At 40.4% G+C, this 409,746-nt stretch overlaps 10 protein-coding genes across 24 annotated transcripts; 6 read left to right on the forward strand and 4 right to left on the reverse strand.

Moving 5' to 3' along the window:
- The first annotated feature begins 18,851 nt into the window (after positions 1–18,851).
- Positions 18,852–60,587, forward strand: SLC26A8 (solute carrier family 26 member 8). Its single transcript, XM_032217845.1, has 20 exons — positions 18,852–18,857; positions 18,957–19,144; positions 20,949–21,088; positions 23,307–23,423; positions 27,848–28,023; positions 30,521–30,685; positions 31,724–31,873; positions 32,691–32,773; positions 34,178–34,325; positions 36,995–37,108; positions 39,653–39,730; positions 40,386–40,481; positions 42,224–42,330; positions 45,786–45,855; positions 47,172–47,264; positions 47,348–47,482; positions 49,153–49,479; positions 51,656–51,710; positions 52,089–52,282; positions 60,327–60,587. The coding sequence occupies exons 1-20, from the start codon at positions 18,852–18,854 to the stop codon at positions 60,585–60,587; spliced, it is 2,703 nt and encodes a 900-aa protein (XP_032073736.1).
- Positions 60,588–64,474: 3,887 nt separating this feature from the next.
- Positions 64,475–72,985, reverse strand: GPX7 (glutathione peroxidase 7). The gene is made up of 3 exons (XM_032217301.1): positions 72,521–72,985; positions 66,086–66,347; positions 64,475–65,016 (listed from the first exon to the last, which is right to left on the reverse strand). The coding sequence occupies exons 1-3, from the start codon at positions 72,845–72,847 to the stop codon at positions 64,853–64,855; spliced, it is 753 nt and encodes a 250-aa protein (XP_032073192.1). The 5' UTR covers positions 72,848–72,985; the 3' UTR covers positions 64,475–64,852.
- Positions 72,986–77,984: 4,999 nt separating this feature from the next.
- On the forward strand, positions 77,985–128,025 carry TUT4 (terminal uridylyl transferase 4). 8 transcript variants are annotated; one of them, XM_032218197.1, is made up of 31 exons: positions 77,993–78,139; positions 79,063–79,138; positions 83,120–83,769; positions 85,583–85,746; positions 88,221–88,337; positions 90,873–91,050; positions 93,691–93,779; positions 94,551–94,602; positions 94,843–94,912; positions 95,343–95,469; positions 96,415–96,534; positions 96,735–96,950; positions 97,088–97,262; positions 98,084–98,802; positions 98,988–99,138; positions 99,564–99,650; positions 101,357–101,460; positions 101,554–101,611; positions 101,713–101,816; positions 103,796–103,885; positions 105,168–105,281; positions 105,988–106,065; positions 106,892–107,069; positions 107,253–107,300; positions 107,391–107,473; positions 108,423–108,538; positions 109,204–109,358; positions 119,317–119,417; positions 121,095–121,605; positions 125,251–125,427; positions 126,110–128,025. In XM_032218197.1, exons 3-31 carry the CDS (start codon positions 83,229–83,231, stop codon positions 126,196–126,198), a joined length of 4,812 nt encoding a protein of 1,603 aa, XP_032074088.1. In that variant the 5' UTR covers positions 77,993–78,139; positions 79,063–79,138; positions 83,120–83,228; the 3' UTR covers positions 126,199–128,025. The 8 variants fall into 8 exon arrangements, with proteins under 8 accessions (XP_032074087.1, XP_032074080.1, XP_032074084.1 ...); XM_032218189.1 differs by lacking the exons at positions 119,317–119,417; positions 121,095–121,605; positions 125,251–125,427; positions 126,110–128,025 and having other exon boundaries at positions 77,986–78,139; positions 109,197–109,302; XM_032218193.1 differs by lacking the exons at positions 119,317–119,417; positions 121,095–121,605; positions 125,251–125,427; positions 126,110–128,025 and having other exon boundaries at positions 77,986–78,139; positions 83,191–83,769; positions 109,197–109,302.
- Positions 127,579–138,237, reverse strand: PRPF38A (pre-mRNA processing factor 38A). Its single transcript, XM_032218200.1, has 10 exons — positions 137,963–138,237; positions 135,997–136,156; positions 134,953–135,074; positions 134,509–134,594; positions 134,252–134,362; positions 133,419–133,531; positions 133,297–133,323; positions 133,124–133,221; positions 128,526–128,574; positions 127,579–128,280 (listed from the first exon to the last, which is right to left on the reverse strand). Exons 1-10 carry the CDS (start codon positions 138,090–138,092, stop codon positions 128,238–128,240), a joined length of 939 nt encoding a protein of 312 aa, XP_032074091.1. The 5' UTR covers positions 138,093–138,237; the 3' UTR covers positions 127,579–128,237.
- On the forward strand, positions 138,103–161,929 carry ORC1 (origin recognition complex subunit 1). Of its 2 annotated transcripts, none has more exons than XM_032218198.1 (17): positions 138,103–138,557; positions 138,823–138,916; positions 139,530–139,654; positions 139,994–140,160; positions 142,150–142,504; positions 143,527–143,824; positions 144,158–144,262; positions 149,367–149,559; positions 150,239–150,345; positions 152,780–152,881; positions 153,473–153,644; positions 154,544–154,651; positions 155,206–155,355; positions 156,271–156,390; positions 156,707–156,873; positions 157,938–158,025; positions 159,573–161,929. In XM_032218198.1, exons 1-17 carry the CDS (start codon positions 138,125–138,127, stop codon positions 159,765–159,767), a joined length of 2,979 nt encoding a protein of 992 aa, XP_032074089.1. In that variant the 5' UTR covers positions 138,103–138,124; the 3' UTR covers positions 159,768–161,929. The 2 variants fall into 2 exon arrangements, with proteins under 2 accessions (XP_032074089.1, XP_032074090.1); XM_032218199.1 differs by having other exon boundaries at positions 138,103–138,551.
- A 1,372-nt stretch (positions 161,930–163,301) lies between these two features.
- On the forward strand, positions 163,302–194,429 carry CC2D1B (coiled-coil and C2 domain containing 1B). 5 transcript variants are annotated; one of them, XM_032218698.1, is made up of 25 exons: positions 163,302–163,760; positions 164,812–164,935; positions 168,034–168,166; positions 168,326–168,426; positions 170,716–170,832; positions 171,831–171,962; positions 172,704–173,010; positions 173,180–173,304; positions 174,703–174,778; positions 175,924–176,034; positions 176,286–176,416; positions 178,008–178,080; positions 178,937–179,037; positions 179,668–179,863; positions 180,803–180,975; positions 182,303–182,428; positions 184,376–184,434; positions 185,806–185,922; positions 186,340–186,413; positions 187,167–187,225; positions 189,089–189,140; positions 189,998–190,097; positions 190,638–190,728; positions 192,601–192,731; positions 193,134–194,429. In XM_032218698.1, the coding sequence occupies exons 2-24, from the start codon at positions 164,870–164,872 to the stop codon at positions 192,718–192,720; spliced, it is 2,640 nt and encodes an 879-aa protein (XP_032074589.1). In that variant the 5' UTR covers positions 163,302–163,760; positions 164,812–164,869; the 3' UTR covers positions 192,721–192,731; positions 193,134–194,429. The 5 variants fall into 5 exon arrangements, with proteins under 5 accessions (XP_032074589.1, XP_032074592.1, XP_032074587.1 ...); XM_032218696.1 differs by having other exon boundaries at positions 163,303–163,760; positions 178,904–179,037; XM_032218697.1 differs by having other exon boundaries at positions 163,303–163,459; positions 178,904–179,037.
- A 269-nt stretch (positions 194,430–194,698) lies between these two features.
- ZFYVE9 (zinc finger FYVE-type containing 9) lies at positions 194,699–289,683 on the reverse strand. 3 transcript variants are annotated; one of them, XM_032218694.1, is made up of 19 exons: positions 289,485–289,683; positions 265,409–265,512; positions 253,483–253,586; positions 250,658–252,705; positions 249,384–249,483; positions 239,390–239,566; positions 238,808–238,977; positions 236,741–236,864; positions 229,081–229,203; positions 228,224–228,379; positions 224,494–224,718; positions 223,400–223,482; positions 222,483–222,587; positions 213,765–213,915; positions 207,190–207,270; positions 206,328–206,490; positions 205,418–205,523; positions 204,102–204,278; positions 194,699–196,285 (listed from the first exon to the last, which is right to left on the reverse strand). In XM_032218694.1, exons 3-19 carry the CDS (start codon positions 253,550–253,552, stop codon positions 196,124–196,126), a joined length of 4,221 nt encoding a protein of 1,406 aa, XP_032074585.1. In that variant the 5' UTR covers positions 253,553–253,586; positions 265,409–265,512; positions 289,485–289,683; the 3' UTR covers positions 194,699–196,123. The 3 variants fall into 3 exon arrangements, with proteins under 3 accessions (XP_032074585.1, XP_032074584.1, XP_032074586.1); XM_032218693.1 differs by having other exon boundaries at positions 265,399–265,512; XM_032218695.1 differs by lacking the exon at positions 289,485–289,683 and adding an exon at positions 289,235–289,444 and having other exon boundaries at positions 265,399–265,512.
- Positions 289,684–294,145: 4,462 nt separating this feature from the next.
- BTF3L4 (basic transcription factor 3 like 4) lies at positions 294,146–303,436 on the reverse strand. The gene is given in 7 exon segments (XM_032217478.1): positions 294,146–296,161; positions 297,595–297,654; positions 298,125–298,193; positions 298,196–298,325; positions 299,223–299,336; positions 300,031–300,094; positions 303,197–303,436. Coding segments are annotated over 6 exon segments (474 nt in total). The 5' UTR covers positions 300,085–300,094; positions 303,197–303,436; the 3' UTR covers positions 294,146–296,114.
- A 13-nt stretch (positions 303,437–303,449) lies between these two features.
- TXNDC12 (thioredoxin domain containing 12) lies at positions 303,450–312,376 on the forward strand. Its single transcript, XM_032217479.1, is given in 9 exon segments — positions 303,450–304,158; positions 304,161–304,219; position 304,309; positions 306,080–306,140; positions 307,173–307,228; positions 309,079–309,146; positions 310,007–310,076; positions 310,173–310,256; positions 311,306–312,376. Coding segments are annotated over 9 exon segments (510 nt in total). The 5' UTR covers positions 303,450–304,127; the 3' UTR covers positions 311,386–312,376.
- A 16,061-nt stretch (positions 312,377–328,437) lies between these two features.
- Positions 328,438–407,200, forward strand: RAB3B (RAB3B, member RAS oncogene family). The gene is given in 6 exon segments (XM_032218369.1): positions 328,438–328,584; positions 340,040–340,267; positions 395,059–395,177; positions 402,593–402,618; positions 402,621–402,716; positions 406,256–407,200. Coding segments are annotated over 4 exon segments (441 nt in total). The 5' UTR covers positions 328,438–328,584; the 3' UTR covers positions 402,689–402,716; positions 406,256–407,200.
- The last annotated feature ends 2,546 nt before the right edge of the window (positions 407,201–409,746 follow it).

The following is a 409,746-nucleotide window of genomic DNA, read 5'->3' on the forward strand; positions in this document are numbered from 1 at the left end:
GACCTGGGACACTGCAACTGTCATAAACATAAGTTAGTTGCTAAGCATCTGAATTCTGATCGTGTGATCTTGACAATGTGAAAAATGGTCATAAGTCACATTTTTCTAGTGCCATTGTAACTGAACAGTCACTAAACAATCTGTTGTATGTCGAGGACTATTTGTATTCAGGGTTGGGCTAGGAGAGAGTGACTGGCCCAAAGTCATCCAGCTGTCTATCATGGCTAAAGTGGGACTTGAATTCACAGTCTCTCACTTTCTAGCCTGGTGCCTTAACCACTAGACCAAACTGACACTGGTTGATGGGCTTCAGCATTCATGAGAGCTTCAATGACAATACAAGCAGGCTAAAGGCTCTGAAGGATAGTCCCAGCCTTCATAATTACATTATAAAATGGGCAGGAATCAGTGTAGCTATTTAGGCACTGAAAAATATATCCTTAATATAGATAATCCTCAAGATACAACCCATCACTTAACAACTGTTCAAAGTTATGACAGACCTCCCGAAAGCTACATACAAGCCTGTTTTAAACATACAGTGACTGCAGTCCCCTTTGGTCATTCTCCCTTGTAACCCATCACAGAGACACTGCACTTCTCTCTCCCTCCATTCCACCCAAAAGGACCTCACAGCACTTGGGCCTGCTCCTCCTGCCTCCTGATAACAGCTACCATTTTCAATTCCTTGCAGAAATGGTGGCTCCTTTTGGAGTTTTTTGGCCCATGGGAGACTACAAACCTCTCCTGACTCTTGCTAGCTAATTTAATAATTGTTTTGCTTTTTTGCTGCCTGTCTGCCTTTAGGGCCCAGTTTCTGCTGTGTCTGTACCGTGTACTGGTGCACATTTGTGCTTTAGCCTCTTTAGAGCTGAACTTTTACTTTAGCTCCTCAAAGCTGCAGAAACATTTTCTTTGCTTCCTTCCTTCCTTCTCTCTGTCTTCAGCCTGGCAGTGACTCATCAAGGTGAGTAACGTACATATTTTGTCATCATCTTTCTAGGCATGCAATAAATTTAGCAAATTAAGTGATTAAAAGTGATGGAGGGCAGAGGTGGAGAGTTTGGTTTTGGCACCTAATTCAATGGGGAAGGTCAATAAGTCTGTCTCTCACCTCTTTTTGTTTTGTTTATTGGAGAAATATGGGTTTCTGGGGCAGGGAGGGGATTAAATAAAGGAAAGGTTTTGGGAAGGTTTTGCATGCAGGCAACAGACATCCCCAGAGCTAGCAAGAGCCAGAAGAAGTTTACAGACTCCCAAAGGCCAACTGATTGGGGTAGAGGCCAGTCCACAAGCATGGCTTCATCAGTCCAAGCATGGTGGTTTGTTTGGAAGCCTCTGGCATTGGAATATGGTACTAGGCCCTAATCTACCTGGATTCTTTCCAGTGGGTTCCAGATCCCGTTGCAACCGGTACAGTGCAACGGGGCCTGGTGTCCACCACATGAGCGCGCTTAGCACGTTTACTCATTACCGTCTGCAACGCTCCGCAACGCCTCCATGACACTCCAGCTGCTCAGCGGAGAGTTGTGCAGGCTCTGTACACTCCGTGCGCAAATGCAGAAGCCCCGAAGAGCTCAAATACAGGTAAGGACGGCAGGCGGGCCCTCCGGAGCACTGTATCGGAACAGTACCCAGTGCTCCCGGCAGGCACCGGTACACCCATACCTGGGCATACCGTAACCCACCACTGGTCTGCCAACCCTCCCCCACCTAGAAGTATTCCATGCTTGCCAAATATTTATCTAATGGTGGCATGAGAGAGATGGGGGGAGAGAGAGGGAGAGAGAGAGTGTTTGAGTGTGTGTGTTTGTGTGTTTGTGTTTGTATGTGTGTGATTAAGCAAGCCACTTAGTACTTGTCATTAATTACAACCATAATGGGCAGTCTCCATTATGGTCACAGGTTGAGAACTATCTGTGTCCAGTTCCATTTACTCATCCAAATGACTCTTCCAAGTTGGTCATTCATATATAATAACTTTAGTGTAGTCTACCCTGTAGGTTTCAAGATATGATCAACTACTATGGCAAGGCTAAGTCTATTTAGACAAAGAAGCAATCCCTCATGGTGCTATGAGAAGCCACATGGATCTCTAATAATAAAACTGGATAAATTTATACCCTAAACTGCAGATCATGGTCTTTGAAAAGGAATAAGGTCCAAACTGTTTCATGATCATGATTAAAAGAGCAAAATCACACCTAGTATTAAAATCTGATCTTGAAAAATTGCTGTATGCAAATATTGAGTGTTTTGCTGTGTCCTTTAAACTAAAGTGACAGGAGAGGGGTAAGAGTAGGGTTCACAGAACTTACACCCAATTTATTATGTAAGTTCAAAAGTTAAACTTTGAACTTCAAAAAACATTTTACCATTCTCCCCTTTACTCCAGAAAATAGAAGAAAAATCCCCTTCCTACTGGGATTTGCACTTATATCAGTGGTGGGTTTCTGCCGGTTCGGACCGGATCGGGAGAACTGGATGGTGAAATTTACCGATCCGGTGAGAGGAGGTTTCACTGGTGGACCCGGAAGTAAGTTCCAGAATGCCTGCCATGTCTGTCTCCCTGTGCTGATAAAAGCGCTGTGCGTGGAGGTCTGTTACTGGCGGGCAGGTGTCCTAGAACCTGCCGGCCAGCAAAGGACTTAAAAGGAATCGCTTTTCTGAGCACGGGGAGACACACAGTAGTTTGCGCCGTCCGTCTCCCCGTGCTGATAAAAGCGCTGTGCGTGGAGGTCTGTTACTGGTGGGCAGGTGTCCTAGAACCTGCCGGCCAGCAAAGGACTTAAAAGGAATCGCTTTTCTGAGCACGGGGAGACACACAGTAGTTTGCGCCGTCCGTCTCCCCGTGCTGAGAAAAGCGCTGTGCGTGGAGGTCTGTTACTGGTGGGCAGGTGTCCTAGAACCTGCCGGCCAGCAAAGGACTTAAAAGGAATCGCTTTTCTGAGCATGGGGAGACACACAGTAGTTTGCGCCGTCCATCTCCCCATGCTGAGAAAAGCGCTGTGCGTGGAGGTCCCTTACTGGCAGGCAGGCGTCCTAGAACCTGCCTGCCAGTGCCATGCAAACTTCTCCAGTCAGCTGCACCCGAACTGGTGGAGCGCCCGCAACTGCCCACCCGTCGCCAGGGAGACAGCCAGTGGAGGTGAGCCACGTGGTTGCTCTGATCACACGGGCGCTCCACCAGCTCGGGTGCAGCCGGACCGGAGAAGTTTCTCTTCTCAGAAATGTCTTCTCAGTGAAGCTGTGACAGCCTGCCTGTCCCTTTCAGGTGGGTTCCCCGGGAGGGAGGAGGCCAGGGGGAGCATAAAGGGAGCAGCAGCTCCTCTGTGAATGGAGGGAGAGGAAAAAAGTTGGGATTCTCCCTGCTGCAGCCTTTAAATGGCAGAGAAGCCGAACTCCCCCCCACTTCACAGAGGAGTTGCTGCTCCCTTTATGTGAATGTGTGATATTTTGCAAGGACTGGGAAATCTCTCATGTAGTCTCTGAACAAGAAAAATGTATTTGCATGTTAATGGGGGAAACAGGTGGGCTAATTATAATCTTAAACTATTTTTGACTTACTATACAGATAATGTAGTGCAAAGCTGTGCACAACAGTATTAGATTTCTGTGGTTTTATCTTTCTTGGTTGGTTTTGGAGAGAGCTATGGAAAGCTAAAACAAATGCTGTGGAACAAGGAAGCGTGAAACATTCCTTTTGATTCATTGGAGAATTAAAACCAAACATTATTTCAAAGGACAGAAGTTTTATATCATGCAACTTTCATCAAAACTGTTTCACGTGCCCTTAAATCTTGGGGGGGGGAGGGGAGAGAATAGTGAACATTTAGGAAGTAGGATAGTAGTAGCAAATATCTTAGAATAATAATTTGATGGAACTATTATAAATTGTTCAGCAATAATTTAACTAAAAGAATTGTGCATACTATATATAAATTGTTACTTCTTAGCAGGAAGTCCAATATTTTTTTCTTTGGATTTTCCCCTTTGGGTGAGTTTTTCAGTACTCCAATACTATTCTTTTTTATTGGGTATATTTATGAATTTATTTTTTTAAGCAACAGGCCAGAACCTGTTCATATTAATAAGCAGGAAATCTGTTGGACATCAAACTTATTTTAAAAGTATCATTATGTAGAACTCTTTTTAGTAGTCTGGATTATGGAAGAATTGCAGGAAAATATTAGATAAAACAGAAATAAGCTAAAATAGGGGTGGTGGTGGTGGTGGTAAATCAACTTCTTGTTTCTTGCCCATGTTTTGTTACCAACTACTCTAACTGCTGCCTGTTTTTTTAGCAATAATGATTACATCGAATATGATATTAATATATAAAGCATGTGATATGGTTCCAGGATCAGAGCTAGTCTATATTTGAATGGCCTGAAGGTGTGTTAACATTCAAGGAAGCTAAAGCTGCAATCTAGGAAAGGCAGTTCTTGGCCCTCTAAGTACTTCAAAAATAGACCACCTGTGAACCATATGCAAAACCACCCTGATCGCCATATAGAAGAAAGTATGAAATAGGCTTGTATAAATCATTTGGTGGGATTTCAAAGCATTGGAAAGTTGTGGGAGTACTTTGGAACATCTGCTTCATTGACCAGATCTGGAGATCTGGTCACCACAAGGCAGCGGCTGCTTTAAGCGCTGCCTTGTCTCGCAGCCGGGGCCACTCCGGGCCGCCGGCCGCTGGCATGCGCTCCTGCGAGAGCCTCTACACAGTGTCGGGAGGCCGCGGAGAAGCTTCGCTCCGCTTCTCACCCAGCCTTCCCCCAGAGGCGATCCGGGACTTCCAGCGGCGGAGCCTGGAGAAGCAGGCCGGGGCAGCGGGGGGGCAGCAGGGCACTTTGCATCGCGGGAGCCACCCAGGTCTGCAGCAAAGAGCGAGCCTCCTCCTTCTCCCCCACTCCTCTCTCCTCTGACGCACGCCCTCCGAAATAACCCTTTAGTTATAATTGATACTTAATTAAAAATGGACCAACACCATTACCTAGGTGAGGAACTTTGTTTCATTCATTTTTCCATTTATTTATACAACTTTCAGTTTATGTGGGGAACATTTTACTTTGCCTCAAAGGCAAATTACAGATTCTGATTCCCCAGAATTCTCAGGCAGAATGTTTAGTACTCTCTACTCTCTGGTGCATAATGTTTAAAAATCAGAAGTAAAGATTAAAAAAAATCAGTTAACTCAATAAGAAAAAAATTCACAGAAAACCTGAAAAAATGTCAACTCACTTTGCATAACGTTAACATTTGATTTTAAAAAACGATTTTGCTCCATAGTTCAGTGCTACCTTTTGAACTGTTGTTTTTAATGTATCCATTCCAGACTGTAAAAATGCTACTACTGATGTTCTTTTGTAGCATCCCAAATTATCCATGTGATAAAGATAATCAAATACTACAGGTCAAATTCACTTTGGAGTTGTACCGTCATTGGCAACCATGTTATTATGGCCTTCTTGGCACCTCAAAAAGAGGAGATGGCTTGAAAAAATTCAGAACACCTCCAGGTTTTTCTGTTATCTGGAAAATAGATATCTAGATTACCAGTTCATCAAAGGATCATTACCAGGAAAATGAAGAAAGCTTTGCCCTCGCAAATTTAAAGATAAGAAGGAGCCTAGAAATAAAGAAAATCCCTTTTCTCTTTTAATAAATGAGGTTAGAAAAGCCCGGGGCATCTTCAGGAGTGAGGATGTAGTCAAAATCTGCAAAATAGCAAGTACAATGTTCTAATAAATTTCCCACTCTGTATATGAATGCACATACAGTACAAAATGAATGGGCATTCAGTTATGATTCTATGCTGCTGAAACTTTGTTTTGAAGTGTATTTGACTCTAAAGAGTTTGACACATAGGTAACTTGTTCTATAGTTCTCAAGTAGCACAAAAGAAAGCGTATTCTGGTTCACCCCTTAACTAACATAGTGCTTCAGAACTACGTTTAAAAATAAAGCAATTCTACCAGGGAGTCATTGACTGAGATTGGTGGCCATAGAAATTGAACAAATAAACAATACATTTTCCCATTCAATCTATACCATTTAGACCAGTGGTCCCCAACCTTTTTATCGCCGCGGACCAGTCAGCCTTTGATAATTTTACCGTGGCCCGCTGAGCGCGCGCAGGGGTGGGGGGGCGTTGTTCGCGACGACACATTGATTGTTTATATATCAGATTGTATGAGGTCAGGGAAATGTTTGATACTGATCTGGCTGGGTAACTTTAGCCCATTCACTCTATCTAAGCCCCCCCCACCTCACAAGGTTGTCGTGGGGAAAATAGGGGGTGGGAGTATTAGGTATCTTCACTACCATATATAAAAGGAGATACTATCTTAAATAACAAAGTGGGCCCCCACCTCCAAAATATACTAAAAGAAAAAAGATTCCATGTGCTCAACTAATTTTTTTTTAAATCATCACTATATTATGGACTACAGACATATATATATATATATATATATATATATATATATATATATATATATATATATATATATATACACACACACACACACACATACATACATGCATATATACATACCGTATGTATGTACGTACGTATATATATATAATGTCCAAATAACAGGAAAAGCACTTCAAGGACGAAAGTATATTCCTTTTTTGCAGCCTTAAGAGAACTCTCGTTTTTTGAGGCTCAGAACCAGGCATTCTCGTGGGCTGCAAAAAGGAAACGCGACCCGGGAGCGCAGCCTCCAAGAGTCCATATCGCCAATAACTACGCGTGGGGGGAAAGGAAATGTGTTTTGTGAGGAAGAGAAAGAGCGCGCTTCACCGATGCCCATTGGCGAAATTTTGGAAGAGAGGCAAGAGACTTCAGGCACCGAGCCCCCACCCCTGGCTGCGGCAACTGGAGCGGGCGGGAGGCAGGGAAGGGGTGGGCAAGACCGCCGCTTTTCCACCATGCGCTGCAATAGCGGCAGCGGCGGCTTGAATCTGGCGACTGCCCCTCACCACCTCAGGCGGCGCTCATACCCTCCCCTTTCCTGCACTACCGTTAGACTCCTCTCAGTCCACCACCCACGCCCGCGGAGGGCGCACGCGCGCCAAAATCGCGCACCCCCCATCTCCCCTCAAAAGACCCCCCCGCCCTCGGCTGCCCGACGTTCTCTCTCTCTCTCTCTCTCTACCTCTCCCGCCGTTCCTTCTCACAAGCCAAGGCCGGGCGGGGAAGCGCCGTCTCCGTCCCGGGCGCGCCGCCCCTCCCTGGGCAACTCGGAGATGACTGATCATGGCCCCCGGCCGCTGCGCGGCCCGGTGCCAGGTACTCCACGGCCCGGCACCGGTCCGCGGACCGGGGGTTGGGGACCACTGATTTAGACTTTCAATATAGTGAAAACTGATTGCACTTCATGCTCTTGGTCCTAGAGAATATGCATAAAGACAAATAAGTTGGTCATTTCTCATGAGACAATAGAATGTTTAATCTGTGCACAGCTAAGAATGACAGGCATTGATAATACTTTGAAAAAAACCAAAGGTTCTAAGGAGTTCTAACTGTTACCAAGTTACCAGCAACATCAACCTGGTAAAGAAAAGAAAGAGAACAAAGAGTTGGACCAAAAATGGCAAGTTAACAATTGGGGGGACGGGTGATAAGGGAGGAGTAGAGAGCAGTGGGATGTATAAACAGGTTAATAATCAAATCTTAAAAAATGTAAATTATTTTAGAAAATAATTTGCAATTACTCTGTCTAATTGCTACTATTAAAAAGTGAGAAGGAGCAAATTCTCACAGAAACAAAATAGAAGTTTCCAGCTCAGTAAAGCACAGGGATTTACATTATACAATAAGATTTAGCTGCTTCAGTTTAGCAAAGGTCTCTCTTACTTGCAATTCCACAAGCAAATAGTTCTATAAATTAGACCCATCTTTAACAAAAAGGACAATGCTTTTCCCACCACTGTTTCTCATTAATAGGATTGGAGTTGCTGTAATATTGATCACAGCGGTAACACAAAACACATCTACCGTATTTTGCTAAGGAGCTCACCTATTCACATTAATGGGGAATAAGATGACTTCATGACAAAAAGGCAAACTCCAGAGTGTGTGAGAATTTTTGCTTAGAAAATGAATTTTCATTTGCAGGAAAAATTATTTATCATTTAAAAAAATATCTTTAAAGTTCATTTCAGAAAAAAAACCTACCTTATGGCTAACTTTTCCTTCAGAAGCTTTTATTTTGTAGGACCAATCTGAGTTGATCACTGATAAAAAGAAAGGAGGGTATAATTGCAAATGTTATGAAATCCTGATAATAGATATATATCTCATATGCTTTAAGTAATTCTTAAAAATTATGTTATTCTTTTAAATTTTTGTGGATTATTTTATTTCATGTTCTTATTCTAATTATTGGCTCCATAAATTAAACGCAATATTGTATTTATCATTTAAACAGAACCTGAACCAAGAAAATCTGAGCAATAAGCTCCACTCCCAGAAACTTTCTGAAGCTTCATACCTTGGCATGACCTACTACCCCAGGATAGTGATTTGATACTCCCACGAATATTACAAAGGGTTTCCCTGAAAATAAGACTGGGTCTTATTTTTTCTGGGTCCCAAAATAAACACTAGGGCTTATTTTCAGGGAGTGTCTTATTTTCCCCCCCCCATGTTTGGGAGGCCCACTTCTACTTGCACGTGGCAGGGCAAGAGGCTGTCAGTGCCGCTGCCCCATGTGCCCCACAGCAGCTTACTTCAGGCCCTCGCAGCCAGGCTATCCATGCTCCAAAACCTGCCTCACCTTGCTGCGGCAGCTCCAACATCCCCATCAGCAGGACCCCATAAGGTCACCAGCCCATTTCTTCTGCTTGCTCGTGGCTGCAACAGAGCCAGTGCTGTGGCCATGAGGGAAGGCAGGGGTTGGAGCTGCCCCACATGCCCCATATTGGCTTATCTCAGGGCGCCCATAGTCAGGCCATCCACATATTGATATCTGCCTCACAGCTGTGGCACCAGCACACTGCTCAGCCTTCTGCTCCATTGCAGCTGCGAGCGAGCAGAAGAAGTGGGCTAGTGGCCATATGAGTTCATGTTGCACATGGCTGCTAATGCTGCCCCTATGAAGCAAGTGTCAGAGCTTGGATGGCCTGACTGCAGGGGCACTGAGATAAGCTGGTGGGGGGGGGGCATGAGGGGCAACTCCACCATCACCCCGCCTTGCCTCATAGCTGCAGCACTGCGAGCAACCAGACAGAATGGGGCACCAGCTGGCTGTGCAGGCTCTTAAGTAGGGCTTATTTTGAAGGTAGGGCTTATATTAGGCACACTAGTTAAAACATGCTAGGGTTTACTTTTATGATAGGTCTTATTTTTGGGGAAACTGGTATTTATCTTCCAGGGGGGCTTATATAGTGCCTCACCCTAGTAAGTATAAGAGAGAAGTCCTGCAACATTCTTGCAAATAAAAAGATAATAGTGAAATATCTGTTATGGTGCCATTTTCTGGCATTATACTGTCAAAGCGTGTGACTAAAGGGATTAGCCCTTCCCCCTACACTATTTGGAATTATACCAATCTCACAAACAATAAAGAAAAATGAAACTTTATTTAAAGTAAAAACAAAAAAGAGAAATATATAAACTTGTAACTATGTACTGTTGTAGCAACAAGACTATACAACTGCTTAATTAACAATATAGACCAACAAATTGGTTAGCCTAAAAAATACAAAAATCAAAAGATGGCATCAATTTGTTATAATTATCCTAGGCTCTGAGTTTTATAGAGCTCAAAGAATTTCTCAGAGACAAATTATCATCTTAAGAGATTTGGAAGAAAGGAAGCATCTGCATGCAGAATCTGATATATGCATAAAAGACCGAAGTAGATACAATAGCTCAATTCATACCCTGTCAGCCTACCCATGTAGACCAAATCAAGAAATCTAATTCATACAAAGACTAACATTGCTTTTATTAATATTGGCTAATTTGACTGTGCTCCCCTCCCCCATCCTATAATATGTGAATTAGGGGGCGTGTGTGCCTGAATATTTTGTGCATACTTTCTCTTATTTTGGACTTAAGTGATGTTTTTCCTGTGTGTCTTTGGTAATGAATTTGGCCTATCTCTCTCAAGATCATATTTGTTACTTTCTATATAGAAAGGTATTCAAAGGTGGTATTCAGCTGGTTCGGACTGGTTCAGGTGAACTGGTAGCAGAAATTTTGAATAGTTTGAAGAACCGACAAATACCACCTGTGGTGGCCCTGCCCTCTTGCCGCCATCATTCCCTGTCCTATATTCCCTTGTTTTTTAGCTCAGCTGATTCGCAGATTGCCACACCCCAGCTCAGCAGAGCGGATTGCCATGCCCCACCTGAGCTAAAAAAAAAAACAGCTCAGCTCACCAGTGCAGGCACCAAGGGTTGCCTTTGAGTGCTGTATGCGCGCTCAAAGCGCTGTCTCATAGAACTGGTAGGGAAAGATTTGGAATCCCACCACTGGAGGTACTGTATAAAGAATACATGATTTAAGAATACACACATACAATAAACTAAGCTATAAATCAGCTTCTGCCTAACTATTATCTGATTTCTTAGATGTAATCTAAATCCAGAAGCAAAGTTCTCTACTTCTTTTTTCCTGGACCACTGGGCTTAATTCCAGCCATTTATTAGAATGCCAGCTCAGAGCCAGCAATATTTTCCCTCCATTTCTCTGGAGTTCTGCCTCTCATTTTAAAAGAACAGAACTTTTCTCTATAAGAGGGAGGGCTGAGCATCTCCCTTTGGTTTTATATGATAAAAGTTATGTCTTCCCCAGTGCTGAATGCAGTGGTGGGTTGCAAGCAGTACGCCCCGGTACAGGTGTACCAGAGCCTGCCCTGAGCACCTGCCCGCCTGTGCTCCTTACCTGTCTCCGCTGAGCAGCTGGAGCGTCGTGGAGGCTGGCGGAGGTGTCACTGAACGGTAAGATGCATGCATGTGCTGCGCGCGCATTACACACATTCATGTGAAGGACACTGGGCCCCATTGCAATGGAATCTGGAACCCACCACTGGCTGAATGTCATATGGTGTCCTACTTGAGCAGGGTTTGGACTAGACCTCCAATGTCCTTTCCAACAGTTTTTTTGTATCCTGATTATGAGACGGGAATGTGTACTCCCAGTTGGAGGAACAGGCTGGCATCCTTGTGAATTCAGGATGGCATCACAATAGAACCTTAAATAAAGTATTTATTTAATGAGAAGCCTAGCCACCACATTTTATTTTGCAGTAGCAAATTATCCAAGGAATTAAAGCTTTAGCATTTTCCAGAAAAGCAAATAACTTGTCTTGACAGTGGGAAAAAGACAGAAGGCCTATCATCAGCCACTGTTGAAATAAGATTCAGTTGATATTCAATAAGTAGAATTTTTAGTGAAAGGCATCTTGTGCTTTACTGCAAATACCAGTAACAAAATATCTTAGATTGGCTCTATTATATTACCGTATTTTATTTTTTATTGTTTCCTATGTTTAGTGGGTTTCTTTTTTCAATTACATAGATGTTAGTGCCATAAACATTTTTTTACATTGGATAGAAATTGTGAGTGGTTAGTGGAAGGCATTTAATCCATTTTCTGGGAACAAGAGCATCTGAAAATTAATGGATGACATTTTGGTTATTTTTAAATGGTTCTTATAAAAGTACAGTCATCGTGAATTACCAATAGATCAGCAGAGCCAAATGTTAACAGTTCATCAATCTAAGGTCATCCTGAAATTGCAATTGTGAATTTTAAAAATTATTTCCTTGCATTTCTATTTCATTGATCAACCATGCTTTCAAATATAATTTATATGCTCTCTACATCACATTTTCTTTTCTTTTTTTGCAACCCAATTCTGGGAGAAGAAAACTGCAGAAATAGTTTTTAAGGATAAGTACTTGGAAGTGGAAGTATATTACCGATAATTGCATTGGATCATATAAATGAATTAATTGCAATAATTCTTTATCATAGCCAATGGCTAATAATTTTTAAAAAAATCTGTAAGAACTAAAAAAATGCAGAAAGGACAAGAAAATTGAAATCCCTAGTAAATAATACAATGCATACATATTAAAATAGGAAATTAAGAGGAATTCAGTATGAGATTATAAACTAAAACTGGAGCTGAATTACCATTTTGATGGTCTCACCTTGTTATCTGTTGCTATATTCCACATGTCATATTATAAAATTAGTTATATTATAAGTAGCAGCAACTACTTGTCAGAAAAAAAGTGTCAAGAACCAAGCAGTCATTCACAACCAAGAATCTTAGATTCTTACAGTGTTTCACTAGTCAGATTTATTGAAAGGAAAAGTAGTTAAGTTTACATAATCTTGGAAAGCGAATATGTGTATTTTAGCAGCCTATACATCAGTATATACCAGGGATGGTGAATCTTTCTGGCACGGAGTGTCCAAACCGGAAGGTGTGTGCATGCACGTGCATGCGTGTGCACGTGCATGTGCTGGAGTGCCGGAAATCCGAAGACCAGCTGGCTGGCATGCACCTGCCTGGTTTGGGGGCATTTTGGGGCTGTTTTCAGGTTGTTTTTGGCCCAAAAATGGCCTGGAAAACAGCCCGAAAAATGGCCTGAAAACAGCCCAAGAAACAGCCCAAAGACAGAAAAACAGCCTGAAAACAGGCTCAAAAATGGCCTTTTTTGCCATTTTCTGGGCCATTTTCAGGCACTCTGTTGCCCATGAAGACCAGCTGGCTGGTGCACATGTGTGCACTGGAAACCAGAAGAGCAGCTGGTGATGGTGCAGATGCCCATAGAGAGGGCTCTGTGTGCCAGCACTGGCACACGTGCCATAGGTTCACCATCATGGGTATATATCTTTTTACACACGGGACACCTATTGCCAGATAAGGTAGAGGTATCCCATCTCTGCAATATTTTATTCTTTAAATCCTTATAGAATTCCCATTATAGCAAAACAAGAATAGGTAATCCTCTCCGGGAGTCCTAGTAAATATACTTTTCAGCAGTGCTGATTATGATGAGCAATCATTAGGCAGTTCAGACCAATAAAATATTTAGCTATAAGATATTAAATATAGCTAAATATAAAATATTTATAAAATATAAAATATTTAGCTATAAGAGCCAAGGTGGCGCAGTGGTTAAATGCAGCACTGCAGGCTACTGCTAGATCAGCAGGTCAGCAGTTCAAATCTCACCGGCTCAGGGTTGACTCAGCCTTCCATCCTTCCGAGGTGGGTAAAATGAGGACCCAGATTGTTGGGGGCAATATGCTGACTCTCTGTAAACCGCTTAGAGAGGCCTGAAAGGCCTATGAAGCGGTATATAAGTCTACTGCTATATTGCTATACTGCTATACTGCTATATTAGCTGGCTGCAGATTCATATTCTACTTCTAGGAGGTAACATTAGAAACTAGGGTTGGTTCATGTTGTTATTCCATACCTTGTATTTGCTGCTTGAGAAGGGTCTTAGTTTGATTGAAGCCTATGAACAGTCAAAGCCCTGAGAAGCCCTAAGTCAATACAGTTAGTATATCCATTAACATTGTCTTCTAGGCCAAATTGAATTTATAATAATTTTTGAAGGAACAGACCCACAGGACTATATCATATACCAGCGATGATGAACCCTTTTTGGCTCACCTGCCATAAGCGGGGGGAGCGCAGGGGTGTGTGCATGGGCGTGCCACACCCATAATGCAATATGTGAAAAAAACCCAGCACGCATGTGTGCACGACAGGCATACCCTCCCATTTTTTGCATTCTTTTTTTCGCCCTCTCCAGGCTCCAGAGGCTTTATAGGAGCCTGGGGAGGGCGAAAACAGCCTCCTCCACTCACCCCGGAGGCCCTCCAGAGGCTTCAGGAGCTTCCTGAAGGGGGGGGAGGGCCGGGGGGGCGGGGAGGCTGTTTTCGCCCTCTCCATGCTCCTATAAAGCCTGGGGAGCCTGGTGAGGGCAAAAAATGGCTTTAAAAAGGCTGAACTCAGCTGGCCAGTGTGCGCATGCGCGCTAGCCAGCTGACAGGGGAACGCCTTGCGTGCCCTGACAAATGGCTCCGCATACCACCTGTGGCACGCGTGCCGTAGGTTCGCTATATATACCCGACCATATACCCTTCTGGGAGAATTAAGATGAAGGAGGAATAGAAAATATGAAAAAGCAAAACAATATAAGACAGTTGTTGTGGCCAGTTTGTTTGTTTGTTTGTTTATTGGATTTATATGCCGCCCTTCTCCCAAAGGACTCAGGGCAGCATACAACATTAAAAAAAACATATTACAAAAGTTAAAAAAAAAAATAGATAGAGTATCCAAAAAACAAACCCAATTAAGATTAACAATAACATTTAAAAAATTAGATTAAAATTAACAATAATCAATCGTTTATTTTATTTTGTTCACGCCAGGCTGGCTTGCTGGAAAAGCCAACTTTTTAGGGTGCGTCGGAAGGACCGGAGGTCAGGGATTATACGAAGCTCCAGGGGCAGCTCATTCCAGAGGGAAGGTGCTCCCACACAGAAGGCTCTCCCCCTGGGGGTTGGTAGCCAACACTGTCTGGCCGACGGCACCCTGAGGAGGCTAACTCTGTGGGATTGCACTGGACGGTGGGAGGCTACCGGTGGCAGTTGGTGGTCTCGCAGGTATCCTGGGCCTAAGCCATGGAGCACTTTAAAGGTCATAATTAGTACCTTGAATCGCACCCGGAAGACAACCGGCAACCAGTATAGGCCGCCTAAAAGGGGCGTAACATGGGAGCACCTAGATACCTCCATGATAACCCGCGCAGCTGCATTCTGGACCAATTGAAGCCTCCGGGTGCTCTTCAAGGGCAGCCCCATGTAGAGAGCATTACAGTAGTCCAGGCGAGAAAGGACGAGGGCATGAGTGACTGTGTACAGAGCATCCCGATCCAGGAAGGGACGCAACTGACGTACCAGGCGAACCTGGTAAAAGGCCCCCCTGGTCACAGCCATTAGTTGTTCTTCTAAACTAAGCCGCGTATCCAGGAGGACTCTCAGATTGCGGGCCCTCTCTGAGGGGGCTAAAATTTCTCCCCCTATCATCAAAGATGGAACAAGATGCACAAATCGGGATGACGGAAACCACAGCCACTCAGTCTTGGAGGGATTGAGCTTGAGCCTGTTCCTCCCCATCCAGATCCGCACAGCCTCCAGGCATCAGGACTTCATGTCAAGGGCATCGTTTGGGTGGTTTGGGGTAGAGATGAAAAGTTGGGTATCATCAGCATATTGATGATACCATACCCCCAAACCACGGATGATTTCACCCAGCGGTTTCATATATATGTTGAACAGGAGGGGTGAGAGAACCAACCCCTGGGGCACCCCACAAGTGATGCGCCTCGAGGTCGATCCCTGCCCTCCAGTCAACACAAACTGCGACCGATCTGACAGGTAGGAGGAGAACCACCATAAAACGGTGCCCCCCACTCCCAACCCCCTGAGTCGTCGCAGTAGGATACCATGGTCGATGGTATCGAAAGCCGTTGAGAGGTCTAATAGGACCAGGACAGAGGAGCAGCCCCTGTCCCGGGCCCACCAGAGATCATCAACCAACACGACCAATGCCATCTCCGTGCTGTATCCGGGCCTGAAACCTGACTGAAACGGATCCAGGTACTGGGGAAGCTGACGTGCTACCATACTTTCGACAACCTTTGCTACAAAGCGAAAGTTGGAGACCGGACGATAGTTGGCTAAAGAAGCTGGGTCCAGGGAAGGCTTCTTAAGGAGGGGCCTCACCACCGCCTCCTTCAAGGCGGTGGGAAAGAGCCCCTCTCTCAACGAAGCATTGGTAATCGCCTGGAGCCAGCCTCGTCTCACCTCCCGGGAAGCCGAGACTAACCAGGAGGGACATGGGTCCAGCACACAAGTGGCAGCACTGAGTCTCCCCATAATCCTGTCCATGCCCTTGGGGGTCACAGGATGAAACTGATCCCAGATGGTCTCCACAAGATTCATCCCCGTCGACTCGCCCGAATCTACCCAGTCAAGAGTCCAAGCCTATCTGGATCTGAGCGATTTTATCCTGCAGATACTGAACAAATTCTTCAGCCCTATCCTGCAAGGGGTCTTTCCCAGTTCCTTGGTTAAGTAAGGAGCGGGTCACCCTAAACAGGGTGGCTGGGCAGTTATCTGTGGATGCGATAAGAGCGGAAAAATTTTGCCATTTTGCCACTTTTATCACCACTAAGTAGGATTTAATATGAATTCTTACTAGTATTCGATCAGATTCGGACTGGCTGGCCCTCCAACCACTCTCTAGACGTCTTTTCTGGCATTTCATCTCACGGAGCTCCTTGGTAAACCAGGGAGCTCCCTAGGATCGACACTGGGTCAGAGGCCGCAAAGGCACAACACGATCCAAGGCCCCAGTGGCAGCCCTAGCCCAGGCTTCCACTAGGGCTTCAGTCGAGTTGTGAGCAAGGGATTCAGAAACAGTCCCAAGCTCCATCAGGAACCTTTCAGGGTCCATCAGGCACCTGGGGCAGAACCATCTAGTCGGTTCCGCCTCCCTGCAGCGAGGGGTAACAGTATGGAAGTCAAGCCTGATGAGGAAATGATCCGACCATGACAAGGGTTGGATAGGAATATCCCCTAAATCTAGATCATTCATCCACTGCCCAGAGACAAAAATCAGGTCGAGCGTGTGTCCCCCATTGTGGGTGGGGTCTTGAATTAACTGAGTTAGGTCCATAGCCATCATGGAAGCCATGAACTCCCGAGCTGACTTGGATGTCTCGCCAATTGAAGGCAGATTGAAATCCCCCAGGATCATAAGCCTGGGGAAATCAACCCCTCCAGCAGCCAAATCAAATGAGGAGGAGGCGTGCGAGTCAGGGTCAGCATCACTGTTCCTCTAAGGTGTGCGGCTGCACGGCCGCGCACGTGGCAAGAAACCCCCGCGCAGCAGTTTCTAACTGCCGCGCAGAGATTTCTATCAAAGCAAACGTGGGGAAGTCCTTTGCAGGCGGCTAGAACTGGCCGCCCGCAAAGGACTTCCCCAGACTGGGAGAGATATTAAAAAAAAAACGGCGGTCCTTCTAGCTCGCTTTGTTGCTTGGTTTGCTGCAGCCCTGGGGAGCCATGGAGAGGGCAAGTCAGAGGCAGCCCAGCACCTGGCGTCCCCCCCCTCGGTGGCACCGAGATGGCTCTCCTGGACGCCCGACCTGCCGGTATCTCCCCCCCCCCACTTTCCGCCTTCTGGAAGCCCATCGCTTCAGGCGCTTCAGGCTCTTTTCTTTCCTCCCATCCCTTGCCCTGCTTTCTGCTCGAACGGAATATCTGCTGCTGCTCCTCCTCCCCCAACAGCACTGCCGGATTTGGCACCCAACGCTGCGGCTGAGGTGAAGCCGCCAAAGCTCCCGCCAGCACCCCTGCTTAGGTGAGGTGTTCCGAGTGGAGGGGGAGGCAGGCACCGCCGCCGCTGCCATGGGCGGGGGCGCCAGCGGGAGCTTTGGCAGCTTCACCTCAGCTGCAGCGCCAGGCAGCAAATGTGGTGGTACTGTTGGAGGAGGAGGAGGCGGTGGCAGCAGTTATTCTGGGGGGGCGGGGCTCGTCACAGCAGTGATAAGGCCATAGATCAGTCATTTTTAGATGCAGGACATTTTGATACAGTAATGTAGAAAAAGCAATGCTGTCTGCCAAAATGCTGTCACTTAATGAATATGTATAAACATTATCAGTGAAAAGTGAGTGAATGAAAGGCAGTAAAAATAGGAAATGTTTGCTGAAAGCAATGCAAACAGAAATGCCTTCTTGTTAAATTCTTCGAATACAAATTTTAAACATTGTCTTAAATTTCTTGCTGGTTTACAGGCATTATTTTTTTTCTTCCAAAAATTAAGTTAGCCTCAAGGAATTTCATTCCCAAGAAAATGAACACAGAAATGAATGTAAAAAGAAACTATTAAAAAAAAACCTGTTCATTAATTATATAAAGCACTATTTTACTTACACTATTTTCTCCAACTACCATTTCAAAATATTCACCCTTCGAAGTTCCTATGTTTCCCTGTGTGTGTGTGTGTGTGTGTGTGTGTGTGTTTAAAATGCAGGAATAAAAATGCTCCTAACACACCACAACTTTAAAGGCTATTTTTTGTTTCAAATGCCAGACTTTCTGAGCCAACATTTTGGTTGCTAAGCAGGAGCGTTGTTAAGTGATACTGATATTATATAACACTTTTAATTAAGCGGGTACCTTGAATAAACATAACTTTGAGTTTCAAATAATACTGATTTCATTGTTGTCTTAGGTGACATCTGTGAAAAAAATTCAGGTGCTCAGGCATGAAAATGTGCCGCTCAAACACTATACTTTTCTGCTCACACTGAAAAAAAATTAGAGGGAACATTGGTCAGCATCAGAGGTGGGTTGCTCCCAGTTTGGCCTGGTTCGGCGGAACTGATAGTGATGATTTGGCCTGTGTCACAGAACCGGCAATGACCCAGGCTGGCCATCCCCCCATACCAGTTGTCCAGTCTCTTCTGCCATTTCCGACATGTTTCTGTGCATGTGCAGAACAATTTATGGTCAACTGTGCATGCGCGAGCAATGTGCAGAGCATTCGCGAGTGAAGCAAGCAGCACGCATGCAAAGCGAATCGGTACCAACCAGTACAGGAGTCCACCCCTGGTCAGCATCAAGGCAACTTGAGAGCTTTGAGGGGGAAGAGGGAATGGAGCTATCAGAGAGAGAGACTTCACAAGTGATTTTTTTTTTTTACTGAATGTTTTCCTATTCTGAGAACAGATATTACATAGTGAACATGAGGCTAATCGACAGAAACCAGCCTCATTCTGTTTGAACATGAGCGTGAGTTTCCGAAGTATTGTGAGCCATGAAACAATAGCACAAAAGAGACACAAAATAAAATGTTCTTTTAATTTAATAGATTTATTTTTTAAATGTCAGGATCAATATAATGAAATGGAGCCAGATATAAATACTATCAATGACAGAGTGCCACTAAGGGTGATATATAACATCAACAGAAAGGTGTACAACGAAGAAGAATTTGAACACGAGCATGACCAAAACATGTATTCCCAGTTCAACAAGGAAACTGAAAGCCCTAAACTTGGACGAAAGATCCAATGCAGGTAAGATTAGTCAGGAAGTTTGTTCCTCTCGATACCTGACTGCTTTGTTATGTTTCTAGATCGAACAATAAACCCCAATTTTCTTATGATATTATAAATGTTTATCATTGTTTACAGACTTTACTGTGCACAGTTTCTTCTCTTTCATGTAGAGCTAAATTAGCCCCAGTGGTCCAATCAATCAGGTGTAATAAAAATGCAATTATGAAGAAAAGAATGGCAACAGTGATAAATATGTAGAAGAACCGAGTTCCAATTTAAGATGGGTTAGATAGTGATACAGCTTCACATCAGGGTACCATTGGTGACATATTACAATGTCACAGTTCTTCCCTTCCATTGGCAACATTGAGTAAGGCAGAATTTGCAGTTGCTTACTGCAAAATCTGTTGTTAATCCCTAAAGTGATTCTATATAGGACAATTGCTGGCATGCTTCCAAAATGTACCTGGGTATGATGCTTGGGAACATGTGGTTTTCCAGCTCCAATTGTTCTGATTAATGTGGATTATTAGACCCCACCAAACTCAGGCCCAGTTTGGGAACATCAAGTGCCTTGAAGGAGCATCTACACCAGGGATCTAGAACTCGATCCTTATAAATGCCACATTAGTCCAGGTTCATTCACCTGGAGGCCACAGCATTGGTAGTCTTTCCATACACTGAAATAAAAATCTCTAGTCCCTACAATACAGGGGTGGGTTTCAACCGGTTCGCGGCAGTCCCTGCGAACTGGTTGGTCGGCGAACCCGGAAGTAAGTAACTTCCGGGAATGGCGAAGGGCCCATCCGCTTGCCCGTGCTCCTTACCCGGTTTTGACGAGTTCTGGCCTTCCACGCATGCGCAGGACGCATACAGCACCTGCGCGATCCTCCAGGAGCAGCTGGAGCATCGCACAGATGCTAGTACGCATGCGTGCACCGCGCGCATGCACGAGGACGCCGCTGGCCCCGTTCCAACCGAACCGTTTGGAACGGGGCGAGAAACCCACCCCTGCTACAATATTACTGGGGAGCTACCACTAGTAGCAAAGAGGGGGTGCAGCAGTGGCAGGGAGTATATGGGGAAGTGCAAGCTCCAATCTTGCCCCAGCTGCAGTGGCACCTGTAGGACAGGTATAGCTGTTCCTTGGGCTGTCCTGCCCAATTGCAAAGTTGCATTTTAATCTCTGAGTAATTTGATTAGTCTGAGTAATTGGCCTGTGTCTGCAATGACCTTGATCAATGTAAATACCCAATGTGTACAGGTAGTCCTTGAATCACAATTGAGCCCAAAATTACTGTTGTCAAGTGAAACATTTGTTAAATAAGTTTTGCCCCATTTTATGACTCTTCTTGCTACAGTTGATAAGTGAATCACTTCAGTGGTTAAGTTAGTAACACAGTGGTTAAGTGAACTTGGCTCCCACATTGAGTTTGCTTGTCAGAAGGTTGCAACTGTCATAAATAGGAACCAGGTACTAAGCATCTGAATTTTGATCACATAGCCATGGGGATGCTACAATAGTTGTAAGTGTGAAAAATGGTCATAAATCACTTTTTTAGTGCTGTTGTAACTTTGAATGGTCACTAAATGAACTTGAAGACTACCTGTACTCAGCTCTGCCCGTGGAGAGGATTCAAAGTGCCAGGCTAAGATTTTAAACCAAATTTTACATTTGGTCTATTATTTAACAAAAACATACAGGGCTGATGATTGGCAGAGTATTTTGTTGGTTTCAAGATTACCTTAGTATGTATCATAGAAACAACTGAGCCTCTTTTATCAAGATAAAAGATTGGCTTTCTATACAATCTTATTTCAGATTCTCATGTGCGCGGTTCAGGAAATTCATACTCAAGATGTTTCCTATTTTAAACTGGCTTTATACTTATCGCATTACTGAATGGATTCTAGGAGACTTACATGCTGGCATAAATGTAGGGATGGTGCAGGTTTTCCAAGGTAAGTTAGTCCATTTCTCATTTTCTATTTAAAAGCTTTCAAGGCGGATAATTTTCCAGTCTTTTCCACATATGGCAGTATATCCTAGGCCAGCGTTGGCGAACCTTTTCAGCACTGAGTGCTGAAACCAAAATGTATGCGGGAGCACTAAAAACCGGAAGAGCAGCTGCCCGATATGTATGCGTGCACCCCCAGCTGGTCTTCTGGTTTCAGGAGCGTATGCACGTGCAAAGACCAGCTGGTCGGCACAATGGGCAGCTCTGTCCAGTTTCTGGCACTCCTATGCGCCCAAAGACCATCTGGCATGGCCGCACCGGACCCCAGAAGAGCAGCTGCTGATGGCGTGCATGCCCAGAGAGAGGGCTCTGTGTGCCACCTCTGGCACAGGTGCCATAAGTTTGCCATCATGATCCTAGGCTGAAGCTCTCTTTGCTACTCTATGGTGAATAGAAACATATGGGGTTTGGACTCAGATAACAAACACAGCCTCTGGTACAGATAATCCTCGACTTATGACCACCACCAAGCCCAACATTTCTGTTGCTAAGCGAGACAGTTGTTAAGTGAATCTTGTCCCATTTTACGAACTTTCTAAAAACAGTTATTAAATGATTCGCTGCAGTTGTTAATTAGTAACATGGTTGTTAAAATGAAACTGGCTTCCCCATTGACTTTGCTTGTCAAAGGGTCGCAAAAGGAAAGCACATGACCCCCCTATTGAAGTAGCAACATAAACAAAATCATTTCTGATTTGAAAATTAATGTTCTTTATAAATTGCCCATAAAAGTGGACTCTCTCTACATGCTTCAATATTTGTTCATGCATTATTAAAGAACATCTGTATGTAACCTATGATGCACTAGAATCTGTACCACAGAGAAAATAATTCTTCTTTGTCTGCTTTATTCCAGATATAGCAGCCTGAAAGAATATAGTTTGGACCCAATAACTGTACTTTGCATCTTACAATCATCAATGTTTCTGGCAAAGTCACCAGAAATATGATTGGTTCTTAATTCTAGTTCTAATGGAAATAAAAATTGCTGCCTTCCAATTAACTTGAGTCAGAAGTAGGCATGGAACCACCATTGCCTTGTCCCTTTTATCTCCAACAACTGTTTACATATAAAATGTGATTTCAGGACCATACTTCATACATTTGTCTAGTAGTAGTAATAGTAGCAGTAGTAGTGATAGCACTAACATACTACATGTTACATTTAACATGTTTATATTCTACCTTTTTTCCAGTCAAGTGTTTGCCTATTTTATTCTCCTAGAGTCCTAGACATTGATATATCCAAGACCACTAATGGATTTTCATGATTAAGTGAATATCTGAATCTAAATCTTATCTGTGTCCAAAGTGCTCCTTCAACTAGCCAATCATTCTGAGCTATTCCAGGCTTGTAAATAATCAAGAAAAGGTTGATTAAAAACTGGCTCCAATCCAGCCCCACCTCTGCTATTCATCAATCATCTGCCACAGTTTTGCCCCTTGCCCACCGCTGGAAGAATTTAACTTTAAACTGTCAACCATGTACCTCACCCCATTCCTAAGAGGTCTGTAAGGGGGCGTGCATAAGCGCACCAGTGTGCCTACCGTCCCTGTTCTACTGTCCCCATTTATTCATACCCATTTCCTGTGTTCATGTCCATGTTTATAATTATACCTGTTATCTCGTACATGTTTGACAAACTAAATAAATAAATTAAATAAAATACAATAATTGGGTTGCTTAGATTCCCCTTTATGTGTCATTCACAAGATAGTTAGAAGGAAAGATATAGGCAACACCCAGAGATATTGAGAAGAGGAAAAAAGTAGGCTTTTTACTTAGATACATCATAGCAGCGATAGATGCTTTTTGTTTTTCCCAGAAAATGGTGCCATATGAAGATTGATTGACTCATCATGAGCCATCAAGTTGGAGTGGATTCTTAATGACCATAATTTGTCCTCAGCCTGGTCTTTCAGGTGTTCCAGTAATGCAGTCATTGTCACAGGTTGTCCTCTTCTGTTTCCTCCCGTCCTTCTGTCTTTCTCAGAGTTATAGATTTTTACAGCAAGGTCAGATCAATAACAGATTATTTATTAGAATAAGAAGTTATAATAAGATAGGGCAGGTTGGCTCTTCCTTCACTACAAATGGGCAATGAACTGTTTGCTTTGTATCAGTTTTGAGAGTATATTTTAAAAATATGCATTCCTTATAGGATTATCAGGAATAGTATTAACCGGATTACCAATTCCAGTTATAAATAATTTTTATTCTGCATTTTGCTGCTCTTTAGTATATGTTATATTTGGAACCTCGCGACATGTCTCTATTGGTAAGTACTATGCTATCTGTTCATTCCATTTGTATGGGGTTATTTGTCATTAGAAGTGATATACTGACTCATTAAAAAACTTGTTTTTGTTCATTTATACTTTCAAACATATTGACTTTTATTTAGTATTTATCTCTAAATCTTCTGTTAATACCATAGTTTTATTATCTGTCATCAAATAATTCACAAAGCTAAAGACAACTCTGTAAATATTTTAAAAAGTTACTATATCAAGTTTGATTTATCTGTTCAATCAATTAGTTTTATGACAAAATCATGACCCTTGTAAGTTCTCCATAGTTCTTCTCTTAGCAGTATTTTATACTTGTTTCAATTTAGATAGATGAGTTTATTTGTAAAAATTTGGAAGTTAAATAAATTATTTTTCTCTTTGTAATTTCTCTTTGTAATCACTCTGTGTGAGGAGAATAAATTGCAAAGGTTCTTCTCTGAAATCCAGACATAATTGCTGGTAAAAGTGGGTCTCTTACCATTTTCATGCTCTAAAAACACCTCTATTTCAGGCTTGACAGCAGAGTGCAACAGCAAATCACAGCTCTCCAAATACTTAACTCTTTACTCATCTCTTGATTTGGCAAAAGATTCTCAGACATGACTTGGCTAGATGAACAAACATGAATTAATTAATTAATTAATTAATGAAACAAAAATGAAGTTTTAAACACAACAGTTGATTGATTATTGCAGTACAATGAAGTCAGAACCTTTGTCTATAATTTTGCTGCAAATTCTAGGCTTTTCCCTATGTTCTTTCTAAGGTAATGAATACTTGATTTATTGGCCCTGGGTAACTGAGAAATGTTTATATAATGATTCTCTAGCCTAGAAAATGACTGACTCTTGTTTTGCCAACGTCAGCCCTTATACTTTGGAAGAGAAAATAAAGCTATATACACACTTCTACTCTCGTTTCCACTCTGCTGCGCCTTAGTTAATAGGCCTGTCAGTCTTTTTGGCAGCTGTCTGAGAATCAAAAGTGATTGTTCATCAAGTACATTTCCAATAGAGTTTTTTAAGCAAGATTTATTGAGACTAATAGGATGAGCTTACAATATTTCTAGAAAATGAACTATTTTCAGTTTAGAACCAATTCAGCTCCATGTTTATGCCCTCTACATTCCACAAGATGGGATGTAAAATAATAAATGTAAGTTATAGAAGGCTTCTTTATGCCCTTTCCTATTCTGGTATTTTATAATTCAAAATTTCTTGAGCCCTTGAAAGCTAAATACTGCTAATTTATTAGACATTGGTGACTGTTAATAATGAATCAAATGGTAAATGATTAGTTCTTTCTGATAGATGAATGGCAGTTCATGGGCCAGTAAATAAATATTGAAAAAGATAGGGAATATCCTATTAAAGTACTCTCTATACCTGTGATGGCCAACCTATGACACATGTGTCTAAAGTGGCATGTGGAGCCATATCACCTGGCACGTATAGCGTTGCCCATTCCTCTTCCGGGTTTCTGGTGCGCATGCACATGCGATGATCAGTTGGCCTTTGTGCGTGTCGCAGTGCCAGAAACTGGAAGAGCTCATCTTCCATTTTCCGGTGTGAGCAGGTGCGCTTGCCAGGTGATCGTCAGGCATGCATGTATACCAGTAACTGGAAGACTAGCTGGATGGTGTGCATGCACACACCGGAAACTAGAAGTTCATTTTCTGGCATGCGCATGCCCCCTGGGCAGCTCCTCTTCCAGGTTTGTGGGCCCGAAGAGCATGCATGCTCCCTTTTTGGCACTCAATGCCGAAAAGATTTGCCACCACTGCTCTATACATTTTCCCCGTCAAGATAATGGAAATTCAGGTTTTTCAGCAAATACAATGATTATTATAATTTCTTTGTGTGTATCTTCTCAATCTCTTCATGTTAAAAAAAATTATATTGAATTTTTTAGTCTAAAATGCAATTCCAAATTAAATATGATCATTTGAATTATTTTATGTACCTTATGTCATATAATAACAGTTTTCAGTTTTAGGACATCATTTGACAAGTTACATCCCCTAAGGGGAAGTGCATATCCAGCCAATGAAATCCTATTTTTAAATATTCATCTGTTTATTTTCTATTTATGGTTTCCATATTGCTTATGTGATATCACAGTTTCACTTAGCATATCTTATCTAGATACACAGTCAGTGACATTTTTAAAGTTCTGTTCTCTATTACCAGTTTTCAAAATTTCAATGCTTATATTGCTAATTGTATTATCATTTCGGTGTTTCCATGAACCAGTTTTATGTCATTTTGGCAAAAAAAAAGCAATACCCCAGAATGGTAACACCCACCCAAAGTACTCTCAAAAACATTATAAAAATTGTGAAAACAAATGTGGTTTAAACTACAACTATTTTAACAATTTATAGAAACCAGACAGGCTGGGATTGAGAATATATCACAGTCTCATCTCATCTCATTTGGAAACCAGGACCCAGAGTATGGAGGAAGAATGGAGAGGCCAATCAAGTACAGTAATCCCACGGTCATTGAACCAGTTTTTGGTGCTTTTGGCAAAAGTTGCTCTCATCAGAAAAGAGGACTTTGGACCACTGAGCAACAGGACTTTGGACCACTGTGCTTCATTAAGACCAGGGTCAACGCAGCCGTCTATCAGGAAATTTTGGAGCACTCCTTGCTTCCTTCTGCAGATGAGCTTTATGGGGACTTCATTTTCCAGCTGCCCACACTGCCAAAAGCACCAAAAACTGGTTCAAGGACCATGGGATTACTGTGCTTGATTGGCAAGCAAACTCGCCTGACCTGAACCCCATAGAGAAAGATGAGAGACATGAGACTGAACAATGCAGAAGAGCTGAAGGCCACTATTGAAGCATCCTGGTCTTCCATAACACCTCAGCAGTGCCACAGGCTGATAGCTTCCATGCCACGCCACATTGAGGCAGTAATTGCTGCAAAAGGGGCCCAAACCAAGAACTGAGTATATATGCATGCTTATACTTTTCAGAGGTCCGATATTGTTCTATGTACATTCCTTATTTTATTGATTGCATGTAATATTCTAATTTTCTGAGATGGTGGATTTGGGGTTTTCATGAGCTGTACGCCATAATCATCACAATTATGACAAATCATGGCTTGAACTATCTTGCTTTGCATGTAATGAGTCTTATCTCATATATTAGTTTCACCTTTTAAGTTGCATTACTGAAATAAATGAATTTTTGCACAATATTCTAATTTTTTGAGTTTCACCTGTAAGCCACCGGAACTATGGTTGCCCAGGATTGTCTCTTGAGTCTAGATAGTAAAAAATCAAATTACCTAATTGAGTGCCACTCATCTGTAAACCCCATAAATCTCTTGATTTAAATTTCCTGTTTGAAATAAAAGTTATATGATGCCAGTTTAGAGGAACTATATAGCATCAATGGTTGACTAATGGTGAACATGAGTTGGACTTGGGTATGTTTAGGTTAGGATCAGGCTCTATCCAGCTGACAAAGAGTTAATACAGAGTCCTGTAAATCTGGTGAATCTCTCCGGTGATGATTTATGGACAATGGATTGAGCATCACTGTTGTTGAGTGGCCAGTGATGTAACTTCTGACATCAGAATACTAGAAGAAATAATATGCAGAGAAATAATTTATCTGTAGGTTTGTTGATTTGTTTATATCCTGTCTTTATTATTTTTTACTAAGTGATAACCCGGCGTTGTCCAGGGATTAATTTATAGGGGGGAAATGTCTGGACCAAATGTAATTTCTAATGTTGGATTTTCCCCCCTTACCAAAGGGAGCCCCCTTGTGGAATACTGTGAAGCTGTTACCATGGCAACTCTGCTGCACTGTACAGTAGAAGCCATTTTACAGCAGTACAGTAAAGGCCATTTCAAGGTGCAACAGGCTGTATCATAATAGAACACACACCCCAAGAGGTGTTAGGGGTATCTTACCCCCACAGTATTTGTTTCCAGAGAGTAAGTTGTCTGTGTACCAAGTTTGGCTGAAATTGCTCGAGGTGTTCCAGAGTTATGCTGGAACACACACACACACACACACACACACACACACACACACACACACAGAGCCATTTATATATACATAGATAAATTATTTAAGGCAATGAACATAATCAATAGTACTTTCTTCTTCTATTTTGCCCCAACAACCCTGTGAGATGAGTTGAGCTGAGAGAAAGTGACTGCATCAAAGTTACTCAGCCAGCTTTCATGCATAAGGTGGCTCTAGAAATCACAGTCTTCTGGTTTCTACCCTGGTGCCTTAACCACCAGACCAAACTGGTATTCTGAAAGCATTTTATACTTTAAGCTCTTTAGAGAAATGGTAAGAATTGCCTTGTTACAATTAATATGGTACTGGAATTTATATTGGCTTTGGCTTTTATCTTGAATTTCTGCTTTTTGGCAACAGGTTCTTTCAGCATTCTGAATGCAATGGCAGCAAATTTTCAGAGTAGTCTTAATTTTAGTATACAGTTACCAATTAATGGCACTTTGGCCAATGTTTCTGATGAAAATTTTATGCGGAATTATATGGAAGCAGTAACTCACACTGCATCTACTACATTTTTTGTTGGGATTATTCAGGTAGGAAACACATTTGAATTATCATTTCTTTTTCTTACCCATGTTTTTATTTATTTATTGTAAGTGCTTTAATGTCACTTCAGTTAAGTTAACACTACTGTGTGTGTATCAATAATAGCAATAAATAGCATTGCATCTTATTTCTGAGAGTAACTGATTCTATATGGGTAGGAGCTCTGGTAGAAAATGCCGACTTTTTAAGTTCCCTCCGTCTCACCTCATAGAGTGTGGAAACTCTTGGTATTTTCAAAGACAGAATAAAAATTCAGTAACATGTAATATGACACATATTTAAACACAAAAGTTAAATGAAAGTTAAATCTTAGCTGAGTAGACTTTCCTTCTGAGTGTATGGCGTCCACAACTGACTTGCTAAAATCTCAATATTTTTAGACTCCATTATTCTTTTTCTGATGCATAAAAATTCTATATACTAATTCTACACCAATATTTTTAAGTTAATGTCAGGCATGCCTCATACAGTATCCAAGAAAGAAAAGCCCCAACTCTATTTGAGTAGAGATAAAGGTACTTTTACTAGACATGAAATGAAAGCAGCTAAAGAAAAACAAAATCTGAGACAAAAAGGCGTGAACATGTACATATCAAAGGTTTACCCAGGACCCTCTGCCCAGTTACCCCAACCCAATGTTCAATCTGCAACTCCCAAAGGTGTCATGTGGGGTGCATCTTCAAGTGGCCTCATTCAGCTGGATATTCAGAGACGGTTAACCTTGACCAAGCCTAAACACGAGCCATCAGCATGCGCAGAAGATGGTGAGAACAAAACTCCCTTCATGATAACTCCTCCAGCACCAGCAATTCCCCCCCAAATACCACCAGCCCCCACCCTCCCTGTTTCTATGGCAGCCGATAGGAAGCAAGCAAAGTAGAGGCTGATAGTTGTATTTTTGGCTCTGATGTACTGAAAAAAATAAACAAATTATTTGCCTTTATACAATCTTTCTATTGCCTTTAAAATATAATTTATTTTTTATTCTTTGTCCACTGTATTTTATAGTAGGGTTAAGAATAACATGGAAAGAAAATTAGATCTTAAGGAATGTAAAGAGGAGAGAACAAACTTAGGAATTACTGTCTGATAACCAGAAACATTTCACCTTGCATAATAGCTGAAATTCAGAAGATTCCTAAAATCTGCTGATATTTGCCTGAGGACATTGAAAACATTCAAGAGTTCACCAGAATTATGCAAGGTTTCAATTATTTCAAATGAAAACTCATAAGATTTCACCCAAGATAATTGTTGTCTGATGAAATTTCACCAATTTTGTTTCTATGTTTTTGGTATTGAGGGCCAAGAAGAGCTACTGGCCCCTGACATCGGTTTATCTCAGAACATTGACTAATTTGGAGTCATAAAGTAGATGATGTAACAGATTAGCAGAGTTGGAAGGGACCTTGTAGGTCATCTAGTCCAGTGTTTTTCAACCTTTTTGTGCAAAGGCACACTTTTTTCATGAAAAAAAATCACGAGGCACACCACCATTAGAAAATGTTAAAAAAATTTAACTCTGTGCCTATATTGACTATATATAAAGTGTTTTTCCCACGGCACACCTTACACTATGTCATGGCACACTAGTGTGCCGCGGCACAGTGGTTGAAAAACACTGATCTAGTCCACCTCTGCCCCATCCATTGGTTGCTTGTCTAAAAGGCCCCTTCCAATCTGGAAACTCCAGGGGAAGGAAAGAAGGCTGAATTATTATTAGCCAAGGATATTTTTCTACATTTGTTTTAGAAAAAAAGATGATTTTCTAACTAAGGAAAAGAGATTCAGAGTCAAGTAAGGTGAAGTAAAATGACTTAAACTTTGACTTAGACTAACTTTATTGTCACTTTGAATGTAAATGTAAATGTCCTAATCGGCATACATTAAACTGAGGTTTTGTTGCATACAGCTCTCAAAGGGTCACTACCTCCAGTATACACTACATAAACATGACAGAATGAATGAATGAATGAATGAATAAATAAAATTATGCATATATACCCACATATATTATATGACACAGAGAAAGAACATAGTCTAGTTTAGAAGTTCGTTCCCAAACTTCCGGTTGGCCCGTTGCGGCCGTTGTTTGCACTCCCCGGACTTCAGGAAAGCCTCCAGAGGCTGGGAAGGGTGAAAAATGGCTCCAAAGGGCCAACCAGAACTTTCCAATTTTGGCATGCTGTAAGATTCGCCATCACTGTCATAGGGAATGTCACAGATATCATCGGGAACAAAGCTGTTACAAAATCTGGTAGTCCTGCTAGAGATACCTTCAAGGACAGAGATATTTGACAATACTTCTGTCCTTGCAAAATATTCACTTGGGTTTTTAAAAAAATAGTATAGTTTTTTAAAAAATTTCAGGTGTATAATAGCAAACTGTGGAGAAATAAGCCAGCTATTGCAGTAAATTGAGGTTTATGTTTTCCTTAAAATCCCATTTTCTTCTATTTTAACCATCTCTTTTGTTCTTTCCAGATACTTTTGGCCATAATTGGCTTGGGATTTGTTACAACATATGTCTCAGAGAGTCTCATGAATGCTTACCTTACAGCAGCAGCATTACATGTGATTATATCACAGTTCTCTTTCATCTTCGGAATTGTAATTGATTTTCATTCAGGCCCATTGTCATTTTTTTATGTGAGTAACTTTCCTATTTCTCGACAAGAATGGGGAAAGGAGAAGTCAATATTAATGTAGTTCCCACGAAGAGTAAAAGATACTAGTTAAAAGTTTTATCAAATTCCTTCATTTGTAAAGATATAACGAGTGGTTACAAGTTACAATGCACATACGAGGAATCGTAATTCTCACCAGGGGCTTAAGTCTTAAGTTCCCTGTTTTTAGGCATTATTATTTTCTTTATGATATGCCGTTGTCTTTCTTAAAACAGTGAGGACAAACCAACCCACTTTAAACAGGGTGGGACTTAACTTCTGAATAATATCAAAGAAGTATAGCACAAAGGTCTTCGTTACCAGATCAGGTTATCTGAGGGACCACCCCTTCCGAGTGGCATTTACTTGCCCCATCAGGCTCAGCAGAAGAAAACAGTTGTGGATAGTGTGTATCCATAGGGTAGTGTCATCTGGTAGGACCCAGGATGAGGGCCTTCTCTGCTGCACTATGGAAAATACTATAATTATCCCCAAGATAGGCTAGTGTGCCATGACATAGTGTAAGGTGTGCCGTGGGAAAATTACTTTATATATAGTCAATATAGGCACAGAGTTAAAAATTTTTAACATTTTCTAATGGTGGTGTGCCTCATGATTTTTTTCATGAAAAAAGTGTGCCTTTGCACAAAAAAGGTTGAAAAACACTGCTCTAGAGGAACCTTATAGAAGGGTTTGAATCCCTAGTTTTGCTATCTGACCCAGAGTTTAAAGAGTGGCGTGGAAACCCATGAAAGGGTTTTTGGTTCTTAATTGTTTTTAATACATTTATCTTATTTGTATTATCATCATTATTGTTGTTGTTATTTATTTATTTGTACTGTGTATGCTTTAGTTATAAGCCTCCTAGAGTCATGTGTGTGAGATAGGCAGCTATATTTATTTTTGAAGAAAAAAACGATGTCCTTTAAAAGACTGTTGATTTTTACAATGATATTATTAGCAGCAAATTAACGTGCAAGAATTAGTTCTGAACATTTTGCTGACATTTTCTTTTTTTCAGAATTTGGTATACTACTGCATGGGCCTCCCTAAAGCAAATTCCACTAGTATCCTGCTGTTTTTGCTTTCTTTACTATTGCTGAGGGTCAGCAAGTGCATTAAAATAACTTATAAACACTATCCTATTGAGTTTCCAATGGAGCTTGTTTTGGTAAATATCTGACATTTTTTCAACAAAATTACATTTATGTTCCCAAAATCACAGTTATGCAAAGGACTTGAATTGGGTCATAGATTGATGCATGAAACAGTTTCCTTCAAACATTGTCTTTCTTTAGTACAGAACTGAATTTTAAGGATTTTGCTACTCTTTTATTTTGCTTATATTATATTGGCCTTAAGTTCTCCACCAAGAAAAATAAGGAAATATTGCATCTGAAAGAAGCATTGTCCCTTATTATAATTTATTTCAGGTCCTCTGCTAAAACAGTTTTACTGCATACTTCAGATTCAGGGGATAGTACACCATCCCTTCTTTGCCTTCACTGCAGAGACAGTAAAAACATTTTGTCCATTATTCTGATAAAACCCAATTTTATCTAATAGTGTTATGGTCTATTATTGTCCTTGGGAATGCATTCTTGGGAAATGGAGATTTAAACATTAAACATTCTGCCTTAAGTTTCAGTATCAGTGAAACTTGCTGTTGGGGAAAATACTTTTCTGACTATGAAACTTCCCCCTCCCCTAATACTAATCTTTGCACTGGTGATTGTATCCTACTGTTTGTGGTAACTAATCAAAAGTCTGCCTTGTTTGGCATTATACCACTGAATATTATTACAGTCTATTTCAATGTCTGGCTAATATGGGACAGTTATTAGTCCATAATGCTAAGATAGATATTGACATTGTAATTGCCATTAATCAAGGCTGAATTTGAAGGTGTACAAATTTAATATTGAAATAAATTTAAATAAGTAATATTCATCTCAAATAATATAGAGTGCATTGTTTTTCTTTTACAGATTATTGTTTTTACAATGCTTTCTACCCAAACCCATCTACATTCCGAATCTAGTCAGGGAGTTTTTACAATGACTCCCCACAAGTATGTAATCTAAATCTAATACTATGTATTTTTCATACATGTATAAATATGTACTTTTCATGCTATTCTCTTTCAGGGTAAGATATGCATGGGGGAGAAAAGGAAGAACAAATAATAAATTTAAAAAAATAAAAATAATGAAATAAGAAAAAGGAAATGAAATAATAATGAAATTGAAGAATTGGGTAAAGAACTTAGTAAATAATACCCCAGCTTGAAATTCCCGTGAAACATTTGCCAACGTATGAACTGAAAGCTTATTCTCATAAATATTTCAACATTGCTAACTTTGTCAGTCAAATATATGCTACCATCTCTATTTGTGTCCATGTGCATACCAACACCATTTAGTCAAGCCAACAGTGTTGAAATATTCTATATACTGTAATTTTGCTTTGTACTGTACCTGATAGGGCCAGGATTTAACATTTACTGAACAGTGTAAAGTGTCATCAGAACAGTGTTCTAGTCATCAGTATCATATGAGGACCATCAGTATTCTTAAAGAGCTATCATTACTGTAAACCTTAAAATGAGCTAAAAATAATAATGTGTTATTTTATTTTACTTATCAGATTTATTTGCCATTCATATCACAGTTCCAGCAACTCTAAATTGACTCTTTAGTACTGTGCAGAATGTCAAATTTTCTTTTTAATTATTATTTTATTTCATATGTAAAATACAAAGAAAAGTAGAAATAAGAAATCAGGGGAAGGAATGTCCAAAGTGATCTTTGAATGTTGCTTTGGAGGACATGGAGCAGAGGTTGGTTGCTACTAGTTCGCACTGGTTCGGGTGAACCGGTAGTGGAAATTGGCACTTGCTTGCCGAACTGGCAGGGACGGCAGGCTTGACACACCCCCAAACCTGTTCCCCGGTTGCCACGGCTGTTGATGGCCTTGTTTTTAATCATTTTTTAATGTTCTGCGCATGCGCAGAATAATTTACCCTCAACCACGCACATGTGTGCTACGAACCGGCAGCAATGCTGACAGCAACCCACCCCTGACATGGGGATGTCTGCGTAACTCCTTAAAATGCCTCTCTCCTTCACATGGTAGCTGTGAATGGCAGTTGTGTGACTGCTTTATTGAGAACAGAGTGTTGTCTTCAATATCCAAAGCACACTTTGGGGATCAAATTTAGTGTTGCCCAAGCCTTCTATAGTCTGCTGGGAAAACATTATTTGTCCTAATTTTAAGTTTTTAACAATAAGTACATGAAATTCAATGTTTGAAATCCAAGCAACAAGCACATATTTATTTAGCACCACTTGCTTGGTGTACAAAATTGTGGGTTGAAAGAGATGGTGGTAAATAAATAGAGCTATAGCTTATATATTCTAATCAAAGTATTCAAGGATGTTCTTTACACAGGACTGAAGCATCTCTTTTGTTTCAGGTTTCTGCATCCTACACTACCTGTCTTCTCAAAACTGGACAAAATTATATTACATGCTTTATCTCTGGCAATAGTAAGCTACTTCCTTCTCATTTTTGTGGGAAAGAAGTATGCAAGTATTCACAACTATCACATCCGACACACTCAGGTAATAGTTATATATCACAAAGCAGAAATTGATGGAGCTCTGGGAGAATAAAAAATATATAATTAAATATACTTTCCCATAGATTTCCAGGGTCTGTGGAAGGCATGCAACTCTGTAGTCACTATTTGTCTCCAAGGACATTAGAGATACATTGGGACATTTGAGATAAATATGAAACACAAGCAATTCTTCACCAATTTAACTAATCAGTCAAAAGCCTTTGCATAGCTTCCTCCGGTGCACCAGTTGCATACTTTTCTGGATCAGGAGACACTCCAGACCATCAGTCATACTCTAGTCACTTCATAACTTGTTTGTCGCAATGCACTTTATGTAGAGCTATCCTCCGAAGTACAGAACATGGGCAGTGACCAGGCTACATCATTAGCTATGTTTCTGGTTGCAATTCAAGATGCTGGCTTCGATCTATAAAGCACTGTGTGGCACAGGACCTGTAATTTGAAGGGATGTCTATCATCTCCTGTGGTGTCTATCCAGCAGGGATGTGCAGTCAGGGGAGGCAGGGGAGGCAGAGCCTCACCACTGTCGTCATGAAAAGAAAAAAAATGTAAAAGGAAAAAGGCAAGAGCTGAGGTCAGGCTGAGCTAGTTGCTGCCAGAGTCACCATGGATGATTCTGCTTAACTGTTTAAAAAAGCCTCTTAAAAAGTGCCCTCTACAGGAGGAGGCAGGAGAACGACGTGCCTCATCTAGTCTGACTTTCGGGGTTTTATGATCATTCGAGCAAAGTTAAGTAAGGGTTAAAAGCCTAAAAATTCCTGATGTAGGTGAGGCACATGTAGTTTGATTGCAGGCAGAGCCACGTTGCCTTTTCAAACATACACACACACACACACACACACACACATACACACACAAAAACACATACACACAGCTGGATAAAACTATATAAGCCCAGCTTCACTGATTACAAGTTTGAAAAGGCAACGTGGCTCCGCCTGCAATCAAAGGTTCGATCGGCTCCTCTCTGGTTTCTCTGCCTCTTCTCTCACCCCAGCCTACAAGCAGGAGGTGAGTCGGTGGGTGGGCTTTATTGCGTTTCAGGCATTTCCCACCCAGACCGCAGGCTGCATTTGCAATGGTGGAGGTGTTTGGGGAAGGCAGTAGGGGAATGGGGGGGGCGGGGTATGGCAGAGAAGCTGCTTTCAAGCCATTGGAAAATATATCCAATCCAACTTCTGTGTTTGTGTTTGTTTGAGAGAGAGTGAGTGAGAGAGGGAAGGGGGTAAGAGAGATAGTCCAATCTAACTTCTCTGTGTGCGTGTGTCTGTTTGAGAGAGGCGGGAGGGAGGGAGAGGGAGGAAGGAGGGGGAGAGAGAATAAAAAGAATGAAGGAAACTTTTTCACAAAAACAAATGCTGTAGCTTTAAATCGGAACTGAGCATGCCTGGCTGTGGAATTCTGGGAGTTGAAGTCCACAAGTCTAAAAAATTTTGAAACCCACCACTGTGTCAGTGCCTCACCAGCCATAAACCTCACCGCACTTCACTGCTATCCAGCCAATACAAACTCACAGGGTTGTCACACTTTGGATCCCTTCAATTAAAATGGGTCATCTTTTGGGACCCAGGAGGTGTGCCTCCTCTATTGTGGGGCCTGTCCCCAGAATGAAGCTCCCCCTGATATCCAGGTGGCTCTCATACTATTAGTTTCTCAGAGCATTTTGAAGACCTGGCTCTTTCCATATCAGGGCCAGATTTGCCATCTTGTGCTTTATCTGCTTTCCTATCTATTTTTTGTTGATTTGTTTTTGAATTGTATTGCATGTTAATCTATTTACTACATTACAAGCCACCTCGAGTTGTTTGGAGTCAGGCAGACCTAAATTAAATAAACTAAATTAAGTCCCTGTGGGTGCTCCTGATTAAAAGTGTGACAGCATCAGTAATGCAATTAAACTGTTCTGAAAGACTTTAAGCCTATCACAACACATAAAATCAAAGTTACAAGTCCAAAAAGAAACAACAACAGAGGTAATTGCCCATTGAAATTATGGCTTTATCTATTAGGCATTTATAGAATGGTTTTCTATAAATACCTAATAGATAAAGCCATAATTTTAATGGGCAATTACTTTTGTTGTTGTTGGTCATGCTGGCTGGGGAAATCTGGGAGTTGAAATCCACACATCTTAAACTTGCCAAGGTTGAAAAACACTGGACTATACTTTACACCTTTTGAACATGATTAGGCAGAAGTCCCTCCAGCGGCACCCGCAGTGGTGTGTCAACAGCATCACAATTGCAGATAAAACTTGGCAATCAAAGCCCACCTCCTTCTGAACATGCATTACACGTATTACACGCATGTAAAAAGAAGTGGGACTTTGGGTGCTGAAATCATGGTCACCATTGTGATGCTGCTGATCCTTCCTGTGGATTCCTCTGAGTTCTGCAGGCATTGTGCAAACCTAAACATATTCAAGAAAGCAGTAGGGTCCATTTTTCCAAAAAAGCACTGTTTATTTAAGAGATACATTAACTGTAATGACTGAATGTCTCCCTAAAACAGAAACATCTTTTGATATGGATATATTGATATTCTGAAGTTCCTCATCCTTATTTTTTCTAATGGAAAATATTTGTAGTCCTTATTTCTCAGCACAGTAATCTGAATACCAAGAGGTTTATCTTTATTTATCATGTACAGGATTTAATAGCAATTGGCCTATGCAATGTCTTCAGTTCATTTTTTAAGAGTTTTTCTGTCAGCTGTGCAATTTCTACAACTGTTATTCAGGAGAAGACTGGTGGAAAAACACAGGTGAGTTAGCTCCAGTGATGTTTCAAGTCTAGATTTGGTTGTATTTGTTAGAACATGGTTTTCTCTGCTCTTTGGACCATGCAAAATGGATGCTTTACAGAGTTTGTTAGCACGAGCAAAATGTTAAATAACTACAGCATTTGAAAAATTGTATTATCACTTCAATGGCTGCCCTTGGAGCATTATTATCAATCTCAATAGAGATGCTGTCTGCAAGAAGTCATGGGCAGAAATCTTGTTTACCCTATTAGGGTTTTTTGGTTAGACACATACATGTTTGCATAAATTTTGATTAGCATTATTATAAAATATAATTATATTTAAGTCAGAAGAACAGGGGAACTCTCCTTCAGATCAAGCTCAGTTCTTGGTGACTTGGGATTTTTTTTGGCAACTGTCAGAAATGTTTTATAGTTGTCATCCTTCAGGATATCTTTTTGACTCCTCAGTCTAACTCATTAGTGTAACGTACCTTAATCTCTCATCCAAGAAATAAACAAGTCTGGTAACATTTGTGTCCTTGAATTAGGAAATGTTGACCAAGTACACTATTGCCATCTAGATAAATGTTAAAAATGTAACAAGCATTACATGTTACAGTTTAAAAAGCAAATTAATAGATTAAGATAGTCAGTACAGAGCCATGATGGCGAACCTATGGCACGTATGCCACAGGTGGCACACGGAGCCATTTCTGAGGGCATGTGAGGCGTTATCCTGTCAGGTCCAGTGTTCATACCTCCTGAAGCTTCCAGAGGGAGAAAAATGGCCCAACGGGCAACCCGGAAGTCTGTTCCCAAACTTCTGGTTTGTGCATTGGGCCGTTCCCCCCCTCCAGACTCCAAGAAAGCCGTGCGCACATGCACGGGGCAGTGAGGGGGTCACATGAGCATGCACAGGAGCCACTTAATGGGGACCATTAAATTATGGGGTTTTGCACACGAGCATGTGCAATAGCACATGCATACTTTTGGCACCCGAGGTGAAAAAGGTTCGCCATCACTGGCATAGAGCAATGGTTCTCAACCTGTGGTCCGCAGATCCCTGGGGGCCCATGATGTCATCACAGAGAGTCTCTGAAGACTTGAAGAAATGTTATGATTTAAACTTGACTTAAGTCTTGGGTGTTCAAGGCCATGGTCATGCATTATCAAGAATTTGCTATTAAGTAGGGTAGTATGTAAGAGGCGGGGCAACTGGTCCAATGTTGAACCAAGAAATACAATATCTAGGCTGTAAACTCTGGAAAATCACTAGATTGTAGTAAAAAGCTATAGAAAATACCAACCAAAGGTAACACCATCAAATTGGCTGAACTGATGTGGCAAGAATGGTGTACTCCATGTTCCTTTAGTTTCACAATCGCATCTATTGGAACACATGCCTTCTTTGTAGCAGCACCTGCCCTCTAAAATGATGTTCCCTTCCACCCCAGATTCAAATGGCCTCTATTCAATTGACTGGTAATGATTTTGTCAATGCCAATGGTGTATAAGCGGTGCTCCAAATGTTTTGGAATTGCACCCAAGACACCCCATCTTTGCTTTCTTTTGCCAAATTATTTGAATGCTTTCACCAGGTCCTTGTATATTGTTGTTGTTGTGATGATGATGATGATGATGATGATGATGATGATGATGATGATTGGTTGCCCAATAACCCAGATGTTTAGACTGGATTTTGCAGTTTTATCCCCCTATTGAGTCCTTCCTAAAGAGCTGGGATAGGCAGAGCTCATTGTTTCATGGTGTTAAAGATATCATTGCCATATTATCTGCCATCTAGTTGTCTCCTGGATTTTGCAGTCTGGATATTGTTTCCTGGTTCCATCAAATTCTCAAAGTAGTGGTACTGTTGCTTCTAAAATGGTAAATGAATTTGTGTGACACCCTTCTCCAATGAATAAGCTTAAAAAATAAACCACCATGTATGTAATAACAAATTTTGATCTAACCACAATTGCCTTCTGTAGGCTTGGGCAGGAAAAATGAGAAGTTAAGGGAAGGTTGAGTTTTTGACAGTGCTTCTGCTTTGCCTGTACAGACAAATCATGAGTACTGCAAAAACTTTCTTTGGGAAAAACAGGGAGCAAAGCTTGGAATGGGTTTTGCCTGAATATGCCTCATCAGATTTTTAAAAATCTGCCAATCATCCCACTCCCCTCCAAGTTGGTTGTATGATATCCTACCTCCAAGTTTGAGAATCCCTGGCATAGTGAAAAAGCTTGAGTCCAAGTCAAGATCATCTAACTTAAAAACAGTAAACTTTATTGGAGGCAAGTCATGAATAGTTTTAGGAATCCAATGTCAAATTAAGAAATTGGCAGGCACTTTAGCAATAGTTAACCTTTTAATCAAATTAATAGAATTTTTTTTATGTGATGGTAGTTGAAATTTCATCATATTAATTAACATGGTACATATCATTCTGATTATGTTCTGAAAATAGACTGAGTTAGGTGGACACTTTTGACTTACAAAATATGGGAAAGAATTATCAGCATCAGGCTAACATTCTAATGCCATTTTTTTTTTTACAAATTAGCTTGCAGCTCTGATTGGAATTGCCTTAATGCTGGTGACAGGATTAAAATTGGGGTATTACTTCCAGTCCCTTCCAAATGTAAGTTAAAGTGAAAATCTGAATAATTTGGATATATAAATGTTGTGCTGAAATAGAAGATTGCTCTCTTTAAAAACCCAGGTCATCAGAATATTTATACTTGATCGTGTTATAAGTATCATTGCAGGATGTAAGCTGTTCCAAGTAAAACTGTATTTTGCAATTATTACCAATGATGACAGGCAACCTTGGAAGGATAGCTAAAGGACTTCCTCAATATCTGAAAATATTGAATGTATCAAACCTGCACACCTAATTTTACACACACACAACATCCTGCTTGGAACTGCTTATATTCTTAGACACTACCTGAATAAGTCTTAAGTTTTATTTAAGATTTGAATTATTAAGTTTCCACAAGTTTTAGACTGTGAATCTAACTGTACATATCATCATCATCATCATCATCATCATCAATGAAGGACGTTTTTAATAATTTGGTACCTGGAGCTCACCTAATTCTGGAAAATTAGAATATGTAAATATAATAATAAGATCTAAATCTTTGCAAAAGTATATAGCCCCATGATTTTGCTAATCAAACTGTTAAAGTCTATGGAAATATTTTTAGTTGCTACTACACAGTTTAGAATTTTGTGTATATTTTGTATAATATTTAGAATTGGCAGCAGTATCATTTTTTTAATTTACCTAGGCTGTTTTGGCTGCCATCGTACTCGTCAACATGTTCCCATTTCTTGAAAAATTTATGGATGTCCCTTACCTGTGGAAACAAGATAAATATGATTTTGTAAGTTTTGCATGATCTGTGCAATAATGCTAGAGAGTCAGATTAAACCAGGTAGCAGATTAATTAGCATACCATTGAACAGAGCCAGTATGCCAAATATCCTGTAACTTGGAGTCAGAAGAATGAATTTGTGGCAAAATTAGGTAAGATGATAGAGGCTAAATGTACATAAAGTAGCAAGAAGAAAAGAAAAATCTTTCAGGGTACCCCAGGTTAGATTGTGGCACCAAAGGAGAATAGGTTAGTTGGTTTTTTCACTGTGTACTTTTTCCAATGATAAATATTTTAACTATATTTCTAGAGGATACTACAATATGTGTATTAATACTTTAAAATGTCTGAAATCTATGTGAAGATTCCAGTTTAATGGGACAGGTCTAAGCTCAATAGCTATTGGAAGACAGATCCTTGATTTTTAGGTTAGTTGTTGACATTTCAGATTAGACCCATTGCATATTGCGACTTGAACACACAGTAGTTTAGTTACACTACTGCAATATTATTACAACAGTATTTTAACCAGATTTTTCAACTTTTTGGGTCTCCAGCCTTAATTGTGTTAGCCTTGCTTAACAAGATATCATCTTCAATGAGGAAATTGATGGATCTCATAACTTGCTTCATGAAATCTACTTCCTAGTCCTATTCATCATAGCCTTGACCAAAATATTTCAGTGATACCAAGGAGCACTTTCTGACTGTCTCCATATCAGTTCTTCCTGGTCTCCTAGAAAGTGGTATCTCCAAATAAATGAATTAGAACATTAGCTATGAGCCAAATGCTTGGTGCTTTTTACCACTAAGCTTTAACCTCAATGCAGAGGTGGTATTCAAAGTCCTCTCCAGTTCGGGCGAACCAGTAGTGGCAGCTGTGGGAGGCTCTGTCCACCCACCCCGATGTAATGCGTGATCTTCTATGCATGCACAGAAGGTGCGTGTGAGTGCTCACATTTGTAAAACAGTAGGGAAGGTAAGTATATCCTACCACTGCTCAAAAGTGACCATTGCTTATACTGAAGCTGCTAGAAATAAAATCTCAGAACCCCTTTTAACCAACACAGAAATTTTGGCAGTATTTATTGTACAGATAACACTATTCATCTAGCAGGATGGGTTCTGACTAATTAGAAGGACCCTGTGCCTCTAGTTTCTGACATATACTTTAGTGGAGAAGAATTGCGGTGGAAAGAGCTCCTTAAGAAGATGTTCCCAATGGTGTCCATGAGACATATTTCTTGAAAGTCACAAGGCTCCCTGCCGTATCTTAATTTTTTATATTGCTTTAACTATTAAGAATCAATTAATGAACATTTAGTGTGCTATATTTTCATTAATATTTCTACATCTCACACCGACCCCATAAAACATTTGGACAGTAGCACAATTCTCTGTTTAGAAATATGTTCACCTTCTGAGAAAAAAAATACAAACTTAAGTTCCAAAGCTATAATGCTTCCATGGAGTGGTAGAGAGGTCAGGGTGAATAACGAGAGTATTTTCCTTGGGCTATGTTTTGTAATATGTATATCAGTTGACTTTTCTTAATGTGATACATACTGTGTATTGTTTGGATATGTCTATGTGTATTGTGGTATCAGTTATTATCGTTCTTAGAACAACTGTTACAGTTAAACTGCAAGGGCTTTATCATACCAACAAAGTATTTTGCTTTAGGGTTATGGGTATTTAATTTATGATTATTAAATTATTAATCATAATGTTCCTGTTTTCATCTTTTAAAGGGAATTTGGATTGTGACCTTTCTAGTTGTCCTCTGCCTTGGGCTGGATATTGGCTTAGGAATTTCTTTGGGATTTGCCTTTTTTATATTAAGTGTCAGATCGCACAGGTATTGCTCCTACCATATTGTTGTCTTACTCCACATGACAATTTCTAATGTTAATGTTTTCTGATCCTTCTACTGTAAGATGGCTTTAACTTTAAGAAAAATATTTGATAATAACAATAACTTTGTAATAAAACTAAATGCTCAATGAAATTTTTCTTCCATCATCAAGCAGATAATAATCTGCTATCTGTTGGAAATATTCTGATTCTTGATCTCTTTCATCATATGGGAAAATATTAGTTGTCCAGTGTCATTCCTGTTCCATTTTTTTATCCAAATGATTTTAAGAGAAACCTCTTATATTGGTTTATATTTTAACATACACATCCTTGAAAATATTTTGTGTTCAAAAACATATTTGAAAAATTGATACTGATAATTCAATAATATGGCTTGAGAATAATTTATATTAATACATGATTTAGCTCTCTGACATTAGGAAGTTGAAGATAGTACCCTTGTTTTTCCCCCTGAATCCTTTCTTACATTCCATGCCCTACTTCTAAAACCTGCTTTTCTTTTCTCTCTCTGCTTTGAGGCTATATAAAAAATAGATGGAATTTATACTATATTTGCTCTAAGCTACTTTATTTTATGTTAAAAGATCCCCATACCTTCCAAAAAGTGTCTCATATATAATCCCATTTATATAAAACTAGAGCTGTAGATTTTATATAAAGGTACGCGGTGGCTCAGTGGCTAAGACACTGAACTTGTTGATCAGAATGGTCGGCAGTTTGGCGGTTTGAATCCCCAGTGCCGTGAATCGGGGTGCGCTCCCGTTACTTGCCCCAGTTTCTGTCAACCTAGCAGTTCAAAAGCATGTAAAAATACAAGTAGAAAAATAGGGACCACCTTTGGTGGGAAGGTAACAGTGTTCCCTGTTCCTTTGGTGTTTAGTCATGCCGGCCACATTACCATGGAGACATCTTCGGACAGCGCTGGCTCTTCATCTTTGAAATAAAGATGAGCACTGCTCCCCAGAGTCGGGAACGACTAGCACATATGTGTGAGGGGTACCTTACAAGTACCTTTTAGAGCTATAAAAGCTGAACTGTGCTTGTATCTTTCCACCAAAGTTGTTAGGAGGGTTGCTTTAACTGCTACCCTTTCTGATTTGCTCACTATCGTCAGGACATTACAAATGGAGCATTTTGTTTGATTAGATACTGCAAAAGACATCTGCCCCAAAATGCTGGCTTTCCCTTATCCTTTGTATTCTATCAAATGGACAAATCAGAGAACAAAGAAAAAGGACAAAGAAAACAAGGAACAAAGAAGACTTAGATGAAATGGGATGCTCAGAAGCTCTTTCTTCAGCTGCCCTCTCTATAATGAACTCTGAACATATAATTGTTGGAAGAAATGTCCATCTGGGTTCAGTTCCAAGAGGGGAAAAAGACACTGGATGCAATGATGTTTGGAAAGATGGTTTTAATGGTGGACAGGATCACAGGGCTTGAGGTCCTGGTGGAAAAAGGGGATCACATGCATTGAAGATCTTGAAGAATAAAAAAGACAGAGATGCTAAGAGCCCCTGGGTTTTACACCCTCTCTTGGGCCCCACCTTAGAGTTTTCTATTCCTGTCTAAGAAATGTATCCCATTGGCTGTCAGACTCCCAAGGGGCAGGGGTCTTAGCTAACTTTGTAGGCTGACTGTGTCCCAGGCCTGGCTGAATCTTGCTGGGTAATGTAATCTCCCCAGGTGCCATGTGGTGAGTTCTGTTACTAGATGGGTAGAGGGCTAATCCTATCATGTCCTGAGGGTCATATCTTAATCCCATCATCCTGGAGCTGAAGTGGGGGGCAGGGAGTTGCTTTGTCTTTAAAACATGTTTCTGCATTTCTCATCCAGGGAAATATAATATTCTGCCTTTTTAATATTTCCTAGGATATTTCATTTTTCTAGTAGAGAGAGGTGGGTGCTAACTTCCTTCATAATGAAACCTATAACCTTATTTGAGATGGTAATAAGTGACTCCTTTAACTGATGATTGCTGCCTTCCTGTACTTTCCCTATATTTTCTTTTTCCAGTATGTTGCTTTTTACACCTAGAAATCTGGCTCCGTTGGGTAAATAAGTAGATTTCTCATTAAAATATAGTCCTAATGCACATCTGTGTGTTCCAAAACAGATGCAGGTAGTCCTTGACTTACAATCATATCCAGAAAGCTGGTCGTAAGTCGTAAATTAGGCACATGACCAAAAGTAATTTCCCAGCCTTTTTTGTGGTGGTTGTTAAGCAAACAGAGTGGTTGTTAAACACACCTGTTCATATGAATGGGCTTTTTTTTTTTTTGGCTGGAAACCATCAGAAAGAATTGTGAATAGCAGTTACATCACTATGGAACACCGCAATCACATGATTGGGGGGGGCAGCGCAACCATTTATGAGGGCTGGAGATTGTTTACAGGCTATAATGCAGCCATTCCATCACTGTCACAACTTCAGAGTTATAAATGACCAGTTGTAAATTGAGGACTACTTACACAATGTTTTGTTATGTTTTGTTTTTCTGGTCTTTGGACAAGGAGTCCCAATGATCTTTTAGTTCTGTTTTTCTAGAAGAAACTCTTGGTTGGAAGAACAAAAAGTTCCTGTTTGGAAAACTAGATGGTGTTGGGGCTGATTGATGGCAGCCTATAACAAGAACCATTTACTTTGGTTTTGGCTTTGGAAGGTGTTTTAGTAGACCATCACTTAAGTATGAGCCAGCATATCCTGCAGATGCCCAAAAAAACACTAATGCAATCTTAGCTTCCATCAACAGAGGGATAGTTTCAAGATCATGTGAAGTGATATTGCACCGGTGAGTCCACAGAACTTGCCAGGACAGTCCTACATGTACACAGTAACTAACCCAGTTCCCGATCTCTACTCCACTCTCATTTGTTAGAATAATTAGCTACCGGATTATTCTACTTTGTGGCAAATTACTATATTTGGAACAAGTATCAATACAGCATGCAGCACCAGAGGTACTAAGCAGTCCCATACATCATTGTTTATCTAGTTTTCTTGTATGATATGCAGATATTTAAAAGAAATAGTCAACACCAGCAAATGCGACTAACCTAATGCGGAAGAAATGATTAGCTTTCAGTTCAGACCAACAACATAATATATTTCTTTTCCGCAATAGCAAGGCTTCTCTATATTTCATCAAATCAGCTCTTTCTATTGGGTACAAAAAATAATAGCATATTTCCTGCACCTTCTCCATGTAGATATAAAAGTGGGAAATATGATACAAAGGAGTCTGCACTTCATCTAGACGAGTGTAACATTATGTATAAACACAATTTGTATTCACCATTATTTGTCCCTTTTCTCTAAGAAAAACAAATATTTCAGACATATTTCTAGGGTGAGATAGGTTGGAAAATTTTGATCCATTGGTTTTATTATGTTTCATAAAGAGAAAGTAGATCCAATGTATACCCTTGTTTCAGAATGAAGATGATGATATTGGGTCAGATTCCAAACACCAATATTTATCGCCGTTTCTCTGACTACAGTGAGGTAAGAGGGAGATAGAATATATACTTTATTTGCTATAATCATTTTCCATTACCAGCAAATCAACAGCTGACAGGTCCAGATAAATTAATTTCATAAATGATTGTGTCAGGCTCTTCCCGAGACAGTGATGAACATGATTAGAAACTATTTTAACTGCATTTCATGAAATGATACACATAACAGTTGACAGCCTCTGACTGAGCAGGAAAAATAGCTTAGAATTTACCCCCATACCCAGGTGCATTGTAAACCTTTTGCACGGTTTGAAGTCAAGACTTGGAATTTCTCTTAACTCCAAAGCTCTTAATGTTCACTTATGGCAAATGTTTGTAATATTCTCCAGCTCTACCATTCTAATAGATCCATCAAGTTCAGTTGGGGTTTTTAAGCCACTAACTGACTCCTGATTCCTATTCTGTTAGGAAATTATATATAATTATCAGGATTATGATTGGTAATGTCACCTTTCATCAAGCAAAATTCTTGCCATCCTGACTACCATGCTGAAAAACATATCCTAACACACTATAATTAATAGTTGTCATGTGCACAATTTCCCCTCAATTTCTTAACCTATTATCAGCCATGAAAATATATTTTATTAATGGCAATTGTATTAATTACATTTGATTGATGCATTATTTTAATGCTATTTTATGTGCCTAAATGTACCGGGTATTAGTTTATGTTAAAAGTGAAAATTGATTTTCTATTCAAACTGCCATTTCAAGGCTGAAGATTGACACAGCCTTCCACCCTTTTGAGGTCGGTAAAATGAGGACCCAGATTGTTGGCTGCAGTAGGTTGACTCTGTAAGCCACTTAGAGAGTACTGTAAAGCACTGTGAAGTGACATATAAATCTAAGTACTATTGCTATTTCATTAGCAAATAATTTCAATGAAACTGCTAAAAACTTGCTTAAAACTTAAAATACCTGTTTTGACATTTGTTAAAACATTATCTTTCTATAATAAAATCCTACTAGAGGATTTCTAGAGTCAGTAGTTCATAGTTTGGTTGTTGTTTTTTCCCTAGGGACAAGAGAGTTCATGTTTCTGTGCATTTCTGTGTGTTTGTGTATGGGTCTGTGTGTGTGTTGAGTTTCTAAGCACCGATCTTTAGTCACGTTGCCCTCTTGTACCTACAAGAAGGAGATAATAGCATGATACCTAGGGGGCATCCATTATGTTCAATGATCAAATATAACAGCTTGAGAACACACACTATTGATTGGAATTGCAAAAAATTCCTTGCCATGTGGTAACATTTTGAAAAGGCTCTGCATCTAAAGAGGTTTGTTTTGTTTGCTTTTTAGGCCATAGAAATTCAGGGTGTGAAAATATTCCAGTGCTGTGCTTCTATCTCATTTGCAAACATGAAACATTTCAAAAAGTACATTTTGAAAAAGGTAAATTATCCTCTCCCAATAAAGTAGTTCAAAAGCTATGCACATCTAAAAACAGAAGTCTAACTTCCCTCTTTCTATTTCAGATGGATATGAAGGCAGTGCCTCTGGATGAAAATGAGATGCGAGCCTTGATCTCAGTCAGCATGTCCAGTGTTAAAGGACAGAGCAAAGACTTAAACTGTGCCTGTGTTTGTGACCCACCTGAGCTGATACCCAGGGTCAGATGTATTTCTTATCTGTGCACACATGTTTACACAGTTGCACATGTTGACTCAAAACCTTTCTTAATTCTGAGACAAACAGCACTGAGGAAAATGCTTTCCACTTTCTTACACTTACAGCCTACAGCAATAAGCCCTAAAATATTTGTTTCCTTTATTTATTAATCAAAGCGAATGTAACTCAGATAGCCATGAAGGGCTTTAAAGTTTAAAACCAGTAACTTTATTTGAATCGGGAAGCAAACTGGCAGCCAATGCAGCTCATGAGACAGAGGTATAAGATGTGCTATTTTAGGAGTGCAATAATTGTCCCTGGAGTTACATTCTCTACCAGTTGAAGCTTTTGAATACTCTTCAAAGGCAGCCCCATATAGAGTACAATGCAATAGGCCAGTGATGGCGAACCTTTTCGGCCCTGAGTGCCAAAAAGGGAGTGCACATGCACACTTGGGGCACTGAGTGCAGAAAAGGGAGCACTTCACAGGCATCTGAGCCACAACCAGGAAGAGGAGCTGCCCAGGGGGCGTGTGCACGCTGGAAAATGAACTTCTGGTCAGCAAGTCTTCTGGTTACTGCCACGCATGCGCACGCACCAATCAGCTGGCCAGCTGGCCAGCGTACATGCTCACAATGGAAAATGGAAGACCAGCTCTTCCAGTTTCTGACACTGTGGGATGCAAAAAGGCCAGCTGATTGGTGTGCATGCAAGCCAGAAACCTGGAAGAGGAACAGGAGATGCCACGCGTGCCAGGCAGCATGGTTCTGTGTGCCACTTTGGGCATGCGTGCCATAGGTTCGCCATCACGGCAATAGGCCAATCTGGAGGTGTCTAGGTCATGAATAACTAAGCACTTGAAGGAGCAGATTAAATCTGGAATGTGTAAGCAGGGCCTGCCAATCCAGGAACAAGCACAACTGTGCACAAGATGATATAATACAAGCCAGGTTGGCTCTTTTATCAACAATCAAATTCTGGATGAGGGACGCCTTATTACAGTCTAACCTGGTACCAGTAGTCGAAGACCAGGACCACTGACAGTCCACTAATAGGGTATTAGGATTAAAATCAAAGACCTGAACTGCAGAATTTAGCCTACCATTTCCTCCATAGAATAATTCATAAATTGCCTAAAGTGTGATTTTGCTAATGATCTCCAAAGCAAACGTACCCATTTTTTCATGGTATGTGGAATGTGAAAGAAGATAATGGTCTGATGAATCCAGATACCTGGCAGGGAAGTACTAGCAGGCAGAATGCTTTCCCTGCCCCTTCTAAGAATTATTTCTCAGTAGAATGGAATTAGTATGGATCACTCAATGGCTCCTGTAAACTTTTTCCCCAATCAGGAACATGGCAGAGGACTGGAAAGACTTGATATAAATCCTTACCATTTTACCCCTTACCATTCCACATTTTTCTTGGTGATAAGGAAGCAGGAGGGAATTCTGATGTTAGACATCCTCTCAAAAATTAAGACCCTTCCTCCAATATCTAAGGGAGAACTTGGAGAAAACAAGTGAAATGATAAATATGACATTAAATTGAGAGTGGCCCAAAGTTTAAGCATATGAAAATGAAGAGTCTATAAAGAGCAATCGGAAATACAGTATAATTTTCAGTGTCACCCCATTCTGTTCTAGAATCTTTTATCTCTCTTGAATTCTAGGTACCCTATAGAGAGAAACTTCAAAAGCGAGTTCCTATTGCTAATGAATCATTCTCTGCTTCTTCTTTGGCCTTGGTACGTTGGACAAGAAGCCCTTCTGATATACAATACGTCCAATCTCCAGCAAGAGAAAGTCCGTATAGCTATGCAAAGAGGAAAGAGGATCTGAATAACATGTGGTTTTCATCAGACCCTCGTTTAACAAGGTCTACAACACAGTTGTATACACTTGACTCAGAGTATGCAAGGCATAGGATTCACACTATTGTTTTAGACTTTAGCATGGTGCACTTTGTTGATTTACAAGCTTCTTGTTTATTACGGGAGGTAAGTCTCTTGTATTGTTTTAGAATTTTATTAATCTAAAAATTTGATTTAGTATATGTGTGTGTGATAGACTGTTTGGAATTTATAAATGGATATTTAATAAGCAAGATCAACTACAAGCAAGGACCTCAAGGCTTCATAAGGGACTCAAGACCTATCTCTGCCAGCTGGCTTGGGGCCTCAATGGGAGAACAGCACAGTGTAGGTGGTGATTGATCGAATAATAACAGATCCCACCTCCCTCCACTCCGTTTCCACCCATCCCATGTGTCATCTGATTTTAATATTTGGCTTTAATTTAATTTATATACTGTACAAATACTTTTTTATGACTGTAAGCCACCCAGAGTTACTCTGTGATAAGATAAGCGGCCAATAAATTTTATAATAAAATAAATAAATGCAAGCAAAACAATCAAATATAATCACTATATTTATTTTTACAGTTCCTTCATCTATATATTATTTTTCTTGCAGCAGTAAAAAAATGTTCCACACACTTATGCTTAGCCTTCTAGTTTTGAAGGTTTCCTTTTAAAAGTATGTGGTCTAGTTAACTAAATATGTAATAGGTGTTTTGAAATAATGTATTATGAATCTCATTTAACACTGAAATTACAAAGGGATGAAGAAACTGGATGAATAATGTGGCTTGCCAAATATATACAAAATTGACACTTCCCCGAAACCTTATAACATCTAATTTATAGCATAACATTTTAAAGAACACAAATTTTGAAACACTACAGGTAGTCTGGTGATACAGATCATGTAATTTGATCAGAAAATAAATAACGAGAAACACGAAAGGATTGGTTTATTTTTCTCTACAAAACCGAAGTCCCACAGTGGAGTGAATTTTCATGTTTAGATATCACAGAATATAAAATTCTGGCTGTGATACCCATGTCAGCATAAAGCAAAAAATGTGATACATTTTATGCATGAAGCACACAGTACAGTTTGTCCAAATATGAGTAGAGATGTGTACCTAATGCATAATTTGAGTAGCTAATCCAGGATGGCCCTACATTGATTCCTTTTTTATTAGAAAAATATATGACCTTGATTCAGTCTTATCTACCTCAATGAACAAGACACTAGAATCGGGGCACTGGGCTTTGATTAATCCACCAGCAGTATCAGTAACCCAATGCACAGCAGAAACCAAACACGGGAACATCCAATTCCTCATGTTATCTAGACTGATCATGAAGCCAATCACCTAGAACAGCAGTCACCAACTGATGGTCCATGGACCACTGGTGGTTCCCGAGAAAATTTTTGTGGTTCACAGAAAAATTATTTGCATTTTTTTATATTGCACTAAATGCTATTTATCTTTTTTAAAAAATTCATATTAATAGCCCGCAGGATTTAAACTTATGAATTTAGTAGTCCCTCAGATCCGAAAGGTTGGCGATTCCTGCCCTAGACTACATAGATCTGCCCCAAGTTTTCATGAAAAATAGATTTTCTTTTTAAAAATATACTGTTAAACAAACATATGCAGCACTTCACCCACACATGACTTCAATTTGAACTGTCAGTAGATTTGCATCAGTGTTGGGTTGCTAACCAGTTTGCTCATGCTTGCGCGCATGCGCAGAAGTGTCTAGGCGGGGGGCGTAGCCTCCCACTGCCGCCACTACCAGTTTGGCCGAGCCAGGCCAAACCAGCAGCAACCCACCTCTGATTTGCATGATATTTAGTAATCAACTGTTTTATCTTACTATCAATAAATATTAATGATTTGATATGAGAAGTTGGGCTTCATTATGAGATAAGCTGTTCTGAGATGTATTTGCCAAGTAAACCAAATTATAGCAAAAACATATTTGCCTTAGACATGTAAGATAGATGCATTATTTCTGGACATCCCGTACATGACATTGTTTACCAAAGAGGTATAAGAATTTATATGACTCCCCCAAGTATAAAGGGCATTACTTAAACTCCACCAAATTTATGGGCTGATAATCTGCAAAAGAAAAATAGATTCACCACAATGGAAATATACTTAGCTATCCAAATCCCAGCCATAGGGCTATGCTGGTTGGGAATTGTAACAGACTTAGTCCCTATGTATCAGCTTAAAGAAGCTCTTTTATCAAATTGTCTCAATCTCTGAAAATGATATCATAACTAATTATCATATAATGGCTTCCTTTTATAGCTCTGTCATGTCTTTCAGAACATTGGAATCACAATCCTGATTGCTGCCTGTCATCGTGAGTATAGGCACAGTGGTGGGATTCAATTTTTTTTAGTATCGGTTCTGAGGGCGTGGCAGGGGAAGGATACTGTAAAATCTCCATTCCCTCCCGATCAGCTGGGACTCGTGAGGAAGAGAATAGATGGGGGCGGGTGCCAGTCAGAGGTGGTATTTACTGGTTCTCCAAACTACTCAAAATTTCCAGAACTGGTCAGATCCTGCTGAATACCACCTCTGGTAAAGGTATAGTAATTATCTATATGCAAGATAGACAATAGATAATGTAACCCAATTGTAGGCTATAGCATGAACTGATAAACAAACAAACAAATGTCTCTTTTTTAAAAAATAATTCTACAACCGCATGTAATATTTCTGCCTTTTTATCTCACAGCCACTGTGATAAAAACTTTTGAAAATAATGATTTCTTTGACCAATGTGTTACTAAAGCCCGGTTCTTTCCTACTCTGCATGATGCAATACTCTTCGCTGTGGAGCCAAACCTCTTGGAAGAGATGGTTCCAATGGAAACCCAAAATGAAGCTCCTGAGGATGTGATGGCAGGAATGAATTTAGATGATGAAAAGGTATGATACTTAAGTGAAGGTTCATGATAAATGTACCAACGTGATTAACACTGGAAAGCCTTCATTTCAGTCTATGAATTATTGCTGCATTATAGTTACAAGGGACATCTCAGAATACTCCCTGTGAAGATGATTTGCAATTATTTTTTTAATTCATTCCTAGGATTTTGCTGAACACTTATATTGTTCTGCTACATGGTTCATGATTCAGATTTCTTCCTGTCATTGACATAATCTTTTTCAAGATTCTCTCTATCCCTAGATTAAATACGTCAACAATGATTATTACAGTGCTTATCCTCTTATAGTGCTTATCCTGCTGCCAGTCCAGTATGACACTCAGTTGTGTTTCTAGGGAAAACACACTGCACCTAGGAAAAGCCAATAAAAATCATCCAACCAGAATCTTCCATGGATTTCAACACAGCTGAGATGCTTCCTATTAAGCTAAATGTACAGAGCAGGATTATGTCTCATTTTGCCAATCTGCTGATTTTGCCAGCCTCTCTCTGAGGGTTGCACATTCAGGGAAACACCTAAACAATAAAGGGACACCCATGTATAGTATAAGGTAAAGGTTGCCCTTGCACATATATGCTAGATGTTCCTGACTCTAGGGGGTGGAGCTCATCTCTATTTCAAAGACGAAGAGCCAGTGCTGCCCAAAGATGTCTCCATGGTCATGTGGCTGGCATGACTAAACACCGAAGGGGCATGGAACGCTGTTACCTTCCCACTAAAGGTGGTTCCTATTTTCCTACTTGAATTTTTATGTGCTTTCGAACTGCTAGGTTGGCAGAAGCTGGGACCAGTAATGGGAGCTCATTCCGTTACATGGCACTAGGGATTTGAACTGCTGACCATTCTGATTGACAAGCTCAATGTCTTAGCCACTGAGCCACCGTGTCCTGATTATTTAATACCTCTAGATCAGAGGTCTACAAGCTCTGGGCCATGTTGGTGGCCTGTTAGAATCTGGGCCACACAACTGGAGATGAGTGGTGGGCAAGCGAGAGAAACCGAAACCATTCCCCTCTCCCAGTCCATGGAAAAATTGTCTTCCATGAAACGGATTCCTGGTGCCATAAAGGTTGGAGACTATTGTTCTAGAGCATCTACATCAGGAATGTCAAATTCAATTTCATTGAGGACCACATCAGGGTTGTGTTTTATCTGTGGGGGCAGCCAGTGTATGTGTGTGTGTGGCCGGGGGTGTGGTCAGGGTGGGCATGCCTAGCTCTACATCACTCATCAAAGCTCCATTTTTGGCCATGATGGTCTCCTGCAGCCCTTTGCCAGCAAAAATAGAGCTCAGGGAGATCTCATGCAGCCCACCTGGGCTCCATTTTCACTGCAGAGGGCTGCAAGAGACTGTCGTGGCTGAGGGCCTGGACCGGCCATTTATGGCCTTTCCAAGCTTCGTTTTCACTGGCAGATCTGTCTCCTGGGCCTTGAGTTTGACACCCCTAATCTACATGAATGCAGCTACAAACGTATCTTTTTATAGCTGCCATACTGATGTGAAGACATCAAGGGTGAGGGCAGGAAGGAACATTACTGTGTTGTGATACATACATTGCAAAATATTACCTTTCCCACTTTTCAGATTTAATCTATGTGCAGAACAAACATATGCAGGTGTCAGCCCTTCTTCATTCAAAAATCAGGAAAGAAAACCACAGGACTCCATTGGTAGAAATCAAGTGTACTTTTGCTAATTATAAATGAATAGAAGTGAAGCTAAGCGAAGACTGGTTATTTAGGCGCAAAAGCGAATAATATATTGTATAATTCATTCCCCTCCCCTTGGCATCCTGTGCACAGTCCAATCATAATTCTCCCAATTGTCAGGTGTGAGATAACTTCGAAAGGCATCACCAGGAGGGGATGCTAGTCCGTTGGCCTTGGCGGGAAACACTCCTCCTCCACATGCGCAGTAAGGTGGATAGTTCAAAATCTAGAATCTTCCTCCAGCACAACAAAGAGTCCCCTCCCAAATACCATGCCCCCACTCCCCGTTTTAATGGCAGCCAAAGCAGCAGCAAAGTGGAGGCTGACATCCGGCCCTCCTCCAGAAAAAGGCGGTCAGACCTGGAAAACAACAAAGCACAAACAAACAGACGAACAACAAGAAACGGAAAGTGAAAAAAAGGGGAGGGAGAGAGAGAAAAAGTCAGGAAATATGAGAAACTAGGGCTTGTCAGGATAAGCAGAATAGAATCGGTGGAGCAATTTAGGGGCCCGGACATGGGATTTGTCCACCCATTCGGCATGAGAAGGGGGAAAATGTTTCCAAGCCACCAGATACTGAACACGATTCCGCCATCTGCAGGAGTCCAAAATTTTGCAGACCTCGAAATGTTGTTCACTATCAATCAACAGCGGGGCGGGCAGTGGATCAACAGGCGGACGCAAAGACGAAAAGCGAACAGGCTTTATGAGGTTAACATGAAAAACAGGATAGACTCGGTTGAGGTGTTTAGGCAGCTGCAGCCGAACGGAAACAGGATTGATGACCTTGATAATAGGAAATGGGCCAACATACTTAGGCCCCAACTTCTTGGATTTCTGGGGAGTTTGAAGAAACTTGGTAGACAGATAAACCTGATCACCCACTTTGTAATCAGACGGCTGAGTCCATTTTTTATCCGCCTGTTTCTTATGTGCGCGATGCGCAGCGTCCAAAGTTTGGAGTGCTAAAGGCCAAACATGCCGAAGGCGATCACTCCACTCAGAGGGAGACGAGACTTGCGGCTGCTCATGAGGAACTTCAGGAATAGGCACAAAAACCTGTCCAGACACCACCCGGAAAGGGGTGAACCCAGTGCTGCTATGCACAGAATTATTATAAGCCACCTCCGTATGCGGCAACAAGTCCACCCAATCATCTTGCTGGTAGTTGATGAAACAACGTAAATACTGCTCCAGAACAGAATTAGTCCTCTCACAAGCCCCATTAGTCTGAGGGTGGTGGGCGGAGCTTAAGCCCTGGGCGGAGCCAATCTGTTTAAGAAATTCCCTCCAGAACACGGAGGTGAACTGCACACCCCTATCTGAAATGATGTAGTCAGGTACCCCATGTAAGTGGTAAACATGAGAGATGAACATTTTTGCGAGAGTCTTAGCAGATGGAATCTTGGGGCAAGGGATGAAGTGGACTTGTTTGGAGAACAAGTTGGTGACCACCCAGATGACGGTGTGCCCCTGGCTCTCAGGGAGCTCGACAATGAAGTCCATAGAAATCTCCTTCCACGGGGCGACAGGGCGAGCCACAATCTGGAGCAAACCCTGCGGTTTCCCTGGCGGGCGTTTAGCAGCAGCACAAACGGGACAACTGGCGACATAAAGTTCAAAGAAGGCCACCAAAACTGCCGTTTCACGAGATGCAGCGTCTTCACGAAACCAAAATGCCCCGCCATCCAGGAATCATGAGCCCATTGGAGAACCACCAGACGAAGAGATGCAGGGACATAAAGTTTCACCCCAATCCATGGCAAGTCATCCCTCATGGTGCATTCATTTACATGCTGCTGGAACCATTCATCATGAGCGAGGGCGTTCTTGAGATTGGAGAGAAAATCCTGGGACATCTCTACTTTAGAACATGCCTGATGTCTAGTAACCACAGGAGCAGCGAGACTTGTCACGGGAATGACCGGCTGGACCACGCTGAGCTTTGAACAGTTGTACTGAGGAAGTCTGGACAAAGCATCAGCCATGAAGTTCTTACCACCCGGAATATATTTCAGGATGAAATTAAAACAATTGAAATGCTGAGCCCAGCGCATCTGCTTAGGAGAAAGTTTCTGGGGAGTTCTCAAAGCTTCTAAATTCTTATGGTCAGTCCACACCTCGAACGGGTGCTTAGCACTTTCCAGAAAATGGCGCCATGTGGCCAAAGCCCAACGAACAGCAAACACCTCCTTCTCCCAGATGGCCCAACTTCTTTCTATGTCAGTGAGTTTGCGAGAGGTGTATGCGCAGGGTTGCAAGTTACCTTGATCATTGGCCTGAAGCAACACGGCCCCCACCGCCACGTCGCCTGAACCACAAATGGTGCATCCATGTCCGGGTGCTTCAGGACCGGTTCCTCAGCAAAAAGTCATTTTAATTTCTCAAAGGCAGCTTGACATTCCATGGTCCAATCCAATGGCTTGCTAGGTCTGGGTTTCGGCCCACCTTTAGACTTCAATAGGTTAGTAATGGGAAGAGCTATCTTAGCAAAAGAAGGGATGAACTGGCGATAGAAATTGGCAAATCCCCAAAATTTCTGCAACTGCCTGCATGTACGAGGGGCCTCCCACTCAGTGACTGCTTTGACCTTAGCGGGGTCCATCTCCACACCCGCGTGGGAGATATGATAGTCTAGGTAGTCCACCTTCTCTTGATGGAATTCACATTTGGACAATTTGGCATAAAGCTCCGCGGCTCGAAGCTTCTTCAGCACCGCACGAACCAGCTTTACGTGTTCCTCACGTGTTTGCGTGTAAATAAGGATATCGTCTAAATATATGATAACGCCTTTGTAAAGATGGTCATGCAACACCTCATTAATCAATTGCATGAAAACCACAGGCACCCCCTGCAGCCCAAATGGCATCACACGGAACTGGAAACAGCCAAGGGGACAGTTGAAAGCTGTTTTCCACTCGTCACCCTCCTTAATACGGACTCTATAGTATGCTTCCCGCAAGTCCAGTTTAGTAAAAATGCAGCCCTTGCCCAGTTGGGCCAGCATGTCCTTCATCAGTGGTAATGGATAGAGGTTCTGGGCAGAGATAGCGTTTAAATTTTTGAAATTAACACATAATCTGAGAGAGCCATCTTTCTTTTCTCTGAATAGCACAAGAGCTGCCACCTTGGGTCTAGCCAGTTCAGTGAAACCCCTCTCCAAGTTTTTGTCAATGAATCTCCTCATTTCCTCCATCTCCCTAGGAGACATAGAATATATCTGGGGCTTGGGAAGCATCATTCCAGGCAAAATATCGATGGTGCAATCAGTGGGTCTGTGGGGGTGGAGCTTATCAGAAGATTTCTCACTAAATACTCCTCTCAGATCCCAATATTCCTTCGGAATTTTCTCTTCCCCTTCAATCCTCTCCTGTCCCCTGGCTGCCAAAGTGGGGTTGGAATCAGCAGGGTCTGGGGTCTCAACCTCCCTTTCAGGGATCGCGCTAGTGTGAATGCGTAACCACCCCTTCCTCCAGTTAATGCGAGGGTTCCATTTACGAAGCCAGGGGAGTCCTAAAATAAGGGGCCGGTCCATGCCAGGTGCCACAATAAAAGTGATTAATTCCTGATGGGTTCCCATCTTCATCTCTAAAGGCTCAATAGAAAAATGAGCAGGGCCCCCTCCCTCAATAGAACCATCAATTTGGCAAAAAACAATAGGGGTTTTTAAAGTCCTCAACTTCAAACCCAGTTTTTCCACCATTGCCGGACTAATCATACAGCAAGAACAGCCGGAATCCAGCAGAGCTAAAAGCTTTTCAGTCTCGCCAGCAGGTGGCACCCTTAGTTCAATAGGGATCAGCATGGGGCCTTTGTTTGAACTCACCCAACGATGCGAGCGGTCGTCATCTGATTCGTCAGACGAGCTGGAGCTAACGTCACCCTCCTCCACCTCCGGCAGGAAATGCTGGGGGACACTTTCAGCAATGCACGCAGCCTCTCTCTTCTTGCCCGGGGCCTTACTTGCCCTCCCCTCTCTTCTGGGAGGGGGTGGAGCGGTCTGAGCCATTTTAACGCAGCAATTCACTGCGCAATGGCCTTCCTTTCCGCAGCGGAAGCACGTGAAAGGCTTGGCCTTGCCAGCGAAGCTTCCCTTCACTTCTGGCGCGGGGGGGGGGGGCTTTTTGGGCTGATGGGGGGGGCGACTTCTCCACTTCTCCCTCTTTCATGCATTGAAGCCTGGCCAAATCTAATTCAACATCTGCTGCGTGTTCATACCAAGTAGTCACTCGGCAGGGAAGGTGTCTGTTAACGCACTGTTGGTAAATTTTTTCATTCAATCCCCCAGCGAATTGATCTAACAAAGCGTCTTCTGATCATCCCCTCATATAGGCTGACAGCTGTTGAAACTCTTGAATGTACTCAGCCACCGGTCTATTTCCCTGCTTCAGGGCTATAAATTTCACCTTCCCGCGTTTCTCAATCACCGGGTCATCAAACCTCTTCATTGCAGCCATAAAGTCATTAAAATTCCTCAGGAGAGGGGAATTGCATTGGTGTAAGCCCACCATCCATTCGGCCGCTTTTTCCTCCAATGAGAGTAAAACCATCCTTGCTCTCATATCATCAGTTTTTAAATCCGGGCCATAAATCTCCATATAGTTCCAGACCTGTATGATAAACAACCCTAAATTTTTTGGATTGCCATTATATTTCACTGTTAAGGGAGGGACTTTTGCCATTCGGCGTCGCCTGCCCCCCCCTACTCTTTGAGCGGCCCTAGCTGGGGGGGGGAGGCTGGTTCTGGGTTTCCTTGCTCCCAACCCCCCTCGGCCTCTTCACCCTCCCTTAACCTGTGCATGGAGTACCTTTGCTCAAACTCTTCAGCTTGCTCCCTTTCCACTGCTCTTCCACGGGTCTTGCGTTCGGACATAGCTTCCTCGAGGAGTCGCATGGCGTGGGACAATTTGTAATCCTCTTCCCCAGCGTCACCCCATTCTGCTGATTTTTTTCCCGGTTTCCTTCTCGTGACTCCCGCATCCAACTCCTCCGACTCCTCTTTTTGTCTCACACCCAAAGTCCATCGGGGATGAACAGTAGGCTCTTCCACCCTTAGACTAGCCAGCCTTTCAGTTAAAGATGGTTCTGCTGCCACCCCTTCAGTTTCCTCTTGATCACTCACGTGCAAAGACATTATTTTTCTTTTTGTGAGAACACCCCCCTCGGTAGGTTGTAGCTCCTGGTGGGGTAGAGGTGAGTCTTCGATAAATTGTCAGCCCTTCTTCATTCAAAAATCAGGAAAGAAAACCACAGGACTCCATTGGTAGAAATCAAGTGTACTTTTACTAATTATAAATGAATAGAAGCGAAGCTAAGCTAAGTCTAAATATTTAGGCGCGAAAGCGAATAATATATTGTATAATTCATTCCCCTCCCCTTGGCATCCCGTGCACAGTCCAATCATAATTCTCCCAATTGTCAGATGTGAGATAACTTCGAAAGGCATCACCAGGATGGAATGCTAGTCCGTTGGCCTTGGCAGGAAACACTCCTCCTCCACATGCGCAGTAAGGTGGACAGTTCAAAATCTAGAATCTTCTTCCAGCACAACAAAGAGTCCCCTCCCAAATACCATGCCCCCCCTCCCCGTTTCAATGGCAGCCGAAGCAGCAGCAAAGCGGAGGCTGACAGCAGGATTCATATTATATGGGAGTAGCATAGGAGAATCTTTTCATGTAAATGTCTATGGAGATTCTCAGTCATCCAAGTCATGGTTGTCCCAAAGGTGTTTTTTCAAGAGGCAACTGGACTTTCTGTTTTTTCTTTGAAGATGTTTTGCTTCTCATCCAAGAAGCTTCTTCAGCTCTGACTGGATTCTTCACTACCCATTCAGAGCTGAATAAGCTTTTTGGATGAGAAGCAAAACGTCTTCAAAGAAAAAACAGAAAGTCCAGTTGCCTCTTGAAAAAGCATCTTTGGAACTTTTCATGTAAACTTTCTCAAGCATAATCTAACCACTGACTTTATACTTTTTCTCATAGTAATGGGCTTCTAGCTCAGCTGAAGACTTTAATGTTATTTATTTTTAAGTAACTGAGAACAGGATTGCCACTTTGGGATAAAGCTAAACGAATAATATTATTCCCTTTAAAGGTTGATTTCTCCCTAAACTAGATCCAGTGAACTAATTAGTTTAACTTTGCTAAATGATTCCTTTATTTTTCTGGAATCATGGCAAAGACTCTTCTGTATTTTGCATATGTAAGATCCTTGTAATATTCAGTTTGGTGGATAAGAAAGATGGATGTACAGTATGGATGCATAAATGTGAATTTCTGTATATGTAGGCATTATATATTTGTGTACATTTCAGGATATAAGAAGTTACCACTCTGTGAGAAGTAAGCAATCAGAGAGGACTCAACAGTCCAATGGGATCAGAGATGCCTCCACACCCAAAACTGTTCAAAGTGAAACCTACATAGAGGAGCCCATATCTGATCTTTTCCGCACATTTTCTCTCCAGAGTGACTTAGAAGGTACTTCTCATCACCCTATTGAAACAACTCCCCTTGAGGACAATGAAGATGATCAAGAATGGGAAGGAAAGTGGAATTATTCCAGAGAAATGTAAATTATGAGATCGATTCAAATTAACTAAATAAACAAAGCAAAAATATAATGCAATTAATCTGGACTTCTTCCTCCCAGTCCCCTGGGAGTAATATCCTAGGTTAAATGGTTACCCCTTTTTTATTGACATTATTGAAAAATGTTGCAACATTTATATAACCAATAATTCATTGAGAGAAAAAATATATATTTTCTTTAAAAAGTACATTTTGAGTAGGCAATGAAATGTACTATAAAGCTATTAATATGCAAAGCATTTATTAATTAATTTATTCTTTTTACTGTGTAGGTTTTCTAGCTTCCCAAAAGAAATTTCTTACTTAACTGCAAATGGTTTGCTGTTTTAATACTTCAAATAATAAATTTTGGATGTATAAATGTTGCCATATTTTAGACTCCAAGTTTAGATACCTGATGTCTGATAAGCAAATGTTTATTCTCCAAAGCAGTACATTTAGGTTAGTTTAAAGGAATATTAAGTTTTACTTCAGATTCAGATAAGAAACATCATTCAAGTTGTCGTATATTTGTAGGTCACCGTGTTAAAACGTTAACATTCTTGACCATTTTAACAGTTTTATTGTTTATGTACATTCATGCTTTTACATATTGCATTTTTATACTGAACTACTGAAGCTTGCTTCAAATCCAGTAGGCAAAAGTTACCTGTAAATGTTTTTTAAAGTACCATTTCGCTTTTTCTCCCAACACAATTTTCACTATGGATATAATCTAGTGTACTTCATTAATGATGTGGTTGCTGCTGCAGTCAAGGACGGGAAGTGTCCAGCTCTGACTGACTGTTTTGGCTGCTGCAGACAGATCCCCTTCCCTTCTTCAGTGCTAGAAGCTGCACACTGTGTCATTTTGACTTGAGATGCAAAAGAGATTAGATATATATCTCCCAGTGCAATACCTATTTCACTTTCCAAAACTGTTGTCAAATTTTATGTGACCACCTTATGAGCACAAGTTTAGCATTCTTTGGAAGCTGACTAGTATTGTGTTATATAGAAGGTTGATTTAACCATGAAAGAGAACTGTGTTCTTCCATGTGTGTATTGCTCTTAAGAATATAAACACTACCCTGCTGGATTGGACCATTGATCCACTTACTGTTTTTACATTGGCCAATCAACTGTACAAGGAAGCCAACGGAGTCACTGAGTACATTATAGATTTTCTGCTGCTTCAGCAAACAAGGGGCTTCACACAGCTATAATTTTACTGTTTTTTATTACTTTGGTGAAAGAGGGCGGTGTAACTTGGCTACTCCAGTCCAACTCTACAGTTATACACAAAACATCCTTCCAGGTGCTGTCAGCTACAAAAACAAAAATGGGTTTACTGTTGGCACTTCCATTACCTTGCAGCTCTGGACAAGGCTGAAGTTCACATGTTATCAATCATTCCCTCCTGCTTCACTCCAGGTTTCTGTTGGACATGGTTTAGTGCTGTTCCAAAATAATGCTATATTCAGAAATAATGGAATCAACACAAGCACAAGCGCGAATAACAAATCAGATGGTAAGACAACTGGACTGATCATTGAATACATTCCATGCACCAACATACAATCACCCAATACCTACATATTTTAAGGCAATCAATTATTGTTTTCTACTAGTAGGTGACACTTGAAGGGAGAGAAAGCAAAGCCAGGACAAGCCGCCAATCAATTTCCTTTGGTTTCACATTAAAATGGTCAACATCAATCACTGGCATTGTGACAGTGTTAGGACAAGGTGTGGCAACTGATACCAAATTTAATCCCAACATACTCTTCTGTTGGCTTATGGTTTGGGAAATAGCACTGCAATAAGAATCTTGAGATTTGTGAAAACCAATTATATAAAATATGACTTTTTATTTATGTGTGATTCTAGATAATTGCTTATTTGATCATCCAAGTAAGCTATGGTTTAGGGTAGTATATGAACTAGGTTCTGCTGGATATAAAGGTGACGATTCTTTTATTGCACATATCACATCCCATTTTCTGCACATCAATTAAAATGAAAAATATATGAAACAATATGAAAACTACCAGTATTTAAGAACAATTCCTGTAGGTCATTGTTTACCATTTAGTATTATACTTTTGGAGAACCATACAAGGATTATTGGGCTTCTAGTAATTCCTTGTTGAGAGTTTATTGAACATCACAGCTGTATTTCAAAGCTTTTTGAAAGTACATTGAACAAAATAAAGTAAATGATTTATCTGTCTCATGCACAAAATCCCTTTGTTTTATTATGTTGTGACTGTTGTATGCATTACTTGACAATTTTGTCTGTAGGGCTATTCCAGGAGTATATTCCTTCTTTCAGTTTAATATGAGAAACACTACCAAGATTTTTAAACACATTTCTTAAAAAGATTATTTAATGGACCATTGTCCCTTATTTACTTTTTAATGGTAGATTTTTTTCTGTCCATGAAACATAAAGGAAGCTCACAAACACAGCTCTCAATTTTATAAGAACCCCTTTTTATTAGTGTTCAATCATTGAAAATTTCTAAGACTTTTCACAGTTAGAAACAGAGTTGGTCCCTTTCCAAATAAAGTTACTTAATTTTAGTAACATTGCTATGGAAGAAAAGTGTGGATTATTTTATACAATTAAAGTTATATAAATCAATGCTTCTCTAAGGCATTTTTTCAGTGTTATTTGGGAGTAAAAACAACTATTAAATGGTATGGATTCAACATTCATTTCTTCATTCATAAAAAATAACATTTGATTCAGATAATGGGCATAGATTATTTTTATCAATTCATCCTTGTTAGAAACTTCCCTCCACATACACATAATGTATGATATTATGGATACCTCACAATGTGCCACAGCAAATAACAATTTCAAAAGGGACAGGAATTCGAAAACTACAATATTAATATATTTCTGGAGCAACCTAAAGTTGAATGAAGCTCGATACATAGATACTTGAGAAGTTCTTATTTTCCAGGATAGATGGGGTGACTGAAACTTTCCATAAGCTTATGTGGATGTGTACAGGTAGTTCCTGACTTATTTGAGCCTAAAATTTCTATTGCTAAGTGAGACAGTTAAGTGAGTTTTGCCCTATTTTATGACCTTTATTGCCACAGTTGTTAAGTGAATCACTGCAGTTAAGTTAGTAACTCAGTTGTTAAGTAACTCTGGCTTACCTATTGATTGAGCTTGTCAGAAAGTCATAAAAGGTGATTTCTTGACCCCAGGATACTGCAACCATCATAAATAAGAGTCAGTTGCCAAACATCTGAATATTAATTACGTGACAATGGGGATGCTACAATGGTCATAAGGGTGCAAACTGGTCATAAATTGCTTTTTTCACTACCATTGTAACTTTGAACAGTCAGTAAGTGGACTCTTGTAAATCAAGGCCTAGCTATATTTTCATAGCATAATCATTGCTTCTTATGCCTATGTCAGGTAAGATAAAGTTTTTCTGTTCCAGTTTCTGTTTTATAAATAATTCTCAAGGTAATGTTGATTATCATTATGAACATTACCATTGTTCATGATCATGATATGTTCATGATAAATCTTACTATCAGTAAGGTTTACAGATAGTCCTTGACTCACAACCATTCATTTAGTGACTGTTCAAAATTACAATAGTACTAAAAAAATGACTTATGATCGGTTTTCACACGACTGTTTCAACATCCCCATGGTCAATGAGCACGACTACTGACATCTATTTATGACAGTTGCAATGTCCAAGTGTCATGTGATCACCATCTGTAATCTTTCCAGCTGGCTTCCCACAAGTACGTCAATGGAGGAAACCAGATTCACCTAATAAACCATGATTCATTTAATAACTGCAATGATTCATTTAACAATTATGGCAAAAAGGTCATAAAATGGAGTACAACTCACTTAACAACTGTCTTGCTTAGCAACAGATATTTTGGGTTTCATTACAGTCATAAGTCGAGAACTAACTATATTTAGGGAATTCTGTCTGAACTGAATTTTGCTGCCTAGAAATCCTACATAGCACTTCATCTCTCTAAGATCAATAAGTGACATGTAAGAAAAATAAATAAAACTTGGCCATTCACTTTTCTTCTTAGGTATTAGTTTCTGTATGATTTACTTAGAAAAGGTACTATGCGAGAAACAAATACTCATATTTATGGAATGGAAGCTAGCTCAGGTAATCCAAATGTATATATCTGTTGGCAATATGAAGACCTACAACAATGATCCGAAAACAAAAATATAAAAATGTGTGTTTTTAAAAAATAATCAGAGTTCCATTTTTTTCTTCAGAATGAGTTGCCTCACAAGTTCGATCACGTAAGATTTTATTTCCTCCACCGTGACTGTAGAGTCCCAAGCATTTACCACTTTCCCATCTGGATCTATCAGATATTTCCAGAAGTTCCAAGTTGGCTCTTTTCCAGTGGATTCTACATAAAAAAAGTATAAATATCAGAGATATGAATCATCTATAATGCTCTAATTTGCATATTTGCAATCTTAAAAGACATATAAGATTAAATAAGAAATGTGATTATCCAAAGGAAAACCAATATATTAAATAATATAGAAATAAATATTAACCCAGTTCTTAGAAGAGTTCGTTTTGGTTTGGAAGAAAAAAGTACTTAATGCTCAAATGCTTCAAAAAATGGAACATTTCAGCAAAAAGAACCTTACAACTGCATTAATCTCTCATTTATGTATTTTTTAAAATTAAAATCATCCCCCCCCCCAAATTGGTAACCTTGAAATGTATTGGATTACAATTTCCATCACTAGCAAACGTGACCAATAGGCATGTTTTTTGCTGCCTTATCCCTTTCATCCCTTATCCCTTTTCCTTTTCTCTATTTCTCTGCCCTGCACCTCATTTTTTAATTTTCTTTTTCCCCTTCTCACACTCTCTCTCTCATATTAAAGCAATAACAAATGCTTTTAAAAATATTTGTGCCTGCTATATTTTTTTCAAGACACATTATGTTGAGTTACATGCGATTCAGGAATATGGTGCTCTAAGGTAAAGTATAAGGCGGTGGATCTCAACCTTCCTAATGCCGCGAGTCTTTAATACAGTTCCTCATGTTGTGGTGACCCCCAACCATAAAATTATTTTATGTTTTCCATATTTTTTGGAAAATATGTGTTTTCCAATGGTCTTAGGCGACCTCTGTAAAAGGGTTGTTCAACCCCCAAAGGGGTCCCGACCCACAGGTTGAGAACCACTGGTATAAGGCAACTAAATTTTGCTGAAACCCTATTGATTCTATTGATTTCTTGGGAAGTAGGAGAAAAAATAAAAATAGTAACCAAAACATCAATTTATTTTACTATATAAACTTAAAAGAAGCAAAGAAATTATTGTTGAATACATGATAATCTTCCCCGAATCTCTCAAAAGTAAGCTATCCCTGGTAGCGATCATAAGCCATCTACAGTTTATAGGGTATAACAATAAAGTTAGTATTTGCAGCTCATTCAATCTATTTTAATACTCACCAATTAAAAATTTAAATGCTGGATTTGCCCCGATGCCCTTCACTGCTATCTTGCTGAACATAGGAAATGTAACGCTGTATGTTTGCCGGACAAACCTCTCAATTTCATTATTACTGTTGGGTTCTTGCTGTCCAAACTGATTGCAGGGAAATGCTAGCACATTAAAATGGTAGGAACCAATCTCTCTCTGCAACTGTTGTAAGGCTTTGTAATGACTGTCTGTATACCCACACTCACTTGCAACATTGACAACTAATGATACCTGGAAGAAATAACAAAAATACAAGTTATAACACATCCTGCATTCTACTTCCAGAAGGTATAGCATGCTTTACTTCCTATATAGCGCATTTTCAGAAATGGAGCATTTTGACAAGAAGAATATTTTGCTTTTAGATTTCAGTTATTGCTTTCATAATTACTATAATACATACATGGATGGTCAGTTGTGCAGTGGTCAAGGCATCAGCTGGAAACCAGAGACCATGACTTTTAGCGGCACCTTAGACACAAAGCCATCTGGGGCTTAACCTTGGGCCAGTTACTTTCTCTCAGCCCTAAGGAGGAGGCAACTGCAAACCACTTCTGAAAAATCTTGCCAAGAAAACTGCAGGAATTTGTCCAGGCAGTCTCAGATACAACTGAACAGGAGAAAAAATAATAATACATAATACACTGATGAAGTAAATAACTAAATCCTTTTAAGATCCATCTCAGTTTGAAATTAGGTGTGTTTGCAGCTATTGTTTCTCCTTTCTTCAGTAATAGAACATATTAGCCATTGCTCTGTGGACAAATGTCATATAATAAATGCAGTTGTCTAATAAATCTATTACTGTACAATCCAGTTTTATTCTTGAAGTTAAGCTGTGGATACCAGTATGGAAATCAGAGGAATTGGTGGAGGAGAGATAAAAAAATTACTGCCTTGCCTCCTTGAAGGTACATGTGATAGAAATAGATACACATGTGCATAAGAGGGGCAGGATTTTACATGTTTGTGATTGCCATCTTAATATTTTTGTCCTTTCATAGATGACCATGATTTGTATGTATTGTGATCATATTTTGATGAGTTGGTCATAAATCTTTAAATAATTAGATATTTTGAATAGGGCAACAATTAAAAATGGTTGCTAATTGTTCAAAATTCCGTAATAAGTAGGTAATGAAGAATCATATCTTAGTAGATAATAACAGAATAACAGTTAGAAGGAACTTTGGAAGACTTCTAGTCCAACCTTCCTTGCTCAAGCAGGAAACCCTATGATTTCAAACAAGTGGTTGCCAAACTGTTCTTAAAAAATCTCCAGTGTTACAGCACCCACAATCTAGTGTGGAAGCAACTCATACCATTAATTAATTGTTCTAACTGCCAGGAAATTTCTCCTTATCCTAGGTTGGTTCTCTCCTTGATTAGTTTCCATCTATTGCTTCTTGTCCTGCCTATTCTTTTGAGAATAGATTGGTCCCCGTCTTCCTTGTGTAAGCCCCTCAAATATTGGAACATTGAAAATGATAGAAAGACTGACTCCAGAAAATTTCTTTTGCACCAAAGGAGGTACTACAAGTACTATCAACTATAACTGCCATATGTACTATTTTTTCTCTGCTTTTAAATGTCAATTGTATTAACAACTGCACTTAAATTCAAATTATGTAATCAAATTTGCAGGTAGGTAAATATTTAACTTTATGTAATGTAAAGGTGGTGTCAATTTCTATTCACTTTAAGGTTCATTGAAACATATAATTTAATCAGAGGATGACTACATTTTACGTACAACTGCATCATGCAATTAATTACCTGTGATGAATTACATATGCCCGTGATGGCAAACCTATGGCAAGTGTGCAGGAAGTGGCATGCAGAGCCATCTCTCCGGGCACGCCAGCAATCGCCCGTTGCTCTTCTGGGTTCCAGTGCACACATGCACGTCGGCCAGCTGGTCTCTGAGCGTGTGGGAATGCTGGAAACTGGAAGAGCAGCCCCCTGCCGCATATGCGCGTGCCGGGAAGCTGAGCTTCCGGTTTCCAGTGTGCCAGTCCTAGGGCAGATAGACTGTGCTAACCCATGCTTGGACTCTCCCACAGCGCCCAGAGAACAACCGTTCAGGTAAGCCAGAAATCAGACATTTCGCTAAAAAAAAAAAACTGAATGTGAATCACGTTTGCCATCTAGTGGACCTGCATTTTACTTCCAGCTTCATAGAAGTGTGCATTAAATGTGTGCATCAAAACAAGTTGAAAATGAAACAAAATACTATAAGACTAGCTTTTGGAGAGATGGGGAACATGTAAGATAAATAGATAGAGAACATTTAATTAATATATAGACATAGCAACGAATTCGCTATATTTAGTGTGTGGTCAGAATTTATTTATTTTCCACCTTTATTAATTTATTTTCCACCTTTATTAATTTATTTTCCACCTTTATTAATTTTACAAATAACTCAAAGTGACAAAGATATCCAACACACATCTTCCTCCTCCTATTTTCCCCACAATCACCCTGTGAGTCGGGCTGAGAGAGACTGACTAGTCCAAGGTCACTAACCTGGCTTTCATGGCCAAGGCACGATTTGAATTCTCAGTTTCTTGCTTTCTAGCTTGATGTCTAAGGTGACCAGATTTTCAGATTGGTAAAGAGGGACACCATTGACCGGGGGGAGGGGGGCTTGATTAAAATTTTTATATTTTGTCAAAAGGTCACAAAAGGCCATTACATGACCCAAGGACACTGAAACCATCATAAATACGAATCGGTTGCCAAACATCAAAATTTTGATCACGTGACCATGAGGATGCTGCAATGGTCGCTAAGTGTGAAAATGGTCGCTAAGTGTGAAAAATGGTCATCAGTCACTTTTTTCAATGCCATTGTAACTTTGGTCACTAAATGAACTGTTTGAAAGTTAAGGCTAGCTTGCATTATAATGCCTTATTCTAACTTACATTTTCAAGAGAGAGAAGCTAAACTCCTTGTTAGAATTGAAATAGAAATGAGTAGAGTAAAGTAGAATAGAATAGTTTATTAGCCAAGTGTGATTGGACACACAAGGAATTTGTCTTTGGTGAATATGCTCTCAGTGTACATAAAGAAAAATAATATAGTAGGATAGTGGGATCCTTGCTGCACCAAGCTCAGAAAGCAGCGATCCCACCATCTCCCCCACCCCACACTTCCTCTTTCTGAAAGAGGAGGTGTGAGGTGGGGGATCCTAGCTGCACCAAGCTCTTTCTGAAAGAGGAGGTGTGAGGTGGGGGATCCTAGCTGCACCAAGCTCTTTCTGAAAGAGGAGGTGTGAGGTGGGGGATCCAAACTGCAGCAGGCTCAGAAAGCAGCGATCCCACCATCTCCCACACACCTCCTCTTTCTCCCTCTCGTTCTCTTTTTGGGGGGAAAGGAGGAGAAAGGACAAAAAGGAGAAAGAGGGAGAAACGGCGCCCGAGAGAAGCGGGCAAAAAAAAGAAAAAAACCTTCCAACGGCTGAGCTGCTTGGCCCGGGACCGAGCCTCCTCCTTGCCGCGCCAGAAAGCCGTCGCTCTCCCTGCAGAAAAACGGCGTGCGTTGGTGCACGCACGCACAGGAGGGGAGGGAGCTTCGCTCGTCGGGCGCTGCGAGCGAGCCCAGCGGAGAGAGGGAAACCACTGCCCTCTAAAGGCCACATCGGGAATGACACTTCAGAGAAATAAAAACTTTTTTTTAATGGCGTCCTTTTTAAAATTGTTTTCTTTCTTTTGGAAAATCGGGACTTTTTGAACACGTTGTGGGACATGGGACAAATTATTAAAAATTGTGACTGTCCCGCCGAAAGCGGGATGTCTGGTCACCTTATTGATGTCTTAACCACTAGCCCAAACTGGCTATATTAACAAGCATTCGGATCACTGGAACTATCTATGTAGATCAGTGGTGGGTTTCAAAAATTTTTAGAACTCTTCTGTAGGTGTGGCCTGCTTTGTGGGGGTGAGCGGATGGGAATGGCCTGCCGGCCATGTGACTGGGTGGGAGTGGCTTGCCGGCCATGTGACTGGGTGAGGGTGGCCAACTTGTAAAATGTGGTGAAACTCACTTAACAATGCTCTTGCTTAGTAACCAAAATATTGGCTCAGAAACTGGCATTTGAAGCACACAAGTCTTAAAGCTGTCAAGTTACAAGACCCTTCCCACCCCTAACCCTTTAGAGAAAAAAACCCTAAGGGTGTTCAAACTTGATAGCTTTAAGACTTGTGGACTTCAACTCCCAGAATTCCTCCTCTCGCTCTTCATCTTGATGATATGTGGATGGGCGGAGGGGAGGGAGCTGGAACCAGTTCTAAATGGTACTGTAGATTTGTGGAACCTCTTCTATAGAATTGGTTAGAACTGGCAGGAACCCACCCCTGGTGTAAATCTATGATAAAACTGGAAGGAATTATCAGAGCATATAATATTGGAAAAAATATTAGCCGATATCATAAAAAGGACAAGATATGGAATTCTAGATGGGAAGTAGCTGTGAAATACAAACACTTTTAAGCATACTTTCAAATATTTATTTTTATTTTTCACATTTTTTAACCACTGATTTTTAGAGATGGATGCTGGGTGTTGCTACTTTCATTATGCAATTGCTGATTTTACAAGTGACTTTATGAGAAGTTACAAGTGACTTTATGACAATTTTGGCAGAAGTTTTGTTTTCTTTCTTTCTTTCCTTCTTTCTTTCTACAAAATCTATTATGGAAGAAAAGCTGGAATAACTATATTAATGCTGGGAAGCCTCTTTCTGGGAGGGTTAGTCAAACACTTCGTAGTTCAGTGGGTAACTTGTGGTTCTTGTGAGGATAAAAGGATTGACTGTGTTAATGCTACATTGCACTCTTTAAAGGAAATATGTGATAAAACCAATTCATTAAAGGTGTTTATAAATGTTATCTTCCTGGATGGTGATAAATGTAAAGAATATACTGGTATAAACTAAGTATTCTAAAGAAATCTATTAAAGTACATGAAACCTTTGTTCACAATGAAAATACTGAAGTGGTAGGGAGCTTCTGCCTTTTAGGATCAACCATCAAGAGTAAACAAAGCAGCAGTCAAGAAATACATTACAGACTGATGCTAAGTAGAGGAGCTTCATACGAACTTCTTAATGTGTGCACACATGCAAGACATACACACACACATGTGTGTGTGTGAGTGACAGAGAGGGGGGGGGAAGGAAGGAAGGGAATATCCTCATTTGATTTACTCTTACAGTAAATTTACTTTTAATGAGTTACAGTAAGATTTGCATTTGAAGGGTGTCCTAATTAATTAAGTTCTCAATTTAAAATTAAAATTAAGGCATTGGAATACCTATTTACCTAATTAGTTTCAGATTTTAAATAAAGATCTTATCATCACCAATTTATATCAGTAATTAAGAGCCTCAGCAAGTAATAATGAATATATTTCAGTATAGATCAGTATACATTATGGTAAACTAACCTATACAGGATTATTTTACTTATCTGCCTGCATTTGGAACTATGCTTCTCTGTGCAATTCATTACAAGTGATGATGAGGCCACTTCAAATGAAATATATTTGTGTTTTCCATGTTACTCCTAAATCTCTCACTAGAAGTTCGGTATGTTTCTTTGGAATATAGAAAGAAAAATAGTTTTCAGGCAGAAGGTTTTATCCCATGTACTTTTTAATAATAACATATATTTCTTACCGGCTATAAAACCTCTGAACCTTTAGTTAAATTCACATCTGTAGAAAGAGAGCATTAAGTTCAATTTCTGAGTTCTAAAACATTAATTCTAAATGATTTACTTTTACCTGGATTTTCTTAAGACTAACTTTCTACACGACAAAATCATCCGGTGTTAAAACTCAAGTGAATTTCAATATTTAAAATTATCTCTCTCTTTTTTTTTTAAGCAATCCTACTCCGATGTTGGAGCTGTCTTTGTAGGATGATACCTATTCCGTCTTCCTCCAACCCGGTTAATAAACCATTTGTTTTGTATTAAAGAAAGCAGGGTCGTTCGGTAAACCATTAAAAAAAAAACCATTACGAGTAGATCCCAACCCCACGCCTTTATCTCGCCTATTTCGAAACATGCTCAGATTTAAGCAGGGAGTTCAGCCCGCCTGCCACGTAGACGCGGGATCGGCTGTTCACAAAAAGCAGAGGGAGACAACTCCGCGCGCACAGGCAGAAGGAAAGGGGAAAGATGAGACTGTAAACTTATTTGTTTTTAATAGAGCGTTACAGAACCGTAGGCGCAAAGTCGCGGATAACCGGGAGCCCCGTCAGGACATCTATCCCGCAACCCCCCCAGCCAGATCAGTGCGCCTTCTTCCTTTTCCCCGTCCGTCATGCAGGCATGCCGAGATGACTTGCTGGTTAGTTGGTGGCAGCAGATAGGTGGCTCTCTCCTCCGCAGACTTACCGAGCCTCTGTATTTGTCCAGGGAGACTAGTTTGCCCCTAATGTTGACCACTTTAAACGAGTAAAAATTGTCCTCTTTCTGTTCCGAGGCGGAAAAGGCCAAGAACAGCAGGGCTCCTACGACGATCAGCATTGTTAAAGGGAGAAGAAAAAATTTAGGGAAGGAAGAACCAATTTTGTGCTCCACGCTATCCTCGGGATCTAACATACTGCACAGCTTTCTACTGACGTCGTCCCGACCGCAAAGCATTGCGGGAAGGAAGCTACGTCTGGAATGATGGAATAAATAAAGCTGGATATTATAAAGGAGAAAAAATTCAAAATTCATAGCAAAGCATTTTTTTCACAATATCAACCGAAAATGTAAGAAGGGCTGTACAAGCAATTGAGTTTTTCTGCGCTCTTGATTGAGCAAGAGTATTGAACAAAGATGGGAGAGTTCCTTAGAAACTTCGCTTTATGATCTTCAGCTAAATTGATACAGGCCATGATCAGCAAAACCATGGTTTATCATCCTGTGACAGGAGTGGTCCTATACTTTCAAATACTAGGTGCCTGTCTTGAGGTGAACTGTTTAAACATTATATCCAGTTCACTTTAACCATTAAGAATTAATATTAATTAATAAGAAATAAAAGAAACCGTATCTCTGCTACTTGATTGGTCATAAATTTGCATCATAAATTCACTATTCTGCAGGTTCAGAATAGGGTTAACAAAAGCAAAAACATTTAGCTATATTTAGAAAAGATCCATTGCAATGTATTGGACATTAATTAATACATGCCTATTGAGTGTATGTCTAACTTTAAATCCAGCCAAGCAAAACTATAGTATTGCAAAATGCAATATTACTATTTTTGTCATTTTTTGTTTCTTCCTGCGTTTCTATGGAAATTTATGTCTCTGGTTTTTGTTCTGCTTTTGCTATGTGCTTTTGTCAAAAGGATTAGAGAAATGCTACCAGACTTTCTGTCACTAATTTAAATGCAATATAAAGTTCCTAAAGTCATACCATATTATGCAATATATTCCTTTCATCAATATAAAGAATTAATTCAAATTTCAGTGAGGTTGTCGGCTCAGAGATTATCTAAACCAATTCTCGGCCAACATGATGAGTTGCATATTTACATGATGTTCAGAGTCAACTCGTTTCTTAATGGTTACCAGCAGTTCTCTAGATTCTGCCTGAGATTTACATAGCAGATGCTTTTATATATATATTTTCAGCAGAAGATATCCATAAAATATACTAAGCCTATATAAATATAATATTTTAGATACAAAATCATTTTCCAAATGTATTGCAAGTTTAGTTCTTTGGTCAATTAATAAAAATAATGAACTCAATACTTTCACACTTGACCATGGAATAAAAGCTAAAATGTATGTATGCCTTATAATGTTTACATGCAAATTTCTGTTTTCTAAAGGAAATGTTGCTCTTTATCTCTTGCAATAAACAGAATCCATCAGTTCTTCACAGTGGGAATGAGAAGAAGTCCTTAAAGTATACTCTTCAAATGTAGGCCCATAAATTGCCTGTGACACTAATCAATCTAGATAGAACTAAGACTGTGTAATGATAAGGAGGCAGAAATCTGCATTAAATGTCTTTTGGATATACCATTGATTGCATTATCATCATATCTATTCAATATGAGATTATCATACTAATTTTTAAAAAAATTATTTGAAAAACAAGCTATCATTTATCTTTAGGATGAATATCTAATAGGAGCCAGTGGGATGCATGTGTGCCGTGGAACTGCTCTTCCAGTTTCTAGTGCTTCCCCACCCACGTCTGTGCATTCTCCCATGACAGTAATTAATACATGCCTATTGAGTGTATGTCTACCTTTAAATCCAGTCAAGCAAAATTGTACAGTATTGCAAAATGCAATATTACTATTTTTTGTCATTCTTTGTTTCTTCCTGCATTTCTATGGAAAGTTACATTTCTGTTTTTTGTTCTGCTTTTGCTATGTGATTTTGTCAAAGGGATTAGATAAATCATCATATCATCTATTCAATATGATATTATCACGCTAACTTAAAAAAAAATCCTTCCAAAGACAAGCTAACATTTATCTTTAGGGTGAATATCTAATAATAGCCAGTGAGATGCAGCAGTTGTAAAGTTTTTCAGACTCAGTTACTGTGACAACCTTCCTTAAAGTAAATAGTGAATGGGCAGATACTTATCTGTTTCCCTTCCCGTTTTCTGCTGCATATTTTCTTCCTGTTTTTCTGTTTCTTCCACATCATATTTGTATTTTAAACAACAAAAAAGAAAGACAAGTTCTTAAAATCCAGCAACCTACTCTAAAGATCAGTAGTATTATGTTAAATGATCTCCAATTTATTTAATATGGTTTTAACTATATTTCTTTCAAGAAATGGATGGAAGTATAAATACTCCTCTTTCCATCCTTTTCTATATGACAATACTGCAGAGTAGATGAGGCTGGAAGTGTAATTGATTACAATACCCAGTGATGATTTCAATATGGATTTTTAATTATTTAATTTATATAGCTGCCCAATTAATGTGCAGCTCAGAACCCTGTATAGAATTAATGTGCAGCTCAGGACCCTGTATAGGATTAAAAATAGCAAACAGTCATAAAAAGACATTAAAATATAATAAAACAGATTGCACCAAGAGGCAAACCATCAAATAATTAAAACATAATCAAAATAAATGAAAAGACTGGCAAATCAAAGTTCAGACAAATCAGCCATCAACAGGCATATGGAGATAAACAAGATCTACATATTCAAAAGAGATAATAAAAAACCCAAAAAGGAAACAAAAAGTCCACAACACCTCCTCATCAGCAATCAATGCCTAGATGAGCAGAGACTAACACCATGATTAATACTGAACCAATAATCAAGAAGTAAATACATCCCACCCCCAAATCAAGGAAGTATCAACTTAGCCAAGCAAGCTAGCTAACAATAAACAGCCAACAAAGAACCACCACGAACATTTCATCAATATTGGCAGGGCAAGACAGTAGTGTATAAAAATAGAGCAAACCCCAATCCCTTATAACACTGGTGACATCATCTAATTTGCAGATGTTTCTTCTGCAAGAAAACAACCAAACTCAAGAGGCCCCAAGAACTCTGCAATCAAAATTGCCATAAAACCTCCTGATGGGCAGGGGGGCTGGGGGATCAGATCTTCAGAGCCGTCCAAAAGGTAGGCAGAATTGGAGCCATCCAAATCTTGGAAAAATACTTTTCCATGAGGACACCGGTTGCAAAACAAAACTGGCTGCAGGGTTCCAACAGATTACACTGCTTAAGTGATAGGACACAACATACTCTCCCTGTCAGTTCATATCAGTTTGTTAGAAATAATCGGATAGAAAATCTCAAATGTAATCAGACCCTATACCACGAAAGGCTTTCAAGGTGACAACCAATATCTTGAATTACACTTGGAAGCTTATTGGTAAGGAGTACAGTTTACGAAGCTGCAGGCTACATGGGCATCCATAACTATTCACATTGCTGCCCTTTGGACCAGTGGAACTTTCTAGTGGTCTTTAAGGGCAGCCCCATACAAAATACATTGCAGTACAGTAATCCAGATAAGAGGTAAGTCTTCTTTAGGATATTCTTCCTGTTCCTTTTCATATTTGGTATTTCCCTAGTTAAAATGTGGCATTTAAAGTGGGTGATCATGACTGTGCAATTAGCTAAAATTAAAATTACCTGCTGGTAAACTATCTCCCTTACTTCAGAGGAAAGTGGGATTATAATTGAAAATGGTAAATCCAAGGAATCTGGCAAATACAAACACTATTCCTCTTCTTTCATAAAGAGCCATGGTGGTTAGAATGCAATATTGCAAGCTAACTCTGCCCACAGACACGACTTCAATCCTTAGCAGCTCAACGTTCACTCACCCTTCATTCTTCCAAGCTTGGTAAAATGAGGACCCAGATAATTGGTGGCAATAAACTGACATTTATAAATAAGTCCAAGTGTTATTACTAGGGCTGTAAATGAAAAGAGAAAGACAGCTGTCATCTATCTTGTGGAAACCCAAAAAGATGGTAAAGAGAATACAATGAAAAGAACAGTGGAAGTAAAGTGCTAATGATGGTGGCAGATGCTAATGAATAGATTGAACAGATTTATTTTTTCCTCCTGGCGATCCTAAAGCACATTTCTGATCACAATGACCGCTTTAAGTCATTAGGAGACAGTAAAATTCTGCATGCAGCAGTGTTGGTGGATAATGAGTACAAATACAATATTAAGGCAATAATGTCACTCTAGACAGCCTCTAAAGTCAAGTAGTGCTGAATTTTAAGTAATAAATCGTATGTTGAAGGTTATCATACTGAAGCTCTACCTTAGCTTTAATGATCACATTGATTGCTGATGCATATAATCAAGTCAACATCAACACTTCTGTGTTGTTGCTTATCAGTTGAATTATCTGGAATGTAGTATAATCAAAATACATAGGGTCAATCCATTTCAAATACTTGAAACATACTGACATTTGGATATACTATAGCTACACTATCATCCACATTGATGGTTAAAGTATCTAATGGTTCTCACATTATGACCTGACAGAATCATCACATGTGGCCTCTTTCCATGGGTGGCATTCTAACATCACACTAAGACCAGCCTTCCACTGATCTTTCTTCTCCATTTCTAGTGCAGCTGGCAATGTCATTATTCCGACATGCACTCTACACAAATGATTGCGTATTTCACACCTGCCTATTTTAAAAAAAGTTTCTCTTCATCCAGCCTTACATGTATGAACGTTGGAAAAATAACTCTTCCCTTTAATGAATCTGTTTTTATGACTGTTTTGTACTGTTGTTTTGAATTATTTCAGGAATTTTATTATGTACTTTATGGGTGTATTTTTATTTTAAACTCCTTTAAGTAAGAGTGAGAGAGAGAGTGAGAGAGAGAGAGTGAGAGGGAGAGATTATGGGAAATGTACTCCTGAAGTTTCTTGGTTACATGTTTCTAAAACAGTAGATAACGGTGCTTTCCTTTTACAAAGAAAAAAATATAAGGCATTGAATCCAGCTTTTATTATATTGCCTATTTTCCTTCGCACCTTTCCGTGTGGCTGGAAGTGGCCACGAAGGCAAATGAACCAGGAGAGGAAATTAAACTCTGGGCCGACGAGAGAGCCGCGGACACCCTTGCGCAGAGGGGCGAAATAGAAGCGTTCGCTCCGCTCCGGCAAGAGTAGGCGCTCCTGGCTCGGCGCGGGGTTAAGGGGTGGTTCTCGTTTTGGAGGTCTCCCGGGTTGGAAAGACAATTTCACTCCACGAGGGAGGAAGAGACTCCCCTTTTGTAGTCAGGGGAGCCGCCTGACAGTCTCGGCCCCGAGGTAGCACGGCAAAAGGCAGCCGCCGCCGCTTCCTCTTCTCTCCTCTCTCCCCCTCTCTCTCTCTCCCTCAGTCCGGTGTTCCCGTCCTTTCCCCTCCCCCACAATGCAGTGCGCGCCGCGGCTGACATGGCGGCCGGCCCAGATTGAGGCGCTCGCATCTGGGCCTCCAACTGCCGGAGCAAGACATGGAGTGGGAGGCGGCCGGGACATCCCTGGGGTGACAGCCAGGTATTTGCGTCCAAGGGGGGGGGGAAGAAAGGGAGTCCAGACGATCAGCCCGCTTTGGCCAAAAGCTCCTGCATGGGTTGGCCCCGGCTGGGCTCCTTCCCTTCTTTCGGAGCTGAAGTAATTTTCGGAGGGGGGGGTGGAGAGAGGAAAGTACGCCAACAATTTTTCGCTCCCCCCCATCTCCTTCAAAGTTACCTCGGAGGGTCTCTGTTTAGGGGGCCATATCCAGAGCCCCGCTCCCCTATTTCCTCACAGGTCCTCCCAACTAAGGTCTTCGGGACCTGACTTTCGTTTCCTTGCTTTTGTTTCTAGGGGCGGGGAAAGGAAGGTTTCGAAGCAAAGGCCTGAGCGAAGCTGTCCGTGCGTGCCTAGCGGAGAGTTGTTTTGGGAAGCTTGGGGGAGGGGACGTTTGTTAATCGGAAGACTTGAAAATAGCGGCTGTTGTGTTTTGAGGGTTCACAGGGGGAACATTTATACCATGGAAGGCACCCTACAGATTGGAGGGGGGGGGTTATCTGGTGTGGCGTCCTACGAAGAGTTGCGACGTTGCGACTGAAGACTAATTTGAGAATGGTACTTGTGGGTTTTGCTCGGAGAAGAGCTCTTGGGACACATTCAACGGCTTTTTCTTGTCAACTCTTAAGGTTTTTTACGTGTTGATTTCAAAATTTCAGACCTTTAGCAGAGCAGAATAGAAACTAATGGGGTCTATAAAGGCTTCCATGAACAAAAATCAGCCTCCCTCCCCCAAGGAGCCTATTGTGTAGAATATGAGGTGTACATTATATTTAGAGTTGTCGATATGTTAAGGTTTTGGCTTTCTGCCATAGCCTTATTTTGTTTTCTCTTTGAATAATCTGGCAATAAAAAGTTTTCCTGTCTTCAACCAGTTAAAAGGCTAATTATCTGCATTTTGCAAACAGGAAAACTGAGGCATCCCACTTCACCAAATGTTTCAAATTTACCTCCTGCCTGCTTTGTACACCACAAAAACACTAGGTAAGGAGTCATGACTCTGTATATAGTAGAGTTTGTGCATGTACTTGTTTTCACTGCATTAGGTGAAATGGCAGTGGCCAATTTCACAGTCAAGCTGTTGTTTTTTTAAAAAAACAAAATGTTATATGGACATGCTTTTACTTAGTGCTCCTGCTTAATGCTAATTCACTGTAATATTCTCTTAACCATATGAAGATGCGCAAAATATTTTTAAAATTGCAGTGTTTGTATCAACACTTTCTCAATGTTTTCATGAGTTAGGTTTTTTTTTTTTCTTAAGTGATAGCCCAACATAGAACTAGGGGAAAAAATACCTAGGCTGAACGGATCTGATATTTTTCTGGCAGTATCGCTCTAATGTATACAGTTTATAGGAGCATACATAAGCACTTCAGTGATAGAAAAAGAAACAGTCATAATTTAAGGGTTGGTCATTTGCTAAAATAAGGATATTACTGTAATGGAAGAAAGCTTTTTGAAATTTATAACTGCATTTTGACAGCAAATAAATTGGTATCTTGCAACAAGTGTATGGTAGATCTGATTTTAAAAACAAAATTAACCTAGTGCATCAACATCATTCATAACTTATCTTTCTGTGATAGGTCTGAACTGAGGATTGATTTATGGAATTCTTTTCCTATGTCTTTCTAAATAGTCTTCCCCAGTTCTTTCTTTATGAAGGAAAAATCTAGTATGATTATTTTCATTTCTAGTTTGGCCTCTCCTCTTTGTTATCTTTCACTCTTTGAATTTCTTTATGAAATCTGAATCATTTTGCATCTTGTTTTGAACAATTATCAATTGAACAATCATTTACAACTTATCCCAGTAGCAATGATAAATAACTCAATTCATTTAGCCTTAACCCAATTATATTTATGTATAGTATTCATGAACTATTTGTTATTCATGTATTGAGGTATTGTTAGGATTTTACACATTATTATTTATAGCAATAGCTTTGGGGGATGGTTCTTTGCATTGCTTGGTGTGGTTAGCCATTGGCGAACTGCTTTGTTAAGCAGAAATGACCCCAATTTGGGCAGACCATCTGTCTCCTGCTCAGGAATGCCTGACCATAAAGGTGATGAGCAAGACCTGATACCAAGTTACTTACTATGGAGGAATGTTATTGATAAGATAAAGGTCTTAGTCTATCTTGTAACCTTTTACTTGTAACATTTAGCTGATCTGTATTACTAAGACCTCTTGAAGATCTATCTATGCAGGATGTTTCTCTTAATGATTGGTTTACAATGTGTGCATCCATGATTGGTTCATGGCAATATATGCTTTTCATATATTTCATATATTTCATATATTTCATATATTTCATATATAAAAGGGGTCCAATCTAAGCAGAGGTGTGCCCATTTGGAACTTGCTTTTGGATAATCTCTTTACTTGCAAATAAACCTTTTCCTTTCTACCTGTCTGGTGTGGTTCATTGGGCCTGTGTGCAGGTAAAATGATCCAAGCTTTCTGGGACCACAACAAGATCTTGGATTTTTTTGCTTGTTCGTTGTAATTTTGAGGATTTAAGAGTGATATGAAACCCCGGGGGTAGTAGATGGCTTGAGGGCATCTCCCACCTTTCTTAAGTTTTTAACTTCTTTATTTTAACTTTGCTTCAATTTAAGTACGTTTTATACTACTGTATTTTTTAATTGTAAACTGCCCAAACTCCTTTAGGTGAGATGGTTGGTGTAGAAATTTGTTAAATAAATAAACTGTATTTAGGAATTTAGTATTTAGGTAATCAGATAATTGCTACTGATTTGTACAAAGATATATTCTTAATTTTAAAACCAAAGGAATATAGATTAGTATTTATGTTAAATCTAAAACTATATCGTTACTGTTTATTTATTTGTACTGGCTTATTTGTTTATCCAATTATATGGTTTCTTGCAAAATGTTGAATTAGAAAAATTTAAATTAAGGAGCTTCTGAGTTAAGAGTTTTCATTACCCAATTTAACAAATAAATTATAAAAGTTATGTTAATTTTACGTACTTTAATTTTGGTATGTAAATACCAGATGTTTTTCTAACCAAATGATCCAAAGTAAAACAATTGATAGAAATAAATTAATAACTCATACTTACTATATTTGAACATGTGGTGTAACACTTGAAAATTATTTATATTGAATGTCTTTATTTCAGATATTACAAATCAGTAGCGTGCCCTTATTTAATTCATGTCTTAACAAAAACTGTATTTATTAATTTAACATGCTTGAAAAGTTGTGAACATAAGCCCATGCATATTGACGATAGTCACCTAAAAATTAATATTTAGTGTTTTCTCTAGATTGACAACATTATGCTTGTGCAATTTGATTATAATAGTATTTATTTATTATAATTATTTTGGGGGAAAATAGTGGTTTTGTAAACGGATCTGAATACAGTAATAGAAAGATTTATATTTCACTGTCCTCCTTTAGTCTTTTAGTGCCCAAGGAACATTATCCTGTGTTTGAAGTTAGTAGCATATCTAATTGTGAACGAAATAATTTTCTCTTTACATTAGAATTCATTTAAGAAGTTTAAAAGGGAATCACTAGTTTTTTGAAAAATATTATAATCCTTCTCCAGGCAAAGTGGGAGTTGTCACTTTTGTTACAATTACACTTTTCCTACACCAATACTTATTTGCTTTATCACAGATCTACCATAGATGGTAAAAAAAATCCTCCTTTATATTTCCATTTCCATATACATTTGAAGTACCTTTATACACTTTTGACAATTTATCCAGTGTTAGATATCAACAGTACATAATTTCATAAAATGCTTCTTTTAAATTATAACTTAATGTAAAATTTAAACTATTCATCCATTTCCCCCCACACATGTTGTTCAAGCATTATAACCAATTTTTTCTGTCCATTGAATCATACAATATACTCATTCTCCAAATTCAATTTTAATATCAATTTATAAAACTTAGCAATAATGTGTTCATCATTACCACACAATAGTTTCTAGTTCATTTTTTCCAAAGTCAAATCCATAAGTTTTTGTATCTAATTTAAACCTTTTTTTCAATTGTAAATATGTAAACCAGTGACAGACATATTCCTTCAAATTACAATTCATCTTTGGATTTGCGTCTAGGTTCACCATAATTAAAAAATATTATTTGACCATAAGTTCACCAGTTTGGCCTCACCACCATTTCTTTCTTAAATAAAGCTTCCAGTGGTGGCACCTAAAGCAAGAATCCTCAAGCTCCAGTTCGTGGACCGGAACTGGTCCGCGACATGCCAGCAACTGGGCCCCGCAAACAAGTGAAGCCCCATCTGCAGGATACAAACAGCATGCAAAACTACGCCCCCTCCAGTGTCACAGAAAAACCTCTTTCCAAGGAACCAGTCCCTGGTGCTCAAAAGGTTGGGGGGAGGGCACTGATCTAAGGAGTCATCTTTGTGGAGAACTTTAGATTTATTTCAAACCGTTAGGATGACACATCTAATAAAGTAATTGTTGAAATCAACATTTATGTTAACCTTATCATAAGTAGTGTGTGCTGTTCAAATCTAATTCATGGTCCTCCAGATCACGTAGCTTCCTGTTTTGGAGAGTCACCTACCCTTTAAGCCAGATAAAACAACAATCATCAAGATGCCATTTTAAATGTGGCAAACCCAAACCTCTTTCTTTAGCATCTTGCACTAATTTAGATCTAATCTTGGTTATACATCTGATGTTTTATAGTAATAAAAACTAATTTTGACTGAATGAAATATAACCTACACAAATCTTTCAATTACACATGCTTTGATGCCATAGGAGGGCTTATGAAGCATTTCATAAAATTGATAAAGCAACCTCATTTTTTCTAGGCTTGCATGGTTGCTTTAAAAGCTACTCCCATCTGTTTCATATGTCTGTACTAGTTCAGGACACCAGATTGAGGACTATTGCTTTACGTTTTGTAGTAATATTTTTACATGTTTGTTTTTTCCAGACAATCATCCAGATACTTTGCTTGAACAGAGGATTTTTCTCCATCCAAATTGTTGCAAAATTTCATTTCAGATCTTCTCAAGTGATAGAAAAAGCAAGTCGTCTTAATAATGGAAGAAGGCAAGATTCCAAAAAGTGGAAATCATGACATAAGAAAATCCACCCGTATTGTGTGTGAAGAAAGCAAGACTGCCAGAGCTGTAACCATTCAAAATTGTAAAACTAACAGAAATGACAAGTCTATAAAAGAAGTTGGGAAAAGTTCTACAAATGGTAACAGCTTCAAAAAGATTAAGCAAAATGATGTTTGTCCTGAAAAATCAGGAGAAAATAAATCACGTAAGACAAATAGTTGCATTCCTGGATATAAAGACATGGGATCAGGTCTTCAGGATCAGAATCATAGCAAAGGAAAAAGATTACTGAATGTATCAACAGCAGTAGAAAATCAGAAAGTGTTAAAAGTTCAGCATGCACATGAAAACTTTCCAACTTCTCATATTTTAGAAAATGGTGCCAGTACAGAAGGGACTCCTGAATTGGAAAATCCACTAAAAGAGGATACTTCCAAAATTAATGTTAATTGGTGTAATGACTCTGAGAAAAGTGATTTGGATTTAAGATCAGTAGAACAAACATCTGAAGATTACTGTAAGTGTGCATTCAAGTATTTTTTTAAAAAATCCTATCAGAAATTAAAGCTTTCCCTTGTGTTACTTATGTATATGTTATTAAGTGGAACAGGTTGATTTCTTTTTATGTAATTTAAAAAATATTATTTTCTGTGGAACTTAATATAAATCTTTGTAATTCTAATTGAAATATTCTGGCATTTTGCTACATAAAACGTGCTATAATAATTTCTTAATTTAAGCATGACTAAGTTTTTGAGTTTTTTCTCCATGCTATGTTGCTTTTTTGCTTGAAAGGGATTTTCAAAAAGCTATAGAGTCATAACTTAAATGCAGTTATCTTCTATAAGCTAAATGAAGAATGATCCTTTTAGAATGGGATCAAATATTATATGACTGAAAGTTCATTCATATAATAAAATCTTCATGAAAGATCTGCATAGTGCTACATAAGTTTTCTGCATGCTATCATGTAGAAATAGGTAGGACTTCCTCATTTTGCTGTCTTAATAAAATCTGTATAGCACTGCAGAAGCTTCTGAATGCTGCAAGATTGTGCAGATATCCTTAAGGCAGCAAAACGAAGCATTTGATTTCTGAGGCACATGGCAGTAGTTAGGACAAAATGGTGGTCGCTTCTGGAACTCTGCCATTTGGCCGCACAAAAAAGCAATCGATTCCAGTGCTCTGGAAAGTCTTACAACACTTTAAAGGGAGGGAGGAGGTTGTTTGGTGTGGTGGGATGGAAATCAGACCTATGATCTGGGGAGACCTGGTAGGAGTAGGTAAAGGCCTGTGGACATGAGACATGAAATGGAGCACAGGGCATCTCGGGAGTGGAGGAAGGCCTTGGAAGGGCCCAAACAGGTGAGCCTCGCTCTGTGCTATGCCTCCAAGGGCCTCTCCCACCCCTGGGATACCCCGTTCTCCATTTAGTAACCTGGGCATTGCTTTAACAATTCACAGGGGAGAACAAGGATTGAGTCATTAAGTGAGACACTTCACCTAACCACCATTGTGACATGTGATTGTAGTTGGCAGGCTCCATTCCAGTTGTATCTCAAGGACTATCTGTCATATTCTAAATGAGATAAAGATAACTGCCTCTGTGCACCATAGCAGCCATAGATTTGGTATATACCAAAGGAGCTCTAGTGATGCAGTGGTTAGAATGCATTATCACAGGTTAACTCTGCCCACAGCCAAGAGTTCAATTCTGATCGGCCTTCCATCCTTCTGGGATTTGTAAAATGAAGACCAGATTGTTGAGGACATTGTGCTGACATTTGTAAACCGCTCGGAGTGCTGTAAATCACTATGCAGTGGAATAAATTAGTATTGCTATTACTACCAATATATACAAATCCACTTGTTTAGTGATCCCAATTGGGACCAGCAACTTTGTCATTTTGAGAAGTGGTTGCTAAATAAAATTGCTACTGTGGTTATGATCTTATTTCAGTTTTCCTTTATAGAACATGCAAGGATTAGTTGTAGGGTTATTTTTCATAAGCATTGTAATAGCGAACCGTTGTTAAACAAAACAGTTTCTAAGAGGTGTGTGTGTGTGTGTGCTTTGCCTAATTTCTCAAGACATTCATAAAGAGATTCTCAATAATCTTTACAACTGTCATATTTGATCCATGTGAATAATACTGAGAATTATCCAATAAAGCTTGTTATCTAAATCTAATTTTTTATTATGAGCATTTCCAAACTTAGTTTCCACAATTTTCAAAAAAGGATATATGTACATTCAATGGTTTCTTAATTTAGATTTATGGCAGTTATAAAAAATGTATTAAACATTCTCTTCATCCTATTCCTACAAGGTAAAATAAAAAATTCTGACTCGGCTAAAGAAAGTAAGTCAGAAACTGATGATTTAGAAAACGTTACTGTCATGGATGAATCAACACTGATGGAAGAAGAACAGTTGGGCTTGAAACAAGCTGAAGAGCGACTGGAAAGAGATTACATTATCCGCTTGGAAAAAGTAAGTACAAAATTTAATTTGTGTATATGTGTGCATGCTAGACTGTATATCTAACTTAAAAGAAGAGTTTAATTTAAGGATTTGTCTTTAAATTTTATAATGTGAAGAAGTTTACCTAAATTAAAATAATCTTGTAATTTTGGATTAGAAGGGTTCTGGATTCCTTTTTAGCATGGCAGGAAACTTCTTAATTGGCTTTCATATTACTATAATAGATGAGAACAGATAATTTTTCAGTTAATTAGAAGGAATTATATACATTTCTTGGTTTGTAGTAAACACTGAAGAAGCCTATTCATAGTTGATGATAAGCCATTAATGTATCTGCTTAATTACACTTTGTGTATAGTTTTGTTTTAGTATTATAGTATTTATTATAGTATTTATAGTATTTAGGATGATTTTTGCAACTAAGGCTTGAAATGTGTTGAAAATCAACATGCACTTATTTTTTTTAGTGTTTTCCCATGACTATCATGTTCTCTAGGAACAAATCCCGATTAGCGATGCTTATTGTAGAAAAAAGGTTTTTTCATAGTCTCCTTGTTTTATATGATCTTTTGATCTTGGTGTTCCATGTCCATAAGCATAAATATTTTGTTGTTTATAAACTGAAACAACTACTCTATTTTAGGCGGAATGTATAACAGATAGTTCTCTACCTACAATCATTTATTCAACAATGGTTCAGAATTATTGTGGCACTGAACCAATGAATATTTCAATCCATCCTCGGAGTTTCAGCTTTTCCAGCACTTCTGCAGTCAAATGATTGCAATCTGGGTGCTTGGCAACCAATTCACATTTATGTTCAGGTGCACTGCTCAGCTATTATGTGATAGCCATTTGCAGCCTTCTCTACCAGCTTTCCCAGAAAGTCAAGGGAGAAGCTAGCAGGAAGGTCCCAAATTGCTGAGGTAAGTGTCCCCTACCAACATAGCCTTCCCCAGTTCCTTGTGCTGCACTGGTCACATGCACTTGATACATGCTGTACCTCTTGCACAACCCTTTGTACCCACATGCATTCTCCTTAACTCATATCACATATCTCACATACCTACTCATGGCCTTGTACACCCAATCCACGCTGTGCTGCTTGCACATGCCCTTAATATACCCTCTCACTCTCTCCCTCACCAGTACCAGCCACCTGTCTGCCTACAGCCTGCATTTTGCTTCCCCAACCAAAGTAAATGGGAAAACCAGGTTTCCTCCTTTTTTCCCCACTGACTTTGGTTGAGGAACCCGCAAGAAGTTGACTTTCATAACAACCATGAGATTCAGTTAACAGCAGCAAGGAATGCAGGAATTGCCATCACTAGGCAGTGCAGTTGTATTTTACAATTGCATCACTTAGCCATGGAAATTTCCATCTCTATTGCCATAGTAAACTGAGGACTATTTGTATTGTACAGTAGAATTAAACAATTCCTTATTGGAGTGCTCTTTATGAAAGCAATTAAAAGTAAAACTTAAGGTTTTTGAAATGCTTTTAGTCAGGTTAATTGTATGACCATATTTGGAATATTGCATACAATTCTAATCACAAAACCTTTCAAAAGTATTATAAATGTAGAAAAGGAACATTAAAGGGCAGTACTTATGACATAGGGGTAAGGCAGTTTTCAAGAGGAAAATTTTCAGCTTTGGTGGTTTACTGCTATGAAGAAAAAATGTGTAGAAAGAAGCCGCTTTGGTAATTGTAGAAGCCAGGATAACCAATATATCTGATATTTGGGATTGTATAAAGAGAGAAAAAATACTTTTCATATATTAACTTAATTAAAAGTTGGAATCTTTTCTAGATACTGTTATATGCATTTTAAAATTATTTTAATATTGTATGCTAGAGTTGAGTAGACTTATATATTTAATAAATGAATAAAATAATACCAAAAAGGAAGTGAGAGTTAAAACTTGGATGACTTTAAAAAACAGAAAAACATGGATAGGTTTATCAATTGTGAGTATATAGTTTAGTATATATTTCCATCCGCATTAGGGGCAGTATATTTCTCAAATGTAGTGGATGGAAATCATAAGTACTCATACTCTGGTGAAGGTTGGGGGGCAAATAAATCTTTGATTTAATTCAGCACAGTTCTTAATTTTGCAGTAACTATTTGGTTTATGTTTTAATGATGCTAAACTTTTCAATTTATTTTTCATAAACAGTTCTGGTATATTTATGAACAGGATAGATAGAGTCAATAGAAGTTTTTAATGTTTTATACTTTCTCAGTATTTTTGAAGCTAATCCTTTGAATAGTTTTACTGAAAATTGAAAGATGTATGTCTAAAATATTTTAAAGTTTACTTACATAAATGGACATCCCTGTATGGTGAGTTGGGACAGTCTTTGTGTACTGTACTCTTCTATGGTAAATGTACTTAGAAGCATTTTATTGTTATGATGGGGAAAAAATAGCATAATTAAGTGGCTGCTGAATCTTAAATATGTGGTTTTTCCACAGCGCTCTCCAGAGTACTCTAATTGCCAGTACCTATGTAAGCTGTGTTTAGTTCATATTGAAAATATCCAGGGAGCTCATAAACATATTAAAGAAAAACGGCATAAAAAGAATATCATGGTAAGTGCTAGACTAAGTTTTGAAATTTCGCTCTGAAGTTCAGTCTTGGTTTCAAATGCATGATACAGTTTTTAAACATTGGTTAATAGCAACCAAGATGAATAGACACGGGGTTATACTCAGGGGAGGGATTCTACCGGTTTGGGAGAACCTCTAGCTCTGAAGATGAGCTGGGAGCGAACTGTGCACTCAGCAAACAGTTGTTAAACCAGTAGGAACCCAGCCTTGGTTATACTCGTAAGAATTTTGTTGATGGTGAAAAAAAGATCCAACCATTACTGAGCTACTTTGCGTGGAACAAAAATGCCAGAGAAAGTCATGTGGGCTAGTATGGGCCCTGTTTTTCAGTCTAGGCATTTTGTGCTTATAAGCCAAAGAATAGAGGTGCAGGTATGGTCCCTAAGGTTAACTTGGTACTTGTGAAAGAACTGGTTCATAGATATGTGAACAGGAATAAGTTAGGGATTTTGTTATTATACGTAATCTGCTGCCTAATGGAATCTCTGCTTAAGCTGTGCCAGTCTTAGAATTGATGTTGTAGATACCTAGAGTTATGGTATGGGAAGATTTCAATGTCTCCTTGGGTTGTTTTGTCTAGAGTGGTTTCATAGCAGCCCTGACAACCATGAGCCTATTCTTGTTGGTCACAGGGCACAAACTCAGTTTGGTATTTTATGGTGATTAGAAGTTTGTTCTGTGGGTGAGAATAAGTCAGATTTATTCAACCTTAATCATGCCGTTAAAGTTGAATATGTAGCTTTATCCCATTTATACAAGTAGTGTACCTATTATCATGGTGTATCCCAAAAAATATTTTTTATTCAAATAAATAAATTTAGTTGAATTCCAAAAGGCTTTGGAGCTTCATTTACCTGGGCTTCTATTAATGCCCCTGTTGGTTCTTGGGATAGGAACCTATTGGAGTAGTTGACACAGTTTTCCTAGTTTGTTACCTCCTTTGACTTTGTAGTAAACTCAGATGAACTGTGGGGTTTGAAACAACAAGGTAGATGAGCACAGGCTGAGGAGAGGACCTTACTTAAATCTCATAAGATATAGCATAAAGTCCATTTGAAAGTTTATTTTTAGGTGATTCATGCACAAAGAAATAATTTTTCTGTAGATACTGCATTGAGAAGCTTACTACCTCTGAGTTGTTTTAGATTTTGAAGTGACTGACAGCCTTGCCTCCTCTCCTAGTTCTAATCAGAACTCTCTAAGCTTGTGGCAACACTTTTAATTGTTATTATTATTATTATTATACAATTGTATCACAGCGGCCAGTTGTTTCGCTGGATTTGGCATTGGTTACTAGTCGGGCCCCACCCAGGGGCCTAGGACATTGTAACGTATTTTCGTAATATGCGTGCAGATCCAAGCAGTGCGGTTTTTTGCATTTGACTGATGGTGATTTTGTCAATTTTTAACTGTTTTAAATGTAATTCCAGTGCTTTTGGAATAGCACCCAGTGTGCCAATTACCACTGGAATTACCACTGCTGGTTTGTGCCATAGTTGTTGAATTTCAATTTTTAAGGCCTGGTATTTTGCGATTTTTTCATGTTCCTTCTCAGCAACCCTGCTATCACCTGGTATTGCGATGTCTATGATTGTGACCTTATTTTTCTCAACCAGTGTGATGTCTGGTGTATTATGCGCCAGTATTTTGTCTGTTTGTATGCGAAAATCCCACAAGATCTTGACCATCTGATTTTCGGTGACTTTTTCAGGCTGATGTTCCCACCAGTTTGTTGCTGCTTTAATATTATAATTTTTGCACAAATTCCAATGGATCATTTGTGCTACTGAATTGTGCCGCAATTTATAATCAGTTGTTGTTGTTGTTGTTGTTATTATTATTATTATCATTATTATTATTATTATTTTGCAGATAAAATCTCTTGTACAGCATGATCAGGGTGCAATGCTGAGATTACCTTTTACAGTTGTATCATAAGAGTGGATCATTCTGATAATACCTGAAGAAATGGACAGGCTGCTTTGAACAATATATGTCATCACATATTCTCTTGGATCCTTGCCCAATTTTGTTTACAATTTCTGGTCCAGAGCTCAGAGACACCTGAGTTATCTTCATAAATGTCCCTCAGAGGGAAGGGAAGCAAAAATGTTTCCTTGATTAAAGATAACAGCGGTTAGGTATTGTCTTAAGAACTGGGATCTTAAGAAGGGCAGCATAATGCAATCTTTTAACTTTCCATGATTATGAGGTAGCGATTGAGTAAGTGGTGTTTTCTCAACTGCAGGCTGCGTAGACCATTTCAAACTGGCTTCAGGACTGGCTACAGGCTTGAGACTTCTGTGGTTGGCTTATGTTTTTTCCCTGTCTCGCTCATGTTTCATTCAGTGGCCATAAGGACATGAATACCAACCTGTCCCCTTTGCTTTTCTTACTCTGTTTAATAAATTACTCTAACTCTTGCTCTAATAGGTTTTTGAATAATTAAACTGGTAGTTGGAGGATTTTCCTGTCAAAGTTCAAAACATTACTTTTTATCTTTATGTTTTTCATTAGGAAAAGCAAGAAGAAAATGAGCTCCGTGCGCTCCCTTCCCCGTCCCCTGTACAAGTTGCTGCTTTGAATTTTATGCTGATGGAGGCAGCAAAAGAAAAAGGAATATCTGATGATGATTTCAGAGTCCGCCAAGAAATTGTATATGATATGGAAAAGATTATTCAGCAATCCTTACCAGGTAACTCCTGGTATCTCTCATCTAAATGCAAACTAGGTCCAGTTGAGGTTGTATTTTTTGAGATTAACATGATCATCTGTGCTGCCACCTAGCAAAGTATTTTAAAATTAGAATAGCAAAATTAAGATAATTGCTTATACAGGTAGTCCTTGACTTATTACCACAATTGACCCAAAATTTCTGTTGCTAAGTGAGACTTCTTAATTGTAGTAAGAAAGGTCGTAAAAGGGGGCAAAGCTAGTTTTGCCCCCTTTTATGACCTTCCTTGCCACAATTGTTCAGTGAATCACTTCAGTTATTAAGTTAGTAACATGGTTGTCAGTGAATCTGGCTTTCCCATTGACTTTGCGTCTCAGAAGGTTCAAAAGATGATCACAGAACACTTGGACATTGCAACTGTCATAAATATGAGTCAGTTGCCAAGCATCTGAATATTGATCACATGACCATGGAGATGCTGCAATGATCATAAAGGTGAAAACTGGTCATAAATAACTTCTTAAGTACCATTGCCAGCCACGGTGGCACAGTAGTTAAAGTGCAGTACTGCAGGCTACTTCTGCTGACTGCCAGCTGCCTGCAATGTGGTAGTTCAAATCTCACCAGGCTCAAGGTTGACTCAGCCTTCCATCCTTTTGAGGTAGGTAAAATGAGGACCCAAATTGTTGGGGGCAATATGCTAACTCTGTAAACCCACTTAGAGAGGGCTGTGAAGTGATATATAAGTCTATTGCAATTATAACTTTGAACAGTCACTAAATGAACTGTTGTAAGTTGAGGACTACTTGTAACAGAAAACAATATCAACAAGGCATTGATTATTACATGGCCGCTAAAAAAATAAAAAAGTTGGAAATTCTGCTGTTTGTGCTTAATAACAGTCATCTTATAAAATAACAGTTTCTTTATTATGTGCAGTGAGTTTCTGCTTCTTAATATTGAAGCACAGTCTCCTAAAGAAGCAAAAGACAAATCTTTTTCATTCTAATTTTACTCTATTTATATGAAAAGAAAACAGTACATGGGAGATATCTTTGTTCATTTGCTAAAAATATAGTAATAGAATATGTTGAAGTGGTGCAAATATGAAGGTAAGTGGGTGAAACACAAGGAGAAACTATTGTTGCTTCCAGGTCAGAATCTCTGGTTACGAATGACAACTTTTGCATAATTTTGTGTTATGTGCCAAGTGTGCCCATTCTTGTATTGAGAAGTTCTGTTCATAGTCACTCATGCCTTAGTCACTTCCACTCAAGTGGAGTACAGCAGTGCTCTTGAATATAAACTGCATTGATTGCCAGTGTGTTTCTGGGTTCAATTCAAGATGTTGGCAGTTAGCTATAAAAGCCATTTATAGCATGGGACTAATATATCTTAGGAAATGCATTTCCCCAATTGTGTCTACCCATCACATCAGATTTGGGGGAAGAGACATGCTATGAGTCCTTTATAAAGAATGTTATGTGGCAGCACTGAGGAGGAGAGCCTTTTCAGTTGTGTTTGGAACATCATCCCTCAAAGATTAGATTAGCCCTGATCCCTTTAAATTTTCATAAAGCATTCAAGATTAATTCTGTCTTTGGGCCTAGGGGCTGAAGGTATGGTGGAACCCATGGAATGGTTGTACTAATGGTTGTGATTTAAAATAAAAATCTTGGCTACCAGTTACATGTTATATCTATAGTGAGATTATTGTTATACTGTAGCTGCACAAAATCAAAATGTTGACATGGCTGGCCATATAAATTTAAATAAATAATTTTACAAATGGGGTGTCTTATTTTTCATGCCATTAATTTTAGTCTATATTCATTTTTTTTTAATGTTCTGACCCCATTCTTTTTATGTCTTGATGCTAGTACAGATTTATACATACATACATACATGGATACATATATACTGTATTTTTTGGAGTATCAGACAGATCTTTTTCCCTCAAAAAAGAGGCTGAAAATCTGGGTGCAACTTATACCCTGAATACAGCATTTTTTTGCCTCCCGAAACCCCGCCCCCTTCACAATGGTTGTGCAGAGCCTTTAGGAGGCTTATAGAGTGCTCCTGGGGGCCGGGAAGGGCAAAAATGAGCGAAAAACAGGCCGTTTTTTGCTCAATTTTACCCCCCAGCCCTCAAGAGCACTCTATAAGCCTCCTAAAGGCTATGCATGATCTTTATTTGAAAAAAAAAAACATTTTTACAAAAAACGGGCCATTTTTGGGAGGTCTGCAGAGTGCAAATTAAGATTAATTTGCTTCTTCAAAATCTTGGTGCAGCTTATACTCCGAAAAATACGGTAATACATATATAAGAGTAATACATATATAGAGTGTAAGAATTACATTTTCTAGTGGAAAAATCTCCAGATTTTATGCCAAACCACAATTATCAGTTTGCATAGAAGAATAAAAAACTGGAATCTGATAAACCAAAATTGAATTATAATTCATTCATCAATCCTGTCTATTTAAAACAAACAATGGGAGTATCTGAGTCTTTGTCTTCCATAAGTACTGTGTTATTTGTGCATTTAACAGGGAATAGAAAATTAACATAATTAGGGGACAGCTGTAATAACATAAAAGTTTGGGGGAACAGTGATCACAACTACATGATCACTTACAAAACTGATTCTTTATTTCTAGAGTGTTCGTTGAGGATGTATGGATCCTGTCTAACTAGATTTGCTTTTAAAACCAGTGATGTTAATATTGATATAAAATTTCCTTCAACGGTAAGTTAAATATTTGTCACATTATTTAAAAAACTGAAGTTTAATATATTGAAATTGCAGTTCAAATGTTTTTCTATAACAAGATTAGACCTTTCAAAGAAACTGTTTTGTTTCAGCAAGGAGTTTTATGCCTCAGAGGCAGTTTTGATTCTTGAGCTAGTTTCATTCTTGTTGGACAAATTAAGTACTTTATGTCAATTTGAAGCTTATGACCAATGTTTCTAGTAGGTAGTGGGCGGGAAGAGATTCTATGTATGTGAGAAGCCTTGTTCATCTCCTCTACGTTTTGAATGAAGCCTGGAAGTAAGGCAAAACAAACCAATATGCTTATTTTGCTTAAATTGGAAAAAGTGGAAACAAGTTACAGTACTTCATGAAGTAACTTCAGAAGAATGTTTTATACATTCCAGTCTTGGATCTCTTTAAAACTTTACTGAGCCCAATAGGAAAACTATTTTGGATTTGGATTTGGATTTCAGTTCAAATTATTTACTTCCCAATAACATCTACTGCAAAAATTTGGACCAGCATTAGATACAGAAAACTCTAGGTGTTCACTGTTGTTTGTTTATCAGGAGTTTTGCAGCTTAGATGTAGTTTCATGTTTTTGTATATACAAAAATATACTATATTCTTTCTGTGCCAGGAAACAGAGGATTGGGGAACAAATGTCTGTATTATTATGATTACAATATTAATATTGTATTCAATAGAATCAATTCAAGAATAAATAGAATCACTGTGAATAAATAACTTCATTCATTATTTTAGATGACTCATCCAGATGTTCTGATACAAGTGCTTGATACTTTAAAAAATACTGGTAAGTTTGTGCCATCATTATTTCTTTCTTAATTTCTTCATAATCTGTTGTGGAGAAAATATGGATTTTACAGATATATATATATATATATATATATATGTATGTATGTATGTATGTATGTATGTATGTATGTATGTATGTATGTATGTATGTATGTATGTATTAACCAGATGACTTTCAATCAGCATGGAGGTACTATGAAAATGATTTTTATTTGATACGCTCTATTTTCTCCTTCAGGATCTTACTCTGATGTGGAATCAGATTTCCATGCCAAAGTTCCTGTTGTTTTTTGTAAAGATGTTAAAAGGTTTGTGTGTTTTTTGTATATGTTCATCTTCAGAAGATAATGGATAAGATATCACCTTAAGTTTGAATGTTGTAGGACATTTTGTACTGCAAAGAGCTTAATTTAAAATTATTTTCTCAATTTGTTAAGGACAATATTTATAACTGCCTCAGAATCAATAATGATAGTTCAGACAAAATATTAAGCATATGACAAACTGACTTTAAAATATGAGATCTGAATACATTCATAACCTTTCCATTAAAGTTACCTTAAAATAATTAAATAAATTTCAATATCTTTTGAGGGAAACTATATTGTGAAAAGAACTTAATGCAAATTGCATATGTAAAACCAAAATATTGTATGTTTGGGGTGGTTTTTTTTCCAAATTTCATTCACAGGAAGTGGTAGCACTTACACTTTCTCTCAAAATTTGTTTCAATCTCAGTGGTTTAACTTGTAAAGTAAGTGCTGGAAATGATGTGGCCTGCCTTACAACTGACCTGCTTGCTGCACTCGGCAAACTAGAGCCAGTCCTTGTTCCTTTGGTGTTGGCTTTTCGCTACTGGGCTAGAGTAAGTTTTAAATATATATATATTTGTTCCTTGTGTATACTTAATATATAATTACTGGTAGTAGTGATAATATTCTAATGTAAGTAATATAACAAAAAGTCATTTTATTTCTGTTAAAAGAAAATTATCTTTCTGAGTCCAAGTGTTGATAAAATAGGTTCTATGGTTCACACCCCACAATTCTGAAAATTTTACTTAGGCATTACTTTTATTAGGGCTAATCCAATGTGTACAAAACTGGTCGTGAAGGGTTTTACTGAGGCATGCCCATTCTTGTGTCTTTGCATTTTGGACCAATTGTAGCTTTCAAATGATTTCCAAGGACAGTTTCATGTAGAGTGTATTGCAGTAATCCAGCTGAAGGTGATGAGGACATGAAAATCCCCATCTGAAAGGCCTTGTAATCCATAATCGGTGCCAATGTTCTAAGTCCCTCATGGCCACAATTGCCGCCTGCTCTTTGAACAGGAGATGTTGAGTCTAAGACAGCCCTCAGATTGCACACAAGCTGTGAATTTGGTAGTGTACCCTCAGCCACAACTATAGATAGACGGTCAATAGAGTTAACATTCCTGTAAAGCAGACAGGAAATATATAGGTAATCCTCAAGTTATGAATGTAATGGAGCCTGCCAATTACATTTGTAACCCAAAGATTCTTAGGAGTGAATCACATAACTTGAACGTGATCTTTCCCTGCCTCTTTGCTAGCCTCTCTTGCTGAGGCTTGCAGGGACGAGAGATTGCGTCCCTATAGGCTCCGGTCGTCTTTGCAAAAAGGGTTTGCAAAGCTGAAAAGGTTGGGGAATTCTGCTCTGTATTGCTATATTGGTCCTTAGTCTACTTTTGCTATATATAGTGTAAAAATGAAAAGTGCTTGAAAAATTCAAAGTGTGCAAATTAAAGAAAAAACTAACATAAGTACATAATTTTCTCTTTTTTATAGCTGTGTCATATTGACTGCCAGGCAGAAGGTGGAATCCCTTCATATTCCTTTGCCTTAATGGTAATATTTTTCCTTCAACAAAGAGAACCACGTATCCTACCATCATATTTAGGCAACTGGGTAAGCTTTTAACTCAACCATATGATTTATTCAACGGTACAGAGGAATTACTCAAGAATTGTTGGGAAAGTTCCTAAAGAAGCTTTTGAATTTATAATACTAGATATAGCCATCTCTTTATAGTATAATATAACTGTTTATAATATGTGTTCATCTTATAACATTTATAAGATTACATATAAAAACACTTTGTTTTTCAGATTGAAGGCTTTGATTCTAAGAAGGCTGATGATTACCAACTGAAGGGAATAAAAGATAAGTTTGTAGTGTGGGAATACAAACTATCAAATAATGGAGGGAAAAATGTGAATACTGTAGAAGGCAAATCTAAAGGAGAACAGCACAGAAATGGTAACAAGAATACAGCAACTTCAGAGCCAGACGCTCAGAATAATCCAAAGGAGAAAAAAGGCCATGTAAGTGATTACTTTTAATTGCAAAGTACTTTTTAAATTAGTACTCTTTTTATTTAATGACCTGAGAATAAAACATTTTAAGATATGAGAATAAAACAGGTTAAGCTTTTTATTTTTATTTTTCCTACTTCTTTCAGTCTCCATTATCATTGGAAATACCACACCAGATATCTCTGGGACAACTCTGGTTAGAATTGTTGAAGTTTTATACACTGGAATTTGCTTTGGAAGAATATGTTATCAGCATACGGGTACAAGAACTTTTAACCAGAGAAAATAAAAACTGGCCCAAAAGGCGAATAGCCATTGAAGGTATGGCATTTTGTAAACGTTCTTATAAATGATTTACCAATTGCTTTACATGCTGATTTTGCATATATACTGATGTATGCTATAAAAACTACAATTTTTAAATGTATCTACAGTATTTTCATTCTTGACACAACTGGCCTAAAAGGTTTAATTTAAAGGCTTGCAGTGAATTGTATTTAATTGTATTTCTAACTAAACAGATAGTATTTGTAGATAATTAATGATGTTAGGATGCTATAAGTAATTAATTGTTGGCAAGACCTATTCCATTCCCTTTTCCTCACACTTTGATGATGCCGTAGATAGAAATAACACAGAAAAAGAAAATTGCTGAGTATCCATGCTAAGGAGAATGGTAGCCTTTCTTTATTGTTTTGCTCTTTGTTTTTCATATATTAACATTGTAACAAAGGAGATTCAAGCAGAAAACTTTTTTGCATATTATCTATAGATACAATATGTTTTGTATTATGTTATCACTTAATTTTTAAAAATTGTGGGTATTTACAGAGTTTATTAGTTAAACTGATAAATAGATATGAAAACAATTCTGAAAATGATGAGAATATTTGCTTTATTTATAAATAATTTTTTAAAAAGCATTTCTTTACTTTTTCCTATTTTTAGATCACAGTCGACATCTGATGATTTTATAAATGTTTATTTGAAAATAATTTTCTTTTTGTAAAAATAAATCGGATTACTTGAAGGCAATTTTATAATAAGTTAAATGTTTTCAGGATTCAAACAGTTAAAATGCACTATATTGACCTCATCTTTTGAAAAACAGTATCTAATTTATTTTGTTTCCTTTTTTTTAGATCCCTTTGCACTAAAAAGAAATGTTGCACGGAGTCTGAACAGCCAGATGGTGTTTGAATACATCCTGGAGAGGTTCAGGACAGCATATAAATACTTTGCATGTCCCCAGAGTAAAGATGAGACTAAGCCCAAAACAGATACCAAGAAAAAGGAAAAGGGAAAAATAGGTAGCAAAAGAACTGGAGAACCTGTAATCAACTGTTGCCTTCCACAGCAGGCCAGTGTTATAGGAAAACATAAACCACGTCATGGATGTAATTTACAGGAGTGTAAATTTAATGAATGTAATGAAATGGAATCTATGAGGAGGTGTACTGAGAAACTTAAAAGCTTTTTAGTAAACTCAGAAATTATAAACACAGACTCTGGAGATAGAGAAGAAACTATGTCGTTTATTACTAATGACTGCTGTGAATTAGAACACAAATCACTTAAAAGAAAAGATGATCAAGAGCTTTCAGCTGAAGAAGAACTAAGCCACTGTTGTGTTTTTAATGAACATAAATCCCTTGATACAGATTCTATTAGTGGATTATCTGACACTGAAAGACTGGATTCAGTAATGGAATATCCAACAGATAGCATGTGCTCAGGCACTAGCATATCAGCTACCTCACACAATTGCAAAGCAGTAGAGGAAACTCAAGATATTAGAGATGAAGTCACCACAGAAGACATGCATTATGTGTTCGATAAATTTATTTTGACTTCTGGAAAGGTAAAATCAAATCAAAAGTCCTTTTATATTTTTTTGAATTATTTCATTTTTTTAATTTTAATTTTCTTACTGAACTATGCAACAATGTATTTCTACTATCAAATATACATAAGTTGACACATACCATTTAGAGAAATAACCAAGTTTAAATAGTAAAATACTATTATTTTGTGTTTTTTTCATAGCCTCCAACTATAGTATGCAGTATCTGCAAAAGGGATGGCCATTCCAAAAATGATTGCCCAGAAGATTTTAAGAAAATTGATTTAAACCCACTACCACCAATGACAAATAGATTTAGAGAAATACTTGATCTTGTATGTAAAAGATGCTTTGGTAAGTAACTTTTTTTTAATAGGTTCAAATTTTTGTAGAGGCTCACATTACTATGAGATTTTAACTTAACTCAGTGGAAATATATTGATATACTGCCATCAATAATAGGCGCCTGTGTTTCAATTCACATTCAGGTAAACATGACAGTTTGGACTTTGACAATACGGTTTATAAAAACATCAAGGATATGTTTGAAATAACCAGATTTTGTAATTCCAAAATGGATTTTTTTTTTCAAGAGAGAAAAAAGATTTAAGAAAACAATGAGAAAAATGAGATGTTGCAAATGGTTGTTGTATGAAACCCTTGTAAAATACTGTAAATAATGCAGAATTGTTGTACAAGTTTATAAAACAATTAATTAAAAAATAACATGCTTGGCATTAGATATTGCCAAATGCCTCAATTGTTTTTTATTTGTTTAGATGAATTGTCACCTCCTTTCTCAGAACAACAAAACCGAGAACAGATTCTGGCAAGTTTGGAAAGATTCATTCGGAAAGAATATAATGGTATATAATAAGAAATCTTTATGTCAACCCAAGCATATATTATAGCCATCTAAGCAGCGCTTTGAAAATTGAAATATTTCATACAATATTTCCACCTTAGCAGAGATCGTACCACAAATATTAAATAAATAAAATTGTATTTAGATTGAGTCATATTAATAATGTACTACAATTTTTACTGATTTCAGTGGACTTTTGAAAAATTTAGTGAAGCCTGGGTCTAATAAATTAATATTAAACTAATTATATCCAATTTGTTCATCTTCTAGTGAAATGGACTTTCTTTTAAGGACTGGAAGATGTTTCAGTGTAGATTTAAAGTGGATTATGGAGGGCTTAAGTGGAAGAAAGGAAAGGATATTTCTTTGGCATGTGAAGAAAATATATTTGCACCACGTTGGATGCAGTCCAACATTACCTTAGAATTATATGTTGCCTTGACAACACAGTATCAAAATTACATAATTCTAAAGCATTAAGCTATCAATATCTACCTGTATAATAGCACCTTAATGTCCTATATTTTAACATTTCTCTTTAACATTAGTGAAGTAATATTTTAGATAAGCGGTATCAAGAACATGGTAAGGTCATTCCACATCCTTTAAAAATTTTCTAAAGGTTCTGTGCTTTCAAACTAAAGAAGTTGATAACAAGCAGCAGCAATTAATTAGATTTAAAAAATTGATATAACATTCTGATTAGCACTACAGCGGTTGATGCTGAACTTATCAGCTGGATAGCTGACAGCATCAGTTCGAGACCCGAATCCCTCACAACAGGGTGAGCTCCCATTATTTGCCCCACCAGGTGCCCACCTAACAGTTAGAAAGCATGCAAATATGAATAGATAAATGGCTACCACTTTGATGGGAAGGTAATAGCGTTCTGTGCACCTCAATATATAGTCACATGACTACAGAAATGTCTTTGGACAATGCTGTCTGCTTCAGCTAAGAAGCAGAGATGAGCACTACCCCCTAAACCTGCCATAACTGGATAGGGGAAACCTTTGCCTTTAGATTGCTGCATGTGTGCATTAGTATAACTTGAAAAATAACTAGGTAAAAAGGTTAGGACCCAAATGTGTGTGTATGTTTCTCAATTGTGTATGTATTTTGCATTTTAAATACATTTATTTGATCCCTAAATATTACTGACCAGGAGTGTCAAACCCGCAGCCCGTGGGCCAGATGCATTACCCCCGGTTTAGCAAAGGGGAAAAAGTCTCAATACATCACGTGACGACAACATGATGTCGCAAGTTTGACATCTGTGTTGTAGACTATAATTATTCTGAGATAGTTCCCAGTACTATTTTATAAGCATGATTAATTAAGGAAACATATTTCAGTTCATAATCAAATATTCATAGATGTTAGATCAGGGATCCCAAATCGCCTGGTGCCGGTCCAAGCCTTTGGGAAATGGGCCATACAAGCAGTGGGCAAGCACATGTGCATGTGCAAAGCTGCATTGTGCAAGCACCGTATGCTGCACAAAACCATCCCCTCTCTATTACTGCTGCCGTCAGTCCACAAAACCAGAAAGTTGGGGGTTGCTGTGTTAGAGGATGCATTGGATCATAGGACTGCTTATAAACAACCATTGAAGGTTACATTGGAATTCATAAGAGTATGAATTCTTTTGACTATGGAAATGTTTTCTCCATTATGGGGATCTCTCTCTCTCTTTATTTTGCTCAGACAAAGCCAGGCTGTGCCTATTTGGCTCTTCAAAGAATGGATTTGGATTCCGTGATAGTGACCTGGATATCTGCATGACTCTGGAAGGCTATGAGAATGCAGAGGTAGTTTTTTTGAAATAGGTTTGCATATTTTTGTTCTTGGAAGTATTTGTAGCATTTTGTAAATAATACAGTGTTTTTATTCATTTTCTCCAGAAATTAAATTGTAAGGAAATTATTGAAAGCTTGGCAAAAGTTCTTAAGAAACATCCAGGTAAGATTAGGATATTGTATATTGAATATTTTTTACATTTTGTTTAGTTCTACCTAGTATTTAACATTCTTAATTTTAAGAAGTATTACTTACCTTTGCAGGTTTAAGAAACATTCTGCCTATAACAACAGCCAAAGTGCCTATAGTAAAATTTGAACACAGACAAAGTGGCTTAGAAGGTGATATCAGCTTATATAACACATTGGCAAGTATCTTTCAGTTAAGTTTTGCCTGACTATTCTAATTCTATTCTAATTCTAAGATAAAAATTACAAGTAGTATTTAATATCTTGATTGAAAATTGAAGTGAAAAAGAGAATATTATGGATTATTTGCAATAGTGGAGAATATCTGTAGCTCGGGTGGAGGATGAGAAACTCATTTGGGAATATTACTATTGATAATTTTACTTAACATTTCAGAATGTTCTTGGAAGTTACTTTAAAAAAATTGTGTGTGTGTGTATGGATTATAGATAGGCTATTTTTCTGGATTTTCATATAGATGCAATTCAAATTTTGCATATAATATTCATTTGAATATACAATATAAGTATCATTGATTTCCCAAATGCTAAGTATAATAATACCTCTTCAAAACGTATGTACCACTGATGTTTAGCATATCAGTACTGTTCTTTATGCAAAAATGTGCAGCCTAGGAACAGGACAACTTATCAAATTCTTTTTTAGGATTCCAGAGCTCCACCACCTAACAAGTTTGATCAAAATTTTTGATCAAATGTTTTTGGCAGCCTTTTCACTCCTTAATCTAATATTCATGAATATTCATGAAGTCATAAATCAAACAATGCAGGTCAATGAGTCAACTCAGTACAAAAATCTAAAGCATCCCTGCTAGATATGTATCTGTTTTCTGCTTAAACATATCTAACAAAGGAGAGTTGAGATCCATTCTATAATTTATTGTGCTGTTGAATTTTTCTTAGGATTTTTTTTCTGCAATTGAATTGGTATATGCCTTCTTCTAATTTAAATCCTTTATTCCATAACCTTCACTCTGGAATGAGAAAAAACTAGTTTCATTGTGACATCTTAGGATACATTCCTAAGACTCCCTCCTTTTTTAAAAAAGGGGTTTGTTATGCCATTCAAAATGGCATGATCCCTAAGCTAGCAAAGTTGCCCCCTCTTCCATGCATCATGATGTATATTCCCAGGGCAAGTCTAAAAATTGCAATCAGTATCTACAAAAAATAAGCAATACTTGAATTTTATTGAATTATAAAGTTAATTAAAACAGCAGTTTACTCAGTTGCAGAGTCCCAATTGCAGTTCTGTGCTCCTTTAGTTACATTTTACTCATAAGGTGCTATTTCTGTGTAAGCATATAAATGATTTCATTTATTACATAAAATTCATTGATTGCACTTTTAATTTGTTTAGGATTCCTGTGATAAATTTAAACTCTTGTAACAATCAGAGGCTCGGCATCTCATTCTTTGATGATTTGTTAAGTTTTACAGCAGATCTTAGCAATAAATCACAGCTTTCCAGACATTTGACCCCCATTCAGCATTTAGCTTCACTTAACATATAAGACTCCTCAGTCTTGAGTCAGCTAAGCTAGACTCATGGTATCTTCAGGAGAGAATTGGGAGCAAGCAAGGTAGTGTGTTACAATGTCATGCAAATTCTTCTGCTTATGAGACTAGGATTCAAGTTTGAAAGGGCAGAGCTTGTATATATTATGATTGCTGCTCAGAGTCACTGAAACAATAAGATGGGCATTTCATAAATTTGAAAAATAATGAAATTGTTTCATAATGCATATTCCATCATTTTGGTATCTGTATAGTCAAACATAGATGTCAATGATTAAAATCTTTCTTACAGACAAGAATGAAACCTTAAACATAAAACTGATTGTCTGCTATAGTGCAAAAAGTCAGAGTCACATCTTGCCCCTCTATTTCTCTATCTCTATCTTTGATCCTAAGTTCTGAAATTTTTCCTCCTCCCACTTCGAGTTCATAGATATTTGCCTAGCCTCTTGATGGCTCTGAGAGTCAGTAAAGATACATTTACATTACAGTACAGTTCTCTATCCTATATCCTAGAAACTACTAGTTCCTACCTCTCTGGTCTCGGCTATTACATGATCCATATGGATTACTCCTTAATCTTACTCTATTGAATATAGTCTGATATACTTGTTTTCTAGGCACAGCATAACACAAGAATGCTTGCAACATATGCAGCCATTGATCCAAGAGTGCAGTATTTGGGATACACAATGAAAGTTTTTGCAAAGGTACATGCAATATTGATGTGATTTTAAAACCCAAGCTGTGTTCAGTATTCCTCCACTAAATAACTTAGGCTAATTTAAACACTGGTTATTTTTTAATTGCACTCAAATATATGGTGACTTGCTGTGCTGAATTGTTGAAAGTTAGTACAGTTGTGTCTCAACTGGATTTAAATTAGCAATAGCAATAGCAGTGGACTTATATACCGCTTCATAGGGCTTTCAGCCCTCTCTAAGCGGTTTACAGAGAGTCAGCATATTGCCCCCAACAATCTGGGTCCTCATTTTACCCACCTCGGAAGGATGGAAGGCTGAGTCAACCCTGAGCTGGTGAGATTTGAACCGCTGAACTGCTGATCTAGCAGTAGCCTGCAGTGCTGCATTTAACCACTGCGCCACTAATGAGTGCTATATTACTAACTCCATTATCCCTAAGTAAAGAAAAAAAATCACATCATACACAAAGGTCACTATATAGTTTTGTCCAAAGAGTTCAGAAGACTCAGCAGAATTCTGTGATAAAAAAAAAGAAATATTTATGGTCCGACATCTGCACATTCATGGAAATGAACCTGGTAGCATGGTTGACATTATCTTGAAGAACAGAATAAAAGCATTTTTCTTTTGTTTTCAAAAAAACAAAACAAGTTTCCAACTTGTTTGTAAACTGTAAACATGTTTTTTGACATTATCTGGGAAGATTATAAAATTATTATGCTTGGAAACAATATGGTATATACCAGGATCCAACATGGATTTATTAGGAACAAGCCCTGTAAAAGTTACTTTATTGTTTTTAGTAAATTGTGGGGAAGTGGTATGTATGTATCTCTCTATCTCTGTGTGTGTATGTATGTTTGACAAAATTTCAATTTGGAGGGTGTTTTTTAGGTACCTTGAATACATTATTTAGAATATACTTGTCAGCAGTTTCTGATCAAATTGAAGTGAGTGATCAAATGGAGTTCTGCTCATTTAAAGTGAATGACTTAACTTCTTATCAATGGATAAAATACATAAACAAAATAGCTGGTGCTCTGCTACACTCTTTTGAGACATTCATGCTCCTATAGTTTCTCAAATTGCCAGTTTAGCTGTTTCTAGAACAAAATTCCTAAATTGAAGTATCAAATTTCAGTAACAGTGCATTTGACGCTGGTTATGTTTTACTGAAGACATATTTTGAGTTGGCATAAAATGTTTTTTCTTAGTTTCTATTGTGATGGAATATTTGTTACCCAAAATAACTTGCTATATGTTTATTGCATTGAAAATATTTGAACAGCGTTGTGACATTGGAGATGCATCCAGAGGAAGTCTCTCTTCATATGCTTATATTCTCATGGTATTATACTTCTTACAACAGAGAGAACCACCAGTAATCCCAGTACTGCAAGAGGTAAATTTTCAAGGAAAAAAGAACCATGATGGAAAACAGTTTTGAGATTTCTGTCTCTTGTTATAATTTTCTTATGAGGTTAGTGTTGGTTAGGGTTCTTTTCGAAGAATTACTGAATCAAATTTGGATCATTTCCTATTTCACATGGGTTGTATATACAGTAGTTTTCCTCATAAAATGTAGAGTTTGCTTCCCAACAAAAATCTGAACAATGTCTATAATAGAAGATATTTTGAACTAGTTTGCATAATCCCTAGTCAACATAGCTAACAATTAGATATTGTGGAATTATAATTTAAAATGCCTGTATGTGACTTGGTTATCTACAAGTAAAGGCAAATGAGTTATGTTTCTATTAATAAAGTGGTTAGCATTTGATTTTAACTTGATTTCTGAAATCAAATCAAGTCTGCTCGATAACCCTTTTTTACTCCAAGTCTCACTATTAGCAAAAGTTTGCTCTGTTACCCTTACCTCTGAATAACACAATCAAATCACCTTGCACCCACCATTCTGGTGCATATGTCTAATATTCTGGGTCTGAGGCTTATGATTTCCTTGAATGTTTGAGAAGCGGTTCTTTTATTATTCATGGTTTTAGAAAGAATTAGATAAGTAACACATAGTTTTTTAAAAAAAACATTTTTGTATTTGGAATGCTTTTAGTTTTTGTAATTTTCTGGTCTTACTTTTTATGGTGATATAGATATTTGATGGGCAGCAGGTCCCTCAAAGGATGGTTGATGGTTGGAATGCTTTCTTCTTTGAAGATACCGATGAACTGGTAAAGTCCTCATTTTGGAATAATCAAATAATTATTAGGTCTGCTTTAATTATACTATGTATAGCCAGCAATACGTTTGCCATTCAGGAAATGAAAAAAGGAACTTTCCCCCCAGGCTTTTATTGTTGGACAAAGTAGCTGAGATAATATGTTGAAGTATTAGAATTGGACCAATAAATAGTGCAGATGAGTATGATGTACACTGTACATGTTTTTGTGTTTCTGGGTTCCTTTTTTTTTTTGAAGGGAAAAAAAAGCTGTGTTTTGTTTTTTGAATCTAGATACAGCAACCTCGGGCTACCACCGAAGAGATATTCTAATCAGCATCTTTATCATATTTTAGGCAGATATTTCCTTTTCAAAACAAATGCATATTTCATCTAATAAATATTTTGCCTCTACCATAATAAGATCATTAGGAAAGGAATTGGTTACTTTGAACTTGCATAAGTAGAGAATTTTGTAGAGAAAATACTTTTATTTATTTGTATCCCCTCTTTTTTATTTTACAAATAACTCAAAGTGTTCAACATATCCAAAACACTACCTCCTCTTATTTTCCCTACAACAACCCTGTGAAGTAGGTTGGGCTGAGAGAGACTGACAGGCCCAAGGTAACAGCTGGCTTTCACGGCTAAGGTGGGATTAGAACTCACAGGTTTCAGCTTTCTGTCCTGATGCCTTAACCACTTTTCTTCAGTTAATAATCATAAAAGACAGCAATAGATATTTTGCACTGTGCTACTTTAGAGGTTTTCTGGTTAAAATTGTTGTATTTTTGAAAAGGTTGTTCTCTTAACATGTTTATGTTATAACTTTTGTACAGAAAAAACGTTTTCCTTCTCTTGGGAAAAACACAGAGTCATTGGGAGAACTCTGGTTAGGGTTACTGAGATTTTACACTGAAGAATTTGACTTCAAAGAATATGTCATCAGCATTCGGCAGAAGAAGCTGTTAACCACATTTGAGAAACAGTGGACATCCAAATGCATTGCTATTGAAGGTAGTTATTGAATGTTTCTTGTTTAATAAATCAATGTGTTCTTTTGAAGAGTCTTCCTCATTTATGTTACATTATACTTATTTCAAAACAATTTATCCTGCATTTGTAGTTTTTGTAAAGAAATATGTGCATTACTGATTTTTTTTAAAAAATCCTCTTTTAATGTTTGTTGTTATTGCTCAGATCCCTTTGACCTGAATCATAACCTTGGTGCAGGAGTTTCTAGGAAAAGTAAGTACATAAAATGTACTATTCAACTGAATAAACTTCAAAATTAATATAGCTTTTTTAAAAAAAAATATGTCTTTTTTTAATCCAAAGTGACCAATTTCATAATGAAAGCATTAATCAACGGGAGAAAGTTATTTGGTACCCCTTACTATCCAATCTCAGGAAGAGAAGCTGTAAGTTCTCCTTTCTTTTGCCTTATTAACAAATGAGCAAATATTTTTTATTGTAGTGCTGTAGGATATTTCAAATACATAAAATGTTATTTTGCATTATATTCCATGATTTGAAGATATATGTGTTATGCTGGTAGAGCAGGTTGAATTTACAGTAATAGAATCAAGCTTTTCTCAGCACTGTTTTCCTGTATTTTCTTTCCTCATTCATGAAATTGTTAAAATAATTGTTCTGCAAATCCTATGTTCTTTCTATCTATCTATCTATCTATCTATCTATCTATCTATCTATCTATCTATCTATCTATCATCTATCCATCCATCCATCCATCCATCCATCCATCCATCTAATTAACTAACTAACTAACTAACTAACTAACTAACTAACTAACTAACTAACTAACTAACTACTATGTAGAAGTGTATGCTGTCTTAGAAATATAAGCCTATAAAAGTTTGATGTAGTTATATCAAACTATATAGAAGAACCGAGATGGCGCAGTGATTAGGGTGCAGTACTGCAGGCCACTTTAGCTGACTGTGATCTGCAGTTCAGCGGTTCAAATCTCACGGCTCAAGGTCGACTCAGCCTTCCATCCTTCCGAGGTGGGTGAAATGAGGACCCGGACTGTGGCGGCAAGTTGCTGACTCAATTTGCTAAAAAATTTGTAAACCGCTTAGAGAGGGCTGAAAGCCCTATGAAGCGGTATATAAGTCAAATAAATAAATAAATAAATAAATAAATAAATAAATATAGATACACACAGACAGACACACACATGTGGGGGGGGACCAATAATATGTACACATTCACTACTGAAGTTTTGCATATCTGGTTGAAACACCTTTCGCCTTAATAAATGACTTCATTAGTAAGACATAAATGTGTTATTACCTATGCTCTCTTTCTGGAAATTGAATATACAATATATGTTTCCAACTTTTTCAGGAATATTTTTTCAACTCCAAAGTATTAACTGATGGAGAACTGGCCCCAAATGACAGGTGTTGTCGTGTCTGTGGCAAAATTGGTCACTATATGAAGGATTGCCCTAAAAGAAGAAGGTTAGTAAAAACATATGCCTCTCTCTCTCATAAACTGAGGCGGAAATAACAGAATAACAGAGTTGGAAGGGACTTGGATCTCTTCTAGTCCAACCCCCTGCTCAGGCAGCAAACTGTATACCATTTCAGACAAATGGTTGTCCAATTTCTTCTTAAAAATTTCCAGAGTTGGAACATCTACAACTTCTAGAGACAAGTCATTCCACTGATTAACTGTTCTTACTGTCAGAATATTTCTCCTTATCTCTAGGTTGCTTCTCTCCTTGATTAGTTTCCACCCATTGCTATTTGTCCTGCCTTCAAGTGCTTTGGAGAATAGGTTTACTCCCTCTTCTTTGTGGCAATCCTGAGATATTGGAACACCGCTATCATATCACCCTTAGTCCTTCTTTTCATTAAATTCCAGCAGCCGTTCTTTAAGTATTTTAGCCTCCAGTTCCCGAATCATCTTTGTTGCTCTTCTCTGTTTTCTTTTTAGAGTTGTGATTTTTTTTTTTTACATCGTGGCGACCAAAACTGGATGAAGTATTCCAAGTGTGGTCTTCAAAATCTTCCTTCCCTCTTTCGCTTTGCACCTACATCCTCTTGTCTTTTTTTACATTTTTTTAACATTTTTTAGGGATACTATAATGCATCTTTTATGTTTTTTCTTCTTAAGGGTAAAGAAAAAAAGAGAATGAAAGAGATGATGAAAAGGAAGTAAAGGAGGAAGAAAGAGATACCAGAGAAAAGAGATGTTTTATGTGTGGTGACATGGGACATGTTAGAAGAGATTGTCCTGAATTCAAACAAACAAGACAAAGAAGCAATGGTGTAGCAGGTAAAATAGATTCTCCAATTTTCTGTCTGGTATCCTGTCTTTCCAGTTCTATTTTTACGGCTTTTGTCCTGATTGATTCCAATATGTGATTTTTGCTAAGTTAGTTGTTCATCAAGGATTGTGCATAATTTTACTTGGCTTTAAGGAATTTCAAGGGAGTTTGCTATCCAAGAAATGATTGGTAAGATGGGTGCAATATTACCAAGTATGATGCCAGATTGTCCTGTAATGGTGGCAAAAGCAGTTGTGCATCTATAGCAACTAACTTCTTTGGAATAGATAATTATTTTTTAATTAATCTGTAGTTATTTAAATCTAAGATTGAGTTTCAGGAAGCATAATACCAAAGCAATGTATTTTATTCATTTTCAGTAAATAATTTTAATGCAATTAGTTAATACAATGTTAATTATGCAATTGTATTTGGAATAAATAGAAAAACTATTATCTCCCTTGTTTTAAATTATTTTTTCCACCATATTTGATGGTGACGTCACTGTGCCTAGAGCGGGGTAAGGGAGCTCCTCTAACCCCTAACTCTAATTTCTTCGTGTGGGCTCACTTTTGGAGTACTGCTGATCCCAAAGAGACCAGCAGATCAAAGGGGATATTCTGCAGATGCTGGGGTGGTAAGACAAATCCCCCGGCAGATAGGAGAAACCCCCCTAAACGGACGAAGAAATATCCTACCATCTGGTTAGGACTGAGCAATGGCGGCTGCATAGAAGGAAGAAACAGAAATAGAAGCAGACAAATTCGGGTGCTTGTTATTATTGTCGACAATCCAGAGAGGAAAGCAACGCGAAACTGGCAAAGTGGGTGAGCTGAGAGAAGAAGGAGCCGGGAGAGAGGCTATTTTTTACAGTTTAATTTTGCTGAAAAGAAGCAGTGCAAAGAGGCTGAGTTAGAACGGACAGGAAGGGACAGCCACAAGAACCTTAAGATCAGCCACAATAAGAACAAAATCCCGACATGGACTTCAGGGAATAAAATTTGCCGGAAGGATTTGGAAGGTTTAAAGAAGTGACTGCATAATAGTCGGGTTGGCAAACGGAGTTCCCTTTTTTTCTGCTTACCAGTTCTGCCCCTGGGTTGAATTTTTTAAGTATTTGATATTGAGCTGACTAGGAGCTTGGAGCAGTGCCAGAGACAAGAAATAGAGGTCTGTCTTTTGCTTCGTGGACATTAACACTGACACCAAGGAGAGAGTGACTTAGAGAGACTAATTATTAGAACTGAATATTGAACAACCGACAAAACTGAGAGACATTTATTGATATAAGAATAGGGTGTGATATATAAATTTATGATATTTACTAATCAAATTAATCAAATAGAATATTACTAGTATTATTACATAGGACTGTTTAAGTATTGAAAGGTGATACCAAGGAAGGATAATTGTGGAATTGTTGTTGAATATTGGTTTATACAATTATAATAATTATAATATATTATTGATATTACTGACAATGTATAAATAAGATAAAAGTTATAACCAATAGTGGGCAAGACCAAAAAAGGGGGTTAAAAATGGCAACCTCATCAAAATTAGGGGAAAAGACCATACCCAATGTGAGTTCAGCAATGCCCCCCTCCTCAAATAAAAAAACAATGGAGAGTGCGTGGGGGTTGGAGAAAGGGGAAAAGATGGCAGAATCAGCGGGACCAGCACCTACGATGCAAAACATTCAATCGATGCTCCAGATGATACAGGAGACCTTGGCTATAAGCCAAGCAGAGACAAGGAAAAATCACGAAGAATTAAAAAATGAAATGAGATTGAAAGGAATTGAAAGGAACAATCAAAAATGTAGACGATAAAGTTGAAAAGATACATAATGCCTTAACAATCAACGAACAGAAAATCCAATGTATGGAAGAAAAAATTCAACACTCAGATCAGAAGATGGGAAAAATGGAAATAGAATATAGGCAACTTAATAAAGAATTGGAATTGTCAATAATCCGACTCGAAAACAAAAAAGGCATTCTACCTAAGATTTCAAAACATACCGGAAGAGAAGGAGGAAGATCTGAAAGAAAAAATGATTAATATCCTTACTGAATTTCTGCAAAAAACAGAACAGGAAGTGAGAGGAATTATTGATGAGGCTTACAGGGTGAATACTAATTATGCAAGGAGACATAGGCTCCCGAGAGAAGTACATGTAAGATTCACTAAGAAAACTGCCAGAGATGAAGTGTACAAAAAAACCAGAGAAGAGATGATTATACTACAGGGAAACACACGAGTTGAATAAAAACAGAATAATGTACAGATGGCTGGTACCAGAAGGGGTTCTGGTATCTTGGCGAGGAAAAAGATAAAAGAGAATTTAGAAGAAGCACACAAATTCTATGAAGAAAACAAGGAAGCAAAGAGGAACTAGAATACAGAAGTCAAGTGGAAGAAACATCAGAAGACAGCGAAAGAAGCAGGAGAGAAGAACAGAGGCAAGAAAGAGAGCAGAAAAGGAAGGCGCGTGAGTGAAAAGTCAGATACAAACTAGAAGTAAAAGAAACAATTTCAGCTAAAGATGGATCAAGAAATAACAATTGTGTCGATAAACCTGAATGGACTGAATGCACCAAAAAAGGAGCCCAGATGTTTAATAAACTTAAGAAATTGAAAGTAGATATAGTCTGTATACAGGAAGTGCATATTAAAAGAGAACATAGGAATCTACTGGAAAACAAAAAACTTGGGAAATTATATACAGCATTGGCAGATTAAAAAAAAGTGGGATAGCAACATATATAAAGGAAGAAATAAACTCCAAAGAAGTTTACTCAGATGAAGAAGGCAGAATGCTAATGATTGAACTAGAGACAACAGAAAAACCAATATTATTAATAGTCATATATGCACCGAACCAGAAACAAGAGGAATTTTATAGGAAATTACATAACAAAATAAATGAATTAGAACATGAAAACATTTGCTTAATTGGCGACTATAACGCAATAGTAGATAAAAAACTAGACTATGAAAGCAAAAAGAAAAAAAAATACATTACCCAAATCCTTTTTTGAGATGGTAAAGGAATATAAATTACAGGATATTTGGAAAGAAAGACACAAAGCAAGAAAGCAATATACTTTTTATTCAAGCCCCCATCAATCTCTATCAAGAATCGACATGGTTTGGATCTCATCCGGGCTGTGTAATCAAGTAGATGAAATCGAAATAGAACCAAATGAGTGGGCAGATCATAACCCAATAAAAATAAGATGGAAAGGTCAAAAAAGAAGAAAAAGATGGATGATGAATTCAAGTACTGTAAAAGAGACAGAATACACTGAAATGCTAGAGAAAGAATTAAAAATGTTCTTTAAAATAAACAAAAAAGAAGACACCTCAATTCAAAATCTATGGGACACCATGAAAGCATACACAAGAGGCCTTACGATTGCCTATATGGCGAGAAAAAGGAGAAAGCAAAAAGAGCAACAAGAAGGCATGCAAAAAGAACTTAGAGAAGCGGAAGAAGAACTACAGAAAGATCCAAAGAATAAAACTAAAAAAGAAAAAATAGAGGTGATAAAACATAAGATCAACTTAATAACTCAAAAGGAATTAGCACAGAAAATCAAAACAGTCAGACAGAACTACTTTGAACATGCCAACAAACCAGGACGATGGCTGGCATATAGACTGAAGAACGAAAGAGAAAAAAGGATGATATATCAATTAAAGGATGACGAGGGAAGAACTCGCTTCAAAGCGGAAGAAAAGAAGAATATTATTCACAAATATTTCACAAAACTATTCGCACAAGAATATATGGAGGAAGCTAAAGTAAAACAATATTTAAATCTAGAAAAGATAACCCCAATTTCAAAAGAACAAAGGGAGGCAATAAATAGACCCATAACGTTAACCGAAGTGGAATCAGTCCTGAAGAATCAAAAAAATAATAAAACACCAGGACCAGATGGAATACCGGTGGAACTGTACAAATATAACAAAATAATATTGGAGGAGCTAAGAGTGGAAATGTTTAATGAGGTTTTAGGAAAAGCCAAGATACCCGATTCATGGACTGAAGGAATAATATCCCTAATCCTAAAAGAGGAAACCGATCTACAAGAAATTCAAAATTACAGACCAATCTCATTATTAAACTCCGATTACAAAATATTTGCAGCAATTATGGCAGAAAGAATTAAACAGGTCTTAAATGAACGAATACATCCAGACCAAAATGGTTTTTTACCCCATAGACACATGAAAAATAACACGAGAGTTATTCTAGACATAATACAGTACTATGAGGCCCAACCAGAAAAGCAAATGGTACTGGTTTTCCTTGATGCACAAAAAGCATTCGATAACGTAATTTGGAAATTTATAACAATACTATTGGATGAGATGAAATTCGGAGAAAAATTTACAAAAATGATAGAAAGATTTTATAGTACCCAGACAGCCAAAGTTCTGATGAACGGAGATCTAACAAAAAAGATTGAAATAAAAAAAGGAGTCAGACAGGGATGCCCCCTCTCTCCTCTGCTATTTATACTGACCTTGGAAACTTTATTAAATGAAATTCGGAATGACCAGGGAATAAAAGGCTTAAGACTTAAAAATGAAGAATATAAAGTCCAAGCCTCTGCCGATGACTTAGTATTTGCCTTAGAGGACCCATTAGAATCTAGTTTGGGGGCTTGGAAGAAGGCGGGGCTTAGCAGTGAGAAGATGGAGTATCAGGCTACTCCTGAAATTCCTCTATACCGAAGGATTTTTGGACGGGTTCTTTGAACTCTAGCTGTTCCGGAGACGACAGTGAAGGTGGGGAGAGACCCAGGACCTCAGAGATACCCGCAAATCTCTGGGGGGGGGTATTAACTCCTCGTGCCAATTCCTTTCTGGATTAGCTGCGTGCTAACTGAAACTGCAGGTTGCCCCTAAGAATGCTAGAAGTGATGTCATCTGGTAAGCTGATTTTATTATCCAAGAGAGACTGTTCGCGTTAAAAACTTAAGATAACTGAAACCAAAGAACAGGGAAATTTAGCGGCGAATTGGCTTTTTCTAATGGATTTATGGCTGGTGGTTACTTTACTTCTTAAATGCTTCAAGAAACTCCTCGACACCCTCCCCCCGCTGAATCTCCTTAAGTGGATCGTAAAATTTATTTTCTACTAATTAGCCCGTCACGATTCGACGCTTTTATTACTTTACTACTTGGCTTTGTTTACAATCACAGCCTGTGAGAGACTAAGAAGTCTGTGGAAAAAAAAAAAAAGAGTTTGCAATTTCTAACTGCGACACACATCATGGCGTCCCAAAATACCTCTAAGATTTCATTTCAGAGACTTTTTTCCGCATGTAGAGGACTTTTTGATTCTTATCAAAGACTGGAAAGAAAATTGGATCATCTGATTTTAAAATATGAAGCAAAAACTGAGATTGTTGAATGTTTAAATGCTCCTGAAATACAAACGGAAAATGTGAGAAATGGTGTCTGGTTTATCTCAGAGGAAGAAAGGAGGGGGGAAGCTATAAAGAAGACTCATTTAAAAAGACAGAGTGCAGGAGGAATGGAAAATCCACCCTTGAGAATTAAAGTTAATTTGGAAAATTTTACAAGCCCAGGACAACATTATTATTATTTCATCAATGACATTCAGAGTCCAAAGGTGCCAAAATATCTTTGTCTGGATTTGATTATGAAAACATTTGGTAAATTTATCCAACGCATGGCAATTGGCTGGAGAGGATCTTGCTATTGGAGAGACACTGGCTGATAGATGGAACAACGTAATTTAAAATTTAGCTAAATCTGATTACCTTAATGTGTAATAGATATAGCTGAAAAATGACTGATATGGACAGTAATATATATAATTTGGAACTGGCTGATAGATTGAAGAACACAATTGAAAACTAGTTAAACCTAATTGCTTTTTCTTGTAACAGATATAGTTGAATAATAATTGATATTGATAGTAATGTATATAATGTGGAGTTGATATGATAACTAACAATTGGAAGATTATACATAAAGAGTATTAAATACAATAATTATCACTATTAAAAACTAAATAAAATACATACAATCAAATGTTAATCAATACTGGGAAAATGTTATGATATATGATATAATTAAATATTATGGATGTCCAGCTAAAATAGGATATGAGGATTTGATGATAATAGAGGATTTTATAAATAAGTAAATGAATTGTCAGCATGTGTTATGGATTAATTATGTAATGCATAGCTAAGGATGAAGGATGTTTAAATAACCATAGGTAATTAAAACTGGAGGTATAATGATGTTGATATGGTAAATATTCGAGTTAAGATATTTGAATTAATATGAGTTAATGGAAGAGAAGCACCAAAGCATGTTGTAACCAGTTGATATACTTCTTTTTTTTCTCATGATAGACACCTGTGTTTTGTTTCGTTTTCCTGCCTTGTCTCTTGTCGTTTTTGTCTTTTTTTGTATTATTTTTATTTTTTATTTTTTATTTTAATTTTTATTTTTTATCTGTCCTTTTTTTTCTTCTTTTTTTTGATTTTTTCCTCTCCCACCGGAGTGGGCAGGGATTGGTCAAGATTATTACTTTCATCAATATTGTTAAATAATAATTACAGTTAAATGAAAATGGATATATAATAATGCCTTAGTTAATATGAGTTATGTTGGTTGACTGTGGAGGAGATGTACCAAAACTTATCTGTAATTGATTGATATATTTTTTACAGATGTAAAGAAAGATGTGTACCTGTTTTAAACTAAAATTAAAAAACATTTATTTAAAAAAAAAAAGAATCTAGTTTGGAACTAATTCAAAAATTAGTAGAATATGGTGAAGTGGCAGGACTAAAGATTAATAAGGACAAAACAAAAATTATAACTAAAAATATGACAAAAAAGCAAGAAGAGGAACTGGGAGCAGCAACCGGATTGCAGTTAACTAAGAAAGTAAAATATTTGGGGATCTGGTTGTCAGCAAAATGTTCCACAAAGAGGATAATTACAATAAATTAGTGATACAAATAAAGAAAGATTTAGAAAATTGGAAGAATATTCAATTATCACTTATGGGACATATATCAACAATTAAAATGAATATCTTACCAAGAATATTTTTCCTGTTGCAAACCGCTCCTATTAGTCCAGGTAAAAAATTCCTTCAAGATTTAAAGAAATTAACTACCAGATTTATTTGGCAGGGACGCAAACCAAGGATCAAATTAAAGTCAATGCAAGACAGCAAGGAGAGGGGAGGCTTAGCACTACCAAATTGGGATCTATACGCAACTGCAGTAACAATGACAATGATGAAGGATTGGATTGAGTTAAAGAAATAAAAGAATTCTGATCTTAGAAGGCCATGACCTCCAGGCAGGCTGGCATAATTTCTTATGGGATGACAAACATAAAATGCACAAATACTTTCAAAATCATTTAATTAGAAGAACTTTACTGCAACAATGGCTCAAAATCAAAAAATCCACTATGTGAAAACCCCAAATTGGCTATCACCAACAGAAAGAACGACACACCCAAATTCTACAGATTGGAACAAAATCCTAAAATACAGAGATCTAATTGACAGACAGGGAAATTTAAAAACAATTGAAGAATTGGCAGATCAGAATATGAAAGTTGATTGGCTAACTTACCTCCAAATTAAAACTAAATACAATAAAGAGACTAAAATATATGGTATTGAAACAGAACCACACGAATTGGATAAAATTATTCAAAGTCCGGACAGAAAGATGATAGGGAAATATACAAATTCCTCTTGAAGTATCAAATAGAAGAGGAAATTGTAAAAGAACCAATGATAAAATGGGCACAGAACTTTGGCTATAACATTGAACTAGACAAATGGGAAAAATTTGGGGGAATAAATTTAAGAATGACACTATCAATTCCATACAAGGAAAACCAGTACAAAATGCTTTATAGATGGCATCTGGCACCATCAAGGTTGGCCAAAATTTCAACAAATACCTCTCCAAATTGCTGGAAATGTGATTCGGTACATGGCACATATTATCATTTATGGTGGACTTATGAAAAGGCAAAAAAATTCTGGAAAAGGATCAAAAATTGGTTGGAAGAAATAATAAAGGTTAAGTTAGATTGGAAACCTGAACTCTTTCTATTAGGAATTATACCGACGAAATACAAAAAAGAAATACAATATCTAATATTACATATACTTACAGCAGCAAGGATCGCTTTCGCCCAGACGTGGAAAAATAAACTAACCCCAAATGAAGATGAAATAATAAGAAAAATTATGGACTGTGTGGAAATGGATAAATTAACGAAAGAAATACAGGGAAAAGAAGAATCAGAATTTTATTGGATATGGGATAATTGGTATAGTTGGATGGAGCAAAGGAATAAAATGAAAAAATAGAATAACACTCAAAAATAATAATTATGAGTAAAACAAGGGGGCCAAGATTTGTGAATTCAAATGAGGATGATAGCTGGAAAATAGACTGTAGAATCCTAAAGAAAAAAGGAAAGGATATGAAACAAAGTTGGGTGTGTAGAAATACCATCCCCAAGAAAACATGAACTGGGATCTGAAAGAGACAACCTATAACAATAGAAAAAGAAAGGAAGGAAAGGAGGGGAAGAAGGAAGTAGAGAATGGAGGGACGAAGGAAAGGAAAGGCGTGGAGGGTAGAAGAGAGAGGAAGAGAAGGAGAGAATGTAGGAGAGGAAGAAGTGTGGAGGAGAGGTAAGGGAAGAAGAAAGAGGTAAGGGAAGGTGGGCAGAAGGGAGAGAAAAAGAAGAAGAGGAGGGAGGAAGAGAAAGAAAGAGAAGGAGAGAAGGTAGGAAGGAGAAGAAAAAGGGTAGGAATAGGGAAGAGGTAAGGGAAGGAAGAAGGGGACAGAGACGAGGAAGGAAGGAAGTAGAGAAGGAAGGGAGGGAGAAAAGAAAAGAAAGAGAAAACGAGGTGGTGTCTTAGCAGGTGCAAAGGATGGTAAACAAAGCATTTTAAACTATACCTTATAACCTTCCAGATGGAATAATAATAATACAAGAATGGCAAAGAAAAAGAATAATTATGTGAATGTATACCTATAATCTGTATGTAAGAGAATAAATGACAGTAAAAATATAAAGCATAATATAGGTAAATAATATTTGGTCATAAGTAGCTAAGTTTAAATAAATAAAGAAATGTACATAAAAATGGATAACGAATAAGGAGATTATGAATGAAAGATAGAAATGTATAGTAGGAAAAACACTAACGGCAAAGAAACCGATTCGGAACTGCGGTATGATATACGATGGAACTTATTGTTCCTATGTTGTTTTTAAGTTATGTGTTTGTTTTTGTTGATGTGCTTATGTGTTTAAAATAAAAAATAAAAAATCATCACTGATAAGAATTATTGTAGACAGGTTTTTCCCTCTAAATATCTTTTACAAACTAAATGCATGATTATTAGTCATTGCTGTATATTTAGCCTGTTTCTCATGCTGCATTTTTTCATGACCTGCAATAATAATTTCTAGCCCTACTCTGGTTTTAATCTTCACAATGTCTTGAAGTGTTTGTCATTCTTCAAAGCCCCTCATAATGCTGATTTAGCAGCTCTTCTTCCCTATATTTTTTCAAAAATAATTTCAAAAAGAAAATTTTGTTAACTTAAGCAAACATGAATTTAAAATCTTGCTGTAAACAAATTAATAAATGAATGTTTATAACTGGTAATTTAAGAATGAAGGGTCCAAACAAGTAGTAATTATGAATATTGTGAGTTTTGCAATAGTAATTTCCCCTAAAGGTAGGAAAAAAATATTCATTGTGATTTATCCCTAGCATAAAGCATTGCTGCTAAAGAGCCATGAATATAATTCTGGTTGTAAATGTGCCTTTCTTTGCACTTATATTATTTATTTGAAGTTTGGTCACTTAATTTAAATTACACTATACATTCTTTGTATTTTATCATTTAGCTTCTCAATTAGTCAGAACTTTGGTAAATTCACCGCAAGTCACTGGATCAATTCAACCGCAGGTGGAAAGACCCTTGCGCACCAGACAACCATCAGAATGTGTAAGTTGTATTTTCAGTGTTTTTATGAATGTGTTTTCTATAAGTAGTAAGCCTTGACAGTAAAAAAGAAACCTATAGCAACTGTAGTTATCAGTACTTATGATTCTTACAATGAAACACCTGATGGACAGGTCAGTAGTTTGTTTTCCAATTTATAGCTCTCTTACTTAAGCTATTATACACACACATACAAACATATTCAAAAATCACAGATTAAGACTTTTTGGTAATTGAAAGAATTGAATTAATGAATATGCTACTGCAGTATGAAAATTTAAGGTAATATTTGTAGTTACATGTTTTACTTTAGTGGTAGCTGGCTGTTTATTTAAAAGAGAACTTAATCAGAAGAGTATGTAAGATAAATCTTCTATTAGTAGAAACCTTAAGTACAAAACCTGAACCACTGAAACAATTTAGAGATAGTCCTTGACTTACAACCAGTTGATTAGCGACTATTTAGAAGTTATGATGGCCTAAGAAGAAGCATAACACTCTTCTGATCATCAGAAATTGTCCCATGCGCACTCCCTGCTACCTTCATGTTATTGCAATATGGGTAGTTGGCAATCTGTTCACATTTAGGACTGATTACCAGCCACCTGACACTCCTGTGATCTCCATCTGTAATCTTCCCTGTGTTTTTCTCAAAAACAATGCTTTCCACTTCGATTTTAACAAGAAAGATTTTCAGTGCCCGAGCACAGAGATACTTGAGTATGACCTGTGGTAGGCCTCCCAGAGCTTCCCTTAATCTGCTTGAGGCAGCCCATGCTCTTTATATTACTGCTGCATCTCCTTTCTGATACCTGCCAAAATCTAAGCACACTAAAGCTCCATGCACAGAACTGCTTAGGAGCTGTGGAAATTTGTTGAAATAAATTTGTTATCCTTCCGGAATAACGTATGTGCCTGTAGCCTGGATGGCAGGAAAGGCATGGCAGAACAGGAGGGAGATGGAGAGGAAAAGTTTGATAAAACACACTTCTTCTCCCTTTTCTTTCCTCTTCGCCTTGCAGGCAATCTCCTTCTTCCCCTTCTGCACACCATCAAGCAGATTCCTACAGAAGAAGTTAGATCCTTGTAACGTTGTTTTGCTTGGAGATGCTCCTTTACAAACTTACTTCACTGAAGGCCTGTCTCTCCTAAGGAATTGCATACTTGGATTTCATTCAGCAGGTGCCAAAGTGAAGAGGCAGTAGTAATATAAGGAGTGCAGGCTACCTCAAGTAGTAAGGAGAGACCTTGTGAAGGCAATCTACAAATGTATCTCTGCTCTTGCACTGAAAATCCTGCTAATCCTAGTCAAATTATGGATTTTCAGAGCCATACAGAATCTCTTGGGGTTTTCCCCACCCTTGAGGCACCGTGAACTCCTTAGCTGGGACTTTGTCCATTAAAACACCATGAGATTGCTTAATGATCCCAATCTGGAGCACCAGGATTGTGGTTATTGAATGAAACAGTCACATGGCATCTTGCTTAATGATATGTTTGGTCAATCTAAATTCTGATCCCAATTGTAAGTAAAGGACTATCTTTTGTTCATTTTCTTGAGCTGAAACAGTAAAAATGGGGTTATAAAAGTTCCTTTTGGTAACTATCTGTTGGGAGCACAGTGAATCACTTCACTGGTAAACTAATCCAAATCCAATTCTTTTTTCCCCACTTCTCCAGTCTGATTCGCATCAGCCATCTTACTCTCCACAGCCTCAGCAATTTACCCAGAATTCTTCTCCACCAGCCTCCATTAACCAGCCTCAGCCTCAATCAATATCCCAGTCTAAGCATACACTGCCGCCCCAACAAGGGGCACAGTCGCCTCACCAGGTCCAGCTGCCTTTATTTAATTTTGCCCAATCTCCCCCAGGTCAGTATTCCACCTTGCCTAATTTGGGGATATTTCAAATGCCCCACCATCACCAAATTCCATTTCCTAACACATCCTGGCCTGTTATTCACTCTGCACCGGGTAATCCTCACGCAACAAACGTTCCATTTTCGGTGAGAGCTGGCAGCAGCAACCCACCCAATAATCCGAGCACCATAAGCTTGAATGATCCTAGTATCATCTTTGCACAACCTGCTGCCAGGCCTGTGGGAATCCCCAGCACTTCTCATGAGGGACCCTGGCACAACCCCGTGACTCTAAGCTCACTGGTGAACAATGGCACAGTGGGGAATTCAGGTAATTTTCCTCTATTGGCACTTGCTTTGTACAAATACTTATGTTTTGTTTGCTAACCATTTCTGAGTTCATTCATTTGATTGTGCTCATCAGCTGCTTATAAGAAAATGCTTTAAAGAAAATTAATTTCTTTAATATTTAGGCCAAGACATTAACATAGCTGAAAAGTATATATAGACATGATGTTGAAAGAGAAGCCTGATGATCTAGTGAAAAACTGCTAGCAAAAGTGAACTGGATTAGAGAATCAACACCTCAGATCTAGGCATAAGCTGAAAGCAACTTGTCCCATTTTGTTTTTCATTTGTATTTTCTCATGTTGCATTTAATGCTACTCTTAAAAATAGTATCAAAAGTAGCTTAAGATGGGACCGGAGTGATATATATGATAGATGAAGGGTGGCTTGGTATCAGCACATCTTTATGTCTAGCTCTTTTGACTCCACCCAATTTATTTAAAGATCCTACAGATTGATGTACTTAGATCGAAACTTTGATAAATTAGTTTATGAACCAGCATGAATTTTATACCTTTTTATACAATGTGGCTGGTCAGAAATGTGTTCTGATACATTTTGGCTCACCATTGGCTCACCAGTGTTTACTGCTGGTGTGTTTTATAGTTCTGTTTTCATCTGACAATGACTCTGATCCATACTTCCTAGAACATACTTCCTTAAGAGACCGCCTGCTGCCAATTACCTCCCAAAGACCCATTAGATCGCACAGGGTCGGCCTCCTCCGGGTTCCGTCTACCAGCCAATGCCATCTGGCTATGACCCGGGGGAGGGCCTTCTCTGTTGCAGCTCCAGCCCTTTGGAACGAACTCCCCGCGGAGATTCGGACCCTCACCTCTCTCCTGGCCTTCCGAAAAGCCGTTAAAACCTGGCTGTGTCGGCAGGCCTGGGGTTGATGAGCTCCCTTCCCCTCTCGACAGGTGTGGTTGTTGGCTATCTTAAATGCTTGTCTTGTATTTGTGTGTTCCCTTTCCCGCTTGAGTTGTTCGCCGCCCTGAGTCCCTTTTGGGAATAGGGCAGCATATAAATAAAACAAACCTCAACCTCAACAAGTTTAGAAGGATTCATGTTTTGACCTCATAGCAGCCTTCGATACCATCGACTATGGTATCCTTCTGTGACAGTTACGGGAGGTGGGAGTGGGAGGCACCATCCTACAGTGGTTCTCCTCCTACCTCTCGGACAGGTCGCAGTCGGTGTTGGAGGGCAGAGATTGACCCCTAGGTCCCTCAAATATGGGGTGCCGCAGGGCTCGGTCCTGTCCCCCCTCCTATTTAATATCTACATGAAGCCGCTGGGTGAGATCATATGCCGGCACGGGATTAAATATCACCAATATACGGACGATACGCAACTGTATCTGTCCGCCCTGTGCCAACTCGGCGAAGCAGTGGAAGTGATGTGCCAGTGCCTGGAGGCTGTCAGGGTCTGGATGGGAGCGAACAAGCTTGCACTCAATCCCGACAAGACCGAGTGGCTATTGATGCACCCTCCCAAGGATGGTCCAGACATTCCACCTCTTAACTGGGGTGTGTGTGAAATTATACACCCCTCAGAGCGGGTCCGCAATTTGGGTGTCCTCCTGGATCCGCAGCTGATGTTAGAACATCACCTGTCGGCTGTGACCAGGGGGGCCTTTGCCCAGGTTCACCTGGTGCACCAGTTGCGGGCCTATCTGGACCGGGAGGCCCTTCGGATGGTCACTCACGCCCTCGTCACCTCAAGACTGGATTACTGTAACACGCTCTACATGGGGCTGCCCCTGAAGAGTGTTCGAAGACTGCAGCTGGTCCAGAATGCAGCCACGCGAGTGATATTGGGTGTACCTAGATACACCCATGTTACACCTATCCTCTGCGAGCTGCACTGGCTCCCCATTGGTCTCCGGACGCGCTTCAAGGTGCTAGTCGTTATTTTTAAAACCCTACATGGTTTAGGACCTGGCTACCTGAGAGATCGCCTCCTGCCATTTACCTCCCAGCGACCAATAAGATCACACAGATTGGGCCTTCTCCGGGTGCCGTCGGCCGGTCAATGTCGGTTGGCGGCTCCCCGGGGGAGGGCCTTCTCTGTAGCTGCTCCGGCCCTATGGAACGATCTTCCCGTAGAGATCTGGACCCTTACTACTCTTTCGGCCTTCTGTAAAGCTGCTAAGACCTGGCTGTTCCGGCAGGCCTGGGGCTGTTGATTAGTATCCAGCCCCATCCTAACAGTATACATGGTGTGAAATTTTAACCATTGTATTCTCATTTTTAATTTTTATATATGTTTTTGTCTTACCTGTAAGCCGCCCAGAGTCCCAAGGGAGTGGGCAGCATACAAATGTCAATAAATTGAAATTGGTTTACTTTAGGTTTGTTTTTCTTCTTAGAAGTAGAAGTTATCAAACCAAATCAATAAAATATTACAAAAAACTCTTGATAGTTCAAAGATTCCCAAAATGATGTGTTCATACTCTCTTTACCGGTAGTCTTTGACTTAAGACTGTTTGCTTACAACATTCAAAATTTTGATGGATCCAGAATGGATGCTATACGGCACATATAAATCCAATAAACCTCCACTTCAGAAACATAAAGCACTTTTGGCCATTGTAAAATGTGCCAACCACACCACAGTCATGTGACTGTATGCTCGGCATTTGTCAACTGGATCACCTTTATAACTGGTTGCAGCATCCTATCATCATGATTTGCTGTATTTTCTGCTAGAATCTGGTTTAGACTTAAAATTGCAGCTTTTAATAAACACAGGTTCTAAATGATTTGCTTAGTGACCACTGCAAAAACTGTGGATGTCACAACCTACCATAAATCCCTTCCTGATTGTGGTCATAAATCAAGTACTATCTATCAAGTATTCTGTATTTTCAGAATATGTCTTTATTTCTATTTTTGAAAAAAAAATGAGATTGCATCAAATTGTTTAATAATTGCTTCTGGTTTGATTTTTTTTTCATTCATTTTTGAATAAAACGGTTAGTTTGACTCCAGCATAATGCTGTTCGACATACAAAGGAATTTAAATTTGCAGGATTGCTCTGTAGTTTGCCTAGGGTGTTGTTAAAGAAAAGAAATGTGTAAAAATTGTTGTAGAACCTACTTGTTGTCTGCATATATGAAATATATGAGATACTTGTAAATCAGAAACAATTGTTTAATTTTTTTATTCAGAAATTTTGCATCAAGCCCATCATTCCTCAAAACAGATCCACAGTTAAATGTTATATGCAATGTTCTTGATGTAAAATTTCTGATTTTTAAAACAGTAAAATAGTTTTTTATGTAAACAAATAGCTATTTTCAATATTCTTTTACTATAGCAATTATGCATAACTATATTAACCATAAGCTTTAACATTTGAAAACTGAAAATTCTCATTCCTTTTATCAGTCTTCCTCAATTTGGGATTTTGCAAATGTCTTAGCTGGGGTGATGGTTTTAATTTAAAACAATTAATTTAAAACCATTATTGATAGGTACAGAATATATCCAATCTTATTTACATCAATGCTTACATTAAATATTAGTTTTCAAAGAGTAAATGCTATTGTTTACTGGTGTATTGCAAAGCTATCAATTTCATCTACAGTGTTTCCTCTCTTTTCCTTTTGTAAATGAAAATTAGATCAGGGCTTCCAAGGGCAGTTTGGTAAAGGAAATGCACCTCCACCTATTCCTTGGGACCATGGAGCTACTACCCATTTTCCTCTCCTTCGAGGGACGTGGCCTTACAGTATATCTCCAAACTACATGCAGCAGGGAAATGCCAGTTACCCATTGAACAAACCTTTCTATCCTCAAGGTAGGATAAGGAGAGTTTAATTATACAGCTTTGATAACTTCAATTTCTTTGTGGCTGCAGTCCTTCTTAATATATTCTGAAATAGACTGAAATAAAAGCATGGTTTTTTGAGTCCGTATTCACATATAAGAAATGTGTTATATACAGAACTTTTCATACAGTAAATTTCTGAATATTTATATGAATTAATATGGCACACCTCTTTATTAACTTGCTACATTAATTTTTACTGATATTTAAATAAAATCTGTGTTTTTATATGGAGTTAACATATTTTAGGTTAACAAGCAGCAAGTATTCCATACACCAGAAACACCTACACGGCTTCTGGTGTATGTATTTGCTTGGAGACATTTCATTACTGAACTAGGTGTTGACATTTGAAACAAACAATCAAGCTCAGAGGCACCAAGGACTTCACAGTTCAACCCAAAACTACATTTTTTTAAATTAATTTATGTATATATTAAGGCATTTATCGTTCAAAGTAAACATTTAACAAATGAGATTGAAGCTAATTTTTATAAATCTAATCTACAAATATATTGGTGTTTTAGTCTTTTTCCCTTTGAACTATTGCCTTTCTGCAGCAGCACTTCTAAACATTTTTAGACTCAATTTTCAATGTACATGAAATATAAAATGAATTTATTTCATATATACTGCAATAATTTTCTTTTAGCTGGCTTATTGATGCAGAACCAGCGGTTTTCACTTCTGTCTCAAGGACATCCACACTTGAACATGAATTTTATTCAGCAGAAGAAATGAAGTTTAATTAAGGGGATGGGAAGAAATCAGGTTGGAATAAAATGTTATTGCAACATGTTTAGATAAAAAGATTATTTAAAACTTTTTAAGTGTATAATTTGTACATAGATATAAAATATAGTTTTTACTAGTATCACAAGAATTAGTGATACAAATGTCATCTATTTTATTACCCTATTTTTAAGGGAACTGTGTTTTATTTTATCTTGATAAACTGTAAAGAGAGTTTTTAAAATTAAGTTGTTTATTTTCTATTAGCTTTATTCATACTTTGGTTCAGACTTTATATCTATTCTAAAAAGTAATTAGAAGGAATTAATGTGTTAAAGCCTGTCATTTCTTTACTGAACAATGTAGTGCCAAAAAAAACTTTTTAAAAAAGAAAAATAAAATTGGAAAATCCTAAATCATAGCCATATTTTCTTTCATGTTAGGGATTGAATGCTAAATGGCAGTACTTTTTAAGAAGCAATATGAAAAAGGTTGGGCACTATCAACTTTAGCATTTTGGATATGGAAATGTTTGGGATTTGGTGGTCTACCTAAGGCTATTTGCTGCAGAAGCAGTAAAAAGAAGCTTCACATATTCCTTTAAAGTGTTGCCATTTAGCTCACTGAACTTTCTTTGTGACAGTATACACATTCAGACTTATCCTTCCTTCGTGTAACTTCTGGTACATAGTTCTACATGCCTGATGTGTCCGTTAAGGGAAGCAAGTGAAGAACAAAACAGGGCCGTTTTCATTAAGTGAAAGTGTTTCTGGAATGGTAATACCACCTTGAGTCTAGGATTGATACATAAAAAGTGCTTTCTGACTTGTGGAAGTATATCTAAATTTACCAATCTGAAAATCTTGGTGCTCCAGTTAATTAAGTATACATGGTGTCTAAAGCAAACTCGAGGCATTGAATTTATGTTTAAATCCTCCTAATAACTTAGTGAAAAATATAACACTAAATTTGCCCGTATTTTTAAGTCTGCAATCTTACTCCCATTCATTGCAAAATAATCCCAACTGAATGGTATTCCCATCTTAATAAATATGTGTAGCTGTGCCGTAAATATTACTATTCTAGGACTAGACATATTAAACACAATTCAAATTGGATTGAATCAGATTTGCAATTCAGATTAGAAATAAATCCAAAATCAACTTGGAAAAAATTGTACATACACAAAAGTTGAAACTTTCACACATTTGTAATTTGGTTTCAGTAACTCAATTCGATTGCTTTTGAACTGAATCAGATATTTGCACTCTCCTGTTTATTATGTATTAATAATAAATTTGTTCAGAACAATTAGCTTTTACAAGTATTTGTAATTTAAATCAGTTCTGAATAAGTCCAAGAAAAAAGATTTTTTAAAAAGAGACATACTTCTGTACCAACTTTTTTTTAATAAAGAAATTACAAGACAAACTTTTTCCTGCTTCACATTTACAATAGTTGTTGTTAAAAACAGAGATGATCAGAAAATATATTGAAAGGATGTCCATTTTTAGGGCAACAAATAAAAATGCAGCCTGGTTCAGTCATCTAAATGTACAAGGATTCAAAATGGGGAAAGATGGAGACCAGGGGTGTTCAAACTTGGCAACTTGGACATATTGGATGGGGAATTCTGGTGATTGAAGTCCATGAGTCTTAAAATTTGTCAAAGTTATACCTCTGGGGTAGATTACCCTCAGTGACTACATAACACAATCTTAATGTTGACTATAAAATTTGAGGGGAAGAGCTATAAATCTTGAGTGCGAGAAGAATTGTCTTTATTATGAGCCATAAATATAGATGAGTGTTTTTTTAAAATCTGTAATTAAACCAAATCAGTTCAGAAATATAAGGAAACTAAGGCTGGTGCACACAGAGCTATAGGGATAAATCCACTATGCATATCTTGTCCCCTCTTTGAACTTTAGCAGAGCTTACATTACCCAAGAAACAATGCAAAAAACATTGAGCTACCACAGGAGCATCTATATCAAATGAACTCCTCTACAAAAAAAAAAGTTTCCAATTCATGAAACAGGTTAAAGTTATTCATTTCCTCGACGGCTTTTCTTATGGCTCTTTTTAGATCTGAAAGAAGAATAAAAACTTTTCAGTATTTAGTTAATTTCAGTTCAGTGAAAATCACACAAGAAGTTAAAATTCAAGTTTGCACAATAAGATCGTATCTAATCATTGGTCCAAATACATCTGTTTACCTGCATGAACATATAGCTCAATTATAAAGACTGTTATTCTTCTGGGACAAATCTAATACAAAACTTCTAGGAACTCCTGTGTTACCATTTTGAAATAGCAAAATATGAAATACATACCTTTCTGGAGACTTGGAATGACTACGATGTCTGTGGCTACGATGGTGACCTGTTGACATAAGATACAAAATTTTGACTTCGATTCTATTCATACAGGTAGTCTTTGACTTATAACAGTTCATTTAGTGACCATTTAAAATTACAGCAGCACAGAAAAAGTGACATGACTGTTTTTCACACTTAGGACTGTTGCAGCATTTCTATGTTCATGTGATTAAAACTCAAATACTTGGCTACTGACTCATGACGGTGTCTCAGGGTCTTGTGATCACCCTTTGCACAAGCAAAGTCAATGGAGAAGCCAAATTCACTTAACAACCGCGTTATTAATTTAACTGCAGTGACTTGCTTAACAACTGTGGCAAGAAAGGTAGTAAATTGGAACAAAACTCATTTAACCAATGTTTTCACTTAGCAAGTGAAAGTTGAGCTCAATTGTGGTCCTGTACTTAACATAGTCCTTTTGATGCTCCATACCATAATAATACAGCATGGTGAAGAGGAGATTAAGCTTTTAATTATTGATAGTCACATAAAAACATTTATGTGTTGCTATCCTATTTCTCTGAGAATGCCTTTCTTTGGAAAAGATTAGTAAGTGGCCCAAATATTTAAGAGTTACATTTACTTGGTCATCCATTTAATTTAGTGGCATTTATTTCTAAGAATCACCATAGTCTGATAAGAGTAAGCACTGTAATTTGTCCTAATGCTTTGCATGCCTTCTTCTATAGGAAATGGTTTACACAGGACGGATATAGCCGACCACAAATTGTTCTTGACACTTGTAGAATTTGCTTGTTTTGTACTTGCTTGAAAACAGCTAAACTAGGGCGTACACGTGAAACTTAGGAAACACGCAGTTATTAATTCTCTTATTGGTCCAGATGCATAATTTGTAACCAATGACATTTGCAATGTTTGAAAACCTCATTTGCGTATGAAAGTTTATATATTCAGCCTTGCTACATAATAAAGGGGTCATGTCATTCACCCAGAGAGATCTCGTGTCCTCAAGTTCTTTCTAGGATTAGCTTCATGGGTGACCCCCCTTGATTGTTGTGCCCAGGTGCCGCCCTGGAGAAGCCGTTTCCTCCAGGGACGGACTGAGGCACTAACAAGTGGTGACCCCGACGTGATTTTTTCCGCCGGACCGACGCAGCCTCGCCGCTGCGTGCCTGAGACCCCATCGCTTACCCACGCACTCGTCGTCGTTCGTGGAAACGACTGATCTTTCGTAAGTATGGGGGCGGATCTGTCCAAGGAGCAGGGAACTCAGAACTTGGCCAGATTCTCAGAGCTTCTAAAAGTCAATTAACAAAGAAATTTGTCTTTCCTACCAAATCTGAATTACGCCAACTGTTAATACACATTTGGCAAAACTGCCCCTCCTATCCTCACCATGGCTCCCTTAAACCTGGACCATGGGTGAAAATAGGCACCTATCTCCATCAGGAACCTCGTGCTCCTACTCCGATGCTCCTGACTTGGAAAGTCACACTTGCTGCTCTTAGACTCCATTATTCTGACCCTTCTCCTGATTTTCCCATAGAACCCCCTGATCTTACTCCCCCACCTCCTTATTTAGATCGCCCTTCAAATTTTGTCCCGTCTGTCTCCTCTCCCTCTGTTTCCCCCCTCCCTCTCCTTCTGTTTCTGACATTTCGCTCACATCACCTCCCCCTCCTTCTTCTGGTCCTGCCGGCGTTTATTTTGCTTCCTCTCTCTCTCTCCCTACTATGGCTGGCAGTGCTGTGGCCCGTGGTTTGGCTTCTGCCCGAGCCGATCCTTCTCTTACCCCAGATGATCTGGAACTTCTTTCTGCTTTTCCCGTTGACATAACGGGCGCTGCTCCGTCTATGAAGCCCTCCCTTTTAGAGTGCTGAAAAATCTCAGACACTTGTCCACTATTTCTCAGATACCTACCCTTTTTGCAGCCCTAATTACAAAAGCCCTTCCACTCCAGTGGAAGCCTCCTTCAACAGCTTTTTTCTATCAAAGACGCTATAACTGTCTTTGCCGATGGGAGCATGTGCCTGGCAGGAGGATGGTACATGGCACACCCAGCTCACAGAGCCACAAAAATCTGCTCAAAGAGATGAATTGGCCACTTCCATCTTGGCCTTTCAGTTATTTGACAAACAACCGTTTAACTTAATTCTTGCTAGTCTTTATGTGACTCAGATTATAACTTCTTTGTGTGAGTCTTATCTCTCTTCTTCTGTTGATTCACAACTTTTGTCTCTGTTTCTCACTTTACAAGGTCTTGTCTCCTCTCGCTGTTATTTTTTCCATGTCTCCCATATCTGAAGTCAGCCCTTCTCTGGGCCTCTCCAGGAGGGCAATGATGTTGCTGACGCTGCGGCATCAGCCCCCCCCCACCCCATGTCAATGTTTGTTCTGCTATCACACCTTGGGATAGCCACTCTTATTTTCACCAGAATAAAAAAGCGCTCATAAAACCATTTGGCATTACTGCAAATGAGGCATCAGCAATTATTCAACTATGCCCCACCTGTAGCCAGCAGGCAAACCCTCTCCCTATGGGAGTTAATCCCTGAGGGACAGAGTGTTGCCAAATTTGGCAAATGCATGTTATACATGTTCAGGCTACATTATGGCATCCCCCCAAAGGGGTGAAGCCACCAAACATGTTATTAATCATTCGATTCGGACCTTTGCATCGCTGGGACGCCCAAAAGAGAAATTTGGCATTCCTTATAACAGCCAGGGTCAGGCGTTGGCTGAGCGCGCCAACCAGACATTAAAACATGCCCTGGACAGATATATTGGCAATAGGGAAAATGCCCCCTGGCCTCCCAGCAGTGCAACACACCGGCAGCCCACCATCCTCGGCAGCGACTCGTCATTTTGCAGCTCCACCTACTGCAGACACCTCCCGTCCACCTGTCTACTATCGCTGCTTGCCTGACTTGACGTGGTGAGGACCTGCTGACCTGCTGACCTGGGAAAGGAACTACACTGCAATCCAATTAAAAGACAAAGTTCTTTGGATCCCAGGACCGCACGTAAGACCATATTTGCCAAAACCACCTATACAACCACCTACACAAACACAGAAGCAGCCTGACCATGACCAACCAACAGGAACCACAGCTTGAGGCTGTCTCTGTCTCTGACCTGGAACACAGAGCAGAGCACCCTCCACTCCCCCGACCGGCTGCCCCGTCTTTCACCGCAGATCCCCCTACTATGTGTTTGGTTGAATGCTACCTGTTGTCATTATTTGAACCAGTCCGGACAAATTGAAACCAGTGTGGATATCGTTCAAACAGTTGGACAAACATACAAAGCCTTGGACTCCTGGTGGGATTGGATGACCTCTTGGTTACCTAATTTTAGCTGGTTGGGAAATACTGCCAAGACCGTTATAACCCTTGTTGCTTTGCTGATACTGTTGTGTTGCTGTATTCAATGTGTACCCTCTTTATTCACTATGTGTAAGAATATACTCTAGCTTGGTTCCACAGAAGAATATTCACATTGTCAACCACATGGAGTTACATGAACAGTCAACCCCTTCATGGGGAAAGATCCCTTCCGCATGCCCAGCAATGAAGAGGGAGACGCTGCCTTTTAACAAAAACAGTGTTGGAATTCATTCCGTGTGTGTGTGTGCAGGGCAGTTTCTGCTGTCTGAAACACACATACACAGGGATGCAAAAACATCGCACCAGAAGCATCCTTCCGGCCTAAACGGCCAGGACTCATTATGCAGCCTCATGTAACATGAATTATATGAGCCAGCAACTCCCACACATGCCCTCTCTCTCCCCTATGCTGTGCTGTAACTGTCCATTCCCCCTTTGCCATGATGTGATTTTTTATTGGTTTATGTGTAGAATGCTGTGATTAGCCCTGGTAGGTGAAGAGAAAGAGTCTTTTTGACAAAAAGATAATAAAAAGAAAAGGAGGAGATGTTGCTATCCTATTTCTCTGAGAATGCCTTTCTTTGGAAAAGATTAGTAAGTGGCCCAAATATTTAAGAGTTACATTTACTTGGTCATCCATTTAATTTAGTGGCATTTATTTCTAAGAATCACCATAGTCTGATAAGAGTAAGCACTGTAATTTGTCCTAATGCTTTGCATGCCGCCTTCTATAGGAAATGGTTTACACAGGACGGATATAGCTGACCACAAATTGTTCTTGACACCTGTAGAATTTGCTTGTTTTGTACTTGCTTGAAAACAGCTAAACTAGGGCGTACACGTGAAACTTAGGAAACACGCAGTTATTAATTCTGTTATTGGTCCAGATGCATAATTTGTAACCAATGACATTTGCAATGTTTGAAAACCTCATTTGCGTATGAAAGTTTATATATTCAGCCTTGCTACATAATAAAGGGGTCATGTCATTCACCCAGAGAGATCTCGTGTCCTCAAGTTCTTTCTAGGATTAGCTTCATGGGTGACCCCCCTTGATTGTTGTGCCCAGGTGCCGCCCTGGAGAAGCCGTTTCCTCCAGGGACGGACTGAGGCACTAACATTTATGTATTATCAAAAATACAAAAAAAAAAAGTTTTTAAAAGCCAAAGGAACCATCCACAATTGCCATTCTTAAAATGTAAGTACCTGGAGATTTAGATCTTGATCTGTGGCGTCTTTCTCTAGATCTACTTCGGTGCCTCCTTGGGCTCTTACTGCGATGTCTCTCCCGCCGTGGTGAGGGACTGTTAAGAAGTAATCTGTTAATGATAAACTTACAATGTTTTTTAAAAGATCAATTCAAATATCTTGCATGTTACCTTCTCCTCTTTGGAGATCGGCTTCGCCTAAACAGGAAGAAGTGGGGATAAACAGTTATTTACTACAATACTTTTAGCACATTATGCTGGTTAGCAATAGTTGAAAGATCCCAAAATGCTACCTTCTAGGAGATCTACTTCGACTTCTTCTGTAGCGCAGTGTTGGAGATCTACGAGGTTTGTCTAAATCCCTATATCCTCTTCTTCTGTGATCAGGGGAAGGGGCTCTGTCCAGCTGAAAACATGTAAACAAAACCTATAGTAATGTGACATTTCAAAAGCTATCAAACATTTGTTCAAATTGTATGCGCACACAGGCTCAGTGGATCTAATGTTATTTATTTTATTAAACATGTTGCTAAAGGTGATTCTAGGTGATTTACAATCAAAAATGGCAATATAAAACATTAAAAGAATAAATAGTAACATTAAATTTGAATTAAAATTGACAAAGATCGAGAGGAAGGGGGAGCAAGATGCACACAAAGAGGAGGTGGGGTCTTAATCCCATTTCCAGAATGACACCTGGCCCCAGGCCGGTTGGTAGAATCATGTTTTTAGGCCCTTTCAAAAGGCCCAATGGATAGGTATGAATCTCATCTTGGAGGGGGGCGCGTTAAATACATTTCCAATAACCCATGTATGAAAAGAGAAGGAAGACAGGCAGAAATACTGGGAATAATCCAATGACATATTTCCATAAGAAGAACTGGCTTTAGTGCTTTGAATAGGAAATGAGCCATTTCTTCAACCTAAATATCTGATGAGGATGCAACAGGAAGAAAAATGACATCCTCCTGTAACCTCATACTCTAGTTCTTAAGCTAGGTAGCTAATAAGCACCTATCACAATATTCCCTCAAAAAATAAGGATGTGACATTTTTGTATTATAAAATCAGCATATGCCATATAAGAGGACTTTCATGCCAAAATAAAAACTTGACAGATTCAAACCTTTTCATCATCCTCTTCCTCATCTTCACTAGACTCCACATCATCCATATCCTCTTCCAAAGCACTGATCCGTGTTTCCAGTTGTTCTGCTTCTTCTAGAACATATCTTTTCTACAAAGAATGAACAAGTTTCTAAATTCAGACAATATTTCAAAAGTGAAAGATTCAATCATGCACTTTATATATTAACTGTACATAATCTTTTCACTACTGGAAGTTTGATTTATAATTTCTTTATAATATAATTGATTATATACCTGTAGTCTGGGTAAAATGATATCACAGACACGCTCATCATGAAGCAATTGATCAATAAACTCATCGACATGCATGAGCTCAAACTCTGGTGGGGGGAAAAGATTGTATTTAAAAAGAGTAACATTCTTCATAAACTAAGATAAAATTGCAGAAAAGAAAAGGTATGTTTTATAATTTTTTCTACATAGAAAGCAAGATGTACAGCATGTTTGCTTGTGTTTGGCAGTTTTGAGTTATTGGATGATACACATTTCTTGCCTCTTCCTGTCTAGTAAGATTAATACTATCCAAAGTGGTCCAGAGGAAAACATTTAATATGAAACAATAACAGCACCATTTAAGACAACCAGATGAATATATAATTTAGTCTGTATGTGCTACTTACACATTCATCTGTTAGGTAATGAGCTTTATAAATGATTAAATAAAGTTATACCACTTACCCCCATTTCTATTTTGGCTTTTTATTTTTCGATAATCATTGTATAAAGGTTCAAGGTATTTGTAGCAGTCTATGGCAGTCCCAGTCAGTCTCATATATAATGCACCTAGTAATCTCACATATCTAAAAGTTGGCAAAAGCAGAACATTAATTTAGAGTTTCTTTTTCCTATACAATTAGCTGAGGACACAAATATCCTACAATAGAATTTAAATTCACTACTGAGTTATTTCATTAAAGATGTTAATTCAAAAATGTCTATGTTGTACCAAATCGCTTGATTTATGCTTGTAGGTAGTCCATGGCCTCTTCCTGCATTATTTCTTCCTTTCCACTTCTCTCTCTATTTCTCTCTCTGTGTAAAAATACTGTACAAGTATTTTAAGCTTACAGAAATACAATACTTTGCTTTTGTGGAAAATGACTGATTTTCAATTTCAGTGATAATTTTGAGAACTATTACAAAATGTACAACAGAGCTGAAGATTGAGAGTTGTGATTGCAAAAATGTACACCCTATTAATAATGTAACCAAGCATAAAAATATATATGTAGAAATAACAAGAGTCCTTAATGTGAATCAGTAGCCCTTGTTATTTATGGGGGTTCTGTTCTAGCCTTTAGCTGTGTGTAATGAAACCTTGAATTTATGAAATTTGTGGGTGGGGAAGGGTTAGATTTTGGAGCTTGAAAAATTAATCTGTGAAGTTTGGGGCCAAGTGAGCTGATGGAAAAGGAGAACTGCAAAACTGGAAAGCTACAGGAGGGGAAGATTTAAGGACATGCTATCTGATGGGATTAGCAATAGTCGCTAAACAAATGGTTGGGCAATGGCCTAATATGTACATTCACACTTGCAAAAAGTGATGGGTGGATAAGAAGTCGGAAATAAATATGACTGATACTCAAAACTTTATACCATGGAGAATAAATCTGATTTATATTTACCAAACAAAGCTAAGAGAAACCATGAACAAGACTAACCACGTGTACTAATAAGTCTAATTGTTTCAAATCACACTTCCATATTATTATTTTTTCTTACTTGAAGTCTTCATTCTTTATAAATTCAACAATGATGTCTTTTTCAGGCTGAATCTGCAGCATCTTCAGAGTCAAGCACAAGAATGGTGTAGGCTTTATGTTCCCACCATAAACTCCACCAGTGTATCTCAGTTCCATAGCTTTATCTACAACCAATTCAGCTGCAAAAAAAAAAATCATGACAATTCCATCAGATTTTAATATTAAAATTGTGTGTCTGGTTGTTTCATTTTAATGAGATAGTGACAGTAACCATCTAGGTAATAATTATCAGAAGACAAGAATTATTGAACATATTACAGGTAGAATTAGTAAAAGCTTGAATAATGTGATATTCAATTTAGGATGAATTGTATATTAATACCAGGCTGCTTTAAATGCAGCCCAAAATTCAGTTAATGCAAGGCTAGTATGTGTGCAATTGAGGCTAGTGCATGGCCAGTTGTGGCTGGGGTTTAAAAATTTTAATGGCTTATTTCCATTGAGTTGGAACGAATTACCATATTTTCCAGAGCAAAATCACTTTAAATAATGCAAATTCAAATACTGCAACCAGTTCATGGGATTTATTAACTGCACTATTCAAGACCTGTATATAATCATACTGCAGCTTCCATGTAATTTTTTAAAAATCAGATGTTATTTTTCATTTGTAACCTTCCTGGGCCTTACAAAAAAAGATGTAAGGAGGAGGAAAAATAGGTGTACAGCTTCTTATAAGCCGAAAAGGACATTCCCCTATAAAACAGACCTTCCAGTTACAATTAATCGTAACTGTTTGTTACATCCCACTGTTTGTTGGGATGCTCCATTAATATAGTAACTTTTTTTCCTTCAAAAGATGAAGAAAGATAAAACAGGATCAGCTATCCTTGACTTAGTATTAGAGAACAGGAAACATCTCAGAGAAATAAAAGTCATAGGACCACGGGAGTAAAATGACTACGTAATATGATGTTCTTATTGTCAAAGGATCAGAAACGGAATATATTGCATATGTATCTTAGACTTCACCCAAAAGTAATTTTACTAAACTTTGTAAAAATTACAAATGGTATTAATGGTAAGAAAAACTAATAAGAAAATAAGCTGAATATGGGTAGTACTTCCTAAAAAATGATATTAAAAATACAATTGCAAACAATTAAAAATATAGGAAACACAATGACTCAAAATCAAAATGAGTTGAAGTTGTTAAGAATGAAGGAAAAACCTATTTTTCAGATTTTTTTCAAAATCAGAAAATACACTAGCTAGTCAATAATTATTCAAATTCAGTTTCAGATAGCTCAGAAGTTATGTGTTCCATTAGGGAAATTTAAGATTAACACATGGATAAGGCCTTTGAGTTAAATTCTTCAGGACCCCAAGATGAATTACATCTTGGGGTCCTGAAGAAAGATACTAAGACAGGCTTATCAGAGTCTCCTTATATGAGAGATGGGTGGCATAAAAATAAACAAACACCATTTTGAGCATTCAAGATTTTCTCCCTGAAATGGTCATGCAGTCTTGTGCATCACTAGAGATGGATTTCCTTGCAACCAATGTGCTCAGAGTGAAATCAGATACCCTGTTAAAATAAGTTTTAATTTGGATTCCTGCACTAAGCAGGGAAGTTGGACTCAAGAAATCTATATAGCTCCTTCCAGCTCTATCTGTTCATTTCCCAAGCATCACTTAGTGACCTTAGATCTGAATGTAGTTTAAATTCCTAGTCATTTGATGTTAGCACGTTAAAATAAGATTACACAATCCTTAAAAGAGGAGACCTCTGCCCTCGATTAAAACAGGGGCAGAGTATTACCGAGGTGCCCTTTCGTTTCACCAACCGTTCCGTTTGGTTTCCAACTCCCAAAATCTCCTCTCGCCACTCATCTCCCGAAAGCCCAACGGTTCCCGCGTCCGCTGATTCCCGACCCGCTCCCGTTGCTTCGGATCCAACTGCCCACATCGCTAAACCGCACCTGTGAGACCGAAGCATTCTTCCTTCCAGTACTTGGACTCGTAGATGCGAGTACGAATGATCTTCTCCACCAGATACTGTGGGTTAGTGCCGTGGATGCTGTGCGCGTCTTTCACCGTCCGGTTTGCCATGCCCCTGTGCGTTAGTTACAAAGCCCTACAAAATGAGACCGTTTCCAGAAGGGAGAGAAAAGGAAAGGGGGAGTGAGGCCTACAGAAGTCTACCGCTTGCCCTATCCCTCCATTTTTCACTTCCGCTCCGGGTTCACTTCCAGACAGAGGAAAGGGCAGGAGGTCGACACTTCCGCCAGCCTCTCTCTCCCCCACTCCCCCTGCGGAAATTAGAATTGAGGTGTTTTTTTTTTCCCTTCCCGACTGACAGAAACAAACATGGCGTCTCTAGGGTCGCGCGAATTTCACTTCCGGGGCGGAGCGACAGGACTTTGGCGCGAAGTTTCATCTCGCAGGAGGAAGAGGGAAGCCCCGCCGCGCCGAGTCTCAGATTGACGGATTCTTGTTTTTTTTTCCTGCCGAGTTTCGTCGGGCTTGAAAGAATGAATTGCAGCCCCTCGTGGAGGAAATCTTATCCGCGTAAAGGTTTTTTTTGTTGTTGTTGTTGAAAGACAGGATTACTAGATTTCTAAGGACAGCGGGGTCGTGTTGAAGCTTGAATGGCAGATTCATCTTCACCCCAGGGGTCTCTTAAATACTTCTCTATTATGTTTAGGAAAGTGGGGGCTGTAAGAGAATAATACAGAAGCTGAGGATTGCTCTAACAACGGGATGTTCCAGTACTTTTCCTCTTTTGCTCAGATGGTGTGTTTATTATACGATCTGATCTTTCGTGTGTTTTTTTTAACAGATACCCTAAACACAAGAAGTCGGGGAAAACGCATCTATTCGTGGATTGGCAAGGCTATATCTACAGACAAAACATTGCAGATCTCTCATTATAGGTGTGTTTTAGTGACTTGTTAGAGAGCAAAATGTTAACCGTGGTTCTGGGGAAATGCATAATAATACAATAGTGCTGATAATTGAGCAATACATGTAGTACTCGTCTTACGTTCATTTAGTGACCGTTCAAAGTTACGACAACACTGAAAAAAGTGACATGATCATTTTTCACACAACCGTTGCAGCATCCCTATGGTCACATGATCAAAATTAGGGTGTTTGGCAAGTGGTTCATATTTATGACAGTTGCAGTTTCCTGAGGACATGTGATCAGCTTTTGTGACCATCTGACAAGTCAATGGGAAGCCAGATTCATTGTGTTATTAACGGTTCAATGATTCACTTAACAATTCTGGCAAGAAATGTAGTAAAATGAGGGGGGGAAATTGCTTAACAATTGTCTCGGTAACAAAAATTTGTGGCTCAATCATGGTCACAACTCGAGGACCACCTATAGTAGATATAAAAACTACATGGTGCATTATGGAAGAAGAATGAAAACAAAAACAAGCCCAGTCAGTGTCTAAAATTTTGACAAAGGTGTGGTAATGAATAGAAAGAAAATGCGGAATGGTATCCAATGCCTCTAAAGAAATTATTTATCATTTTTAGGGGAATATCTATTAATAAAAAAGATATCAGTGACATCTGTATTTTCCCTGGAGAGTTTATTTTTATAGAAGAAGAAAAATATGATGATTTTTTTGTGGCAAGACTCTTACAACTATATGAAGATGGTAAGTTTTTCTGTCTCTTCCCTATATAGCAGTTTTACAATACTAAGATAATTTTTTGTTGAATATTTGTAAAAGAGATAGTTAAACGTAATATATGATACTAAGAAGCTAAAGCATTTTTGAAAAATGGCAGAAATTCTTGTCCCAATTGTGGCTGTAAATTGAGGACTACCTGTATCAGTCTACAACTATTGGCTTGAATTAAATATACCGTTTTGGCAGTAGTTGATAGCAAAAGGTTGACACTCTTACTTAAGCTGACATTTAATGAAGCCAAAGAAATGTATGTTTCAAAAATATTGAAGGGATCTTGGTAAGTAATATTTTTTTCTACCCTAGGTGCTCAGAAAAAGCATGCAATTATTGAGTGGTTTTCTCGTTTTGAAGAAATACCATTTGGACTCCGAAATAGTTTGGGACAAAAAAATTCACAGGAGATATTCTTGAATGAGAAGACTAACTGGGATACTGATATATTTGTTTCATCTATTATTGGTAAAATTATGGTGAGTAGTAGTGTATTCAAATGTGTCAAGGCAAGAAAAGGAAAATGTCTTCAGAACTTCTTTGATGTAGTTTGCAGTAATTGTAATCCTGAGATAGCTCATTCCTGGCAGCACCAGGGCTGACATTTTCTCTTGGATATGTAAGACTAAATATGAAAGCACTTTAAAAACAATATAAAGTAGTTTTTTATTATATTTTATTACACATTATATTCTGTGATAAATAGCCTATCATAAGGTTAGTCATGGTAGTACTACTTCATCCGTTTTGACACTTCACTTATTTATACATTAATTAATTAATGCAGTATTATTGCAGGCTAATTCTGCTTACAACCAGGAGTTTGATTTTGACTGGCTCGAGGTTCACTCAATCTTTCATCCTTCCGAGATTGGTAAAATGAGGACTCAGATTGTTGGGGGAATTATGCTAACTCTGTAAACCACTTAGAGAGGGCTGTAAAGTACTATGAAGCAGTATATAAGTCTAAGTGCTATTGCTGTTTCCGTTGATGGACAATTTGAGCACTGTATTGACAACATTGCTACATAAATATGCTTCAATAGCATCAGCCAATCTGATTTATTTTATTTAAAAGATGTGCATGGCCACGCATCTTGGAGCACACCTGGGCAGCTCATGACAATAATAAAATTAAGAACCATAAAAAAGAAAATCTTAAAAAAATATATGGTGCCCCAGTTATCTCCTAAGATGCCCCAACAAACTATCCTTACGTTCCATTCAATCTGTTCCAGTTCATGAGTAAGGTCTTAATAGCCTTCTGGAAAGCTAAAAAGGTGGAGTCTGCTAGATCGCCTCACAAGATAGAGACACCTATGAAAAGGATACATTTCCTAAATCCCATTAAATGGCAATATTTCAGGGAAGGAACCTGGAGCATGCCTATCCTGTTAGGCAGAAACTCTCGGGAAGAGACAAATAACCTGATCCTATGCTGGGTAGGAATTTAAAGTTTAACAGCACTTTGAATGGCACCCAGAAGAAAACTGAGAACCAGTGCAGCTTTTGCAGCACGAATGTACGTTGGGTGAATCTAGGGGTGCCTATTGCAGCTTCTGCATTCTAGATCAGTTGTGGCTTCTGGGTGGTCTTCAAGGGCATGTATAGGTCATTGCATTTCCTAAACAATGTTTTATATTGTTGATTATTAGTGTAGAATTGATTACTTAGCTTAGCTTACCCTGTCTAATAAAATTATGGTCCTGGTAATCCACAATCACCATGTTACCATTGTAGTAACAAAACCTCTGAGAAACACTATTAGATTAATTGGGTAGGGGCTTTTGGTAATTTGAATTATTAATGTTTACATAGGTTGTATGTTACAAATACTATCTTAAGCATCATATATTTTTGATTCTAATACCAATCAGTATACTTCTATCCACATACAATTTAGAGATAATGAAAAGTATTATTCATAAGCTAATATTATATATGGTTCACTAGTACCGTAACTTATGAATAGTAACAGCCCTAGATATATATGATGACTTCAATAGATAGAAGTAGTTGGCATTAAGGTGGCTTGCATCTGGTTACTATTTAGATTAGGCACCATCAGTTATTCCAGTATTTTTAGCTAAGCCAGGCATTTATTTAAAACAATCACAAAGCAGCAAACCATTCCCATTCTGCGAAGGAAACTACACACATGCAGCCATTAGTAATTGAACTCAACTGTATCTTTGCAAGTCAGAAACTTAATTCTAAAAATATGAGTTATAGTTCGTTGTTTTGTTAACTATTCTTCTCAAAGGACAAGCCAATTTTCATTACATTTTGACGAAATACATTCCTTAATAGACATTTTGTTATGCTTAGAACTAATTGACATTTAAACTCTTTGAATTATACTAATTATACGTATTTGAATTTGATACATTGATCACATTATTTCACTGTTCTTTGGACTTAAATCTGCTGTGTAAATGAACACCTTTGTGCGGTTTTGCGGTTTTTAGGTTATTCCCTTGTCACCATGTGAACCATTGCCTATTGAAGTAAAAGATAAGCAAGTTATGTTTGTAAGGAAATCGTGGGATGGAAAAAAGTTAAAGCCATTGAGACCCAATTTACTGGCAGAATTGAAAAATTCTGTTAAACTAAAGAATGATATACATTTTGCAACTGAGTGCACTCGGACTCCCTCTCGCTCACTGGAAGAAGCAACTGAAAATGTCACTTGGAGTAATAAAAGCAGTGCAGAAGTAAAATTGAGACATTCAGCTGCTAAGTCTTCCTTGTTTAAGCAGAGATATTCCCCCAAACTGGTCAATGGAGACATCGCTGGAGCAAAGAAAAGATTACAGCTAAACAGTACGTTTACAAATAATTGGGTATTGCTCTCTTTACTCTTAGAAGATATAGCTCTGTAAACTGCCACATGGTTTATGTACTGAATAGCACATTAATTTTAGGGTATATAGCTAGTCCTTGATTTATGACCACAATTAAGCCCAAAATTTCCATTGCTAAGCAAAACAATTGTTAAATGAGTTGCCCCATTTTGCAACCTTTCTTGCCACAGTTGTTAAGTGAATCACTGCAGTTGTTAAATTAGTAGCATAGTTGTTATGTGAATCTTTCTTCCCCATTGACTTTGCATGTCAGAAGGTCTCAAAAAGTGACCTTGGGACACTAACCGTCATAAATACGAGCCCAGTTGCCAAGCATTGGGAGTTTGATCACATGACTATGGGAATGCTGCAATGGTCATAAGTGAAAAATGATCATAAGTCATTTTTTTTCAGTGCCATTGTAACGTTGAACAATCACTAAAATGGTTGTAAGTCAAGGACTTCAGATTATTTTCAGATGAAAGGCACAATTAACAATGGATAGCTTCTAATCTGGCACTCGTACAACTGAGGGGTTTCTTGAGCTGGGTTTGTTCATTTCTGCTGCTGTATTTGATTCATAAATACCTGTAACAAAGAAAATTCTGCCCCTATTAGTATAGCCCACATGATTACTCACATACAGTAATTGTGCAGGTTTATAGATACATCATGATCAGAACTTTTTATCATTTCCTTGAAAATTGGGGAAACCTGTGTAAAAAATGGGGGAACAAAAGATATTGTCCTTCCACGTTATTACTTGGATGTAAACCTAAAGGACTCAATCACTCTAGCTCAAGATCTTGGAGACCAACTATATTTTTGACAATTCATGGAAAATCAGTAAGGTCTAAATTGGTTTCTTGGAAGAAACTTTAGAAATTAGGTTGCAGGCCAGAAGAAATTTGACCTCAGAGATACAGAGGGGCTTATGTATTCAGAAATTATCATTCTTTAATGACTTCTGTTAAATATATGTTCTGATTTTTCTCTTTTTAGCACCTACAAAATCTACAAATATGCTTGCAGTGCAACAAGATGTGCTTGAACTTCTAGACTGTGGTTTGACTGAAACTCCTCAACGATCACCCCTTAAAAGAAAAGTAACATTTACCGGCATTAAAGGTTCTCCTAAAAAAATATCTTGTGTTTCTGATGAGGAAGATTTGCTTTCAGATATAAAACCACTGGATGAGCATCCTGAAAGAACTACAACAAATTTACTAACTTTGTGCCAGAGGATTCAAGATTCCAGCCTGAAAATTAGCAGTTGTGCTGTGACACAAAGTGGCAAAGGGTAGGGACCAGCATTATGTCCTAAATTTGGAAGTATGGTCTTCGGAACAGCCTAATGTTCTTGTTTCTATATTAACATACTATTTTTCTTCAAGCAAGACACAGGTATCCTTTTCTGTGTGTTTAATATTAATTTTCATCTTCTCTGTAATAATTTGCTGACAGGCAGAAATTTTAGCTTTTTAATAGTGGGGTTTAACAGATTAATAACTACACTTGAATACAATTCCATGGGTTAAATTTTGTCTGCCTAGATTGTATCTGTTTCTCAGAATAGTGAAGTTGATGAAGGTGTGTATTTTTCATAAAATATATTACTCACATTTCTCTATAGTTTAGATGAAGAGTGTGAGTTGGAAACAAGGAATCCAGTGATGACTCCACGTTCACGCAGAAAATGTGCACAAGTGACTGCTGCTCGAATTGCAAAGCAACTTCGGTGAGACTGTTATCCATTCAACATTTTAATTTTTAGGCTGTTTAGGGTTAGTAACACTTGACAAATTATTGGTGGAAATAATTGCTTTATATATATGCATGTATACAAATATATTGTTGGATATATAAATTCTGCTGTCAGGCCTGCTTTTATATTCCTTTTAGAATTTTGGCCTGCCACACTTTCTCTTATTTCATTATGCTGTTTCTTTAAGAATAGTCAATGGGAGGGGGGATTAGAAGGAGTAGGATTTTGGAATGTATTGTTTTTCATTCTTTGCTAGAAGTCAAGGTCATCCTTTGTCTCCGCACTGTCACACCTGACCAGAAGAAGCTGGGCATGGACGCCAGCATGGAAGGAGAAGATTGGACCATGTGATGGACTGTGGGTGTGGGGACAAGATCATGAACTTTTAACTGTGTGGGATTCTGATGTAACTTCCAGAGTTGGGATCCCACAACTATGTGCCAACATGCCTGCTTTATTAAATTGGAACTTTAAGCATAGTTTTGCCTTCGATTCTGATTTGATTCTACATGGTATTTGGAATGCTGACATCATCCCAACTCTCTCTTCAAAATAAATCACCAGCACCCCTTCCTCGCAGGGGGGCTGGTGAGGTTTGCTGTTTTTCCAATGCTGAACCACACCGGTCAGCGTAAAACATCAGCCAACAATTAGGAGAAAGCCTTTTGAGATAAGAAGCTGAGATGAGACGTTCCTCTGCAAATCTGCAAAGGCAAAAGCAGTTTTGCTTTTTAAAATCATTGCCGCTGGCAAGCCCAGCCTGTGGGGGATGGAAAAAAGAGAAATGAATGCAGTTAGCTCCGATGGAGATCCCGGATCATTCCGGACAATTAAATGTGAGTGCATTCTACCCCTCCTTCCCCCCAGCCAAGGCTTGGGAAAAACCCTGAGTGGAGATTTTGACTCCTTCCAAATGAGCCAATGCCCTGCAACTGGGTTGAAGACAGAATCCCTAGCAAGATGGGATTTTCAACCCAGCCAGCAAGAAGGGATTTGGCAAACATCTTCCACTTACCAGCCACCACTAAATTGGATTTTCTTCCCAGAGTGTGGAAGGTTAAGATGCCAGTGGGCACTTCCAGGACCATCATCATGGGAAAGTGCCCCAAGCCAGCAGAGGGGCCCTTGGGCCAGAGATCCTCCAAGCCAGCAGAGAGGCCCTTGGCAAATAAAACCCCCTAACCAGCCATCATTGGGTGAACTGCAACCTGTGAATCAGGCACCCTCGGGATAGGTCTTAATCCCAGGTCATGGATGGAAGGGATTCCAATTGGTACCTGCCCTTCCTCAGCAGATGGCACCATGGCAGACAATTGGGCAGTGGCCAACCAAGGGATTGACCTCCCCACCGGTTCCAGTCTCCCCTGCAACGCCCCAAAAGGTTCTTGCCCAACCTTCCTACAGAGAAAGGTTCTCAACAACGGAAGAAGGGATTACCAAGGGGTTAGCTACAGAATGGATGGTGGAAAAATGTGATGAGGCGGTTCCTAAGTTTAGAGATGTAACTAGGTCCCTTGTGGGGCCCAACAAAATGCCACCTTTGCTGTCAACTTGGCCACAAAGCGTAAGAGTGCTTGGCTCCAGCCCCATTGCCACAAATTGCGCACCAACCGCCACGGCGGAAAAGGGAAGGCCCCAGATGCCACCACAAAAGAGTCATCTGGCCCAACAACCTTTAGAAGAGGATCCCCAACTTAAGGTGATGAAGAGTCCTACCAAGGGGCAGGCCTCAGAGGAGGAAAAAGGGAACCAACCTCTGGAAGAGGATCCCCAACTTAAGGTGACGAAGAGTCCTACCAAGGGGGAGGCCTCGGAGGAGGAAAAGGGTCAACAACCTCTAGAAGAGGATCCCCAACTTAAGGTGATGAAGAGTCCTACCAAGAGGGAGGCCTCGGAGGAGGAAAAGGGTCAACAACCTCTGGAAGAGGATCCCCAACTTAAGGTGATGAGAAGTCCTACCAAAGGGAAGGCCTCAGAGGAGGGAAAAAGCAAACATGCTCTGGAAGAGGATCCCCAACTTAAGGTGACAAAGAGTCCTTCCAAGGGGGAGGCCTCAGAGGAGGAAATTGCTGAAGATGACCCAATGGTGAATGCACCCATCCGCCCCTTTGCCTTCCAAGTCAACCTCCACGTGCCTAAGACGGAGTTGGAGGGGGAAGTTGAAGCAGTTGTGAGCACCAGTTGCTCTTGATGCTTAATCAGCACGTCGATTGTCAAGCAACTAGGCATAAGCACAAGACCTCTAGCCTGTCCCATTCGGGGTGAACAGGCAGATGGAACGCTAATGGGAGGGGCCCAACCCATGCTAGTAACTGAACTGGTGAAGTTACAAGTGGGCCGCCACTGCGAGCTTCTCAGACTCATTGTTGCTCCAGAGATGCCGGGGAAAATAATCTTGGAGCTTGCATGGCTTGACAAGTGGAAACCTATGATAAAGTGGGAAGACGGTGGTAGGAAATTGATGATTCTGGATGAGCTAATACCACCGATGGAGGAAAAGGGCCAGCCAGGGATGATTGAATCCAAGAGCCCAGAACCTGCAGCAGAGACAAAAACCCCAGCTGTCCAACAAGTACCCAAAAACTTATTGGGGGATGTTTTGTCGAGAAAACCGCAGCATGACAGTAATGGAAGCCAGGATAAGCTGATGACAGCTATGAAATTGGCGCTCCCAACAGACCAGTCTGGACTGCTATAACAAGTGGCCAGCCCTAACAGACCATGGGAAGAGGTCGCAATGGACTTCATCGTGCAACTCCCAGACAGCAGTGGAAACAGAGTAATCTGGACAGTTATGGACTTGGTTTCTAAGCAGGCACACTTCATTGCTTGCTCAGAGTTGCCGTCCGCAAAGAAATTAGTGAAAATGTTGGTGAAACACATTTATCGCCTGCATGGATGGCCCAAGAGGATCATTTCAGACCGCGGAGTCCAGTTCACAGCAAAGTTCTGGAGCCAGGTCCTGAGATCCATGGGGTCCACACAAGAACTGAGTTCAGAGGTTCATCCCAGCATGAACTGTGCAGCAGAGAGAGCCAATGCTTTGGTGGAACAATACATCCGGTGTTTTGTGGACTATCAGCAAGACAACTGGTCAGACTTGCTACCCTTCGCCGAAGTGGCGTAGAACAATGCAAGTCACAGCAGCACTGGATTTACTCCTTTCCAGATTACCAGTGGCATGGAATTTGCTCCCATGCCTGAGCTGCCTAAAGAACCTCCCTCCTCCATGTCCTTGAATGAATGGATGGACATACTAAAGAAAGGTTGGGAGAATATGAAGAAGGCTCTAGCAGATGCAGCAGAAGCCTACCAGAAGGAAGCTGAGAACCATCGCTCGCTCCAGTACCCCTTTCATGTGGGGGACAAAGTTTTTGTGTCTACCAAATACTTAAGATTAGGAATGCCTAGCAAGGAATTTGGTCCAAAATTTCTAGGTCCGTTCCTGATAGTGAAGATAGTTAGCCCATTTACAGTTCAGCTCAGTCTACCCAGAAGTCTAGGGAAATTTGGCCCGGAATTTCATTGTAGCTTGTTGAAACCAGTAAATGGGTCTAGCATAAGAGCGGATGCTCCCAAACTTTCTCTCCTCCTTTAGAGATAGAAGGGAAAACACCATCTATAGTGATAGGAGGGGAACCACAATCTGAGGTGGAAAAGATTGTAGACTCTAGGTTGAATAGGGGTCACTTGCAGTATTTAGTGCAATGGAAGGGCTACCCTTTGTCTGAAGCCACTTGGGTGAAAAGCTGGAACTTAAAAGTGGAAAAGTTATTAGAACAATTCCACGAGGTTTCCCAATAAGCCAAAGGGTCCCCTAGGGGTGGAAGTAGGTGGTTAAATTTTTATATGTTAACTTTTATGTTATTCTCTTTTCAGGAAACGTTTTTCTTCTGAGGAGAGGCCGCCTGTCAGGCCTGCATTTATATTTCTTTTAGAATTTTGGCCTGCCACACTTTCTCTTATTTCATTATGCTGTTTCTTTAAGTATAGTCAATGGGAGGGGGGATTAGAAGGAGTAGGATTTTGGAATGTATTGTTTTTCATTCTTTGCTAGAAGTCAAGGTCATCCTTTATCTCCGCACTGTCACACCTGACCGGAAGAAGCTGGGCATGGACGCCAGCGTGGAAGGAGAAGATTGGACCATGTGATGGACTGTGGGTGTGGGGACAAGATCATGAACTTTTAACTGGATGGGATTCTGATGTAACTTCCAGAGTTGGGATCCCACAGCTATGTGCCAACATGCCTGCTTTATTAAATTGGAACTTTAAGCATAGTTTTGCCTTCGATTCTGATTTGATTCTACATGGTATTTGGAACGCTGACATCTGCCATTGCAGAATTTATTGGAGATACGGCCAAATATCTGGTGGAGACATCAAGACTCTTAAGTTTTAGTTTGTTGTCCAACCTCCCTTACAAACCAAATGTTAGGTGCTTGACAGGTTTTCAAGATTGCCTTCCAGTATCTTATTAGCAAAAAAAAAAAAAAAGATAGTTACAGAATTCCATGTTGTTTTGTTTCCCAAATTTTTCAAGGTATCTAGCTTGAAAATACCTAATGTGAATAAGGCAAAATAATTGAAGGTGTTTCTCACGCTTTCTCTTTCCTTGATTGAAATGTCTTTTGCAACAGCCCTGTTTTCTTCTCTGCTTTCCCAGAATCTGTTAGACGTTCCTTCATAGAATGGTAGCTTGGAATGATAGTTCTCTGGATAGCCAGGCCTTGCATGCCTTTTTGAAGAGTAAGCACACCTTTCAAAATCTGTGGCATTATTTAATCCACTAAAATCCCAAAGGCCAGGGATCTAATTTAAAGGTGGCTGAACTCAATGTAATTTAATCTAATTTAAAGGTGACTGAGCTCAATTCAGAGGTCCCCTGTGATTCCTTACACATCACAGGCTCAAAAGATAAAGCAGAATTTTATGTCACTATGTCTTGCCTGAACCTGGGGCTCATCATATATAGCTGATCATAATATTGTCTTCAGCCAGTTTTGTTCCAGTGTTGTCTCTTTTTCTGCTTATTGTCCAAAATTCAAAAGTTGATGTGTCTAATTTCTTTCTTTAGTATTTTGAATCCAGCTAGAGATGAAGGCAAGGGTAAGAAGTGTCTTAGTCCCTTGGAAACTTCTGATTCAGATAGCAGTGATGAAGAAGACAACAAGAAGCTTCATACACCTAAAAGGCAAACAAAATTCATTCCTCCCAAGTTCTCAAAGAACCAATCCATGGGGACACCTGCCAAGGATCCAAGGAATAGTGTAAGAGCTATAGGCATTTCTAAAAACAAAAAAAGTATTTTCAACAATCATATAAACATAAAATAATCTCTTGATTTTACAATTTAAGGAATTTATGAAATTCAGTTTGGAATTTATAAATGGAGAGGAACAGTGGTTATATTTGTAGACTAATAATATCATCTTCATTTTACCTGATCAAGCTAGCTGTGTCTTTGTGTGTTAGGGTAATTTAAATCAATTTCAACTTCTGGCAACGTGAGCAGATCAATACAGTTTTCTTGGCAATATTTTTGGAACTGGTTTACCAATCTTTTAGAATTTGTTTTTTTAATTTCCCGGGCTTGTTGTGGTGTTGATTGGCTCTAAGTCACTCAGCTGGCTTTTATTCCCAAGGGAGAATGAAAATACAGGTCTCCTTGCTCCTAGTCCAGTACCTTTAACTACAACACAAAACTGACTACAAGGTGAACTACAAAATTCCAAAAAGGAAATAATGTAAAACTGTTTTTGCCTTTCCTTCTTTCAGTCCAATTTTGTGTTGAATATTCATTTAAATTCTATGCCAAATAAATAATGTATTAAGCATTACAAATGTTTGTCTTAATTTTTTCAATTATTATTTTCAGCAGTTTCAAACAAAATGAAATGCAAACAATTACGTTTGTAAATGAGAAACTAACAATGATTTTTCTTGCAGTCTAAACCAAGTACTCCAAAAACTCCACGCAATGCTACCCCAAGAATACGCAGCCGAAATCAGACTGCACAGAAGCCAGTCAATGTGCTAGAAGAAGCAAGAATGAGGTAAACTAAAATATTCCTGGTATTTCCTAAGGAAGGAAATTAATAATAATGTAGTTAAAGGAAGGGAACCTAGAAGTTAGCCTCTGAGGGTGAGGTAAATGATATTCTTTACTACAATAGGATATAATATAATTATCTTATTTGTTTAAATAAACATCCATTCTGTTATGAATGTCTTATTCTTCCTGTTCTATGTTTGCATATAAAATATTTTTTATTATAAAAAAGTTTTTAGTTTTAGACAAACATAAAACATACAGACATAAACACACATAAAATAAAAATCCTACTCCAATTACTTACAGTGTTTTGATTGGCTACAAAACTTTTGCGCTTTCTCACAATAGTCTTCACTTGCAATTTACATAAAGACTCATATCATCATTCTAATATATATGTATACAATTGTTATGGTTATTAAACATTCTTTTGACTATAGCTATTATTACATCCTTTTTATGTAAAGTATTCTGAATTTAAGATAAATTTATATTATGACATTTATATCATCCTGAAATCATCCAATACTATTACATCTTTATATTCTATTCTATGTAGAATTATTTATCTTTTATAACAAAGCTTTTAAACATCCTCTCCATAGTCCTCACTTACAATTTATATAAAATTTCATATTATCAATTTAGTGTATATATATGTATTATTATCATTATTAATTATTTATTTAGCTATAACTATTATTACTTTATTTTATACATAATACTCTAAATTTAACTAAGTTTAACTTAATTTTTATTCTAACATTTCATTTCTTTATCCTGTATCCTTCCAGTAATACTACAATCCTATATCTCTTGCCATTTGTGGTATTTGTATTCTAATTATTTTCTTGATAAGTCTTATGTGGACTTCTCTTGGCACCTTGTTGTTCCTTGCATATCTTGTAAAAACTCGAAACCCTCCATCTGTTCCTTCCATCCGCTTGCCTTTAGTTATCACTGGTGCTTCTGCCAAAATTTCTCCCTTTTCTTCTTCCATGTTTTGAGGTTTGAGATAGGGTTCCAGTACGTTAATCTCTCCTTTCAACATTCCACTCCTGTCGTTTCCAACCACACTCGATTTGCTGTCAATATCAACAATTTTCTTATCACTTTGTTCATATTTTTCTTCAATTTTTTGAACTATTCTCAAATTTCATCATCGTTTTATAAATATTCTCAACTCTTCTATTTTTTATGTTTTTTGTTCTATGTTCTCCATCCTCTTTTCAATGTTTTTTTGTACTTATTTGTACTTTTTGAATTTCAAACATAATCATTTGCAATGTTAATTCTTTTTCTTCTTCACGTTGCACCATTCTTCCAGGTTATAAACACTGCCACTAAAACATCCAAAGCTTTTTGTTAAGTTTCAAACAAGTTCACTATAATCTTTCAAGTCAAGGTTTTCTCTTCACTCCAGTCCAGCTATTGATAGTACTCCAGAAGAGCACCTACACAAACAATCCGTACTCTTCCCACTATCCCTTTCAATAAACAAAATCAGGAGCTTTGAAGTATTTGATATGTCAGGTGTTCAAAGAAATAAAAAAAGACAATGTTTCCAAGCCTCCAGCCTTTAGATAGCAGTGTTGCTTCTTTTTCCTCTGCCTGTACCCCTTTCTTTAAATTCCAGACTTAAGGGAAAAAAAGTGCTTAAAAGCAAACAATCCAGGCGAACATTGTAAAAAGAAAAGAAAGAAAATCATAATCCACAAATATGAAAAAGGGGAAAAATAGAAGAAGAGGGAAAAAAGAAACCAGTCTAATTTAAAAAGTAAGAGGCATTTGTAAAAGTTCCATCCATTTAAAAAAAGCAAAATTAAAAAAAGATAATACACTAAGTTTAATTCAAGTTTAATTCGCTGCTTGCTCTCTTCTGTCTTCAATTTTAATCTTACTCTAAGTCTTTTTGGGTATTCTCTTCTCTAATAGTAAAATTTATCTCACCATTTCGACACACTCTCACTCCTGCTTTTCTTCCATTCAGGGGCTGTCCCAACCTTCTGCAGCTTCTCTTTTGCTGGAAAAAAGAGCTTCTACCTGGATCAATCAGGGTCTTTGCGATGTCCCTGAGATCAGCCCTTCTCTATCACCGTCTCTATGGGACAGTTTAGGTCCAAAAGGACCTTCCAGCAGCAGAGATATCGACAGCAATCCTGGAGCTCCAAGATTGCATGTCGTGTCGTAGTGACAGTCCCGCCCTCTCCTGCATATAAAATATTTTTTACTTTGGATTAACGTTGAAGTTATAAAGTCACCTTTAAAAAACCCACTCCTTTTTCAACCCAGCATTATTTGAAATGAATTCTTAGAACATTTGCATAACAACTCTTAATGAATTCTATTCTGCGCCTAGCACCTTGCTTAGAAATCATATAACCGGGATCTTTAGAGTTAACATCTCTTTGCTCCTCTTTTGCTTTAATTGACAGACTGCATGTGTCTGCTGTCCCAGACGCTTTGCCCTGCCGTGAAAAGGAATTCCAGGATATCTGTAACTTTATAAAAAGCAAGCTCCTTGATGGTACAGGAGGGTGAGTGTTTCTTGGCATGCTATTCATCCATTTTTTGTTTCATTAAAGAGGAAGGAAAAAGAGAAATCAAGGTCATGTTGATGTGCCAAAACAATAATAACAAGTTTTTGCTTTAAAGTTCTTTTTCTAAAAGATTACAACGCCTTTTACAATTTCTTGGAAGTCATGCATTCTTATTACACAGATTAAAAGAAGTACCTTGTTTATTAATAAATACTTATTAACATGTTTTGGCAGCAATTTGCTAAGTACATTCCATTCCTGAAATCTTCACTTTTATTACCCAGTCCATTGGGTGTGGAATTGTCCATGTAGAAGCTTCTCAGATCTATCTACTTGCCTGTGTTTATTTTTATTTTAAGAAGGATTAAGTAACTTTTGGGGGGCTTCAAGTACGAGTTAAAGAAATGACACATTTTCAGAATTTCCTTATAAAAGTTCCAGGAACAATCAACATAGCTTAAGCTGCAGCTGAATCATTAATCATATTTAACCTAACTAAAGGGACAATTGTTCTAAGGTAGTATAAGGCACCTTTTTATTAGAAAAATAGAAATCTTCATGATTAGTATTGGCTCTCTTGTGTTTCAGATGTATGTATATTTCTGGAGTTCCTGGAACAGGCAAAACCGCAACAGTCCATGAAGCTATTCATTATCTTCAGCAGGCAGCAGAAAATGACGAGATACCAGTTTTCCAGTTTATAGAGATTAATGGAATGAAACTGACTGATCCCCACCAAGCCTATGTGCTCATTTTAAAGGTGAATATGCTTGAGAAAAATGGAATTGGGCAAGAAGCTTTTTTAGTAGCTTCTTAAATTCAGAGGGTGAGCTTGCCTGTCACTAGCCATAAGTTGTGTGTGTGTGTGTGTGTGTGATTATTTTTCTTGATATGTGACTGTTTTCAGCTCCTATCTTCCAGATGAATAATTTGGTTATGGAATATAATCTAGCACATTGTTTCCATGGAAGTTGGTAGATAAATGTTCTTAGTCTTGGCTGAGAAAAATGAATGGCCCAGATGCATCCAGATGTCTTACATTCCTATGGAGGATTAAAACCTGTCTTCCTGCTCCTAGTTCAACATCTTAAACAATACACTACATTGGCTCTCCACTTCAGGTGTACACATCCAACATTTGTTTCTTTGTGTGTTCTTTGTGTACACTACTGACACAACTTATGGCTTGTGGATAATGGCTGTCTTTTAAAATTTGGAAGATTGCAAACACTTTAGTAGTTTGATCTCAACTGCCTTTGCTTTTAAAAAACTTGTGTCCTTCCACCTCTCCTTTCACTCTTCCTGTTTTATATTCATAATAAGACAGACAAATTGTGTCTGTTTTGCTATGAATATTTCCAGCTCCAAGTGGGTTTATGACTTCACAGTTTGATGGTGTTCAACATAAATAATGAATGTAAGTCTGGCAGAAAGTTTATATTAGGTTCCATTATGACAAATTGGAGGTAATGTAATTCTGCAAAATTATAGTTTTTAGGTGAGTTCTTTCATCTGTCCTTCCAAAGCTGACAACATGCCACACTGAATGTAGTAGGATTTACCTCTAGATAAACATACATAGAATTATACTACCACTATAGCAGAATTCATTACTGCTGGACAAGATCATAACACCAGTCTCCATTTAATTTGATCTAGCTGCTGACAGGCCAGAAGACAACTGCCAATCATGCAGCTGAACTTCTGAAAAAGATGTTTTGCACACCTGGATCTAAAAGGAAAACTTTAGTACTTATTGTGGATGAGGTAATGTGGGAGTGGTTATATTAGCATATTTTTTTTTAGTTTGTTTGTATGTATGTATTTTGGAATCATGGGGCTGTTGTAAGATTGAAATGGTCTGAAGTGGTCATCCTTGTCAATAAAAACAATGTAAACTATTTCAAAACACTTTAATTCCCTTTACCTGAATAAGAGGAGCCTACAAATATTAATTAAAAATAAAAACCATCTCTGCTTAGTTTAAAGTCTTTAAAAAAGAATGCAAAGGGAAAAAGCTATTTTCTATGTTCATTCCTAAACTGATTTCTGTGGATTTCAGTTCCAGGTTTCAGTTCCAGCTACGTAACAAGTACTTGTTCTTCAAATAGAAATGTACTGATACAGAGAAAGAAATATAGAGTATTTTTCTTTAGATACTCATATATGCAGTGTTATCCATAGGTGAAGAAAACTGTATTTGAATAACCCAAAATCATATTTTTCTGCAGAACTAAAAAAAAAAGAACCAGAACTTTTACATCTTTGTAGCATATATTTTCTTCATCTGTAACTTTGTATCAATTTCTTCCTTAATCTAGCTTGATCTTCTATGGACTCGAAAACAAAATGTAATGTACAATCTCTTTGACTGGCCCACCCAGAAAGATGCCAAGCTAATTGTCTTGGCCATTGCTAACACTATGGATTTGCCAGAAAGAATGATGATGAAAAGAGTAGCCAGCAGGCTGGTATGTCTATTCAACTCTTATTACTGTGGTTATGTTGCATTCATGATGTTTTCAGAAAATAATGAAAAAGAAGAGAATGAGATATTACTGTACTGTGCTTTGGAATCAGATCAGTGGTGGGTTGCAGGCGGAACGCCCAGTAGGGGCATACCAGAGTGTGCCCAGAGCACCGCTATGGTGCTCCGGAGGGCCCATCCGTGCTCCTTACCTATCTTTAAAGCCTTCAGCGCTTCCGCACATGAGCATGGCCCGTACAGCGCTTGTGCGATGCTCCGCCGAGCAGCTGGAGGTTGCGGGGGCTTGCAGAGGCGTAGCTGGAAGATAAGACACATGCGTGCGTTCATGTGGAGGACGCCGGGCCCTGTTGCAACCATACCAGTTGCAACAGGATCCGGAACCCACCACTGAATCAGATGTTACCGGTATGAGAAAAAATCTAGATAAATTCTCAACCTAATTGTTTGAGATGCCATTTTAGTATGGTCTGGATAAAGAAAAGTTTGGTAGATACCATTTACTAGGAGTTTAAATAATGGTGTTATGCATTTGATTACTGAACTAGATATCAAACATAGGAGTCTTTGTAGTGCTAGAAGAAAGAAGGATTCTGATGTGGGAGTGTTCAGCCCATGATAATAGGCTGGAATGCATAGCATTCTGGAAAAATTACTTGCAATAATAATATCACAAGTTCTGAATAAAACAATTCAGTAGTTTACACCTAAAATCGCATGACTATTTGGTGCAAAAATTTTCAGTTTCCATATAAGATAATTAAAAAGCATTTGAATAGAAAAGCCATCATAATTGCATATCGTATAATTTATTTTATATCTACGTTTCATAGAGTTTGTCAGATTTATTGAATATCCATTTCAAGAACTTTCAAGAAGTTTGATGTTTTCCATTTTGCAGGGCCTCACCCGAATGTCTTTCCAGCCATACACCTACAAGCAGTTACAACAAATCGTTTCATCCAGGATCAATCAGTTAAAAGCATTTGAAGAGGATGCAATTCAGTTCATTTCTAGAAAGGTAAATTGTCCATAGCAGCAGCTGGGTGCATTTTTTAAAAAAAATTAACACTGTTCTTAGTAGTTAATGATTGAGCGCTAACTGTAAAGTACAAACTATGTACCAACTGATGGATCTGGGTGTGTATCATAAATTAGAAAAAAATTAAAGAAGTGCTTCAGAGATTCTTCATTATTGTGTCTCAGTTTTTCAGGATTCTGAAGAAAAAGAAGATGACAGTAATCAAATCCACAAAACGTATCCCCTTTATTTATTTATTTGGGTATTGCAATGTTGAGAAAATGATCAACTTTCATTTTTAATTAATACATTTTAGGTTGCAGCTTTGTCTGGTGATGCAAGACGGTGCCTTGATATCTGCAGAAGGTCCACTGAAATCTGTGAACTTAATTGCAAAAGAGGCGTTTCTGGATTAGTCAACATGGCACATGTTATGCAAGCCGTGGATGAAATGTTCTCATCTCCATATATAAATGCAATTAGGTAATAAAATAGTTTACCTGTGAGAATTCTCTTTTTCCGTGCCATCAAGGAAAATGGTCTGAGCAGTGTGGTGGCCTAGAGTTGGAGCTCTTGCCTCATAATCACATGACTGTGCATTTGATTCTAAGTAGCAGCAGATATTTCTTTCTGGGAGCAATGAGTAATTGTTTGCTGAGAACTCCACATAGGCGTCAGGAAGGGCATCTGGCCAGTAAACACTCAAGTTCCGCTCAATGGACTCCTCCCCGATACAAGGGTTTATAGGGTTATTAAAAGAAAAAAATAAGAAAAATCTGGTCTATGCAGTCCAAAAGTTACAACCATTTGTTCAACAACCATTAAAAGGTAATGGTGCTGAACAAATGGTGGTAAGGACCGGTCCTTGGAATTCCAGGCATTCCCACAGTCACATGGTTGTGATCTGAGCATTCGGTGCCTAGCTCACAATTACGACAGCAAACTGCAGTCACATGATCTCAATTTCCAACATTCTTTGCCACAAGCAAAGGCAATGAGAAAGCTGCCAGGAACTTGGAAATCATGGTCACATGGAGTCCTTACTCAATAACAGTAACCAGGATGGAATTGCTGTTGCAAAGCAATACAGCTAATGTGACATCACACTTTAAGGCATCATTTAGAGACAAAAATTATGTTCCCAGTTGCCATCATAACAAAATCTTAATTGTATTTGAAATAGACCTTTTCTTATCAATAGTCACTATTCTCACTCATTCTGGGTTCCTTTTTTTGGACTTGTTTAGCTCGGTCCCACTCATTTATTCATGTTAAATATTGCACAGGGTTACACATTTATCCCCCAAACTCATCCTTGTTGCTTCCAATTATCACCATTTTATGGACCAACTTATGAAGTTTTACTTTTAGGAGCACCCACAATTGAGATAACATCAATTGTACACTGAATGGAATACATGTCTGCCTTGTAAGTCAACATATTGTTTCTTGCAACCCACCAAGTAGAAGCTATATGTAGTGTACCAACCCACTGGGAGGTACTTTTTTATGTTGATTAATCTTGTTGGGGTTCCATTCTCTTTTAGGAATGCTTCACTGCAGGAACAAATATTCTTGAAAGCCACAATTGCAGAATTTCATAGGTTAGGACTGGAAGAAGCTACAATTCAGCAGGTAAAAATAAATGCTAATTTTTCAAGACTTCGATTATATTCTGTGGATGTATCTTTTCATTGGAAATGACTAATACATTTTATACAGTGTAGCTCTTTATTCCAATTTACAAATATGCACTAATTCCGTATGTTTATATTTTGAATATAGTTACAGTAGCTGTGTCAGACCATACTATACATTCTTCCAAATTGCATATATTCAATCTAGACAATCTATTTGACAATCATTTAATAATTTTCAGAATACAGTGGTACCCTATTAACTTATTGTTAATTGGTTCCAGGAAGCATGATGAGTACCAAAAACGACAAGTGCCAAATGAATTTTTCCCATAAGGAATAATGTAGTGAGTCACAAGGCAGTTGACATTGACAAGATGTAGCTTGTGCGTTGAGTACCAAATAAATAATGAGGGCCAGGACAAAATGTTCATGTCAAAATGTGTTGAATACTAAATTAAAACTCAATTAAATGAGTTTCAAAGCAGTTGAGTACCAAGATACCACTGTCTATACCCATGATGGCGAACCTATAGCACGCGTGCCACAGGTGGCACACGGAGCCATTTGTCTGGGCACGCGAGGTGCTGGCCAGCTGACTTTGGCCTTCTTTTGAGGCCATTTTTCACCCTCCGGAGGCTTTAGGGGATTCCCTGAAGGCTCCGGATTGCGAAAAAACAGTCCTACGGGCAAACCAGAAGTTCAGGAACGTACTTCCGGTTTGCTCGTAGGGCTGATATTAGCCCTCTGGAGCCTACAGGAGGCTTCCCTGAAGGCTCTGGAGGGCAAAAAAAATGACCCTACGAGCAAACCAGAAGGCACTTCTGGGTTGCTCATAGGGTTGTTTTTTGCCCTCCAGAGCCTTCAGGGAAGCTGCCTGAAGGCTCCGGAGGGCTAAAACCGGCCCTACGAGCAAACTGGAAGTCCATTCTGGAACTTCTGATTTGCCCATAGGGACGGTTTTTCGCAAGCTCCTGAAGCCTCCGGAGGGCCGGGGGGGCAGTAAAGGCTGTTTTCGCTTTCCCCAGGTTCCTAAAAAAACCCTGAAGCCTGGGGAAGACGAAAAAAGCACACCAAAAATGGGGGGGAGCGCTGGTCAGGCACGCATGCGCACTGGGGTCATGCGCATAGCATGGATGTGGCACACCCGCGCACGACCCCCCTGCGCTCCCCCTGCTTTTTGCATGCGAGCCACAAAAGGTTCGCCATCACTGGTCTATACAGTTCTGAAAAATGGTGTATCTCAGTAGTTCTCAACCTTTTCTTTACCACAGACCCCCTTTAAATAACTTTTGTGGCCACAGACCATGGCCACAAACTCCCAGGACTTAACTCAGGATTTAAATCATAACATTTCTTCAAGCCTTCATGGACCCCCTTGTGATCACATCACAGCCCCATCCCCAGAGGTCTGTGAACCACAAGTTGAGAACCACAGATGTATCTTGTTAGTTATTTTCCCATAGAAAGAGGAGGAAAGTAATTAGAAATTACTCCCTTAACCTGCTTGTTTTTAACCTTCAGTTTTCTTTTTTCCTCTTCTAGATATTTCATCAGCACATTGGTCTATGTAGACTTGAAGGCCTGCCAACACCTACTGTATCAGATATAATGGCAATTTCCTCCCGACTTGGTGCTTGTAAACTTTTGCTGGCAGAATCTCATGCCAAGTACCTCAGCATGCGAATTCGACTCAATGTTAGCCAGAATGATGTCATGTATGCACTCAAGCAAGATTAGAATGCCAAAAATACTAAATTTTAATAAGTCTTATTTTAAATAATGATGCTGGTGAAATTTGTTTTTAAACTTGTTTTAGTTATTTTTATAGAGTTTATAATTATAACTTCTTTAAAAAATAATCCAGTTGTTCATACTCTCATTATAACTCTACACTATAATATACCTCTACTATAAATCTATTATCAGTTGTTGCAGCTTAGTTAAAAATTGGTTTTATCCCAATTCATGTTCATGCAAATTCACCTTATCCCATGTTTAGTTAGTTTCCAAAATACTGTATTCAAAATATTAGGCTTATACAAACCACTGGAAAGAGATTCATTGCAAAGCATATTAGTTGTCTTCTAAACTACTATTCTAATACTGCCCAGAGAGGTGGTGATCGTCTTTGAGCAGCATTGCAAATAATCCATCAGTTTTAATATTTTGAAAAATGTTTTGTTCATGATAACTATACTTTGCAAAGTACTTCTTCCAATTGCTTTTCCAAAGTTTACTAACTATTCTTAACTAGTTTTGATTATTGCAAACCTATTTATACCTTTGCTGGAAATGAAATGCTAGTGGTAATTTAAAGTTTAGTGCCAGTTTGGTGTAGTGGTTAACACTTCAGGCTAAAATTAGTAAACCACAAATTCTAGTCCCGCCTTAGCCACAAAGCCAATTGGGTGAACTTGGGCCAATCACTTTCACTCAGCCCTAGGAAAGAAGTATGGCAAACTACTTTTGAAAAATCTTGCCAAGAAAACTGGGACTTGTCCAAGCAGTCTTCAAGAATTGGACATAATTGAATATAAGTAAAAAAGAGTTTATCAACTGAAATATGGAAAACTTTAATAAATCAAAGGTAGAAAGTGTAGAAAAGCATATCATTCAAAAGTATTCATCCAATCATGATTTGCATTGTATTTTAATTAAACCTGAAATGTTTTTTCTATGTAGTATGGTCAATAGAGGGCAGTGCAACCTGTAATTCATTGATTTTCTTTTGGCCAGAAACCAGAACATCCCAAATATTCAGGTTTTATTTAGGTCCAGTTGTGGCTGATCCAGAATTGTTTGGTAGAACTTCCAGCACATAATTATTTCTTTTTTGGGGGGGGGGAGAGGATGCTTTTAATTTTATACACATTTCTATAGAAAAAAATATAAAAATCTAAATTAAAACTAATCATAATTTTTGTAATTGATTATTTAAAAAGGCTGATAGGGTGATGGAAAATTTTTAATGCATTTAAAAATCAGCTAGGAAAATTAAAACTAATCATAATTTTTGTAATTGATTATTTAAAAAGGCTGATAGGGTGATGGAAAATTTTTAATGCATTTAAAAATCAGCTAGGAAAATAAAAGTTACCGAGCATGGAAAGATCCAATAACTCAAAAACATACAACAAAATGCTTCCTCGTCAGAACATTTTAAGTACGTGCAACTAACTACTCTGGAAATAATAACATCTTTGATAACCTGCTATTTACAATGTTTAAATGTAATATCAAGACTTTGATTAGTCTGATAGCTAGTGCAAATAACAAAACAATAGTGTATCTAGTAATTTCAGGGAACAAACCTGCTGGTCTAGTTTGGAAGTGGCTTAAGCTCCAAGGCAATTCTGTTTATAAAGCACTGAAGTAATTCAAGAGACAATGAAATCACTTTTCATTCAGTTAAAAAAATGAGGCAGCTTGTTCTTGGATCAAGAACAGATCTTTAGAGAAAAGTATAGTCTATTTCAACCTAGGTTTCACTCCATTCAAATGGAGTTTTAATAGCAGTTCTCAGGTTATTAGTCATCATCCAGTACATTATTGTCTCAATCACTGATTCACTATTGACTGGATTAACCAGTTACATTGGTTATTCATTAACTATGAATTGTCAAGAAACCTTAATTTCTTGGTTTACACCAAGTATTATGTGCAAACTAATCATGCCAACCTAAAATTACAGAAACCACATTAGGAACATGAATTTTGCACTCTTACCTATATTTAGGAGTGAGGGAGAGAGAGAGAGATTATGGGCCTATTAGTGATTCATATGCAGGGATGGGCTGCTAGGAGTTTGCAGGGGTTAGGGAGAACCTCTAAGATTCTGTGCAGTTGGGAGAACCCCCAAATCCCACTCCTGGCTGGCCCTGTCTACCCTGCCCCTCTCAGGAGTCCCCACACCGCCCATTTTGGATGCAGGTAAGTGCAGGGCGTGCACCGGAACTTGAGGAGGGCAAAAACCGGGCCTACCGGAAGTCCAGGGCCTGGGGAGACCGTTTTCTCCCAGAAGCTCGAGGAAAACCTCGAGCTCAGAGAAGGCAAAAACGCTCCACACACTCCCGCTGTGGTGCAAGAGGCTGACTAGATCATGGTCACACCCACCCAGCAACCGGGCAGAGAACCCCTTGCTAAAATTTTTGAAACCCACCCCTGCATCCATCCCATTGGATGGTTTCACACACATTGAATAAAATAATATGAAATAAAGGAGAATTTTATGGCCCTCCAGCAATTATCTCCATTTGTAGTGAGTCATTGCATTATCTGGAAACAATCATCTTAAATAAAATTATTAAAAATTGAATGCTTCATAAATCTTGCTCTGCCACCATTGCGGATGGCGTCATACTGTATATACTTAAGTTACATGATGACTTAGCACAACCCAATGAAGATCGCAATAAAACCAGAGTGTATCATGGAGAAAATACGAAGAGGATCAAAAGCATCAGTTGTCACTGTAAAGATAAACTCAAGTGAGCAAAGCCAGTTTCCATTACAAGATAGATCTAGGGCTGCTTTTATTTCAGACAGCCTGAAAGAACCAACCATCATCTTCTGGCCTTACCAATTCTGGGCCTATAGTACCTACTTTTGAGTAGTTACTTTTATTAGAGGTCTGAAGTCTCAGAAGTGGCTGTTCAGACTTGATTTCCCGCTCTGCGGCAGAAACATCATTAAAAAAAATCAACCGGAGTTGCTAAATAATTGTAGAATTTATAATTATAGAAACATAAAAAGCCCTTAGAACGATCTTCCCCAACCTGGCGTCCTCTGGGTCTAGGCTTTGCTGGCTGAGGAACTCTGGGAGTTGAAGTCCACAAGTCTTAAAGTTGCCAAGGTTGGAGTCCCCTGCTCTAGATGTTTTCGATCAACTCCCATAACCCGTTTCGGCTGAAGGATGATGGGAGTTGAAGTCCAAGCATCTGGTTATTTGGAAGAGTGAGCTACACGTTTACCTCACCGAAAGCCAAACAGTACTTCAGCCACGCCTCTTCCCCCCCCCCCCCTGTCTTTCCCTCTTGCTTCGGCCTCGGAGTCAATTATTACAGTCCCCTGTTTTGCCTCGCGCGCCCAGGCTCCGCCCACTTCGGCGCCTCCATCTCGCTCGCTCTCTAAAATGAATAAACCTCCGCGCCTGCGCGTTGCGGGGCCCCTTGGTGCAGCCCCAAGCTGAGTCCGAAGTAGGAGGGGAGGCGCTCGTCTCGCCGGGGCCTTTTTTTTTTTTTTTTTGCCTGTTCCGCTGGGCAGCCCGTCGGCTGCGGCAGGAGGTGGAGCAGTGTCCCACCCCACCTCCCGCCCTCCCCGGGCCGCTTGCCTTGGTGGAAGGGAGATAATAGGACGCCTTCCCATCTCCCTGGAGCCCGAGAGAAAGCAGTTGCTATCTGCTCCTCCTCCTCCTGCTGCTCAGTGGGAAGGTTTGTTATGAATTGAAAGCAGCGGCTCGCTGTTCTTGGGTTTAAGCCCCCTAGCAGGCTGCTGAGTCCCTTTGTCGGCTGGGTGTGTGGATTCACACGTGTGCGCGCTTGCTTGGGCGTATCTGACCGTGGAGAAAAGGTCCTCCTGAAACGGGTTGGACTAGATGTCATCCAAGGTCCCTTCCAACTCTGTTATTGTTTACTGTTTAAATCGGCCTGTCTTTTGAGGTCAGCTGATAGGAACAGGGGCTCTGCCTCTTGAGAAGACACGGCTGGGTGTTGCAGAGGTGCAAGTCATCTGGTACGTTGGTGATGCAGGTGGGAGTGGGCCAGGGCAGGTCAGGCTGCTTGAACTCAAGTTTTGTCTTCCCTGTAGAAGCGGCAGTGGCCCCCTTCTTTCTCCATGCAGAAGGTCTAGGGCAATGGTGGCCAACGTGGGGGCGATTTGATTTTTAAATGGGGGGGTATTTAAACCTTGTTTAAACCAAGTTAATGGCCTTTTAGGCTTCCTCCGCGCATGTAGAGTTCACTTTTTGAGTAAAGTAAGAATTATATGTCACGGGCATCAGGATTTTTGAGATGCTTAAGTGGGGCATGGCCAAAAAAAGGTTGGGAACCACTGGTCTAGGGGTTAAGTGGGGCCCGAATGAATTTGGAATGGATTTTGGAGGCAATAAGCAGTTCCTTAGAACTTGGTGCCTTTGATGGCTGTAATCTCCAAGATGACATAGAATTATGCAAGTTGAAGGCCAACCTATCTGAAAAATAACTTGATGATGCTTTTGTGGAAGTAACAGGGTTTGCTTCCTGCTGTATAAACGGAAAACCAAGACCACGGTATATACATGATCATTGGGGTTCTAGCTTTTTTAAAAATAAGGTATTCTGACATTGACCTGAGTTCTTAACCTAAACAAATATGTTCTGTTGTAAGTATAGTCTTGCTTCTGATTGTCCACTCCCCAATCCTCAAAGGCTGAAAATATTCTATTCCATATTACTCATTAGATTTGTAAACAGTTTGGAGTATGGGAGTTTTTTGTTTTAGGGTTTGTTATGCAATCATGATCTTTAAAAAAATAATTCTGGCTTTCTATCCTTATTAGAAGAAGAAAATTCAAGCCATATGTATATTCTAGAAGCAATGATGCACATCTCTGTTTTTGTACTAAGAAAACAGAGTTAACCATATGTACATTTTAGAATTAAGATCTAAAAGTGGGAATGGCAGCACTCTAGTATCTTGATGGCTTTTTTCAGTCAGGATGCTCTTGGTTTGGTTTTAAATTGAGAATGTCTATATGGTGTTCTTGCAAATATATATTGCTACATTTGAATCTCATTGTCTCCAGGTAATTTTTAACTTTCTGGATTCTGCAATCTGGCTTTGTTGACTGTTGATAAACCAGCATGCTTGGTAGAAGACCCAGGAAAAGCCCCCAGGCCAAGGGTCAGGCAGGAGCTGCCGCAAAACAGGTATATTTCTTCTATTAGTCCTTTTTGCTGTGTATCAGTTAAAGATGATTTCCTTTACATAGAGTGTGGTTTTGTAACTATAATTCGGAGATGACTTGAAGGGCCTCATGTTTTAAGAAGTAAGAGATTTCTTCAATAACCCACCATTTAAATTTTTAGAAATTTATGTACTGGTAAGAGACACAAATTGACTGAGATTCATGCATCCAGCCTTTTGCAATTTCAGGTTTTTGTTAGATTTACATCAAATCTGACCCAAAGCCCAGCAAGTGGTTCATAACATTTTCTCTTGTTAAAGTTGTGGAGTGGTCTGAGTTATTTTCTTATAAGATATCCTAGATTCTTAACAAAAAAAAAGTTAAACCACAAATATTGGGTATGGTTGTTAATTCAGAGGACAGTCTGTTCTTTAAAATATGAAAAAAAAATACTGAAATTTTGATGATTACTGATTTGAATCTATTCTTTGTTTTCATAAATTTTGTGATTGACAATAGTTGCTACTAGTGCACTAAGGTGGTGGTTGCCTTTGTTATCTAAATAATGCCAGCTATTTTATAGAAATTTGACTATAACTTCCTGACTTAGCAAAGTAGTGGAATTAAATTGATCATTTCTTTATAAAAACAAAGTCCTTCAGTAATCAGAAGGGAAAGGATTTTTTAAAAAATGCCTGAAACAATGTATCTGTGAAATCAAATCCATCAGGCTTTTTTTTTTACATTTGTCATACAGTACAGTATACAATGTAGCTAGTCCTCCACTTATCACAGTTCATTTAGTGACTGTTCAAAGTTACAACGGCACTGAAAAAAAGTGACTTATCTTTTTTCACACTTACAATTATTGCAGCCCCCTTGTGGTCATGTGATCAAAATTCAGATACTTGGCAACTGATTCATATTTATGATTGTTGTAGTGTCCCAAGGTCACGTGATCTCCTTTTGTGATCTTCTGCCAAGCGAAGTCAATAGGGAAGCCAGATCTGATTTGATTTGATTTGATCCACTTAACAATCGACTTACTAACTTATCAGCTGCAGTGATTCACTTTATAACTGTGGCAAGAAGAGTCGTATGATGGGGGGGAAAAGTCACTTAACACTTTGTCTCACTTAACAACAAATTTTGGGTTCAATTGTGGTCGTAAATTGAGGACTACCTGTACAGTTGTTCATAATATGCAGCTAAAGGGGGAAAATACCTCTTTGACTCATTAAAGCAGCCACATTTTTTGCAAGAAACTTGTGGCTGCTTAGAAAACAATTCCACTATACATGTAGACAAAGTTCAGAGTAGCTTTCTAAACTGCCTTGTAAGAAATTGAATAGCCTGTTTTGAGTGGTACAAGCAGAACAAATAGCCATATTAATGGGTATTATTATAGGGAGGAGTAAAAATGCTCAAGTGTTATTGGATCTGATCTTATGAAAGAGGAAAAGAAGAGAATAGTTAAATTTCATCCTTTTAATAGGCATGATTTGCAAAAATACCGGGCACCCAAGTGGAGGGTAAAGTAGCACAGGGGAGATAGATCTTCTATTCTTCTAGAGGTTATTTAAATAAGGTAATAGGGAGACATAGTCTTATTGCAAACTTAAAACAAGGAAATAAACAATTTGTAAATCTTAAGAGAAAAATTAGGCACTCATTTAAGGACATTGAATTAATAAACATAAGTGTGTTTAACTCAGCATTTGGATTTCGATCAGCATTAGTAGTTCAGATTGAAGCTATAGTATTGGCTATTGCTAAGAATTTATTTCAGCTGTTTTTTAAATAAGGCCTCTATCATTTAGGAGTAGAGTTTCCTAAACTTGATATTTTTATTTTTACTTAAAATACAAATGTTAAAAATGAATGGAAGCTAGACTGTTTATATTATAAAGAATTTCATAGAATATGAATAACCAATTCCTACTAACTCTCTGGAAATTGTAGTCCCAGCATTTAGCTTATACCTGTCCTTTGCCATAATGAATGAAGTCTGCATCCAGCTGGAATATGTAGTTCAATTGCCTTATTTTTGAGTTCCAAAGGCAGATCTTTTTGTGTGTTTCTAGAACACATAGGAGTGTTGGGTTGATTTGTAAAATGTTAACCATATAATGTATTTCTTGAACTTCCTTTTCCTTTGTGGTCCTGAGATGGATAAAGATAATTATCTTACTCTCTTTGCTTTGTATAATATAGCAGACTCAAGTAAAAAAACCATTTAATGGTACAATATGGACTGGGTGCCAGATCATAGCATGGGTGATAATCCAGGGTAAACCTCATGTTCACATTTCTTCTATTCTCTCTTTTTTGAGGGGTCCTTGGTGCTCTCTGTGTTGGTAATTATATTCATTATATAAGTGGGGAATGGAAGTGATGGAATTTTAAAATAAATATTAATATTTATTTAAGCTCTTTGCAAAAAGAAGGAAATTACACAGATTTTCCACTTGAACAGACATCTCTCACTCCAGAATTTGAGAACAAAAAGACCTTAGAAATAGTTGTTAAGTTTGAGATCACAGACATAAGAGTACAAACTCTTACTGAAAGTCAAATTGTTTTTGCTTCTTGATTCTGAATAGTTGAAACTAGAAATAATTGAAGCAAAACATCTCACATATGTGTGTGTGTGAACACACACACGCACACACATACTGATGGGCAAGAATGAATTGGTAGTGGAGAGGAACCAAATTCCAGAACCTGTTCCATTTTAAGGAACATTAGATTAGAGAATCTAAGAATTTTAATCCCAAATTGCCACTTGCCGTAAATGGATAATTTGGGGTCAAATATCTCTTAGTTTAAGGTGTACTCACAGAATATAATGGGAGAAGAAAGTATATGTCACTTTTGGTTCCTAGAAGGAAGGTTGTTATTCAAATATTATATCTTTCAAATCTCAATTTAGAATTCATGTTACTATAAAATGTCATTGAACTCTGTAAGTGGATAGTATTTGTTATAGAGTCCCTATTCGTGAAATGTATACCGGTATTGGATGAAACAGGTTAGAAGCAGTGCTACCAATTTAATGTATTCTGCATAGACATTTGTGCAATATGGATACTAACCCTGTTATTATTTTCCGATCAACAGCTGGGTCTTTTTATAGAGTTCAATCCTGAAGAGATGATACTAGATCTAGAAGACGATGGGGATCTAGAAGCTGAGCTAGCGGCTATTACTGGAGAGAATTTGCCTACTGGAAAAAACAAACCAAAAGGAAAATGTAAGGACAAACAGGAAAAGCTTAAGAATATTTGCTTGTGTACCACATTTTAACTGCTGTTTTGTCGATCTTTCCCTTCTTTTTTTATGGGAATTACCTTTTGTAACTATAAATGTTGAGTTCCTTTCCTTAAGATTTTTTTATTTTAATTTTTTGCAGCCCCTTTGCCCATGGGTCATATAGAAAAGATGGCTGCTGAGTGCATGAAGGACATGGATGATGATGATGATGAAGGTCTGGAGGAAGATACCGAACTTTTGGTATATATGGGAGTCTGCTGGAAGACTGCTTATCCCCCCTCTAGTTCTAAAGAGGAACCATCATTTCATACCATTTTTCTCAGGCAAAATTAAACTTCAAATCCTATAATCTGCAGCCAGAAGAGAAAGCAGTCATGTTGGTTGGAAAAATTATGAGAATTGAAGCGAAATTCATTGAGAATGTACCAAGATGCTTATAAGAAATATTGGATATGATAGCAATAGCAGCTAGACTTATATACCACTTCATAGGGCTTTCAGCCCTCTCTAAGCGGTTTACAGAGTCAGCATATTGCCCCCAACAATCCGGGTCCTCATTTTACCCACCTCCGAAGGATGGAAGGCTGAGTCAACCCTGAGCCGGTGAGATTTGAACAGCCGAACTGCAGAACTGCAGTCAGCTGAAGTAGCCTGCAGTGCTGCATTTAACCACTGCGCCACTTCGGCTCTTTTTATGGGAATTACCTTTTGTAACTATAAATGTTGAGTTCCTTTCCTTAAGATTTTTTTATTTTAATTTTCTGCAGCCCCTTTGCCCCTTGATAATATGTACTGTATTGCCTCAAATATTGCATTTGAGGAGTATTAAGAGGGAAATGCAAGAAATTCTGGTTTGTTTTAAGCTATGGTATTAAAACATTCTACTGTATCACATCAAATTAGTCTTCTGAAATGGTATTTTTGGGAGTCAGAGGACAGAAATGATACACATGGATGTGTACAATAGAAATATATAATATCTTGTGTGCTTTAGGAATAGTAAATTGATTTCTTGGTTTTTTTAAGGAAAAATATTTCTGTTTGGTTTCATAACAAGCAAACCCATCTTATGATATGAAACAAACTTTGCTATCCTTTCATATCTCTGCAGAAGATAATAAGGATGCAAAAGTATAGGAAATTGAAAATATGAAAGTAGTGTTGTGCTTAAGCTTTTTTCCATACTTAATATGTCTACAACAAATTAAAATATTTGTCAAGATACAATTCTGAAGAAAAGATGTAGCCAAAGATGTTGACATAAATTTATCATGATTGAGAGCCTAGGCTAGAATTTGCAAGAAAAAAACTATTCTTAGCTGCAGCTTTAAGAAGTGGCACATCTACAGTTCAATTTTGCAGCCAGGTTTCTGTTTAAGATTATATACAATTAATGCAGGGGTAGTTCTCTTTGTGTGCTGAATTGTGGTACTTTGTTTTGTTGGTTGTGATTAGCATTCATAAAGGAATGTGCTGCACCGATTCATAATTTAGTGAAAAATCTATTAGATGCCTTTAAATAACACATTTCACTGAATTTAGAAAAAAAATCATTCCGGAATGCTTCCCCCTTGCCTCCCATGACAAATACCAGGTTTTAACTAACATAATTTTTAACTAGTTAAATTAACTAGTTGCATATTACAGGTAGTTCTCAACTTATAACCGGTACAAGAGTTTTCCATTGCTGAGCAAAGCAATTAATTGAGTCATGCCTGATTTTATGACCTTTCTGCCATAGCTGTTAAGCGAATGACTGCCATTGTTAAACAAGCTATTCAGTCATTAAGTGAATCTGGCTTTCCCCATTGACTTTGCGTGTCAGCTGAGAAGGTTGCAAATGGAGATCACGTGACCTCTGCCTTCTGCAACCATTGTACAGATACGCCACTTGTCAAGTACCCAAATTTTGATCACGTGACTCTGGGGTTCCTGTACCGATTGTAAGAGTGAAGACAGATTGCAAGTCAATTTTATCGGTGCCATTGTGGTTTTGAATGGTCACTAAATGGTTGGTCATAAGTCGATTGCCTGTATATGATACGTATATCATTTTATATCATAAAAGAGCTGAGATGGTGCAGTGGTTAAGGTGCAGTACTGCAGGCCACTTCAGCTGACTGCTAGCTGCAGTTCGGCGGTTCAAATCTCACCGGCTCAAGGTTGACTCAGCCTTCCATCCTTCCGAGGTGGGTGAAATGAGGACCCAGACTGTGGGGGCCATATGCTGACTCTGTAAACCGCTTAGAGAGGGCTGAAAACCCTATGAAGCGGTATATAAGTCTAACTGCTATTGCTATTGCTATTATTGGTTTTTATAATTCTGAAATAAAGTATTTTTTACTTCAGAAATTCATCCATCAGTGGCACTTAAGACAGTCTTTATTTCCGTGTATTCTTATTGCTCCTGCTATTTAGGAATTATAGGGCACTAGGTGTGGGAAGATACATTAAATTTTCTGTAGTTCATTTTAACATGGAACAGCAATAGCTATTTTGTAGCAATAACTGCCATGGTCCTTATTCTAGGCAGAGTTACAGGAAGTCCTGGGAGAGGAACATGGAGAAGAAACCAGAGAGAGAGAGACAGAAACAACGGGAACATCTCCTATAACCACAGAGCATCACACTGATATGCCAACACAGGTAACTCTGGCCGAAAGGAACAATATAATCACCTGCTTTACCCCAAATTGTTCAGTGTATTCATATCATAAATACATTCCCAATCCTTGGATACAGTTTTCATTGTTCTCAGTTACTGGCCATATTTGCTTTGGCTAATTGAGTTACAGTCCAAAACATCTGAAGGGCGTGAGATGTTCTGTTCCTTTTTAAAAGATTTCTGCCTCGTGTGCTGGAAGATAGCCTTGTTGTAGCCTTTGGCATTTGTTCTAAGGCAGTTTCAAAAATCATTAACATTTTCAAAGGAGAGAATAATAAAAAGCAATATTGTCTGAATAGTTTAGAGCACATCTTTTGGAGGGTTGCAAATAAGTATGACTAAGGGCCCCTTAGTCAGCCTACAAGCAGTCTGTAGGCAATATAAATGAAGATTATCATCTCAGGACAGTCTCTTCTGTTCATGTGTTTCCTCTGGTGTGACAGTGGTGGTTTTCCCTTTGAACTACCCTGTGAGATGTGTTTGCTATCAATTTTGATGATAAGCAGTGATGCTGACATTTACTTACACTATCAGTCTCTTGGCAGAATGTTTGTAATTGCTACTGGTTCTTCTTGGATGACTAGTGCTTGAGTAGAAGAAAATAATTTTATAAGTAGACATAATGTTAAGAACTGCTTTGCACCCTCATTTCTACAGGGAAGAATAGTCCTTTTATACTCTAAATAACTGTCTGTCCAGCCTTTCCCTGAAATGGCTGAGACTTCCAATTCCTTAAATTCTCCCTACAGTTATCCTGTGTCTGCATAATTTCCAGAGGTACCCGCCCACCATCTGCAGCTTCTCTGGGCAAAGGGCCCGGAGGTGCTGGGACACAAATGCTCTTCTGTTCAAGATCTTTGGTTTTAAGTCTGATGTCCAAGCTGTCCATGTTCAAAGTAACAGTTTCGTATGGATGCTTGAGTGGCCCGTTTGATTTTATTTTTGCCTCCTTTATTTTCTCTTTATTTTCTTCTTCGAGATGATTCCTGTTGTTTCCAGTGGATTGCAGAAGACGGTAGAAGACAGGATAGCTATTTACAAGACAGCAATACTGAACTCAAAGGAGGCTGGTGAAAATGCCAAAGTGCGACGATACGAGCGAGGTCTCAAGGTATGTCAGATTATATTGACCGACATGCTGAATTTTTCCTGGGAGGAATTGTTCAAACAAGCCAGGAGGACCACAGAATGTGCTAAGAAGAGAGCATCATGTAGATGCTAATCATATTCTGTTAAAATTTGGTACAGATTAAAGTTGGGGGAATAAATTACATATAGTTCTTAATGTTTGTTGCATAAAGTAAAAACTATCTTAGACAATGATTTCCTTTAGCAAGCTAAATTTAATAAATAAATTCTGGATATTTAGCTAACCTTTAAAAATCATTGTAAAAGGCACAATATAGTCATTTTTAAAAGAATCAGTGTGTCTATTTGGGGGAAAATATAATCTAAAATTAGCTGAGGGTAAATGTTAAACATTTGTCTTGAATTCAAATAGTTTATAGGTATTTTTAGCCAAGTGTCACAAACTAAAGAATAAAAGTATAAAAAAAACACTTCTGTTTTAATTGATTTGTTACAATTTATATTTTTTGATCATTTAGAAACTCCCAAATATGTTGATGGGGATATATTAAGAAAATTGATACACATGTAACTGAGAAGAGAAAGTTTCCTTAATTTTGTAACTACACATTTCTACAGTTATTTTGAGGTGCTTTAAAATATGTTTCTTTTATTAGCTCTGTGGAATATGTTGCCAGTATGTCTATAATGAATGAGCTTGATTAGGATATCTGTAAAAAAGAGTTGTTAAACTTATCATTTGGTGTTGCCTTGCAATTGCTAGACACTGGAATCCATGCTGACTGCGTTGAAGAATGGCAAAAAAGTGAATGAAGAAGAAATGCCACCTCCTGTGGCATCTGGGAAGAGCTCTTCATCTGTGCCACAGGCCACGCCTCAGAGTGACTTGCCTAAAAGCTCAACTGATCAAGATGAAGTGCCATTACCTGAGGAGGAAGGCGTGGAAGGCCTCTCAGCAGCCCAGAAATTGACAGATCCCAGTGATCAGCAGTTGTCTGTAAACAGAACTGCTGTCGAGGATCAGGATGTAAACACACATGACCTAGGAACAAAAGCTACTTTGGAAAATGGTAAGTAGTTTTATAGTTGATGCTTTTTCATCAGGAACCCATTCTGCGTACAGGATGTTCAAAAATAAGCGTGTTCCTGCTTTTCTGTTCCAGATGTGGGGGCGAGGGCCAAAAATGGTTATTCTTCTATAGGAGATGTTTTATTGGCTGACTTTATTATGTTGTTCAGATTCCAAACATCTTGACACACGGGCACTGCTTGTGACAAGAGAGAAGGAGTACAAATTAGCAGCATTGAAAGCTAAACAGAAAGGGGACCTTGAGAAGGCAAAAGAATACATGAGGACTGGGAAGGTGAGGCTTCATTAATCAACAAATCAAGGTGGCTTTATCAGACCAGAATTTGTGTTGGGCTTTTGAGTCTTGCATTCTTCCCTGACTTCCACAGTTAGATGCCCTCTGGATATTAAAATAATCTAGGCTACAGAACCCCTCACGCCCAGTTGAGAATGATTTGTTTGTTTGATTGTTTGTTTGATTGATTGGCTGTGCTACCTGTTTTGGGTGGTAATTCAACAACTCTGGACAGCAGTGACTTGGAGACCACTGCAATAAAATACTTATTCTTCTCTGAGCAACTTTATGTTACTTGGATATTGAAATCCCAAGGATCTCCTTATACAGTAGAACCTCTGGCCATTAATGCTTCTGACCACGACCAAATCGGGTTCCAACCAAAAAATTCACAATTTTTGTTTCGCAGCCAATTTCCCCTTCCGCACTATTTTTTGTAAGTGCCAAATTTCCAAATTAGGTTGTGACCAAAGTTGTGGAACGAATTATAGTTGTGACCAGAGGTTCTACTGTTTACAGTACGTGAAATAGAGCTGGCTGAAGGATTTGAATCCATTGTATCTAAATATTCCATATTTTCTAAAAGCCACTATGGCTACGTATAATTGTGATCCAAGAACTGAGCTCAGAGATGCACTAAGCTATTATTTGCTTAACCTTTGCTCATCTATGATTAATTGAATAAGCCTAGTTTATTTCAAATGGATTTAATCAGAACTATATTAAATTAAAACCAGGCAAACTATATTACGGCTTAGCACAATGTATAAACCCAGCTTTAAAATGATTTCTTCTTTATGTATTAGTACCACTACCGCCCAGAATCACCTGTTGAGATGGGTGGCTATAGAAATCAAATAAAATAAACCCACAATGAAATAAAATGTTAGAATCATGAAAATGAAAGTTAGAAAATCTATATGGTGTTCAGATACAGTAATACGTTATGGAATCGGAATAATTTATCCAAATTAGAAGTATGTGTTTCACTTGGCTTTCAGCTTTTCAGCTGCCCACATTATCTAGACTTGATATAATTAAGAATTTTTTGCAATTACAATGATAGTCTAGGAAATAAGATAGATGTACCTGTGGTAGGCATAAATTATAGGGTCTAACTTCAGTATCGCAGAGAGAGGAAAAATAAGACTTCAGGCTAATTGTGAAATTTATTGATTTTTAAAAGCCCATATTGTTTCTGTTCTGATTTTTTTAAGCATTATATCTTTGTCACTCAGAAGAGTAGAAGCTCAAGAATGTTTTACTTTAAATGGAAGTAGTTTTTTAGGATTCTGAAAATATTTTGGGGTCCTATATGAAATTACTGCCTTGTGAATTGTTTGGTAAAAGAGTATATTACATCTTTTAACTTTCCGAGACATTATTTTTATATTTCAGAAATTTAGCCTGGTTATAGAAGCCTTGGATAATGGGCAGCCTGTAGTCCTCAGGGATATGCCTCCTGCCCTGGAAAGTAAGAAATAATTTCTTTCTTCTTGGATAAAGTATGAAGAATGGCAGTAGGCCTCTTTGCAGCCCAAAACCTTCTGATACCCTGGTATGCAAACCCCAAGAGTACGGAGGCTTTGACTTTTCAGGTTTAAAATTTTCCAATACCTTAAAGTTTGTTTTCCAATACCTAAAAATTGACTCTGGAAGCAAATATGGGTTTTTTCTCATCTATTTTATTAGGTTACTCTGTACACATTGCACATGTGTCCTTAAAAGACTTGCAAAAAGTTCTACATGATTCTCAATCCTCTTTCTTTTGGAACCCGATTAATGTTGCTTCCGTAACAGCTAGTCCTCGACTTACAATAATTCATTTAGTGAGCATTCCAAGTTACAATGGCACTGAAAAAAAGTGTCTTATTACCATTTTTCACACCTACAACTGTTGCAGCAAGTGATCAAAATTCAGGCTCTAGGCAACGGGCCTGTGTTTATGACAGTTGCACTGTCCTGAATCTCAATTGATCACCTCTTGTGACCTTTGCAATTGGCTTCCAACAAGCAAAGTCAATGGGGGAAACCAAATTCATATAACAACTGCATGATTCACTTAGCAACTGTGGTGAAAAAAGTCATAAAATGGGGCCCAACTCAACTGCTTGGCTTAGCAACAGACATTTGGGGCTCTATTGTAGTCATAAACCGAGGACTACCTGTATGCCGTTTTTCTTGTGGACCATTTGTATTATTATTATTTGTGGATCTGCTTAAGCCTAAATCTGGATGCCTTGAATTGCTCAAGCCGTGTAATCTCATAACTCAGGTGTGCTCGTTTCTTGCCTCTATTTTTGTTTTGTTTTGAATAAATATACCTTTTTGGTTTTCCTAGTAAACAGATATAATCCATTGCCTCTTTTTTGCATCCATCCAGTTGTCACTTTTTGGACAGCCAACAAATTATTAAAATTATTTTCAGTTAAAAGGATTTTTTGGATATTTGATAGATAGCTCTTAGGTTGGCTGTTTTAATCTGTGGCATTCTTAGTACTCATTTGTTTGCTTGGGGTCTAATTAAATTGTGCTCCAATTAAACTAAATTTATCATGCCCTGGCTTATTATGAAATGTAGCCAGATATTTTCTTGGTCTTTATAAATGCTCTTTTCAGAACTTGAAAGTACAGAAGACGTGCAGTCTCCCTCAATACAAACTCCATCTGTACCTGTGGAAAATTGTCAGCTTGTAACTAAACCGGATTTTCAAGGTTACGAAGAGCCAGGTGAGATGTGTCTTACAGATATAATTAGCTATAGTATTAAAATTGCAAACACAGTTGCTTTGCTGTTGTTGTGGGTGTGGTTGTTGTGGCTGTCTTTAAGGGCAACCTTAAAATAAACGTATTGCAAAAAAGTAAAGCTTCTTTTAGCTTTTTTCTATCAATAAGTAATACTGGTTGGATTACAGAAAAATAAAGAGCTACACATTCCATGACTGTGCTCTTATGGTATGTTTTTTGCATGCATTTCATAGGTTCCCAACAGCAGCCAAAAACGGTGCTAGAAGCTCTGAATGAGAGGCTGGAAAAGTACAAGTCAGCAGCAACTCAAGCCAAAGCAAATGGTGATGGCCGGAAAAGTAGGATGCACGACAGAATAGCCAAGGTTAAAAATAAAAATAAGGGTGGGGTTCAATTGATGCTAGCAATAGTTCCCCGTTTCTAATGTCTTTCCTGTGAGGCATAGATTTAGCACCTTTTCACCAAAATATAATTGAGAGGTTGTTTTCTGATTTTATTTTATTTTTAACTTCAAATCGACCTTGAATTATCCAAAGTCTTAAACTGTAACTGGAGGCAGTTCTCAATTTATGGCAAATGATTGGGACCAGAATTTCTGTCGCTAAACAATATGGTTATAAAGCACAACCGTATCGCTCAGAAATCACCATTCCTGCAGTCCAGGTGGCTTTTGTTAACTGAATTTCATGGTTGTTAAGCAAAGCAACTTCCTGTCAGCCTTCCAAAACAAAGTCAGTGGGAAAGCCCACAGGAAATTGAAAGTTCCAAGTGGCTAATAAGCAAAGCATGCAGGCAGTTAAATGGCTGCTGCCAGGTACGGGAGGGCAAGAGAGTGGGAGGGAGGTGTGGCAAGCCTCATGGACAATTTGTGGGGGTGCGTAAGGTTGCAGGAAAAGCACAATGAGTGTTGGGGAGGGCTCAGAAGGATGTGAAATAGCACAGCAAGGGTGTGTAAGAGGGGCACAGTGAGAGAGTGCAAGGGATTGAACAAGGCTCAATAAGGGTGCGAGGAGGGCACTGTGAGGCTCAGGGAGGGTGTATGGGGATATATAAGGGCCATTAAGGTTTAAGCAGCATCCAAAACAGTGCTAGAAAAGCCGCGCAGTAGCGGTTGGAAAAGTACAAATCAGCAACAGTTGAAACCAAAAAGGGCTGGACTAGGGTATGGTGGTGGGAGAGACTTACCCCAGGGACTTGCAGATTTTTCTGCTGGCTTCCCCTTTGACTTTCCAGGGAAACCATTTGTTCAGCATCATCATAACTTTGAAAGTTTACTGAGTGAATGAACATAAATTGAGCACTGCCTGTGTACAGCAGGTCTGGCATCTTCCTAGGACTGACCTGTTGACTTGTTTAAGATTGTTCAGCTGGCTTTCTTGCCTAGGGAAGTGGGATTCAGGTTTCCCATCTCCCTCCATTCTAGCATCTTAACCACTAGACAAACCTGGCTCCTTTGTTTTCTGTACAACACTACACAACATGGTATGAAAATGTGCTTTCATACTGAACTAGAATAGTTTGCCCCTTTATGGAAGAGTAAGCTCCATTGCACTTAGTGGGACTTAATTCTGAATAATAAGCAGGTATAAGGACACATCAAATTAAATCACAAAGACATGGGTTAAAATTCTTTGCCAAAAAAGCCATTGACAATTGTGTACTGTGTAACATAAGTGTTTTTTTAAATAGAGTTCATGCAAAAGTTACATGGTCAAATTGTGTGTTTCAATGAATCCCTGAATGAACCAGAACTTCATGATTCAAAGTTAAATACAGCATTTTTCTACCAATCTGAACACACAATTCATATTTATGTACCTAATATGTGCATGCATCTCTATAAGACATACTCTTCTCTTTTGTTCCAAGAGAATTTTCAAAGACATATTGATTTCTGGCAGCAAATGAGGAATAAATAAGTATTTTCTCTCTCTAAACAACATATCTGATTGCAGCAATATCAAGATGCCATAAAAGCACATAAATCAGGAAGAAAAGTGAACTTTGCTGAACTACCGGTCCCCCCTGGTAAGTGGGTAACTATCAGGGTTGTGCCTAGTGAGAAATATCCTAGCATAAACATTTTCTATGTGCCAAATATATTTCAGCAGATTGTTGTGAGACTGAGACAGCATTATGAAATGTGCAGAAAAATATGGCCTGTTGTCACCTCTAAATCATGCGAATGGTTTTAACAACAAACAAATGCTTGAAAGTTTTACTTCCCTAAGAATCTTTATCCTTACTGTATTGGCAGAAATTGTAAAAATTGCTATTATTCCAAATCCGCCCCTCTGTTCTACCATTGTGAACACTGTGGATTTTATGGAAATGAGAACTGTGAATAACCCTTCACACATGTGGCGTTCTGGAGAATGCACTTTTGCTGATATATTTCATTTATGTTGCAAAGTTTGAGGATGAAGTTGCAATATTTTTACCTGGGATGATCACAAGTATTATAGTATAAATGAATAAAATTATGCAACAGAACAACATTCTGTCCATATCTAAAACCATATAGTTAATATGGGAAAGTTGTCCTATGTATAAACATAATGGATGTGGAATGTCATTCTGATTTTTGATATTCATACATTTCCATTTAGAGTAAATTAAAATTCAGCTTCAACTTAATTGCTGGGATTTTTGTGTCAGAGTTTTTTCAGAGATACTATTAATTGTTGGTATTCGTTTTGTGGGCTATCATTGTAATCCACAAATTTTAAGATCTTGAAATGTTTGAATGTAAAGGGAACTCTTTCCCTTTTAAAATCATGACTTCCTTAAATGTTTGTGGTTTATATTTCTTCCCTCTGTTATTTTGAGACTTGTTGTTGAATTTTGTTAGGATTTCCTCCAATTCCTGGAATGTCTCCTATAGATGATCATAGCACAGTTTCTGGAATGCTGGAAAATGCTAACACGTTGATTAAGATGGAAGAGGAGAAAGAAACAACCTATGACAAAGATGATGATGATGAGGTATATTACTAAAATAAATATGAGCTTAACAGAACCAGTTTAGTCCAGAGCACGGATGTCAGACTCGCGGCATCAGGTTGCCGTCACGTGACTTCCTGTCACAACCACAAACACTTGGTTGGTTCAAAAAAAGCCGACCTTGAACTTGCCGGAAAAATGTTAGGAAGAAAAATAAATTAGTTTAATCCTACAGATCTTTAAGCAATGTATTGATGCACATTTTGTTTTGATTTAGGACAGAGAGGATCATGAAAATGTGGTTGTTTAAGGTTGAATATTACTCTTGCCTTGTTAATGTCAGTTAAGATTTAAATTTTGAGTTCCTATTACTTGTTCATAATCTCATCGATCCCATGTTGAATAATGGAGTACTCCAAATCTGGCCTTCTCCACTCTGACACCTTCCAAAACATGCTGAGCTGAAATTTACGAAATTCCCTGCCAGTATACATTATGGGAATTTTGGAAAATTATAATTTAAAACTAAACTGGAGAAGGATGCGTTCAATCATTTTGTGACAAGGCCACATTTTAAGGATGAGGCTTCTCTATTTTGGACAATGTGTTCACTATTGGTCATTTTCTTATATTTAGTGTTCATGCACATGGCTTTTAATTTCATTTCTGTAGGGTGAATCTTCCACACAGGCTCCAGCTGCCCCCAAACCCACCCCGCTACCTACAAAACCTGTGCAAATTGTTCAGCCGCTAGTGGTGCAATCTACTGTAACCCAGGAAGACTCCACTTCAGAGAAAGATCATTCCCTGCCTATCTCTGCAATAGCATCAGAGAGATCGCCATCTACTGAGCATCTCCCTTCAGCTGGTAAGGTTTGCAGAGACCTGACTCCAGCAGTCATATTATTTTTTGTTCTAGTTTACACCATATTGTGAGAATAAAAACAGCTCCGATGTATTAGAACAAATGGGCAGTTTGAATCCCGATGCCACATATGACTCTCCCTGATCCCTTTTCTTTGTAGCCCTGGAGTGATTTTAATTACAACTGACATGTTTTCTCCCAATTTTTAAGTTGAGAAGTATGCAAAAATTGTAGTGGATGCCCTAAAACAGTATAAAACAGTAAAGTTCTGAAAAGGGAAAGGGTGGGGAACCAGAGGTGGTATTCAGCCAGTTCTTTCCGGTTCGAGTGAGCCGGTAGCGGTGGCTGCGGGAGCCTCTCCCCACCCGCCCCGACGTAATGCATGAGCACTGCACATGTGCAGAGGCCAATGCACAGATGCGGCACGTGCACTCATATTTGCGAACCAGTAGGGAAGGTAAGTGAATCCCACTGCTGGGGGGAACCCACAAAAAATTGTACTACACCCTAATCTGCACCATGGTTAGACCTGCTGCAGATTCTCAGAAACAAAAGGTGGTTTATACCTCTGCTGTCTTCCAAGCGGATGCTTCAGGGAAGTTCAGAGATGAAGGCCAAAGATAGCTACCCTATCTTCTGTCTTTGAAACTGGAGGTTCTTCCTATAAGAATTATTTAAAAAAAAAACCAGAATGAGTAAAAGACCCCTTAGTGAAAAATGTACTTGGTTGCTTTGACATATTTGTCATCTTTCATAAAGTTAAAATTATTCTCACCCTTGCGCAGTGTAACCTCAGCGTCCTTTTGTACAATGGTATTTGATCAATGGTTTTCTGTGTATTTGCCTGTGTGATTAAATGAAAAGCACGAAAGTTTGTTGTTTGGGTCAGACCCGCATCTGAAACATTTTTTTAAACAGAGGACCGTTTTTGTTTCCTTTCAGCCAAGGAGCATCTTGAATTTTTAGAGAACAGAAAAAAGCAATACCTCAAAGCTGCAATTCAGGCAAAGAAGAAAAATGATCTTGAACAAGCCAAGGCCTACCTGAGAACAGCCAAGAGCTTAGATCCAAAAATTGAGATGGCCAAAAATGGCAAATTGGTAGATATTTCAAAGGTTAGCAAGACTGGCCTATTTTGAATGTCTATATGTGTTGTTGTTTAAAATAATGTATTGTTCCTATGTTTGGAACAGTTCAACTGGGTGGTGAAGAAAGAGGTAATTTAATGGTTGCATCCTCATATAATTCAGGATTTTTGAAGTCATGGTTTCTTGAAATAGCAGTTATTTGCAAGTTCTCACAAATGTACAGTGTTATAGATACAGAGTTAGTTTGAAACATTTTGGGCTGAGAAGGTAAAGAATAATAGAAACATCCCTTACCCTTTCCACACTCAGGTACTCAGGTACAGGTAAAGGTAAACGTTCCCCTTGCACATATGTGCTAGTCATTACCGACTCTAGGAGGCGGTATTCATCTCTGTTTCAAAGCTGAAGAGCCAGCATGGTCCGAAGACATCTCTGTGGTCATCTGGCCATCATGACTAAACGTCAAGGGCGCACGGAACGCTGTTACCTTTCCACCAAAGGTGGTCCCTATTTTTCTACTTGCATTTTTACATGCTTTCAAACTGCTAGGTTGGCAGAAGCAGGGACAAGTAACGGGAGCTCACTCCATTATGCGGCGCTAGGGATTCAAGCCACTGAACTGCTGACCTTTCTGATCAACAATTCAGGAGTCAATCTAAATATTGTTTCACAATTGCTAATGGAAAATGCTATCCCCAAAACCTTAGGAAAGATGGGGCAGGCAAAGTTCCTCACTGTCTCAATTACTGGGAGTCACTCAGCATTCCCCTAGATGGATCACTGGCCTTTGAAAGCCATTCAGTGTCATGTAGCACTGCTTTTTAGTGTTGCCTGCTAGTCCATGAAAACAGATACAGGTCATCCTCAACTTATAATTAAATAGGGACAGGGACTTCCATCATTAAGTGAGGCTATTGTTAAGTGAGTGGCACCCAATTGTACAACCATCCGCTTCCCTCGTTAACTTTACATGTCAGAAGCCAGCTGTGAAACAGAGATCACATGATCCTGGGACACTGCATCCTTTCTAAATATATGCCAGTTGCTAAGAGCCCCAATTTTGATCCTGTGTCCATGGGAACACTGATAGTTGTTAAGGGCAAGGACCCTTTTTAAGTCACTCTCTTTGGTACTATTGTAACTCTTGAACCATCGCTAAATGAAGGGTTGTAGTCAAAGACTACCTGTACATTGTATCACATGAGCCCTTGAGATCAAAGTTGATATTCTAAGAGAAGTGTTCGGTTGACCTTTTCTCCCCAGTCTTTTCCTTTCTCCTCTGAATGGCCTCTCTTTATCTCAGCAACACTTTTTCCAGGGAATCTCTTGACATGTTCTGTGTTCTTCTGTACAGCTGCCTTCACCTCCTACGGATGACGAGGGTGATTTTATTTTCATACATCATGAAGACTTTAGACTTTCTCAGAAAGTAGAAGAAGTTTACATTCAACTCATCAGTCTCCTGAAAGACCAGCATGAGGTGAGTGGAGGTGATCTGAACTGTAGTTCCCTAGAAAGTCTCGGGTGTCAGAATCACATCCTTTCTCGCCTCAAACTTCTCCAGTCCAGTGAAGCAAAAAGGCGGCAGAGGAGAACCGGTCTTTGCCTTTGCATACAGCTTTGCTTTGGAATGCTTTTGGTACTAATAAAAGAGACTATTTTTAGCTGTAGTTGAAATGAGGGATCTTGGGTGCTGTTCTGACCTAAGCTTCCCCAAAAAGCATGAAGCAGATTCCTGGTCCCGACAAAACCTCTTTTATTAAACAAATGTGAATTCCTCTTATTCACATTCAGCAAGGCCTGGTAAACTGTCTTTCAAATGTGGATTTATGATCACAGACCTTATCTAGCTTGGAAAGCTGCCATGTAAATATTTTCCAAACGCAGTGCTGTGCAAGGAAAGATTTGGCACAGAGTCTTTGAGATTCACAGACAGATCTTCACACTCCTGAAACAAACAAATTGTTTTCTGCAGAAGCCCACCCCCCTTTCGCTCCTCTTTTATTACTTATGGGAGGGGCCATTCATTGTCCACCTGTGGCTTTACTCTCAAGTCGACCATGATTTCTTGGCTGTTCCTCTGGCAGCTCTGTGCATGCGCACACTGTTCCAGCTCCAGCTTTTCCTCTTCCTCACTGTTGTCTAGCTCTGAAGGCAGCTGAGAACTGCCAGACGGCCTTGGCCCCATCTCTGCCTCTGATGCAGAGCCCTTGTCCAAGTTTTCCCCAGCCTCCAGAACTGGCCCATGCCCCTCCCCAACCTCCTCACTGTCTGACTCTGCTGCCAGCTGCGCTGACCGATGATGAGCCACAAGAATTGCTCTCTCTCAGCACTGATGATGTTACCTAGTTTGGGTAATGAAATGTCCACCAGAAAACAGCCAAGCTCAGAGAGCACCAAGGACCCCTCAATGCTTTTGGTTTAATTCAGGAATGCCCTAATTGTTTCAGCTGGAAGGATTCATCAGACTAACCAACTTCAGGGCTGCATTACAAAAGTAGATTGGGTTAGGTTCCATTTCTGTGAGTCTGTTTACCCTTAATATTTTTTAAAGCTTCAAAAATGCAAATAAAAAAGGGTGACTCATTCATAATCCCCCTCCCCACAAAGGGCCTGAGTTCCTGATGCTGCAAAAGGATGCTTTGAGTCTACATTTTTGCATTCCTGATTTAAATTTTGGCTTGTTTGAACCAGGCAAAATTACCATGAACTTTGTGCCTGGCTTTTTAGAAACTATAGTTCCAAAGAGTCAAAATTCACTTGTGTGTTGGCAATTTTTTAAAGAAACATTTCTGTTTCCTTATCTATAGCCACGTCTGAAAATGAAAGAGTATAAACCACATGATTATAACGTTCTGCTACTTGTGCATGGTAGCAAACTAGGTTTTATCATTATGTCTGAAATGAGCCATCCTGTTCTCTGTTTAGGATTGGAATTCTGTCATCCCATGAGAAACTACAGCCCATTTCAGTGATATTTTCCCATCACTTTCCTTCACTTTTTCTATAATCATTTCTTCTCATTTAATTGTAGAGAAAATGGAGCTAGGCCTGCTGTGGGGAAAGGCGGAGTTTACAAACTTTTAGAAAAAGAAGCCTAATCAGATGCTTCATTCTCCCTTATCAAGTTATAAGTAGATTAAATACTACCCAGCAATACAGTGTCATCCTTGCTCCATATTTCATTCATATACCCTTAACTGCCTCATAAATTCAGAGTAATTTGAGGGAGCAAAAAAGATTGGGGTTGGAGGGATATGTGTGTGTTTAGCTTTTCTTGCAAGCAGGTAGAAATCATTAAATGTGTAATCCTAAATTATGTAGCAGTATGATTGCTTGGTTGTAATAAACCAAAATTCTGCACATCGGACTGGATAAATTTCCTTTCAAATCAATTTCAAACATTTGTTCTACTTTCCATTAATAGAAATGTATGCAGTATTCCAAACAATTTATGCATTTGGGAAATGTAACTGAAACATCAAGGTAGGTTTGCAGTTCAAGATATTTGGTTATGTGGTAACATTAAAAATCGGGGGCAGAATATGCATGTAACTTGGGAGATTTTCTTTTCTTGTTTCAAGTTTTTGTTTCTGTTGTTTGGAAGAAAACTGTTTCTTCTGCCTTCTATATGAAGCTTAGGGAAATTTTCTTGATATGCTTTGTATGGTACTGGACATAGCATTTGGCATATTAACCTGGATTGTAGATACATTTATGCAGGCCTTCTTTGCTTCCCTATAGAAGCTGCTACATTTTTTAAAAAGAAGCATTTCTTTCTGTTGAGAAAAAGAGAAAATGCTGTAAGATGATGCTTTTTCTCAGTAGGGACTATTTTTTAGTATGTCTATTAAAATAGTATCTTTAAGATAAACTGTCCAATTGATTGCAACTCTGTTTAGTCAATCTACCAGATAAATGTTACAGACTGTAAAATGTATTTAATTGCCATATGCTTTTCCATAAATCTATACATAATTTTAGTGTCTTATTAAACTAATGTCTAATAGGAAATTTGATTTGAAGCAAATTGCAGAATTTTGTAGAGAACTCTCATATCGTTTGCTTGTTGAAAAATGGCCCCATCAATAATGCCCGATTTTGCAGAATATTCCAAGTGAAATGTTGTAACCTATATAAAAATATTTAATGGCTGTATGTTATTCCAAAAATATTGAAGTAATTTTAATAGGTTTCATATGTATATAACTTTTCTACAAGATTGACAGAATGTACATTCTGTGTAAATCAGTATTTTTCAAACTTGGCAACTTTAAGATGTGTGGAGTTCAACTACCAGAATTCTCCAGCCAGCATGAATTCTGGGCATTGGAGTCCACTCATCTTAAAATTGCCAAGTTTGAAAAACAATTGGTATAAACTTCCTCTCTTAATCTGTAGCTGAGCACCAGTTCTAACCAATTTAGGACTGTCAGTGCCAACTCAAGGTAGCAACAATTTTCTTCAGGAGGTTTTTTTCAAGGATATCCAGTTCTTTGCTTTATATATTTTCCTTTATCAACCAAGCTTTTTACATACCCAGTACAGTATTAAATATATATCTATTGTGAAATGGTCTTAAATGTTTGGTTTCCAAATCCATCCGTTTTTAAAACCTGAGTCACTTTGATTGTTATTCAACAGCATTAGTAACATTACTTTTAGTTTCTGTCAATAGCCAAGATATTATCTGAAGTGCTATCCAGGAATTTGAGAGTTGGGAACTCTATGCTTATCAGCATATAAATCCAATAAACAAACAAACAAGTACAGGATAAGAAATAAAAACTATTCCAAAATGTACTTTTCCATTGGTCACCTCCACTCTACATCCCATTTTCTTTCTCTGTGTTTCAGGTTTGAAAAGCTAACTCAGCATTGTAAAAAGGATCTAGAGATCCTACAGCTCGCCCAGAAGCAGGGGTTAGATCCTCCAAGCCATCACTTTGAAGAACGAACCTTTAAAATTGTAAGGTAGGGATAAACAAGGGCTGATCTTCTGTGAGCAGTAATAAGATTGCAAAACTCTTGTTCCTGTACCTCGATGACTTGTATGAATCCCTTCTGAAAAATGTGGGAGTAAACAATCTAGCATTCTATGGCCTTCTGTATTGATATTTCTAAACCTTAAAGCTGCAATTTTTAAAAAAATATGCATTTCAGAGCAGAATGAAGCATAACAAGAAATTATGTAGCTGTCAGCTAAATCCATGTTGTGTCCAGATCTCCTCCTTTTGACAGTCTCCCTGCAATTCTGTTTAATGTGCCCATAGCATGTTATGATTCCCCCCATAATTTGGATTTTGACACTTCTGTTAACTTTTGATTTAGAAAACTTAAGGTAAAGAAGAAAATTGAGTTATTTATATATTCTTTTAACTTGCTTTGTAGAATATTTTCAGAACTCAGTAGCACAGAAATGCATCTAATCATTGTTAGAGGAATCAATCTACCAGCTCCAGCAGGTAATTCACAGCCAACATGTAATTTGGGGAAACCTTTTTCCTTTTTAAGTTTGTCCCACTTGTTTTTAAATCTCTGAATTTCATGTTCAAGAATAGCTAACTCTGCAGAATGCTTCTTGCCAACTTTATATTCTTACATAAAAGCCAGCTTTAGGGAACTGAAGGGCTTTCAGATAATATGGTGGGTCAGGAAGAAAAAGCAATAAATAAAAAGTGGGATTTTCCTGTACTGACTTAATTTCATGATAACAAGCTTAAAGAAAGTTGAATATTAAGATGATGAATATTAAACTATTCCTGCTTGGGTGAGTTCTAAATTCTCTTGTGGGATTGAAGAACTATTGTAATACCTAAATTCTGAAATGCCTGTTCAAACTCCCCCCACCTTCAAAAATGATCTTCCAGGGGTTGGGTTTGATCTAATTATTGCAATAGGATTACTTTGACAAGAAAATATTAAAAGTACACAGATAAGTGCAATGTCTTAAATTGGGCTGCATTGGATACAACATCTGAAATTTATTAAAGTGGCTCAGAGCCAGCAAGTGCAAATGTAGCTCAGAGTTATTGCTTCTAGCAGTAACTTTATAATTCCATGTCATCTGTAAAGGTTGAGCGTCTTAAAATTTGCAAAGAAATTGGATCTAACAAGCAAACATCCTGATAATCCACTAATTATTATTTTCTGTGGGATGGCTGTTGCCATGAAGAAGCTTATACTTTATACTCAACTGGTTTATTCTTTTTACCCAGGAGTAGCGCCTAATGATTTGGATGCTGTTGTGAAATTTGAATTTCATTACCCTAATACAGTAAGTATACAATCAAGCTTATAATCAAGGCCTCTGTTAGCCTCTTGAGTATTTATTTCATACCAAATTTAGCAATTGTTTTTAAATATATATTTTTTCTGGGTATTCAAATATCAGCACTTTGGATAGTGAATATAAATAGTAAGTACAAATTCATACTTTTCTCCTCCACAACCTGATTGACAGGTGGTAAGGCTGATGAGCATAGCAATAGCACTTAGACTTATATACAACTTCATAGTGTTTTGCAGTCCTCTCTAAGCAGTTTACAGAGTCAGCCTAATGCCCTCAACAATCTGGGTCCTCATTTTACTCACCTTGGAAGGATGGAAGCAGGGGTGAAATTCAGCTGGTTCTGACAGGTTCTGGAGAACCAGTAGTGGAAATTTTGAGTAGTTTGGAGAACTAGCAAATACCACCTCTGGCTGGCCCCCAAGTGGGGTGGGAATGGAGATTTTGCAGTATCATTCCCCTGCCACGCCCACCAAGTCACACCCACAGAACCGTTTGTAAAAAAACAATTGAATTTCACCACTGGATGGAAGGCTGAATTAACCTTGAGCCTGGTGAGATTCGAACTGCCAACTGCTAGCAGTCGACAGTTAGCAGAATCAGCCTGCAACTGGACTTTCTTGGTTTTTCTTTGAAAATGTTTTGCGTCTCATCAAAAAAGCTTCTTCTGAAGATGCTTCTTGTATGAGAGAAACATTTTCAAGGGGAAAAAAACCAAGGAAGTCCAGTTGCCTTTTTAAAAACACCTTTGGGACATATCCAGATTACATAAGAAAATGGGGAGAATACTGAGTAAGATTTGGGAAAACAGAAGCAATTTTCTTCATCAGTGGGGAAATTGAGAAAAGAAACAAAGCTGGAAATAAGAGAGATTACTCGTGGTGAAAAGAAAGCAAGAAACAAGGTTATAGGATGCAGCCAGAAAAAGACAAAGAAAAAAAGACAATAGGGTAAGCCAAGTGATGCTGTTAGGAAACTTTCTCAGTAGTCAGAGATTGTGAGGGCCTGGAGAAGGAAGGAAGAAAGTTTTCTAGGACCTCTCAGAAGGCAGAACTTGCATTTTTGCCCCTGAGTGAGAAGCACTTCTTCAGTCAGAGATGGTGTACATTTGGCAGGAAATTCATTCATTCATTCATTCATTCATTCATTCATTCATTCATCTGGTTTGCTGCCCATCTATCCCTCAGTTGATGTGGGCTTTCATGTGCTGGGTTATGTAACAGAACATCGGTCTGAAATTATTCCTATACATTCTAAAGGATCTAGAAGGGTGTGCATATTCCAGATTCTTTCTATCTACAAATACAACCGAACAACCATATATTTCATGGCACAATCCCTTCACCCAGCCAGAATATTTTCTTTCTTTTGATTTGAAATGTAAGAAAAAAAATAAGGTTGCACTCTAGTCAATGTTCAGTAGCTTCCCTCCCTTTACTGGTTTTTGGAAGCACTTAGTCAGCCCTGGAGAGAGGTGAGTTTCTGCCGGTTTGCCAGGGATCGGGTGAACCAGTAGTGGTGACCCGGGGGGGGGGGAGGAGACTCCACCCACCCGGATGCTTCTGCGCATGCGCAGAAGTGTGTGCAAGCGCACGCGCGTGCATGCACGAGCAAACCAGTAGTAAAATAAATTGAAACCCACCACTGGCCCTGGATTATGAGAAACTTCTCATTTCACAGGTCACTATTTTTAGCCTCTCCAGTGAATTATAGACATTTTACTTATGCCGCTGTATTTCCAAAATAAAAACATACAAAATCTTACAAATCTATCATGCTGAGGTAAGGGTTAGTTTAGTTGCTTCTTAAATAAATATTTTTACTTGTATTTCTTTTTTCCCCCCAAACTAGGAACAAGCTCAGAAAAGCAAAACATCAGTGGTTAAAAATACCAACTGCCCAGGTGTGTGCATTTGGGTTTTCTTTTACATTTGAGCCTTCTAATGAATGGTTATTTCAGAACCAGATGAAAGGGATAATTCTGTTTTACATTCAGCTCTGTTAATCGAATATTGTTGACCACATCCTTTCCTAACCTGGCACCCTCTTCGAGAGGTTTTCATTTTAAAAATTTAAGCCAAGACCTGTTGATGTCAGAAGCAAAGTTTAAATGAAATTCTTTTAACTGGAGATCATTCAGTTTTAGGCTTGAGATCTTGTACTGGTTATAGGACTCTAGCAGGTGTTCTATGATTCTTACAGCTATTTAGCATAGATCTTGTAGCCTAGAATTGCCTTAATAAGATGGGTGGCATAGAAAGCTAATAATAAATAAATCCTATAGCATGTTTTTTAAAAATTGCTTAGATTTATAAAGATCAAAATGAAGTCACTCCACTTGTATTCCAGATGTTTATATATTTATGGAATAACATTAAGCTAAAAAATAAGGTAAAATTAAGGTACACTCCAGAAGCTCAGGATCCCAGGTTATACAATTCGTGATAACTTTGATCCCTTAAGCAATCATTATTCTGCATAGCCAACATGGCACTTTCATTGGGTCATACATGAAAATTCAAATGTGAAAATACCAGCTTTTGCAAGGATTCCTGAAATGGATTCCTTGTTTAACCTGGGAACTGCCTGTGGAAATAGGATATTGTTTAAGTTACAGAACTAAAGTCATCGTCATGCCACGCAAAGGCAAGATATCTGTTTCTTTTGGACCACTGGCTACATGTTCTGCTAGATATCTGAATGACTCCAGAACCTTTTAACTGTTTCAGGTATTTTATGCAACTTTCTTTAAACTTGTAGAATATAATCAGCTATTCAAGTTGAACATTAATCGCAATCATAGAGGTTTTCGAAGAGCAATTCAAACCAAAGGAATCAAGTTTGAGATTTTTCACAAAGGGTAAGCGTTCAATGTCCAGGGGAGGGCAATTCAGTTACTTGTATGAAACAGAACCCAAATGTTCTCTTTGAAAAAGAGAGGGACACATACTGTGACTCTGTTGACTTTTGGAAGTTCTGCTGTGCTTCAAGGAAAACAGGCAGAGAATAATCTTTATGGTATATTAGTTAATCAAGAGTGGACATTTAGATGGGTGGAATATACATTTAATTAAATAAAAAAAACTAAGGTGCTTGTTTCCATCAAGTCCCAGCCCCTAGCTGTATGTGTGTGTGAGGGGGGGGACGATAGCTCATATCTATTTCTCCTAATCCATTTGGCAGAAAGCTGTGACCATTATTAGCATAAAACATGCATTTGGTCAGCTTTCTTCTAGTTATTTTTAACTAGAAGAAAGTTAAATCTATAATTGAGTCCAAAGAAATTAATTAACCAAAGGTTGTCAATTCATGTCCTGAATGAGTATAGAAAGTTGTTGCTGCTTCCCAACCCAGTTGTTAAGGGAGCTTAATTCTGGTTTTGATTATTTCCTTTCCTCAGGTCCTTTTTCAGGAGTGACAAGCAAGTGGGAGCAGCACATTTGAAACTTGACAAATTGGAATCTGAGTGTGAAATTAGAGAGATCGTTGAGGTACAATGCCAAGCTTTTTGAAAAGCACTGTATTAAAATGGTATTTTCTTTATATCATTTTGTATTCTGAAGATATTCTATAAAATGGGATTTCTATCCTTGGCAGTTCATTGATAACATGTTTTCCTCATTCCCTTACATTATCCTTGCCTATATCCATGGTAGTGAACCTATGGCACGCGTGTCAGAGGTGGCACGTAGAGCCCTCTCTTTGGGCAAGCGCGCCCTTACCAGCTGCTCTTTGTGCGTGTCGGAGGGTTCCACCACAAAACCGCGATGCCCTTATCCGCGCCGACATAAGTGCGGAGGCAAATCTGCGGCGTCCGAAGCGCTAAGAAAAAAACGACCCTACCGCCACGACAACAGCAGAAGGGCGTTCTACATGCTTCGTTCTTTGCCTCCAAAGGTAGCCCTCCTCCTCCAGCTGACAGCGGCAGCAGGCACGGGGCAAAGCGGGCTGCCCAGCAGCAGCAGCCCACGGGAAGGGTCCAGCTCAGCCGCGGGGGGCAGCAGGAAGCGGAGGAGGACGCGGCAACGGCGGCGGCTGAGGCTCTCCCGGGGCCAGCGAAGCAGGCTTGCCCGGTGGCGGCGGCCGCCCATCCAAGGAGATGTTGTTGAGGAAGAAGAGGGCGGCCTGCCTCTGCCGGGCAAGCCCGCTTCGCCGGCCCCGGGAGAGCCTCAGCCGCCGCCGCTGCCGCGTCCTCCTCCGCCGCTAGCGTCGGCCCTGCTTGGGCCCCCCGCGGGCTTCCTGCTGCCCCCCGTGGCTGTGCTGGACCCTTCCCGCAGGCTGCTGCTGCTGGGCAGCCCGCTTTGCCCCATGCCCGCTGCCGCTGTCAGCTGGAGGAGGAGGGCTACCTTTGGAGGCAAAGAACGAAGTATGTAGAACGCCCTTCTGTCGCCGCGCTGTTGTCCCCACGGTGATGACGCGCGGTGATGACGTCGCGACTTTAGTGACGCGATTTAATCTCTGCTATTTTGTGTAGCGCGGCTTTGTCATGCCACGGTGTCGGAGTGCTGGAAATCCAAAGACCAGCTAGCCAGTGTGCATGCGCACCTGCCAGCTGGTCTTCAGATTTCTGGTGCTCCAGTACGCGCTTGCACATTCCGGTTTGGGCACTCTGTGCCAAAAAGGCTCGCCATTGTTGGCCTATATGCTGGTTCCAAAATAGTTGGAGGATTTATCCATGTCTTCATGTGGATAAGAAAATCTATTGAAATTTTCAGACCATGTTTGTGTTGGTACAAGAATGATAGAATTATGTGCTGAGCAACATTTCTTAATCACATCTGTCTCTGCATATTTCTGTGCAATCTAAATGCAGAAGTTGACTTGAAAATCAAATCAAAATCATACTGTGTATAGAATTGGACACCTAATGTGATGCTTTAGTAGATATTTTGCTGTTTCCAAATAAGTTTTCTGATATATTTGTTCATAAATCTGCAAAGAAGGGAAAGCTTGAATACAAAATTTATTTTTGTTTTAATAACACCTTTTAAACTATGATGTAATTTGTCCATGTAACTTTGCACTATTGTTCCTTCACTTTGTATTGTTTACCTTATGTATTGATAACTATACATAGCCAAAATTGCATCATATACATACAAATAAGTATTTTCGGCATACTTTAAAAAGGTCAAGAAGTTTGAACATATTTAGTGGCTAGAAACAACTTGACTGTTGAGATGGAAAAATAGAAAACGGTGGAGAGAGAAATTGAATGATTTATTTCAATAAAAGAAGGAAACAACTTACAGTATAGCACATTGTCATTGGTCATAACTAAAAATGCTTTAGTGTGTTCAAAGCCACTTCAATTATCTTGGAATTTTGTTGTTTTGTTTCAATTATGTCTTTTCTGTCTTAAGGTTTTGGACAGTAGGAAGCCTACTGGAGGCAAACTAGAAATAAAAGTAAGACTTAGGGAGCCACTTACTGGGCAAGATCTTCAGACAATTACAGAAAACTGGCTAGTTCTTGAATACTAATTCTGCTGAAGGTAGAAGTGTTTATCTTTTCTCTGTAACCCTATAAGTTGAAAAATGATTTCAGTCCAGTCTTTAACTTGTAATAAGTGTTTTTCATCTGCAGATCTGTAAGTTCCCTTCTTTATTTAAAAATACTTTTAGCTTGTATGTTTTTATCATTTCATTACTACTAAACTCTAAAAAAATACCCAAGTAAATTATACAAGTGGATCACTGCTATCGACCATTAAGCAGTGATAACACAGATACATTGTTAGATACATGTAAGGAATAATTTTTATGGAATTGCTTTTGAATTGTATGGTGGAAAGTCAGTGTATTTCAGTAATGGATACTATTTTTATTTAAGTCATAGGATCTTGCTTTATTATTCTCTGATTTATAAAACTATACTTTTTCTTCCCTGCACCTAGATCCAGGAATGCTAAAAGCTGCAGAATGGACTTTACATGGAGTTTCTGCAAGCACCAAAGATGTTCAGTGAATGCACTACTAAACATAACATCTTTATTTTCATAACTATCATATAGTATGAGTTGGTAAGCTTTGTAAGTCTACTACTAGGAATGAAGGTACTGATACACAAAGAGACTGACCTATTTTAACCTTTCTTGAGGCTAAAATTGTTGGTAATACATAAATGGTACTTGTTAATGTGATTGCTGACTTGAGCAAAAAAGGACATGTTGGTAAGTGTGGAGAAAAGAGTTTAATAAATAGCAGTATAATTAAGATATGATGCAGCAGCTCATGTTATATAACCTGCAATTAAGATGTGTTTCTGACCCATGGAATAAATGGATAGTCTTGTTTACTGAAGTGTAGGTTAAGCAGCTGTGATTGTATCTCTCTTTAAATTGCCTGCAATGAAGATTTTAAGTTACTGTACATCTTTTCATATATGCATCCATGTTGCTCAAGTGTGACTAGAGCACATCTTCTCCAAGGGGGAGCCTGTATCAAATGTGAGATAGTTAATAGTTCTTTTTTAAATTCTCATTTTTATTCCTTTAGCTCTTCTGTCAACCAAGGCAGGAATAAAACTGTTTACTGTTAAATATCAAGATTTTTATCTTGCTTCAGCAAATACAGTAGATACACAACAATTGGACTGAAAGTACAAGACAATTGTCGCCTGCCTCCTAAATAGAACAAGCAACTAGAGATCAAAATTATCTTTCTTTTTCTCCAAGTTTCATGGCTTCCAGCAAGGGAGTTGCAGAAGATTTCCACAATATGTGTGTGATTTCATACATACACTTAAGTCTGCCATGCAGCCAGCATTCATTTCTGTCTTAAGTCAGTGGAGACAATGCAGCATTGTTGTAATTTTAATAAATTTAATATACAAAACTACATGTTGAAAATAAAAATATAATATGCAGTCTTTGCAGTGTTAACTGAATTTTAAAAGTACATTTTTTTTCTTTAAACAAGTACTCGGTTCTTAACAATATGGTAATCTTAAAGTCATTTAAAGGCTGTGGTTGAAGCAAACCAGTCAATAGAATTTTGCACAAACATAGCCCAAACAAATGATTTTCTGCAGAGGGATGAAAAGTTCAGCCTTTCTCCATTTGTCAATAACTTTAATGCAAAGCTAAGTTACTGAAAAGCTTGCTTCTATGGTGAAACTTGAGATGCAGCTAATAAAGTAAGATCTACAGCAGTTGTAAAGAGCAATTGTATTAACTTTGGCAATTCAGCCTGTAAAACAATGCTATTGCAGAAGGAGAGAAAGCTTATAAGGAACTTGAATTTGTGTGCAAGGAAAAGAAATAAGAAACTTAAAATTGCTTTGCAAGACCCTTGTTTTGCACATGATTTCACAGGTGCTCATTAATATCTATCCATTCCCTCTTGCGTGGCTATATATTGAACATATATAAGTTTAGCATTACATGACCTATTTTATGGGGCTAACATTTAATTGTTAGAAGATTTATTTTCTGTCCTTCAGTTCGCGGCTTTGATCTAATTCCCTTGTCATCTTTTCTTCTAGTTGTAGTTTAGCATCAGCTGTGGGTTTTTTTTTACAAATTTAAGGATGCAGAGGAAATTCATTCAAAAATAAAATCTACACGTTCATGTATATGATTATCTACAGAGAAAAATTTGTTATAGCTGCCACTGTTGTCCATCCTTGAATTGCAATACAAATTTGCTAACCATTGTCTAATCTTCATTCAGTAAAGCTCAGTCTTTTATCTCCTTGCACATGGATGATAGCTACTCATTTGGATAGCACTGTCTGAATTTATTGTGTCAATCTTTTGACAACTTTCTGCTTGTTACTGTTTTCTCAGGAAATATAGTGTTAACAGGAAAATGTTAACTTTCTCTTGCTGACTGTCACTGCCAGCCTGATATGTTTTTGCAAGAAGGCTCAACCTGCTTGTCTGCTCAGAGTTCAGTTCCACTGAGACAAGGTGCAAGCTTTCCAACCTGCAGCGAAAGTAAATCATGGAACAGTAGACAAACTTGCTAGAATTCTCAGGATAGCTTTATATAGTGGTGCTATTATAAAGTACAGGGTTAATGCTATGGACCGCTTAAGTAGAATACACACCTATCAAACAAAATTAAAAAGTGTGTTCCTTTCAAAGAAGGATCAGCTGAAAAGAACAGCAATTTCATGTAGTTGCTCATTTAAGACTGAAGAAATCTGCCAAAGGCATAATAAGACTAAAGTGCAGAAAAGAAAAGAAAAATTTACAGCAGGTTTGCCAATTTCATTCTTAAATGAGACTTCAAAAAAAGAAAGAAAAAGATAAAGCACAGAAAATGCAAGCTTAATTTACATACAATTTTTGGAAAGATTTCTCCTTTGGGCAGATGTAAAAGGTATCTTCCTGATGTATGTCTTTCTTTCTGAACCTCTCTGAAGAATAGCCCAGCATGTCCTGGAGGTACTCTGACCAATAAAGTGGTCACAATAATGTAAACAATATATTTTAAATGTCTAGAGAAATTAACCATAAACAGCAGTAGAATGAGGTCAGAATGGAGGTCTTGATTGTTTCTTCATAATAAGTTTATCTACAAAAGTTAAATGTTGACACGTCTTTTCCTTATTCCACAAGTAGTCTCTGCATTCTTTTGAGCATCAAAATACATGACTGCAATTGCCTTAAAACATGACCCTTATTGGTTTCTATTTCTATTCATAACAGATGTGTGTTAGCTGCAAAGATAGCATAGCCATTTTTTGTAACATAGACGCTGCCCTGATCCTGTTTGTTGACAAATGCATAGACAATTCAGAATTATGGAACAACTGTTCTCACCCACCCATCCCCCCCTCACAATAGTGTTAACTAAAAGCTTAATTTTTCCAGTTTAAAGTGCAAATGATTCAGATACAACTGCTGCTGGAACAGGTCTGAAAGAAAATGAAGTCCTTTTATGAGATGTTTTCCAGAATATAAAAAATAAGCTCCATTATGACTGGGCCCTCACTCAGCTGGCATGCCCCTCCATGAATAACTGGAACTAAGGCACTGTCCAGATCATTCATGTACTGAACAGGCAGCGGCTGGCCATTGCTCCCAGCCTGGTAGCCAACCTAAAAAAAAAGAAAACATGCTTCAGAGTGGGTAGGACAAGAGCATCAAGAAACATCATTTATTTCACAATATTTAGAGATCAACCCAATCCTATAGGCTTTGGGCAGTTTATAGGTTAACAAGTAAGCAAAATAATAATAATAAAATTATAATAAAATAGTTGCATAGATATTTATTGGGGGAAATGGGCAGCTGATCTTGCTTGTCATCGTCACTGCCCCTTCGGGAGCCCCCCCCCACTCGATCGCACAATATCAACTTTAATATCTGCGCAATCCTCCTTTTCCGTATGTGGAGCGTGTGTGTGTATGCGATTGAATGATCCCACTTTCTTTTAAACTAGTTTAATTTATTCTTTTTTATTGTATTGTTGTATTCTTTTTAACTCTATAGTGGGTTATGTATGTGGAGAATGCCTGGCCGGTGCATATGAGGGGATTGAGAGTACAGCCTGGAGCCCCCTCCACTGTGCAGAAGCAGAAGTGGATGGGGGCCCGGATCCGCCTCTCATCCCAGAGTGTTTGGTATGAATGGCCTGCCGAGAAGAACGGGGGCCTTGGGAGGGAGGGAGGGGTCCACGGGGATGGGGGCGGGCCAGAGCATTACAGTCACGACTGGGAGGGGCAGGTATGATGGGAGCTACAGGGCTAGACATTACCGGGGAAGGAGAGTTCGCTACGTCACAGCGATCCTTTGTTCCGACCCTGAAAGCTCAACTCGGGAACCAGGTGACATGGGAAGCCAGGGCCCTGGTCTCAGGCTGCTGTTGCTAAATGCCAGGTCTGTAGTCCATAAAGCTCCCCTCATCCGGGACTTACTATTAGACGAGGGGGCAGACCTGGCATGTATTACTGAAACCTGGCTGGGCCACGAGGGAGGAGTCCCCCTCTCTGAAATGTGCCCAGAAGGGTTTCAGGTGCTCCACCAGCCACGACACCAGGGAAGGGGTGGAGGAGTCGCAGTTATTATCCGGGAGCCATTAACCCCTCGCAGGATCCCTGCTCCAGAGAATGTCGGGTGTGAGTCCCTCCTTGTGAAGTTGGACCTAGGGGGTCAAGTGGGCCTGTTTCTGACGTACCTACCTTCCAGCTGCGTCATAACAGCCCTGCCTGCGCTCCTAGAGTCAATAGCCGGACTGGCGGTTGAGTTCCCCAGACTTATAGTACTGGGGGATTTCAACGAATGCTCAGATGGGGCCCGGAGTTCATGGCTTCCATGACAACCATGGACTTGACCCAGGTAATTCAGGGTCCAACTCATGTGGCGGGACACACACTCGACCTTGTGTTTCTCTCGGAGCAGTGGAGACGTGTTCTGGAACTAAAGGGGATTAAGATCTTGCCCTTGTCATGGTCAGATCACTTCCTGCTGAGGCTTGATTTTCGGAAGCTAGTCCCCCACTGCAGGGAGGTGGAGCTGATTAAATGGTTCTGCCCCAGGCGCCTGATGGATCCATTGGGATTTCAGACGGAGCTTGGGGAGATACCTGACTCCCTTGCCCACAATCTGACTGAGTCCTTGGTCGCTGCCTGGAATACAGCGGCGGCTGGGGCACTAGATCGGATTGCGCCTTTGCGGCCTCTCTGCGGCAGTGGATCCAGGAGGGCACCTTGGTTTACCGAGGAACTCTGGGAGATGAAGCACCAAAAGAGATGCCTAGAGCGACGCTGGAGGACTAGTAACTCCGGATCCAAACGAACACTACTAAGAGCTTTATTAGGACTTATTTAGTGGCGATACAGGTGGCAAAATGTGCTCATTTTTCCGCTCTTATTGCATCCGCAATCTCGGCCGGCCGCCCTGTTTAGGATAACCCGCTCTCTCCTGAAAGGGAGAGATGCGAGTGAACCCTTACAGGGAAAAGCTGAGGAATTTGTTCAGTTTCTGTCAGACAAAGTCACTCAGATTCGGATGGACCTGGACTCTACTTGGACAGTGCCAGCAGAGATGCTGAGGGAGGGTCTGGGGCAAATTTTGTAGAGTGAGTTCCAGCTTGTCACTCCTGAGGAAGTGGACAAGGCCATGGGAGCGATGAGTACCGCCACCTGTCTACTGGACCTGTGTCCCTCCTGGTTGGTTTCGACCAGCAGGGAGGTGACACGCAGCTGGATCCAGAGGATTGTAAACACCTCTCTTCGGGAGGGGTCTTTCCCGCAACCTTTGAAGGAAGCGGTGGTGAGACCCCTCCTTAAGAAGCCTTCTCTGGACCCAGCTGCCCTTAAAAACTACCATCCAGTCTCCAACCTCCCATTCTTAGGGAACATTGTTGAGAATGTGGTGGCCTCCCAACTCCGGCGGACCTTGGATGAAGCGGATTATCTAGATCCCTTTCAGTCTGGTTTCAAGCCTGGTTACTGCACCGAAACCGCTTTGGCCGCACTGACCGATGATCTCTGGCAAGCCAGGGATAGAGGACATTCCTCTATCCTGGTGCTTCTTGACCTCTCAGCGGCCTTCGATACCATCGACCATGGTATACTTCTGCGGCAGCTGGAAGAGGTGGGAGTGGGAGGCACCGTTCTCCTCTTACCTCTCTGGCAGGTCGCAGTTGGTGTTGGTCGGAGGACAGAGGTCGACCCCTAGGCCCCTTAAATACGGGGTGCCGCAGGGCTCGGTCCTGTCCCCCCTCCTATTTAACATCTACATGAAGCCGCTGGGTGAGATCATTCGCCGGTACGGGATTAAATACCACCAGTACGCGGATGATACCCAGCTGTATCTGTCCGCCCCGTGCCAACTCAGTGAAGCGGTGGAAGTAATATGCCAGTGCCTGGAAGCTGTCAGGGTCTGGATGGGAATGAACAAGCCTGCACTCAACCCTGACAAGACCAAGTGGCTATGGATGCTGCCCCCCAAAGATAGTCCAGATATCCCACCCTTAAACCTGGGGAGTGAAATCTTACACCCCTCAGAGAGGGCCCGCAACTTGGGTGTTCTCCTGGATCCACAGCTGACACTAGAACATCATTTGTCAGCTGTGACCAGAGAAGCTTTTGCCCAGGTTCGCCTGGTGCACCAGTTGCGGCCCTACCTGGACCGGGAGGCACTCCAAATGGTCACTCACGTCCTCGTCACCTCAAGACTCGACTACTGTAACGCGCTCTACATGGGACTGCCCTTGAAAAGTGTTCGGAAACTACAATTGGTCCAGAATGCAGCCGCGTGAGCGATACTGGGTGTACCTAGATACGCCCATGTTACACCTATCCTCCATGAGCTGCACTGGCTTCCTATTGGTCTCCGAACACGCTTCAAGGTGCTGGTTATCACCTTTAAAGCCCTACATGGCTTAGGACCTGGATATCTCCGTGACCGCCTCCTGCCATATACCTCCCAGCATCCAATAAGATCTCACAGGGTGGGCCTTCTCCGGGTGCCGTCGACTACACAATGTCGTCTGGCGGCTCCTCAGGGGAGAGCCTTCTCTGTAGCTGCTCTGGCCCTATGGAACGATCTACCCCCTGAGATCCGGATCCTCCCCATTCTCTCGGCCTTCCGAAAGTCTATTAAGACCTGGCTGTTCCGGCAGGCCTGGGGCTGTTGATCTTTGATTGAACTTCAGCCCCACTAAGATTGAGTGCATGTTGGGCTTCGAGGGGAGGAGCTGCCGCCGTCGGGAGCTCAAAAAAGCTCCTGCCAGGACTCTGGTTCGTATATCTTATAAGATCTATAGATATCTCCCCTTTCTGGCAGAAAGGGGCAGAGAGGAGGTCAGTCGTTAGGATCTCTTTGTAATTCATAGCTTTTTTTTTGCTGTGAATGGAGAAGAGATTCAACATTAGCTGAGCCTTTACTCCGGCCAGTTTTCCGCGCTGCCTTTTTCGCAGCCTAGGCAGATTGCCTCCCCCCCCAGGACAAAGCTAAGCTATTTAAAAGCCAATCCGGGCGGGGACCATTCCCGAGGAATTTCTTCTATTACTATTTAAAATACCAGCTTCAATTTCGCAAAAGGCTCCCTTTCTTTTTTAGCTGCGTCACAAGATGGCGATCTCGTAGCTTTTGTGTTTGATGTGACGTACCTAGTAAGCCCTACCCTCCTGAAGGCTTCTCCGTACTAATTGCTAAAAGATTAACTGAGGGGAGCACAGACTTTGATTTTTGGCTTGCTTGATTGCTTGTCTTTTATTCTTATTCTGGAATGGCTCCCAAACCTAAACAGAAGCGCTTCCTTAATAACATATCTCCAAAAACTGCTATGAAGTCGCTACCCTTGTCTCCTACACCCTCCACGGGAGATTTGCTAACACAAGAATTCCTTCTCAAAACGCTTAATGATTTCAGACAGGAGATTAATCAACTGATATCGGATTTATGTGATCAATTTGATGCTAAAATTGCTCAGGCAAAGCAGGATATGATCGGAGTAATGACAGTCATGACAGATTATATTGCTGAAGCGGAGGACAAATTGGAACTTTTGGAAGAAACTAATCTTAATCTGATATCAAAAATCCAAACGTTAGAACAGGAAATTGAATCTGCCCAAAAAGAACTTGTCATGATAAATTATAACAAGGCCGCCTTTGCTATACGAGTTAGAGGACTGCGTGAAAACCAACAGGAGAATTTGAAACAGACATTCTTTGAGGCTTTCAGTCGCTTGGTGGGAAGTCCGGGACTTAACTTTGATTGGCAGATTCAAAGAATTTACCGCCAGAATTCCTGGGTAGCAAAACAGCGACAGCTTCCGAGGGACATAATAATATACTTTACTACAAGGGAATCTAGAAATGAGATAATACAGAGGCTTTACGGAAAGAGGTTGATAATTGATGGGGAGGACTTGATTGTTTTTAAAGAGATACCATTTCAAATATTAAGAACAAGAAGACAGTACGCTTTCTTAACCGAAGAACTCAGAAATTCTCAGATTCCATACAAATGGGAAGTCCCAGCTGGTATTACAGTTACATTTGGCAACCAAAAACACCGCATTAACTCCGTCGGTGAAGCCCGAAAATTTTACTACGAGACCCTGAAGGCGGGACTTCCTGATTCATCCGGATCTGGGGAGAGGCAAGGAGAAGGAGAAGACAAACAGCGAGACACGTGGCTACAAGGCGGAGGGTGTTGTTTTTCTCTTCCGGAAGGGCAGAAGACTAAAGAATAAAGACTAAGCGATGTTTTTAAAGTTTTATGATTTCTGTCTGGGATAAAATGGAAAAGTGGCATATCGATGATGAGACATGGAGACTGAAAGAAGCGTTGCTGATTGTGGACATATATTGTACAGAAGTTTTGTCTGAACTCTAACTCAAATTGTGCATGAACTATTTTCTTAGGCGAGGAGAGCGGAAATTGTGATCTTTTTGAGTTGCGGTTTGGGACGAACGGAGTTGGGAGGTGCGTGGGAGAGGGAAGGGCAGCGAAAGTTTAATTAGATTACCTGGGGCTAGAACGCAAGCTGATGTTTGTTTGAGTTGCTATATCAATATAAAGTTAAGAAAGATTGGTCGGAGAATCTTCAGGAAAGTGGAGTAAACATGGGAGGAGCAATGAATGTGGATAAAATATATATGTGGATATGGATAAAGGCAGGGTGGAAGGTAAAAAATTTATATGTGGAGGTGGGTAAGGATAGAAAGGGAGGTGTTGGAAATGAAAAATGAAAGAAGTATTTGAGTTTAATGGTGTTATAGAAAGGTTTGGATATTTGGATAAAAAAGAGATAAATTAAAGGTCTGAATAGATAGGCAAAGCAAGGAGACTTTTAGTTGGGGAATTCTAATTGATCAACTTACCTGGCTCTAATACAGTTTGAAACCCTGCAAGTAGCAAAATAATCGAAATTTGGAATGAGTCACATTGTTTAAAATTTACAGATAATGGGAAGCTGTGTTAACGTAGTGGGTTTATTGACCCTTTTTGTTTCTTTCTTCTTTTTGTGTGTGAGTGTGGGTGTTTTTTATTTCTTATTTTCTACTATTTTTCCTTTTTCTTTTTGGCTTTATTTTTATTTTATTTTTTTAATTTTAAAGTTAGCTGGCCTTATTATACTCAAATGCTTGTTAAAGAATTATGCCGGGCATGGGACCTGCGAAGCCGTAAGGGGGTTAGGGAGGGGGGATTATAGGGGGGAGGGTGGAATTACAGTTTCAATCCTTAGAACAATAAGAATTCACTTGTGTACTGCGGCTCGTTTTTCTTTTTTTTTTCTTATTTTCTTTTTTTACTTTTATTGTAAAAAACAAATTGAATTGTATGGATACACCAAAGTGAGGAGAAGAGGGAAAGAGAAGGGAGAAGTAAAGAGGGAGTGAGAGGGAATGTATGGAGGGTGAAATGGAGGGAGGGGGAGATGTCTGAGGGGGTAGGGAAGTAGAAGAGGGGAATGCTGGAGGGGTGAAAGGAAAGTTGGAGGGGGAGAAGAGAGGGTGTATGGGGGAATGAAGTGTCATGTGGGGTTTTTTTTTTTTCCCTTTTTTCTTTTTTTTTTATGCACAGTATATAAGTGATTGTATAAAATGAATATGAAAATGAAATAAAAGATATATATGAGATTGAGTGCATGTTGTGTTCTTTTAATTTGCTTTATCCTGTATTTTAAATTTTTTAATACTTTTTAAATTGTTTTTATGTAAGCCGCCCGGAGTCCTTCGGGATTTGGCGGCATACAAATCCATAAACTTTAGCCGAGTTTCCAGAAATGTAATATTGTAGGCAAATGAAATGAAATTATATCAATATTGAAAATGTGGGCTCTAAAGTGATAGCACTACCAAAAGAGATACACATCAAAATTAGGGAATAGAGAGTATAAAAAAGCTGATGACATGGTTTCCCTGTAGGCATCCTTGACTTATGACCACATTTGGGGCTGGAATTTCTGACATTAAGCGGTGCAATTATGTGAGTCATTTAACAAGTGCAATCATTGCAAAAAATAAATAAATAGCTATCCTTTTTGCCATGATGGTTAACTCAACCACTGAGGTCATTAAATGAATCACACAGACATTAAGTGTATCCATCTTCCCTCATTGACTTTGCTGAAAGCCGTCTGGGAAGGTCACACATGACCCTGGGATACTGCAATTGTCACAAAATTATGCAGGTTGACAAATGTCCTAATACAATCACACAATTGCAGGGACATTGTGACAATCATAAGTGTGAGGACCAATTGTAAGTCACTTTTTCCATCACTATTGAGACTTTGAATATTCTCTAAACAAATGGTAATGTCAGAAATTACCTGTAGGTATTATGAACAAAAATTATTTCAGAAAAAGGCCTCAAAATTATGCATATCATGAGTACAACATAATTAGAGGTGGAGTTACTAATATGGATATATACTCTAATTTCAGGTACTGGTCAACTTCAAAAGGAGCTGGAATTGACACTCCACTGTATGCATTACTGATTATGGTGTCAAGCATCACATTAATAGATCTTTTTCTGCTATTCATTATAGGAATCATACTTTTATCATACTTCTGTGAAAGTCTGAAAAATGGTGCCACTGTTTTAAAGAATCCACTCATTAAAGTTAATGTAGGCCTTAAAGCAAAACCAGACAGAAGCCTGAAAAATTCAAGCTACCTTAGTAAACATCAGATAATTTTGGCATTTGTCCAAAGCTCTTCTGAAGCATTCTTAAAATATATACAATTTTATTACTGATACTGTATATCAATTCAGATTCTACATTATCTTTTGGTTCTGATCTTATAGTCTGCCTCATCCTTTTCCCCTAGCAAGGAGCCTCCAGCGGATCCTATTCATTAAACAAGTAGCAAAAATTCTTTTATTCATGTGCTTGCACCAAATAAGCAAGAAGTATTTCCCCCACAATTGTTACTTGTTACTTACTTGATCAGTATCAAGTGTAACTCGTAGACCCAGCTTGGTCATTCCATCTTCTTTCAGGAGCTTCAGGTGTGGGCATAAAGCCAGGCAGAAAGCCTTCGCCACATTCTCAGTCAGTCTGCTGTGATCTGCTGGGTCACTCAGACCATTATGCTGGTCATCATTTTCCAAAAAGAAAACCTTAGCATAAAGAGAAGTGTTCCATATGTCAGCCCCAATAAATATAAATGTTTATAATGCTGCATTACAACACTAGTTGTACATCAGAGTATATCACTGTATATCAGTGATTGCATGACCTCTGTTGATGCCTTATGCTAAATAAACAACAGTTTGGCAACTCAAAAACATTGACAATTTTTTAAAAATAATTCAGTTAATGGCAAGTGCAGTCTAAGAAATGAAATAAAGAACACAGAGTAAACATGAGGCATCATGCAGTAGAATAAGATGACCATCAAATGTCTTAATGTTAGAAATAAAATCATTCTACTTATTATTTGATAGACCTGGCACATCAAGATAGCTTTCACAATTATAAATGAAAGCTTGCCTTTAAAAATAATTACATTTCTGTTCAAGGCATCTGTTCATACCATTAGTATCATGAATGAAAATAATTTAGAAGATAAACCTGTCTTTAAAAGTGACCTTAATAAAGTTTTATATCTGTAGTTATGATATACAAGTGTGCTTGCAGCCATTCCAAAACACACACAAATAGTTTCTCATAAATAAATATTAAGAAAGAATATGTTCACATTCAACTGTAGAATAATTGGTGGAATATTAGGCAAATTTTGCTCTATTTCTGATAACGAAGGGATTTTTCCATATAGGAATCTATGTAAAATTTATTAATTTATTGTCACAATTATTTATTTCTTTTCTCTTCAAAGCTCACAACAGCATACATGGGGATGTACCCTGATAATTATATGAAGCACATTAAACTTGTTAGAGTCTACCTCACAATCAACCAATGCGATGTGGTGGCGCAGTGATTAGAATGCAGTACTGCATGTGTTTGATCCCAACTGGCTCAAGGTTGACTCAGTCTTCCATCCTTTCGAGGTTGGTAAAATGAGAACCCAGATTATTGAGGGCAATATGCTGACTCTATAAACCGCTTAGAGGGCTGTAAAGCGGTAAATAAATCTAAGAGCTATTGCAACTGCTATCACGTAAGGAATGTGCATTTTCCAGGTCAAGTCCGATATGTTAACTATAATATTACACTGGCTCTCATATATATGAGTTACTATCACATAAGAGTAAAGATTATAGCTGATACATACAAAACTATGTGATTTCCTCACCTCTGTCCACCTAATGACCTTCCCATTTGCTTTATATTCTGATCCATGGAATATCTTCACACTTATTATAGACTCCATAGATTTCCCATCAATAGGACTTACAACACTGGAATATGGAAGGAAAAGATAACTCAATTAGCAGTAGGACTTAATACTGCTTTAAGTCCTGTCTTCATAGGCTTAAGTCAATCCTGGTCCAATTTTTAAAAAAATGTAAAATACTGGGTCTGTTTATCAAAATAAATTCATATAAAAGAATAATGAAGCATATTGAAATAGGAGCAGTTAAAACATGCTACATATTTATAATAGCTTATCTGAAGTACCACCAGATAGTTTTTAGGTGAAACAACCTTCGTCCAAGCATCAATTTCTGGTCAAGTAAATATGGTCTTAAAGTGCTTAAACATATATTATAGAAGAGCCAAAACGCATCCACACAATTGTTAAAAGTATGGTTGCACCTCTGCTGTATGTAAGAAATTCTCTGAATCTTTAACAACTGTTCTAATTTAAGCTTGGTTATTCTAGTTTAACACCCCAAAAAATATATGTACTACAGATTAGTAAATGAAGCTATTGGCTTTGAATGTAGACTTTAAACATGGACAGTATATGAACTGTCATGTAAGAGACATTATCTAAGTTAATCTAAATATTTCAACGAGCATGCCCTATCAGGAAACAACTCCTCTGGCTGGGGGGCGGGGATGCAGGTTAGTACACACTATTCAGACATTCCTACTGTCCAATTTATTCCTCTTTTTGGCTATGTAAGAAGTAGAATGGAAAAATTCTCTAACAGAAATTATGTACAGACAGATTCCTGTTGGTTCACGTAACACTTATAACTCAGCATTACATGTGAAGGAATTCAATAAAACCAAATAAAATAAAAAGTTGTTGGTACCCTTTGTTGAAGTTTTTATCATCATCCACCCACTGAATATGCACATGTTCTTGAAGTTCTTCAGCATCCATTTTTCCACAAGAAATTGTAAAGTCTTTCATCTCCCTCAGAGCTTGCCTCAGAGAGTCCATATTTTCAGCTGTTATCTGTACCATCACACCGTCTACATATGAAGATACAAGCACTTACAAAATTCCACACATAATATCTTGTGGGAATGGCATGTAAAGTATGAAAAAGGAGAGCCTAGTATACTGAACATTGACTTGTTCAGTCAATTGTTATGTATTATTATATAGATGCAGAACTAGTTTGGCGGGATGGTTAAGGTATCAGGCTAGAAACTGGGAACTCGTGTTGAATTTGCCTGTTGCATTGTAAAAAAACATTCAAGAACATAAAAAATGAATAAATAAGATATATTAATTTCCATTATTACCTGAATCTACTCTTAGCTTTATATTCATCTTTAAAGAAATGGCAGATTTGGTAAAGTAAGAATAATGCAGAATTTAAAAAAACATATTTAATCCTTCATTAAACAATTGTTTTTCTAAAATATATGTCTTACTCTATAAAAGAGTCATCAGTGACCATTTACATCTATTTTTGTGAACAAGAAATAGCATCCATGCCTATAATATAGTACTATACATTTTGACAAGAATTTGAAAGCTGAACTGGATTAGACTCTAGAAAAACATCATTCTATAGGGGTGGTTAAAAAAATAGTGTGTATTCTGTAAACCTTTATCATTGTGCAATTATTATCTGTTATTGGCTTGCTTTTTTATAAAACCTGTTTTGGAAAGTAGATTATTTATACTTTTATAAATAAACAAATAAAGGACTGAAATCTTACCTTCTACAATACTGGACTTTGCAATATATCCTGAAGATGATTTTAAAGCTCCACTAAATACAAAGAAGCTGGCTCCAGTCACTGCAATAATGAGACACATTAAAATGTAAATATAAAATGGCAAATTTAATTCAATAACAAAACAATGAACAATCCAAACAAAAAATAAATTATGCAACTACTATGTTTAAACAAAAATATAAACTACATATATTAGGCAAACAAATGTTCTGGGAAATTTGAGAGATGAAATGATACTTGATTATGATTAACTCATTTTATATTCTGTTTTGCAAAATGTACATTTGTTATTGTATTCTCCACTCCATATCCAAATGTTTTAGTAGTGTTGAACAGCTTACTAGTTTGGGTCATGAACCCACATGCATCATTTTGCTCAGAGAAAGGCCGTTGGCTTACCTGAACGGTCGTTCTCGGGGCACTGCGAAGAGAGCCCAAATGCTGGGTTAACACAGCCTATCTGCCCTTGGACTGAGTGATGTTTTTCTTGACCACGCCTCCCTTTGCCTGCACATGCTCAATTCGAAAACGAAGGAACCGTCCTGTAATCAATTACAGTCAATACAGCCACATCGTTCAAAATACAAACACCCGGGTGGGTTTGGGCTCTCTTCGCAGTGCCCCGAGAACGACCGTTCAGGTAAGCCAACGGTCTTTCTCCAGTGCACTGCTCAGAGAGCCCAAATGCTGGGACATGCCCAAGCTATTGAGTCCCAGGGTGGGGAAGCGCCGAAGCCTCTGGCATTTCAGCCACTCTTTGTAACACTCTTCTGCCAAGGAGGCTTCGGCTGAGGCAAAGGTGTCAATCTTATAGTTTCTAATAAAGGCCGTGGGGGAAGCCCAGGTGGCCGCTCTACAAATGTCTAGGATAGAGGCCTGGGTTGCCCAGGCTGCAGACGTTGCAGCACTCCTGGTGGAGTGAGCGGTGATTCGTCTCGGAGCCGTCTTGCCCTGGTGCTCATATGCCAGTTTGATGCAAGCACGTAGCCAACGTCCCACAGTGTGAGAGGAGACCTTGCGGCCCAGGGACGCAGGGAGGAAGGAGACAAAGAAAGCCTCTGACCGGCGGTAGTCCTTTGTTCTCTTTACATACGTGCGCACGGCCCGTCTCACGTCCAGCTTGTGCCACTCACGCTCCTTAGGGTGAGAAGGATGGGGACAGAAGTTGGGCAAAATAAGTTCTTGAGTCCTGTGAAACAGGGAGTTAATTTTCGGAGCAAATGACGGATCAAGTCTCAATATTACTCTGTCCGGGTGAACTACGCACAAATCCTCCCTGACAGAGAGCGCAGCAAGCTCGGCTACCCTGCGAGCGGATGTAATGGCCACCAGGAAAGCGGTTTTGATGGTGAGGTAGCGCAGACTGGTCTTTTTCAAAGGCTCAAATGGGGCTTTGGTCAGGGCCTTAAGCACAAATGGAAGATCCCATGACGGATACCGGTGAACAGTTGGAGGGCTGATGTTCGCTGCTCCCTTGAGAAAGCTCTTGATCTGGGGGAGCTGACTCAGCGAGCGAGAGGAGCCCTTTGCCAGGATGGTAGACAACGCTGCAACCTGGCGTCTGAGGGTGCTGACTGCAAGGCCCTTATCCAGACCCTCTTGCAAAAGTCTAGGGTCTGGGGGATCGAGGCTGAGGAGGCCTCTATGTTCCTAGTCTTGCACCACCGTGAGAAAGGCGGCCCAGGTGGCATCGTAGATTCTAGTCGTAGAGGGCTTCCTGGACGCTTGGATTGTTCGAATGACCTGGTCAGAGAATTTTTGCTTTCTCAGGAGCTCCCCTTCAAGTGCCAAACGGCTAGCTGCAGCCACTGGGGCTCCGGATGGGTGATGGCCCCCTGGCTGAGGGCAATCTTGTCCCGGGGGATTCTCCAAGGTCTTTGAACTGAGAGGCTGACCAGGTCTGCGTACCAGGGCCTTCTGGGCCAGAAGGGAGCCACCAGAATGAGGTCTGCCTTTCGGTCAGGAGCTTGTTCACCACTTGAGGGATGAGCGGAAGTGGAGGGAAGGCATACAGAAGTCCCTGAGGCCACGCTGACCTCAGAGCATTTGTTCCCTCCGCCTGGGGCGAGTGGTAGCGACTGAAGAAGCGTGGGAGCTGTGTGTTGTTGTGTGTGGCAACAGGTCTACCTGTGGCTTGCCGAACCTCCTCACGATCTGCTGGAACAGGTCCGGGTGCAGGCGCCACTCCGAGTGGTCGATGCGTTGGCGGCTCAGCCAGTCTGCTTCCCGGTTGCTTACGCCGGAGATGTGATCTGCACTGAGAGAAGCCAGATGACGTTCCGCCCACCTGCCCAGCGCTTCTGCCTCGAGCATGAGGGCCTTTGATCGAGTGCCCCCTTGCCGGTTTATGTGCGCTTTTGTCGCCACATTGTCTGTCATCAACAGTACATGAGCCCCTCTTACTAGAGATGCGAACTTTCTCAGCGCTAGGCGAGCTGCCCTCAGTTCCAGCCAATTGATGCTGTGGGCGGCCTCCCTCTGAGTCCATCGGCCTTGGGCTAGGTGGCCCTGACAGTGAGCGCCCCACCCCAGGAGGCTGGCATCCGTGGTGACAACTAGTCTCTCCGGCTCCTTGAACAGGCAGCCCTTCCTGACTGCCTTGGACCTCCACCATGCCAGAGACCGGATCACCTTTCGTGGGAGCCGAACCCGCCTGAGTGAGTTGCTGTTCCTGGCCCTCTGCACTGGCAGCAGAAACCACTGCAGCTCCCTGGCGTGAAGGCGAGCCCAGGGAACCACCCCCAGGCACGAGATCATTATCCCTAGGAGCTGGGACAGCTGAATGATGGGTACCGACCTGGCAAGGCTGCAGTGCTTCACTCTGCGTCTCAGGTTCGACAGCCGGTCTGGCGAAAGAATACCTGGCAGGAGGTGGAGTTGATGACCGCACCCAGGTGCTGTATACAGGTGGATGGTCGGAACTGGCTCTTCTCCATGTTGACAGAGAAGCCATGGTACTGCAGGGTCTGCACAGTTAGAGAAACATCGTGGTGTGCCTGCTTGGTGGTGAGAGAGTTAATGATTATGTCGTCTAAATAACATTCCAGACGAACCGGATGGTTGCGGAGATGAGCCGCTAGCACTGCCAGAATTTTGGTGAATGTTCTGGGCGCAGATGATAGCCCGAAGGGAAGAGCCCTGTACTGGAAAAGCTTCCCTTCCGCGTAGAACCTCAGGAACCGCCTGTGGGCCACATGGATGGGGACATGCAGGTAGGCCTCTTTGAGATCTATTGATGTCAATAGGTCCCCCTCCCTCACACAGCCCAGGATGGAGTGGAGTGACTGCATCTTGAACCTCTTGTAAGCCAGATTGCTGATTTAGGCTCTTGAGGTCCAAGATGGCCCTCCACCCCCCTGAACTTTTGGGCACTAGGAAGAGGATCGAATAGAAGCCCCTCCCCTGCTGATCCCTGGGGACTGGCTCTATCGCCTCTATCTCTAGGAGATGGCAGATTCTGGGTTCCTGGGGGTAGGACAGCGGATAACCTTTCTTTGGGGAAAGGATAGGAAGTCCAGGAGAAGGCCCTTGCGAATGGTGTTGAGGACCCACTTGTCCGATGTTATCTCCTCCCACCTGTCGGCATACAGCCGTAGCCGACCCCCGATGGGGGGATCCCTGTGACCGTCACTTTCCCTTACGAAAGGGCCGGGATCCACCACTGTTTTTTCCTCCTCCTCGGAATGGTCTCCGAAGGAAGACTGGGATTGGTTGGCACGAGCCCCGAAGGATCTGTCTTGGTGCCTATCCCCCCCTGCCTGAAAGGGCCTCTGATAGGGGGAAGGGTGAGAAGATTGTCCTGTTTCCTGGCTCCTGTAGGGTCTCTTACGAAAGGACCCCGCCCGTTTCCGGTCACCCCTTTTAAAGGTTGCCGGAAGGATCTTGCGTTTGTCCTTGGTTTCGGTGACAAACTTGTCCAGGGCCTCTCCAAACAGAAAGCCCCCTTTAAATGGGGCCGATGCCAGCTTCCATTTAGCCTTCATTTCGGCCTGCCAGTGCCTGAGCCATAGGAGGCGGCGGGAGGTGATATTGGAAGCTAGAGCTCTGGAAGAGAATTTTGCTGCTGTCAAGGTGGCATCCGCCGAATACTCGACAGCGGTAATAATCTTGGTTAGCTCATGGCGCCACCTAGATTTCCTGGGCGGGGGTCTGGACCTGAGTTGGCGCAGCCAGAATAGGGTGGCCCTAATAAAAAAAGGAGGCAGAGGTGGATGCCTTGATGGCCCAGGCAGACGCCATGTGTGTTTTCTGACATGCCTTTTCTGACCTCTTATCTTCTGCCTTAAGTCCCTCTAGGAGCTCAGCTGGCAGGTTGGAATTGGAAGTCAGAGACACGACTAGGGCATCTACTTCTGGGAATTTGAGGATTTCCTCCATTTTATCTTCTACTGCATATAGAGTTCTATCCCCCCCACTGGGGTTTGTCTCTTTGAACAACCCATGCTTAAGATCCTTGGAAGTGGAAGCCTGAGAGGCCTCAGGTCTGGAAGTGGGGCCTAACTCTGTGGCCGTCATGGCTTTGTGCAAGATAGACTTGAATAATGACGGTTGAATAGGCCAGAGAATTTTGGCTTGTCAGGGGTGGGGTTTTCGTCTTCGGAAAGGGCGAAAATCTCCCCTTCTTCCTGCTCAGAACTTGATAACCCAGAGTGAGAGGGGCTTGAAGATGGGGAGGAGGATACAGGCTCCTTAGAGGTGGAGGCCCGAGGTTTGCATTTCTCCTTTGGGGCCTTGCCCTTGCGAGAGCCCTTGCGCTTAATGCCCTCAGCTATCCCTTGGGAGATGGCTAAGGCAATTACCTCCCTCATTTCATCCGAGAGAGCAGGACTTTTTCCCCTTTTTTTCTCTTGCTTACTGGGCCTGCGCTGGCTAGGCCTGCCTGAGCTGGATCCACCCTTCCCAAAGGGGGAATTCTGGACAGAATCTCGTTCCTCTCCGATGGAGGAGCTAGGGGAGTCGGGGTACCCCAAGATGCTTCAGGAGATGGATCCCTGGATGCATAGTTATCCCCAGACAAGAATTCACTGTCCCCGGGGGATTGGGCCTCACGATCAGGGGAAGCTGACTCCCTGCTGCGACGGTCTGGGCTAGGTTCTGGCTGAAGGGGCCTTGAAACCTCCCTGGGATCCACTGTGGCTCTTGGAGAAGACCTTTCAAGTGAGCCTTTGTGCCCTTTGCCTTTATTTACAGAGGGATCCAGCTTGCAGCGCTTGCTGGAGGGCCCCACGTGATCCCCTAAGGCCTCCCTGCATTCCTCAGCCATTTCAGGTCCCCACGAGGCCTGGAAGATGGCTGGAGTTGGGATGGGCACGCGCTGGCCTTTGCAGTCCAAAAGCGCTGGCAGAATCTCCAGGAGGGAAGGGCCGCCTTGGGGTCGGATTTCCTTCCTCCCACCGCCCTCGGTTCCCCGAGACTTAGCTTATTTTCCGGAGGGAGAGACTAGCTGGCTTCCCAGACTAGCCCCCAGCCTCCCCGCGGCGTTCTGCAGTCGTTGAGGGCTCGCTGAGGCTCCGTTGGCTGGCTGGGCTCTTCTTGCTGCCTTGTTCCTAGCACGCTCTGAGCTCTGCCGCTCTGCCCAGTGAGTCGGAGCGATCCAAAATGGCGGGGGGTGCGCACGCAGCCGCTTCCCGCTCTTTCCAGCCCTGAAAGGCGCGCGAAGGCTCCAGCCGTCGCTGCTGTTGCCGGGCAAAATGGAGCAGGCAAGGGAATCCTAGCAATCCGGCTCACCTGCTTTAGAGCCTTCTCAGAGCCTTGCTGTACTTTTCCTCCCCCTGGGACGCCCCTGTTCCAACAGGGAACTTGGTTTATCCCACTAATTGCTCCCTTGCTAGCCAGCCCCCACTGTGCAAGCCTTTCCAACCCCCTGCAGTGCTTGCAATTAGCAACAGCAGGGAAACCCGGCAGCCCTTCTCTTAAAGCGAAGGAAGCCTCACTGGAGGTAAATAGACAGACCTGATGTAGAAGCGTGATTTCCTCTATCTGAGAATTTAAACGTGGTCCAAATTGGGAAACTTTTTCCAGCCTTTCTGCTCTTAGACTGGAGCTCTCCCAAAACAGCCCTAACTCGGGCGGACTGAGTTTTCGAATTGAGCATGTGCAGGCAAAGGGAGGCGTGGTCAAGAAAAACATCACTCAGTCCAAGGGCAGATAGGCTGTGTTAACCCAGCATTTGGGCTCTCTGAGCAGTGCACTGGAGAAAGATAAGATTACAAAAAAATAATACACAAATTTAAAGATTCTATTAGAGAAAGATAGCACAAGTCTTATTCTGGCAAGTTTTTAAAAATGTTCCTTAATGATGCTTTAATTTTAAGACAACGGGAAACAAGCAGAATTAGTGCAGTATCAAAATTCAACAAACTTAAAGTCCAGTGCCAAAATTCCAACATCAAGAAATAATTGAAGTCTGATGAAGTCTAATTTAAAAACCTGCAAATTCTGCCTTTGTATTTCACATTCTTATGAAATTAAAGACTAAATAGCAGCTTTAAAAACTAAAAGAAATCATTGAAGAAATCAGCATTTATACAGAAAACACTGTCAACAACTCTCACCCTTCCTTGGTTGATTATGAATACTGATGGCCTGAGTTTGATAGTTGCCATCATCATTCTGCACACAAACCAGATGGGAGTCTGCTCTCTCATTGAAGCATGCACCGCCTGCTAAAACATGCTCATTAGATTTGTTCATGGCTTTCATCATCTGCAACAAATACCCAAAATAGAGCATCTGCCATTAATGTGTAATATGGGCTGTGACTTAAAGACAAACATTTTGATACTTTGAAAAATATCACCCCAGGATTATTCCTTGAGGGCAATATATACAGTGTTGAATTATTATACATCCTTTGAAAGTTTTCATAATATTGATCTACAGAGTTCTATTACGTGATCAGAGCTTCATCTAAATACTTTTGGACGCTGGTTAAACAAACAACATCCAAAACCCTGACCCACCTCTTCCCCTCTGATGAATAACCTGAGCCACATTCATTTTCTTTGTTGGATAAAGTATATGAATGGAAGATAATCAGTTCTCTTACAAAGGCTGAATTGGTTAAATGTTCCAATCAGATCGACCGTTGACTTACCTGAACGGTCCTTCTATGTGTGCTGCGAGGGGAATCCAAGCATGGGTTAACTTTGTCCATTAGCCTAGAGACTGAGTTATGTAAATTGGTGACCATGCCTCCTCTGACTGGATGGGTCAGTTTTGTACGAAGTCAGACGGTTAATGATGTATAGCAATGTCAATGATGGCCGTAGCCCAAAAAGTCGGAAAGTCACTTCATAGCAAGTCAAGTCATAAGTCAGGTAAGAGTCAGTCATAGTCAATGTCACGACAGCCCTGGCCAGCCGCAGCTGCGGGCGGGTTTGGATTCCCCTCGCAGCACACATAGAAGGACCGTTCAGGTAAGTCAATGGTCGTTCTCCTGTGTGCTGCTTGGGGAATCCAAGCATAGGACATGCCAAAGCAATTAAGATTCAGGGCGGGCGCTAGGCTGGCCAGGGTCCCCTGAGGAGGGGAGCACCCGCTGCAAAACTTGCCGCCCAAAGGAAGTCTCGGCCGAGGCATACACGTCAACCCTGTAGTGTCGGATGAACGGCGATGGCGTCAACCAGGTAGCCGCTCTGCAGATTTCTTCCACCGAAGCTTGTGTGGCCCAGGCTGCCGTGGTGGCCGCACTTCTGGTAGAATGAGGAGTGATACGTCTGGGGACCGGACGAGATTGGCTGTCATATGCAAGAGCGATGCACGCCTTCAACCATCGGCCTATGGTATGGGAAGACACCTTCTGTCCCATGGATGACGGTTGAAAGGACACAAAAAGCGCTTCTGATCGCCTGAAGGATGCAGTGCATTTCACGTAGCGACAAAGAGTCCTGCGCACATCCAGGTGATGCCACTGGCGTTCCTGCAGATGAGAAGGGTTGGGGCAAAAGTCCGGAAGGACGAGCTCCTGAGCCCTGTGGAATAACGTGTTGACTTTTGGTAGAAAGGCCATGTCAGCTTCTGCTTTGCTGTCGCTTCAGCTGCCATGAAACAGGGAGGGAGGGCATGGTATTTGGGAGGGGTTACTCATTGTGCTGGAGGAAAGTTCTGGAGTTTCACCGACTGTTCGGACTGCGCATGCGTGGGTGTTTCCCGCCTGGACTAACGGCACCGACATTCCATCTTCGTGATGCCTTTTGAAGTTATCTCACACCTGACACTTGAAAGACTTATGATTGGGCTGGGACTGTGATGCCAAGGGGTGGGGAATGGGCTAGTCTATATATCAACTGCTTTCGCGCCTAATTAACCAGACTTCGCTATGCATTGACTTTAACCATTTTAATTAGTAAAAGTACATTTGATTTCTACGAATGGAGTCTCATGGTCTTTCTTTCCTAATTAATAAATGGAGAGGATCTGACAGTTAGCGAAGTCTCATCTACACCTTTCCAGGAGACTACAATCTACCGTGGGAGGTGCAAAAACTACAAAGGAGGCAGAACAGAGAAAAAAAAATGTCTGCGCCAATAAGTGATGGTGAAAAAGAAAAAGAGGCCACTGATATCTTGTTTCCTAAAGAATTGGCTCAGCTGGAGATATCGTGCCCTGCTAGTCCCCCCCGTTGGTCTTTGTCGGTGGGACAAAGAGAGGAGGGGGCAACCTGGTATGCGGCCGTTACCAGGAGGAAACACCAGGAAAGGCCGTTGGTGGCAGCCGAACGAAGACCCCAGGAAAGAGATCAACCTGATTACTTGGAACACAGGTACTCTGGGCTAAGTTTTGGGGAAGGCGAAGAGGCCAAGAGGGGATGGGAGCGAAAAAACCCACGAGCAGCTTCACCCTCACCCCTGCCAGGGATGCTGCCAGACCATGGGCGCCACTCCCCAGAAGACGCAGAATGGCTAAAGTCCCCCCATTGCCTGTAAAATTTGATGGAAACCCTAAGAAGCTGGGGTCTTTCATCATGCAAGTCTATAATTATATGGAAATCTATGGGCCCAATTTTGACTGAGATACCTTGAGAGTAAGGATGATTTTGCTTGCATTAGACGGGGAGGCCTCTGACTGGGGAACAGGATTACACCAATCAAACTCCCCCCTCCTGAGGAATTTCAATGCGTTTATGGGAGCTTTCAAGAGGCGGTTTGATGACCCCCCGACTGAGAAACGGGGCAAACTGAAATTTATGACCCTCGCGCAGGAGGACAGGCCAGTGTCCGAGTACATTCAGGAGTTTCAACACCTTTGTAATTACATGAGGGGGTGGGGTGAAGAAGCCCTCTTGGACAAATTTGCTTTGGGCTTGGATGAAGATATTTATCAACAATGTGTTAATCGCAACCTTCCCAAACGCTTAACTGTTTGGTTTGAAAACGCGGCCGACATTGAACTGGATTTAATAAGGCTCAAATGTGCTAGGTAGGAGAGGCAGAAGAAAAAGGAGAAAGCTGCGAAATCTTCCCCCCCAAGCCGCAAAACCCCTTTCGGAGGCAGAGGCGAGGGGAGGGGAGGCCCTTCTGGAAAATCCAAGCCGTTTACTTGCTTTTGTTGTGGGAAACTTGGTCATCGCGCTCCTGAATGCCGTGCCCAGCTGCCCACCGCCCTAACCCCTTCCAAGCGGGAGGGGAAATCCACCAAGCTCTCAGATAAGAAGAAGAAAGAAGCTGTGTTTGCCGTTGATTCCACCCCCCCCCCTTCAGCCAGGCTTTGGAGGGAGAAGCGGATGCCTGCACCAGCTCCTCTGATGACTCCGATGACGACGCCTCACCTCGCTGTGTGTGTTCAAACAAAGGCCCTATGCTAATCCCCGTAGAATTGAGAGTTCTGCCCGATGGGGGGCCTGAATGCCTTTCCGCCCTACTTGACTCAGGCTGTTCCCGCTCAATGATCAACCCTGCTATGGTGGAAAAACTGGGCCTCAAGTTGAAGACTTTAAAAACGCTGAACCAGCGAGAGAGCTGCTGGAAGAGGTCGGGGTGGAGTTGCCACTCTGCATGATCCACTGTGGCCCTGCTCAGCCAATCCGCCTGGACGGTGGAGTCGTCCGATATGTGTTCCGCCCGAAGGGACAGCAGTCTGAACTCCGCCCAATGATGCAATTTCTCTGCCTCCAACATGAGAGCCCTGGAATGCATGCCCCCTTGGCGATTGACATGCGCCTTGGAGGCCACATTGTCGGTCAGGATCAGCACATGGTTGTGACTCACAATGTCCTGGAACTCTCGCAGGGCCAGCCGGATGGCCCGGAACTCTAGCCAATTGATGCTGTTGGTGAGCTCCTGAGCCGACCAACGACCCTGCGCCACCCAATTCAGAGCGTGGCCTCCCCATCCGAAGAGGCTGGCATCCGTCGTAACTTGAATGCGGTCTGGCTCCTTGAACGGGCACCCTTTGAGGAGCTTGGAAGATGCCCACCACCGAAGGGATCTCAGAGGTTTGGGCAGTAGCTGAACTTTGATTTGTGAGTGGCTGGTGTGAGACCTCTGATAGGGGAGCAGGAACCATTGCAGCGGACGTGCGTGGAACCTGGCCCAGGGAACGATGTTGATGTAGGAAATCATCTTCCCTAACAGTTGAGAGAGTAGGGCCAAGGACACAAGTCGCAGAGCTGACACCTGAGCTGCCAGTCGCTGGATGCTCTGTCGTGTTTCCAGGGACAGGAAGACCTCGCACGTGGCAGAATTGATGATGGTCCCTAAGTGGAGCAGCGATGTAGTTGGCTGCAGATGACTCTTGGGGAGGTTCAGTACGAAGCCGTGCCTCCGCAGGGAGTCCATTGTTACTTGCAGATCCCATAGGGCCTGTTCCCGAGACGGCAACAGGACCAAGATGTCGTCTAAGTAACAATTCACTCTCACCGGGACCGAGTGAAGCGAAGCCGCCACAACCGCTAGGAGCTTGGTAAAGGTGCGAGGGGCTGAGGAAAGACCGAAGGGCAAGACCCGGTATTGGAAATGATGGTCCGCAAAATGGAAGTGAAGAAACCTCCGATGTGCCGGATGGATGGGCACATGGAGGTACGCCTCTTTGATGTCGACTGATGTCATCATGTCGCCCTGGCGGATGGATGCCAGGATGCTCTTTAAGGACTGCATTTTGAACTTTTGATACTTGATGTACCAATTGAGTCTTTTCAGATCTAGAATGGCCCGCCATCCCCCTGAGTTCTTGGGTACCAGGAATAAGATTGAGTAAAACCTTCCTGCCCTTTTGGAACTGGTTCTATGGCGCTGATGGAGATGAGATGATGTATTTCGGCCTCCATGAGACGCCGCTTCACTGAGCATCTGGGGACGGGGCACCTGATGAAACGTCTCGGGGGGATGGAGAGAAACTCTAGGGTGAGGTCCAGCCTCACCACCTGAAGGGCCCAGGCGTCGGACGTGGTCTCCGCCCACTGATGAGCGAAGGCCAGGAGACGCCCGCCCACTGGCTCCTCCCCGTGGGAGTCACCGGTACCTCCAAAAGGACCGGTTCCCAGATCCACGAAATGACCTCCTGTTGTGGGATTGCGCCTGATGTTGCTGGTGCCCCCTATCCCTGGCCCCCGCACGGTCCTGGCCGTGGTCCTGTGGCTGGTGAAAGGCCCTGTTGTAGTGGGGAACAAAGGGAGCCGCTGTGTATCCAGAGTAACCGCCTCGAAAGGAGTGCCATCTGTTATATGGCTGCTGTCTCCTGTTATTGCACCCCCCAGTGGAGGGGAGAACCTTGCATTTGTCCCTGGTCTCTATGAGTATGGGGTCAAGGACGGATCCAAATAATGCACCGCCCTTGAAGGGTGTGGACGCCAGGCGCCATTTAGACTTAACATCCGCCTGCCAATGGCGGAGCCACAACAGGCGTCTAGACGCCACATTGGACACCACAGCTCGAGAAGCGAACTTGGCCACATTAAGAGTGGCATCTGCCGAGAATTCCAGGGCAGCCATAATCTTGATGACGTCTTGGTGAAGACGCACCTCATCAGGGGCCAGTCTCTCCTGCAACTGTTTGAGCCAAAGTACGGAAGTTCTATTAAAGAACGATGCCGCAGTAGCAGCATGTAAGGCCCAAGCCGCAGCCTGGGGGGTCTTACAAATGACAGTCTCAGTTTTACGATCCTCTACCTTCAAGCCTTCAGAAATTTCTGATGGAATTAGAGCGGGGGAGGCTAGGGCAGCTACTGGCTGATTCACAGTTGGGAATTGCAAAATACCTTCCAAGTCAGGAGTGGAAATGTATAGTTTCCTGTCCCCATTGCTGGGTGGGGCAACCGCAGTCGGTTGGTCCCATTGCTTTTGAATAAGATCCAGAAAGAGCTTTGGAGAAGGAATAACCTCCTGCAGTGAGACTGGTTCAGCAAAGAGGCGCTCGGTAGTATCAAGGCCTACTGCAGAACTGTCCTTAGGGGCCACCTCCCCCATATGGGTAGTGGCCTTAGCCTTATATAAGAGGGACTTGAATAGCATGGGACGAAACAGGCCAGAGGAATTAGGCTGATCAAATATCAGGCCTTCATCATGAGAGAAATCCCTATCTATCACTTCCCCTTCCTCCACCAAGGCTGAATCCTCGCTGTAAGTAGAGGGAAGAGGTGAAGAAGGCCCAGCTGGAAGATCAGGGAGATCTACTTGTGGAGCCTGGAGAGTAGGCCCACCTTGGGCGCTGGCAACAACAGGGGCCTGATTCCTACGGAGCAATTCAGCATCCACCTCCCTGGATATAGCTGCAGAAATCATCTGGTAAAGGTCTGGAGGCCCTGATCATGGCCTTCCATAGGCCTGATCATGGCCTTCCATAGGCCTCAGGCCTGCAGCAGTAGGAGTTAAGGTGGCAGAAGGCCCAGCACGTGGCAGCGAGTAGGCCGAGACCACATGGGTCTCAGTAATGACTGGGAGAAGTTGGATCCCCAACCCCACCCCCCAGCCTCAGAAATAGGAGGCAGGGGGCGATCAGGAGACCAGGCCTGGTGTCCTGCTGGCTGCGGAATAGGAGCTGGTGAAACACGCTGAGGCAATAGCGTGGGGGGAGCATTCCTACCCTCCCCAGAGACCTTAGGTGCTGTTTTGGATTTGTCCTTTTTCTTATGGGCCTTATCCTGAGCCCCGGAGGTCTCCCTGGGCCTCTGACTGGTGGCTCTAGAGGCGGCCCTGCCAGGCCTCAAGCTAACCCCCGCTTGGGCAGAATGCTGGGCATCGGTAGAGGGCTCTACTGTACCTCCTGAGGTGGATTGGTTGGCCATTGTAACTTTAGAAGTGAAAAGACTCAAAGAGCACAAAAAGCACAGGTTTTACTATGCAAGAAAGGCGGGCCGCGTGGTCAGCAAAGGTAGCACGATCCTCTCACCAGGGCGACCAGGACCGAAGTGAGGGAAGTGGGAGAGGCAATGACTCAGCAGCCTTTTGGGCGCGAAGAAATACAACGCCCCGATCTCGGCTGCTTAGGGCACGTGCGCTAAAAACGGCCCCAAAATGGCGACCGCAACTCGGGCACCAAATTTAAACCTGCCCTTCAGCCAGCAAACCGCCCTTAGACTCCACAACGTGGAGCGATTCAGCGGCATTGGCAGCGCACTCCCGGCACGAACAGTGACCAAGGAGCTGGATAAACCACGCCGCGAACGGCGGGTGGTACGCAGCTGCTTCCGGATAAACCGCGCCACGAACTGCGGGTGTCTCCCGGACATCCGACGTGACTGGGAGGCTTTAGGCGTGGGCCGCGGAGCTAACGGCAATAACTTCGTCGTGGCAGCCCATTCATCAAGCCCCAAACAACGGCCTCGATAGCCTGCCGACAAGCCTCAAGCCAATGGCTCCAAGAGCCTGCTTTCAAGCCCCAAAAGTAACGGCTGCAAAAGCCAGGAAATTACCTGCCACAAAAGAATAAGGGACGGAAGGACTGGGCAGGCAGCGAACTGCCGCCTTTCCCTTGCCTCACAATAACAAGTTAAAGACACAGTCACAATCATCCACTTGCAGAATCCAAGCTGAAGCATAAATTTGTCTCAGTAGTCTGGAGAAAATTGGTATACGTCTCTTCTGGCTGGACTGAGTTAAAAAACTGACCCATCCAGTCAGAGGAGGCGTGGTCACCAATTTACATAACTCAGTCTCTAGGCTAATGGACAAAGTTAACCCATGCTTGGATTCCCCAAGCAGCACACAGGAGAAGGCTATGAGACACTGAGTGAGAGATCTCACAATTAGAGTTTACTCTTCATGAAGTGGAAGTGAATCATTGATTAAGAGAGATTTCTGCAAACTTCAAAAAAATATCATCAGTGCTCACATGGTTGAAATGGCAGTAGTATCACTGCCAGAGGCTTTGCCCTTTCTTGATCCATATTCAAGGAACAAAACACTGCTTTCTAACAATAGAACATCATACCAACCATAATGTATGATGAGGAAAATAAAATTGCTAGTAATCAAGGGAATCAATGGTGTCTAGATTGTATCTGCAATTTCTACAGGACAATATGACTTTTATCTTATCCATTGATAAGATAACATTTAAATACATGTGAGTCATACAGATAGACTACAATCTTAAATGCATGAATAAATTTACACTAAAATGTAATGTCCAGGCACAAGAAATTCCACACTTTGGAATGACTGACCTTAAACCAATTTGAAATACTATAGCATGAACTGAAGTGAATAATTCATGCAATATAACCCACAAACACCAATGACTTGAAGCAGCAAAGAACAATACTGTAGGTCTAACTATCTCCAAGATGAGCTAATATGTAAGATTGATCAACAGGCATGGAAAATGTTTGGCTGAAATTGTTCTGACAAAAAAGGTGCCACTATTCACTAATTCTAAGCATCACATACTCCCCCCCCCCCCAAAAAAAAAATAGTGACTGGTGGCTCAATGTGTGACATGGCAAGTTTGGGTGTTGTTTATTTAAACAGATCTTAAATATTCAGATTACATTAAGGGATACAGTACTATAGGATTATAGATAAACAATAAACAGTTCACAAATTTAATTCATCATTGGAAACCCTTAACAAAATCATGCCAAAGGTAATGCTAAATTATTTTTATATATTTTTCTCCGACAGTCTTTAAAACACAAATATTATTCATCATTTGGTAGTATATTTACCAGGTATATTAATTCAAAAAGGATTTACTTGTAAAGTATAGTAAAACAAGTCATTTTTTAAAATAAGCACTTAGACAACAGTAATATGAATAAGAATTTAATTTAATAAAACTATCTTTGTAGTGGATTTCAAAACTAAGTATATTCTATATCTATTTATGCCACATACCTCATTGTATCTATTACTGGGAATTTTTATGCTTGTTTTTCTGACTTCCATATCAACCACTAAGCCTTGGACAACTGGTAATGTATATTGGTAATTCCTGAAGTCCTGCCACACAGAGAATAACCAAAATCATGATAGCTGCTGATCATAATTAAACTTTTAACATTTCATATATTATGAATTTACAGAAATATTTTAAAGCATGCTGCATTACATTCTATTGTAATAACTGCCATCTTATTATTCTGTAAATAATAACAAAACATACAGCTGATTTCAGAGGCAATATGAAAAATCAAAGATATATAAATGATAACAAATCATTTCCAGTGAGATACTTAAATGACAACTGTACAACAGAATTAAATTAAGATATTGAACTGATGAGTGAAACAAGATGCCTCTTGCTTAGCTGATAATAGAAAGGTAGTACCTATATGTGACTAGCTATTTCCTCCCACCCAACCTTTCTTCCGAAACTCTGCTTTGGAATACTGAGACTACACTGTTTGTTTAGCATGAATGAATTTAAATTTAGCACCAATCTTTTAAATGTAGAAAAAGATATACCCAAGTATTATTTTGGTTCCAGAAAGCAACAGTTTTACTTAGGCAACATACCTATGTCTTCTGAATTTAGAAATACCATTAAAACATCTTCCTTTATTTACACCTTAACATGAGTGTATCTAATATGAGTGGTATATCTTTAGCTATAGGAAGATACAATTCAAATCTTAAGATACGTTTAAGGTCATACATTTAATAATATATACACAAATAAAAGAAAAAGCCTGTAATCCAATTCTGGAATTTTTAACATAAGTGTACATGTAAATGAGAATACCAAAACATACAGTTTCTTTATTAAATATGGCAGAGCAAAGGAAAAATAAATATTTATAATTATCACTTACTGCAAGAAGATTCATAATAGTGTGACCAGTCTCACCAAACAATGGCTTACGAAATCTGACACTGAAAAGTGGACATGGATATACTAAAAAGAACCCCCCAAAAATTCATATTTAGTTTCTGAAATGTTTACTTAAACAGCTTTATATATGTTGCTAGAAAAGTAGACATAGAAGATTAACAAGCTTAGTAAAAGAATAGCTATTATTATATTATCACACATAAATAGGCAACTGGAATCATATTGTTTTAGTGCTCGGTTAAGCAAGAACTTTTATTAAAATAAATGTGCCTTGTGCTGAGTTAAAACGCCAGAGGTATATTGGGTTAAAATATCAGCTTTTTGCCGCAGCACTTGCTATGTATTACACACAACAACTGCAAATACGAACCAGTCTTTTTATCTATATTTAATCATTAAATTGGTTTAAGATTCATTTGCCTCTTCAATAATTACACGTACAAAAGAAACACTGAATGGAGGCCAGAAAACAAACTGTCTCAATCCCTATATTCATTAATAAATATGCTACTAATATAGTTGGCTGAATTTGCCTTGTTGTAATTCTTATGTGTAATAAATAAAAAATAAATGTGTAATAAGCACACATACATAAAGAAAAAAACATGAAATATTATTTATTTAAAACTTAAAAAGATTTTTAATGAAAGAAAAATTAAAGTTATTAGATTCAAGTCAAGAAAAAACAAAACCTATGTCCACATAATATGTTGATCTAATGATTAACTTGCAATTTGCCCTAGTCAGTTTTGCTGAATAAGGTATCATTTGCTGGATTCACACATCAAGCTAAGTCATAAAATCACACTGTACAAACAATGTGGCTTAGTTCACAGAACATATTATGCAAGCACGTTGTATTATAGCTTAATTTAATGTTGGAACTATACCCGGTTCCCTTTATGTGAACAAAAGAAACTACTTTCATAGAATAGAGCCAAAATAAAAAATCAAAATGTTATTACCCAAAAGTGTTACCACACAAACAAGATTCAAATTCTTCTGTGTGTCATTCCATAGGTTTTTCCAAAGTAGTATAAGAAATATTTCTAATTTTTTGAAAATAGGACTTACATCTATATTCAGCTCCGAGTCTTAGCATGAGTCGAATTGGAAAGACTTTAGCCCAGGGAGTCTCCCATTTCTGGATAAGAATCCCAAATAAATATGGTGGGATGGGAAGCACCAAGTCCTGCAGTGACTGATACGCAGGTGTAACATATAAGAAACCACCATGCTCCTTGCTACTAAGGAAATTCTGACTGAAAAATGAGTGTCCTAGGTTGCTCACAACATTTCCTACAAAATGAAAAGTATGGTTACTTTAGCGGTACATATACCACCAAAACAGAAAATTGCATATAATCCTTATTTTACTAATAATCAAAGAACAAAATAAATGATTTAATGTTAAAACAGACTAATATTAAATTTTAATTAACATACTAAAGCAAAAGCAAATCGGTCTTTTATTCACTTAACATTGCAACAATTAACATATCATTTGTATTTCAAAACAATATTACTCCAAAAAGGTTATTCGTGTATCTAGAAGACTGACAGCTGATACTGGAATCTAAGCATCTTAATATTTAGGAAAAGTATAAAAATAAAATATATGAATTACATATGCTTAGTTATGAATAAATTCATTAAACTTCTCACTCTCTTGCTTTAGTTATCACCCTTAATTATTATTTCTAACAATCCATTAACATACAAGTCTAGCCTGACACTTAATAAGCTGGAAAACAATAGCAATAGCAGTTAGACTTATATGCCGCTTCATAGGGCTTTCAGCCCTCTCTAAGCGGTTTACAGAGTCAGCATATCGCCCCCACAGTCTGGGTCCTCATTTCACCCATCTCGGAAGGATGGAAGGCTGAGTCAACCCTGAGCGGTGAGATTTGAACCGCTGAACTGCAGATAACAGTCAGCTGAAGTGGCCTGCAGTACTGCACCCTAGCGCCACCTCGGCTCTACACATACTGAAGTATACTTTGACTGAAGTAATGTATCCCTTACGTCAAAACAAAGAATAAAGGCCACTGGCTTCTTTTGGGATTCCCAGACTTGCTTACAACCCTGATAGCCTACCAGGAATAATGTAGCTTTTGATTCCAAATTAGACTGGTTAGGCTAAACCAAACCAGCTTGGTTTTAAAATAGTAATGACAATCAACTCATTACAGTAGACATTAAGAGTTTATTTTATTTTATTTTATTATTTGTATGCCGCCCTTCTCCGGGAGGACTCAGGGCGGCGAACAATTCAAGGGGGAAAAAGGGGAACATAAAAAGACAAAATACAAATAATAAAAGTAGACAACAGTCGCACAACCATACATGTCGAGAGGGGAGGGAACTCATCACCCCCAGGCCTGCTGGCAAAGCCAGGTTTTGACGGCTTTTCGGAAGGCCTGGAGAGAGGTGAGGGTCCGAATCTCTGCGGGGAGTTCGTTCCAGAGGGCCGGAGCTGCCACAGAGAAGGCCCTCCCCCGGGTAATAGCCAGGTGGCATTGGCTGGTAGATGGCACCCGGAGGAGGCCAACCCTGTGAGATCTAATGGGTCTGTGGGAGGTAAGAGTCTACATAATACTCTTAAAGAAGTTTACATAAAGAAGATATACAACTCTGGTTACAACTTACTGCGATTTGATAGAACAGAGAGAAAAAGAAAGCTTGTTATACCACAAGTATGCTGGTCACAAATCTAAAGTGATTCCTCCAGACTATTTAGGAAGTGCTAGTGTGTTGTATCTATTTCTACTCACTCTATAGCCAAAGCCTTGTAAAATATTGTCAGAATAAAATCCCTGCATTATAGTGCCCAGTAATAGACAAGAAGCAAGATGGACTTCCTCATCTCCACTCTTAAATAATGCCCCCTCCTCTCAAAAAACAACTAGAGTTCACTGGTTTCGAGGCAGGAACTAAACTTTAATGTAGCCAAATGACAATCAAAACAGAATGCAAGCTGGCACTATTCTATAATACATCATAAATTTTATCAGGTTCAAACAATCCGATCACCCAGGATAATTTTTTTTGAATATGTTTTTTTAATTGATTACATTTTGGAATCCTGACTATTAAAAAAAATAAAATGATTTCTTACTTCCCATCTTAATTCCAGTAAGGTGCTGCTTGCATTCCTTTTGGAATGACATTTTGGAAAGCGATAAGCTTAAACCCAACTGGCAAGTCATTCAACAAAATACACATATCTGCATACCATATCTGAGTTGCTATACTGACAGTTTTACATATTTGTCTCAAGGTATATATGCTCAAAAAAGCAAATAATGCAAATCATTTCTATTAAGAAAGCATTTGTTTAATGTTTTTTCTTATTTCCAAACTAGAGCCTCAAACAGAAACTTAAGAAATTCCAATAAGGAACCTGGAATTGTTTCAATATGACAGAGGAACCTTAACTCAATATTCACATTTGGACAAGTCCTTCACCACAGAAGAGTCTGTGGGCTAGCTTAGTCGTAGCCTAGTCCTATTCTGAGAATAGTCCATGTGATATAATTGGGTATGTCCTTCTACAGTGGGAACATCAGGAAAGTTTAAGAGGAAGAATCAGTAACTTTCTGCCTCGTAGAATTTGATACTTGAGGTCCTTTATACACATTGAGAAATGCTAGGGTTGCTGTAGAAAATATCACAACTTTACAGGAATAAAGTAGCACAGACATGTGGTATAATATTCTAACACAAAGTATTACAAAGTATCTAACAGATACTTTTATCACAAAGTAGCCTAATTACTGCTGAAAAAAAATCCCTTTGTTATAATGAAAATCCTTTACCAATCCTGCCTTCTTTTAAACCATTGAAAAGTATATATAATTATGGATAATACTTCTATTCTAAGCAAATTTTCTATATATGAAAAACTATGAGGAAATAATTAGATTTATTGCATTTGTGCCAGATAATAAGCTGATTGTGATAAACTTTGGGTTAATCTAATGCTTTCTTTTCTCTTGCATATTATAATGTCAAAATAGATATTAAGTATGCTTTGTGCATTACTAAATGAATGTATATAGGAGGTTATGAATCATGAAGTTCATCCACTCACAAAGCAATACTTTTTACAATCCAACACATAATCCATGAATTAATTTACTTGGGTGAACTAAAGAAATGTAAAATACTGAATCCTATCCAGGTAAAATTTGGCTATTACAAATTATTCCATCCCCAAATCCTGTTTCTCAAATTTGTCTGTAAGGCTCCCTTCACAGGTGGAATTACTTTTTTCAGCAAGAAAAACAACAACTTGCATGTATGACTCTTGAGTTTTCTGCAAGCATACAAGATGCAAATGCTAATCCACAGGAGGTCTGTCTGTCTTTCTTTCTTTCCTTCTCTTCCTTTTCTTTTCCTTTCTTTCTTTTTCCTTCCTTCTTTCTTTCTTTTTTTCTTTCCATGAGCAGTACTTTGTGCTACCAATTTTAGAGGGGAGCTAATATTATTTAGAAATTTGTGCTATTAACTGAATACCTTGTAAAGTAGCTATATAAGTAGCTATGTTGTCCCAATTCTTCATTACTTTCTTGCATGTAGTAAACAATTAAATAATAGTAGTAAAGAATGGGAGAAACTGTTCATGATATAATAAAATGGTTCCATTAGTTTGTAAATGGACATACCCTATGGCAATTATTTCAAGATGGATGCTCCCAATCTCCTCAAATATTCCAAATGGGTTCAAAATCTCGAAAGGACTATTTAACCATTTTTAAAAGGTGCCATCAATCATCATATTTTTTAAAATGGCTAGTTTTACCTGCCAAGGCATCTTGATAAAGTTGCACAAAGTGGTTAAAAATATCCTTGGGTAAGCATTTTTCATCAGGTAAACATTGGAGAAGAATTACTATTTCTGATTGGCCTACTGCATGCATTCCCTTTGTAGTAAAGCACCAGCATTTCCTGTTCACATCTGCAAAAAATAAGTATTAAGTGCATTCACACACTATAGAATGCTATTTGTTTATCAAAATAAATATTTTATAGCATAAGAGGTATGTATAAGGATCAGGAACACTGGTCAGGAGTTTATTTACTTACAATATTTATGTATTGCCCTAGTAAAGACTTTAAGTGATAAAAGTACAGAATAAAAAATACCAACACAATAATTAATAACACCTAAATATATTTAATTCTTTTTTCTTCTGTTATTTTTCTAATTAAAATATTTTTAAAAGAAAACTTACAAAGAGCCACATAATATTGCATTCTAACCTAATGTCATTTCTTCTACGGCAACTGTTAAAAATTAAATGAAATTTTATCAGATGTAAACAGATTTACACATTTGATAATAGTAATAGATTTTAACAATTTCATTATTATTCAGAACATTAAATGGAGATTCTTCTCTATTACATTATTGCCATTTTCCTGAGTCAAGAAATCAATATTACCAATATAAGCAGACCCTTAAAATTTCTAAATGTGTCCCTAATTTCTTCCTCCCCCAAAAATCCTACAAACTTTTTCTGAACTCGGCTAACAGTACCTACTAAGAACCTGCCCACCATTAATGAAGAATAACTGTTCGCTAGCAGAAATATAACAGAGCATAAGTGTACTTAATAGATTGATATACTGTATCTACTCAAAATAATTGGGACTTACAATTTACAATTTTAACCATAGACAATAAATTTGCATTTAAAACAAATACAAGAGGATCAGGGCCACCATCTTCCAGCTGTTGCATCACTGATATGTGAGATGGTTTTTCTTCTACAGTATAATCTAAAACAAAAAAAGATAATGTATCATTTGCTGAAAAATGTACAAGGTTTTGTGTACAAGAAAATCTATTATGTTAGAATAATAATATTAGAAATAGAAATTTCTATTCACCCATAAAGCCCTTCATGGTAGTGGATCTGGGTACTTGAGAGACCGCCTTCTGCCAATTACCTCCTCGCGACCTATAAGATCTCACAGATTAGGCCTCCTCCGAGTTCCATCTGCCAGTCAGTGTCGACTGGCAACTACGCGGAGGAGAGCCTTTTCAGTAGTAGCTCCGACCCTTTGGAACGATCTCCCCGTGGAGATTCGTACCCTCACCACCCTTCAGACCTTCCGCACAGCCCTCAAGATCTGGCTATCCCGTCAGGCCTGGGGTTAAAGATTATAATCCGTCCCCACCCGAATGATGAATGTTGCTCTATTTTTTAATTATGTATGTTCTATACGTCATTGTATGTATCCCCTCCCACATAAGTTGTAAGCCGCCCTGAGTCCCCTCAGGGAAAAGGGCGGCCTATAAATAAACTTATACCTACCTATAAATTTAGGCTATCAAATTCAACTCCATCCTCTGGGTAGGGAGTGAGGAATCCAAATTAAAGCATCTGTACCAAATGTTTAGCCAGGTGAACAAGGTCATTTGGAATTTCTTCCCAACACCTGATTGAAATCTTCCTTTTTGTAAGCTTTTTTTTTTCTCCTGTTCTTTACATGACCCTTTTGGGTGTGCACTAGTGGAGATTTGGAGTATGCCTCTTCAATAAATACTTCCCTTTTTATAAAAATGCCTAGTTTCTACTATGAATTAGCATTGTATTTATATTATTGCAATAAGCTTTGTCTTGGATGATCCTTGTATTAGGATAGAATTTAGATAGAAGTAGCATAACATGAGACTGGTCATTTGGGCCTCAAGTGAGAATTATGAGTTGATGTGTTGAATGATCCATCACTTTGTTTTCTTGGCTATTCTATAATCTTACTATTCTGCTTTTTAAAATTCCAACTTTTGCTGTTTGCTGAATGGCGGATTAAGACCAATAGCAATAGCAATAGCAATAGCAGTTAGACTGATATATCGCTTCATAGGGCTTTTAGCCCTCTCTAAGCTGTTTACAGAGTCAGCATATTGCCCCCAACAACAATCCGGGTCCTCATTTTACCCAGCTCGGAAGGATGGAAGGCTGAGTCAACCCTGAACCGGTGAGATTTGAACAGCCGAACTGCAGAACTGCAGTCAGCTGAAATAGCCTGCAGTGCTGCATTTAACCACTGTAAGGTAAGCCAACGGTCTTTCTCCAGTGCGCTGCTTGGAGAGTCCAAGCGTGGGACATGCCCAAGCTATTGAGTCCCAGGGGGGGAAAGGACCGGAGCCTCCGGAGTCTCAGCGACTCTTTGCAAAATTCTTCTTCCGAAGGAGGCTTCGGCTGAGGCAAAGGTGTCTATTTTATAGTTTTTTATGAAGGCGGTGGGTGAAGCCCACGTGGTCGCCCTGCAAATGTCCAGAATAGAAGCCTGGGTCGCCCATGCTGCAGAGGTGCCCGCGCTCCTGGTAGAATGCACGGTGATCTTGCCCGGAACAGGCTTGCCCTGATGCTCATACACCAGTTTGATGCAAGCACGCAGCCAACGACCCACAGTGTGAGATGACACCTTGTGGCCGAGCAACCCAGGAAGGAACGAGACGAAAAATGCTTCGGAACGACGAAGGTGTCTGGTTCTCTTCACATAAATGCAGATGGCACGCCTCACGTCCAACTTATGCCATTCACGCTCCCTAGGATTAGAAGGTCTAGGACAAAAGTTAGACAATATAACTTCTTGAGACCTATGGAAGGTAGAATTGATTTTAGGAATAAATGAAGGGTCAAGTCTTAATATAACCGTTGGGATGGACCACACACAGATCCTCCCTGACAGAGAGAGCCGCCAGCTGGTAGACCCTGCGGCCGGATGTAATAGCCACCAGAAACGCCATCTTGATAGTCAGATGGTGCAAGCTCGTCGTACAAAGTGGCTCGAATGGGGGGGGCGTCAGAGCCTTCAAGACAAAGGGAAGGTTCCAGGACGAGTAACGATGAATCGTAGCTGGACTGATGTTCGCTGCACTCTTCAGAAAACTTTTGATTTGCGTGTGTTGACTCAGAGAACAAGAAGAACTCCTGGCCAGGATGGTGGATAAAGCAGCCACCTGACACCTGAGCATGCTAGGTGCCAGTCCCTTGTCCAGCCCCTCCTGCAAGAAATCCAAAGTCTAAGGGGCGGAAGCGGAGAAATCTACAATGCCTCTATCTTTGCACCAAGAGGAGAAAGCGGCCCAGGTCGCATCGTATATTCTGGTCGTGAAGGGTCTCCTGGACGCCTGGATAGTTCGAATGACCTTGTCAGAGATGTTTTGTTTCCTCAGGAGGTCCCCCTCAAGTTCCAGATGGCTAGTTGCAGCCACTGAGGGTCTGGATGATTGATGGCCCCCTGGCTGAGGGAGATTTGATCCTGAGGAATTATCCACGGTCTCTGAATGGAGAGACTGACAACGTCTGCGTACCAGGACCTCCTGGGCCAGATCGGTGCCACCAGAATAACTTCTGCCCGCTCTCTCAGGATCTTTGTTACTACCTGAGGGATGAGGGGAAGAGGAGGGAATGAGTATAAGAGTCCCCGGGGCCACCTGCACCTCAGTGCATTCGTCCCCTCCACCAACGGTGAATGGTAGCGGGTGAAGAATCGTGGCAGTTGTGCGTTGGAATGTGTGGCAAAGAGGTCTACCTGCGGTTTGCCGAATCTCCTCACGATCTGCTGGAACAGATCCGTGTGTAGACACCACTCTGAATGATCGATGCGCTGACAGCTCAGCCAGTCTGCCTCTCAATTGCTGGTCCCGGAGATGTGATCTGCTCTGAGAGAAGCCAGATGTCGCTCCGCCCACCTGCCCAGGGCCTCTGTCTCCCTCATTAGTCCTTTGGAATGTGTGCCGCCCTGCCTGTTTATGTGGGCCTTTGTGGCCACATTGTCTGTCAGTAACAGTACATGTCTTCCCTCGATTAGGTGAGAGAAGTGTCGCAGAGCGAGTTGTGCCGCCCTCAGCTCTAGCCAGTTGATGCTGTGAGCGGCCTCCCTCTCAGACCATTGACCCTGGGCAAGTTGACTCTGGCAGTGGGCGCCCCACCCCAGAAGACTGGCGTCTGTGGTGACCACAACTCTTTCTGGTTCCCTGAACAGGCAGCCCTTCACAATCGCCTTGGACCTCCACCAAGCCAGCGATCGGGTCACCTTCAGTGATGCACTCGTCTGTGGGAGTTGCTGGTTTTCGCTCTCTGAATGGGCAGGAGAAACCATTGTATGGAGACGGGCCCAGGGATGATTTTCAGACAAGAAATCATCAGCCCCAGGAACTGGGAAAGTTCGACGATTGGCACCGACCTGGACTGACGACAACATTTCACCTTGTTCCTCAGATTGGTCAGGCGATCTGGAGACAGGAACACAAGGCAGGCGATTGAGTCGATGATGGCGCCCAGATGTTGAATGCATGTGGATGGTTGAAACTGGCTCTTCTCCAGATTGACCGAGAAGCCCTGTTGCTGCAGCGTCTGGACCATCAATTGGACATCCCTTCGAGCCTGCTCTGGTGTAACAGAATGAATAATTATATCGTCCAAATAGCATTACAGACACATGGGCCAGGTCTGGAGGTGGGCCGCCACCACCGCCAGGATCTTGGTAAAGGTTCTGGGCGCTGATGAGAGACCGAAGGGGAGAGCCTTGTATTGGTAGTGCTTCCCCTCAGAACAGAACCTCAGGAACCTCCTGTGGGCAACATGGATGGGGACATGGAGGTTGACTTCCTTTAAATATATGGAAGTCAACAGATCCCCCTCCCTCACGCAATCCAGAATGGAGTGGAGGGATTGCATCTTGAACCTCTTGTAAGCCAGATGCTGATTGAGGCTTTTGAGATCCAAGATGGCCCTCAACCCCCCTGAACTCTTCGGAACTAGGAAGAGGATGGAGTAGAAGCCCTGCCTTTCCTGTTCTCTTGGGACGGGCTCTATGGCTTCTATCTGGAGAAGATGGAGAATCTCCACCTGCATGAGCTCCTGCTTCATCGGATTTCTGGGGGTAGGACAACGGATGAACTTTCTCTCGGGAAAGGACAGAAATTCTAGATCTAGGCCCCTCCTGATCGTGGTGAGGACCCATTTGTCTGAGGTGATCTCCTCCCACCTGTTGGCGTATAATTGTAGCCGACCTCCTATGGGAGGAACCCCCTGGTAGTCACTCCCCTCTGCGGAACTGGTGAGAGTTATTGCTGTTGCTGTTGTGGCCCCCACAAAACTGGTGGAAGGTTCTCTGATAAGAGGAAGATGCTTGGGCAGAGTCCTGATTTCGAAAGGCTTGCCTACGAAAGGAACCGGACTGCTTGCATTCATTCCTCTTAAGGGTGGCCGGGAGAATTTTCCACTTGTCTTTTGTCTCTATGACGAATTTATCCAGGGCTTCCCCGAACAAATGTCCTCCCTTGAAGGGGGCAGAAGCTAGTTTCCACTTTGCCTTCATATCAGCCTGCCAGTGGCGGAGTCACAGGAGGCGTCGAGATGACACATTGGAAGCTAGGGCCCTGGAAGCAAACTTCACTGCATTGAGCGAAGCATCCGCTGAATACTCAATCACCATGATGATTTTGGTGAGATCATGGCACCACCTAGACTTTCTGGTAGGTGGATTGGATCGTAACTTTCTCAGCCAGAGCAGAGAGGCTCTGGTGAAAAAGGATGCCGAGGTGGATGCCTTAATGGCCCAGGCAGCTGCCATGTGTGTTTTGTGGCAAGCCTTCTCCGATCTTTTATCCTCGGCCTTAAGACCTTCAAGAAGATCTGCAGGCAAGTTAGAATTTGAGGTCAAAGACATTACAGGAGCCTCCACCTCAGGCAACTTCAGAACCTCCTCCATTTTGTCCTCCACTGAATAAAGAGATTTATTCCCCCCCTGCTGGGATTGGTCAGGGTACCAGGTTGGACCCATTGTCGTTGGACTACGTCCAGAAAAAGGTCAGGGACTGGAATGAACTCCTGGGTGGAAGGAGGTTCCTTAAACAGACCCTGTTTATCATCCTTAGAAGAGGAGGCCTGAGCGGAGTCTGGCTTGGGATTAGAGCCCAATTCAGTGGCCACTTTGGCCTTGTGAAGAATAGACAAACAATGTTGGCTTGAAAAGGCCAGTGAAGGCCGGCTTGTCGGGTGGGTGGAGGTCCTCATCCTCTGAGAGGACGAAACCCTCGGCCTCCTCCTCCTCTGAGGTGGACTCCTCCGAGGAAGCAGAGGTAGCCGGGGAGGCTGGGTCCTTAGAGGTGGAGGTTGAGCTAGACTGCTTAGATTTGGAAGGTTTTGACTTACTAGAGCCCTTAATCTTTATGCCCTCAGCAATACCCTGGGAGATGGAGATGACCTCCCTCATCTCTGCTGACAGAGCTGAGCCCGTCCTCCCTGGAGCGGTGCCTACTGGGAAGGCTAGGCCGCTTACATTTGCCAGTAATACTCCCCCCATCTGCGGGCAGCATGCCCTGAAAGGGCCCCAGTTCTTCCCTAAGAGACGAACTGGGGGAATCTGGGTATCCCCAGGATGCATCAGGGGATGCTTCCCTGGAAGACACCTCGCCCAGAGATTGGAATCCACTGTCCCTGATCGAAGGGGAGTCTCCACCCCCACCCCTGACAGATGGGGTTTCTGGGGAGTCCCTGCCTTGTTCTGAGGGCGGACGGGCTTCTTGGGGCTGAGGGCCTGGACCCTCCGCCTGTTTGTGGTGGCGGGGGCCCTGCCTGGCCTTGTCACTGGGTTCAGAGGGCCCCGGGGAGGGTTTTCTGCGGGCACCCTTACCCCCTTTCCCCCCAATAGAAATAGGGTCAGCCCTACTGCGCTTGCTGGAGTGCACTGCCTGCTCCTCCCATGGTCCCACACAGTCGTCAGCCATGCTGCCCTCAAACACAGGAGAAAGAGGAAGAGATGTTACAGTCTCCACTGGTTTCACACTGAGGAAATAGCGATGCTGTTGTGCACAGTATTAGGGCACCTGATGCTGGCCTGATGGCTTAAGTGCGTCTGCAGAACTTCAAGGCAGAAAAGGGCCGCCGAGAGGTCGGAATCCTCCTCCCCACTGCAATCCGAGTCCACAGGCCTTGAGGAGAGGAAAAGGCAGGCCTAGCCGGCACCATGGACTAAGACCACCCTTCCCCGCGGTCGTCTGCGGCTGAGAGGCAACGTTGGACAATCTGCTCTTCTCCTGGCTCCGTTTATGCTGATCGCCGACTGCTGCTACCCACGATACCTCGCAAGTCGAAATGAGCCCACGTGGCGAGAAGGACCTCACAAAATGGTGCCTGCTGTGCGCACAGCTGCCACACGCCAATTTGCTAGCCAATGAGGAGAAAGCACGTGAAAACACCCAAGATGGCCACCGCTGTTGCCGGGCAGAAGAAACAAGATCTCCACAGGCAGCCAGGAACGTTTCGTAAACTGAGAATTTGGTGATATGAAGCGGTACGCGGCAGGAAATCTGCTCGCTCCTTTCCCTCCGCCTGCCAGCTGATGCTGGACGGGTGACTCACATGCTCCGTTCCACTTGCAGTCAGCGGGAGTGGGAAAAGCGGCCCGGTACCTCTCAGCAGAAAATAAGCCTCCAGTTGCAGTCCTTTATTCTTGGAAGGTATAGATGAATGGAAAACTAATTTTAAGTGGTCAAATTTACATTAGGAAACACCAGTCTATCTACCCTTGGACTGGAGCACTCCCAAAACAGTCCCTACGGGCGGACTGAGTTTTTAAACTGAACATGGAGAGGCAAAGGGAGGCGTGGTCAAGAAAATCATTACTCAGTCCAAGGGCAGATAGGCTGTGTTAACCCACACTTGGACTCTCCAAGCAGTGCACTGGAGAAGGGAGCCTTCTCTATGAGAATATACTCCCATCTGGGAGTTATGAAGTATCAACTATGATGACTTTAAATATGCATGCATATATCCTTTGGGTTTTAAATATTTACTTTTAACTGTTTAATTAATGCATTCTTAGTTTTTATTTAAAATTATCCTACAACATTGACGTGGGAAACATAAATAGATGACATTTCTAAAATGTCTGGATCTGAAAAACTAAGATGAGCGAAACCTCAAGAGCTATGAAAACAGTACGTGTGAGTACTAGAATAATTTAAACAATTGTAAGTTATCACAGAAATTGGTACTATGCTGATTAACAAAGATATCTTTTCTTGTAATTAATTTTTTATACTTAATATACTTAATTTTTATACTCAATGATTAACATTCCATATTCTCTATTGATTTCTAGTACACTAACCAATATAGTGCTACCACATAACTCCCACTTGTGTAAAACAAATATCAACACCACATTAGGCATACCCTTATCCACCACTAATTAAAAGACAATCTGTGCTTGAAGAAAGTTCTGTATTATAGAAAGTTGCATCCTATATAATATTGCATTTTTCATTTATACGCTAGCATTCATCACTCACCTCCTTTTACCCCAGTAGAGATGAGAATTGGAGGAAGCCCGTCTTTTGGAATAAGATTCATTGCACTGCCAACTGGACTTCCAACCTGAGTTATATTTCTTGAAAATGCAAGTGTGTTTTCAGTCTACAAGATTTAACAAAAAACATTGTTTGATGTATATTTAGTCAAGCCCTAATCACCTCACATTATGACTGGACCTTCCCTTGAAGACCACTCAGAACTGGTCCAGAATGCAAAGTGCAGGCAGAGATGAGCATGCCTTAATATGCCCATGTGATAGCTCCAACAAGTTAGGCTGGTTACCTGCATACTTCCAGGTGAAATCAAGGTTTTGGTCATAACCTATAAAATCTTGCATGTCAGAGGCCTGGTTACTTGAGGGATCATCTATCTTCCATGGTATCAGCCTGGTCTGTTCAAGCCAAGAAAGTTGGAACCCTTCAAGTCCCTTTAATTAAACAATGTCATCTATCGAGGGCCCAGATACATACCTTCTTTGTCATCTTGCTTGCCCTCTGGAGCAAGATTCAACCTGATATCTATGTAACTCCCACCTTGCTAGCATTCTGAAATGCTTTTTTCCCCAGAACTTGGATAAGGATTCTTTGGGCCTCTGTGTGTGGATACAGCATAGCTAATCAGATCCACCATAATTTTTTGTTGTATATTTTTATAATTACAGTATTCTGTTTTTATTCTGTTGGTTTTAGTGCATGTTGCCCAGAGTCAATTGGAATTTGGTGATGTCTATATCAAATAATTTAAATTAAGTAAAACTTAACCTAATCTTCACTTTACAAACAAAAGGTACAGAAACTGCAGTAAGATCTTATGTAAGAGAATCAAAACAACTAGTGTTCATATATATCTATGATAGAATCATCTTCCTTATAATTGGAGACAAAAACAATTTATTTCTACAATATATACAAAACATGAGTTAGAGTTCCCATGAATGTTAAACTGAAAGAATGGAAGTCATTTTCTTTAATTTCTCATTCCCATCTGTTTCAATTCTACCAAGATTGAATGACTGTATCTGAATTGGCCAGCCAGATCTGGGATATTCCATCCTTCACATGGATGAAGTAGCACTTCTCCTTCAAGGATGATATGCAATCTGGGGGACTTCTGGGACTCGCAACTCCTGCTTCACAAGTAGGTGTCAGCAGTAGCAAAGAAAACCTTTGTACAACTCCATCTGGTGTACCAGCTGTCCTGTTTCCTAGATCAAGGATCACTCATGCTCTAGTCAGCTCAGGGTTTGACAACTCAATGCGCTTTACATGGGGCTACCTTGAAGACCACCCCAAAATGTCAACAGTTCTAGAATACAGTGGCACAAAACAATAATGGACATGCCTCTGTATGTCCATGTAACACCTCTGTTTTGCAAGCTGCACCAATTGTTCGTTTGCTTCTGGTTGCAATTTAAGGTGCCAGTTATTACTCCCACATGGCATAAGGCCTGGCTATTTGAGGAATTACCTGTCTCCCATAACATCTACCCAGCAGATTTGATCATGCAGAGTTGGCAGACTCCAGGTTCCTTCAATTAAACAATGTCATTTATGAAGATAATGGAAGTGCAACTTCTCTGCAATAGGGTCTGCTCTTACCCAAAGATCCAGATAGCCTTTACCTTCTATTGTTTAAAATAGCCACGAAGACATAGCTGTTCACTCAGGCTTTTGGTGAGGCACTCCATCACGCTTGCCATCTTCTCTTAGTATTATCATTTATTGATTTGTTATAAGCCATCCAGAGTTACCGAGAGTCATGCAGCCTTTTTTATTATTACTATTTTTATTGTTGTTGTCATCTCCCCCACTGCTCAGGTGTGCTCAAACTACATACTATTAACCATGTTTTTGGGGATGGGGATTTTAGGGGGAGAGGGGTGCTTTCCAGTTTAGAAGACACAGCCTGTTTCTAGTCTAGTGCTTTAACCACTACATCAAGTCGGCTCTACGCTGTATATAAGGAAATCTAATGCATTCTCTTTCCCATGCCATTTGACTAGCACAATATAATATAATATATAATAAAGAAGGGCAGTCATTCACCTCTTCCGGCAAAGTGTTGTTGCTTATGGGCTTGCTTGGATCATGTGATACTGCAAGCGCTCCAGTGGAACTTGTTCCAGACACTGTTAATTTGGCTGCATCAGCAACTTCACCATTAGGTAAGATACCATCAGCAAACCAAACACGTCTTTGTTCTCTAGGCTGACTCACTATAGAGAAAGATGAGATTATCTTTATGAAAGAAATACATGCACAAGGAAAAATGAAGCTAAGTGCAAAACAGTGATACAGAAATATATTTTCTAATACAATCTGAACAATACTTGTAAGGGTTCCAAGACCACAATTAATCAAACATCACAAGTTTGAATTGCATCCCAGGCAGGTTTTGCAGATATATTTTCATTATCATACATATGTAAGATGACTTATACAACTCCATGAGATCATTTGTCACCTAGATTTCATGGTTTAAAGAAGAGGCATAATTATTTGCTGAGAAAACTCATAATCCAAGGTTAGCTTGAAATCAGATATTTTTGGCCTAAGCTAAATTTTATGAGGTGATTAAAATTAATAACAGGACTGACCAGGGAGGCTTACATTGTCAAGGATCCGTACCTTCAGTACCTGGATGCTTTAAGACTCCCACTGGGACCATAACAGTAGGTGGTGGAGAATTCAGCACTCCAGAAGCCTGGACTTGCTGCAAGGGAGGAATGGTAGAACAGTATTCAGCAGGATTGTTAGGATTGGGGCTTGGACTAGGGGCACTCAGCAAATTCTCCAGGCTTTGAGCTAAGAAAAGATAAAAATACAAAAAAGGTAACTGTTATCATGTAATAATAATTATTGATGAAATTTAACAGGTAATTGTTTTCCTTTTATTAAAAATACAGAGGTATGTTAGCCTAACAAACAATGAACTCATTAGCCATAGGAACTAAAGTTAAGGCAAACAAAGCAAGGAAGTGTTTAAGGGTTTTTTTTTGAATTTTTTTTTTAAATTTTATTTCCATTTTCATAACATACAATCACATGTATACTATACATAGCCAGTATCATATAGTATTAAAAGATAATTACATCAGTTCCTCTTTTCAACAATGCCCAGAAAAATAAAAACCCATTATAGCTCTTCTGCTCTCCATACACCTCTTTCTACTACCTCTCTCCAACTTCCTATCTTCCTTCCATCATCCTTTCCTACCCTACTTCCCCTTCCTTTCTCCTTCTCATCTCTCTACATTCCACTCCTCCTTATCCTCATCCTCCTCATCTTCCCCCCTTACCCTCTCTCCTATCCCTCTCTTTCCATCTTTCTTCTCCCTTCTGTTTCCCACTCCTCCTCTCATTGGTGTATTTCCGCTTCATATCAATATGCTTAACATATCCTAGTTTTAAAGAAAAAATAATGATACTAATAGTAATGAAAATATAAGAGAAGACAGTATACATGTGGAGTCAAATTACATTAAAATCTAACACGTCTCGTCAAACCTGATATATGTCCCTCCCCCCCACCCTCCCCCCAACTCCTCCCAGCCTTCCCTCCCGACTTCCCAGAACCCGTACACGGTATAGATTTTTAACAAAAAACAGTCTAAAATATATTGAAAAAAGAATAAAAAATTTGATTTGATTTGAATTGATTTGTCTTGTATGCCGCCCACTCCCAGAGAACTCCGGGCGGCTCACAAAAGACAAGAGAAAGGGGAAAACAAGACAAAGACAACATATTAAAAACAAGCCAACATTCACAATTTCCGTGGAGGTAGATGTTTCTCGGACCCCCCGGCCTGCTGGAACAGCCAGAGCTTAGTGGCTTTGCAGAAGGCCGGGAGGGTAGCAAGGATCCGGATCTCGACAGGGAGCTCGTTCCAGAGGGCTGGAGCTGCAACAGAGAAGGCTCTCCCCCAGGGGGTCGCCAGCCGGCATTGGCTGGCGGATGGAATCCGGAGGAGACCTAACCTGTGCAATCTAATTGGTCTGAGAGAGGTAATCGGCAGGAGGCGGTCTCTCAGGTACCCAGGTCCGATGCCATGAAGGGCTTTATAGGTAGCGACCAGCACCTTGAAGCGGATTCGGAGACTAATGGGTAGCCAGTGCAGCTCGCGGAGGATAGGTGAAATTGATAACATCTTTACATTGAACTTAGCTCCTCCTTGCTAAGCTAACTTTAAACAATTTAAATCATTCCTGATCTTAATCATAAGCTATCTGGAATTTCTTAGTCCCGTATTTATTTTGTATATAATCAATCCATTTTTTCCAGTCATGTTTATATCTCTCGTTTGAGTGGTCCCTAAGATATGCAGATGTTTTAGCCATCTCAGCTAAATTTGTGACTTTCAATGTCCATTCGTGAACTGTAGGCAAGTCTTCCTTCTTCCAGTGTTGCGCCACCAACAATCTTGCTGCAGTTATTAAGTGCAAAATCAAATTAATCTCTACAGCTGTACAGTAAGTAATTATCCATAACAAAAATAACTGAGGAGTAAACTTTATCCTTTTTTAAAGAACATTTTGCATAATCCACCATATTTTTATCCAAAATGCCTTAACCTTTTGGCAAGTCCACCATATATGAAAATATGTAGCATCGAGAGAACCACATCTCCAGCATTTGGGTTGTAGATTCGGATACATAGAAGCCAGCTTTTTAGGATCCAAATGCCATCTATAAAACATCTTATAAAAATTTTCTCTCAGGTTTTGGGCTTGTGTAAATTTTACATTTCTTACCCAAATTCTTTCCCATGTATCCAACATTATTGGTTCTTCAATATTTTGAGCCCACTTTATCATACAGTCTTTAACTAGTTCTGTTTCGGAATCCATCTGTACTAATACATTGTATATTCTCTTTATATGCATTAAGCTTTGATCTCTTATTTGTTTAAATAAATTATCCTCGACGTGCATGAAACCAATTTTTTGATCTGTTTTCCACCTGGCCTGTAGCTGTCCATACTGGAACCATGTTTGAATTACCTTTTCCTCTTTTAATACATCTAAGGATTTTAGTTGTAATACACCCCTTTCTAGGGTAAAAAGCTGTCTGTAAGTAATTATATCCTGTTTTTGTGCTATGTTCATATTTTCTATTGCATGTCTAGGAATTGCCCACATGGGTATCTTATCATTTAATTTATATTGATATTTTTTCCAAACCCGCAGTAAAGCATTCCTTAAAATATGACTTTTAAAATTTTTGTCCACTTTTTTGTTGTATAACAGGTAAGCATGCCAACCGTATACCAGATCATACCCCTCAATATTAAGTATCCTATCATTAGTTAAATCAATCCAGTCACTAATTACAGATAATGCTACTGCATCATAATATAATTTTAGGTTGGGTAATTTCAAACCTCCCCTCTCACGCACATCTTGCATTATTTTTAGCTTTACTCTCGGCTTCTTTCCTGCTCATACAAATTTATTAATCCCCTTCTGCCATTCTAGCAGGTTCACATCTTTTTTAAGTATAGGTAGCATTTGGAAAAGAAATAAAAATTTAGGTAAGATATTCATTTTCACTGCTGCTATTCTTCCCAGCAGAGATAACTGTAACTTGTCCCATTTTCATCTCTGTCTGTATACTATGCCAAAGTGGTTCATAATTATACTTATATAATTTCCCATTTGAGGTTGAAATATTAACTCCTAAATATTTGATCTTCTTAACTGTTTCACATCCTATCATTCCTCCTAGTTCTTCCTTTTGTTTAGTATTCATATTTATAGCTAGTATTTTTGTTTTCCCTAAATTTATTTTAAAACCTGACACTTGGCTGTATTGGTTAATCGTATTCATTAAGATCATACTAGATTCCTGCGGTTGATTTAATATTATAACCAAGTCATCCGCAAAAGCACGCACTCTATATTCTTGCTGCCTAATCTTAATTCCCTTTAAACCCTCCAAGCCCCGTATTTTGTTCAACAGTATTTCCAAAGTTATAATAAACAGTAATGGAGACAAGGGACAACCCTGTCTTGTACCTTTTTCAATTTGAAAAGAGTCTGTTAAACTTCCATTAACTATAATTTGATCCGTTTGCTGTTGATATATTGCTTTAATTGATTGTAAGAAACGTTCTCCTATTTGCATTTTTGCAGTGTTTTCAACAGGAATTGCCAATTAACTTGATCAAAGCTTTCTCAGCATCCAAAAATATGAATGCGGCAGGAATTTGGTTATTCTTTCCCAAGTATTCTAGTGCATTAACAATTAATCTTACGTTACTTCTCATTTGTCTCCCTTGAATAAAACCTGTTTGGTCATTGTGAATCAATTGTTGAATAACCAACATTAACCTATTTGCTAGTATTTTAGTAAAGATTTTATAATCTACATTAAGTAATGAGATAGGTCTATAGTTTTTTGGTTGAGTAATATCTTGGTCTTCTTTGGGTATCAGGGATATAAAAGCTGTCTTCCAAGATATTGCCGCATTCATATTTTTGGATGCTGAGAAATGGATGCTCAAGCTTGAATCTTATTAAATAATTCCTTAAGAGGTTCTACCATTTCTAATTGTAGATTTTTATAGTAAGCCGCTGTCAAGCCATCTGTACCAGGTGCCTTCCCTGCCTTTAACTGCTTAATTACCTATAAAATTTCCCCTGAAGTTATTGGTTGATTCAGTCTTTGCCTCTGCTCTTCTTTAACTATGGGTATTTTTTCTTTGTCCAAGTATCTCTCTATGTCTAGACCATTAATTTTGTCACCCTTGTACAGCTCTGTAAAAAATTCCCAGAAGACCTTTTGAATCTCCCCCTGTTGGAACACTTCCTTCCCTCTATAGAGCAATTTAGCTATGTTAGGAGATTTTTTGTTTTTTCCTAATCTGATATACTAACCATCTACCAGATTTATTTGCATTACAAAAAGTATTATGTTTTGCATATAACAGACTAGTGGCTACCTGGTCTGAGATCAGCATATTAAATTGGTCTTTTAATATGGTAATTGCTTCTTTGATCTTTATATCTCCTGGTTTTAAAGTTAACACTCGCTCTTTCTTCCTAATTTCATCTTCCAGTTCTGTTCGTTTTACCCCTTGTTTATGTCTATGTAATCTATTTAGATTTATCAAAGCTCCTCTCATATACGCTTTACTTGCATCCCATACCATTTCCATAGATGTGCCCTTATTCATGTTAAAAACAAAGTATTCTGTTAACATTTTTTTACATTCATTAATGTATTTCTCATATCTGAATAAATTTTCATTCTATCAACAAGACCTTCTTGCTTGTGTCACCCCTCCCAACTCCATCCAAACTGGATTATGATCTGATAAGACTCTGGCAGAAATCTTTGTCTTCTTCACCCTGGAAAGCAAGTCATTAGTAATTAATATAAAATCGATCCTAGAAAAGGATTGATGTCTATCAGAGAAAAAGGTAAAGTCATATTCTTCTGCATTTCTTTCTCGCCAAATATCTCTCAGTTCGAAGTCATCCATCATATCGAAAAAGGACTTAGGTAGTTTTGCTTGCATTTGAATATTCGGACGAGAAACCTTCTTATCTTTCTTAGTGTCCATAACACCGTTCCAGTCACCCAGTAGTATGCAAGACCTATAATCCCACTGTACTAATTTGGCATGAAGTTTTCTATAAAATCCATCTTGTTGTTGATTGGGAGCATATATTCCCAGTAGCAATGTCCTTTTCCCTTCTAATACCAGGTCTATTGCAATATATCTTCCGTGGGGATCTGCTTCGATTAATTCAGCTTTCATGTCTTTTCTTAAGTATATAACTATACCATTTTTTTTCTCTGTAGCAGAAGCTATGAAGTGTTGTCCAAATCTTGTATTAATCAAATATTTTTGATCAGTTGATCTAATATGAGTTTCTTGCAAGCAAATTATATCATTCTTGAATTGTTTAAGATAGTGAAATATTTTCTTTCTTTTCTGTGGAGAGTTCAATCCGTTGACGTTCTATGTTAGAAGCTTAGTTGTCATCTTTGGTTTCCTGAAGCGTTTTTAGAGCCATCTGGACATCCTGGAGTTTAACCTTTGGCCTGGCTCCTCCCACTGCTTCTAAGCTGGTAACTGTAGCGTCTTGGCCAGTGGCAGGTGTTTGTTGGGACTGTTGTTTTTTTAATTGTTGATCCATTCGTCTAGTAATCACACGGTTTGGCCTTTGTTCCATGGCTCCTTGTACTTCTGAGAGAGAAAGATGATCCATCCTTGTTGATAATTGTGTAGTTTGCTGTCTATCTTAACCTTCTTGTTCTCTTTCTCTAAGTCCAGATGGTGCGGGATGTCCAGCCTTCAAAATATTATGGTAAAAATCTCGAGCTTTCCATACAGAATTAAGACAATATTTTTGCCCCTCGAAAATGAGTGCTAGGCCAAATGGTGCATCCCATCTGAACTGTAACTGACGATTTTTAAGTTCTTCAACTAAAAAGGCATAGTCTTTCCTGGATCTTAATATTTGAGATGGTATCTCTTTCAGAACAGTCAGCTCCTGACCCCCAATTTGAAGCTTGGTTTTATAGGACTCTTGCAATATCATATTCCTCATGTCTCTTGTAGTAAAGTAGATCACAATGTCCCAAGGAAGCTGCTTCTGCTTTGCCAGCCAAGAATTAGCGCAGTAAACCTTATCAATTTGCCAATCAAAGTTACCCCCTGGCCTTCCCATCAGGCTATCGAAAGCTTCTGAGAGAATCTGTTTCAAGTTTTCCTGATTGTTTTCACGCAAACCCCTTACTCTTAGTGCAAGTTCCATTTGTCTATACTGTATCATAATAATTTCTTTTTCAGCATTTTTGACTTTTTGTTGCACCACATCTATTTTTGATACCAAATTAATATTGGCATCATTAAGATCTTCTAGTCTGTCTTCAATTCCGGAAACATGTTCTGTCAATAAACTAACAACCCCCAGCATATCATCTCTGATGTTCTGAACCCGGGTCTCAAGTTTATCAGACAGCTCCTTATGAGCAACAAATATCTCTTCTTTGAATTTTGTTTCTATCGTAACTGCCTGATTTTTAAAAGGCCAATTCCTTCAGAAAAAATTCTTTAATCTCCCCCTTAGGGGGGGGAGCAGTGACTGCAGTTTTGTGCCAGGAGCGGGCGAGCTGCCAGGACCTTTGGGGGCCGGGGGGGGATCTTTTGAGTAGGGTTTTGCTTAGAAGGCATTCCAAGTTTCTTCTTCAACCAATTAATAAATAATTGCTGGCCAATTATACAGCTGTTAATGTAGTATTAAATCACTCATTTCCTTTGAAGTTTTAAACTCCATAGCAATTCAAAACATGAGCAGTGTTACGAAGCAGCTCGGCGCCATTTTAAGTGTCTCTTTAGTAGGTAAGTTATCGGAAGGAGTTCTTGTAAAAATGAAGCTAAGATTTAATACAAACAATTAAAAGTTCCCGTATACCGGTTCCGCTCGCCTTGGACTCAATAAATCAAATTTTGTTCTGAGGAAGAGAGAGTTTGCTTCGCACTGCAAATCGCAGCTGGAATTCCTGGCACGGAGACAATTCTGCCACTCGGCTGGCCTCCCCCCCCCTCCCAGAAACAAACTGTGAGGATCGGTTGGCACTTTGCCCGGCAGAAAAAGGTAAACAGTCAGATGGCTGATGGATCGGCCATCCAACAGATAACGCGACCAGGGATTCGGGAGCTATAAGGATCAGCTCCCATCAGCAAGCCCCTCCCAGCGGAAGTCTCAAAGTGTTTAAGTTAAAGGAGTTAAGTATTTCAGATTACCATTATGGAATCATTAGCACCATGAAACTAGGATCACAGAGCCAAGACTACTAATAAGAGATTTTTAACATCAATTTTGCTAGATTTTTCAAACAATGTTTGCTGAATTATGATTAAAATTGTCCTTATGTAGTAAAGATTGTTACAAGATTACTTTTCAATATTTATACAAAGAAGCCAGAAATCCAGAAACTGATAGAGCAGAGGAGCAGAACCTGAGGTGGGACAACACTAAAAATTGCATTAAGTACACACAGAGTTATTAAGTATACAAAGAGAATAATAGACTGGAGGCTACTACAGAGAGGGTATGCTATTTCATCTCTATTTCAGGTCCCTCAAATTTCAGAAGGCATTCTATAGATGAGCATAGATACCATGCTAATACTGATAGGAAACAACTAACCTTTTGAACAGAATTTACAACCTATTGGCAATAAACATAACAATATTATGGGTGTAATATATAGATGTAATTCAACAGTGTTTGTAGGAGCTTGGCTGCCTCATTTAATGTCAGCTGTAGCTAACTTCCAGATGATCTCCTAAGGTAGCCCCACATACAGCACATTGCAGTAATCCAATCAGTAATTCCAGTTAACGGTTCTTCAGTTTTCTCTTTCTGTCCCACTCCCCAAGTCCACCTGGGTCGAACAGTCGGTTCTTACACTTGCAGGTCAGCCAATAATTCCGTTAATGTAGGAGCTGCAGCTGCTCCCATATCCTCCTCTTGATCACTGTCATGGAGGGACATTTTTTTTCTTTCTTTGGTTGCACCCCCCTCGGAAGGTTTTCACTCCGGGATGGATGCGAGGTGAGATTCAGCTTAATGTCACTGCCCCTTCATTTAATAACCAAGGAAGAAACCACTCAACTCCATATTTCAGAATTAAGTGTACTTTTACTGGCTACAAACAAAAAGAAGCAAAGCAAAGCTGAATCTGAATAAAAAGGCGCGAAAGCAATAGATATCTATTCTATCCCCCCTTCTTCGCTCATTAACAGACGACAGGCAGACAAACTTAAAAGGAAAGAACTTTATCAGTCCTCAGCTCTGACTGGCTGCGAGCCCAAAAATAAACATAAATAAAGTCTCTGACAAGATAACAGAATGCAAAACAAAACTCTTACAAAGCAATGCACTTCTCCAAGTGTCTCCTTGAATCAGGGTTACAGAAAGCAAATCACTTCTCCAAGTGTCTCTCACAAACAAACCACGACCAATGATCAATGAACGTTGAACGAACGTTGACTCCTGCAACCAGGGCATGGCACCATCCGTCCTTTTATCCCCAGAAGACGCCACTAACAGTTGCATTGTTAATCTTGCATCCCGAAAAGACTCACAGGAGACTTCTGCTGAGTCACAACAGATATCAATACAAGATTCAATCCCCTCCCCTTGGTACCCCAGTCCATAGTCCAATCATATTTCACCCAACTGTCAGGTGGGAGACATCTTCGAAAATCATCATCAGGATGGAATGCTGGACAGTTGGCCTTGGCGGGAAACTCCCTTCCCCATGCACAGAGAGATGGTGAGAATAACTCCCTAATTAAACAGTCCTCCAGTACAGAATGATTCCCTTCCCAAATACCATGCCCCCCCTCCCCATTTCAATGGCAGCCGAAAAGCAGCAGCGAAGCAGAGGCTGACATCGTGTCATTTTATTTTAATTTATTAAATTAATGTCAAATGTAGTTAACACAGTTATTTATTATTAAATCTATTTATTGTTCCACCCACTTTGGGTATGTGAAATGAATTAATATGCTTATGCTATGCACATTTAAATGTTTATCTTTTTAAACTTATAAAACTATATTTGAGGAGATCCAGAAACTTCAGCTATGTTCAGAGTGTCAAAATAGTGGTACCTGGCCTTCAGAATGTGTACTTTGTGATTTCATTCTTGACAAATGTGGAAGTTCTTTCATTTAGCAAGTCAAAGTCAGTTTCTACAACTGACAACTGGATTTGTAAATATGTGGATCCAATCCATTTTACTGTAGGCCAACATATATGACAAGTGCTATAGAAAATACATACCCATTGCACTATTCCTTTTCTAGGTAAGCACCATTATGGAAAGTGCAGAAAATAAATGAGAAGCAATGAGCAAAAGAAGTTAAAGGTGGGAGAAAAAAGCAAACCAAATAAAGCTATATCTAGCTTACACCACAACCATTTAATATATCTCTCCATTCCTTTCCATCTATGCAAAATATCTTGGCGTCTACTATGTCTATATATTTTCTGTACAGCATTTTGTTCTTTAAACTTCCCATCTCTTTCTTTCTGACTAACTTCAAGCAACTACACCTTTCTCAGTCTTTTCTCTTCTCAATTCATTCATGTTTGCTTTTTCTTGTGTGGTTGTGTGATGTGATCTTCATTCATCACTGTGTGATCATTCAATCGAAACTTATCGAATACCCATTCAGTTTTGATCACGTTTTCTTGTTTTACCATACATACTTCTTAACTATGCCATTCACAAGCTTTCAATTTACCTTTGTTTCTCCTGACATATCCAACTTCTACAAAGCAGAAGAAATATGTCCTTATATACCACTATTTTCATCTATTTTGACAAAAATCTTTTCATGGCAACAAACTACACACTAGCCACTATCTTTATTTTCATCCTTTATGCTACATATCAGTTTCAGACATTGTTAAGTACTTGTGGTAATTCCATAGTGCATACTAGACATTAGAATTATTACTGGTATCATTCTGAAAATAGCTTTCTCATTAAAATTATGTTCAATATGAAAATAAATTACACTGGACTGCGTGGTGTAACAGCCCTCACCACAGACTAATGAAATTTGAGTATTGTTTCAAGTATATTACTTACCATTCATAAGTACCGAATGGCAAATTACACATACTCTGGCTTCCTTTCTATCCATATATAGCAATTTGCATTTCAGACTACAGCACGCTGCACAGAAAACCTTAAGTAAAATAAGAAAAAAAATGTTCATTACATATAACTAAAATCATTTGGACAGAATGCTTTATGTGTAGTTCCAACACAAGCATATTCTAGTTTTTTCTTCTATAGAATAAAACAAAATTGCTTGATGTAAAAGTCATTATATATTACATTATACGTTATATATATTATACATTATACATGTTTTAGACTGAACAATTTTCTAACAAAATTTTCCCCCACAGCAACAACTCGAATCAGATTAAAAAATAGTGATTGGCCAAAACTACTCCAAAAGCTTTTATAACAGAGAATGGACTTGCTCTTGAAACGGCTGTCTTAAACAAAGCTTTTCATTCAATTGTATTCTTTGAGAAAATATTTTTAAAACTGATTATCATCATATATTGTTGGCCTGAAATAAATTTGAAAAAATAATTTTGTCATAACTGCCAATTCAGTCTCGCTTGCTGCCATTATACCAGGATCATACAAATTGTTAGGTGAGGGCCTCACTTTATCACAATGTGGAAAGAAATGGAAGTCCCAGGCAAGTAGGCCAACAGGCAATAGTAATGGAACAGGTGGTTAAGTACCATCAGTAAGCACCATGGGCAGGTGCTACAGAGGCATGCTTAGCTGCTTAGGAGCACAGACAGGTGGGTGGATGCACGGGTGAGTGAAAAGGCGGTGGGACCAGCAGGCATGACTTGTGACCCCCTGTCAGCTTTCCTATTAACTTTGCTTGTGGAAAATCAGCAGAGAAAGTAACAAATGGCAAACAAATGATTGCAGCATAGGGTGCTGCAACTATCATAACTGTGAACTGGTTGCCAAGTGCCCTTACTGTAATCACATGACCGCAGGAAAAATGCAATGGCTGCAACTTCGAGGAACGGTCATACATCCTGTTCATTCAGTGCTTTTGCAACTTCGAATAGTCACTGAATGGTCATAACTAGAGGACTACCTATAGTATACTAAAGCAAATAAATATCATATTAAAACAATTGTGCATTTTTTTAAAAAAGTAATTACCTGTATTAGTCACTAGTTTTCTTTCAGCAATTTGAATACAATGTATTGTTGAAAATAACATCAAAAACATTCAGAAAACATGAATCCTAGAATTGGCTATTATAACTCTAGGCCTCCCATTATGTATAAAATTTTCCAATTAAACATAAGCCTACCTTTCCACAAGCTCTACAATGGTGCCTTCTTTTAGTGAATGTAAATCTGGCCTCACATTTCATACAGTTTGGTGCTTGAGAATCTGGGACCCAAACTGGAGCGACTTCACCCAAAGTAGTAAATGGCTTTCTTGTATGAACACCTGACTGGCCGGCTCCAAGATCATTGTCAGGGCTATCTGAGGCTGTTGCAAGGCACAAACTATTGGAAATCACAGAATCATAGTCATCTGCATGCTCGCCACTGGCATCTGTGACCAGAGTATTCTGTACTGTTTCATCGGCATATATATTTGTTGCTACATTTTCACTTGTTTTTATTTTTTCACTTATATCGTTTTTATTTTTACTATTCCCACCACAGTTTGGAGGGACCAAGTCATTTTGTAAATGATCCAATAATGGCTTTGGAATCTGTAGTGTAAGATTTGTAGGCTGTTTTGGTCGGGCACCACCAAAAGGAACACTGAGAGATTGTAAATGAGCTGATTTTACTGATGCTTCAGTTGATTCAGAGGGAATCTGACTGCAGAGATTATGCAAACATTTTTTCCTCATTTGGTCACCAGAGCAGTTCGAAGTGAGTCTTCTTCTTTCTGTGGCTTCATTTCCTCTTTGTTCATAAACATTACTATAGCATTCTGATTTGCTCTCTTCTATTTCTTTTTCCTCCGTTACAGAGTCTTCCTTGGAGGGCAAAATCTTTGGAATATGAGCAATAACTGAGTTCTGTATTCCATAGGAATCACAATAATTGGGCAGCCCACTTGACAATGATGTCCCCGTGACATCAGTTGGACTTGAATTTTCAAGCTCATTTATAGAGGACTCTTTTAAATCAGTATCTATTTCTAACATGCCATCACTGTTACCTGCACTGATACTACATATTTGCTGCTGTGCTTCATTTTCTGTGTTTATTTTTTCTCCCATCTCATTTTGTGGAGTCAGTTCTTCATTTGTCACCTCTTGACAGTCTGATGAATGAGCGGCCGTGCTGGATAGTTTTTTATCATATTTGCCAGCTTCATTTTCAATAGTAGAAACATCTTGAGAGATCAAATATCCACCAGAAGGTTCACAATCATTGCCACTTCCTAGTACATTCAACTTACATGTTGTAGACAACTCAGCTATCCCTGACTGAACTTTTGAGGCTATCTGCTCTGTTACGGAAGTCTTAAAGGAAAAACTATCATCGTGTGTATAAAGTGAAGAACTTTTGATTTCCAGTTCTGTTTTCTGAGCAACTATTAAATCTTCAACTGATGCATTTTGTTCTTGTACTTTAATGCTTGGGTCAGATGGCCTCTGAAAGGGAATTATAATCCCCGATGCAGTAGTTTGTGAGAAGTGATTATCTTTATTTGCATTATCATTATTCTCCTTTAACAAAGAAGTGTCACTGGATGAGCAATTTGAAGCAGCGGCAATATCATGGTTAATAGAATCTTCACTTGCATTCAGGCTCGTTGCTAGTACTGGTTCTTTTTCAGTATCTGTATCTTTTTCAACAGACCCATTTACAGTAATATGAAGATGATTGGTTTGTTGGACTTCGTTATCCAGTGTAAAGCTAACAGTTTCCATTGAAGGGGGGCTGCTATAACTTTTACAACCCAGCAAATCATTTTGTAATGCTTTTTTGTCACAGTTATGCATGACTGCTACAACTAGAACATTTTTTTCTTCAGGTAAACAGTCTATGCTGCCACATTTTTTTCCTTCATCATCAGCAGAGTGACACTGAATATTTTGATTGCTATTTCTCATAACCAATTGATCATCTGTTGTTGCCTGGTCATCAATCCACATGGTTGTGTTTTCTTGGCTCATATTAGGATTTTGGCCATTAAAACAGTAATCCCCTCCTCCTATAGATGTGGTGGCAATATGTGACAGGGAAAAGGATTTCAATTTCTCTGGACACTTAGAAAGGGTTGATTCATTTACATTGGCTAGAGCTGGGTTTAAAGTCAGCCGATGAGGAGGAGGATCTAGGATCTGACTCCACTTTGCTTCCAACAATGTAGGTGAAATAGCTTCAGCTAACAAAGAAATAAAACATTGATTGAAATCAATTTGCGTTAAATTGAATGCAGACACTAAAATTTACAAAATAGAACAGAAATAAATAGAACTAGAAAATTGAAATAAAAATACTGTTACCACAATAACAAGAGTTGGAAGGGACCATGGAGGTTTCCAAACCCTTGACATCATAGCTTCCCCATACAAAATAATTTCTACAATATTATCTACAGTTATATAATTCAAAGGGATTGCCACAAGGAGGAAAAAGAAGGGCGGTCACAGATACGAGACCTAATATGCAAACTTACAAAAGATTCAACCCGTCTTAATTTATCATGAGGTAGTGGAATTACCAATCTATGATCATAAATGCTAGTAGTAGGACATCTTTCTGTATTAGGTACACTTAAATGTATACTTAATACTTAAGTATAATTGTGAACTTGAATAACAAGAGGTAATGATTAGAAAGATAGTTCTTTAAAGCAGGAAGTATATCCATTATCTTTGAGCTATAACCAATTAATATTTTATCTGTCCTAGTTATCAGCAAGATACAGATTTATATAATTTTCAACTTTTCTTGTTCAGTGAACATGGGAATACAATTCATACGAGATAATTTTTTTAAAACCATTAAATGTTTCTTCGTAATAAAATGTTGTTACCCAATGCTGTTTTCTTTTTTATTCTCTCCAGCAAATGGTCAGAGGACTACAATAGATAGTAAATACAGGCAAACATTAGACCTAAATTCAGTTTATGTCTCCAGTCCTACAAAAGTTGTTCACCTTCATTTTGTTCAAATTCATCTAAAACCTTATCAAGGTTATAAGCCTCTGTCTGAAAATAGTTCTCCATTTGGCAGGAACGTCATCCAGAATCTTGTTTGAACCTGTGAAGTAGACAGTTTAGACAGTTATGAAAATTTAGGACGGTATTTGCAGATTACCAAGATCCAAATACATTTCCTTAAAATATCAAGGCATTTTTCCAACAGTTCAAAAACATCTCATGATGAAATTCTACTATTGTTCATAATAACCACAGGAATAGTAAAAAAAATAGTGGGAAGGAAAAGATGGGAGTATGTACATTTATGGGAAAGAAAAGGTATGACAGAGAATATGAAAGGTTATTTGAGGATATATTGCTTTCTGACATAATAGATAAACGTATATATAAAGGAATGTGAGTGGAAGATAGAGAAAATAGCCATGGATAAATAAATTAATCAGATGACCAACAAAAAAAAAAGACACAATGGTACCACTTGGAAATTTGGTCCCCAACTATCCTAAATATCCAATATGTTTCCTGAAATTTTCAGGATTTCTCTATTTTCTAATACTAGTTGAATATATGATATAAATTTGTTTCCTAAAATTCAATTAGTTTAGTTTAGTTTAGAGCTGGTGCAGTGGTTAGAACGCAGTACTGCAGGCTACTTCTGCTGACTGCCAGCTGCCAGCAGTTTGGCGGTTTGATTCTCACTGGCTCAAGGTTGACTCAGCCTTCCATGGTCCGCAAAATGAGGACCCAGATTGTTGGGGACAATATGCTGATTCTGTAAACCACTTAGAGAAGGCTGTAAAGTACTGTGAAGTGATATATGTCTAAGTGCTATTGCTATCTTCAGTGCAAACCTTAATGAAAAATGCTTTCAGAGAAAATAACATTGAAGTGGTCAATTTTGAAAAATGCATCTAACTATGCTTTTATTTCACTTTACTGACTATAAAATGACTGGCAGCACACCATCACCTATGAATAATATACAAGATCAAATATTTCCCAGCATTTTTTCAGACCTGCTAAGTAAAGCAAGAATAAATACATTTTCAGTTTGTTATCTTTCCAATTCATTTCTAATGGGAATGTTAATGTTTCAGCAGTTTGTGCAACAGTTTACATCACAATGATACACATATACATATACATATACATATACATATACATATACATATACATATACATATACATACACATACATACATACATACATACATACATACATATACATATATATATATATTTGTGCTGATAAATAAAGGGAGATTAACACAGCACAGGTTCGAATCCCAATAAGGGTATGGCTAGCTGATGAGAGCTAAATAGCTTGAAATAGATCTATACTAGTCTCCCTTTATTTATTTATCAGCACAAATATAACACAAATGTAACAAAGGCAACAGTAAAAATATTGGGTTTCTGTCGTGATGGTCTCTTGTGACGAGCCGATAGGCAGAGAATGGAAGCAGTTAGCTTCCTCCCACATCTGGGCATACCAGGGGTTGTGACACTAAAATACATACATACATACATACATACATACATACATACATACACACACACACACACACACACACACATTGTCAGCCTCTGCCTTACTGCTGCTTTCGGCTGCCATTGAAACGGGGTGGGAGGACATGGTATTTGGGAGGGGAATTAGTCTGTACTGGAGGATTGTTATTAAGAGTTATTCTGACCATCTCTCTGCGCATGTGGAAGAAGGGAGTTTCCCGCCGAGGCCAACTGTCCAGCATTCCAACCTGATGATGATTTTTGAAGACATTCCCCACCTGACAGTTGGGTGAATTATGATTGGACTATGAACTGGGGTACCAATGGGAGGGGATTGAATCATACATGATATCTATTGCTTTCGTGCCTTTTTACTCAGACTCAGCTTTGCTTTGCTTCTCATTGTTTGTAATCAGTAAAAGTACACTTAATTCTGAAACATGGAGTTGAGTGGTTTCTTTCTTGATTATTAAATGAAGAGGCACCTGACATTAAGCTGAGTCTCACCTCGCACCCAGCCCAGAGCGAATACCTTCCGAGGGGGGTGCACTCAACAGAAAAAAAATGTCCTTCCATGGCAGTGACCAAGAGGAGGATATGGCAGCAGCTGCAACACCATCATTAATGGAAATGTTGGCTGACCTGCAAGTGGAGGAACCTACTGTTCGACCCAGGTGAACTTGGGGAGTGGGACAGAAAGAGGAACCTGAAGATCCGATAACTGGAGTCACAATGAGGAGGCCCAGAAAACCAGCAGCTGACTGGCGTGGACCTGAAGAGGAAGACTTCATGATGTCCCAAGCCATGAAACTTTTCGAAGGAGCGTGGGAAAAACGCCGGGCTCGAGAGAGTGGTGTGGAAAGAGGACCTGAGGAGGAACTAGAGAAAAGGTACCCGTTGCATAGTTTGAGAGGGGCTGGGGGGGCCGAAGGGGAATGTGCACAAGAAGATCCAGCACCGACCTCACTCTCTGCAGCTAGAGACATTCCAAGAGCGGGGGGGGGGGGGGGGAGGCGACGCCGAATGGCTAAGGTTCCACCCTTAAGTGTAAAGTATGCTGGAGAGCCCAGAGAACTGGGGTTGTTTTTAATTCAGGTTTGGAATTATATGCAAATATATGGACCTGACTGAATTCAGATGAAGCTAAAGTAAGAATAGTATTAATGGCTCTGGAGAAGAAGGCAGCTGAATGGATGGTTGGATTACATAATAGTGATTCCCCTCTCCTAAGAAACTTTAACGGGTTTATGGCAGCCCTGAGAAAACGCTTTGATGACCGTCTCACCGAGCCCCGGGCTAGAATTAAATTTACGACCCTTAGACAGGGCAAAAGGACTGTGCCTGAGTATGTACAGGAATTCCAGGAATTGTCAGCTTATATGAGAGGATGGTCTGAAGAGGCCTTATTAAATCGTTTCGCGAATGGCTTGAACAAAGTTTACCAGCACTGTGTAAACAGGAGACTCCCCCGCCGTTTAGAACCTTGGTACGAGGCAGCAGCAGATGTTGAAATTGATTTGGACAGGCTTCATTACAAGGGAGAAGGAGAAACTGAGGATTCTTCACCTCCCACCAACCCCCCCCCCCAAAGATGCAACAAGGGGGGAAGGGGAGGATTCACAGGAAAATCTAAACCTCCCGTGTGCTTCCGCTGTGGAAAGGAGGGGCATCGTGTTGTAAACTGCAGAGTCAAGCTCAGCCACACCACACCACCCCTTCCCAAGGAGAAAAAGATGGAGAAACTTCCTAGCAGAAGGAAGGAACCAGCTTTGGCAGGGGAGGAGCCTTCCCGCCGCTTCCACCCGGCAGAGGGAGAAAACGAAAGTCCCAGCTCATTTGACGACAGTGATTCTGACGAGACTGAACGCTGGGTAAGTTCCCGCTTGGGTCCCATGACTGTCCCAGTTGAACTTAGAGTGCCCTCTTCTGGCACACAAGAGAAAATTCTTGCTCTGTTAGACTTTGGATGCTCGCGTTGCATCATAAACCCCGAGATAGTTGAAAAAATGGGATTAAGGCTAAACTCTGAAAATCCCAATTGCATTTTCCAATTAGATGGATCTATTGTGGGGGGAAGCCCTGCCCATTTTATTACTGAGCCTGTTGAAATGTGGATGGGAAGCCACCAGGAAATGATAAGTTTCATTGTTGCCCCAGGGATGGATCGGCCCCTTATTTTGGGACTACCCTGGCTCCGTAAATGGAATCCACACATAAATTGGAGGAATGGTTGGTTGCGCATTCGTTCTGCCACACCCCCGGAAGGGCAGGAGAGGGTTCCAGAAACCCAACCTAGCAGCCAGGGGGCAGGAGACAATTGAAGGGGAGGAAAAGATCCCAAAAGAATACTGGGACCTGAGAGATGTATTCAGTGAGAAATATTCTGATAAGTTGCCCTCTCACAGACCCACCGATTGCTCCATTGATATTCTGCCTGGGGTAAAACTCCCTAAACCCCAAATTTACTCGATGACCCCTAGAGAAATGGACGAATTGAGAAAATTCATTGACAAAAAATTAAAAAGGGGTTTCATTGAGCCAGCTAGGCCTCGAGTGGCAGCTCCAGTCTTATTCAGGGAAAAGAAAGATGGCTCCTTCCATCTCTGTGTTAATTTTAAAAATCTTAACAGCATTTGCGCCCAAAATCTCTACCCTTTGCCACTAATGAAGGACATGTTGGCCCAGCTGGGGAAGGGAAAAAACTTCACAAAGTTGGATCTGCGGGAGACTTACTATCAGGTCAAAATTAAGGAAGGAGATGAATGGAAAACTGCATTCAATTGCCCTCTTGGCTGTTTCCAGTTTCGTGTTATGCCGTTTGGCCTACAGGGGGCGCCAGCTGTTTTCATGCAATTAGTTAACGAGGTCCTACATGACCATCTTTACAAATGGTCTATCTAGATGATATCCTTATTTACACGGAAACATGTGATGAGAACGTGAAACTGGTTCGCACAGTACTCAAAAAACTTTGTGCAGCGGAACTTTATGATAAGTTGTCCAAGTGCGAATTTCATCAAGAGAAAGTAGATTACCTAGGTTATCGCATCTCCCACAAGGGAATAGAAATGGACCTTGCTAAAGTCAAAGCGGTCACTGAATGGGAAGCTCCACGCACATGTAAACAGCTACAAAGCTTCCTGGGTTTTGCTAATTTTTATCGTCAATTTATTCCCTCTTTTGCTAAGATCGCTCTGCCAATCACGAATCTCCTGAAGTCGAAAGGGGGGGGGCAAAACCCAGGTCTAGTAAGCCCTTGAACTGGCTATGGAATGTCAAGCTGCTTTCGAGAAATTAAAACGTCTATTTGCAGCTGAACCAGTCCTCAAACACCCAGACATGGACAAACCTTTTGTGGTCCAAGCAGATGCTAGTGATGTGGCTGTGGGAGCAGTACTTCTTCAAGCCAATACGCAAGGAAAATTACAACCCTGTGCTAACACCTCCCGTAAGTCAACAGAGACTGAAAGATGTTGGGCTATTTGGGAAAAAGAGGCTTTTGCTGTTCGATGGGCTCTGATGACCTGGCATCAATTTCAATTTGTATGCTGCCCAATCCCAAAGGACTCCGGGCGGCTTACATAAAAACAGTTTAAAAAATATTAAAGAATTTAAAATACAAAGCGAATTAAAAAAGACACAACATGCATAGGATCTTAATGGGGCTGAAGCTCAATCAAAGATCAGCAGCCCCAGGCCTGCCGGAACAGCCAGGTCTTAATAGACTTTCGGAAGGCCGAGAGAGTGGGGAGGATCCGGATCTCAGGGGGTAGATCGTTCCATAGGGCCAGAGCAGCTACAGAGAAGGCTCTCCCCTGAGGAGCCACCAGACGACATTGTGTAGTCGACGGCACCCGGAGAAGGCCCACCCTGTGAGATCTTATTGGGCGCTGGGAGGTATGTTGCAGGAGGCGGTCACAGAGATATCCAGGTCCTAGGCCATGTAGGGCTTTAAAGGTGATAACCAGCACCTTGAAGCGTGTTCGGAGACCAATAGGGAGCCAGTGCAGCTCACGGAGGATAGGTATAACATGGGTGTATCTAGGTACACCCAGTATTGCTCGCGCGGCTGCATTCTGGACCATTTGTAGTCTCCGAACACATTTCAAGGGCAGCCCCATGTAGAGCGCGTTATAGTAGTCGAGTCTTGAGGTGACGAGGGCGTGAGTGACCATTTGGAGTGCCTCCCGGTCCAGATAGGGCCGCAACTGGTGCACCAGGCAACAACCTTCCCTAGGAATGGGAGGTTGGAGACTGGACGGTAGTTTTTAAGGGCAGCTGGGTCCAGAGCAGGCTTCTTAAGGAGGGGTCTCACCACTGCCTGCTTGAAAGGTTGCAGGAAAGACCCCTCCCGAAGAGAGGTGTTTACAATCCTCTGGATCCAGCTGCGTGTCACCTCCCTGCTGGTCGGGGGACTCCTCCCTCGTGGCCCAGCCAGGTTTCAGTAATACATGCCAGGTCTGCCCCCTCGTCTAATAGTAAGTCCCGGACGAGGGGAGCTTTATGGACCACAGACCTGGCATTTAGCAGCAGCAGCAGCCTGAGACCAGGGCCCTGGTTTCCCATGTCACCTGGTTCCTGAGTTGAGCTATCAGGGCCGGAACAAGGGATCGCTGTGACATAGCGAACCCTCCTTCCCCGGTAATGGCTAGCCCTGAAGCTCCCGTCGTACCTGCCCCTCCCAGTCGTGACCGTAATGCTCCGACCCGCCCCCATGTCCGTAGACCCCCCTCTGTCTCCCAAGGCCCCCGTTCCTCTTGGCAGGCCATTCAAACCAGACACTCTGGGATGAGAGGTGGATCCGGGCCCCCATCCACTTCTGCTTCTGCACTCAGTGGAGGGGGCTCCAGGCCGCGCTCTCAATCCCCTCATACGCACCAACCAGGCATTCTCCACATACATACCCCACTATAGTTAAAAGAATACACAATACAGTAAAAATAAAATTACGCTAGTTTAAAAGAAGGTGGGATCGTTCACTCACAGGCATACACATACACTCCACATACGGAAAAGAGGGGATTGCGCAGATATTAAAATTGATATTGATGTTGTGCAAGTAAGTTCGTAAATTCATAGGGCTGAAACACAAAAGTCCAGTCGATGACAGAGGGATGCAGAGGGAGTAGTTCGTCTTCTCTCCCAGATAGCGTGGCAAGGGGGGGGGCAAAAGTCTGGGTGGCTGAGATGGTGTCCCTGGGGTAGCGGTAGGAGGCAGTGGTCGTGACAAGGAAGCAAGGTGGTAAATCTGGGAGTCCAAGTGTCCAAAGTCCATAAGCAGGGAAGAGCCAGGTGATAAGAATGGTAAGGAAGGGAGGCCCCGCAGCCGCAGAGAAGGGCGAAGGAGAGGCCACGCCGCAGAGAAAGTCCAATCGGATGGAGGGGGGCGCTCGAAGGGGCCACGACAATGACAAGCAAAAATCAGCTGCCCACTTCCGTCCAGCACTGCACAAATCAGCCACCCCACTCCTTGGAAATGAACGACAAGCTGGTACAACTCCGAAGGCTCCAAGGGCTCTCCCGATCATAAGAAACAGAGACAAAGGCCACCAGGACCACCACAGGCCGAAACACGATGGGGGGGGCCCTAGGAGGGCCATGGTGGCGGCAGCAAGGCCAGCCGCCCGATCTCATTCGGCGCCATCCGGACCAGCCACCCCCTCGCTGGCACGATAGTATCAATGCGGTACAAAGATTCTCCCGAGTCTCCCAAGTCCAAAAAGTAAAGCCAAAAGATGCCGGCGTTATTAGAAACCGCCGGGAGCGGTGCTGTCAACGCGACGCCGCCATCTTCGCTGCCATCTTCGCCACAACACTTCACACTGCCTTCCCCCATCCGCCATTCCAACCAAGTTCTTAGCATAACTTAGCGTCATTTTCTAGAGGGCGAAAAACACCCTTTTGAAGTATGGACTGACCACAAAAACGTAGAGGCATTAAAAAACCCCAGGAAGTTGTCTCCTAAGCAAATGCGATGGGCACAACATTTCAATAGATTCAATTTTACCCTGAGGTATATACCGGGTGGAAAGAACTTTATGGCTGATGCTTTATCCAGGCTTCCACAGTATAACAGTTCAAAACTGAGTGTTGTCCAACCTGTCATACCTGCGAGAAGTCTGGCTGTTCCTGTCGTTACCAGAAGTCAGGCTGCTTCCAAAGTGGTGGTTACGCAAGACCTCGTTACTAAGCTCAAAGGAGCTCTTGCGGATGATGACTGATTCAGCCACCATGAGAATGAGTGCACCATGAAGGATGGACTTGCTTGGATTGGCGCTAAATTATATATCCCCATGTCCATTAGATCCTTGGTCCTTCAACATGCTCATGACTCTCGCATGGCTGGACACTTCGGGTTTGTAAAAACCCTACATCGTCAAGAGACAGTTTTGGTGGCCATCTTTGAAAAAGGACATTGAATCTTATGTGGCTAGTTGCCCCACTTGTGCTGCAGCGAAGCGGCCACCAGGTAAGCCTCAGGGATTACTCCAATCAGTTGCCCACCCTGAGGCTCTGTGGAAAGAGATCTCTATGGACTTCATTGTTGAATTACCGGAAAGTCACGGCAATACTGTGATTTGGGTTGTCACTGATTTGTTTTCCAAACAAGTTCACTTTATCCCTTATTCTAAGATCCCATCCGCGAAGTCCTTGGCTAAGCTGTTCATCACGCATATCTATCGTCTACATGGGGTTCCGGACCGCATCATTTCGGATAGGGGGGTCCAATTCACCTCGTTTTGGGAAGAGTTTTTGAAGTTAATTGGCTCCGCCCAGGGGTTGAGCTCCGCCCACCACCCTCAGACTAACGGTGCTTGTGAGAGGACTAATTCCGTACTGGAACAGTATCTTCGTTGTTTCATCAACTACCAGCAAGGTAACTGGGTGGAATTATTACCTCATGCTGAGGTAGCGTACAACAATTCTGTGCATAGCAGCACCGGTTTTACACCCTTCAGGGTGGTGTACAGACAGGATTTTGTGCCTATCCCCGAGATCCCTCACGAGAAACCGCAGGTACTGTCCCTTGCCGAGTGGAGTGACCGCCTTCGGGAGATGTGGCCTCTGACTTACCGAGCGTTGGAAGCTGATCACAAAGCACACAAGAAACAGGCAGATAAAAAGAGGGCGATGCCAAGGGAATATAAGGTTAGAGATCGTGTGTATTTATCCACCACTTTTCTTCAGACCTCTCAAAAATCTAAGAAATTGGGTCCCAAATATGTTAGGCCGTTTCCCATTGTCAAAGTTATCAACACTGTTTCCGTCCGCCTCCAACTGCCTAAATATCTCAACCGGGTCTATCCTGTATTTCATGTTAATCTACTGAAGCCGGAGCGCATTTCTCAGTTGAGGGCCCCTTCTCCGATCCCTCCTGCCCCGCTTCTGGTTGAGGGTGAGCAACATTTTGAAATTAAGGAAATTTTGGATTCACGAAAAAGCCGGAATCGTATTCAGCATCTTGCGCTTTGGAAGCATTTCCCTCCCTCTCCTGCTGAGTGGGTTGACAAGTCTCATGTGCGGGCTCCTCAGCTTCTCCGCAACTTCTACTCCGCTTACCCTGACAAGCCCTGACCTGTTTTTTTTTTATTTTTCCCTCCCTTATTTCTCTTCTTTGTCATGTTGTTCGTTTGTGTGTCTCTGTTCTTTTGTTTCTGCAGGTGTGAGCCTACTTTTCTGGACGGAGGTCGGATGTAAGCCTCTGCCTTACTGCTGCTTTTGGCTGCCATTGAAACGGGGTGGGAGGGCATGGTATTTGGGAGGGGAATTAGTTTGTACTGGAGGATTGTTATTAAGAGTTATTCTGACCATCTCTCTGTGCATGTGGAAGAAGGGAGTTTCCCGCCGAGGCCAACTGTCCAACATTCCAACCTGATGATGATTTTTGAAGACATTCCCCACCTGACAGTTGGGTGAATTATGATTGGACTATGAACTGGGGTACCAAGGGAAGGGGATTGAATCATACATGATATCTATTGCTTTCGTGCCTTTTTACTCAGACTCAGCTTTGCTTTGCTTCTCATTGTTTGTAATCAGTAAAAGTACACTTAATTCTGAAACATGGAGTTGAGTGGTTTCTTTCTTGATTATTAAATGAAGAGGCACCTGACACACATACACATACACACACACACACACACACACTTTTAAGTGCTCAAGGTTGTATCAGAGTTCCACAAGTATGATTCTGGACAGTTCATAACAATAAAACAATAGAAACAGTAGGAAAAAACCAAGAGAGTATATAACTAATCTAAAAACATAATTAAAAATTCAATAAGACATATTCAGAGTCATATTCATTTAATATAGCCAAAGGTTCACGACTAATGCTGGACCACCAGGCATAATGGCACAGCCAAGTCTTTAAACCCTTCCTAAAGGCCAGAAGGAAAAGTGCCAATCTAAGTACTGATGTTCCAAAGGGCAGCCGCCATGGCAAAAAAATATCCTTTCCTGGGCCCCATCAGGGACATTCCTTAGTTGATGGGACCTGTAACATGCCTCTCCTGCTGGATCTGATGAGATATTACAATAGATATAACCATGGAGACACAGTACATCAAATATCCTGGTCCCATGCCATGTAGTTTTATATGTCAATATTAGCACCTTAAATTGCTCCTGGAAGCATATTGGTAGCCAATGCAGCTCACAGAGCAGAAGTGTAAAGTGCACTGCTTGAGGAGTGCATATAACTGTCTGCTCCACTGCATTTTGCACCAGCTTCAGCTTCCAAGTGCTCTTCAAGAGCAACTGCATGTAGAGCATGTTACAATAATTCATCTGAGGGGTATCCAGTGCATTTTAAAATTGCTGTACAAGTTGTCCTCAACTTACAACCACATTTGGAACTGTAACTTCAGTCACTAAGTGATATGGTTGTTAAATGAGTCATTACATGACTCCACGAGTTTACCTTTTTGCCATGGTCGTTAAATGAATGTCAGAGTTATTAAGCAATTCAAACTTCCCCTGTTGATTTGGATTGTTGGACGCTGGCTAGGAAGTTTGCAAATTATGATCATGTAATCCAAGGATGCTGGAACCGTTGTAAATATATGCAAACTGCAAAGTGTCACAATCATGATCATGGGGACCCAGTGACAGTCGTAAGTGCAAAGACCAGTTGTAAGTTACTTTCACCACCACTATTTTAATTAAAATAATGAAAAAATAGTCATAAATCAAGGATTACCTACAAATCCTATCAAATTTAGTGAAGCTTATTTTTGAAAAGAACGCTAATGTTCTTGGGAGAGATCATCCGCAGGCACGGGATAAGATACCATCAATATGCGGACGATACCCAGTTGTATCTGTCCGCCCCGTGCCAACTCAATGAAGCGGCAGACGTGATGAGCCGAGGCCTTGAGGCCGTTATGGACTGGATGAGGGCTAACAAGCTTGTACTCAACCCAGAAAAGACCGAGTGGCTGTTGTGCTTCCCTCCCAAAGATTCGACCAATATTCCATCACTCAGGCTGGGGGGGTCAAATTTTACACCCCTCAGAGAGGGTTCGCACTTGGGAGTCCTCCTGGATCCACAGCTATCCTTTGACCACCATCTGACGGCTGTGACCAGGGGGGCATTTGCCCAGGTTCGCCTGGTGCGCCAGTTGCGACCCTACCTGAATCGGGAGGCTCTCACAACAGTCACTCGGGCCCTTGTGACCTCTAGGCTGGAATACTGCAATGTGCTCTACATGGGGCTGCCCTTGAAGAGCATCCGGCGACTTCAGCTAGTCCAGAACGCGGCCGCGCGAGTGATCGTGGGTGCACCTCGGTTCACCCACATAACACCTATCCTCCGCGAGCTGCGCTGGCTACCTGTCGATCTCCGGGTGCGCTTCAAGGTGCTACTAGTCACCCATAAAGCCCTTCATGGTAGTGGATCTGCGTACTTGAGAGACCGCCTTCTGCCAATTACCTCCCTGCGACCAATTAGATCTCATAGATTGGGCCTCCTCCGAATTCCATCTGCCAGCCAATGCCGGCTGGCAACTACAAGGAGGAGGGCCTTCTCAGTAGTAGCTCCGACCCTTTGGAACGAGCTCCCCGTGGAGATTCGTACTCTCACCACCGTCCAGGCCTTCCGCATAGCCCTTAAGACCTGGCTAGCCCGTCAGGCCTGGGGACAAGGATAGCCGCCCCTCCCGAATGATGAATGAATGTTGCTCATTATTTTTACTTATGTGTGTCTATGTCATTGTTTGTATCCCCCTTTCCTGATTTTATGTGAGCCGCCCTGAGTCCCCTCAGGGAAAAGGGCGGCCTATAAATGTTAATAAACTATCAAACTATCAAACTATGTTACCGTATCAGAAAAATATCAATGATATAAATACACAAATTATGAAAAAAATAGATCTAAAATTTCAAGGTACAGTATTACTTACCATGCCTTACCTTTAATCTTATATAAACTTTAAGAAACAACTCAGGCAATGTCTATCCATCATGTATACCGCAAAGTCAGGTAGTTCAGTTGACTCTCTATGCTGTGCTTGATCCTAAAAATGAAACAGCCAGCACATATAAGGTTTCATGCAGAAAACAGAAATATAGCTAATATGTCTACCATTTTAATAACTATTAAAAGGCAGATGCCACTGCAAGGATCTATCAGTATATTTGCTACAATAGTGGACAAAAATCTTACAGATCTTCTCTATAAAACTATGCAAGGAATATATATGTTAATGAATGTACTTCACCTGCTTCACATTAGAAGATACATTCATTGTTATGTATACTTCTAAAACAGACTTTCATAACTGTGGATAATATATTCCATATGGCTCTTGTAAACTGATTCCTATATCCAAGAATAATTAAAATTTTCAAATATTAGTATATTGTTCATTTAACATAAATGACAGGACTAAAGAAACTACAGAACAATACTGCAATGGCAAGAGTTTGCAGCAGTAGTTTGCAATGGCAAACATCCCCCACCCCCAATTGTATAGGATAAAAAAAAACCTGAACCAAAACTTCCAAACTAACAAGACCTCCTTAACAGATTGCTTAGGCTTTTGTAGATGCTAGCTCATGAGTTATCTTAAATCAGCACCTGTATTTTTATGGGGGCTAGGAAATAACTAATCATAAAAACTGACCAACGCCAACATCCACTTCATTATATTGCTTATATCACTATAAGCAGAAAATCTAGCCCGTGTTATGATTGACATTTGTCATCAACATTTATTATACAGCTATGTAAAGGTTGTTTGTAACATCCTTCAGTAGGCAGAACCTTGCAGTTTGAACCCCTGCTGTTCAAATAGACTTGGTTGAAGTAAATTGTGTGCTCTCCACTTGTAAACTGAGTCAGGGAAAAAATAATTTTGTCAGATGCGACTTCATTTAATAATCAGGAAAGAAACCACTCAACTCCATTTGTTTGAAATCAAGTGTACTTTTACTAATTATAAACGAACAGTAGCAAAGCTAAGCTGAATCTGGTTAATTAGGCACGAAAGCAAAGAATATCATGTATAATCCAATCCCCTCCCCTTGGCACCCCAGTCCATAGTCCAATTATAATGCACCCAACTGTCAGGTGGGAGATAACTTCAAAAGACATCACCAGGATGGAATGCCGGATAGTTAACCTTGGCGGGAAACTCCCTTCCTCCACATGCGCAGTAAGATAGTCAGGTCAGCGTCTAGAATCTTCCTCCAGCACATCATGATTCCCCTCCCAAATACCATGCCCCCCCTCCCCGTTACAATGGCAGCCGAAGCAGCAGCAAAGCAGAGGCTGACATCCGGCCCTCCTCCAGAAAAGGATGGTCAGACCTGCAGAAACGAAAAGAACACAAACAAACGGACACACAACAATACCTAAAAGAAAGAAAGGGTAAGGGAGAGAAAAAAAACAAAAGAAAGGAAAAATTAGGAGATTGTCCGACAATCAGGGCTTGTCTGGATAAGCAGAGTAGAACTTGCGGAGCAGACGAGGCGCCCGAACATGGGACCCGTCAACCCATTCAGTGTGAGACGGGGGAAAATGCTTCCAAGCCACCAGGTACAGAACACGGTTTCGCCGTTTATGAGAGTCCAGAATCTCACGGATTTCGAAATGTTGCTCACCCTCAATCAAAAGCGGAGCGGGTGGAGGAAGGAGAGGTGGTCTCATAGAAGAAGTGCAGAGAGGCTTCAGGAGATTAACATGAAAAACAGGGTAAACCCGGTGGAGATGCTTAGGCAACTGGAGCCGGACAGAAACAGGGTTGATGATCTTGACAATGGGAAACGGGCCAACATATTTGGGCCCCAATTTCTTCGATTTCTGGGGTGTCTGAAGAAATCTCGTGGATAAGTAACCTTGATCACCAACTTTGTACTCATATGACTCAGTCCGTTTCTTATCAGTCTGTTTTTTATGAGCGCAGTGCACAGCATCCAGAGTCTGGAGAGCCAAAGGCCAAATGTCCCGAAGGTGATCACTCCACTCGGACAGCGACGACACTTGCGGTTGCTCGCGAGGAATCTCAGGAATGGGTACAAAATCCTGGCCGAACACCACACGAAAAGGGGTAAAACCAGTGCTGCTGTGGACGGAATTATTGTAAGCCACCTCAGCATGCGGCAACAAATCCACCCAATCATCCTGCTGGTAGTTGATGAAACAACGTAAATATTGTTCCAGTACAGAATTAGTCCTCTCACAAGCCCCATTAGTCTGAGGGTGGTGGGAGGAGCTTAGCCCCTAGGCGGAGCCAATCCACTTCAGAAACTCCTTCCAGAATAGGGAGGTGACCTGAACACCCCTGTCCGAAATGATGCGGTCGGGCACCCCATGCAAGTGATAAATATGAGAGATGAACATCTTAGCAAGAGATTTAGCAGAGGAGATCTTGGAGCAAGGGATGAAATGGACCTGTTTGGAGAATAAGTCCGTAACAACCCAAATAACAGTGTGTCCCAGACTTTCAGGAAGTTCGACAATGAAATCCATGGAGATCTCCTTCCACGGGGCCACTGGGCAAGCCGCCGCTTGGAGTAACCCTTGGGGCTTACCTGGAGGGCGTTTAGCGGTAGCATAAATGGGACAACTGGCAGCATATTTCTCAATGTCCTTTTTCAACGAGGGCCACCAAAATTGCCTCTTGACGAGGTGTAGAGTCTTGACAAACCCAAAGTGCCCAGCCATCCGGGAGTCATGAGCCCGTTGAAGAACAATGAGTCTAATGGACACAGGAATATATAACTTCGCCCCAATCCAAGGCAATTCATCCTTCATAGTGCATTCATCCATGTGCTGTGGGAACCAGTCATCTCCAGTAAGGGCCTTTTTTAGGTTAGAAAGAAAGTCCTGAGTGACCTCCACCTTAGAAGTTGCCTGACGTCTAGTAACAACAGGAGCAGCGAGGCTCTTCGCGGGAATGACAGGCTGGACCACACTGAGCTTAGAACAGTTGTACTGAGAGAGTCTGGACAAAGCATCAGCCATAAAATTCTTCCCCCCTGGAATGTATTTCAAGGTAAAATTGAATCTATTGAAATGCTGAGCCCAGTGCATCTGCTTAGGAGAAAGTTTTCTAGGCGTTCTCAAAGCTTCCAAGTTTTTATGGTCAGTCCACACCTCGAAAGGGTGTTTGGCACCCTCTAGAAAATGGTGCCACGTGGACAAAGCCCAACGAACAGCAAAAGCTTCTTTCTCCCAAATGGCCCAACGTCTCTCCGTCTCGGTCAGTTTGTGAGAGGTGTAAGCGCAGGGTTGTAATTTACCTTGGCTATTAGCTTGAAGTAGTACAGCACCCACAGCCACGTCACTGACGTCAGCTTGGACTACAAAAACTTCATCCATATCCGGGTGTTTGAGAACTGGTTCCTCTGCAAAAAGGCGCTTTAATTTCTCGAAAGCAGCTTGACAGTCCATAGTCCAATCCAGCGGCTTGCAAGGTTTGGGTTTGGCCCCTCCCTTAGACTTAAGGAGGTTAGTTATTGGGAGAGCTATCTTAGCAAAGGAAGGAATAAATTGACGGTAGAAATTAGCAAACCCCAAAAACTTTTGCAATTGCTTACGTGTACGAGGGGCCTCCCACTCAGTGACTGCTTTGACCTTAGCGGGGTCCATCTCAATACCCCTGTGTGAGATGCGATAGCCCAGGTAATCAACCTTCTCCTGATGGAATTCGCACTTGGATAACTTGCCGTAGAGTTCAGCCGCCCTGAGTTTTTTTAGCACTGTGCGAAGAAGTCTCACGTGTTCTTCATATGTTTCTGTGTAAATAAGGATATCATCTAAATAGACGATAACTCCTTTGTAAAGATGGTCATGTAAAACCTCATTAATCAGCTGCATGAAAACTGCTGGCGCCCCCTGTAGGCCAAACGGCATTACTCGAAACTGGAAACAACCAAGGGGGCAGTTGAAAGCAGTTTTCCATTGGGCCCCCCTCTTTAATTCTGACTCTATAGTACGCTTCTCTTAAGTCCAACTTAGTGAAAATACAGCCCTTCCCCAGTTGGGCCAGCATGTCCTTCATCAGTGGCAATGGGTACAGGTTCTGAGCTGAGATGCAGTTCAGGTTTTTGAAGTTCACACACAATCTCAGGGAGCCATCTTTCTTTTCCCTGAACAATACTGGTGCTGCTACCTTTGGTCTTGCCGGTTCAATGAAACCCCTTTCCAAGTTTTTATCAATGAATTTCCTCATTTCTTCCATCTCTTTAGGGGACATTGAATATATTTGGGGCTTTGGAAGCTTTACTCCAGGTAAAATATCAATGGTGCAATCTGTGGGTCTGTGAGGGGGCAATTTATCAGAAGATTTCTCACTAAAAACATCCTTGAGGTCCCAATATTCCTTTGGAATTCTTTCCTCCCCCTCAATTCTCTCCTGCCCCCTGGCTGCCAGTGTGGGGGTAGTAGTATTAGAGGCTGGCATTTCAACTTTCCCCTCAGGGGGTGTGGTTGTTTGAATCCGTAACCAACCCTCTCTCCAGTTAATGCGTGGGTTCCATCTACGGAGCCAGGGGAGTCCCAAGATAAGGGGTCGGTTCATCCCAGGGGCCACAATAAAAATTATTAATTCCTGGTGGGTACCCATCCGCATCTCGATGGGTTCAATGGAAAAATGAGCAGGGCCGCCTCCCACAATAGAACCATCAATTTGGCAAAAAGCAATAGGGACTTTTAGTCTTTAATTTGAAGCCCAATTTCTCCACCATCTCAGGGCTTACCATGCAACGGGAACACCCAGAGTCTAATAGAGTTAAAGGTTTCTCTGTTGCGCCAGAAGAGGGCACTCTAAGCTCAATTGGGATAAGCATAGGACCAGATCAGGAACTTACCGGGCTTCCATCTCCCTCCTCCTCTGGCTCGAAGCATCAAGAAACATTCTCAGCAGCGAAAGCAGCCTCCCTCTTGTCTTCTCCGGTTTCCCCTCCCTCCGGGGGGGGGGGGTGGAGCGGGTCGAGTCAGTTTGACGCGGCAATTCGTAGCACGATGCCCCTCCTTTCCACAGCAGAAACAAGCGAAAGGCTTGGCTTCGCCCGCAAAACTTCCGCTGCCTTCACTCCTTGGGCAGGAGGGTTTAGGAGGTGCTGGGGGGGATTTCTCAACTTCTCCCTCTCTCATGCAAAACAATCTGGCTAAATCCAATTCCATGTCTGCTGCATTTTCATACCAAGTTTCTAAACGACGGGGAAGGCGTCTGTTTATGCATTGCTGGTAAACATCTTTATCCAAGCCATCAGCTAATTGATCCAGCAAGGCCTCTTCCGACCACCCCCTCATATAGGCTGACAATTCCTGAAATTCTTGCACAGTCAGGCAGTTTTCTTTCCCTGTTTAAGGGCCATAAATTTCAGCCTAGCGCGACACTCAGTCAAAGGGTCGTCGAACCTTCTTCTCATGGCTGCCATAAATTCATCAAAATTCCTCAGGAGGGGGGAATTGCATTTATGTAGCCCGACCATCCAGTCGGCCACTTTCTTCTCCAAAGCCATTAACACCATTCTCACTTTAGTTTCATCTGTCTCTAAATCAGGTCCATATATTTCCATATAATTCCAGACCTGAATAATAAACAACCCGAGGCCTCTGGGGTCTCCATCATATTTTACACTTAAGGGTGAGACCTTAGCCATCCGGCGTCGCCTGGGCGCCCCCCCCCCCGCTCTGGAATGTCTCTAGCCGCAGGGGGGGAGGCTGGTTCTGGGTTTTTTTGTGCACTTCCCCCTTCGGCCCTTCCAGTTTCCCGTAAGCCATGCATTGAGTACCCTTTCTCCAGCTCCTCTGTCGACTCCCTCTCCACAGCTCTCCCTCGATTTCGACGTTCACTCCATGCCTCTTCGAGGAGCCTCATGGCGTGGGAGATTTTGTAGTCTTCCTCTCCAGTGCCACTCCAGTCGACCGCTGGTTTTTTCTTTGGCCTCCTTCTCATGACTCCAGCTTGTAATTCCTCAGGTTCCTCTTTCTGTCCCACATCCCAAGTCCATCTGGGACGGACGGCAGGTTCTTCCACTCTCAATTTGGCCAGTCTTTCTGTTAGAGATGGTCCCGCCGCTGCCCCCACTTCTTCCTCCTGGTCGCTTTCATGCAAAGACATTTTCTTTTCTTCTTGTGAAGGCACCCCCCTCGGAAGTTGTTCGCTGCGGGATGGGTGCGATTGAGATTCTGCTTATTGTCAGATGCAACTTCATTTAATAATCAGGAAAGAAACCACTCAACTCCATTTGTTTGAAATCAAGTGTACTTTTACTAATTATAAACGAACAGTAGCAAAGCTAAGCTGAATCTGGTTAATTAGGCACGAAAGCAAAGAATATCATATATAATTCAATCCCCTCCCCTTGGCACCCCAGTCCATAGTCCAATTATAATGCACCCAACTGTCAGGTGGGAGATAACTTCAAAAGACATCACCAGGATGGAATGCCAGACAGTTAACCTTGGCAGGAAACTCCCTTCCTCCACATGCGCAGTAAGATAGTCAGGTCAGCATCTAGAATCTTCCTCCAGCACATCATGATTCCCCTCCCAAATACCATGCCCCCCCTCCCCATTACAATGGCAGCCAAAGCAGCAGCAAAGCAGAGGCTGACAAATTTACTAAAACTGGAGGTTTGTCCAGGATCCAGTGGAACAATATGTTGAGATTCTACCTCAAAGTAAGTACTTTTACTATCTCCTTGAAGCCAAGAGGGATTAAGTAGGAAGGGGGATGTTTGTCTCTTCTCTTGTGTCTCAAGTTCAGAGGTATGTCTCTACCCGTTTCTACCATTTCTGGACTGTCCATTCAGTAGGCCTAGATGGGAGGGGGTGTTTAAAAGTACAATGACTATATATGTATACTTTTTTGTTCTATTTTTTTTCAGGAAAGGATGTTAAAATGAAATGAAGGAGAGAGGAAGGGAAAGTAGAGTAGGGAAGGATGACAGAGGGAAGGAAGGAGGTAGGGAAGGGGAGGAAAGAGAGGGATAAATGATGGATAAGGATAAATATAGTGTATGGAGAGCAGAAGAGCTAAATAATTGTGTTTTGGGAGTTGATGGTAAGATGAATTGATGTAAACACTTAATAATACAAAATGATGTTGGCTATGTAATAGTATACATGTGACTATATGTTGTGAAAATAGAAAAATAAAAAAAATTACATGGACAAAAAAAAAAGATGACATTGTGATGCATCTGTTAAATGCAATTCTAGGCCAGTGATGGCTAAACTTTTTGTTGAGGCGTGCCAAAAGTGGGGAGGAGCGTGCATGTGAGTGCCCACCCCGATAATGCACATGCACGTACAACCCCCCCCCCCACGCATGTGTGCAGACCTCACTGAAGCCTCTGGACTTCTGGGAGACGCGTTGGGCATTTTTTGCCCTCTGCAGACTTTAGGAAAGCCTCCTGAAGCCTGGGAAGCGCGAAAAATGCCCAACACGTAAACCAGAAGTTCGGGAACACACTTCTAGGTTGCCTTTTGGGCCACTTTTCTCCCTCAGGAGGCTTTCCTGAAAATCAAAGCCAAAAATCAGCTGCACCTGACAGGACAATGCCTCACGAGTCCTCAGAAATGGCACGCGTGCCATAGGTTTGCCATCATGGTTCTAGGCTGCATAAATAGAAACATAATAGCAACTTCAAGAAAAACCATTGATCCTCTTTATTCAATTTTGGTCAGACCACATCTAAAATACTACATCTAAAGTAGGGCCATCCCTTTTAGGGAAGATACTAACTAACTGAAGAGGATCCAGAAGAAAACAAAAAATGGAAAATGGAATCAAAGTCCTTTTGGAAAGCATCGGAAATGTCTAACATGTTTTGCCTGAAGAAGCCTGGGAAGACATGACAACTTTTTTGAAGTCTGGCAAAGAAGGGGCAGAGCAATTCATAGTTGCTTCAGAAGAGACAATATGAAACAGTGCATTTAAATCACAAAGAAGTACATTAGCGGAACATTAGGAAACATTTCCTAATAGTAAGATATATTAAACAAGTGATAGTGTTTAAACAGAAACTATTCCTGTTTGGATTCTTACACAGTAGGTTGGGTTAAATTACAATGGTCTTCCTACACTTACATTCTATGATTTTAATAACTAAATAAAGCTGATATTTATTCATTTACATTCCATCATTTTAATAACAAAAGCTGATATTTATTTTCCCCAAGTATCGATGCAGGTAGCATTATCAGCAAATATTAGATGGTTGCTTATGTAATGCTTTTGTTGCCTAGATGACTTTCCTGCTGTTAGTGCTACTTTTGCCAGGATGAGTTTGTGGAACCAGAACATATTCCTGGTTTTGGATAGTGTATATAGCACTGAAGACTCTTCCCTACAAAATAGGAATCTCATAATCATACTTTCATTCAGCTTGCCTAAATTGATGTGAATTTTAAATTTTCACAAAATATTGGGGTAAAATTGTATATTGTGTATGTGTGTGTGTGTGTGTGTGTGTATGTGTGTGTGTATGTATGTATATGTACATGTACATGTATATGTATGTGTCTTTGGTTATTCGGGTTTTCTCCCGCATAAAATTGGAAGTGTCTTGGCAACGTTTCGACGAAGTCTCATTCGTCATTTTCAGGCTGCGTGCTTCCAGGAGCAATGTGAGATCTCGGCTGTTTCTTCCTTTTAACTGCCAGTGGGGTTTTGAGCTGATTGGGTGGGAGCTTGGCTGTGTTCTGATTGGGTGGAGGTATGTTCTGATTGGTTGGGGGTTTGTGTTTCATTTAAAGATAGTCATTCCTCATGTTAGGGACTCATTTATCAATAAGGGCAGGCTTCAAAATGGCTGGCAGGCGGGAGGTATCATCCTGCCTGTTCATGCTGTGTGGGCGTTTTTCTATTTCGATGGCTTCTCTGATTATTCTGTTGTTAAAATGTTCAGCCTTGGTAATAGTTCTGGTCTTTTTAAAGTCAATTTTATGTCCTGTGGCTTTAAGGTGTTGGACCAGGGAAGAAGTTGGTTCCTCTTTTCTGATTGCGTTTTTGTGTTCTTCAATGCGTGCACTTATTACGAGTCCCTAACATGAGGAATGACTACCCTTACATGAAACACAAACCCCCAACCAATCAGAACACACCTTCACCCAATCAGAACACAGCCAAGCTCCCACCCAATCAGCTCAAACCCCCACTGGCAGTTAAAAGGAAGAAACAGCCAAGATCTCACATTGCTTCTGGAAGCACGAAACCTGAAGATGACGAATGAGACTTCATTGAAACGTCGTCAAGACACTTTCAATTTTACGCGGGAGAAAACCCGAATAACCAAAGACCTACATACTAACACCCACGAAAACCTCATATATACTTGTATATCACACCAGCAGAGAAATAAAAATAATATCAAATTCAGCCAGAATTTGTTGAAAGTAAAAATATTTCAGTGTTCAGGACATAGAAAATAAACAACTTAAAAGTATGTATAAGTCAAGATGAATTTGCAAAACAATTATATTTTTTTAAATAGAACATCTTCTCTTAAGTATGGTTATAACCATATCGCTGCTCCACAAAATGATCTTAGAAGAATACCATCAAATTGGAAGGTGATAAAATGCTGTACAAAATGCCAATATTATTCTTGAAGTTATACATATATGTGAAATATAAACAAACATTTCATTCAGAGGCAACTAAATCAATAACAAAACTGCACAATTTCAAAGCAATTTATTATTCTTTGCAAACTGTATCACAGTAATGACTCTTGAATATACTGCACTGTATGTGACAATGCGTTTTTTATTTTGATTGACAACTGAAAGGAAAATAATAATAGGGTATAAACCAATAACACAAAATGAGAATTCAACATGATTGGAGGTTATATTGAAGTTCTTAGGAAGGTGTCTGTAGTGTGTTAAAAGATTACACTTTTCACAATACGTGATTCAGTTTTGAGAACTTGGAAACTAATTTCAAATGAAAGGTTTGATGATGACATGATGGAGTTGAGTGTAGACTTTGCCACTAGAAAAATAGTTGAGTGTTTCCAAGCCCAATGTAATTTTCATCTGCAGTAGGGATGCTATAGCCATTAATAAAGAAGCAAGTGAGTGATTTGAAACATTTACTCAGATTTCCTTCTACTTGAGCTAAATTGCTGTTGATGAGTTGTCTCTTGATACTTTATGTCTGTTTTTTCTTTCCCTTCTTTCCAGGGCCCCCTGCAGTCTCTCACATCCATAGTAAGACTTTGGATCTCTCTTTCTTCAGATCCAAACCAAAGCCTTTCTATTTTATCTCTGCCGTGGAAGATACTGAGCAGGAAGGTATCTGAGAATTATTAATTCAGCCAGATGTTCAGACTGGATTTGGGATGTTGTATTGTTGCTATTATCCTCATTATTATAATTTCATTATTATGTTGCTTTTGGAGCAGAACAAAGTGATTTTGTATTGGAGACAAATTCCTTGTGTGTTTAATCAACTTGGCCAAATAAAGTATTCAAGAAATATAACTACATGAAAGCCAATATTCCCTGCCATTGCAAAGAACGCTCCGTAATTTCTAGATTCATCTTGCAAATTGAAAATGTGTTGCATTTATATTTAAGTACTCAAAAAACTATTTTCTGACATATGCTGAAAAGTATAATTCCTTTATGCTTTAAAAATTATTATGAGCAAAAATTTGCAAAATATTCTGTTTATTAATCTAATTTATTAATCTGGATGTTGGATGGTCAACCTGCATGGCATAATAGCACCGTTTTTTTTCCAGATATAACCAAAATATGATTGTTCCAAACAAAGGTTTTGGTAGTTCAGAGAAAAGGTGTAATAAGAATAGGAAAAACCCAAGGGTGAAGTGTTTTCTGCATGCAGAAGTCAGAGGAGGAAACAGAGGGAAGAATTCTTCCCAACAGAGTGCTGGGAAGAATTGGGTGCATGGACCAGCAGGACATATTATGCTGAGACTGTGACAGACTGAGCAATAGGTGAATAGGCGAACAGATCACAAGTGGCAACTGAGAAGAAGGCAGGCAAGCAGGCAGGCAGGAAGAGAGTAAGCCATGTGGAAAAGGGGAAAAAAAGAAACTTACACTATTCTTGCCCTATAAAAACCACTCTGGGTCCATTCCCAATGTTTTAATTGAACCAGCACAACTCAAATGTTCTGGGTTTTATTTCTACCAAACTGTAACCAAAATAACTAAAATGTTTCAACAGAATTTCCATAATGCAATTCTGCTTTAAGTTCAAAACAAAATATGTTTCCTGTTTTATGTAAACTCCTAATTAGGAGACAAAAGAACTCTGATAGGCCAATAACCCAGGAAATTTTTACTAGGAGTTAAAAGGCACATTACAAGTACAAATAGTCAAAGATTCTGACAACATTTTTAAAGTAAACAAAATATCATTTTAGCAGTTGGAGAATGTCCCTGATAAACAGAGGAGTTGATTGTTTCACTTTGTGGTTAAAAGAAGCAGAATTCACAAGTGAAAAAGAGCAAACTGAGAGAAAACTGAGACAATAGGGAGCACAATTGTGAAGTAACATACAACCTGAAGCAGTCAGCAGCACACAGAATCAGATTACAGAAATTATGCAGGATGAATTTCAGCAGAGATCTGAAAATGTAATCATTTTCAGACACATTCTGAAGTCATGGGTTTTATTATAGTCAAATTTTGGAAAGCATGGTGTGAATGAAAAGCAATGAGTTTCTTAATAGACAAAAAGGAACAATAATTAAATGCACATTGATAAGATGCATATAAGTAGTAGATTTCACTATAAAACTTCCCAATTTTAAATTTTTATTTAAATATAAACTCAATGATATAAATATTTCAGAAAGTTAAACATTCAAGTATGGAAACAAGAACTCTAGATAAAACACAACCCTCCCATTGTTAATCTTGCTTTTCTGTAACTTCTGCATCTGAAGACGTTTTCCCAAATAACTGTGAATAAGATAACAAAGAAGGAAAAAACACCATGGCAGATTCATGATGTATTCACAGGAAAGCAAAAACTCTCTATGCCCTCTGTCTACATTAAAACACTATGCCAAGGCCAAAGAATCAGTCAGAAGATTATGTAAATTGATTACATGATCCACTATTAACTGGGTTCAATCAGCAAGCTGAACCACTCCCCAAAAAAAAAAATCACATTTCTTAAGGTCATATATTAAAATGGAGTTTTTTAAACTGGATTGTGAAAACTTGAATGAATTTTGTTTCATCTTCATTCAACTCTTTCCTCCCTTGGGGCCACACACAAAGCAAAACTTCCTTCTTGCTCCCAAACTCCAACACACATTTCTCCAAGTATTAAGCAATTCAAATTTCTAAAAGGCAGCTAAGGGAATTAAAAACAGAGAGCTAGAAATCCAGCAAACGTTTTTAACTTATTTAGCAGCACAAAATTGAACGATGTGAATCTCTCCTTCCTTATTTACTTTCCATAATGCAGACCATAATTTTTAGTATGCATATAGGCGTCCCTAAAAAAGCCTGCTTCGAGGTGGCATTCTGTGCACACCTACTTAAGGTAAGTTCTAAGAACAGGGTGGTAATTAATAAAGAAAATTAGAAAGACCGTTGGCTTACCTGAACGGTCGTTCTCGGGGCACTGCGAAGAGAGCCCAAATGCTGGGTTAACACAGCCTATCTGCCCTTGGACTGAGTGATGTTTTTCTTGACCACGCCTCCCTTTGCCTGCACATGCTCAATTCGAAAACGAAGGCACCGTCCTGTAATCATTACAGTCAATACAGCCACATCGTTCAATGTACAAACACCCGGGTGGGTTTGGACTCTCTTCGCAGTGCCCCGAGAACGACCGTTCAGGTAAGCCAACGGTCTTTCTCCAGTGCACTGCTCAGAGAGCCCAAATGCTGGGACATGCCCAAGCTATTGAGTCCCAGGGTGGGGAAGCGCCGAAGCCTCTGGCATTTCAGCCACTCTTTGTAATACTCTTCTGCCAAAGGAGGCTTCGGCTGAGGCAAAGGTGTCAATCTTATAGTTTCTAATAAAGGCCGTGGGGGAAGCCCAGGTGGCCGCTCTACAAATGTCTAGGATAGAGGCCTGGGTTGCCCAGGCTGCAGACGTTGCAGCACTCCTGGTGGAGTGAGCGGTGATTCGTCTCGGAGCCGTCTTGCCCTGGTGCTCATATGCCAGTTTGATGCAAGCACGTAGCCAACGTCCCACAGTGTGAGAGGAGACCTTGCGGCCCAGGGACGCAGGGAGGAAGGAGACAAAGAAAGCCTCTGACCGGCGGTAGTCCTTTGTTCTCTTTACATACGTGCGCACGGCCCGTCTCACGTCCAGCTTGTGCCACTCACGCTCCTTAGGGTGAGAAGGATGGGGACAGAAGTTGGGCAAAATAAGTTCTTGAGTCCTGTGAAACAGGGAGTTAATTTTCGGAGCAAATGACGGATCAAGTCTCAATATTACTCTGTCCGGGTGAACTACGCACAAATCCTCCCTGACAGAGAGCGCAGCAAGCTCGGCTACCCTGCGAGCGGATGTAATGGCCACCAGGAAAGCGGTTTTGATGGTGAGGTAGCGCAGACTGGTCTTTTTTAAAGGCTCAAATGGGGCTTTGGTCAGGGCCTTAAGCACAAATGGAAGATCCCATGACGGATACCGGTGAACAGTTGGAGGGCTGATGTTCGCTGCTCCCTTGAGAAAGCTCTTGATCTGGGGGAGCTGACTCAGCGAGCGAGAGGAGCCCTTTGCCAGGATGGTAGACAACGCTGCAACCTGGCGTCTGAGGGTGCTGACTGCAAGGCCCTTATCCAGACCCTCTTGCAAAAGGTCTAGGGTCTGGGGGATCGAGGCTGAGGAGGCCTCTATGTTCCTAGTCTTGCACCACCGTGAGAAGGCGGCCCAGGTGGCATCGTAGATTCTAGTCGTAGAGGGCTTCCTGGACGCTTGGATTGTTCGAATGACCTGGTCAGAGAATTTTTGCTTTCTCAGGAGCTCCCCTTCAAGTGCCAAACGGCTAGCTGCAGCCACTGGGGCTCCGGATGGATGATGGCCCCCTGGCTGAGGGCAATCTTCTCCCGGGGGATTCTCCAAGGTCTTTGAACTGAGAGGCTGACCAGGTCTGCGTACCAGGGCCTTCTGGGCCAGAAGGGAGCCACCAGAATGAGGTCTGCCTTTTCGGTCAGGAGCTTGTTCACCACTTGAGGGATGAGCGGAAGTGGAGGGAAGGCATACAGAAGTCCCTGAGGCCACGCTGACCTCAGAGCATTTGTTCCCTCCGCCTGGGGCGAGTGGTAGCGACTGAAGAAGCGTGGGAGCTGTGTGTTGTTGTGTGTGGCAAACAGGTCTACCTGTGGCTTGCCGAACCTCCTCACGATCTGCTGGAACAGGTCCGGGTGCAGGCGCCACTCCGAGTGGTCGATGCGTTGGCGGCTCAGCCAGTCTGCTTCCCGGTTGCTTACGCCGGAGATGTGATCTGCACTGAGAGAAGCCAGATGACGCTCCGCCCACCTGCCCAGCGCTTCTGCCTCGAGCATGAGGGCCTTTGATCGAGTGCCCCCTTGCCGGTTTATGTGCGCTTTTGTCGCCACATTGTCTGTCATCAACAGTACATGAGCCCCTCTTACTAGAGATGCGAACTTTCTCAGCGCTAGGCGAGCTGCCCTCAGTTCCAGCCAATTGATGCTGTGGGCGGCCTCCCTCTGAGTCCATCGGCCTTGGGCTAGGTGGCCCTGACAGTGGGCGCCCCACCCCAGGAGGCTGGCATCCGTGGTGACAACTAGTCTCTCCGGCTCCTTGAACAGGCAGCCCTTCCTGACTGCCTTGGACCTCCACCATGCCAGAGACCGGATCACCTTTCGTGGGAGCCGAACCCGCCTGAGTGAGTTGCTGTTCCTGGCCCTCTGCACTGGCAGCAGAAACCACTGCAGCTCCCTGGCGTGAAGGCGAGCCCAGGGAACCACCCCCAGGCACGAGATCATTATCCCTAGGAGCTGGGACAGCTGAATGATGGGTACCGACCTGGCAAGGCTGCAGTGCTTCACTCTGCGTCTCAGGTTCGACAGCCGGTCTGGCGAAAGAAATACCTGGAGGTGGAGTTGATGACCGCACCCAGGTGCTGTATACAGGTGGATGGTCGGAACTGGCTCTTCTCCATGTTGACAGAGAAGCCATGGTACTGCAGGGTCTGCACAGTTAGAGAAACATCGCGGTGTGCCTGCTTGGTGGTGAGAGAGTGAATGATTATGTCGTCTAAATAACATTCCAGACGAACCGGATGGTTGCGGAGATGAGCCGCTAGCACTGCCAGAATTTTGGTGAATGTTCTGGGCGCAGATGATAGCCCGAAGGGAAGAGCCCTGTACTGGAAATGCTTCCCTTCCGCGTAGAACCTGAGGAACCGCCTGTGGGCCACATGGATGGGGACATGCAGGTAGGCCTCTTTGAGATCTATTGATGTCAATAGGTCCCCCTCCCTCACACAGCCCAGGATGGAGTGGAGTGACTGCATCTTGAACCTCTTGTAAGCCAGATGCTGATTTAGGCTCTTGAGGTCCAAGATAGCCCTCCACCCCCCTGAACTTTTGGGCACTAGGAAGAGGATCGAATAGAAGCCCCTCCCCTGCTGATCCCTGGGGACTGGCTCTATCGCCTCTATCTCTAGGAGATGGCAGATTTCTGCCCTCATGCGTTCCCTCTTTTCTGGGTTCCTGGGGGTAGGGCAGTGGATAAACTTTCTTTGGGGAAAGGATAGGAAGTCCAGGAGAAGGCCCTTGCGAATGGTGTTGAGGACCCACTTGTCCGATGTTATCTCCTCCCACCTGTCGGCATACAGCCGTAGCCGACCCCCGATGGGGGGATCCCTGTGACCGTCACTTTCCCTTACGAAAGGGCCGGGATCCACCACTGTTGTTTCCTCCTCCTCGGAATGGTCTCCGAAAGGAAGACTGGGATTGGTTGGCACGAGCCCCGAAGGATCTGTCTTGGTGCCTATCCCCCCCTGCCTGAAAGGGCCTCTGATAGGAGGAAGGGTGAGAAGATTGCCCTGTTTCCTGGCTCCTGTAGGGTCCCTTACGAAAGGACCCCGCCCCTTTCCGGTCACCCCTTTTAAAGGTTGCCGGAAGGATCTTGCGTTTGTCCTTGGTTTCGGTGACAAACTTGTCCAGGGCCTCTCCAAACAGAAAGCCCCCTTTAAATGGGGCCGATGCCAGCTTCCATTTAGCCTTCATTTCGGCCTGCCAGTGCCTGAGCCATAGGAGGCGGCGGGAGGTGATATTGGAAGCTAGAGCTCTGGAAGAGAATTTTGCTGCTGTCAAGGTGGCATCCGCCGAATACTCGACAGCGGTAATAATCTTGGTTAGCTCATGGCGCCACCTAGATTTCCTGGGCGGGGGTCTGGACCTGAGTTGGCGCAGCCAGAATAGGGTGGCCCTAATAAAAAAAGGAGGCAGAGGTGGATGCCTTGATGGCCCAGGCAGACGCCATGTGTGTTTTCTGACATGCCTTTTCTAACCTCTTATCTTCTGCCTTAAGTCCCTCTAGGAGCTCAGCTGGCAGGTTGGAATTGGAAGTCAGAGACACGACTGGGGCATCTACTTCTGGGAATTTGAGGATTTCCTCCATTTTATCTTCTACTGCATATAGAGTTCTATCCCCCCCACTGGGGTTGGTCAGGGTGCCCGGCTGTAGCCACTGGCGCTGTACCGCGTCCATAAATAGGTCTGGCACAGGAATAACCTCGGGAGTTTCTACTGTCTCTTTGAACAACCCATGCTTAAGATCCTTGGAAGTGGAAGCCTGAGAGGCCTCAGGTCTGGAAGTGGGGCCTAACTCTGTGGCCGTCATGGCTTTGTGCAAGATAGACTTGAATAATGACGGTTGAAACAGGCCAGAGAATTTTGGCTTGTCAGGGGTGGGGTTTTCGTCTTCGGAAAGGGCGAAAATCTCCCCTTCTTCCTGCTCAGAACTTGATAACCCAGAGTGAGAGGGGCTTGAAGATGGAGAGGATACAGGCTCCTTAGAGGTGGAGGCCCTAGGTTTGCGTTTCTCCTTTGGGGCCTTGCCCTTGCGAGAGCCCTTGCGCTTAATGCCTTCAGCTATCCCTTGGGAGATGGCTAAGGCAATTACCTCCCTCATTTCATCCGAAAGAGCAGGACTTTTTCCCCTTTTTTTCTTTTGCTTACTGGGCCTGCGACGGCTAGGCCTGCCTGAGCTGGATCCACCCTTCCCAAAGGGGGAATTCTGGACAGAATCTCGTTCCTCTCCGATGGAGGAGCTAGGGGAGTCGGGGTACCCCCAAGATGCTTCAGGAGATGGATCCCTGGATGCATAGTTATCCCCAGACAAGAATTCACTGTCCCCGGGGGATTGGGCCTCACGATCAGGGGAAGCCGACTCCCTGCTGCGACGGTCTGGGCTAGGTTCTGGCTGAAGGGGCCTTGAAACCTCCCTGGGATCCACTGTGGCTCTTGGAGAAGACCTTTCAAGTGAGCCTTTGTGCCCTTTGCCTTTATTTACAGAGGGATCCAGCTTGCAGCGCTTGCTGGAGGGCCCCACCTGATCCCCTAAGGCCTCCCTGCATTCCTCAGCCATTTCAGGTCCCCACGAGGCCTGGAAGATAGCTGGAGTTGGGATGGGCACGCGCTGGCCTTTGCAGTCCAAAAGCGCTGGCAGAATCTCCAGGAGGGAAGGGCCGCCTTGGGGTCGGATTTCCTTCCTCCCACCGCCCTCGGTTCCCCGAGACTTAGCTTATTTTCCGGAGGGAGAGACTAGCTGGCTTCCCAGACTAGCCCCCAGCCTCCCCGCGGCATTCTGCAGTCGTTGAGGGCTCGCTGAGGCTCCGTTGGCTGGCTGGGCTCTTCTTGCTGCCTTGTTCCTAGCACGCTCTGAGCTCTGCCGCTCTGCCCAGTGAGTCGGAGCGATCCAAAATGGCGGGGGGTGCGCACGCAGCCGCTTCCCGCTCTTTCCAGCCCTGAAAGGCGCGCGAAGGCTCCAGCCGTCGCTGCTGTTGCCGGGCAAAATGGAGCAGGCAAGGGAATCCTAGCAATCCGGCTCACCTGCTTTAGAGCCTTCTCAGAGCCTTGCTGGACTTTTCCTCCCCCTGGGACGCCCCTGTTCCAACAGGGAACTTGGTTTATCCCACTAATTGCTCCCTTGCTAGCCAGCCCCCGCTGTGCAAGCCTTTTCAACCCCCTGCAGTGCTTGCAATTAGCAACAGCAGGGAAAACCCGGCAGCCCTTCTCTTAAAGCGACGGAAGCCTCACTGGAGGTAAATAGACAGACCTGATGTAGAAGCGTGATTTCCTCTATCTGAGAATTTAAACGTGGTCCAAATTGGGAAACTTTTTCCAGCCTTTCTGCTCTTAGACTGGAGCTCTCCCAAAACAGCCCTAACTCGGGCGGACTGAGTTTTCGAATTGAGCATGTGCAGGCAAAGGGAGGCGTGGTCAAGAAAAACATCACTCAGTCCAAGGGCAGATAGGCTGTGTTAACCCAGCATTTGGGCTCTCTGAGCAGTGCACTGGAGAATTGCATTGCTTGGCTGCAGTATACATATACCTCAAACCTGTTTGGAGTGAAACCTCCTCTGGAGTAAGATATAGAGCCAAGAGCCAAGGTGGCGCAGTGGTTAAATGCAGCACTGCAGGCTACTGCTAGATCAGCAGTTCAGCAGTTCAAATCTCACCGGCTCAGGGTTGACTCAGCCTTCCATCCTTCCGAGGTGGGTAAAATGAGGACCCAGATTGTTGGGGGCAATATGCTGACTCTCTGTAAACCGCTTAGAGAGGCCTGAAAGGCCTATGAAGCGGTATATAAGTCTACTGCTATTGCTATTGCTATATGAAAATTATGTTTGCAAAAGGAGGCAGGCAAGAGGAAGATGGGTGCTTAAGTGTCTTCAGCAAGGCATTCACAATGGAAAAAATCCATGCCATCAGCATACCTAAGTAAGGGATTCATTCTAAGTGACATCACAAATGATGATTTTTCTTGCATAATTTTTCAATGTCACAATATTAAACACAACCTATATATTCCTCAATATATGCATATCATTTTATTAGGCATCATACACATTTATGTACTCTGAATATTTTACAGATAGTTACAAACTAAAGTAATTGCAGATAAGAACAAAACAAATTTTCAGTTCTGATTTTGCTGCTGCTTGTAGTTTAAGCTTTAAGAAATAAAAAAATTTAAATGCAACTGATTTCACATTACAAGCAACATTTCTTCATGTAGAGCTTATATATTTTTGGATAGTTTTTAATTGATTATGCTAAAATTGCCAGTCAAAGATTGGAAATACACATACATAAAAATACATTTTTGAAAGAACCTCCTTCTTACTTGCAGCAATAAGAACATATAGAAACACCTGTAGACTAAACAGACAAGATGCTCTTCTCTTACAATAATATAAATTTGCCTAAATACTAAGTTTAAAACAATCGCATCCCAGTCATGTATATTTATTTTCTTTGGTTAAAACATTAACTTCCCAAATAATTGTGAAATTCAAGTTTTATTTTTTTATATACTGGAAATATTGGTCCTGAAATTACAATAAACAGTTTATCTTGCAAATATTTTGTTATCAATGCTTTGGTTCTTGATAAGAGATTCTGATATTTTTAAAATATTTATTACATTTGTGTGCTGCCTATCACGTCTAGAAACAATTCTGTGTGGCTTTAACTAACAGGTTCCACAGCCTAAAAGTGCGAAAACTACTCTATTTCATCATCCAATAAGTATATCAGCTGAAAACAATACTCTTTAGAGGTAGACCAACTGATGGATCACAGTCCTATTACTCCGGCTCTATTTTCCTACTTCCACTGTAGCTTTTGCAGTACTTCTTTATTTTTGTTGGTATTCTGGATAAAAAATTTCTTATACTATATCTCTATTTTTCCACTTATCAATAATTACGGTATATAGACCAACTGTGGGCAACATATCCTAAAGTTAAATGAGACTTTACTAAAACAGTGTGATGTTTGGGGGGGGAAGTCTTCAGGGATTGTGATAAACTGGCACTTCTATGTAACTTTAAGAGGGGGGGGGGGACTCATGAGCAAACTTTCCATGAATTAATGCCAATGCAATATGTGTTATATCCAACAAAGGGCCTGCACCCAATTAAAGCCTAAAATAAAGCAGTAAATATGTGGTTTTACTTCCAATGCCATGACAAAACAGAAAAAGAAACACATGATAACAGCAAAATGTAGAATGATAAAATTTAATTTTCTAAATTTTAGAGAAAGTTCATGTGAATATCTAATTTAGTCATTCTCTGACTAATTCCATTTTATATCAGTGCAAAAAGCTAAAGGAAAATAGATGAGATAAACTCAAAGGAAAATGTACATACAAAAATATTTTCATACTTTCATCATAGAAGTTCATCAAACAAATATAGCTGCTCAAAGAACTAGATTATTCTCTATTCTCATTTTACTTTACATGTGATTAATTTCAGTTTGAAAATTCACACCCAAGCATCCCCAATTATATTTCAGAATATATTACCCAGTACAAAATTCCCAGTACCATTGGAATAAAAATGTAATTATTCAATTTGTCTTTGTTCTGAATTTCTCAGAAAAATACTTTCAACAATATTTATTTTTCTTGGTATTCTAGAATTCTCTTAACTCCATTTATATTTGATACTATCTTGAAATGTTCCAGTTACTGGTATCATCAGTGTAGTTTTTTAAAAGTAGGCTAATGAAAAAGGCACTTAATTTGGGGCTAATATTCATGAAATGTAAAGTGTTAGAGGAAAATGCATTACAATCACTATGTTTTCTTTCTATTGTATGCTCTAGTGTCCCTAGCAATCATCAGAACACATAATCAATACATTATTCTTCTAAATAAAGAAAAATGTGGCAAGATTGGATAATGGAGAAATTAATAAAGCATAATCAGGATCTAACATACTAAAAAACTGCAAGCACATTCTTATCCATTAACCACACTGAAAAGAATAAAGTACAATGTGTCCAGTTAAACTTATAAACTGTGCACACAGACCCTGATAAATATAAGTAGTGTGTATGCTGAAAAAAGGAAAGTAGATCACTCAAATCAGAGCTGAACAAATATAAAGAAATAGAAAAATAATCCTATACATTTTTACTCAAATTAAATACTATAGTATTCAATAAAGCTCACATCCTATTGGCTTCAGTACCATTACCCTCCTCGATTGAAAATTCTCTTCAGAAACTATGCAGAAGTATTGTTCTTACTTTCAGAAATGTGTGAAAAACTATGTGATCCTTATTTACTTTTATTCTACTCTATTTTTAAATATTTATCTAGGTTGGCATTTTTCATTTTTCAATTATAATCATGGCTACCCAATCTCAGGTTTTGAATGTATCTATTAAAAGAAATACAATCAAACCCAGGATTGGGAATTTATGGTTATCCAGGACCATAAATTCAAATCTCTACATTTCAATTGCTATAAATTCCCATTATGTTACTGATTTACACGAGAAAGCCTTATGACAGAGCTGAACGGTTTTTAAAAAATAATTAACAGTCTTATCCATACATTTCTAGACTAGAATATACTAGAAAGTTTACTGGAAAAGGGGAAGAACATTGAGCAGTAAATAAATACTATGTTTTCATGCATGCTGAACTAATAGAATAAAAGATAAAAATAGCCTACTTTAATAGTTAATTTTTTACTTTTGCAAATAGTTTAAATATTCAAAAAAATAATAGACATTGACTTAGAAAACAACAGCATAGGTTTGTCAAGTCATATCAGACTAATATTTTTTCTTTTTATGGCGATGAAAGTTTGTTAAGAAAAGAAGTGTTGTAAATGGATTATACCATATTATTAGTAAAGCATTTAACAAGATTTTTAATTATATCCTTAAGAACAAGATGTTGGTTGGATAATAATCTGGACCAACCAGTTGTACAACCCATCCACCAAAAGAGAATTTCTAAATTATCCTGATGGGAAGTACTGAGTGAGATCCCTCAGGGTCTTGGCCCTGCGCTGTTCAATGTCTTCCTAAATGACCTAAAAGTTGGTACAGAAGGAATGTTTATTACATTTGCTAATGATACCAACACAGGGGATGGCTAATCATGGTTCAGAATAATCTTAGTATGCTTAAACATTGTGTCATATCTAGTAGGGGAATATTAAGAAAAGTTTGAGGTCCTGATCCTGGTGGGAAACATTAAATAAAAAGGTACAAGGTTGGGAAGACCTGATTTGATGCAGAGCACCTTGGAGCACTACAATTAAACTTCAGCACATAACAGCTAACACAGATGATTTGATACTCAGAAGCATTTCATCTATTAGGAAGTAATAATTCCATTGCACTCTGATAGTAATGTTTTGGTCATTTCTGGCCACTACACTAGGCACTGCATTTTAGTGGGATTTAAACAACCTGCACCAGGTTCAGGGAAGAAGCAACATGATGATAAGCGTTCTGAAACTAAGCCCAAGAAGGAAGGGTTAAAGGAACTGGACAGGTTTACCTTGCAAACAAAAGATGACAAATGGAAATGTGATAATGGACTACAATTATTTATAACAGTATTGTTCAACCCTGGCCATTTTAAGATGTGTGGACTTCAGTTCCCAGAATACTGCAGCTAGCATGCTAGGACTGATCTATAAGGCTGCCACATTGAAAACTAGACTACTTTTCTATTAAAAGTGACAACAGGATAAGGACCAACAGGTTGAAATTAAAAGAAAGAAGATGCATGTTAAATATTACAAGAAAAAGTTTAGGTAGTAAGAGATATTAAGCAATAGAAAGATTTCAGCCACCTGTCAGAAACTATTTAAAGAACTAAGGAGGAATTGAAGAAAATTACTTTTAAGGTTTGAACTTACATATGATATATTTCTATCAGTTAATTATTAAAACTATGTAATTTCTATAAAAAAACCTGATATGAGCTCACAAATAATAAATATTGTATTTGTTTACACTTAAAGATCTAAGGATTATAGAAAAAATGATTCTTAACCACTTTATTTCTTGCAAAACAAAAAGTGTGGATATTCCCCATAATTACAAGGAGAGTAGATGGATGTTACAAGCCCAAATCAAAACTGAGAATACATATCATTTCCATACATTGCATTACATTATGTAAAGTCTTTAACTGATTCTTCCCCAAATCCATTCTAGCTGAGAGTGCTGTATGGGAATGCTGTAATGCTCCACGCACCTGAAGTGCAAACTGGGCAAAATAAGCCATTTTATCAGCAAATACAATATTTGCCAAATTTACCATTACAAAAGTTGGGTCAGGCAGGCATAATGAGCTATAATCAGCAGCAAAAAAAAATGAAAAAAAAACGGGAATGCAAAGGCGAAAATGCAAACAAACAATATGAAAACGATGCCCTAAGAGTCCTGCAAAGAGGCACCTTGGCTGTATTAGAGGAGCAAAATAAGTAGATTAAGTAGGACGGCAAGTGTTGTTTGGGGGTGCCTGCCACGTCTTCTGGCTGGCATTAGATGTGGGGAATCCCCCCACCCAAAGGAAGATACTATAAAGAGAAGCCCCAAACTTTCAGGCGGTTAAGTAAGCGCCCTGTAAAGGGGAGAGAGAGCCATCTGCCCCGAGTAAAGGGTAAGCGGGGACGAGCTTCCCCGTTTTCCCTTCGAGGTCTCGGCTCGACCTCCCTCAGACTTACGAGAGACGCGCAAGTCGCTAGGAAAGGAGTTCCTATCTGAGGCAAAAAAATATTATTTCATTTTTGATTACTCCGTTTAAATCCCGCCTTTACCTTAATCCCAACCCTCAGGGGCTCCCAACCTTTGTCTGAGGGGGATTCCCTTCTCCTCTTCCTCCTCTCCTCTTCCACCACCATCCCTCCTGGCTTCTCGAGGGAGCCCGGCAGAGATACGCATCTCCGAACTGCTCCTTCCTCAAAGGAGGGTACCTCATAATGCCCGCCCATGGGCCCAGGGAGAAGGTTAGCCCGGCCTTTAGCGGCCCGACGATGGGTAAAAGACGCAACCCGGCGCCTCGCTCACCTCCGAATGCGGCGGCAACAACAGCAGCAGGCGCCGCCGGGCCTGCATGGCAAAGAGATTCCTCCCGGGGCTATGAGCCCTCTTTCTGTTCCGAGCGGGGCCTTGCGCTAAAAGCGAGCGTCAGAAAGGCCGACCCGGAGTCTACCAGGCTCCCCGCCCGCCCGTCCCTCAATTCCCAACCGCGACGGCCGCTGGCGGCCAGCGGGCTTGGCTGACTTTAAGCTTATTCGGAAGCTACCTCAGCAAACCGATAACCAGCGCCCCCTGTCAGGTTCCAGAGGCGGTGCACGGCACTGCGGCACGAGCCCAGCGCCTGACCGACCTCCTCAGGCCACCGGCGCACGGCTGCGTGGTAGAGCGACGCCGCGGATGAGATGGCGAAATTGCACGTCCTCCGCTCGCTCGGCTCCCCTCGTATTCCCCGATGGACTTCCACCGCGGAGACCCGCATGAGGCTGCCGTTTTTATCTGTGAGGGTTTCTGAGCCGGAGTATTGCAACAAAACACACACGTCTGAGGAAGGGTCGTGAGAGGGCAGTTTTGTCTACAAAAAAAAAAAGACAACTTGCTCTGTTCTGGGGGTAGGTGGGGTCTACCAGACCTGGGGCAACATATATTTCGGTGACCTTTAGAAGGCAGAAATAATTGGTTTTGAAATGTATTGGATGTAGTAAGCTCGGGTTGGTAGTAGGGCTGTTGGTCTGAGCTCCGAGTTTATTAATTTGGTTGCAACCAAATTGCCAAGCTCTGAGCTCAGACCAACAGCCCAGAATTGGTTTTCTGTGTCCTTTTGCTGCCCTCTAATGTTCGTCGGGTTTGTTTGTTTGTTTTTTGCAGGGACTCCAGATTTTGTGGTCTTCATAGCTGTTATCAACATCTATGCATTCTGCATATTGTTTTCATCTGAATTTAGCGTTTAAATTAGCTGTCCCTGTGCCACACACACACACACCAAGCATGTGTCTACATTGTATAGATAGTGCTTACAGCCACAATTATGACTTCCATTGTTAAGCACTATATTGAGTCACGCTTGGTTTTACAACTTTTTTTGCCAGTTAAGCAAAACACATCATTGTTAAATGAATCTGGCTTCCGAGTTGACCCTGCTTGCAAAAACCAGCTGGGATGGTTGCAATATAGTGAACCCTGGGATGCTACAACCATTGTAAATACATGCCAGTTTACCAGGCACCCAAATTGTGATCATGTGACCGTGGGGATGCTGCAATAGTCACTTTTTTCAGCATGACATAACTTCAAACTCATTAAAAATGGTTAAGGACTTACCTGTAACTTTTGCCCTGACAAATATGTTGTCTTCCAAGAATCTGACTTTTGAAAATTTGGTAACTGATTTATCCTTTTACAGTATTTTCTATTCAAATTTCACATATTTCAAGTCAGTACCCAACAGTTTTCTGCTGCCTGAAGAATAGGAAGGTAGCTACTCTTTAACTTAGTGAGTAGGGAAAGGCTCTATGTAAAAACAACTTCTGGAATAGTGATCAAAAGCCAAACTATTGAGGTGCCTTGCAAACTAATACATTACAAAGTGTTTTCTTAGATTTCAGCCACCAGATACATAAAGTTATAAGAAAGGAGTATATCCTGTATATTGTATCCTGTATATTGCATTTGTTAGGAGAGAGAGCAGTAGTGAGACAGAATTACCTACAGGGAGTGATAACTAAGAAAACAATGATTAAGACAATTACAAAAGTCTTGGGGAAAAGTCATAGGATGGCTGATTAATCATTAGTGTAATGAGCAGTTTGCCTCAATCTGTGAGAAAAGGCATTAAATCTGACAAAACATGGCTCGGGTTCGCAATGAAATGCGCCTTTGTGATTTCCTTTGGCAAAGAAAGCCATTCTAAGGTCAAAGAAGATTCTAGTGAGTTAAAATGTTCCCTGCTGACTTTATGCTACTATTTCTGATGTCAGATTATGGCAATTTCTGTTATTATGTAGAGACTGGTTTGTTTCTGCTGATGGAGGATGGCCACATTGGAGGAGTGTTTCCTGATGATGTGATACAAGTGCTACAAAAGTATTGACAAAGCAAGTATGAGTTCCCATCCATGTTTGTGCAGGACCTGGTTTCTGTTATCTGCATCATTGAGGTTGGTTTGTTGCTACTAGTTACTAGCTGTTTTAGAATAATTATGGAATATATTCTAAAGTTCTATTACCTCCTCCTGCAGACAGGTGGAATAGTGGTCCCACTGTTTAAAATAGTTTGGTGCCAATATAGGTTTTGATGTTTATATATATAATATATATATATACACACACTGTATATATATATATACAGTATATGTATATATATGTATATATATGTATATGTATATATATGTATATATATGTGTGTGTGTGTGTATATATATGTATGTATGTATGTATGTATGTATGTATGTATGTATGTATATATATACACACACACACACTCACTGCAATTCTGGGCAACTTATAATAACCAAACACAGAGATCAGCAATTCCATTCAAATAAAAGCAAACCCTTCATAGGTGATCCTGAAATTGTAATTGCCCATGTGCAATTATAAATGCACATTAACTTGAAAGTAAATCCTCTGCATTTAATGTAATTTAAACCTAATTAAAGGTGCAAAGGAATGCACATTCAGTAATGCTAAGGAGCTGGGATCTTGTTTGCTCTTACAAAAAGGATTTTATAGAACATTTAAAGATTTAATATTTTTATTATTTTGGATTTTATTATTTTGATGTGCTACTGGAAACTGTAGACCTGCTTTAAGTGGTGATGTACAAATAATTGTAATATAATCAATAGTTTAATAGCACATTCCTAAACCTTTTTACTCAAATACTGTGAACATTGTTCCCTTGATAGGTGGCAGAACTAATATTCCCAATAAATATCCTCTCATACTAATTGCAGATACATGGCTGCTGCACACTTCCTGCTTTTTCTTGCACAAGGACAAGGAAGCTAGCATTTTAGATTGCAGGAACAGATGACTGTTACACAGATAGCAAATAGTTTATTTTCAAATTGAGAGATTTCAATAAAGCCCTGTTTTCTGGCTTTTAGCTGATCCTAGTAAATGGGACCAATTAATAGTTGAATTAATTGTTTTCAAATAAATGTTTTAAAACAATATTAATAAGAGAATGCACATCTTTCAGTAAGTGAAATTGTGATTATCAGGGAAATCTAAAATCAGAAGATAAAAGCTTGGGTCAGATGTTTTTCTATGTTTGTTATGATACCATCATATAAGTTAATACTTTTCTTAAGCAGGCTGCTGCTTAGAATTCAGACAATCAGGGAAATCAATAAAATTAGGTTCTTAATATAGACGTGGGCAGTAGTGGAAAGCTGCATTAATAGTTCTGGAAAAAACAAGCTGCCAATTAAGTACCACCCAGTTAAAAGTAATAAGCAACCTAGTAAACATTATCTTCCTTCACATTTCCATCTAGTTGCCCATATTAGTATTTGTAGTGCCATCAAGCATCCCTATACCATGAGAAATATAGTCAGCAAATGAGACATTATCTATTTTTCAAAGAAGTCTTATTCACACATATTAAGTGATAATGAATGTTGACTGGTTTTAGCCTAATGCAAGAACAAACCTTTGTGTTATCTTTAGTGTTTCTAAACCAGGTGTCTAACACTTCTTCAACAAACTGTGGTTTAATAACCCTGGTTTACTATTCTATATCAACAAAGATGTTGTGGTCGGTCTTTTTACATTAATGAAACTGCACTGTGGGAAAATATTTAAACATAAATCTTTTTGTCCCAAATAGAGTATATATGGATACAAGCAGCCCTTTTTAATATTTAAACCATCTAGTCTTTTTCTCCTTCAACATTAAATCAATTGAAAATAGCTAGAAATACGTTAAATAAGTTTTGTTTATTTCAAGCTATTGCTAAAGAAAATACTGAAATTTTGTAGGACCAATAAAAGGCAAAATCAAAGTGATTACTCATGTTAGATGTTCCACAATTTACCTACTCCCTGTATGATTGCTGAGATAATCTGAAATATATATAATCAACCATTCAGATTATGTGAATTTGGTCACTATATTTATATCAGTTCTTGACACTGATATACTAAATGTATATGAATGTAATTGACAAGTTTGCTGACAAGCTAAAACCTGAGCACTATAATTTAATACCATAATTCACATTTAACTAGGATTAGAAGAATGTTTCTTAAAAATTTGGAAGTGATCTGTCTTTACAATAAATTTAAAGTATTTATGTAAATTCTAACAAATCACTGGATCAGTTTAATATATTAAGCTATGAACCTATAGAAATACTTCAATGAATGTTTTAATCTTTCTGTAACCTGCCTCATAGATGCATTGCTGCATTGCTCTTAATAAAAACTTGATGAACTAATTTACTTGTTATGGACAAATGAGCAAATGAAAAATTAGCATCACTGCATTTGTTCTCATGGTATCACAACTAAAATGCTTAATTTATTTCAGGATGCTGATAGCCCCAGATAAATAGCAAATGAAATTTGGGCAATATAATCAAAATCTTAAAATGGACTATATCTTCAGTTATTATCAGTTTAATTATGTTTCTATATTTTATAATACCTCAGGAAAAGAAAGCATTAAGAAATCAACAGGTCTTTCAATTACAATACTTTACATTAAATTATCTTTTTCAAACATGGTAATTCCATTGTTATGAACTTTTAAATGACCATTACATTAATTAGTAAAAGTTCCCTGCAAAGAGATTTCTAGATGTTCTCCTATGGCAAAAGCAGTATAAAAAGTATATCAACTGCATATGTACATTCTGCAGTAAGAGAATACATTTTCAAAAACGAGGCACAGTAAAAGTATTACTAATTAAACAGGTTGTGCATCCATATTTTGTTCTGCTGTTTGAAGAGTTCACACACAAGGGAACATCACCTCCTTCGAATTATTTTATTAAGATCCATGTATTATATAAAATAGAACAAGAAAATCTATAAAATCAAGTGAGCAGATCAGATGCCATTACAAAATATATCTTGGGAAGTCAGCCTGATACTATTAGAATGCTGTATTGCCTCAAAATATAGTTGCTGGGTGCATTTATCAGCAGAAAAAAACAGATATATCTAAGTAGTATACCAAAATAAGCTGTGGAAAAGAAGGCTTTTTCAAACCCTGATTGGCCTCAACAAGATTTACAATGATGCTTCATTGCAAATACATCAAGTTTATTTAAAGAACCAAGAGCTTCAACTGCAAAGATTATATCAAGCACCTTTGTTTAAAGAGTTTCACAGAGCATTTACTATTACTATGTTCTAACAATTAGGGCTCATGTTACAGAAGTGACTGCAATACATTATCAACCCACAATATAATGCGGGAGAAATGTAAGGAAGGTTACCTTCAAAACTGATGGATTATACATTTGTGAAATTAATTTTAGCTCTTCCTTATGAATTCTATGTATTCCAAGTTACATTTCCTGATTTTAGTGTCCAAAAGTAAGAGTTTACCAGCTCTTAGGAGCAAAATTATTATTATAATAGACTATTATATTTCTTAACAAAATAACCTACCTGTACATTACAATGCACTATTTTCTAGTTGAAAATATGAACAGACCTGATAACCCCTTATTAAAACCAGATACTCCTACTGGAAAAGACACCCAGGCTAAGAAATGTATTGCCTAGCTGAGATAGAAATCAAATCAGGCACAGTATCTTGAAGAGGGGCTAGCTGATAGTGTACCAAGAAAAAAAACCAAGGCAGTGGATGCTGTAGAATATATCCTCCAATCTTTATCTCAGTAAATGTAAGTATGTATATCACCAAGTTTCTTAGAGGACAAGAAAAATTGTATCAGGGATGCAGCATTGATATTTGGCTCAACCTAGAATCAGGGTGCCTCACTGAAGACCGAGTATAGTATCTGATAGCATGAAAATGCAACCCAAGTTTATTATTAAGATGAACATGAAGAGAGCTTTTAACAGTAAAAGAGAAGCTCTTATGAATAATATTTTTAAAAGTTGCAATAAACATGCATACCGATAGCCTTTGGTAGAAATTAAAACCAAAAGGAAGCTGATGAGAAACTACACAAATACACCATCAGTATGGTCAAGTACATATGTAAATATAATAATTAATACAGAAATTAAAACCAAATGGTAATGTGGCATCCCCAATTTATTACTTTTTTCATTTTACGAGAAATATCTGATTTCAATAGTTTACTTTAGCCAAATTAAAGTTTTCTTTTATTTCTATTTTAAGGATGAAGGGAAATCAAGATCTGCTCTCAAATTTCCTCAACTGTACGTTAAGCGACATACATACATTCACACACTTTGGAACCACACATACACGCGCACACCTTAATCTGCACTGAAAATGTCTTTTCTTTTTAACTGAAAAGGTAGATCCTGAAGTAAGTGCAAAATGCAAAAATCAACTGACAGGAAATGCTGAACAAACAGCATAATTAAAATACAAAATATTTTATGTTATTGAACTATTAAACGGGTAATGTTCGCTGTTTTTGTAAACTTTGGAACCACACAGCTGATTTCTTAAATCTAGTCCATGTCAACTTCCAGAACTATTAATGAATTAATTAGCTTCATTTTTTGATGCTTCATCAAAGTTTTCTACAAGATCTGGAAAAGATGGAAATATATAATAGGCTCAAAAACATTGTTATTAAAAATGCATTATATAGAGGATTAAAGTATTTATATACTAGTAAAACTCTCCTGTCTATCTGAAACCTTCAATGAATCAATATAACTGAAATCTGCTAACTTAAAAATGTGAATGAAATGCAAGCCCCATTTCACTTTGGAAATAATATTTCAAGGATGTTCAGACCAGTTGTATTCACAAGGTTGTGGCTGCTGCAGTACCACTATAGTCAGCCACAGTCCTGTAACTGTGACTTCCGATGCTCCCTGCCAGCTTCCCACAAGGAGGTCACTCTCACTCCCATGCTTTTTTGGCTGCCCAAGGTCATTCTGTTTATCTGTTTTACGTAAATAAGTATCTCTGAAAGAATAAGCCAATGGGTCATGGATTGTCTAGTAATTGAAGAATTAAACTTGATTTAACTTATAAATGCTTACAAAACATATTTTGCTTTTAAGGAATATTATAATATAGCATATTTTGGTTCATTAAACAAATTCTAATTCCTCCAACATCCAGAAATTAAATAATACAACAGCTCCTAGATTCAATTCTTATGGAGCCAATAACATATAGTGGTACCTCAGTACTCATAGTAATTGGTTCTAGGAAACACATTGTGTAGCAAAATGATGAGTACCAAACACATTTTTCCCATAAGGAATAATGTGAGTCAAAAAACAACATTGATAAATTCTAGATTGTGCATCAAATACCAAATAAACAATGACTACTGGGACAAAATTTTCATGTCAAAATGTGTTGAGTACCAAATTTGATGAGTTTCAAAGCAGTTGAGTACCAAGGTACCACTGTACATTCATACAGGCAGTCTCTAGATTAAGAATGTCAACTTATACTTAAGAACAAGCTGCCTATTATAAAAAATGGCAAATGGAATAGTCCTATGAATCAACAATCTGAAGTTACCCAATGTTTTTACTGTACTGTATTTAATATACAGCCAGTTTTCCACAATTCATAAAAAACATTTCATGGCTTCAGTGGTTTGTCGCCTCAAGGAAGGAAAACACCATCTACCATTTTTACTAATAGACCATTCATGAGCTCGAGTTTTGACTTACAAATTTGATTTAAATCGAATTTGTTTATTAAAGAACTTGTTTTTAACCTAGGGATTTCCTGTACTTCATAATAATATGTAGCAAAATTCTGTGCTTGTTTCTAAAAAGTACCTTTTATTCATAGATCAAACCTATTGACCCTCAGTTTTACTCATTATTATAGATATATACCTTATCTTACATTGTGCGTCATGCTGATGAAATGATTTCTTTTACAATTTCCATTCTTGGAACAGTCTTCAAATTAAGGCTAGAATTATCATATGCCTATTCAAAGGTCATGCAGTAAAAAGTAAATTATTTTCAAATTAATCCAAACCTACCAGGCACATCATCATCTTCCTCATCAATATCTTCCGATTTTGGTACTTTGCTATCCAACACTAGAAAATAAAATGTTAATTTATTTCAAGAAATCACATTCATATAGTTAATTACCTGGATTATAAAATTGCTGCAAATTCACTGCTTGCTAACTGTGTCTATATAAACATTTTCAAGTATAGACTTGTAGTTTTTCACTTCACTGAATGGAACTCTTTAAGGATCCTCTCCACCAACCTTTGATGTAACTTTTGATTGGGCCTACAGAAGAAATTAAGTCTATTCTTGCTTCCCTCTTTCATTTATTTTGTTTTCAGAACAAAATTCCCAACTTTGCAATTCAAATTAAGTTTTTAAAAATTATTCCTTTGCAGACTTTTATGAAGTTGTTACTAGATTTCATGAATATTTAATTCTGTTTTAAAATAAATCTTATTACTATAACTCTATGTTCTGCAACCTAATTCCAATTCAAGGCAACTCTTATTGTCTCTTTTTATCAGTCATAACCAATACATGTAATAATTACCTTGTCTTGGGAACTGCTCCGCTAACTTTCGAAGACTTGTTAAACTATCGGCACCCAGTTGACTTAAATGCCAGGTAACATTTCCGTGATTGGTTTGGCTTCAGCATGACCAGTAATTGCAAAAGTATTTGCAGAGAGTGAAGCCTGGACTTTTGGATTGTTGAAATGAATAACTGTTCCATCATCTTTTATCATATTCACCTGTTTTAAACATAGATTTATTAGAACTTATGCATATGGAGTAATATACCAAAAATATAACCAATCATTATACAAATAATTTTATTCTATAAAAATAAACATCCATAAGGTAATAAGATATAGGTATTTAAGCTTGAAACACATTTATATACCGTGGTATATATAATATAAAATCCAAACCACTTTTACTATAAAATTTTGTAAAGCAAACAACCTTCACATTAATACCTAATAGGTATGTTTCAGGTGACAGAACTTATTTCTTAGCATGGTGATTCCTTTATTTTGAGGAATGCAAAATAAATATGATAATTAACCTCAAAGGCTTAAAAATTAATACAAATCCATTTTGTCAAGCTTTGTTTTATTGCATTTTGATTCTACTGAAAAAATTAAAAAGATTTAAAGAATTACTTTTCAATCTATTTCAAATTAATATATGTATTATAATCTGGATGTACCCCAGTTACTACATGTTCAGTGCCTACTTCTAATAAAAATATTGAACCTATGAAAGTGTATATCCATACGGTTCCTCCAACACAATTTAACATTCAGCATGAATGTAAAGCATGCTAATATTACAGACCTGATTCAATACTACTCGCTATTCTTTATCTAAATTATAAGCAACTGGTTACTTTGTATTGTTGACAGGTGACCTAAAACACCAATCATTTTAAATGTATTCACTTCAAATAATAAAGCTAGAACCAAGGGGCCTGTTTTCAGACATTCAGAGACTTAACATACAATCAAACTTTAGAATAGGGTTTTTCTATGTTTCCCTTTCTCACACAGATTTAAAACAATGTTGCATTTCAGAAATGAATTACAATTGCAAAGATTATGAAAAGAAGCATTCAAATATAACATAAAATATTAATATTGATGTACCTCTTCAATGCCAGCAATATTGTTTACTGCCAATTTTTTAAGTGAACTCTGAAGTTTTTTATCATCAGCTGTTGCTGTTCTGTGGACTACCTTCTTCTTTCTACGAGCTGTACCCTGAGACACAAAAATACATACATAAATATTTCCAAATCAAATATTTCATATCTACTTACTTTAAAAAGTTATTTATACACTTTTTTTAATCAAAAAGGACTTACAACTATAATAAAATGCCTTCCAGCATGAGATTTTCTATACAAGAAACCATTTCAAAAGATTTTTATCCAACTCAGTTGAAATTTCTAATTTATTCCTGTTTTTGCCAAAGCATCTCAATCATTACAGCACGTGGTCATATGTTAAATGCATGTGTATGTGGTCTGTGTGCAGTCCTTGTATCCCTGGGCAATTCTACTTATGGGGCAGGCTCTGTTGTTTTGCTATTAAACTAGAGGTCATACAATCTCTTTTCTATCTCATGTGAGCAAAAATTGCTACTAATGGGTGTTTAGGAAATATAGTGTCTATTGGTTGTAATATATAGCACTAGCTCTTTCCATGAGAAAATCAGTTCTGCTTTTAGATACTAACATTGAACAGCAACTTGCATTTTTTTTTCCAAAAAAGAAACGGAAGCCCTGATTACTGTATAACTATTGAACACATCAGAATGGACAACAGCCTGTGGAAAATAGATATGTGGAACAAATCCCTATTATAAATATTTTCCACCTAGATGTGTATCTACCTACACAAATATATGCAGTAATTATAATTTATATAATATTCCTATGTTCATTATTCATACCTTTCCACCTATTCGGACCTGAGCCTGAAGTTTAGCCAGTTTTTCTTGATTCATCTTGCTTTATCTGAAAAATAAATATACTAGCTAGGTTTATGACAAATCCAGAATTCATTTTTAAAAATTTATTGTCTTTCAAAACATCAAGTTTATCTGTTTAATATCATAAAACATGAGCAATTTACGAAAAACACATCCATATTTATTCCTGGACCCCAGTTTGTTTGGAGAAAAAAAGCATACTGGAACATGACTGTCTTTTATCAGAAAGGGAAAAGGGCGTTGCACGCTCTACCTTCACTCCTAATTCTAATTGGCTTTGCCCTGACACACTGACCTTAATATCAATGTTTGTTTTGTCTGTGAAGTATATAGCACATATTCACTGATACAGAATAAAATATACACTAGGAAGAATATGTACCCTATATGATTTATTATTTTAAGCAAAAGAAAAGTTCTTCCTCTTAATGCAGTAGAACTGGGGTCCCCAACCCCTGGGCTGCAACCACAACCTGGCTTTGAACGTTTGGAACCAGGCCATGGAAATGGCAAGTGTGTGTGTCTACACAATCCCCTTGCATGAGCAGCAGGCGAGTGTGTGCGCTCCATTTGCACGAATGGTTGGCATGTGTGCCCGCTGCTTGTACAAATGGAGCATCAAGTGCTAGCCTGCCGCTTGCAGGGAGTCATCCCCTCCCCACCGCTGGTCTGCAAAGCCAGAAAGGTTGGAAAACACTTTCGTATAATTCTATCACATAAAAATGGAAACTAATGAGAATTAAGTCCATATTTATCCACATATGTCCAGGTAATTATAAATCATTTATTGCTCTTGCTACAATATTAAAGAAATAAAAAATGCTTTGATCAGAATATGGAAAGTTAATGTAAATACAGGTTAGTTACATTGGTATTTATCTTTTTATTATGAATTTTAAAACAGCATTTTAAGGGTCATCACCCTTATGGTACAAAACTCATAAATGGTCATTTATCTACAGCTATATGAGGCTACCTTTAATCGATGGGAAATGATTATACAATTCATATGTTGACTCACTGTGCAGTAGAATTCTAACACAATTTAGATGGGTTTGGGGAAGTATATGTATAGCTACAAAAATACAGAAAACCCATAAACACAGCCAGTTAGTATCCTTTCTATAAAACTATGCTTACATATAAGTGAATCACAAGAGTACCAATGTCAGCATTTTACTTTTGATATGTGGAGAGGTATTTATTTGAAATAAACATGAACAAATATAAACATCAAGGAAGTCTTTTTAAATATCCCTCCTGAGTGTCATCTATAGGTCGAAATACTCTGCACATATAGTTCCCCAGCCATGGAATGCATGCCTTAAAGGAATAGCATGGAGCTCTTTTTTCTACTTTTATAAAAGGAATCAAGACCCTGCTTTACAATTTAACCTTTTCAAAAAGACTGACTTGACTGTTGTTATAAACTGTTAACTCTTTATATTTTAATGATTATGGGAAGGAATACATTATAAAAAAATACACCGATTGATAAAATATATACTATTAAATTTCCCATGTTATATACATGTGTTGTCATTTGTTTTCTTGCAATATCTGTGGAATTTCTTAGAATCTCCTGTAGTTATATCATTATGTTTACCTGCACTTGCACTATTTCCCAACATTCTCCCAACGAGCCAAGTTAAAATAACCAACTTCAGCACATAATCATCAATCAAATCATCCTAACATTACTTATAGTTTAGAGATTTTTCCACTAGATTAGCAATGACATGCCCTTTAATGCTAACCATGCTGTTCTGTGCTTAGCAGAGCATGTTAAGCTCCAGCAAGTTGAAAGGTAGGATGCATTTTTTCCTTATAGTACAAAATGTCATATTCCACCAGACCTATAGAGCTCTAAGATAATAATTGACTTAAATCTTTGCAGAACTGAAATATCTGTAATTGAAAATTAGAGTGTATTACACAGTGAAACAGAAAAGGGCCCTATATAGTTAAACCCCCACTCAAGGCAGTGAGTAAGATGTTCTCAGAAACAGGTAAAATAATTCCTTTGTCAGTGAACTTGAAAATACAAATTTGCTCACATTATGAAAAAGGAAGATGTACTGTAGTGGAACGATTTTTATTTTGATCTATTATAAATCAGGAGTACATCTGTAACCCAAAGTAGGTGAAAGAAGTACAGAAAGTACTTGGGGGGGGAGGTATAATATATTATTCCTGCAAAAATAGACATCTATTAAGAAGGCCAAAATCTTCTCTACTTTGGTACCTGGCATGTCAAAGAAATCTAACTGCTGATAGTCATTATGATCCTAGTCATAAAGATTGATATTACTCATAATTATAATTAGCAATAACATGCTTTATTTCATACACCTAACGACCTCTTTTTCTATTACTACCAGCAGGATGTCGATTTATAAAATCACAATAACCAGATACAAAACACGAAGGGGAAAATACACTCTGGAGAAAAGACAGTGAAAACCAAGTCGTACAAAATTTAAAAAAAACGAGTGTAGCCATTAGGAGAGAACTAGAGATACGTGAAGGAATCTATAGCGGCATACTAACAACTCCAGAGCCCAAAGCTGGTGAAAGAGGCCTGACGAAAGCCCCACTCCCAACCCAAAGAGGGAAGCTTTCTGTCCTGAGGGAAGAGTTGGAGGGAATCCAGGGGATGTTTCTCCTCCGAGGGAAAGAGGATGAGGTGCGACTTTGCAGGAAGGTGAGAGATCCTGGGACCGAAAAATATAATATACATTTCTTCACTTAGGGAAGTAGAAGAAGCGCCACTGTTGTGCCTTAGAAAAGGAGAAGAGGAGGTAGAGCTAGCGAAAGGTCCACGAGACGCCTCGCTAGTCTCGGGTTGGCGGCAGAAAAGGTGCATTCACACGACCGGAAGCACATAAAACAAGGGAGAACGCGAGCGGTCAATGGCAAAGGGTCCCGGGAATGCGAAATAAGCCAACCCAGGCTTCCCCGGAGGCGAACTCCTTGCCCAGGCCCCACTCTCCTCCCCCCTCACTCATCGGCCCACCAGCAGGCCCTCCCACCGTGCACCGCGCGCGGCCAAGCAGCCCCCCGGCTCGGCTTGCGGGCTCGCGGTGGGCGCAAAAGCATCAGAGGATTGAAGCGGGGAAATTTTCACCTCAATCCGACGACCTTCCAAAAGCAACACGCGGCAACAACAAGATGGCGGTGAGGGGCTGAGAGAGTGAGAGGGGTCTGGACCAGGAGGTCTGGAATCACGGGACCATGGTCCCGCCCCTCGCATCCAATTGGCGGATAAAATGAGTCCGGTGTATAAAATGGGCGCCGGCAGCCGCATCTTTCCTTGGCTCCCGCTACGGGCAACTGCAAAGTCTCTGTGTCTGCTGTGCACGCCCAGGGGGGGTAAGAAGGGTGGGGTAGGAGTAAATATTTTTACAGCGATGGATGCTGGGAGTTGTGGTTTTCCTTAGATTATACCAAACGGAATCCATTGCTTTGTTCTTTTTAAGGCGCAGGAGCTGGTTCGCACCCGAGGGAACTGAGCGGGAACTGCTTCCGTGGAAGCGGGAATCGCCGTTCTTTGAGGTCAGACTAAATTTCAGCTTCTGCCAGTTTCAGAAGCTTAACAGTTCCTCCTTCCCATTCACATGTGCGAGAGTAAACAAAGCCTACTCAGTAGGCAAGGAGGGACGTAAATCCCACCGAACATAATACATTAGCGCTCAAATTAGCGCAGAATGGGCTCCGTCGTATTTTTCAACAAGTTTGACATAACAATCTCGTTGCTGCCGTTGATTCGACTTTGGACTCCATTCAAAGCAACGAACAGCTCAGATGATATTCCGATCCTCCCCCCCCCCCAAAAAAAATAGATCTTGAGAAACAGCTATAGATTGCATCTGAAGGTTGAACCTTTCACTAAAGAGCAGGAGAAGGCTCTTTTTGTTTCCTTCAAATTTACCCCGGACCCACATTGAACAAATCCACCCAGCTCCGCCCCAATAGCATCACTTCCTTTTCCACGGACTTGGATTGATCGGGCTCCGCGGCGAAGCTGACCGGCTACTCAACCCGGGAGAGCTGCCACTATGAGAGTTCATCTCGCGTCGCTGTCCCCTCTCCTTTTTCTTCCTTTTGCCACTGGTTCGTTGAGGCTGCAGCTGAAAAAGCGTTGGAAAAGGTTAGAAACCATTTGTTCTTGTTTCTTTTTAATTCCCTCTGCTTTGGGGGGGGGGGGGGGCTGAACAAGCAAAAGTTTCCGCGCTGGAGGGTTTGAACAACTGCGAAATGTTGGGGTTTGTCGTGTAATTCTTACCATTTAAGTTGCGATCCCGCGAAGTATCGAGAACAGATTTGCTACTCAGACCACGAGATGGTCGGTAAACGATTTGTGAGAATACATGACTGTAAATAGTTCAGAGATTACCCCAAATGTTTCTCTTTTCCAACGTTCAAGTCAATAATTTTGATCTTATTCTGAAATTTAAAAAAAAAACAATCTAAAATTGTTAATGTGTACGTTTTGCATTTAGCTACTAAATCTGTACTAAAATATTAAAGTCGATTAGGTGTTTGTTACTAAAGGTAATAAAGTAGGTAATGGGGCATGTCTTCTAATTTATCAATTGAAATTCAACTGGATTTCCTTGATCATATCCTGTTTTTTCTGCCATTGGATCAATTCTATTTAGTGGATGATTAGGTGAAGTGAGAAGACATGGTTTTTATTTAAGATACATTGAACAATAAGCAACCTCTAATAGCCACCTACACATCTTAAAGTGCCACATATGCAAATTAACTTCTTTAAATTTTAAGCAAGAAGAGGAAATGACTGGGGCTACCCACTACTGCTCCACCAAGTATTATTATTCGCTGACAAGTACTCCTGGGGATTGTGGGCTATCTGCCAAATATAGATTGAAGTATCTGAACTATTTTTAAATTTTAGTTCTTTGCTTTTCCTGTTGCTGATTATAGTTTCTCAGAATGCTTTTTTCTATCTGACCTTCATTTCAAAATAGGCTTACTTGCTTTGTAGAATAGAAACCAATGCTGCACAATCCTCATAGAAACTATTGCAGCACAATCCTTTGTGTCAATGACAACTTCACACAGCTTCTGTATTCAAAGACAAATGTGATACTTTCTTTGGGAAAGAAAATATAAAAATAACATAATATTGATTATTCTAAGAAAGAAGTTCTGTTCTTTGTGAAGCTTGAATTATTCGCAATTACTTAGCAAAAATAAATGTTTTACTCTGTAAGTAAGGTTTGAAAAGTAACTATTCTAATTATGCTTTGGGGTAATATGGATTTTTTAGTATAAGCAGCCAATAATGCTGCTTATAGCTGTTATTTTAAAAACAGAAGTTTTCAATAAAGGCTTTGTTGGAAGCCCTCGTATTCATAAATATTGTACAAATGTGTATAAAGTACACAGTTTCCAATATGTGAAAACATTAAGATGCATTTAAACTGTAATGCATCAAAAACAGGGTTGTTTTTTTAATTGTGCAACTTTTTGTTATAAGTCTCTTAAAAACAAGCTTTATTTTAATGTCACAAGTTCTGTAAAAAAAATAAATAATATAATATACTTAGAACTATGCTGAGGCAGTATGATTGTCTGTGGAGTTTCACTAACCCAGTTCTGAAGAAATGGACATAATGCAGTTGTACAATGAAAATACAAAAATGCTTACTCCATAATAAGTTCGTAAGATTTCATGGCGTTAGTGAGGACTTTCTGAAAATGTCATTTGTGTTTACCAACCTAAATAATTGCACATTGTGGATATTTTTACATACTGTTATGAATGTTTTAAATCAGGGATCCCCAAACCCTGGCCACAAACCAATAGTGGTCCATGGCCTGTTAGAAACTTTGGAGGTGAGTGGCAGGTGATTGAGTGAAACCAAAACCACCACACTCCAGTGGAAAAATTGTGTTCCACGAAACCGGCCCCTGTTGCAAAAAAGATTGGGGGCAATTGTGTTTTAAACCAGACAATATATATTTGTTCTTTGCTTCCAAGGTTTTGGAGATCACATTCACTGGAGAACACTGGAAGATGGGAAAAAGGAGGCTGCAGCCAGGTATATTGTAATCTTAAATTGTCTGCACAGACATGTTCCTAAGTTGTATGAGTCAGCGCTAGGCATTCAGAGAACTTCAACTTCAGCACTCAGACCTGAAGGGATTTGGAGAAAAGATGTCTGTTGCTAAAGCTTTGGTACTAGCGCTAAGCCTTGGAATGGAATGCAGCTGATGTGGCACAGTTCAGAAGTCTCTGTTACTGCTGAATTGATCATGCTCTCTAAGAGTCACGAAGTCTGAGCAATTAGAAATAAACCTTTGTCAGGGAAAATAATTATGCATTCATTTCTACTGATTCCATCCTCCTTTCCTGCTGCAGTCCCTAGCATCATCTTGTGTCCCATTTTTTAGACAGGCATGGATAGAAGAAGCACGAAAGATTGACAAAGGAAAAAGACCTTTTCTAAGAAAGAATGTGCCAGGGTTCCAAGTAACACCCCAAGGGCTAATATGGAAGTAAGCTCCAGTCCAGTCAATGGGATCTGACAGAACTTATCATTTGTTTTAGAATGAAATGCTTTTAGCAAGAACAAAAAGCATATTATCTGGAAATAAAGCTACAAGGGAGTCCAACATTATTTAAAATAGATTCTGTAACTATATCTGTGCTTGAAAGTAGTGTAATTTACATCAGAATATTTCACCTTGCTGCAGAATAAAGTGAAGTTATTCATGGTTTCACTGAACTATACAATATATGGCCCCAGATTTGTGTAGCGCTCTAGTGTTTTCTAACCATAACTTCACCAACAAATATTTCTGCCATGCGAAAGAATCTGGCTTCCCAAAGATAGACTGTTGAATACCTCTAATACTTCTCGGCTTCACAAACTCTACCAACTCCATCACTGCTGCTGTTAAACAACTGATTACATCCCAATATTACTTTTAATCAATCAATGTGGTCCTTTCCTATGAGTTGTGCAGATTTGTTCGGGCAGGTGATTTGGTATTACAGCTTTAATAAATTATGAGCTTGGAATTGAACTGTCTTGATAATTACTTGAATTGTATATTTCAATTATTTTTAGTGGATTGCCTCTCATGATAATAATTCATAAATCCTGGTGTGGTGCTTGCAAAGGTAAGATATCACAGGCAACATTAGTGATGTTTCACAGAATACTGGATGGGAAATTTGCAATATTTGTGAAAACAGCATGCAGCTAGTTCTAACTAAAGACCCGGTCACTTAGCAACTGTTTGAAGTTATGATGCCCCCCCCCCCCAAAAAAGTGTAATCCAATTTTGAAGTTCAAATAGCCACAGACCCCCTCCAACAGTCACATGACTGCATTTTGTGCACTTCACAATAGCCCACTTTATTCTGTTTACAGCAGCCTGCAGTCATGTAACTGTGATTCTTGATGTTCTTGATGCCAGTTCCAGCATTTACTTCTGGTTTCTAGCAAAAAATACTCACTGGATAAATCAGATTTACTTAACAATCACTACAAAAAAGTTTGTAAAATTGGTCATGGTCATGTGGTGAGACACGTAATGACCACAACAACCTACAGTCATAATTCTGGGCTTAATTATGGTCATTAGTCAAGGACTACCTGCATTTTATCATCAATATAGTGTGTATACAGATAGTCCTCAACTTATGACCACAATTGAGCCCAAAATTCTGTTAAGTGAGATTTTTTTAAATCAGCTTTATCCCATTTATGACCTGTCTTGCCACAGTTGATAAGTGAATCATTGCAGTTGAAGTTAGTAACCCGGTTGTTAAGTAAATCTGACTTCCCTGTTGACTACTGTAACGCGTTCTACATGGGGCTGCCCTTGAAAAGTGTTCGGAGACTACAATTGGTCCAGAATGCAGCCTGTGCGAGCGATACTGGGTGTACTAGATACACCCATGTTACACCTATCCTCCGTGAGCTGCACTGGCTCCCTATTGGTCTCCGAACACGCTTCAAGGTGCTGGTTATCACCTTTAAAGCCTACAGGCCTAGGACCTGGATATCTCCGTGACCCGCCTCCTGCAACATTACCTCCCAGGCCCAATAAGATCTCACAGAGTGGGCCTTCTCTGGGTGCCGTCGACTACACAATGTCACCTGGCGGCTCCTCGGGGGAGAGCCTTCTCTGTAGCTGCCCCGGCCATATGGAACGATCTACTCCCTGAGATCCGGACCCTCCCCACTCTCTCGGCCTCCCAAAGTCTGTTGAGACCTGGGTGTTTCCGGCATGCCTGGGGCTGCTGATCTTGATTGTGCTTCAGCCCCATTAAGATCGAATGCAGTTTGTGTCTTTTTAATTCGCTTGTCTGTATCTTAAATTCTTTTAATTTTTTTTTAAACTGTTTTTATGTAAGCCGCACGGAGTCCTTCGGGATTGGGCAGCATACAAATCCATTAAAATTGAAAATTGAATTGAAAGTTTGCTTATAAGAAAGTTGCAAAAGTTGATCCCATGACTCAGGAAACTGCAACCATCATAATTATGAACCAGTTGCCAAGTATCTCAATTTTGATCATATGATCATGGGGATGCTGCAAAGATCATAACTGAAAAACGGCCATAAGTCACACTTTTCAGTGCCATTGTTACTTTGAACAGTCACTAAGTGAATTGTTGTAAGTCAAAGCGTATCTGTATTGCTTTCATATAGAAACTCCTAGAACTGTTTAGTACACTAATTAACTAACCTCACCTCAAGCATTAATAGAAAAATAATGCAGTATTAATTTCATTATGCTTCCATTTTCAGTTTAAAGATGTCCATTTGTTCTATCTCTGAATTAGTATTAAGGGAAAAAATATTGGTATTTATGTAAATTATGGTCGTATCCCTTAGTTACTCACTACTAACTATAAGTACTGGATTCAAAGGGATCTATATACCTCCCACTTAGTCTGAATCCAGCCCTGCTACATTGCATCTTTAATGATTAGTTTCCCCATTTATATTTTATTTTAGTAGCTTTAAAACCAAGTTTGCTGAATCAAAGGAAATCTCTGAGCTGCCATAATTTGTGATGGTTAACCTCGAGGTAAGTTTCTAGAATAATGAAATGAATGGTTTGAATGCTATCTATATACTGCTAAACCTCTTGTGTCTGTAACCTTCAACTGTGAAAAGGTGCATCATAAAGCAAAAAACTTTACAATGTAGATACCTCAAACAGGCTAACTGAAAGAATGCATTGAAAATGTAGGACCCCGTCATTTCTCTGGAATTAAAATTTTGCCCATTTTTAGTAAACATTTTACAACAATAAAAAATTATAAAGCATTTTATACATAATAACAAAATGTTATAAATCATTTTCTGTAATCCATTGTTGATGTTTGACTATGCTTACTATTCAGCATAGGTACTTTCAGAGCAAATACATCTCTGAATAATTCCCTTAAATTTTAAGTGCTTTTCAAGCATATCAGAAACTCCGCTGTTGTTGAAGGCATGAGGGAGGGACGGATTCAAAACTTCAAAAGTATTTAATGCATTATTCAGTAAATAATGCATGATTCATGTCCTAAATTTTATATACAATATTTTCTATTTCATAAACATAAGAAGGATGTAATATGTTCCTCAATTCAAGATGTTTCAAGTTTCAAAATGAAGATTAACTAAGGAATTATTTTAAGAATAGAAGTAATTGACTTAATGAAGAAAAACTTTATTTCTTTTAGCAAGTATTGTCTATTGATAGCACCAAGTCTCTTAGGTTTAAAAAAAGTGATTTTTCTTATCTCATATCTGTCTGAAGATGTTGTATATGAAACATAGGAGTAATGAAATATTGCTATGCTATTGTAATGGCCCTTCTGATTTTGATATACAGTAGGCTATTAAGAAGAATTCATGCAGAAATGGTAATTTTTTTAACCTTTATTTTATTTACAGGATGAAGAAGAACCTAAGGATGAAGCTTTTAGCCCTGATGGAGGTTACATTCCTAGAATTATTTTCATGGGTATGATATAAATGTGGTTGTTCATCAATTTGTGCTGAAGGATAAAAAAATGCATTTCAGATTGCAATCATCATTTTTCATTGATCTTTTACACAGATCCCAGTGGAAAGATCCATCCAGAGATCATAAATGAGAAAGGAAACCCCAACTACAAGTATTTTTATACTAGTGCTGATCAAGGTATGTATGAATTGCATCTAAATTGAGTTTTGGTAAAGGAGACTTGAATTGTATAGCAGTGCCAAATTAGATTGGCTTCTGATTGGGGGGGGGGGGTGTCAGAGCTTGTATTCTGAGTAACTTACACTAAGGGTTTAAAATGCTTAGAACAAATATTGACAGTTGACATTCAAAATGCCACCTAGCACCTGGAGGGATGTTCAGTACATTCCAGGACTCCTTACCTTGACATCCTTAAAATGATGTTTATGAATATTAATTATGGCATATAATATATGTGTTTTTTTGCGGGAAAACCTGAGAGCTGACTTAATGTCAACCATCCCATTTGGCCCATCCCAAAAAAAGTAATTCCTGGTCGTATGAACTACCCGGAGTAAAACTGTCTACCAATTACATTCAGTCCTTTTGTTTTGGGAAAACATTCTGCCCCTCCAAGAATTTGGCCTTGGTGGTTATCTCCTTTTCAGTGCAGAGGCTTTCATGCATTCCTTAGACTCCCCCACCCTAGGAATTTACCAGCCCCCCTCCCATTTCTGTTTGGCAAACTGATCAGGAAGTTGATTCAGGCAACAAAGAAAGCGAGTCAGCTGACAGATGCCCCATGGAAGGCCAGAACTGGACATCAGAAAACGGTGTTGGGTACATAGGAACTCTTAGACAGTTTAGCAAAACAGTAAATTGATTTTTTAAAATAGAGAACTATATATGGTACTTGAGGTGTATAAAACAAAAGACTGGGTATATATTTCATAAATGAATGCAGCTATAATTTCTTAAAGTTGCCTTTTAACGGACATCACATTTAGGAATAAATTGAGGACTTTCAGTCTGGGAAAATGTTGACAGAAAGAAAAACAAGTCATCAAGAAAAAGAGTTGTTTATGAGCCATGATAGGAATGCATTATGAAGATAATGTTGCTACTTTAAATATTGCTTATATTTATGTGTAGATTTTCTGCAGTAACTTATAAAAATATAACTTTGCTCAGTCATTTTAATTGAATTGAATCAAGTACTAAGAATATCTTGTGTTTTAATATTACAGTCATCCAAGGGATGAAGGTAGCCCAAGAGAAGCTAACAGGGGATGCTTTCAAGAAAAAACATTTTGGAGATGAATTATAATACCTTGAAGATCTATTTTGTATAGGCTCACCATCTAAATTAAATGTGACCCTAACTTTTTTCATATAAAAATGTTGGTGCTCTGAAAAAAATACTGTAGATAGTAAACCAAATGCTGTCTAATTTTCACACAGTAAATTCAAAAAAAGTATTGTGTCCTCCCTTCTTTACATTGAAATGGATATTTATAGAAGAAAAAAATGGCAAATACCTTAACAAATAAATGCTTCAATTTTAACTGCATGAGTAATCAGGTTTCAATGGAATTTAAAGCCAAATTATAGGAACATATATATGATTATGTTAAGGGCATTAATCAGAAAGATCTTTTTAAAATATCTTACAACTAAAACTTAGTAGATTTTGAGAAAAGAATATGTGAATTTTTTTCCTTTAACATGAACTTAATTCCAGTATTTTTCATCCTCGTAGTGCTAAACATATTTAGGATACAATTCCCACAATGCATGTTGGTTGGAATTAGGGGAGTTATGCTCATATTGTAAATTGCCAATTGAGTAAGATTAAATTAGATTAAATATCTATAAATCTCAAATTAAACTGATACAAATCTGCTATAGAGACAATGCAGTCGTAACAATGCAATCCTATGCATGTCTGCTCAAAAGTAAGAGTATTAAGTATTCCTAAGTACTAATAGTATTAGTACAAGGGTTATTCCATAGGATTTATTCCCAAATACATTAGGATTATGGTAGGTATAGCCTCATTTCCTGCTTGCTCCAGGAATAGAATGAAACAAATACTAATTATATGATTATGTGTACTTTTTCTTCATATAATTGCCTGTTACTCCATTTGGTTGATTTATATAAACTTTGCTTTTATGTATTGGTGCATTCATCTTCCAAGTTTTTCATTAGAACAAAAAAAACCCTCACTGAATGTTATGGTGGTTGCCTTATTTCAGCATGCTATACTGTATTTTTGTACCGGTGGAAAAATGAACAATAATTTTATATTAAATTTTTGTTTATTTCCTCTTTCATTTTGAGAAGAAGAAATTCTTTTCAGCATATGTTATATTACTGGGGAGTGCCTATTTTTTTATTTCCTTAAAGGTTATGCCTAGTTATATCTGTAGTTTAAAATAGCTTTCTGTTCAATAGTGAAAATGGTAATGCAAAATTCTCAACATTAAAGGTCTAAAACTTTTGTTCTTCTCATGAAGATCAGCCCCACTCGTAGTAAGAGTGGAATGGTATTGAAAGAGTAATGCATGATCAATGATTTTTTTTAATGATGTTTTATTGCAGCAAAAAGATATGTATATTTTTTCTGCTTCAAGGTGTTCAAATTACCTGGCTAATTATGGAATATATGGTGAGATATTTCTTACACTATGTTCTGACCAAGGCTTCCCCAGAGCATAAAGCAAACTCCTTGTCCCAACAAAACTCCTTTTATTCATTTACTGTGAATTCTGCTCATTCAGCAAAGTCTTTCAAGGGAGGATTTACAGTCACAGACATATCAGGCTTGGAGAGCTGCCAATCTGCAAAACTTGGCAAGGAGTCTCGGAGAGTCATGAACCAATTAAGCAAACTGATTGTCTCCTGCAAACTCTGCTACCCTTTCCGGTCCTCTTTTATTTCCTCTAGGAGGGGGACATTCATCATCCACCTGTGGCCTTACTCCCAAGTCGACCCCTGTTCTTTAGCTGTTCCCTTCATCTGGCAACCTCTGCGCATGCGCACACTGGGATCAGGCTCCAGCTATTCATCGCCTCATTGATGTCTGACTCTGAAGGCAGCTGATAACTGGCCCACTCTCTGTCTCCGACACAGAGCCCTCATCAGAGCCTTTCCCAGACTCCAGGACTGCCCATGTTCCTCCCCAATCTCCTCACTGTCCAAATCTGCTGCCAGCTCTGCTGGCTGCTGGTGGGCCACAACATTCTACTTCAAGCAACTATGAAGTGTTGACTCCCATTTTGTCATGAACGAAAATAGTTTTAAAGGTTCAAACAGAACGTCGGCCATGGGAGCTGTAAGTGCCTCCACATGTGTACTGGACCCATGCCCCTCCTGGCTGGTCGCTAACAGCAGGGAGGTGACACGGGGCTGGATCCAGGCGGTTGTTGCCGCCTCCCTTCAGGAGGGGTTCTTTCCCCCGCTCTAAAGGCGGCGGTGGTGAGACCCCTTCTGAAGAAGCCATCTTTGGATCCAGCCGTCTTAAAAAACTCTCAACAACCTTCCCCTTTGTGGGGAAGGTTGTTGAGAAGGTGGTAGACTTTCAGCTCCGGCGGTCCTTGGAGGAACCCGATTATCTAGATCCCTTCCAGTCGGGATTTAGGCCTGGCTACCAGCACGGAAACCGCTTTGGTCGCATTGATCGATGATCTCTGGAGAGCCAGGGATGGAGGTTATGCCTCCGTCCTAGTGCTCCTTGACCTCTCAGCGGATTTCGATACCATCGACCATGGTATCCTTCTGCGACGACTGCGGGAGGTGGGGGTGGGAGGCACTGTCTTACGGTGGTTCTCCTCTTACCTCTCGGACAGGTCGCAGTTGGTGTTGGTCGGAGGGCAGAGATCGACCCCTAGGCCCCTGAATTATGGGATGCCGCAGGGTTCGGTCCTGTCCCCCCTCCTGCTTAATATCTACATGAAGCCGCTGGGTGAGATCATTCGACGGCACGGGATAAAATACCATCAGTATGCGGACGATACACAGCTGTATCTGTCCGCCCCGTGCCAACTCAATGAAGCGGTTGACGTGATGTGCCAGGGCCTCGAGGCTGTTAGGGATTGGATGGGGGTTTACAAGCTTGTACTCAATCCGGATAAGACGAGTGGCTGGTGTGTTTCCCCCCTACTAATTGGCCAAGTGTTCCATCTCTCAGGCTGGGGGGTCAAAACGTACGCCCCTCAGACAGGGTTCACAATTTGGGAGTCCTCCTGGACCCACAGCTGACTTTGAACACCACTTGTCGGCTGTGACCAAGGGGGGCATTTGCCAGGTTCGCCTGGTGCACCAGTTGCGTCCCTACCTGAACTGGGAGGCCCTCACAACAGTCACTCGCGCCCTTGTGACCTCTAGACCTGGGACTACTGCAACGTGCTCTACATGGGGCAGCCCTTGAAGAGCATTCGGCGACTCGAGCTTGTCCAGAATGCAGCCGCGTGAGCGATCGTGGGTGCACCTCGGTTCAACCACGTAACACCTATCCTCCGTGAGCTGCACTGGCTGCCTATTGGTCTCCGGATACGCTTCAAGGCACCTAGTCGTCACTTATAAAGCCCTTCATGGTATTGGACCTGGGTACTGAGAGACCCGCCGTTGCCAATTACCTCCACTAGACCGATTAGATCCCACAGATTAGGCCTCCTCCGAATTCCATCCGCCGGCCAGTGTCGACTGGCGACTACCCGGAGGAGAGCCTTCTCTGTGGCTGCTCCGACCCTCTGGAACGAACTCCCCGTGGAGATTCGAACCCTCACCACCCTCCAGGCCTTCCGCAAAGCCCCTTAAAACCTGGCTGTTCCGACAGGCCTGGGCCTAAAGAATTGTTGCCCCGTCTCAAATGATATGACTGTCGTGTGTTTTAAATTATGTATTGTTCTGTGTCGTTTTAATTTTTTGTTTGTATCCCCCTTCCCTGGTTTGAGTTGTGAGCCGCCCTGAGTCCCCTTCGGGGGAAAAGGGCAGCATATAAATAAATAAACATTCAACATTTCTCGGAACTGTCTTTTTCAAAGGTTCTTTCATACAACTGAGGAATACACTATTTGTTGGCTAGAATTTAGTGCCATCACTCAGCTTTTTCCAACTAGTCTGAGTACCTGCTTATTTTCTGTAAGTAACAAGGACTGTAGACATTCAAAAAGAGAATATTTTGACTGATTATGTCTCATCAATTTACTGTTTAGGGACTACATAGGTCACATCCAAAAGACCATGCTATTTGGATCTTGCATAAAATGTGAAAGAGGCAAGGTGTGTGAGCAGTAAATTAATTTACATGTGCATTTCTTCATTTAAGATTGTAGGGAAAAGAGGAGGAGAAATATTGTGTGTGATCGCTACATTCAGTTATTTCTGAAAATAATGAAGGATATAAATAAATTTTGCCATAATTAATTTTGGTATCTAGAGCTTCTCTCAAATTAGCTTAACAGTGTTATTTTAAAATAGTTTAAAAGTTCATTGACATTGCTTTGTGAGTGCTAACTGACTAAATTGGAAAACAATTCAATTGTAGACATTGTAATTTTTAATTCGTGATTTAATAAACTTATATGCCTGCCCAATCCCTTAGGACTCCAGGCGGCTTACAAATACAGAGATAAAACAAAAATAAAAAAATAGGGGAAAAACGAGAACAATTTAAAAGGAACACACCATAAACTCGACTTAGCTGGGGGCTGGACCTCATACATGGGTCAGCAGCCCCAGGCCTGCCGGAACAGCCAGGTTTTGGTGGCTTTTTGGAAGGCCGTGGAGAGTGGGAAGGGTCCGGATCTCTGCGGGAAGATTGTTCCACAGGGCCGGAAGCAACTACAGAAAAGGCTCTGCCCCGAGGGGCCGCCAGCTGGCATTGTCTGGTCGACAGCACCTGCAGGAGGCCCAGTCTGTGAGTTCTTATCGGCGTTGGGAGGTATGTAGCAGGAGGCGGTCTCACAGATATCCAGGTCCAAGGCCATGTAGGGCTTTAAAGGTAATAACCAGCACCTTGAAGCGCATACGGCGACCAATAGGGAGCGAGGTGCAGCTCGCGGAGGATAGGTGTAACATGGGTGTATCAAGGTACACCCAATATCGCTCGCGCGGCTGCAATTCTTGGACCAACTGTATGTCTCCGAACACTCTTCAAGGGCAGCCCCATGGTAGAGCGCAATTGCGGTAATTGAGCCTTGAGGGGACTAGGGCATGAGTGACCATTCGAAGTGCCTCCCGGTCCAGATAGGGCCGCAACCTGATGCACCAGGCGAACACTGGGGCAAAGGCTCCCTGGTACACAGCCAACAAATGATGTTCTAAATGTCAGCTGCGGATCCAGGAGAACACCCAAGTTGCGGGACCTCTCTGCGGGGTGTACACTTTCACCCCCCCCCAGGCAAATAGACTAGAAAGTCTGGACTATCCTTGGTGGGAACATCAATAGCCCCTCAGTCTTGTCTGGATTGAGTGCCAGCTTGTTTACTCCCATCCAGATCCTAACAGCCTCCAGGCACTGGCACATCACTTCCACTGCTTCGCTGAGTTGGCACGGACGGACAGATACAGCTGGGTATCTCGCCCAGTGGCTTCATGTAGATGTTAAATAGGAGGGGGGACAGGACTGAGCCCTGCGACACCCCATATGTAAGGGGCCTAGGGGTCTACCTCTGTCCTCCAACCAACACCGACTGGCGACCTGTCTGAGAGGTAAGAGGAGAACCACCACAAAATGGTGCCTCCCACTCCCACCTCTCCCAGTTATCGCAGAAGGATACCATGGTTGATGGTAGGGAAGGCTGCTGAGAGGTCAAGAAGCACCAGGATAGAGGAATGTACTCTATCCCTGGCCCACCAGAGATCATCGTGCAGCGCGACCAAGCAGTTTCGGTGGAGTAACCAGGCCTGAAACCCGACTGAAAGGGACCTAGATAGTCTGCTTCATCCAAGGACCGTCAGAGTTGAAAGGCCACCACCTCTCAACAACCTTCTCGACAAAGGGGAGGTTGGGACTGGACAATAGTTTTTAAGGATAGCTGGATCCAGAGAAGGTTTCTTAAGCGGAGGGGTCTCACCACCGCATCCTTTAAAGGCTGCGGGAAAGAATCCCTCCTGTAGAGAGGTGTTTACAATCCTCTGGAGCCAGCCTCGTGTAACCTCTCTGCTGGCGAAACCAGCCAGGAGGGACACGGGGTCCAGGTAAGCAGATGGAGCACCACCGCTCCATGGCCTTGTCCACTTCCTCAGGAGTGACAAGCTGGAACTTGCTCCAAGAAATCTGATCAAGGCCCACCCTCGGCATCTCGGCAGGTAATGTCAAGTGGAGTCCAGGTCTGTCCAAATCTGAGCGACTTTGTCCGACAGAAACTGAACAAATTCCTCAGCTCTTCCCTGTAAGGGTTCCCCCGCATCCCTTCATTTCAGGAGGGAGGGAGTTATCCTAAACAGAGCAGCCGGGCGAGCTTCTGCGGACACAATAAGAGCAGAAAAATGAGCACATTTTGCCATCCGTATCGCCACTAAGTAAGTCCTAATAAAGGCTCTTAGCTGTGTTCGGTCAGATTCGGAGTTACTGGCCCTCCAACGTCGCTCTAGGCGTCTCTTCTTGCCTTTCATCTCCCGGAGATCCTCGGTAAACCAAGGGGCCCTCCTGGATCCACTGCTGCGGAGAGGCCGCAAAGGCGCAATCCAGTCAAGAGCCCCAGCTGCCGCTATATTCCAAGCAGCGACCAAGGACTCTGTCAGATTGTGGGCAAGGGAGTCAGGTATCTCCCCAAGCTCTGTCTGAAATCCCAATGGGTCCATCAGGCACCTGGGGTGGAACCACTTAATCGGCTCCACCTCCCTGCAGTGGGGGAGCAGTTTCTGAAAATCCAGCCTCAGTAGGAAGTGATCTGACCATGACAAGGGCAAGGTCTCTATGCCCTTCAATTCCAGATCATGTCTCCACTGCCCCGAGAGAAACACGAGGTCGAGTGTGTGTCCTGCTGTATGAGTCGGACCCTGAATTACCTGGGTTAAGTCCATGGTTGTCATGGAAGCCATGAACTCCTGCGCCCCATCAGAGCGTTCGCCAAGAGATGGCAGGTTGAAATCCCCCAATACTATCAGTTTGGGGAATTCAACCGCCAGTCCGGCTACTGACTCTAGGAGCGCAGGCAGGGCTGTTGTAACACAGCTGGGAGGTAGGTACGTTAGGAGCAAGCCCACTTGACCCCCTAGGTCCAGCTTCACCAGAAGGGACTTTCACCCGACAGTCTCCGGACAGGGATCCCATGAGGAACTAATGATTTTCGGATGATAGCAGCCACTCCCCCACCCCTTTTCTGGTGTCGTGGTTGGTGGAGTACCTGAAACCCTTCTGGGCACATTTCTGAGAGGGGGACTCCTCCCTCATGGTCCAGCCAGGTTTCAGTAATACATGCCAGATCTGCCCCCTCGTCTAATATTAAGTCCTGGACAAGGGGAGCTTTATGAATCACAGACCTGGCATTTAGCAACAGCAACCTGAGACCAGGGCCCTGACATCTCTTGCCACTTGGTCCTTGAGATGAGGCCAGAACGAAGGATCGCTGTGACGTAGTGAACCCTCCTTCTCCGGTAATGGCCAGCCCTGAAGCTCCCATCATACCTGCCTCTCCCAAATGGAGCTGGGACGCTGTGGCCTGTCCCACCCTCGTAGACCCCTCCTCCCCTCCCATGGCCCCCGCTCTCTTCGGCAGGCCATTCACCCCATGCACTCTGGGATGAGAGGCGGTTCCGGGCCCCCATCCACTTCTGCTTCTGCACTCAGTGGAGGGGGCTCCAGGCCGCACTCCCGATCCCCTCATATATACCAAGCAACCATACTCAACATACCACCCCACTATAACAATAAAAACAAGTAGGTACAATAAAAACAGGGTATAAAAGTTAAAATTAATAAAAAGTGGGATCATTCACTAGCATACATACTCAAGCACTCCGCATACCAAGACAGTTTGCGCAGATCTTAAAAGTTGTGCAGATACTCTAAGAGTCCAGAATGGTTGAGAACCAGCAGAGGCAATAGATGGTAAACAGGAGAATATCTGTCTTCCCTTCTGTAGGCTGAAGAGGGTCCAAAGTCCGGAGTGGCAGAAAATGAGTCGGAGAAGAGGGGGGAGTGTATCAGGTATCCCCCAACATGTCAAAAGGCCTCCCCACACGTTGTACATGCCCCCATCCAACCACACTCCATGGCGCGTAACAAGATGGATTAGATGGATTAAATGGGCGCTGTCCAAGTTGGTAGTCCAGGGGCCGTGGTAGGTGGCAATAATGAGGCAATGATGGTAGTCCAGGGGCCGTGGTGGGTGGCAATGATGAAAACAAATGGGGCTAAGAAGGCACGTCCAGGGGCCCCGAGATTGCAGTTGAGGGAGGTCAGGTATTCAAAGACCCAAAATAGCAGGAGACCAGATGTTAAACAGGGGAAACAAGAGGGGACTCCGCAGCAGCCAGGGCAGGCAGGGGGAGAAGACTCGCCCAAAAGGAAAACCCCATAGTGTAGAAGCGACGGAAGGAGGAGGCAGTGTTGGTGAAGAGGCCGAGCCAGGTGTAGAGGGGGGGGCGTCCAGGGAGGGCTACGGCGGCGGCATACACAGCCAGCCGCCGATTCGCCAATCCCGGCAAAAGCCCAGATTGATCACCCCCCCTCCAGGCGATGGCAATAGCAATAATCGATAAATAAGTCACTAAAGGCTCACCAGATTGAACAAATAAAGTTAAGAGGCCTTGTAATTGCCGCAAGTCAATGAGAAACGCTGGCATCGTCACCGCGGGTGCCACCATCTCACCGCCGCGCCGCGCCGAGGATTGCGAAGTCCGGGGCCTGTCCGAGGGTGGCGGCTCCCCCCAATGTTTGATCTTCTCGTGCTCCCCTGGGTTTCAGTCATCCCAGGGACTCCTCTTTGAATAGGTTATGTGGCAGGTTCAAGAGTTCTCAGAACTTTTTTGCCGAATTGAGTCAGGGCGAAAAAGCCGACTGCCATCCGTTCCGCACATGCGCACAAAAAAAAAGTGAATACAACAGATAATTTTCACTTGGTATTAAGCTAAAACCTTATCTACTGCATTTAATAAAATTTCTCCTATCTGAGAAAGGAATTTATTCATGTTTTCAATCTTCTGTAGCTTAGCCGACTTCTATTATTTGGAGATAAGATTTTTTTTTTTTTTTTTTGGTCAAATATGATATTGCTGAACAAGTACCTATATTTCAGACTTTAAGCATAATTAAAACTACTATCTTTCTGAAGGAACTTTTGCTTATCTGAGCTGATGTCATGACATGTTTTTCTTTTAAGTAGCAGTTCTGTCAATTACTGTATTTTTCAGACTATAAGACGCACCGGAGTATAAGACACACTATGATTTTAAGAGGTAATTTTTTTAAAAAAAGTTTTTGAACTCTGCAGGCCTCCCAAACCCTCTGCACGCCTCATTTTTTTGTAAATGCAGAGCTTTGAGAAGCTCTTAGTGCTCCTGGGGGCTGGGGAGGCAAAAACGGTCCATTTTTTGCTTGTTTTTGCCCTCCCCAGTCCTCGGGAGCACTTTACAAGCCTCCCAAAGCCTCTGTATGTCCATTTTTGCAAAGGGGGCAGAGTTTCGGTAGGCCAAAAATGCTGTATTCAGCATATAAGACGCACCCAGATTTTCACCCTCTTTTTTGAGGGAAAAGGGTGCGTCTTTATACTCCGAAAAATACGGTAGGTTCATTAAATACACTAAGCAGAAAATTAGTTTTATAATGGTTTAAGACATATGTCTAGAAACCAGAAGACTGAGTTTCACTTCTGTCTTAGGCATTAAATCAGTTAAGTGACTTTAAGCCAGTCACTCTCTGAGCCCTACGTTGAAGCAATGGCAAGCCTCTTGCAAAAACATTGCCAAGAAAAGTGCAAGGAACAGTCCAGGCAGTTATTAAGAATCAATGCAGACTTGAAGGAAGAAAAAAGCTACCAATTACCAAAACTAAAGTAAGTGTATTGAGGTCAAGAGTGGTATTATTTTGAGAATCTGAGCTTATGGAAATGAATGGAATCTTGAACTCTTGGTTTTGGTGGGAGTACCAAATTTAATATTTCTAGAACAGATTTACTCAAGATAGGTTACAATTTAAAAAAACAGCCACTTTAAAACAGTTATTAGTCATGCCTTGGGCTTGATATGCAGCTTATCTCTACATCAATGACTAATTAGTGTAAAAAAATATTTGGGAGCGTCTGCTTAAAAATTGAAAGAGAAGGGGCTGGTGGAGCCTTGGAAAAGAAAACTCATATGTGGACCAGCACTGAAAAACAACCTGGTTAGCCACCTTTAGTGAAAGGACCGAAAAGTATGGCATACTGAACCATAAATCAGCCAGCCATATTTTAACCTAGAGTGTTGATTGATGTATGGTACCCAGAAAATTAAGTTAATGTAACAAACAATAGATTTGTTTAACCATGGTTTATACCATAAACTAACCATGGTTAAGCATGCCATGCAAGCACATTCTACAATAAAGCTGAGATTACCACCAGGGATGCTTATAAAGATAGAAATAGGCTTTGAACCAAAATTGTTTCAAAGCCATTCAGGACAAGAAAATTCTTTACTTGCCACCAGATGGCACAATCAACCTTAAACATTACAATTGCTGTGTACATTTTAAACAGCAAATCTATTTTCTGGGTCTCACAAGGCTGTAAGCATTTCAGATAAGCTCATTTATTAATTCAGTACAACACAGATAATTTCCTGATTTGTTTCATCTAAAATCAGGGGAAACTGTGGGAAAGCAGAATTAAGATCAAAGGACAGGGTGCTTCCCAGCACACTTTGAATACAAGAAACAGCTGAGAACTTCTTTCACACAAAAAATGACAAGTAGTCTTCAATTTATGGCCACAATTGAGCCAGAAATTGCCATAGCTAAGCAAGGCAGTTGTTAAGTGAGTTTTGCCCCACTTCATAATCTTTTTGTCATGGTTAAGAGAACCATTGTAAATGTTAAGCGTAGCGTACCGTTGTTAAGAGAATCCAGCTTCCCCCATCAACCTTTCTTGTCAGAAGTTTTCTGGGGAGGTTACAAATGGTGGTCACATGACCCAAGAAGCATGCAACTATCATGAAGCACCTGAATTTCAATCATATGACCATGGGAGTGAATGGTGGGAAAAACAGTCATAAGTCAAATTTTTCAGTGCTGTTGTAACTTTGAACAGTTACTAAATGAATAGTTGTAAGTAGAGGACTACATATACTACTTTGGGGTCAAGCATTCTCCCTCTGCCACCAAATTTGGATGGGAAAAACTTTAAATTGTATTTGTTCTTAGATGGTATATTGGAAACTCAAATACTATGGCCATCTGATGAGAAGGAAGGACTCACTGGAGAAGTAAGTAAGTAAAATCTTTATTATGGTCAAAGCCCAGCAATACACATTAGTTTTTACACTATATTAAAAATACTAACATTAAAACATAATTAAAAAGTATTGCCTTGTTCCTTCTACGCCCCCTTGGGACTGTGCCCCTTTGGACTAACGGTGAGACACCGGGGGGGGGGGGGTGAGGCTTTGGACTGCCTCTTGTTCCAACTGGGCATTTATGCCCCCCGCTCCATCTACATCCACATTTACAATTATTCCTTCCACTTTTGACTCTGGACTCTCACCCCCCATACCTTCACAAATTCCTTGATCGGGTTTGCCTTGCACAATTTTTATGAATGCGGTGTGCATGGTGTGACTGTGGATGCTTGTGCCCCTTAATTTTTTAATTATCTATTGTATCTTTGTGTTTTTAACTGCCTATAGTGGGGCATGTTTGAATGGGTGACTGTGTATGCATGAGAGGGCTGGGAGTACAGCCCGGTGCCTCCTCCACTGAGTGCTTTTGCAGAAGTGGTAGGGGGCCCAGGCCTACCTCCCGCCCTAGAATGACTGGTATAGATGGCCTGCCGGAGAGAGCGGAGGCTACGGGAGGGGAAATGGAGTCTACGGGTGTGGGGGTGGGTCAGAGCATTATGGTCATGACGGGGAGGGGCAGGTACGGTGAGAACTTCAGAGCTAGCCATTATCGGGGAAGGAGGATTCGCTACGTCACAGCGATCCCTCCTTCTGGCCCTGTTAGTTCCACTCCGGGACCAGATGGCGAGAGTTGTCAGGGCCCTGGTCTCAGGCTGTTGTTGCTAAATGCCAGGTCTGTGGTTCACAAAGCTCCCCTCGTCCAGGACCTAATATTAGACGAGGGGGCAGACCTGGCATGTATTACTGAAACCTGGCTGGGCCCGGAGGGAGGAGTCCCCCTCACTGAAATGTGCCCAGAAGAGTTTCAGGTGCTCCATCAGCCACGACCCCAGTCAAGGGGGGGGGAGTGGCCATCATCACGAAGGTCATTAGTTCCTCGTAGGATCCCTGCTCCGGAGCTTGTCGGGTGTGAGTCCCTGTTGGTGAAGTTGGACCTTGAGGGTCAAGTGGGCTTGTTGTTAATGTACCTACCTCCCAACAGCGTTGCAACAGCCCTCCCCTTGTTCCTCGAGTCAGTAGCCGAGCTGGCGGTAGAGTTCCCCAGGCTTATGGTCCTGGGGGATTTCAACTTGCCTTCACTTGGTGAACACTCTGACGGGGTGCAGGAGTTCATGGCTTCCATGACAGCCATGGACTTGACCCAAGTAATTCGGGGTCCGACTCACTCAGCAGGTCACACGCTTGACCTCGTATTCCTCTCGGAGCAGTGGAGACGTGATCTAGATTTGAAGGGCATTAAGATCTTGCCCTTGTCATGGTCTGATCACTTCCTATTGAGGCTTGACTTTCGGAAGCCAATCCCCCGCTGTAGGGAGGGGGAACCGATTAGGTGGTTCCGCCCCAGACGCCTGATGGACCCTACGGGATTTCAGACAGTGCTTGGAGAAATACTTGTCACTCTCGACCACAGTGGTAGAGTCCTTAGTTGCTGCTTAGAACACAGCGGCGGCGAGGGCTCTAGACCAGATTGCGCCTTTACGGCCTCTCTGAGGCAGTGGATCCAAGAGGGCTCCTTGGTTTACCGAGGAACTCCGGGAGATGAAGCACCAAAAGCGACGCCTAGAGCGCCGCTGGAGGGCTAGTAACTCTGAATCTGACCGAGCACTGATGAGAGCCTATATCAGGACCTATCTCATGGCAATACGGGCGGCGAAATGTGCACATTTTTCCGCTCTTATTGCATCCGCTGAATCATGCCCAGCCGCCTTGTTTAGAATAGCCCACTCCTTCTTGAAAGGGAGGGATGCGGACAACCCTCTACAGGGTAGAGCTGAGGAATTTGTTCAGTTACTAACGGATAAAGTCACTCGGATTCGGACGGATCTGGACTCCAATTGCACGATACCAGCCGAGGTACCGGGGGAAGGTCTTGAGCAGATTTTATGGAGTGAGTTTCAACTTGTCGCTGAGGAAGTGGACAAGGCCATGGGAGCGGTGAGTGCCTCCACTTGTATACTGGACCCGTGCTGGTTTCGACCAGCAGGGAGGTGTAAAACACGTCTGGCTGGCTCCAAACGATAGTTAACACCTCTCTTTGGGAGGGATCCTTTCCGCACCTCCTAAAGGATGCGGTGGTGAGACCCCTCCTGAAGAAACCTGCTCTGGACCCAGCCATTTTGAATAACTATCATCCAGTCTCCAACCTCCCCTTCGTAGGGAAGGTTGTTGAGAAAGTGGTGGCCTTTCAACTCCGATGGACCTTGGATGAAACCAATTATCTTGATTCCTTTCAGTCGGGTGTCAGGCCTGGCTACAGCACGGAAACTGCTTTGGTCGCGCTGATCGATGATCTCTGGAGAGCCAGGGATAGGGGTCACTCCTCATCCTTGTGCTTCTTGACCTCTCAGCGGCCTTCGATACCATCGACCATGGTATTCTTCTGCGACGGTTGCGAGAAGTGGGAGTGGGAGGCACCGTTCATCGGTGGTTCTCCTCCTACCTCTTGGACAGGTCGCAGTCGGTGTTGGTCGGAGGGCAGATATCGCCCCCAGGCCCCTCAATTATGGGGTGCCGCAGGGTTCGGTCCTATCCCCCCTCCTATTTAACATCTACATGAAGCCGCTGGGTGAGATCATACGATGGCACAGGATTAAATACCACCAATACATGGACAATACGCAACTGTATCTGTCCGCCCCGTGCCAACTCAGTGAAGCAGTAGAAGTGATATGCCAGTGCTTGGAGGCTGTTAGGGTCTGGATGGGAACAAACAAGCTCGCACTCAATCCCGACAAGACCGAGTGGCTATTGATGCTCCCTCCCAAAGATGGTCCAGCTATTCCATCTCTTAGCCTGGGGGGTGAAATTATACGCCCCTCAGAGAGGGTTCGCAATTTGGGAGTCCTCCTGGATCCGCAGCTGACGTTAGAACATCACTTGGCTGTGACCAGGGGGGCCTTCGCCCAGGTTCGCTTGGTGCACCAATTGCGACCCTATCTGGACGGGAGGCCCTTCGGATGGTCACTCACGCCCTCGTCACCTCAAGACTGGATTACTGTAATGCGCTCTACATGGGGCTGCCCTTGAAGAGTGTTCGAAGACTCCAGTTAGTCCAGAACGCAGCCGCGCGAGCGATAGTGGGTGTTCCTAGGTACACCCACATCACACCTATCCTCCGTGAGCTGCACTGGCTTCCCATTGGTCTCCAGACACGCTTCAAAGTGCTGTTCGTTACTTTTAAAGCCCTACATGGTATTGGACCTGGCTACTTGAGAGACCGCCTCCTGCCAATTACCTCCCTGAGGCTTATAAGATCGCACAGATTAGGCCTCCTCCGGATTCCATCTGCCAGTCAATGTCGGCTGGCGACTCCCCGGGAGAGAGCCTTCTCTGTTTCTGCTCCAGCCCTATGGAACGATCTCCCCATGGAGATCTGGACCCTTACTACCCTTCTGGCCTTCCGCAAAGCAACCAAGACCTGGCTGTTCCGGCAGGCCTGGGGCTGTTGATTTTGTCCAGCCCCATCCTAAGTTGTGAATGTTGTGGATGTTTTAATGTCTTGTTTTTGTACGTTCTTCCCTTTCCCTTTTTTACTTGTAAGCCACCCTGAGTCTCTTTGAGAGTGGGTGGCATACAAATAAATAAATAATAAATAAATAAATAAATAAATAAATAATAAATAAATAAATAAATAAATAAAAGTGGATAATAACATAATGGTCCAAAGATTGTTAGAGGTATGTCCAGATAATTGGTACCAGATGGTATTATACTTCTGTAGCCAATTTTTTTCTTATGGACATTTCAGCAGCACAGAACTTTGCCACTGCATACGTGGTAACTGGGTTAGTGTCCTGGAGGGGAAAGCCTAGATAAAAATTGTCTGCCCTCCCTGGCAATCTCTCTAATAAGGGGAGAATATGTGCAGACCTACAAGCTCTGTATAGCTCGCAATGTGTGGCTGTGAAAGTTGGACCATAAGGAAGGCTGAACGCCAAAGAATGGAGGCCTTTGAAATCTGGCACTGGAGAAGACTCCTGCGAGTCCCTTGGACTGCAAGGCCATCCAACCAATCGGTCTTAGAGGAGATCAACCCTGACTGCTCTTTAGAAGGCCAGATCATGAAGAGAAAACTCAAAGACTTTGGCCACCTTATGAGAAGGAAGGACTCACTGGAGAAGAGCCTAATGCTGGGAAGGACTGAGGGCAAAAGAAGAAGGGGACGACAGAGAATGAGGTGGCTAGATGGAGTCACCGAAGCAGTTGGCGTGAGCTTGAATGGTCTCCGGAGGATGGTAGAGGACAGGAAGGCTTGGAGGAATGTTGCCCATGGGGTTGTGATGGGTCACACATGACTTCTCAGCTAACAACAAGAAGACAAAATCCTTGCTGAAAATACTGTATTTTAACCGATCTCTGAGTGGTCTCAACTCACTCAGATTAATATATTTCTTTAACAATATTTGCAATAAGGAAAACTATCATACTGAATATAATACATGATGATGAATATATTATATTTGTGTGTGTATTGTGTGCATATTATATTTATGTGTGTTTTATATATGTATGTGTATTTATTTACACACACTGTACATTCCCCTTACTTGAAAAATCTCAAGCTCTAGTTTTTAGAAGCATTTATCTTAAGTTTTACATCTCAGGGATTTGATGGGAATATATTCTCTTTGAATCTGCTCGGAATAACTGAGTTTCTTTCACTATGTAAAAGCTGTGCGTCTAGTTTGAGAAAGAACATTAAACCCATCTGAAATAATTGGGGATGTGGAAAAGTGGTAGAACCTTATTCAATAATTATGTTCTCATAAGATATGTGTAAAACTAAAATCAGAATGTGGCCCATCCAGGGGTAGACAAGGGCACAGCATCTGTTTGCATGGCTATCAGTTGTGAGACAGCTGATTGTGAGGGGAAGGACTAAGGACTGTGTTTTATGTAAGACATTATTTTTCTGATCTGTGGTTATGTGGAAGAACCCTAATCACTCCTATTAAGTATGGATTGTGACTTGAATGGGCATGGGTGGAACAGCACATCAGATTCACTGCCCTGTGCAGTGCAAAATATCTTTGAAGCAGTTGTGACTAGCCACAGGACACTTAGCAACCCTTAGAAACAAAAATCTCTCTGCTGCTGCTTAGTTGTATGCAACGCTCCCCAAATTCTTGTTGCTAGAATCCAATATGTTCCCTCCTCCTTGAATTCCATACTCCCTCACATTTGGCAGTCCAGCAAACCTAAGGACCCGGGCCTCAAATTCTCTCAGGTGGTACTAAACAGAGGTAAGGGAAATTGTGGGGGAATTGCCTGTGTAATGTATTTATATTAACTTAATTGCTATTTGACAGCTAGGCTGTTTGTTTCCTGCATACTGGAGCTGCATTGAATGGAGAACACAAGATTACTAGTTTGACGTTACCTGGTAGACCAGATGGACAGTACACAAATTAATCAAATAATAAATGGATAGATGGATGAATGGATCGAGAGATGGATGGATGGATGGACATACAGATGATAGCTACATGACAGAGAAAGGAAGGAAGAAAAAAAAGGAAGAAGAAGAAAGAAAAAAAAGAAAAAAGGATTACATCTGAGAAGGGGTTACTCAGTCTGCTTTTTGGACTCCGCAGATCACATCAAATCAAAAAGGAAGCGCACGGGCTGGGTTCGCATCACAGGCTCAGATGAAATAGGCTCGCCTGCGGTTCATTATGTGGTTTGACCTACAACCCCTGTGGAAAAAGGACAACCTGGCCGCAGAAAAGGCCCCTGTTTATTTCTCCCGCTGAGGGAAGAGAGCGGGGGCGGCCTGCGGTAGCTCCGCCCCGACGGCCGTCTCCTTCGCGGGCGCGGAGGAGCTGCTGTCGATGTGTTGCTAAGCTGGACACGCGCTCGCCTCGGCCAGACGCCTCTTCGGCTCGACCCCGGCTGAACGTCCAACCTGCGCCGCCGCGCCTCGTTGCTCTCGGTTCTTCTTCGCGGCAGCGAGGAGCGGCTCCATCTCCTGCGCGCAAAGGTAAGAGCGCTTCGCGTTCCGCTCCCACCAAACTTTCTCAGTTCCGGACGAGGTTGTGAGGCTGCCTTCCTAGCGCGATCGGCCGGCAACAGTAGGAACTGTCCGTGGTATCGCAGTGTGGAAAGGACAGCTTGGAAATAGCTGAGGAGGCAGCAGCTGATAACTCTCTATGAGGGGGAAAAACAAGGGACGGGACGGCCTTTCTTGTGGCTAAGTGGAAGTTCTCTCGAATTAGCTCAGGGAGCTGGGCTCAGGAGTGCCTCTGAGAACATGCAGAGTGCCTCAAAGCTACTTATTTCCTCTTTCTGAAATGGCAGGGAGACAGGGATCTTTCCAATTTAAATATTTGATTTCCTAGAACTGGCTTGTAATTTTTTAGGCTTATTCTTTAGTGAGATCAAATACACTATTGGTCTCCCTCAAGATGTGATGTCAAAGTTAAAAGAAGCCTTGAAATCCTCATCCTTACTTACTAGCCTGCTAAATGGGCATATTAAGTGAATCCAATTAAATACAATTAAGAAATTAGTACATTTTAAAGAGTATCCAGTGGATTATTGTACATTAATGCTTCATTTTTCTATTTTGGAAAATGAATCAGGTATAAACTAACACGCCACAGCTGCAACAATAGTGGCTGATCCAATTCCATTTATCTGTTGGTCATTGTCCAACCTCTCTGTGGGGTACCAGATTGTGTGAAGGGATTGTGCTTTGCTGTTTCCACTATCATTTTAGAATCATTTTTTATAGTCTGATGTCATCCAAACATATTGGGTAACGTAGACTGTGTCCATTGAAAAAGGAGATGGTAAGATTGGAAAGCACCAAGTTGAAGGCTGTTTTATTTTTCAAATAGCCTGTTTTGGTTGTTAACAGTCTGCATTATCAGTATTTGTACTTACACTTATCATTCAGATCTTTGTCAGTACTTGATTTCTCAAGATGAAAGTGAATCACCCCTGGATTTCATTTTCTTAAAAAAGAACAGTCTAGCACTATATTTGAAATGATTGAGTGCTGTAATTCCTGATAATCACTTGTCCTTGTTGTGCATGGGGCCTTATTTGTTTTTCAAAATACGTTATGTATTCAGTGCAGAAACTTTAAATCCCATTCTTAAATATGTATTGTGCATTCTAATGCTTTGTGTAAATATGCACGGTTCAATGAAAAAACAAGGCAACGTACTATGGAAATGCTGAACAGCATTTGTAAAAATTGATCCCAAGAGTAAAAATAATGCATAGGAGGTTTACCATATTAAAACTGAAATGACAATAGAATTTCTGAAGCAGGGAGGGCCTCTTCGGCAGAGAGTTTCCTTAGTGTCTGACTTTCTGAAAGTCGAGTTCCCGTCTGAAACAAAGGGTATGTGTATTAACATGACTATAGCATTCTATGTACAATTTAGTATGTCTCTGACTGTAGCAGAATTTGAAATTTCATAACTAAGACTGAATTCCTTATGAGAAAAGAGCAAACAAGTGAAAAATGGAAGCTTTCCAGCATCTCAAAGGAAAAGGAATATGAAGAATATAGTATAGTCATTTTTTTTCCTAAGTAAAGACCTAGCTAGCCAACCAGGAGGTTTAAAAAGTATTCCTGGTAACCAACATGATTTATGCTTATGAATAGTACTATTCATAGAAAGTCTCCCTAACTGACCGAAATCTCATATTTCAAATCAGAGCAGTGAATTTCAACATTCACCGTAATTCTGTTTTATCTGGTTTAAGCCTCGCCTTGTTGACTTTTACTCATCCCATAATATATATATTCATGCCTGATCTAATTCTCTGTTTTATCCCTGAGACTAGTGAATAGACAGAGAGAGATTGATAAATGTCACTTTTTGTATAGACACATTGATGACTCTTCAACAAAAAACCTCTGCATGATATTTTCCAATGGAGTTATGCAGATGAAAAGGAAAGGAGGCAAAATAAGACCCAGAGCTCAATGGCCAGGCACTACAACAGACTCTGCCATACCATTAAGGTTCTTAATCATTTCCTAAGTTACTCAGAAGAATAAGATGGCCAATGATATCAATATCATATATCAAAATAGCAATATCATATACCTCTTAGTTGCTTCACTATACAAACACATTCCAGTTACATTAGTAATAATTTAGAACTGGAATATTTCATAATACTAAATGTTTTGTATATGTTGGCATTTTATGAAAATATTGGATTGGATCTTGGATGATGTTGAGAAAAACACCATTAACTGGACTGTTCTCTCCCAAACCAGAAAAAGGGGAAGAATGAGGTCTTCCATATCTCTCCTTCAACCTGCTGTGTTGCCTAGAAATCTGTTCAATGTATTTGGTAATACTTCTGCAGAAAGGTGATAATAATGCAGAGGGGAAAAATAGGTTAAAAACTAGAAGCTTCTGCCTTTTATACAGAAGGAAGAAAATAGCCCAACCTATCAAAAGCAACACCGATGGAGATAGAACAGGTATACAAATCAAATAGGCAAGGGACTAGTAAGAAAATCCTATCCAACCTGGATGAATACAGATCACCTGGACCGGATAGTTTACATCCCAGGATTTTGAAGGACTGGCAGATGTAATATCGGAGCCATTGAATGTAATTTTTCAAGGTCCATGTTGCACACGGGAAACACCAAAGGACTGGGGGAGGGGACCCCAGTATGGTTCCAATCTACAAAAAGGGGGAATAATGAATCCAGAATCCAAAATTTTACGCCAATCAGCTTAATATCAATACCTAGGAAAACCCTGAAAAAAATAATCAAGCAAGGGATTTGTGAGCATCTAGGTGATGCCTAGGAGCCAACATGTGTTTGTTAAAAGTAAATCATGCCAGACAAACCTTATATGATATTGATATTGATAATGTAACCAAATTAGTGGACCAGTGAAATGCTGTGGACATAATATACTTAGAATTCGGGCAGAGCAGGTAGTCCTCAATGGAACTACAACTACATGGAGCGAAGCATGCAGTGGGGTACTACAAGGTTCAGTCTTGGGCCCAGGACTCTTCAACATCTTCATAAATGATCAAGATGAGAGAATGGAAGGGGAACTCATCAAATGTGCAGATGACACCAAGGTGGGTGGAGAATTGCTAATACTTTAATTGAATTGAATTGAATTTATTATATTTCTATGCCGCCCTTTTCCCAGAAGGGACTCAGGGCGGCTCACAACCCACGTCGGGGGGGGGGAATAGGGGATACAAATAGGGGAAAAGAAGACATAGACAAACAATACCACAATTTTAAAAACAACTCAACAGACACACCATTCGAGTGGGGACAGGAACTCATCAGCCCCAGGCCTGTCAGAACAGCCAGTTTTTAAGGGCTTTGCGGAAAGCCTGGAGGGTGGTGAGGGTCCGAATCTCCACGGGGAGCTCGTTCCAGAGGGCCGGAGCAGCCACAGAGAAGGCCCTCCTCCGGGTGGTCGCCAGTCGGCATTGGCCAGTGGATGGAATTCGGAGGAGGCCTAATCTGTGGGATCTAATCGGTCTATTGGAGGTAATTGGCAGCAGGCGGTCTCTCAAGTACCCAGGTCCAATACCATGACGGGCTTTATAAGTGACGACTAGCGCCTTGAAGCGTATCCGAAGGCCAATAGGCAGCCAGTGCAGCTCGCGGAGGATAGGTGTAACGTGGGTGTACTGAGGTGCACCCACAATCACTCGCGCGGCTGCATTCTGGACAAGCTGAAGTCTCCGAATGCTCTTCAAGGGCTGCCCCATGTAGAGCACATTGCAGTAGTCCAGTCTTGAGGTCACAAGGGCACGAGTGACTGTTGTGAGGGCCTCCCGGTTCAGGTAGGGACGCAAGTAGTGCACCAGGCGAACCTGGGCAAATGCCCCCCTGGTCACAGCTGACAAGTGGTGTTCAAAAGTCAACTGTGGGTCCAGGAGGACACCCAAATTGCGAACCCTGTCTGAGGGGCGTACTGTTTGACCCCCAGCCTGAGAGATGGAAAACTTGGCCAATTAGTGGGAGGGAAACACACCAGCCACTCGGTCTTATCCGGATTGAGTGCAAGCTTGTTAACCCCCATCCAGACCCTAACAGCCTTGAGGCACTGACACATCACGTCAACCGCTTCACTGAGTTGGCACGGGGCGGACAGATACAGCTGTGTATTGTCCACATACTGATGGTATTTTATCCCGTGCCGTTGAATGATCTCACCAAGCGGCTTCATGTAGATATTTAACAGGAGGGGGGACAGGACCGAACCCTGTGGCACCCCATAATTCAGGGGCCTAGGGGTCGATCTGTCCTCCGACCAACAGACTGCGACCTGTCCGAGAGGTAGGAGGAGAACCACCGTAGAACAGTGCCCCCACCCCCACCTCCCGCAGTCGTCACAGAAGGATACCATGGTCGATGGTATCGAAGGCCACTGAGAGGTCAAGGAGCACTAGGACGGAGGCATGACCCCCATCCCTGGCTCTTTAGAAGATAGGGTCAATATACAAAGGGATCTTGACAGACTTGAACACTGGGCTCTATCCAACAAAATGCAATTCTGTGGAGAGAAAAGTAAGGTCATTCACCTAGCAGGAAAAACCAATGCATAGATATAGAATAGTAGCACCTGGCTCAACCGTAGTAATTGTGGTGAGAGATCTAGGTGTCTTAGTGGATCACACTTAAGTATGAGCCAAAAGTGCTGCAGCTATGCAGTCCTAGCATGCACCAATATAAAGAGATAGTGTCACTTTACACTGCACTGCTGAGATCACACTTCGAATACTGCATCCATTCTGGTCACCTTGATGCAAAAATGGTATTGAGGACCCTGGAGAATGTGCCAAGAAGAGCAACAGATAAAGGATCTGGGGCTAAATTGTATGAGAACAGTTGAAGGACATAGTTATGTCCAGCCTATCAAAGAGAAAGATCAGTGGGGAACATGAAAACTGTACTTGACGGGCCTGGCACAAAGAAAAGGTGATTGCCTTGTTCTCTGGGAACAGGGAAGTAAAGGTGGAAACTTATTAAAGAGAGAGTAAGTCCCTGCTTACTTTCTTGTAAGTAACAAGAACTGTGGATATTCAGGAGGGAGAATATTTCAACTGATTATAAATCATCAGTTTGCTATTAACTCTGAGGGATTACATAGACCATATCATTTGTCTTCAAGAACTGTAGTCTAGAGTAAGGAACTCATAATAAAAGAGTTAAATTGGATTTTAACTTTTGAATAAAATATGTTTATATAAAAGGAGTTTAAATTGGATTGCCATTAATGATAATAAGTAATCCAGTTTACTAATCTAGTTTGTCAGGCAATTATAAAAAGCTTATAATTAATGTCCATAAACTTGGTTATAAAGAAGCATGGGGGTCACCACAAAGTAAGTTATTTCTATATGAATGAATGTGATGCAGTCATTTTTGCTATGTAAGCAATTCAGTGCAAGATGAGAATATTTAAAGTATCTGTTCATGAGCAAAATGTTTATGGCTTCCATACATATATTAAGAAGGTTTTTCCCCCTGTTAGTATCCACCCCCGTGTTAAAGATGGAACATGGTAGTTTTGTTGATAAGAATCAAGGGTACCTAAAATGCAGTGCTAATCTAGATTAGTAGATTCTTTTTTTCCTAAGAAACAGTGAGGCTTAAAGATATTGAAATAACCAAAGTATCTATTCTTTCTAAGAAATTAATATATATATATATAAGTATTCCTGTTTTCCAGCACTTCCTTATCTTGTTCCTCAGACACAGAAGGGCTCTCTGATTAATTTACAATCCTAATTGCAAGATAGTCTTGTAGTCTGAAGCCATGAAGTAAAAGGAAAAAAAGAGATGCTAAGGGCTGGGGGGAAATGAGCTTAAAGGTAAGGTCCCCTCGCACATACGTGCTAGTTGTTCCCAACTCTAGGGGCAGTGCTTGTCTCTGTTTCAAAGCCAAAGAGCCAGCGCTGTCCGAAGATGACTTCATGATCATGTGGCCGAGCATGACTAAATGCCAAAGGCACACAGAACGTTGTTACCTTCCCACCAAAGGTGGTTCCTATTTTTCTACTTGCATTTTTACATGCTTTCGAAACTGCTAGGTTGGCAGAAGTGGGACAAGTAGCAGGAGCTCACTCCGTTATGTGGCGCTAGCGATTTGAACCATTGAATTGCTGACCTTCTGATCCACAAACTCAGCGTCTTAGCCACTGAGCCATCGTGTCATAGATAAATAATAAATAAACAAGTTTAGATATTTATAATAAGAAAAGAGTGATTACAACCTTCCTTAGGAGAAGAAGACTCTGTACCGCTAGTTTTTCAGCAGAGATGATAGAATAACCCTGGTTCCTATCTAATCTCCTTCTGCCACAGCTGGATGAAACATTTCCTATCTCATCAACAATATCTTCTACAGAAATCCCAATAACTCCTAAATCTCCTAAAACACAGAATCCTAGAATATGGTATTACTATCCAAGGGTAGGAAATTAAAATTATAGATTGACATTTTCTTAACTGTATGCTGTTCTAGGGTCAAGCTGTCAGTTTTTCTTCAGAATGCTTTTTATTTACAGTCCATTCCATCTAGTCGTGAGCTCTGTAAGAGACAATGCACAAGGATCACAGTACACCCATCCACTCGCATACCTTCAAAGTGACTGTGTTCATCTTCCCCTTGTAGGTGCAATATTGCTTCAATAAATGCATTTAGCCAAAGCCAAAATAGGATTTATGGGCTTCATTTGATTCCCAGCTCTGGTTTGGCTGTGATCTCTTCACAATTGCTTCCCCCCCCCCTTTTTGGGGCTTCTATTTAGGTAGATGTGAAGAGCAAAAGTGCTTTATTTGCTTAGAACAAGAGAATGTGTTGTCACATTGGAAATGGTACCCTCAGTGTAATTTGTTTTTGCTAGCCACCCCAAATGTATTGTGCTTTTTATGACTCATAGTTGTAGAACAAATGGTCTGATCGGTAGTTTATTTCTCTGATAACATTTTAAAAGCTGAAATGTATATCTAATGAAATGGCTCTTACAAGCCGGAAATTAGGAGGTTGTTCTGCGTGCTGAATTTGAACAGGAAAACCAAAGGGCAGATCTACACTTTCTGCTTGCTCCACAGTCAGTGCTGGCCATTCATTTTTTGTGTGTGTGCAGGAACAGATGATGTCATCTTCCACCCACTTCTAGCCTAGCACAAATGCAACCATCACCTTTGTTTTAAAATGCTGGTTCAGAACTGCTGCTTTCCATCCTAAACCTTCTTCATCCCTTCCAAAGGCACTTCTTTCTGATCCACCCCAGGTCCAGTTGGCTAGAAGGCCTGGCACATTCCCACCATTTTAAAAATTATGTTGTGGTTGACCCAATAATGGTCCATTAAGTAATTTTTCCTCACCCCCCATTTTCCCTCCCCCCCGGAAGCTCATCACTCCAATGACTCCAAAAGTGAGACACTTTGGTTGCTACCTAACTAAGCATGCCCTTCTTGCTTTCCTACCTCTTTATACTCTGTTTCCCAAAAAATAAGATCCAACTGGAAAATAAGCCCTAGCTTCAGGATGCTTGAAATTTAAGCCCTGCCCCCAAAATAAGCCCCAGTTAAGATCATCAATCAGATGGATGCATTTAATACATATATTTCCCAAAAATAAGACCTAACTGGAAAATAAGCCCTAATGCATGTTTTGGAGCAAAAGTTAATATAAGACCCAGTGTTATTTTCAGGGAAAAATGAGTAGTACTGCAAAGGGGTCATGGTTGTTCACTTGTTAAAGACACTGAGCTTGTCAGCTGGAAAGCTGGCAGGCCGGGTTCGCGACCCAGTCACTGCACACAAAGTGAGCTCCTTTTACTTGACCCAGCTCCTGCCACCCTAAGCAGTTCAAAACCATGCAAATGCAAGTAGATAAAACAGGTATAACTTCAGTGGGAAGGTAACAGCATTCCCTGCCTCTCGACGTATAGTCATGCTGGACACATGACCATGGAAGCGTCTTTGGTCAAGGCTGACTCCCTCAGCTAAGAAACAAGAGATGAGCACCACCCCCTAGTTGGAGATGACTGGGCAGAGGAGACCTTTACTTTTATAGTACTGTAAAGCTTCACTTCCCACCACCTGCATTCCTTTTTTAAAAAAATACGTGAAGATGCAATATAGAATCATTGGAACTGAACTACAAATTTCAGCAAAATGTGCAATACTGGCCCTATAAAACTGTATCTACCTGTAAATCCAGGTAGGGATTGTCTGCATCAAACTGTAAGCTGAGGGGACACCAGTCTACTATCTGATTTTTTAAAAATATGACAATGCTGTGCTTCAGTGGTTAGATGGCCTGGACATTGGTATTGAACACAAATCTTTTTAACATTTATATTTTATTGTGTTATATTAACCTAGGTGAAATGTTAATATATATTGTTAGTCTATGTATCATATTGCCATACTCTAAATAAATAAATCCAAATAGCCCAGACTCTGTTAGTCTCTTGTAAAGAGCAGGCTGATCTCCTGCCCAGACCTTTGGGCTAGTCAACTCTATTGGTTGATTTGTTTGGTTCCAGTCCTAGAATGTTCTTAAATCTTACACATACTGTAGGTTTATGTTTATTTGTTGCTTCTGGTTATTATTTATGTTTTTATATAAGGTGTTTTTGTTTAAGTTTTAATCATTTAATATACTTAGAGGCACAGTATTGTGAGATGAGCATCTATATACATTGTTAAAATGAGGACACAATAAAACAAATATTCTTAACTCCATGCAGACTATATTATGCATGGCTCCAAGCACAATAGTTTCTATGTATTTGATTAGCTGTTATTTGAGGTAATTGTTTCCAGCCAGGAAACAATACTACATATATTAAAGCAGATCCTCTAGTATATCCATGTCATAAAGATTTGCAATAATGTGTAAGCATTGGATGATTTCCCCCGCTGTATTTGTTTGCAAAATGTTTGCCAAAATGATCTTTAGAAGAACTCAATGAACAGCACTATTGTATTATACTGACATTTACCTATGTAGACTATTTTATCACATGTTTCCATGAAAAATTCAGGGAGGATAAATGCCTAAGAGATTCTCTGTCACTTTTCATGTCCTTTTTACTTTTATGATTACATTGCTAAGAAAAACATTCACATTATACACCTTGCAGAGTCCTCTTGCAGTAAAATTGACATTTATTTTTATTTATTTAATCCATTGGTAAAGCTGCACATCTCAACAAGTGTCATAGTAAAGGAGAAGCCACTGTTATCCGATCTAGTGAATTTCTCAGTGGGGAAATATACAAGGAGCAATTAAGGACACAAATGCCAGGATTAAATTGAGTAGATAATAGAAAGTGCCACTTTACATGTGGACTGTTTCTTTCACTCATTAGAAAAATTCTCAAATGGTCTTGAATAAGTTAGTTTATGGGATTTCCACTCTCAAATTTTGAAGGTGACAATTAAAAAAAATTAAATGAGAAAATATCTGTTTTGTCAAGTGTCAGGCAGTGGAAGAGACAATCAACACACAACTAGGTAAGGAGATTTCAAGCTTTATAATAACTTTAGCAGGCTGCTATAAACATAAAAGCATAACATACCAAGCAAGATGCTCTCACCAGTTGTTGGGAGCCCCAGTGAAGAGACCACAAAGGCCAGGATCTGCGGTATGATGAACACTCAAGCCTGTTCCAAAGTTCAAATGACCTTATTAAGTCTGGCACCAAACGTCATAACTCATAAGCCTACTTCCACGGTAATAAAACTGCCAGGATTCTGACCTGGACTGGATAATGCATAACTCTCAAACAAGGGTTCTGATAAGCCAGTGGTAATCTAAACAATCTACAGCTGTGTGAAGATGCCCTCCCCCCCTTATTTATCAAGCAAGAATGAAAAACAAGCAGCTTGGCTCAGAATTAACTCTAAACTTCTAGAATGTTCCTATTATGAAGGAGAAATCAAAATATCATTGAAATACAATGGTCTTCCACATTGCCACTACATCGTTTTATATCTTTCTGTCTTAGAGGAAAAGAGTATCCAAATATTAAAAAACTAATAGGATAACAGGGTCACTATGGCAGTGATATCTATGTCACACTTATGGTTGATACCATGTAGGCATCTATTCACTTTCAGTGTTGTTCAGTAAACACTACAGCAATTAACACAATCTGGAAGCCAGGTGGCCGCTTTTGATCTTGGCAACAACTCGGCTGGGGTTTTTTTTCTTTTTCCTTGTAACATGTTTGACAATTACTTAATTTTAATAATAAACTTAGTTCAGTTCATATACACACCTAATGAAAGCAGGATTAATCATCTTTGAAATATGTTAGCAATTCATAATTCATCCTAGTGACAGAGGGAATATAGCATACACAGAAGAGTAAACTTCATTTCTAAGGCGTTAACTTTTTATAAATATGTGGCATCAGCATTGCTATAAGGAGGGTTAGATCCAAACACTGGCATTTTTAGAATGAGACTTGCTGAAATCAATGGGGCCTCTGTCTATGTCACGTATCTGCGTGTCCCGCCCTCTCTTGTCAATCAGGCAGGGTGTTGTTTGATTGGTCCGTTCGCATGTTGTTTAGGGCGGGAGATTTGGTTCCTATTGGTTAGTGCGCTGACAGCTCGGGGTATAAAAGGGCTTTCAGAGTGTTTGTTCATGTTCCTGTCTAGTTACTGTTCTAATAAAGCTGTTGTGTTAGCACTGAGCCTCGTCTTACTCCGGAGCCCGAGTTCAAAATAGTCTAAATTAGGTTCTGCTGATGTACAGGAATCTCCTCTAAGAATCTGTCACTTTACAAAACAGATCAGATTGGAAAGCACTCAACAGAATAATATGCATTCCAGAATTCCCCAACTTTCCACCTTTGCGGACTGTTGGAAAAGGGGGAGAACAGGGATGATTCCATATGAGTGGTCAGCAAGTGCGCATGCGCAGCTCCATTTGAATGACTAGCATGCACATGCACCTGCCACTCACACAAATGGGAACTGCTCGCTGCCTGAACAAGTGGGGATGCACTTGCATGCTTACCCATTTGCCACAGTTTCCATAGTCTGGTTGCAAACAGCTCACAGTCCAATAGTGGGCTGCAGCCCAGAGGTTGGAGACCCATGCTCTATTCTATTGAGATAGACAAGACTAATACAATTTTGTAACTCTGATTGTGCTTTTGTTTCCCTCCCTTTTATACTATAGTGAGTTAGGATGAGCCATTCTGAATCTTAATGGCTATCTGTTTTCACAGAACTTAAGGTATGCATCTGCATTTTTTCTTTACATAACAGTTTCCGAATATTTCTTTCCAGGCTATCTCCCTAACTATCTATAGTATTCTAGAAAAAAAAAGACAAATCATGTTCATATTGCAATCTGCATTACATATGTACTTGATCCAAAAGTCTAATCTGAAATAATAACTGTCCTTTATTTAGTCTATGATGCTTTTGTTTTCTTTAGATGGCTTCAGTAACAGATGCCAGATATAGACCCAAGGATGTTTCAGACCAGAACTTTGATTATATGTTCAAGCTCCTGATCATTGGCAACAGTAGTGTGGGCAAGACCTCCTTTCTCTTCAGATATGCTGATGACACTTTCACACCTGCCTTTGTCAGTACAGTGGGAATTGACTTCAAAGTGAAGACTGTTTACAGGAATGACAAGAGGGTAAAACTGCAGATTTGGGTGAGTACCCATCATTCTCGAATCATTTACTCTGGCACAGATTTAGAGGCATCAGTATAATTTCCTTATTATTCCTTGATTGTGGAAAATAAGGTTTATTGCTTGTCTGTATTTTATTTCGACAGAAGGCTGAAGCTATGTTTCTTGCTTGTTATTGCAGAGGATGGCAACCTTTAAATATCAAGAATTTGCACTTAACATTTTTGAGCATCTGGGTTCTACAGTGAGCAATAGATGTGCCTAGGGTTTTCTTGGTTAGTTTTCCTTTCAGATGCATTTTGGTATTTCTTTCTGGATATTTCCTCATTCTTTACCTGGAAGCAGTGTGCTTTATTTACTTGCTTGTACATTGCATTTAGAGAATGATGTCATTACATTGTAAAATAGTACAGGCATATTCCAAAGGTACGTTTTTCAAAGGCAATTGGACTTTGTTTTTTCTTGAAGATATTTCGCTTCTCATTCTTGGATGAGAAGCAAAACCTTTTTAAGGAAAACAAAGTCCAGTTGCCTTTGGATAAAGCACCTTTGGAACAATCATGGCCTGGATGACTGAGAACATCGACAAGTAAACACAACTAGTTACCTTTCCCTGTGATTCTTCTTGTCTACCTATTGACTGTAGCATTGGTGCTGATCCCACACAATGAAAGGTTGGGGATCTCCAAGGTCCTCTCCTTGAAACCTTCTGGGTCTCTTCACCATACCTATGTCTTCTGCCAGGTTGTGATGTTTTGAAAGTTCTCCATCTGTTTTCAGGGAGATGCCATTATCTGCCATTACCTAACTTTGCATGTGAAAGACATAGGAGTCACTCAACCTGTCTTACTGGAAAATAAAAGGAGGGGGATGATAGAAATACGTTCAATATGTTTGACCTAGGCTTCCTAAGACAATAAATAAAAATCACATGCTTAGTCCCAAAAACCATCTTTTTATTTCAATGGCTGTGAATTATGTTCACAGCCTTTAATGAGTCACAAATAGTTTGTAAAGAATCTGACAGAAGTCTGCCACAGTCTTTTGGAATAAGGTTGATAAGCACCCACATTTATCTCCCTTGAAATGTTGCCAAAGACCTAATTGCCAATTAGCTTTGCAAGACCAAACAAGCACAGAGTCAAAATGGAGCTTCAGAGTTTAAACCGACCAGAACGAAGAAAGTTGCTTCCTGCAAAGAATCACGTGCCTTTACTCCTCCTTTAGGTCTTATGTGAGGGCCAATCATCTCCAAGCCTTACTCCTGAGTCGCTCCTTTTGTCTTAACTTTCTTGCCTTCTGGCAGCTCTGTGCATGCGCGTACTGGAACAGGTTCACCCTGTTCCTCTGCCTCACTGATGTCAAACTCTGGAGGCTCCAGAGGCAAGACATACTCCCACATAGCCCTGCCCCCCCCCTCTGCCTCAGATGCAGACCCCACATCCGAGCCTTCCCCATATTCAGGACTGGCCTATGTTCCTCCCAACCTCCTCATTGCCAGACACTGCTGCCAGCTCTGCAGGCCACCAGCAGACCACAACACTCTTACAAAACAATCAATGTAGACAAAATAACACAGGGCTCTAGAATCACAGACTTCTTAGAAGAAAGTTAATAAGAAATGGACAAGAAAATGTGAAGTCCTGAGCAGACCCCAAGGTGATGGTGATTTTATCCTGTTTACAAATAACCCCGAGGTACCAATATGCAATATGCATGAGGGTGCCAATATAGAGTAGAGGGCATGCAAATATTACTAAATGAATGAATAAATATAATACATACAGTATACAAGATCTAGATTGATAAAAACAATGGTCATCAGAGGCACAAACTTGGAGGAAAAGTAATTAAACTTAATGCCACTCTTAGTGAACATTATCCAGTTCTTCTAAATAAAAGTTGAAGACTCTTAGAACAGATATTATATGTGTGCATTTTAATATGGTTAATTCTTTCCCCACAAGTTCCAATTTTAATCTGAGAAAGAAGGAGAATTTTAGCTCTGTCTCACTCCCCACTTCAGCACAAAGCTTCTTCTCCTTTTCTCCAAAAGGTTGCAGAAGGCCTTGGATAACCTATTTTTGCATGTGTCACTCAGGACATACATTGTTCTATGTAAAGATGTCTTGAAGATTCTCAGTCATCCAGGTCATAGTTGTCTCAAAAGTACTTTTTCAAAGGGCAACCGGACTGTTTTTCCTTGAGGAAGAGGAAGAAAACTGCCAGTACCTATCAATCAGTGGTGGGTTTCAAAAATTTTTAGAACCTCTTCTTTAGGTGTGGCCTGCTTTGTGGGAGTGGCTTGCCAGCCATGTGACCAAGAGGGAGTGGCTTGGCAGTCATGTGACTGGGTGGATGTGGCCAACTTGTAAAATGTGGTGAAACTCACTTAACAACACTCTTGCTTAGCAACTAAAATGTTGGCTCAGAAACTCTGGCATTGAAGTGTGTAAGTCTTAAAGCTGTCAAGTTACAAGACCCTTGCACCCCTAACCCTTTAGAAAAAAAACCCCAGGGGTATTCAAACTTGACAGTTTTAAGACTTTAAGGTTTAGATAGGACTCTTAGAAGCAGGTGGGGCGATTGGTGAGCCAGCCAATCAGTGAGTGGTGGGCGGGGCAAGTGTGGTGCAGATGGGCAAGGGGAGGCAGCTGGAACCGGTTCTAAATGGCACAGTAGATTTGTGGAACCTATTCTATAGAAGAGGTAGAACTGGCAGGAACCTAACCCTGCTATCGATCCCTCACATGAAGCTTATTGGCTGAGAACAAAAGTTTTCTTCTTCTTCCTCAAGGAAAAAAAACAGTCCAGTTACGTTTGAAAAGGCACCTTTGAGTTTCCATGTGCAGATTTAGATCCCCGGTGTGAGATGAATGAATACAGACTGGGAATATCTAAGCCTATCTGGCAAGAAAAAATGGCAAACAGGCTTCAGGTTTGTGAAAGCGGGCTTAGTATTCACAACAACCTTCACACACTGGCTGTATGCAAAATACAGTGAAATGTCATTATGTTATATAACATATAATTATGTGATAATTCCCCATCAAGGACCCAGGCTGGCACAGTGGTTAGAATGCAGTATTACAGGCTAAATCTGTCCACAGGCAGGAGTTCAATTCTGACTGGCTCAAGGTTGACTCAGCCTTCCATCCTTCCGAGGTCAGTAAAATGAGGACTCAGATTGATGGGGGAAATTTGGTCACTTGTAAACTGCTTAGAGGGGGCTGTAAAGCACTGTGAAGCAGTGTATAAGGGCTATTACTATCATCACTCTGTACAGCTCTTTAACTGAATCTTGTATTATAACTTTGAAATACCGATCCTACTGCCAATCTACAAACCACCCCCAGTTTTGTAAGCATTTACACATTGCAACACAATAATACGTCTGTGAAAGGATTTCTCATTGTGTTATATTGCAAAATACCTGTGAATTTGTATATGTATAGGAAAGGAGATTTGAAAACCACAGGCTGTATTTGAGTGTTTAGAAAACAATTTTTATTCATATTATGGAACAATTAATTTCTCTGTCTTACCAGTTGGCTTTCCTAGGATGTGGTGTTTGGGAACTGGTCCAGAAGTAGTATTCAGCAGGTTCTGACCAGTTCTGGAGAACCAGTAATGGAAATTTTGAGTAGTTCGGAGAACTGGTAAATACAACCCCTGACTGGCACACCCCCATGTATTATCTGCCTCCTGAGTCCCAACTGATTAGGAGGAAATGAGGATTTTGCAGTAACCTTCCCCTGGAGTGAGGTGGGAATGGAGATTTTATAGTACTGTAATATACTCGAGTATAAGCCTAGTTTTCAGCCCACTTTTTGGGCTGAAAAAAAGCCGCCTCGGCTTATACTCGAGTCAGTGAAAAATTTGCCCGAAATGGAGGAGAAAAAGGGGCGGGGCCATGCCGCTGGGTGACACTCGTGAATGGCCCGGTGCCCCTGTGAGTTTCCCCTCCCTCTGTGTCAGTTTGCCGCGCAGCGCGCAACCGCACCATCCCCCCTCCTCACGTTCTAATATAATGCAGGGCTGTCTTACGATTCCCCTTCCTCCCCCTCCTGCCGCTCTGCAACGATGTCCCACCTCCTCCTTGTTATGGCAAGCAGCCACATAGCGATGTCCCACCTCCTCTGGTACAGTGATCCAATGATAGGAATCACTGTGCCGTGTGTCATAGGAGCGGGACATCGCTCTCCCGCGGCTGCACGGGACATCATCATCACAGCGGGACATCAGCATCATGAGGTGAGTGAAGTATTTCATTGAATACACTGCTAGTTTACTGTTTTTCTTTGAAATAAATATTCAAAAACATTATTGGTATCTATTTTTATTTTGAAATTTACCGGTAGCTGCTGCATTTCCCACCCTAGGCTTATACTCGAGTCAATAACTTTTCCAGTTTTTTGTGGTAAAATTAGGTGCCTCGGCTTATATTCGGGTCGGCCTATACTCGAGTATATACGGTATTCTTCCTTCCCCTGCCATGCCCACCAAGCCACGCCCACAGAACCAGTAGTAAAAAAAATGAATCCCACCACTGGACTGGCCATGTCCATTATGGTATATATTTTGTTACAACACCTAGGACACAAGCTAAAATAATATTAAGCAGCTATTTAAACAGTAGTCTTTTGATGGATTTCTTCTTTCCCAGGGAAGGAATTGACAGTATTTGTTTTAAAATCAAATTCTCTCCTGGGAACTGCACACTTCCCCATCTGGAAGTGTTGCTTTTTCTACCCCATTTTGCTTGTCTTAGTGGGAAAATAAAGCCTAACTAGATATTTGGAGAAATGGTGTAAAATCTGTAGTGTTGCACTCATTACAAAAATATTCAATAAACGACAGTAGGCTTCTGAAGGATATTAATAGTTTTGATGAATGGCAGGAGTACACTTTTACAGAAAGGGTGCCCAGCTGCAAGTAGAAATCATAACATTCTACTATTTTTGTGAATATAATTTAAGCAAATTGAAACTTGACAACCACTAATTATGCTCAATGACTCTTTCATTTTTCCCTTTTTATCATTTTGGCTGCAGTTGCCTAGATGTAAAATCTGTTCACCATTTTTCAAAATACATTTTCTATTACTGGCATGAAGCACATCAAATTATGCAATGCACGGCATCTAAATGCTATACTTTACATCTTTGAATGAACTAAAACAGTCTACAGTTTTAGTTGTAGTGCTATAATTCTACACACATTATTTGTAGTAAAGAGTTTAGCAATACATAATTTCCCCCCAAAAAGCAATAATTATGTTTTTCAGAAAAATACTCATCACTTCTCAGACAATTACATTGTAAGTGTGAATTATTCTTTATGGGAAGCTACTCTAGAAATGATTTTTTTTCTTTTGCCGATTCATTTTCAATAAGAGTGTACAACTATTGAATTTAGTATATGAAAATGCATCAATACGTACTGCTTTTTTTAAGAACTTGCATACACAACCTGACCCCAGATTGATTTTTCTTTTCTTTTCTGCATAATTATCCTACTGAAGGTTAGCTCCTACAGTATCTATTTGCCCTTTAAAGTTTTTTTGCTGCAAATAATTGTAGAAATGGTGCTACCAAGTGCTTTTTAAATCAAAGGTAGACATAGTGAAGCATTCTACCATGATTCAAACAAAACAGTAGCACTCATCTTGATCCTATGTTGCCTGGTTGCTAGGTAATCAGCGCCTTTCTGAAGAGCTAATGTAGAATCAGAAAAGTTGCAGGAAACACATATTTATCTTAGCTTCTTTTATTAATTTCTCCAACATTTGGTAAAACGAACAAATGGTGCTGATTGAAGTTCCCTCTATATATTTTCCAACAATGTCAAGGATTTTTTTAGCAGTCATCTGAACGCGTTTGCCCATAAATGGTTGACTCGACACATATTGTGAGTTTTGATATCACTTTGTCTTTAAGTAAGGAGATGATCTTAAAGCATCTTCTCCAAGGACAAAGCAAGTGCATTGTTTCAAACCTGATGAATTCGAAGAGGAAGACACATTAATATACAAAACTATCATAGAAGGCTATGACAAAGGAACAATATACCTATACTACACATCCTGACAGCAACAAGAAGGCTGTATGTGCAGCAATGGAAGAGTGAAAACACCCCTTCAAAGGAGGAGATAATAATGAAGATACTAATCTGTGCAGAAATGGATAGACTAATGTTAAAAATAAAAGACAAAGGAGAGACAGAATGTTATAACACATGGAACAGATTCTATCAATGGTTAGAAGCACAGGGTGGAAGTCGGAATATGAAAAAAATAGAGTAGGGAGACATGGAACGAGATACTATATGTGTATCATGGTATTAGAATAAATATGTTGGTCAAAAATAATTGTACAATACTAGCATGGTTTAAGGAGTAAATAGGTTAGTTGTTTTCACTTTGGTTTTGATGGCAAGTGAAATGCCAGGACTATCACACTATGTTCAATATACTTTTATATAAATAATAAAAATATATTAAAAAACATACAAAACTTTTTATTCCAGACTTTCCTTCCAAATGCTATGTTCATTACAGGTACAGTTAGCAGCAGTCACAACTAATCACTCCTCACTCCCCAGTGTGATACCAAGGGCTAAACATGTCAAGCTCTCTTTCTTTCTTCCCCCATAGAGAGAGCTGCTCTGAAATTTGCCTGTTTTTGTCTCAGTTTTTTTAAAGTATGTTGCTTTCCTATCAGATGAATGGTCTCTAGGTGACAGGCATTCAGAATCACAAAAATAAATTTGGTCTGTGGGAAACTGTTACGCTTATGTTTTTTCGCTATAAATAAACATCAAAGACAAAGCCTAGTGAAAAGCATGTTATCTTTTCTTGGATCATTTAAAGAAAAGAAAAAAAGTGAGCCTTAAGCCCAAGAAAAGGTCAGCAGTTTTAACAAAGGAGAAATAAAATATTGAATAATAAAGGTCAGGATTATTACTGTCAAAGAGATGAATTGATTAATTAATGGCCAAAGGAAAGATCACATGTAAAGTGTTGCAATAGTCAAATGCTCACTGTTCCATTTAAATGAAAGTAGTCCATCTGTAATGATTATATTTATATTATTTTAAGTCGGTAAACTTAAGAAACAGTAGGCACTTCCATTTTTCCTTTCAACTAAGCAGTTTTCTAAACCACATGAGTGCACAGATGCTTGGTAGCGGCATCTGGAAATGAGTAAAACAGGCATTAACATTACATATACAAAGGGTAGAGCTTCAAATCTGGTGCTATAGACAGGATCTTACCTGTTTTAATCCTCGCTACCCATAGATACCACTAACATACTCTATGAAGTAATGTGGAATATATACATAGGGCAGCAGATTAGAAAAGGCAGGAGCTGTGGGTGGTACATTACTTCTCATACATAATTATGAGGGACTGCTGTCCATATTCCCAAGAGGGAAGGAGTGCATTCCAGAGAAGCAAAAGACAACACAGTTTGGACAGCTTGTGTGAGAAAAAGTGGGTGAGGATGGCTCCTCCCTACTAGTTCCCAGAACATATATTTTATAGTGCAAGTAGTCTGTTTTAATTTGGCGAGATTGATGTTATGGTCCAAAACAAAGGAAAGAAATAAAAAGACATATGGAGATTCTCATAAGCAGATTTCTTTATTGTTCTTCACCCAGAGGCAGAAAACATTTCTCCCATAAGTTGAAAGGATATGATAGCATGTAAAAAAAAAAAAAGATTAGTTCACTTTCTCTTATCATTAAATGGTAGCAGAAAAATGCAACCTGAGTGATTTCATTCCATTCATTTAGGTTTTCCAGTATAAAACAATGAAGGAATCAAATCTCTCTTATTTTTCAATAAAATAGGGAACTGAATAAAATGTGAAGAACCAATGAAAGAGCAACAAGGATTTAACAGTGATGGTGACCTTTTTGGCACCAAGTGCCCAACTGGAACATGTGTGCATACATGCCAAAGCACCAGAAACCCAAAGACCAGCTGGCTGGCATGCGCATGCCTGTTTTTGGCTGTTTTTGTCTATTTTGGGGGGCGTTTTTAGGCCATTTGGGGGGGTGTTTTTGGCCTGAAAAATGGCTTGAAAAAGACCTGAGAAATTGCCTGAAAACTGCCCAAAATTATCCAAAAAATGGCACGTTTTTTGGATGTTTTGAAGGCCATTTTCAGGTGCTCCAGCACCTGTGAAGACCATGCACACCGGAAATCAGAAGAACAGTTGGCGACGGCACATGCGCCCACAGAGAGGGCTGTGTTCCACCTCTGGCACGCGTGCTATAGGTTTGTCATCACTAAGGTGACCAGATTTTCAGATTGGTAAAGAGGGACACCATTGACCGGGGGCGGGGGAGGCGGCGGCTTGATTAAAAATTTTATATTTTGTCAAAAGGTCACACAAGGCGATTACATGACCCCAGGGACACTGAAAGCATCATAAATATGAATCTGTTGCCAAACATCAAAATTTTGATCACGTGACCATGAGGATGCTTCAACGGTCGCTAAGTGTGAAAAATGGTCGCTAAGTGTGAAAAATGGTCATCAGTCACTTTTTTCAATGCCATTGTAACTTTGGTCACTAAATGAACTGTTTGAAAGCTAAAGCTAGCTTGCATTATGCTAGCTTACATTTTCAAGAGAGAGAAGCTAAACTCCTTATTAGAATTAAAATAGAAATGAGTAGAGTAGAGTAGAGTAGTTTATTAGCCAAGTGTGATTGGACACACAAGGGATTTGTCTTCGGTGTACATAAAAAAAATAAAATAGAATACATTCATCAAGAATCATAAGCTACAACACTTAGTGATAGTCTCTCTCTCTCTCTCTCTCACACACACACACACAAACACACAAAAACACACAGACACACACTCCTCCTCTGGATTCAATGGGACTTTTAGAAAATCCCCCCTCCTGTGCACACACTCCCTCTTTCTCTCTCTCTCTCTCTCTCCCCTCCTCTGGATTCAATGGGGTTTAGGAAATCCCCCCTCCTCACACACTCCCTCTTTCTCTCTCTCTTCCCTCCTCTGGATTCAATGGGGTTTAGAAAATCCCCCCTCCTCACACACTCCCTCTTTCTCTCTCTCCCCTCCTCTGGATTCAATGGGGTTTAGGAAATCCCCCCCTCCTCACACACTCCCTCTATTTCTCCCTCTCTCTCCCCTCCTCTGGATTCAATGGGGTTTAGGAAATCCCCACTCCTCACACACTCCCTCTTTCTCTCTCTCTCTCTCTCTCTCTCTCTCTCCCCTCCTCTGGATCAATGGGGTTTAGGAAATCCCCCCTCCTCACACACTCCCTCTTTCTCTCTCTCTCTCTTCCTTCCTCTAGATTCAATGGGGTTTAGGAAATCCCCCCTCCTCTCTCTCTCTCTCTCTCTCTCTCTCTCTCTCTCTCTCTCCTCTGGATTCAATGGGGTTTAGGAAATCCCCCCTCCTCACACACTCCCTCTTTCTCTCTCTCTCTCTCTCTCTCTCTCTCTCTCCCTCTGGATTCAATAGGGTTTAGGAAATCCCCCCTCCTCACACACTCCCTCTTTCTCTCTCTCTCTCTCTCTCTCTCTTCCCACCTCTGGATTCAATGGGGTTAGGAAATCCCCCCTCCTCACACACTCCTTCAGCCTCTTTCTCCCCGCTTTCTGGATTCGCTCCAAAGTTTTTAAAATTACCTCTTCTGTAGAGACCAGGTTATCAGCCACGTGAGACACACTCTGTGTTTCTATGGCACAGTAGTTCCCTCCTCAAACAACAACACGCAATGCCAATTTAGAAGCCCCGAGGAGCCGAGGAGAAGCAGCAGTCCGGGGCAGGGGAGGGGGAGGGGCTGAGTTTGGACAGCCTCGGAGGCAGCTAGCTCCGAGAGAGAGAGGAAGAGACAGGGGGGAGGGAGTGGCTGCTCAAAGCAACAGAAAAAGAAAAAATCTGTGAGGGAAGTCCGCGGTCTCCACATGGAGTAAGTCTTCTCCTCCCTCAGCCATTGGCAACAGCTCCCAGGGATGCATGGGTGGGAATGCGCTCGTCTTGAAGAATATACGCTCCCAGTTGCTGACTGAGATTGCTGAAAGGCACCAGGTGATTAGAATGGACAGAACCATTTTTGAGTATGTAAGAGCTGTGGTGGTGCAGTGGTTAAAGTATAGTACTGCAGGCTACTTCTGCTGACTGCCGGCTGCTTGCAATTTGGCAGATCAAATCTCACCAGGCTCAAGGTTGACTCAGCCTTTCAGCCTTCCAAGGTCAGTAAAATGAGGACCCAGATTGTTGGGGGCAATCTGCTGACTCTAAACTGCTTAGAGAGGGCTGTAAAGCACTGTGAAGCAGAATATAAGTGCTATTGCTATTGCTATGTATGTATGTGTATGTATGTGTGTATGTGTTGTCTATGTATACATACACATATAAGTTTTTAAGAAGACTTAAAAGTTTTAAGTGACTGGACAGCCACTTGTCTGAAATGGTGTACACACCCACCTACACACACACATAAACACACCATATATGCATGGAAGGAGAAGACAAGGCAACCTGGAATTGATGGAATACCACAGTAGACCTAATGAAATGGGATATATGAAACATGAGGGACTCTGGATGGACAGAAAATCCACATCCATAGGAACTGAGAAACAGTTAACTACCTTTCAACAGGTTGCTCTCCCAACTTGAAATAGACCAACTACACATTACATCCTGAACTCAAGAACAGCACCGCCCAACTACCTGCTTCTCCACAAAAAACTCAGTTGCTCATAAGATAGAGCAGATGCTCAAAGACAAGAAAGATAAGAAGACACCCAGGAAAAAAACCCAAAAGTGAACAAAGAGCTGTCTGTCTGAAGCAAAGAATACCAATGTAGGAATTGTAATGTATGTAAATTCTTCATGTTCCATTTCCTCAGAAAAATCAAATTCTTTTTTTTAAAGAACTGTGTTCAGTGCCGTTGATTACATTTTTAAAGAAAAGCTGTAAAAGAAATTCCTGAATTTTGACTAATTATGTGCCACATTGTTTTTTACTCCTAGTGACCATATAGACAGAATGGAGTGGGGAGAAGAGCTGATGAACCAAGCTTTATTTACATAATGCTAAACCAGTTTTGTATTCCATTCAAATGATTGAACTGAATCTATTCTTAGCATATCAGAAAAAATCAAAGGTTGCAGGATCTAAATGACAAGTACGACAGTTTACACCTTGTTAGATACCAGAAACATTGGTAATGGTTTACACCAGTGTTTCCCAAACTTTTGACATATGTGTACCCCTTCTATAATTTTCATAACGCTGAGTACCCCTCATAAAAAACATATGCTTTAATAAAAATCAAAATATTTTTATTTTTTATTTTTTTGGTACATACGCAAAATAAACGAAACTTATATTATAAAGAACATTTATTTGATTCAATGAGAAGGATGAAATTGTTTATGTTGAGATGACAGATTATCATAATTTGGTTCCCTGGTTGTTAATTTTAATCTGAGATGAAGTTCCACGTCCAATAGTCTGTTCCTTTTTTTCGACTTAATGTCTACAAATGCAGAAAAAGCAACTTCGCATAAATATGAAGTTGGAAAAGGCAAGATATATTTCAGGACTTTTTCTGTTAAAACCGGATACACATGTTGCATTTGTAACCAGAATGATGTTAAAGTACACTCATGTTTATTTCTCAAGAATCCGTCTGAAGCTAACTCCAACAATTGCTCTTCTTCCGCATGTGACAAACCTTCTGGCATGGATGTTGTGTTAATGTTGAACGGATATCTTATCCATTCAATATTTTTGTTTAAATCAGGGAAATAGTTTTTCAAGCCAACTTGCAAACTCTCCAAATGCTGTATTATGCATTTCAGAGTATCAGCCTCAATTTTAGTAGCCAAACTTGTTATAAACTCATGAAGAGAGGGAAACGAGTCTACTTCTCCATTCCCAACTGTCTTTTGCCATAAATTTAGTTTTGTGACGGTAGCATTCACTTTATCTTGAACGTGAAACAATGAAATTTCTTTGCCTTGTGACTTCCTGGGCGGGATCTTGCTGATGGTAGCAGCTTAATAGAGCTGCTCCCGGGTTCGCGTTATCTGCCTAGGCATCTGGCTGATTCCTCACTCTTCAGGCAAAGAAGAGGGGGAGAGAAGATCCAGCTGGTAAGAGCTTTTCCTTTGAAGTTTGCAGCTTTTTTGGCTGCGAAGAGAAGGGGGGCCAGCCGAGGCTGAATCATTATCTCTGTGCCGGAAATCTCTAGCTGTTGTTTCCACAGCGCAAAGCAAGATACCTCCACTTAGGACAATATTTGAACTATTTATCTGAATTTAATACAAGCAGAGTCCGTATCTGAGAACCTTATCTGGTTTTTTTTTTAAATCCTAGCTTCATTTTTTACAAGAGTTTCCTTCGTGTACTTGGTTTTTTTTTTTTCTTAAAAAAAAATTGGCTCCTAAAATGGCGATTGTGCATTCTCCGTAACAATGCCACATTCCTAATTCTTTTGCAAAAAACAGTGATAAAAGTTCAAAGGGAGGAACAGCCGGCCAGTAGTTTCTTATTAATTAGTTTCACTTCTCTGAAGAGTTTACAAGACTTTCTTCTTATCAACTTTGTTAATATATATTTCTGATATAGAGAAGTCAAAAATGGCGCTGAATATGCCGAGCTGCTTCGTTACAATGCTTTTTTTTCTTTTTCTCTTTTTTTGAAACCCTTTGAAAAATCCTAAAGAGCTAACAAAGGGGTGAATTAATACCCTTTTTTCTTTCTCATAAGTTGCACAGTGAGCCAGTAGAGCTTGATTAATTGCTCGTAGATAAGACTTATAAGACTTATAATGGCATCAAAATTAATTCCTGGGAAACCTCCTCCTAGAAGCACATCTCCGATACCTGGCACAAAGTTGCCCCCTACTGGAGATGTGCTAACGAAAGAATTTTTTTTGGAAACCTTCAGAGAACTCAGAGAGGAGATAAAGGAGATAAAGGACGAATTAAAAGAGTTTAAGATCGACTTATACGATAAACTTGATACTAAGATTGCCAAAATAAATGATGATATGCTGGGACTTGTAACTGTACTGACAGAACATGTTTCTGGAATTGAAGATAACCTAGAGGTTCTTAATGAAGCTAATACCAATTTGACATCCAAAACTGAGGTGGTGCAACAAAAAGTTGAAAACACTAAAAAACAGATTATTATGATACAGTACAGGCAGATGGAGTTCACATTAAGAGTCGTGGTTGCGTGAGGATAAACAGGAGAACTTGAAACAGATTTTTTCAGAGGCTTTTGACTGTCTGATGGGAAGACCGAGGTCCAACTTTGACTGGCAGATCGATAAAATTTATCACGTTAATTCTTGGGCGGCAAAACAGAAGCAACTCCCTCAAGATGTAGTTATATACTTTGCCACAAGAGAGTTCAGAAACATGATACTACAAGAGTCCTATAACACCAGGCTTCAAATTGGCGGCCAGGATTTGATTGTCTTGAAAGAAATACCACCTCAAATGCTAAGAGCCAGGAGAGATTATGCTTTTCTAGTGGAAGAACTCAGAAACCGTCAGATACAGTATAGATGGGATGTGCCATTTGGTATTATAGTTACATTTGACAAGCAAAGATATCGTCTCAACTCTGTATGGAAAGCTCGAGATTTCTACCACAATATTCTGAAGGTGGGACACCCTGCACCATCTGGATCTGGAGAAAGACCACAAGAAGGACAAGATAGACGGCAAACTACACAACTACCAGACAAGGTGCATCATCTCCCCTTCCCGGAAGGGCAAGGTGCCATGGAACAAAGACCTAGCCGTATGACTACCAGACGAATGGAAAAACAAGCTACAATGCAACAACCTCAACAATCATTGACCATTGATCAAGGAGTCACAGCGACAAGCTCAGAAGCCATGGCAGGAGCTAGGCCAAAGGTTAAACAGGCCATGAAGGAGGCTCTAAAAAAGCTTCAGCCAACCAAAGATGACAACTAAGTTCTTGGCATGGAATGTCAATGGACTGAACTCTCCACAGAAGAGAAAGAAAATATTTCACTATCTTAAACAGTTCAAGAATGATATAATTTGTCTGCAAGAAACTCATATCAAATCAACCGATCAAAAATATTTGTTTAACCCCAAACTTGGTCAATATTTTGTGACCTCTGCTACAGAAAAGAAAAATGGTATAGTTGTATACTTAAGAAAAGACATTAAGGCTGAACTAATTGAAGCAGATCCCTTTGGAAGATATATCACGCTAGACCTAATCTTAGAAGGGAAAAAGACATTACTTTTGGGGATTTATGCTCCTAATCAACAGCAAGACGGATTCTATAGAAATCTTCATGCTAAATTAGTACAGTGGGACTATAAGTCTTGTATACTATTGGGTGACTGGAACAGCGTGATTGACACTAAAAGAGATAAGAAGATCTCTCGCCCTAATACTAAAATGCGAGCTAAGCTACCCAAACCTTTCTTTGACATGATGGACGACTTTGAATTGAGAGATATTTGGCAAGAAAGAAACGCAGAGGAATATGATTTCACCTTCTTTTCTGATAGCCATCAATCCTTTTCAAGGATTGATTTTATACTAATCACTAATGATTTACTTTCTAGGGTGAAGAAGACAAAGATTGCGGCAAGGGTCCTTTTGGATCATAACCCAGTTTGGATGGAATTGAGAAGGATAGTGCAGGCAAGAAGGTCTTGGAGGCTGAATGAAAACTTATTCAGATATGAGAAGTACATTAATGATTGTAAAAAATTGTTATCTGAATACTTTGTTCTGAATATGAATAAGGGTACACCTATGGAATTTGTATGGGATGCAAGCAAAGCGTATATGAGAGGAGTACTGATGAATATAAACAAAATACATAGACATAAACAAGGGCTAAAACGAAAAGAATTGGAAGAGGAAACTAAAGGGAAAGAGTTGGAGTTAATATTGAATCCAGGCGATACAAAGGTTAAGGAAGCAATTACTATATTAAAATCCCAATTTGATATGTTGATCTCTGATCAGGTAGCCACTAGTTTACTATATGCAAAACACAATACTTTTTGTAACGCAAATAAACCGGGCAGATGGTTAGCTTATCAGATTAGGAAAAAAACGAAAATTCGAAATGTAACCAAATTGATTTATAGAGGGAAGGAGGTGTTTCAACAGGAGGAGATTCAAAAGGCATTTCGGGAATTTTTTTACAGAATTGTATAAAGGGGACAAAATTAAGGGTTTAGATATAGACAAATACTTAGTTAAAGAGAAAATATCCCTAGTTAGAGAAGAGTACAGACAAAAGTTGAACCAACCAATAACCTCAGGGGAAATCTTGCAGGTAATTAAGCAACTAAAGTTAGGGAAAGCGCCAGGCACAGATGGCTTGACAGCGGTTTACTATAAAAATTTATAGTTAGAAATGGTAGAACCTCTTAGAGAACTATTTAATAAAATTCAAACGGAAGGTAAAGTGCCCCCATCTTGGAAGACAGCATTTATATCTTTAATACCCAAAGAAGATCAAGATACTACCCAACCAAAAAATTACAGACCTATCTCATTACTTAATGTAGATTATAAAATTTTTACTAAAATACTAGCAAATAGGTTAATGGTGGTTATGCAACAATTGATACATACCGACCAAACAGGTTTTATACAAGGGAGACAGATGAAGAGTAATGTTAGACTAATTATTAATGCATTAGAATATTTGGGAAAGAACAACCAAATTCCTGCTGCGTTCATATTTCTGGATGCTGAGAAGGCCTTTGATCGAGTTAACTGGCAATTTCTGTTGAAGATATTGCAAAAAATGCAGATCAGTTAAAGCAATATACCAACAGCAAACAGCTCAAATCATAGTCAACTGAAGTTTAACAGACCCTTTTCAAATCGGAAAAGGTACAAGACAGGGCTGTCCTTTGTCCCCACTATTGTTCATTATAACTTTGGAAGTATTGTTGAATAAAATACGGGGCTTGGATGGTCTAAAAGGGATCAAGATTAGGCAGCAAGAATACAGAGTCCGCGCTTTTGCGGATGATTTAGTCATAATATTAGAACAACCGCAGGAATCTAATATGGTTTTAATGAATACGATTAATCAATATGGTCAAGTGTCTGGTTTTAAAATAAATTTAGAAAAAACAAAAATATTAGTTATAAATATGAATACTAAACAAAAGGAAGAACTAGGAGGGATGCTAGGATGTGAGGTAGTCAAAAAAGTCAAATATCTTGGGGTTAATATTCTAGCCTCAAACGGGAAATTATATAAGCACAATTATGAACCACTTTGGCGGAGTATACAGATAGAGATGAAAAAATGGGAGAAATTGCACTTATCCTTGCTGGGGAGAATAACGGCAGTGAAAATGAACATCTTACCAAAATTTTTATTTCTTTTTCAAATGTTACCTATACTTAAAAAAGATGCAAATCTTTTAGAATGGCAGAAGGGTATCAACAAATTTGTATGGGCCGGAAAGAAACCGAGGGTAAAGATGAAAATAATGCAAGATGTACGCGAGAGAGGAGGCTTGAAATTACCTAACCTAAAATTATATTATGATGCAGTGGCGCTATCCGCACTTAGTGATTGGACCCATTTAACCAACGATAGAATACTGAATATTGAGGGACACGATCTGGTATATGGCTGGCATGCTTACCTGTTATTCAACAAAAAATTGGATAAGAATTTTAAAAGTCATATCTTAAGAAATGCTTTACTGCGGGTTTGGAAAAAAAATATCAATATAAACTAAATGACAAGTTACCCATGTGAGCAATTCCTAGACATGCAATTGAAAATATGAATATAGCACAAAAACAGGATAGAACCACCTACAGACAACTTCTCACTTCCGAAAGTTGTCGTTGTAGTTGTTCTACAACTAAAATCTTTAGAGGTATTGAAAGAGAAGAAGGTAGTTCAAACATGGTTCCAGTATGGCCAATTACAGGCCAGGTGGAAAATAGACCAAAAAACTGGTTTTATCCAAGTTGAGGATAATTTGTTTAAACAAATAAGAGATCAAAGTTTAATGCATATAAAGAGGATATATAATGTACTAATACAGATGGATTCGGAAACAGAATTAGTTAAAGATTGTATGATAAAGTGGGCTCAAAATATTAAAGAACCAATAATGTTGAACATATGGGAAAGAATATGGGTAAGAAATGTAAAATTCACACAAGCACAAAACCTGAGAGAAAATTTTTATAAGATGTTTTATAGATAGCACTTAGATCCTAGAAAGCTGGCTTCTATGTACCCGAATGTACAGCCTAAATGTTGGAGATGTGGTTCTCTCGATGCTACATATTTTCATATATGGTGGACTTGTCAAAGGGTTAAGGCATTTTGGATAAAAATGTAGTGGATTATGCAAAATATCTTTAAAAGAAGGATAAAGTTTACTCCCCAGTTATTTTTACTAGGTATATGTACGGACTTTACAGCGGTAGAGACTAATTTGGTTCTGCACCTAATAACGGCAGCAAGACTGTTGGTGGCGCAATACTGGAAGAAGGAAGACTTGCCTACAACTCAAGAATGGACATTGAAAGTCACAAACCTAGCCGAGATGGCGAAAATATCGGCATATCTTAAAGACCATTCAAATGAGAGATATAAACGAGACTGGAAAAAATGGATTGACTATATACAAAACAAATATGGGACTAAGAAATTACAGATAGCCTATGCTTAAGATTAGGAATAATCTAAACTGTTCATAGCTAGTGCAATAGGAAGAAGCTGAGTTCAATGCAGAGATGTTACTAACTTTTTTTTATTTCCTTTGTCTTAATATATTCTAGACTGTGTTTGTTAAAAATCTATACCCTTTACAGGCTCTGGGAAGTCAGGGGGGAAGGGAGGTGGGGGTGTTAGGGGGAGGGGGGATACATAGTATGTGTTAGATTTTAAGGTAACGTGTCTGCACCTGTATACTGTTGCTCGTTAATTCCACTGTAAAAATAGGACAAGCTGAATATATTAATAGATTGTAGAAATACACCGAAGGGAGAAGTAGAGGGATAGAAGAAAGAGGGGTAGAGAGGGTGGGAGAGAGGACTGGAGGGAGGGGGATAAGGAAGGGAGGGAGTGTATCGGGAGAGAGGAGTGGTAGAGGGGGAGGGGAAGTAGAGTAGAGGGGAATGATGGAGGGAAGATGGAAAGTTGGAGGGGGGCGAAAGAAAGGGTGTATGGAGGGTCAAAGAGGTACACTGGGTTTTTATTTTTGGGGGTACTGCTGATAAGAGGAATGGCTGTGTTTATTGTTTAATGTTATATGGCCCCGGTTATGCACAGTATATATGTGACTGTACAAAAATGAAAATGGAAAATAAAAACACATTTACACGGGGGAAAAAAAGAAATTTCTTTGCCTTGTAACGATAAGTTGAGGCAATTTAAAACAGAGAATATATCTGCTAAGTATGCTAGTTTACAAAGCCATTTCCGTCATGTAAACAATTTCTCAACTCAAATCTATCATTAAGAAAGCATTGAAGTTCATGTCTAAGTTCGAACAATCGGTTTAGAATTTTTCCCCGAGTTAGCCAACGAACATCGGTATGAAAAAGCAGCTGGATATGACTACTTCCCATTTCTTCACATATTTGCGAAAAAAGTCATGCATTCAAAGGACGGCTTTTAATGTAGTTAATGATTTTCACGCTTTCATCCAGAACTTTCTGTAGATCAGCGGGCATCTTACATGTTGGCAAAGCCTCTCTGTGTATGCAACAATGTGTGGATATGACATTTGGAGCAACATTTTGAATTCTTGCAACGAGTCCTTTATTAATTCCAACCATACTTTTTGCTCCATCTGTGCTTATTCCAACACATCTATTCCAATCAATTTTGTTCTCTTGCATAAATGTATTCATAACATTAAAGATATCTTCTCCTGTTGTGTGACCTAATAAAGGCTGGCAAAATAAAAAGTCATCATGAATTTCTTGATTTTTTTCGTATCTAACAAATGCCATAAGATTTGCAAAATTCGCAATGTCGGTGGACATCGACTTGCAATGCATAATAACAACTTTGAGAAATATCAGATAATAACATCTGTTTTACATTATTACACATATCAATGATTCGTCAATGAACTGTATTATTTGAGAGAGGAACGCGGTCAAAAGTTTGTTTCGCTCTATCTCCTATCATTACTTTTGCCATTATCTTGGCTGCAGGCTTGATTAAAATTTCGCCAATGGTTTCCACTGCACTACATTTGGCAATTAAAAGCGACACGCGATACGAAGCTTCTAGTATTTTTTGATTGTCACCTCCCGCTAAACCCCGCATTACTTTTCGAGACTGATTTAAATCCTTAAGTTTATTTTCAAAAAAATCTATGGGTTTATCTTTGTACTGATTATGGTTTGTCTCAAAATGGCGCTTTAAGTTGGATGGTTTCATGCTTTCATTTGTTAGATTTTCAAAACAAATGACGCAAAGTGGAATAGGCTCATTTTCATCTCCAGTCCATGAGAATCCAAATTTAAGATATTCTTTGTCGTACTTGCGAGTTTTCCTTACTTTTTTCTTAACAGGTTCTTTCAGAATTGAAATTGGTTCGTCGTTAATTGCATTATTTCCTGTTTGTTGACTGCTACTACAATCATTACTTTCTTTTGGTTTAGTAGTTCCAGATTTCAACCAGCGATCCATTATCTCTGTTAGGGATAAAAATTGTATTTTATAAAAATAATCAAAATCAGTGGAACTTACTAAAGCACGATAACGAGCACCCGGAACTAACTATTAAAGAAGTAAGTTGTCTCTGTAACGAAGTGCAGTATATTCACACCGTGTCACGCCTCACAAGACTGTATAAACATTAGATAACACTGCAATTCTCTGGCGTTTAAACAGCTCCGCAGCTCAACGTCAACTGTTAATGTTCCCGCAGTTTAAAAATGGCCGAACCCGAGCTGCGCAAAGGATGCGCAGAAGTTCCCGCCATAATGAGTTGCGATACGATGTACGATGGCCCCAGTTCCCATGTAAAAACTGCGATATGCGCCTATTTCTTTTCTTGTTCTGTGGGCGCAGCTAAGCATGGTGCAGTGGATATTCCCACGTGATCCCCACCAAACTCCGGTGCAACGCGTACCCCCACCAAACTCTTCCTGTACCCCTGGGGGTACGCATACCACACTTTGGGAAACACTGGTTTACACCAAGGTCCTCTGTTCTGGCGGGATCTGATTGGTTGAAGGGTCTGACAGCTCCCTATAAAATGGCTGCTGTCAGACTGAACCTTCGCTGGATTGTACATAGTTGGCTGTGCTAATAAAGAGCTGTTTGTTACTGTGAAGCCTTCATTCACCCAATTTAACACTGATGACAAGGATGGGATTGGAAGGCAACTAGGCAGACAAAAAGAGCACAACAATCCAGCAAGGCAATCCAGCCCGGAGTACGGCATGGCATCGAGCAGCCATCTTTGAGTGACAAATTCAAATGCACTCAGGAACACAAGATGACAACGCACACCCCACCGACTCTGTACAACCCAGCCACCGAACACTGGGAATCCCTCACAACAGTCACTCGTGCCCTTGTGACCTCAAGACTGGACTACTGCAATGTGCTGTACATGGGGCAGCCCTTGAAGAGCATTCGGAGACTTCAGCTTGTCCAGAATGCAGCCGCGCGAGCGATCGTGGGTGCACCTCGGTACGCCCACGTTACACCTATCCTCCGCGAGCTGCACTGGCTGCCTATTGGTCTTCGGATACACTTCAAGGCGCTAGTTGTCACTTATAAAGCCCTTCATAGTATTGGACCTGGGTACTTGAGAGACCGCCTGCTGCCAATTAACTCCAATAGACTGATTAGATCCCACAGATTAGGCCTCCTCCGAATTCCATCCACTGGCCAATGCCGACTGGCGACCATCCGGAGGAGGGCCTTCTCTGTGGCTGCTCCGGCCCTCTGGAATGAGCTCCCCGTGGAGATTCGAACCTTCACCACCCTCCAGGCCTTCCGCAAAGCCCTTAAAACCTGGCTGTTCCGACAGGCCTGGGGCTAATGAGCTTTTGTCCCCCCTCGAATGATATGGTTGTTGTGTATTTTTAAATTGTGGTATTGTTTTGTTTGTGTCTTTTTTTTCCTTATTTGTACCACCCCCCTTGACTTGGGTTGTGAGCCTCCCTGAGTCCCCTTCGGGGAAAAGGGCAGCATAGAAATATAATAAATTCATTCAATTCAAATTCAATTCATACATGATGAGGTTCGATTGCTTCCTCGAAGCCAACAACCTCATGGGCCTTTCTGAAGGCTGGAAAAAGAATATGTTCCTGAGCTACTGCAGACCAGAGGTGTTCAAGGCGGCGAAGGATTTGTCCAAGCCAACACCACTCCAATCGGTCTTTTGGTCGGTTCTACAATAGACACTGAGGACACACTATGCTCCCAGACAGTCTAAATACATCCGGAGGCATGAATTCAACATCCGTAACCAAAAAGAAGGGGAATCCATCAACAAATACATTGCGGTGCTCAGAAAGGCCGCAGCATACTGCGAGTTTAGAGATCTTGATGAACTACTACTTGACCGCATCATATGCAGTGTTAAGGATTTGGCCTGCAGAGGAGGTTATTAGCAAAAACTAATCTTACTCTCCAAATTGCCCTAGATGAAGCCAGGGCTACTGAGTCTTCAATTAAATGAACGGAAACTCTGCAGTGCCAAAATAGTCCAAAGAGCATGCAAAAAAGCACAGGCGTGCATCGCAAGGCCACAGATCCTGAAGACTCGGAGAGTGAAGATGACAGCTACCACATGTGCAGTGATCACACCAAGCTGGCACGAAAATTTGAACCATGTTTCCTGCCTTGTGCTGGCTGTGGAGAAAACCACCTCAGAACACATTGCCATTTCTGCAATGCCATCTGTCAACGCTGCAAATGCAAGGGGCACATTGCCAAGGTCTGCAGAAGCGATTGCCCTGCTACAACCTGGAAGCCCAGAAGCATACCTAACCGCCATCAGAGGCCCAACCAAGGGCCATGGCAGCCACCACCATGGCGAACAGAAGGCGACACCAGAGTCCACCTATCACACCTCCATAGGCCAAGTCCACACGAAGTGGCCAAAAAAGCTGAAAGTCACAGTCCTCATTGAGGACTCTCCATGCAATATTGAGATTGACACGGGGTCATCCTTGATCATAATGTATTGGGCAGTGCTCAAACAGGCTATCCCTAGCCTTAAAAAGCATCAGCTACGGATTCCAGACATCCGCCTTTGCAACTACCAGGGGAACTGAGTCCCCATCATGGGCCAGGGAACCTTCCGGGTGAGGTTCAAGACCTTATTCAGCCAGCTACCAGTGATGGTAGTCAACAGAGACCTGCAGAGCCTCCTGGGGCTTGACTGGTTTGAAGCCCTGGGCCTAGAAGTGACCGGAATCAATGCCATACGAGATGAAAGCACTGAGGAATTCCTTAAGGAGTTCGAGGGCGTCTTCGGCACTGGTCTAGGTAAGTATGAGGGGACTCCAATATTTTTTAACTTGGACCTCAATGTAGCCCCCATCAGGCTAAAACCCAGGAGAGTACCTTTCGCTCTCCGCCCTAAAATTGATTTGGAACTAGACAAATTGATTGGCCAGGGAATCCTAGAGCCGGTAGATCACACATGCTGGGAGACCCCTATAGTGACACCTGTCAAGCCTGACAGATCTGTCCACATCTGCGCGGATTACAAGTGCACAATAAACAAAGCTTTGCAGCAAAGCTCTTATCCCGTACCCATTGTACAGCATTTACTGCACTCATTAGGCCCCGGAAAAGTTTTAGCAAAATTAGATATGGTGCAGGCATATCAGCAGTTGCCTATTGATGGCACCACAGCAGAGGCCCAAACCATCGTGAAGCACAGGGGTGCATTCAAATACACCCGCCTTCAATTCAGAGTTAGTATCGTCCCTGGACTGTTCCAAAGCGTCATGGAACGGCTTTTGCAGGGGATTCCAAGAGTCATCCCCTATTTTGATGACATATTGGTATAGGCTGCAAATAAGGCACAATTATTTAAAAGATTGGGAACTGTTCTAGCCAGAATCAGAAACAAAGGCCTCTGCTCAAAAAAGAAAAATGCCAAATTAGCGTGCCAAAGATTAAATTCCTAGGGTACCTCATTGACGGCTCTGGGATTCATCTGACCAACAAAAAAATTAAGGGAATCCAGGACGCTCCTACACCTCGCAATCAGACCGAAGTGCAGGTGTTCCTCAGGCTCCTTAACTTCTACAGTGCTTTTCTCAAGCAGAAAGCCACGGTTGCTGAGCCTTTGCATTGGCTTCTCAGCAAACACACCAAGTGGTCCTGGGGCAGAGCTGAAGCAGCCGCATTTGCCATGGTGAAGAAACTGCTGTCAGCAGACACGTTTTTGGTCCAATATAGCCAGACCCTGCCACTTGTCCTAACATGTGATGGTTCCCCATTTGGTGTCCAAGCCATCCTCAGCCACCGCATACTTAATGGAATCGAGGCGCCCATCACCTACTACTCACGAACATTGTCTGCTGCCATGCGGAATTACAGCCAACTGGACCATGAGGCTCTGGCTGCAGTCGCTGGCATGAAATGGTTCCATGAGTACATCTACGGCCGTGACTTTGAACTCATCACGGACCACAAACCATTGCTGGGATTGCTGGCTGGGGACCAGCCTACCCCTGTTTCTTTGTCGCTGTGAATGACCACATGGACAATCTTCCTTGCAGCCTACAGTTATCGCCTCGTCCATCGACCTGGCTCTACCTTGGGGCATGCCAACGCCTTGAGTCAATGCCCACTGCCTGAACTGCTTTCAGATCCTACCCCCGAGATGCCAGTCCTCCTCATTGACTGTCTTAAGGCTGGTTCTGTCTCGTCTTGTGATGTCGCCCACCCACTCAGCAAAAGACTCTACATTCCGACAGGTTTTGAACTGGGTGTGGAGGGGGTGGCCCAAGGGACCTATGGGTGAATTTAAAATATTTTACTGCAAACGTGATGAACTGTCAGTAATAAATGGTTGTTTACTGTGGGGGGACCGAGTCATTGTTCCACCCAAACTGCACATTGCAGTATTAGAGGCCTTGCACATAGGACATCCTGGAATCGTCAGGATGAAATCTTTGGCCAGGAGTTACCTGTGGTGGCCTAACATGGACATGGAGATAGAAGAATGGGTGGCTACCTGCACACCGTACCAGGAGTCCAGACCACTCTTCCAGAGGTGCCTGCTAAGGAGTAGGAGCGACCTCAAGCACCATGGTCTAAGGTGCATATAGATTTTGCTGGCCCTGTTCATGGCCAGACCTTTATGGTAGTTGTGGATGCCTACTCGAAATGACTAGAAGTAGTCCTCATGATCTCTACCATGGCAGAAGCAGTCATCAAGGCACTACAAGACTTTTATCCACTCACGGGCTGCCCGATGTTTTGGTCTCTGACAACGGGCCCCAATTTACTGCCATGCAATTTGAGACCTATTTAGCAGCACAGAGAATCAGACATGCCCTGTTTGCTCCATTCCATCCGACTTCCAATGGTCAGGCGGAGAGAATGGTGAGATCTGCAAAAGAAACCCTATCCAGGATGGGCCCGGGAGATTGGCAAACACGGGTTGATCAATTCCTCCTCATACAGCACATCACGCCAAGTGCTACCACTGGTAGAAGCCCTTCCGAGCTTCTAATGGGTCGCTGGCTAAGGTCCCACTTAGACTGGCTACACCCAAACTACTCTGCTGCGTAGCCCCCAGATTCAACCAGCAAAATAAGAAACTTTAGTGTAGGGGATCAAGTTTATGCCCACAACTATGCTGGGGGAACTCTTTGGATTCCTGCCACAGTACTAGGCATCACTTTGCCTTGCTCTTACCTATTAGAGCTCGAGGACGGTTGAAATTGGAGACAGCACATTGAACAACTCTGTGGCCACATCTCCAACTCCAGTCTTAGGCAACCAGAGGTAATTCCTGCACGAGTTAGCCAAAGCCCTACAAAAAAGGAGCACAAATTTACTCTTTCCACAGATAACTCAATCCCGAAGGTACCGGGGCACTTATCTGTAATTGTTGCAGGCCCACAGCGAGTTCCGAGCGAACTGGCTCCAGAAACTCCAGCCGCAGCCTGTGAGAAGTTCCAGGAGCTTCCACCAGGTGAAGTCATGGAGACAACAGGTCCATCCGACCTGCTGAAGAACACCCACCAACTGAACTGCACAGGTCTGGGCGAGCCACCAGAAAGCTCGCCTACCTGGGTGACTACGTCACAAGTCAGTTGAGCCCATCTAAGAGGGGAGGGGTGTTAGATACCAGAAACATTGGCAATGGTTTATATCAAGGTCCTCTGTTCCGGCGGGAACAGAGATTCAATTTGATTGGTTGAAAGGTCTGACAGCTCCCTATAAAAGGGCTGCTGTCAGACTGAACCTTCGCTGGATTGTACATAGTTGACTGTGCTAATAAAGAGCTGTTTGTTACTCTGAAGCCTGAGTGTGCCTTCATTCACCTGATTTAACACACTTCTCTTACACTTGTACAATTTGTACAAACATGAGGAGACTTATATCAAACGTTTGGTTCCACTGTTTAAGCAAGTACCAAGTTTCTATGGCAATCTGTTTTTTAGTCAAGTGAGACTAAGAATAACTGAAGTAGCATCCTACACAAATTGAGGATTACCCTCTAACCTATGTACATAGATGCCTGGAGGTCTACATATGAAAAAATATACACATAGTCCTTGACTTAAAATAGTTCGCTTAGTGACCATTCAAAATTAAAACAGAACTGGAAAAAATGACTTGCGACCATTTATCACATTTAGGACCATTACAGCATCCCTGGGGTCAAGTGATCAAAATTTGGATGCTTGGGAACTGACTCATACTTATAAAGGCGGCACTGTCATGAGGTCATGTGATCACCTTTTGTGACCTCCTGACAAGTAAAGTCAATGGGAAAACCAGATCACTTAACAAGCAAGTTACTAATTTAACAACTTTAGTGATTTGCTTAACAACTGTGGCAAGAAAAGTCATAAAATGGGGTGAAACTCACTTAACAAATGTCTCACTTATCAACATAAATGTTGGGCTCAATTGTGGTTGTAAGTCGAGGACTACCTGTACAATTAACTTCCATGTATCAACTGTAAAGAACTGCTTCAACAAAACTAAGCAATTCAAAACCAATAATGTATGACTATCCTGTGCCTACAGACTCTATTTGAAATGTATCAGGGCCCAAGATTGATGGACCATTAGGGATCAGCCTTCTCTTTTCTAACTGCCTAAAGCATAGATGAAGTAATAGGACTTGAAGTGAATCAAGATTTATCTCAGCCATAAACCTCAACCATACTTATACGTGGAATTTGTTGGTACTTTTTCAGACAGCCTATATTTTACACATTATCACTGCTTGCTTTTCTTTGGCCAAATTCACATATCACACTGAGCTCTTTTAAAGCAACAAACTACAATTTTGTTTGGATTCACACAATGCAACAAGACAGAAAAACAAATAAATATTGGACCTCAAAGGAATGAATAAAGTGAATTTTGGGCTTTTTGGCTAGCTACCCAGAGCAGACGGGAGCCATGATCACTGACTATATGCTACCACTGTTTCAGTGATGTGCGGTGAGGTTTATGGCTGGTGAGGCACTGACACAGGGGTTTCAAATTCTTTTAGACTTGTGGACTTCAATTCCCAGAATTCCACAGCCAGGCATGCTCAGTTCCGATTTAAAGTGACAGCATTTGTTTTTCTCCTTTGCGAAAAAGTTTTCCTTCATTCTTTTTCTTCTCCTTCCCCTTCCTTCCTCCCTCTCTCCCTCCCTCCCCCCTCTCTCAAACAGACACACGCACACAGAGAAGTTGGATCCCGCTCTCACTCACTCAATCTCAAACAAACACAAACACAGAAGTTGGATTGGATATATTTTCCAATGGCTTGAAAGCAGCTCCTCTGCCATACTCCCCCATTTCCCTGCTGCCTTCCGATCCGAGCCTTTGATTGCAGGTGGAGCCACGTTGCCTTTTCAAACTTGTAATCAGTGAAGCTGGGCTTATATACTTTTATCCAGGTCCATGTGTGTGTGTATGTGTGTGTGTTTGAAAAGGCAAAGTGGTTCTGCATGCAATCAAACTACACTTGGGCAGGGATCTACCCTTGAGGATGAAGTTTGAATTTCTCCCCCTGCCTCCGACCCACACACGTACCTTTTCCAGCTGTTTCAGAGAAGATTTCAACTCTACTCTTGTCTGCCATTATGAAAAGAAAAAAAATGTAAAAGGAAAAAGGCAAGAGCTGAGGTCAGGCTGAGCTAGTTGCTGCCAGATGACTCTGCTTAGTGCTTAACTGTTTAAAAAAGCCTCTAAAAAAAACGCCCTCTACAGGAGGCAGGAGAACGACGTGCCTCATTACGTCAGGAATTTTTCGGCTTTTAACCCTTGCTTAGCTCTGCTCGAGTGATCATAAAGTCAGACTAAATGAGGCACCTCGTTCTCCCGCCTCCTCCTGTAGAGGGCACTTTTTAGAGGCTTTTTTAAACAGTTAAGCACTAAGCAGAATCATCCACTGTGACTCTGGCAGCAACTAGCTCAGCCTTTTTCCTTTTACATTTTTTTTCTTTTCATGATGACAGTGGTGAGGCTCTGCCTCCCCTGCCCCCCATGACTGCACATCCCTACACTGTTTGCCATCTGAGGTTAGAGGCAATTACAAATGATTTATCAGCTCCAACTTTAAAATACCATGCCACTGTGATTTGCCACATAGTCCATTGCTTATCATGTCTGAATCTGATCAGTCATTGCTTAAATCATAAGTAAATAAACCAAAGCTTAATATGTGTGAACCACACCATTCAGAATTACTGATTTTCATAACTTGCTAGGCCAAACTTCATTTTGAGTTAGCACGGTAGATGAACTCATTATATTCTAAAACTTAGCTTAGTGTGATTTGCACACTCATATATTGTGGTTTATAAATTGAGATTTCTTTCTTGGGATGATTCATATATATATCTCCCTAATCCAGAAATAAGTAACATAAACAAACCACACAATTCCTCAGAAGACACAACAAAACTCCTTAATTTCACAATACACGGACCTGAGAAACTGTTAATTGTTAATGCTCAGAGTTGTTGGGAGTCAGGTGGCATCCAAGTTTAAAACATTAAATTAAATTTTATATCAAACCAAATCCCAAAATGCTAGGCTATTCCTGGAAGCTTGGCATTCGGACAAATCAGTCATCAATAGACCCAGAGACAAACTCCATTTACATGCCATTTAAAAGATAGACCGAAAAGACTGGAAAGAAATAAAAAATATCACTTCCAGCAGCCCACATCCACATAAGGAGGAAACTGCATGGATGAAGGAAGAAGAAATCACACCTCCACCAAGACTGTATCTAGGCAAACTACTACAGGTAATCCTCAAGTTACGACCACAATTCAGCCCAAAGTTTCTGTTGTTAAGTGAGACATTTGTTAAGTGAGTTTTGCCCCATTTTACAACCTTTCTTGCCACAGTTGTTAAGCGAATCACAGCAGTTGGCAAGTTATTAACACGATTGTTAAGTGGATCTGGCTCCCCCATTGATTTTGCTTGTGCAAAGGTTTCAAAAGGTGATCACATGATCTTGGGACACTGCAATGGCCATAAATATGAACCAGTTGCCATTTTGATCACATGATCATAGGGATGCTACAAAGATTGTAATTGTGAAAAATGGTCACCAGTCCCTTTTTTCAGTGCCGTTTGTAACTTTGAACAGTCACTAAATGAACTGTTGTAAGTCGAGGACTACCTGCATTTATAAACATTGAGCAAACCCCACTGCCTCGTCTTCACACTGATAATGTTATCTAGCTTGATAATTAAACATCTGCAAGGAACCAACCAAGCTCAAAGATGATCAAGGACCTAAGAAATCGTGTAATTGTTCAACATTGTATGGGAACCATATACATCTTGGAGATAGCAAAAAGAAAGATGAGTGTGTGAGAAATGAAGGCTAAGGGGTATGTTAGGGATAGAAAGGTGATATAAAGCAAGCAATTTTGTAGTTGAGAACCAAATAGATGTGTGATAGCACATTTCGTCTCCTATGTTATTTCTGTGCGCTTTCCAATTTGCTTCAGATATATTAACCCAATTCTTTCTTTGCATGACCTACATTGTTAATTATGGTTATTGTACAGGAAATGCATTTTGTCTGGTGAATCTGTTCTGGTCACGTACATGGCAATGCTTTTGTCAAATACAGGTGTCTTTGGTATGGAATGGAGAATAAAAATTTGAGGTAAGATTTCAGGTGCTCCCTAGCAAGAAAAAGTCAAATGCATTATGAGGCATACATAATTAAACTTTTTGTTTGTGTATCTCTTTTGTACAAAGTGCTATTGCATATAGCCAATTGAAAACAGAGTGTCACTGCAAGATGCAAGGAATACATTTTGTGTAAAAAGGAGTTTTTATGTGGAAAAAAAATAACAAAGACAAACAGAAAGGCAGGTTTTGTTCCATTTCCCTACTTAGCAAGCTAAATATATCTTCAGATCTGAAATTTGGTGGTGGGGTGCAGGCCAGAGAGAAGAAATAGCTGAGACGATAAGAGTGAGTTGCCTTGCAAGATATATTTTATGCTGTACATTTCCTATTCAATAATTAGCAAGAGTTGCAATAACTAGCAAAAATCCTGAATTTTTTTCTCTGTCTATGTAATTCTCTACTGAAAAAGTTCCAAGGAGATAAGACAAAAACCCACAATGGTAAAGCTATATTTTCAAATGTGACATCTTTGTGATCTGAAGACTTTGATGAAATTAACTTTAAATGATAAAACCCAGAGGTTGAAAGTGGATTTGGCCTGGAACCCCTTTTCTTATAGGATTCTGGGGAAATTAAAAGGCAATTGCTGAACCCAGTTTCTGAATAGCCCTTGATTCCTTCTTGGATCCCATGATTTTTTTCTATTTTCTTTCAAAGCCAGCTAGACAGCAATCACAGGCTATTATTGCAGCATATTTCATAGCTGGAATACTCAATGTGGTGGTAGTGGGGCTTCAAACTTTCTTATATTATTCCTTATTTCCAGTGACGTGCGGTGAGCTTTATGGCTGGTGAGGCAAAGCCCTGGCGGGGCTTTCCAAAAGCCCCACTGAAGCCCCGCCGCTGTGTCCGCCCTACAGGCAGGATGCGTCCCGCTCTATAGCGGACACAGTGCTGGGGCTTTGGTGGGGCTTTTGGAAAGGGCAGCACTCCGAATGTGGCATAAGCCACGGCCAGGGCAGAAGGGGAAGCAATGGCAGCGGAAGAAGCAGCAGCGGCGGCCAATGAAGTTCCCGTGATGCAAAGTGCCCCGCCAGACAATTATTTGGAATACATTCTAACATCTTATCATTTTCCATAGCCATAGCTGTATGAATACTTTGAGAATCATTCTCTGCAAATATTAATTTAAACTAAAATAGATATTGATATATAAAAAAAACTTGTAAAACAAATATTTCAGTACAAATTTAAATGTATATTAAATGTTAGCTAGTTAAAGATATTGCAAGTTAATGGGGAAATAAGAGACCTCTAAGTCTTCTGATGGTTCTCCTCTTGGCGGCTCCCGCGCTGCAAAGTGGAGAGTTGAACTTTCTCACACAGGCGCGTTTTACAAGCAAGGCTCCTGCTGCTAGATTGCGCAGTCACTCAAGTGCAAGGCATGATTCGCTGCTCCCAGATCAGGAGGCGGGAGAATCAGTCCCTCCTTTGCATATGAAATTTTTCGCTTTTTAACCCTTGCTTAACTATTAAAAGGCGAAAAATTCCTTATGCAAAGGAGGCCCCTAGTTCTCTCGCCTCCTCCTATAGTTAACACTAAGCAGACTCCAAGCCACTGTGACTTGGAGTCTGGTAGCAACTACCTTGGCTTTAATTATTTTTTTAAAAATCTTTAAAATTCTTTCCTTTTCCTGAGGAGACTGGTGAGGCCCTGCCTCCCCTGCCTCTAGTGACTGCACGTCCCTGTCCTTCACTTACAACTGCAACAGAGCTTGGAATTTTCAGCATAAGATTTTTCATCATTGTAGTCAAAGACAAAGCACCCTGTGACCATTATTATGACAGTAATAAAGCAAGCCACTGCAGTTAATAAGCGAATCATGAGGTCATTATGTGAATCCCACATATGCAATTGGCATTTCTTATTGTTATCTATGGGAAAATGGCTAAAAATATATATTTAGTAACGTGCGGTCACATAACTGTGGGATACGGCAACCAGTAATAAATGTGAGCTGGTTGCCAAGCACCCTAAATGCAGGGTTGGCTCTGTGTGGCAGTCATTTGAGGATGGCTTGTAAACAGCTTTTTAAATGTTCTTTGTAACTTCGAATGGGTGGTAAGCAACCAGTCCTTAAGTCAAGGACTACCTGGACCACTCTTCCTTTTAGGTATCCTCAAACATCTCAGAACAATTTAACAAGTGAGCTGACTTTTAGAATGTCATGTCACACTTCTCTGGTGTTTTAAAACTGGATTCCCCATTGTAGAGTCTATTAGCACCAATGTATCTGTACCCTTCTTTAACTTATGGCAGCTTTTAAAATTAAAGGGATAAAGAGGGAGTCGTGTCATTCGGGAGTCAAAGCAAACTCCCAACTTCTTCTTCCCCCCCCCCCCCAAGTATGCCTGTGAAGTCCTAAAATAATCCTTACAAAATAAATTGGGGTCATCCAGTGTTTTGTTTTGAAATGTGTTTGCCTGCTCAGAAAAACAGACAAAGCAGAGCTGTAAAGGAAATGGAGTACCTGGACAGAGGATTTGGATTATTCTAGGGAATTAAATGTAGCAGTATTTTGCCCTTGCATAATGTCAACTTAAGTCAACCTAAACAGGGATCCCGTTGTATAAAGTGGGTTGGGGAAAAATAATAATAAGTGCATTCTCTCTCACACAAAATCGGTGCAAAATAGATCCTATTTCAATTCAGCAATGGCCACGAGTCATAAATATAAAGCAGCTCAGATACCTTGGTGTTGTACAAAATCTCTGAATAACAATAAGATTTACCACACAGTACAACATTGCAATTTTTTGTGTTGCTTTGAGGAATTAATGATTCCTTGCTTGCTCAGTTGATCAAAGGATAAACAGGAAACAAACCCAGCTGTTTTTTCCTGAAACATTTCCTGTAGCACTGGGATTTATGAATCATGGCTGTGAAAACACTGTTTCATCCAAATTCCTAGTGAAATGAAAGATTAGGCATAACCTTTAAGATACATTTAATATATCCTCAGACATGTGAAATTGCTGAAATACAAATGTGATTGGCTTCTATATAATTCATGTAAAATTAGACATGAAAAGTACTAACGTTTTATTTCTGCATTTAAGATGACTGAAAAGGAGCTATTATTTTAGAGATTAAAACCCCAGGATTTTAAAATCTATTTTTTCTCTTCACTCATATAACCTCCAACTTGAAGAATTCTGTGTCTGGAGATACAGAGGTATATTTCATCCTATTTAGGAAACCTGGTTTGATTTCCTGAATGTTAAATCACAATGAAAATAGATAGTTATGACAATTACGAGCAGTACACGATAAATCAATTACCAGGAGTGGTTAAATTGCCTTGAGTTGCCAGGTTTATCTAATTAATAATTTCAACCTCTGAAATCAATGCAATTATACACTCAATACTGTATATAATGATTTTATTTGAATGATGCACCAATCAACACACAGGTAAGGAATACAAAAATGTTCACATTAAGTACTAATGACATCTGCAGATGGAGATAGTTTTGGTTCAGTTTGAATTAATATTGTATAATGTTTGAGAAGTGATCATTTAAAGTTAATAGCTGCTCTTAATCAGGGTTGAACAGCCCTGTTGTATGATATGTCATTCATTCATTCATTCATTCATTCATTCATTCATTCATTCATTCATTCATTCTAGAGTTTCTAAACATATCCTATAGAGCAGTGGTTCCCAACATGGGGCCCACACCCCACAGGGGGGCAATATTATTTTTAATGGGGCAATTTGAACCTTGTTTAAACCAAGTTAATGGCCTTTTAGGCTTCCTCCGCATGAGTAGAGTTCACTTTTTGAGTAAAGTAAGAATTATATGTCACGGGGAGGGGGGGCATCAGGATTTTAGAGATGCTTATGTGGGCATGGCCAAAAAAAGGTTGGCAACCACTGCTATAGAGGCTCAGATGGTGGACCTATGGTAATAATAAGATGCTTCTGATTTATTTGATGAGGAATTCAGAATTAATAAGTGAACTTGAGGTTTCAAAATCAACAAAATTACTGGAAATTGTTTTCCTGAATTTTCACCAGGAAACTATCATTCAGTGTTCAGTGGGATGTCATTAAGAACAACTCTGATTTGAATTTAATTGCTTTAATGTATTTATATCCCAACTTTCCAATTTCCCTATCCTGTTATTCATATGATAACTTTTGTACAAGTCAAAAATGGCTTTATAATTGCATGGATATTTGAATCTTTGTGTAATCTTAACCATGCTCCACAAAGACTCTCAAAAAGATAGTTTTCATGATGTAGAAATGAACATTTCTTTGAGGGGTTTGCTGTACATTTGGAACAAAGATAGTCCATAATCCTGATCTTAAAATCTGAATTCTATCTTCCCCAACCACCAGTGATGTGCAGTCAGGGGAGGCAGGGGAGGCAAAGCATCACCACTGACATCATGAAAAAAAAAAAAATTAAAAGGAAAAAGGCTGAGGTAGTTGCTGCCAGAGTCACAGTGGATGACTCTGCTTAGTGCTTAACTGTTTAAAAAAGCCTCTAAAAAGTGTCCTCTACAGGAGGAGGCAGGAGAACCACGTGCCTCATTTAGTCTGACTTTATGATCACTCGAGCAGAGTTAAGCAAGGGTTAAAAGCCGAAAAATTCCTTATGTAGATGAGGCACGTGGTTTTCTTGCCTCCTCCTGTAGAGGGCATTTTTAGAGGCTTTTTTAAACAGTTAAGCAGAGTCATCCATTGGGGATTCTGGCAGCAGCTAGCCCAGCCTGACCTCAACAACTCTTGCCTTTTCCTTTTACATTTTTACATTTTCATGATGGCAGGCAAAAGCAGAGTTATAATCCTCTGTGATTGTGAAACAGCTGGAAAAGGTATGTGGGTTGGAGGGGGGGAGGGATTCAAAATTAATGTAATTTGTAAGTAATTTGTGTGTGTGTGTGTGTGTGTGTGTGTGTTTGTTTCTTCACTCAAACAAACTCTCTCTCAATTTGAGAGAGAGTTTGTTTGAGAAGAGAGGAAAGGGGGTAGGAGAGGCAGGGAGGGCAGCCCGCCAGCTTTCTTTCTCTGTGTCTGGGACAGCTTTTTACCCGCTTCTGTTGGCGGCCTGGAGCTTTCTTAGATAGCAGCTTTCTTACATAGCAGCGGGCAAAAGAAAGCCAGCAGCAGCCTGGCGCTTTCTTTATTTTGCCCAGAGGCGGGCAGCTCAGGCGGGCTGCAGCCTCTGGGCAAAAGAAAGAAAGCGGCAGCTTGCCGCTGGCTTTCTTTTGCTCGCCTCTGTGTTGGACATAGCGGTGGGCAAAAGAAAGCCAGCGGCAGGCTGGCGCTTTCTTTCGCCCGCCTGTCAGAACTCAGGCGGGCGAAAGAAAGTGCTTTAGACAGTGGGATTTCGGGGGAGAAGACTGCCTCACCAACCATAAAGCTCACCGCACGTCACTGGTCAAGGACTATCTGTGTGTGATGACCCAGGGCGTGGCACAAAGATAACACAGCCAAACAACCGGTATGAGTCCCTTTATTAACACCAACTGTGTCCCCAACATCCCTTTCACTCTTTGGCCTAGAGAAAAGCTCTTCCACAAACCTGCAAATACTCCAGTCCAAATGCAGTAAGCAGAATGACTGTAATCAATCATTCCAGCAGGGCAAGATAGTGAGTCCCAGGAGAAAAGGATAATTCCAGCAGGAGGAGATAAGCACACCGAAGGTCATAAATACTTCAAGCAGTCAGGAGGAATGCCAGGAAAGCAGACCACAACTCTACACCAGGTGAACTCAGTGTTTGTTCCCAACAAACCTTTCCTTTAAGCTCCATTCCCAGGTGTGCCTTGTGAAGGGAATTGGGGCCCTTTCCTTCCTTGTAAGCCATGCAACCCCAGTTGCTCTCTTCTGCGTTCTTCCCTGCGCTCCCTAGGATGAGGAGGAGGTGGGCCTTGGTCTTCATCTGAACCCCCTCTCCCTTGTTCTACCTCTCCCCTGCTCTGCCCAGCCTGACTTTGCCCTTCCCCAGTTTCCTCCATAGCCAATAGAGCCACTCTCCTGCTCTCTGTCAGCTGTTCGTCTTCCATCTCAGCTGCTTATTGAAAATATTATGGATAGACAAGAAAATAATCACAAGGATCATTGAACAAATTAACCAGAGTTTTCACTTGTGGTATAAATGACCAGGCCCAAATTATCATACTTTGGACAATGAAAACCTACTTCTCTCTACAATTCATCATACTGGGAAAGATGGGAATAAAGAGAAGGAGGAGATGAGCAGCAGCAAGATGGATGGATTGAGTTGCCACATTGATAGTTGGAAAACTTGAAAGATCAGATTGGGGGCAGATTCCCCTGGAGAATTTTTACATGGTCACTAAGACCAAGACCAAGTTGATGGCAAATAATTTATCATCGGTCAAAAGAATGTGCATTAAATTATCCAGTTGGATAATATGTTAATCTTACCAGTTGTTCAAATTTAGTTTCTTTTGTCCATCAACATTAACCATTTCCAGACATAATCTCCTTGAGCCAAACCTTTCTTCTAAGACCCATAATCAGGATCTTAGAAGAAAAAGAGAAAAGTTTTTTTTTAATCAAGACAGTTCCTGTCAGACACAGTTAGAGGCTTAGAGGCTGTCAGTGTAATGAGAGTTCATGGCTGGAAGAGACATGGCAACAAGGTCAGCCAATGAAGAGACATGGCAAGAGACAGCCAATGAGGACTGTTTGGAAACTGAAACAATATTTGCTGTGTGAGCAACAAAGAGACAGCAAGGAGCCTGGGCGTAGCTTAGTTCTGTAGTTTTAGGAGTCTGTGCTGAGCTCAAAAACTAGTCTGCTGCTCTGAACTGAAACTGTTCTCTCCTCTGCTTGTGTTTTGCTTGTAATTTCAACCACATTGGAAAACCTGCGTTTGGTATTGTATATTTACTTCATGTTATATTATAAAGAGAAGTTAATGAATTCTACTGAACCAGTTACCTGTGTGTGCTTTCTGGATGTGATTGCTGCAACAAACTTTGACAAAGACTGTGTTCCTGCAACACAGTTAGGTTTATTCATTTGGACTAAAAAAAATTATCCCCGTATGTCAGCAGTACATAATTCTAATGTCTTGATCAAAAGGAAAAGAACCATTTTCAAAGTCTATCCAAACACCACAAATGAATCTGTGGCTTGAACTTCCTTGCTTTTCCTCTCCAGTTCAGAAAAAATGAAAAGTTGGGCCATCTGACCTTATCATCATTGTAAATTGAAGTCCACTTACCTACCTGTTCCTCCTCATCTTCTACTAGCCTATGTAGCTAGAGAAAGAGGATGTGTAATATAAAAGGAGCACAGAGATAGAATTCATACAGAAGCCATTTATTCTCGCAAAGAAGCTTAATGGCTTTGTTTCAGTAGAAGAGTGAAAAGCATTAACCATCTTAATGCTTCTGTTTGGAAGACACAGCTACCTAAGGCAAATTAGTTTCATCTGAAATACGTCTGTTTGGGACTAAAACCATCCATATTTCCACTGACTGGATTAGGGCAACCAAAGAAAGGGACCAAAAGAAGGGACGTGGTGGCTCAGTGGCTAAGATGCTGAGCTTGTCGATCAGAAAGGTCGGCGGTTCGGCGGTTTGAATCCCTAGAGCCGCGTAACAGAGTGAGCTCCCATTATTTGTCCCAGCTTCTGTCAACCTAGCAATTCGAAAGCATGTAAAAATACAAGTAGAAAAAATAGGAACCACCTTTGGTGGGAAGGTAACAGTATTCTGTGTACCTTCAGCATTTAGTAATGCTGGCCACATAACCACCGAGACGTCTTCGGACAGTGCTGGCTCTTCGGCCTAGAAACGGAGATGAGCACCAACCCCTACAGTCGGGAATGACTAGCACATATGTACGAGGGAAACTTTACCTTTACCTTATTCAACCAAAACAGACTAATTTTATTAAAAGTTGCCTCAATATCTCATTCTGCTTGGTTGCTATACTTTTAAAAGATTTTTCCTTACTGAGAGTGGCAGAATGTCTCTATTTGGAGCTACACCAAAAGCTGTATGGGATAATGAAAGCCAGCCAGATACACATTTGTCCTGAGTGATAGCTTATTGAAGAAATTATGATTGGTGAAGTTATGTAATATGTTAAATAAAAATATAACTATAATTGGGGGTAAATCAGTTATAACTGGAAATATTGATTGACAACAAGATGAGGTGGTTAGTGAATCAAGGTAGGATTAGCTAATCAATGTTAACCAACTGCCACTTGGTTCTGATGCTAATTGGTGGTGGGCTACCATCCTTCAGCCTTTTGGATTTAATGGGGTTGGTGTGGCAATACAACTAAGAATAGAGAATCTATATGTGCCACCTGGCAATTTTGAATGAAAGATAGGATATAAATGTACAAAATGAACACTATTCCTGCATACATCTTTTAATAGGTTTAAGAGTGTATTATATCTAATCACTTAATGATGTGGGAGGATTCTGCGTAGCTACCTGCCTCATTTATGAATTAGGTGAACGTATAAGAAACACCTGAAAGCTTGCAATTTGCCTGTGACTCATTTCTCCTTACTATTTCAGATTTCAGACAGGCAATAAATGCACTGCATGTGTTAACACAACCTATATCCATAATTTGTTTCAAATGATGAGCAGTAAACCACAGCCTGGTAGATGGAACATTAGAATTAGATCTAGGTTTTCTCTGCAGTCTTTCCATGGACTTCTGGCTCGCTGAACAGAATATATTGCTATCTTTCAGACCACCCTGCATTCTGCAACACAGGAATGATTCACGACCCATCTCAGGGAGAGACCTGAGTGTATAATAAAACCACTTTAGTCTTCAAAGGAACACATTGCCTGAACCTAAATTGGAAATGTATCACATTGGGGGAAAAATAATTGCAATACACTTGAATCGTTCCACATTCTTGATAATATGTTTACTTCAGGGAACTCTCTAAAGCAGAATGGAGCAGAGTTATTTGTGGCTTAGTGCATTATGTAAATGCAGTTTGGTGCATTATGTGAGCCTACCAATTGTGATTTATTCAGTAAATCTGACTTTACAAAAGTGGCTTGTTATTGTGTGAAAAGTTTATTGTTGCTTAAACTATCACAGGCCAGATTCAGGCAGTTCTAGATAATCAATGTTACAAGAATGATGTAACACTTGGCTTGTATTCATATTTTCTTTCCATTTATTTTTCCTTTCAATACTTAAAAATGATTTGAAAGGTTCTCCGTTTAGTTTTAACCAGACAAAATACCAAATGGTTGTTTAAAGGCAAAAGTGAAAGCTTCTAATGCGCTTTCCATTCTTTCTTTGTATTCATAAAATATACATAAACCCCAGAGATTTTTATCATCTTCTGTTTCTACACTTGCACATGAATGGATTTTTAGAGCTTGAAGATAAAATAAACCTGTATTTATATCAATATCCTGCACCTGCTGTTTACTAGTGGAAAGATATAATGTGTGAAATGATACACATCTTCTGCTACTTCCTATTTTCCACACCATTATTTATGTAATAAGACCATGTGCAGATCAATAAAAAAATTCCATAAAACAATAAAGACTAGTTTGATTTAGATTAGTTATTGTATCATAATCTTTCAGACTTGATTGTCCTTCTCCCCACTCTTGTATAACCATGTGGTATCTTCCTGAGATGTTTGAGCACATTTTCCACATGTCAGGGACAATCTATGTTTTCCTTCAGGTCTCTTTGGTAATCACTTCTCCTGTTCTCTCCTCTCAAGATCATTCTATTTACTCTCTTCATTGATTATAACAGAAAAGAATAACTGAGTTGGAAGGGATCTTGGAGGTCTTCTAGTCCAACCCACCCTGCCCAACCAGGAAACCCTAAATTATTTCAGACAAATGGTTGTCCAATCTCTTCTTTAAAACTTCCAGTGTTGGAGCATTCACAACTTCTGGAGGCAAGTTGTTCTACTGATTAATTGTTCTAACTGGCAGGAAATTTCTTCTTATTTCCAGGTTGCTTCTCTCCTTGACTAGTTTCCATCCATTGCTTCTTGTCCTGCCTTCAAGTCAATAGCTTGACTCTCACTTCTTTGTGGCAACCCCTGAGATATGGAGACACTGCTATCATTTCACCCCTAGTTCTTCTTTTCATTAAACTAGACATACAAAATTCCAGCAACCATTTTTTATTGTGTGCCACCAATTTGGTCTCAGCTGTTAGTAACCAGTTTTTCCAGATTGAACTTCTCCAACTATTCCTTTAGGTTATACAACAATACATCCACTGCTGCTGTAACTGAATCCATCCACCCTGCAGTTAGCACCCTCTCTTTCCTTCTAGTTTTCCTAGGATTATACACTCCTCCAAAGAGCTAAGTCATACTTGGGCTGCATTATGCAAAGTATGATAATTTGAGCCTTGTCATTTCTACCTTGACTGAGAATTGGGTTGATTTGTTCAATGATCCATTTGTTTGTTTTCTTGGCTATCCGTATATTCTTGGAAGTCTTCCAACACCAAAGTTCAAAAGTGTCAATACTCTTTCTATCCAGCTTCTTCAAACTACAACTTTCACTTCCATAGATTGTTATAGGAAAAGCTTGACAGCTTGATTGTAATCTTTGTAAGTAATATTATGAGCCTTGATAGCGCAGTGGTTAGAATGCAGTACTGCAGGCTACTTCTGCTGACTGCCAGCTGACTGCAATTTGGCAGTTCAAATCTCACCAGTCTCAAGGTTGACTCAGCCTTCCATCTTTCCGAGGTCAGTAAAATGAGGACCCAAATTATTGGGGGCAATATACTGACTCTGTAAACCGCTTAGAGAAAGCAGTATATAAGTCTATTGCTATTGCTAATATTGCTGACATATCACAACTTCTCTCTGCATTTCATTCCTATTTTACTAGGTGTTATTTGTGGCGTATTTCTTGATTGCTGATTATTTTACTTTTGACAGTAAATCTTAAAATGTAGATTGACCCCATGCACTATGTTATTGTTGTCACTGTCAATTCTAAGACTGGTTGCTGGGCCTGGTAACAGTAGTCTGATCTTTTGTAATTATCTCTTTGCAATTTCTAATTTTCTTTTCCTGTATGCAATATTAGCAACTAGATCGTTATACTTAAAGGTCCTCAGCTCTTCCTGAGTAGCATGTTAAGTGGCATACAACATAAGGAGTCCATCATTTGGCACTAGAACATCGCTTTCAAGTGGTCTTTCCATTATGCTTGGGTTTCCTCACTGCACTGAGTCATGGGCTATTGAACAAGCCACAGTTATTGAGCATAGTTACATCATAAAATGTGATATAGGCTTTTTTCTCCTATGTTATTGAGGAACAAGAATTAAATTTGTGGAAATTTATCTTAAAATGAAGTGTTATCTGGAAAGCTGAGCTCTGCAGCTCTTCCACCAAAAAATTGGTTGAGGTGAGGGTTAATTTACTGCTTCCAGCAGATTAAATCAAAATGTCGCTTTGGAAGTGATTCATATTCTTTTTCTTCCAATCGTGTCACTGACTCATCTTGTTCCTTTTTTTTACAGCAAAAAAACAAAAACAAAAACCACCAGTCAGTTGACTATGGACCATCATCATAATTTTTTGTTGCTTACTTTTGTACATTTTATCTGAGTATAATCAAAGACTTCCTTTAATTTTAATAACTCAAAGATTTCAACGGTGTTCTTTTTTTTGTTTCTGTAGGCACCTTCCTATCAGGGAAACCAGAACACTTTGCAAGAGAATAAATAAATTAGGGTTCAATAAAACCATCACAATAGAGACAATAATGAGTACCTGCCTGATTTTTTTAAAAAGTTCAAAGCAAAGCAAAATTCTAAGTGAACAAATAGGTGGATGAATAAGACTTTCGAAGATGTGGCTGGCTCCAGAGGATTGTTAACACCTCTCTTCACGAGGGATCCTTCCCGCACCCCCTAAAGGATGCGGTGGTGAGACCCCTCCTTAAGAAACCTTCCCTGGATCCAGCCATCTTGAACAACTACCTCCCAGTTTCCAACCTCCCATTCGTTGGGAAGGTTGTTGAGAAGATGGTGGCCTTTCAACTCCGGTGGACCTTGGATGAAACAGATTATCTGGATCCCTTTCAGTCGGGTTTCAGGCCTGATTACGGCTTTGGTCGTGCTGATAGATGATCTCTGGCGGGCCAGAGATAGAGGACATTCCTCTATCCTTGTGCTTCTTGACCTCTCAGCGGCCTTCGATACCATCGACCATGGTATCCTTCTGCGACAGTTGCGGGAGGTGGGAGGGGGAGGCACCATCTTACGGTGGTTCTCCTCCTACCTCTCGGACAGGTCGCAGTCGGTGTTGGTTGGGGGACAGAGATCGACCCTAGGCCCCTCAAATATGGGGTGCTGTAGGGTTCGGTCCTGTCCCCCCTCCTATTTAATATCTACATAAAGCCTCTGGGTGAGCTCATACGCCGGCACGGGATCAAATATCATCAATATGCGGATGATACTCAGTTGTATCTGTCTGCCCCGTGCCAACTCAGCGAAGCAGTGGAAGTGATGTGCCAGTGCCTGGAGGCTGTCACGGTCTGGATGGGAGCGAACAAGCTTGCACTCAATCCAGACAAGACCGAGTGGCTATTGATGCTGCCTCCCAAGGATAGTCCAGACATTCCACCTCTTAGCCTGGGGGGTGAAATTATATACCCCTCAGAGAGGGCCAGAAATTTGGGTGTCCTCCTGGACCCGCAGCTGATGTTAGAACACCATTTGTCAGCTGTGACCAGGGGGGCTTTTGCCCAGGTTCACCTGGTGCACCAGTTGCGGCCCTACCTGGACCGGGAGGCACTTCGAATGGTCACTCACGCCCTCGTCACCTCAAGACTGGATTACTGTAACACGCTTTACATGGGGCTACCCCTGAAGAGTGTTCGAAGACTACAGTTGGTCCAGAATGCAGCCGCGCGAGCGATATTGGGTGTACCTAGATACACCCATGTTACACCTATCCTCCGCGAGCTGCACTAGCTCCCCATTGGCCTCCGGACACGCTTCAAGGTGCTAGTCGTTACTTTTAAAGCCCTACATGGTTTAGGACCTGGCTACCTGAAAGACCGCCTCCTGCCATTTACCTCCCAACGACCAATAAGATCGCACAGGTTGGGCCTCCTTCGGGTACCGTCGACCGGACAATGCTGGCTGGCGGCCCCTCGGGGGAGGGCCTTCTCTGTAGCTGCGCCGGCCCTGTGGAATGAACTACCCGTAGAGATCCAGACCCTCACCACTCTCCCGGCCTTCCGTAAAGCCACCAAGACCTGGCTGTTCCGGCAGGCCTGGCGCTGTTGATTAATATCCAGCCCCTTTTGGACAGAATGGATGTTGTGTTAATTTTTATATTGTATTTCTTATTTTAAAATTTTTAAAAATGCTTTTATCTTGCCTGTGAGCCGCCCAGAGTCCCAATAGGAGTGGGTGGCATACAAATTTCATTAAACTAAACTTAAACTAATCCCCCCCCAGCCCCCAGGAGCACTTTGCAGGCCTCTCAAACTCTCTGCACGCCCCATTTTTCACAAAAGAGGGTTGTGCAGAGGGTTTGGAAGGTCTGCAGAGTGCAAAAACTTTTTTTTAAATTTACCTCTTCAAAATCTTGGTGCGTCTTATACTCTGCTGTGTCTTATACACTGAAAAATAACGGTACGTGCCAGGACTCAGGCAAAGCATTATGAAAGAAATAGACTCAAAAGATATGATACTTTCAAAGTACTTTTAAAATATAAAGTTTTGCTTGAGGATAAACCAGTTGCATGAGGACAACATCCCAGTGACTCATGCCCTTGTCACAATGTTCTTTTCAAGGGGCTGCTTTAAAGGTTAACTAGAAGCTTCTGGTGCTTCAAAATGCAGTAACCTCAATGCTTATTGATGCTTGCTTGAGGGAACCTATTCAGTGGTGGTATTCACTTACCTTCCCTACCGGTTCGCAAATATGAGCCCGTGCACCACCTCCACACATGCACACAGCCTTCAGCGAGTGCGCTTTTGGCAAAAAAGAGCCTAAATGGGATGCCATAGAGCCAGGGTGGGTGGGCAGGGCCAACCACGATTTCCACTACCAGTTTGGGTGAATCGATCTGAACCGGTAGAATGCCTGCGCAGGGAAGATGGCTGCCTGAGCTTTTCGCTCCGGCTGGGAGGGAGCTGGAATCGCTCAGAATTGAACCCCCAATGAACGCTAGATCTCTAGCAGAACGGAATTGTGGGGAGGAGAACTGAGACGATCTTGGAGAGGTGACTATTTTGGAGGACACTGCCCTGGAGGCCTGGGGACGGGCTTCGACATTCTCAGACAGTCCCGAGCGGCCTTCGGCGTTGTCGGGCGGCGCCCCCCCTCCCCTCACACGGACGGCGGCTTCCCAGAGTGTTGCAAGCTGGGGACGGTGCTGGCTGAGTTTGGGGCGGTGCTGCCACTGCCGCTTTGAACAATTTTGCGGCTTGAACGATCTTACGGCGTGAGCGAGTGGCATCGAGTGGCCTGTGGGATCCCCCCCTCCCCAGGAACATCGATTGAGAGCGCCACGGCTTGAGAGAGCCGCGGCCGTTGGGAACTGCGTGGCCCTTGCTGCGGTTATTGGGAGTGTTGGGGCTAAATTAGGAACACTGCGGTTTGAACGCTGAGGACGCCGAGGACGCGCTTCCATACTGGCCTCAGTGGCGCTAGTGGGTGGCGCTAGCAGGCGGCGAGCATTTTTTTTTCCGACTGCGAGAGACTAAGATCTGGGCTTGTGTTAGACCTGCACCTCGTCCTGAGGAAGGGGTGGCTGAGTTTTTCCATCTACATTGCCAAGACTGGGTGGCTGGCTTCTGGCCACCTCAGCTCTCTTGGCCTCCCCCCCTTCTCTCTGGTGCAGCCTCCTCTCTGCTCGCTGCTGCAGGCGGCATATGGATGATGGCAGCATTTTTTACGATCTCTTGGTACCTGCAACATCTTCTGACTGCGCCCACCCGGCTTGTCCGGCTTGCTGAACCCTTGGGGACCTTTTTGGATTGCCATCACCCCGGAGGGGGAGAGAACGGCCTGGGCACCCATCGAGGTTGGGCGAATCGGACAACTTGGGGTATCATCTTGGATAGCGCTCGCGGAAGTCATCTCACTGAGGCACGCTGGACTCTGGATGGGTGGGGGCACTTACAACGAGTGCGGAGGCCCTCGGACTTCTCGGTAACATCTACAGTCTGCTCCTTGGTTTGCCCCCTGGTACATCTGTCCAACGGAGGGAGTGACGGAAGATGGCAAAACTATAAGAGGGGACTTAATGTTTCTAATGTACCCCCCCCCTCTTTCACGATCCACCTCGGCCACCCCGGACTTTAGACTCTGGACCCTTTATTATATCTTTCCAAGAACGAGGTATACCATCTGCTACCACCTGTATACCACCTGTATACCACTGTTGGTGCTCAGCTACCTCAAATTTTTAAGAACTATCTGCACAGTTATTAATCTATACTTGCGCAGTGCGCCAAAATTTTTTGTAGGAATGCGGTGTGAATGGTATGCCTGATTGATGACTGTACCCACTTTTTAACTTTATTACTGTTGTATTTTTGTGTGTTTTAATTGACCTATGTGGGGAATGCATGGATGAGTGGCTGTATTTGTGTGAGAGGATGATTGATTCGAAGGGCCTGTCGGGAAACGCGGGGGCTATGGGGGTGGGTGGAGGGACTATGGACACGGGAGTGGGCCAGAGCATTACGGTCTTAACAGGGAGGGGCAGATATGGCAGGGACTTTAGGGCGGGCCATTACCGGGGAAAGAGGGCTCGCTACGTTACAGAGATCCCTCCTTCCGGCCCTATGAGTCCCACTCCAAGGCCAGATGGCGCGAGTAATCAGGACCCTGGTCTCAGGCTGCTGTCGCTAAATGCCAGGTCTGTAGTTCACAAGGCTCCCCTCGTCCGGGACCTAATTTTAGATGAGAAGGCAGACCTGGCATGTATTACTGAAACCTGGCTGGGCCTGGAGGGAGGAGTCCCCCTCGTAGAGATGTGCCCAGAGGGTTTACAGGTGCTTCATCAGCCGCGACCCCAGTCAAGGGGTGGGGGTGTGGCTATTGTTATCCGAGAGTCTCTAGTACCTCGTAGGATCCCTGCTCCGGAGCTTGTCGGGTGTGAGTCCTTGCTGGTGAAATTGGACCTCAAGGGTCAAGTGGGCTTGCTGTTAACGTACCTGCCTCCCAACAGCGTTGCAGCAGCCCTCCCCTAGCTCCTCGAGTCAGTAGCTGAGCTGGCAATTGAGTTTCCTAGGCTTATGGTTCTGGGGGATTTCAATTTGCCTTCGCTCGGTGAACACTCTGATGGAGCGCAGGAGTTCATGGCTTCCATGACAGCCATGGGCTTGACCCAAGTAATTCGGGGCCCGACTCACTCGGCGGGTCACATGCTCGACCTCGTATTCCTCTCGGAGCAGTGGAGTTGTGATCTTGGTTTGAGGGGTAGCGAGATCTTACCCCTGTCATGGTCGGACCACTACCTACTGAGGCTTGACTTTCAGAGACCAAACCCTCACTGTAGGGAGGAGGAACCGATTAGGTGGTTCCACCCCAGGCGACTTATGGACCCTTTGGGCTTTCAGACGGAGCTTGGCATTGTTCCTGATACCCTCGCCCGCAGTCCGGCGGAGACTCTGGTTGCTGCTTGGAATTCAGCAGCGGCAGGGGCTCTTAACTGGATTGCGCCTTTACGGCCGATCCGAGGCAGTGGATCCAGGAGGGCTCCTTGGTTTACTGAGGAACTCTGGGAGATGAAGCGCCAAAAGAGACGCCTAGAGCAACGATGGAGATCCAGTAAGTCTGAGTCAGACCGAGCGCTTTTAACATCCAGCATCAGAGCTTACCTTCGGGCAATTAGGACGACAAAAAGAACACACATTGCCTCTCTGATTGCTTCCGCTGAGTCGCGCCCAGCCGCCTTGTTCAGGATAACCCGTTCCCTCCTAAATAGGAGGGATACAAGCGATCCTTTGCAAGGCAGAGCTGAAGATTACGTCCAATTCCTCGCGGATAAAGTTGCTCGGCTTCAGACGGACCTGGACTCCAATTGCGCAGAGCCAGCCGAGGCACCAGGGGAGAATCTGGAAGGACATCACTGGATTGATTTTCAAGCTGTTACCCCTGAGGACGTGGACAAGGCCATGGGAGCTGTAAGTGCCTCCACATGTGTACTGGACCCGTGCCCCTCCTGGCTGGTCGCTAACAGCAGGGATGTGACACGGGGCTGGATCCAGGCGGTTGTTACCGCCTCCCTTCGGGAGGGGTTCTTTCCCCCCGCTCTAAAGGCGGCGGTGGTGAGACCCCTTCTGAAGAAGCCATCTTTGGATCCAGCCGTCTTAAACAACTATCGTCCAGTCTCCAACCTCCCCTTTGTGGGGAAGGTTGTTGAGAAAGTGGTGGCCTTTCAGCTCCGGCGGTCCTTGGAGGAAACCGATTATCTAGATCCAGTCGGGATTTATGCCTGGCTACAGCACGGAAACCGCTTTGGTCGCATTGATCGATGATCTCTGGAGAGCCAGGGATGGAGGTTATGCCTCCGTCCTAGTGCTCCTTGACCTCTCAGCGGCCTTCGATACCATCGACCATGGTATCCTTCTGCGACGACTGCGGGAGGTGGGGGTGGGAGGCACTGTCCTATGGTGGTTCTCCTCTTACCTCTCGGACAGGTCGCAGTCGGTGTTGGTCGGAGGGCAGAGATCGACCCCTAGGCCCCTGAATTATGGGGTGCCACAGGGTTCGGTCCTGTCCCCCCTCCTGTTTAATATCTACATGAAGCCGCTGGGTGAGATCATTCGACGGCATGGGATAAAATACCATCAGTATGCGGACGATACGCAGCTGTATCTGTCCGCCCCGTGCCAATTCAGTGAAGCGGTTGACGTGATGTGCCAGTGCCTCGAGGCTGTTAGGGACTGGATGCGGGTTAACAAGCTTGTACTCAATCCGGATAAGACCGAGTGGCTGGTGTGTTTCCCTCCTACTAATTGGTCAAGTGTTCCATCTCTCAGGCTGGGGGGTCAAACAGCACGCCCCTCAGACAGGGTTCGCAATTTGGGAGTCCTCCTGGACCCACAGCTGACTTTTGAACACCACTTGTCGGCTGTGACCAGGGGGGCATTTGCCCAGGTTCGCCTGGTGCACCAGTTGCGTCCCTACCTGAACCGGGAGGCCCTCACAACAGTCACTCACACCCTTGTGACCTCTAGACTGGACTACTGCAACGTGCTCTACATGGGGCAGCCCTTGAAGAGCATTCGGAGACTTCAGCTTGTCCAGAATGCAGCCGCGTGAGCGATCGTGGGTGCACCTCGGTTCACCCATGTAACACCTATCCTCCGCGAGCTGCACTGGCTGCCTATTGGTCTCCGGATACGCTTCAAGGCGCTAGTCGTCACTTATAAAGCCCTTCATGGTATTGGACCTGGGTACTTGAGAGACCGCCTGCTGCCAATCACCTCCACTAGACCGATTAGATCCCACAGATTAGGCCTCCTCCGAATTCCATCCGCCGGCCAGTGTCGACTGGCGACTACCCGGAGGAGAGCCTTCTCTGTGGCTGCTCCGACCCTCTGGAACAAACTCCCCATGGAGATTCGAACCCTCACCACCCTCCAGGCCTTCCGCAAAGCCCTTAAAACCTGGCTGTTCCGACAGGCCTGGGGCTAAAGAGCTGTTGCCCCCGTCTCGAATGGTATGACTGTTGTGTGTTTTTAAATTATGCATTGTTATGTTTTGTTTTTTATTTTTTGTCTGTACCCCCCTTCCCTGATTTGAATTGTGAGCCGCCCTGAGTCCCCTTCGGGGGAAAAGGGCGGCATATAAATATAATAAAATCAAATCAAAATCAAATCAATCAATCACCTCTGAACCTATTATACCTGTCTTGTAGGCCCTGCACTGGATTCCTGTTAGATTCTGGGTAAAATTTCAAGTGCTAGCCTTAACCTATAAAGACATGTATGGCTTGGTACATGATCATTTCTGTTATGCTGGAGGAAGCATTTGATTATTTTCTCCATTTTCAGAAGGTCAGGGAGATGAATCCAGAAGATCAGTTTTTCCATTACGGGACCAGCTCTCTGGAATGGCCTCCTGTTCAGATGTCCCTGAAATTGTCTGCCATTTGGGGAAAAGTTGAAAACAGAATTTTTCCAAAGGGTTTTGGGGATTTAACACCAGTATTATATGGTTGAGTTTTTAATGTATTTTTAATATATTTTTGATATTTTTGTGCTTTGTTATTTGAGCCATCAAGAATCTATTTATGTTTGCTATAAATTATAAGTCTTATAAATAAATAAAAATAAATACATACAATTGATTGACTTGCTTGAAACTACCATGTTTCCCCGAAAATAAGACAGGGTCTTATTTTCTTTTGACCCCCGAAATAAGCACTTGGCCTTATTTTCAGGAAGGTCTTATTAGTTTTGAGGTGCAGGAGGCAGCGAGCGTGGTAACTTCATGGCTGCTGCTGTGTTGCAATATTTTCGGGAAGGGCTTGTTTTCAGGTGAGGGCTTACTGTAGTGTATGCGCTCAAAAGCCCGATTGGGCTTATTATCCGGGGAAGTCTTCTTTTCAGGGAAACAGGGTGTTGTGAATATGTGTCTTTTAACAACTGAAGGATTGTCAAGATGTGTGGGAGAAAACCTATATGTCAGCTTAGTCTTGCTTTGTTATCTTGTTTGGTTTAGGTGTCTGGCTATCACATCAAATTGATATCTGAGAAATTACTAGATTTTAGAATTCCCTTATATTTATTATTAAAATGAGATTTATTCATTTTAATTCACCACTCATTACAGTTTGGTGTTATAGTTAAGCAGTGGTGAAATTCAATTTTTTTTACTATAGGTTCTGTGGGCGTGGCTTGGTGGGTGTGGCAGGGGAAGGATACTGCAAAATCTCCATTCCCTCCCCACTCCTGGGGGAAAGGATATTCCCTCCCCTGGAGCCAGTCAGAGGTGATATTTGCCGGTTGTCGGAACTACTCAAAATTTCTGCTACCGGTTCTCTAGAACCTGTCAGAACCTGTTGAATTTGACCCCTGTAGTTAAGGTTTTGACATGGAAACCAAGAGACTGTCAGTTCTAGTCCTGCCTTAGGTATGAAAGCTGGCTGGCTGGCCTTTGACCAGTCACTCTGTCTCAGCCCAACCCACCTCACAGGGGTGGTTGTGGTGGGTAAAACAGGAGGAGAAAGGATTGTTATGTATGTTCACTGCTTTAAGTTGTTTATAAAAATAATAAAGGCAAGATAAAAATCTAATTCATAAATAAACTAAATCCTCTTTTCAGAAAATAAGATAATCCTCACTTACTGCCTTGTTTAGCAATTGTTAGAAGTTATGACTATGTAAAAAAAACCCAACTTTGTGACCAATCCTTGCATTTACAACCATTGTACCCTCCCACAGTCAGGTGATCACCATTTGTGTGCTTTTCAACCAACTTGTGAGAAGCAGAGTTAATGGAGAACTGGTAAACTAAATTGTAAAATTGCTGTCTTGTGATGCTTCCCTTAACAACTGAATCAGAAATGACATCATAAATCCACTGCATTCAAAAGATTTTCTGCTTAGTGGTTGCGGCACTTAGCAACCAAGTTCTGGCCCCAGTTTTGGCTACTAATCAAGGAATACTTATATGGGAAAAAGTCAGATTTCTTTTTTTTTTCCTTTTTCTAATTACAGAGGTATCAATTATATACTATAACTAATGCTTACTAGAGGAATTACTGTACAGTTTTATAACAAATTCAGTCCACACTTCATGATTTTTGCTGAGGCAAGCACAAGGGATTAGCATAGACTAATTTTAACCAACATGGGCAAATTTGAATTGGTGAAATTATTTTGGTGCCAGAGTGTTAATGTAATACCAAATTAAAATGAAACACCAGAAGTAGGTAACATGTCTAGCAAACAATGGAATCTTCTGTACCACTGTAAGTTAAGATAGTTGAATAATTAATTGCTGTGATATGACAGAACAGATTCAGCATAAATGGGCATGTCATTCATATAATTATAAAGATCTATCACAAAGTATTTGTGACGTAGTTTGGGGTTATGTAAAAATGAGTATGTTTAAAAAGGTTGCATACCAAAACTATATTAAAAATAATAAAAGTAGTATTGGATATAATTGCATATATTGCATGCATTGGAAATACTGTACATGTCATCAGAATGTGATAATCACGGTTAACATAAAGTTACCCTGAAAAGATTTTTTACTCAAAGGGCAACCTTTCTTTTTCTGACAGCAATCATCATGGTTGCTCCTGTAAATGCCAACTTTATCATGGGTTTTTCTTCTTCTCAGAAGAGAGGGATAAGAATTTATATAATAGAAAAGGTTTATATAATAGAAAAGGAGCGTGAGAGGCTTTAGCAAACACCTGTTTAACATTCCCATATAAAATGCTTTAAAAAAAATCAGTTTACAGGAATTGAATGAAAGAGCAGCTTTATTTCTACACAATGCACCACATGGCTGCTTGCTAATCTTCTTGCCATAGAATGCAATAGCACAAGGCAAAAGCTGCAGGTAAATTTAGATGAAGTGTTGGGCTTTTAACTTGGGAAAATAAAAGAAAAATGCCTTCATTCCCAAACAGACAGATTAATACATTCTGTATGAAAAGTGGACTTGTCTTTTAAAAGCCACAAAAATTTCTTACTGCAAAACACTAAGATGGATATCAGTCTGAAACATGATGTAAAGGGATGCTTTGTTTACCATGCTACTTGTTTTGCATGTTGTTCAGACTGCATTTGTTGTTACAGAGTGTCATTTGTGGATCATCAGAAACACCACATATCTAGAGAGTCTGTTCCACACCTAGATTGTCCAGGGGTCTTGCAAGAATAAAATTGAACATGGTTTCTATTTGAACCTGTGTAAGAGTAGTGAAAGTTTCAGGCTGCTTAATAGGCTAAACATTGCACACATTTCCCCAGAGTTAAAAGAATGTTCTCTTCACCAATTCCTCAAGACCTTCTGCATCTAGCTTTTTGCTTGCCACAGCAAAGGAATGAGAAACATTTTTAAATGTCCCTTCTAGTTTCTATTGCACTTCGTCCTCATTAGCTTTGTCTGGTAAAGCAAGTACTAGACCCTACCTGGAAAAAAAGGAATAAGAGTCTACATCAGGGTTGTCAAACTCAAGGTCCGGGGGCTGGATCTGGCTCGCAGGGTACTTAGATCTGGCCTGTGGAGCCGCTCGGGAAACAGCGAAGGACCAGCCTGTTGTGCTTATGCAAGGTCCCGAACTCTGTTTTCGGCCGCCACAGCCTCCTGCAATCCTCTGCCAGTGAAAATGGAGCTCAGGATCCTCTTTTTGTTGGCAGAGTGCTCAGGCCATCACAGGTGCCCCCGACTGGAGTGACGTCGAGCTAGCCATGCCCATCCCGGCCACGCCCACCCCAGCCCTCCAAGGTCAAACAAAGCTCTAATGCGGCCCTCAATGAAATCAGGTTTGACACCCCTGGTCTTCACTGATAACTTTAAGATTAGACTACTGCAGTACATTTTCAGAACTTGCAATTGACTGAAAATATAGCTGCACAGGTGGGTAGATGTTAGTGATAGAAGAGAAGATTTGTAGCTCAGGGTTGAAATGTGGTCCTTGGTGCTCTGTGAGCTTGCTTATTTTCTTGTAGACATTTTATTACCAAATTAGGTAACATCATCAATGCAATAGGTAGAGACTTCCCTGAAGTCTCTTTCATTACTTTCCCATTGAAATAGCTTCACTTGTTGTCTTCCGAGTCCAATTTAAGCGCTTAAACAAAGCAAGTATCTTGAATTTGGTAAGTTATAATCTGATTCTTTGCAAGGTGAATTCAGTCGTGATTTGTAAACCATCAATTGTACCAAACATGTGTGAATGTAGCCAATAGTGTATTTCATCAAATCAGGATTTTAAAAAAAGACATGACTTAGCACAATGTGTGAATCCAGTTAATGGGACTTACAGCCAAATGCATATGCAAGGATTTTACTCAGGGGTGAAATTCAGCAGGTTCTAGAGAACCGATAGTGGAAATTTTCAGTAATAGGAGAACTAGCAAATACCACCTCTGGCTGGCCCCAGAGTGAGGTGGGAATGGGGATTTACACTAACCTTCCCCTGGAGTGGGAGGGAATGGAGATTTTGCAGAATCCTTCCCCTGCCACGCTCACCAAGCCACACCCACAGAACCAGTAGTAAAAAAAAATTGAATTTAACCACTGATTTTACTATAATTAAAGTTAAGGTCATTTCCTGCATAGTTGAATTATAGCTTGTACCAGTAGATTTTTTTCCTTTGAAGCCCTTTTGCAAGTTAGTGAATTTCATGGTATACGGTGTTTGATCAATAAGAACCTTTCAAAATGTTACATCTTCCCGGAGTAGATAGGTGAAAGAGGAGGCTTTCCCATTCATCATGTCTGAGGCAGAGACATTTTTTAAAAATTTAAGATTGAGAAGCAGCAGACTGAAGATAGGTCACATCAGGGGGGGGGGGAGCTGCTGTAATACCAAGTGTGTGCTTAAAGATAAGGCTGTTGCTTCCCCTGCTGCTGTTTAATACTTTCACTGTCTGCTGAAAGCTTTGCAAATGGAATATTTTTTTAAAAAGCAATTGTGTTTTTATAAACACTTTGAATGTCTGTAGTGGGAACAAATCAGAGTAGCTGTAAGCTACTATGGGTGGAGACCCATGTTAGCCTATGCTGTGGTAGCACCTTTTCTGCCTCACTCATTTTATTAAAAGGAATTCACTTTATGAGCTACAGTTCATTTCATCAGATGCCCAGCAAGGCACAGTAGACAAATGGGGCAAACTTTGCCCATAAGGATTAATGGACGCAAGCGTGATAACAGGATTTAAAGCAAGGACAAGGTACTTATTGGACCATTTCAAAACCCAGGACACACGGTGGCAAATCTCAAAGTGGTCATTGGGGCGGGGGGGATGTAAACTTTAACAGCACCAATAAATAAGAGATGGCTGAACTCAACTACAGGTAGTCCTCAACTTACAACAGTTCGTGCAGTGAGTATTCGAAGTTACAATGGCACTGAAAATAGTGACTTATGATTCTTTCACCCTTATGACCGTTGTAGCATCCCTGTGGCCACGTGATCAAAATTTAGGCACCTGGCAACTGACTTATATTTATGATGGTTCCAGTGTCCCAGAGTCATGTGATCAGCTTTTATGACCTTCTGACAAGTAAAGTCAATGGGGAAGCCAGTTTCACTTAACAACCAAGTTGCTAACTTAACAACTGCAGTAATTCACTTAACAACTGTGGCAGGAAAGGTCATAAAATGGGGCAAAACTCACTTAAATGTCTCGCTTAGCGACATACATTTTGGGTTTAATTGTGGTTGAAAGTCAAGGAGTACCTTATGTCAGACTATTTCAAAACATTTTAGCAAATACAATGGGGTTTTAACTTGTTATAATTTTTTTTAGACAAGCCTCTCTTTGCATCTGATGAAGTAAGTGGCATCTGGCAAAAGTTTTGCCTTTTAATAACATTTGTTAGAGGGAAAAGTGTGTCTAGACTCCTTGTGATTATAAGGCGCATGGAAAGCTTGAGAACAGAGCAGTGGACTAGAGTGTGAAGCAACCTGGACTACAGCTTTCTAATAATCCCCTTTACAATACCTTATAGTCAGAGATCATGGGTTCATGAGAATTATAATCCTAAACACCTGGAGGGCACCAACTGTGCTGAACTACAATTTTAAGAAAGCACAATTTGGGAATTAATGGAAAATATGGTCCCGCAAGAGCAGTAAACTGGGGAAAACTGATATCTTCCCCAGGGCTATATGTCATAGGATGATGTTCGTCCATTGTGTTCAAAGAGGACCTTGACATCTAACAGGTTGTCAGCTGTCCACCATGTGTCCGCAGGTGGCTGGTAAGGCCTATATGAGCATGAAATGTTCTGCCACATGTTGGACAGACAGGTGTGGGGCACCATTGTTGCAGCAGCATTTGCAGCTCTGGCTTTGCGGAGTGCTCACTTCTCTTGTGCTATGCATATCATAGGAAAGTATTCATAGAAGGCCCATTTAATGGCTGGATTTATTTATAAGCTTTTCATTACATTGATACTTGCATGTTAGAAAAAGTGGTGTGATAAATCTGACTGTACTTCAAAGTGAGACCAGAATTATTTCTCTAAATAGAAATTAATGGAATGTTACAAAGGTAACATGCAATGCAATATTATTTGCCTACTTCATGATTTCCCAGTGGGAATTAATTTTGCTCACGGAAAATAGTTTCCTTACTGGATAACATGAATCTAGTGTTCTGGCAGAAGAAAAACCAAACACACAAAATGTTTATTGTATTATCAATAGGATTAGGCCCAGGAAAAACTCATAAAGCTCATACTATTTCTACTTATTACTTTACTTAGGATACAGCTGGACAAGAAAGGTACAGGACCATCACGACCGCTTATTACAGAGGAGCAATGGGATTCATCCTGATGTATGATGTTACTTGTGAGGAGTCCTTCAATGCTATACAAGACTGGTAGGGACAGTTCAATGTTATGTCTTTTTAAAAAAACAGTTTCAGCAAAGGTGATCATGTATGAGATCAGCTTATACCAAATTTTGTAAGACAGGAAAGGAAATCCAGCTGTTTAACAAATGTTTTGACCTAATTTTATGTTCCTTCATTTAATTATTTTCTTTGATTCTGTCAAATGTGTACAATAATTTCAGATTTCTAGTCCAATTCCATCCTCAGAAAGAGCTATCACAGAATACAATGGGACTTGATTGCAGCAGATAAAATATGCATAGGATGTTGAATGTCCTCAAAGATGCTCCATTAATGCACATCAGTTCCCCCCCCCCTTTCCTGGACCTATTTTGCAGTCCAAATATTCTTCTAATGGCATTCACTGTCAACTCAAGTTCATTTCACAATGTCAATGAATAACATCAGTCCTGCCTAATGTTTATTTATGAGATTTCAGAGCAACTCTAATTATACAGAGTGTGTCTGTATTACCAGAAGCTATACATCATTTTACCATCTGTGTGACAGTATGTTGTCCAACCTTCAAACACTGACACAACATTTCTTTGAATATAATTCTGATTCAAAACATTTGGCAGTGATCCAATATACTTGAATACATTTTAGATTTAGATGGGAAAAAGGGTGTCTTCCACTAGTCAAAAATCCTGGAACGAATGAAGTCCACTTTTCAGAAACCTCTAAAATGTATCGAGATGTCACATCTTGGTGGCAAAACATGCTTTTGGTCTAGACATCTTAAGCTAGCAAGTAAGGCCACCATAAAGTCCCTAAATAAGTAAAATCAGCACTCAAATACAGAGCAGACAGTTATTCTGCACAGATTGACCTTAATTCAATGGCTGTCAGAATAGACATGGATAGCATCAAAATATCTTCAAGGAAGTGATCCTTCCCCTCTAGCCTGTCTCTTCAGGATGATCCTGGTAGCTCTAAGCTTATACCTGCCGTTTTTCTTTGCAGAAAAAGCCACTGGGCCATAATAACAACTGGTCATTTTCACTTGTGGAGAATATTGATGGTACCATGAAGGATCCAAAGCATTTCTGGACATAAAGATAATACTAGAGACTGGAGTTTACCACTTTCCCATTTTATAATTGAAAACAAATGTTTTAAAAATTAGAACCATGCAGGGGTATGAAGGATATGTTTGGTCCTATTGGTGTCAGCAGGGCGAAGATACCAACCGCAATAAAATGAGTAGAATAAAGTATTGTTCTTCTCAACCACAGCCATATTTTGAAATGTATCATGAATACTGTGAAATATTGTTTATAATAGATAACAGCATACGGGTGTTTCAGATTTACGTAAATCTAGGTTTTATTCATTTTGATCTCAACTTATTTACAAATTAATCACATTTATATGGCTGCCCATCTCACAGAAGTGAGTGAAAAAGTTACAGCTATTTGAAATGCAAAAATGACCTCTATTTACACACACAGACACTTCATTTCATGGACCAGAAAGGCTTGGGTAGAAGTTGAGTGCAATATTGCATCGTTCATTAGAGACAAAATCCTCTTAAAATCAATGGGGCTGACTAATGTTAAGTGAAACAATTACCTAATAATGTCCTCCAGGCAGGAGACAGTCATTTCTTAGGGGTGTTTTGGTTTGCATTTCTTCATGAGTAACTTGTTTGATTTAATGGCTTAAAGCAGTGATGGCTAACCATTATCTTGTGGCATGCTGAAAGTGTGTGCACACTCACCCATAATGCAATGTGTATGCGACCCCACCCTCCATGCACCCCGCACCCCATGCTTGCATGCCTGATGTCCCCTGCACTCCACCAGCTGAGCTCGGGTGATGGCCCGTGTGCCCACATAGAGGGCTCTGCGTGCCACCTGTGGCACACATACCTTAGGTTCACCTTCACAGGCTTAGAAGTTCCATAGAATTACCATAATATAATTATCAGTAGTCCTATATAAAATTATACAAAAATAATCTCAAATCCATGGCATTCTGTGGGGAGGACATGAAAATCTGTCAGCCTTCTAGGTCACTTCTAGCACCCAAAAATGATAATTTGGTTAGGTTTGTTTGCCTTCAGTTCACATATATAATTTCCATGATAAGGTTCCTGCATAATTATTTTTAAACAAGAAGTCCTCCTCTCTCCTTGACAGCAGAGGATGTAAAAGGCAACAGAGGAATCCTTGGGAAATGGTAATAGGGAATGTTCATCTATTGTCTTTCTGGTCTTCAGACAGCTCTCACTGTGGTAGGAAGGCAATGGCAACCCTAACTCCGTGACAATGCAACACTTCCCAGGCAGCTGATAGCCTTGTTGCTCTTTAAATCGCACCTCCCTGCAATAATTATTTCACATATCAAGGAGTGGTTTTAATTTATGCTTTTTTTCATAAAAAGAGAAATATATTACTTCTTGTAGCAAATTTGTACTGTGCCAGTTCGGATCATGTGCCTGCTGCTGCCCTCAGTAATGTGGTCAGATTGAGTCAAACATTCCCCATCAGTGAGTTTAACAGCATGGTTCTAGGTCAGCAAAACAGCATGCAATATTATTGGAAGGATCTGTCAGCTTAAACTGCACAATTAAATTCACACGTTTCAGAGCAACTTGGGTGATTGCATTTTCATTATGCAAGAATTGGGGAAATCACTGTGTATTAAGAGAGTGATTCTCTAAGAGCTCTTTGTTATGACCATGTTACTGTGCTTTTCTCACTCTTGTGACAGAAGAAACGTATATTGGTATAAGGTACACTGTCTTTACTGTACTGTAGCTGCCACACTACATTTTTTCCTCCCACCTCCACCAATATGTCCCAAAGGAAAAAGCAATCACAAGTTGTTGGCCTGAAAGTGCACTGAATATCATTGAGAGCTCAATCTTTAATTTGGATTACCAGTATTTATTTTCTTAGCCATATTTTTAATACCGTATTTCCTAGATGCTTCCCAGAGGCATTTCCTAGAGGCATTTTGCTCCTTGCAAGAGAGTGATAATCCTATGAAATGATTTCATAGATGGTGCCATTTGGAGATTGTCTGAATTCCAACCTCCCTATTCTGAGATGATCCCACTCCACCACCCACTACCAAAAGTCTGGCTTAATGATTGGAAGAACTGATTTTAATTAAATGGCAGAATAAATGAAACTAGAGGGGCCTTGGTGCTTTTGTGCATTTGGATTTTTCATTCCTTTCTTCTTCTCTATGAATTGCTTATGACCATGCAAAGAAACCTTCTCTACCTCAACCCTCCATTCCACATTTGTATCTCTGTGTTACATATTTTTCACACAGCACAGCACATACACATAGCACATACACATGTCAAATAGCAGCATTGCTAGTAGACAGCTCTATCAATCCTCTGAGAGTTTGCTATTCCAGTGCAAAGAAAAACAGGCCAGGTGTTTACTGTCTCTTGTTGACCAAAGACAAAACGACCATGAAGGCACTGTGATGAATGACTAAATGACAGTGGAATTTCCACAGCAGGCTGTTCAGACCAACAGGAGTGGGTTATCTCTGGGTCATCCCCAGGCTCATTTCAGAGGCACCCTAAATCAGTGATGATGAACCTTTTTGGCACTGAGTGCCCAAAATGGAACGCATGTGCTGGATCGCCGGCAGCCCAAAGACCAGCTGGCTGGCGCACACATGTGCACCGGCCAGCTGGTCTTTGGGTTTCTGGAACGTGCATGCATGCCAGCCAGCTGGTCTTCGCATGCACCAGAGCATCAGAAACCCAAAGTCCAACTGACGATTGCACGCATGCCCACAGAGAGGGCTCTGCATGCCACCTCTGGCATGCATGCCATACGTGTCCTAGATTGTCTCCAAGAGAACGCTTGGATAGGGAGCGTAAAAGAAACACCCAAACTAGAACTATTAAAGAAAGTTTCAAAAGTTCCTCAGGGCTGTGGGTGAGGTTGTGGTAATCTGAGTCCCAAAGTCTCACCAACACCAACTTTTACAGTTTTGGCTGCCAACAAGATTGATGGGTCACTTTCCTCTCGCATTAATGGAAGAAACACTGAAACTGTAATGAAAGTTTCAAAATGGGCTAAAGGTGGTTAAACACATACAGACAGAAACAAATCACGCTTAATCAAATGAATGAAACATACTGGTAACATTCTAGGTTGGTGGTCCCCAACAGTGGTGGGATCCTCCCAATTTAACAACCAGTTTCACAGTTTGAAGAAATCTTCACTTCCAGTTTCTTCGGAGGAGTAACACAGCTGATCATGTGGCAATCTGCTCTGCTGCACAAATCAGCTGAGAACATAAAGGTAGGAAAATAAGACGGGCAGCAGGTGTGGCCATCTGATTGTCGGGGAGAAACCGGTTCGCTCCCAGCGATCATCGGAGCTACCAGTTCGTCCAAAATCAGTCTGAACTGGTAGAATCCCACCCGTTGTCCCCAACCTTTTTGAGCACCAAGGATCAGTTTAGGGAAAACAATTTTTCCATGGAGCAGGGGGTGTGTGTGTGGTTTGTGCTCTACCTAGATCCCGCACACGGACAGATGAAGCTTTGCTCACTTGTGAGACCGGTTCCTAACTGGCCACGGACTGGTATCAGTCCATAGCCCAGGGGTTGGTGACCCCTGTTCTAGGTTATGTTCCAGCTCCTTGTGCATTTTGCTAAAATTATGGCTTTGTCCTGTCCTGTATATTAAGCAGAAGGTGGGCCCTGTCCTGAGTGTTAAGCAGAATTAGACCCAATGGAATCAGTGGCATTTAAATAAATCATGACTAACTTAAATCCTACTGATTTCATTACATCTTCCCTAACCATTATTAAATCTTCCTTGAACTCATTGGCCTATTTACACTAACATCAGTGGGAATGTAATATTCAGGAGATGAATGCAAGATGAAAAAAATAACCTAATTAAAAAACCTGTAAAGCAAAAAAGTGTCAAGGACTAAAAACGTATTCAATGTTAATAGAACAGGCACTTCACAAGTTGTATCACTCTGTGAAAAGTTCAAGATGTACAGTCAGCTCTGAAGAAGTGCTGACACACTCATTCATACCAAACTAGAAAAATGGGAAGGAATGAGAGAAAAGGCCATGTTCGTTGCTCAATTTAATCATCTCATTATTCAGTGAGGGGAAAAACTTGGAGATGCAAAGGAGGTAACTATGGCTTACAGGTTATATTGCTCTAATTTCCTTTGCTTTACTGATTAATGCTATAAACCTGTGTACACATAATGGACTAATACAAATATCATATGGCAAACAGGCAGAATGCCACACTGAAAAGAAGATAATTGTGCAGAGTAAGGAAGATGACATTGGTAGAGATATGCAGGAACCATTACCTAAACTGAAGCATTTAAATCACAACAATAAGATAATATTCAAAGCTAGCTCAGGGAGATTCCTCCCTAATTCAATGAAGTACAAGGAAGTAGATAAGGAGGAGAAACTACTGCTTTTAGAGTGACTATTGTATTGAGCATAGCCATTGAAAAAGGAAAGTGTCTTGTGACAAAAATGTACACTTTTAAATTTTGAAAATGTACACTGTGTTTCCATGTCACTGCCGTTTTTGCCACCTCACTATATAAAATGGTTGATACAAATTAATCTGGAGATATACCCAGTTACCTGAAAGACTTCCTCTCCTTTTAGAAAAGGCCCTGACTATTTTAATTGTGATAAGGGAAGCAACATTGTCCCCCATTTGGAGAGATTAGTGAAGCCAAAGCCCAGAAATGTTTTCCCATTGATATGACTGGCCCTGTGGAATGGGGGCAGTATGATATAGCTAAGTACCGGTAACCATTGCACCTGAGTGGATATAATGTGCCAGTGAGTTGATCAAATTGGAGAAAGCTTCTGTGATTTTTTTCAGAAACCTGCATAGATTAGACTTTTGTATTGCTACAATTTCCCAGAGCCAACAAGAAGAAATGTATTATATTCTGCAAACATATAAATTTAGGCATTTGCAGCATCATGTTCTAAGATCTTTTATTTCCCCATAATTTTTGCACTGAAATAAAATCTGAGACCATAACTAGGAATGTTGAATCATGATATGGCTGCCAAAATACATCTTCGTATATATTACCATGCATAATATTTCTCTTAGTATGGAAAGAATCTTAGTTTAATATTTAGCCTTAACATTATTTAACTATATCTCTGTTGTAGTATGAATATAACATGCAACTGCAAACAGCTGTGAAAAAATCCAACCTAAATATGTTATGAAATTGTCTGCAATTTTCAATGACTTCTTCAGAAGTAAGCATCACTGAATTCCATATTTATTCTCAGGTAAATTTGTATAGGCTTGCAGGTGGGAGAATTCATCATCAACATTAACTATGGTACTAATTACACTTAGAGCTGTCAAAGTGTGAAGCTTAAGAGTATCATTTCATTACCAATGGGTGCTGAAATGCCAAAAATTGCCATTGGCTCTTCCTAGATTAGTTATTACTATTCCAACATTGATTTAAACTAGGCCCTATCAGCAAGACTAGTGATAAATATTCAACAGGTGTGCTGAAAAAAATGCATACATTTGACTGGCTGACACTGTTTTAGATGAGAGGCCTCAGTGTGGATGGACCACTGATAATCAAAAAGATTGTAGAAATGAATTCTATCTTTATCGTGTATGTGATAATGAATAAATGAATTATCATATGTGATAATTTTAAATCAGAAAGCAACTCCGTCAGCAATCTCAAAGACTCAGATTTTGACAATATAAATAGGAGGAGATATATGGAAATATTCCATGGAACTTGGGTCTGTTTAATTCGGTAGAAATTGTTCATGGTAAGTATGCTGGCTAGCTGAAGTATATTAAATTACAGGGGCAATGTGGTTTACTTGAATTAATTCATGTTTTTAACCTTGTGGCTCCCCCTGCAGGATATAAAAGAGTATTTTTTGCCTTCGTGATGCCTTCTAAAAGCATTGTTTCATTAGCTTTTCAAATTCTAAATATAGAAAAGAGAGTAAAACACTCTTTTAAACCTACTTTTCCCCTTTATTTTAATATATGCATTATGAATTTAAATGGGATAAATGAACATGATAGCCTATTTCATCAATATTTGAGCCAGGCTTGTTAAAGGGAAAGCTTGCAGGTCTGCTAGTTGGAGCTGCACAAGACTTGCCGAATAGCTTGGAAAATAGAGCTCTTCCAATGAACGTATCTTAAGAAACAGTATTCTAAGCTAATTTTATAGGCAAATACTAAGGTGTTGGCTCACATGTAAAGCAATGGGAATTTCTAGAACGAAATGCTTTGTAATATAGTAACAACAATATCTTTGTACAACACTGGATGTTTTCAAGCTGTTGCTGTTGTTTTGAGGTTGATGGATTCTGTAGCTACAATTCACAGCAAATCAGATTGTTGTCTTTTTTTTTTACAGGGCCACTCAAATAAAGACATATTCCTGGATAATGCGCAAGTTATTCTGGTGGGGAATAAGTGTGATATGGAGGATGAAAAGAATTATTCCTATTGAAAAAGGAAAACATTGGCTGATCAGTTGGGTACATGATCAACCTTATCTTATTTTTTTCCTCCTCCTCTCCCTTTCTTCCCCGACCTATAGCCACATTCATCTTTACCAGCTTTTCCAGATATTATTTATTATCAGCAGACAAATCAGTGTTGAGATAATCTCAAAGCCATATGTCTGTCATTGTGTCTAAGGTTTTTATCCCTCTAAACATGAAAATTGAGTTAGCAATGTTCCCAGTTCCAATATTTGATTCAAGTAAGGCCTGTAGGAATCCTTTCCCCATTACTTTATTTCACAACAGGCCTTCTTACTGCGTTGTGTTTTCCCTTCAGATTAAACTTTGTGCCTACCTTCCTGTTCCTCTCCTTGTCCAGTATACCTATTAATGAATTGATCCATTTCATATGTCATTATAACTATACCAGCCTTCTGCTTATGCTTCTATTCTGACATCTCAGTTTGTATCAGGGTTCAAGCAGGGGTGGGCTTCAAAAATTCAGCAAACGGGTTCTCTGCTCAGTTGCTGGGTAGGCGTGGCTATGGTGAATGTGGCCTAGTCCTGCACCACGGCAGGGGGGGGGGTTCACCTTTCCCAGGCTATGGAGGCTTCCTCAAGCCTCTGGGAGGGCGAAAACTGCCTCCCCTGGGCTCCAGAGGCCTTCTGGAATATCCGTAATGCCCCCTCCTCAAGCCTCCACTGTGACCCCTGCACTTATCTCGCATCCAAAATGGGCCGTGTGGAGACTCCTGGGAGGGGCGTGGCAGGGGTGGGGCATGGTGGGCATGGCCAGCCAGATATGGATTTGGAGGTGCTCCGAACCAGCCATAACTTTAGCAATGGGTTCTCCCAAACCTGGACGAACCTGTAGCAGCCCACCTCTGGGTTCAAGTCTTAAACTTCTCTAAAAACTTCTCCTTTCTCTCTCATTACCTAACCCTTCATTCAACCCCACTGTGTACTCTGATGTTTAAATTGTATGTAACTAGATTTCTGTATCTGCAGGGTTTTCTTGTTTTTGTTTATTCTAGTCATGGCTCCAGGATCTTAGTCTGATACTTATCACTGTCTTTCCACTACTTTGCAGCAGATAAGATTACAGTGTCACGCAAATAGGTAATCACTGAAAGCTGACTTGGAAGTACATTGACTCACATAAAAATAAATGCTGGGCTTATGCACCCCACTAAACATGAGATTGCTTAAATACACTTTAATTTCTCATTAAATTTATATGACGCCCATCTCCCAATAGGTGATTTTTATTCAATAAGCACAGTTGGATTTGCACAATATCGTACCATTGATTTAACAAGGATAATTTCTAAAACTAAGAAGTGAATTAATACATGAAATATGAGTACAGTTGCATCAGAGAAACTGAATGTGCCGTAGAATGCAAAACCAAGGAAGATTAAAGGAAGATCAGGCTTAAAAACATACACATCAGCTTTGGCTGAACATCTCTGGCAAGATTCAAATCACAAAACAGGCCTGAGGAATGTCAGCATCCTGGCAATTATAACAGCTGTTTTTCCAGAATTCTTAGGGAAGTAATAGAAATGATAAACATTGAAACGAGGGAAATTATCAGCAGTATATTTATATGACAATCAATGACTGGTTGTGGGAATTCCACTCCACATATAGGATCTATAGGCCTGAGATATTGCCAAACTGTTTCAGATCTTTGAAGAGTATAGCAGCACAGCTAGAAAAAAAAAGTCACATATTCATTGTCTCACCAAACATTTCCTAGAAATCATGTCACTGATAAAGGTGGCTGTGAAATCCTACAATACATGATTAAATGTTATAGTTTAACAAAATGTGTACATTCAAAGACAGCTACCAGGTCACATTTCAAACATCACAAATTATGTAGGTTTTCGACAAAAACAATTGTCCATTGTTTAATATTTTAGTGAAGAACCAGGAGCCTGCAATTAAGTCATGGATTTAAACTTATTAGTAACAATCCTTTATCAGGAAAGAAAGATACAGTATGTCTATGCTTTGGTCCCATTACCATAGCTGCTACTAAATATTATTACACCTCTCACCACGAATTATTGGTACTTATGAACATTTATAGAAAGGCAAAGTGGGAAATAACCACAAGAGAATTGAGATGCAAAGGTATATCTGACAAATCAATGGTGCTCTATGAGAAAAAGACCCCAAACCCATAATTTCCCACTCATCACAACGGACATACCCAATGGTTAATATATGCATTCCCCAGAAGTATGAAGAAGTAGAAGATTGTTAATTATTCAGCTTCTTAAAAAAATATATGGATTAAATACATCTTGATGTGATCGGAAAGACTCAAAGGTATTTTTTCAAAAGGCAACTAGACTTTGTTTTTCTTGAAGACATTTTGCTTGTCATCCAAGAAGCTTCTTCCTAAAAGTGAAGAAACTTCTTGGATGACAAGCAAAAGGTCTTCAAGGAAAAACAAAGAAAGTCTAGTTGCCTTTTGAAAAAAGCACCTTTTGGTTAGTGGTTTGGATCCGGACCCGGCGCAGCCAGTATGCTGCGCACAGGGCCGGACATCCTAGACGGGCACGTGCGCTGCGTGCACATGTGCACACCACTGCCCTGCAACACCCAGCTGCCTGGGGGAGGTCGCGCAAGCGCCGCACACTGTGCACATGCCCGTCTAGGATGCTCAGCCCTGTGCGCAGCATACTGGCTGTGCCAGGGTCTGGAACCAACTACTAATCGAAAGGTGCTTTTTTTCAAAAGGCAACTAGACTTTGTTTTTCCTTGAAGACATTTTGCTTGTCATCCAAGAAGCTTCTTCACTTCTAGGAAGAAGTGCCCCTAGATGCCCATAGAACACAGGGGGTGGAGGGCCAAACGAGCCACTGTACCGGTAGATGGTGGCCGCGTCTCCCCGCTACTCCCAGTATGGCTGTACTGGGCTGTATCGCCCGAAACCTACCACTGCTTTAGGTCGTCTTCAAGATGTATTTAATTTTGCTTGTCATCCAAGAAGCTTCTTTAGTTTTGAAAAAGTTTCTTAGATGAGAAGTGAAAAAGCTTCTTGGATGAAAAGCAAAATGACTTCAAGGAAAAACAAGTTCAGGTTTAAATTGTCCTTTGAAAAAGCATATTTGGGGACAACCATGAGCTGAATGATTAAGAATTTCCATAGATTTGGAAAAGCTTTTCTTATGTTATTAGCAAAACTTCAAATTCAAAATCACTTATTAGTTACATTTTACTAGTGAGGATGTTCAGAATACACCCTTATGTTGCACAGATACATTAATGGACTACTGAGCTTCTTATGGAAATCTTGCAGAACCCAAGTAGGCAGAATCTGGAATACATACCCCCAGTTGGACCATTCACAGATTAAATGCTTTCAGAAACTTTCTTTTATATGGTGTGAGACAATGACAAACCATCTTACATCCTCTGAACCTGAGGTGTTGTTCTTGTAAGAAACCAGCTGCTTATGAACTGAGCAGAAGATTTAACTCTAAAGTAGTATGAAGTGCAACCTTGGGATAAGCTGATCACTGATTTCTCTTACTTTGTTCCAAAATAAAAACTAGGGTTTGATTACTTTGAAGCCAGTGCGAAGGAGAATATCAACGTGAAACAGGTCTTTGAGCGTCTTGTGGACATCATTTGTGAGAAGATGTCAGAGAGCATGGAATCAGAAGCTTCAAAGGCTACTGCTGGGAAGAATGTGCGGCTCACATATCAGCCACCACCACTGCAGCAGAAGTGCTCCTGTTAGTGCCTCAAAATTCAGTAGGAATTTTTTCTCTGATGAAGGAATGTTTTCTCATCATTTACTGTCTTTAGAAAGGGATGTGTCTGTTCTGGTGGAACTACTGTTAAGTACATTTGTTCAGTGTCCACAAAAATCCTGTAACATATTCTGCACTATGAATAAAATAAAAAGTGGCTGTAAGTGCTAGCATTTCATTGAGAATTTATCTTAAGATTTAATATTTTATAGTGTAACCCATTCTGAATTATGCTTGGTGTTTCTAATAATTTATTAAAAATTGAGCAGATAACATGAATTCAAAACACTTCTGGATCTGTTCATTAGAAGTCACTGCTAAGATTGAAGTATGGTTTAAAATAAATAGCATTTAGCTGTAATGAAGATATACTTTGGCTGCATGTTGATAAAAGACAGACGCAAGTAACAGAATTATTAGCAAGTGCAGTAATGATTTTAAGATGCTGAATTGCTCCATTTCTTTCATTTTATTTTTTGGCAGTCTTTCCAACCCTATTCCACCACTCAGTCTCCAAATACTTCTGCTTATTTGATAATCAGTATCTCTGAACTCAGTGGTAATTATTAAGAAATGTAAGGAATCTTGATATAAATAAGGTTACAATGTTCTCTTCACCATTATTAGAAGAAATTCAACTCTGTTTAATGAGGCTTATTCTGTTAACCTAAATAAAATTATACATAACATTTACATAAACATATACAATGTTCATTTCATTTCAGCCATTGTATGGAGTGTAAGTAAAACAAAAATCAGTAATTGTGATTTTTTTCTCAATTTGGAATTATTACAAAAAGTTTTATTTTCTTGTATATTTATGATATATTACAAGATACTAAAAGTGCTTGTAGTGTATTTGTTGTTCTTGATAAGTTTTTGGCAAAATAAAATGTTATTTGGTAACTACAGGTTATTTTATTCATTTAAGTTGCTGATGAGTACAAATAATTATCCAAATATAGTAAGTAGGAAATTCTTTCAAATGTATGGCTATGCTCCAGAGTAAAATTCTTTTCTAAAACTGCTAGGTAGAATAAACAAGGAAATTCAGGCAATGTTAAGTATATTATAATTTATATACCATGTTAGGGCTGTAAATCATGTTGAATTCTACAGATGGCTGCCATGCTAACACCAAAGGAGAACTTATTTTTCAAGTATCACCTATGAAAGAGAAAAACTTGCTAGATCAATCTCAATCCCTGATGTAAAGAATTTGATTTGTTATAAATACTGTTCTCTATTGATCCAAAAATGATGCTGAAAATTGGGAAAAGTGACAAGGTTTGAGTTTCTGATATGAAAACTCCTGTTGGTGTAGATTAGAACAAGGCAGGGAAAGCATGCATAGCATAATTTCTAGCATTTGTTGCAACTTCTTCACCAGTAGCAACAATGTTCCTGTGTAACAAACATCACGTTGCTTATGTCTCTTTGCACTGTTTTGCAGTTTTTTTGAGGTTCTTTCTACTCATCAAATCAGGTCCCATTATCTTTTGAGTTACACTGGTGACACAGACAGATAAAACCTCAAGCTCCTTTGTGGAATTTTCGCCAAAGACATGTATTTCTTAATTGGGTATTAACAAAAATCTGGGATTTTCAGATACAGAAGAAAAATACACTGCTTGAATTGACTTAACTATACTATGGTTAAGAAAAACCTTACTATGAAGCCTAATATAAATAAAAATATAAATATGAAATAGTATATTTAATACATTTTATGTTTACCTTTTGCCTTCCCATCCAGCACTCCAGGTTCAAAACACAATAAAGATAACATGAAATACAATAAATTTCAGCACGAAGGTGTTCTAACACAACTGGGTCAATTGAAATTAAATTTCCATGAAATTAAAGCAACAATTCTATTAACAGTAACCCAGAAGTCAAGTCTCAGGTAGACCCAACTTCTGATAACTTCATCGCAAAAGGTGATCCCATGACCCCAGGACACTGCAGCCATATAAATGTGAGTCACATGCCAAGCATTTGAATTTTAATCACCTGATCATGGAGACGCTGCAACGGTCATATGAAAAACGGTCATAAGTCACCTTTTTCAGTGCTGTTTTAATTTCAGCCACTCAACAAACTGTTGTAAGTCAAGGACTATCTGTGCTACAATTAATTATGTACAGTTAATGGAATTTATGTACACCAATCTTGTATGAAAATAGAGGGCTTTTATCCACTCTCCACTTCTTTTTCTTTGCTACTTTACATTATATGAGAGGCAACATCAGCTGCTAAGTTGCAGGTGGGATCAGAGAGGTACTTCTTGGCTATCCCAAGCTAGCCCCCCTTCCGTCTCTTCCCCATCCATTACATCTGCCAACATGCCACTTTTGTCTACAAATACGTTAACTTCTACAAGTAGTCTTTGACTTATGACAATTGAGCCCAACATGACTGTTGCTAAGTGAAACATTGGTGAAGTGAATTTTTCCCCCTTTTACAACCTTTCTTAAGGGATGTGGTGGCTCAGTGGCTAAGACCCTGAGCTTGTCGATCAGAAAGGTTGGCAGTTCGGCGGTTCAAATCCCTAGCGCTGCGTAAGAGTGAGCTCCCATTACTTGTCCCAGCTTCTGCCAACCTAGCAGTTCGAAATGTAAAAATGCAAGTAGAAAAAATAGAAACTACATGACCACGGAGACGTCTTCGGATAGTGCTGGCTCTTCAGCTTTGAAACAGAAATGAGCACTGCCCCCTAGAATCATGAACGACTAGCACATATGTGCGAGGGGAACCTTTACCTTTACAACCTTTCTTGCCACAATTGAGTGAATCACCAGAGTTTTTAAATTCGTAATGCTGTTAAGGGAATCTGGCTTCCCCATTGACTTTGCTTGTCAGACGGTGGCAAAAGGGGATCACAGGATCCTGGGACACTGCAACCGTCATAAGTATGCATCAGTTGCCAAGCGTCTGAATTTTTATCATGTGACCATGGTCGCAAATGTGAACAATGGTCATAAGTCACTTTTTTCAGTGCCACTGTAACTTTGAACGGTCACTAAATGAACTGTTGTAAGTCAAGGCCTACTTGTACTACATCCAGTGCAAGAACCCAATATAAGAAATGTAGGAAAAAATTTCCTTTCCTAGAGAGTTTAAGAGATCTCCCAAATGTGGATGGACCCTTAATTCCCAACAGCTCCAACCAATGAGTGCGGAACGCCGAGAGTCGTTGTCCGACAAACTCAAAATACACCGAAGTTGTTGATCCATGTCGCAGAGTAACCCAAACCGTTTTTCCTTACAAACCAATTCTACCGCCACGA

This window comes from Thamnophis elegans, chromosome 5 (assembly GCF_009769535.1).
Source record: "Thamnophis elegans isolate rThaEle1 chromosome 5, rThaEle1.pri, whole genome shotgun sequence".
In the NCBI taxonomy this organism is placed as follows: Eukaryota; Metazoa; Chordata; class Lepidosauria; order Squamata; family Colubridae; genus Thamnophis; species Thamnophis elegans.

Bases quoted from the DNA above. Each gene is read 5' to 3' on its own strand.
- SLC26A8 (XM_032217845.1), top strand. The intron at 34,326-36,994 runs GTAATAGTTATA...TATCATGTACAG, and splicing joins ATCACATCCGACACACTCAG to GATTTAATAGCAATTGGCCT. The intron at 45,856-47,171 runs GTAAGAGGGAGA...TTTGCTTTTTAG, and splicing joins GTTTCTCTGACTACAGTGAG to GCCATAGAAATTCAGGGTGT.
- GPX7 (XM_032217301.1), bottom strand. From the start codon at position 72,847: ATGAATTTTGAATTTTTTCTCCTTTATAATATCCAGCTTTATTTATTC. The intron at 66,348-72,520 runs GTAAGTCTGCGG...TATTTCTTCCAG, and splicing joins TGGACAAATACAGAGGCTCG to GTATCATTAGTTGTCAATGT. The intron at 65,017-66,085 runs GTGAGTATTAAA...TTTTTTATGTAG, and splicing joins AGCATTTAAATTTTTAATTG to AATCCACTGGAAAAGAGCCA.
- TUT4 (XM_032218197.1), top strand. From the start codon at position 83,229: ATGGAAGAAGGCAAGATTCCAAAAAGTGGAAATCATGACATAAGAAAA. The intron at 91,051-93,690 runs GTAACTCCTGGT...CTTTATTTCTAG, and splicing joins TATTCAGCAATCCTTACCAG to AGTGTTCGTTGAGGATGTAT. The intron at 97,263-98,083 runs GTATGGCATTTT...CCTTTTTTTTAG, and splicing joins AAGGCGAATAGCCATTGAAG to ATCCCTTTGCACTAAAAAGA.
- PRPF38A (XM_032218200.1), bottom strand. From the start codon at position 138,092: ATGGCAAACCGGACGGTGAAAGACGCGCACAGCATCCACGGCACTAAC. The intron at 134,363-134,508 runs GTATATAATCAA...CATTCTTTGTAG, and splicing joins TCATTTTACCCAGACTACAG to AAAAGATATGTTCTAGAAGA. The intron at 128,575-133,123 runs GTACTTACATTT...TTATGTCAACAG, and splicing joins ATCAAGATCTAAATCTCCAG to GTCACCATCGTAGCCACAGA.
- ORC1 (XM_032218198.1), top strand. From the start codon at position 138,125: ATGAGACCGTTTCCAGAAGGGAGAGAAAAGGAAAGGGGGAGTGAGGCC. The intron at 156,391-156,706 runs GTAAATTGTCCA...AATACATTTTAG, and splicing joins TTCAGTTCATTTCTAGAAAG to GTTGCAGCTTTGTCTGGTGA. The intron at 158,026-159,572 runs GTAAAAATAAAT...TTCCTCTTCTAG, and splicing joins AAGAAGCTACAATTCAGCAG to ATATTTCATCAGCACATTGG.
- CC2D1B (XM_032218696.1), top strand. From the start codon at position 164,870: ATGCTTGGTAGAAGACCCAGGAAAAGCCCCCAGGCCAAGGGTCAGGCA. The intron at 168,167-168,325 runs GTAAGGACAAAC...AATTTTTTGCAG, and splicing joins AAACAAACCAAAAGGAAAAT to CCCCTTTGCCCATGGGTCAT. The intron at 179,864-180,802 runs GTAAGGTTTGCA...GTTTCCTTTCAG, and splicing joins TGAGCATCTCCCTTCAGCTG to CCAAGGAGCATCTTGAATTT.
- ZFYVE9 (XM_032218694.1), bottom strand. From the start codon at position 253,552: ATGGAGAACTATTTTCAGACAGAGGCTTATAACCTTGATAAGGTTTTA. The intron at 236,865-238,807 runs GTGAATGACTGC...TAAATCTTGTAG, and splicing joins ACAACACTTTGCCGGAAGAG to ACTGAAAACACACTTGCATT. The intron at 206,491-207,189 runs GTAAGATTTCAG...CTTCATATGTAG, and splicing joins AAAGTCCAGTATTGTAGAAG to ACGGTGTGATGGTACAGATA.